The sequence below is a fragment of the Sorex araneus genome, chromosome 3, assembly GCF_027595985.1.
Source record: "Sorex araneus isolate mSorAra2 chromosome 3, mSorAra2.pri, whole genome shotgun sequence".
Taxonomy (NCBI): Eukaryota; Metazoa; Chordata; class Mammalia; order Eulipotyphla; family Soricidae; genus Sorex; species Sorex araneus.
This window is the reverse complement of record NC_073304.1, coordinates 129,087,217-129,571,443: the sequence shown is the minus strand read 5'-3', so window position 1 is coordinate 129,571,443 and position 484,227 is coordinate 129,087,217. Positions and strand designations below refer to the sequence as shown.

At 40.2% G+C, this 484,227-nt stretch overlaps 1 protein-coding gene, 2 non-coding genes and 1 pseudogene across 13 annotated transcripts; all 4 read right to left on the bottom strand.

Annotated features, from left to right (window-relative positions):
• Positions 1–27,746: 27,746 nt before the first annotated feature.
• PLCB4 (phospholipase C beta 4) lies at positions 27,747–483,691 on the bottom strand. 11 transcript variants are annotated; one of them, XM_055131101.1, is made up of 40 exons: positions 483,313–483,691; positions 319,160–319,219; positions 256,398–256,537; positions 212,973–213,071; positions 175,928–176,008; positions 174,836–174,895; positions 173,211–173,354; positions 149,794–149,873; positions 146,272–146,325; positions 138,140–138,221; positions 135,728–135,828; positions 135,040–135,097; positions 128,230–128,338; positions 122,997–123,207; positions 121,885–121,978; positions 118,774–118,853; positions 117,992–118,076; positions 114,525–114,615; positions 111,284–111,379; positions 104,281–104,381; positions 102,345–102,380; positions 99,362–99,503; positions 98,666–98,750; positions 98,258–98,382; positions 96,387–96,438; positions 90,578–90,680; positions 86,638–86,802; positions 83,048–83,252; positions 68,352–68,440; positions 67,635–67,785; positions 56,782–56,831; positions 56,586–56,651; positions 44,214–44,329; positions 42,920–42,995; positions 41,201–41,376; positions 38,161–38,262; positions 35,132–35,189; positions 34,580–34,666; positions 31,364–31,400; positions 27,747–29,290 (listed from the first exon to the last, which is right to left on the bottom strand). In XM_055131101.1, exons 4-40 carry the CDS (start codon positions 213,054–213,056, stop codon positions 29,202–29,204), a joined length of 3,621 nt encoding a protein of 1,206 aa, XP_054987076.1. In that variant the 5' UTR covers positions 213,057–213,071; positions 256,398–256,537; positions 319,160–319,219; positions 483,313–483,691; the 3' UTR covers positions 27,747–29,201. The 11 variants fall into 11 exon arrangements, with proteins under 11 accessions (XP_054987076.1, XP_054987075.1, XP_054987077.1 ...); XM_055131100.1 differs by having other exon boundaries at positions 256,422–256,537; XM_055131102.1 differs by lacking the exon at positions 483,313–483,691 and adding an exon at positions 483,084–483,223 and having other exon boundaries at positions 256,422–256,537.
• On the bottom strand, positions 39,951–40,149 carry LOC129403757 (small nucleolar RNA U3; annotated as a pseudogene).
• Positions 154,275–154,438, bottom strand: LOC129403955 (U1 spliceosomal RNA). The gene has a single exon (XR_008629581.1). It is a non-coding gene; the product is annotated as a U1 spliceosomal RNA (small nuclear RNA).
• On the bottom strand, positions 355,533–355,695 carry LOC129404032 (U1 spliceosomal RNA). The gene has a single exon (XR_008629642.1). It is a non-coding gene; the product is annotated as a U1 spliceosomal RNA (small nuclear RNA).
• Positions 483,692–484,227: the final 536 nt, after the last annotated feature.

Here is a 484,227-nt window from a genome sequence, read left to right as displayed (position 1 = left end):
TAGTGAGAATTAAAATAGAAAATATCACATGCTCTATAGAGATCATCATTAGCCCTTATATAACATCTTGCCTCTAAAATATACCATATTTTTGTTTTTGCAAAATTTTTATTCAAAGACCAAGTAACAATATGAAAACTAAAATCCATAACACTAATTCACATTGCTGAAAAATATATACTTCTATCTAATGTAAAATATTTCAACAATGAATTGTTCTTCTGCTGAAACCCATTTCTGTATCAATAATTAGATCAACAGTCATTTAAATTATGAAGTAATATTTAAAGTGACACTATTTTTGTATTCTTAATTTTATATCTGCTTTTTGAATAGCATAAAAAAATTCTCACAAACTATACTAATGGTTACATATAGAATAATTGAGAAAATGTGATTGATTTAAAGTCAATAATTATCTATTGAGAATTGAAGCTATACTATAAATATAAGCATGAAAATATGTCCTGTTAGCAATTTCTATTATTTATTCCCCTGTTGTATTGTAAAAATATAAAACAATTGGACATTTTTAATGAGACATTTATATTATCTTCCCTCCAGTACTTTAATGAGGACAGACCTGAATCCATTTTGGACAATAATTCCCTATGTATTACTTTTGTGATCTTGTACAGATTTTTTTTCTTGGCCTGGTCTAAAAAATTGGGAGCTCAGAAATTGACTGATTAATCAAGTAAGTCAGTCAATATAAATGCATTTAAAATAAAACAGGTTAACTTAATCTAAAAATATCAGGTGATACCCTACCACTTAAACCACTCCCTACCTCTATACTTGGTGCTTTGGATACCTAAAGATGAACAAGTGCCATTGTACAAGTAGAAGAGATATATGTAAATTATTTTGATAATTTATATATATATTAAAATACATATACTCATTTTAAGATGATAAAAATTGACTTAATTACTTGAATATTGCATTTAAAACAAAAATATTAGATTGGAAATGGTAGTGGTCATGTACATTTAAATTATAGTATTTGATTTCTAAATCACATGGTAGTAACACTGGAAATGGTTTATTTCCAGATCTGACATAAATGGTCACCTTTTGACATCAGAGAGTACTGAACTTAGTTTAAATAACAGAAAGAAAACAATTTTAATGCTTCATGGGAATATCATCTTCAAAACATAAGTAAGGATATTCCCAGTTGTTTATCTTAAACCTACTTACAAATAATCATTCATTTAGTTTTGCATTCCAAGTGATTCTTATGTTGCAAGTTGCATCATGTTTACTATTTTAATTGTCATCTGCATTGATTAAATAACTTTTTCACTTTTTAATGAAAGTTTATTTCTTTAAAATTTCCAGAAAAGGTGATAAGGGTGCAGTAAGCCAGACTTTTAAGAGACTTAAGTTTTCCAGAATTTGTTCCATTCTTCATTTTTTGAATGGGAAAAAAGAGGAAAAATGGATATAAACATGCACACTGGTGTATAGACGACAACTGTGTCAATTCATCATTGCTGTTGGTGGTCATGATGAAATGTCAGGAGTAAATGTACTTCATACCCTTAGAATCTGCTTTAAATCTTTCAAACAATTCTCTTCAACTTGTATATGGACTTAATCAAATAGCCTCTATGAATCCCATACCATTGGATGCTTGCTTTTTCAAAGATATGGAAAGAAATTTCCCTACATTTTTATTTCCATTTTGATGTAAAAAATATGAAGATGCATGAAGACATGGGGTTGACTGGCAACATGTGTAGATAAATATTTAGGGAAACAGAAAGCACAGTAGCTTTTGGGTGAATTGGCCAAAGATGGCCTCTTGAAGAAGATGGATCTTGAATCTGAAAGACAAGAAAGGAAATGTAGATAAAAGAAATATGTATTAAAAGAGTCAATGCAAAGATGTAACACTATATCTTTCATGTTTATTAATTTGCAATAAACTGGGCAATAAATTAGGCCTCCTTACTATTTAGATGATAGAATCCCTATTTTAATATTTTATTTAAAACCTGCCCACATGTAGTGTGTGCAAAAAAATGGTATCCTCAGAGCTTATCATTAATAAAACAAAATATTTTCATCATTTCATGCATTTCTTTATACTGGGTTTCACAAGTGATTGACTTTTATTTGTAGACTCAAGAAACACATTTAGAAAAATGGGAAATATACAATAGAAAACCTTTATGAGCTTCAAAGAGGGGTGGAATGATGCTGTGTTGCAGCTGAAATTTGACTTGTGGTGTTTTAGCACACCTTGCAACAAAAGTGCAATAATATATGCTGATATAGCCTCTCCATTTCCCTCCGTAACATAAACACAAAGAAACAGATAACAGAAGCAGGCTTAATATAACTGAGAGCAATATACATGCCATTGTTAAGCCAGAATTATTGCTCACTAAAACATAATCAGATTATCACTGAACAATTATTTTTATTTGATTTTATCACTAAAAGGTTTTATCATTAAAACCTTCTCTAGTATATAAATTTTTGTGGTAGGAGTTGAAAGGTTAGTATACACAAGAATATTTTGTGTATAAATTGCCAATTCATAGAACAGTTAAAAAATATATATGAAAGAAACTTTGGGCCTCTGATACACTCAGATTACATGACGTCTGTGAACTTCCCTTCATCCTTTCATTTCACTGGTCTCTCTTGCACCTAACTTAAGTGGGACCAGGGTGATTTCTGCAATGAAGGAAACCAGTGGAATAATAAGGGCAATAGAAAAATGGTCTTTTCCTCGAACATTGTATGAAGGAAACACAAGCATGAAAATGTATAAATCTGTAATTGTACCCTCACGGTGACTCACTAATTAAAAAAATTTTTTAAATGGTCTTTTCATTAGCAAATTTTCATATTGAGTCTTAAATGTTCAGTTATAAGTTTACTTAGAATGCTTTTTGCTCATAAGGGAATAAAGATGAAAAGTTATGTAAATCTAAGTCTAAATAAATATGTTTATTATTTTCTTTGGAACCAGTAGCTGTTTCTAACATTGCTTTAGATTGTTTACCACTAGCTTAGGTGATTTTTTAGGCCATGGAGTACAATTCTCCTTATTTTCATAGCAGTGATGAAAATCTTAATACAAGAGCAGGGGGCATTTCTGTGTCAGAATTTAAAATAAAAATCTTATTTAAAAGAGTTTTGCGTTTGTTGTTGTTGTTCCAAATAATAACAATGAACTCAGTGGGTCTAAGATCATAATTTGAAGTAGTTTACTACTGAATTCTGAGATAACGGAATTCCTTAAAAATCTTTTCTAATACTTCATAGGTGCTCCTAGTCACCACTTAACTACTCTTTCAATTGTCTATTTGAAATGAATGATCACTGGGAGGAGAGAGAGAGGGCAGGCAGCGGCCTGTCTATTGAATGTGGTACTTGAAGCTCTTCCCATAGAGAGCAGGAATTCTAAAATGCGCTCCCACCCCATATCCTTCAGATTATAAATTACAGATCTTTGCTCTGATTATTTTTTTCCGGTGAAAATATTTCCAGATGCTCTGATGACCAAGAAAGGGGGAGGGGAGAGGTTTTGGTGAACTGCAAAGGCAACCGGATTGGGAATCTAAGAAGTTAATGTGTTTGCTATGACTACGTTGCTCCATCAACGTCTTGGGGGTAGTTTCACCTCTCCTGTCTTCAGCAAGGCTTTTCAACCAGATTGTTCTAGGACTAAATGCCCGTTTCATTGAGTCACTTTATCCGGATAGTAAGTGACGATCAATTCTTTTTTAGGAGTAAGCTTGTCGGAAATTCCATTATTAAAGCATACGACGCCCACGCGCACGCTGGCCTGCTGATCAAGACACAGGGACGGCGGCCTGCTGCATTACCTTTAGGTGGTACCGAGGAGGGCGGGCCTGGTTACTCGGGCATGCAGCTCCGCCGGACGCACAGGCTTTGGATTCTAGCCCGGGGAACTGCAGCGGAGAAGCGCGCAGTGGCCCGGAGGCTGCTTGGTTCCCTGGCACCCGGAGCCTGGGACGACCTCAGGCTGCGAGAGACGTGGGCGCCTGACTCCCAGGTTGGGCTACAGGCGCTTCGGCGCATCCGCTCCCAGGCAGCGGTGGCGGGATCCGAAACCCGGTAAGAGGGATCAATTCCCAAGATGCTAGGATTCTCACAAATTCTGGCCACCACGGCACCAGAAACTGCTGGGTCTTCAATATCCGGAGGACGAAGCTACGGCTTTTAGAGGAAGTCCAAAAGGATGGAAGTTTCGGACAGAGGGCGCGTTCCAGTGTAGATGTCTTCCCGCCCAGCTGTTAGGCCCCAGAAAGTGTATCCGCCGGCCCCGCATCCCGGAGGGGAGGATGAGGTGTGAGGCCCAGAGAGAAATCAGACTTGGGGGGAGTGGGGGGAGGTCGGGGTGCTAAACAAGAGAGGCGGAGGATACCCATTTAGAAGTTTCTCTGCTTCCCTGAGCCTCTCCCTTCTTTGTTCCCCCTTGAGAAACCGGCAGAGCCCAGTCCTGGTCCGGGGGCTCACGGCGGGGCAAAGGTCCCCCGAAGTGGTCCAGGCGGTCCAGCTTCCTCGCACATAAGTCTCCGGACACGGCGCGCCGAGGGCTGGGGGTGCGCGGGAATCCCAGCCGCGGCCGGACGGGTCCAGAGCAACTCGGGAATCCGCGCGAACTTTTGCAGACGGAGAGTCAAGTCTGTTGAGAGGAGTTCGGCCACGGAGGCTCGCAGCACCACCGAACCTCTCCTCCGCGGGCAGAACCCCGGGCGACGCTGGAGGGTGAGGACGCACTCTCCCGGGCCTCTCCGCGGAGGCTCCTGCCAGCTCGGGCTGCTCGCTCCTCCCTCTGGCCAAGAGTGAGGCTCCGAGTCCCACCTCCACCCACCTCGTACGGGTTCCGGGCGTCCCGCGCTGCAGAAGAAAGCCTAGAGCTGTGAGGTTAGGATGTTTTACATCTGCATTCTTACTTTTCAAATCGGGGTGGAGGCGGGAGAGGAGGGCAAGCTCCAGCTCGGGTCCCAGCTGCAAAAAACCCCACTTAGTGTGAGTTTCCAGGGGCGAAACTAAGCCGGGGACTCCTCTGCAGGGTCTCCCACTCCAAGCTGACCCTGAGCCCCCACCCCAGGCTGCCTCCAGCAGCTGCTTCCCCCGCCAGTACCACCTGGGGTGCCACCCCGCTGCTGCCCCCAACTCAAGGCGGGGTATCTGTGCCCAGTGTTTGGTTCCGCCCTTCTCTGCCCCAGTGAACTGCGCCCCAAGAACTCCGGGAGCACTCCCATCTAAAACTCCCCCTTGGAGGCCCGCCTTCTGTTTTCCTTCAAAGTAAAAAAAATGACACCAACTTTCCCAAGAAAGTGAGCGAAACAATTCCGGCGGAATTTCCTCCACCGCGACTCCATGCTGCTGCTGCTTCTTCTTTTTCTTTTTCACTTGCATGAAAAGCGAGTTTGCCTAAGCATCCCGCTTGTGAAATTCTCCCAGACGTCCACCCGCTCCTCAAAATCTGTGATCCAGTCTGCATAAGCCTGTTTAGCTAGCAATCCTGGGGGTCAACACGCGAGCACAGACAGAGCACAGCCCCAAACCCATTCCTCCCCGCATGCTCTTTCTGGGCCTAATTCTCCGAGAAATGTCTTTCAGCGACCTGAGAGACCAATCGCCTGGAGCTGGGAGCTGCAGCCGCCGCCGCGGGAGACAGGCTCACGCCCCCGAACGAGCCTCGAACGAGCCTCGGGGCGCAGTGCACCAGCCACCGCCTACCCGGCCCGCGGAGCCAGCAATCCCGGGGGTGGCTGGACTGGGGTCGCACAGATGGGGACGCCTCGGGTCGTGCGCCTGCTGCCGGTTGATGGATGGTCCCATCTTCCTGCTTGATGGACTGGAACTCGGGGCCAGAAGGGGGAGGGTGGGCGTGGGAACCCAGCTGGACCACCGCCTCGGCTGGGTAAGAGGCTCTGCTTTGGGGGCAGGAGCAAGGGGAGAGGAGAATGCGGTATTTCTAACTTAGGGGGAAACCCGGAACCCCCCACTTTTCGGAATCCGAAGGGCACCCTTTCTCGTTCCGTGCTGTGAGTGCGGGAACGGGAAGAGAGGCGCAGACGGTGCGTGCCAGCTGCTCCCTGCAGCCGGCTACACAGCGGGGTCTGTGCGCTTTCTAGAAAGCACGAAGGCAGGACCACCTCCAGGTTCCTGGAAAGAGCCCGTGGGAGTGGGCGTGAGGGTACTGGAAAGTTAAAATGTGTGTGGGGGGCTTGGGGGGGGGAAGTTTCCAACGAGTAGGAACGAGGGGGATCAGTGGGGACTAGGGTTGGCAGCAGCCTCATTAGAGTCCGTCTGTCCCACCTTCCTTCAAGGCCACTCTCCCCACTCCCCTGTCTAGGGGAGCTCCAAACTGAACCTAGGGGCGAGGCAGCTGAACGGGAGAAGGGATATAGGGCACGGGGGTTCTCTCCCCTCCCCTCTCCCTCTCCTCCCTGTCCCTGTCTCTGTCCCAGTCCCTCTCCTTCACCTTTACCCTCTCCCTATCTCTTTCTCCTCCCTCACCATCTTCCCTTCCTCTCCCTTTCTTTCTCTTCCCTCCCCTGGCCCCTTCGATGTCTCCCCCTGGAGCATCTCTGAGGACCCTATGAATTGCTGGGATCTATCCTGAGTTAGCCACTTGCACCTTATCCACTTTCCCTGTCCCTCTGCTTTTCTTTTTTCCCCCTTCCTATGTTCTTCTTAATCAAAAATTTCCCCCTAAAATTCCTTCTGTCTTAGAATGCCGAATTTTGCTCCAGGTGTTATCCTATTCTAAGCCTTGAAGGACATTAAGAGGATGGGAAATACTGTAACAAGGTGAGAGCCCTGTTATCAACCTAGGTGTTACCAACTGGGAACAGGCAGAGCACCCATACCCCGTGCCCGACTGGCAGGAAAGTAGAGCCCCACGGGTCAGGGGGCTGTAGACTGCACTATCCGAAGTCCCAGTGAGGGTCAGAACCCACTCCCGCACCTGGACACTGCAGCATCTCAGGTCCAGCCTGGGAGTTTGTGCGCATCTAGTGGGAGAAACCCTGATCTGATTTACAGTGGATGAGTTTAGCCACTGCCAGCTCGTTTTCCTTTGTGTCTTCCTCATCAGCTGTCAAATGGAATACTGAGGTAAGCACTGATGAATCAGCTCAGACCAATAACACTGAAATGTAGTCAGAGGGTTGGAGAGATCGAACAGAGGGTTAAGCGCTTACCTTGCATGCAGTGTGGTTGACTCCTGGCACTGCCTATGGTCCCCTGAGCCCAGCTAGGAGTGACTACAGCCAGGTGTGGCCCCCAAACCAGAATTCTGGTTAGAGCCTGGGTGAGAGTGAAATTTATCTATTGATTTAAAAAAATTTTTTTTAAGTCATCATGATTTACAAAGTTGCCAACAATGGAATTTCAGGCAATTTTCCAATCTCAATTCCACCTCCAGTGTCCCTAGGTTTTCTCCCTCCCTTTCCAGCCCCAGGAACTCCTTCTTAACAGGCTCAATTTTTATCTATTGTAATATGTAGCTTTTGGCTTTAGGAGGTCATATAGATACAGATAGTTCACATTTGTACCACTAGTGACTCCAGATCCTTGCTCCTATGTTACCATCAGGCCACTTCTTCTATTCCCACCTCCCCCCTGCCCTACCCCTTGTCACTTTTCTTCTGTCCTATCCTTCACAACTTTGTAATGTATGTCCAAGAGTTTTCCCACCTTTGATGAATTTCATTCCCCTCATGCTATTCTGTATATCATAGATGACTAAGAATACCGGGAGTTTGTTCTTTTTCTGACATACTTCACCTGACATTATCCACTTCCATTTAAGTTGCAGCTAATTGCATTATTTTGTCATTCCTTGTGCCTGTATAGTATTCTCCTGTGGGTATATACCACACCTTCAATTGTTATGCAGATCCCCATAAAAATTCCCACAACATCTTCAAGGACTTAGAACATTCACTAATAAAAGTTGTATGAAACTATAAAATACACTGAATAACCAAAAGCTATTACAAGAAAAAGAAATTGGGTAGTATTGTACTGACTTAAAACTATACTATAAAACCATAATAATCAAAACAGCATTGTACTAGAATAATAATAAACTAACTAATGATTTAGAACCGAAAACCCAATGGCAAACCCTCAGTCTATGGACAGGTAATTTACAACTAAGAAGCCAGGTACATAGATAAAGAAAGCCTATTCAGAAAATGGACTAGGAAAACAGGATAGCCAGAAGGAAGGAAGGAAGGAAGAAAGAAAGAAAGAAAGAAAGAAAGAAAGAAAGAAAGAAAGAAAGAAAGAAAGAAAGAAAGAAGTTGAATCCTTATCTCACATCTTACTCAATGATCAATTCAAGTGGACCAAAGATCCTGAAATTAGACTAGAATTCATGAAATAGTACATTACTAAACATAGGTAGAGTGCTCCAGGATTTGAATCTAAGGTCTTAGTTTTCAGTGATATTATTCCATTGACAAAGACAATAAATACAAAAATAAACAAACGAGACTACAGCAGATAAAAGTTTCTGCAAGTTAAAACTAAAATAAAATAAAAACAAACTAAAATTAAATTTCTCCCTACTGAACGGGAAAAAACACTTTTACATAATATAGCAGTAGAGAGAGCAATATTCAAGAAAAAGTACTCACAAAGGAGTGAAATTTTAAGTGTCTCTAGGTGATACTAATGAAAGGAAGGAATTCACTCTGCAGACTAGCTCTGGGAAGGTCTGGGTGATATGGAAGGTACTAAGTACAATGGATAAGGCCTCTGGACTCTAATGCCTGAATCATTCTAGCTCCAGCAAGTGTGGCCATGAGCCAGTTAATTAACCTTGATGCCTTTCAGTTTCCCTGCCCATAAACCAGAGTTAATAATAAGGCCTATCACAGATGTATTTAATCCAAAAGACAACAACTGTGAGTTTATACAGCCTTACTTTCTTATTTTTTACCCTCTGGCCATTTTGTATTTGTTTTTGTTTTTGTTGTGATGCATCCCACATATTTGGTTGTGTTGCCAGGGAATCACGAACTAGGGACTGTGCTCTGCAGGATTATGCTGCAGGGATCACACTTCATGTATGGTCTCATAACTGCTAAGCAGGCATTCTCTCTCATGGAGCTGTCCCTTGGGGCCTCATTCTCTCTCTGTCTCTGTCTTTGTCTCTTTGGTTTTGTGGACATGCCCAGTTGTGCTCAGGGATTATTCCTGGCCCTGTGCTCAGGAATCATTCCTGGTGGTGCTTGGGGGAACATATGGGGTGCCAGGGATTATCCCAGGTTGGTCATATGAAAGGCAAGTGCCATAACCAATGTAACTATCTCTGCAGCTCCAGTCTTTCAATATTTTTGTTTGTTTTTGGGTCACAGCTGGTGATGCTCAATGCTCAGGGATTACTCCTGGCTCTGCACTCAGGAATCACTCTTGGCAGTGCTCAGGGGAGCACAGGGGTGTCAGAGATCGAACTTGGATTGGTTACATTCAAGGAAAGTGCCCTGCCCACTACTATAGCTCCAGCCACTTCCAATCTTTTATTTCATTATTTCTTTCATTATTTATTTATTTGTTTGTTTATTTATTTATTTATTTTGCTTTTTGACTCACACCTGGCAATGCACAGGGGTTACTCCTGTGCACTGAGGAATTACTCCTGGCAGTACTCAGGGGACCATATGGGATGCTGGGAATTGAGCCCAGGTCAGCTGCGTGCAAGGCAAACACCCTATTAGCTGTGCTATCACTCCAGCCCCCTCCAAACTTCCATTTTAAACCAACATAGCAGACCCTGCTTTGATGGCTCTCATCTTCTTCTTCCCTCTCCCCAACATCAATCCTCTTGTAGGATGCAATGGTTTATTACAGTGTCAACAAGAAAATACATATTTTAAATCAGTTAGCAATCTAGTAAAGTTGTTTCACTTGATTTTTGCCATGCCTGGTGATTCCATTTCTAGCCCATTCCTTTGAGAAAGCACAGTCAAGTGTGCTTCTAGCTTTATGTTTTCTCAGGGCAGCTATTGAATAAAAGTATCTGGAGGGCTTGTTTCTTAACATGCTGATTCTGAAAATTTGCATTTCAAATCAGCCCAGAGGGTATCATACTTGGAGAATTCCAATGCCAAACGAGTATTCTGCTCAGATTGTGGTGGATATCTCAACAGTAGCTCTATCTAATAATATAATGCAAGCCATATCTAATAAAAAGATTCTTATAGCCATATTATAATGTTTAAATATAAACCATCTTCAATAATTCAAATGCATTCAAGACATTAGATATTTTGGCATTTGATCAGTATCAAAGTGATAAACTATTTTTTATTTTATTTCTAGATTAACTCTGAGCTACTTATAACCTGGAATGGCCATATTTCAAATGACCATATTTTAAATGTTACAGGTATCTGGTGGTTTCTGTAGTAAATATTGCAAGTCTAAAGATTGCTTCAATTAGAAATAATGAATTTTGTTGTTCCCTTAGAAACTGCAGAGGTATGCAAAATCAAAACATCCAAATAGTTTTGTGTGTGTTTCTTTTTGTAGATGAGGCAGGGGCTGTGAGGAGGGCAAAAGGACACAAGAAGAAAGAGTATGTCAACCGTTTGGGAGCTGTGAGACATGAGACCATACCACCATAGTGTGATTGTTGATTTGGTGCATGTTTGAAAAAATATTTAGTGGACATCTCTTGCTTTACTTTCTCACCCGTATGTCCACTTCTACTTTCTTTACCTAGGTTCAGTTTCCCTTGAAAGAAATTTTTATGTTCAGCTCTTAGTCTATAAAATTATCAAAGTTGAGTCTGTCCATAGAATTCTACAAATGTGAAACATGTTATTGAATGCTTTAGAGATCAGCATTTGACCTTATGGGGGATAATACATTTCTAAAGATGCATACTTTCGAAGGTGCTCTTGTTTTTCCCTGGACTTGACTAAAAAGATTAGTAAAGTCTGGAGCTTTCATGTGACAACTTAAACTTCTACCAGGAGAAATAGGCTTTCTAGTAACATACATATAAAAAGATCAGATAGGTGGTAGGGGTGGGGGATTCAGTATGAGCTGTGTGCTTTGATTCCCTAGTCTATCCATACTTAAGGGCAGGTATCATTAGTGCCCCTTCCCTACTTTTGAAATGACAGGCAAGCTCCGTCATAGAGATTGAGGTGTTCGGAGTGAGAGCTTGAAGGGGTGTTGGGTTTCCTGGGGGAGGGAGTACGCACCACCACTTGTGATGGGTGTAGTGTTGGAATGATATGCATGGGAAACCACCAATAACAATATTGTAAATCACAGAATCTGAAGCAGTTGAAAAATATAAGTTCCCAAATGACAAAGAAAGTAAAACCAAAAAATTGCCACTCATACACAAGACATTGTTTGTTTTTGTTGTTTTGGGGGTTCTGAAGAAGCACTTAGAGAAACTTGGGGCCACTCCCTGCAATACTCAGCCAATTGGGCTAGCAATTCAACACTAGGGCCCAAGGATATAGTGCTGCTCAGGCCCTGTAGCGTCAAGAACTCACCCATATTGTTCTGGGGCTCAAAACAGGGTCACCACTGTATCCTGTATCCTGCCACTCAGATTCACCTTGTGATCCTATGGTCAATTTCTTGGGGAGTTCTGCCATTGCTTCAATGCATTTTTAAGGATTCTGGTCTAATCCTGAGATCTTTAATCCCACTTTGGTTTACTTTTGTGAATGGTATAAGGTAGGGTTCTAATTTTAAAAAATCTCTCTTTGGTTTGTTTGCTTGTCTTCAATAAAATGACCACAGTGGCAAAGACAAGGTCTTTGGGTTACTTAGCTTACTCCTGGTTCTGTGTTCTGTGTGTTCTTCTTCTGGACCAAATGGGCTATTGGACACTGCTAAGAAATGTTTATAGGCTCAAGGTAAGGATCTAGCCTTTACTTTTGGTGCAGAGGGAAGCATTAGAGGACTTGAAGCAGATGAGTTACATGAATGCTTTCATTTTTATGTAGAGGACCACTCTGTTACTATGTGAAGAAAGGGCTGTAAAGACTCCAAATGAAAATGGAAGCAGAAGATCTATCTATCTATATGTACACATATAGATAGATATGTACACATATATATGTATGTGTATATATGTGTACATATATATGTATATATATATGTGTACATATATGTGTGTGTGTGTATCTCCAGAAGAGTGTATTCCATTATTTGGATTTCCCAATGTTAAGAAGTGATATAATTTCAGACATGATTTAGATAAAGAGCCAATGGTCTTATTTATTGATTAGACAGTAGCCAAAGATTATTTTTAGAATTTTAGTATGAGGTTGGAAAGAATATAATGAAATTTACAACTGAAGTGTAAAAATGTGGGTTTTAAACATAAAACAAGTCCAGTGGCTAGAGTTTTTAGTACTTGCATGCAGTTAGACCCATGAGGTCAGTCCTCAACATTCCATATGTCACTGCCAGGAGTGATCCCTGAGCACAGTCAGGAATAATTCCTAAGCCCTGCAGGTTGTGGCCCCAAATAAACAAACAAACAAAAAACAAACAAAAAAGCAAGTAATCCTTCAAAAAAATTCAGGAGTTCTCTGTTTTGAATAAGCTAATTTTGAAATGCTGAACATGCAAAATTGTGCAACTAATTACTAAGGGTCCTTTTCAGTTCAAGGTAGAATGCATTGCGTTGTCCCAATTCTTTGGTTCCTTTTCTTCTACAAATGAAAAATATTAGACTTTCACATAGAGGAGTAAATTTAGAAATGAATACTGTCCTTGAGACAGAGTCCTATGGCTTTCTTGGCACTTGCCATGAACATGCATTGGACTTGGGATGATTAATGGACAGAAGTGTTCATGACCCACTTAAGGATCATTTATTCTAGCCCTTATAAGCCTCAAAAATCTAGATAGTTGATTGCATTCTATATCAACTGGAAATTTTTCTTTCCTTACAATTATTTTTTTGATCTTAAGAAATGCAAACAAAAAGTCCCAGGAGTTATTCATGTCTCTAGAGAATGTTATTATTAAAATATAGCACAGGAACAGGGAGCTAGTACAGTAGTCAGGTTCCGTTCCAGGCACCATATTGTTTTCTGAGCTGGTGCATTTCTGCAGTCTTCAGAACCCCACTGGGTATGATCCTAGAGACCTCCAGCACTGTTGGCATGTCCTAATATTCCTGGCACCACAGAGCCTGAGCAGCATCTCATTATAGTTGGCCAGGAATTACTGGTAGGACCCCAGAGCCTCCTGAGCAGTCTTGACCCCCAACAGTCAGGAGCATCCTAAGAATAATGGTGAATCTGACTTTGTGAGTCACACAGTCGTTTTAAATCAACAGTGTAACAGGAAAGCAATCATTGCTCACATAAAAATTGATAAGCATGGCTGTGTTCCAACGCAATTTTATATATGGACAAATTAATCTGAATTTTATATTATCTCACAGTGAAAAAATAGTTTTTATTACATGATTTTCCAACTACCTGGGGGTGAGGTCATGCAAAAACAAGTAGTGTGGGAATCTAGCCCAGGACAGACCACAGGAATCTATTTAGCTTTCTTAAGACTCTTTTTACAGGAGCCCGCATTCTAGAATAACTTGATTTTCTGCCCCTGAGCAAGGAATTCAGATACAGGCACCCCGGTTCGCAAGAAGGGTGGTGGTCAGACCAGATAACCAGACCCATATCACATGACCCGTATCACAAGACCCAGAACTGCCCCCAGAACCGGGACATTCCTGAATATTGGCGCGAATACTGATCTCTAAAACCATAGGCTAAGGAGTGATGTCCTTTTAAATGGATTGGTTAAGAAAGTTTGCAATATTACAAATCTATTGGCTATGAAATGCGCGGGCTCTGCTGTAACGGCCGGGGGAGGCCTATATAAGATCTCCTTTGGAGAAGCTCGGGGTCTTTTGCCCAACCTGCTGGACCTGCGTGTCCGTGTAGGCGGCTGGACCCTGGCTAGCCAGTCTTACAATAAACCCTGCTTGCTGTTTGCAGTCTCTGGAGTCTCTTTGTCGTTATAGGGAGATCTCGATCCGCGCCCTAACAGTAGAAAACTATATGTGACCCATAAGTCATAGTTTGCTGACTCCTAGACTAGATTTTTAAATGAAAAATCTGGGACCAGAGAGATGGTGCAAAAGGTAGGTACTCGTTGCCTTACATACAGTTGATGCTAGTTCAAATCACTGGTTACCCCATATAATCCTGCAAGTACTACCAAGGGTCACTCCTGAGTACATGGTCAGGAATGGATCTGAACACTGCAGAGTATGAAGAGGAGGGCAAGTTTAGAGTCAAGAACTGAAGGGCAGGTTAAGGGTTAACCGCTGAAGTTGCCCTTTGTAACTACTTGACTGCTTTGAAAGATGTCTTCAGGACCTTCCCCTGGGCAGGACTCTGTCACCAAATGCGCCAACAAACTGCCCCAAGGAACTGTAAACAAACATCTGCTCAGAACGGTCAACAAATGTTGAAATTAGCATATTAAGTGAAATAGGTGTGGTTTTCCCTTTTGTATGGTTTTCCTATGGTTTCCTATGGTTTTCCTATTGATCCAATACCTGTGATTTTCTTTGATATGTATGATTCTCCTTTGATTCAATACATGTAATTTTCCCCCAATACATGTAATTTTCCCCCAATATATCCCCTTTGATATATAGATGTGATTCCCTTTGATATGTGAGATTTTCATTTGTCAACAAATGTTTAGATATGCAAATTAAGTGACCTATGTGATTCCCTTTGATATGTGAGATTTTCATTTCTCCCCCAAAAGGGTATAAATACAGCCTGCTTTTTGGAGGTCGGGGCCTTCAGTTATGCCACGCTATTGAGGCACAATTGAAGGTCCCAATATAGCTATATTGGCTTAAATAAACCCCATGCATTTGCAGAAAGAGTTGTCTTGGTTTTGTTCTTTTGTCTCTCCGAGCCTCGAGCCTCCCCCTGGCAGAGATCTGCCGACCCTAACAAGTATGGCTCAACTTCTTGACCTTCCCCCCACCCCTGCTACTAAAAACAAATAAATAAATAATGTAAAATTCTTATTTAGATTTTACTAGTTTTTAGGATTTCTTTTGACTGGTATTTTCAAATATCTAGTGTTAATAATTTGTTGAAGTGATCAAGTGCTGGCTTTTTTGTTGTTGTTTTTGTTTTTGTTTGGGGGGAGAGGATGGAGACATTCCCTGTGACACTCTGAGCTTATTCCTGTCTCTGCGCTCAGGGGTCACTCCTGGAAGTGCCCAGAGGACTATATGGAGCTCCAGGGATCAAATATGGGTTGGTCTTGGGCAAGGCAAGTACCCTTCCTACTGTACCCTCTCTCCGGCCCTAAGTTTTGGTGTTTTCTTAACAAGTCATTCTGGGGCAGGAGTACTATTTCTTTGCATTTTGTAGTGGTAAATTAATCATAATAGCATGCTAGGAGTTTATTTGGTTTATTTTCTGCTATGTGGTATTCTGTGGTACTTAATCATTTGAAGATGAAATTATAAACCCACATGAAAAGGTGTTGTGTGAATATTCATGCCGTCAGAGGCACTGAGATAAGGAAGAAATGTATTTCATGGAGGGCCAAGGTTCTCTCTGACTCTTGACAAAAGTAGAGAGCCCTGTGATCTCATTTTATTGATCATGGTACCTCTAAAGGGCGCAATAAAGTGACATCACCAAAGGCATCAAAAGAAGTTACAGGAAGAACATTGAGGCAGTAGAATATGCATTATTTCCTTGCATCTGCAGGCCAGTAATCTTGGCCTCCAGAAAGAAGATACAAAACCAAAACTGAAACCTTTGTTGGACTTAAAGCACTTGGATTTATATCCCAAAGACAAGGCTGGGCTGCCACAGGAAATTTACATGTCAATTACAAACTAGGCAGCACCTGAAATCTACATCCCAAAGACTAGGCTGGGCCAGAGCCTGGAATCTACAAATGTCAAAGATCAGGCCTGGCTAGCACCTGAGATCTGCATGTCAAAGACCAGCCAGGCTTCTGTGAGAAAAGGAAAACTGCCCCTTTCAATATACTAAAATTATTGATTGAAGGCAGCTTGAAGGGGGAAAATGTTCAGCTTCACCCAAACCAGTCAGGACACACGAGAAATCTTGCCCATTTTCATGGGTCCCCATATTCATGCCCATAGTACGGTACAGTATACATGGGATCGCCCTGATAGCTCAGTCCAGCCCCAACAAAAACGTTACCATGACAATTACATGATTATGGCAATTTGATAATCTATTGAGATTATAAAAAAACCTAAATGCTTTTTAATTGTAATTCTAAGATATCATGTGGTACTGTGATCACGTCTTTTTATACAAAATATGATGATTTATGTCAATGATGGTGTTCTATAGAGAAGAAACATTTGTTTTCTAATTTTTGCTTGTTCTGGAACAAATAAGGCAGCATTAAGGGGATATTCTGGACCCCATGCTCAAAGGTTTCTTGAAGCAGTGCTCTCAGGACCATGTGGTGCCAGGGATGTGGCCAGGAGCCCTCAATTTCAAAGCATGTGCTCAGCCGTATTGAGCTATCTCTTTGGCCAAAGAGAAATTTGAAAACTTTAGAATAAATGCGTTCTACTATTTAATCTTCCACTATGTGGTGCTTCTGTCAAGCAATAATTTTCCTATTGGACCAAACTGTTAATACAGTAGCTAGGGCTCTTGCTTTGTATGTGGCCGATGCTGGTTTGATCCCTGGAACCCATGTAGTCCCCTGAGTCCACCAAGAGTGTTCCCTGAGTGCAGAGACAGGAGTAATCCTTAAGCACTGCAGGGTATTCCAGCCTCACAAGAAACCCTCCAAAACTATAACTAAAAAATAATTTTACCATCTGTACCATGGTGAAAATTGTTCTCACTAATCTGTCCCTATCGGAGAGCCGGGCAAGCTACTGAGAGTACCCTGCCCACACGGCAGAGCCTGGCAAGTTACCCTTGGCGTATTCGGTATGCCAAAAACAGTAACAAGTCTCACAATGGAGACATTACTGGTGCCCGCTTGAGCAAATCGATGAACTATGGGAGGACAGTGACAGTGACATGAATCTCTTGAAAAGAGGGATATAAGAAGAGAAATTCTTCTGCTGGCTTTGAATAAGTAAGCTGCTATATTATGACGAGAGTATGGGAATTTATGTCTCCATATAGCCTGTGGTCATAAATACAAAAAACAGGACAGTATTTTAAGAATGAGGAAATGGCTGTTTCAAACACTGCTGAGAGGTTTGATGAGCATGCAAAGTGACTATTGAATTTGACTTGGTAAATGTCATCTATATCTTGAGCAATATCTGTGGCATATTGGGAATTTTAAAAGTAAATTTACCTGAAATTTTTTTATCATTAATATTTAAGAATAGTGCAAGAAATGTAATGGGAAAATAGTTGTCTTTTCAACAAATGGTGCCAAAGCCATGAAAATAAATGCACAGAATAGATATGCATTCACAAAAATAAGAAAATTAAAATAATTTTATTATTTTTAATAATAAGAGAAAATAATAAAAATTTAAAAAAACAATAATTTAAAATGGATCAAGATAATTTAATAATTTAAAATGGATCAATATCTTACCTAAAAGTAAGAGCTATAACTATGAAACTCTCAGAAGAAAATAGGTATAAACTTTGTGACCTTGGATTAAGTAACAATTTCTTATATATGGAACAAAATAAATTGGACTTCATCAAAATTATAAAAAAATTTTTTTATTCAAAGACATCATTTCCATATTTTGGGCACTGAATAGATAAGGGAAGGATGGGGAGAAATGGGAACTTTAAACCCAGAATGCTGGTTCCTGGAGGGAAAAGGGTGCTCAGTGGGTACTGTAACTTCTCTATCTTTACTCCCTCTCCCAGAAAAATTTCCCCTTGAGAAAGCCCATTACGAAGATGATTGCCCAATGCATTAAGGCCCTGTGTGTGCGAAGGTTATTTGAACAGATGACTGGATAAAGAAGCTGTGGTACATATACACAATGGAAAGCAGAACTAAGACAACATATTGTGAAGCAAACTCTCTGCCTCCTGTTGCTCAGCTCCTAGCTTTCTTTCCATGAGAGACCACCTCTGCATAGAGGAGAAGAGCCTGCTGATTTAATTTTATAATCAAATCCTTCTGCATAGTTACATATCTTAGCTGATTCTCATTAAAAGGCTTTGACACTGCCTCATCTTCCCAATGTATATGAGTTTTCACATGTATAAGTTTTGTATATGTTAATTGACTTCATACCCTAAGCCTGCATTTGAAGCATGGTTTCAAGTTAGATACAGATTCATGCAACAAAGCACAAAAATCTTAAGTGCACAGCATAATCAGAGTTTACCTTCACAGATACTTACATAACTACCACTCAGCTTAAGTTATAGATCAGCAGTTCACAAAATCTTTGTTCTCAGGAACTTTTACACTAATCCCAGTTTTTGCTTAGCAAGTTAAATCTATCATGCTAATATGTTAGAAATGAAAGCAAATTAAAGTATCAATACCAATGATAAACTTTATAACTATACATGAAATTGTCTAAAATATAACTGTATATTAAAATGATATATTTTATTTAAAATATCTGTTTTATTTTCTAAAGTATTTGTGGAAAGAATGGCATTGATTTATATTGCTGCCCTTTTTTTCAGTATCTAGCATCCCAGAAGTCATATGAATTCTGATATATTTTTCTTTATTAAGTTTGTTTGTGATATAACATTTTCTTTGATTGCATGGAGAAATCTGGCTTCTCCTAAAGATGAATCTAAGATAATAGGACTTCAAAGCCCTCTAAAATTCTCCTGGGTTTACATTGGGTTTACAAAGAGATCTTTCCTGCACATTTTTAAAACCAGTAATATAGATCATTCCTTGTTGGGGTCAAGAAGATCAGGAGACCACTGAGGCAAAGGAAAGAATACAAAGGAGAGGCTCAGCAGCATCCGAAATCAATGGTGATGGGTGGAATGCTTGTCAATGAGTTCCTGCCACTTGCACAGTTTTTCTTCTGCAGTGATGCAAGTTTATCTGGGACTCTTGGCTGTGACCCCCTTATCCTGTCATGGGAATTTTCAAGCAGAGGGCGCCCTAATGGCATTTTAAGTGCCTGACCTGTCCTCAGGGAGAAAGGTGGACGTTGCCTTTTAATGGAAGCAATGCTTGAAAAAACACACAGCGAGAATGAGACAAGATGCCAAAAGGATGATGAAGATACCAGAGTCCTGTGGTGAAATACAGATATATGGAATAGATGCCAGGCGCCCCATAGGTAGACGGGGAGAAGGAAAAAACACAGTGAGAATTGACCAACGCAGTCCTGTCTCAAGGAGGACTCCTCTGACAGTCTACCTCACTGTCAGGGGGCAGAGCTTGAGCGCCCGTTCATTCCCCTACCTGAATTACCAGCCGGGCATCCCCTATGCAGTCGCCTGTTTTACTGCATGATTCGGGCCAACAGGGGGTCATACCTTGCTCCAGTGACATCTGCACTGTCCACGTCCACACTGTCCCTGTTCAGGCGCCAGATGTCGGGGTCCTGGCCAACTGACCCCTGGCACACTGGAGTATGATCTTCCGAGGTCCCCGGACTTACTCCCTATATGAGATAGATTAGGAACGAGAGAAGCCTCTGCCCTGCTCCTTAGAGCACCATGGACTCTTGCTGCCAAGGAGGAAGAAGACCCAGAAAGGGGGAGGCTGGAGGTCAAGCAGCTCCCCATTTATTAGCTCTCAGGTTTTTATACATGCAGTTCAGGGAAAATTCCAGTACACATCTTGCATTTGTCTGGCCAATGGTCAGTACAGATGTTAGTTAATGATTTACATTTCCCACCTTCAGGGCTGGGCATGTCAGCACGGGCAGATGGTAACGGTCGCATCCCACATCCCGTTATCTTCTCAACCAGAGTGCCTACCTGGGTGGAGTGCTGGCACATGGCCCTGAGCCCCTGTGAACAGGGTCAGCTTCTGTTTCCAGGGGCAGGGGACTTGGACAAGGTCTCAGACTGGCTGCTGAGACCCCAACAATCCCTACCGTTCCAGAAGGTTCTCAAAGGAAACCATTATTCTGATGTACTCCAAAATTAGCCTTACCTTCTCTTCATCTTCATAGTATTAAGACTTGTCTGTATTCTCTAGTTATTGTAGCTACCACAAAATATATTGATCATCATAATTATCTATTTACTATTTCGCTCATTTTTAGTTTAGCTGTGACTGGTCTTGAGTCAGCTTTCAGATAGTTTCATGGAGAAGATGACAATCTTCCAGGAGTCTCTTCCTATACCATACACTGTTCTCAAGAAAATGACAGAGATTATTAAATGGATCGAATAAAAACTCTCTCTGTGTGTGTCAAATTAGCTGCTATTCACTAAATAAAGTTACATGGCCAAGCTTAGCCTTTTGTCGATGGGCACTAGGGTTCTACCAGAGGATAAGAACCAAAGAAGGCATGAAAAACTGGAACAGAAATACCACTGATCTTCACGCTGATATGGTTTAAAATGATGGTTGTGGGCATCTGGAGATGGTTCAGTGGTGAAATGCCTTGTTTGCAGGTGAGGGAAAAGTGTTGGATCTTTGGCACTACCCATTTCCCAAGAAAGAGGTAATCAGACCTTGCATTTATACTTTTAAAATTTACCTAAGTGTATGGCTTCCATATAACCAGAATAATACACTTACAGGCATTATTACTCACTTGTTTTCCCTAGAGCAGGTAATTAATAATGTCACATAACTGTGTAGATTATCTCCTTTGAAATAAATATGAAGAGACTTGTAATTATGGTCCTTTGGGCAGTGAAGTCTTTGAAAACTTGAAGCACTAAAGTAAGATTTTTGTGACTTTAAAATTAAAAATTGTTGGGGCTGGAGTGATAGCACAGCGGGTAGGGCGTTTGCCTTGCACGCGGCGGCCGACCCGGGTTCGAATCCCAGCATCCCATATGGTCCCCTGAGCACCGCCAGGAGTAATTCCTGAGTATAGAACCAGGAGTGACCTCTGTGCATCGCCGGGTGTGACCCAAAAAGAAAAAAAAATTAAAAATTGTTATCAAATATTATTATTATAATTATTAGTATTATTATTATTATTATTAGTAGTATTCTTTCAAAACAGAAAATGTGACTACCACAATGGCCAGCAGGCACATAACAATGTGTACTCAGCAACTTTGTCATCATGGAGAATGAAGAGAGGATAAGATAAATTATTTCAGATGGAGGTATTATTAGTGATGCCTCAAGCTACCTCTCAATGACTTCTTTATCACTGAGAAATTCTAACAGAAACCACACTTTTACTCAACTTTTCCTTTATTCTTGGCATTTGACAGAAACCCAAGCATGAATTTTAATAATTTCATCTTTAATATCATAATAATTCCTGGATAGTGCCTCTAGGATAATTTTTTTAGTTATCTTTAATAATATTTTGTGAAAAGTATTCTGCACCATAGTTTTGAATGACAAACACATATTAAAGAGGAACCAGAGATCATTTAAAAATAGCAGCATTGTTGCTTTTACATTAAATGTATAAAAGGTACCTGTGACTTTTCAATAAGGGATAGAATGCCTTTTGACTTCTCTCCTAGTGTTAAATTTTTATAATGGCACTTGCCTTACATGTGGCAAACCTGGGTTTGATACTTGATATCCCATATGGTCCCCTGAGCACCGCCAGGAGTGATACCTGAGTGTCGAGCCAGTAGCAAGCTCTGAGTACAGTCAAGTGTGGCCCCCAAACAGAAAAAAAGATGTTTGTGTGAGGGGGCTGGACCAATAGGATAGTGGGTAGGGAGCTTGCCTTGCACACAACTGATCTTTGTTCTCCTTCCTAAGCCCTAACAGGAGTGATCTTTGAGGGCAGAGCCAGGGGTAAGCCCTGAACACAGCCAGGTATAGCTCAAAAACACCAATTGTGTGTGTGTGTGTGTGTTGTGCAATCCCCAGGTGACTTCATCCTATAACTATTGAGCCCCTTTATCGACCAAGATAAAATTTGGAAAAGTTTTCTAAAGGAGGCCAATTTAATATTGTATTCCTAATTATTCAAACCACAACCCAACAGTTTTTTAAAAAATATAAGCCATTATCCAATATTTAGGGATGTGTAAAATTGTTCTTCCCTAAAGTGCTGGGAGGGCCACCTGGGTGGAATTTAGGGCCTCAAATGAATGTGCGAGGGAGGTGCTCTAAACCTTCACTTTGATCTCAGTCCTTCCCTAATAGCTTTTAATTAGAACTACCAAAAACCATAAGGAGTGATTTTAATTTGACTCTGGGTCATTCGTGAACTTTGCTACCATATCATTTGAATAAGGAGATGTACTGGGCTATTAAAATACTAATCAGGTTTTTGTTGTTGGGGAGACTTGGTTTTTGGGCCACATGTGATGGTATTTTGGGTGGTGCCCAACAGTGCTTAGATGTGGTGTGGGCAGTTGAGTCCCAAATCTCCAACATAAAAACCATGCTCTCAGTCCATCCATTGAACTATCTCTCCAGCCCCAGATACTTTTTTAAGTGCCCCTTTCATGCGTTGTATGGTATTTAATTATCTCTAAAGTCACATGGCTGTTTATATTTTATCTTTTGCTTCTATTGTAAAAAGAAATCTCTTGGTATTTTAGAGTGGGGTTCTTAAAACAGCATGTTAAACATGACAATAACACTATACTGTGAATATTTTTTACGTAAGTTGTCTGCCATACAAAAATTATACTGAACACATTTAGCATTGGCATTAGTATTAGCATTAATTAATTATTAACAACTGATCAATTGAATCAGCAGCACTGAATTGATAAGCAATCAATAATTTATTACAAGATCCCTATGTACCTTTAAATTTTAACTTGTAAATTGTATCAAACTATCTGCAATTATAGTTTTTGTTCTCTTTCCTTCCCTTTTAGTTACTGTTGCATTCACACGGATGGCACACATTTGGTTCTGGTGCTCACAGACTGAGCCATGGTGCCATATACTTGCTTGTGGTGATTGCACATATATTGGTTGTAGTGCTCATTGAGGTCACATACCTGACTTTGTCCTTGCATACTTTTAGTTGTATTTGCTAGGGCTCACACACTTTTTCTTGAATTCTGCTCTACACACACCTGATTTTGGTGCACTAAAAATTGCACAGCTGTTCTGGTACTTGAAATTCTTTTTGATAGAGGCATTATTGGAGGTTGCCTTTCCCCCCTAGAATTGCTGGAACATCATTACTTAATGTGTGCTATGCAGCTGTGACAGAAACTAGTGATGTGTTCACACTGGCTTGCTGAGTGGGCAGAATGGGGACAAATCAAAAGCTGATACTGGTAATCTCAACATTATTCTTTAACCAAAATTTGTTTTGTTTATGAGAAGAATGGTAATTGTATCAAAATAATAATTTGGGGAGATAAACCCATGTGTAGAAAGGATTTGATAGGCAAAGAAGTTCAATAGGAAGTTATCAAAATTCTAGGCATTAACATATAAAATTGCAAATGAGTGGGAAAATTTTTTTTAATTGAATCACCATGAGATAGTTACAGACTTATAATCTTTCATAATTACGTTTCAGTTATATAATGATCCGGGCACTCATTCCTCCACCAGTGCCCATTCTCCACCATCAATGTTCCTAGTTCCCTTCCGTCACCCACACCCAACCCCACCCCCTGCCTCTGTGGCAGGCACATTCCCTCTTTCACTCTCCTTTTGGGTGTTGTGGTTTGTAATACAGGTACTCAATGGCCATTATGTTTGGTCCATGGTCTTTTTCAGCACACATCTCCCATCCTGAGTGATCCCTCCAACCATCATTTACTTAGGGGTCCCTTCTATATCCCAGCTGCCATTTCTCCCAGCACGTGAGGCTTACTTCCAAACAGTAGTGTAATCCTCTTGGCCCTTGTCTCTATTGTTTTTAGGTGTTAGTCTCCTATTTTGTTACTTTATATTCCACAAATGAGTACAGTCATTCTATGTCTGTCCCCCTCTTTCTGATTCATTTCACTTGGCATGATATTCTCCATGTCCATCAATTTATATGCAAATTTCATGATTTCACCTTTTCTAATAGCTGCATAGTATTCCATTGTGTAGATGGTCATCTGTTCTTGGCACTTGGGTTCTGGCTATTGTAAACAGTGCTGCAATAAACATACGCGTGCAGGTGTCATTTCTACTGATTTTTTTTTTGCATTTCTGGAATATATTCCCAGAAGTGGTATTGCCAGGCAAATGAAAGCTCAACTTTTAGTTTTTGGAGGAATCTCTATATTGTTTTCCAAAAAGGCTGGACCAGTAAGCACGAACAATGAGAGTCCCTTTCTGCGGGGAGTTTCTAAGATACGGCAGAGTACATAGACTTGATAAAGGTTTTATCAACGAATTTATTATGGGAGTAAATGAGATAGAATAGATATAATATGATGCCAAATTTAGTACTTGGTATGCTTTAAATGAATTATAAGCCATATGGCTATTTTTTATTAGGTATGGTGTATTCTTTAGTCACTTATTTTTGAAAATCTGAGAGTAAGAACACAAGTTCAGAGCTTATGGAAGTTGTGTGAAATTTTGAATTAGAAAATTATGTCAAAAATTAAAGGTATGTGATCAGATGAAACAACTAGGGAAGTAAACAAGAGTCTTTGAAGATAAAATACAAGATTTATTTGTCGTTCTAAATTGCTTTCTTGGAAGTTAACTGCTATATTTTTATTTTATTATTACTTTTATTTGGATTTTGACCACCTGTGCCCAGGGCTTACTCTTGGCTCTGTGATTAGGGGACAACATATGATGCTATGGATTAAACCAGAGTTGGTTGCATGCAAGACAAATGTCTTATATCTAGTGCTCTCACTCTGGTTCTCATTATTAAATTTTAATTACAGAAATGTCTCTTAGCTTAGGTTTTTAAACACAATATTTCTCTGGTGCCCTCTATAAAACTTGTTCAGCAACTGAAGATTTGGGGTTTGGACACTTTATGTAATAATTTTGAAATACTATATACTTCATGGATTCCAAGATTCATCAGTTTTTATTCAAATTTTAACATTGCTAAAACTAAGATGTGCCTTATAATGACTGGATGGTATGTCATAATTTGTGATTTAATAAATGGTTCCCAACTTCAAATGGTCCAACTAATAATTTTCCAGTTTTATGGTGCTGAAGGTATGAAAACACTATACAGTTAACAGAAATTGTACCTGCAATTTTGATATTTTCTGGGCCAAGTACTATGTGGCATAATATTCGTTACTGGGCAGAGCATGAGTGCCAATTCCTGCTCAGCTATGGAGATCCCAGGGATTAAAAAGCCAGTACTCTACATTGCTTCTCACTTTCAGTTACTCTATTCAAAAAATGCCATGACACCTTCTACACGGTTATAAAGCAGACTTGTGTTTGTGTTTACTGGTCGTAAGCACAACAGGCTAATACATATCTAAGCATGTTTAAGATAGACAAGGGTGTTTTGATGTGGTGCCCAAGGGAATACTGAATCATTGTAATTTATTTCTTGGAAGTTTTAGGCTACACACACCTGGCTGTGTCAGGACTCTGTACACAGGGATCACTCCTTGTAGTGCTCAAGGGGGGCATATGTGTTGCTGTGGATTAAACCCATGTTGGCTGCATGAAAGGCAAGTGCCTTACCCACTATTCTCTCTAACCCTAAGTGCATTAAAAATTTAATGCTTTTATTACACCTGAAGTAATATGGTTATAACAGTGTTTAAGTTTATACTATTGATGCCCAACGTTACACACAGCCCCCCTCAATGTGTCCAAGACCCTTAGCTACTGTCCTTCTCTGTCATCTGAGCTTCATCCTTCCACTCTCCCCTCCACTGCTTGATAACCCTGGTCAATGGCTCATTTTTGCTTGATACTGTCTATTCTCTGGTATTTTTCTCTATATTCCATAGATGAGTGAGATCATCAGGTATTGTTCTTTTTCCTCTGACTTATTTCTGGTAACACAATACCTTCTAGCTCCATCCATATGGTTTGTAGCAAACCAAGTAATCTCATCATCTATTACAGTTGCATAGTAGTTCATTGTGTATCCATATTAAAACTTTATCCACTCTTGGGGCTGGAGTGATAGCACAGTGGGTAGGGCATTTGCCTTGCATGCAGCTGACCCGGGTTCGATTCCCAGCATCCTATATGGTTCCCTGAGCACAGCCAGGAGTAATTCCTGAGTGCATTAGCCAGGACCCAAAAACAAAAAAAAAGGAAATATATAAATAAAACTTTATCTGTTCTCAATGCATTTTCCACTTACAATATTTTGAATTCAAAATGAATTTTTCAGGAAGTTATTCTATTGTAAGATAAGTCTGTATCAATGAATAGTGCATGTTATAATCAATAGTGTTTTAGATTTCATGAAATATGGTTTAGTGGGTTTCCATTTTTTAGCAATATGGTTCCTTTCCCCGGAACCTTTATTCCTTACAAAGGTGAATAACAATCTACTTAGAGAAAGTACTATTCTATGTGAACATTGTAGTTTATCCTGAATTGGCAGTTGTATATTCTTCCTGGGTGGATCGGAAGAAAGTAAGAATTGAGACTCATGTCACTGACCCAGTTTAAACACCACGTCTTCAGAGCAGATAAAGAAAGATGTAACAAAAGCCCACACAGACTGGGGCTCAGTAGATTCAGACATGCTTCTTGCTTGTTGATGAAAAACTCACGGAAACTGTAAGTTCCTTGGGAAAACATCTATAATACTGCAACATACAAATAGCTGCCGAAGAAGATATTTAAAGAGACAGACTTGAGTTTGCATCTATATTTCCTTCACAGCCCAAACAGACAGATAAGTGCCTACCAATTCGAGAAGAACCCCAGAATAAACTGAGCCTAGAATGAAAACTAAGTTTAAAAAATCACTGAAATACTCTGGATTGAGGGTCTCATTTTACAACACTGTAGTCAACGGCAGGGAGGACAGTTCAATTTTGGGAAGACCAGATATGTTTTACCACCGAAAGGAAATCCCCTTATCCCAGGGAGCATCTGAGGAAAGCAGCAAAAAAGACTTCCTGAATGGGGAGGTAACTATTACAGGGGATTTAATTTAAAAATAATTAAATAGCTCTTGAAATAGATTTCTTAAGCTAGAAGAGAATGAGTTGCTTTAGTTGGCAAGACTTATTCTTCATAAGAGGTTAGAATGCAGGATTTGAATATACCATGAACTTTAAATAGAAATAAAAACCTATACTTTTGTTGCAGATTTTAATTCTACTATGATGGAAATCTAGGAGGACCTCTGAGAATCAGAGAAAATAGGAGACAGGTCATGGACTTAGTGAAAAGTTATTGCATGATGAGCTCAGCTGAGAATAACCACTTGGAAGTCTTTGAAATTGGCAATCCAAAAGAGATACTGGCTTAATAGCCAGAGTGTTTTATAAGTATCAGTGCTGAAAGACCTGTCGATTCCTGTGTTTTTACAGATATGGAAATCAGGAACTAAAAAAGTTTCCCATGATAAAGATGAGAAGAGAAGCTAGCACCTTACACCTGGGAGTCAATCTGTTTATGTATGCTGTACTGTGTCATTTGGGAGAAAAATATTATTGGGGTAGTGAATAAACCCTTTTTAGGAATACTGAAACCATCACTTCTGAAAAAAATAAATAAGCAGGAAAATTTGCTGGAAAGCACGCGTTCAAGAGCAAACACTGTCACGGTGTTAAATGTGTTTTATTGTTTTATTAGAGAAGTTGGAAGTTCAATTTCAATATTGATGGTAACAGAATTTTCTCTGCTTTGTTCAGAGGAACACACAGAATCAATTTGTACAAGCATATACAACAATCCAGTTTGTGTTTCGTGTCTTAAAATCAGTCATCTGATTAGTTCTAGACTACCAGCCTTCCACGCACTCCTCTTGGCTTTGTGGCATGGCTCAATCCCCAGCGGAAGAGTTTTTCATGCACTGTCGGCAATACAACTACGGCAGGCTTAAAACCATGCAGATTAACACTGTAGCAAATTGTTTGGATATTTAACAGACATAAAAAGGTTATTTTCTGATATGAAATTCTGAAAATCTGCATAAATATTCTTGTGTAAAATTAAATTAGTTATGTATTTTTGAAACTAGAACTTGAAGTATCAAGAATGCCCACATAATTCATATACACATATATATATATAGACTGTTTCTTTATGCTGAAAGTTTTGATAGTCAAATTATATTCTGTGCCATACATTATTTAACCAGTATTTATTTGGCATTATTTAACTGTGCCTGTGTGGAGTAGTCTTAATTGGTGCTTGTGTATCATGCAAACATAATTCTAGTAGTCCTGTTTACTAATCTTATCATGTGGCAATACTTAGATGATTGTACTCTATAACAGTGTGAATTAAAGAGTATAAATACTTTATACATGGTCACATTTACAAACGTTTGCCAATAACCACTTCACAATCTTTATGGTGTAACAGTGAACTGTAGTATCTGGAATTAGCCAAAGCAATTCCTATAAAGCAGTATCAGATGTAAACTTCCTTGTGCCTAACAGAGTTCTCTTGAGCACTGATAAATTTTGGCACAGATACACTGTTCTGTTATGTTTTCTATTGTTCTAATAATTTCCATGAGTTTTACAGGAAATTAGATTCTTACGGCAGATAGAGACATGGCACTTACTGATGAGGTACTGAAATGTAGAAAAATTCTGCAAAATTATTTGTCTAGCAGATCACCACTTCTGCTAATAAATTTGTAGACAGAGTTAGTTTTTGTCTAGTGCATGCACTTGCTATTAAATTGCTAATGCACTATGTTTGTTGTAGTTCAAACATGTCCTAATGCATCACAAAGCAAAATTGTGAACACCAAGCTCATTTACTTGTGATGGTATTTTATAACAAACATGTTTAAGTTGTATTATTAATGGTTAAAACTCTGCCTTACCAGAATAGTAATTTTTTATGGATTTGAAGCTACTTTGGGTTGGTCAAAGAAATTCAATATGCAAAACATTAAATAGAAGTATGTACGTTTCGGTGGATTCAGGTAACTTCTTGTCTGTACTTCAAGGGAACATAAAAAACAACGGCTTTCTTCATTGGAACTTGGTTCAGAAGTTTGGAAGTGATTTTTTGATGCTGTGTGGGTTAACGCTACTTCAGTTTGCATTTTGGAGTTTTACACTACTGTTGCTGGTCTGCGGTCCATCTCGGCTTCCAATTTCACCATCTGCTGCATCTCCTTCGCCTGTAACATCAGAAACAGTCTTACATATTGAAATCCTCTCTTGACAGCAAGTAGCATCCCTGATCACTCTTTGGTTAATCTTATGCTACCACTGTCTGCCTGCTGCTATTCAAAGTGTGGTCCATGGGCAAGCAGCATCAGCATCTCTTGGGACCTTGTGAGGAATAAAGAGTCTCAGACCCCTGACCAACTGAATCAGAATCTGGATTTCAATATGATCCCCAGGCAATGTTTATGAATATCAAAATTTGAGACAGACTGGTCTGCAGTGGAAACCAACATCAAATAGTCTGAGGTACTATCCAGTCAACTCAATAACTTACAGCATTTTAAGCTATCTGGGTTTAATTGTTATAAATTAAAAACTTGCTTTAACTACATGTTGCTAAATCACAAATGTATTTCCCCAAATTCTACAGTTTTATTCAAAGTATTTCCTTGAGAACTGCATTGGTAAAGAAAGGGGTTCAGGTAGAAGCATGCCATATTGGTTTGGTTGATGTATCCTGCAAATAGGATACTATAGGAATGAGTAGGATTCCTGGAGGCCTGCAGACCAACAATGATACCTAGCAATTCACACTGCTCTGAGAATTCATAGGCTAACCCAAAAGTATGCCATGGTGAATACGATCGTATGAATTAAGACTGTCACGTAAACAACCGATTTGGGAGTTAGAAAGAAAACAGATAAGGGATAGATTCTAATAGTTGTTTCATAATATAGGGAAGACCAACTAGTTCTTTTCTATTCATTGCTTACTTTCCAACTGGACGCTTCTGCTCAATCCCAAATGTTTATCTTTTGGCAGAAAAATAAAGCACACTTTTCCTTCTTTAGTGACATGCATGGAAAAATGATTATCTACAGGTTTAACTAAGAGGAGTTCCAGTTAAATGGAAAATCAATTAGAGGATGTGGACAACTATGTAAATATGCCAGATTAAGTCCTGTTAGAAATGGAGTGTGATCCACTGATCATACATTAATTTTCATCATTTTTCATATTGTGGCCTTAGGTTTCATTTTGGTAAGAATGAATATAATACAACCAAACAGTGGTACTTTTCTGTTTAAATTTGGGATGAACGGTTCCTTCTTCTTGGATTTTTCCCCCCTGAAGTATATTTATATACTATAGAGAAATGACAAAATGGAGAAAAATATACAAACATGAAACTATGACACAAACACTATTCATAAGAGATGACAGTGAAACATTACAGGCACTGGGAAATAAATACTTCTATCTTCAGTAGTAAAAAAAAAAAAGCTTTTCTATTCTTTCCTCCTCTAAAAATAAAGACAATATTACACATAATTTAGAAGGAAGAATCAGATAACATTGAAAGACTATCCCAACAGCTAAGTTCTCTTATGAGCAAGGTGACCATTCATTCCCATTTTCCAGGTACAGTTCTGATTTGTGCCCATAGTACTGACTGATACAATACCACTCACTCTCCTGGTCTGGACAAAATCCTGGTTTGAATGATATCCCGGTTTTGACAATCAATCATATGGTCACCTTATTTACAAGGGGTAGTTTGGACCCTTGGCAGACCTGAACTAGCAAATAGCATGACAAGTCACTGCATCAGAACCCACGGCAAAATGACACTGTATAATGTTTCTGCTTGCAGACCATAACTGTCATTAGAAACCGCCAGTGAACTTATCGTTGGTTTCTTTAAAAATTAACTAATGTCATATTAGTCCTTGTGAAAGACATGACTCTGTGACCCGAGTCTGAACTGTGGTAAATTCGAATGGCAAACATTTATCACTGTTCTCCAAACTGGGGAATGTCTTCATTACCATGACGTGAGTTTTCCAGGTCTGCAACTGGAAACACCGTCTCAAACTTCATGAGCTATAGTTCTCTAGAAGTGTGGCACTTTTGGTTAGAATATAGCATGAGAAATCAAGCATGAAATAATCAAGCTCTTACATCCAAAAGAGAGATTAATTAGTTATGAGCAGAAGTAAAGCATGAATAGAGGCTGCACCGAGAATCACTGACAGAGTTGAGAAGTTAAGCAATGTCTTGCTTATCCGAGGTTCAGTCCTACCTTGCGTTTGGGACACTGCATGACAGGATTTCAACAGCTGTTTGTACAAAAATAGTCATGTCAAAATTGAGTCATACATACAAAGCAAAGAAAAATAAATGAATACTGAAGTGAATTTGAGAAATGAATGTAAAACCATATACAGAAAAGCAAAAGGCTAAGAATAAAACATGTAAGCACCCATCTGTGACAAATTTCTCCCAGGCTGATCTCAACAGAAAGAAAAGAACAAAACAAATAATTGATGCCTATTAGCCTGCACCATGGCCCTGTTCTCCTCTCCTCAAGCAACACTTCCTTCCGTGAGACCCCTCAACTCTACTAAATGATAGGATTGATGGCAAAAATCAATTTTGAAAACTTGTGTGTAACAATAATGGAGCTGTGAATGTTTGAAATGGTACATGTTAAGACAGATGAGAGGGGCTGGAGCAATAGCACAGCGGGTAGGGCGCTTGCCTTGCACGCGGCCAACCCAGGCTGACCCAGGTTCGAATCCCAGCATCCCATATGGTCCCCTGAGCACCGCCAGGGGTAATTCCTGAGTGTAGAACCAGGAGTAACCCCTGTGCATTGCTGGGTGTGACCCAAAAAGCAAAAAAAAAAAAAAAAAAAAAAAAAAAAGACAGATGAGATACCGTATCACTGGAACACCGGGAGGAAAACTTTTTAAGTAGGAAAAGAATACCTTGCCTTTGTGGAATTTTGTTTTAATATTTTCTTGACCAAGCAGGCAAGTTCATCAGGAGGCTTCAATAGGACACATAAGTTTGGACCCACAATCAGGGTCAAAATATATTAGAAATTAAGCTGTTTCTTCAGTGCTCTTAATACTGGTCTCATTATAAAGGTACATTTCAGGCTTTTTAGTAGAGGGACTGGGAAAATTCATAGGACTATTCATAGCATATCAGTAAAAGAACTTAATAGGAGATCTGACAGGAAAATGTTAAAATTAATTTCTCTTTGATTTAGAAACAGACAAGAGATTGGGGGTTTAATAATGTTTGGTCCTGTCTGGATATAGAGAATGGATTTTAGCTAAGGAAATGTTTATTGAGTTATGATGGGAGAGCTCCAACATGGTTTTAGATTTTTCTTATTAGGAGGGAAAACATAAAATCATACTATCTTTTGTACTGTGCCTAAGGCAGGTAGTGTTATAGTACATAAATGACCAAATTTAAACCTCTGACCATTACACTAAAAAAATATACTACTACAGAGATTTAAGACTGAATTTGCTACTGAACAGGTTAAGTTTACCAAGCATATTTTAACAAAGAAAAGGGTTTTAATAAAAAATGAGGGTTTCAAGTTCAAACCTTCATTTGCCAAAAACCAATAAATTTTAAATTAATTTTCACTGAATCCTAGATCAAATCAAATTTCAAATGATCTCATGTTCTCTGCTTTGCTCAGTGTCTATGACTCAAAGTAGTATCAGTTGTGGGTGGTAGACATAATTTATGACATACTCAAAGGCACTATGTGGATTTTAGAACAAAGATTCATTATCCTTCCCAAATGATCTGAATCAACACAGCTCTGAAGAAGCCAATGTTTCGATGTAAGAACTTGGATATGCTTTGGAGTATCCACATCTTGGCATAAAAACTCAAAGTGACTGCTTAAATTTTGTATTTTAGGTCTGAAACTAAAAACACAAGGCAACCGTATTCTCTAGGTCTGCTACACACCCCTATTGTAGAGATGGGTAATTTTTAGCACATTTACATTCTTTTGTCAAACTTGTTGCTAGGCAACACAATAACTTCTGAGTAGTTTCTTAATTTAGTTAACTGAAACATAACTATGCCTTACCTTTATTGTGCCTTCTTCTAATGTGTCCTTATCCCCACCCAGCCCTGAATCACCAAAAAGAATTCTGATGTTTTGGCAAGGCTGATTTTAATTTTACTTATCTTCCCATTCTCCAACCCCCACCACCCGCCCCCGACACTCACCCCTAGAAAACTTGCTCAAAAGTGCTTTAAGAGCAAAAACAAGAAGGTAACTTGTCCCAGAATGTAATACATCTATGAATTGGTCAAATGAACTGGGCCCATGGGACAAAAAACATTGATTGTCTCCCTTTGGAAATCTATGGACAGCTAATGAATAGAACCATTTTGCTAACAAGAAAATGGGAGACATAACTTATAAGTATGTTGATGAATAAAACTTCTGTCCACCAAAAGTAAGGCATTTGAAACTAGACGGTAGACTAAATTGTTATTCAATGTGACACATAGATTCCTGTGGTTTTGTTTTACTTTTTCCAAGGTACTTTTTAGTGTAAATTCTATTGAAGTGCACTTCAGTGGGAGACATTTACTCCAACAAAATATACATCAAAAAGAACTGTTTTTTAGGTGGGAAGAAATAGAAAAGAAAAATGTTGCACATTTTTACATCAAAATCCTTAGTACTGAAGAGACTGAAGAGAAATAATAACTTCCACACCAGTTATAGTTAAAGAATGAAATTTGATCTGACATAAATGAGATTTAATTTGCTGAGGGTCATTCTGCTATAAAAGTTAGAGGTATTTTCATCCAATTGAAATGCAACTTTGCATTATTAACATGCTGTAGCCCACCTGTCAAAGGTAAACCCAAAATCTTGGTATTGGTATATATAGTATGTGATGGTTTAAATAAATAATTGTATTTTTATTTTTTGATACTTTTTTTTGTGTCTTCACCTTAATTTAATGTTTAGTCTTTCTGGTGATCCACCCATGTAAATTAGGTTGTAGGTAATGGTGGCTGCTGGCCTTGGGTTCAGAGAGTAAGACCAAAGAAGTCTTTGATTTTTTACATTTTACATTTTTACACAGAGGTTGAAAATAGGCAATTCCTTTCATTTGCTTTAAAACCTTATATCACTTGCAAATTATAAAACTCTAAAAGAAAATGTAGGAATTTCTCCCCTCCCCCTCAGGAATGTCACTCTTAGAATCCCCATAATCTATGAAATGAGTTTTGATCCTCCTCCACCTCCAGCCCCCAGTCACATTTCTCCCACGTTAAAAAATATTTATAGGTCCTGTGGGATGCAACAGGGGAAATAGCGTAAGAGTATTCCTTCCCCCCAGACACATTCCTTGGTACTACTCAACGACTAAGTTTCATGGGAGGATTACTGCTTGCTGCAGCATCTGCCTCCTGAAGCTGGCTGCCTGTGCCTTTGCATGTCTTTATGTTAAAATACCTGCTCATTCTGTTTCTCGAGGAATTCTAGGTGTTCAAGCTGAACTTTTTTCAACTGATCCATTTCTTTGGATTGTTTCATTGCAAGCTGCAAAATAAAATGATGATAAATTTTAGGTCACAATTAAGAAAAATTAAATTTGTATTAAAGTTCTAATAGTAAACATAAGGATATGAAATGATGGATGACCTTAAAACTCAAGCTAATGGGATGATAATAAAAGGAAGAAAGAAAAAATTAAAAACTGGAAGCATTTAAGTTATAATTTTTACTGTGAAGTCATTTCTTGCCAAAATCTCAGAAAATAATAGAGTATTCATGCACAATTAAAACCTGACTTCGTGTTCTTTCTTAAGTGGTGCCAAATAATTACCTTAATGATTTTAGTGCAAGATTACTTTAACTTTCAGGGAATGGAGGAGAGAAACTAGAAGAATTAATGTACAGAAAAGTCAAATTATGCAAATTAGATACCAGTCTTTTACCTAAGTGTGAATTATTTTTAATAATAAAAGTTTATAAAAGAGTGCCAAGAAAATTTAAAATACTTACTCTCTTTCTTTCTTCTAGAAACTTTTTAGTGTTGCTGCTGTTTAACTCCCTGACTCTCCTAAAAGTAATAGGTAAAAATAATATTTGGCATGATATCAAATAGAAGTGACAAGATATTAAATAAAATTGATATTACATTTAGCTATACAAATGGGATCATTACTTTCTTTTCCTTATCTGACTGTGGAGTTTTAAATATACATTGTATATTACAGAGTTTGAAAAACAAAATCTGTGTACCCATCATTCCATTAGTCACAGCTGGTGATTGTCATGTTTGTTTCATTTGGAGGGGCCTTAGGGGAAGGGCACACTCAACAGTGCTCAGTGTTTACTCCCGGCAGTGCCTGGAGGACCATATGGGCTGTCAGGAACTGAACCCTGACCAGAAGTATGTTTTTGATCAGGACACAGTGTGTTTAGAGAAAGTCAAGTTTTATAGATAAAACTAAGTCACCTTTATAGTCTGCCTGATTCATATCCTACCTCTCCCTCTTTCCAGAAGAAACTAGTACTGTGAATACAGAATTTTGTGTGGGTTGCGTGTTACTTTACATGGACCTTCTCTTGTTGGTTTTTCCTTTGTTGTTGTTATTTTTCTTTTCTTTTCTTTTCCTTTCTTTTCTTTTAGATGATGAGGATGATGAAACTCAGGTCTTCTGATGTACAAAACATGTCCTCTACCATAAAACTATTTACCTGAATCCCTACCCACACACTAATATTTTTACTACATATGGATGAATCCTTGTGCAATACATACAAATGTTTCTCAAACTTTTAAATGTATACAAGTCATAGAAAGGCACTACCAGGAACAGATTGCTAGGCCTACACCCAAAGGATTTGATTCAGTGGGACTGCAATATACTTAAGATTCCACATTTCTAACAAGCTCCCAGATAATGCTGAGACTGCCAATATATATGTATATATAATACATATATTAGCATATATATATATATATATAAAATATGTAGCACTGTAGTCCCGTTGTTCATCGATTTGCTCAAGTGGGTACCAGTAACATCTCCATTGTGAGACTTGTTGTTACTATTTTTGGCATATGAATATGACACGGGTAGCTTGCCAGGCTCTGCCATGTGGGCAAGATACTCTCGGTAGCTTGCCGGGCTCTCTGAGAGGGACAAAGGAATCAAACCTGGGTCGGCCGCATGCAAGGCAAATGGCCTACCCACTGTGCTATGGCTCCAGTTCATATTATGTATGTATATATTATGTATCTTTCAAATGTACCAGATCGTAACATATTCTGGGTTCCTTTTTACTATTTTCACATAGCTTGGTGTTTTAGAGATACAGCCTTGCTTCAAATTATTCCATTCTTTCAACTCTGTATGGATTTTTTTATGCTTATAAACATCATAACATTTTTACTTGGTCATTAATGAAAGGGCTGGAGCGACAGCACAGCGGTTAGGGTGTTTGTCTTGCACGCAGCTGACCCGGGTTCTATTTCTCCATCCCTCTCGGAGAGCCTGGCAAGCTACTGAGAGTATCTCGCCCACATGGCAGAGACTGGCAGGCTACCCGTGGTATATTTGATATGCGAAAAACAGTAACAAGTCTCACATGGAGACCTTACTGGTGCCTGCTCAAGCAAATTGATGAGCAACAGGATGACAGTGACAGTGATGCATTAATGACAATTAGGTTATTTCCTAACAGTATCGAATGCTCCAGGGCAGCTAATCTACTATGGCTGAAGCAAAATTATGGTGGGTAGGGCACCTTTCATGCACAGTCTATCTGGGTTCGATCCCTGGCATCCCATATGGTTCCCTAAGTCTTCCAGGTGATCCCTAAGCACGGAGCCAGGAGTAAGACCTGAATACAGCTGGGTAATCAACCTGTCCCTGAATCCCCCCAAGCACAACACCCCCAAAACTGGACTAGATAAATACATGAAATGTAGAGCACATCTGTTTTGCATGTGATCACAGATTTCTCTGGGATGTGTAGCTACAGTGCAGGTTGGTCCATTTCCTCGCCTCCCACTAATTACTGAAGGTGAAGATTATATTTATGGTTCCTGGGAATCGAATACTATTATGACCAGTTAATGCCCTTTGAAATTTGCTTTACTGGTTTTCACCAAAGGACTTGTACCTGGAACCTTCTTGGAAAGCCATGTGAATCTTCCTTGAATCCCAACTTGTCGAAGATTAATACAAAACTTCTAAAGCCAGACACACTGGGCTCAGAGCGGCTGATCCGTGGTACAGTGTGCACTCTAGAACTGGGTGTTCAACTACGGATGGACTCACGTGAGGACCAGGACCTAAACCAATCCCTGCCTGATCCCCTTCTGTTTTCTTGACTCCCCCTTTCCGAAGATCTCTACCTCAATACATCATATACACCAAAATTCCTGTCTTGGTCTCTGTTTCTGAAGAGCACAACCTAAGACAAGAACAGACTGAAAAATGACTGGCAGGGGTGTTCTGAGATGAGGACAGCACAGCCAGTCAAGGACAGAAAAATGATGCTCCTGCATACTGTGGTGTCCTACCCCCACCCCAGAATGGCCTTATACCTGCCAGGTGAGATGCCTGCAGGATGACCTAGCAGAATATGGGAAACACATCTCTGATCAGATTATTGCTATATTTTATGTAATCTGTTTGAAGAGAATATATATGTATGCACACACACATACACACATATATATGTATATATATATCATGAATTTATTTTCCGGATTATAGTAGAAATAAAGAGTTAATTTACAGCAAGAGTAACGTGGATTTCAGTAGTGTTCTGACCTAAAACTCACAAGATAATTTATATCTCCAATGTTGAACAGGTAAGTATTGTGTAGGGGTGTCAGTGATAGTGTAGTAGGTAGGATATTTGCCTCACATGAAGCCGACCTGGATTCAATTCCCAGCACCCATATGATCTCTCAAGCCAGCCAGAAGTGATTCCTGGGCACAGAGAGGTGTGGTCCAACAATAAAAACCAAATAAGTCCATGGTACATTTGTATTGTTGGCACTTTAGACTTACCTTTCCCGTTCGGCTTTATTTTTGATAGATTTATCTTGGCTGATGGCTTTGCTATTTTCCATAGAAATCTTAGCTTGGTGTGCTCTCATTTCCTTGCTTTCCCTGTGAATTAGAAATAAACAGGCACAGGGGGTGGGGAGTCAGTATTTGATGGATACACAATTTCATTTGCAGAAAGTGAAAAATCTCTGCTGATGCAATGTCTTTATTTTTATTATTAAACTCATCAAGTTATTCTGCATCTTGTGCAAAGGTCAAGACCCCTAACTCATGTGAAAATACCTTCCTGAGGGCTAAGGGTTATTAGTGATCAGAAACAGGGATGGAGTACGAAAATAGTTTTTTTGTCCATAAACTATAAGGATTTTTCAGTTTTGTTCTGTTACCTGGAGGAGAGCAATAAAGATAAATACAGGGAAGAAGGTAAGAAAAAAGAGAAAGAGAGGGTAAAGGGAGAGAGAAAGCAGCACATGAGAGAGAGACAGAGAGAGAACGAGAACAGGGGTTAAGGTAGTTGCTTTCCTTGCACGGTCTGATTCCCAGCAACACATAAGGTTCTCAGAGCACTGTCAGAAGTGATTCCTGAGCACACACATAGGAATAAGCAAGCCCTGAGAATCCCTGGGTGTGGCTCCAAAACAACAACAAAAACAGAAGAGGAGAGAATTCTGATCCCTCAAAGGGGACAGTCCTGTTTTCTGACAACTGGTGGGAATGAAGTATGCAGAGGATGAACCACAAAAGAATACTTAGAGCTCACTGTAAAAATTCATGTGTGCCTGACAATCTTCACCTCTTTAGATTATTTATGTGTACATTAAAGGCATTTAGAATACTAAAATTAGAGTATCATTAACTTTTTTCAATTAAATTTATAGAGGTCTCTATGAATCACACCACCTGTAAATGAATGACCAAGAAGTCAGGTTATCTAATAGTGTCTATGTTGCCTCATAAGTGATGGATGGGGCAGTGCCGAAACAGACTTCAGTAGTGACCTCAGAATCTGACAGGAAAAGCTAAGGACACACAGTGCAAGTCCAAAGAAAATGGCTTTAGGTATCTTACCTACACTCCGCCTCACACTAGTATGACAAGAATAGCTGGAAATGATCACGCTGGACAAGAACTGAGTGTTAAAAGTAGGTAAAGGGATATACTGGAGAATTTTTCAGTATCTGTTTTGCAAACCACAATGCCCAAAATGAGTGAGAGTAAGGGGAGAGGGATAGAGATAAAGAGAGAGAGAGCATGTGAGAGAGAGAGAGGGAGAGAGAAGGATAGAGAAGGGGTGAGGGATAGAGATAGAGAGAGAGCATGAGAGGGAGAGAGAGAAGGAGAGAGAGAAGGAGGGACAGAAAGAGGGAAAGAGAGAGAGGGAGGGACAGAGAGAGAAGAGAGAGAGGTATGTGCCACATAGGCAGGTGGGGGAGGTAATGGGAGGGACACTGGGGACACTGGTGCTGGGAAACGTTCACTGGTGGAGGGATGGGTGGAGACACAAGGGAGAAATAATCAAACTGCAACAAGGCTGCGATGGAAGGATGCAATCACGGACACAAGCAATCTGCCTGCAGAAGAAGTCAAGTTTTTTATTTATTCAATCATCTATTTATTTACTTACTTCTGTTGTCCAAAGCAGAGCAGGAGCCTTGTACGTGAGTGTAAGACAAGAACTCTGTCACTGAGCTTCACCGCCGTGTATCATCTTAAGTATAATATTCAGTTTACCAAGGTAGGGAAAGACTGATATAATTTTTCTACTCTTTGTTCTATTTTTCCCCCTAGAAACTGCTAAGCTTGCATCCTCTCCCTCTCACCCTTCCAAGGGAAGAGAAAAGCGATCATCAAAGATTTCTATTTTGCAAAAGCAACACCTACAACCGGCGTCATGCTCAGGAGAGGATGTTCTGGATCCTCCTCACGGTTCTGATCAGAGAAACTTCTCTAGTAGCGAACTGTAGGAACGATCCCTGGAAGAATAGCCTTCTCTTTGTTCTTTCTTGATCAGAAAGTACTGGCCCTACTGAAACCAGAAAGCCATGAAGACTCGGAAAGCGGCAGAACCTTTTTAGATTAGCTACCTTTTGGGGTTCTGACATTTTTAGCATGTTTCATCCTCATAGTTTGGCATCATTTTCTTTCTAAGTGCCATACCTGGCATGTGAGTAAGTCCTTTGATGGAAGCAGTCACTTCTGACACTTCACCTTGCTCACACCCACCACTGGTTACATATATATATATATAGTGCATATAAGCTCAAAGTTGATTTTGCTTCCTATTTGGCACTAATGGCAGAGTCTCCTGCCCCTGTACCTGGCTGTCTTCACCAGGGCCTCTCAGAGGGGAGCGGGTTGAGTTTCCCTCCCTGTCCTGAGCAGAGCCCCGGTAGCCCAAGACCTCTGGAACCTAGCCACAGCCATGCTCAAGGCCACTCTCCACACACTCAGATGAGCCTCACCCATGAAGGAACCAGCACAGGAACCCAGGTGTGTGGGACCCAGGGCTGAGACCTCCAAGCCTGCTCAGATTGGGACTGGGCCTCCTCCACTCAGATCCCCCATTTTCCAGTAGCTAGGCAGTCACACCCACAAACTGCCCCTGGTGCCTTGTAATTTCATCAACAGACAATATCCAGAGACTATAAAACAAAGCTTCTGGAAGCGTGTGGTGGCATTTGTAACTGCGCAACCTCTTATGTTCTAGTTCTCCTTCCTAGAGAACACTGCAAGCTACTAAGAGTATCCTGCCCATATGGAAGAGCCTGGCAAGCTTCCCATGGCATATTCAATATGCCCAAAACCGCAACAATGCTGGGTCTCATTCCCCTGACCCTGATAGAGCCTCCAATGTGACACTGCTGGGAAGGACGAGTAAAGAGAGGCTTCTAAAATCTCAGGACGAATGGAGATATTACTGGCACCAGCTCGAGCAAATTGATGAACAACGGGATGACTGTGACACAGTGATACAGTGATACTTGGCTCTCACATATACACGTTTCAAAATGATTAAGAATGGCGATGCTAACTTCCGTACCTGTCATGAGAGAGTTTCAGCTGCTGGGTTTGCTGCTCATGAGCAGTGATCAAGAGCTTTTTCAGCAGCTCGCACTGTTGGCTGAGGTGCAGGTCCCGGATTTCTTGCTCCTCTGCACTGTGGGTGTTGATCATTTCTGACCATTCCTTTGTGTGCTGTGCTACAATTTCTTTGACCTGTGTGGGGAAGGGGGTGTTGGAAAGCCGTTCTCATAGATTTGGCAAGTCCTAAGAGCATAGTATTTGTCATACATTTCACATCCCTCCTACCCTCCTACTTAATGAACCGATGGAGACTTATAACCTGCAAAATTAAAAATGTACTAATCGATGGAAGTCAGAGCTTATTAAAAAATCCATCACTTTAGCTTAATGTTCTTTCTCACAGCCTGCTCTTTCCCTGACTAACTTGCTCCTCTGGGCCTTGAGCTCCTTTACAGATTCCATGAGTGATTTTGGCATCACCTGCTTTTTCATTGTCATCTGCACAAAATGCTGTGTGTTCTATCCTGGGCAGGACTTACTATGTCCACCTCAACAGACACAGGGATAAAAAGGTTTCTGCTTCAGTTTCCACACATTTTTCCACCAATATGGTTTTGTAGCTTCTCATCATGAGCTAGAATCTATTTCTCCACCTTCTTGAACCAGGCTAACTTTATACTTACTTTAACTTATAAGAGAATAGCAAATGTGTGCAAGTGAAGCCTGGCAAGTGCTCATCTTTTTGTGAAACCTGGAATCCTGAAGGTGCCCTGTGATTAAGCACATGCTATCCTACAGGAGAATGAGAGTTCTGGTAATAAAAATCAAGCAACTAAATGGTGCTAGATATTTGGCCAAGGTCATCAATCACTTCTGACATATTAGTGAGCCAGCCAAAATCAGTAGAACCACCTAGCTGAGTGGAGCCAAATTCTGATCCACTGAATTGTAATGTAATATATAGTAGTTGTATTAAGCTAATATATGTTGTCCTGTGTTACTCTACAGCAAAATAAAACTGACGTAGTTGTCAAAATTTTTACGTATTAATGCAGATAAAAAATATGGCACATTACACAGGTCTTAAACAGCAATGATTTCAAGAAAGAAACAGTGAGAAACAATTCTCAGAGACTCCTGCCTAACTGCTTTCACAGATTTCATGGCAGAAGAAGCAGCAGAAAATAAAGAGGACCAAGAAGATTCATGCTGAATAGCATGGTTGGGAAAACTGCTTGTTCTTGTCTGGAAATTACCACTCAGTTCTCTGGTGCTACAGAAACCAAATATTCCTCAGGTTGCAATTTTCTTATGTATTTAAAGAAACAAGATAATGAGGTTGATCTCGTAGAATATGGATTCTTGATTTTCTTCTCATTACAAAGTTCCACAGAAAAGTCAGCATGACAGATTAAGAGGTAGTTACTGCCCAAGTTGGGTTATTTCCTCTGATATATTTCATGTTACTTCTATAAGAAAGCATAGTCTATATTTTATAGTTCTTTCTTTTAGTGTTTTTTATTCACTTGATGGCTCTGAGGCAGACAACATAGATATTGTTAGTGTATTTCTACGACTGAAGGAAAAGATGTTCCATGGAATGACTCTTCTCAAAGTCAGTGAGAAAGGACAAATACGAATCCTTAAGTATTCTGACTTCTTGGATCAGACAGGTTTTTAGAATTTACAAAGAATATTCTGTAAGCTGCTGCTGTTAAAACAGCCATTTTCTCACCTTAGATTTGTGATCTGTTGTGAGCGTCTGAATCTTGATTTCTGTTTCTTTTTTCATCTCAAGACAATTACTTCCCCTGAAAATGGAAAATCACAAATGCATATAAGCCATTAGATATCTTCTCATTCCCACAGGCATTTCTACAAAGATTTCTGGTGAAGACAATCAGTTCACCAAACATAGGCGGTCATAGATCACTGGGCAACCTAAGCTTTTCTAGTAATAGATATATACCTTATAAAATATCTGCATTGTGATTATTCAATTCAATCACTACACAAAGAAACACTTTAAATCTAACAATTACTTCATTGCTTAGGGACTGTTGTTGGAGTTTCCATTTTGGTTCCTGCTTTTATTCAGTCTATTTTTCACTTATTCTGAAATAATCTTTGGGATGGAAACCTTAGTTTAGAAGTGATTTTTCTGTTCTTTCATTTTGGCTGTAAAGCCAAATCTTTGTCTTTTACACATGCCAGAAAGAGAGAAAATAGAATTTCTTGGCATCACGGGGTGATTCTGGCTTTGTATCATTTTATGAATAGGGGATATATACTAGCAATTACCCAGAAACCATTATTGTTTATTGAACTGATTACATTTTTCTTCAAGAATAGGAATATTTAGATCATTGCTGCAATCAGAACAAACCCTGTCTTCAGCATTCATGCTCTAACTTATTATAGCCCTAAGTTAGATACTACATTCAATTATTAGCGGAGAGTACCTCCAAAAAAGCATTAACATAAAAATCTTAAAAGTCATCAAATCTATTACTTCTCAATGGCTGGCACTGAATGTTTTCCCCCTCTAGAGCATTATTCACTGAGCGAGGAGCACTGCAGAAACATTCTCCTGGCCAAATTCTATACATAATCTTTCACAATAAATGAGATGATGAATTTTATTGAATAACCTTGTTAGCATAAGCTAACAATTCTTGCAATTTTAAGAATCAATATTGCATTTTTCCTAGTGCATCAATTTGATATTAATTATCTCATGATGCAAAATGTTTCTATAATTTTAAATTTTTCTAACTTTACCTTATCCCTCTCTCCCCCTTTGACCTTTTTGAGATTCATTAACCAACATCAACTGCAGTTCTTAAATAAATAAGCCTCTCTTGTTTTACTTCAATATTCCTTCAACTGATTGAGTCATTTTAATTTCTCTAAATCTTAATGCTGAAGACAGAGCCAAGACTAAGTAGTCCTAGACAGGTAGCTGAACTGTGGGAAAAGACACAATACAAAAAGTCAAAAGGATTATCTATGGAAATAAATAGCTTTACCCTTTCTTCTTCATTGCCTTCTCTAGGATTTTCTCATGAGTTGACTTCTCTTTGTCATACTGGGCCACAATTTTGTCAACTTGTGTGCAGTGTAGCTTCTGCATAGTACTGTGCTCCTGGACAAGAAGAATTTGCAGTTACAAGGTGGTAATTAGGGTAGCTAATGAACTTGAACTTCTGTTGGGCTGGCATACATTTTAGTAGCTTTCCCAAAGTTGTGATTTGAACAACCAAGGACTAACCAAGTCTGAGAATGAAAAGAATGTTCAATCTTTCACCCAAGACAAGAGTTTCTAGTACAGGGGTATCCACGATGAGGGTATCTCTAGTTTAAGTGTAACAGACATGTTCACCTCAAAAGACAACCCCTCTGCTCCGAGCAATGCCAACCATCCGACAGCCCTTTCTTCCCCATACAAATATCTCCTCCAACTTTTACCTCTCTGCCTTTGTTCCGCAGTCTCAAGACACCTAAATACACTCTTGCTATCCACACATATGTCCTCAAGTCCCAAACTCCAGCTGCCATCTCTATTCATCATGTCACATGATCTCTAAATAACAGGAACATTCGGAAGGTCCTGGATACCATCATTTCAGAGTAGGATCTGTCACAGTGGTTGTCACTCTCAGTGGACTTGATATACCCATCACTTAAGAGTTCCACCAGCTTTCTTAATTGGATACATTTAAGAGGATTACAGAGTGGTCAGGGTTCCAGCTTTTTATTTTTATGGGGCCAGAGAGATAGTACACAGGTAAAGGTGCTTCCCTTGCATGCTGCTGACCTGAGTTCAAACCCTGGCATCCCATATAGTCCCCCAAGCATCACCTGGACTGATTCCTGATTGCAGAACTAGGAGTAACATGTGAGCACTAGGTGTGGCCCGGAATCCAAAATATAAAGATAAAATAGTTTTCCTACTTATTTATTCAACCACTGGAGTTGGGGCTTCAAGGTTTTAAAAATAATATTTCTCATTGTGTTCTCTTGCATACCATAGTGCTTAAAGAGAATAGAGGGAGAAGGGGGTGGGGGAGGGAGAAGAAGAGAGAGTAAGAGGGAGGGGGAGAGAGAGAGAAGTGTCTGCCATACAGTCTGGTTGGGGGTGGTGGAGGTGGGTGGGAGGGAAACTGGGACACTGATGGCAGGAAATGTACACTGGTGAAGGGCTAGGTATTGGTACATTATATGACTGAACTTCAATCATGAACAACTTTGTAACTGTATATCTCATGATGATTCAATAGAAAAATAAAATAACCCAGGACATAAAAGAATATGTATTTCTCAATAGGCATTATTTCCTCTTGATAATACCACCATAGTCAATGACATATTTCAAATTAGATATTCTTAGCTGCTCAGCCCCTAAAAAGAGGAAATCAGTACTATCAGATATATCCAACTCTAAATGACACTGGATGTTATATTCTAGGCTTATCTGCGAAATGGAGAGAACTGGCATAATATTTAAGTGTGGAATGGTTGTTTAGATCAGTGGTTCTCAAGTGCCATTCAGTGGATAAGTTAGAGTCTACAGGGATAAAAAGGTTAAAAACCACTGGTTTTGATCCAAAAACCACCTTCACATACATATGTCCTTTTACTTGTTTTCTTTTTAAAGTGAGTGATTTAGTTAAAGGTTAATTTTTTTTCTAATAGCTTCAACCCTGAATAAGTCTATGTTATGAAACTCTTTAAAAGATTTTATGAACTATAAACGCGATTTTTAGCATTGGGCTGGAGCGATAACATAGCGGGTAGTGCGTTTGCCTTGCACGCGGCCAAACCAGGTTGGATTCCTCCGCCCCTTTCAAGCTACCGAGAGTATTTCGCCCACACAGCAGAGCCTGGCAACTACCCGTGGTGTATTCAATATGTATGTCAAAAACAGTAACAAGTCTCACAATGGAGACGTTACTGGTGCCCGCTCAAGCAAATCGATGAGCAACGGGATGACAGTGATACAGTGATTTTTAGCATTGGATAAAAGATATCCTTAATTTCTCAGCAATGTCTGTAAATTAATACAGGCCTTGATCCATATTTTATAAACGTAAACTGAACTATAATTTTATAAATGTAAATTAATCTATAATTTATATATATATATATAGAACTGAAGCTAAAGCACAGCAGATAGGGCATTTGCCTTGCATGCGGCTGAGCCGGGTTCAATTCCTCAGTCTCTCTCAGAGAGCCCAGCAAGCTACTGAGAGTATCCTTTCAGCATGGCAGAGCCTGGCAAGATATCCGTGGCATATGCCAAATATGTATGCCAAAAACAGTAACAAGAAGTCTCACAATGGAGATGTTACTGGTTTCCACTCGAGCAAATCAATGAACAACAGGACGACAGAGCTACAGTGCTTATATATATATGTGTGTGTGTGTGTGTGTGTGTGTGTGTGTGTATAATTGATATATAATATATGTATATATTAATCAGAATTACTCTGGTGCTCAGGGTCCCAGCTTTCTTGTTCACTGGAAATAAACATTTTGGAGGAGAGGGGTTCTGGGTTCTTGGGATCTGAATTCATAACTGGAAAAATTGGGTGGTGCAGGGTGGCTCTAATTGCTCTGGATTCGGTACCGGGAACTATCCACAACAATATCTGGCTCTGTGATGAAAACAGCGTTAATCAAGCCATTCATATTATTAATGAATCTACACTTTGTGTTATGAACGAATTTCAGTCAGGATTTTTTGCAGTACACCAATGGATGGAAGGGTATGGGTCCCTCAATCTCAAATTCTGGTTGAGAAATTACTTACTTTTTGGACTATTCATCTTTCAAACTGATAGTGATACCTTCTTCACAGGATCATTAGGGTTAAAATTAAATAGAATATAAGTCATATTTCAAATGCCTTTATACCTCATTTAAAAATGCAGTGATATACAGATCTATTTATACTATTCAATACCTAGGATAATATACAGAAAAAAGATAAGGGAGGGACAAAAACCAGAAATTTATATCAATTAACTATTCCTCTGTGCTAAATCTAATATTTTCTTAATTGAATAGGCTTAATTTACATTATCATGCAGGGGACACTACTGGAATAATCAAATACTAGTTTTCTTTCACATATATGTTGAGCATATGGGCAAGCTTTCCTGGAAAAATACATAAAGGACTCTATGCAAGCTAAAATGAAGAAATATTAGAGGCGCTGCAGTTTCTTTATTCTGTTTCTTTTTGAGCCATTTTCTGACTGTGCACAGGGTCTTACTCTCTTGACTCCTCAGCAATCACTCCTGGAAGTGTCTGGAGGACTATATGTAGTACCAGGGGAAAAAATAAGGAGCAATTGCTTACATGGTAAGTGCATCAATTCCCATATTATCTCTTGGGCACTGTGGCATATTCTATGTCTCTTGTAAATATCAGTGAATGGAGGATGGAAAAGATTGTTTCTATAAATATTCCAGTGCAGAACAGAAACAGAGACACGGAGACTTGGAAATGTACTGGTATAGATGATTTCCCCAGAAAATATTCTAGGAAACGTTATTAATCCAGTTATATATGAGAAATGGGGCTCTGTATCATGAAGGTGTTCATTATGGGTCCAGTTTTCTAAGAAATACTCTAAAAGGTCAGGGAAAGTCTTTATTGCAGGCACAAAGCATTGGACAAATTACCCAACTCCATGCTCAATAAATATTTGTTGCCTGATTAAAAAATGAATCCACTTGAGGAGCTGAAGAGATAGTATACTATTATAGTGTTTTCATTGCGACTGCCACAGATCAAGAAGTAAGCCCTGAGCACTGTTCAGTGAGCACAAAAAGTAAAACAAACAAATAAAATCCTACTGAAAAATAAGATGTCTTAGATTCTAGTTTAACTTTAAATTCTAGTCCCAGCGCAGTCAATAACTACCCAAGTAGCCTTATAAGACGTGTATAAATCTCTCCAGTCTCACTTTACTTAAAAAATAAACATGATCCACTTGTTCAATGTAGTCTGTGGGCTGGTTATGAGCCGCAGTGCCCTAACATCTACAAAAATAATTTGAAAAATTACAAGTATATTGAATTAAAATAATTAGTTAATATAAATAAATATAAATAAAAATATAAAGGCCACTTTCCACACACTCGGACTGAGCTTCATGCATGAGTGAAGTCCCACGGAACCCATGTATTGCGGAACTTTGTGACCTTGGACTCTGGGCTCAATGGGTCCAGGGAGCAGAGATACTCTGCCTGCTTCCCCCAACCTCCGGTGACCCAGGGGTCACACCCATAAGCCACCTCCTGCCCGTGCCAGATAATCTTCTCATAGGCCACCTTCCAGAATTTACAGCTGCTTCTCCCGGAGGGGAGCATAACATGAGGCCCCCATAACCATGCCACCAGACTCCATCCCAGGCTGTTTTCACTCAGGGCACCCCAGATGGGGGTGGATGAGAGCCCTCCCTGCCCCAAGGGACCCAGCCCCTGCAGCCGACCTCCACTACCCAACTGCTGCTATGCTTCAGGCTGCTCTACACATGCTTGGTCTGAGCCTCACAAATGAGTGAACATATTCCTGGACCACACAACCGCTGACACATCATAAAACACTCCCTACCCATCTACCCATTTTCCATAATTACTACACCATATTTGATGGGGTTCAGACAGTAGGCAACAAATCATAGAGGGAAATATATATATATACATATATATATATATATATATATATATATGCCTCTTGGAGAGCCCAGCAAGCTACTGAGAGAATCCCGCCTGCATGGCAGAGCCTGGCAAGCTATCCTGTGGCATATTCGATATGTCAAAAATGGTAACAATAATGGGTCTCATTCCCCTGGCCCTGAAATATGGCAGCATTAGGAAAGATGAGGAAGGAGAGACTGCTAAAATCTCAGGTCTGGGACAAATGGAGACGTTACTGGCACCCGCTCGAGTAAATCTATGAACAACGAGATGACAATGATACAGTGATAGTTAATAGAAATAACAATAAATCTGGTCTTAAAAATGATATGTGCTTCTCTCTGTGATCAGAACTGTACCCACATGTGGTAGGCAGGGATTACCTAAGTGTTTGCGGGTAAAGTGTTTTTAAGGTAACACTTCTTTCATTAAGAAATGAGGATCCGGGGCTGGAGTGATAGCACAGCGGGTAGGGCGTTTGCCTTGCACGCGGCCGACCCAGGTTCAAATCCCAGCATCCCATATGGTCCCCTGAGCACCGCCAGGGGTGATTCCTGAGTGCATAAGCCAGGAGTGACCCTTGTGCATTGCTGGGTGTGACCCAAAAAGCAAAAAAGAAAAGAAAGAAATGAGGATCCTGGGCTGGAATGATAGCACAGCGGGTAGGGTGTTTGCCTTCACACGGTCAACCCGGGTTCGATTCCCAGCATCCCATATGGTCCCCCAAGCACCGCCAGGAGTAATTCCTGAGTGCATAGTCAGGAGTGACCCCTGTGCATCCCTGGGTGTGACCCAAAAAGAAAAAAAACGGGAAAAAGAAATGAAGATCTTAATTGCTGATCCTCATGTTGAGAGGACTAAGACACAGCTTTCTGAAGTGTAAATTAGAGAAGGTAGGAAACTATCTCTAAGTCTACTTTAATTAAAAAATATATTATTGATTTTATTCTTTTTTCAATTAAATCATGAGACACTATGGGTGTTATATACATATAAATATATGTGTATGTATGTATATATATACATCTCTCTATATATATTTCCCTTGTCCACTTGGAGGAAAAGTACCAATATTAGATATATTGACTTAAAAGTCTGTCTTAATTACGACATTACCAGTAAACCCAGTCTGTGTGTAGCTCTGATCTCTGTCCCTTTCTACTTCCTAACAGAGCCAGTTGTGGGCATGTTACTGCCTTCTTACTATAAATTATAATGAAAGAAATAACAGCCTTCCTGTTAAGAGCTAAATTGCTTGTCTGGCAAGAAGCAAAATTTCCATTAGTTGCTTTTCTAAAATGTATCTTCAGTCAATTTCTCAGGCATTTTAACCAACTTGTCAAATGGTCATGCTGCAAACTGGTAGCCTAATGGATGCATCCAGTCTTCAAATGTTTTTTTTTTTAATTTATTTTTATTTTTTTTATTTTAACTTTTTATTAAATCACCATGTGGAAAGTTACAAAGTTCTCAGGTTTATGTCTCAGTTATACTATATTCAAACACCCATCCCTTCACCAGTGCCCACACTCCACCACCAAAAACCCCACTTTACCCCCCGCCCCCACCCCCCACCCCCTACTGTATTACTAATGAATTTCACTTCATTTTCTCTTTACCTTGATTACAACCATATTTCACTACAAAACTCACGATAGTTGTTGGAGTTTGCACCCAAGAGAGACAGACCTACTACCAAGGAAGCATTTGATAATTAGTTTTCCATTGCTGGAAATGAAGAAATATGTAGCCCCACTGCTACAAGTACATAACTCTTTTTCTTTTTCCTCCCCCCCCCCTTTTTTTTTCCGTCATCCCCCTACCCACGCCTCATAGTATGGTGTACGCCACGCCACGTCGGCCAGTGTGGGGCTTTTGCTTAGTTCACAGTCCAGAGAGGTGGCTGCTACATTAATAACCTTCAATATTTCAACAAAAACTTACTGTTATTATTCGGAGTTTCCCCCCCAAGTCAGACCTGTTCAGAAGGAACCATTTCATATTGCTGACAATTATAAATGTTAAGTCACGCGGATGCAGCAGCGTCCGCGAGGTTTTGGATTTCTGTATAAAGTCCAGGGAAAATTCTGCCAGAAATCGCATAGCCCAGCTCACAGTTCCCGTGCATTGCTGTTCTGGGGACATGGTTGGGAGCACTTGCTGGGTTCAGAAGTCATCCATCTGTCTCCAGATGTTGAGCGTAGAGCAGCAGAGCGGCCGTGTGAACGCATGGCCACCCGGTTCGAATCCCGGCGGAGCACAAGCCGGAGCCGGTGCCAGCCCCAGCCCACTAATTCGACTTCCCAAGTGTCCCGCTGTTCAAGTTCAAAACACATTATTTTTTTTTCCTTTCCACGCCAAAAGTTCATACCTGATTAAACGTCCATAAGATGGCGTAGGCCGCGCCGCTTCTCCCAGAGGGGAGAGAACCAAGGAGGAAGGATATTTCCCCCCTTAGCCGACGCGGGGCTAAAGCTTAGTTCACAGTCTGGGGACATGGTTGGGAGCACTTGCTGGGTTCAGAAGTCATCCATGGGGCTCCGGATGTTGGGCGTAGAGCAGCAGAGCGGCCGTGCGAAGGATCCCGGCCCAGTCTTCAAATGTTTTGTTGTCATATAAAATTTCACATTTTATGATTCTCATTTTAAGAATGAAGCTGGCCCATATGGTGGGTACTAAGTTTACTTAGACCTTGGACAAAAATGAGGGCTCCCTGTCTTCTATACCAGGCTGACTTCCCATGTTTACCTTTTGCTTGGTTCCTATGGGCATCTAACTTGGAATTCTACTTCTCATATATTATTGGGGATATTTATCCAACTTTGGGCTTAGCTGATTTTTCCCCCAGGACTAATTACATTGGGCATTTGAAAAGTAGGTCTGTTTCTTAAGAAAAGCAACCCACGTTTCTGGCTCCAGTGAGTCATGCAGTAGGGTGGGATTACTGTTTCTTAATTGTTTTTATGTCTTTCATCTAATGGACACTTGAAAATCACTCCCCTGGTTTCCATTTCAAATTGAAGAGGTGGTTCCATAGTGAGAGAGAACTAAAAGTGATTGCTAGTTGCATTCAAGGGGGAAAAAACCCTAACCAGTGACATTTTCATTTAAATTAGACATTTTAACTAGCATCTTGATTTCATTTGGGAAAGGAATGGTCCTTACCCTGTCTTTTTCTCCTCACTGCACTACAATAGATCACATAACTATTCCCAAGGCCCTCTTACAAAAGGTAGAATCTCATCTTCATGGTGTGATTCCCGTTCCATCTCACAGCCAATTTTTTTTTTTTTTTGCTTTTTTGGGTCACACCTGGCGATGCACAGGGGTTACTCCTGGCTCTGCACTCAGGAATTACCCCTGGCTGTGCTCAGGGGACCATATGGGATGCTGGGATTTGAACCCGGGTCGGCCGCGTGCAAGGCAAAAGCCCTACTCGCTGTGCTATCTCTCCAGCCCCTCACAGCCAACTTTTACATTGGAAAATAGTCTTCCTTTTGGACCCTGCATTTATTTCTCAAACCATCAGACAATAGTTCAAGAACACCTTGTTTCCCATTGAGTCTGAAAAACAGACTCAAACAGACTCAAATAGAATGATGTACAAGATCTGAGTTCTTATAATCACTTATTTCCTATAATCCCTATAATCACTGAATATGGATTATGTGCTGTTCTGCTCTCATCATTAAGTACGAGGATTGAGGCTATGCTGTGTCTGACTGAATGTGACAATAACAGCTTCCACCTGGGGAGGTTATTTTAGAACTCAAGGGTATGGAGTGGCAAACCTTGGTTTCATTAAGATGGCTGCAAGACATACAGAAGGGTCACAGAGACAGGCTGGGCAGTGGGAGAGAAAGTGGGAACATTGGTGGAGGGAAGTGGATATTGGTGAAGGGGCTGGTGTTGGAGCACTGTATGCCTGAAACTTAATCATGAGTAATTTTATAATTCATGGTCACTGTCACTGTCACTGTCATCCCGTTGCTCATCGATTTGTTTGAGCGGGCACCAGTAACGTCTCTCATTGAGAGACTTATTGTTACTGTTTTTGGCATATCCAATACACCACGGGTAGCTTGCCAGGCTCTGCCGTGTGGGCTCGATACTCTCGGTAGCTTGCCGGGCTCTCTGAGAGGGGCGGAGGAATCGAACACATGAAAGGCAAACACCCAACTGCTGTGCTATCGCTCCAGCCCATAATTCATGGTGATTCAGTTAAAAAAAAAAGAAAAAATTCTGGCCCATATTAATGATTCATGTTAGAAATGGAGTATAAGTAATGGTGTGTCATTCTGAGCTAAGGACACAAGAAAACTGTCATGCTTCTGCTTGGTCTCTTGGGACCCCTGTCATACGAATAAGCCTGAGCTCGTATCACTGAAAATCAGAGGCTGCAAAATGAAGAGAGAAAATGGCTCAGCAAAGACCTTCCTAGATCTGCAAGGCCATCGGGACTCCACCAGCTCACCACCTGCCAAACTATCAGGACAGCAGATGTGTGACTGAATTCAAGTGAAACCAGAGGAATCACCCAGCTGAACTCCAAACTGCTGACCCACAGTGTTATGGAGGTACATATATTGTTATTATTTTTTAAGTTATTACAGTTGGAGTGATCTGTTCAATAAAAAAGGTAACTGGTATAAGCTATAATAAATACAGGCTTTTCTTATAGAGTAATTATTAAAACTACCATAATTATTTAGATATACCTCAATATATACTTGCTCTATCATTTTGAATGCATAGGCAGAAAAATTAGTGTTAGGCTAAACAAGGTCAAACGAAGGTCATACAGATCAGGCACTAAGTACTTTTAATAATCATAGAGTTAACATTTCATTCCTCCCCCAACTGGCACTTGTTTTTCCATTTTAAATACAAGTATGATAGCAGGGAGGGCCTCAGTACATATTAGAAAAATAAATATCCATACATATGTGTACAGACATATATTATGCATATATCCTTTATCTTAGAAGTAGCTCAGATGACAGTGGAAAATTTTACAGACTGAAACATTATAGTTTATAGACTAAATGGTCTAATTATCTGAAACATTCTGTTGGCAAAGTTCTTGAACAATTAAAATAGATAAGAAGCATTTAATTGCAACCAGAATTAACTTTTAGTAGATATACAATATTTAGTATAAAACTTACCTCTGTGAATTGTATTTTATTCATATTTAAAATCTGGGACACTAGTATTTGTTTTAGGGATGCTAGAGGATTTAATATATAAAAATGTGTAACAGAAAAGTGGCACTAAATATATAATTAGGTTAATTATATTTATTATTAGTTTTATATTAAAAACAGAATTCTGAATTCATAAATTATACTGCCAAAGAAGTATGAAGAAAAAAGTGGTTCTTCTGTGAAATTAATGTGGGAGAATGATTTTACTCAGCTAATAATCATATACTTGTAATTTGAACTTTTGAAGTGTGTGAGAATGTGAAAAACAAGCTTGAAGGGTATTCTCTGGTTTAGAAATAAATGCATTTTGGCAAAATAATGAATAGGTACTGTAGTTCTGTTATTTGGCCCGAAGACATTTGAAGATTTCCTCCATAAAAGTGAACACTGACTCTATTATGAAAGCTCACACAAATTCAGATGGCACAATTTAGGAACATTTAAAATATTCATTTAGGTTGGATTTTATTATGATTTAAATCTCCAAAAACCTCAACATTGTTTCTGGAAAGAAAGGCAACTTGGAGTCTATCAACCAGCTGAGATTAGTTGGTGATGAAAGAATATGATTATTTTATAATGATTATTTTCCCTGTCTACAAGTGTGAAAAGAAATGGCAGGCAAGAACCAAGTCAAAGATGCAGCCAGTTTTCCCAGTAACTCTGCACTCCTTAAACCATTGGCTCAATAGTACGGGGAACAGTACTAGGTCAAATCTCTCAAAGGACACAAATTGCTGAAGAAATGACAGCTACAGGCCAGCCTCTTTGCACTTTAATATCTGAAGTGAGTCAGAGGCACTCACTGCAGTTCAATTCCATAGGATATTGCCGTGGTTTGAGGCTTTGGTCAGAGTGGAAAAACGACACTGCAAAATTAGCTTAAACGAATTCAGAGGGGTTTTCAAGCTAAGAAATTAAGTTTCTCTCCCTTTCATTGTACTTCATGGGAGAAGCCATTTATTATCCCTCGTGCAGCAGCTGCTGTTGTGATGGCCCCTTGGGAGAGCATGAGACACCCCATTTCCCTGTGTCTCAGGGAAGGAGACCAGAAAGCAGTACAATGTGTGAGTGCACTGGAGGTTTTCCATGACAGGAAAATTCCCAAGGTTACCACCTACAGGTTTCTTAAATTTGTTCTGATAAATTCTTAAAATCATTGTTAACAGCATTCTCAAGGGTGAAGAGGAAAAAGAACTGTATTTCAGAAGTAGGCTACTGAGCTGAATTTCTGTAATGAGAAAGAAGCCAGAAGAGAGAATTCTTCAGGTTCCACGGCATTAATGATGGAGTTGGCTGGGTCTCTTTCTACAAAGCACTGTAGCACTGTCATCCCGTTGTTCATCGATTTGCTCGAGCGGGCACCAGTAACGTCTCCATTGTGAGATTTGTTGTCACTGTTTTTTGGCATATCAAAGATGCCATGGGTAGCTTGCCAGGCTCTGCTGTGCAGGCGAGATACTCTCGGTAGCTTATCAGGCTCTCTAAGAGGGACGGAGGAATCGAACCTGGGTCGGTCGATGCAAGGCAAACAAACGCCTTAGCCGCTGGGCTATTGTTCCAGTCCAGAAATATAATCACTGTATCACTGTCACTATCATCCCATTGCTCATCAATTTGCTCGAGAGGGCACGAGTAATGTCTTCATGTGAAACTTGTTGTAACTGTTTTTGGCATATCAAATACGCCACGGGTAGCTTGCCAGGCTCTGGCAAGATACTCTCTCGGTAGATTGCCGGACTCTCTGAGAGGGGCAGAGGAATCGAACCTGGGTCGGCTGTGTGCAAAGCAAATGCCTTACCCACTGGGCTATCTCTCCAGTCCAGAAATATATTAAACTCCTTCTACAAAATGTGTACATAGTGTCTGCAGGAAGTGAGCCAGGAAATCAGGGACCAGGAGGATAAAATCCTTCAACAGTCACCCCATGAAGGGCAGGGTACTTGGGAGAGGAGGGAGTACGAAATCTTACTGTTATATTTTAAATGGGTGAAGCTTCCTGATGCTCTTGGAATAATTGTTAGAAATGTGGATAATCAATTTTTGCCAGCCAATCGCAAATACAGCTTGCATTTCTTTTCTTTATTTTTTGTTTGTTTGGGGGGTCATATTCGGTGGTGCTCAGGACTGGCTTACTCTTAGTTCTATGCTCAGAGATCGATTCTCATGGGCTAAGGCTCCATATGGGATGCCAGGCATTGAACCCAGTCGGCAGCCTGAAAAGTAAGCATTCTACCTGCTCAATTATCATCCCAGCCCCGGTTTGATTTTATTTTTAAGTAGATAAAATAAAGGAAGTGCTGTCCAACTGGATAAAATAAAGGAAATGCTATCCAGCTAGTTGATATCAGTTTCTCAAGTTTGGGAAGAGAATAACATCATCGCTGAATAACAAAAAATAATTGCTTGAGATTTTCATCAGAGAGTTAAACATAAAAACACATTAAAATCACACACATATGCTTGTACACATATAACAATGTACCTTTGCATGCTTCTTCTTTAAAGAATTTAGTTCCTTCTGTTGTTTCTTTAAGTGTTTCAAGTAAGCCTGTGGAAGAAATAAAGAGGACTCAGAATAAACTTTGGTAGCCACGATGGTTATACAAGATGCTGAAATATATTGGTTTTACCAAGAGGCATAATATGACAGTGCTTGCAGAATGATAAAGCAATTTTACCTTCATCTGTTTCAAATCTTCTATTCTCACTTGAGGGATGAGTTCTATACCTTAAAAGAAATAATGTTGCTGTTAGAGAAAATTAGAAAAATCAATAATGTAAAATGAACATTTTTTGGTGCCTCATTTGAAGACTCTGAAGAAGCAGTAAGGTAATGTTATGGATATACACACCGTAAGTTCTAAATTCAAAGCAATTTACCAGACAATTAGTTTAAGTGTTTATCATCTTAGGTGAGGTTCCCTATTGAAAAAAAGTCTGAGACAGGGTCTGCTGTGTACTAGATTTACTTTCTGTTTGTTCACTTAATAAAAGTAGCTTTCCAGGGAAGTGCTGAATTTTTATTGTGTATTGTTTTTCTGAAAAACCAGAGGAGTTAGTCAAATAATTTTGAGAACCTCTGGTCTATAATACCTTGTAAAACTCGGTCTTCATATAAGAAAGATCTCTTTGCTTTGTTTTCTTTTGCTCCATTCTTGGAATACGAGACTACTTTTCTAAGAGATCTCACAGTCTCTTTTCCTATTTCTTTTTCTCTCAGTCCTTCCTCCTTTCTTTTGACCACAGCTCTGCTCTCAAATGTTTCTGGCTAGATGTATCATCAATGGCAAGAAATCAGTGGTATCCAGGACAAAGGTCATCTGACCATAGGCAGGCCTCATGACTCCACTGCTTCTCTCAATGGGACCACTTGTTTCAGAGTTACCACTGAGCTTTCTTCTCCTTAAGGCCCATATCCAAATTACAACTTATTTTTATTCTTTCCCTTATTTCTTCCTTCACATACTTACAGCTTAACCCGGGTCCTCATTGCCAGTATTATGGATCATTCATTAATCATCGTTGTTCTAAGTCTGGTGAAGAAACTGCTAGATCTTTACTAGGTGTGGATCTAGAGCCATACTGATGAAGATGTGATCTCTCCAGTAATTACGCTTTTCCGGGTTGCTACCACTTAGGAAATAGTATATGCAATCAAGTATGATGTTCTAACTGGGGCAGTTAATTAATATATCATAATTAAATGTGTTTTTAAAATTGAATCACCGTGAAATACACAAAGTTGCTCACGATTGGGTTTTATTAGTCATACAATGTTCCAACACTAGTGTACTAATTTTAAATAATTCTTAACTTTATCTGTCTTTCTGAATTAGTTCTTCTGTAAGATTATCCATCTTCTTAACATATGCTTGGATGGGTTGGAGAGAGAGTACAATGGGTAGGGAGAGTGCCTTGCATGAGACTGTCATAGCTTCAGTTCCTGGCTCCACATACGAGCTCCCAAGTGATACCATAGTGCCAGAAGTCCTGAGCCCTGCTGGATATAGCTCTCTCTCTCTCTCTCTCTCTCTCTCTCTCTCTCACACACACACACACACACACATACACGCACACGCACATGCACATGCACATGCATTTAATTTTATTATCATTTCTCCTGCTCTTCTCAGAGAAGTCTCAGATTTTTTCACAAACTAGGAAAGTAAGCTCTCTGTCAGCATTCAGTCTGGTCCCTTTTCCTACAGTCTGGGTTGCTTCCAGTGCTATTTCCTGTTGTCTTCTTGACTATCCTCTTTGCTCTCTCCCTCTCTCTCTTTCTCTTTCTTTCTCTCTCTCTCTCTCTCTCTCTCTCTCTCTCTCTCTCTCTCTCTCATATTTTGAGACACACCCAGCAGCGCTCACAGCTTACTCCGGCTCTGCACTCAGAAATCACTCCTGACTTGACTCAAAGGACTGTATGGGGTACTGGGGATTGAAGTGGGTGGGCAGCCTGCAAGGCAAACACCCTCCACTGTACTATAGCTCTGGCTCTGAGTCTTCTCTTTCTGTCAAGATTCAACTCAATTAGGATGTCATCCATAAATATTTCCTGGAAATCCTATTGGAACAAACAATATCGCTCTGTTCCTGTTTCTTAAGGGCCAGCTTTGACTCAGCTCTGCCTGGGCCTCTGCCCTATCTTACCCATTCGGCCAGGTATGGTAGGAAGGCGTTGCTCATTGGACAGGGCTGTCTGATTACTAAGTTTCCTGATTCCTAAGCAAAAGGAATGCATCTCTCCAGGAAACTGGAAACGAGGTGAGGTCTGCTTTCCTCCTTCAAAAGCAGTCTTGAGTGGAATCAGAAGGAGGCAGTTCTGAACATAAACAAGCCTCTTCTAGGACTAGAACCCTGGGTTCTTCTCTAAATTGGTCACATAGTAACTGCTCTCCACTTAACTCCTTCCAGTTAGTCTTAATGTCCTGGTAGGTAAGATACTAGGACTTTAAAAAACAAAAACACTTTCATTTTCCACTGTCTATCTCTGTCTGTGTGGCTTCCGTTAATAATGTCCACTGATGGTTGGAATGTCCAAAACCTGCATTATTACCTTATACCATGTTCTTTCCAGAGAAGAACAGACACACAGCTGTAGGCGAAGGATAATTTGGGCTACTTTTGTGCAGTCTCATTTCCAAATATTTTTTTTCACAAAGCCCAATGCACACTTAATTTCCTGCTAAAGTACTGTGCTGCTTTGGTTTGGGATGGATATCTTGTATCATACCTCAAACTGCAGCACTTATATGTGCCTAAGTGTATGAACAATTTGATTTTCTTACACCAGGGACACCAAACCCACATATGATTAGGAAGTATGATTATTTATGTAGGAAGAATTAATTTAGTAAATATTTCTTGGTCAAAGAAGGCATTTCAAGGAAGGCTGGATGAAATCAGAATGGATGTGTGGACAATAAGGATAAAGACATTCATTTTAAATGACCTCTGTATTGTTCCCCTATATACTAGCTGAATAATAGCACATGGTACATATGACTCCTGGTGATGAATCTCTTATGACGGAACTGATTTTAAATAAATGGCATTTGATAAGTTTATAAACATAAATAACCATGGATGCTAAATATTTGTAAATGGGGGAAAAGTTTCAAAGGAATCTATAAGTATCTAAGTTATTGTGATTCAACTGGTTCATGAGCCCTTTGCCTCCAGATAAGATATAAGGCAACATTCTGGAGAAATGGAGATTATTCAGTGAAGTTCACAGTGGCAAAGTTTAAAGGATACCCTTTGGGGGCCTCTTTGGCTCCTGATCAAGTCACTTGACGGCCATGATCCCTCAGACTCAGAAACAAATCTCGGAACCCAGCGGCTTCTGGCAGAAATGCATCCGGACTCTGCATTAGGTTACCGGTCCAGGGTCACCCCAGGCGGGAAAAGGTGCCATCCCACCACCTTTCTTCCTGGGTGGCTCGGTGGCCGCCATCTTCCAGAGGCCAATGGATAGACAGGTATGGGCCCACAGTGATGAGACACATGGGGCCTCAAGGAATGGGACTGGAGCCGACCCTTTCCTCCCCTGCCCCAATGAGACCCTGAGTTGCCACCCACGAACGGCCTCTCTGGCTCCTGATCAAGTTGCTTTAACAGCCATGATACCAGAAACTCAGAAATAAATCTTGGAACCCAGCAGCTTCTGGCAGAAATCCCTCAGCTGCGTGACACCACATGCTATTCATAATCAGCAACAGAAAACAAACTGTCAAATGTTGCCTTTTCCGCAGATCTGAATATTGGGTTTGGAATGGGAGATGCAGGCTGAAAGTAGACTACAGACCGAACACGATGGCCACTTAATGCCTCTACTACAAACCACAGCACCCAAAAGGAGAGAGAGGGCAAAAGGGAATGCCCTGCCACAGAGGAGGGTTGGGGTAGGGGAGGACGGGGTGGGTGTGGTGGGAGGGATGCTGGGACTATTGGTGGTGGAAAATGGGCATTGGTGGAGGTACGGGCACTCGACCACTGTATGACTGAAATGTAAGCACGAAAAGTTTGTAAGTCTGTAACTGTACCTCACGGTGATTCACTAATAAAAATCTTTTTAAAAATCTCAAATAATAATGATGGTTCTGGATGCCCACTCTCACCACTTCTCTTTAATATAGTACTGGAAGTATTAGCAATAGCTATCAGGCCAGAAAAAGATATTAAGGGGATTCAGATTGGAAAGGAAGAAATCAAGCTCTCACTATTCGCAGACGATATGATGCTATACCTAGAGAAACCTAAAAGCTCTAGTAAGAAACTCTTAGAAACAATTGACCTGTACAGTAAAGTCGCAGGCTATAAAATCAATACCCAAAAATCCATGGCCTTCCTATATGCAAACAATGAGACAGAGGAAAGGGACATGAAAAAAGCAATCCCGTTCACAATCGTGCCCCAGAAAATCAAATACCTTGGAATCAGCTTAACTAAAGAAGTAAAGGACCTCTACAAAGAAAACTATAAAACGCTACTCCATGAAATAAAAGAGGACATTAGGAAATGGAAACATATCCCCTGCTCATGGATAGGGAGAATGAACATTGTCAAAATGGCAATACTCCCAAAAGCATTATACAAATTTAATGCGATCCCTATAGGGATACCCATGGCATTCTTCAAAGAAACGGATCAAACAATCCTGAAATTTATATGAAACAATAAACGCCCACGGATAGCTAAAACAATTCTTGGGAAAAAGATGATGGGAGGCATCATCACCCTCCCCAACCTTAAACTCTACTACAAAGCGGTAACAATTAAAACAGCATGGTACTGGAACAAAGGCAGAGCTGCAGACCAATGGAACAGGGTGGAATATCCCCACACACAACCTCAAATGTATGATCATCTAATCTTTGATAAAGGAGCAAGAGATGTGAAGTGGAGCAAGGAAAGTTTCTAACAAATGGTGCTGGCACAATTGGACAACCACATGCAAAAAAATGGGCTTAGAACTCGACCTGACACCATGCACAAAAGTCAGATCAAAATGGATTAAAGACCTCAATATCAGACCACAAACCATAAGGTACATTGAAGACAAGGTTGGCAAAACCCTCCACGATACTGAAGATAAAGGTATCTTCAAAGATGACATGGAACTAAGCAATCTAGTAAAAACAGAGATCAACAAATGGGACTACATTAAACTAAAAAGCTTCTGCACCGCAAAAGATACAGTGACCAGAATACAAAGACTATCTACAGAATGGGAAAGGATATTTACACAATACCCATCAGATAAGGGGTTGATATCAATGGTATATAAAGCCCTGGTTGAACTCTACAAGAAGAAAACATCTAACCCCATCAAAAAATGGGGTGAAGAAATGAACAGAAACTTTACCAAGGAAGAGATACAAATGGCCAAAAGGCACATGAAAAAGTGCTCTACATCACTAATCATCAGAGAGATGCAGATCAAAACAACCACGAGATACCACCTCACACCACAGAGACTAGCACACATCCAAAAGAACAAAAGCAACTGCTGTTGGAGAGGATGTGGGGAGAAAGGGACCCTTCTACACTGCTGGTGGGAATGCTGACTAGTTCAGCCCTTTTGGAAAACAATATGGACGATTCTCAAAAAACTAGAGGTTGAGCTCCCATTTGACCCAGCAATACCACTGCTGGGAATATATCCCACAGGAGCCAAAAAGTATAGTCGAAATGACATCTGCACTTATATGTTCATCGCAGCACTGTTTACAATAGCCAGAATCTGGAAAAAACCCGAGTGCCCTGAAACAGATGACTGGTTGAAGAAACTCTGGTACATGTTTACAATGGAATACTATGCAGCTGTTAGAAAAAATGAGGTCATGACGTTTGCATATAAGTGGATCAGCATGGAAAGTATCATGCTAAGTGAAATGAGTCAGAAAGAGAGAGACAGACATAGAAAGATTGCACTCATCTGTGGAATATAGAATAATAGACTATAAGACTAACACCCAATAATAGTAGAAATAAGTACCAGGAGGTTGTCTCCATGGCTTGGAGGCTGGTCTCTCATTCTGGGCAACTCAGAGAAGGAAACACCAAGTAAAATGTGGTCGGAGGTCATGTGGGGGAAGGGTGATGCGGGCTGAATATAGACTAGAGACTGAACACAATGGCCACTCAACACCTTTATTGCAAACCACAACACCTAATCAGAGAGAGAGAACAAAAGGGAATACCCTGCCATAGTGGCAGTGTGGGGTGGGGGGAGACGGGACTGGGGAGGGTGGGAGGGATGTTGGGTTTACTGGTGGTGGAGAATGGACACTGGTGAAGGGATGGGTTATCGAACTTTGTATGGGGGAAACATGAGCACAAAAATGTATAAATCTGTAACTGTACCCTCACGTTGACTCACTAATTAAAAATAAACTATTAAAAAATAATGGTGGGTCTGGTATTGAAATATTGAATGTAATCAAAGTAGAGAGAGAATAATGTGGAAATCATCTGCCACACAAGTAGGGAGAGGGCATGGGATGGGGGGGTATACTGGGGGTTTTGGTGATGGAAAATGTGCACTGGTGATCGAGACTTAAACCCAAAAGTTTTGTAACTGTTCTCATGGTGATTCAATAAATAAATTTATCACTGTCACTTCATCACTGTCATCCCATTGTTCATCTATTTATTCGAGTGGGCACTAGTAACATCTCCACTTATCCTAGCCCTGAGATTTTAGAAGCCTCTCCTTACTCGTCTTTCCCAACGATTGGAGGCTCTTTTCAGGGTCAGTGGAATGAGATCTGTTATTGTTACCATATTTGGCATATCGAATATGCCACAGGGAGCTTGCCAGGCTCTTCAGTAAATGCCATGGATATCTTTAGATATTTGCTTTTTAATACAAATTTTTAAAATTTATTAAAAAATCATTATTTTTCATTGTAGGGACCATGGTTTACAATACTGTTAATAATACACTTCCAGACACAGAATATTGCAATGTCACGCCCTCTACCAGAGTGTCCCCACCCCTAACCTAACCTCCACCTTACTCTCCTATGCCCCTAGTTCCCCATGATGTGAAATTCAGTTCTAGAGACCAGTTCTCAGGTTGTTTCCTTTGGCCATTTGTTGTTCCCTTGGTGTGTTTATTTGCATCCCACATATGATCCTTGCTTTTACATGTGCAAAATAAAATAGAAAAATGCTAACAAAAAACAACTGTATGAACTATCATTACTAAAACATGTAAAAGATTATACTGTTTTCTTAATTAATGCATTAACCTAGGATATCTAGAGGCAAGTTTGATAACTCCCATAATCTTAAAGTGCTGATATGCATACAATGTTTTGAGAGCTTTATAAAAATGGTAACTAGCTAGTGAAATGTTTGTGATTTATATTGGTAACAGAGTCACGGGAACCACTAATATTATCATAGATTGTCATTAGTTCACACAGGCAAAGGCTATGTGAAATTTAAGTTACAGAAAGATGAAAATAAAGAAGTGATTATTCTTAATTCATCTCAGGGCAATTATGCAAGGAACTGAAATTAAGGGTATACAAACTGGAAAGAAAGAAGACGGTCTAATCTCAGACATGACGCTGTACTTAGCTTCCACTGAAAGTAAATAAAGGATACCCTTTGGGCTCAAAATTTTTCTTGGTTGCTGTTTATAGACACAGACATATTTACCTTTTTGTGGCTATGTAATATATTGTTTATTTTAAAGGAGAAACTATATATAAAATGTAAAACATGTTTTTATGTTGGTTTATTATTTTATAGTCACATGACTTACATGAATACTTAAATTTAAAAATATTTAAATATAACAGTAGCACTGTCTCCCGGTGTTCATCGCTTTGCTTGAGCGGACACCAATAACGTCTCCATTGTGAGACTTGTTACTGTTTTTGGCATATCAAATATGCCACGGATAGTTTGCCAGGCTCTGCCATGCGGGCGGAATACTCTCATTAGCTTGCTGGGCTCTCCAAGAAGGATGGAGGAATCGAAACCGAGTCGGCCACATGCAAGACAAATGCCCTACCCACTGTGCTATTGTTCCAGTCCAAATTTAACAGTAAATCACAATACTTTCATTCTTTGCATCTGTGTAAGCTTTCCTTTTCAATCAGCCAGTCTTGTGTAATTTCTTAAACTTTTTTTGTGTTGGTTTATAAAAAATTTACATTTTTAAAATTTATCCCCAAAACATCAGTTTATTAGAGCATGAATGTTTATATTTTTTAGGAGGACAATGTTATTGCATTTACCAACAAAGCATGATACAGCATATTCACCACAAACTATTATTTGTTTATATTAGCCTAGTTTCTTTTTCTTTTTTACCATTAAAATTTTTAAAATTTATTTTCATTGTTGTTTATGTAACATGATTGTGTCAGTTTTAATTTTCGTGTTTTAATTTTTTTAGGGGGCATGTATGTCTGTGTTCTTGGCTTATTCCAGGCTCATTGCTTAGGGGTGCTCTTGGTGAGCTCATGTGACCCTATCGGGTGTCAGGAATTGAACCCAGATCAGCCATGAACAAGCCAAGGACCCTACTCACTGTATTAACTCTCTGGCTCCTAATTGTGATGGTTTTTGTGAACAAAATGACTGCACTGTCCCCACCAGCAAACAGCCACAGGCCCTGCACCTCTGTTCTTACATCATATATAGACCATTTCTTTACTCTTCTCTGACTTCTATCCACTGCCCCAGTACTTGGAAATCTCAGTTTTGCAAAAATGGTCCAGTGGTTGCCCTCATTTGTGATTGCTGAATATCTTATTTTGTTTCTTGATAAGTCATAGATGCAGGAGAACATTCTGGATTTGTTTTTCTCCTTCTCAGTTATTTAACTTGACATGATGAACCCTAGCTCCAACCAAGTTTCAGCAAATCGCAAGATTTCATCCTTTCTTATAGCTTCATAATATGCAATTGCATATGTAAGTGAATATATATTTATACACAAAACTCTTTATCCAATCATCTGTCACTGAACATTTGGGTGGCTTTCTAGGCCTTGGCTATTATACTAGTTATTACAATGAACATATATTTGAATTACTATTTTTGTGTTTTTGGTTTAAATGTCAAGAGGTGGGCCGCCCAGATGAGATCCGGAGCAGCCGCGCACGACACGGCCCCTCTACTCCTTAAAGACTATGATCCAGGAGGTATACTGACCCATTTTGGCACCCAGAGACTTATAGAAATGCATCTAGAATGTCAACTGAGCTACAACCCCATGCCGCCTGGGGATGGGGAAGGATTTTCTCTTCCAACACTTTCTTTCTATGGGACGATAGCAACGGCAGCAGCAGCGCCCATGCAGCATTCACCATCATCTAGAACTCACAACCCAGAGGTATGAGGCTGTAGTGAGGTGGCACGCAAGAGATCATGGGATGGGGGTGTTACCAGCTCGCTCTCCGCCCAGATGAGATCCGGAGCAGCCGTGCATGACATGGCTCCTCTACTCCTTAAAGACTATGAGCCGAGAGGTCTACTAACCCATTTTGGCACCCGGTGGCTTCTTATAGAAATGCATCTAGACTGTAAACTGAGCTAAAACAACAGAAATCCAATACCGAGTGGCTGCGAGCTCCTGTAATCTTCATTCTCAGCAATGGAAAACAAATTATCAAATGTTGCCTTTTCAGCAGGTTTGATTGTTGGGGGAAAATTCCAAATAATAATAGTCAGTTCTCTGTAGAAATACTGAATGTATTCAAAGTATAAAGAGAATAAAGTGAAGATCATTTGCCACTCAGGTGTGGGGGTGGGTGTGGGAGGGGGTATATTGGGGTTCTTGGTGGGGGAACAGGAACACTGATGAAGGGATGGGGGTTTGATCATTATATGACTGAGACTTAAACCTGAAAGCTTTGTAACTTTTGTCATGGTGATTCAATAAAATAAAATTTAAAAAAAATGTCAAGAGGTGGGATTGTGGGTCAGATGGAACTGCTATTCTAAATTTTTAATAAATTTTCCATCATACTTTCCGTAAAGAAAGAACCAGATGACTGTCCTACCGACCATAAATGAGGGTTCTTTTTTACCCACAAATCCACAAAAAATGATTATTTCCAGTCCTTTTGATATATCCCATTCTCACTGACATAAGATAATATCTCATTGTAGTTTTGATTTGCATTTTTCTAAAAAAAGTGACAATGAGATTGTTATCTTCAAGGAAATATCTGTTCATCTCTCTCCATATTTTTGATGGGGTTCCTCGTTTTGTTGTTGTTGAGCTTTGTGTTTAATATTTCTTGAATATTAGCCTTGAATAAAGCCCTCTATCTGATGTCTGGTATGCAAATATTTTCTCCCATTCAGTAGGGTGTCTTTTAATTTTAGTTCGCATTTATTAATTTAATTAAACTTAACAGTAAATCACAATATCTTGATTCTTTAGCACTGTATGTTGCTCGTCTGCCTGAAAAGCATGCTTTGAATACAGAACTAAACGCTGTCCATGGTTTGGGAGTATTTCGATGCATTGTAAATATTTTCTAGAACAATATATACTTTATGCAGTTCACTGGGACTGGAGTGATAGCGCATCGGGTAGGGCGTTCGCCTTGCATGTGGTCGACCTGGGTTCGATTCCTATGCCCCTCTCGGAGAGCCCGGCAAGCTACCGAGAGTATCTCGCTTGCATGGCAGAACCTAACAAGCTACCTGTGGCATATTCGATATGCCAAAAACAGAAACAACAAGTCTCACAATGGAGACGTTACTGGTGCCTGCTCGAGCAAATTGATGAGCAACGGGATGACAGGGATACAGTGATGCAGTTCACTAAGGTGCAAGGGATCTAGCAGAAGAGAGGCGAACATGCCAATTCCCTGTTAGTTTCTTAGAGAAATTGAGCAACTGTTTAATCCACAAGAAAACATGTTACTTTGGAATTTTTGTGGAATAATGCAAACTGAAAAAAAAAACCAACAGTAATTCCAGACACTTTTGTAAAACCTTAGGAAGAATGGAAAGTTTCCAACATAGAAAAGGAACACAGACAAGTCTGCTTTACCCTTCTTGGCTTCCACGCCAGACCCCATGGCAGCCGTAGTGGTTGGTCTGAGCTCGGAGCTACTTTGAGGGGTGACATTTGCTTTGGCAGTGTTGGCCTTCCCTTTCTTGTCATTCTTTGAAGTATCACTGGGCACATCAGCTATGTCACTCTAGAACAAAGACACTGATATTAATCCAGGTGAATGCCTTCTCAAGGTCCAGTGTCTTTCACATTCTTTATTTTACTGAATGCTGTTGTGTCTCCCAACTTCTTCCCATCTTACTGGCCTTCGACTCTCACTAGATCTTTTCCTGGTGGAACAAAGATGATAAAGCTTCCTGAGGAAGGTAGTGAAAGGAGAAAAGAGTAATCTCCTTTTAATGCAGGGTGTTTCTTCTCTTTTCAAAGTACTAGCAATACTGCTTCTTATGTGTGAAGCTCAAAATACAGTAAAAGTAGCATTTACAGGCAAACAACCCAAGTGCATGCTGGAATGAGAGATGTCTGAATGGCTAAAAAACAAATTTCATCAATTTGTCAAATTGGGTAAATTGGGATTTCAGCATATCTAATAAAGCATTCAATATTTTAAATTTCACTCAAATTATCCTGTTTTCCACTTTGTTTCTAGTTTAATGTACAAACATACTTTGTCCTGATCTTGTAATCAAGATGTTTAGTTGACATCCCTACTTTCCTGGCTCAATACTCTTTAATTTGATTATTGCTACTTACAGTTTCAATGCCCATAGCCCTCATTTGGTCTGCTCTCTTTTCCGTAATGGAAAGAAATTTCTTTGGATCAGACAAAGCATCCACAATATCTGAAAGAAATAGAGCACTGAGTTGTTAATTCTGATTTTTGGAAAAGATCCATGAAATTAAAATAAATAATCCATAATCTTGATGATACTTTCTGTTATATTTCATCCTAAAACAGAAGACAAAGTCAGGAAAGCAGTTGATCAGAAAAAGAAAAAATAAATTACGATAAGCCGCAAAGGTCAGGTAATTTTTTTTTCTAATGTTTTCATTGTTTTTTCTTCTTCACAAATGAAGAAGACAGTGTGGTAGGGCAAACCAGGTGAATTGCTTGGCTTGCTGACATTTTATCTTTGTCATTTTCAGCAAGCTGACTAACCTCAATCTGTTTCTTCATCTGAAAATTAGACCTGATATCAGCACTCTGGTGCCTGAAGGTATGTGGAAAGTTCAGTGAAGTTAGGATGGATTCCTGGAAGTTCCTTTTAATGACCCAAACATTATTCCTTTATGTGCCAACTGAATATTTGGATACAGGAATCTTTATTGATGCATAGTGATGCCAATGCACTTTCCTTTATTTCCTATTTAAAAAATTTTCTTTAACATTTTACTATTGCTATTTTTTTTGTCTTTATGAGTCACATTTGGTGATGCTCAAGAATCATTCATGGCTCTGCACTCAGCAATTACTTCTTGGTGCTTGGAGTGCTTGGAGGACCAAACAAGATACCAGGGATCGAATCCCGGCCAACCACGTGCAAGACGAATATCCTACCATCTGTATTATCGCTCCAGCCCCTGCACTTTATTTTCATATATATTTCTTAATGCATGTTTGAAACAAATTTTGGGGGAAGTAACAAGGGGCAGAGGTCAAAATGTAAAAATATGGCTCTCAAAATGGCAGGCCAGGGGAATGGGAGGGACCCTGGGGACATTGGTGAAGAGAAAGTTGACACTGGCGGTGGGATTGGTGTCGGAACAGTGTATACCTGAAACCTACTCTGAATAATTTTGTAAATCACGATTCCTTAGTAAAAACATAAAATAAATAAACACATAAAGAAAACCAGTTTTGGTTGCATGATAAACTAAATTCTTTTTATTGTTCTCATAACAATAATTTGCACTTAAAAAAACAGTAAAATTTCTTCTAATATGAAACATGATTTAAAGAGATTCTAGTACTTTCAAACTGAATCTATACAATTTTGCATATTTACCAATACTATAAGAAGAATAATAATTATTTACATTAAAATAATCCCAAAACTATAAATTAAAAATAAATGCATTAAAATGCATCATTTTCCCCTAATAGGATTACCTTTCTTACTATAATCTTGACTATTTTTCTCAGTGGAATTTTTTCTTTATTTTTGCAACAGAAAGTAATACAAGCATGTGATAAACACTCAAACATACAAAACTGAAAGGTAAAATTTCCTTTCCTGCCAATCTTAAATCCAGCAGGTAACTACTACTACTTATTTTTTATATTGATGTAATTATTTTAAAACTCCAGATGGATGCATAACTTTCACTATATATGCATATAAATATGTACAACATGCATATATATATATACTGTGGAGAGCCTCCACAGGACCGGGTGCTTCATAAACAACATCTGTTCTTGTTAATTTCACCGTGCTTTGAAAAACAGGATGTCCTGTCACGCCCACAAGGTGTAAGAAAACAGGATGTCCTGTCACGCCCACAAGGTGTAACTAGCCTATCAGCTGCAGACACTTGGGTGTAAACAAGCAGCGAGAGGTATATAAGGAGGGAAGCTGCATAGCTAGTGGGTTCTCCCCTGGTTCCTCTTCCTTCATGTTTGCATGAGAAGGTTTCTTAATAAATCGTTGCAAGAAGAATCTCCGGGTTGCGTGTTACTTTACAATATACTCATGTATATTTGTTTTCTTGGTGGCCACATCTGGTGGTGCTTAGGGTTTACTCCAGGCTTACTCATGTATCACTCCTGGTGGGGCCCAGGGGACCGTGTGTGGTGCTGGGGATCTAACATGGGTCAGGTGTGTGCAAGGAAGGCCCTATCTTCTATACTGTCACTCTGGAAAGAAAGGAAGGAAGAAGAAAAAAGAAATATCCTAAGGCAGATTTCAGAGGTACTTCTCTGACTTCTAAGCCTTTTCACCAGCCATCGTGGAAATGGCAAAGTGCCTTAAGATATTTCAACTGAGAGAAGAAAGAGAAATTTAAAGGAAGGATGAATAAAGGAAATCTGACTATTATAATTATTGAATCTCTAGGCAATTATTTTTCCCTCTACTTTTGTTACATGCATATTAAAAAAGAAGCTCTCCCCCAGTATCATGCATACCAAGATTGTATCCAACAAAATTGACAATCATTCTTTATTGTAAAACCTGTTTCATCTTAATATTCTCCCTATTTAGAGTTTATTTTAATTAAGATACAAATTGCATACTATTTCTCTTTATGTCTTGTTTTTTGGGTTTTTTTTTTCGCTTTTTGGGTCATACCCAGTGAGGTACAGGGGTCACTCCTGGCTCTGCACTCAGGAATCACTCCTAGCGGTGCTCAGGGGACCATATGGGATGCTGGGAACCGAACCCAGGTCGGCTGCATGGAAGGCAAACGCCCTACCCACTGTGCTATCACACCAGCCCCTCTTTATGTCTTTTTTTGGAGTTTTTTTTTTTTTTTTTGGTTTTTGGGTCACACCCGACGATGCACAGGGGTTATTCCTGGCTCTTCACTCAGGAATTACCCCTGGCGGTGCTCAGGGGACCATATGGGATGCTGGGATTAGAACCCGGGTCGGCCGCGTGCAAGGCAAACGCCCTACCCACTGTGCTATCGCTCCAGCCCCCCTCTTTATGTCTTAAATAGATTTTTATTTACTTTTACCAACTAGTTTCATAATGACTTGAAGAGACAGATGAGTTATCCCATAAAATGTGCTACATCCTGAATCTTAATACTTTTTTCTTGCACCATTTAGCACTATGGTTTGACTTCCTCTTTTTGTTTAAATACTTCGAAGTGTTTTTGTGATTTCATGTGGGTTACGTGTAGGCCTAGCTGTGCCCCTCATGGTGCTAAACTCAAAGAGTAGTTTTAAGACTGATCTCATCTGTCTCTGACTCCAACTGTTCCTCTCCACTCATGCACACATTTCAGTGTCAAAAAGAAACATAACTGTGCCCCCTGATCTCTCCAGTCCTCCCAGCACACCCCCACACTGGATATACTTTGTCTTGCTTTCCCACTGGCAGATTCAATGAGTGATTTGGTGCTGGCTTGTTAACAAGAACAGATTTTCTTATCTTTCAAGCTACACAGTCATTTTGGAGCTTGCAGAGAACACTTGACATTTTTGAAGACTGTTAGTTCTTTCAGTAGAAATAATAGATAACACTTTTTCACTTAAAATTAAACATAAAACCAATAAAGTAAGTCATTAAAGAATGAAATGACACCTAATCCTTCCATCTTGACTAACATGTTTTCATATATTTCTCTGTAAATTTTCCAATATCTTACATTTTACATGAAATTTAAAAAATACTGTTATTAAAATTATTAGGTTTTATATAGTTTTATAATTATTTGTGTAAGATATGCCAAATTATCCACTGCTAATATATAGATTGGCATTTAATTTTTTATTAGTGATAAATTTATAAGAAATATCTTAGTGCAAAAGGGTCTCTTCAATTTTTTTATCAGAAAATTGGTGGATCAGGTACATAATATTACAATTTATGTGCCTGATGGGCATTCTTAATGAGTTCTGTGCCTAACAAGCTTCCAAAATAGTTACTAATGAATGGTAATTGGAGGAAATGAGTACCAAGAAAATAAAGCAGAATTAAGAAAGTGCATTAAATTGAAGAGTGCTCTGCAAAACTCGTGTCTACCAAGAGCCTCAAAATAGGATTTCATTTAGAAGTATGTTCTTATTCATGTCATTAATTAGGGACTGAAGTGAGCCCATAATGGATGGATTAGGGGGAACTCTAAATGCAATAACCAGTGTCATTATAAGAGAGAACATACAGGCACAAAGAAAAGAAAGGCAGGTAATGATGGAGGCAGATTGGAATATGGCAAGTAGGTACAAGGCAAGGGATGCTAAAGACTGCTGAGAGCTGTCAGGAGTTAGCAAGAAACAAGGAAGGATTTGCACAAGGAAAGCTACCTTCGATTTGTCACCTGTAGAACTCTGAGAGAAAATTTGTGTAGTTTCCATTATCCTAGTTTGTGGGAAATTTAATTACCAGTGATAACTGAGAGAAAAATCATTCAGCTAAATTAATACACACATATATATATACATATATATAGAGAGAGAGGTATAGAGGGAGGTAGAGAGAGGTAGAGAGAGAGAAAGAGTGAGAGAGAGAAAGAGATGGGTATAGCAGGCTGTGCTCAGGACTTACTCCTGGATCTGTGCTCAGGGAACATTCCTGTCTGGAGAGACCATATGCTCAGAGATTACTCCTGGCTCTGTGCTCAGGAATTAATCGTGACAGAGGTAAGGAAACCATATGTGGTTGTAGAATTGAACCTGGGTTCACCATGTGCAAGGCAAGCGCTTCCCTACCCACTATTCTGTCTAATTGGCCACATCTAAGATAAACAGCTCTCCTTGAAGTCATGTATTTAGGTTTATAAAGCTGGATTTATCTCTTTCAAGAAGCAGATACTATGAACTAGTCTCTTGAGAACTCCCACAGTTCTGTCATAGTTTAATTTGGGACCTGTATTTAATCCTGGAGTCATTTTCCTATTGACTGCAAAAATATTTTGGTCCCAGGAAAGAGTTGGTTCTACACTATTATTCTCACCTAGATGATCAGTTCTGTTTTTCACCATATAGTTACAAATAATATGTAAACTAGGTCAGGAAGCATTTTGTACAGTTAGGAGGTTTACTGAGATACTTTTGCCAACCATCTGCTAGAGGATCTCACAGATCGAGACTACATTGCATATCAAAATAAAATGCTATGGATTTATCCATTGGTGGATAAGTATCATGACTAAAATCTAGTTGAAATAACCAGTATTAATAATTCTATGAATTGCTGGGGCATCCTCACATCCTAAAATTATGCCTTATTTTTGGAGTTTTAGTGAGATACCTTAAAAGTGCAACATACAAAATAATAGAATTCAATAGTGATACAATATAATAATGCCTCTGAGCAAATGGTACCAGAAGCACACACAGTTTAATTAAGGTTTGTTCAAATTAAATCATGTGGAGACACAAAAGAGATTATGGCAGAAGAAAAATGCCTTGGCCAAGGCTTAGGGTACAGGTAATTTGAGACAGTTTCTTCTTTTCTGGAAATTTTGAATAGTATCAAATTACATGCATCTGGGACATCTAATTTTTCCATGTGATGGGATGTGTTCTTCAGTAGGTTGAACCAAGAGAAAGAATGGCAAATGTACTTTTGGAACATCAAAAAAGGGAAAAGGGGCTAAAAATCAAAATAAAGTCATGATCTGACCTCTTTTAGGCAATTTTTCTATAACTTACTCATTTTTTCCTCTCCTCAAAGGCATCATGCTGATGTTTTTAAAAGATATACATAGATGCTATCACAGAACAAAATAAAAAACTTTTTTTGCTTTTTGGGTCACACCTGGCAGTGCACAGGGATCACTCCTGGCTCTGCACTCGGGAATTACTCCTTACAGTGCTCAGGGGACCATATGGGATGCTGGGAATCGAACCCGGGTTGTCCACGTGCAAGGCAAATGCCCTACCCGCTTTGCTATTGCTCCAGCCCCAGAATATTTTTTAATAATTCCATTTAAAATAACGTGAGATTAAGGAGCCATGCCCCAAAAATCTCCCATTTCTCTCTGTATCTATGTAACTATATGAAAATGTTATTTGTATTTACCTTTTCTCAACCCCGAAAAAAGTATTCAGTAAGCAGTTAAACAAATATGACACAGAATGTTTAGCATACTCAAGTAAAGATGTTTTCTTTCTTCAGTGTCAACCTGACAGTTTACAGGCCTTCTTCCCTTATACTTATATGTATAAGGAGTAACTTGTGGCCGGCTATTTCCTATGGATACTGCAAGACAAGCCACTGTGGCAACAACAGAATGAAGGAAACAGGAAACACTACAGCAATAGGATGCATAGGGAACATGTGTGCAACCTGGTTTTGATTCCTGACACCGCACGGTTCATCAACCATGGATCGCCACTAGATGCAGTATCTGAGGATCTCTTCTTGTCCATAATCCTCTTCCCCCACACCCACCCCCACCCACCCCTGGAATTCCTTGCACTGCAGGGCTGGAACAGCATTGATTCCTTGGGTCCTTGCATTGAGCCACTGACCCAGTTGGCAATGAACCACTGGTGGGAGCAGAGGATCGGTCCCAGATGAGTCCTGTTTGGGAGCCCTCTCACCCCCACCCCACAAATGGAAGTAAATACTGATAAATACAAACTGGCACGTGAATAAATAGGTATTTTCCGGTCTTCCTTTGCCCTTCTGATGGAGCAGAGATGTCCCTGCACCGTCTTTGAGTCTATGTAACAAAAAAGGGTGAGCAAACAATTCTGAGGCACTTGGAAGCCACTGCGCAGGCTCTCTGCAACTTTTCTTTTTTCAAAAAAGAGCAATTTTCTCTTTCTCATTTGTTTCTTTCTTCCACACTTAACTGAAGTCTACTTACCTGTACTTAATGTAACATCATTTATTTCTAGGGTGAGAACCATTTCCCAAAAGGCTGGGTTTCCAAGTGAAGAGGTCCACATCCTCCCTCACTCCCACCCCATCTTTCTTCCATATGGAGCTGAAAGCATCAGATTAAATATCCGCAAGCAATGAAAGGAAGACAGTCGTTCCTAAGGAAAGACTCGGAATGTTTCCTGTGGTTTCTGGAGCGCTTAGCTGTCTGCTTAGCCATTGCTTTTCAATGTCCCTAAGCGCTGGCAATGCCACATCAACCCCTCCTCACGCCAAGTGCTCATTTATGGCCCACATTCCCTTCGGCCTCCCCTCCCTACTCCTCTGTTTCTTTTTATGTGTGCAGTGCTGGGGATCGAACCCACGGCCTCACATGTGTGAGACATGCAGTTGACTGATACGCTGTAGAGCACGGCACCACTGTTTCTATTCTAACAGACAATGATACTTGCAGAGAAGTATACTTCTCCGTAAGTATCATTATCATATCTAGTGACCGGATAGGGACACTCTAAAAACCAACACATCTCATGCTGATTTGGGTTTGGCACTTTTACCAAATGATTTGAACATTTCCCAAACAACATATCCAAAAAGATAACATAAGCCTTGGGGGATAAAAGGATCCTATTGTTCAATAAGAGTAGGAAAGCTCAAAGTTTGTGGACATTTCAGTGCAGCTTATGAAAGGCAGTAAACAATGTGTTCAAATTTGTGTATCTATAAATTCCCAATGTATTTATCCATAATTCATTTTGTTTCCTTCCACCCTAGAGTTATGTTTTTAGAAGATCAGGAGGTGTGTCTAAGAGTTATTAAGGTCAACGGGGTCACCCTAATGATACTAATCCCCTCTATGAATATGTGATGGTTTAATGCTATGGCCTAGCAACTTAATGCTGCATTGCAAGAAATTGAACTCTGGGCCTTGTACATATCAGAAATGCTCTCCAGGTCTCTGAGCTAGCTTCTTGACTCTGGATGGAGAGTTGTTTCTTCTTAAAAGTTCTAACTAATAGTTTTAGTAGTTCAGACAAGGCTATAAAAAATGATGCCACTGCTTCAAAAATTGGTTTTGCAACAAAGACTTAGTAGTGATCATAAGATATTTTAGCAATCATGAACGAGAGAAGGGAATGGAACAACTGCCCATTGTAGCTGGAAATCCTGAGATTCTCTCCCTGGAATAGCATCTTGGAGCAAGAAGTAGAAATTAAAAAGTGAGGAAGATGAAGATGCTGAGCTGCACGATAAAGAACTTCCCTGCATCCCCAAGATGAATCTTTAACTATTTTAACTATATATATATATATATATATATATATATATATATATATATATATATATGGGAGGGAGGAGGGGGAGCTGGGAACACAAACACGGGGCTGTTTCATCTCTGTTGGTATACAAGAGCCTAGATGCAGTAGAAGAGATGAAATTCTCAATTGCAGAGCTGTGATAAGCTTTGTTGGAGGAGAGGGCTGAGGAATTCAGGAAATACAACTCAGTATGACACTGGCACACAATCCTGACACTCCTAGTCAGAAAACAAAGAATCAACTCACTAATTTGTCTTTCTCCCTCCTGTTCTGTGATAACAGAAGAAATCCAAATGATACACCCCATCACAAATGGGTGGGTGGGAGAACGAAACACTGACACACTAAAGTGCCACTGTCAGGGCATTTGCACTCACAATCTAAGCAGCCGAGACAACCCCAGTACTTGAAGTCTCTCTGGATTTGACAAAGAAAAATGTACGCAGTTACTCTTGTTTTGTGTTTGAATGTGGGAATGAGAGTAGACTGTTTAACTCTGTGTTCAGGAGCAAAAGAACATTGCAAGACATTAAGGAGACTCTGATTCTTTCCTACTCATGGTAAGTGCTATCATTATCTTTTTCACTGCGAAATTCTGAAGAGTTCTGAATCTTCATCTTTGTTCTTCAGTCTGGAGGTATTTTATGTCTAAACTGCTTAACAGTCTGTTCTGTGGAGTTCAGAAGTTTTTTGTTTTTGTTTTTAGGTCACACCCGGTGATGCACAGGGGTTACTCCTGGCTCTGCACTCAGGAATTACCTCTGGTGGTGCTCAGGGGACCATATGGGATACTGGGAATCGAACCTGGGTTGGCCTCGTGCAAGGCAAAAGCCCTACCCGCTGTGCTATTGCTCCAGTCCCTAGTTCAAGAGTTTTAAGCACCTATTTCTTTGTGTGTCTTAAGTTGTTATAATGTTGATGATGAGAAGGAGAAGCAGTGGCAATTGCACTAAAATATCCTGCCACTGTTTCCTGAAGGGGGGACGAGGATCAGTTATGGTAGGAAACGTGGACTGCAGCACTACCTTTTCTCTTGGGCCCCTGAGAAGCAGTGGAATCCGATTTCCAAGGCTCTGCAAGTACCAAGCTGTCTCATCAGGAGGGATTCATTATTCTATGATCCCCTTGCATAGTACAAAACTTCTGTGAGGATGTGATCAGAAGATCCTGCAAATTCCTAAATTCTCCCGAACAAGCTGTCCTCTCTTGGAAAAACCTTTCAGAAAAGTTGTTCTTGTTCCTATAAAATGATGCCACCCACGTGATATTACTAAGACTAAAAACATGTTTTAAAATGATGTAGGACATAGAATTGTTGGTGCTTAAAGACAATGATGGGAGCATTACTAACACATTTGAATTCTGAAGTAGGCACAGGCTAATGAGATTTTCTTTCTTCACATGATGATTGCTTTTGACAAAATAATTTACTGCAGCATAATAAGTGTAAAATCTGGGAGAAGAGAATATACCAACAGATTTTTCTGTAGCTGGTTAAAAAGAAATAATTAATAATAATAATAATAATGATAATAATAAACAACCCAAAACAATAAAGAGGTTGCTAAGGGCCAGCACTGTTCCGAGCACTTCTCTACAAGGCAGGGCAGCCATAAATGCTCCTCATCCCACATACACAGAGAAATATAAAGTTTACACTTACAAATGTATTAATATGTACACAGGTAGGCCTTGTGGATTATAACCTTCTACTTGCAGAATTTTGTATTGTTTTTGCTTTTAAGGTTATAAAGGGAGCTGGAGTGATAGTACAGTGGGTAGGGTCCTTGCCTTGAACATGGCTGATGAGGATTCAGCAATGCATATAGTGCTCTGAGCATTGCCAGGAATAATTCCTGAGAGTCAGAAGTAATCCCTGAACATTCCTGAGTGTGGCCCAAAAACAAGGACAAAAAGCTTTATAAAGGATCAGTAGAACAATGACTTTCTTAATTCTCTTCTAAACTCAACAATAAATTTCTATTTAGAAAAACCTTCTATGGGTAGAGAATGACAGAGCACGTGCCTAGCATGTATCCTGAGTCTGGACCCCCCTTGCCTCCCTTCCACTCCCACCCAGGCTCACTGAGCACCAAGCATCAGGCCCACCCAAGCAGGCTAAGCATCACCAGGCGAGGTCTCTCACCCCAATACCACACCCGGTAGGGTCTGTGTTAACCAGAATTAAAAGTTCTCTTGCATGCTATTTTTCATATTACCTTATCATTACAGAAAAAACAGGGAAGTGCTGGAGAGCTAGCTTACAAGGACTAAGGCGTTTGCCTTGAATCTGGCCAAGCCCAGTTCAAATACCAGGACTACATATGGCCCCATGAGCACTGCGAGGAGTGATCACTGAGCACAGATAGCATGTCCCAATTGCCTACCTGCCCACAAAGGAAAAACAGGGAAAAATATGTTTTTAAAATCTACAGAATTTCTATGTGCATGTGCATGCTTAAATTTAAACAATCAGGAACTATTAAGTAGAGTCCTATGATAGCAGGCTACCACATTGCACACAGATTCTCTGTGACCTTCCTGGAACCTGTCCAAAGCAGATGTCGAATTCTATTCAACCTTTGCCCCTACTTACATAAAGATAATTACTATTCATGGTGGATAGATAACCTTCTAGCAATTTCTACTCATTTTATGACATGTATACACAGATATGCATTGGTTCTTTGGCAAATTAACAATGAGATCTTTCTGCAGTTTTCTTTTCTTCTCAATGATATATAATAGTTACCTTTAACCAAATCACTATTTTGAATGGATATTATTTTGAATACTGTTCTACAGTATCTAAATTTAATTTAATAAGATATTAAACCAGTCACTAGTGATAGACTGGGTAAGTCTATCCAAGTTGTTTCCAGTATTTTTACAACAAATAATGTTGCATGCCATTACAATATGGATATTAAAATCTGTGATTACTATCAACAATCTAATTAGACAAATTACTTCCAAGTATTAGGTCTACGATGAAAGCTAAGACATGACTAGCTTGGCCAGAAATGGGAGTTGTAATTTCTATCACTGTCATTCCGTTGCTCACTGATTTGTTCGAGCGGGCACCAGTAACATCTCTCATTGTGAGATTTACTGGTACTGTTTTTGGCATATCCAATATGCCACGGGTAGCTTGCCAGGCTCTGCCGTGTGGTGCGATACTCTCAGTAGCTTGCCAGGCTCTCTGAGAGGAGTGGAGGAATCGAACATGGGTCGGCCGAGTGAAAGGCAAATGCCCTACCACTGTGCTATCGCTCCAGCCCCTAATTTCTATAACCCACTTTAAACTTGAGGAGTGGTTTTGGACAATCTGACCCATGTGAAAGCTGAGGAGATATAATTTGAACATGGGAATATTTTTAGGGGCTACAATTATTCAATAGGAACAGTACACTCCTCTACACTCCTCTGGTTCTGGTGACTTTTTTTTAATTGGGGGAGGGGGGTGTCGCACACCATGCTCATGGCTTATTCCTGGCTCTGTACTCTGGGATTGCTCCGGATGGGATTTGAGGTGGGGGGCCCTATGGAATGCCAGGGATAAAACCAGAGTTTGCCTGCATGTATGGTAAGAACCCTATCCACTTGGACCCCACACTACACTGATTATGGAAGATACATCATAAGGCATGTGCCAGGAATTTTCAATTGTGGCAGCAAATGTGTTTCAATTGTGTTTCAGCTTCTCCAAATGCATCCAGTAATTTTTACATGAAGGCTTTTGCCTGGCTGCTTTGTGTGGTAAGAAAGCTGATATACTATTCCCCTGTGAAGTGTTTTTCACCTTTCAAGACTGAAACAGCAACTATGGTCTCTTCTGACCTCATTCTGGTTATTCTTTAATTCAATGTTCCAAACACTCTCCAGCTTTACTATATCCACTGGGTATTTATATAATGGATTATTCTTATTTATGTACTGTATATAACTGCATATGTGAATGTGGTGCTTTATTTAAGCAGATGAAATATGGACAAATTGCATAAATCAATAGGTTAAAAAGATCAGAAATTTGAAAAAAGGCAATTCTAATGTACTTATTTTGCTATCTTCACTGAAGACTCTCAAAATTCTTAATTGTCTGCTCTTGGTTCTTCATACACAATAGTAATGATCAGAGAATTTTAAATAGTCTTTGAATGTCGGCCCATGGCTAAGGTACTAATTGTAGGATCCCATTAATGGTAAAATAATACAGAAATTTCAAATGATTTTGATAAAATGCAAGTGGCTACAATTACACGTTAAGAAAGAACAACTGCAGGACTATTTGTAAAGAGATTAATTTGGATTAATACTTATATAAATAGACATTGATAATAAGCCATATCATAAACAGATATTTTTTCAGCAGAGACTTGCATATGTCCACATTCATTTTGGACAATTTCACATTTCTGGGTTCTATTTATGTAAAGTATTTGGCACAATGTAGGAGCTTAACAAATGATTTTTCCCTTTTTTATTCAAATGACTCAGTTCTCTGGAATGAAGTAGAAAGCTACACTGGAAATATAACCCAGGAAAAGGCAAAACTTTTAAATCTCCCACCATATTTGTTTATACAAGTGCCTCTGTAATTTATTACACACTGCCTGCTTTTGATTTATGTGGAACGTGATGATACCTTGAAGCCACGACAAACACTGAACATACATGGCGAGGTTCTGGTCTCTTGGGTCTGCTTACTTAAACCCACAACACCTCTTCCCTCTTGGCAGGAGACGTCATTTTTAAAGAAAAATAAACTGAAAAAAAAAAGGGAGCCTTCTCTCTAGGTTTTTGAGGCTGAAAAATCCTCAGGACTCATTTTACTTCTCTAGCCTGAAAACAGGTTATCATAGCTGAGAATTAGTTGCAGAAAATATGCCCTCCAGAGAAGCCATTAAAAACAAACCATGACATAATCCCATGTTTCTGAAACAAAATGGCTATATAATTCTGTATAGTGCAGAAATTAGATGACTTAATTTTCACTATTTCATCATCACAGATTTCATGTTAAATTGTTTTTGAAAAAACAAAAAAAATAAAAAACAAACAAACAAACAAGAAAAACAAACTTCAAGTATGAGGACTGGAGTGATAGTATACTGCATAAGGAACGTTTCCCTTGCACACAACTTACCCGGGTTGATGAGGGCACCCCATATGTTCTCCTAGACTGAGTAACCCCTGAGCAAAGAGCCAAAAGTAAGTCCTGAGCACTCCAGGGTGTGCTCCCGAAACAAACAAAAAGTGGACAGTGACCATGATGTCAAGTTTCTTTTTTTAAAATTAAAAATAAAAATGTGCCAGTTACCTAGGAATTATTTGTTATTAAATTGCCTTTGATGCAGGAGTAGGACATATGGGATACTGGCAAATGTACATCATTTCACTAAGGATTATGTGAGGGAATAGTATCAAGAGTCACACACAGACAGGTGCGTACTATTTTAAACCTAGCTACATGAAATTCTGCAATGAAGAACACTTCACCAGAACTCAAGGAGGAAGGGAGTATCCCTTTATAGGCCTGGGGCTGAGTCGTAAGAGATTATATCATAGTCACAAAGTCATATGGTAATAATGCCAAATTAGAATTTGAATCCTTGGTAAATTTAACACCATTACACTACTATACTGTTTCCTTATGGTTCAATGGATTCTGAAAATAAAGAGAATCTCTGTTTTCTTTTCAAGTACTTGTCTTAGTAGGGGCTATACATATTTATATGCTTGGGTTTGGGATCTGTCCAAATCCTTTTGACTTGTTTCAGTACCGAATCCTCCCATTGGTTAAGTGTTCTCTGAATCCTGGAAACTTTTATAAAACTGAACTCACTTAGGGATGGAAGACAACTCAAGCATGTTAGTAGTTAATTCTAGGTCTTTTAGTAAACTCAGTCTCTTAAAAGTCTTTTAATAAACTCAATCAATAAGCTACCTATGGTTTTACATTATTTCTCTTTCTCTCTTTATTTAAAAAAAGAATTTTTGTTTGTTTGTTTTGGAACCACATCGGGCAGTGCTCATGGGTTACTCCTCACTCTGCGCTCAGGAATAACTCCTGGTGGACTCAGGAAATTGAACCCAGGTTTCTGCCTGCAAGGCAAGTACCCTACCGATTGTACTATTTCAGTGACTCCTTCTCCCTTTAAATAATGATGCAAATATATCCTTCAATAAATAAATTTAGTGATAAAACTGAATTATTGAATCCTAAAAATTACCTTTAGCCTCATAATTTCATCATTTCAGACGACAAAATATGAGGCTACTTGTTTTCATGGTGCTATAAGGGATAGCAGCACAGGCAGCAACAAATCATTTTTCAGTGATCAGTTTGGGGCCAGAGAGATAATTCAGCAGGCAGAGCACCTGCCCTGCATGCAACAGACCCGAGTCTGACCTCCAGCATTCCATGTTTTGAGTCCCACCCCAGGAATAATCCTTGAGCCTGCAGCCAGGAGTAATTCTCAAAGAACAGCCATGGTGACTCAGGACCAACCAAACTAAATAGACAAATAAAACCCCCACTACTACTGAAATATTTTATAACTGAATAATTGAGAATAACATACATAGAAATAAATTGGTATTGTACTTTGAATTCAAATGTCCAACTCACCTCCAAATCCATCAGGCACATAAGTTTTAAGAACAATATTGCAGAAAATTGTTGGCAGCGATAAAGGCTTATTCCCCTCATTTCGAAGGGAAATATGTCGATAGCCTGCTTGGAGGCCGTCCAGTGGGAGAATCCTCTGGCCGATCAGCTTGTTGTTGTCATCATACACTGCTATTCTCAAGACTGCCAGGTCAGGGAGAATCACCTGCAAATAGTAATTTCACTGAATTTTATAATGTTGCTCCTAAAATTTCTGACTCGAGGAACCTGGACCATACCCAAATTGCTTTAAACTATTCCTTTATGATGAAAATCAGCCCAAGACCAATTCTAGGAAACAGTGAAGAATCCAGGATTGGCATTTTGTTTCTGGGGTCACTAGCATTACAAAAACCATGTTTGATATGTTCTTACTTGGATATCTGCACTCAATGTTCTGCATGACTAGAAATGTGTGTAGGGATAATTCATTATGCCAAGGAACACTGGCCATAATGAGCAAAGATCCAGATCTAACATTCTGGGTAAACGAGGCAGGAGAGACCAAAAGAAAAATCATAGGTGGGAATGCAATTTGTACCACACAGATGGTAGGGAATTGCAAGGCTAATGGTATTCACATCAAGGGTCAGTTAGCCTCCGAGGAATAGGATAGTAAACAAAACAAAGAAAAAAATATAGGATACTGGTTAATTTCTACTTTGTTAAGTTAAGCTTAATATCTGTGTATAACAGGCAAGTGGAACAGAAACACCTACATAACCTATTCCTAAAGAAGCAACTAGCACCTTTGTATAGTAGTATAATCTTATATTTTAATTAAAATGCAACAATTTAATTATAATGATTTAAATAGTATTTTTATAAATTTTAACAATTTAATTATGTTTTATAAAATTATTCACATAATTTTTATATTTTAGGTTTCAACATATCTTTTAGGTTTCTAATAGTTGTTACCATTTATGGTGTTAACGTCCAAAGTAACTGCACCTCATCATCACCAAAGTGCTCAAGACCTTTCACCAAAGTCCTGCCACTACTTCTAGTTCATCTCTTTATTCTCCTCCTCCCTTTCTCCCTCTTCTTTGGTACTTTCCCAAGAGTTTGCCATCACTCAGCACTGTCTACTCCCCTGTTTTGTTTCTCTCCATGAGTGAGCTCATTCCATGTTTTTCCCTCTCTGTCTGACCTGTTTTGCTTAACACGATCCTAATTTCATCCAAGTTGCAGTAAACTGCAGGATTTCCCCTATCTTTCAGACCTTTGTAGTATTCTACGTGCCCATATACCCCAACTTCTTTATCCATTCATCTGTCCTTGGACACTTGCATTGCCTCCATATTCTAGCTAGTGTATCAAGCATTGCAATTAATGTGGATGTGTACCTCTCTATCTGAACTAATGTTTTGTGTTTGGGGGCAGATGCAAAGCAGTGTAATTACTGGGTCATATGGAAACTTGTTTCATTTGTTTGTTTTTTAGTTTAGGGGTGATATCAGCAGTGCTCAGGGGAAAGGAGGCAGTGCCAGGGATCAAAATGCAGTCGTCCATGTACAAGACAAGAGCGTTTATCCCTGTATAATCTCTCTGGCCATTCTATTTTGCATTTTGAGAAGGTTAATCAAAATGGTACTGCACTGGATTAAAGATTCACTCTCAGACTAATGGAACAGAATTGAGAACCCATGTCTGAGTTGCCCGGAATGAGAGACCAGCCTCCAAGCCATGGAGACAACCTCCTGGTACTTATTTCTACTATTCTTGGGTGTTAGTCTTATAGTCTATTATTCTATATTCCACAGATGAGTGCAATCTTTCTATGTCTGTCTCTCTCTTTCTGACTCATTTCACTTAGCATGATACTTTCCATGCTGATCCACTTATATGCAAACGTCATGACCTCATTCTTTCTAACAGCTGCATAGTATTCCATTGTACAGATGTACCAGAGTTCGGGACTGGAGAGGGGGGGAGGGATGTTGGGTTTACTGGTGTTGGAGAATGGGCACTGGTGAAGGGATGGGTTATCAAACTGTGTAAGGGAGAAACATGAGCACAAAAATGTATAAATCTGTAACTGTAAAAAATAAATAAATAAATAAAATCCAAAAAAAAAAAAAAGAATTGAGAACCCAGAGATAAATCCTCAGAATTATGGACAATTCCCTTATGACAAAGGATTTGGGGTATAAAAATGGGGTAGGGTAAAAATGGGGCTGGGAAAACTGGATAGCCACATGCCAGCAATAATTTTAGTTATGAATACAGAACAAAAGAGAGGGAAAAACAGTTTTGGGGATTGCAGTGCTAATGCATGGCTCTTCAATACATCTGGAGTGGACAAAAAGATTAGAGAAATGATTCGGTGTTATTACAATTATTAGAAAGAATGACTGATTGATTATGAAATCCAGCATCCAGTTCTACAAATGAACTAGAAAATATAAAACCTGTGGATATCAAAAAATGACCCTACTTTCTAGAGGTACATGACAATGCAAAATGACTGTTTAAGGACATTTGTTTGTCTTTAAATGTCAACATCCTACCTGCCCTTTTGAATAAGGGAATAGTGCTATTATTAGATACTGCCCGGGCAAGGAAGAACTCATAAGTGTATGATGGAGTCAATTAATGAGAACTTATTCCATGTATTCTGCAAGCCTAAAGGTAAGACACTGTTTCACAGGTGGGCCAAAAGAAGGAAGGGACAAACAGAAACAACAATAATACCAAAGCTATAGCACTGACCCTGTAGAAGAAAGAAAAAAGAAAGAAAAAATATTTTGCATTTATTTTTTTTAATATTTTGCATTTATTAACAGTCCCTACTTCTATTTCATGGATTGTCTTCGAAAAAATGTAGTTCTTGGGCTGGAGCAATAACACAGTGGATAAGGTGTTTGCCTTGCATGCTGCCAACCCAGGTATGATTCCCAGCATCCCATATGGTCCCCCTGAGCACCGCCAGGAGTAATTCCTGAGTGCAGAGCCAGGAGTAACCCCTGTGCATCACTGGGTGTGACCCAAAAAGCAGAAAAAAAAAGCTTATAGGAGCATCTATCTACTTTATAAAGAGAACTGACCCTCCGAGGATGCTGTCCACTTCGCACAGCATTATTGTCCTATAGAGCACAAATTGTTAGTTTGAAGTCCTTAAGGAAAGGGGAAGTCTCCTAGGTTTGGTTGTGTAACCCAAGACCTATCACAGTGTATAAAATGAATGAACATGTTTAGAAGCACAGATCACTGGAAAACTTGGACTCTTCATAAAACTCCTAAGTAATTTCAGTCTTATCTGAACTACCTGGTTATCTCTGAGATTTTATATACTAAAAAGTCATTCCTGGCCTGTATCCAAATGACCATTTAATATATTTTTTTAATTAATTGTATAAATTCGTGAAGGTATCCTGTTTAAGTCAGAAAGGAGAAAGGGAAGACATCCACGGTGTCTCTCTCCATACCCATACATGCAGGGGTCAGAATAAGCAAGAGTCTCTACTTAACTTGCCACAGCAACAGGCAGTGTTTCCCTGAGTGTTCGCGTGGACCAGAGTGATTTGGCCACATTCAGAATGTCTTACCTTCCGAAAGACAAACGATTCTTCGTTGTACACGGGGTTGAGCCCGTTGTTCATCACCATGCGAGTACGGAACTCCTTCCGGATGGTGTCAGTGGGCAGCCCGTACATATCCACTTCTACGTAGGTGCCGATTTTCTTATCTGATAAGAACTGACCAGATATGACCTGCAGTGACCCAGACATTGATGAAAGAGAAATGAAGTCTGCGTAGTCACCACCAGCGGAGGATAATCAGGAAAAAACAAAGCCTTCATTCAACTTTAGAAATTAGAGTTATCTATGGGAATTAAATTCATTCGTTATAACAACTTCACAAAACATCACAGAAAAACTTTTATATGTGAAGCACTGTGCTAGGCAGGGGCTTTACCTCGAGAATCACCTAAAAAATAAAAAAGGGAAATGGATGGGAATCATATAATACAAAAAAATAATCTGCACCACAGCTTCCTCTGACCTAAGTTCCTATGCCTATAAAAAGAAGTTATGGGCACTGGAATCCTACAAAGCTGTTAGGAAAAATGAGGTTATGAAATTTGCCTATAAATGGCTGGACATGGAGAGTATCATGCTGAGTGAAATGAGCCAGAAGTAGAGGGACAGATACAGAATGACTGCAGTCATTAGTGGGATATAAAAAAAAATAGTATGAAACAAATATCCAGGGCCATGGAAAAGGGGCCGGAAGGACTTGTCAAGGGTTGGAAATTACCATAAGGGTGTGGGAGGGTGGAGGGTTGTTAAGATAGAGGAGGGTCCATTATGACAATATTACTTGGAAATAACCTCTCTGGACAAAAACAGTATTGAAAGTAGATAAAAGTAAGTATATGTATTGCAAACAATAAAGCCTAAAATGAGAGAGACAGAGAGAGAGACAGAGAGAGAGAGAGAGAGAAAGAGAGAGAGAGAGAGAGAGGTGCCTGACATAGAGGCAGGCGGGAGTGGGGAGTGGTTTTGGGGGGGTGTGGGAGGGAAACTGGGGACACTGGTGCTGGGAAATTACACTGGTGGAGTGATGGGTGTTGGAACATTGTATGGCTGAAACCCAATCATGAACAGCCTTGCAATGCTCTAACAGTGATTCCACAAAATAAAAATTAATATAAAAAAGTGATGGGTTCAAAATGGCATAAGAACCTTTCAGAGCCTTGAAATTATTATTACACAGTAACACCAAATTGTTTTTAATGGTTTCAAAAAGTGACACACAGAAAGATAAGCGATGCCAAAAGCTTTTGGCTATTATTATTTTTTTAAACTCTGATTAACACTGGCCAGCACCAGCACTGTTATGTATTTGTGAAGATCAGCATTAAATTCTCTTGTAAAGCAATGGAGATTATTCTTCATTTACTTTCCAGTATGGGAATTACAAGACAAGAGTTTTTCCCAACATTACTTACCATCTAATAATTTGGAAGCAATTTTTTGGGGGGGTCGCACTTGGAAGTACTCAAGGCTCATTTTTGTCTCTATGCTCAGGGTTGATACTTGATGGTGCTCGGGGACCCTATACGGTTCCAGGGGCCAGACTGGGACAACTACTTTATCCACTACACTATCTTTCTTCTCTAGCCCATGGAGGCAATTTTAAATGGTATAAATGACACATAATAAACTATATAGCTAAAAAGTTTAAATAGTTGGGTTTTGATATATAAGCACACCTGTGAAACCATCACCTCAGTTAAAATAATAATGTTTGTCTGTATTTTTTGCAATCTACTCCTCCTTCCATCTCTGCTCAGAGGAAATCACTCGCTTATCTTCTGTTACTGTGCATCAGTTTGCATTTCAGGAATTTTCTATTAATGGAATCTCTGGTTAATGGAATCATATAGAAGATACTTTTTTTCTAATAAGCTTTGTTACAACTTTAGGCTGGAAGGAAAAATTAATCAGAATATAAAGGAAGTTCCCATCTACTCCTCTCCCTCCATCTATAATCTCCTTCACGATGGACACCTTGCATCACAGTGGTATATCTGTTTCACTTAATGACATTCATACTGACGTATCATTTAATGACCCAACACTGACATGTCTGGATCACTAAAACTCAATAGTTTGCTGCACCGGTCTTGCTATTGCCCATTTTATGAATTTTTACAAATGTCTAATGACATACATCTACCCTTGTAGTATCTTATGTATCTGTTTAACTGCCCACCGAATGTCTGTGCACCCCTTACTCATTTTCTTTCCCCCAAACTCATGGAAGCCACTTATTTTTTCTTTTAGCCACACTGGAAGTGCTCAGGGCTTGCTCCTTGCTCTGTGCTCGGGGATCACTCCTGGCAGTGCTCAAGGGACCACATGACATACCAGGAATCAAACAAGGAGTGGATGTGTGCATGGTAAGTGCCCTGTTGTATTATAACTCCAGTCCCCCAGAAATTGCAGATTTTTTAAAAACTAGATTCACTTTTGTCTTTTCCATAATTTCTGATTCATAGATCGTGGAGCCTTTTCATTGCTATCTTACATTTTAGAATCATTTAAGTTTCTTCCCTATCTTTTCATGATGTGTTAGTTCCTAATTTTTTTTTAGCTCTGGACAATTAGCCAGATATGCTAGATTATGTATTTCATCACTTTTCATCACTTTCATCCCTTTGATCAACAATTTGCTCAAGTGGGCACCAGTAACATCTCCATTGGTCCTAGCCCTGAAATTTTAGCAGCCTCTCTTTACTCGTTCTTCCCAGCAGTGCCACATTGGAGGCTCTTTCAGGGTATGGGGAAGAGACCCATCATTTTTACTGTATTTGGCATATCAATATGCCACAGAGAGCTTGCCAGGCTCTGCCGTGCAAGCAGGATGCTCTCGGTACTTTGCCAGGTTCTCTATGAGGGAGAACTAGGCTATAAAAGCTTCCAGGAGCTTTGTTTTATAGTCTCTGGATCTTGGCCGTTGAATAAACAGCGCCCAGGGGCAGTTTGTAGGTGTGGCTGCTAAGCTACTGGAAAATGGAGGGTCTAGGTGGAGGAGGCCCAGTCCCGATTCGAGTAGGCTTGGAGATCTCAGCCCCGGGTCCTGCACACCTGAGTTCCTCTGCCAGTTTCTTCATGCGTGAGGCTCATCCAAACGTGTGGAGATGGGCCTTGAGCATGGCTGTGGCTTGTTTCCGGAGGTCTTCGGCTGCCGGGGCTCTGCTCCGGACAGGGAGGGAAACTCACCCCGCCCTGCTCCGAGGGGCCACAGTGAAGACAGCCAGGCGCGGGGTTTGAATTTTAATTAGAAATGAAAATAAAATTAAATAATAAAATTCAAGTATCATGAAAAGTAAGGCCTTTTTTGCAGTTCTCATTAAAAAAAAAATGACCGTACAAAACGTTTTTACTTGCATAAACTTCTTGTGGACTGGAGCAATAGCACAGCAGTTAAGGGGTTTGCCTTGCATGTGGTCGACCCGGGTTCGATTCCTCCGTCCCTCTTGGGGAGCCCGGCAAGCTACCGAGAGAATCCCGCCTACACAGCAGAGACTGGCAAGGTTATGTGTTAATCTACTTATTTTTGCAATTATAAGTAAAGCTTCAACTAATGTCCTTGTATAGATTTGAGTATGGACGTAAATTTCCAGATCTGGGTAAACATCAAGAAGCACAATTGCAGAGTTGTATAAGAAAGAGTATGATTAAGTTTTATAAGAAATCAACAAATTGTCTTCCAGTTTCAGTACAATCTTACATTCCCACCCACAATAAATGAGTGTTCCTGCAGTTTCACATCTTCTAGAAGTAGCTAGTAATTTTAATAGTGAAGAAAAATAGCTCATAAGGGGAAAGTAGAGTGAATTTTAACTCAGAGTTGAAAGCCTTGAGATACTGCAATTTGACATGGAATACTATTATGATTTCATAAGACTTACCAGCATACACATCTACCCTATTCTGTGAAGTGATCAACACTATTCTGTGAAGGGAAGTGTCTTACCTGTACTGAGCAAGTAGCTGCAATAACCCCATCAACAGGAGTTTCAGAGAAGGGATCAAATGTTCGATCAGGTCGTCTCATAAAATCTGGTTTGAGAAGGTACCTATGTGAGTGAGAGCATAAAGGGACTTAATTTTCTTAGTTGCTTTCAAAGACTAAACTCTTCTAGACAGTGAGTAACCACTTCCTTTTCCCCATTTATTTTATTATTATTATTATTTTTTAATTGAGTCACTGTGAGATACAGCTACAAAGCTGCTCATGATTGGGTTTTAGTCATACAATGTTCCAACACTCATCCCTCCACCAGTGTACATTTCCCACCACCAATGTGCCCAGTTTCCCTCCCATTACCCATTCTCCATGGCAAGCACTTTTATTCTCTTCTCTCTCTCCCTCCCTCCCTCTCTCTCTCTCTCTCTCTCTCTCTGCTTTTGAGTATTATGGCTTTCAATACAGATACTGAGAGGCCATCATACTTTGGCCCTTTGCCCATTTTCAGCAGGCAGCTCCCATCTGGGATCCCACAGATAAAAGAGAATTTTCCTGCCACATGAAGGACCCTGAAGAGCAGCAGGACCGGAATGGTCTCCAGATCTTAGACTCAATAACCTCTGGGAGTTTCTGTTACTATGACATTCCCTTCAAATTTTAATCACTGTATCACTGTCATCCCGTTGTTCATCAATTTACTTGAGCGGGCACTTAAGTAACATCTCCATTTGTCCCAGCCCTGTATGTTAATTATATCCCAATGTCACACCCTCTCCCAGACTGTCCCCACCCCTAACCTAACCTCCACCTCACTCCCCTATGCCCCTTGTTCCCCATGATGGTAAATTCAATTCTATAGACCAGTTCTCAGGTTGTTTCCTTTGGCCATTTGTTGTTCCATTGGGTGTGTTTATTTACATCCCACATATGATCCTTGCTTTTACATGTGCAAAATAAAATAGAAAAATACTAACAAAAAACAATTATATGAGTTATTGTTACTAAAACACGTAAAAGATTATACTCTGTTGTCTTAATTAATGCATTAATCTATGATGTCTAGAGGCAAATTTGATAACTCCCATAATTTTAAAGTGCTGATATTCATACAATGTTTTGAGAGCTCTATAAAGATGGTAACTAGCTAATGAAATATTTGTGATTTATATTGGTGACAGAGTCACGGGAACCATTAATATTATCATAGATTGTCATTAGTTTATACAGTCAGAGGCTAGTGAAATTTAAGTTACAGAAAGATGAAAATAAAGAAGTGATTTTCTTTATTCTTCTCAGAGAAATTATGCAAGGAACTGAAACTAAGGGTATACAAACTGGAAAGAAAGAAGACGAGATGTCTCATCTCAGACGTGACACTGTACTTAGATTCTACTGAAAGGATCTACTAAAAACACTGTAAGAATTAATAAATACATTTAAGTTAACAAATGATGGTTCAGCCTTTTACAGCAGAGGCTGCACTTAGATTCCAGCTTTGTGAACTAGAGACGGTGTCTTGAGCAAGCTGGGACTCTCGGATCCCTACGACACTACAATCATCTTTGCACTGAGCAGTCACCAGAAAGTCCTCAGGCTCTCTCTTCAAATATGTTTTCCAGGGTCAGTGGCCCTTCTTATCCAAAGTAGAGAAATGTGGCATTGATGATGTTCAGGTACAAAAAAAATACCCTGCCACATCCCCTTGACTTCAGATCTGCCTTGATGAAAACAAACCTATGAAAGCATTAACTCAAAACCAGGAGCAAAGGGCAGAAAGCTCAGGCAAATTCTCCAAGGCAGGCAGCTTTCAATCTAATGTTTTAGTTTTAGATAAATGATAAAGTTAAGCCTGGTTTGGGCCTGATGTTTAGATGTTTGTCTCGGAGTGACTGACTTGGACCGGAGACAAAGTGTGAATGAGACTGAGGCTGGCACTCACAATTCTAGTGGCTGTGCAGGTCTAGAGGATTCAGGCATTGATAGGATGCTGAACCGGAAGCCTGGTGCCAGAGCAGATTTTCTGGCTGGGGAGGTGCACAGCTTTGCACAGGATCCTGGCCCTGGACTTGACTGAATGCTTTACATCTGTTGCCTTAAAATTCTAAATAATGTAGGAACAAGAAGGAGTCCCTCATTTTCATTTTGCAGTGGGCATTAGGAACTATAGCTGGTCCTACTTGACTGTTTTGGTACAGAAAGAGACTTCCTTATAAACAACCAGGTCTGTGAGATGACCAAGTACAGGTCAACCTCCCTAGTAAGTAGAACTATGCAACTGGTGGGAGCAGAAAAGAGGGTCTTCAGCTAAATGGCTAGATATGACCCATAAAAACCAAGAGTTGGGCTGGAACAGTGGACAGGGTGCTTGCCTTGCATGTAGCTGACCTGGGTCCTATCCCCAGCCCGTTATATAGTTCCCTGAGCCCCTCCAGGAAAGATCCCTGAGCACAAAGCCAGGTGTAAGCCCTGAGAACCTTCAGGCATGACCCCAAAATAAAACAAAGCAAAATAAAACAACACAATCAAAGAAATAGCCAAGAGTATGAAGTCATAAGGAAGTACATCCTTAAATTTTATCACTCTAGAGATAAGTCATTGTTCAACACTGTATCATTTTACCTAATAGTGACAAAGCAAATATGGCTATTGATTATAACTACAGAATAATTTTAGACATATTCTAAATGATACTATGATATAAAAACTATACATCTTTGAATCAGAGTATCTTACTAGCATGCTATTGATCTAATTTCCTATAATGTCCTCAAAATCTTTGAGAAATGAATTCATTCTAGTTTTTCCATGAAGAATTATAAAGACTTTTCCATTTTTCCATCTTGGAAAATAAGTTTATTACCTTTGCAGCTTGGAAAAATCATATTTACTGAACCCAGTAACAAGATTTCCCAAAAGACTGGACCCTGAGCAGATAAGGATTCCTAGATGGGTTTCAGGTATTTGGATACTATTGCTTGATTCATGGGTCTACCTGATGCAAAAAAACAGGTACTGCTTGCTAACTGAGGCCTAAAAGCACATAATGCGTTTTTCAGAACTGCAGCCTTTAGCCTTTAAGGACTTTTAAAAAAGGTCAAGAGATGGGGCTGGAGTGAGAGCACAGTGGGTAGGGCGTTTGCCTTGCACACTTGCACACGGACGACCCAGGTTTGATTCCCAGCATCCCATATGGTCCCCTGAGCACCGCTAGGGGTAATTCCTGAGTGCGGAGCCAGGAGTAACCCCTGTGCATCGCCAGGTGTGACCGCAAAAAGCAAAAAGCAAAAAACAAACAAACAAACAAACAAAAACAACTAAAAAAGATCAAGAGAACAAAGGCAATGCCTTGAGAGTCACGATGCGGCTTGACACTCTTGATCCATGTCAATCATCCTGCAGAGAGCTAGGTGAGAATCTAGCAGTCAAGGCTCTTTCATCACTAAGGAACACAGAAGCATATAGGTGAAAAAATATATTTCTCTCTTTCTCTCTTTGCTCTGCAGTTGTCAACCTATGTCTTTAGGCTAGGGGTGGGCAACAGGGAAGTGAGGGAAAAATTGGGGGACCCAGGACTGACCAATTGAGGTCCAGCCTCTTTCACTGCCAGGATGCCATTCCCAAACAGTATTACTTTTTTCAGTTCTCTAATGGGACTCAGTTTTCAAAGTCCTAACACTTTAAATACATCAGCACAAAATTCAGGTGAAAGTAACCTGTCCTTGATGGTGATTACATTTTAAAATAAAGAATGGTGCATGCGGCTGGAGTGATAACACAGCGGGTAAGGCGTTTGCTTGCACGCGGCCGACCCGGGTTCAATTCCCAACATCCCACACGATCCCCCGAGCACCACCAGGAGTTAATCCTGAGTACAGAGCCAGGAGTTAACCCCTGTGCATCGCTGGGTGTGACCCAAAAAGCAAAAAAAAAAAAAAAAAAAAAAAAAAAAGAATGGTACAGGAAGTGACACACTGAACATTTCAACAATGACTAAAAGAAAATGATAAAAAAAGGAATTGCAGCAAGTGCATGTGACTTGCCATCTTCCCATAAATCTGCCCCAAGCAGCACTGCAGTAAATAATCCCAAACCATCATCTCACACCTTCTGGACTTTCACTAATCTCTGCAAGTCATTTTTCTTAGTCATAAAACAAAATCTTCTGTTTTGTAACTTTCATTCAGAGATTTATTTAACTGCAGTGACTCTTGTTTGGATCACTTCTATCCAGAAACAATTTTCCTCCTGGTGTCAGGACTAGTGGTGGGAGGGCTCGGGCAGAATGGAAAGGATTTTAGCATTGTTGGGTCCCTCGGAAGGTTCTGAGGAAGGAGCAGAGACAAGCCTGACAAGCCTACTATATACTATCATCCCACTGTCGCTTTTGTGGGCTCTTTCAAGGCCCAAATTCCACAGACAGCTCCTTTAATCTTCCACCATCTCTGTGTTTGGGTGTATACATTATCATTTTAAGCTTTTCTGCAACCGCCCTTTTGTATAGGAAAGTGCAGTCCAAGAAATGCTTATATAAACACATATGTAAATTCTTACTGAGCTGTTAAAAATAAACCCTATGTGACAGGTGCTCCTGATTCCATTTTATCAAGCAGAAAATCAAGGTCTACAGTCTATCGCATCTGGCATGCCTCAGACTATCCCTGGTGCGTCTATCCATCCATTTACATGTAACAAGTCCTAGTTATGAACACTTTGTTTAAAAAAAATTGCTTTTAAAAAAAACCCTCTGTAAAACATATTTGACTTCCCCAACTACATAACTGCATTTATTTTATGACACCCCACAGAGAAAAATAAAGTTTAGGCTCGAGCTAATGTATAGACTATGATTCAGGTACCAGAACCATCATTCATGTGTGTAGATACACTGACTGAGAACCATCTGGAAGGCAGGAAGAGGTGGGAGTGTGTACTGAGAGCTTATCAGTGTTGCCAAATTTTATTCTGACTGTTTTTACTGACAAAGATTAGGTATTCAACTAGAGAGGCCAAGAACTTCTTGGGAGTAGCATTGTGAAATAGGATTTTGTGCCAGTGAGTCTAGAAGTTTTAGGATGGTGGTTTGGGATTATTTACCCGCAGTGCTGCCTGGGGACAGATTTATGGGAAGATGGCAAGTTATTTCTCCCTCTTTACTGAATTTCAACTTCATGATTTCATTTAATCTTTCAGTATTTCCATGGAACTGAAATTTCCTATTTTGTTACTTTAGTTCAGAGATTTATTTAATTGTTATATGTACTTTTATTTTTTTTACCAGTCATGACAATTGTCCACCCCACAGATATCAAAGGCAATTTAAAGAAACTAGAATAACATTCGTAACATTCTGTTTTGTAAGACATGCAAAGGAATCGAGAGGGCACAGCTTTCTTCCACGCTGCAGCAAATTCAACCTGACACCCATAACTTAATTATATATAAAATCAACTTTATTCCTGTATTTCTCCTAGGTCAAATATACATAATTTAATGTTTAAACCTTCAGCAAATGTCCAAGTGAGCAGGGCCCATTATCTGTCGTATTTATTAAAATCTCCACTATTGAATTTAATTTGAGAGAATTACACTGCTTAACGAGTTAAAATTAAAAAGAGAATATGTTCAGTAAAATTGTGGCAGATAAAGAATGTGTCTTTGCAAATATAATTTATCCAGGAAATTCATTTGTTTCTAACCCATCCCTCAAATTCAAGCTTGAATCCAGCAGTCTCTAATTAAAAATGACACAATTTCATTACAGCTGTAGTACGGAGATCTGGAACATGGTGACAACAGTTTAAATCACATTACTCACCCGCACGATCCATTATACTCAAACTTTCCCTGATTCAATTGCATCGCTAAATCTGTCAAGAGACAAAAATAATTTAGCATCTTGTCTTCCAGGACGAAGACAATCCTGATGGGGTCATTTTATACAATGGGAATAAATTCTGATCTTGGACTCAAAAATCCTTCTTAACACCCCAAGGTACTTCTGGGTCTGTTTATGGCAAATAACTCTTTTATGCTAAGTGACTTTGCATTTAATTTAAACATAAAAGTGTTTTAATAAAGATCATGCTAGCACTGTCATTAAAATTGGATTTAATATAGAAGTCACAATAGTATTCAATTTTCAACAAAGTGAATATGTTTCTTTCCAGCTTGATCGAGTTCGAGAAGATACACCTTAGAGCCCCAGGGAAGGCCACCCTGGAAAGAGTCAATACAGTCAGATAAATAAAGAACTTGATGTAAAAAATAAAGAGTAAGCTAGGTAAGTATCATGTAAAAATTAGTGACCGTGTCCCTACTTGTAGACAAGGAAAATTCTTCTCGTGGGTGATTAGACATTGGCAAATAACTTATAATTGCTCTTTTGCTTGCACTGAACACAATCTTTTGTCTCATCATCATCCAAAAAGGATAAACTGATGAACTTTTTGCTTTAAAAATGTGTGGATGAGGGGCTGGAGCAATAGCACAGTGGGTAGGGTGTTTGCCTTGCGTGCGGCCAACCCGGGTTCGATTCCCAGCATCCCAGATGGTCCCCTGAGCACCGCCAGGAGTGGTTCCTGAGTGCAGAGCCAGGAGTAACCCCTGTGCACTGCCGGGTGTGACCCAAAAAGCAAAAAAAAAAAAGTGTGGCTGAATGAAATTATACATTAAAACGTAAGTTTATCTACTGCATAAATTGATTGACAATGTTGTAACCCATAGAGTGACTTGGGATTTTTGCTCTTCTCTGTATGACCAACTAATAAGGATCACACAGTGGAATTAACTATACAAAGTAAATATATTTTTTGAGGGGGATATTTTGGCCATACTTGGTAGTGCTTAGGGCTTACTCGTGGCTCAGTCCCTGGGGATCCCTCCTGATGATGCTTCGGGATCAGCCGCACTCAAGCACCTTAAACACTGTATTGTTTTTCTGGACGAAAGTAAATAACTTTTATTCCCTATTTCTCATCTGCTTTAGGTGAGCAATGAGAGTCTTTCTTTCATCTTGCTATCTTAAATCTTGATACTGTGACCGTTAGTTTTTAAGCAAATCCCAAAGGCTTTAAAATTTTTATTAATGCATTTATAAACACTGATTCCTCTCCCACTCCTTTGTTGGGGAGTATTATTAAATGTGGGAAATCTAACTTCAAATACATTTTTGATGACCAAATTACAGTAACTCTAAGAAGATATGATTAATGAACACCATAAACAGATTTTACTACATAAAACTCAGCACTTGTAAGGGGAGACAGCACCACCATATCATGGGTATCTACTGAGCGTTAACACCAAGAGGGTACTGTCCAAAGGAACAAAGAGTCCTGGTTACACTGCAAAAGGATATTCCAATTCTTATCTAATTCTCTCCCTGGAAATGAAGGTAGGTTTGATTCAACTGGAATATCCAGGAATATTTTGAAAAGGGTACAGAGTAGTCATGGCATTTTTGAAAGAAAAATTCAAATTAAGTCAGAGCATATTATCTATAACCATTGTTTCATGGATCTATTTTGGGCTCTGAATTCCTCGTTGTTATATAAATCCAACAACACACAGTTTTTATGTCTGCTTCCTTTTTTAAAAATGCCCACAGCTGACTTACAGCAACTGCTGGCACCATCCTGTCAACACTTTCTCATGGAATTCGAGGTCAGTGGACATCACTCTTCCTACCTGGGGTCTGATAGTTCAGTGAAACCATCTGGCAGCCTGCGTTCCAGAAAATCTGAGGCATGTAATTACTGGAATCGACTCGGCCTCCCTTGGGGTAAATGCGACTCATTTGCCGTTTGTTATAACTGGAGAATGTATTAAGGAAAACAAGAAAAAGTATTCCAGTAGTGATCAATAAACAACAGGTCTAGATCAACAGTGACATATTATCTGGACAAAGGAGAGCAAATGTTACATTTATAAATGATGCTAAAGAGAAAACCATAGCTTACAGTATAAGTTATAAAAAAAAACTATGCACATTTGGTAGATTTTCACTGCTGTTGGGATCGTTCAGGAATCTACAACCATAGTTGCATAATAGACACTCATCTATTTTAGAGGCTCTTGCTTAAACCATAAGGATACTTCACAAATTCAATGGCATGTGTCTTCAAGTAGCCGAGACCAACAGATTCATTAAAAGAAGACATGTTATAATGAATATTGCGTTCTGTGAGGAAAAGCAAAGACAGAATTAGGAGTACTGCCATCAAAAATCCACCAAAAGACAAGCGATGCCTATTACTATATCCCAGAACATGAATCTTTGGAGGTAGATGTCACATTATTCTATCAGCAGCCCCTACTTTCATTATGACCTGCAGATGGAGAAAGATAACTAAAAAAAAAAAAGCATGAAGAACTAAATTTGGAATCATTAAGCAAATTCCGTGTACATAGTCACCCTGAAATATGCATATTTAGTGATGATTATGATGCTGTTGCTGGTTTCAGAGGCTCATAAATGATTACTGAAAGTTGCAAACAGTTTTTATATATTTGGAGACCAGCTGGTGATTAAAAGAGGACATACGAAATATGTCTAATAAATAAGACACTCCACTTCAAACACTAATAAATCCATAGTCTCTCAGAGCCCCCCTGTGGACAATGTTGGAATGACATCACAGTGCTGCTCATGGCCACGAACATGGGCTCTGAGGTCTGTGCAACACAACTTTCTCTCAGTTCCCGGAAAAGAAAAAGCAGTAACTTAGACAAATCAGGCCAATCAAAGAAAAGCAGACGGCCAATATGGGAGCATTTAATCTTCACTGTTACCTTCGGCCACATGGAAACCTTGGAACTTTACAGGCTGTGCATAGTTGATCATTGTTGACAAGTAAGGGTGGATGTTGGTGGTGGCGCCTACATACTTGTAAGATGCCATCCATGCCTGCTCGTCTTCGACGGTCACCAGGCCCTACAAGCACAGGAGGGAACACACACGTCAACGACTTTAACGTGACTTACAGTCTTCTTCAGTAAAGGAAAGAAAAAGACCTTCCCTTTCTTCCTCAATTATTTGTCTTTTGGGTCACACTCAGCAGTGTTCGGGCTTTCTCCTGGTTTTATGTTCTGGCATCACTCTTGGCAAGGCTCATGGGACCATCTGGGATGCCAGGAAACAAACCTGAGTCAGCCACATGCAAAGCAAGCGCCCTACCTGCTGTGGCATCTCACCAACCCCTCCTTCCTCAATTATACGTGAAAGGATAAGTTTAAAGTTTCATGTTTATGCTAGCATCAAATAATGCACAAGGAGATAGTCAAGTCTTAAACTTATCTTACCATTTTAGGACTTTTTTGTTGTTGGTTTTCAAAGGACTTTAAAATATTTAAGAGACTGTCAGGGAAGTTCACAGTAATGCTATGAAATAATACAGAGGCACTACTATTCATATCTTCCACAAACAGAGGCACAAAGAGAAGGAAAAACAAAACACAGTGCTTCTTCAATTTTAGCTTGCCTCTGGGCTACTGAACTCAAATTTTCTGGGTATCAACCTCAGAACTTCGGCTGAAGTGAAGTGAGTCTCATATGAGGAGCAAACACTGTCTGCCTGCCTGCCTCCTCCCTCTCTCCTTCCTCCCTTCAGTCTTCTGTTCTTCCTCCCTTCTCTTCTTCCCTCCTTTCCTTCTTTCTTCCTTCCTCAGTCACATCCGGAAGTGCTTAGGATTTACTACTTCTGGCTCTGTGCTAAGGGATCACTCCTGGTGGCGCTTGGAGAACAGTATGGAGTGACAGGGGTTGAACCCATTTGGCCACCTGCAAGGGAAGCGCCCTACCCTCTGTACTGTATCTCTAGCCCATACATTTTCGACTAGACGCTAAATGCTAATGATGTGGCTGATCTGAGACAACACTTGGACAAACACTGATCTGGAATCTAAGTTAAAGACAGAGAAGTAGTTTTTAAAGGAAAAGCTTTTATTCTCCAGATAATCTGATAACCCACTATACATGATGCATACACACAAACAGCAGTATTTTGAACAGAGACAAAAAAAGACAACAAGCTTTGTTTATTTCTTGGTGTCAGAAATAAACAAGATCAACATCACCAACCCGATTAATAACATTAATAACACCTTCAGGAGTAATTAATTTTTTTTATTTTTCTGAATACATTGATGCAGGTAGACATACTACTTAGATATATGAACCAGTTCACTAGGATAAAAAAAGATCAGCCCATTTTACTTATCTGATGACTTAATCTGATCATCTTAAGTCATTATACTCATTCACCCATAAAAGTCTGAGATGAAAAATGTAATTTGGATTTTAGAATTCATGCTGTCATATGTCTTGTGTTCACAAGCAGGGAAAGGAAGCATACTAATTCCTGTCTTGTGGGCTAAATAAAAGTCCATAACAACAGTACCATGTGTTGACCACTGGGCTGGCTTCTCCATGTACAATACATTATTGTCAGCAACTGTGTGGAGAAGAGCTCAAAGAGTCCTAACTATTGACTATAATATAAGAGACGGAGGCCTTGAGAATTCCACCTCTTCACAGGTAATTAGCTAGTAAACACAGGTGACTAAATATTATGTCTTTGCTGACACTGACCTTATGAAATTGTAGTGTGAGATAATTTCACAAATATCCTGTGAGATGACTGAGTTGAGAATTATTCATAGCTATTCCAAACCTTATATTTAGACAGTAAGAAAACGGAATCTTGTCAATAATACAGGAGCCCACAGACAAGGAAGCATTTATTGAAGCTCTGGATTACAGAATTTAAATTATACAGTAATTCCCTATTTGTGATTGCCATTAGTCTTATTACTATATCAGCCAGGTATTAAATATAATCACTTTTCTGGTTTTTCTTATATATATATTTTTAAATTTTGGCTACTCCAGATAGTGCTGAGGGCTCACTCCTGGCTCACGCTGGGGACCATGTGCAGTGCTGCGGTAGAAACCCAGCCACCATGCGCAAGGCAAGCACCTCACCCCTGGACTGTCGCTTCAGCCCCAAGATCACTTTGATATCATGGATAAATCTGAACAGGATTCATAAAACTAAAAATATGTTACTCTTCTTGCAATAAAGATAATTAGTAATAGCATCAAATAATAAAATCTTAGAACATGAATGATCTTTCGGGATGTCTATGGACTTGGAACTAAGATTATTAGTTGACCTCTTAAGTCTTTAAAAATGTTTTCCCTTTAAGACGTTTTATTTGAAAATGTGTTAATGACTATATATTCCTATTTTAGGGATGAAATATCTAATTTCAAGTATGAGAATGCTTAGCTCTACTGAACACCTATTTTTAGGAAAACTGTCTTTTCACTTTCTCTAGTTTGATGATTTTTTCATCAGCATTTGATCACCTCATTACTTTTATTTTTATTTATAGGAGTCATTCCCAGTGGAATTGGGGGAAGTGAGGTCACTCATGACGACGAAGGGGTCACACCCTGGTGGCCCATTCCTGGCTCTCCTCAGTTGCCATGTGGGGTCAGGATTGAACACGGGGACTTGCCCATGCGGACCACTTGCTCTATCACTTGAGCTCTCTCCTCAGTCCCATTGTTGTCCTTCTTATGAAGATTTAGATTTAGGTGCATCAAGCATGTGCATGTATGTATAACAGCAAGTCTGACATTCCATGGGGTGGGGAGATAGAGCTTTGATACTTAGATAGAGCTATAATACTTGGAGCATATCTATAATCAGAGGGACACATATGGTTCCTCATCGTAAAAACTAAGTGCATAAGAAAATTATTTTGTTACCTTTTTATTGTTTTCATGTTCAAGGTCATCTGAAGCCTAAATTAGAGAAAGAAAATCAATAATTTCCCTAAAGAGCAAAGCTCCAAATTTGCTTCTCATATATATGTAAGTATTTAAATAGACATCTTAACTTATTGTTCTATTTATTTATTAAGATGGGAAATTATTGATGAAATGAAGTCATGGAGAAAAGCAAGCACTAAAAATGGATATCTTGTGGTTTGTCTTATATGCCAGAAAGGCTAATAATCTTAATGGTATCTTGCTTCTTTGTTGGTAGTTTTTATTTAGATGCTGCCTTATAGTAATTTCATTAATAATTTGCTCATGGGACTTGGGAAATAATCAATGAGACCACCTCCTCTTCTTTGGAAAGGGCAGGCAGCATGAACAGTTACTCTAGCAATACAGCAAGCTTGTATGTGAATTGATTGATCCAGACTTCAGGTGGTGAAACAATATAAAGGTTAGCAGAGTCTCAGCAGGCAACCACCTCATAGTAGTCACAATCCAACGGCCAATTTTAAGCTCTTTATGTGCCAGAACCCCCATGCAGTTTTTGTAAGGGATCAGTGAAATGAGTATTATCTTCTGTTTACAGATCAAGACAAATGACACAGACAGTTCAACTAATTCACTGAAGGTTCTGCAGCTGGAAAGAGAACCCAGAGAGTTAGCTGCCAGTCTCACAGACACTAACACGGCACCTCCCTGAGAATCTCAGAGACCTCAAACAACTTGTCCCACTTGAAATGCGGATTCTTCTGGTTTTCTTTACTGTCTATTCAGCATTTCAAACACAGGTTCAAGCGAGTCACAGTACTTCCTCTCTCCCTTACTTCCCCACATTCCATCCATGAGTCAGTTGAATCTGAATCACAAATCTACGCAATCCCACCTCTGATCATTTTAACTCTGGGCTACTCCAACAGACTAGTTGCCTGGTTTTTCTGCATCTATTGCTGTTTCCTTTAAAACTGTTTCCATAAGGTAACCAAAGTGACTTAAAAAGAATCTACAAATAAGTTACATGGTCCCATTTTGTTGTTGTTTGGACCAAACCTGATGGTGCACAGCTCTCACTTTTAGCGGTGCTTGGGAGGTCATGAGGTGCTGGAGGTTGAACCCAGGCCTCCTGCGTGCAAAGCATGTACTCAGTCCATTGAGCTATTTCTCTGGTGTCTGCTCCTTTCCTTAAAATGCCGATTCAGTTCTGTACTATCTGGAGAGGTAGTACAGCGGATAAGGCACTCGTCTTGCACATGACCAACTCGGATTCAATCCTTGGCACCCTACGTGGTATCCTGAGTCCAGCCAGGAGGATCCCTGAGCACAAAACCGGAAGTAAACCCTGAGCACCATTGGGTGTGGCCCCCAAACAATCAAACAAAAATGCAATTCACTTTATAATAACATTTGAATTTCTTGACAATCTCATAGGGGCCTCCAACGTTGTGCTTTGTCTAATTCCCTCATGCCTATCCAATCTAGTTTGTTGCACTCTAGTCCTCACTCAGTACTCTCTGTTTGCACTCTCTTTTTTGTTAATGTTGTGGCTCCCTGCAAGAAAGTTCTTCCTCTCTGTTCATGTTGTACTCCCCTGGAAGCTAGGGTTCTGGTTCCTCTAATTCCTCCCACCTAATTACTCTCCATTTCAGCAGTCCATTTTATTTTTAGAGTCGCATTTATCATGAATTGCATTTATATAATTATAGATGAAATAATTACATGGTTACATAATAAATGATAAACACATAAACAGTTAAATAATGAACACTGCCTATTTTCCATTTATCTTAGCTGACTGCCTGGGCACCCAATTTAGAAGGGGATTCATGCCATTTAATTTTCTTGTGGTTGTCACACTCTAAAATTTCGTAGTTAACAGCTACCTCTTGGGAGTCATGAAAAAAAAAAAAGGGACACCAAGTCTGACCTTCTTGACACTGTTTGCAACAGCTTCCTTGTGACCCAAGTCATCAGCAGAAAGTTCATTTCCAAATTTGTATTCAGGGTGAGCTTCCTCTTCTTGGTCAGCTGTGTAAAAGATAAAGGAAAAATCCATGAAGGAAACCGACCAGTGAGAAGTGAGTTTGTCTCAGTAATATTGGGTAGACGAGAAGCACTATGGAAAGAGGAGGAAGTGAAGAAAAAATGAAATCAATTAAATATAATATTTTTAAAAAAAAAACATTCACTAAGTACAGGTACTTATGGCTTATGAGATATCTTATTCATTACTTACTGCTTCTAAGACAGTGTTTATGATATATAATTGGTGCTTGATGATTTTTTATTGAGTAGATGTTTATTTGGGTTCCAGTATTCTAATCATAAAAATAAATGCCTCGCTCAGATAGAGAAGGGAACACCAAGTAGAGGATGTTGGGAGGACCCATTCAGGTTGGAAGATGAGAACTAAAAGTAGACTATGGACCGAACATGAAGGCCACTCAATACCTCTATTGCAAACTACAACACGGAAAGGAGAGAGAACAAAGGGGAATGCCCTGCAGCAGAGGCAGGGTGGGGTGGTGGGGGATGAGGTGGGAGTGGTGAGAAGGATATTGGGATCACTGGTGGAGGAGAATGGGCACTGGTGGAGGGATGGGTAAACGATCACTGTATGAGTGAAATACAAACACGGAAGTTCATAAATTTGTAACTGTACATCACAGTGATAGATCGCTAATAAAAAATTAAAAATAAAATAAATGCCTCAACTACCTTATGAATAAGATTCTCAAGAGGATATTTTGATCTTCTCAGAGCCCTAAAAAAGTTAAAGATTAAACGCAATGGAAAAATATATTTGATAATTTTGAAAAAGTAACTAGAATTTCCACTTGTATTTTCTGAACAAACTGACTGGTGTGGGTGATGGAAAAAAAGAAAGAGTCTGGAAGGATTGTCCATTGCCCTCGTAGGCCATCTGTCAAACATGGCTGTGATTTAAAACACTCTGAAATAACCCTGAAATACTTTGTTCGAAGGAATGTTGGAAGTGGTTAACTGATCTGGTTCCCAGGAGCATGGCTTATGCTGATAAAGGAGGCATAGAAGCACTTAGTACACTGGTCCAGAAAAGTCACAAGAACTCAGTATCTATGCGAGGCTGTTGATGCAAACAGGATCTCCTACTGGAAGGCAACCTGCATGCTAGAGTGGGAATTGGGTTTTGTTCAAATTCACTTTGGGTCGCACCTGGCGATGCTCAGGGGTCACTCCTGGAGTTATTCATGCTGGTGGTTACTTCTGGAATTATTCCTCAGGAGACTACATGGGATTCTGGGGATTGAAGCTAGGTCAGCCACGTGTAAGGCAAACGGCTTTCCCACTGTATGATCGCTCCAGTCCCAAGAAAACTGTATTTTGCAGAAGAATCCAAGGTTTGCTAAAACTATCCAGGATCAGGACAAGTTCATGGTCTCTGGACAAAACTAAAATAATTCCATGCTAGCAAAACAGTGTAACAGATCCTTATTGCAAAAACTAACAACCCGCCAAATCTCCCACTAAAAAATTGAATTAAGTAATTTCTGAGTACGAACTCCCAAGTATGAGTAGACCCCTAAAAATTAGAGCAGTTGGGCCAGAGAGGAAGTGTAGTGGGTAAGGTACTTGCTTGCAGCTGCCAGCATGTGATCAACCCATAGCCTCGGAAAACGTCCTCTGAGCACAGCTAGGAATGATCCCCGAGCACAGAGCCAGGAGAACGTTCTGAGCATCATTGAGTTGGCTCAAATCCTCTACCTCTCAAATCGGAAAATTTTAGAAGCATGTTTAAAAATGCAAAGGGAACATATGAACAAATATAAAAAAGTGTCTCACTGATTCTAAAGTACTATTTTCGACATTTTAATATTGATATTGCAGCGTATCCCTCAACTAATAGAATTTTATAATTGCATTAAAATATTTCTATGTTACAATGGATTCTTCAATTGACGAAACTTTCCAATTGTTGAAAACATTTTTCTTTCTTAATCATAAAAAAGAGTGATCTCTTTCAACAAATGATAGCAGGAGTTGGAAATTCCTTGAGGGACTGTTTTTTTCAAGTTGCTTTTCAATGCATGGCAACAATGTGAGGTGAGAGAGATAAATATTCTTCTTGCATGGAACAAACAATCCGATGGGGATATTAAAAAAATTAAAATAGTTCATGTAGGTTATGGATGGGTAAAAATGAACTTGAAAATCTAAGTCTTTAAGTAGCCCAGTGTCTTTATTTATTTATTTATTTATTTATTTTTAAGAAGTTCTAGTGGATCACTGTGAGATGCAGTTACAAACTGGCATGGTTAGGTTTCAGTCACACAATGCTTGAGCATCCATCCCTTCACTGTGCACATTTTCCACCCCCATTGTTCCTAGTGTCCCACCCACCACTCCCACGCCACCCCACTCCCTGCCTCAGTGGCAGGTATCATCCTTACTCTCTCTCTAATTTTTCAGCCCAGTGCCTTTAAAGATGAAATAGATTCAGAGATTTATTTATACCTGAGTAAAATATGATGATACATTTTTCCATATTCCTACCACAATATCAATGTATTGTCATATTAGGTTTCTGCTACCACTGGGTTTTTAATGACCTATAGTTTGAAACCAAGATTTTGAAAACTCATCTCCTCACTATTAAATTTCAGTGTATATACTTCCGGTCTACTTTGTCACCAGATGTAAACCACTTGAAATTAAGGCAATACAAGTAGGAGACTTAATCTCTCAGAAATCCATGAATAAATGTTGCTATCTCCAGTGTACATGTACACACACTTCATCAACACACACATAATGCTAGAATGACCCACAGATTATCTGCCTCTAAATCCAGCCTGATAACGAGACATCACTTTCACTAACTGAGAGCTTGTTTTATGTTTACAGCTTCCAAGCCTACCCTCTTCAACTATGCATGGCTTCCTCCGCCTGCTGAGTTGAAGTATTTCAATTAGAGACTCTAATCATTCACATATAATAGGATCATACTGAGACACAAGGTAATTATAACCAACTGGTTGACCAGATCTAAAGTTAAGTATTATTACTTAGGGACCCTAAGAATTGTTTATGTAAATATGTATTTATACTTAAATATATAATATAAATAATATTACATTAATAAACATTGAAAAATATAAACATAACGTTGTATATGTATAATATGTAAATATATTTTAATATATTATATATTGGGGCTGGAGCGATAGCAGAGCGATAGGGCGTTTGTTTTGCATGCAGCCGACCCGGGTTCGATTCCTCCACCCCTCTCGGAGAGCCTGGCAAGCTACTGAGAGTATCTCGCCCACACGGCAGAGCCTGGCAGGCAACCCATGGTGTATCCGATATGCCAAACACAGTATCAACAAATCTCACAATGGAGATGTTACTGGTGCCCACTTGAGCAAATCAATGAGCAACTGGATGACAGTGACAGTGATTATATATTTGTTTACTGAATACCTAAGTGTATACTATATATATATAAGTAAACATATATATATATAAGTATATACTATATATATAAGTAAACTTTCCCTACCCACCCCGAGCAGAGATCCCAGTGGCTAAAGACCACCGGAACCTAGCTACAGCCATGCTCGAGGCCCCTCTCCACAGGACAGGCCTCACGCATGAAGGTATTGGCAGAGGAAGCCAGGTGTGTGTAATCCCATCAACGGCCAACATCCAGAGAGACTTAAAAGCAAGCTCCCAGAAGCGATATCTTGCAGCCTACTTCTCCCTCTGGGAGAAACTTGCAATCTTCTGAGAGTTTCATGCCCATATGGGACAGCCTTGCAAGCTTCCCATGGTGTATTCATATGCTAAAGCCAGTAACAAGCTGGATCTCATTCCCCTGACCCTGAAAGAGCCTCCAGTGTGACATCTTTGGGAGGGCCAAGTCGAGAGACTTCTAAGATCTTAAGAAAAGGACGAATGGAGGGGTTACTGAGCCCACTCGAGAATTCGACTGTTAAGGGGATTTCATGATTTGTGATTCATGATAAGTAAACTTGTATCACTTATATCACTTGTCATCCCATTATTCATCGATTTGCTCGAGCGGATATAAGTAAATGCTATATATAAATATATTCGAATATTATATTTACATAGTATATCTTTTTTTTTTTTTTTGCTTTTTGGGTCACACCTAGCAATGCACAGGGCTTACTCCTAGCTCTGTACTCAGGAATTACTCCTAGCGGTGCTGGGGTGACCACATGGGATGCCGGAGATGGAACCTGGGTCAGCTGCATGCAAGGCAAATACCCTACCTGCTGTACTATCGCTCCAGCCCCTATCTCTTTGCCTTTAAGGAGACATTCAGGTGAATGATTTTATCTTCTTGGGTACCTTTTACTTGCATACTATCTTACACTATTATTTCTGAAAAATGTAATTAGAAACTGAATATGCTTTGGGGTAATGTGGGAACCACTAGGGACAACTTTTTTTTTTTGTCTGTAGGAAAAATTAACATATGCATCAAAAGTGGGAAAGTACCATTCAGGACAGGGGGACTCCCACTTCCCATCATTTCAGATTCTATGAACAAGAATTTCCACACCTTTGCTTTTTATCATTATGTGGTTTCATCTTTGAAAAATCTGTTGACAACCATTTTTGATATCTGTACTCTCTTTATACTCCTGTATATTAGAAGACAATACTGTAAGGTACACAATATCTTGACTCTGGAGTCAGGCAATTGTGAAATTGAATTTTAGTGATTGGATCCCCTAAGATTGAATGGCTGTATTCACCAGGGGTGGGGGAGTGTGAAAAGATGTTACTCAAAGTTCTTTCTTTCTCTGAAGACTGGACACAGTAACATATATTCTACAGCCTGCATAAAGATTAGATGAGGCCGTGATGCAAACGAATCCACAGCTGGCAAAATGGAATTGCTGCTATTATTATTATTGATAGTCTGAAGTCTATTTTAGTGAACTATAGCATTTAGTAATGCCCTGAGTGTTTTTAATGATCATATATTGAAACTTAACCTAAAAAACTAATTTTACTTAACATTTATCCTTTTATCTTTTCAAATTATATAGGTTTATCATTTAGATTTTTGAAATACATCCCATTAATATTCTATTCTTAAATTTTCTTTACACTCATTATCAGACCTGGTATTCCACATGTTCCAGAGTGCTTTTTCCCCTTCACCTATACCCTTGAATTTGGGTTGCACCCTAAGATGATTTTGGTGACTAAAATAAAAAAGAAATTATAAAGAAACTGATGATGTTAACAGTTCAGGAATACCTCCAAAACAGTTTAATGCTTTTGTTTTCTCTTTGTTTCCTTTTCATTTGTTTTGAGGTTCTAGCCAGCAGTGCTCAGTGGTGACTCTTGGCTTGGGGGGCGGGGGGGTCATTTCTGGTGGTTCTAGGGTAACTCATACTGCCAGGGACTGAACATACAAAGCATGTGTTTTAGTCAGCTGAGTTCTCTCTCCAGTTCTGTTTTCTGCTTCTTGAAACATTGGTTTGGGGGCGGGTCCCTAAGAACTTACCCTCCATGTTGTGAGAAACTCACACAACATGGGTGATCTAGCTGGCAGAGCCAGCTTAGCTCCCAGGAGAGAGCCTGCATCAGCTCTCAGACGCCTCAGCAAGTTAACAGCATATAACGCTGGCAGCCTGAACATTCCCGATCATATAAAACATGTCAAAAACATTAGAGCTCTTCTTTGGGATCAAGGTTCAACCCACGGCTTAGCTCTACAGCATAAATACTATTTAGGAAGATGTTCCTGAGTCAGGAATCTTTAGGAACAAGTTGTGAATAAGACAATTTATCAGAGTTTTCAAGTTTTTACCTAAAATATCAAATGTTTCCGAAAGATCTACAGTTATTTTTCGTGCTTGTGTAGGAAAGGTAGTTTCTATGAATGTTCTAATGGATTTTGCCAAAGGCCATACTTAAATCCAAGAAACTGTTTGACTAAGACAAACAATGCAAATCCAACTCAGCAGTTCTCATTAAACACATTTGAAAAACAGTTGTGTTAAAAACATTCCAAATCTTCCAAATGAAACTCATTGAGAAATCAAACATTATGGTTGTGGCTACAGTGCAAAGTGAAATAGAGAAGAATAGTAAATATTTAAATATTTTAAGTAACTGTGCTAAAATCTACCTAGATTGACCATTCTGGTGAACTGATTATTTGAAGGAAGTTAAATTTTAATATATGCTTTGGATTTCCAGTTACTACTGCCTGTGTATGAAACCAAAGAGTTCCATGTGGGTCTCTATTCCATTCTTCCCCTTTAAACTTGTCTTTTTACTAAATTCATTTACAAAACTGAGTTCATGATTTTGTTTCTAGAAAGGGACTCCAAACTTTTTAATTCTACTCCCAGCCTTATACTGAAAATTCTTCAAGGACTGTCGGTTGTAAATTTCTGCTGAATAGCTTGAATATACAAAAGGAGGGGTGATGATAGCACTGTAGCACTGTAGTCCCGTTGTTCATGGATTTTTCTCCAGCGGGTACCAGTAATGTCTCCATCGTGAGACTTGTTACTGGTTTTGGTATATCGAATATGCCACGGGTAGCTTGCCAGGCTCTGCCACGCGGGTGGGATACTCTTGGTAGCTTACTGGGCTTTCCAAGAGGGATGAAGGAATCGAACCTGAGTCAGCCTCGTGCAAGATTAACACCCTACTCACTGTGCTATCGCTCCAGCATGGGGGCGGGGGGATGATAAACTCCTAAAGTCTGGTGCCCAGGTAAGTAAAATAATTTGGAAAAATACCAAAAAGTACCACAGGATTAAGGTCAATCATATAAACCGCTATCTATTAGGAATTAAAATGGCACATCGCATAGAGGGGCCCACATAGACAAATTCATGCTTTTGATGTATTTAATATTTTTTATGACACATAAATTACAAAACACTACAACTCACCACTCTCTATTTCCTCCTCATTATCATCCTCCAAGATATTAGCTGGGGCTGCAGATTCTCCAGCCTCCATCATGCTTTTCAAAGCCTCAAGCTGCTCTGTAATTGCAAACAAATGACAAGAAGGACAAGGTGACACATGTTAGTTAGATCATTTATAAACCCTGGGCTTTAAGATCAGTACAAAGGAGATGGAAAGGGCAAGGAAGCGCGAGGTCAGGCTGATACCGGGTCCACTGCTAAAGGCTGGGAAGGTCAGCGCCTCCTCTGTCTTGTACCAGATTACCTAAGGAACGAGGCTCAAGCATATCAAACCAAGATGAGTGAAACTACTGAAACACAGGTGAATGACCTCAAACTCTGGGCAGCTTGTTTAAAAGGGGGACCTCATTTAGAGAAATAGTTGAGACGATATCAAAATCATATTAAAGACTGGTAAAACATTAGGGAATAAACTTGCAACTCATATAATCAGGGTTAGTATATAAAAATGAAAGAGAAAAATAATTCTAAAACAGATAAAACATGAGAGAAATGTAATTGATTATAAACTATCAGAGGGACATAAATAAAATTATGATGTCATTTTTCTGATTTGGACACTTGTAAAGAAGATTATAAGAATCCAGCATGAAGAATATTGTTGGGAAACAGGATCTCTCATACAGCATGGAATACAGCATGAGCTCTCGTATGACAAGATACATCACTATAAAATGTGAACATATTTTGGAAAAAAATTAATTAACCAAGTTGATCTCAAGGACAGGTTTGCACAAATATACATAATGAGTATGCAAATGTATTTGTCTTTGCTATTTTTACAGTAATGAAAACACACCAAATGGGCATGGTTAAATTATAACACAGTCCATGTAATATAATATATTCATGGTATTTCATGTATCAGAATTAAATTTAGTATGCAGATTTATATCCAACTGGAAATAAGTGCACATCAATTGGTTGAACTGCAAAAATTAACACTTAGTATACATAACTGCATTTGTGTTAAGAACAATGTGTGTATATGATCGGGGATCATTCCTGAAAGTGCTCAGAGGGTCTTCTGCGAAGCTTTGAAGCTTTGGGTTGAGCCCAGGCTGGCAGCAAAACAAGCACCTCACCCACTGCATATGTCCAAAGAAAGACTGCTACATATATATGTTCATAATACATATGGGTAAAACGTAAAATATATAACCTAGTGCTAGTATGCCATTTTCTTATACATTTTTTTAAAAAAAAGGGCTGGAGCAATAGCATAGCGGGTAGGGCATTCGCCTTGCATGAGGTCGACCCGGGTTGGATTCCTATACCCCTCTCGGAGAGCCCAGCAAGCTACTGAGAGTATCTCCCCCGCATGGCAGAGCCTGGCAAACTACCTGAGGCGTATTCGCTATGCCAAAAAACAGTACCAAGTCTCACAATGGAGATGTTACTGGTGCCCGCTTGAGCAAATCGATGAGCAATAGGATGACAGTGATACAGTGACACAGTAATTACTAGGAGTCAGATAGTACAGGGGTCAAGGTTCTTGCTTTGTGAGCAGCTAATCCTGGTTTAATCTCTGATACTACAAGGCCTCTGAGCACGGCAGGAAGTGATCCCTGACCACAGAATCAGTAATTAGCCCTAAGCACCACTGGGTGTGTCCCAACCTCACCTCTCTCTAAACAAAACAAAAATGCTTTCCTATGGCATTATGATTTTACAATAAATGCAATGAATAATATTAATAATTTTAAATGTAAGATGCCCAGGGATAAAATAATGCAGATATGACAATTTATTTCTTATTTTTCAGCAGAGTGGCTCTCCAGAGGTGCTTGCAGGCCCAAGGGTCCCCACCTAAAATTCTCAGTGAACCAGGCCAGCAGTTCATTGCAAAGTTCTGAAGATATGCATGATTCTGCTAGGTCCTTGCAATTCTGGGGATACTCACGCCGTCCCTATGTCCCTAGGGGCCTCTAGGACCACACCATACAGTGCTCAGGAGCCCCGAGGGACATGTGGTAACAGAAATAAAACCTGGGTTGGGCTGTAAGCTAGGCGTGTGCCCTAACCACTGTGTTATCTCCCGGTTTCAACCACACCACTTTTTAAAATGCTACTCATTCACTGACCTAAAATTTGGGTGGGAGAAGATAGATACATGGCCAAGCACTCAAATTTATGGGATCACCAAGCGCTCAGCTGAAAACTGTGAGGTGCCCTAGGGAGGCTGAACACCCAACCAAGAGCAGCTCCAGCAGCTGCAGCCAAACGCTAGTTCCAAGGGCTCGACACCACAGCGTCACGGATATTCTCTGCCGAGATGCCAACCTGTGAGTAATTTCTGGTACCCAGTGCACAGTTGGTATTTCTATTCGGAGTCGGAGTGGGGAGCCTCCTGCCAACTCCCCCCCCCATACTTCTGAAGTCCCGGCAGCCCTGCCCACCTCCCACAACCGCTGCCATGTGGACTCACTGGCCCCGACCACCAATCATGATGTCTCTGGGCTGTGTGTGCAGCCGCTGATGCAGCCACGAGACACCTCCAAAAGCAGCTAACAGCTTAATAAATACTTAGCCAAAGGCTTAACAATCACATATATGTGATCAGATATAACAATTTTCACATAAGTTGATTTTTATACCCATGGTTTTTAGTATTACAACTTTGTTATATAATCAATTTTAATTCTAGAATCGTATCAATACTTGTATCAATTGTATCAATACTTTATACACTGAGATAAATTAAAACATAAAAGCTTCAAAGAAACAAATATTTTTAAAATTGTCAGTAGAATATAGAAAGAAATGCCTTTACAAAATGATTTCCTTCTTGATCTTTCTATAATGGCAAATAACTTACATTCATATTTACCCCAATTCCTAGATACGTATCACGTGGACAAACTGCAAAGGAAAGCTTTTAAAGAGGACTTTATAATGTATAAATGATCCAGCTCATGCCTTGATCAATTTTAAAAATTCCACTTTCATTTTCTTCTAATTTATCCTTTGGACCCCTTCAATTCTGTGTGTTTTACCTTCACACCATAAGTTGACAGAGACACTAAATATCAATGGAAATACATCAACTAGGAGCCAAAAATTGCATGCAATGTAATCAGTGTACCTTCTTACTCCCCAAAGCCAAAATTTAAAATCTATTTCTTCTAGATATCTGAACTATTCAAACATGCAACAAGCAACGGCCTGTAGGTTTGCTCACAGAGGTGTATATCTGACTTACTCTTCTCAACTTCAGGTTTCAGTCTTTTGTTTTTGATGAGTATTTTTCTTTTGAGGTCATTCGGGGATGGCAAGGTTCGGCCTGGTTCAAGCTAGAGGTAAACAAGAGAGACTCAATCAATGGCAGATGGCACTTCATTCTCTTCCCCAAACCAGAAGGGGCAGGGAGGTCTGCAAGTCATAAATCCAACAGCCACCAGATGGCACCCAGAGGCCCTGTTTCATTCCACACCACATCCCACGTAGCTTCACATTAATGTGACAAATGAGAAGTCCCGTCTCCAAAGGCATGCTAAGTGCTCATGCTAAGTGCTCCCCCTTCTCCATCGGAGCCTGCCCTAAGTCTTTGCTGAGACAGTGTCAGGGATCAGCATGGCTGCTGGGATCAGAACTGGCTTTTCCAAGCAGAAGTAAAGAGGGCTTCTGGATCCCCTTCCCTAATTTTTTGGTCTCTAGAGTCTCTAGACCGACTCAACTCCTACATGGAAAACTGTGGTTCTGTGGACTTGATAAGGAACCCAAGAAAGAACTGAATTATCAATATCTCAATGCTGCTGTGGATTCATTAGCTTGCAAACAAGGAGTTCCTTTCATACATTACCTGCAACTTGCAGAACTGTGCTCTATCTGTTCTTCCATTCCCTGGTACCCACCTAGCAATACACCCTGCCACCCATTTATCTCACCATTTCTAAATGAATAGATATTCATTTATAAAACAAACTTGTACACACAACTCCACGTAAGAAATTGCACTCTGTATCAGTCTCCCCTGAAATGAGCCCTTTGCTGAACTTGCGCTCCCCCAGGGACGCCTGCTACTAACTGTTCCGTTCCCCAGTGTCCTCCCTTGAACCTGGAAAGACTCCAAGAAATATCCAACACATTGCAGGACAGCTTCTTTTTTCGTAATGATGTGTTTATGTGTGTGTCCTTTATCTTGTCCCTGCCGAGACAGAACTCTTCAGTTGGGAGGACTCCTGATTCCTGATCTGTTTCCCCCACATCTCCATAGCACCTGTCCTGTATGTGTCTAGCACTTTTCAAAGCATGCAGAGAATCAAGAACTGAGCAACTGAATCCAACCAATATCAAAATCAACAAAGGTAAAAATCAATAAATAAGTGTACAAATTGGTCTTATATAGTTTGGGCCTTCCTTCCTTCCTTCCTTCCTTCCTTCCTTCCTTCCTTCCTTCCTTCCTTCCTTCCTTCCTTCCTTCCTTCCTTCCTTCCTTCCTTCCTTCCTTCCTTCCTCCCTCCTTCCCTCCCTCTCTTCTTCTTTCTCTTTCTTTCTTTCTTTCTTCCTTTCTTTCTTTCTTTCTTTCTTTCTTTCTTTCTTTCTTTCTTTCTTTCTTTCTTTCTTTCTTTCTTTCTTTCTTTCTCTCTCTCTTTCTTTCTTTCACACTTGAATATTAAAAAGCGAGATTGATATTAAAATATTAGAAATATTTTTCAGACATTTCTACTCTTTTTTAAGTTTACATTCAGAGATTTTCACCACATGTCCATAATTTCCCAGGGAAGACCGAATCGTGTTCAAAACAATTTAAAAATTTTAAAAATCTTTAATTTTACTTTTTTACTGAAAATTTTAACTATTAGTGATGTTTACCAGTTGTCTGGTATGTCTTTTTTTTTTCTTTTTGGGTCACACCCAGTGATGCACAGGGGTTACTCCTAGCGGTGCTCAGGGGACCATATGGAATGCTGGGAATTGAACCTGGATCAGCCGGGTGCAAGGCAAACACCCTGCCCACTGTGCTATCGCTCCACCCCCCTCTGGTATGTCTTTTTAAATAAACTTTTAATTTTACTTAATAGGCACCGTTATTTACAAATATGTCCATGACAGAGTTTTGGGCATATAATGTTCTAACATCAATCCCACCACCAACGTATCCAGGTTCCCTCCCAGCCCTCAATCTGCCTCCTTAACAGGCATATTTTAAAGTTGAGTTATTGTGGTTTTGGCCTCATGATCACAGTACTGTTGGTTCTCTGGTGTAGACATATACATATACCACATCTCAACACCTCTGGTGTGTCCAAGGCGCCTGCCCCTGTTACTCCCATTTGCCTCTCCGAGACATTGTCTCTGAGATGAAGATGAGTGCACTAGTACTTTGCTTGGGAGGCATCCCATGAAACTCCCACCGGAGTTGGGAAGTGAGAAAGGGGACATTCCTCTCATCAGGAGTGTGAGCTCGGGCCATCTGGAGCACAGGGAGCTCTGGGAACCAGGGCGGACATGTGGATGAAGCAAGCAGTGAGGGGGGTCTGACAGGGACCATTCTCTGGTACTCTGGGCCACCCTTTGGTGTGTGGGCACAGGAAGGTCCAGTTATCAGGGCTCATGCCCATTGGGCGCATCCCAGATGCTACAGACGGCCAGGCCGGGACGTAAGGAATGCTCAGAGGAGATGGGAAGTAGCAACAGCACTTCAAGAGGTGAAGCAGAGGGGGAAAAACAGAAAAAAGAAATATCCCTGTCTCCTGTCATGCTCAATCTCCAGAGATGCACAGAGTTTCAAGGAAACTCACTGAAATGCCTTCAGAATGTGCCCAGGTAGCACAAAGCATCTTCTGTCACGCAGTCCGGCCACTCTGCTGGACGTCCTGCTCCATGTGTGGGCTCATCAGCAGCTACTAGTCAACAGCAGGCAAAATATTTGCTTACTGTAGAGTGCTACACGTCTCAAAATGGATATGTTACTGGTGCCCGCTCGAGCAAATTGATGAGCAACGGGATGACAGTGATACAATGACAGTGATACAGTGACAGAGTGCTTTATACTTTAATCCCTTTAAGCTGCCTTGCTAACACCTTGAGACAGCAAACGTTCATCCTGGCGGTAAGAATCCTTACAAAACGGATGAACTTTTAGGAATGATCATATTTTTTAAAACTTGTGGGCATTATTATAAATCCACAGAATCCACAAAGTTTGTAACCCACAGGTTAAAATTTGTTACTATATGCAGAAAATAACAGACTTAAAGTGGTAGCTTGAAAAAAGTATATAGAAAACATTGCCCAAGTGTTTATTTTAAAAGTTGGGAGTTTGAACTTCAGGTTCCTGTGACTTCAACCCAAGGGACTTCTCAGAGCAACAGGCTTAGGCTCTGTGGGTACTGCAGCCTGTGTGCGCATCTGACTGCCCCCGCCCTCCAAGAACCTTCAGAAAACGCAATCTGAGGTCCAGGGCAGTGGGTGCTAAATGGAAATTTTAGGTCAGGGATCTCAGGGAACTTAAGGACGGTAAGATCTTGTAAATTAAAGAGGATGAAGTGTTTATTTTATATCCTTCTACACATCCCTCTGAAGCACAATGAAAGCTCTCTCTACCAACACAGTTAAATAAATAAGATCTTTAGCATCAGTGCTCCAGAACTACTTGAACCTTTAAAAATGAATTTCAAAACAAGTCCATTCATGTCAGAAATATGGTTTGCTAAAAATACATACTGGATGCGATTCAAGTGCCTGTTTCAACAGGAGATCCCCAAATAGATCTTCGCAATATTTGGACATCTTGTACTGTTGATATTTGCTGGAGAGAAAGAACTGGCATTTGTAAATTTGAACATTTATTAACCACCCAAGAATTAAGAAAAAATACCGTCCCTAAGCAATTAAAATTTCCCACTCTGCAAAACACATGCTTGCCCTCTTGCTATGAATGTGAGAGACACATATCATAATCTTTAACTGGTATAGTTTAAAAAGAAATGGACACTGTCCCCAAATTTAAGAGCCAGTACATCGAGTTAAAAATGGCAAGTTCATGAGGCCTGATTTCAAATGTACTGCCTTCTCTTCTAATTGAATGAGACTGGAGCAAGATGCTGTGGTCTCTTAGCTTTTGGTTTGAGCACAGATGGGGATAGTCCCAAGGCATGAAAAGATTGAGAACTGGCTGCTGTAGTGTTTACTCACCACAAGTCCAGGCACACGACACAGAGGCACCAAAAAGTTAGGTATCAAAAAGTTAAAAGCAACAGGTTTAAAGGAAGCATCTATAAAATATATTAAGACAGCTTTGTGTCATTCTGGAGGTAGTCCTTTTTATTTACAGGACAAAAAAAAAGGACAACTTTTTTCCCATAGCATGATGTCCTCACCACTTCACAAAATAAACAATTCCAATTTGCTATTAAAAAGATAGAACATAGCAGTTGGGGTGGGTGGGGGTGCTGGGGATTAAGAAACAATGCTTAGGAACGTGGCAATGGAAAGAATCATTATACCTGCAGTGATTTTCAAAGGAGAGAATGACAGGATACTCAGATGTGACAAATGCAGTTTCCTTGATGGCTTGAATGACATCCTTAAAGACAAAGAGTGTTAATGAGACAGAAGAGCAAAAGAGAAAAAATTTGTTCAAGGCACTTGAAGCCATTCAGAGCCTATTAATTTGTGCTTTTCAGACAATCAATGCAGACAATTCAGACCTGGAAAACCTATTTACTTTTACACTCTACAGGTTAGACTCTAGTGGTTAAACCCAGGGAGAGTTAATGACTGCCTAAGGACAATTTTTTTTCAGAGCTATCTGTTACTTCTCCAAATGTATGATCCTAGAGAATAGTATTTTATGCTTCTTTGGCCTGCTGGTCCTGGGGGACACTGAGGCTATACCGTGCAGCGCTTGGGTCAATATGTTGGGGATCAAACTCAGGACCTTGTGCATGTTGATCCTGCATTCCAGCCCTGGAGCTGCTTCTGGTTCCCTGGACTTTTTTTTTTTTTAACAGACCAGTCTCCTATTCCTCTGTTTAAGGAGAAATGTTGGAAATATCCTAAAGGCTTGGAAGTTTTCACAGATTTTCTTCTGTGCTTGGGAATCAGAATCAGTCTTGCACGATATTTCATTACTGCAATGCAAACTTCTAAGAGATGATAGGGGCATTTACTCTTTCCTGTTATTTTGTGCTAAGTTGGTGTAAAGAAGTCAGCAGAAAGGAAGTTCTCCTCAGTCAAATGCCTCCCCTGAGATAACACAGGGAAACAGTCTGTGATCCTGTCTCTGAACAGAGAACTTAGATACCTAAGGTAACTTGGGAGAGAGGTGGGCACACCTGGCAGTTCTCAGGGATTATTCCTGACTCTGTGCTCAGGGATTACTCCTAATCATACTCTGTGGACCAGATTTGGTGCCAGGGATCAAACTGAGGTCAGCTACGTGCAAAGTGAGTGCCTGAGCACCTGAACTATCTCGCCAAGCTTTTAAAATAACTTTTTGCTTTTTGTACTTGTTATTTGGGTCCTACTCAGCAATGCTCTTTGCTTACACCTGGCTTGGCACTCAGAGAGGAGTCTCAGAAGTGCTTAGGGGACCATTGAGGGTGCCAAGTTTAGAAAGCTGAATACAAGGCAAGTAAGGTCTTATCTTCTGGACTATCTCTCCAGCCATGAATAATGTTTGGATGAGCCGAGCATGGCCATCTCCTAATATTGCTATAAAACAGGAGAAACCTTAAGAGACCAGTGACCCTGTTTTAAAAAGCATAGTTTCAGATCAATGCTTTTATAAGCAGAGCATCATATTTACTAAAATCCCCTAAATTCTTACTGGCTTATAATTAACCACAGTGTAAGTCTTGCGATTCAGTTCTTCAGAAAAAAATTTGCCTGAGAGATCTAAGGAAGCCAATTTGAAATGCTAATAACTTGGTTCAGATGATTACTTAGCTATTCTTGCTTTTAAGTTTCTTCCCAGTTAAAAATGACTGTGACATTGATTGCCCATGTGAGCAGACCAGGATTACTCCTTAAGGAAATCTTGCGTCTGTCTGCTGGAGGTTTCCTTTGATCACTTCCATCTAAGAGAGAAGAGCCTTCTTTTGAGCTAAGTCTCCTTTTTTGGCTCCTTAATTCAAGAGGACAACAGCTCTTTCTGACACTTGGCTAACTGCAAACTCTTGGCTTCCCACTCAAATGTATTCTCAGTACTTCTCAAAAAAAAAAAAACCCATAATTTTGATTTATTTGTTGCTCAAAACACACCGCCTCAGAACTCCCCAAAATCCTGGCTGAAGGAAGTGATATGCATGCCATGTTATAAGCTTAGGAAGCATCTGGGTGTCTTGTTATGTTTTAATAGAACCCCACCTTATTTTTTAATAGGACCTTGCAACGTTCAGCCAGGTTGGCAATGTTCAACAGGCAGTGTAGACCTGAGAAGAAGTTGGTGCTTGGACCCAGAGATACTTGAGAGTTCCCAGGCTCTCACCTGGTAGTGTTAGGGGCTGAAGATGAGCATGTGGTGCTGGGAATCAAATTCAGTGCCTTGTACATGCTAGGAATGTGTTCTACCCCCAGAACTAACTCCCGGCCCCAGCATCTGAGATTTTAAATGTTTTACTTAGTGACTTTTCACATAGAGGTAAATCAAGAACCATTGGCTCAGACGTTGCAGTATCTAAAGGAGATAATATTACATACTGACCAATGTACCTGACCTATCTGGCAACCACAGAACTTTATTTACTTACTTATTTGGGAGTCACACTTGGCTGTGCTCAGGTCTGACTCCTGGCTCTGCAGCTAAGAATCACTTCTGGCGGGCTCGGGAGACTGTATGGGGTTCCAGGGATAGACTCGGTTTGACTTGTGCAAGTCAAACGCCTTACCCATTGTTCCATGGCTCTGGCCCCAGAACTTTGTTTTTTTCCCCCACTTTGGACAGAATATCATTGAAGTCCATTGAAGAAGGTGCCCAAGAAATCAGTCTTTAAGTAGGACACAGGAATTACCAAAAGGTCATTACTGAAATGCCTCTTTGTAAAACTGTAGCTTCCCTCTACAGGGCTGGGAGAACATTCTGGTTTGTGCAGGCAATAATGGATTACTCTGTTGGTTTTTAATGAATTGGGTGTATTATCATGTGTCCCTTTTTGCACGGAATTCTAGATGGTTCTTTGCCCAATTTGTGGAAAGTTAGACAGTTGGTGGAACCTCTTGACAAGAATTTATAAATTCTAAGATTTATCTTCTTATCTTCTAACACTTATAGACATTATTTATAATCTATTTTAATTTCTGTGTTCAATTTATTTTTATGCCACAAAGGAAGTCTTTTGGGAAAATTGCAAAGACAGCAAATTAGTAGATAAGAAAATAAAAGACTGCTTTTAAGTAAACATAGCTGAGGGACTTTGCCAGAGAAACTTCATTATAAGTACCATCACCATTTGAAAGCAGGGAAAGTAGAATAAAGGAGATTTTAAAAGGAGAAAATGTTTCTTTTTTCTTTCTCAAAACTGGAAGGAAGGACTATAAGGTAAAATGCTTGAGAAAATAATCTGAACTTTCACAATAGTTTGAAAAGGCTGTGGTTGTGTAATTTTAAAACTTACTTTAAAAAGAATATCTGTACACATTGCTTTCCCATGAGTTATTATTGGTTCTTGGTCTTCACCTTTTCCATCCCAACAGTCAAGTTCAACACATCTACAAACACAGGAAAATCATAACATTGAATCCTTACAGCCAACAGTGTGTATTAAAAAAAAAATCAAAATAAGTTGAACAAATACTAGTTGGACAAAGCTGCAATAAATGACAATCAGGGACAATGACAGGTTTGTATCTGGGTTATATTTTAGGTGATCATAACATTTCTTTTTTAACTTTATTAGGTAGGATGTTGTTAATTTTAGTATTTCACAGTACCTCCAGACATTGAGACTCATTATTTTAGCTTTTTATGATTCAATTATTCAGAGACAGAAGCAGTGAGTTAATTTCTTCTAAAGTATATAAATACCATATATATATATATATATATAAAACTAAGAACAAAACTGTATTACTCAATTTTCATTTTCTACATTTTTGTTACATTTGAACCTTCAAGGATTTACCAGTTTCTGAAAAAGGAAAACTGTTTTCAATAATCTTTCTGAAGGGGCTAGAGCTATAGCACAGCGGGTAGGGCGTTTGCCTTGCATACAGCCACCCGGGTTCGATTCCCAGCATCTCATATGGTCCCTCGAGCACTGCCAGGAGTAATTTCTGAGTGCAGATCCAGGAACAACCCCTGTGCATCACTGAGTATGATTCAAAAACAAATAAAAATTTTAATAATAAATTTTTTTAAATAGAAAAAAATTTTAAAATAATCTTTTTGAGTCTCAGAGGACAAAATTTTAGAATTTTTAGCATTAGATAAAGTTCAATTTGCAAGTGTCTATGGTGATTTGGAAACTCACCATTTTGCATTGTGCAGGACATATTTTAAATTTACAGCAAAATATATCTTTTGATGCACAGTAAGATTCCAAACCTTTATGAAATATATATGTTTTTCTTTTCTCAAGGTAAAATGGCTATCCTATTCCACTAAACAGAAGGGCAGATGTCCTTTCCACTATAAATATGACTTATGCTTTTTAAAAGAAAAGAACATTAAACTGAAGGGGCTCATAAGGAAAAAAAATTAGACAGAGATCTGGGTTGAATTTCTGACCTGCAGCCAGCCAAGAGAACCTGTCTGTACATTTCTACTGAAGACTTCCCTCCGAACTGCCGGCCGGTGAGATAGGTATTATGCGAAGAACTGATGAAGTAATGAGCCAGAGGATGGTCCATCTCCTGGTATAGCTCTAAACGATCTAGGAAGACCGGGGCATTTTCATCTGACATCAGGTATCGGCAAAACCCATCACTTGATATAAGTCCTAGGAAAGAAAAGAACATCTTAGTAGACTTACATATACAGATCCTATTTTTTTCATGGAAGTTGAGGCAACTTTAATATATGCCAATAAAAGTCACCTTCTGTGTTCATTTACAAAAAACATCTTGAATTAAATACTGGAGTTGTGCATTCTAAATAACTTAATGCATTTCACAAATAGGTGATATCTTGCATTTTTATCCATGATGGCAGAAGATGGCCACTCCCAGAATTCAGAAGCACTCTGAATTTTGAGCAACTGTGACCAGGGACCAAGGAGATCTGTGTCTTCCTGATTCTGTCACTCATTCCTTACGTACTTGGGTCTTTTGTCTAATGGGGAAGGGTAGGAAATGGTGGGAACAACCCATGTCCAGGACTGGCAGGGGGGGGCGAGGGGCAAATGAGAATATATGTAAAAGGGTAAGCTTAAAAATGGAAACCATATAGGGGCTGGAGAGATAGCACAGTGGGTAGGGCGTTTGCCCTGGCAGACCTGGGTTTGATTCCCAGCGTCTCATATGGTCCCCTGAGCCAGGAGTAATTCCTGAGTGCAGAGCCAGGAATAATTCTTGTGCAGTGCTGGGTGTGACCCAAAAAGCCAAAAAAAAAAAAAAAAACCCACACACAAAATGGAAAGCATATAAATAAAGGGCATTCATTACTGTGTCACGGGATGGGAAGTGGGATTGACAGTCTCTCAGGATTTAAACAACTTGACATTGTTTTGTTTTGTATCAAACGCTGAGTGTGAGATGGTTGAGAAGTCTATGCAATGTTTGCTGAAGCATGGCTGCAGGGACCACTGTTCATTTCAACCACAGCTTTGGGACATGGGGCAGGGCCTGTGTGGTAAATGAAGTAAAAGCAATAAATATTTCTGCAATTTCGCCTACAATAGCAACCGATGATAACCTCAGCTTGTGTTTTTATTTAAGCATTTATAGGTCCTGAACTAATTTCAAGCCTTAAAAAGCATAGAAGACAGCATAATAAACTGTCACTGATCCAATATCAAAGTTTTGATGAATTTTACACAAGACATTTTTTAAGGAACACAAAATTACAGATGTCATTATAGTGTCCTTGGTATCCCATCTTCAAATCCATTCTATTCTATCTTTTAGCTCCCATGCTGACAATTATTACCTGAATTTTCATGTATGTTCCCCAAAGTAGTTTTATAACTCTACTACAAAAGCACGCATGCAAATGTGTGGTTCTGAATATTAAAAAAACCCTGATATCTTAGTTATTCAATTATTTGTACTTGCAAATTGCTATATTTCCTCTATATATTCTTGGAATTTATTCAATTAATTTGTCATGTTCATTTATTTTTTAATAAATAATGTGTAGCAACATGTATGGTAGATAGTGTGTAGGAAATATAATAGTTTATCCATACATGAATATATCACAATTTAGTATTCATTATTCTCTTGGTAGATACCTAAATCATTTCTTTTTTTTTTTTTTTTTTTTGCTTTTTGGATCACACCCGGCGATGCACAGGGGTTACTCCTGGCTCTGCACTCAGGAATTACCCCTGGCGGTGCTCAGGGGACCATAGGGATGCTGGGAATCGAACCCGGGTTGGCCACATGCAAGGCAAACGCCCTACCCGCTGTGCTATTGCTCCAGCCCAGATCATTTCTAACTATAATTAAAATCACTTCTTTTTTTTTTTATGGGAGAAGTTCTTTTATTATATATGTACAAAATCATCAGTGCATACTTTATAATTTTATAAACGTACCTCAATAAAACTGAGACTTTTTAAAAAAATAGCCGCTTCATTCAATATTTCAACAAAAAACTCACTATTATTGTTTGGAGTCCCCTCCCCCACACCAAAGTAGGAACCTGCTGGAAAAGAAGCATTTGATAATTTGTTTTCCATCACTTCAATAAAAATGCATATATCTGCTGCCTAGGCACATTTATTCTTAGAGCAAGTTGCTTTAAGAAAGATGCAGTAGGGGGCTGGAGCAATAGCACAGCGGGTAGGGCGTTTGCCTTGCATGTGGCTGACCTGGGTTCAATTCCCAGCATCCCATATGGTTCCCTGAGCACCACCAGGGGTAATTCCTGAGCAGAGCCAGGAATAACCCCTGTACATCTCCAGGTGTGACAAAAAAAAAAAGAAAGAAAGATGTAGTCACTGAACCAACTGACAAGCCCTACCTTTTTGAAAATACAGATAATAGTTGAAAGAATGACAAATACTTATAAAGTATAGTAAAAGTAGGAGAAGAAAACAGCAATGGGGAATGAAAGTGCTAAGGAATTAGCAGAATCCTGTTCATCATGTTCAGTCAGAGCCTATCGAGATAGGTCCCATTCCTGCATCAGGAGCAAGTGACATACCCCATCTCAGGCAGACATACCAGCACAAACCAAAAAAAAAAAGGCCTTGATGCAGGAAAGCAGGACGGGAGATAGTAGCTGACAGGGTCAAAGGCTACATCAATTGTATGTTAAACTTCTCTGAGTAATTAAGACTTTGTTCTAAGTGTGCTGAGAAGTCTTTTGATGGTTCTGAAGAGTGAACTAACATCCCTAGGTATTTACTCTGGCATATGCAATTCAGGTGTAAAAAAAGAAATGTGGCGTCAAGATTGACACTAGTATTTGCAGTGGAATGGGAATTCTCCTGAGAACGTGAAGAGGACTTGGAGAGTCTGGGAAGGGTGGCGATGGAGAAATGTGATTTATTTTCAGGAGCAATCTTGAAAAGTTTGCAAGTGAAGAGGGTGAGTTGAAGTTGAGTTCATCAGTTTTGGTGTGTAAAGCTGGGTTTAAAATAGTACCCTTTCCTGGAGCCAAGGAGAACGGAAGTATATGTTCTGTTATGGACACACCGAGAATGTCCATTCAACATCCAAACAAATGTTCTATGCCTAAACAATAGCTCAAAGAAAGCAGAATGTTTAACCTGAAAGTCAGAGGTGAGTAAAAGAAACTGAACATCATTGGCCTGGATGAGCTCACCTGAAAAAAAAAGCAAAGTTGCAAGAGAAATCTAAGGAATGAGTTTTCATCTCTGGTATTCAGAGCTGGGAATTACAGAGATTCTCCAAGAAGTATCACTAGAAGTGGAAGGATGGCTCGAAGGTGGGCACAGTTTCCACCTTCCATTCATCAAGGTTGTTGATTGTATCAACCTATGCTCCCACGATAAGATTTGAAAAAAAATGCCTTTTGCATTTGAGCCTCAAGCATACTTAGAGAGTGATAGACTTGGGGCTGGAGCATTGGAACAGCGGGTAGGGCATTGCTTTGCATGCGGCCAACCCGGGTTCGATTCCCAGCATCCCATATGGTGCCCCAAGCACCGCTGGGAGTAATTCCTGAGTACAGAGCCAGGAGTAACCCCTGTGCATCACAAGGTGTGACCCAAAAAGCAACAAAAAAAGGTGACAGATTTAGGAATGTTTCATTTGGGTCAAAGAGATAGTAGAATGGGTAAGATGCTTGCCCTGCACGTGGCCAAATAGCATTCCATCCCTGGTACCACATATGGCCCCTAAAGATAACCAGGAGTGATCTCTGAGCACAGAGATCTTGTAAGTTCTTGTAAATCTTGAGCACTGGGAGGTGGGCTTCAAAAAAATAAAGAAATAAATAAAATAATTACTTGTAAAAAAGACGTTGGTAGTCATTTCATAGACTTTTAGAGTTGAGAAGGACTTTAGAAATGAAATTGAATGTTTATAAGAACATTTATCACACTGCGTAAGAATTGGTGAGTCTGTCTTTTTCTTTCAATAGATTACAGCTGTTTTGCTCCTGAAATCTCAGAATTTAGCACAATGCTTGGTGCTCCGCCAGCCTTTTATAAACTTTCAGAAGTTAAGATAGGAGACAGAAAAATAGCTAACTGACTACATGAACCTGATCATCTCATGAGCAAAGAAACTGGGACCGAGAAATATGGTTCCTTGCTCATGGTCATACAATGACATGGTAGAAAAGAAATCAAAGTGCCTTGCAGCACTACAAAGTGCTATATTTTATATTACTTCTCTCCTCCTCTGATTTAAATCACAATATTTTAATACTCAAAACACTGATAGAATTCATTCATAAAGCACACTTGGTGGAACAGGTATTTGAGGTCCTAGCAGAAATTATAAACGTATGGCAATGATAAGAGAAAACTCGTGGCTTGGGAAAATATCCACGGTGAGGTTATGTGATGTGGTGGGCTACACACAGACATAAATAGAATCTAGTTTTTCAGTGAATGTATAAACCTTTCAGTCCAATTCCCTGGCATGAGGTAAAAAGAAAAAGAACACTTATTCTACACTAAGTTCAGAACAGGCTTGAGTAAATGAAACAAATGGAACTTGAACCTAGATCTGTTTTCACTGTCCAATAAAGTCTGAGGCCAGGAGCTCAGATACCTGTCCACACTCCTGTCCCATTATATTAGGTGTTTTTCCACTGCTATGGGACCTGCTTACATTTCCTCTCCAGGTCTTTCCTTTATCAAATATCGAAACAGACCATGCAGAACTTCCAAAGATTCACTTCAAGTGGCAAAGGTTCAGAATGCCCCATAATTTACTACAATTTATTTGTATTTAATTTTATATCAGTTATATTTATCTTCCCAACCAGAGGTCAAATGACGAGAGAGAAGGCTCAACAAATCCTGTATTAAATTTATTTGGCTAGGCTAAATGAATGGGGAAAAGGAAGTGGCAGATTTTTAGAGGGAAGACAATTCTTTTCAAAGATTACAGGACTATATTTGGCATTTTAAGCATTGTGAATATGAAATATCAAATATGAAAGTACATGAGGTCAATATCACTATTGTGCACTAATAAAACAATTTAGCATGAGATTTAGGTGGCGTGGGAAATTCTGATGAGAGGTAAAATTTATATCTAGACAAGGAACAAAAAAATAGTCCATTTTTGGCTTTATGGAGGTCGACAGCATTTAAGGAAACCATTAACCAAAAATAACTCAAATAATCACTTCTTTTTATATTTTCTACTTTCATTACCTTTTTTCTTCAAATCTTCATCAGGCTCATACATTTCAATAATCTGCATTGCCCTTTTAACATCATAAAATGGGAATAAAATTTCATTCAGTCGAGGATCTCGTTGATGCTAAGATGAGAAAAGAATTCCATTTAGGTCGACATTCCCTGCCCTTGGGACACTACACATTAATCAAACATATAATTTCTAAAGCAAAATCTGTCTAGAGTATCATATTTATAGTTACAAATATAGAATTTCACTGTCTTCCTTTCTTTCTTCCTAATAGTCTTCAAATAAAAAAAAAATCCAAATCCTGGAGTATTTTGTTGGTTTCTCTCAATGATAAGTGAATTAAAATAAAAAAAAACACTTTTTTCCCCTGTAAAAGTTGAAGGCTACTTAACATGAGGTGTATGTTATCTGTATTGTCTTCTGGTTCCCACAGCACTGGGAAGAGGATTTAGCATCAGAGTCCAAGAGGGGTCAAAATATTTTTTAAAAGGAAATACAAAAGTGGGGTCGGAGCAATAGCACAGCGGGTAGGGTGTTTGCCTTGCACGCGGCCAACCCAGGTCCGATTGCCGGCATCCCATATGGTCCCCTGAGCACCGCCAGGAGTAATTCCTGAGTGCAGAGCCAGGAGTAACCCCTGAGCATAGCTGGATGTGACCTAAAGAGAAAAAAGCAAAAAAAAAAAAAATACAAAAGTAACCCCTAAAGTCCCCAATATAGATAAAATAATATTTATTATTCGTTCATATAAATGCCAAAACAAAAACAGTAACAACTAAAAATTTCAAATACTAGGTAGGCAATTGCTGTTCATTATCCTTAGGCCCACTCTAGAGCAATAAAATATTAAAATATTGGTCTGCAGACTTCATTTTCTTGTGTAAATACTTATCAGAATGAACCAGCGAAAATAATGATGGAAAGTAATCAGCACCCGGTCATTGACCACTTAAGAACAATATGAAAGTCTAAATTTTAATATCAGTAGTTTGGAAAGTCTTTTTCTCTGTGAAATCTAACTTGGTCTGCAATATTGAAGTTCTCAAGGCAGTAGGTAGGAATGATCACGGCACTTATGAGGTTGATGATATCAAAAGCACCTGTGTGCTCCTGGGGCTATAGGAAGCACAAGGACCAGTGCTGCTCCTGCAGTTCCTTTCCTAACCTCACAGCAATTATGAATCAAGTCCAGTTTATTAACTTAGCGTGTGTGTGTGTGTGTGTGTGTGTGTGTGTGTGTGTGTGTGTGTGTGTACCTGGAGGTATTGGGCTGCTAAACTTCCTTACTGTTCATTGTGGAGTAGAAGATCAAACACTGTCCTTGGTCAGTCATCAACTACACAGAATAGTGGGAGATAATTAACGGAACAGTGGGTGATAAGGTGAGCAAAACCTGGTCAATAGTTAGGATCTTGAAAATGACTCTTTACCCAAATATATGCACAGATCTTATAAACACCAATGCAAAAGTATTTAAGAGACAACTGTTAAAGGTTCATATGGATTTCCCTTCCCCATTTGCTTTTAAATGATCATTTCAAAGGTGGGCTGCACAGAATGGATGTCTTTGGCCAACAGACCACTTAAAGTAATTTCTTGAAGCATTTGTGGGTTAGTCTCTTCCAGTCCTCTCTCCCCCTCCCCACAAGACCGTTTTAACTTTTAAGGAATTAATATCTTTTTGTCAATGTGTCCCAATGAAGCATGCTTCTGTTGTAATCTAAGAAATTACAGCTCACAACAGCTCACATCCATGCACGTAGTAGAGCAGTTAGTACTAGTCCTTCAGACCATAAGTAACAAAGTTGTGGGCTACACAGAGGTAGAGAATTGTGAGGTGGACCATGGAAGGCCAGGCAAGTGAAAGCATGCTACATCTCATTTAAGAAATTGATGGCTGCCATGCAACTAAAGAGCCCTCTATTCAAGGAGATGGCAGGCACTGCTCTCTGGTGCAAATGCATTTTTTTAAAACACACACAACAAACAAACAAACAGAAAATCCAGGCACATTCCTTCTCCCGTCTCTGTAACGAATATCATGGAAGAAGATAATGGTGGATAAAAAGATCCTTTTTTAGACCCACTGCAGTTCATGGCTGGCCACTCTTCTCTTCTTATTAAAATTAAGTCTTTTGATTTAGAGATATATGCAGTATATATATATATACTCAGTATATATACATACAGTTCTCTGGACTCATGAAGATGATGGGGCAAATCCATATGAATCAGAAAGTGAGAGAAAGCAGAGTTAGTGGGAAGTTAGGAACAAAAGCAGAGGGAATCCAGACATTGTCAGGTGTTTTCATTTATATACATGTATGAGGGTGGTCTAACCTGGGTTACTTTGAGGCATGTTCTGTCAATGGCAGCAGTGACATCACTCACCTGAGGGCTTGTTAGAAGTGCAGATTCTCAGGCCCCACCCCAGACCTACCAGATCTGATTTTCTGGAGTAGAACCCATGAATCTGTGCTTTAACAAGCCTTCCAGGAGATTTTGATGTGTTCCAGTTTAAGAAGCATTGCTCCAAAATGTAAAGGTATGCATTTTAATATGTTTTGCATATCATTTAAATTATCTAAGACCTGCAAGGATAGAAGAATGCTACAGATTTGATATGTCCTTCCAATGACATCATATTAAGACTTCGCCCAGGGGTCTAATACTCACTACTACACCTACCTCAATCAACAGAAGCAATAGCTGGGAAACCTAAGTCCTAAGATACATGTACCATAATTCCTTACCCCACACATTTGCAGGAAATCACATCAAGAGCCAACAATGTGAAATTGCAGTTGCGTTCAATCTACTCTATCAGATGACATCATCTTGCACTTTCCCTAAAATTTTCACATTTTAAAAGGAAGCACAGTGTGCCTGGGGTACTACAAAAGCAAGAAAACAAAATGAAAGTTCTGTATTTCAAGGTAACTTCAGAGCAAAAAGTTTGACAGAAGTGGACAAAAGAAGAGTGGGGCAAATTTGGTAACCAATCTGCGGGACTACGAATTTTGCACTGTGATTCGGGGAAGCAATGTGCTTGGGGCACTTGCCACTTGATATCCAGAGCTTTGGAAAATGAGAGTCATGAAAATAGGTCACTGAAATGGGGTCAAGTGAACAACGGTAATGACCATTCCTCCATTATTATGTATTTATTCTTACGTAGAAAAGGCATCAATCCAAGTAGTATTGGGAAGGACAGATGTTGACAGATATATAAATAATATTCTAATGAGATAGAAAGATGATGAAAGGATAATTTGCAACGGTAAGCTTACTCACAAAACCGAATGCCTTCTGTTCTCTTTTTGCCTATGTATTAAAAAATAAAGATACTATAAATGGTAAGATATCTCAGTTTTTTTTTCTTATAGTCTTTCAAGTGCAAAATACAAATAAATTAAAAATCAGTTTTAGTACTCATGACGATATGTGCAAGTCAGGGAAAAGATTACCGGGAACAAGAAAATCAAGCTAATTCTTGATTATAAGGATATTATAATTCTTTATTATAAGCATCTGAGAATTTTCCATCTCTTTCTCATTTTGATTTACATCTCATGTCCTTCATGCAATTCTGCAGTCCTCTCAGTTTGAATTATCTCTGTAGACGTCAAAAAGAGAATGCGAGCAAAACTAAAATCAACTTAGGTTCTCATTACACAGCGGGAAATAAAGGTGAAACTTTTGATTTAGGATTAGAGATCTTCGCTTCCCAGCAAGTGGAGTAGGCAGTAGTATCTGATCATTGAGTTCAGAGTGCAGGCTCATGAGACTATGTAGTGTCCAGAATCAGACCTGGGTCAGCTGAAATGCAAGACATGTGTTGTCACTGCTGTTCTAGCTCTCTGACCCCTAGACAGAAATTTGAACTTTTTTTTTTTTTTTTTGGCCACACCTGGCTATGCTCAGGGGTTGTTCCTAGCTCTGCATTCAGGAATCACTCCCAGAGGTGCTCAGGGACCATAAGGGATGCCGGGGATCAGTCCTCGTTGGCCACATGCAAGGCAGATGCTCTACCAGCTTTACTACCTCTCCAGCTCCTGGACATCTCTTGAAGAAGTTTTGTCAAGAGTTTTGCTTGTCCTTCCTCCTCTGGTGGTGGGGGCAGGGTTTGTCAGGGGTTCTACTAATGTTTCTCTCATCTGTCCAAAATCAAATCACCCATTACACTGGGTGTCTTTAAATCCCTAGTGAGAGGAGACAAAAATAGCTCACTCAAGAAGGTAGCAGCATTGTCGGGTGAAGGTCTGTGATTTCAGAAGCTCAGACCTAAACATTGCAAAATGCTTGAGTGTCCACAAGCTGGAATTCAACCTTATAATAAAGGCCCCAGATTATGCATGGAGATAAGGAAAAATAAAAGAGTCTTATGAACACAAAATGACAAGACCTTATTGTCATTATTTGCAAGTAGTAATTGCCTGAATATTAAAAACTGACAACTGCAAATCTCACTGAGTTAGAAACAAGTCAGCATGGCCACTAGAGAAATGATCAACAAAGCAAAAATCAACAGACAGACACATACCACATATGCATTGACCAACTGGCTAGGTAGTAGGAGGGGGGCCTATATGAGCAAAAATCATATTAAACATTTTTAGAATGCCTTATCCTCCCACCACCACTCAGTATGTAAATGCTCTTATGCTTTATTTGAAAATTTATGTCCAGTTTGTACTAGTGTGTATCTTCAGGAAAATGGAAGGAGAGAAAAGTTTATCAGCCCTTTATTGCCTTGGTCACTGTAAAGAGGTTTGTGTCACCACTTCCTTGCTTATTCCTTTAGTACTTAATTAGCAATTCACGAGGAGTGTTAGATGTACTGCCCTCTTCTTACTATCCCCCTTGTTCACTGCTCCCAAAACGTGTGTACCAGCCGAAGGATCTCAATAGACACGCTGAGTTATGATCTGTGCTTCACACTTAAGGTGGGTTCTCTGTACATTCAAGTTCTTCCCAGATTGTCCAGGTCATCCTGAGCACAGCAGGAACTGAGCAGCACCACATTCCCAAGTCCTTGCACTGAACCACCCACCCTGTTGACTGACAATCACTGGGATATCCCCCAGGCAATAAGTCAATGAATAAATAAAACGTCACGGCTTAGACTTCTAAGAATATTAAGAGTGATTACTGGATAGGCCTAAAATATGAAAAAATAAATGGTGATTACTGGATAGGTCTTCCCATAGAAGGCAAGGCAAGGGCAGTACCTACTCTCAGGAGTTCAGAACCGTTTCTATATTTAAACAGCAAAAAGCATACTGAAGACTTTGTAAGGTTTAAGAACTACCTGGTGCCAGTTCCATCCCTGGGCATACAAAAGACCTTTTTTTGAGGAAGTGGCATATGATGCTTATGCCAATTGCATCCCTTTATAAGAAGCAAGTTCCCTGCCCATCTCACCAAGACTTAAGATGATCAAAGACCCACAGGGTAGGAAGAAGCTGAGGAAAATAAAACAAGATATATATTCCTTTTAATCAGAAGAAGGGGAAAGGGTTAAGGGAAGAAAGCAAGTCAACTTAAGTTCTGAGCACTAGTGGCTTAAGAATGTGGATAATATCTGGGTAAAGATTGTGAACATAATATTTGCATGACCCAACATTAGTAGAGTGGAAAAACTTAAAATATTTTCAAGTCCAATAAGTACTGTAATGTATTGGATGGATTACTTAAAAGTGGAGGCTTCTGTACTGATAAACAGAGTCCTTACTTCTTCCTGCATTGGGGCTTTCAATGTGCAATCCTACAAATTGGGGGCTGGTGAACGCTGTCCGGGACAGAATGGGAAGCCCCTTGGCCATGGTGTGGTTCTCTCTGCAGACTGACAATCCATCTGCCTGTTGCTCTTTCTTGAGTCAGGGTCTCGTGTGTGGATGCCATTTCTTTTTACATGGTGTCATTAGATATAACATACGTTGTTTTGGCTTAAAAATATAGTGTCCTTATTTCAATTCCTACTATTTATGTTAGAAAACGAAAGTGGATTTTCCTCTTGGGGTTCATTAGAGTCTAATGGGTTTCACGGAAGAGAACGTACTTTTATGTATGTGTGAATAAAAAATTCATTGTCGTTGGAATGAAAGTTGCAACATTTACGTGTTCTAAAGAATTTTTCTCTTATGCTTAAGCACATTACATCAAGCAGTTTTAACTGTCAAGTAAAATATAGTCTAAAATTAGCTCTGTGTGTTTATTATAAAAATAAAAAATAAAAAATTTAACCTGTAATCCAATTGGCCTAATATGCGCTAGATTTTCACCCAGGAACTCCAGTGCTGTGCTTGTTCGGCAAACATTCTATTTGAACCTACCTATTTTTCTTACATGCAATCCATTAAAAGACAAAAATAAAGCTTTCCAGTCCATGCAAAGGTATGAGAAAAAGTTAGCAATGGAGAATCCAACAATAGTGTGGTAAACTCAATCCATTCTCTTTCTATTCAATGAGAGCAATAGAAAATAAATAAGTACCTTAAATATCATCTTGCACAAACATAGACACATTAAAGTCAATGAATATAATACAAAACTTCACACACACACACAGAACCAGAGCTAGACATCACAGCAAGAAACCAACAACAAAAAAAGCAGTGTGCAAAGCCGACATGTAGGAAGTGCATGAATACAAGGGCAACAGCTGATTTTTGCACCTGGTAAAGCCGTCATGGAAAGATCAGCAGTCAGAAGCAAAGCAAATGAGGGCGTAGGATGTGGGCATGCAATGAGAACACTGGAGAGGCAAGCCACCGCACACAAACTTTATGGAGTTAATGTATGAAAAAGCTTACTTCATTTAGAAAGCTCACTAATTGGTCTACCGTTAAATAATCAGTTTTGTCTCCATTGCTGAAAAGAAATTTATTAGAAAAAGTAAGTTTTTGTATATGATGCTACAGTAGGTACGATTTACATGTTGACATTTGTTGATGACAATTCTAAACTCATTTTCTAACCCTGACGTAATGGTGCATTCTTAAAATGGCCAAGAGACTAAAAGGAAAAGAAACAAAACAAAATAGCAGTAACAAAGGAAAGAAAAACATTCCTACTAGCTCACAGAAATTGTCTGCAATTCTTTTAGCCTTACCCAAAAGATGTTACTTTAAAAAACAACATGTAAGTCATCCATTTGAAATAACTGGAATGAATGAACTTTTCAATAACAAAATAACATTCCAAAATTGAATTTAGTTAGTTCACATAACAAGTTAATACCTAACAGAGCAGGTTAAAATTGTAGGGCGTTAGTAAAGCTGATGCAAGGGGCTGGGTTGGGAGAAGTTCCAGTTAACTTATGTAAAAGTTTCTCAAAAAATCAAAATGAACTTTTACACTGGTAAACTAAGGGGTGAAAATGTAACCTGACTAAATAATTCTTGACACTATCAACATACTGTATTCAAATATTAGGACAAAAATGTTTTAAAAATCTAACAGGATAACATTGCCATGACATTTTCTCATAAAGCAACTTACATTTTTTTAAAAAGGTCTTCTATGTCTGTCCGAGGACAAATCTTTTGTGTCAGTTCATAGAACTTTTCGTAAGTAAATGCTGCAGGTTCAATTTCATCATTCTGTAAAGAATGCAGAAGTTTTGTAAGTCAGGAAACATTTTATTTTCTCTTTGGAAAAAAAAATATCTGTAAAGTCATGAGGCAGAGTGCTAACCAGGAACCCCATCTCTGGAACCCCAGGACGCCCATCTCTGATTCGTGCTCAAAGAGACAAGTGTGTGTGGGCCATCCAGCTAGAACTAAGCACATGTCTATGAGCATTTCTAGTTAGTATGTAGGCTTGGTTTGTGTGTTCAAACACAGGCTACATCTGGGATTACTTCAGGCAACACCCCATAGAGCCTAAATATCAATCTGGACTCTTCGTCGACTGGAGGAAAGAGGGCAATCGCCTATCTAAGCCAGCGATTTTCAATCAGGAGAGGTAAGGCCCCTTGTGGGTGCCCAGGATAATGAAAGGGAATTATTTGTTAAAAGTACATTAAAAAGGGGAGAGTGGGATGGCGAGGGTGGCAGAATACTAAGGGGCCAAAGAAAGGGGGGGTGGGATGCAGGATAAAAACAAGGTCGGAAGAAGCCTATTATCAGACAGAAAACTTTTTTTTTTAGATTTCACACTGGTAGGGGGTTGGAGCGATAGCATAGCGGGTAGGGCATTTGCCTCACACATAGCCAACCCAGGTTCGATTCCCAGAATCCCATATGGTCCCCTGAGAACCGCTAGGAGTGATTCCTGAGTGCATGAGCCAGGAGTAACCCCTGTACAATGCCGGGTGTGACTCCCCCCAAAAAAAAAGCAAAAAAAAATTTACACTAGTAAACTAAGGAGTGAAAAATGTAACCCTGACTAAATATTTCTAGATACTATCAACATACTATATTCAAATATCAGATAAAAAAGGTTTTAAAAATCTAACAGGATAACATTGTCACGACACTTTCTCATAAAGCAACTTAAATTTTTTTAAAAAAGAAAAATGTAGGGGCTGGTGTGATAGTACAGTGGGTGCATTTGCCTTGCAGTTGGCCGACCTGGGCTCAATCCCTAGCATCCCACATGGTCCCCCAAGCACTGCAAGAAGTAATTCCTGAGTGCAGAGCCAGGAACAACCCCTGAGCATCACTGGGTATGACCCAAAAGAGAAAAAAAAAATTTGTAGAGAAACATTGATCTAAAGTGATGAAGAAAACAAAACAAAACCAGTGCCTACTTTTGCTAATTTTTTTACTTTTTTATGAGACCAGAAAAAGGAGTTCATGACAACTATATAAGATTTTTCCATTCAGGGGTCAAAGCGATAGTAGAGTGGGTGGGGCCTTTGCCTTACCTTCGGCTGCCCCAGGTTTGATCACCGACATCCCATACTGTTGCCTGAGCACCACCAGGAGTAATTCCTGAGTGCAGAGCCAGTAACCCCCAAGCATTTCTGGGTATGACCCAAAAAGTTAAAGATTTTTCCTTTCATACTGAATTTTCTATTTCAAATAGAACTAGTTAAAGCAGTCAGAATCACAGGCTGGAGACTATTTTTTGCAGTTGATAAATTAATTAATTCTAATTATTTTACTTTATTTATTTTTTTTTGTAGACTTTCTTTTTCACACCTGGCGATGCTCATGAGTTGTTCCTCCTGGCTCTGCACTCAGGAATCACTCCTGGCGGTGCTTGGGGAACCATGTGGGATGCCGGGGATTGAACCCAGGTCGGCCGCACGCAAGGCAAACGCCCTACCCGCTGGGCTACCACTCCAGCCCCAATTCTAATTATTTTAAATCCAAAGGGCAGTGAACACCAACGGTTTGGTTGTGGAGAAGTGCTTCGAAACACCTGGACAGCTGTCACAAACAACTGAATGTATTAGTTAATTATTTACCTCGACACCCTGGAACCCAATGTGCTAGGTTTTTGTAAAAAGTAAGCTTTTCATAGCTGTGCAAAAGAACAGTCTGTCTTCTCCTTTTCTTAATCCAGGTGACAAAGAACATTTTGAATTATATTACTTGAGCTAGAGAATATTTAGACTAACATGTCTAGAAAATAGAAATAAGGGATTAAAAAAAATGCCTATCAGGTCAGAGAGATAGTACAGAAAGTAGTATCACACAGTGCACACAGCCTAGCCAGGGTCAAGCCCCGTCACCCCATATGGTCTCGCAAGCCAACCGGGAATAATCCCTGAGTGCAGAGCCAGGACATAAGCTCTGAGTACTGGATGATGTGGCCCCAAACAAAGTAAACAAAAAAAAGTGACTATCAATGATTTATTCTCTAAATCTAACTGAAATTAATTTGACATTGAAAATCTGCCTTACTACATATAAGCAGAGAAACACAAAATAGTTAGAAACACATCATTCAATTAACGATTACCTTTCCACTGGGAAAGCCTAGCTCCTTGAGTGCTTGAAAGATCACCTTTTCCGTTTTCCCCGAAGCAAAGGTTCTAGTAATACTAGGGCAGAAGAGAACCACAATTGTTAATTCTGTTTTTCCTGATGCAAAGATCCAGGTAATAGCAGGGAACGGCCAGGTTGGGGGAAGGAAGGAGGAGATGAAAAGGAGAACAGAATGTTCAGGTATTTTTCACTTCTTAAATTAGCTCTTGAAATCTCTCAGATTACTAGAGTTTACAATCTAGTGAACTCGTGAGGAAAGTTGCTTTGAAGACAAAATGTTGCTTGTGAACATGATGGACAAACACCACGGTAACTTGTAATCCTACCAAATTTCATTCTTAAGAAAAAGGAATGTAGTAGATGGGTCTCTAGCTGGGTCTGTACCTAAGCAAGAGTTGGGAAGGAGGAATTTTTACTACCCACCCCATAGCTGTGATTGCTTATCTTTAATTCTCATGTAGTGAACAGACACATGAGTTTTTCCAAGTGAAACACCCTTCAGTTCTTGGCTCTACGTCAGCTGTCTCAGAGGTGGGAGTTTTAGTTTATGAAAGTGAAAGGGGACACAAAGAGGGAAACACATATTCATCTCAGAACAACCTTAGCACCAGATTTTGAGACAAGATTACTGTATTGCTGTCATCCCATTGTTCATCAATTTGAGCAGGCGCCAGTAATGTCTCCATTCGTCTAGCCCTGAGATTTTAGCAGCCTCTCTTTACTCCTCCTTCGCAACAGTGCTGCATTGGAGGCTTTCTCATCATCAGGGGAATGAGACCCATCATTGTTACTGGTTTTGGCATATCAAATATGCCACAGGGAGTTTGAGACAAGATAGTTTTGAATAATGGTGCTTGTCTTTCAACAAGCATCATTCACATCAAAGTTGTAAAATGGATAAGACTTTAGTGAATATATTTTATATTCCCAGTGCTGATGAAAGTGGAAAAGACAGTGGCTAAGATTTAGTACAGCAGTTAGGGTTCATGCCTAGTGTGCATCCATCCGACTTGGATTCAGTTCCTGGTACTATGTACAGGTCTTCCAAGCTCTACTGGGTTGGAGGACTAAAATAACTAAAAAAGTAGCTCTGGAGGCCTCTAGAACCACTGGGATGGCCTGGGTACCTCCAGCACCACGGGGCATGAACAACATCACATCTTCAGGTCCCATCATCGAACCCCTGGTCAGCCTAGTTGGATCACCAGTTGGATCCCTCAGACCTCCTGGGGATCTACTATGCAAGGGTAGAAAACAGAAACTCCTCATGATCAGTGCATCAGTGATACTCAGGCTGGACGCAGTCAAAGACCTCGTTTCCTTTGTGAAGGCTGACTTTGGAACTCCTTCCCCATGAGCACAAGAGAATTTATGAGAACACCTCCCCCTGCTTACCCCTGCCATATTCTCTAATGTTCACATTAAGTGGAAAGCAAGTTTCCAAGGTCAGCACTGAGTCAGGTATTCGTGATGAGTGGGTTAAAGCACCACTTCAACTGTAGAGCATAAACTCCCAAAATAGATTGGGAAGGACGAACTGTAAGTACATAAATTGTTATATGTTCATTCAAAGCATAAGTGATTCATTCTTGGTCCGAGATTACTTCTAGAAGTACATTTTCTAAGCATGCTTGAGGCAGTTGTATTCAGATTTAAGAAGGGCTATGACTTCTCTTAAACAATTCACAGACAAGCACAACCTGTATTAAGTGGCATCACATAAACTGGTTTCTAGTATAAAGGTATTGTCTACCTTTATTTCTGTATTTCTCTAGAGTTCATGGAATTTATATACATTGAATTATACTGAGATGTAACTTATGTCAATCTACTTCAACTCTCTTTGTGTGTGTGTGTGTGTGTGTGTGTAGGTTATGTTTAGCAGATGTGATTAAAAGCTATAGTCCTGTACCAGGACTTGGATACCTGGCATTTAGAGTAATAATACGTTGGCCAATCTTTGCATGGCAATCTCAGCTAACTGAGCTTCAGTTAGGGTCCAACAGGCTTTGTCCAGAGATAAAAGCTTCCTTTCAGGCCGGGAATGCAGAAGGTCATAAACTGAACCTGAATGTAGGATGTCCTAAATACACTGGAGCCTTTTGGGATGACAGAAAACTTGGAATTTTGTAGGAGGTGGGATGGAAAGGAGAGAAGAGTGTACAGGAATATAATTTTCTGGTTAGGGCTTTGGGAATTACCCAGAAACAAGAAGTAGAATAAGAATTTCCCTGGGACGGGGCTGGAGCAATAGCACAGTGGGTAGGGCATTTGCCTTGCACATGGCTCACCCAGGTTCGATTCCCAGCATCTCATATTGTCACCTGAGCACCGCCAGGGGGTAATTCCTGAGTTAAAAAGCCAGGAGTAACCCCTATGCATCTATGAGAACACCTGCTCAATGCCGGGTATGACCCAAAAGGCAAAAAAAAAAAAATTTCCCTGGGACTAAAATGGTCTATCCATTGGCAGTGAGGGGTAGGAGCTAGGTAAAGAAAAGAGACATAGAGAAATGAAAGGTTTCCAGTGCCACAGAAGAGTAAAATTTATATAGAAAAACATTCCCAGGACTAGAGAGGTAGTACGGTATGTGCTTGCCTTGCACACAGCCAGCTCGGCTCACTCCTTTCTGAGCCCTGCCAGGCCTGACGCTGAGTACAAAGACAGGAGTAAGTTGCAAGCACAGCTGAGTGTGAGCCAAACCCCAGGAAAAAGAAAAGAAATAAAAATAATTCAGAGAGGGCAAATTCAAGTCTAACATATGATGAAGATAAGAATGGCAAAAGGTGGTGATAGTATGGCAGGTAGAGCATTTGCCGTGCACAAGGCTGACCTGGGTTCAATCCTGGGCACTCTGAGACTGCTAAGGATGATCCTTGAGCACAGAGCCAGGAGGAAGCCCCGAGTACCAAAAACTTAAAAAAAAAAGAAAAGAAAGAAAGAAAAGAGGTGGCATGGTGATCAAAGAGGTCCAAGCAGAAAAACAAGTGCAAGAAAGCTGGGAGGGCCACTCCCTCAATTACTGCCTTCCATCCAGCCAGCTTTCTGCACCACTCCTGACCTTCGAGACTCACTGAAGGATAAGGAGACTGTGCAGCCAAGGTGAATTCCTTGATTTCAGTTGCATCAGAAGTTCAGCAGAACGGCATTTCACCAGGGTTCTAAGAGTAACAAACTTATCAATGGCTGGGGATGTCGGAAAATCATTATTATAGTCTAAAGAATGGCATTTGGAAAGAATAGAGGCTTTTAAAGGAAGTGCGATTCATTTAGTCAACTCTTTATTCCCACCCACAAACTAGCATGTAGTGCAACTAATCAGTGTTCAAGTGGCCTGGTGATAGTCCACATTCCAGGGGACCTTTTAGGTGATGAAGATAAAAATATCCTAGAAATGGTAGATTTCTAGAAAGGGCTTCTCACTCATTCTTGCTCTCAAAGGACCTGCAATCTGTATAATATAATCATTTCTTAATTTACTTTTTAATAATGTTTAATAATGTTTCTTTTTAATAATGTACTGCTATTTATTCAACCATTGATTAAGCTGATTGAATTGGACATGAACTCCACATTACTTTTTTTTAAAATTCTATTCTGAATGTTAACTTTATTTTATTATTTTATTATTATCCCCCCTTTTTGATTCACTGTGAAATACAGCTACAAAGCTTTCATGTTTGAGCTTCAGTCATATAAAACATATGGGAAACATCAAACATCCATCCCTTCACCAGTGCACACTTTCCACCACCAAAATCCCTAATATTGCCCCTGCTCCCTGTTCCAACCCTTCCCCTGCTTGTGTGGCAGACAAATTCCCCCATACTTTACTTTGGTTACATTTGATATTTCGACACTAGTCTCACCACCACTCAAACCTGCCAAAAAGGCAATGCTAGAGGATTTGTTTTGTATTGCTTGTTATGGTAGAATATAATGTCCAGGAAATTCTGTGCTATTCTCTTTTGGGAGCTTTAGTTAATAATCTCTGGGTCTTGGCCATTGATGAGATGACATGGTGCCAGGGGCAGTTTGTGGGTGTGACTGCCAAGCTATTGGAAAACTGGGGACCTGGGGGGAGGAGGCCGAGTCCTGATCCAAGCGAGCCTGGGACTCTCAGTCATGGGTTCCCACCTACCTCTGTGCTCAGGCCCTAACTGCATTTTTTGATCTCTTTTGAGATTTTGGGTCTCTGAAATAAGGCCAATAAATGAGCTTATGTAGCTGAGCCGGAGGTGGTTTGTGGGTATGTCTCTCACATACCTAATTTTTGGCCGTTTAATTCTTGGTAAACTTGGCCCCAAGTTGTTGGAGACTGGCCAAAGGCACAGCGGCAATTTTGGGGTATCTGGAAGTCTGAAGACATCATCAGGCTGCTGATGCACTCGCCCCACTACAGGTTTACCTGCTGGCGGCGCCATACCCCCTCATTTCTTAATTAAAAAAAAATGTTTATGTAGGTACTGTGATTGACAAGGCTGTAAGAGTTCCTGGCATACAGTGTTCTAACTCTGAACTCAGACCCAGTATCACTGGCCCTCTGAGTCGTGGTTCCTCCCAACTTCCAACCCCATCTCCTTATCAAATGTACTTTTGGGGTTTAATTCTTGCCAGGTAAACCACACATGTCACACTAGTGTTGGCACTTACAGTTTTGATGTACATAGTTATCCAACCTCACTACCTCTGGAGGGTCCAAGGCCCCTGTCCAAAGTCCTCATGCTACTATCAGTATCCTATCAAATGGGAAAAGCTGGGGTGTACTCATATAACAGAATCTTTGCAGGGCCGGGCCTCCTGGAAGGCAGGTGGGGTATGCAGGATGTCAGTAGATTACTCAGGAGGACTGCTGTCACCATACTTGAGGTCTCAGCCTTTATAAGACTTTCTTATGGAAGACAGGGGACCTTTTCAGGTCATTGTCCACAACTATTATTCACTAACATTTCCCATCCTCTGGCCAAAGACTTGAACTCCTGGGGACAAAGAATGGGAGAGTGCAAATAAAAAGCTTTGTTTTGAGTGGGAAGATAAATGGAGTGTAAGCTTGTAAATCAGAGAGAAAGGAGACTATGTGAAGCAATGCGACAGATTAACTCACTCTTCATTTGTCATTCCTCCAACTTCCTGGCTATTTCACTTCGGTTAATGCTAAAGAGCAGAACCATTACCAAGTTATGTAAAGACTACGAAGCCAGATTCCTTTTTAACAGCATGTGCACTGCCCCTAAGAGTTTCCATTTAAAAAATTCCAGGATGATAGTGATGAAATGGTATTTTAAAAGTGTTTACTCTTTATATCCATTAAAACATCGAGAACAATTTCCACCAAGCCCTTGGCAGCTCATCTGCCTAGAGATTTGTCTACTTTTTTTCTGGCATGGTATCAATTCACATCAATTCTTAACAAACTACCCCTGAATCACAGATGTCTTGTTTCAAACACCTGTTAACACTGGTAGGGAGGAAGAAGTCATGTCAAAGAGAGCTAAGATGATAAAACATCTAGGATATTTCTTTTGATAAATGGTGTAATAATTTTTGTATGTTAACAGGCTAGATAAATATCTTTGGAACCAGAATAGGCCTTGATGCTTGTCTAACCGCACCTTGATTAACAGGATATATACAAATGTAACTAGACCTGCTAGTTAGAGGTGCTCTGATTACAATCTATATATTTCCACTTTGTCCATTTCCTGAGCCTAGCTTTGGACGAAAAAAATCAGAAGACTAATACATATAAAAACAAATCACATTTCTGTTCTTCAAATAGCTGTCTGTGAGGCTGGAGCGATAGCACAGCAGGTAGGCCATTTGCCTTGCACGCAGCCAACCCCAGGTTCGATTCCCAGCATCCCATATGGTCCCCTGAGCACCACCAGGAGTGCAGAGCCAAGAGTATCCCTTGTGCATCACCAGGAGTGACCCAAAAAAGTTTAAAAAAAAAAGGCTATTTGTGCTATCTAAGGCCTAACTAATACATTACTTCAACACTGATTTTTTTTTAGTGGGGATCTTAAATGGTACCTGGCAGTGCTATGCTTAGGGATTGCTCCTGGGGTGCTTGGAAGAAAATAAGATGCTGAGGATAGAAATGGGGTTGGTTGGCCTCATGCTGTACTATCTCTCCAGCAAATAATCCTGATTTTAAATTGAAATGTACTATATGTTTGGAAACAGTTGTATGATGTTAGGAAAGATTAAAAGGATTAATCTGCTACTCTCAAGAAAGCAAAAGGACTTAAATAGCTATCAGTATAAAGTGTCTTTCCCAACTCCTCAACACTTCTCTTTTCACATTTAACAGAATTGTCGAGATGGTTATTAGGGTTTTTTTCAAACTTCTGAAGTTGACATAAATAGACGTGTTAGTAAGTTACCACACAAAAAGCAGAGAATCCCCCATATAGATTGGTAAAGTGTTAAGGAACGCATGAAGGAGACAACCTTGTAAATCCCCAATAAAAAGTTAAGTAAAAATAATAGTGCCCAGTGCTCTTCTTTATGGATCATATACTTTTGATCTTCTCTTTAATATTTCAGTTATGTCACGTGGGTATTTCAGTTTATGGCTGTATAGAAAAACAATGACTCCTAGGACAAATCTGTTAAATGTGGAAAGAAGAGCGTGGAGGGGGGATGAAACTACTGTCACGGAGATGCAGAATGGAAGCTGCAGCGCATAGTACAGTGGCCGGAGTGACAGAGGAAAGCAGTTATGAGTCACAGATACTCCAGAGGGGTCAGCATGCCCCTGATTCAAGGCTATTAGGTGTCACACAGTTGCTGATCTGTTCGCTTCACTTCTGAAAAGCAACATTCCTAAAAGAACATTCGAATTACTTAGTAACTCTGGGTTCTTTCTGATGTTGCTTACTGTGGTCTTTGCTAAAGTGGTGTATGAAGAAGCAAAAATGAGTCTGTGTGGAGAATCCCTGCTCAGCGGTTTGCTCCCTGTGTTACATCTGGGCCATGGCCTTAAGTTCATGATCCTGAATACACTCTCCGATGGGCAGCAGAAGCTCGGGGGCCTGGTTCACTTCTAGAGCTCCATGAAGTACTTCCAAATACAACCACCAAAAGACAGGCTAAGAACTCCCATCACCACCACGCAAGGGCTTCCAATTGTACCTGTAGACCACTGACAACCCTCCGACCTGCCAGGGAGTGAAGGGGCAGCAAAGAGGAAAGCATGAAGTACCCTCAGAGGGTGAAACAAGTCAGCGCTAGATAGAACTGAAGAACGCGGAGAAATATGGGACTTGTTCTCTTCATTTTTTTGTTTTGTTTTTGCTTTCTGGATCACACTCGGCAATGCTCAGGGGTCATTTTGGCTCTGCACTCAGGAATTACTCCTGGTGGTGCTCAAAGGACCATATGGGATGATGGGAATTGAGGCCGGGTCAACCGCATGCAAGGCAAACACCCTACCCGCTATGCTGTCACTCCAGCCCCCGTTCTCCTCATTCTTGACGCCACCCAAGTTTATAGCTCCTCTTCCATTCCAGCGCCCCCCCTCCCCACCCCCGTCTCTTTGGGCAGAGCGAGGAAGGGAGAAGCAGTCCTAGGGAGTGACTGGCAAGTGACAGAAAACCACTGGCAAGACGACAAAGAAGGAGCCCACTGCCACGGGCAACAGAGGTGCAGCAAAGTCGAGAGCAGGAGTGACTAGTCCAGTGCCACATTCCAAAGACCTAGTCTACAAGCAGTGTTTTTCAGTCACTGGCCAACAGATGTGAAAGGGTCAAAAGTCATCCAGTCCACCTACTTTCCCACTAGATTACAACATGCACTGCTTTAATCTTACCTACTGGTTGCTCAGAATAAGTAGGTTAAAGGCATTTGAAAATCTAAGGAAGCACTGGTTTGATGATACCTTATCAGGTTTTCCTCTCATTCTTTAGAGCTACTGCCACCTACAGTGATGGAAATGTTCTTTATGACCAAATACAGAATTCAGTGAAGTGATTTAAAACAAGCTTCCAGAAATATTCTTGCTTAGAGAAATTAGCCAACAAGTGCTCGGAAAGGGTCCCCTTTAGCATCTGATCTCATGAGAGTGATACAGGTTAGGGAAGGCGAGAGGAGCAAAGCACTTACCTCCGCACTGGAATTTTACCATTAGTGTTGGTCATAAATGCCAATTTCATCCAGCTGCAAAACAACAAAAATAGCATTGTTTTAATGCTTCTCAGGAGGAACAGCTTCACTCCAGTATAACTTGAACAGAATGCATTCAAACAAAGAGCATTTATTCGGAAAGCCAGAGAGAATAAGTATACTGTGAGATGAATTCAGAGTTGTCAGGTAGAACAAATTAAAAATTCTCAATTAGTTTCACATGAAAATATGTTTTTACTACAAATATGTCTCAAATATTGCATAGACATACTTTAACTAAAAACACATTTGCGGGGGCTGGAGTGATAGCACAGCGGATAGGATGTTTGCCTTGCACGCGGCAGACCCAGGTTCGATTCCCAGCATCCCATATGGTCCCTTGAGCACCGCCAGGAGTGATTCCTGAGTGCAGAGCCAGGAGTAACCCCTGAGCATCACCGGGTGTGACCCAAAAAGCAAAAATAAATAAATAAATAAAAATATTTACTACTTATTTAAAATTCAAATTTAACTGAGAGTCCCTATTTTATCTGACAACTCCAGATGACATATATATAAGGCTTGCTTTGAGTAAACACAACCGCCAATAGTTACTCAGTGGCTTTCCTGGTCCTTAATTCTTGCTTTCTTGGCTCTGCACTCAAGAATTACTCCTGGCGGTACTCGGGGGGACCAAATGGGATGCTGGGGATTGAACCTGGGTTGGCTGTGTGCAAGGCAAATGCCCTACCCACTGTGCTATTGCTCCAGCCCCCATAATTGTTGCTTTTTAAATAATATAACAATGTGGTGAGATGGTGACACCGTGATGATAACCACAACCAAGCTGGCCTTCAGTACCTGAGGGGAACTTCTTCAGCTTTCAATGTCCACCTTCATCCAAGTAGAGATGAAAATGAAAAAGATGGCCCTTAATTTCTAATGTTAAGAGAAGTACATCAACTTGAATGAATGGAGAGAAAACCCCTTGCTTTCTCCAGACACCGGGGACTCGAGGGATCCAGCACACTTACTTTGTATTTTGTTTTTAGAACTCTTCTTGGCTAGTGACCCACCTCTTCAACTCACACTACAGTCAGTTAATAATAGCCTAACAATTAGCAGGGGGTGAGTATTTGTTACAGGAATGGGGGGTCTGGAGAGAGAGAGAGAAGAGAAGAGAGGGAGGGAGAGAGAGAGAGAGGTGCCTGCCACAGAGACAGACTGAGGGGAGGAGCGTGAGGGAAACTAGGGGCACTGGTGGTGGGAAATGTACACTGCTAAAGGGACAGGTGATGGAACATTGTATGACTGAAACCCAATCATGAACAACTGTGTATGTCACAGTGATTCAAATAGAGAGAGAGAGAGAGAGAGAGAGAGAGAGAGAGAGAGAGAGAGAGAGAGAGAGAGAGAATACTTGCACAACTACAGGTGTGAGGGAAGCAGATACAGCGGGCAAACAGTTACATAATACTGTGGGCTAAAAACTATGGTTTATTTTTAGCTTCAATCCACTGGGCTCATGATTTGCAACAAAACTGATGTAAATGGCCTTTTGGATCCTTCCCAGCCTGCTGTTGTCGATAGACAGTCCACCAGAAGGAGGGAGGACTGTAATATTCCAGGTGTGGGGAATGTCCCTTTAGCAGAAGGCTGTTCTCTAGGGTCAAGCCTTGGTGAACCTAAACCTCCCAGCAGAAGGTAGATGAGTAACCACCAGCTCCCTAAAGGTATCTGGGTAAGATACCTGAGAGCATGTCATGTGCTGTCCACTTTAGAAGGACACTTGGGACTCAACTGCAGCATCAAAATATTCCCTGGGTTTCATTTTATTTTTAAGAGGACATGTCACAGCAACTTCAGAGAGAAAAATAAGCACAGAAAATAAGACATAAGGATAATTAAATCATTCCCCTCTCACGTATGGAAAGAAAACTGGAGGAATGGCATAAAAGTCAAAGGAACTAAAAAAAAAAAAAGAATAACTGGGAGCCAGGTACTGCTTAGGTGCAATCCTTACTTCATCTCGTGGTGATTTGGCAAGATGAACTCTTAGAAATGAGTCCATCACTTCCATTCACAGAAGCTGATGTTAAGGTACCCAGCTAACACTTGCAGACAGTTGCCCAGTCACGAAGTAGTTAATACCAGAGTCTGTAATCTCAAGGCAACTGCCAATGGGACCAGAACACGGAGCAAAGTGCCCAAGAACTGATGTGTGTCCCCAATGCCAAGCAGTACAATAACCACTCTCTTGATGCCTGGGCACGGTTTTCAGAGACACAGGGTGATCACTACAGTTCCTCAATTTGGTTCCCTCCGGCACCCCACAAATCCCATAAATCACTGCCTCACAGACAGGTTGACTTTTGACTAGGATCTCTGCTTAGATAACTTTCATGTCACATTGATAGAATGCCTGGATAGAGTTAAAAGTCGCCCATGGTTGGAGCTGGAGCTAGAGCGAGAGAGACGCTGCCTCTCCTGCAGCTGCCCCGAGTCTGATCTCTGACACGCCACGTGCTCCCCTGAATACCTCCAGGAGTGGCCCTGGAGCGCCTGAGGACTGTCAAGTGTGACCCTAAAACAAAAGAAACAAAACCAAAACTACCACTATAGTACACTGAACTATAAAATACATTTCTGAATGGAATAAGGACCCTTGGGTTCCCTCAGATAGTACCAGGGATCTGAGGTCCCCCACACCCCCTGTCTGTTGTGATAGGGTGACATCCACAAGTGCTGCCCCTAGACAAGCTGAGGAGTGGCGTGACACTGGAGAGAGAACCCACGGGCTCTCACTTGGAATACCCTTTCTCCACACCTTCACTACCACAAGAAGCCTTTACAAGTGCTTTTCTGACAGCGTTCCTGATTTCTCTCAGGTGCCGACCACAGAGACCCAAAGAACCCTGCAATCTACTCTGGTCCCATGCATGAAGAGCTATTTATCAGCAAACTGAGCTTAGGGGCACAAAAGCTGGAGCCCACAATTCAACAGACACATGGCGGGTGGGGCTGAGGGGAGAGCAGGGGCTGAAGTTTTAGAATTTTCCTGCCATCGACCACTCTTTCATTTCAGTTTCAGGTTGTAGCTGTATCGCATGATCTCTGCTGAGGTGGCATGAACGGAGTTGGTGGGTAATGGTCGACTTCTCCACGGTCAGAAACTTGGAAGTGAAGACAAGCAAAACTTGACTGCACATATACTTGATGTAATGTATCTAGTGGGTAGGGCGTTTGCCTTGCACTCGGCCGACCCTGGTTCGATTCCTCTGCCCCTCTCGGAGAGCCCAGCAAGCTACCAAAAGTATCTCGCCCGCACGGCAGAGCCTGGCAAGCTACCCGTGGCGTATTTGATATGCCTGAAACAATAACAAGTTTCGCAATGGAGACATTACTGCTGCCCACTCAAGGAAATCAATGAGCAACGGGATGACAGTGATACAGTGATATAGTGAACAGTAATATGACCAATTGCTGATTATAGCCAAGAACAAAGCTGCCAAAATAACTCACTGTTTTTTGAGGCAGGTCATTGGGCTGACGTTGTTGGCCCTGAAGTTGTGTATGATTGATCTCAGACCTTCGACCCATTGCTGAAAGAGAAAGAAAAGGTGTTCTTGGTGAGCAAATCTGCACAAACAAGAACATTGGTTTGATTTAGACCTTTTTTTTTTGCAATAAGAACATAAATTCTTGCGACATAATCATCTTCATTTGGCATGCTCATATCTTACTATCTAGTAAACAGTTTATTCTTTTCACAAAGAGAAATGCACCCTCTATAGTGTCATTAAACACTAAGGTCGTCACAAAGGAATACTGACCCATGACTGACTGGTTGAGATTTCTATTTGTAGCCTACTTGAATTTAAACCCTTTTGCAGCCACTGGCCATCTTAATTTTTTCTAAACAAGCTTACACACTACATGATGACATACTTGGCTATTCCCACTTTAGGTGATGACTTCATTAGGAGTTCATAAATTTTATTTGGTGACTCTACTTCAGCCTAAGAATTATATATCTTACCTGTCCATGTTTTCTAGCAAGGCCTTAAAAAGTAAAATATGCACCAACTGCCAAGGTATGCAAGCAGTGATGTGCTTACACAATTTCTAAATAAGGCCTTGGATGTCAATTTAGTTTATAACATCACTCCATTGATTTACAAGGACAAGTGAAGAAAGATTTTTACATGGCAGAAAGGAATTTAGGTCTCTTAATGGCACTTTACTGGAAAAGAAGGCTGGTGTGTGAATGAAGATCACTTTTTCCTTGGATCCAACAACTGATATCAATGACTGCAACATCGGCTTGTAAAATAAAGAAACAACTGGGGACTGGAGCAATAGCACAGTGAGTAGGGCATTAGCCTTGCACGCAGCCGATGCGGGTTCGATTCTCAGCATCCAGTATGGTCCAACTCTGGGCAAAAATGCTTTGTAGCAAGCTGATACCATGAGTGTCCATTTAACTGGTTGCTGATACCTAATCTTAAGCTTATAGATTACTAAATTTGTGTTCTTCAAAAGGAAACCATTTTGTAGTAGCTATTGAAGTATTGAAGTCACTAGACACATGTAGCTATTTAAATCTAACCTTAATAAAAATAAAATTCAGTGCTCAGTTACATTGCACATGTTCTAAAGTTGGAATCAAAGATTTAACCCACAGGGGTTAAATAGTCAAAGATATAGCACAGGGCTGACCATGGCTTGATATCCGGACTGTATGTTCCTCCCAGTTTTGCTGGGTACTGCATGAGAGGTCAGAGCCACTGGGTACTGCATGGCTCCGCAGAACCCTAAGAGCACTGCATGCTTAGGCCCCTGCTTTGAGCCACAGGCCAGATGGCTGAGAATCACTGCGAGAGGCCCCCAGGCTCGTGAGCACTGATTAGAAGTTCTTCTATCCAGCAAAATTTGGAAATAGTGCCGACTATATTGGACAGCACAATATTTTCACTACTGCATCAGTTTCTACTGGACAACACTGAATAGTATAACCAGGTTTAACATTATTTAGTGAGTCATTATAAAAGTCAGAAGTGATGATTGAGTCCTACAATGTGTGTGTGTCTGTAAAAAATGATGGGCTGGAGCGACAGCACAGCAGGTAGGGCGTTTGCCTTGCACACGGTCGACCAGGGTTTGATTCCTCCATCCCTCTCAGAGAGCCTGGCAAGCTACTGAGAGTATCCCACCCTCACTGCAGAGCCTGGCAAGCTCCCGGTGGCGTATTCGATATGCCAAAAACAGTAACAACAAGTCTCACAATGGAGACATTACTGGTGCCCGCTCGAGCAAATCGATGAACAACATTGGATGACAGTGCTATAGTGGTAAAATGACAAAAAATCTATTTTTTAACTTTTTTTTTTTTTGGCCATACCAATGATACTTAGGGGTTACTCCTGGTTCTGTGTTCAGGAATTACTCCTGCAGTGCTTGGGGGAACTTATGGGATGCTGGGAATCAAATCCTGGTTGTCCGTATGCAAGGCAAGCACCCTACCATCTGTACTATCTCTCCAGTTCCTAAAGTGGAATTTCTTTTTTTTTTCCCCCTCCCTAAAGTGGAATTTCTTAATCAGGCTAATTCTAATTGAAGATCACAATTTTGAGGCATCATCCTATTTTTCACCCTCTTTCATGGCAGCTATTTCATCTATAGTCTCTTTAACATCGGCGCACAAATGTTCCTATTTCTCTACATCCTAACCAACATTTATCACTTCCTGTTTTGTTTCTGATTTTGTTTGTTTTGCTGGCTCTCTAGCCACCAGGACTGCTACTGAGGAAGCTTTAGCTTTCCCCTTTGTGCTTGAGTCGTATCTAACAGCTTTCTGAGGGAGACAGAGGCGCTATAAGAGCTAAATTTCCTTTCAGGACTAGAAAAGGCCATTTTCTGAGAACTGTAAATAGCACCAAGAGCCTCAGGAACCATGAGGGTGAAGTCAGGAGTCTCAGGGAGGAAAAAGATATAAAATAGTCGCATTAAAGAAATACTGCAATTATTTTCATCATCAACCCTGCATTCCTGTTCAGACTATGGGCTGCAGCTCCCTGGGGACCATCAAATATCCTGTTATTGGTCTGACAAACCACAGGCCCACACAGAGTTTCCCAAGAGGAGACAGAAAAAGCACAGATAATTTCATTGGCATTAACTGGGAAGCATTTTTTCTCAACCTGAAGGCTAATTACAAGTTTCAAAACACAAAAGCCCCTGATTTCCTGGGGCCAAAGAAATAGTAGACAGTTTCTGAAAATGTTTGCTGTTATATCAGCAAACATTATATGTATTATATATATACACATTATATATATATTATATATATTTGCTTTTGGGGTCACACCTGATGATGCACTCAGGAATTACCCCTGGTGGTGCTCAGGGAACAATATGGGATGCTGGGAATCGAACCCGGGTAGGCCAAGTGCAAGGCAAATGCCCTACCCGCTGTGCTACTGCCAGCCCCTGTTTTATATATTTTTTGTCCTTTTATTCTACGGTTAAAAAAAATGACAGAGATGCCTAGATATAAGTGTTGAGAACTTGCATCACCTGTTGAAAATGGTGTGGGGCCAAATGTGTGATTGTAACCCATCAAACATCAAAGCTTGTAACTAGCTCACGGTGATTTAATAAAATAAAAAAAAAAAAAAAAAACTAAGGGGATCCTCAAGAGCCCTTCCTGGCACTGGAGGTAGGTGACTGTTTCTCCCTCAGGTGACAGGGAGTTCAAGTATCTAGTTCAGGGTCACCAAGTAGCACATAGCAGCCAGGAAATAGGACTCTGTTCTGCCCATCGCATTGGGGACGTTTTCATGCAACAGCTTGTTCTCTGGTCTCCCTTACTGACATGGAAAAGTTCCATCAACCCTTCCCTTCTATTACTTCTATGTTAAGTACTCCCAGCTCACTGGCTTAATAACTGCAGGAAACAAGTATTATGTGACTGTTTTGGTTTTTCCATATAGAAAAACTGCCAGCAGGTGTCAGTAGAGTCCTAGAGTTAAATTGAAAGTTGTAGAGAAATGCCTGTCAACTTCCCTGTTTTCTGATGTTGAAAAGTAAAAACAAAAGAAACTATTAGTTGTTTTTTTCATTTTAACATGGGGGGTGAGGGGTGGATTACTGAAAATATGCAGATTTTTTAGTGCCCCGGAGGTCCATCTTGAAGCCTCTGGCTGCTTCGTTTTGAAAAGACGCCTGCCTGACTTGTTGAGTATAGACTGGCCCAACTCGGGGTATGATTCCTATTGGACTCGGTCCTTTCCCTTTGCCCTGCCCATCCCGAGGGATGCTGGGAGCCAGGCCACAGGGCCACTCTGCTCACATGTACACAAATGGGCAGTTTCTGTGCTTCCCCAGCGCGCTTGTTCTTGTCTCTGTGCTCTCGTGTTTCCAGTCTTTTACAATCCTGTCTACACGGACTCTGAGTTTACTTCAGCCCTTCAAAGGAGAAATCAAACGAATAAACAAACAAAAGAAAAGGTCCTTCAAAGGACTCGAGAGCTCTTGCTTGGTGGCTTGTGGGAACTGACGAACAGGAGCTGCCTCCAACTCTCTCCTGGGAACTTTGCACTTCTCCTTAGGGACTCCCTAAAATTCCTCTTACCATTTATTGGCCCAGGACCCATTTCCTGGCATGGATGGGGTCTCACCATTACCTTCTCTTTTGCCCCCACAACACTAAATACGTCAGATACAAATAATCTCCCCCTTAAAAAGATGAAGACAAGTACTTGTTGTATTTATTAGGAAAACACAAACGTACGTATGCAGAGCAATATTCACATTTTTCTCTCCTGGTTAGTAAGTCTATGACTATTGTCCCAGCAAGCTTCAAAGACACTTTATTACTTTTCTGTTTCAAAACAACACGTCCGACTAATACTTACGCTCACTAACAGAAACTAAGAACAGCACAACCCTAACGGTGAAAAAAAACCAGAAGGGATAAATTCTGACTTTAAAAACCACAAAATCAGGGGAGAGCGCGAACGCAGTCCCCCACTACCACAAATTATGCAGTCGAGTTTCCCACATTTGGGGAAATCGCAGGGGTCAGCCCATCCGGAGTGCAATGGATAAGCCTCGCCCTGGGAAAACCACCTACGTGATCATGGTATCTCCCCTGCCAGGTAAGTATGAGTTTCTCTGCCCGCCGCACATGTCACCCTCGACACCACCTCCCTTTACACACACGCCCGCTGGGTATGCGTGTTCTCCGCACGCCCTCCGCACGCCCTGATACTCATGACCCTCCCCCCAATCTCTCCGGGTAGGAAATTAACGCCTGAGTTCCCAGTCGAGGTCACGATATGCCCACGGCAAAGACCAAGACCAGTGGCCTCTGCGCGATTCTTCATCTGCATACGACACGCCCCCTACGGAAGTCCTGGGTTTTCAGTCTTTCCTGCGCAAAGACACTGAATATGAGAGCGGTCCCCTAGACCCGCCTGTATCTTAAGGACAGGAGGGAGTTGTTGGACACCAGTGATGTCCTGATGTTGACGGGTCTGTCAGCCTTGGATTAGAACTGTACTCTCTCCGGTACCTTCTGGTCCTCTTATAAGTTCTAGTTCCGCACAAACTTCAATTTATTAAACATATATATTTTTTGGTCACACTCAGCCACGCTTAGGGACTAATGCCTAGTTTGCACCACTTCAGGTAATGTTGTCCCCTGAACTCGGACTCACTTGTCCCCTGAACTCAGTCTCACTTCTAAATGTTTTTTTTTTCCTTGTCTTTAGTCAAATTAGTATTTTGTCTAAGCAAAACAAAAAAACAAAAACAAAAATGAAAACCAGATTCCCTGTGATGCAAATCTGGTATGCAATGTTCTTCGAGGAAAAGACCTAGTAACATCTTTGATCTTTTGGTGTTCAGCAATTTGCTTTCTAAAAAGGAGGCTATTGATCTGGGAAGTAGAGACAGCTAAGTCTGTTCAAAAGTTAACTAGAGACTTCCTACCCACTCCAAGCAACAACAAAATCACCTGGGAGTTATTAAAATGCAAATTTGGCCCTACCTCAGAAACATGTCCCTAGAGCCAGGAAACAGAAATCTGTGTTTTTATGAGGTTTTTAAGTGATTATTTTGCAAACATATTTAAGAAGTACAGTTCTCAAATTCTGCATGCTTGTTAGAAATGCGGAATCTCAGGTCTTATCCTGGACCTGTTGAATCCGAATCTGCATTTACTAAGTTCCCAGGAGACTCAAGTGCACATTGTCATGAGAGGCAGAAGTCTGCAGGTTCTACGGTTAAATAGTCAACCCTGGGCTATACCTCCCTCATAAGTAGCATATACCTGGGCTGTACTTTATCAGGCCTCTGCCATTTGCCCTTATCTCTGACACACTGAGGGGTTTTTCAAGTTAAGATTATAGAGTCTAGAAGAGTGGCCCCCTAACGACTATCTTCCATTGCTTACTTAGGATGGTTTGAGTTGGTTTCTTAAGGGAGCTGATGGTTTCTCCTACGGTGCCCTCAGTTGGGTCTACCTAATCTTCCCCTAAGAACTGGTTTGGTCATTTCTGTTCCTGATTTGCTCTTTGTTTTTGTCATATCCCTCCATGGAGCCTAAACAAATCACTGACTGGAATTAGAAATTCAGGCAAGTACACAAAGGGAATTGCTGTTCAATGCTAGTTGGTGCAAACAAGAGGAGGCAAGATGGAGGCAGAGAGATAGTAGAGTGGGTAGGGCATTTTCCTTGCACGTAGCTGAGCTGGATTCAATTCCTGGCACCCCATATGGTCCCCCAAATCTGCCAGGAGTGATCCCTGAGTGCAGAGCCTGGAGTAAGCCCTGAGCACCACTGGGTGTAGCACAAAAACAAAATCAAACAAGAAAAGGAGGCAAGATTCTGCAGGCTCTGACTTTCGTCTTCCCTAAGTCAAGCTGTGAAAACAGTGGTTGAAGCTCTCAGGACTATTTAATACTTGGGGAATTTTTTGGTCGCTATGCAATGTCTACATTGTGATTCATGTGAGGTTTTGTTTCTTTTTCGTATATAGGTAAGAAATCAGAAAATATCTGAATTGGCTAGTCTCAAAGAGTCTCGATGCTTTAACTACTTTTATCTTCAGAGGAAAGTATCATAAATTGATATAGTTTGAAATACAACTTCTGCTTCCCTGGCCTTCTTGTACTCTGAGTTCTGAAAGAACTAAAGGGCATTCCGGAGAAAAATAAGACCATATGTAAGTGTGAGCCACTGAAGGTACACACTGGACATGAACATGTTAAGGCAAATTCTGGGGCTTTTCTTTTCCTTTTCCTTTTTTTCAATTTATTATTAAGGCTTATAACATTATTCAGAATTGAGTTTCAGGCATTCAATATTCCAAGACCAACCAATGTCAACTTCCCTCCACCATGTCCCAATTTACCCTCCCAACCCCCATCCTCCTATCAGGCATATTTTAAAGTTTGGATGTTGCAGTTTGGACGTCACACACACAGTGTTGCTGGTTCTGTGGTTCAGATATATAGATATACTACAACTATCCATGGCTAATGTGTCTGTGGTCCCTGCCTTCTGCCTCTATTTACTCTGACACACTGAAGGGACATTTCAAGTAAAGATTTATAGAGTCTAGTATTGTAGTAAGACAAAATTCTTTACAAGGTGTTTCTAATGTGAAATTGTGACATTTTATGAATCTCCAGAAGAATAATAGTTAGTGAAGTATCTAACTACATCTTTCTATGAAACCAGAAACTTAACTTTAGGAAGGTATTTGAATTTTAGACTGCCACTTAACATAGGCAGTGGTTCAGATTCAAAAACTAAAGATGTTATAGGTAAAAGAATATATTTATTAAAGGCTCAATACCAGTGTCTCTCCAAGTGGACAGCTCTGTCCCCCAGAAGTCACTGGAGCAATATGGGGCAGCAGTTGCCTGAATACAATAAAGGGCTGCATTCTGTTTGTTCACATAAAGAAGGTAAAATTTTCCAGGGTGTACTGAGTGGGTTTATTTTTCTGAAAAGTAGTGGTAGGCCAAATAAGTTTTGGAATCTCTGGTATATACAAGGAAGGAGAATAAAGTTAGCATAAGTATTTGGCAGGATTTACTAGTCAATGTTTAATACTGAGGCTAGGATTAGGGGAAGACACTTTCAGCTGATCTACCATCAGAAGACAATGTGGCTGGCACTCAGAGATTAGACTGTAGTTACAAGAAAATGTTTGATAAATTTGGACTGACCCTATATTTTTCTTTTTTTCTTTGTCATTGGTAGGGTTCACATCCAACAGTGCTCAGAAACTACTGCTGGCTTTGTGCTCAGGAGTCACTCCTGGTGATGCTCGGGGGACCATATGTTGAGCCAGGGTTTGAACACAGGTTGACCATATGCAGAACAATCGCCTGAACTATGTTTCCAGCACTTAAGTCAGTATTCTTCAAACATGAATGTGCATTTGTATCCCTGAGGGTTCTGTTAAAGAGAAGACTCAGATGTCATCAGGTATGTCTCTGTGACAGTATTTTGCCTTTCTGATAAGCTTCCACAAGATGCCACGAAGAAGCACTTGGATCTGGATTTTTATGGCCTATTCATCTATGGGCAGCAGACCTTGTACATTATTCAGCAATCAGCACTCAAATGCCCTCCAGATGATGAAAGGCTTTCTGGTTTTGTTCTATTGAGCTATAATCTACATAGAATGGATGGCCTATGGGATTCTGAGTCAAAGCCTTTTTAAATGCTAAGCAACCATCTTTAGGGTAAGGACTACCAATGAAGATATTTCAAATCTTTAAATCTTCATTGCCCAGTTTGGGATTTAAATTCTTACAGAAAAACTCAGACCCACAGACACACATATAAATGTGTGTGTAAAAGCACGTGCGCGCACACCCACACACACACACTCTCCTGTGTGTTAGTCACACACACACACACACACACACACTCGTGTGTTAGAGTCATTTAAAGAAAAGTACAAATAAGATACCTAAAAACAATGTAGGGGGGCTGGAGTAATAGCATAGCGGGTAGGGAGTTTCCCTTGCACATGGCCAACCCGGGTTGATTCCCAGCATCCCATATGGTCCCCCAGAACAGCCAGGAGTAATTCCTGAGTGCAGAGCCAGGAGTAACCCCTGTGCATCACCGGGTGTGACCCCAAAGGCAAAAAAACAACAAAAAATAAATAAATAAAAGCAATGTAGGTAAGACAGGAGAAGATGAAGGATGTCCCACAGTTGCAGGGACTCCAGACATAGCTACTAGACCCGGGAAATGGCCCGGCAGAAGTCTCTTCCAGGTAACAGTTCCCCCTGTTTAAGAGACATCAATTTAAAATCAGGACGTCCTTATCGGGAAGGCCTGGGCTTCCTGGGAGAACACGGACTTGATCATTTGGTAGAAAAACGAGAGGGAAGTTTGATTCCCAGAACTTGGAAACATGATCAGAAAGAATATGGTTCAGGACACCAACTTCAGAGTGACCGGGCCTGAGGACCCGGGCAGGCTGGAATCAACACAGCGCTGAGGAACCTGAGTGGCAGCATTTCTATTTTCCTTAGTTTTCAGTCCTGGATATTAAGGCCAGGTCTGAGGCAGGTTCTGGTCCAATTAAAAATTGTACTTTTTAATGATTTATTTTTTTTTCCCCCTCATGCACTGAGGTTTTCAGGGTTTACTCCTGGCTCCATGCTCAAGGATCACTACTGGCAGTGCTGGGGGTGGGGGGGAAGTCACCATGTGTGGTCTTGGGGATCCAACCAGGGTCAGCTACATGCAAGGCATGAACTCTACCTGTTGTACTGTCTCTCTGGTCCATGATGCTGGGATTATTAAACTGTAGGAATGAGGGCAGAAAAAGCAGCAAGGCTACTGATTTACTGAGGACTCAAAAAAATAGTTGAATATTTTATCTTTGTTTGCCTCGCAGAAACCAATATCTAAATTGTGTTCTGAGATGCAGTTCTTTTGCATGTCAACTACTTCTGGTTCTTACTAAAGAGAGAGGAGCAGGTATAAATCCTTGAGTGTCAGTCTCATGGGACAGACTGTCAGAGTTGGCTAAGGGACAGAAGGCAAACAGCAGACAATGATAGCAGTGAGAGGGAGTGAAAACAGATCAGGTAAAGAAGTCTAAACTCCCCAGAACTGTTGCCCTATAGAGAAGAGTGCAGGTAACAGAGATGATTTCCCGCAAAGTGAAAGAGCTAAGTTTGCAATTGAGATACAGTCACATTGATAACACCAGGTGCATGTTAAGAGCCTCTGGTGACCAACAGCAAACTACTGAAAGCTGGTGGTCAAGAAGTTATTAAGAGGTTTGCAACAACAACCAGAATGCTTCCCCCCTGACCCCCCCACCACACACACACACACACACACACACACACACACACACACACACACCAGGAGTGGGGGAGGATAGAGAATAGATGAAACTTTTTTTTGACATAATGTGTCTTAGAGAAAATACAGATTTCATTTTTTCCCTGCCCTTTTTGGGGCCACACATGGATACTGATACTACAGATACTTTGTTGTGCCCTGAAGTATGCTTCAGGCTCTGCACTCAGGAATTACTCTTAGCAGTGCTCAGGGGACCATATGGGATGCCAAGGGTCAAATCTGGGTCTCCAGCCTGAAAATACATGGTGTTTTTTTTTTCACCTGCTGTTCTTTGCCGACAAAGTGAAAACGATGAAGGCTAAAGAAGGAGTTGATTAACTACTCTACAATTCTTAGATCACCTTTGGAACATAGCAAATGAAATTCAGGGCAGGAAATAAGCTACCATATATGAGTATGTTTAACAGTGTTTGAAAGATAGAATGAGATGAGCCCGAATAATATTTATACTTTCCCAGTTAAAATTAGTTGAGTCACTCACAGATAGTCAAAACAGTCTGTATGCCTGGCTGGTTATCAGCAGAGGGGAGTTAGGGTAAAAAGAACCTCTAAATACTCACATGAAATGAAAGGACACCCATTGCTGGTTTGGGCCATCACTCAGAAACGAAAGTGTCAAATTCTGATACCAAATACGTTTCTGTTTATCATTCCTGAGGTGATTTTTATACAGTCTGATACTACAGATACCCTGTCAGTGTCTTACTGAGCCTAGAGAATCACGTCCCAAATAACCACATCTAAGTGTAGATTAGATATCTGGACTTATTTTGCTAGAGAGATCGCTGGTAAAATATAATGTTGAAGGTAGTAAGGGTATGCTACCCTAAACAGGCCAGCTCAGCTTGAGAATCATTGAATTGAAAGTTTCTGATTTCCTGAATGGCCTTATCTGCCTGAAGCATAGCCCCCTAAAAAACGCAATTGTCATAAATCTCCTCCCCAGGAACAATGCTCATCTTCTATTTTGGAAGATGAAAAGTGACACCACACGGTACTTTGTCAAATCTTCACAAAACTACCATTATCTCTGATCCATTCTCCCATTTTTCTATTCCCCAAATTACTTGGAAACTATTTGACCTTCCAGAAATGGCTCTTCTTCTTCCCTGTCTCTATTCAAATGCCATGTAAATGTAATCTCACTGCTATTTCTGTATGTATTTACTTCTTCCTGGGCTGGCCTCATGAATGAAAAACTGAAAAATACTGTGTCTGTGTTCCCCTGCTCATTTGTCTGTTGCCAGTCTATCAGGCAGGTCAAATAGAGAACCAACAATTGTAAAGAAGAAACTGAATATCCATCTATTCATTCAGAATGTATTAATGCTTTATGTTCACCTTTACTAACTGCAGAGAAACGACAATGAAAGTTCTTTACTGTTCCAAAGTCCAGATGAGACACATTCCCACAAACTCCAAAAATTATTTTAAAAGATATTTGGTTTACTTTATCTTACATTTATTTGGTATCGATATGGTGACCTTTAAAATAATGGAAGAAGTTTACCCATTTTTTTTTCTTGAAAAAGCACATCTCTCTCCTTCCCAAAATAAAACTATTCTAATTTTTTTAAAGGGCATATTAGCTATTTGGGGGGAACCAAGACAGTACTTGATGTGTATTTTTCCGTTCCCTCTTAAATGAATCTTTCTCTCTCTCTTTCTCTCACTCTGTTGCCCTCTTACTCTCCCTCCATCCCCCACTGTTTTTTAAATAAAACTATTTTACTTTAATATGATAAAATCAAATGATGATTAAGATTCTAAAAAGTTTTTTAAAAATGAGAACATCTTCTAAACCATTTGAGAGAAAGCACCGTTTTTGATCCCAACTGCCAAAATCGCAAAATCCTGGTTGTAAGACATAAATGAACAGCTGGTGAATTAAAAGGTGTTCATGAAGTTGTTTCTTTGGCTGATGCTTATAATCCCCTAGGTCACATTGCTCTTGCCATGCACCAGTTGACAATACCGGCAAATTAAGTCATGGCAAAACGAATAGTATTTCAACACAGTTACAGCAGCTCTGAGAGAAATAAAATCAATCTCAGAGTCTCTGGCCAACTTTACCAAGGCACTATCAACGTCCTCTTCTTAGACAAAGTGAACTGATAGGTATCAACTCCCCTCTACGGCTTGGCAGTAAGGGTATCTGCCTTGTGTGTATGAGGACACAATGTGACCTCTGGCTCTGCTGGTGTCGGACACCACACATGTGAGCGCAAACATTAGCAACAGCATCACAACATGAACAGCAGCGGCATCACCAACCCAAGGAAAGTAGATAGGTAGCACACGTGTCTTGCACACAGCTGACCTGGCTTCGTTCCCCAGCACCCATAGGGTCCCAGAGCATGCCAGGAACGCAGAGTGCAGAGCCAGGAGTAAGCCCTGAGTGTCACCGGGAGTTGCCCCCAAACAATACAACAACAACAACAAAAGAAAGACAGAGCTCCTTCCTGGCTACACTTTTCACTGTCAAGAAAAATGAAGGGGAAAGAAGAAAAGTAATGTGGCAGCAGAAAAACAGGGCAATAAAATCAATATTTATGGTAAAGAGGAATCGAGTTCCTAGATTACATTGTTCTACTACTTCTGGGAAACTACTGGGCTGAATAATTCCTTTATGACATCATTTGCTGACTTTTTAAAAAGAAAATTTAAAACAGTAGTTTTAGAAGAATTTGTGTCCCCTCAATGGATGAAAATAAATAAACGTTTGTGAAACAGATTACTGAGATTGATATGCGAATATTAACACATGTGAGAGCACTACAGTAAAAAAAACTGAAAACGAAAGATTTTCTCAACTTGACTAGAGAATCACCTTTAAGTGTAGGTTCTCTGGAGGAACACTTTTTGCACAGCACTGGTTTGGCAACAGCTGCACTTGATTACATTTCCCACAGGTAGGACATTCAACATTTACCAAAAAGTACAACAGAAATGCATACTATGATACAGACGGTGAGTGACTGTTCCCACTCTATTCTTTAAGTTCATGAGGAAAATGAAACAAGTCATGAGATATAAGGGTGGTGGCGATCCAATGACAGGGTTCAAGATTTATGGCTATGCCATTTCCTGGTTGTGTAACCTTGACTAAGTTACTCTACACTTTTTTTTTCTTTTTGGGTCACACCTGGCGATGCACAGGGGATAATCCTGGCTCTGCACTCAGGAATTACTCCTGGTGGTGCTCAGGGGACCATATGGGATGCTGGGAATCCAACCTGGGTTGGCCGTGTGTGCAAGGCTAACACCCTACCTGCTGTGCTATCGCTCCAGGCCCCTCAACTGCTTGAGTAACTTCTAGGCCTTCCATTCCTCTGTAAAAATGAAGATAATTATGCCCATTCCAGAAGTTAAAGGTGAGAGTTAAAAGAGAAAATATATAGAAAGCATGTTGAACATTGTCTGGAATTCTATTGAAACTAAATGATTTCACTGGAGCTGTCCTTATTATGGTAATTTGGAGTCAGTGAATATTTCTGGGTTTGGGGGCCACATTTGGGTCTCCTCTCATATATTTTTTTATCTTTTGTTTCGTGTGAATGCTTTCAAACAACTCTTTCAAATTGTAGCACTGTCTGTAGCACTGTCATCCCATTCTTCATTGATTTGCTCAAGCGGGCACCAGTAACGTCTCCATTGTGAGAATTGTTGTTACTGTTTTCGGCATATCATATACGCCACATGTAGCTTGCCAGGCTCTGCTGTGCGGGTGAGATACTCTCAAGTGACCTAAAATTCTTTAAAATTGTAAGCTCTTTAAAATTGTAAAAATGGATTTAAAATTTAAGAAGTGATTTAATATTCTTTAAAATTCTAAGTCTTTAAAATAGAAGTTCACTGTTAATAAAAAAAAAATCCAAAGGAGGGCTGGATTTGGTCCATAAGCTATACTTAGCCAGCTCCTAATCATGATTATTATTAAATTACTTGCTTTAGATCATAGTGCTGAGAGGCAGCAGAATCTATGAAAGGTGAGGGGTCTGATTCACCTCCTCATGCATGCTATCTTTTGGATGTACCCGAAAGATTAGGAAACATTAGAATGCATGTGACCCCACATTACTCATATATTATACTATGGTGGCAGTTTTTGCAGGCAGTAAAAATTAGAACTCAGTAGTCAATGGAGAAGTGATTTAAAAATTGATTTTTTTCTTTCCCAGGGGCCAAAAGGTGAAAGGGAAACTTCATATTATGCTTTTTTGCAGTTAGAGCAATTCTTTCTGCATTCCTTTGGTGGAGACATTTGATAACACTCCCAATTAGGGGGAACTGAGTGGCTCTGGGCTGGGCCTCTGGCAGAGTTTCTTTCTCAGGGACACTGCTAGGCTCCTGTGAGTGAGATAGCACTGCAATTTAAAGAGGACTCCAGTGAAGACACATTCTGAAAAGCCACCAGGATAAGCCACTGAAGTGCTAGACAGTGGAGCAGAGTCTTTGAAGGGCAGAATGAGAAGCTAAGAGAGTAGGAAGAAGGAATATGGCTGATGAAAGTAGAGAAGAGGGAGGAAGAGACAGACCCCAGGCATAAGTTTGACTAACTCCATTAATTATTATTTATTTATTTATTCATTTATTTACTTACCTAATTGGTTTTTGGGGCTGGAGCAATAACACAGTGGGTAGGGCATTCGCCTGGAATGCGGCCGACCTGGGTTAGATTCCTCCACCCCTCTCTGAGAGCCCAGCAAGCTACTGAGAGTATCCCGCCCTCATGGCAGAGCCTGGCAAGCTCCCCGGGGTGTATTCGATATGCCAAAAACAGTAACAAGTCTCATGATGGAGACGTTACTGGTGCCCGCTCCAGCAAATCGATGAGCAACGGGATGACAGTGATACAGTGATACGGTGATTGGATTTTGGGTCACACCAGCTGTGCTTAGCACATACTCCTGGCTGTGCTCAGGGAACACTCGGGCAGATGCTCGGGGCTTAAATGGTGTGGCAGCGACTGCACCTGGGTCTGCTGCCTATAAGGCAAGACTCCTACTGGCTGTACTGTCTCTCCAGCTCTGCATGCCAAATATTCACTGATGAATGACACAGCTGTCTTCCGGGTTAGCAGTCAACGGTCTCTAACTTTAAGCCAGCAATAAAAACAAATGAAGCCCATTATCTTTATTTGTCCACAAGAGGCAGGGATGGACACTTAAACTTAAGATTAAACAACTTAAATTTAAGATTATTTACTCTGATTCACAGCCTTGTCCTCTGTCCTAAAGCTTTTATTGCCCCTTGCTGGTCTATCTGCCATAAATTTAGAATGGTTTCAAGTGAAAGGAAACTGAAGCCAAAACAAAACACAGCAATTTTCAAACCTGGAAATATGAAAACACACACACACACATACACACACACACACACACACACACTTCACCCTACTCTTTGAGACTGTATGTAGTGAAGAAACAAATCATTCCTGTTTGAATGATAAACAGGAAGTTCATATTTGTAAGCTAGTATTTGAGTATAAAGTAGACAGAAGTCCAGGAGAGCCTGGACAGCAGACTAGGGAGTTAACACAAATTCTGCAAAGAGAAATAGGGTACAAAGAGGAGTTGGCAGGGGAGCAAAGGTTTCTACAGGGCCAAGATTTCAAGCTTCACTGTTGTACAGTGTGGTGTTAACTGCTTCCCTAAGCCGGATCAGGTGAGATCCTCCATCTCCAAGGTCTAGGAGCCACACATTGAGAAACTCTGACTTATGTAAGTCAATGAAAACTAGTTTTCCTGGCATCTTTGTAGAGGTTATTTTGAAGCAAATCTATTTTTAGGGCCATAGAAATGAATCCACTCTTTTCATTTTTGTTCTTAAATATTAGTCCATGGCAAAGTTAGCAGAATTCAGAAGGCTACAGATTGATCTATGGAGCTGGGTTCAAAATTGAAATTGACTAGACTAAGTTTGCCTGTGTATTGAACCAACAGGTGTTCAACCGTATACCCGTATGCCCAGCATTAAAATCACCTAGGGGGCAATGAGGGAAGGTTAGTGGAATTTCCACCCAGAATTTCATATGCAATAGGCTGAGTGGAGAGTAAGAATGTGCATGTCTAAGAAGCACCAAGTGAGGTAGATGGCCCTGGTCTGATCTTTGGAGCTTCAGTAGTTGTAGAGGAATTAGTTAAGAGCATAAAACTGTAAATTTTTTTCTTTTTGCTTTTTTGGGTCATACCGGTGATGTTCAGGGTTACTCCTGGCTCATGCACTCAGGAATTACTCGTGGAGGTGCTTGGGGGGACCATATGGGATGCTGGGAATCGAACCCGGGTCGGCCGCATGCAAGGCAAATGCCCTACCCGCTGTGCTATCGCTCTAGGCCAGACCTTATTATATATAATAAAATATCAAGCTTTATCTTTTTGTATACAAAAAATAACATAACTCTTTGTAATATAATTTTGATGGTCATTATCCACGCAGTAATTTGGTGACTTGGTTACAAAGCGTAATTCAGGGAATTAGTCAAACATTTACAACCTGTATAAAATATAATGACCGCGGTGGAAACTGTCTATAGATAGTCCAAATCTTTGCATTTTAAACCTCATAGTAAGAGTCTAGGTTGTTTCTTGTTTTTTGTTTTTGCAATCAAAGAAAATTTCAACTTGGTATAAAATAACAGACTTATTTTGAAAATTTTAAATGAGGACTGCATAAGTTTGAATTATGTGCAGTGAGTCTATGATTTCAGTTTGCTATAGAGTAGCAGCTGTAACTTAATGAAAGACTTCTGCTGAACTACCTTCCATTCTCTGGAGAACAAAATCCTGAGCTTCTTGCACCGTAGAAAACGTACGAGAAACGGAGTAGCCGTTATAAGTAAAGAAAGGTGTTTTAATGTCTGCTATTTGTATAGTTTGTGGTAGTGGGCCAAGGGAATCATTCATGGGGGAAAAACAGGGACTTTATTACAGTTTTTAAAATTAGGAAAATTCCTTCCTTGAGTGTTTGCTCTTACTCATAGATGTTTAAGCTACGTGACATATCACACTCACTTATTACTTAAAAGCACACCAGGTTTGAGGGAAAAGGGCTGTCAAATTTTTAGCAGTTTTTTTAATTTTTTTAACAGAAGGGTTTTTTTTTATGCTTTTTGGGTCACACCCGGCGATGCTCAGGGGTTACTCCTGGCTCTGCACTCAGGAATTACTTCTGGTGGTGCTCAGGGGGCCATATGGGATGCTGGGAATCGAACCCAGGTCGGCGTGTACAAGGCAAACTCCCTACCTGCTGTGCTATCGCTCCAGTCCTAACAGAAGGCTTTTAAAGAGAAAATGAAAGCTAAATTTTCTAACAGGCTCACCAGGAAGGATCTAGGTAAGCAGAAAATAGTGTTTTAAATTGGAAAGCAGACAAGATGCCAGGGGTAAGACCTTCAGTCTCTTCCTGGATTCTTAGCAAGAGACCCTTTATGTTCTGAAAAGGGAGCCTAAAAATAACATCATGGTATCCCAAGCCCTGTGACTATCATTTGTGTTTCCCTGTCAAAAGATATTCGATTAACTCCCCTTCAAGTTAAAATGTGTAGGATAACATAGCCTCAGGTAGCTTAGGTTTATTTGGGTTACCCCCATCACAGTGCTCCCTTTCCTCTGTGCTTATTTGTAACTTCTTTCTTTGTGCTCGGTTCAGCTGACTTGTAAATATTGTTTTTCTCTTTTCCTAGAGTCCTTTGCATAGTTTATTCAGAGTCATGTCCTTTTATATGGCACAGGAAGACAGTAGTAAATGCTATGCTTTGTAACCTGGGAGTCATTTGACTCTACACGATATTTCCTACTGGGCATCTGTTCCTAGACCTAAGCCTCAGCTGCCCTTATTTCCTAGCACCCCCAAAGGCAGGGTCCCGAGAAGGGATGGGATGGAACCAGGGCAAGCGGTGAGCTATGTGCTACCCTGGCATCGAGATGGGCCTGGCCAAAGTGCCTAATGCTTAACTATAAGTTAAGAGTTTGGTCGTGGACAAATGCTGTCATGATCCAAAAAGTAATAACTAGACTCAGACCCTGCTAGGGTTAGGAATGATTAATCTGGTCTGAGCACTGTAGTCTGAGTCTGTGGCAAGATGTTCCCAGGAGAGCTGCTCTACAAGCCTCAATGCATCTCTCCCTGTGTCCAAACAAAAATAACTAGTATTAATATGTTGATTGAGTTTTTGGACTGAGGAAAGGAGAAAAACACCTTAAGAGATATTTTGCCCAGGGGCAGTCAGAAAGGGCTTTGGAATACCTCTAGGTGGTGTTTCCTTTGAACCTGGTGGGCCCTCAGGAAGAGCTTTCTTTTGTTGACTTTGCTGGGTATAGCTGGGGCCCAGAGAGACACGTAAGGGGGGAGAGACTAGTGGAGAGAGTCAGAATCCAGAGAGGAGAGAGAGAGCCCAGGCTGCAAGATGGAGCATGGAGAGATGAGCAGGAGAGACAGAAGGACACGGGAATGAGGAGCTAGAATAGGGAGCTCAGAGAGAATGGAACAGGCACGTGGACAGAATGGAATAAACAGCAACTGATCACTCAACCGGCTTGGCCCTTCTTTCCTCTTCCGTCTGCCCCATGGCCTGGGCCACCCTGGCTGGGTGAGCAGCTCGGGACTGACCCCTCTGAACCTGGACGTGACTGATGGGGAAAGCCTCTGGCTCTCCCCCCGCTGGCCCTGGCAGAAATTATTACAAAAATGTAAGCAAATTAAAGTGTGCAGCATTAAGGGTCATACATGTTTATCACCCAATTTTTAATTTATTGATTTGGTTAACATCGATATAGTAACAAAACAGGCTATTGTATTGACCATTTCCTAAATGTTGAGCGTGGAATCTTTTAAGGACCTTGGGAGGAAGCAGTGAATGGGATACCGCCCTTCTGCGGAGGAGCCACATAAATGAGTGCACGGTATACTTAGAGCTCTAAGTGCTCTGAAGTAGAGCAGGACAAGGAACCCGGAATTGTCGAGAGGTGGGGATAGGGTAGCGCTAGCTTAGATGCTACCTCAGCAGAGTTCTGAGAGATGTGACAGAAAGAGCAGCACAGGTAACTGGGGAAAGAGAAGGAAAATGATGGAGAACATACAAAGTGCTGGAGGATAGAGGAAATCCAAGGAATAAAAAGAAAGTGAATAGAGGCAGAATGATGAAAGGGAGTGAGAACTACATTTTGCAGGACCTGGTAAGCCATAAAGGATTTCAAGAAGTGGAATGAAGCTATTTGAATGACATCACTGTCATTGTCACTGTCATGAATGGCATTATTATTTTTATTTTTGAAATACAATTGACATCTAAAACATGCACATTCGCATTTAAGATGTACATCATGTTTAAATTTGCTACACTTAAATATTGCCATCGGATCACCACTATGGAATGAGCTAATGTCTCTTATCACACTGAATGACATTTATATGACATGTCTGAAGCTGTTCATGGCAGAGCCTGGCAAGCTACCCATGGTGTATTCGATATGCCAAAAACAGTAACAATGGAGACGTTACTGGTGCCTGCTTGAGCAAATCGATGAACAATGGGACAATAGTGCGACAGTGCTACAGTGCAGTGCTTCTGAAGCTACCATTTACCATTTAAAATTTTTTTTCCCTTTTGGGTCGTCACATCCAGTGATGTTCAGGGATTATTCCTGGCTCTGCACTCAGAAAGTACTCCTGGCGGTGCCTAGGGACTATACAGATGCCGGGGATCGAACCTGGGTTCCCTACCTGCTGTGCTATCACTCTGGCCCTAAAGCTGCCATTTTGAGACTAGACTAGAGAAAGACGCAAGGACAAGGCAGAGAAAGGAAACCTGTCTGAGAGAAGTGCTACTGGTCAGATCCAGGGTTCTGATGGTTCTGGTTAGCAGGACCTAGGGTCTAAAATTTGTGCTTATTAGAAAGTCTATAAAATCATCTTCTTACATTTCCGGCAAATTTTTGTATTTGTATCAGATGAACAAATTTCTTTATGCTTTTTTAATTTGCTTTGCTTACGTTTTGGGGTCACCTCTATGCTGGAGGTGGGTGTTCTCAGGGAACCACTCTGGGATTAAACCAGGCCTCCTTCATGCAAAGCAAATGCCCTGAGGTAGGAGGGAGCAGCCAAACCCATCTACTTAAACTGTACAACAAAACTATTCATGCCCTCTTTTCCCTTACAAACAGCCAGCACAAGTACCTGGGGTTGACAGTGCAGTAGGAGATTGATTGAAAAGACCATCATAGATACAGCAGGAGTGGAAGGGTAGAGCGCTAGTGGAATTTTGTCATCACGCTAAATGTCACCTACTGGACAAGTAGACAATCCAAATAGATAATGGGAGAGTGAGGGTGGAGACAGCAGCAGAGAAGCCGAGAGTCCACCCCGTTGCCCAGGACAGTTCAGATTCATGCAGGGCTTAGATGCCCAGGCAGGGACAGATGCGAAGAACATGATTTTCACCCATGTGCACCATGGCCTTGTGCCAGAAAGAACATACAGGATAAGTGGGATACAGTTGAGAGGTCCAGTGACAGGTGCAAAGCACAGGGACCTCAGCCATAGGCAGATGGCCAGAGACTGAGGAGAGCCAGGGGAAGACGTCAGGGAACCATTAGGGTGCAGTCTGGGAAAGGCCAGGGATGTGATTTCAGACTACAAACGTGTACACAGGATAGAGAGACAGGTGGATGGGGCTGGGTAGACCACATGGCAGAGGAGTGAGACTTCGTACAAAATATGGGGCCAGCACCAGGGAGAGGACCAGGGGACAGGAGAGACCTGGACATTTGGGAGGGACTCAGAGCCATCTACTTAAACTGTACAACAAACTCTGTCACTGTCACTGTCATCCCATTGTTCATCGATTTGTTCGAGTGGGCACCAGTAATGTCTCTCATTGAGAGACTTATTGTTACTGTTTTTGGCATATCCAATATGCCACGGGTAGCTTGCCAGGCTCTGCCGTGTGGGCTAGATACTCTCGGTAGCTTGCCGGACTCTCCGAGAGGGGTGGAGGAATCGAACACAGGTCGGCCGCATGAGAGGCAAACGCCCTACCGCTGTGCTATCACTCCAGCCCAACAAACTCTACTTAATTTTCCAAGATTTGTATGTGAGTCTCTCCTGTAACTCTCAAGATCCCCAAAAGCACAGGAAAGTGTCCTTTTGCGTTATCACTAGCAAGCGTGCAGGTGTGAGCACCAAGAAAAAGAAATTCTGATGGTTTCCATCAGGCTCGAGCGGGCACCAGTAACGTTTCCATTGCTTTTGGCATATTAAATACACCACAGGTCGCTTGCCAGGCTCTGCCATGTGAGCGAGATACTTTCAATCAGGCAGTTTCAAGAAATGCTTGAAAGAACTTGAAGGTTCTAGAAAAATCAGTTCTCCTAAAGTGAGGTAACAGAATCATACAAAAATGCAACAAAACCACAAGACCTAAAGCAAGGCATTGATGGGATGTATATCATTCACTCTTGGTCCTAAAGGCAGAAAACTGAGAGCTTTTCAAACTTTCTGTCATTTGTGAATCACACGGAGAAAGTTTTTTGAAAATGAAGAGTCCGGGTCTATATGTCTAGAGATCTGTAGTTCTAGGGGTATAAGACTCTGACACATAAAGGACTCAAAAGGGAAGGCCTTGCTGTTAGATTGTGGCCCTTTGCCCACACTCCGTGTGAGTCAAGGAGTGGGTATAAAAGGCATCGAGCCTGCAAACTCAATTCTGACGCGTTATCTCTGGGTCTTGGTTAAGTCTTTGAACTTCAGTTTCCTCAACGGACCTTACCAGTCAGTACATTTCCTCTAGCCAAAAATTCAATATTTGTTTTTGTTTGTCTGGGAGTCAAGACTTACTTCTGGCTTGCACTCAGGGGTAACTCCAGGAAGGACTCCGGTGTACCATATGTGGTACTGGAGACTGAGCCCAGGGTAGGTACAGGCAAAGCAAGCACGGAGTATCCGCTGCACTATCTCTCTAGCCCCAAAGTCAATGTTTCCAATAATGGAATTTCTCATTTAATCTGATTAGAATTTCTACTTGTAGAATTAATGGGAAAATGAAATGCCTGCCCCGGTCCCTTAAACCCAAGTCTCTATAATGGTAGGAAAGATTTAGGGCTTCTCATATATAATATAGGAAGCGACGGAGAGGTTTCAAGTGAGAGTCAAAAGTACCTTGAAAATAAACTGACTGTCAGAAAAGTGACTTAAGTTAAGAGACTTCTTCTTTTTTTTAATTTTTAAATTTTCATTGAATCACCGTGAGATAGTTACAAGCTTTCATGTTTGGGTTACAATCTCACAATGATCCAACACCCATCCCTCCACCAGTGCACATTCCCCATCACCAATATCCCGGGCATACCGCCCCCCCTTTCCCACCATCTCCCTGCCTCTAAGGCAGACAATATTCCCCATACTCTCTCTCTACTTTTGGGCGTTATAGCTTGCAACACAGACACTGAGAGGTCATCATGTTTAGTCCATTATCTACTTTCGGCATGCATCTCCCATCCCAACTGGTTCCTCTAGCCATCATTTTCTTAGTGTTCCCTTCTCTATTCCATCTGCCTTCTCTCCTCCGCTCATGAAAAAGTCTTCCAGCTATGGGGCAATCCCCCTGGCCCTTGTATCTACAGTCCTTGAGTGTCAGCCATTAAGAGGCCTTCTACAATAGCTGAAATCTCTTTGAGACTTACTTCTTAGGGAAATGGTGCCTTGGGGATGGATAAGCCTATACTTTTACTAACATTGATGGTGGTTGAGGAGGGAAGATTAGAAATGTTAACTACCCAGACCTGCTCTGTCTGATGTGTTAACCAGTAACCACCGAGAATCTGAAATGCAACTATTCTGAATTAAAAGGTCACATCAGATTTTCAAGATAAAGCAGGGACAGAAGAATGTAAAATATAGTAGTGACTGAGAACCTGAAATGTAACTAGTCTGAACGGAAAGGAAATATCAGACTCTGAAGACTAAGTATGAACAGAACAATGTAAAATATGTCAAAATGACAATATTTAGGACACGTTGGATTTGATAAAGCATTTTGTTAAATTAATTTCATGTGTTTCTTTTAAGTCTGACAACCAGAAACATTTAAGGGGCATGTGTCTCTTGCTTTCTATTTCTACAGGGCAGGGCTGGTCTGGTTCCTTGCTCCTGACCTCTGGTGTCAGATAGGGAGTATATACCAACAGGGAGTGTGCTGGATGGGGAGAAACTTGTCTTCACTGTAGACCTACTGATGGGTAACCAATTCCCAGGTGACTCCTATGCATATTCAAGTTTGAGAGATGGGCTACTTTCTCCTAAGACATATTGCAGAAGGTACTGGTAATTGTTGGTAGATATAACAAGCTAAAAAGATATTTAGTTTGCTGGATTTTGACACCAGTCCCCATCAAGTCTTTTTAAAATTCAAATTAAATTGACACATAATTAAAATATTAAAACTATATTATACATTTAAAAAAACCTACTAGATACCACATACAGACATATAGAGCAAAAAGGAAGGAAGCTGTTTCATTGAGGTTACCTTAGTAACTTCTGGATTTTCAGCCACCATGTATGTAAAACTTATGTTCACCAGATCTGTGCCACTGCAGACACAAACTATTCGCCCTTCCAGGTCATTTTCTGATTTTCCAACAGCTTCAAGGGCAGCTAGGATTTTGGGATCCTTTGTAAAGGGAGACACATACAGAAAATACGTTATATGGCAGATCATGGGGAAACCAAGAAAGGAAAATCACACTTGATATAAATAGGCAAATTCTTTCTATCCAGAATGTCTGAGAGTGAGCACAATTCTAAAAGCAGTACAGGGTCTCTCTCATGTATGGGCCATACGGAAGCACAGTAAGAGAATAATAAATGACAAAACCCAACTGGTCTACAGATTAGTGCTTGCTAGGACTATGAGACAGAGGGAGGTTGCGTGTCAGTGGGCAGGAGGGATGCCCTGAGACAATGGTGGAGGGGACAGACATCCTCAAGAGACGTGTAGTGTTGGGATGTTTTAAGCATGAAACTCTGTCATGAACAGTATTACAAATTATGGTAACTAAAATAAAGAATAACAAAACAAGTAAAGGCAGAATCTGTAACTTTACACAAGAAATGTAATGGCAAGAAAATTAGTATTAATTTAGAGCTAGGTGTGACAACCCTTCTTTCAATTTTTGGTCACTGAATGACCTGGAATGTAGAAAGACAGATGGTGCCTCTTGTCTGCGTACAAAAAGGAAAAAAGGATTCTTTCACAGACTCATAATTCATATATATGAGAACACTGCCATAACCTTCAACCACAGGTCGCTAACAATGAGATTAAATCTTTCGGGTGGTCTGAAATACAAGGATAGTATGTTCATCTCTAAAAGCCAGGGCATCTTCATTTAAATGAAGAGTCTACAGGTTTATCTAATTAGCAAATAAAATAGCATGTTGATCCTTCCTGGATGCCCAAAGGGAAATGCCAACATAGTTACACAGAAAGTTTAACATAAAAGAGACTAATTTTAAAAACAAAAACACAGTGAGGAACACAATTTTGTTTGAATACTTAAAAACAAGTGCAGGGTTATTACGGAAATGGAAATAAACCTCATGCTAGAATATCCTAGAAAAAATAATTTAAATTCCTAGTACCTTACGTAACAGCTTCTTATTCAAACAAATCAATCACTGTGAACAGGCCTGATTTATGCACTTTGTCATTTTGTTTCAATCTCTCAGAGACAAAACCACAATTTCAAGGAGAGAGCCAATGTCTGTGTGCACAGGTGAACAAATAAGCAACTACCTGAGCCATTTAAATTTCCACACCAACCACAAACCAGGAGTGACCCACTCCTTATGGAAAAAAAATAGACAACATGGCATGTTGAATTAATTCCTGAGTTAAAGGAGCTGTTTTATTGAAGCTGGTTCCCTGAAAGGCCCTTCATTATTAAAGATTAATCAAATGTCAAATATAATGAAATATAACAATTCAAATAACCCAAGTTAAAGATGTTAAAGATGTTATTTCTAAATGGTATCTTCTGAATTCTTAGCTGATGATTTGTTTGTACTAGTAGGCAAACAGAATCCTGAAGACAATTTCTAATCCTAGATAAATCTATGTTTAGAAGAAGAGTAAACACTAATCACCGGTACCTTTGGAATGGTTCCCAACCGAATACTGTTGATGAGTGAACATTCTAGCACTTGTCCTTCCTGAAAAGAGAGAATGTAACATAGCACTGTGTCACATTAAACCAACCCTATGCCACAGGGAAAGTACTTAGCAGCTGTTTCTGATGATGGAGGCAATGCTGATTAGAGTATGTAGAAAAGGAAATAAAAAAATAATAGTTCCAATAGTCTACTGAAAGTCACAAACTCAAATATCCCATTTCAATTTATATACACACATAAACATAAATGTTAATGGAACTTAAATAATTATAAAATATGGAGTGATAGAGCAGCGGGTAGGGCGTTCGCCTTGCATGTGGCCGACCCAGGTCAATTCTCTCGGAGAGCCCAGCAAGCTACCGAGAGTATCTTGCCTGCATGGCAGAGCCTGGCAAGCTCTTCATGGCGTATTTGATATGCCAAAATCAGTAACAACAAGTGTCACAATGAAGACGTTATTGGTGCCCACTCGAGCAAATCGATGAGCAACGAAATGACAGTGAGAGTTACTTTTATATATACATTATAAATTATATCATTAAAATATATATGCATATGAAACAGTAGGTGGAAATCATGCCAACATTTAGATAACTTCAATTCTATTTTTCTTAAATTCAGCTCAGCAGTTCATTAAATGTGCCTGTCATTAAATTTCCACTTATGTGCTTATGATTCCAGTTAAATCTTACAATACAAGATGAGCATGCTCTTCATGAATTTTTAAGATTTCAGCTTGAAAAATCCATCCTATCTCAAGATTAAATCAGACCTGCCTGTTTTAAGCTTGTGTAACAACTTGACCTTCTCTTTCACAACACTCAATGATTTCTACTTTTTTTTTCCATTTTTTGTTGCTTCCCTTTGCAACTAGAATCAAATCTAAGAGGGACAGTGTAATGTCCTTGACTGCCACTCAATCCCCAATGTTTGACTCATGAAGCACATTTTAAAAAATCTTGAATGAGTACGAGTAGATCCCATGCCCTCAAGAAGCATTTCATCTACTTGTTGAGAAATAAATAGCTAAAAGTGGACAGTAGAAAATAACTTGCTGCTCTAATACCATACCTTGCCTTCACTTCTCCAAGTCAGAAAAAAGCCAAATTCGTCCACTTTGAAGAGACAGTTCGGTTCAAACACAAAGGACTCCTGTTAAAAAGAAACGTGTTTATCTGCATGACTCATGTCAATGAAAAAAGATGCAAGATTTCAGCCTTCAAACAAGAGAAAAATGAAAAAAATCACAATTATCCTTACTGAATTTAACTCCCATTTCTTATATTATAGAATAATTTATTAAAAAAACCTTTTTTTTGTGAAATATAAAGTATCATAATATGAGACTACCACCTAAGGACAGTAGAGACAAGGGTCAGGGAGATTGCTCCATGGCTGGAAGCCTGCCTTTAGAGGGAGAAGGGAGAAGAAGGGAGAAGAGAGAAGACAGCTGGGATAGAGAAGGGACCACTAAGTCAATGTTGGAGGGATCACTCAGGATAGGAGATGTAGATACAGGACCAAACATGATGGCCTCTCATTATCTGTATGGCAAACGGTAATGCCCATAAGTATAGAGAAAAAGAGAGAAACTGTCTTCCATAGGGACAGGGGAAGAGGTGGGATGTCAAGGGGGGATACTGGGGACTTTGGTGGTGGAACATGTGCACTGGTGGAGGGATGGGTGTTCGATCATTGTATGACTGAAACTCAAATATGAAAGCTTTGTAACTGCAGCTCACAGTGATTAAATTAAAAAAACTTTTTGCATTAATTTTTATACTGTAATCTTATCAATTTTAGATAGCATCTTCTCGAAAGATTCTTTAAGAACAAAACACAGTGATATGCTGAAGGACATAGAGATGAATCTTTTTCTAAGATTCCAAAAAAAGAACACTCAAAAAGGATTTCCAGTTTTCAGCCATCTGGTCTACTACCACCACATACAAGGAACCACTGATCTTATCTAACATGGCAAGAATCAGAAGATACTCTTTAAATTATAGTTTTTGTTCTGCTTTGTCTACACCTTGATCCTTCAGCTGGACAATTACCTACATGGGGTAATATAACTTTAAAATTTCTTTTAAAATAAATTTAAGATTTGTTAGCAATACAATATTTATTTCATCACCTTTATATCTGGGGTTACATAAAATTTTATCAGATGAAAAAAAGAGCTCACAAATGGAAAAGTTTAAGTTCCAACCTATACATTCAGCATTTGGAGGCTTTACTCAGAAAATATATGAGATTTTTGTTTTCACTTTCAGCATCATATGATTATCTCTATAGGGCATAGAAGGGATTTGACCTACAAAAATATAGTCGAGGGTAATATTGAGTCTAGCATCAATATTACCTGGGAGTATGACTGAACTGCAACCTCGAGGGCTCCAGGCCAGCTGGCCTAAGTAAGACTCTGGGGCGGAAGCTCAGAAATTAGATTCCATAAGCCTTCCAGGTAATTCTGAAGCACAGAAGTTTAACATCCAGGGCTGCAGTGATGGTAAAGCAGGTAAGGTACTCCCCTTGCATGATGCTGACTTGGTTCAATCCTGGCACTCCATATGGTGCTAGGTCCCTCACTTGAACCCTGTCAGAAATGATCCCTAAGCTCAAAGCCAAGAGTAAACCCTGAGCAATGCTGGATGTTCCCCTGCTGCCTCAAAAGAAAAAGTTTGGCACCTACTACCATGGACTCTAACACACACACACACACACACACACACACACACACACACACACACACACACACCCCTTATTAAAAGCTATAACCAAAAGAACATTTAAAAAAAAATACTTGCTTCATGCCCACAGATTCTTGGTCTTAAGAAAATACCATAGTGCTCAGACCTGAAGGATAACGTGTCAATGAGTGAAAAAGGATGTTGCGTAAATAAATCCAGATACCCTCTTTCCTCTGTTTTCGTCATACCAACAAATTGCACCCAAAAGCAACAGATTCACAAGTTTTTCTTGTGATCAAAATAACTTGGCCTTCTAGATAAACATAACACCTTCATTAAGAAACTGGCCAGGGGCTGGAGCGATAGCACAGCGAGTAGGGCGTTTGCCTTGCACGCAGCCGATCTGGGGTTCGATTCTCAGCATCCCATATGGTCCCCTGAACACCTCCAGGAGTAATTCCTGAGTGCAGAGCCAGGAGTAACCCCTGTGCATCGCCGGGTGTGACCCAAAAAGAAAAAAAAAAAAGGAACTGGCCAACACAGATCAAGGCAAAGACTTAAAGAGAAAGGATAAGATTAAGGTTTTGAGGACATGTGGAATCTCAGTTTCACTATCAAAATTTATCTTTCTAAATTCTAAGAAAGCAGCCACTTTCATCAAGGTAAATTTAACATTAAGACACTAGAAGTGTGGGCTGGAGCGATAGCACAGGGGGTAGGGCATTTGCCTTGCATGCGGCAGACCCCGGTTCGATTCCCAGTATCCCATATGGTCCCCTGAGCACCACCAGGGGTAATTCCTGAGTGCAGAGCCAGGAGTGACCCCTGTGCATCATCAGGTGTGACCCAAAAAGCAAAAAAGACACTAAAAGTGTAATGTGGCACCGTAAAGTGTATCCAGTTAGAACCCCCGCAGCTCTGAACAGAGACTGTCTTCATATTTGTTTGGGTGTGTTCTGATAAATGGAAAATAACATGTATATTTCAACTCCATCTCATGCAGGTGCTAAGCAATGCAGACACAGTAATAAACAGCATAACATCTTTTGCCTTGTGAATACAAATTCATTTATGTTCTGTACTTAACTTCTCCTAAAGAAGCTAAATTTAAGAACCCTTGTCCTGGGGGTTGGAGCGATAACACAGCAGGTAGGGCATTTGCCTTGTATTCAGCTGAGCCGAGTTCGATTCTCAGCATCCCATATGGTCCCCAAGCACCAACAGGAGTAATTCCTGGTTGCATGAGCCAGGAGAAACCCCTTGTGCATTGCCAAGTGTGACCCAAAAAGCAAAAAAAGAAATAAAAATGATCTTCACATACATATATATACATATATAAAAAAATCCTTGTCTAATAAGCAGAAATATATACACCAATCACAAGCTTATGGAAGCGAAATAGCAGATATCACGTACTTAGCACAAGTCACAATTTAGCAAATGGTAATTAGCACTAACACTTTCTGATTCACATTTTTGTCTGTGGTAACAAATCACTATCAATTTATAATATGTGCTTTTTTTGACCCACAAAAGCACACATGGTTCAATTTTTTAGAAAATTTTGGCTGAAGCATCAGTACAGAAGATAGGGTGCTGGACAATTTGGGTTTGATCCCTGATACCACATATGGTTCCTTGGAGTGATCCCTGAGCACAGAGCCAGCACTGAGCAACGAGCATAACTGGGTATGGCTCCAAAACCCCAAAACACACAAATACACTAGATAAAAATGGCAGTAAAGGGACAAGTCTGATGGCAAGTGAGAGGTTAGTAGGACTTGTCCTGTCACCAGCACCTTTTATCTAGCTTATTTCTGAGGTCTTATGTTAAAATTAATGCTCTAAGGGCTGGAGCGAGAGCACAGTGGGTAGGGCGTTTGTTTTGCACGCAGCCGACCGGGGTTCGATTCCCAGCATCCCATATGGTCTCCTGAGTACTGCCAGGAGTAGTTCCTGAGTGCAGAGCCAGGAGTAACCCTTGTGCATTGCCGGGTGTGACCCAAAATGAAAAAAATAAATAAAAATCAAAAAAATAAAATTAATCCTCTACAAACTTCTTTAGCGCACATACTTAAATTCAATCTATCCATTTCTTATGAAATTTGATGAAGAAAATGACTAAACCAGATTCCCTGGATTCACTCTGAATTTAAAATTAGGCATTCCAAATCTTGTTTATTTATTTTTATTTATTTTTTTTTTGTCTTTTGGGTCACACCTAGGGATGCTCAGGAGTTACTCCTGGCTCTGCACTCAAGAATTATTCCTGGTGGTGCTCAGGGACCATATGGGATGCTGAGGATCAGAGCCAGGATGGACCGTGCAAGGCAAACACACTCCTGGCTCTACTATTGCTCCAGCCTCAGACATTTCAAGTCTTAAGATGACTTGTTAATGCATTTCAAAGTTATAACTCATCCTAAAAAGACCCCTATTCTTTGAAAGGGCTCTTTCATGGTTGCTCTCAAGTTTCCTTTATTTGCCCTTACAGGTAATTACTGTGCTTAACAACAGCAAAAAAAATAAACATAGAACTATGCCTACAGAGTAATGGGAGTCCCTTAAAAGAGAACTTGATGCCTTCTTCCCTCTTAACAAAACAACTTTCTACCAACAAAGGTCAGTGCTCTCAATTCTGCTGCAGACTTAGCCTTATTTTATATCAGAATCTCTATGTAATGTAAGAACTCCAGTCCTTTATTTATCAGCACTACATCTTAGTATCATTTCCCTTTTAAAATGTAGACTTTGTAAAAACTTAAAATAGTCAATTTACTTGGGATTATTTTTCATACTAAAATTTATTCATAATTTCACTATCACTGACATTTGGTATTGACGCTGTTTTATGGTTTAGTGCTCAGAAGAGAGCAGTGTGTGTATTTTTGGGTCTTGTTTTCCTCATGGCCTGTTATGGTGACGTGATGTTCTGTTTTTGTTTTTGTTTTTGTTTTGTCATCTGCATAGTCTCTTCTAAGAAATGTTTTTCTTTTTCCATTCTCATTGGGAGGGGACGATTAAGGGTTCACTATTCTTAGCCTTAACAGAGTGTATGTGATCTGCTAACGTTTTCTTTCCACCCGGTCTCTTGTCTTTGCATCAACTCAGGGGAATCTCAAAGAGTAAAGAGTTTTTTATTCTGTTGTGTTTTGGGGGCTGGGGCAATAGCACAGCAGGTAGGGCGTTTGCCTTGCATGCAGCTGACCCGGGTTTGATTCCTCTGTCCCTCTCGGAAAGCCCGGCAAGCTACTAAGAGTATCCCGCCTGCACAGCAGAGCCTGGCAAACCACCCGTGTGTATTCGATATGCCAGAAACAGCAACAAGTCTCACAATGGAGATGTTACTGGTGCCCGCTTGAGCAAATTGCTCAAGCAAAATCTATTCTACCATTCCTATCAGCAGACAATTATCTTTTAGTTGTTTTTCATTTTATTCTTCAATATCTCCAATCTCCTTCAGAGCATAGCATCTTGAAAACTGTATCTACATCACCATCTACATCATTCCTCTCCCATACCAACTTTAACCACTTCTATCTGCTTTGTGTTCATATCACCTTCTAAAATTTTAAGAATTTCTTTGTTTTGTGCTTGGATTTTGTGCCAGGGATTGTACTCTGGTTGGCTGCATACAAGGCAAGGGTTGTCATCCACCATACTATGTTCAAGTCCTAAATTATTTATTTGTGTGTTTTAAAAATGTTAATGGTGAAGTTTACCATGGCTTTTGTGCTGTCAAGCAGAGCCTAGATTCCTTTGATCCATTTGATTTTATCTCTGAGTGTCTGATTATCCCCTTGTCATTGAAACTTTGTAATTCTGGCTGTATTCATCCTTTTAATCTCTTTTATTTTACACTCAAATTCTATATATTCTCTAAGACTTGGTTCTCATTTCTACTGTGTTCCTCAAACAAGCCCATCTATTTGTTGATAAATTCCAAGTTTACAGTAACAGCCTAGTTCCCTCTGAGCTCCAAATCTAGATACTTATTTCTTTCCAATGTCTCAAATGGTCATGTCCATAACTGAGTTAGTTCTTCCTTTTCTCCTTTCCATGCCTCTCTATCATTACACCTTCACAGTTCAATAAATGTCACTAGTAACTTCACAGTGGGTAGGGCATTTGCCTTGCACAAGGCCGACCCAGATTTGATTCCTCCATCCTTCTTGGAGAGCCCAGCAAGCTACCTAGAGTATCCTGCCCACATGGGAAAGCCTGGCAAACTCTCTGTGGCGTATTAGATATGCCAAAAACAGTAACAAGTCTCACAATAGACACATTACTGGTGCCTGCTCGAGCAAATCAATGAACAACAGGATTATAGTGCTACAGTATCTGTCCATTTATTTTTTTTTAATTTTTTTTAAAGAAATATTTTATTGAACCACCGTGAAAACAAGAAAATAATACAAAGCTTTCAGGTTTAAGTCACAGTCAAATACTGATTAAACCACCATCCCTTCACCAGTGCACCCGTTCCACCACCAAGAACCCCAATACACCCCCCCTCCCACCCCACCCCCCATCTAAGTGCTGATGATATTCCCATTATTCTCTCTATATATTGAGTACATTTCATATTTCCATACAGAACTCACTATTGTTGATTGGAAATTTTCGCCAACAATCAGGCCTGCTGAATAAGCATCATCTAATAATTTCTCTTCCTTAGTAAAAGTGAAGACTTTTGGGTTTCTAATATTTTAGCTCAGTTCACAGTCAAAATGGATGGCTGCAAGAATCTGCTCTGGTGCCAAAATGGGTTAGGAGACCTCAGGATCACAGTCAGTAGGCGGGAGGCTCTGCTTCTCGTGCCGCGGCTCTTGGTTCATCTCTGGGCGGAAGGCGCGCCGGGAACACCTCCCCTCCCAGGATCACCTACAGGCTACGTCACTAAAGAAAGTCCTACCTCCTGGTGGAGGGGTCTTAGAGGGTGGCTCTCACCGCGTGGCTGCTGCCGCTGCCGCCATTTTCGCCCAGAAAAATGGGGTGGAGAGGGAAAAAAAATTGTCCATTTATTAAAATGACTCACCTGGACTTTTTTCTTCATTCATTCCTTTCACTTCTATTATCAAATTTTCTTCCATCATATTTTTTGTAATATCCACTTTGTACCATCACCATTAACACCACCACCACCATCTTTTTCCACACCATCATAATCTCATTTTGATGAGATTATAATCTCATTATAATCTCATATTTTATATTATATACATAATCACTGTATCACTGTATTACTGTCATCTCATTGCTCATCAATTTGCTCAAGCAGGCACCAGTAACATCTCCATTTTGAGACTTGTTGTTATTGCTTTTGGTATATCAAATACGCCACGGGTAGTTTGCCAGGCTCTGCCATGCGGGCGAGATACTCTTGGTAGCTTGCTGGGCTCTCTGAGAGGGGCGGAGGAATCAAACACGGGTCGGCTGCGTGCAAGGCAAACTCCCTACCCTCTGTGCTACCGCTCCAGCCCATTATATATAATATGTAATATTATATATAATATTATAATCTCATAATCTCAGAATGAATTGCTCTGCCTATTTCTACTTTCTTCTCATAGCAGCTAGCTTGGCTATTTAAACTTATAGTTCATTAAACCCACTTGGTGGATTCCCATCATAGAATAAAATTCCAACCTCTCACCATGACCTGACAGGTACTAAATCAACAAGGTTCTTTAGATTATATCTCAAGCCACTTTCTGTTCTGTTTTCCTTCGTGCTCACTACAACTACAAAAATTATTTTCCTTGCGTTTGTCAAGCTCTTTCTAGCCTCAGAGACGTGGCACTTGACAATTTCTCCTACCCCTGAAGTCCCTTCCTAGTGACTGTAGCAGAGATGTCTTCTTGAAATCTTAAAGTTTTTATCGTTATTACCCACTTTTCTGAAAGGGTCTTCCTGGTATTAGTAAGTCTCTTATTTTAATGTCTATCCCGATTATTCACTTGCTTACACTAATCACAGCTTACAATCGCATAATTTGTTTATTGATTCATTGCCTATCTCTGGCACCAGGGTATATAACCTGCATGAAGATAGAGTTTTTGAAACAATTTTTCTAATGTGTTTATTCTGTCTAGCAAAATAATGGCACCCTAAAACTAAATTTATACACTACATTTACACACTAAACATGAAAAAAGTTCAAATGAATTATTCTGCAGCAGACCAATACACAAAACAAGCAAACAAGAAGGAACACAAATTGAGGAGGTTGCACCAGGCCCAGAAACCATCAGTCAATTTTTGGTGGGTTGCCATCAACTGACAAATGAACACAAGGGCACCACATCTACCCTGTCTGCCTGGAGAGTGAGGTAACTTCTCCTAAATCATGCAGATGCATTTTTGTCTTTTTATTCTGATTTTCGGGCCATCTCCAGCTTTGCTCAATCCTTACTTCTGGCTCTGTGCTGAGGAATCACCCCTGATGGTGCTTGGGGCTCAAATCTGGGTCCTCCACTGCAAAGCAAGTGTCCTGTCTGCTGTGCTCTTTCTCCAGTCCCAGATTCTTTTTTTTTTTTCTTTTTGGGTCACCCCCAACGATGCACAGAGGTTACATCTGGCTCATGCACTCAGGAATTACTCCTGGCAGTGCTCGGGGGACCATATAGGATGCTGGGAATCGAACCCGGCTCAGCCGAGTACAAGGCAAACACCCTATCTGCTGTGTTATTGCTCAACCCCCAGGACAAGGGTTCTTAAATTTAGCTTCTTTAGAAGTTAAGTACAGAACATAAATGAATTTGTATTCCCAAGGCAAAAGATGTTATGCTGTTTATTACTGTGTCTGCATTGCTTAGCACCTGCCCCCAGATTCATTTTAAAGGTTGAGTGTGCCTTTGTTAAACTGATTTCCAGATACCTCATATGGGGGGACACAATTGTAAATGGGATTAAAAAAATGTCTTTTTCTTCTCTCTCACAGTATGCAACATATTTCTGTATACTGATTTTGGATCCTGCCAGTTTACTATGTAGGTATATTGGTTCTAGAATTTTATTGTACATTCTTTATTTCTTTTCAAAATATACATTATGACTATCAATAGTGATAGTTTGACTTGATTTGGATGCTTTCTCTTTCTTGTCTAATTGTTATGGTGAGGTCTTACCAAAATATGTTAAATAATAGTGGTGGGGGTAGAAATCTTTACCTTATGTCTGATCCTAGGTGAAAGGATTTCAGTTTTTGCCCTCATGTCTTATATTATCTGTGAGTTTTTGATATATGACTGTTACTATAATGAGGAAGGTTTTTTCTATCCATATTTTGGAGAGTTTTTAATCACAAACATATGTTGAATCTCGCGACTAGACGCTTTTTCCTGCATCTACTGATATCAGCTCCAGAGAATGACAGTGATGACAGTGACTAATTTTAACTGTCATAAAAGTGACATTCTGAGCTCCCTGGAAGTTCTGTCACTATTTGCTTTTCCTCTCCTGTGAAGCAAACAGACTGGCAAAGAAGGAGCCCAGCTTTATCTGCAGATCTCCCTAATGTGTCCAACTCTGAGTGGACATTTTTCCTCACATTGAGTCTAAGGATATTTCTGCATTGGTCTGGTCACAAGACCCCAGTCAAAGTCTTGGCCATTAGTTATCCATGTAAAACCGAACCTGTTGTTTGGGCTGGGTAGAAGGTTGTGCCTTCACTCAGCAGTCAAGAACTTGTGTGTCTTGTTGAGAAGTGTGAAAATGCTTAAGCCATTGTGGTTCACTTACTTTCAGCTGACAGCCACACCCCCTTATCATTGTCTCACTAATTTTGATAGATATTTTGAACACAGTTTTAAAATTCTGCCCCTACAGCCTACCAACTTATTGAAGAGTTTTTTGGATAACATCGCCTTTAGCATCAGTTTAGGCTTCTTTATGGTTCAACTGGAGAATTCCTATTCAAATATGCTTTGGGGCCATATGACGTGATGTTCTGGGATTACTGCTGGCTCGGAGTGCAGAAATTACTCCTGGTGGGCTCAGAGATCATACAGGGCACACACCAGGGATGTGCCCACAAGGCAAGTGCCCTACCCACTATACCATCTCTCCAGCCCCCTAAAAATGGATGTATTTTTAAATTTTATATCAGCTAAAAATATTCGGCACCTGGACACTGATAAATATATTTTTTAATTTTTCACTAGGCCATCCAGAACCAAACTGCCAACCCTTTTGATCTATGTGCAGCTTGAGAAAAGCACTTCTGAAAGCTGTCTTTTATTCGAACTGATTTTTCTCTCCTGCCTTACTTTTTTCTCTTTGTCAAGATTTCTTTTGTCTATTTTGAAAGTGACTTCTTTGTAGTAGCATTCACAGAGTGCTCCACATCCAACAGGGATTCCCTGGAGGCGAAAGGCAGACCGAGAAAACCATATGGCACTGTTAAAAGGAGATGAAGACCGTTGCGAATGGAAGCATATTCCTTGCTCATAGGCTAGATGAATTAAATGGTGTTAAAATGGTGGGACTATCCAAAGAATACACAGACTGAATGCAGTCCCCACCAAAACTCCCATATAATGCTAAGCTTTATACGAAATAATGAAATTCCCTGAATAGCCAATGTGATTTTTGAGTAGAAAGATGTGGGGGTGGGGCTGCTATAAAATGATAAAACTTTTTGGTACTAGAATAACTGAAGATTCTTGGACCAATGGAATGCAATTAGGAGCCCGAATATAAAACCCTAAGATGGATATTCAGTTGACCTATAACAAAGGAACTGAGTGCAAAAAATGGAGAAAGTTAAGACTCTTCAACAAATGGTGCTGGGAAAAGAGATTAGCCACATGAAAAAACATGAATTTGGACATTTATTTGACACCAGACACAGAAGTTAACACAAAAAGGATCAAAGACCTGACTATTAGACACAAATCCATAAGACACTTTGAGGAAAACTAGCTCTCCGTGATACTGACTTCAGCAACATCTTCAGAGATTTGGCTATATTTATTAAGAAAATAAAAAAAATAAATAAACACAAGGGACTGCATCAAACAGAAGTTTCTGCAGAAGTAATGGCAACTACAATAAAAAGATGCCCTACTGAGAGGGCGGAAATATTTGCTCATCACACTTCTGACAAGGGGAAATATAAAAGATTTAAAAAGCACCCACAAAGCTTAAAACAAAGAATCCCATCAACATTGGGTAAAGAAGCAATGAACAGGAGATAAACATCTGTTTTTCCAAAGATGACATACAGATGGCCAATGGGCAAAAAGTGTTAATCATCACGTATAACAGGGGAAATGCAAATCAAAACAACAATGAGCTATTGTTGCATAGCAGTGAGAATGAATCACTTCAAAATGTCTGGAAATCACCAGCTTTGGCAGGAATGTGGTGAAAAGGGAAACTTTCTCAACTGTTGTGCACAGCTGTCTGTTTTAGCCTATGTGGAAAACAGTATGGAGAATTCTCAGAAAGTGAGTAGAATCCTCATTTAACTCAGTAATTCCTTTCCTAGATATCTACCATAATAATTCAAAGACATTAATCTGGGGCTGGAGCGGTAGTACAGCGGGTAGGGCATTTGCCTCGCATGCGGCCGAGCCGGGTTCGATTCCCAGCATCCCATATGGTCCCCTGAGCACTGCCAGGAGTAATTCCTGAGTGCAGAGCCAGGAGTAACTCCTGAGCACTGCTGAGTGTGACCAAAAAAGCAAACACAAACAAACAAAAAACAAACAAGCAAAAACATTAATCCCAAAAGGTCTTTGCACACCTATGTTCACTGTCACATTACTTATAATAGCCAACATCTGGAAACAACCCGTGTCCAACAACAGATGAGTAGTTATAGAAATTGTAGTATATGTATACACAATTAGGTTTTAAGAGAGATGAAATTTCCCAGTTTGCTGCAACTTGGATGGAATTAGAGGGAATCATGCCGAGTGAAGGGAGTCATAGGGAGAAGGCTAAATAATGAATGACCTCTCACTCATATGTAGAGAATAAAGACACATAAAAGGGGAATTAAAAAATAGCCATTGGTAACAGGCACTGAGAGACCAATAGAACTGAGTATGCTAAGAGAGGTGGGGAGACAAGAAAGAACACTGGCTTAATGATGGAGGAATGTTGGCACCCTCCATTACTAAGTGATGTTGGTGGGTGTGCTTCAGTGACACTGCAATCCTCAAAGTTAGTATAAACATTATTGTATAAACAAACAATATAAATTATTATGATCACTGTCACTGTCACTCCATTGCTCATCGATTTGCTCGAGCGGGCACCAGTAACGTCTCCATTGTGAAACTTGTTGTTGATTTTGGCATATCTAATACGCCACAGGTAGCTTGCTGCTTGCCAGGATCTGCGGTGCGGGATATTCTTGGTAGTTTGCCGGGCTCTCTGAGAGGGGCGGAGGAATCGAACCTGGGTCGGCCACGTGCAAGGTGAATGCCCTACCCGCTACACTATCGCTCTAGCCCAATTATTATGATATCTAAATAAAGATGATACCTAAATTAAGATAACTACACAGCAATATCAAAAGCAAAAGGAAAAATAAATAATCGCTGGAATAATTTAGAGGAGAAAAAAGTTAGCTCTTCCAGTCCAATCCCATCCTCTCCTTGGGTTCTTGGGAGAGATGGGATGAAAGGGACAAATACTCCTTTGTGAAACTATGGAGACAAATTGAAGGTTACAGGGGGTCTGGGGGGTGGTCATGCTGTTTGAGCGCCAAACAGAATTGCTTTGGCTAGATTCACTGCCATCAGGCCTTGCTCTTCGAGGAGAAGAGTCAGAGGACAGAAGTTGGAAACTGGTTCAAAGGACTCTGCTCTTTTGGCTTATGACCCCAGGGCTTCTGCCACCCCATCTCATCAAGGCGAGGATATATTTAAAATCCTTGCGTGTCAACATTATTTTGAGTGTCCTTCCCCTCCTAAAACATGCTACTTCAACATTTTTAACATCAGATCCTATCTCTCAACAATTTAACTTTACTACCTCAAAAACTAACATTAAAATAGTTTCTCTGTTGGGGCTGGGGATGTAGGGCAGCAGTAAAGCACTTACCTTGCAAGTGAGAGGCCCGGGGTTTGATTTCTGGCACCCCCCTCCTACCACCCCCAGTCTCTTTATTTAAAATTTTAAAGTCATTTGGTTAAATAAACATAATCCTATTTCTTATAAAGACTGTCAGAGAACAAAACAGGCTAACCACTCTGACTCATGAAGCAGAGAGTATTTGGGTGGGATTGATAAATAATAGCCGCTTTTATTTTCATTGTGATTGGTTATTTCTTACTAGTTCTCTCCTGTCCTCTTATTTACCATTATCGTCCAAGTTAACATCGAAGGTTATAGCTTTCCACTCTGGAGTCTGCCATAATGGAGATTTGACATTAAATAGTCAAATCCTACTATCAGCAAGGATACTAATTTTGAACTGGGAAATCAATACACTTTCCCCCTCCCCTTTCCTTTTTCCTTTAAGGCACTGGGGTTTACAATATAACTACTGAAAGTATATCATGCATAGCACTTTATCTTCTTTCAGCACCCCGTTCTCATCTAAACTGACCACTTTTCCCTATCATTATCGTGGGTCCCTTCCCTGCTCTAACTTCTCTTCCCTCAGAGTGGCAAGTTCCCAAAAAGGCCCGGTTCTCTTGACCTTTGCTTCTATTATCTTTGTACATGATTCTCCTACCTTCTGTCTCACAAATGCATGAAATCATTCTGTGTCCATCCCTCTTCCTCTGACTCACTTCACTCGCATGATATTCTCCAGATCCATCCAAGTTATCAGTTATCATGACTTTCTCTTTTTTAATAGCTATGTAGTATTCCATTGTGCATGTACCATATCTTCTTAATCTGGTCATCTGTTCTGGGACACTTGTGTTGCTTCCAGATCTCAGCTATTGTGAATAGTGCTGCAGTGAACATGGGGTGCCTATGTGAGGGCCATCTTGTTCTATCATGAGTCCAGTGCTTTCTGGGAAAGAGAAGCACTGGGAGGTCTCTTTGCAGCCCAGGCTTTCTAACTTATCATTCCCAGATTCTAATGCCAATTTCTTGCCAAGGATCTGCTTGAGAAACTGCATTGTGGTGCCACTTAACCTTGTAAGACTTCATTTCCCCCCATTTTTACACCGAAAAATTTAAATCCACTTCACAGGATACTAAAACTAGTTATGGATAACTATTGCTAGTGAGAAAGCCTAAAAACCTATGATAAGTTGCATGTAAAAAACAGGGTATGAAAGGGTTCTGGTTCGATGGTGGTGGCACAGCGGCAAGCTCCAGAGCTGGCAGGGGGATGGCAGCTCTCAGCAATCTGAACAGCCCATGTGGTCATAAAATTTCTGCATGGACAAATGTGGGCTGGAGCGATAGCACAGCGGGTAGAGCATTTGCCTTGCATGCAGCCGACCCGGGTTTGATTCCTCCAACCCTCTCGGAGAGCCCGGCAAGCTACCAAGAGTATCCCGCCTGCACGGCAGAGTCTGGCAAGCTACCTGTGGTGTATTTGATATACCAAAAACAGTAACAACAAGTCTCACAATGGAGACATTGCTGGTGTCCGCTCGAGCAAATCGAAGAGCAATGGGGTGACAGTGATAGTGACAGAGTAAATGTGGGTGCCCTCTGGATTTTACGTCTCAGAGAGAGTAGCATTAAATAAAATGTCACCCACTGCAGAGCGCCAGCTCAGGAACTTGTGAAGATGGTGGTGGCCCGGCAGCCAGTGGGAGTAGCTACCATAGCTCTCAGTGCCATGAGCGGCAAAAGAGTTTTAACGTGTCTGAAGAGGGCACTTTGGCTCCAACTTGGTGCCACTGCAGGGGCAGGTCCCTGAGTTGAGAGGGTGCCCTGAGTTCCCATCATGGAGCATCTACCGATCTGCCTGCAGGGGGCCCCACCACCTTTTTATCCTGGGGCCAGCCTGTGCCCACTGCAGTTATTATGGAGGGTAACCTCCCTGAGCACCTGTCTGGAGACCCAGGATGGAGGCGTGTGTCCCCTGGTCAGGCTCTGCTGGACTGGTGCCCAGGCTGCCAATGACAGCAGCCCTGGCCCTGGAGCTGGTCCCTGCAGTGGCTGCTGCTGACATCAACACTGAGCCCAGGCGGCCTGGTACCACCAGCAGATCAACCTGTACCTGCAGGGTGAGTGCATCAGCAGCCTGATGGGGCCTTCAAGCTTCCTGATACCCCTCAAATTGCACCTGATACCCCTCAAATTGTGCTTCTGGCTAACATCAACAACTCAGAACCAAAATTTGGAAGAAATTAAACTGCCAAAAGTTAGGTATGTGGGAGCCACGCCCAGAAGCCACCTCTGGCTCAGCCATACAAGCTCATTTACTGGCCTTGCTTCAGAGATCTCAAAAGAGATCAAAAAGAGATCAAAAGCCACAGATGATCTCAGACCTATGTAAGGCTGAACAGATCAGGGTACATGAGAGGGGAGCGGGTCAGCCCACTGTCCACCCAAACAGTCCCTGGCAGCCTCTTACTCCTCAAATCCAAAATTGCCAACATGACCCTAACCAAATTCCACTGTCTTGGACCTCACTGATATTAATATGCTGAAAATTTGGATATTCAGATTTTATGACTAAAATCTCCAGACTTTATCAGTGTTGGGATGGGCTCCCTCCCCTTGCCTCCCAGTACTTCTGGAAGCCCCGGCAGTCATGTCCACACCCCAAAGCTGCCATCCAGTTACAAAGAGCTACTCCAGCTGTACCTTCCCAGTAAAAATACTGAATATCCTGAACAAACACGAATATCTCTTAGTACCTGTATTGCAATCCATAGTGCAAAAAATGAGAGGGGGGGCAGGGGGAGACACAGAGAGAGAGAGAGGGAGAGAGAGAGAGAAGTAAAGCACTTGCCAGGGAATCAGGTGGGGGGTGGTGATGGCAGAGGGGTGATAAGAGGGAAACTGGGAACATTGGTGGAGGGAAATCTACACTGGGGAAGAGATGGGTGTTGGAACACTGTATGACTGGAACATGAATAGCTTTGTGATGGTCTATCTCATGGTGATTCAATCACTGTCATCCCATTGTTCGTTGATTTACTCAAGCGGGCACCAGTAACGTCTCCATTTGTCCCAGCCCTGAGATTTTAGCAGCCTCTCCTTACTTACACCACATGGAGCTTGCCAGGCTCTTCCATACCTAGTCTATACATCTTACTAAACAGTCTAGAGATCTTTCTGGTCAAGAAAAAAAAAGAAAAAGAAAAAGAAAGACTTAAAACTGCCTATTTTCAGGATATCAGATACTAGACATTTCAACTGAGGCAGAGGTGGCCGAATCAGAGGTGGCTCTGGGAGGGGTGGGGGAAGGTTTTCTGCTCAAGGAATGGGGTACTCTTTTATTGATCTAATCTCAGTCTTTGAGGTTGAAATGTCCATAATAAAACCCTGGAAAATACAAAAGCGGAAAGAACAAAAACTCCATTTTCCATATGCCCAGATTGTTGCCTATCAGAGATACAATACCCAGGCTTAAGAGATATATTGAGTCATGCTGAAGACTCACAAGAATCATTAGAAGAAAACCCACGCAGTGAAACAGAGCAGTGTCTGACGGGGTGAGGCCAAAATCAACGAGCTTCTTGGACCCAGAGTGATAGTATAGCAGGGAGGGTGTTTGCCTTTCACGTAGTTGACCCGGGTTCAATCCCAGGTATTCCATATGGTCCCCTGAGCACTGCCAGACATAATTACTAAGTACAGAGCCAGGAGCAATCACTGAGCATAGCCAGGTATGACCCAAAATGCCAACAAAGAAAAATAGAAAAAAAAAGAGCCTGTGACTGAAGTGACAGTACAGCGGGGCAGGCACATGCCTGATACACAAATATGGCTTTCATTCCTAGCATTCATATGGTTCTGGAGCACTACAGGGAGAAATTCGTAAATATATACTCAGGAGTAATCTGAGTATTGCCAGGTGTAGTCCCAAATCAAATAGAAACAAAAAAAAACAAAATAATAAATGAAGTTGCAGTGCTAATGCAGTAGCACAGTGGATAAGGCACCAGCCTCGTAAAGTGCTGATGGGTGTGTTAATCCACACACCCCCACAGGCCCCTGAGCACTGCTAGGAGAGATCCTTTAGCACAGAGCCAGGCAGAATGTGGACGCAGCCTCGAATCAAAACCCAAAGCAAAAACCAACTGAACATACTCAAGTGAAGGGTAGCACAAGAACTAGAGTAATTCAGCAATAGATGGGAACTATTTAGAGGAACCTGAGCGACAATTCAAAATTTTAGACTACATAACAGTGTCCGAAATAATTTTTTTCATAATGATGCCCATGTGCTAGACTAACATAACCCAACATAGGGTATTAATAAATAAATTTCATTTTATTTAAATAACCATATGTGGTTAGTGGTTACCATCTTGGACAATGTGGGGGTGGGGGGAGAGTATTTAGAGGAGAGTGCAGCCATTGAAGTCACTGTTGAAATAGCCAACTAAGGATTCAAACTGGTTTCTGATTCTAAAGGCTGTATCTATTCTGTCACTATCATTGTCACTGTCACCCCGTTGCTCATCGATTTGCTCGAGTGGGCACCAGTAACGTCTCCACTGTGAGACTTGTTACTGTTTTTGGCATATCGAAAAAGCCATGGGTAGCTTGCCAGGCTCTGCCGTGTGGGTGGGATACTCTCTGAAGCTTGCCGGGCTCTCTGAGAGGGGCTGAGGAATTGAACCTGGGTCAGCTGCTTGCAAGGCAAATGCCCTACCCCCTGTGCTATCACTCCAGCCCGTATCTATTCTATGTGATTCAAAATAAACAAGAAAACATTCATCTGCTTCTAATGAACACATTTTTAGGTTGTTAGTGGATGAACATTGCTTTGGTGACTCTACCTTAGTGTCTATATGTTTGCCACCCCTACTTTGTACTTGCCAAACCAAACCAACACTTTGCGCTTGCCAACCCCTGCTTTTTGCTTGATACCCCCATTTTGTTTCCTGGTTTAATAAAAACTGAAAGAGAAAAACATACCTTATTAGGGATGAGAGAGATAAGCAAAAAATTAGTTAGGAAATGGCCACGAGGGATCTTCAGATTTTTATAACATCACATGTTGCTATCACCAAAACAGAAGATCCTGGAATTAGCCTTAAAATGGTAACATGGATGGAATCCAGAATAGAAGTAACCCAAGATTCAAATTCTGGAAGTTCAGAGCCCAGATGATACATCAAGGTCATTTGTTTCCAGTTTCTATTCTCAAGAGTTCCCCAAACTCTTATCTGTCAGGGCTTTTGGATTCTTCACGATCACTTCTTCTCTCAGATAAAACCATTAATTTTTGTTTGTTTTTATTTCAATTTAAAAATAAAGCCACAGTAATGACATTTTTGCTATCAGAAAAATTGGTGAACTGCTACAAAAGACAGGTAGGAATCCTTAATCTATACATCTATACAATGTTGTATACAATGATGGTCCATGAGCATTCAATTATGGATCAATCATGGAAAAATCCAAAACTTTGATTCCAGTACCTAATCTCCTTTCTAATTATAGACATTATAAGTGACTGGCACTGGGCATCTCAGCTCATAAGCCATAGAAAATGGGAGCTCCCTGGCCACTCTGTTCTATTCCAGCCCTTGATATTATCCTGCACAGACTATGTAAGAGCATTTTCAATTTGGGCATTCCTTTCCTTGACCCTTGAAACATTCCATTCCTTTCTTTGGACCACTGTACCTAATGGGTTAAGTGATTTACATTTTTGCTCTGCAAGAAGACTTTCAGTTGATATTCAGATGGAACTCAAGAGAGTTTACAGTTCTAGTGTCTTGACATGCAAGCCAAAGATTTGTGGTACCTGGCATCATGTCAAAAATGCCTAGTGATTACTAAGCATGTGACAATGCTGTAAGCAATTTTCACATATGAACTTAACTCTTGATATTCTTATGAAGGAGGTATTATCATTCTTCTCATTTTACAGCAGAGGCTATGGAGGCATGAACGCAATTATCTTCCCTGGAATCATGTGATTGGTAGGGCAGAGTTAGGATTGTTGGCCGCATCAAAAAACAGATGCTTTGAGATGATAAGTGGGAATGACATTGCTGGGGAATAGAACTAGGAAACTGACCAGGAAGCAATCAAATCGAATGGAGAACTTGTTATTCCCCTTGTCAAAGAATGACAGTAGCCATCACTATGGTTAGAAAAACTACAGAAATAGTTTAGTTCTAATTGCCACATTTCTGGAGGCGTCTCTTGTGAATCCTGCCAAGTATACAGATAGCCTTTATTACTGGCTTGTTGTAGGTAGGTGCTTTTCATGATCTCATACATTGATTACATCAGAAATGAGACCCGCTGAAAGATGAATTCTCCTTTTTCTGGTCTTTTGTCACCCTCTCTCCTCTCCGTCCCGCAATCAAAAGGACAAATCCTCTACAACACTCAAATTCTTTCCCCTGAGATGCTCTCGCCACCAGGGACACCACCACCAAATCTGAAGCTCATTCTTCCAACTGTGGAATATTTTTTTGCCTGAAGAGTGGCTGCCTGCTAATTGTGCCCCTAATTAGCTGTACTTTCCCATGTTTGTTTTCTGTCTTTAACTAAAATCCCTGTTCTATTCTTTTATCAGGAGGTATATAATTTTGCAGTACAGCTTCCTTTGGGATGTGGACGAAACATGTAAGTTAGTACAAACATCATTTCATAAGAGCCAGAAACCATGGGCATTTTCCATTAGTTTTAGTGTCACACAGACCTGATCCTAATGTGACGAGATGTTTGCAGAATGAATTGAGCATTCTTTTATTCATCTCCAAATGTAGAATGTTCCTAGTTAGTATAATATGGTAGGTTACTACTACTGGGGTCTGGGTAAATTATTTCTATCAGTTCACATGGAAATACTTTTTAACATTCCTTTACAGAACCCACTTTTAGATGGGAAAAAAATGTACCTTTTTCCCATTCAAATTATACCTTTGTGCACTTTACAGTGCTTGATACACAATCTAAAACTACCAAATGAACACTGACCAGTAATGTAATGGCAAACTTGGAGTAGGTTCTTATTACAAAGATTGCTAAAAATTACGAAAGAAACAAATGAGGTAAACACGAACATCCCTATATTATAAGGGGAATGTTCAACAGAGGGTTAGCAAGTTGCCCAAATGGATACAGATAATAAGCAGCAGAGCTACAGTATTTGGTACATTAGAGAAGGGAGTGCAGGTAGGTTTTGGAAGGGAATGCGATTTTATTATGTTGCTCTAACAGAGAAAAAAATGTGTGTTCACTTCCACTAACTGAGTGCAAACTGGAACTTCAAGCACAAGAGAAAATGGGGTTTATTTTTAAAAGACCAGTGAGCTAGAATCACTAAAATATTTGGTTGTGCACAGGGAATTCAGGTTGCGTAATTCTTCTCTGCTCAGTCTCTTCAGTAGAACACAGATAGATATATATCCAAGAGCTTCTTATCTCTTTCAAAAATTTACTTTCTTATTATGGGTTACACCTGGCTGTGGGTTCTTAGAACCTGGGGAGCCATGCAATGCTTAGGAATGAATCCAGGGTCTGGCATGCAACGCATGTACTCCAAACCATTGAGTCATCTCTCTAACCCAGTTTATTTGTTCCTTGCAGGTATGTTGAGGGATCAGCTACTAGAGGAGACAATTCCCAGTTTAAGGAGAGGGTTTCCCTGAACACTATAGATGGTGAGGAGGCATCAAGCAAGTTACTCACCCAGTTTACAGGGGGCTGGATCTGCTCTCTGTCTTGGATTCTGGATTTTACATACAGAGAAAAGAAAATGTCTCTTTCCCAGTAAGAAACCATAGATCTTTCAAGGGTTCAGCAACAAACAGTGAAATACTGTGAATCCTTATTCCAGGATCAAGCAGAAAGTTTTAATCCACTCATTTTTCGCTACATCGGAAAACAAAAAACATCATCAGTCATCTAAGCCAACTGGCTTGGAAGAGAGGATCAAGTCTATTGAGAACAGCAAGAGGAAGAACCTCTGCCTTTGCAGATTTCTCGTGTTATACTTACAGAAGAAGGTGAAATACGGCCTGATATTAATAAAGTTTCTGACATGCCTTTGGCTCACTGCAATTTTGGTTGGCTGAATTAGGATGTGGATTTGGGAGTGGGGATGAGAAAAAAAGAAGTGCTTCAGTGAGCACCTGAGAGAGATCAGACTTAATGCTTCTGGCTGCTTACTGTCATAAAGTTGTAAATTCTTACTGTCTCTTGTACTTCCACGTCAAGATATTAAAGTTTCATGACCTAGTTTTTAAGGTCTGCCTATTTAAGACACCAAACTCTCTGTGTCTGTTTCTTCCTGTTTCTCTTTCCCTGCAGCATTTCTCATTGAGGCTTTTGTGGTGTGATTTAAATTACAATCAATTGGAATCTTAAATACTTAACTAAGGAACTCTATACTGGAGAAACTTCTTGAATATACTTGTATGACAAATGAATGCTTTTCTAGAGATACAACGGTAAATTAAATAAAAACAAAGTCTCCTTTCTCTTGGCTTGTATTCTAGGAAGAGGGCTTTTCAGTGAACCGGAAATGAATAAATTTTATCAGGAATTGATATAAAAATCATAAAAATAAAAAAATGTAAGAGGGCTTTACCTTGTAGTGTGTAAAAATCAAAATATGTAAGAGGATTTTACCTTTTAGTATGTGTGGTGGCGGCAGAAGATGCAGGATTTTCACAGGCTGGGGACTGGAGAGATAGTATAGGGGTTAAGGCATATGCTTTGTGCACAGCAACCCTGGTTCCATTCCCAGTGCCATATATAAGCACTGAAGGAGCAACTTCTGAGCACTGATCCAGGAGTAAGTCCTGAGCATTGCCTCGGGTGTCCAACAAACCACAAATACACACAGAAATAAATGCCCACACAAACACAGAGAGAGGGAACTGCAAGTACACAGGCTGGGCCTTAACTGCCCCTGGTATTTCTAAGGACAACTCATGAGCTAAGTCTTCTAGCAAATTTCTAAGGACCCTAAGGTGATTTCTGAAAATGAGACAAAAATCACCAAAGGTGTAAATCAAAAAGAGGTGTACACTCTGATTTACATTCTAAGAAAAAATTCAATGTCATCCTCCTCCCGGCCCCAAAGGTAAGTATGATCAATTCCACTTTTTCAAACAAGAAATCTGCGGCTTTATGCTTAGTGGGTTTAAACTAGGTCGTGACTGGACTGAGAGACAGTACAGGAAGTAAGGCACTACTCTTACATGACACCGCTCCAATTCAACAACTCAATCCCTGACCCAGCATATTGTTCAGCAAGCACCACCAGGAGTGATCCCTGAGTGCCACTAGGCATGGCCAAAAACAAAACAAAGCAAAACTAGATCATGATAAGATCTCTAGAGCAGCAAAGCCCAGATTCAGCTATTCTGTATAACTCCAAACCATGTTCTTGACCAAACCAACTATGTGTATTTCAAACTCTTAACAAAAAGCTCTCAAAGGCAAAAATGTTTTTTTTTTGTATTTCAATCAAACTTTATTTAGAGAAGTGTGTATCCAATTTGTCGGCCATAGTTTGTTGATTCATGGTATGATAGTCTGATAAAACTACCTTCTCTAGACTTACCTGTTTAGTATCGGCACAAAAAAAGAGTGGATAGTATGTGAGTATCCATACTGAGACTCATTTAGGTTAATGTAAGGCACCTGATTTAAGCTGGAACAATTAGAACTAAACTTCCTTATGCCCTTAAGGAAAACATGCTTTCTTTTCACCAGAGTTGCTAAATTGGTAGAATATATTGCTTTGAGCAATTGCTTTGGGTCACCAGAATAACAAAGTCTACCTGAAGGTGAAATGAACACAACAGAACATAGAGCTGACATAGAGAAGATAAAAACAGAGATAATTTCCCCTTATTTTTGTTGAGGTACCATGATCTACAATACTGTCAACGATAGTGTTGTGCATACATCTTTCCAGTACCATAACCATCATTTTAATGCTCACTTCCTTCCACCAGTCTCCCAAGGTCCCCTACATCCTTCTCTCCCTGGGCCCCTTACCCCTGGTAAAGGCAAAAAAAATTTTATTCTAAATAGTCACACACACAATCACAATATCCCATTAATCACCGATTTCTCGGGCGGGCTCAGTAACATCTCATTTCGTCCTTTCCCTGAGATCTTCTGAGAGTTTCCTGCCCCCATGGGACAGCCTTGCAAGCTTCCCATGGTGTATTCAAATGCAAAATCCAGTAACAAGCTGGATTCCCCTGACCCTGAAGAGCCCCCAGTGCAACATCCTTAGGAGGGCCAAGTCGAAATAGACTTCTAAGATCTCAGATCCTAAATAGTACTTATTTAAAAAAAAAATCCTTTCTTTATTTGCAAACATTATCCTGGCAACTTAGCTATAGTGAGCATGTAAAAACTAAACTCCCGTTTTGTTGCATCTCGATAAAGTTAAGTGATCACCTGATCTTTTAAAGAAAAGATAACCCAGAGCAGAAGAGAAGGCCAATGCCCACAAAACATTCTTCAGGGAAATCTAAAGTAGCATGAGTATGTCAGTCTACACATCTAGGAGATACCTGGGCTCAGTCTGCATTCTTCATTCATGATTACTCTGCTTCTTGGTTTTGGCTCTTGGACAATGTGTGCACCACCTATCCACCTATGATGATGGGGATTGAACCCAGGTCAGCCTCTATCCACTGTACTACCTCTCCAGCCCCATTAAAGGTTTTGATGGGCACAATTTCCAAGAAATTATTTACTATTTATGGATCCAGAATGAAAACTCGAAAGCTATGTGTTTTTTATGTGTTAGTAAGAATCAACACTAAGTATTAAAGAGCAGACAGGAAAGACAGTACAGCAGATAAGGTCTTTCCCTTGCCTGAGACTGACTTGAGTTCAATCGCCAGCAGCAGATAGGGTACCTTTAGCATTGCCAGGAATGATCCCTGAACACAGAAACAGGAGTAAGCCCTGAGCACTGCTGGTTGTGAGTGCTCCTTCCAAGAAGATAAGAGGCTTTGCTACTGTGGATATTTTTTGTGATGTCTCTTTTCTGTGATTTAAGTAAAATGGATTTTTTTCCATGGAGTTCATTTTAGTTCAGCACCCACCTTCCCCAAATTATTCAAAATGAAGAAAGTTCTAGACAGTAACTTTCTGTACTCACAGACTGATTTTAATAAAAAAAAAATCACAGACTGATTTTTCATAAGACAGTGGTATTACATTTCTTAGGGGCATTTATGGGACACTTGTTTGTTTTTAAGAGAAATTGTAAAAATTATTTTCCAACCTCATTTTCCTCAAAGAATCAAATTGAATTAAACTATTAGAAGGTGGAAGTACAATTATTCTTGTCTAATATGCATACATCTTATATATACACCCTGGCCCAACTGTTTCTGTGTAGGAGAGGAAAAATTTTTGCCTTCCTGGATCACCACTGGCTGGATCTGGAAATGCAACTGACAAAAACAAAACAGCAGGAAACATTCAAATTAATTTAATATAAGATTCGAGTGACCCAGGAACTTTCACAAGGAAATCAGAAGACAAAGAAGCAGATGTGACTATTTTCAGAGGAGGTCTGACAAAGAGTGGGGAGTTATATAGCAGTAAGCACAGCTCAAAGAGTATGGGGAGAGTGTAGTGAACTGCAGGACTTTTGCATGACCAGTTTTTTTTGGATTCTTCATATATTACTTTGTCTTTGAAAATAAGAAAGTTCCTTTCTTCAGCTTCAGGGAAGGTATCCTACACATATGAGGTCATAACATATTTCAGGGGATAGAGGAAGGTGGTCAGAGTGATCCTGCTATTTATGCTATTCTATTTTTTCAAATGCCTTCAACGTTTGCCATATTTGGGGGACAGAGTATCCTGAACTTCTTCATTTGCACATTCCAAGTGAGAGTACAGAGAGCTGTGATTCATGCATATTCTGTGTTACCAGTACATTAGTCCTGGAAACTTGCTTCATTTACCAGTCTATGTTGGATAATAGTCAATTTCTAAATGAATTGAACATGTTAATTCTGGCACTGCAATTCATGTAAACGAAGCCATTAGATGAGCCATTAGGAGCCACTGGTGGCACGCTAGAGTGGCAATGTGGAAGCTTCTCTTTCTTCACCTCAAATAAAATCACATCGAATTCTTAAGAGTTCAAAAACATGATTGATGTTTAGTGCTCAGCCCTGTGTCTGGGGTCAATCTCACTCCTCTGGGAAAAGAAAACTCTTCCATCAAACAACTGCCCCTCTGCTCTTATCTATCTACACTGCCTCTTTGGGGGCGACGAATTGTAAAGAACTTTGAATGGACTATAATTCTTTTCTATCAAAGGAACTGTATAATGCCTCTCCTTGCCTTCTCTGTAGCAGATCTCAAACTTGAGTTACATCATCAGAAACACAGACTAATACAGTCCATTGTAGAGTTTTTGATTCCATAGGTCAGGGGTGGAGCTGGAGAAATTTCTAACAAACTTTCACGTGTTGCTGGTGGTGGTGGTGGTGGGGGGGTAACAAACTCTGAGAAACACTGCAGGCTCACTTGTTTGGTACATTTCTGCCCAGCACGTGACCAACTAGGCTTCCCTGGGCAAGGAAAGTGTTTCATCATTTTTAAATTTCTGTTTGACAACCTATAAAATGAGGCTAAGTTTTATAACCGATGAAGTGACCCAACAAAAGAAGTTCTTTCTTTTCTAGTTTTTTCCTAGTATAATCTGAGCCTTTCTGGTATGACAAGTTTCTGCAATGTTCAAGCATGTGCAGAGTAAGGCGGGTTCTATGTTACCTCCTTTCTAAAATCTAACAGCCCAGCATTATCTTATTTAGAGAAAACTACTCCTGAAGAGAAATCATCCTGTTTCGTGTAAGATTTATGTATCACTTGTATTACTCCAGTGACCTTGTAAGGGCCCTGCCACCAGAGCTCTATGAGGGTTAAATGACAGTGTTTGTACAGAAGTTACTCAAGAACACCATTTGTGGAGTACCGAGGGAGCACTCACAGTGGCGGATATTTCAACTGTCAGCACTAAAAAGCATCTTCCTTCCAAACAGCCTAAACCAGAGACATTTCTTCTCATAATTTTTTGGAACAAGGAATTTATTCCCATAAAATTTAGCTTAAAGAAATACGACTTTATTAGTCGAGAAGGTTCTTCAGAATGATTTACTTTCAACTGGACTGTGTATTTTTCATTAGACTGCTCATTTGTTTATACCTGAGTGAACTTTCTAATTCCATAGCTAAGACAAATACATTAATAGAGTACAAACCCAAAGATAATTACCAAGAAAATGCAGCCGATATTCTCTGGCTCTCTTAACATTAACCTGATAATTCTGGGATTATGCTCATCAACTTTAATTAAAAGTTGCTGGATATTGTAAATAGTGCTGCAATGAACATGCAAATGCAAATGTCATTTCTACTATACCTTTTTGCCTCTCCAGGATATATTCCCAGGAGTGTTATTGCTGGGTAAAATGGGAGTTCAATTTCTAATTTTTTGAGAATCGTCCATATTGTTTTCCAAAAGGGCTGAACAAGTCGGCATTCCCACCAGGAGTGAAGAAGAGTCCCTTTCTCCCCACATCTGCACCAACACTGGTTGCTTTTGTTTTTTTGGATGTGGGCCAGTTTCTCGGCCGCTATTGTGGCCACACGACCTCTATCTCTTCATTCTCAGCAATGGAAAACAAATTATCAAATGCTTCCTTTCCAGCACGTCTGACTTGGGGTTGTGGGTGGGGGGATCTCCAAACAATAATAGTTGAGTTTTTTTGCTGAAATATTGAATGTAATCAAAGTAAAGAGAAAGTAAAGTGAAATTTATCAGCTACACAGGCAGGGTGGGGGGTGGGGGAGGAGGTTTACTGTGTTTCTTGGTGGTGGAATATGTGCATTGGTGAAGGGATGGGTGTTTGAGCATTGTGTAACTGAGACTTAAACCTGAAAGCTTTGTAACTTTCCACATGGTGATTCAATTAAAAAAAGATTTTTTTTTTTAAAAAGGTGCTGGAGGGGCCAGAGAAGTAGTACAGCATTAAGGCACATGTATTCATGTGGTCCTTCCCTGCTCAATTCCTGGCAGTGAATTATGTTCCCCTATGCAACACCAGGAATAATCCCTGAGTGAAGAGCATGAAGAAAGCCCAGAACAATGGCAGATGTGTTCCCAAGACTAAAAAAAAAAAAAAAGTGTAGAAGGTAATTTCAGTCATAGTACATCAAAACTACAAAGTTAAAGGCATACTGTAGTCCTGTTAACTAAAATATAATGCTTTTTTAAATAAAGTTAGCGAAACTATAATAATTTTTTAAAATAAAAGCTTCTACTCACCTGCAGTCACAGACATGGCTTTTAGGTAATATAGAAAAATTTTCTATTTGTACTTCATGCAGAAAAGAAATCATAAGCTAACACTGTTATTTAGGTCATTGAATTTAAAGTACATTTTTAGCATAGCACAATTATACTTGAGAAAAAGTTCCTTATCTAGTTCCTTGTATTTTAAGTTCATTGGCTCATTATTTGCATTTTCTTTCTGTACTGTTTATATTGCTTTGTTTCCTTTAGCACCCTGTAAATCTTAATACCAATCTCAGATTTCCTCCTCTATTTTTCTAGTAGATGCAGCTCACATCTTCCTATGAATAAGTCCTTCCTGTTCTCCTTGAACAGCACAAACCCCAAATGTTACAGTTTTCCATGAGATGGACTCAAATGTTATTTCATGGGTGAGATGCTTCAATTTCTCCAGGCGATAGAGTTATCTTCTACCTTTGTGAAGAAAAGCAAACCAAAAAAAAAAAAAAAACCCTCAAAGAGAAAAAAAAAACCCACAGGAAAATGAAAAGACCAAGCAAAACCAAACAAACCCAGAGGCAATGAAAAAGAGACAAAAATGGCCGGCTATGCTGGAAAAACTGACAAAAATATAATGATAAAGAAAAGAAATGGAGGATGATCAAAATACCAAATAAAACATTCATGAGTAAAAATGAACAAAAAAATGAGTTCTGAAATGAAAGTATAACTACATCACCAAGACGAATAACCTATTACTTTTTGCTACATTCACATTTTTGTTGTCTAACCTAGGAATCTGCAGATCATAGACCATGCATCAAATCTGGCCTGGGCCTATTTTTTGAAAATGAAATTTTAGCGGAATACCGTCCATTCATTCACTTATAGACTATGTTCAAAGCTGCTTTTGTTCCTGAAGATAAAATGGAGTAGAAGAATGGACACTGTGCTAGTGGGAAGTTCTAAAATATTTCATATACAGTCCTTTTCTGAACATTTATGTTCAACCCAGTTACAAACCCTTGCAACATGAGATGAGTGACATTTTTTGTTTGCAAAGAAGTAAATAAGCTTTCACCCCTCCCTGTATTTATATCCCTTTGAGAGGAAACTTTGGAGTTGTCCCCACCAGAAAGAGCTGTATCTGCCCCTGTTGCGCCATGAATGTGAACTGGCTTTTGACTCGATTTGGCCCAGAGAAATCGTGGTACCCTTGGCTGGGTCCTGGAGTGAACCAATTGTCTGCTTGTAGAATAACTGCCCAGGTAAAGTGAACATGAGTCAGTCCTTCTAAGGTCACCCTAAATTAGCCAGCCACCACTTGGACCAAACAAATGAAGTCCAGTCTAGAGGGCTGACTCATAGAATCCTGGGTCACATCACCAAGACCTTAAATCACGGAAGGGGATTAGATTAGACATCCCTAAAATATCACCTTCTTGGCATATGTATCATTTTGAGCTGAAAGCAAGTGAGAATCAACAGATGCACAAATGAGTCTTCTGAGAGACTCCTTTATCTGATGAAAACCAGAAACTTCTGTGAAATGAGAGTGCCATAAATTCCCTCCCCGGGGTCTTTTATGGCCATAAAGAAAGTAGTCCCACATCAAGAGTCATTGACGCAGACAAACCTGACTAAAGGACACTGAGCTCCTATTAGTTTTTCTGTGATATTGACCTTCCCACAATGTGCCGCCCTTACCCGCTTCCATCTCCTTCTGTCTCCATCTCCTTTCCCCCCGTCGAGTCCCTTCTCCATAATGTACCATCCTTTGTTCGAATGTATTAAGCTTCTGAGCCTATTCACTTCTCTGTGATGCTGCTGTACCTCCGAAAAGTTTAGTAGCTCTCAGTGTATCTGCCCTTGCCCCTGTGAGTCTGTCTGGCTTTCTCACACCCCTCAGCCACTGAACCGAGGAGGGCTGAGAAAAAACTTTTTCTCTCCGTAACCACAAAGTGTCTGAGTGGTTTGTGACACAGCAGAAGTTGATGTAATTACTGGCCAATCAGTGATCCTCTGAAACCCTTGTCGGTTCACATTCAAAACACATCCTTTCCTGCCTGTCAGGCCTTATCGCTTCATTACAGATTGGATGTCTTATGTAAAACTTCAAACCAGATTCAATCGCGCCTTCTGTTCCTGTCACTAGCCAGTTAGTTTACCTCAGAACTGGAAATGGTCTCTAATCCTTTCTGTACTTGTTACAGTTTTTTATTCTCCAAATCCTAGCATATGTCTGTTCTGTCACCCTCTCTATGGTATACATCTCATTTAGCACCACACTGGTGCCTCAATTTGTGTTAATTAAACCACAGTCTCCTGTGAGTCCCTGGTGGTATTGCCTCAGTCAAGGCACTCTTTCCTTTGTGATCGGGACTGTTCCTGATAAAAACCACATTCTTTATCCAGCTCAGAGGGACTGGAAAGGTCAGCAAGCATTGTGATTTGAAATTTCCCCTTGAAATTTCCCCTACTCACAAGAAAGGGGGCAAACGTGTCAAATGTGTATCAGGCATCTTGTAATGACATCAGGGATTATGCCTACCCTATGGCGAATCAACCTCTTACTCTGAACTGAGGCAAAGGACGAAAGGTGGGAGAAGGTAAGAGAAATTCAGGTGTCTGATTATGAAGATTAAGAGCTTGAGTGACTTCCACTCTTTAAGGTTGGCAACAGTGTTCACTATATTAATGACATTTTATAACATTTTACTTACTCAACCGCCATGATCTAAACTGTGGCACAGCCTTCACTTGAAAGAAGTGCCCACAAACATTACACCTTGTCCACTCCAGGTAGGAGCCCCTGGGATGAAAATATGGTACCTATCTGAGGTGAGTTAGATGCTCATTCAGGCAGCTGAGAGGACTTGAGAAACGCACTGACTTGTGAAAGTCAAGATCTAGTCCGGTACAAACTCAAGCCTTTTTGTCTTTCAGTCCATTTTCTTTCTGAAACTTTCCCCACCATAAATATCCTTCCATGAATAGCTCTTGCTTTGAGTAACACTGAGAGCACAAATTAAATGATTGGTGCTTTTAATGCAGAGGCTGGTCTAGAGGCAGGAACCAGCATGGGCGTTATTTTGAAGAGCTAATGCTGGCTCCTCCAGCTTTGGGTGGCTTCATGTTTGCCAGTTGATTAAGCACCCAGACACTTCCCACTGCTTTCTTATGTGAGGAAGAAGTGAACTGGCTGTGATAAGAAACAGAACTGAAGGCAGGTGGGTGTAGAATCGTAGAAGCTCAGGTGAAAATGCATTCTCTTCAGACCCACCCATCCTAATGTTCTAGCATAGAGATGCTAAGAAAAAATGACTACACAGATCGAAGAAGTTGAAGGAATAAGTCTGCAGTTTACCTTTCTTAAACTCCTGATGCTACCTTTCTTAAACTCTTAGCACTCTCACTATGTCCCACATACACTTTGCTCACCAGGCAAAATTTTCTCAACAAAGCTACCAGAGCAACGGTCTCAACTGTCTCCAAAATGCAAAAGACCACATCAGGCTATGCATCCCATAATAACCAAGAAAGAAATCCAAGTAGTTTTGCTTCTGTCTAAGCCCTTCCTTCACTTCCTCCCTCCTTCCCTTCCCTTCCCTTCCCTTCCCTTCCCTTCCCTTCCCTTCCCTTCCCTTCCCTTCCCTTCCCTTCCCTTCCCTTCCCTTCCCCCCTCCCTCTCTCCCTCCCTCCCTCCCTCCCTCCCTCCCTTCCTCTCTTTCTTCCATCCATCTTGCCCACACCTGGCTCTCGCTTTTGTGTTCAGAGGACTGTATGTGATGCCAGGGATTGAGTCCAAGCCACCCACATGTAAACCAAGGGTCTACCCACTGCACCATCTTTCTGGTCTGACAACGCCAATTCTAACGGCCTATTCCAAGTGATGCTGATGACACAGTTTGAGGGGCCCTCTTGGGGAATGGTTGCTATACACACTGGAACCACTGTCCATTTTTTTGACCTTATGTTTTCATCATGTCTGCTCCTGACGCTCGCTCCAATCAGGGAACCAAAAGTGGCTCTGGACTGAGGGTCAAAAAAGAAGATGAACACATCTATTTTCTCATGGTCTTGGAAAGTTCGCTATGATTTTCAAGTAGCTTCATGTACAGTTTATTTTGTACTAAAACTTGGATGATTCTGCTTATATGCACAACATTTCCAAGACATCTTAGAGACATGATTAGTACCAGTCATTTCAGGAAGAGGAACGGCATAACTGAATGCATTCATCTGCTCCTTACTTGGTATGCTCTCTGTGTTCCCTCCTAACTAACAGACTTCCTGTGCTGCAAATCCTCGTGTCACTTTACACCCTTACTCTCCCTAGCCTTCTACACCCATGAGGTTAGCAATCCTCTAATTTATTTCCTTTCTCAACCTCTCCCCTATTTTCCATGGAACTGACTGCAGATGAAATCTTTCCATCCCATAGCAACCATCCCAGAGTACTTATTCCAGGAGTCAAGTCTTGCCTTCTTTGGAGGCACTAGTCAAACCTTACCTGGGGAAAATCTATCAAGGCCTCCCTATAGATTTCAGGGTCTGGTACTAATGCCTTGAGCCGGAAACGGAAACCATTTACTGCCCGTATCTGGAGCTTTAGCTTCTGCACTCTACTACCTCCCCCTGGCCCCAGCTGGGTAAGTTATCCCCTTCCCTCTACCACTCCCCTTCTCCCCTTGCATGCATGCCCCCCCCCACCATGCAGCCCACACTTTACTTGGCTGACTGTCTCATCAATCGGGATTTGGCCCTAAGGAGGCCTGCAGCTTATGGTCCCCTCAGTCAGGCTCCTAGACCTACTCTAACTTCCGGCCTTCTCACCTTCCTCATCATGACCTGGATGTGGGGGAATCAGAGCATCAGGGTTAGAGGAGAGCAAAATGAGGGATTCCATCTGGATAATACGTCTCAGATACAATAAAGTCCGGTGAATGAGAAAAGTCGGTGGCCAAAGCTGGAAATTTGATGCCAAGAGACTGACGCATGTGGTGGCTGAGATGAATTATCTAGAGAACATGTAAATCTCTGCTGCACCTGTCACTAAAGAGAACAGGCCAAGGAAAACTTTAGATTTCGAATTAAGCAAATTGAAAACTCTCTGTTCTAGGAAAGGAGTATGGTATTTTATTTTATTTTTATTTCCTTTTATGTATCTGAGGGGGAGTTGAGGGGCTACACGTGGCTTTGGTGCTTCTGGATTGCTTTTGGTGGTTCTTCGGGGACAGCGTGCCATGCTGGGATTAAACCAGGTCTCCTGCATGCGTGGGTTCTAGGCCAGTGAGTTATCACTTTGGCCTCAGTATTTTAAAATGTCGTTGAAGCCGGAGCTAAGTGTCTTAGAACTTGTTGTTCTATAAAGTTAGCTACCCCCCTTGTGTATGCAGTCAAGCCAGCTTAAAGTTAACTGAATTTGGACCATAGTGACAATACGTACAGCACACGCTATGCTTTATGCTTGCCTTGCATGCAGGTAACCAGGGTTTGCTCCCCAGCACCACATATATCATTCCCCGAGCTCTGCCAAAACTGATTCCTGAACAAGAGCCAGCAACAAGCCCAGAGGACCACCAGGTGTGACCCCCAAACCAAAACAGAATAAACCAAGTTAAGCAAAAATACGTCTGAAATTATGCCTTAAAAAAAAAACTGAACAAAATAAAACATTCAGTGTCACAGTTCCACTAGTCATGTTTCAAATGCTGAACAGCCACAGTTCGAGTTCACTTCCATCCCTGCTGAGTTACACTGATGAATGTTTATTTAGAAGGAAAGCAGAATTCCTCCTAAAGAGAAAGCTCTTTATAAATTTTAAGTGTACACATTGTGTCCAGAAAGGTCAGACTAAAGAGAATGTCTCAGGGAAGTCTAAATGGAATAGTCTAAAGTGAAAAGAGAGCCAAACCACTCAAGATGAGAAGGAAGTAGAATTTTCCATTATTCTCTTTTGGCTGGAGAGGAAGGTTTTTTTTTTTTTCACATTTGAATAGGAACATTTAAAAGAAAAAAGAGTTGAATTGAAAAAGGACTTAAGGAAGGACTCAAAGGGTAGATCAAAACAAATGAGGGCAGGGAATATGGCTTGGTTGTAGGCCACTGGCTTCACATTATGAGATGCAGACTTCCATCCCCGGCATTGCAAGTCACTGTCACTGTCACTGTCATCCCGTTGCTCATTGATTTGTTTGAGCGGGCACCAGTAACATCTCTCATTGAGAGACTTATTGTTACTGTTTTTGGCATATCCAGTGCGCATGGGTAGCTTGCCAGGCTCTGCTGTGCGGGCTCAATACTCTCAGTAGCTTGCCGGGCTCTCCGAGAGGGGCGGAGGAATCAAACTCGGGTTGGCTGCGAGAAAGGCGAATGCCCAACCGCTGTGCTATCGCTCCAACCGGGCATTGCAAGTATATATAAAATTACACATATATGCACACATATATGTGTCTATATAAAATTTAAAAATAAATAGGAACATATACTTTGGTGGGAGTGTGCTTAAAAAAAATGAGTGAAAAATACAAAAAACAAAACTAAACAAAACAAAACAAAAAAACCACCCTAGAAATCCCCCCAAACCCTAGTCAATCAATTTCAGAGTCTGAATCTACTATGTGTTACAACTCTCCTGGGCTATCACTAAATCTTTAGTAAAAGTCTATTTCACATGCCATTTATTGTTTCTGGGATTAGAAGATATTATAGGTTTAGAGAGAAAAATAAACCAGAGTAGGAAATTGTACTGGGAACAGAGTGGTAAAAAGGCACAGAAAATATGAGCCATCATCAGAAGGAATAATCCCCTATAAATTTAAGAGAAGACTGGGATGAGTCCTGTGTGCCAGTGGACAGGATCTGCATGTTTGAAGAGTAAAGGTAAGGAAGAAATGTGGTTGAGTAGAGACATTTGGGTTGCATGTCTTCTAAAGGCACAGCTATTTCCTTTGAGAGAGAGAGAGAGAGAGAGAGAGAGAGAGAGAGAGAGAGAGAGACAGAGAGACAGAGAGACAGAGAGACAGAGAGACAGAGAGACAGAGAGACAGAGAAAGACAGAGAGACACAGAGACAGAGAGACAGAGAGACAGAGAGACAGAGAAGACAGAGAGATTTAAAACAGAGCATTGCTTAGGAAAGAAAATATATTTTACATTTAAGTAACTTTTAAGTCAAGTTAAGTCAAAGCAAAACCAGATTGGAGTGACATGGGAGTATAAAGGATTATTCTGTTATGCAGTTTCTGATATTTTGGTTTCTCCCAAAGAAATCCCTTAGTCATGCAGAAATAAACAAATAGTACTTAAAATCAGTTGTACTTGCTATATTTATTGACAAAATAATGCATTTTGTCAACAGTAGCTAGTAAGTACATTTTGTTACATTAGCGAGTGGTCACCTATTGCTTAAAACACCCCCCTGCCTTCTTTCAATAAAAATGTGGAATGTAAATTAGTGTTCAACTCCTCCTTCAGCACTGCATGATAAGGTTTGTTGTCATCTGGTACTAAACACATTCCTGTCCTTTCACAAATGCCCCTTTGCAGTGAATTTTAGAGAAGTTCAAATTGTATTTTCTTTTATTCCTGTTTTTCCCACTGGCTGTCAGCTGTCATTTTTCATGGTTGTTCACATATAAACTGTAGAAATAAAACTCTTCAGCTTGCTCAGATCTTGTTGCTTTGAGTATATTAATGACTGTGGCTCCAAAAAATGGGATTTTATAGGACTGCATTATTGGAGAATAATAAAATAGGTTACAGTTCAGTAACATCTGATTTTCTGAACTGACGGGTTACAAAGAAACTTGATTGTGTGAAGTTAAACCTAGTTTTGCTGAGGATTTTGGTAAAAAATATAAAATTTAGAAAGTTAAAAGCTTAGACTGTATTTAATTTCCAATGTTGATTTCTAGCTTTACTTCATTTTTAGAAGAACTTGGATGAAATGCTGATTTTTTTTGAAATGGCAGGTAATCAGTGTTTTGTGAAGGTGAATTGTAATAATTAAAACCCAAAGAAAATCATGATAAGAAAAGATAATTAAAATACTTATGAGAATCCTGATTATCAAATCACATTTTATTTATCAGAAATAGTACTTTTTCCCCTCTAGGATATTTTTTATTAATGTAATAGTGGTAGAGGTGGGACCAGAGTGATAATAGCTTGAATAGGGTGCTTGCCTTGCACATGTCCAACCCAGGTTGATCTCTGGCACCCTGTATGGTTCCTTAAGCCCCTCCAAAAAGTGATCCCTGAGTGAAGTCAAGAATAAGCCTTGAGCATCCCCAGGTGTGGTTCTAAAACAAAGGCAGTCACTTGCAATAACTTTCTTTGTACAGTTCTGAACTGCATCAAATCATTGATAGTGATAATTTTTATTTGAAAGATGAAAATGCCACATAACTTACCCTAATATTTTGGATCGTTAAAGCTCAAGGTTATCAAGAATTATTAAATCCTCATACCATTTAATTACCAAGAAAATAAACAAATAAAGATTAACAAAATTACAGTAGGAATCATCTAAAATCCCTTCAATTGTGACATCTACTGTAAGTTTTGCAAGCATTCTGCTAATCTGCAAAAAAAAAATAGGTTAACAAAATATAACCTTGAACTCTAGATACAAAGAGGGAAGAGACAAAAAATAGTCCATAAAATGTGAATGCAGATTAGAATACCTGTCAGGTAGATTAGCAGTGACCCAAAGGGACTACTGAATCTCTCTCTATGAGTTAAGGAAGACAGCAAAAAGGTTAAAATTACTTCTCTGGTTTCTGAAGGATGGGTAGAAGTTTAGCAGTCAAACAATGGGCATTTCAGGAGAGAGAGAGAGAGCCATATGCACAAGACAGGAAAGTTACTTCAGGAATTCTAAGCAAATTGTTATGCCAAAAACGTGTGTGTGTGTGTGTGTGTGTGTGTGTGTGTGTGTAGAAACATTTAAATGGAGAATAGATTCCAACTTGTATTATCGAAACACTACTCAATGATCACAATTGTTGATGAGAAAGAAAATAGAAGATAAAAGACTAGAGAGCAGCCAAAAAATTAATAACAGTGGTTCCTCTGGTGGCAGAATATTATTTTCTGCTTCTTAGAATAGAATGCAGTAAGCTGTTCTTTGGGGGAAACAACAACATTTTAGTTATGTAAGGACTCTGTCAATCTTTGAATTCAGTGCAAGGAACAGTGGCCACATTCAGACCCATCGTATGCCTTTCTCAACTTTGTTTATTTATAAAACAATTATGGTATAAATATAAGGTGTGCTAAAATACACAATTTGAAAAACTTCAACTCAACAGGCTTTGAGTCACGTCAGCCCACAGAACTCGACAACAAAACTGACTGAAAATCTCGGCTTCTGGGAGGGCCACCCAAACTAGAAAATTTTGATTTTGAAAGGAACCAGTTATATCTCTAAAGGAACTCAACAAATTTTACAATTTTCTTTGCCTTAGAGACAACGAAACTTCATTCCCCACAAGGCACTTCAAATTCATATACAGTCTAAGAAAAATCTAGACTCATTTTACCTTGCAATTACCTAAACAATTAAAGATCTAAACAGAAAATAAAACTTTGGTCAAATTAAGTATAAATAGAAAAAAGGAAAGGAGTAGAGTTAAATGATGAACACACATCCAATTATTACAGAATTTATAACAAATAAAAGCTTTCAGTAGAAATTCTGCCCAAACTACTTCATTAAGCAAAATCTGTCACTACATAAAACCAATCTATAAGTTAAGAATAATAATAAAAGGTTCTTTGGAGAAGCTACATAAAAAAAGTATAAAGTACTTACCTGTTTGGCACATTATGAGCACTCAATAATTTATAGCATTATTAATACTATATCTGGTATTTACATGGTGTGTTAAATAAATAATAGTATTATATAATCATTATATTTCATAATTTGCCTCCTTGCAACTATTCCAACTTATAAATCTCTCAATTGTACTTAATTATGTCAAAGATTATTTGCTTAATAAAATAAAATTATTGGAATGTTTTATGAGAAATAATAAATAACACTGTTTTACCTCTTCATATCTATCAAAAACGGCTCCTTCTTGCAAAAAGGAAGGAACTTCTTTCTGCCAGTTAAACTCATAGGGTTTGGCCATGATTATGTTCAAGACCTAAAATTGGAAAAGAGTAACTCATTAGTTTACAAAATTAAAAAAAACTTGAATATTAAAGATTATTGACATAATACTTGTTTTCAAAAGCCTTTATTATAACACATGAAATAAGTGTATAAATTATCTCTCCTCTTTTTTTTTTCTTTTTTCCCCTTCAGCAGACCCAAATTTCCATTTTCTTTGTCTCTAAAATGATAAAAAAGAGTATTACTAAAAAAATAACAGAAGGGTAGTTTGGGAAGCACTTCTTCCTTCCTCTTCAAATCATGCACAGAAATATATACATATATGCATATGTATACACTTACATATTTACACATATACATATATGCTATCATTTAATATGACCACATTAGATAAAGAGGAAATTACAAACCTAATCTCTTATAGGAGAGGCCTTTGGCCAAGGGCAGACAGTTCAACAAGTCTACACTTGATGCCTGAGGCTTAACTAATGAGTAGGAAAGTACACAGTGATAAGCAGTAGAACCAAGCAGGTAGACAAAATATATATATATATATTTTTTTTTTGGGGGGGGAGAGGGGTCGTACACTGGCTGTGCTCAGGCTTACTCCTGGCTCTACTCTCAGGGATCACTGCTGCTGGGCTTGGAGGACCATCTATGATGTTGGGGATTGAACCAAGGAGTGCCTTGCCTCCTGTTCTATCATCTTTTCTGCCCCCTCAAGCCCTTCCATTTTTTAAAAAAATATTTTCAGTTCTCTCCTTAGTCTTTACTTGCCCCTTTTTCACTAGAGTCAAGCAGATAACAACAGAATGCCTGCTTTCTACTGTAGGCAGTATAAGGACATTTTGCTTTGTTTCATTTGAGCACCACATTTGGCAGTGTTCAGGGCTTACTTCTAGCCCTGCACTCAGGGATCATTCCTGGACGGACTGAGGGGGACCTTATGGGCTGCCAGAATAGAACACAATTGCACTGAGCGTAGGGCATTTGCCTTGCACACAGCTGACCCAGGTTCTATTCCTTCTTCCCTCTTGGAAAGCCCGGCAAGCTACCTGGAGTATCCCGCCCGCATGGCAGAGCCTGGCAAGCTCCCTGTGGCATATTCGATCTGCCAAAAACAATAACAACAAGTCTCACAATAGAGACGTTACTGGTGCCTGCTCCAGTAAATCGATGAACAACGAGACGACAGTGCTGCAGGACAAGTGCCCTGCCAGCTGTATTATCACTCTGGCCACACTATTACATTTGAAGAGAACCCAGGCATCGTTCAGGGTACCTGCCCGCACCTAGGAGAGATAGCTATTCCTTTTTTCCCCATATGTGTGTAAATAGTATGTGTGTAGAGTTATTTCTAATTAAACCACCAGGATTTACAAAGTTGTTCATAATAGAAGCCTCGTTTGGGGGAGCTATTCCTTTACAAACATTATTAAAATTGAGAATCTGTGGCTTACAATGCTATTAACAATGGTTCCTCATACACATAATTCAACACCACACCTTTTACCCACCCTGCTTTGCATTACACATCAATGATGCATATGCAATGGCTGAAAACAGGATATCTCAAATGAAAAGGTGAGCACACAACCAAGAATCATCAAATATTTAAGCAACCTTACGAGCAAGGAAGCAAGGACATAAAACACAGTAAGTAGAAGGACATCAGCGACAGACACTGAGTTTGTTTTAAGTGTGTATGATGTCCTTAGAAGCAAGAGAATGTTCGTTCTGTTTCTAAAGTGTAATGAACTACAGACTCGACAATTTTAAATCAGATTGTGGAAATGAATTTTTCACAGGTGACCTGAATCGTAGAGATCTCAGAGGAAGTTCAGAGCCCCCAAACTCCCACAGAATCCAATTCATACATCTAAGGAAGCAAGACTGGAAGTTTTGGTATGAAATACGGAAACATACGGTTCAAAACTACCTAATGGAAGCTCTATTAGAAGACAAAAAAAAAAAAAAAACACCTGTACCGGTAGGTGATGTAAAACCAAAGAAAGGATGAGAATAGTAATAATAAAAATAATAGGGAACATCTCTGAAATCTGAGTATGTGAGTGTTCATTAAAAAGTAAATCACACGGCTCCAGGATGCAGGACTGGGACATCTTCAAAGTGCAGTTGGGGGCACTGGAGTGGGACAGCGCCAGCCCAATCTCCAATTTGCCCCAGTCACCGGAAGTCACGCCCTCGACCCGCTGTCGCCGCCGTCTTGCCACAATCAACAAAGAAGAATCTGGGCTTCCGGCAGGCACCGCGAGCCGGAGATTGCGCTGGACCCTAGACAGGGCCAACAACACCAGGGAGCCAGACGGAGAAGGTACAGCCAGCACGCCTTCTCCAGATGGAAGGGGGAGGCACAGTTATTTTATGGCCATTAATATTTAAGCAAGTGACCACATCAAAACATATTGAAAAACTAACAAAAGACAAAGAAAATAGCAAATCACAATTTTTTTTTTGGCTTTTTGGGTCACACCCGGCGATGCACAGGGGTCACTCCTGGCTCTGCACTCAGGAATCACCCCTGGCGGTGCTCGGAGGACCATATGGGATGATGGGAATCAAACCCGGGTTGGCTGAGTGCAAGGCAAACGCCCTACCTGCTGTACTCCAGCCCCAAAATCACAAATATTTTTGAAGACAATGATCTTAGATATTTAATGGAAGAAAAGTATGGAAGCAAAAAAGACTGAGGATTTCAATTTTATGCTTAATTTACCCAAATAATTTCGGTGACTTTAACATAATTTAAATAACATTACTTAATGAATTTAATTTCCTCCTTGTCATTTATGTTTATTCATATTTATTTGTAAACCTCCTTGCATTACTTCAACGTCCCCATATATTTTTATATATAAATATATAAAACATATATATAAAACAATTTTAAAATTTAGTCATGAGGAGCCCATAAAAAAATAAGCTTTTTTGCTTTTCCTTAGGACTGAAGTGATAGCACATTGAGTAGGGCATTTGCCTTGCACATGGCCGACCTGAGTCCCTCTCGGAGAGCCCGGCAATCTACTGCCCGCACAGCAGCCTGGCAAGCTGCCCGTGGCTTATTCAATATACCAAAACAGTAACAAAAAGTCTCGCAGTGGAGACGTTACTGGTGCTGCTCAAGCAAATCTATGAACAATGGGACATCAGTGCTATAGTACAGTGTTTTTCCTTGGGTTTTGTTCCACACCTAGCTGTGCTCAGGGCTATCTCGAAGTTCTGCACTCAGGAGTCACTCCTGGTGTTCCTCAGGGGACCATATGGGATCCTAGGGATGGACTGGGTTGGTCATCTCCAAAACAAGTGCCTTGCCCACTCTACTACCTTTCTGACCCCCCAAATTAGGCATTTATATACTTTTAAACAGCATAAATAATGCAGAAATTACAAATTTCTTGGAAGGGAAAGATGAGAGCATTATACAGCAAAACCCAGATATATATAACTAGCATTATACAGCAAAATCTAGACATATAATTAGCTAAAAATAAAATGATGATAAAAATGTTGTTTTCTAAATATTCTTATGTAAAATAAAAATTTGTGAAATGTTGAATGAGGGAGAAAAGTGTGTAGGGGAGAAGGGAGGAAAATGCGGAGGAAGCACAAAATCCTAACATTCACAGTGAAAAGGATACAATTATAAAGAACGAGATGTGAAAATTGTAAGAGAATATTATGTAAAACTATAATCAAAATATTTGAAAACCAAAATTAAGTGTAATTTTAAAACTTTAAAATAATTGGTTCCAATATAAGTAGAATACTTAAACACGCTGGTGATCTTGGAAGAAACTAAGAAAAAAAAATAATACAAAACTCAGGACTTTGGGGGCTGGAGCGATAGTATAATGGGTAGGGCATTTGCCTTGCACACAGCCAACCCGGGTTCTATTCCCAGCATCCCATGTGGTCACCCGAGCACCCCCAGGAGTAACTCCTGAGTGCAGAGCCAGGAGTAAGCCCTGAGCATTGCCAGGTGTGACCCAAAAAGAAAAAAAAATCAGGACCTTGAGGCTGGAGTGATAGTACAGCAGGTAGGGCATTTGCCTTGCATGCAGCTAACCCTGGTTCGAGTCCCAGCATCCCATATGCTCCCCAAACACCGCCAGGGGTAATTCCTGAGTGAATGAGCCAGGAGTAACCCCTGTGCATCGCCAGTGTGACCCAAAAAGCAAAAAACAAAACAAAAAAATTCAGGACCTTATAGTTATACAGGTTGCATTGTACCTATCAAATCCTGCATATAGAAACTTTTCCAGGACATTAAAAAAAAAAGAAAACTGCATCTCAACTCATTTCAAAAGTCAAAGGATCAGGATGTGATAAAAACACTTCAGGGTTGTTAACAAGAAGTCAAAAAGCCTTGCACAGAAGATATATTCTCTGTAATGGTAAAAAATAAACTTGATGATTCTATTCATAAAATTACTAGAAGTATTACATGTTTTAACATTAAGAACAAATCAATACAATTCCTATTTAGAGACTAAGAAGAAATGTTCAGTAATTGCATATCCTTCTATACCTTCCAAAGTAAGGCATTATAAATTAAACGAAAACAGAAGCCATAGAAAATATGAACAGTGGGATACTATTTATGTAAACACATACATAAGGCAAATCTACGTATTTCTCAATGTACATATATGTTTTTGTAAATAACTTTGGGGGAAAGCTCTCAAATTCATGACTGTTAACTTCTGGGGCAGGAATATATATTAAGGGGAAAATTTAAGATACCTTTAAAGCTATGCTTGAGTTCAGCATTTTTTTATCACAGAAATATCACTGTATCACTATATCACTGTCATCCAGTTGCTCATCAGTTTGCTCGACCGAGCACCAGTAACATCTCCATTGTGAGACTTGTTACTATTTTTGGCATATCGAATACGCCACGGGTAGCTTGCCAGGCTCTGCTGTGCGGGCGGGATACTCTCGGTAGCTTGCTGGGCACTTCGAGAGGGACAGAGGAATTGAATCCAGGTTGGTGTGCAAGGCAAACACCCTACCCGCTGTGCTATCGCTCCAGTTCCACAGAAGTATATTCTTGCATTAATATGCTACATGTGTAAATAAAGGGTGCAAATTTTATTTTTTAAGGGTGCAAATTTTAAAGAAGAAAAAAATCCGGTTGACCGTCTACTGACAGCAGTTATTATTCTTTAGTTCCAAACAATTTGAGGCAGATGAGGAGTATATTTGCTCTCTCACAACAGAAGCTGTAGATATTTGAGGGAGAAACTGCTTCCATTACTTTCCTAACCTGGCTAAAAGGTGAAGCATGAAAGGCATTCTCTTCAGCCTTTGCTGAGGTGGGAAGCATCCTTTAGCACTAAAAGAGAGTAGGGATGCAAACAATGGAAGAATAAAGAGGTACTTTATTTTAGTCCATGTGTAGGTTGTTGTATTCTCCCACAATTATTGTAATTGGTTTTTCTTTCCTATTCCTCTCTGTTCCCATTCAGTTTATCTTTCTTTGCGAATCTTTCCACGTTCATTTATCAGTTTCCAAATGCACAGTCCTTTCACCCAATGCGACTTTATAAGCAACCTTGTAATACGATGATTGTTTTGTTGTTTTGTTTTGTTTTGTGGTCACACCCCGAGATGTGCAGGGGTTATTCCTGGTTCTGCACTCAGGAATTACTCCTGGAGGTGCTCAGGGGACCATATGGGATGCTGGGAATCGAACCCAGGTCGGCCGCGTGCAAGGCAAACACCCTACTGGCTGTGCTATCGCTCCAGCCCCTCAACCTGCATCCTTCAATGCTTTCTCCCAGGAACCTACTTTCCCTTCCTCACTTCCTTCCTTACTGTGATACCAACAGTTTTTTTTTCTTTTTGGGTCACACCCAGCGATGTTCAGGGGTCACTCCTGGCTCTGCACTCAGGAATTACCAATCCCTGGCCATGCTCAGGGGACCATATGGGATGCTGGAAATCGAACATGGGTCGGCCGCGTGCTAGGCAAGCGCTCTACCCGCTGTGCTATCACTCCAGCCCCGACACCAACAGTTTTTATTGACAGAAATTTAGAGAAGTGTGAGAAGGAGAGAAAGAAGGATAAATATGCATTCTAGAGAGAACACTGGGGGCCCGAACGATAGCACAGCAGGTAGGGCATTTGCCTTGCATGCGGCCAACCTGGGTTCGATTCCCAGTATCCCATGTGGTCCCCTGAGCACCGCCAGGAGTAATTCCTGAATGAATGAACCAGGAGTAACCCCTGAGCATCACCGGGTGTGACCCCCCAAAAAAGAGAGGACACTGGCTTCTCGAGACTGAAAAACCCTTCCCATCTCTGCCCTTCACAGCCCAACCAGTCCTTTCCTTTTGCAAAGAAAGGACACACACAAAGTTAAGTTCTTGGTTCAAAATGGTTCCCAGGTTCCTCTTTATCCTCCCTATTAAAATACTAAAATAGACATCCCTATCTTTGGTACTAATTCCATCATAATGGTCCCATTATGTAAAGGATATTGGGGTTGGATAAGGGTATGTCTAGAAAGAGAGTAATTTTGCTCTTAATTTCTAGAGAATTCTGCAGTGAAGGTGGAAGCTTTCGTGGCTTACTTTTGGGAGCAAGACTGAGATTCAAAATAAAAGGAAGATTTTTGAAAAATGACACAAGAATACATTGAGTTTTTCCAATTTTATGGTCGTAGGGAGTCTAAAGCCTGTCTAAGGGCCAGAGATTCGTTTTTATTTTCTAGAGTTCATTTGTTTATCTCTTGTTTTGGGCCCCATGGTGGTGATGAGAGCTTAATCCTGACTTTACGTAGGGACCATCTCTGGTTCAAAGGACATAGGAAATTCTGCCATTTGAAATGGTGTTGGCTGTATGAAAGGCTAATACCTTAACCTCATACTATCTCTCCAGCCCTCCAGCTATATTTCTTATATAGAGCACTTATGACCTACAAAAAATGATGACTTGGCCAATGGTGTTTCATAGTTGTTCACACCAGGTAACTGATTTTAAAATAAAAACAAGTGAAAGAATAGGTTGCAGTTCAACTGACTCCAGGGAAAGTTATAGGTAGAAAAGTTATAGGTAGAAAACAATTACTTCATTTAAGTGGTTGGGGACAGGGGTTTACCCTTTCTAAAACTACCCTTTTTTGAAACCATCTCAAAGCTAACTGATGAAAACACTAAGGTTTCACAACGGCACTCTAAATATGCTGCTGCTCAAATGTTCTAATTTGCCTAGAACATCCTAGAGGACCAAACTTACAAGGCAGTTTAAGGTTCAGTTGATTCCTCCGATTCCCAGATGCTGAGCAACCACTGCATCACACAGAGCCCGCAGGAAAAGGTCTGCCTTCTCCGTGAGGAACACAGGAAGCGAAAGAGAATCAACAGAAAGAACGGATCTACAGCTCAGCACCTTTTCCAGATTAAACACCTTGAAGAGTACTGGAAGGAGGCCAGTGGGCTTCTAAACAGTTTTATTGTTTCCAAATTCTTATGTAACTGGAACAGATTAGCTATTGCACTGGCTCCAAAAAAACATTTTGCACTGCAGTGTGGTAAGCAAGAGAGCTGACCTAGAAGGTCTGTCACACAGCAGGGGACAAAAAGCTCCTTCTGAAGATGATGGGAGACTGAAAGAATTAGATGAACTACAATGGGTACTGGGGGAGGCTACCAGAAAATCAACATTCAAGTAGGGTATGTATATCACCATGAAGATAATTTTTCACCCTTTGAATCTGTTCAGTTAAGAAGGGCAAGGAAGGGCAACTATTTGTTGTTCCCCACCCCCCTGCTTTGTCATGCATCTTCAAACATGCTTTTTTTATGTCCTTTTTTTTTTATATGTTTGACATATGTATAGGCTAGTCAACAACATTTAGCAGACCACATTTCCCAGAGATTCAGTAAGGAATTGGCTCAACCAAAACTTTGGCAAATGATTTTTTTGTTTCCGAACCTATGCTTCACATTCTGGAAGCAAATGGACAAAGGAAAATGTATAAAATTATTCGATATTAACCCAAAGTGTTTTAGGCTTCATCTGTGAATTGCCCCTTATCCTCCTCTCAGAGAACCTTATAGAGACCTTGCTAGCATCCCGAATTTAGTTAATGTTTATCTTTAATCTTTCCTTTGCATTTTACCTCCCACTGTCTCAGTTCCCCAAGTCAGTTTTGATGATTTATAAGCCAAAACTTCCTGGTAATTCTGAACTTTGTATTTGTACTGCTTTGTATTTGAAGTGCTGTGTATTTGTACCTCCTTTTCTATTTCCCCTAGGGACTTTTTATATTTTATTACAGAACAATGCTCTTTGGTTAAACACAGAAAGACCATCAATGCTATGTTCCTAATATTTGGGAGTTGATTGAAATGTATCTATTCCTGGGCATCATTATTTGGTCATACGTACTTGACTCAGAATTCAGTTGCTGTCCTTCCTAACATCCCAGAAGGGAGGTCCCAACTTAGGACTGGGATGGACCGGGGCAAGTGGCAAAGCTACCTCGGCATAGAAATGGGACATTCTAGAAAGCATCAATGCATGATCTTGATGTAAGCTGTTATAAATTAAGAGAACAGGACCCCCATGGGGAAGGACAAGCTGAACTGGCCTGAGGACTTAGTCTGGGATTTACGGTAAAAGCCTTTTCTTTCAGCCCAGAGAAATAAGTGTTGGGATCTTTGTCTCTTTCTGTGTTTATCCAAACAACTGCAAGTATTGATCACTTATAAAACTAGAGGGGAAGATAAAAACAATGTAGATGTTCCTGGGAGACAGAGTGGCTCCTTGAATTAATCTCCCCAAGAGAATTTCCTTCACCAAATTTTTATCTATGTAAATGATCAATCACACCTAAGTCCTTACTTCAACCCCCCTTCAGATGTTCTAGCCTCTCTGCATTAAAAGGGCCATTTTCACCATCAGGCTGTGGTCCCCTTTCTCCCTGTCTCTCTGTCTCTCTGTTGGGGAGGCCTGGGAGGGTGGCGAGGTGGCTCTGGGCCACTGAATGCACAAGTCCCAGCAGCGGCCCCCCATGTTTTACTTTGTGAACTCACATGAAATCAAGTATATTTAAGTTCCTACACATAGATAGGTAAACATGACCTCCAAACAATACCGACATTAAGGTTCTGAAATCCTTATATTTATTTTACATGGAACAAAGTACCTTACATCTATGTTTAAGCATCTTGAGATGGGAAGATTCCCTTGTGTCATCTCCAGTGGGTCTTAAATGAGATCACAAGTAGAGGCCGAGAGAGAATACAGTGAGTAGGGTGCTTGCCTTGCATGCACCTGATTCTGATCCAAGTCCTAGCACTTAATGTGATTCCCTGAACACTGTGAGGGGTGCCCTCTAGTTCAGAGCCAGGAATAAGTTCTGAGCACCACTAGTTTGACCCAAATACCAAAAAAAGGGGAAGAGAGTTGGGGACCAAAAGGAGCTTTAACACAGACAGAAGATGAGGCAATGTGGTGCAAAAAGGTTCCTGAAGCTGGAAATCTTATCTAAAAAGCCTATCAATTTGCCACATATGTATAAAAATGGTAATAAAAAAACCCAGTTTTAAAGGGATGGGCATTTGACATATTTGTTCAAGTGAACTCTTAAACACAGAAGTCATGCCAAGATGAAAAAGCTCTAAAGATATATTGTATATCATGACTAGAGGTAATAATGCTGCATATTACACTAAAAAAATTTCTTCAGGGTAGATGCCACATTAAATTTTGTTTATTTATTTTTATTTTAAATTTAACCGCACACACTCATACAAAGAAGCCTTCTCCATGCCTGAAGGCATGCACAGTAAAGTCTCTCATCCAACAGCATTCCCTGCAGATGAAGGGGAACTTCATTCTTTTTGTTGTTGTTGTTGTTTTGTTTTTTGCTTTTTGGGTCACACCCTGCAATGCACAGGGGTTACTCCTGGCTCATGAACTCAGGAATTACAAATGGCGGTGCTCGGGGGACCATATGGGATGCTGGGAATCGAATCCGGGCCGGCCGTATGCAAGGCAAGTGCCCTACCTGCTGTGCTATCGCTCCAGTCCCCAGGGAACTTCATTCTTGAACATCAAAGCAGTGTCCCTTCATGGGCACTGCACCTTGCCTCTTCAACAATTTTAATAGCAGTGACCAAGATGAAGACCTTGAATGCCAGATGCTGACACACCTGTATCTGCCTCACGCTGTGAAGACAGCTCTCAGCAGAATGACTAAATCATATTGAAAATGATCTCAATGGCTGGGACAAAGCCGGGGTGAATTCTACATGATGAAGTCCTACGAAGAACAATGACAAAATCTTCCACGTAGTTCATGCTTGCCAATCAGGTAATGAAGAAGGGTGAAAAGATATTTTCATTCGCATGCTAGAATCAGAAGTTTTAGAAAAGTCAAAGACCAAAACAATTGTGATGTACAAGAATGTAAGCACAGGCTACTTAAAAAGTCAAAGACGACTGTGGTCACATTAATAAAAATATATTATCTAGAAAAAGGGAAGTGCTATCCCATTTGAAGCAGATGTTTCCTTCTGGGCATCTGTATTTAAGGACGACACTGACAAATTGGGTAACATTTAGAAGAATGTAGAAAGCTTTTTGGAATGTCAAGGAAATACACAATATTAAAAACAGATGCAGTAATAGTCTACTTTTTAGGGGTTATTTTAGTACCTTGTAGTGTTCCAGTGTGTAATCTACATAATACTGTAAAATAAATAGTTTTTTCATCATTCAAAGGAAAATACCGTATGGATGCTATCTAGAAATAAATGCAAATAACTTCTATCTTTCTGTTCAAGAGCTCCTTTGAAGGGCAAAGATGTTTCATACTTTTTTTTTCACCAAATCTACATGTCTTTAGTAATGTTGCATCTTTCAAGAAATAAAAACTTCAAATCATCTCTACAGCATCCTTAAGCCTACCAGAATATTCTTTGTTTTGTCATTTCTATATGTGAATGAATGTTTGAAAAAGTATGTGATTATACTTGATACTTGATATCATATAACTTGAAAATATATCAAAAATATACCAAGACTCACTTATGAATTTTCTTGTGTTAACTATTTTTTTTCTTTTTGGCTTACATCCAGTGATGCACAGGGGTCACTACTGGCTCTGCATTCAGGAATTACCCCTGGTGGTGTTCACGGGACTATATGGGAATCGAAACCAGTTCGGCCGAGTGCAAGGCAGACTCCCTACATGCTGTGCTATTGCTCCAGTCCAAGTTTTATTGTTATCTTTAGCCATATAAGAAACAAACAAAACCTCAATCAATCCTTCATACAGAATGACAAAACAAAGGAACAGACAGCATTGAACAATGTCAAATCCATAGTTTTGAATTAAGAAACCTTTTAACACGCAGTGGAGGAGATATTATCATGGGAAATAAAGAATTCCCCAGGGGCTGGAGCGATAGCACAGCTGGTAGGGCCTTTGCCTTGCACACAGCCAACCCGGGTTCAATTCCTAGCATCCCTTATAGTCCCCTGAGCACCATCAGGGGTGAATCCTGAGTGCAGAGCCAGGAGTAACCCCTATGCATTGCCAGGTGTGACCCAAAAAGAAAAAAAAAATTCCCCAGAGATGACAAAGGAACAATGGTAGAGGGTCATGGGTAATTTGGTGGTGGGATGCCGTAACAACTCATCAATACTATAAACAAACACCTTTGTAAGCATGCTATCTAACTATAATAATTTAAAGAAATCAATCCCTTTCCTATCCAGTTATACAGTCCCATTTAACCAAACAACAACAACAAAATTCCACCAGAACACGAGTTGGAATAAATTTCACACTAGCAGAAAAGTTAGTTGACTCTATCAAGCTTATTTCATTATTTACTCTTTGATCTTTAAGTAAGATATCCTTGTGTTTTTAAAAACAGATTGACAGCTATCACCAGATAATTTAAGGTAATTCAGATCTTTCATTTAAATGACTCTTAAGATGACTCTTAAGTAAGAATCAATATGACACTGATATATTACATCACTAATGATATCATATCTCCCTGTTTGCTAAAAATAACTTCATTTTCATCAAACCATTGAATAACCTTTTCAAAAAGTACACAAAGCTGGAGGCTAATAAGATGATAATGGGTAACGGTCATTCTTTCACAGCTTATTGAAAAAGAATTCTGCAATACATTTATATTGCCTAAATGTACACACTCTGATTTAATTATTTTAATGAGATTTAGATGCATACAAAGTTTATATACAAATACATTTGCTGTTGTGCTATTTATAGTAGAAAAATATCATCCTTAGAAGCAACTGGTTCAATATACTATAGGTATTAAATGTTCTATCTATTAAAATAATGCTTTAGATGAATAAATTTATCGAACAAGCATATTATCAAACAAGTGAAGAAACCCTGATTACAAAATTGTATGCCAGCACTATCCAAACTTTTATTATATATAATATACAGGTTATGCACTGTAGCACTGTTGTCCTGTTGTTCATCGATTTGCTCCAGCAGGCATCAGTAACGTCTGCATTGTGAGACTTGTTGTTACTGTTTTTAGCATATTGAATATGCCACGGATATCTTGCCAGGCTCTGTCGTGCGGGCGGGATACTCTCGGTAGCTTGCCGGGCTCTCTGAGAGGGACGGAGGAAGCCAACCCAGGTCAGCCTCGTTCAAGCAAACGCCCTACCCGCTAACATCCAAAGACCCAAGCATTTTTTTAAAGCAGGGATAAAGGACTACCATACATATACATATAACCAAAACACAAGTAGTAGTTAGGTTAAAGTGAAGGAGTTTTAGTTGTTTTTCTTTAGTGTTATATATAATTTCAAAGATACATGGTAAAATAACATGTGTTGAGGATAAATCATTCTCTAAAGTAAAGAGAAGATAAAATGAAGAGTCTTTATTTTTCACATAAGTCAATTTTTAAATAACATCTATGTATTCAACAGAAATCCTAGCAGGAACAAATAGCAGGAAGAGTCTAATAAATAAAGCTATCAAATAGTTTCCTTTGCCTTTTAAGATCTGAACAAAATCTGAGCTGTATTCTGGGAAAACATTATACCTCACATATTAGCTCTGCCTGATTCTTTGGAAGAAATTACTTAATTAATATTAGGATTTTGATTTGCAAATATTCACTATATAATTATATTTTTAATATAAAATTAATAGGGAAATCTAGAGTGGAATGTAGCTCATTGGTAGATAATTTGCCTTACATATACGAGGTCCTGGGCTTGATCTGTTTAAAAAAAAACTAAAATTAAAGAGATAAATATAACTTCCTTAAAGGCAAATGCAAGCCTCTCGAATGTGATAATTAATTGAACTAGTAGTACAAGTAGCTGCCTTTTGGGGCGGGAGCAATAGCACAGCAGGTAGGGTAGACCGTTTGTCTTGCACGTGGCCGACCTGGGTTCGATCCCCGGCATCCCATATAGTCTCCCCAGCACCACCAGGCTCATTACTGAGTGCATGAGCCAGGAGTAACCCCTGTACATCTCCAGGTGTGTCCCAAAAAGCAAAAAAAAAAAAAAAAAAAAGTAGCTGCCTTTTACTTAACAGTGGCTCAAACTCTTGGACTGAATCCCTTGTTTCTCTTCTCTTCACACACAGGTAAGCCCCTCTGCCAGACTTCAGACCACACTGATAGATAGTGAGGGAGGGGTCAGTGACACTAGCTTTGTGCAGCTGGGACGCAAGGACATATGATGTCTTCTAAGGTATAATATTTCTGAAGATTTAGTAAATCTGGCTTATCAGTATCTTTGACTTCAGGATAAAAGTCATTTGCCTATGAATGCTTTTTCTTTTTTTTTTAATTTTAGGCATGATGGTTTACAATACTGACAATGATAGGGTTTCATGCATGAAACACAGTAGGGGCTTACAGGTGTGACTGCTAAAAATAAATGGAAAACCAGCCTCCTGAATAAAGTGTGTCTTAGGCGCCAGAGTAGTAATGCATATCACTGTTTGTTTTTTGTTTTCCCTACTTTCATGTACTAACAATCTTGCTTTAGTAAATTTTTTAAAATTTAAAATTGTGAAATGTAAGGACTTTTCCCCCATACTTCATAAAGTATTTCTGTTCTCACTGTCTAACGGAATGCAGCGAATAAGAGAAAGTATTTTGTGACAATTTAGCATTTAAGTTAACTTGAACAGGCCTGAGATATACAATGGACCTGAGAAACAAGGTCATTAGACAATCCTGGGATAATTGTATAAAAGAAATCAATAACGTTTTCTTTTCTCTGAAAATTAGAACCCATTACTCTTCTTATAGTAGACAAAAGGGATATAAGGTGGATATACAGTTTACTGTGCAGAAAAACAACTTCTCCCTGGTTCATAACCATTAGCTATATACAATCCACACTTCTCACTGGCATTCTGATAAGAGCTAGGGAAACAAAATAAAATGGTAACATGATAGAGTAACCACCGTTTCATGGGGAGATCATAAATAAATTATACAAATAACTGACTCCCAGATCCTGTTTCCTGGTTGTGAAACTGAAATAAAACCTGGAGCTATGTCCTTAGAGACTCCAGGAGGTCTAGGCTGATAAAGATGTAAATGATGACTAGGCCTGACCTTTCTATTAGCCTTAATCTCTTCTTAACTTGAGCTCTAAATGGCATAATCTGGATGGACAAAGGGAAATTCCTGTCAGGAGGATTGGGGGAAAGTTTAGAGAAGATCTGGAGCCCAGAGGTTTACCTTAGACCAATAGTTCTCAAAGTATAGCATCCACAGAGCAACTATCATGCGGAAGCTTATTAGAAACTGACAAAATCTCAGACCCCACTCGGATCATCTGAACCAGGAAATACAGAGCAAAGTCCAGAAATCCATGGTTGATCCAGGTGGCCATTATCAGGCTAGTTTGAGAAACTTAGACCAAGTCCATTGAGAAGTAAATGAGAAGAAGAGAAGATTGAAAAAAAAAAAAAAGGAAGGGGCCGGAGCGATAGCACAGCAGGTAGGGCGTTTGCCTTGCACGCGGCCGACCCGGGTTCGATCCCCGGCATCCCATATGGTCCCCCAAGCACTGCCAGGAGTAATTCCTGAGTGCAAAAGCCAGGAGTACCCCTGAGCATCGCTGGGTGTGACCCAAAAAGCCAAAAAAAAAAAAAATTTAAAAAAAAAAGGAAAAGGAAACGTTTGATCTTCATTTAGAGCTGAGACCAGCTCACCAGGAAAAGACCATTGCAACATTGGGGACTTTAATTTGATACATAAAAAAGACATGCTGTTTGTCGAGATAGGTACTTCACTCTCATAAACAAAATAAGATTACTCTGAATACCCCTGAAAATCTATCTTCCTAAAGCACATGTAGGACGGGCAGTATTCCCAGCTTGGGAAACTGATCTAGAATGTAGTGTCTTCTCAAAAAGGCCACGGAAATCTAGAAGATAAAGAATCTGATATCTGTTACTTGTTTTCTAACCAAGACAAAGAGTACTTACTGAAGCCCTAACAAAATAGGTACCATTCTTAGCCATTTCTATTTCTCTCCTTCTTTCCTTAACTATTACTTCCTTTCTTCCTCTTCCTTCTGGGAAACAAATTACTAATAAATAGCAACAATGTTTTTCCTATGAGGGAAGAAACCATCTAAATAGACAATCTGGGAGAAAATTTATAGTTCATGAATTTGAAGGTGCCGAAATGACCAGCGTCTTCTTGGAGGTCTATGTTAAGGTCACCTATTACTTTTTTTTTCAAAACTTGGATAATTTCACATGAAATTATAAATTTTATATGACAGAATGTTACTTTAATATCTTTAGTTACTCTCCTATATGTTTTTTCAAGTCTCATCCTTAAGAGTTAAGTCTGAAGACACCAGTTAAGGGTAGTGGGCAACTTAAAAGTCAATAATGAATGACACAAACAAATAGTCGATTTAAGTGACATATGACATGATGTATCACTGAAGTCTCTTAAATAAGTGAGTTTAACACCTGTTTTCTTTGGCAAAGGCCTTCATAGTCTTTTGTAAGATATGCATGTCTTTTGTAAGATATACATTCTGCTAAGAACTCAGAAAGCAAGGACCGAATAAATGAAGACTCAACTCAGTCATTGCACTGCTGCAATTAATGAAAGCTGAGAAGAATGGTTTATGTGAAAGCTATTTCTATGCGTTCTAGAAGAAATGTGCCCTGAGTTCCATGGAGAATCACAACACAACACCTCTATTCTCTCTTATTACACTATCATACATTCTCTCAGTATTCAGATTTGCATCACTGACACCCCCCACCCCCAGTACACTGAGTCTTTGGATATTTCTCTCATTCTAGAACCTCTATCTTAAATTGGTTTATCATCTCCTAGGTATTAGCAGATAAACAGTAAGGTCTCCCTCCTATATGTTTATTAAAGCATTCTGCATGTTTCTTTTTGAATTACATGCACTATACTTTATAACCAACTGTTTATCAATATCTTCACTATTACTGGAACTCAGGAAGACTAGTTTCATCTGCTCTCATGGTGCTCAGCACCTACCACATTCTCAATAAGAACTAAATGAATGAAAAAACAGACAACGAGGGTCTGGAGCAATAGCACAGCAGGTAGGGCGTTTGCCTTGCACTCAGCCGAACCGGGTTTGATCTCCAGCATCCCATATGGTCCCCCGAGCAGTGCCAGGAGTAATTCCCGAGTGCAGAGTCAGCAGTAAGCCCTCAGCCTCACCAGATGTGCCCCCAAAAGAAAAAAAAACAACGAATAGCTTACCCCTGTTGGCTTCCAACTAAGCATAAAACAACTGAGGCAGAGGACTATAAACTTCTCTTCTTTACCTAAATATACATGTTAGTAATTCCTCATCTCCCAACACAGCCTATAGAATGAGTTTCTATTCATTACCCAGCTGTACAGCCTGGCTGTGGTTATAAAAATCGTCGCTGCTGTACATCCCATCGCACTCTCTTGTGTCCAGGTGTTAGCTCAGATCACTGCCCACTAACCCTGAGAGATCTTTACAGACTGGGTCACAAATCTTGGCAATACATCCTGAACACATTCTCAGGTGGTGTGCAGTTTGATTAACCAAGGACACTTCCTCTTTATAGGAAAGTAATGGGGCTAGTCGTTAGGTGCCCCCCATTTTCTCTTATGTGAAATCTTCCACACTGTGCTCTTCATTTACCTTGGATTTACTCTGCCATTATCAGGAGGCAAAATATCACCAGCATGAATCATGTGTGTCAGAAGAGAAAACTCCCTTCAGAGACCAGTTTTGTCTTAATTATCTAAGTGTTCAAAGGAATGAAATTTATCTTTGCTTGAAAAATCTATCTGAATGTTGCCTCCGGCATCAGCATGGACTAAGTCAGGATTACGAGACAGTACCTCACAAAAATGAGACAACTGTTTTGGATTCAGACCAGGCACCTAGGTGAGGGTTGGAAGAAGGCATTATTTTAAGAATCACCCTATTATTAAAATACACATAGATACATACTGTACTCTTAATACTATTCAATATTCTTGGCATTTAAACATTCCCCAGGAATTTGATAAACTTTTGCTATTAATATACAGTAGGCATAAGAGGAGAAAAAAGGTGTAAGACCATGTATAATGGAACTGAATTCAGACCATGAAAAAAATAATAGTTTTTCTTAGGCTTTTACACTAAAATATATACAAAATTAATAAATTTACATGTTCAAATACACTGGAATAATATGTCACCTGAAAATAAGGCAGGCTAAAAGAGACATAAACTAAATAAACCTCAAATTTCCCACATCTTCACTGATCCCCTTATGAATAAAGTTAAAAATTGTTCTACTGCCATCCATTAAGAGCTTAAACCAAGTGAAAGAATTACTAAGACAGAGACAGAAAGAAAAAAATATTATAAGGAATTTGAGGTTTCATGATTTTTTTTTCTATTTTTGCAAAATCTTTTAAATGCACAAACATTTCTTTCTCTTTGTTATTTGATGCACAAAATATAGTCAAAAAGGAAATTCATCCAAGTCAGAGTGTAGCTGAGGCCGGAGTGGTAATAAAGCAGATTTACTCTCCATACAGGTCTATCTGCTTCGCATGTGGCCAACGTGGGTTTGGTTCCTAGCAACTGATGAGGTCCCCTGAGCCTGCAAGGAGTGATTCCTGAGCACAGAGCCAGGAGTAAGCCCTGAGTACTGCTGGGTGGGGCCCAAAAATCAATCAAAAAAACAAAAGTAGGTAGATAAAAACAGGGCTATATATGTTGTCTTTGTTGGATGGGGCCATAATGTACCCAAGAAAGCAATGTTCACATGATTTAAAATAGGTCTTTCAGTGTTCCATTAGAATGATCCAAATTACTCTTCTGTAATATGGCCGTAAGCTAAAATGGGTCTGACTTTAATTATGTATTACAGTGTTTTCACAATTAATATGAAGTATGGACTCTACAGCCTGCTGAAATGGAAAAAGAAGGTAATCAGAGATGGATGATGAATCCAGGATGACCTGGGTTCCAGTCCCAGCAATGCCTCAACTACTTGTATAAACTTAAAAAGTTCCCTTAGGGGAGTGATAGCACAACGGGTAGGGTGTTTGCCTTGCACGTGGCCAACCCGAGTTCGAATCCCAGCATCCCATATTGTCCCCTGAGCACCACCAGGGATAATTCCTGAGTGCATGAGCCAGGAATGACCCCTGTGCATTGCCGGGTGTGACCCAAAAAGCAAAAAAAAAAAAAAGTTCCCTTAAACTTTTCAGAGCTTTCATTTCCCTTGTATATAAAAATCATATCCCCGAAGCAGACATTTTGCTAACCTTGCTAGTTCAAACTAGTTTGATTAAGCAGTTATTTATCTGGATCCTGATAAATGTAGATGTTATTGTAAGACCATATATGTCCTTCCTGAGATGTATTTCATTTCCTAAAATGAAAGCTGCATACAGATGGCTCCGAGTAAGATTAAAAACAATGTGTAACTATTGTGTATTGAAGAGCAACTGACAGGGTAATAACATGGTGACATTTCTAGAACAGCTCTTTGGTATCAAAGCAGACTTTCAAGATGCCAAATGCTTGCCCAATTCTGGTAAGGTCAACAGTCGTCAAATAATTGTTCCTTTCATCGATGTGTGCTTTTACTGGGTTATTTTAAAATGTGTTTGCTTCCACTGCTTTTATAGAAACTGAAAAGCATCCCTTATTCGAACAAGACCCAGAGGCAATGGGAAGAAGGATATCAGAGGTCAGAGAGTCGGATGTGAAGCTATTCCCAGGAGTTCACGCCGGATTTTATTTTAGCAAATGTCTTTAACTTCTAATTCAAACCATATCAGCAGGCTGGGAAAAAGAAAGCAGAGAAAAAAAGGGAGCTTCTTTAACTAAATTCCCTGACCCCTATTTAGACGAGCCCTTGCTTCCCCCAAGTGTCGGCACTAATAAGCCGTTACTGAAAACTGCTTCATTCCTTGTGTCTGCAATCAATTAATTATTTGGTTTCTTATGGGGTAAAGTTTGGCCCAGCATGTTCTCCAGGGCTACAAGATTTCAGGCAACTTTCAAAGACTCCAGAAGGAAGTTAACATTCTGACCTGGAGAGAGGAGGCAGACAGTCATATCAGGAGAGAATCTAGACCCCATGCACTGATAAGAAATAAAGTAGCTCCAGCCACTATTCAGCTCTAAATGCAGATGCTGGCAACTACTGACTGGTGATCCCAACTCTCCGTGGAAGTACCCCCCTCTCCCCATCTCCATCTAACTGTAAGAGTCTACATGTTACTAAGGAAAATATATATTCACATTCTCTCTCCAAGTTGAATGTTTTTAAAGTAAATTTTTCTTTCATATATATATAATATTGCTTTTTCGGTCACACCCAGCGATGCGCAGGGGTCACTTCTGGCTCTGCACACAGAAATTACTCCTGCTGGTGCTTGGGGGACCGTATGCAGATGCCGGGGATTGAACCCAGGTTGGCTGTGTGCAAGGCAAAAGCCCTACCCACTGTATTGTCGCTCTGGCCCTCATTTATATTTTTAAATGGAGTTTTTAAAAAACCTCCATTTTTAAAAGCATGTTAAAACTCCATTTTAAAAAGTTTTTAAAAGCATGGCTTTTAGAAAGGGGAGACTATACAAACATACATACATGTGGGTCTCTATTCCATTCTTTCCCTTTAAACTTGTCTTTTTACTAAATTCATTTACAAAACTGAGTTCATGACTTTGTTTCTAGAAAGGGACTCCAAACTTTTTAATTCTACTCCCAGCCATATACTGAAAATTCTTCAAGGATTGTCGGTTGTAAATTTCGGCTGAATAGCTTGAATATACAAAGAGGGGGGTGATGATAGCACTGTAGCAGTGTCCTCCTGTTGTTCATCAATTTGCTCAATCGGGCACCAGTAACATCGCCATTGTGTTGCTGCTTTTGGCATATCGAACATACCACGGGTAGCTTGCCAGGCTCTGCTATGCGGGCAGGATACTCTCGGTAGCTTGCCGGGCTCTCTGAGAGGGAGGAATCAAACTCTGGCCAGCTGCATGCAAGGCAAATGCCCTACCCACTGTGCTATTGCTCAAACATACATACAAATATTTATTCATACATTACATATTTCTATCTAGCTATCTATCCATCAATACATAAATTTTTGTTTGGGGGGTTATACCCAGCAATGTCCAGGACCCACTACTGGCTCTGTGCTCAGGGATCACTCTTAGCAATGCTTGGGGGACCATAGGTGGGTCCAGCAATCAAACCCTGATCAGCTGCATGCAAGGCAAGTGTCAACCCCATAGAAAGAAAGTGCTATCTTTTGAGTCTGTCAGGTTGAAATTGTTAGCTCAACTACTGAGCTAAGACAGTGTAGCCTCTCTTAAATTACAACAGAAGTAGAGTTTAAACTCCCTGGCTTTAAAGTCTTACTGCCTAGACTTGTTCTTCTGAGAGGAGTTCCTTCGATTAATGAGACCCTTTGAAGATACAGTATCTGATCAAAATGAGAGAAAATCACCCTGTCCTAGAACTGTATTTGTTTTAGTGAGGACTCAACCCACATCAAGGATTGCCTTCACAAAGGAGATGCCTATATTATTATCACTCTCTAATTTCCCTCTGAAATTACCTGAGGACTGAGACCCTTACTAACTCAGCTTCCAAAATCTGAAAACACTTTAAAATCTCTCGAAGAAAAATAAATTCTTAAAAAATTATTTTGTGAGTTCTCATAAAATATTTTTCACAAGGATAACTATCTTTAAAGTATTCTAAATGTGGTGAAAAAAACCTAGCTTTATCAAAACATTAGGCTTTAGCCATTTAGTCTACGACATCAGTTGGCCTAGTGCTATTTTGGAGTATTTGTGGTGGGCATTTCAATAAAATTAATGTGGCAGCTATATTTAGTTCTGCTGAAATCACAAGTGTGAGTAAGCTAAAACTGAATATATAAAATTGGAATATATATACATAAAATATATAAAACTTAAATATCTATATTTAAAGTACATATAAGCATATATATTTAATTTATATATATTTATGTCAGTTTTAGTTTTATCCTGCCTTAATTGTAATCAACCCCCAAAATAAAACAACAAAATAAAAAGGAAATGGTATTGGATTATGACTATTACATGAACTGTAATTTAATTCATATTTTGTGGCTAAGATAACCATTGAAGGTTTCAAGAAAGGAAGATTGAAAATGAAGGTATATGTTGGTCTTCTATGTCACACTATTGTAGGATAAATGTTATTGTAAGTGATAAAAGTTGAGCCTAGTATTACCACTTCCTATCAGCTGATTGTACTTATAGAAAATATGAAACCTATTCCCTACGCTCTGTCTAAAATGTGTCTGTGAGTAGTTAGACCTTTGATCATCCTCAAGTCTCTAACCTGACTGGACCTTTACTAACCCTTCCAGAACGTAACGCCAACTTTCCCCCTAAACTCCACTGATCCTCTTCCCATTAGCTGTCTGTCCCTCACCACTCTTCTGTCTTTTTTAGTCCTCAGCGTCTGTTCTACTTTCTAAGACAATTCTTTACCTCTTAGTAAGGATTGTCATTTTCTTCACTCTAGAATTCCACCCCCTTTTCACTTTTCTCCTAAGATATATTCACCTCTCTCTAGCATTGCAAATATTCAAAGAGGTCCTGGACTGAGTCCAGTGTTACCAAACAACTACTTAAAAGAATTAAACAAATTAGTGACATCCAAGCAAAATTGATCCACATAAAGATCTCACAAAGGTTGATGACAAAGAACCTTCTATAGCACCATAAAAACTGGCTTTTTACATAAAAACAAAATGTTTGGTGAGCTCCAACTTTAATAGGATGATAGAGAAGAGACAACTGTTAAAAAATATCAAGTCTAAAATAAAAATATTCCGAAGTTAACCTGAGCTTTTCCTCTAACTATGAGATAAGAAAGGTCAAGAACCAGTGAATCAGGCAATATCCCAAAGTTTTATTGAAGCTATGACTAAAAGACTTCTTTGAATTATAGGTGAATATCTACCCCCTGATATTTTGATTCATGACAAGTATTGAGAACCATCCACGCAGATGAGGAAGTAACACAGACATTTTGTGTTCAGTCAGAGAAAAAATTCTATGGCAAAGATTGATGGTCTCAGGAATATACATATAAAATCAGCATCAGGAAAATAAGGTATTTTAGCTATAAAGTCAGAAGATGCAGAGTGTAGGTGATGATTCCGGTCAGTTAAGTATTAGAAACTGCTCTATTCTTAGAGGCTATAAAGGGATTGTTACAGGATAAGAGTAGGGTTGTTACAGGGTGATAGTAGATTAAATATTCAGTCTCCCTCACAAAGTAGAGCTGAAATTAGTCCAAATCTCTAGGACCTATCAGACTCTTTCTAAATGCCTCTATCCCAAAGACATCAGAATACTTCAAGTACACGGAGACAAGGTTTTGGTTTTTATTTTGTACAAAAATATTGATTAAAATTGTAGTTAAGAATTAGGGGCCGGAGCGATAGTACAGCGAGTAGGGTGTTTGTCTTGCATGCGGCCAACCCAGGTTCAATTACCAGCATCCCACATGGTCCTCCCAGCACTACCAGGAGTAATTCCTGAGTGCATGAGCCAGGAGTAACCCCTGAACATTGCTGGTGTGACCCAAAAAACAAACAAACGAACAAACAAAAAACAGAATTAGATACAGAAGGGTTGACTGGAGAATCACTATGTAATTTCACACCTGTAGTCTTAGATTTAATAAGAAGCATAACTTTCTACTCCTTAAACAGAGATTATTTTGTGTTTGATTTGTGAACTTGAAAGAGGCTCTTGAAGGAGTGAAGGCAATGATAAGACCACAAAAGGCAGTTTAGAAACAATGATTCACACTAACTATATTTATTAAAATTTTTTCTAAAGGTAAAGTTGACACAAAATTACTATGAGGTCAAAACTCTGGGTTTCAGATTTGATGGCTTTTGGTCCTCTGTCTGGGTTCACAACATAAGTGCGTGAGCGGCACTGTGTGGGCTCTCACTGGCCACGTGCGTTCGGTGGCCATGAGCCGCTTCACTGCAGCCACTGCCAACAGACGCGTAAAGGAGAGAACAGGGGCCCAAGCCTGGTTGGTGGTCAGCTGCCGTTTATTCCAATCTCCCCTCATGCCTGCTCCAGTCTCACTCAGCGCCCCATCCTAGTCTCCTCCTGTCCCCATGCTCGTCTCTCCATGCCCAGTCCCACTACCTTCGTGAAGTGCCCAACCTGACCGAAGGTTGGGGGAGCAACTACACATAGCTCAGACAGCACAATGCACATAAGGAAGGCCTTTCCTTTAGGGACACTCTCCTAAGACAAAAATCTGCTAGGAGATGCAGTCAAGGGCATGTTTGTATCTAAAGACATCATTCCTTAGTCCATAAACAATCATCTTAGATTTACTTACTTACTAATCTTTACTTACTTACTTACTTACTATAACACTGTGGATAGGGTGTTTGCCTTGCATGGGGCTGATCTAGGTTTGATTGCTCCTGACCTCTCAGAGAGCCTGGCAAGCTACCAAGAGTATCCAACCTGATGGCAGAGCCTGGCAAGCTACCCATGGCATATTCAATAGGCCAAAAACAGTAACAACAAGTCTCACAATGGAGACATTACCGGTTTCTGCTTCAGCAAATCAATGAACAATGGCACGATGGTGCATACACTAATCTTTCTTATCCAGTCCTTTTGTATGCACACAGTGAGAGATATATTAATCTTATAGGGTGGCTCTCCTGGGGATGTCTTGCTATAGATCCCACACTATAGTGCTCAGGTCAGACAGTTCATTCCTAACCCTAACAGGGTCTTTATCCAGTTGTTATTCTTTGGATGATGACAGAATTTGTCCATGACCACGTTCTTAACTTATAAAGTATTATGGCACTTGGTCTGTCCCATTTCAATGACAGGGTAGCTTACAGCTTGCCCTGGGTCCATCCAGTCCCTTCATCGGGACCCTGCTTTTAGGGTGCTAGGAACTAAGGGCAACTGAAGCTTAAGTCAAGTAAACATGACAGATGCTCAGAAGTTATTCGGAGTCAATTAACTCCCAAGTTACAAAATCATAACATAGCTGTCATCCTGTGTCTATACAAAAAGGACATTGCTCTAAAGTAAACTATGCAAAGGACACAAACAAAAGAGAAAAGTGATATTTCACTTACAAATACAAATCCAGAGATCTCTGAAGAGTCTGACTTCACAAGTCACTTTATAAAGCTTAAGGGAAATGAGAGATCAACAGATAGAGAAAGCAGAGCACAGAGAAGTTAAAGATGAATACCAAGGACATGGGAATACATCATACATTGTGATGTGCATGACCCAATAAGTCTAAACTCCTTGTGGCAAAGGAGAAAGCACAAAGCAATGTTATCCTACAATCTGTAAGCCAATCTCTGAGAAAAAAAATAAAATTTCAGAATATCTGCCAAGATTTTAATTTTCGGAATTTGCAGTTTGACTGTCGTCACTTAAACTTTTATAACTTGGGTATTGTACCCTTGTATCTTGTCATAAAAGATAGCATATGGCTTTGCTGCAAAACAATGGGTACTAACTATCCCCAAATGGTATTTTTAATATTAAGTAGCTAAAAATTACATGTAAAATTTTTGATCTTATAAACTTTTTTTTAATAGCACAGAAGATATTAGAATATCAAGACAATAGGTATCTCAGCCACAGTTAAACAACATTGGTGCAAAAGGAAATTGTGCCTTTAAAAAATCTGCATCTGAGACCAAAACAACCACGAGATACCACCTCACACCACAGAGACTAGCACACAGCCAAAAGAACAAAAGCAACCGCTGTTGGAGAGGATGTGGGGAGAAAGGGACCCTTCTACACTGCTGGTGGGAATGCCAACTGGTTCAGCCCTTCTGGAAAACAATATGGGCGATTCTCAAAAAACTAGAGGTTGAGCTCCCATTTGACCCAGCAATACCACTGCTGGGGATATATCCCAGAGATGCAAAAAAGTATAATCGAAACAACATCTGCAGATGTATGTTCATTGCAGCACTGTTTACAATAGCCAGAATCTGGAAAAAACCCGAATGCCCTAGAACGGATGACTGGTTGAGGAAACTTTGGTACATCTATACAATGGAATACTATGCAGCTGTTAGAAAAAAGGAGGTCATGAATTTTGTATTCAAGTGGATCGGCACGAAAAGTTTCATGCTAAGTAAAATGAGTCAGAAAGAGAGAGACAGACATAGAAAGATTGCACTCATCTATGGCATATAGAATAACAGAGTGGGAGACTAACACCCAAGAATTGTAGAAATAAGTACCAGGAGGTTGACTCCATAGCTTGGAGACTGACCTCACATTCTGGGGAAAGGGCAACTCAGAGAAGGGATCACCAACTATAATGTAGTTGAAGGCCATGCGGGGGAAGGGAGTTTCGGGCTGAATGAGGGCTAGAGACTGAGCACAGTGGCCACTCAACACCTTTATTGCAAACCTCAACAGCTAATTAGAGAGAGAGAACAGAAGGGGATGCCCTGCCACAGTGGCAGGGTGGGGTGGGGGGGAGATGGGATTGGGGATGGTGGGAGGGATGCTGGGTTTACTGGTGGTGGAGAATGGGCACTGGTGAAGGGATGGGGTCCCGAACTTTGTATGAGGGAAGCATAAGCACAAAAGTGTATAAATCTGTAACTGTACCCTCACGGTGATTCACTAATTAAAAATAAATAAATTAAAAAAATAATCTGCATCTGTTTTTAGTGCAAATTATGGACGTCACAGTTGTTCAGCTAAAAAAGAAAGAAAAACTCAAAAGATCTAAAAAAATGAGATATACTATAAACCACAAAATTCAGATAAATCACATGCATTTGTTTAAGAAAGCTCCTATCTCCTCTGCTGTTTATATCACAAAGTAATTTTATTAAAATTTTGCATAATTTTATTAAAATTTTATAGAAAGGTCACTGTTGCATTTCTGTAATATTAAAATCTACCAGAATGCAGAAGTCCCCCATGAGCCTGAAATATCAGTTCAAGACTAGGTTTATTAAGGCTTTGGCATAACTCAGTATTAACTTTCTCCAAACATTACAACAATCTTCAAATTAGATAAGTAGTGGAATATAAAACTGTGGCTCATATAAAATAAAATCAGGGAAATGGCATCATTACATATGAGTTCTTAAAGATTAACATTAAATAGACTATAAAACCGTGAGACAGCTCAGCAAAACACTTCATTCTGTATTAGTGCTTTCATTCCACAAAGTTAACAAGTCAGAAATTTAGTTAGGGTCAAAGTAAATTGACATTTTCAGAGCAAATTTGAATTCCTGTGTCATTAATAACTTTAATTATCATCACAGTATTCTGTCTCCTAATACCTTCATCCCTGATTAAAGTGATAACTAAAAAGAAATACTTGATATGAAATACTTGATATGAGACCACATCTTCTACTTGCTTAAGGTATTTAAACTCACACACTCAGAGAGAATTGTCAAGTTGATCTGCTATGATTGGGTAGTAGACTCATTATTTGGCAAGGTGTGAGATTACTAAAATGGTTTTCGAGAATGTTTTTCTTTTTTTTACTGCTAATGAACAAGTCAAAAACACACGCTGTTTCTGGGTCAATAAAAATCCTATCCGAAGTTTATAAAACACCTGCTTTCTCAATAGACCCTTCACAAATAGAATCATTCTAGATTCACAGACGAGAGATTTTATAAGACATTTCAGATAATGCTGAGCTCATAGCTCAGTGCCCAGGAAGATAGCAAGAAAGCCTTTCTGGCTAGATAACTAAACAGGAACACAATAACAGCTCCCAGGGTGGAGGATGTACATGCAGATCTCAGTAACTTAGGAAAATTGTACCTTATTCAAATTCCCTTATCCCATTCTCCACAGATTTTAATCAATAACAAATGACTCCTTATCCGATTAGTCATCAGATCCTTGGCACAATCTGAACATATCTGCTTACCACCAAATTTTGGAGTTGAATTTTAAACTAGGTAGATCACTTCAAGAGGCATTTTCCAGCTCTCCTTAAGTGGTATGCCACATTCTAAAGCTCAAGTGATTGGCTATAGAACTGGCATCCTTTCTTTTGACTGCATGAAACAAATGTGGATTTTCAAATATTTTTTTCTGGAGCAAATTACAAAAACTCAAATCAGCAGAAATGAATAATAATGCTACAGAAGATACAAGACATTTGTTATCGTCCAAACATTAATTTCTACCTTCCAAACTTTAATAAATTAATCCTACCATAGTCAAAGTGACCTAATCATATGTTTAAAGAAGGATTCACCACTCAGCATATTCTTTCACTAAGTGTGAAGGTTTGTGGGTGGAGATATACTTATAGAGGGATTAAGGGTATTCCTGGCTTTCTTGATTAATGATAAACTTACCTTTCTTGATTGATAAAATATCACTGTCACTGTCACTGTCATCCCATTGTTCATCGATTTACTCAAGCGGGAGCCAGTAATGTCTCCATTCGTCCCAGCCCTGAGATGTTAGCAGCCTCTCCTTACTCGTTTCCCCCAGTGATTAGAGGCTCTTTTCGGGGTCAGAGGAATGAGACCTGTTATTGTTACTGTATTTGGCATATTGATTATGTCATGGGGAGCTTGCCAGGCTCTTCCATGTGGGTGGGATACTCTCAGTAGCTTGCTGGATTCTCTGAGAGGCATATATATATTCCCTTTATGATGATGTGTCGCGCAGCCCAGGGATATGTTAGCTCATGCATGAGGCTCGGCCCGAGCATGTGGAAAGCGGCCTGGAGCATGGCAGCGATGGGGCAGTGGAGGTCGGCTGCCAGGGCTTGGTCCCTTGGGGTGGGTAGGGCTCTCACCCGTTCCCCTCAGGGGCATCCCTGGTGTGGAGTCCAATATATGGAACGAGGGACTCACCCGTTCCACTCAGGGGCATGGCCCCCAATATATTATTGTATTTAGAGACTCACTTCTTGAAGAGCGTCTTAAGTAACCTCATAGGACTAAACCTGCCCTTCTCTATCATTTTGTTAGCCTTAAAATATATACTCTAATTCCTCAGTTAAAAAAGAAAAAAATTTTATGAACAACACTGTGGGGGGGGGGGTTTGGTGGTACCTCATGTCTCAGAGCTGAGCAGGACTGCAACTTTGGGCCCTACCAATGAACTATCAGTCCATTTGGCTGAGAACTGCCAGCAAGGCTCCTGGGTCTCTGAGTATTGCTTGAGTGATTAGCCTCCCAAAAGGTCCTAGAACAAAAAAGGAAACTAAGAACTTACAGTATTTCTAGAGCTATAAAACCTCTAACACAACCATATTTGTTATCAGAAATAAAATAAGGATAAAAATATCAAGGAGTTGAAAGGAGACTTAGGTCTATTTAACTCCCTCAAAGATAATAAATGGGAATTAGTTTATCTATGCTTTTGTTATTGTATGTCCTACTGGGAAAAAAAACTGTATTTAAATATATCCAAGAGATACATAGAAAATGGGGAGGAGAACCCTAAACCTTAACAAACCTACACAGGATAGTTCATAGTTATGTAAGACACCAAAGATTCAATTTAGCAAATAAAAGTACAGTTAGAGTGGAAGAACAGATAAAGATCTGGTTAATCAACTACTTTAAAATCAAAAGAAGATTGCACATTTTTCACAAGAGTTTCCCTATCTGAAAGCAGACTACTTGTATTCCCTTTAAAAAAAAGACTCCGAGATAGAAGAGATGACATACACAAAATACGCTTAGAAGAAAGAAGCTTCCTATACAGATAAAAACTGTTGTGTTTCTTGTGTTTCATAACAGATGTAAATGCTATCAGCAGCTGCAGAGCATTCAAACTTCTGCTACTCTTTTCTATGAATTTGTATTAGAAAGACTACATCATGCATAAAGGAGCAGGGGATCAGGCTTTATTTACTAAAGGCCACAGCAAAAAAAAAAAAAGATAATTCAATTTTTCCTTTGAAAAAAGCACAGAGGCCAGTATTAGTCACACAAAACCAATAACTCAGCCATAACCAAATTACCTTAGAAATGCATAAATATGTTCTTAACAAGGTTCATTTGACTGATGTAAAATAAAGTCATCATGACGTGACTACATATTTCTAAAGTGCTAGACAGTTCTGTATTGTTTGCATTTATTACAATATGCTACTTTTGTGATAAAAATATTCTACCACACTTTATACAAAACGTGTTGGCTCTTAATTATATATTTTATTTTTATTTATTTATTTTTGGCTTTTTGGGTCACACCCGGCAATGTGCAGGGGTTACTCCTGGCTCTGCAATCAGGAAGCACTCCTGGCAGTGCTCGGGGGAACCATATGGGATGCCAACCATCAAACTCAGGTTGGCCGCATGCAAGGCAAATGAATGCCCTGTCTGCTGTACTATCACTCCAGCCCCCTAATTTTATTTTTTAAACAGATAATTATTTGATTTAAAAAAGTCTCTTTATTAATGCTCTTTTCTCATGCAGAAAGCAAATATTCATTTCTCAGCCAAAAAGGCAAGTTAAATAACTGCAGGGGTTGGAGTAACAGTACAGTGATACAGTGATTAGAGCATTTGCCTTGCACGTGGCTAACCCAGGTTCAATCTTCAGCATCCCATATGGTTCCTGAGTGTAGAGCCAGGAATAACCCCTAAGCATCACTGGATATGGGCAAAAACCAAAAAAAAAAAAAACAAGTTAAATAACTGCTTATTGCTTTTACTTATAGCATGTAGCTAGTTGAGTTTAGCTAACATGTCTAATATAAAAATATCTAGGTACAAAAACTAATAGTCTTAATAACTAAAATTATAATTAAAGCAGCGCATAAATATGGATCATTTAAAATGAATTATATCTAGTGACATGACAAGGTTTACCAGTCAAACTTCTACAGTCTATTTGTCTAATACATTGACTCTTCTGATAGAAGGTATTACTGCAAATGTCCAACTTTGCTTATGCATATTTTAATAGATCTTGATTTTCTGCCAGCAGTGTCAATCTTAGAAGTGGAACTGTTGGGGGTTTTGGTGTTTTTGTTTTTGCAGTGCCAGCGATCAAATCTAGGGCCTTATAAAAGATGCAAAAGTAAGTACCCTACTGCTAAGCAACATCAAAGATCTTGGAAAAAATGTTTTTAACTGGGGAGAACAAGTGAGAATCCTGTATATTGTTGGAGAAAAATACAGCTCAGAACATAAATTAAAAGTTTCTTATAGCTCATTCTTCACCTTAGAGGTTGCACCTCAACTTTGTGATGTCTATTTTGCTTTTCCCCGTTTGGAGAAATTCATTCTCTCCTCATTATGTATCTCTCTTCCTCCACCCCCTCTTTTCTCTCCTCCCATATTTCTCTAAATATCAAACTCTTTTAGGGCTGGGAAGGCAGTAAGGGCATGGTGAGGAGCTAAGGTGCTTGCCTTACATGTCACCAGCCCCAGTTCAATTCCTGATACTGCGTATGGTCCCTAAGCACCACCAACAATGATCCCTGAGCACAGAGTCAGAAGTCAGCTTGGATCATCTCTTTGTGTGGCCCCTAAACATAAAATAAACACAAGACCAGAAACTCAAGAAACTATTTAACTCCACTAAAATAATCACTGTCACTGTCACTGTCATCCCATTGCTTATTGATTTGCTCGAGTGGGCACCAGTAACGTCTCCATTGTGAGAATTATTGTTACTGTTTTTGGCATATTGAATATACTCTGCCATGTGGGCAAGATACTCTTGGTAGTTTCCCGGGCTCTCGAGAGGGATGGAGGAATCAAACCCAGCTCAGCCGAGTTCAAGGAAAAAAACGCCTGACCTGCTGTGCTATCGCTCCAGTTCACTACTACTACTACTACTACTACCACTGCTACTACTACTACTACTACTACTACTACTACTAATAATAATAATAAAGTTTCTCTTGCCATCTCTCTCTCCAAACCAATGTAATTCTCATTATTTTGATTCTTCATCCTTTATTCATCAAGTTTCTCCTCTTCCTCAGAAAACCAGGCTAGGAGATAGGTCTTTCATTATCCCTGGCTTATCTTTGTTTCTTCTGTTCTGTCTATGCTCACTTAACTCCAACAGCATAAAGTTTCTTCCTGAAGTTTCTTCATAGAGGCTATTTGTATTCAACCACAGTCGAGACCTTTCTGCCCAACGTCTCTAGCTTTCTACCTCAAATCACTCTTGGGCGAGAGAGTTAGTATAATGGCTAAGGCACTTGCTTTGCATGTGGCTGATGCAGGGTCGATCCCCAGCACTGCATATAGTCCCCCTCCTGAGCAGTGCTAGGAGTGATCCCCAAGCCAAGAGTAATCCCTAACACAACTGTGTTTGGTCAAAATGCAAAACAAACAAAAATATTCATATTCACATGCCACAGTATCTGAAAACACCTCCTAGCCACTCATGAATTATCATGAAACTAACTACTAGGATCACTCTTATCTGCTCTAATTTTCTGCTTAAATCATATTAATATTGATATTGCATTTATTGTTTATGTTTGTTTATTACATTCTTCCATCAAAGTCACAGGATTATGTATTATGTCTCCTACTTTTGATATCTCTGACATGCAGGAATCAAGAGAGGGAGGAATCCATAAACAAAGAATCACAAAAGCTCTGGATAAGGTCATCTGTTTGGATTTTACAGTGGCATTTTGTACTACAGACCAAACAAGAACAACCACCATTTAGTTGCATTTTTTCACTTCTGGATATCTTATCTCTTGTTTACCTCAAGAGAATATTGTCTTTAAATTTATGTCAGGTAAGTACAATAGCATTCTAATATTCATTAACATTTTAAGTATATGTGATGCTTCAAATCCTACATTTTAAAAAATTAACTAAATAACAAGTAATATATAATGACAGAAAATTTTTCTGGGGACCTAAAATTTAACACATCCCCAATTTAACCTGCAAAATCATTTAGTTCCACGTTTCCAGCAAAATCACAGTATCACTGCCATCCCGTTGTTCATCAATTTACTGGAACGGGCACCAGTAACATCTCTGTTACACTTAACCGGATTTTAGCAACCTCTCCCTACTCATTTTTCCCAATGATTGGAGGCTCTTCCAGGGTCAGGGGAATGAGATCTATCATTACTGTTTTTGGCATATCGAATATGCCACAGGTAGCTTGCCAGGCTCTGCTGTGCGGGCAGGATACTCTCAGTAGCTTGCTGGGCTCTCCAAGAGGTATGTATATGTTGGGGATGGACTGAGCTATCAGGGCGAGCACACATAGAATGTACTACAGACAGGAACATTTTCCCCCTTCAAGCTGCCTTCAGAAAATAATTTCAGTATATTGAAAAGAGCATTTTTTCTTCTCACAGAAGCCTGGCTGGTCTTTGATATACAGATCTCAGGTGTTAGCAAGGCCTGACCTTTGAGATGGAAAAATGTAAGCTCTGGTCCAGCCTAGTCTTTGGGATGTAGGTTTCAGGTGCCTGCCTAGTTTTGTAATTGACATGTAGATTTCATGTGGCTGCCCAGCCTAGTCTTTGGAATGTAAATCCAAGGGCTTTTAGCCCAAGAAAGGTTTCAGTTTTGGTTTTATATCTTCTTTCCAGAGGCCTAGATTACTGGCCTGCAGATGCAAGGTAATAATGAATATCCTACTGCCTCAATGTTCTTCTTTTGATGCCTTTGGTGACAATAAGTCTCTCAATGAGAGATGTTACTGGTGTCCGCTGGAAGAAATCGATGAGCAATGGGATGACAGTTAGAGGTACCATGATCAATAAAAGGAGATCACGGAGCTCTCTACTTTTGCCAAGAGCCAGAGAGCCTTGGACCTCCATGAGACACATTTCTTCCGCGTTCCTTATGCAACATGTATATAACTGTTACTGTAATTGGGATATGAATACGCCACTCGGAACTTGCCAGGCTCTCCCGTGAGGGCAATAAACTCTCAGTAGCTTGTCAGATTCTCCAAGAGGGAGAACTAGGCTATTAGGTGTTGTGCAGCCGCATTTCGGCCACACATTTCTGGGAGCTTGGTTTTATAGTCTCTGGATGTTGGCCGTTGATGGGATTACATGGCACCAGGGGCAGTTTCTGGGTGTGACTGCCTAGCTACTGGAAAATGGGGAATCTGTGTGGAAGAGGCCCAGTCCTGATCCGAACAGCCTTAGAGATTTTTATTCCAGCAAAATAAAACCATTTAAAAAATAAGAACTTAGGGTTTTATCGCAAATTTGGGTAATAAAATATTATGTGGTGAACATAAAAATAAAACAGTTAAAATAGCTTAGGATTCAGTTGTATTTATACATCTTTTCATTTCACAGTTTAGTTAAATGAATTTGAAACTCCTCCAGCTTGATGTCATTTGATTTTATCCTTTTAACTTGATATGGCATGAATTGTTTTGAATGTGTTAATATGCACAGTATCCATGCCTGGTTTATGGGAAAAATGTATATATACACACATATATATGTACATATAACCACTTCAATAATAATTCAGACAATATTAAAAATCATTTTTTTTGTTTGCTTGCCACCCTTGGTGGTACCTAAAGATTACTAAGGTGCTCAGGGGCTCCTCCCAGAAGTACTCCTGGGACTATATAAAGCAGAAAACTGAACTGTATTCTTTCTTTTTTTGGCTTTTTTGGATCACACCCGGCGATGCACAGGGGTTAGTCCTGGCTCTGCACTCAGGAATTACCCCTGGCAGTGCTCAGGGGACTATATGGGATGCTGGGAATCGAACCCAGGTCGGCTGCGTGCAAGGCAAACGCCCTCCCCACTGTGCTATCACTCCAGCCCCCTGAACTGGGATTCTGATGAGTAAGACATGCTCACTAGCCCTTAAGCTATCTCCTTGGCCCAATAGGGATATTTATAATTATCAAACTTTATGTCCAATACTTAAGTCAACTGTTTCCTCATATCTAATCTATATAAATACTATATGGTAATTTTCCGCCTATTTTCCAGCTAGGGAAATGAATAAAGTCCTTAGGTAATTAAATCATTCTCCAAAGTCAAAAGTTAACTGATGATGCCAATATTTGAATCACAGCCTCAGCTGTATATCTTTAAAGAAATATTTGTCCCTCCCCAAATCAACAGAGTGGTCCTTTTGAAAGTGAAGTGCCTGAGAATATTTAGAGCATTATTTACAATGGAAGAATGAATTAAAAAAAAAACTTTCAAAAGAGCATTAATTATGTAAAATATGCTATATCTTATTTACCTCTTTTTTTTTTCTCTCTCTCTCTTTTTTAGGGGGAGGGACAGCTGGCAGGAGCAAAAATTCATAGAACAGAATCTCTGTTCCTTTGCCCTGAGCTAACAGTCTCGTCTAACCTCTTTCTCTGCTAACCCACACTATGAATAAGCCTCCAGGCGCTGATTAAGAACACGCACTGATCACATGAAACCGCATTTCTAAACCACCTCTGTCTGCCGGGATTTATGATAGATTTGATAGTTAAATTTATTGCAGCATGCTGGGTGAGGACCTGTGTTTCCCTCCAATTAATTATATCCTTTCAGAGGGAACTTTCATGAGAAAACAAGGAACCAAGGAAGAGGCCAACTCACAGCACAGTGAATAATTTCTAAACAAGGGTATTTGGCAGCATTAAAAATCACAGCAAGTCAGACATAAATTTTCTTCTTAAGGAGAGTGTTCTTCTTGGGACCAACTCCAGCTAACAGGAGGTGAATAAACACGGTGATATTGAAGAAAGATTCCAGCTTTCCTCACAGTGCTGTCTACTTCCCTCTCCCCTTTTATTTTTCATGTGAAAGAAAAGTACAAAAATACCTTGGCCCTTTCAAAAGGCTTCTGCCTCCTCTTCCCAAATTGGAAAACAAACGTGAAGAAGAACCAATGTTTGGGTCCTTTACTAACATCCAAGTTCCTTTGGGAAAAGGTAATGACAAGGCTTTGAGATTGAGAGCTAATGAATCTTCTTCAGGGTATAAGGTGAGAAGTACAGATCAGACTTCCAAGGAAACTAAATAGGTAATTAATCTTTTATCTCAGGAACTCCACAGGCTTCTCTCTTAAAACCTGAAGGCTGACTTTTGTGTATGTGAATTTTCTGACTCCTTCTGGCTCCTAGCAACCTGATAAGTCAATCACATCTCAGCTTATTATTAGTGTCTTGGCTTTACCATGTGCAAAACACCAATGGTCCGGTGGTGAGCTAATAGCCTGGGTGTTTGCAGTGGAAAATAGGGAACACCCTAAACCTTCAACAATAGGGTGGGGTGAAAGTTAACTGTGACAAAGCCAAAGGATGGAAGGAATAACACAAAGGCCATTAAATGTGACTATTTCAAATAGATTTCCATAACAAAGATAAGAGGATGGTACTATTTCAATAACAAGGCAGAACATAACACATCATTGTAACAATTCACAAAGATGCGCAGAAACTATATGCAAAAAAAGATTCCAAGAAAAATATTTTAGTGTTAACCAGTGTCTCCATTCAGATGACAAGTGCCTTTTTTTTTTTGCCAAATTCTCTTTTTAAAATTCTATGTAAAAAGAAATTTTCTTTTTTAAAGAGCGAATCTTTCCTAGATTAAAAAGCACTCCAATCTTTATCAGAGATGAACAAAGTGGTGATAAGATCTTGAGAACTTGTTTAATAAGTTTTTTTTTTTCCTCTTTGGGTCACACCCGGGGATGCACAGGGGTTATTCCTGGCTCTGCACTCAGGAATCCCTTCTGGTGGTGCTCAGGGGACCATATGGGATGCTGGGAATCAAACTCGGATTGGTCGTGTGCAAGGCAAATGCCCTACCCATTGGGCTATCGCTCCAGCCCCAGTTGTTTAATAAGTAAGTCATTGATACCTCTGAAGTATCTTTCAAAGCTCAGCTGAATTTTTTCTACTCATTCTCCATATTTATTTACAATTTTTATCTCTGCCTAATCAGACTCCTGTGTCTCTTGTCCTATATTTCACAATCTTGCCTATACTTTACAGTCTGAATCAAATATTATTTTCTTCCCAAATTCTGAATTCCATGAATCTTTACATGGACCCACGACTATACACCTTTTCATCTGCCACTAAAATTATTTCATATAGAGATTCAGGCCTGGAAAACACTGTTCTCGTGAAGAAAAAAAAAACAAAAAAACAAATGACTGTGCAGGGAAAGCTAAATTTATCTTTCTTTACCCTGCACAGTATATTAGATATAGGAAGCATTCAACAAATACAGATAAAGCAATACAGATGAAATGGAAGGTTAAAGGAACATGGTAGCAAGAAAATTATTAAATTTTAAGTTTAAAAATCTGTCCTTAAGAAGTTTTCCTCTCTAACCAAATGCTAAACCCCTTGTCTTGGTACCCAGAGATTTAAAAAATTGTCAGCATGCTTACCTGAAAGCATCCAGCATAAAATAAAGCTATTACTAAAATGCAACCACCAAGGAAGAAAAACATTAGTATTAGATGAGATGAGAAAATACATGAGGACAGGACCTTTGAATCTTTTTCATCATTGTGTCCTCCTTGTATTAGGTAAGTTCACCCAGCTATGTGTTTAATAACTAAAAACAAAACAAAACAAAACCGAAAGACTGGGGCTGAAGAGATGGAACAGAGAATAGGGTATTTGTCTTGCATGTGACCTACCACAGTTTGATCCCTGGCTCCTCATATGATCCCCTGAATAGTACCAGAAGTAATTCCTAAGTGCAGAGCCAGGAGTAAGCCCTGAGCATCGCCAGGTGTCCTATTCCCTGTCCCAGAAAAGAATGAAAGAGTAAATTAAGAGACTGTGAGTTACAACTACTCAGTATTCGGCACATAGATGATTTCCATTTTGCATGTCAGCTGTCACTGGGAGCTCATAGCCAAAAGGTACATTGGATGACACGCACTTCATGTCTGTCAGCCATGAGAGCCCATGGTATATACTGGAGATGTAGCATCCATTTGATGAGCCTTTGTTAGGATAGTACTAGACAACTGCATACAGAATACCAAGTACATTGCGTGGCAATGATTCTGACCAGTGGTAAAAGTCAGCTATAATTATTAAGAGTTGGTGGGAATAGTCATTGGTTGGAATTAGAATTAGAATTAGAATTAGAATTAGAATTCCGTTGGTTGAGAATAGTAAACTTTCCCTAACATGGAGTCTAGGTAACTTCATAAAGGGAACTTTTCTATGATTCTCTTGAATAAAATAATTGAAAACTTTGATACAGTAAATCAATTTCAGGTCCTTTTATGTAAGCAAAGTTGACTAACTACAATCCTTACACAGGCATTGATCTTGTAAATCAAACTGTCTGCAAATCTTGCCAACGGAACACCAGTCCCATCTCCATTCCAATGCTGTTTCAGTGAAAACACCGATAGGAGGAGAGCAAACACTTGCCTTGATCTGTTAAGCATTGGCATTTATGGTGGAAGGTCACTGACATGTATTAAAATCTTGTAGTTCAGAAGCAAAGCGTTGGCTATAATGAGTTGATAAAGTTCTAACTGGAAAAGTTCATACAACTGGAATTCTGCTTGCTCTGACCTTAAACAAGTTTCTGTTCTCAGTGTTCTAAATCTCCAAGAAAGCGAGAGGAAAACACTTGCTTTGAGTGACGTGTGAAATTTTCTGGAGTAAAAATAGCATGGAGTTCCCTTATAAGGGAATGGGCATGTTGTGGTGGTAGCAGGAGGCCATCTACTAGTCCCTATTTATTTATTTTAAAGAAAATCAAGTACCCAAAGCAAATGATCAAGAGAGCACACCTTTACAAAGCCAATTTGATTTGATTAGCTCTAAACAGTGGTGGCTAGACTCTTTATTCCTTGAGCTATAGGCTGGAATCACGATCATTTATCTTCACTTTTGGCACCTTTGGCATTTTATTTCTTCCCTCCTCTACAGTATCTGTACTTAAAAGAAATGTTAGCACAACATACTCGTAAGGTTTCAAGAAAGACCCTCCCAGAAATTCATCAACTAATAAGGATCTAATCAGCATCATCACTTTTTCTAGCTATAGTGCAAAATTAATAGCCCATCAGCTGTTACTTGGCCTTCCTTTGAAAATGTGAAGTTGAGAGTCTGATGGTCTGAGAGAAGGTGTCCCTCCTCTGTTCTGCCCTGACTATAAACTTTATCAGGGGAACTTCAGGGCTAGGGCTTGTAACTTGATATTCTTGTGTTCTCAGGAAAAGAAACAAAGCTACTCAGTTTAAAACTCATTGTCCAAATCAAAGTTCTCTTTCCTTCTATTTTGCTCAGGACCATTTGGCTTATCTATGAAAACAGCTCATGCTTTTCAAAAATTCGGCTCAGTGGTCATTCAATATTATGCTTCCAGGCAGTCCTTCCTAGGTTAAATATGTTTATTTTGCATACAATATGCTTTTTACTCAGCAAGCCAAATGCAGTGATCAACATAGAAAGAATCCATTTCTTATGTGTGGTAGAAAGATGACAGTCTCTCACTACCAGATGCGATCCCTGAGCACTGAGCACAGAGCAAGCTCTGAGCATAGATGGGTGTGTCTCCCAAACCAAAGAGATGAACTGTTTAAATTTTCAATTAATTTTCTAAATGAATGTGAAAAAGGATATGAATCTCAGATAACAAACGATACTTATATAATGCATTTATTTGTCCTCTTGATCTGTGGATAAAACTCATCAGCCCAGACAGAAATATTCAAAGAAATAGAGTTTCTGTTGCCCTGATATCCCGTAGTAATAACAGAGGGCAAAGGAAAAATTCAGGCAAAGTTTTCACAGAACAAATATCATTTTTCTCTTAGGAATCCTGGATTGTTTAAGGACAGCATTTCTCATTGCAAAAATGCACGGCCTAGGATTGACTGAAATAATTTTGGTGTTATCCTCCAGATCCACAAAGACCCATTAAAATTTCGATTCGTTGTTGGTAAAAAGTATGTTCATTCATTTCCCCCCTATTTCTGTGAGGGAAGAGAGGTGTGAGCTTTTCCCTTTTGGCGGGATCTGGAGGAGTGTTGGGAGTACACCTAGCAGAGCTCAGGACAGGCTCCTTGCTCGCACAAAGGAACCATTCCTGGTGGGTTTGAGGGGTCATATGGGATGGCAGGGATAAAACCTGGGACCCTTAGGCAAACACCCAACTCCCTGTAGAGTCCTTTCAGTCCCTGACAAGTTCAATCTTTATACCCAAGGAATATGGACCCATTGTGGAGAAGACTTTGGAATAAAATTAGTGGGCTTAGCACTGCTGTTCTTCAGCGGGCTTAGCACTGAAAGCACAGAAAGTATCCTAAAGGAATTTGACATAAGTAGCAGTAACTGAAGAGCAACAACAATCTAAAGTCAAAGGACAAAAAGTCAAAAGAAAGCTAGGTCAGATCAATCATCTTACATTTACCTCATTCTTTCTATGGTGCCATGAATAATAAGAATAATAAAACACTGGCCTAAAAAAGAAGCTGTGAAATTTGTATTTGACTCTTTAAAATACTCTAAAGATAACTTCCCCCTCTATTCTTTCCTGTTCATGCGATCTGTTATGATCTCTATGGATTTAACCCCCCTAAGACCCTCTCAATCAGCTTCCCCTTCTCAACTCCTCTGAGTCTGGATCCTTTATCTGTAGGTTGTTACAAAGCCTCCTCTGCACTCTTCCTGCCTCTAGTGAACCCCCCCCACTCTTCTTCTATTCTATACACAGACGCCACACCAAATGTTCTACAGGTTCACATTTTATCATGCCATCTGACAAAACACCTTCAATGGCCAACTGCCATCTACAAAATAAAAATTCATTTATAGTAAGATAGTTTCATAAAGAATTACATAATCCATTTAGTAAGACAGTTTCACAAAGATCTATATAATCTGTTTCATTCATCATATATGTGCATATATACATATATTTACATGTATTTACGTATATACATGGACTGGAGCAACAGCACAGCAGGAAGGGCCTTGCACGAGGCCGACCTGGGTTCGATTCCTCCGTCCCTCTCGAAGCCCGCACGGCAGAGCCTGGGAAGCTACCCATGGCATATCAAATATGCCAAAAACAGTAACAACAAATCTCACAATGGAGATGTTACTGGTGTCCACTCGAGCAAATCCATGAGCAATGGGAGAACTGTACTCAGTGCTACATATATGTACATACACACATATATATGCATGTGTGTATGTATATGTATATATACATATATATATATATATATAAAACGCTGTCATTTACAATACTGTTAATGGTAGGATTTCATGCTCAGAATATTTCAACACCACAGCTTCCACCAAAATGTCAACTTCCCTCCAGCACTATCCCAGTACCTATCTGTCTTTGTCCTCTTTCCCCCTGAACCATACAGTGATGCGTTTCCTCCTAAAGATCAGTTCTCAGTTTCTGTTACCTTCAAGTATTTGTTGTGTCCTTAATCTTCCTTAGTTTCCTCAGTATAGAATATATTCCCCATATATCACATATAAGGGAGATCGTTATCCATCTGTCCTTCTCTTAAGTTCACTAGCATGATACTCCCCATACAACAACAAATTCCATTCTAAATATACCGTTTCTTTATCTAGTGATCTATTCTTCTACATTTGGGTTTGTTCTATATATTGATTGTTTTGAATAATGCTGCATTGAACATAGGAGTGCAATGTATTTTTTGAATGGAAATTTTGGGTCCTTGAGGCAAATGCCATTCATCATAATTTTATCATCTACCTCTAAACCTGGGCTGGAGCGATAGCATAGTGGTAGGGCATTCGCCTTTCACTCGGCCGACCCATGTTCGATTCCTCCGCCCCTCTCTGAGAGCCCGGCAAGCTACTGAGAGTATTGCACCCACATGGCAGAGCCTGGCAAGCTACCCATGGTATATTCGATATGCCAAAAACAGTAACAATAAGTCAACAATAATGAAGACATTACTGGTGCCCACTTGAACAAATCGATGAGTAATGGGATGACAGTGACCTCTAAATCCACAACACGCTTGTCTATAGTTCCCAAGTACAATGACCAGTTCTTGTCTACGGAGTCCATCAAAGTTGAGTACTCTCATATCCTGCTTCACAGACCTCATTTCTACCCGGCATACATGAGTTCCCACAACTGTCACGGATGCCATCGAGGTCTCCTATCTCTCTCACCTCCAAACTCTGGTACAAATATGTGGGGTGGTGGTGGTGGTGGTGGGTGTTCACATTTGTGAACTTCTCCTCTGAGCTGACAAGTAGACTCCAGTACATATAAGCATAGGACTTCGGAGTCACACTGCCTGACTCAAATCCCAGGCACACACTTAATAAATGATTATAGCAAATTATAAAACCTTTCTGCTCCTCTGTTTTCTTTCATTCATTAGAACAGTTCCAGTTTCATCAAATGAATTAAAATAGAAATGGCTTAAAAGAGCCTGCCATCCTGGGGTTGAGCCATAGGACAGTGGGTAAGGCTCCTGCTTTGTATGTGGCAGACCTGGAATTCGATCCCTGGCATCTCGAAGAGTCCCCTGAGCACCACCTGGAGTAATTCCTAAGTGCAGAGCCAGGAGCATCCTGTGAGCATCACCAGGTGTGCTCCAAAAAAACAAACAAACAAAAAGAGACTGCCATCCACCTTCTGCTCAGAAAGTATCAGGCAGGAATAATACTATACGTGGTGGTCGACCTTTTCTATGCTCCAGCTTTACCTCTGTGAGTTTAGACTGTACACTTTGCATATGCAGACATTATAATCATTCCTCTTGTATTATATTTGACTCATGGAAAACATTTAGGCATTGCCATTTAACAAATATATACTAAGGATCAAATCAAACAAAGAGTTCTCCCATCTTCCATAAGGATTTTTAGCTTCTCTAAATTACAGGGATAGATCTCTTCCCACATAACATTCAAGGTTATTTGTTTCATTTTGGTTTGTTTTGGCCTTTTGAGCCACACCCAACAATCTCAGGGCTACTCCTGGCTCTGCACTCAGGAATCACGACTAGCAGTGCTAAGGGGATTATATTAGGATGCAGGGATCAAACCTGGGTTGGCCACGTGCAAGGCAAATGCCCTACCACTGTACTATCAATCAGGGCCCAACATTCAGGTTTGTTATATGAATACACATATCGTATTATAAAACAATACATCACACATATAAAATATCTGCTATATATAAGATATTGGTACCAAGAGGCAAAATGAAATTAAAAAAAAAAAAAGCAAATAATTTTTGTAACCAGAAGTTTATAAGGTAAGTCAAGTAAAGAAACTGTGAGGACTTTTTCATTAGGCCAAAGAGAAAATTACTTTGCCCAATATGAACGAAAACCATCATTTTATTTTAAGGGAATCCTGCTAACAAACTATGTGATACCTACTCATCCATGAGAGTGCAATATACTTCAAAATAAGTTGAATAACAGTCCCAAAGGCAGAGAGGCTGTAGCTTATTTGCTCTTCACAGAAGACCACAGCAGCTTTTTCTTTTTATTCAAATTTTCATTTTATTTATTTTTTACAGACTTACAAACTTTCGGGATTACATTTCAGTCATACAATGATCAAGTACCCATCTCTCCACCAGTGCCCATTCTCCACCACCAATGTTTCCAGTAACCTTCCCCGCCCACCAACTCCCTCCCCCAACCCACCCCCACTGCCTCTGTGGCAGGCACACTCGCTTTTACTCTCTCTCTCCTTTGGGGTGTTACGGTTTGAAATACAGGTATTAAATGCCATCATGTTCTGTCTATAGTCTACTTTCAGCATGCATCTTCCATTCCGAGCGAGCCCTCCAAGCATCCTTTACCTGGTGTTTCCTTCTCTGTCTCACCTGCTTTTCCCCCCAGCATGTGAGGCCGGCTTCCAAGCCATGGAGGAATCCTCCTGGTCCTTATCTCTACTATCCTTGGACATAGCAGATTTTTCATGTAAATTTCATGTGAATTCCTACAATGAACGGTACTTAGTGTTACAGCAATACTGTCCAGGTTTAGATCTAATGAAAGTAGGAGTAGAAAAGCATGTTAAATTGGAGGTGGTGCAGCCCTTTCATAAGCCTTTTATGATAATCAATGTGACAACCTATAAAGCATTAGTAATGCTCCATCTGGAATTTCTGATTGCCAATCAGCATCCTCATTAAGCAGTTTCTTTCTTTCTTTTTTTTTTTAATGTTTGCCAAGGCACCTGCAATGTTTTACATATGAGGCACTGATCTGATTTAGTTTCATCAAATTATTTTGAAATGATAAAGGAGAAATCCACTACAACAAGAATCTGTTATTATGAAAGTTTTTATACAGCAGCTCAAAACATGTCCCTCTAAAATCCTGTAAAGTATGCATGCCAAACCAGGTTTCCCAGTGTGGGTAATCCCTTCCCTGGGGAATTCTGAAATAATCCAGGGACGCAGAAGACATTTTACATTACCACTAGAGGGCAATTTTTTTTTTGGGGGGGGGCTGGTTTAGAAGGCAGATTATCAAGAGGATAAATAGTGATTTCTTTTTTCTTTCTTTCTGAAAAGGAAATGGTAGATTAACTAAGATTGGGAATCTTTGCAAACGTGCCATCACATGAAGTTAGCCTGGATGTTAAATGAGTCGACTCCAGACACAAGGGCTATAAAACAATTCCACTATATTTTCATTTGGAGAAACCTCCTTGGGAGATGTTCCATGTCTCTAGTCAGTTACCTTGCCAGTCCACATACATTTTATGTGACATGCTTTATTTACTCAGGATAGACATTTTAAATTATAGATGCACATGTTGACCATGCATCTGATATGAACACAAAATGATCTCAAGATTACATGCAAACAAAATGCAAATTTCATAGTTTGAGGTAGTTTGAGGTGTAGACTTCGATATCTGGCAGCCAAGGATCCAAAGTCTTCTTGACAAATCAGGTGAATATTTGGAAAGAGTTCTAACTATCCTTTCAAATTCAAGTTTTTAAACTGGTAAATGTTGATACTAATACTACCTATCTAATAAGCTTATAAGATAGTTACTATAATTCATAGAATGTTAGGAATAAGCATAAGCAAAATTTTATCTTTTCACCCCAACTATATATCTGAGTCTAAGGAAGTAAAGTGTTCTTTGGATTCTTCGTTTCAAGTATCACATACAATGGATAATTTGAGATTATGAGATAATCATTCAGAAAAGAAATGAGAGAAAAGACCTAAGACTGGGTAACAGAACTGAATTTTATTAGCTTTTCTCCTTTTCTTAGCCACTGGCTAATGGAATCTTCGGTAATTGATAACTAGATTTCACACCAAATCATCCAAACATGCTGAAATATATCCAGAAGAAAGGTCCTCCATAGACAACCAAAAAACAATTTCACTTCTTCAAAATTTCAATGGCCATTGGTTCAAATGTGGTTCAAATAAAAAAATAATTTAAAAACTGTTTTATCTTTTAGAAATTTTATTTGTGGTATGACTAGATGCTGGGAATCGAACCCAGGTCAGCCACATGCAAGGCAAAAAAAAACTGCTCTGCATGAGGCCAACCCGGGTTTGATTCCTCCATCCCTCTCTGAGAGCCCGGCAAGCTACCGAGAGTATCCCGCCCACACTGCCCACACTGCAGAGCCTGGCAAGCTACCCGTGGCATATTCAATATGCCAAAAATAGTAACAACAAGTCTCACAATGGAGACATTACTGGTGCCCACTTGAGCAAATCAGTGAACAACGGGAAGGCAGTGCTACAGTGCTATGACTAGATACTTCCTACATTCTAGGTAGCTGACCTAAATATTAGAGTAAAAATAATTCTGTTTCTTTATGTTTATATAATTCTCTCCTATCTATTCAGGAATCATTATAAGATTATAAAATCTGATTATATATCAAAAGTAATACCTAAGTTTAAAGTCACCCAGTAATGTGAAATCATTTACCTTTTTTTATTTATTATAACTAAGAAGTCAGGGAATCTCTTGCCTGCATTCCTGGCTGTCTTCCCTGGGGCCCCTTGGAGAAGATGGGCTCCAGCTTCCCTCCCTGCCCCGAGCAGAGCTCCCAACGGCCGAAGACCACTGGAACCTAGCCACAGCCATGCTCAAGGCCCCTCTCCACACGTTTGGACAGGCCTCATGCATGAAGGTACCGGCAGAGAAACCCAGGTGTGTGTAATCCCATCAACGACCAACATCCAGAGATTTAAAAGCAAGCTCCCAGAAGCGATATCTTATAACCTACTTTTCCCTCTGGGAGAAACTCGAAAGCTACTGAGAGCTTCCTGCCCACATGGGATAGCCTCGCAAGCTTCCCATGGTGTATCCATATGCCAAAGCCAGTAACCATCTGAATCGCATTCCCCTGACCCTGAAAGAGCCTCCAATGCAGCATCTTTGGGATGGATGAGAAGAGACAGACTTCTAAGAAGATCTCAGGGACAGGACGAATGTAGAGGTTACTGAGACCGCTCAAGCCACTCGACGATCAACAGGATTTCGTGATCGTGATCGTGATAACTAAGAAGCAAAGTGGGATTTAATTATATTCATACTACTTAAAAATGAAGAGGTTTTCTTAAAACAAACAGTCGGCATGAGTTTGTATGCAAAAGAATGAAATTAGACCACTCTCTCACACTATGTGCAGGAGTTAACTCAAATGGATTACCAATTTAGATGTTAGACCCAAATCTATAGTAATTATAGAAGAAAACAGGCAAACACTCTGTGATATTGACTGCAATGGGATTTTTGCGATTTGACTCCCTTGGCAAGGAGGAAAAAAGGGAAAAATAAGCAAAAGAGACAATATCAAACTACAAAGTTTCTGTATTGTATAAGAAGCTAACAGTAGAGCCAGAGATAGTACAGCAGGTAGGTTATAGATGTAGCTCACCTGTATTTAATCCCCAGTATCCCATACAGTCCCTTGAGCACTGACAAGGGAAATCCCGGAGCACCGAGACACGGGTAAACCCTGAGCACCATTGGATGTGCCCCCCACACACACCAAAAAGAAGAAAAAAATAAACTAGCACTGAGACAAAAAGCTATGCTACTGAACAAGAGACTATATTTTCACATCACACATCTGACAAAGGGCTAATATTTAAGGTACAAAACACAATCATAAAACACAAAAAAATACAAACCCATGAAGAAATGGGGAGAAAGGCTAAAGAGACACTTCATCAAAGAAGGTATATATGACCAATGGGCACATGAAAAAAATCGGAAAGATCATCTTTACTTACAATCAGTAAAAGGCAAATCAAAGTAAGATATCACTGAGATATTACCATACACCAATGAGAATGGCCGATGTCAGAAAGGCCAGAAACAAACAGTGTCAGCAGGTATGTGGACATAAGGAACCTTCAATCACTGTTGGTGGGACTGTAAACTGGTTGTTTTAAGGAATAAAAGCAGATGGATTTTTCAAAAACCTAAAAACAAAGCTACCATATGATCCAGCAATCTACTCGTATGAACCTATCTAAAGATGACAAAAATGAAAACACCCAAATAAATGCACACAGTCCTATGTCCACTGAAGCAATGATTACAATAGTCAAGACATGGAAAGAACTCAAGTGCTCAAGACGAACAGGTAAAGAAGATGTGATATACATATGCATGATACTCCTTAGCTACAAGTAAAGGAAAAAATCTTACCCTTTGCTATAACATGGACACAGATAGAGGGTCTCTTGCAAGGTGAAACATGCCAGAAAAGGAAAAACTACCAGATGATCTTACTCATCTATGGTATATAAAGAAACAAAGCAATATAAAAGACAGTGGCCAATAAAATCAAATCTGTAGACCCTAAAGATGGAATGAGGTTAATAAGGTAGTGAACTGTTCGAAGAGAATGAGAAGAGTCCTTTGAGTAGAAGTGGAGTGATATTGACACTTTGGTAGTCAGCTTGCGGGGATAAAATTGTACCCCTAAACAAGCAAACATTTACATTTCTTCTTTTTTTTCCCTTTTGGGTCACACTCGGCGATGCACAGGGGTTACACCTGGCTGTGCACTCAGGAATTGCTCCTGGTGGTGCTCGGGGGAACATATGGGATGCTAGGAATTGAATCCGGTCAGCCGCATACAAGGCACAAGCCCTACCTGCTGTGTTATCACTCTAGTCCCAACACTTATATTTCTTATAAGTCCATGTTTCCATAATTAAAAATTAATTTTATAAAACAGTGATTTTTGCCCTAAAGTACCCTGGGGTGACATAAGTGGCCTCAGGTAACATAAGGCCTGATTACCTCCATAACCTTGTGCCCTAGAATGGAACAACCAAGTCCAGCTGGCTGAATACCAATGGGAGTGGCTCTGGGGCCCCTGTGCACTGTTTGGGGGTTCCCCAGAACAGAATTTTTTTTCTTTTTGGGTCACACCTGTCGATGCACAGGGGTTACTCCTGGCTCTGCACTCAGGAATTACTCCTGGCGGTGCTCGGGGAACCATATGGGATGCTGGGAATTGAACCTGGGTCAGCCGGGTGCAAGGCAAATGCCCTACCCGCTGTACTATTGCTCCAGCTCCCCCCAGAACAGAAATTTTAAACAAATAGGTCATGATTAATAAAATTCCAGAAGAACCTATTTATCCCAAATTTGCTGAAGTATAATTAACAAATAAAATTGTATATATTTTAGGTATATAGCATGCCGTGATATATACATATGTATGTATATAGAGAAATAATTACAACAGTTATGCAAATAGATATATCTTCATCATGTTGCACATTTTTGTTTATTTCTTGGGGCCACACTTGGTGGTGGTCAGGGCTTACAACTAGCTATAAACTCAGGGATCACTCCTAGCAGGGCCTGGAGGACCATATGAAGTGATGGAGATCCAACTGGGTCAGCTGCATGCAAGGCAAACATTTTACCCACTGTACTATCTCTCCGACCCTCAAGTTATACATTCTATATGCAGAATATATTCACCCTATATAACAGGAACAATAAATTCTGAGCAACATCTCTCCATTGTTCGCACTCTAGAGACCCAGCAACCATCATTCTATTCTCCACTTTTATGAATAATTTTATTATTGTTATTATTATTATTATTTTGCTTTTTGGGTCAGACCTGGCAATGCACAGGGGTTGCTCATGGCTTTAACTCAGGAATTACTCCTGGTGGTGCTCAGGGGACCATTTGGGATACTAGGAATTGAACCCGGGTCAGCCGCATGCAAGGCAAATGCCCTACCCACTGTGCTATTGCTCTAGCCCCCTTTATGAATAATTTAAATTCACATGTGTACATGTGAGACTGTGCAGCACAAAATGAACACAGACATGCAGCTTACTCTTGAGCTACTGGCTTTAGTGCCTTTGGATTAAAGCAAAAAGTGAAACTACTTCATCTGATCACTATATTTTTAATTTCTTGATAAGAGAAGCCATAGTTAAAAACCATATCTATCTATGTGTATCTCTCCATTCCACAGTTTCTTAGCAGGAGAGGCAGAAAGGTAAGACTTTCTAAGACTTTCTAAGATTCTTCTCAGGTGGAATCTCAGTGAGATTGGAGTCAGTCAGAAACCATACTTGTGGCCACTTTCTGTCGCCACTGCTCCTGGAAAACAAGGTTCGAAAGAGAGAAGTGTTAGAAATTGTCACAGCAAGAGCAATGGTGCCATGACTTTGAACTCAGTTCAGTGACAGTCACTGGCCGTCACTGCATTCTTTATTCTCCGGCCTTTTAGACCATTGTTTTAGGTACCCAATCCTCTATGTTGGATTTTTTTTGCTGGAAACATCTGGAGTAAATATTGTCCTGCATTAATACAGTATATGTCAGTTTATTTTTAAAACAGGATTATTTAGTACTTCCACAAATGTTTCATTTTAATTCATAGCCAAGGTGAAGAACACCCATTTCCTTTATATTATTTTTCTTTTATGAGAATTAAGTCTATTGCCCGCATGCCTGGCTGTCTTTCCAGGGCCTCTCGGAGGGGATGGGCTCCAGCTTCCCTCTCCACCCCAAGCAGAGCTCCCGGCAGCCGAAGACCACCAGAACCTAGCTACAGCCATGCTGGAGGCCCCTCTCCACAGGTTCGAACAGGCCTCATGCATGAAGGTACCGGCAGAGGAACCCAGGTGTGTGTAATCCCATCAACGGCCAACATCCAGAGAGAGACTTAAAAGCAAGCTCTCAGAAGCGATATCTTTAGCCTACTTCTCCCTCAGGGAGAAACTGGCAAGCTTCTGAGAGTTTCCTGCCCACATGGGACAGCCTTGCAAGCTTCCCATGGTGTATTCATATGCAAAATCCAGTAACTAGCTGGATCCCATTCCCCTGGCCCTGAAGAGTCCCCAGTGCAACATCCTTAGGAGGGCCAAGTTGAAACAGACTTCTAAGATCTCAGGGAAAGGACACTGAGATGTTACTGAGCCTACCCAAGAAATCGGTGATTAATGGGATTTCGTGATTCGTGATTCGTGATTTATGAGAATTTAATCATTCTAGTTTAGGTCACGTGTTTACAATGGTGTTACTACTTATGGTTTTGATGTACATAGTAACCACACTTCACCACAACTGAAAGGTTCAAGACCTCCACCACTGTCAGTACGTAACTTCCGGTCCACCTCTTCATCCCACCCCAAGCCCCATCCCACTGGTTCTTAGTTCTATAATCCAGGGCCAAGGATGGTCATCAATCAGTACTGTCTATTCTTGTTTTTCTTTTCTATATACCACGGATGAGCAAGAGCATCTAATATTTTTCCTCTCCCTCTGACTTATTTTGCTTAATATGATACACTCCAGTTCCAGCTAAGTGAAGTTTTTCTAGACACTTCAGTGTGTTGAAAAGACAATATGTGAGTTTCTCTCATCTCTGGTAGGTGATGTCCAGGTCTTTCCCTTCAATAACGAATGAGGGAAGGTGGTAAAATATTTGCTCTACCTTGCACGTCGCCGACCTGGGTTTGTTTCCTCCATCCCTCTTGGAGAGTCCGGCAAGTTACCGAGAGTATTCCGCCCGTACGGCAGAGCCTGGCAAGCTACCCATGGTGTATTCAATATGCCAAAAACAGTAACAAGTCTCACAATGGAGACATTATTGGCACCCGCTGGAGCAAATTGAGGAAACAACGGGGTGACAGATGACAGTGCTACTGTGCAGCTGGTCAATTATTAATATTTTCTTCCTCGATTTTCTCATGTTCACAACTTATGGGCTTAAAATGTATATTTCATCCTCTGTTAACAATGAACCACATTAGTTAAGCCTAAAATAAGTGTGACCGACTTGTTTAAAAGAAAATCCTTCCCATGGGTCTTGGCAAACATAGCCCGAAGTATCAGAAATAAAGCTAATTTTTGGATGCCTAGGGATTGAGATACCTGCATCGTGACATCACTGGAGAAACTAGTTGAGCAATTTCAATGAGTTTATTCACCTTGCTCAAAGGCTGAAACAAGAATAGTGTTTGCACAAGAAGCACACTGGCAAGGTTCAACACGAAAATGCACCAGTGATGGTAAGGAACAGGGATATAGTTGAAAATGTCTTGCACAGAGCTACACAGTACATTTTAACGAAGGGAATGAGGAGATGTGGGTTTGGTTTGTGCTCCCCAGGAGTGAAAAGGGTCAGCTGAACCAATTAGATAGCTACTTTGCCTCTAGGGGTTATTCACAGCAAAGGATTTGGGATGTCTTCTTCCTTTAACACCATTCCCCCCCCCTTCTACTGATGAGTGGTCTGATACTCACCTTAAGGTCTCCCCTCTCCTAATCACAGATCCTGAAGTTCCAGTAATATTAACTTTAGAAGGGAAGCCTATAACCTAGACTATGATTTCCTGCGGCTGGAGAATGGAGTGTTCCTATTTCAGGAATGGGCAGAATACTGGATTTGAACTATCTGGAATAGCAGACTCCATCCTGATACTTTGAGTTTACCTGGAAGTAGAATCTTTCTTCTGCTTAGCTTAGTATTATGGAACCATCCATAGTTGGCATGTGAAGTCCGAATGCAGTCTAAACATAGCAGAATACATGCCCAAGAATAAAACAAACAAACAAACAAAATAACAAAACAATCACTGGTGCATAAGACTAAGAGTTCCTGAAACTAACCATGCCTGAAATATCCTTCTGGGAACTAGCATTTTTCTTCTTAAAATCCCTGAAATCAACTTGTTTTTTTGGTTTGTTTTACTCTTGTTACCAAAAGAATCTTTGCTGAAATACTAATCATCTGCTCAAAAAGCATAATTTGAGCCATTATTGAATATTTATGTAAAACAGTGATCCTTTATATTTCATGGAAGTTTCAAATTGAGTTGCAATCCTCCGAGATATAAAGAATTGTTCTTCTAGGAATAACCAACGTACCCAAATTAACTAAAGCTTTTTTGCCGGGGGCGGGGGGGGGGGGCGGTTGTCTTGGGTCACACCCAGTAGTACTCATGGTGTATTATTTCTATTATTTCTGTGTTCACAGATCACTCACGTGACCATATGTCAACTGAGAATTAAAGATGGGTTATCCTAATCGCTCTATGTTCTCTCCAGCCCTTACCACACATTCTTATAACAATAAGTAGAAATATTTCACTTCTACTTTCAAACAAAACAAACAGATATAAAGAAATCAACTGACCATGTGCTGGTGATGCTGCTGGAAGACAATGGATCTAATATTTTAGTGCATCTCTCCAAAATCCTGCTGGAAATTTTTGGGTTGATGTTAACAGACAGCAGAAGTATCAGAGAATCATCAAATATTAGAGATTCGGAGATTAATCTTAAATCTCCAAATCTCTATATTCAAATGAGATTAGGACTTCTGTGCAAATGATTTTATGTACCCACTGGACCGGAGAAATAAAACCAAATTTCAAAGTCTCGCCCAGTTACAAGATTCTTCCCATGTCCTAAAGCAAGCCTGGCTGGGAAATTATCCCACTAACAAAACCAGCAGACACAATGATACATTGTTCAAATGAATACGGAAACGTGGTAACCTAGAATACCAAAGGTATTAGAGCATAACGAACTCCTGCTAAGTGAAGCCACACACTTCAGGTTTAACAAAATAGATATTGATGAAAGTTCTGAACTCCTCTGGAAAGAATTTCACTGAAGTGGGCATCCCATTTGTCCATAGGCTTTCGAAATTCTTGTTATTTCCATCTGGTGACTTCTTGCAGCTATAAAGCCAGGATTTTTCTAAGAGAAATTTTTACTGGATTTTCCAGTCAAGTCACTAAATAATAAATGCTCTTCTACAAATGAGCACTTTGATTTAATAATAATGGCAGGTTAGAGTGACCCACTTTAGTACCCATAGCTTTTAAGCAGTAAACAAGAAATTGGAGGATTACAGAATTCCTGCAAAGTACTCACTGTCACTGTCATCCTGTTGTCCATCGATTTGCTTGAGCAGGCACCAGTAACGTCTCCATTGTGAGACTTGTTGTTACTGTATTTGGCATACTGAATATACCACGGTAGCTTGCCAGGCTCTGCCATGCGGGCAAGATATTCTCGGTAGCTTGCCGGGCTCTCCAAGAGGGATGGAGGAATCGAACCTGGGTTGGCTGCGTACAAGGCAAACACCCTACCCGCTGTGCTATCGCTCCAGTCTGCTACAAAGCAGAGTGCCTGAAATTTATCTTGTGAACTTCAAAGTCCAAATTCCAAACCACTAATAATATGTATTTCTGAATTTTTGACAAGGATTTTGTACCTACTGAGCTTCTGGAGGATGTCTCTATTCCAAACAAGCAATCTAGTAATTTCTCCATTATAAAAAGTTGTCAGTTTAGCTCACAGAGAACTTAAGTGTTATTAAAAGATGCTTTTCCTAAGGAGTAAAAACTTTTAGAACTGAATGCTTAAACATATAGAATAGAGGTTTAATACATGACATTTATTTACTAACCTCAAGATAAGAACCATCTAATTAAACTTGAGCTTGCTTGTATTTCCATTTCCGTAATGCTTTTAAACTTTTACTTTTTTTCCTGGGCTGGAGCGATAGCAGAGCAGGGAGGGCATCTTGCATGCAGTCAACCCGGGTCTGATTCCTCTGTCCCTCTCGGAGAGCCCGGCAAGCTACAAAGAGTATCTTGCCCGCACGGCAGAGCCCGGCAAGCTACCCGTGGTGTATTCGATATGCCAAAAACAGTAACAAGTCTCACAATAGAGACATTACTGGTGCCCGCTTGAGCAAATCCATGAGCAATGGGATGACAGTGACAGTGACTTTTTTTCCTATTTCCTTCTTTTATTCCATAACTGCCCTCTAGTGCCAGTTCAAAAGATACATATGGTTCCTTCATGAGACACAGCGAGTGATTTTTCTCTCAAACTCACACATCTCTCTACATCCTTGTCAGAACCCTTAATTTCCAGTAAAAAGATCTCCATAGGGAGAATGATGAGGGTAGGGGAGGACGTTCAGCTGACACTTAGCCAAGGCAACTGTTGCGCCAGGGGAAAACAGCAGGTTGCGGGGAAAGTCATTTCAACACCCCTAACCTGTGGCTGTTTTCTAACCTATCATCAAAGCAAAATTTCTCAAATATTAATCCCTAACGTATTTTTTTTCCTTTTTAAAATGAAGTTTCTGTGATTGACAATGTTTTTTTTTTTTTTTAAGTTTTTTGGGTCACACCTGGTGATGCACAGAGGTTACTCCTGGCTCTACACTCAGGAATTACTCCTGGCAGTGCTCAAAAGACCATATGGGATGCTGGGAATCGAACCCAGGTTGGCCTCGTGCAAGGCAAACACCCTACCCGCTGTGCTCCAGCCCCGACAATATGGTTAATGATGATTTTTTCATGAACATAATTCCAACATTGCGCTCATCATCAGTTTCCCTCCCCCAGGACCCTGACCCCACTCCCCTTCAATCCCGCTCCTTCCCAGCAACTCAGCTGTGGGGAGCAGTTCTCCTTTCGTGTTGCCTTTGGCCTTTTGCTGCTACCTGAATCTCTGACAATGATCAGGAGATCTTGCTAAGTGCCAGACTCTGACTCTGTAGGTCTAGATAAATGCCTTAGATTCCACACCTCTGTAAAACCCGTGGGTGATGTTGGTCCATGGGTCACACTTTTTAATAGCAACAAACTAGATAATGCTTCTTGGTGGGAAACAAACAAAGAACCAATGAGACCTCTGACACTGCCATGTAAGCACATCTACCAGCCCTGCTCCAGAGACATAAATAAATATGTTCCGATACTGTGCATGGCTGAGACATCCATAGCTTCCCAGAGTAGGAGGGGTCAGTCCAGTGCCCACCCAGAGCCCTAGCATTCGCTTGCTCCCACACTCCAAAATCGTTGCCCCTGGCCTGACTCCATCATCTCAGAACTAACCTCACTGAGAAATTAAACTGCTGAAGATTCAGGTAGGTGGGTTTTATGACTGAAATCTCCAGGCTTTTTCGGGGTTGGATGGGCTACCTGTCCCCTACCTCCTTGTACTTCTGGAAGCCCTGCAGACACATCCACACCCCAAAACCACAGCCCCATTAAAAATTTAACTCCAGCTGCACCACCGAGTTAAAAATTCTGGACTTTGGGGGCTGGAATAATAGCACAGCGGGGAGGTGTTTGCCTTGCATGCAGCCGACCCAGGTTCAATTCCCAGCATCCCATATGGTTCCCAGAGCACAGCCAGGAGTGATTCCTGAGTGCAGAGCCAGGAGTAACCCCTGAGTATTGCCGAGTGTGACCCAAAAAGGCAAAAATAAAAAATAAAATTCTAGACTTCATGGAGCAAACATCTCAAACTCTACAACATCAGTAACACACCAGATTTGACAGGATGTACCATAGAAGCCAAACAATCTCAACTAACAAAGACATCAACATAGAAGGTTTAGCTTGCAACAACAGTTTAGTAATCTCTCTCATACAGGAACTTAATGTTTTTATGGTGAGATACAATATTTTTTTCTTTTGGGGTCACACTGTGATGCACAGGGGTTATTCCTGGCTCATGCACTCAGAAATTACTCCTGGAGGTGCTCGGGGGACCATATGGGATGCTGGGTCGGCCGCATGCAAGACAAACGCCCTACCTGCTGTGCTATTGCTCCAGCCCCTGAGATGCAACAATTTACACTAATTTTCTTCTAAGAAAAAATTTCTTGATCACTCTATTAGTAAATGACTCATTAACCGGCAATATGAAATAAATTATTGAGGGCCTGCTATGGGGACAGGCTAAGGGGTGGTTGGGAAAATTGGAGACAATGCTAGAGAGAAGTGACAGTGGTGGTGGGATTTGTATTGGAATATTGAACGCCTGAAACAAATCGTCATGAACAACTTTGTAAACTACAGTGTTTATATAAAGTATAGAGGGAAAAATTAGATAAGTAAGACAAACCTATTTCATGTCAACTTTATCATATATTAACACAGAATCGCTTTAAAATTTTTAGTAATGACAGGGGAGACATGATTATTACCATAATGAGATCCAAGTATAACTGTCACTGTTATCACTATCATTCCGTTGCTCATTGATTTGCTCAATCGGGCACCAGTAATGTCTCTCATTATGAGACCTATTTGTTACTGTTTTTGGCATACCCAATACGCCACAGGTAGCTTGCCAGGCTCTCTGAGAGGGGTGGAGGAATCGAACCCGGGTCGGCCGTGTTACCCGCTGCGCTATTGTGCCAGCCCATCCAAATATAAAACAAAATTTAATGTAACATACCTTAGATTCCAAAGTAAAAAACACATAAAAATGAAAATAGGCATTTTATTATATTGAAATAAACATTTTTGATTTTTTTATTTATGTAAGTTAAAATCATATAGCAATCACAAATTGGCTCTTGCTGATTTATTTTCTGATCATTCTATTTGCTGTTTCTTAAAGTTTTGTTGGAATAAACAATATGAAGTGAATCTGTTACCTACCTAAGGGGACAGGTTGGGGTTGGGGGCGGGGAACAGGATATCAGTGGAGGGAATATCACTCTGGTGGTATTGGAACATTAAATGCCTGAAACAACTGTATAGTGAACAACACTGTAAACCACTGTTTTGTTTTTTAATTGAACACTGTGAGATACACAGTTACAAAACTTTGTGATCCAGTTTCAGTCATACAATGTCCCAACACTTATCCCTCCACAAGTGTACATTTCCCACCACCAATGTCCTCAGTTTCCCTCCAGCCACTCCACCTCACAGCCTCAATCATGATGTTTTTAATAAAAAGAAAAATAAATAAAATTAAGACAGAAAAACACACAAAAATGATGGCAGATTATGTCTCCCTGTTCTGTAAGTGCAAGCCACAAGTAGCCACAAGTGGTAGTGGTCAGTTTAGGAGAGTCCACTGAAATCACAACTCCTTTATTTGAGAGTAATTATCAGATTCCCAAAAGGGTTCAAAGAGCCCTATTTGTGCGGGGACTTTTGTCTTGGCCTGAGTTGATCGAACCAAGGAAGGATGGACATGCAATTAAAGCTGAGTCGGTCAGCTTCTTTCTGTCTTTCAGCACATTGGGCGGTTACTGAACCTCTGTGGAGAGAAGCAGAGTAGCAAAAAACATTTTGGGATGAACGAAAACAGTATGGGATAATCGGAGCTCCGAGAGCCCTTGAAAGCAACTGTTTCCTGATTCTTGACACTATTTTTAGTATATATTTCAGATTCTTTTCCCCTGCTTTTCTTTATACTTTTGGAAACCACCCTGCACTCTTTCAAAAAAAAAAAAACACAAAAAAAAAAACCCTTATCTTACTAAAGCTACCTGGGGACTATACTTGCACATTTCAGAGTAATGACAAAATGGGTTTACTTTTCATCAAGGAACCCACCGACGACGTGCAATCCCAGAAGTTCTGCAATGCACTTGGGCTTGTTTCTAAGTGGCAGGATCTTAGTGCAATCGATAGTTTACAGCCATCTCCAGCAGTGGCAGGCTGCTTCCTGGTGTTACCTTGAACAATCGTGTGACCTTCTGCAAGTCCTGTAAGAGGATCTGTTATTCCCCCCCAGGGAACGCCAGACACTGTCAACTTTTCAAACTTCTCTAATAATTAAGGTTCTGTTTTTGTCAACCCCTTCTGTCCTTCCTGTCTCCTTCAGCCTTGTTATCCTTATGAGCCAAGGAAAAAGAAACCCTGCCTCTCATTTGGTGAGTCTCCCCTCTGCAGGTGACTCTCCTCCAATATCCAAACAAGTGGCTGCCACCTGCCCTCCCATCCCCCGAAGCTTTCCAGATGTAGAGCTCAGATTTTAATAAATTTCTCTCCTTATTGTCAAAGTTGGACTGGCGCAATAGCGCAGCAAGTAGGGCATTTGCCTTGCACGCAGCCGATCCGGGTTCGATTCCTCCGTCCCTCTCGGAAAGCCCGGCAAGCTACCGGGAGTATCCAGCCCACATGGCAGAGCCGGGCAAGCTCCCCATAGCGTATTCGATATGCCAAAAACAGTAACAGCAAGTCTCACAATGGAGACATTAATGGTGCCTGCTCAAACAAACCAATGAACAATGGGATGACAGTGCTACAGTGCTATCGTCAAAGTTAGGGGCAACTCCCAGCAACACTCGGTCATTGCTGGGTCCTAGCTCATTGCTAGGACCCAGGAATATGGAGCTGCTTGGGCTCTACAGTACCAGAGACCACCAGGGTCACTTCAGCACAGCTACCTCACTCCGGGCTACATTAGCAGGACTGGAAGAAAGAGGAACAAGTGGTACCAGGGCTCAAACTCAGTGACTGCTAAACTATCTCCTTGGCCTCTACAACACATTACTACCAAAACTCTTACAAATATATCTCCTCTTTCACTTAACAAAGTTTAATGCTTTTTTTTTCTTTGCTGATATAGCATCAGCTCCTAGATTTCTCCTTTGTTCACCCACCCTTCCCCTTTCATGCACTTAACTGCGGGCAACAATTACACACATACTCCCATCACATCCTCCTGTTGAGGGCAGATATGAGACTTGGCAGAGCTGGAATTCACTGCAAAAACGCTGGTTATGCCCACCAAGTCATTAAGCCATCTGGCAAAGCTAAAACTGCAAGCTCCTCCCTCAGCAGACAAGGACAAAATCTAGATTCATTTTTGTCTGAACACACAAGGTTATAGCTCCACATCACTTTGCATTAATGAAGTTTTTTTCACCTAGTCGTAGGTTCAGAAGTGCATAACCCATCTGCTCTCAGCAAAGATGTGTCCTTGAGCAAGTCTTCCACCTCCACAGGACAAACCTATATTCATTTCATATTAACAACTTAAATAAAGGACTAGTGATTATGACACAGTAAACATTTCATTATCACCTTAATTTGTCTATCAATCATACACTCCAATCCAACTAGAGGTATAACTGCATACAATTCCAACCACAATAAAAAAAATGCAGCGTGTTAATTCCATTTTTTATGGGGATTAATTTAAGATGCTTGGAATTTTTCCTTTTCTCTATAATGATGTATCTCAAAGGAATTAAAACTAGACTTAGAGGGAATAACTAGAGCCAAAGAAAGAGCAGAGCAGGTAAGAAACTTGCATTGTACACAGCCAATCCGGTTCTACATATAGTCGACTGAGCACCACCCTGAGTGATCCCTGTGTACAAACTAGGAGTAAGCCCTGAGCATGGTCAGCTGTGGCTCCCCAAACAAAACAAACAATCAAGTACTCACAAGATCATTCCCTTTGGAGAAAAAAATAATATAACAACAAGTCTCACAATGGAGATGTTACTGGTGCCCGCTCAAGCAAATCGATAAGCAATGGGATGACAGTGACAGTGATAGAGTGATATACTATATATACATAATACAATATGTTCAAAATAATATGTAAAGCTTAAAATATAGTTTATCATATGCTTGGAAAATTAAAAATAAATGCAACAAAGTATTATCAGTGACTGTGTTTGGATGACAGGATGGAGCAATTATAATTCTTTGCTGTAACTTTATAAATATTTTGAGAATAGTTTTGATGCACATGTACGTGCATAATTAGAGAAAAAGTAAATGCTACTGAACATAAATATATGATTTACATAGAGCAAATATAAATAATGTATGCATCTTCTTTGCTTTGACTATCCAACTAGAAACACAGTGTATTGTGTTAAGATGATTTGCCCACATGTCTCAAATCACATCCTGGAAATGAAGCAAGTGGGGGAAGACGGCTGCCTTCTTTCATGGTGCTTGAGTCTTTCAGAAAGAGGAGGAAAGGGATTCAACTTAATGGTGGTGAGTGATTGGCAACATGAGTCATTTGGACCAATCCATTAGGTCGGGAAAGAGGAAAATCATGGCTCCAACACAATTTTTGGTAACTTTTAAAATATTGCTAAACATACTGCTTCCTACTTTCCATGTATCCTACTGTAAATGGGTCCTGTCAGTGAGAAAATATAAAAATATTTATTATATTTCTTCAAAACTTTTCATTTCAAAAATATGAAAAATGGTCAAAATTAAGCAATAAGCTCATTATCTCTTGATCATCACTCTCTGGAAACTTATAAAACAGAAACATACAGTCCTATGCTATCATTACAAGTAGACTTCTAAGAAATAAGCAGTGTTACAAGGTCACTGTATATGCCTATGACTCTGTATCTACAGACATATATCATACATATGTGAATAATATACATGTGAATGGAGACGTTACTGGTGCCCTCTCTAGAAATCAATGAACAATGGGACAACAGTGCTACAGTGCTATATATGTGAACATATAGAATTATAATGCAAAACAATCTGCTCTTTTTTCTTTCTTTCTTTTTTGGGCCAAACTTGGCTGGGCTCAGGACTAACTCCTGGATCTGTGCCCAAAGATCACTCCTGGAATAGTCAGGGGATCATATGGTACACCAGGGATTGAAACTGGCATGCAAGGCAAAGATCTACCTACTTTGATATGGCTCTGACCCCCAACATTTGGCTCTTTTGAAAATCAAAATTATGGGGCCAGAGACATAGTACATTGATTATGGCTCTTGCCCTGCATGTCGCTGAATCGATCCCTGGCATCCCATACGGCTTCCCAAGCACTATTAGGAAGGAGTGATCCCTGATCACAAAATCAGGAGATAACCCTGAGCACCATCAAGTATGGCCAGCAGTTAAACAAGACAAAAAGAATCACAATGATATCAAGCTATACAAAGTTCTTCACAGTTTGCATTTCAAGGAGTAATCCACTAATTTGAATAACATACACATTTTAAAATTACTAATGCCAAATTTCTCAAAATGGGGATGAGGTGAGGAAGATCTATACTAACTAGCCTTCACTTAAATTTTTTCTAAAAATGAGTATGATTATTTTTATTATAAAAGTAATAAAAATGAAACAGTCTACATGCATGAGGTGGGAAGAAATATCTATAAAGGGAACAGTGCATTGTCTTTACTTGGTTTCTTAAATTGGGTGGGGATTAAGAGTGTTTGCTATCTTAACTATTCATTCTTTTCATATATTTTCCAATAGCCTTTTGAGACTACAATGTATTCAATAAAATGTTTCTAAGAAATATGAAAAGTAGAGGGGTAGATAACTCAACAGGCAGAAGAATATGCCACTGAACGTTTAAAGTCCTGACTTTAGTCCCTACATTGCATGACGCCCTGAACATTGGCTGGTATAGCCCTATTGGCAACCAAGCACCGCTAAATGAAACCCCAATAGTTCCCATTTCACACTGGGCCTAAGTATAAAATTATCAGGCCCATAAAGCCAGGTTCAGTATCTCCATAAGTGGCCCCAGCATTGCAGGGGAGGCTTCCATCACCATATGTATATATATATATATATATATATATATATATGTATGATTATATATGTATATAAAATCAAACAAAAATCTTTTCTTTTCCAATACAATGGAAAATATAAATGTATTATTTTTAATTTAATTCCTCTAGCCAGAAGGAATTCCAGATGGAATCATAACTTATATGATTTCAACTCATATGAGGTTTTGAAAGAAAACAATTAATTTTATAAAACAAACTACACTTACTAGTTGTTACCAGAAATAAGGAAGAAGAGGAGATGGCTCAATCAGGACAAAGGATATACGTGCATGTTAAGAAACTAAAATGGGCTTTTAGTAGTGAACTTAACATAGTTGAACATGCTGATGCCACATAAATCATATAATATCATAATAAAATGTTACATAAAGGAAAAAACTATATAAATGTTATTATAAAATATATATGCATATATATATATGTGTATGGGGCTGAAAAGATAGTACATCAGGTAAGGCACTTGCCTTGCATGCAACCTAACTAGACTCAATCCCTGGAATCCCATAGGGTCCCCTGGGCCCACCAGGAGTGATTTCTGTGTGCATAGCCAGGAATAACCCCTGAGCACTGCCCGATGTGCCCCCAGAACAAAACAAACAAATAAAAAAAAAATTAGTGTAACTTTGACAGCTCAATGAAAACACTGACTGAGCACACTTTATTACAAAAATTTCATTTGCTCTTTTTGGCTTTATAGAGTTCCTGAAAAACTATGTCATGAGGAGATTTAAAAAAAAAATTATTTTCTTTAAGATTATTAATTGAGATCTTATAGCTTATAATACCATTTATAATTATTTATCATGAATATAATGATGGTATATTCATCAATGTAATCCCATCAAAGGCAGAGAGAGAGAGACTTAAAAGCAAGCTCTCAGAAGAGAGTGATGCAGAGAGTCTCTTGCCCGCACGCCTGCCTGTCTTCCCCGGGGCCCCTCGGAGGGGATGGGCTCCAGCTTCCCTCCCCACCCCAAGCAGAGCTCCCGGCAGCCGTAGACCACCAGAACCTAGCTACAGCCATGCTCGAGGCCCCTCTCCACACGTTCGGACAGGCCTCATGCATGAAGGTACCAGCAGAGGAACCCAGGTGTGTGTAATCCCATCAACGGCCAACATCCAGAGAGAGACTTAAAAGCAAGCTCTCAGAAGTGATATCTTTAGCCTGCTTCTCCCTCTGGGAAAAACTGGCAGTCTTCTTAGAGTTTCTTGCCCACATGGGACAGCCTTGCAAGCTTCCCATGGTGTATTCATATGCAAAATCCAGTAACAAGCTGGATCCCATTCCCCTGACCCTGAAGAGCCCCCAGTGCAACATCATTGGGAGGGCCGAGTTGAGATGGACTTCTAAGATCTCAGGGAAAGGATGAAATGAGATGTTACTGAGCCCATGTGAGAAATCGGTGATTAACAGGATATCGCGATCGTGATCGTGATAATGATGGTTGTCTTTGGGGGAAGGGTCAGGGGCGCTGGTCTTCTCCACGGTGTAGAGTTGAAGTACCAATATTTATACCTAACTAACTCCAGCACTGCCACAAGCATGATTCCCAAACTACAGCAATTAAACTTAAAATTGGTACCTGTCAAGGAATCATGTTGGGTATGTGAGAGAATCTAGGGCAAGCGTTGGAGGAAGGGGGCATATGATGGCCAGACGAGAGGTGAGAACATTGTATGCCTGAAAACCCACAGTAAGACAAGTCACTCCAGGGGCTGAAGTGGTAATACAGCAGGTAGGGTGTTTGCCTTGCAGGCGGTCGACCCAGGTTCGGTCCCAGCAGCCCATATAGTCCCACAGGCACCACTAGGAGTAATTCCTCAGTGCAAAGCCAGGAGTTACTCCCGTGCATCACCGGGTGTGACCCAAAAAGCCAGAAAAAAAAAAGAAAAAAGAAAAGACACTCCAGTATAATTCACAGTAACCAAATATTTTTTTAAAGAGAGATCTGCCAAATCACTAATGGTGTTTTATTGCATTCTTTGGTTTATATTAGCTATATGTGTTCTTTATCATCACAGTTCACTGGATTTCACACTGAATTATTCTTTAAGAAATGATCTAGATGTTAGCATATTGGTAGTTCTTCCTATCTTGAACTCAGTTGTCTTTGTCTTTCATGGTGAATTTGCCTTTGGGCTGAGGACAGAACTGTAGGCTAAAAATAATTTTCCCTCCAGACCACGAAACATTGTTCTCTTGACTTCTAAATATCATTACTGTTGTCACCTACCAATTCCAAACCCATCACCGCTTCATAAAAGAATCCTCTCCTGTGCTTTGGTGAAATTATCATGAAAAGGTGTCCAGTTACTAGTTCAATCATACTCTCATTCTTACTTAGGCTTATTCTGCCTAAGTAAGGATTCAACGTTGGATTCAACGGCCTTTGTCATCCAAAGATTTGGAGAATCCCGTTTTTTTGTGGGGTGCATACCTGGTTCTGGGCTCAGGGCTCACTCCCTGCAATGCTGGGACTCTAATCCAGATCAGCTGCAGGCAAAGCAAATACTTCACCCACTGTAGTACGGCTGCGGTCAAGATTTGGAGAATTGAAAATGTATTCCTTTAAATGTTTCCTCTCTTTTAGCCTTCTCTTTCTAGGCCCCTAATTAGAGGATGTACGATGAATGGATGGATTCTTTAACATCTCAAGGTTACAGTCTTTTGCACATTGTATCTGATTGTTTTGTTTGGAGCCACACCTGGTGCTCAGGGTTAATTCCTGGCTTTGTATTCAGGGATCACTCTGGTCAAGGTTTAGAGAACCACATGTGGTGTCAGGGATTGAACCCACACCCACGGCAAGCTCCCTACCTTTGTACTATGGCTCTGGCCCCTACACTATATTTGCGGGGTGGGTTTGAGAAATGGCTTCTTTTTCTTTTCTATCAGTCACTATTATTTTCAAATCAACAATAATCTTTCAATTTGTAAGAGTTATTTCTTGTTCTTGAAGTATTTCTCATGCAGAGCATCTATTCTGAAATAGATAAAATTTCTGATAAAATTTTGAATTCTTTTCAAGGTTTATCACTTCTCTTGTTTCTTTATTTTCTTCCTTCCTTCCTTCCTTCCTTCCTTCCTTCCTTCCTTCCTTCCTTCCTTCCTTCCTTCCTTCCTTCCTTCCTTTCCCTCCCTCCCCCTCTCTCTCTCCTTTCTTTCTTTCTTTCTTTCTTTCTTTCTTTCTTTCTTTCTTTCTTTCTTTCTTTCTTTCTTTCTTTCTTTCTTTCTTTCTTTCTTTCTTTCTCAGTTGACAGGCTTATTCATGTTGACTCTTCTCTTTTATCTGTTTTTTTCTCCCCTATCTGCTGATTCAACTTTGTTAAATCATGTTAGTGAGTGGATTAAAGTCAAAGAATTCACACCCCTATACTTAACCTAGGGCTTCTCCATCATTGATAGTTACCAAAACGCAGACCATTTCTAGTCACTTCATAAAATGTTTTGGTAACTTTTCTATACTAAGATCGCAAAGAATCAGGAACAATTTGAATTTAAAATTGAATTGTTGGGGCTGGCGTGATAAAATAGTAGATGAAGCACTTGCCGTGCATGCAGCTGACCCAGGTTCAATGCCTGACACTTCATATGATCCCCCAGATCTAACAGGGGTGATGCTTGAGCAGAGAGCCAGGCATAATCCCTGAGCATCATTGGTTGGGTCCAAAACAAAACCAAAACAAAGCAAAAAACCCCAAAACTGGGTTCTCTTCGGCAGAAGAGATAGCTGAGAGGGTTGGAGTACATGCCTGGCATTCCGAGGCCCTGGGTTCAACTCCTGGCACAGTACTGCCTGCTAGTCCTAATGGACCCCAGAATTGCTAGGCACAGTATTTGGAGAGACCCCAGCTGCCCTGAACACTGCTAGGGGGAACCCCTCAAAACAAACCAGACAAAACCAGTTTTTTGTTTTCAGAGTATGGAAGATGAGGGTCTAGTGGGGATTATACCAAGGTAATTACCAGACAAATAAAGGGTCCTGCTTATAATTTAGTTGTAATGACTTCACTGAAACAGACTTATGAAAGATATTAAGCACTGCAGATTTTAGTTGAGGAAAAACTAATTTCACTTACATTTAAAGTCTAAAATCAATAAATGAGTGCATTTATTTTCATACTGCTCCCACTTGTACCATATTAAGTTAGTCTATTAAAGAAAAATAAGGCATTTTACACTGTGTCGAATGCTCTATCTTTATTATTGTGGTATTCTATGCCAAAGCAAGAGCTAGTAATTGCCCCATTTCCAGAAACACAATAAATATTAGCTCTTAGGGGAGGACAAGAATCTAAGATATAAAAATAAAAACTAAAGTAGTATTTGTGCAGCTACTTAATTGCTTGTCACTCAAGTGTCAGAACCGTATGTTAAGGAAGCGAGGAACTCTTAAAAACTGTGACCAGGGTATGGAAGCGCTAATTTGTCAGGTAAGGAGTTTGCCTTGAGTGCAGCCAACTTGGATTTGAAGCCCAGCACCACATTGGAGTCCCTTGAGCATCACCAAGACTGATGTGAGAACAGAGCCAGGAGTGAGCTCTAAGCATCACTGGATATGGCTACAAATATAAAAGTAAGTAGGTAAATAAAGATCCTGAGTTCACTATTGCCCGGCTATGAAACCTTTCTCCAACAATTATTTCCCCATCAGAATAAAATTTGGTAATTTGTAAAGGTGAAAGAAAGGGCTGGAGCGATAGCACAGTGGGTAGGGCATTTGCCTTGCACACGTCCAACCCGGGTTCAATTCCTCTGTCCCTCTCGGAGAAGTACCGAGAGTAAGTTACCAAGAGTATCTCGCCCACATGGCAGAGCCTGGCAAGCTATCCATGACATATTCAATATGCCAAAAACAGTAACAAGTCTCCATTATGAGACGTTACTGGTGCCCGCTCAAGCAAATCGACGAACAACGGGACGACAGTGCTACATAAAGGTGAATGTGCCTGTGTATTTTCATTTATTTCAACTTCATTCCTTGTGTGTTTTGTTGCTTTATTTGGGGGTCATGCCTGGGTCTCACTCCTCACTCTGCATGTAGAGATCACTCCTGGCTGGTTCTGGAGACCGACCACCTGTGGTGCCTCGGATAAAAACCAGGTTGGGCCCTTCCCTGTGGTACTGTCTTTCCAGCCCTTTCCATTCTTTTCTGAAGTCTTGCTAATTCACATACGATAAAGGTCATATCTAGGGAAAAAACCTCTAAAACTATAATCTCAGGAAAGTATATTTCAAAAATCCACTGGGATGACATAGGTATACTATATGACATTTACATGAAGGTGAATATGTTATTTAATGTTTCAGTTCAGAGGGGAAAATGCTAAAGTTACTTAAAATGGTATGCTTCTCAGAGGATACTGTTAAATCTTTGTAATGAAATATAACAGCCGCCAAAATAAGACCAGATGCCTGAGCAGATGGCGCAACTTGTCCACCCAACATGTTTTTACCCGATTTTAGAGGGTGAAGAAAATAAACCCTACAAAAGTACTTCCCGTTTCTTGTGGCTTCCTTATAGCTGTGGTAACCCTGTGACCCTGTTTACTCTAACAAGAAGTATGTTGAGATTTTAGGGCTATGGTTCTGCTTTTCTCATGAAGATAAAGCTTCTACCCAACTTGTTTCTTTTGTTCTATCCTAGGAGAGTTGATATGATAAACTGAGATTTAACACCCAATTTTCAGTCAGAGGCAAAGTGCATCAGAATAAAGGCTTATCAACTAAGCATGCAGAGAATACATAAGGCCAGGAGCTGGATTTCTATGGAAATCACTGAGATCTTGAACCAGTCCTGGATGACCAACAAATATGCATCTATGTGATATTTAAATACATTCTGATTCAAGAGTGGAGAGATAGTATTACAGGTAGCACATTTGCCTTGCATATGGCTGAGCTGGGATTCAATTCCCGGCACCCCACGTGGTACCCTATGCAGCACCAGGAGTGATCCCTAATTGCAGAGCCAGTAATAATCCCTGATCACCACTGGGTGTTGCCCCAGACCCCCCCACCATCACCAAATAAATGAGTTACTCATAAAACTCATTCTTGACAAACACCTGAATTTTAGTAGACTTGCTAGTTATCTATATTCAAAGACTTTAATGCTGACCAAAATGGACATAACTTTCTTCTCCTTAAAACTTGCATTTATCATGTTATAGAAACAATTCACACCAGTACTCAGGGATTACCAGGACCACCTTGGCAGTTCTCTGGCACCATGTGTTGCCAGCAATTGAGCTCGGGGCATTACACATACCAGGCTTGTGCTGTACCACTTGAGCTAGCTCCCAGGCCCCCATAAATTTCCAAATCCATAGTCCCTTATAAAGGTAACTAGGGTGTGACATATTTCAAATTTAGGAAGTAATGCATTATAGACTTTATAGAATAGCTCCAACAAGTCTAGGCATCATCTTCTAGTTCAGGAGTCGACAAACTACGACCAGTGGGCCAAGCTCAGCCTGTGACCTGTTTCCCAAATAAAGTTTTACCAAAATATAGACACACCTTCATTTGCCTGGTTTGGGTAGTTGGTCTCATGGTAGTTACAAGGAGAGAGAAGAGTAATTGCCATAGAGCCAGTATGGTTCATAATGCCTGAAATATTTACTAGCTTCCCATTTGTAGAAATGTTTGTTGATCCCTGGCAAATACACTGGCATCTTTGTAATGAAACCTAATGAGGATAAAGACTACTTTATCTATCTATAAAAGCTTTAAGATACATATATATACATATATACACACATATGTATAGTCATCAAAAATTATATATATGTATACAGAGAAAGACTGTGTCTTGATTATAAAGTGATGCTCTAGTGCTTTCAGAAATATTACAAAGGTATTGAGGATCCACAGTGAAAAATAGGAAGTATAGTTCCTTACACTGCTCTAGTGAACAGGCAATGTTCTACATGCTACAAAGCTAGTTGAAAGTGCAAATTATGACCAAGAATACCATGAAATAAAAGAAGCATATTGCAACAGAAAGAGAACACCAGGCAATGAGCAAGAATGATTTCTAATCCAACATTCTTTTGACTTTGAGGCTATTATTTTACTTGATTTTATTTTTTGGTGGAGAATGACCACTTTGGGGTTCAGGAGAAGTCTTAGCAATACTTGGTCAACTGAACCAGCAGGCACAATACCTGAAACCAATAATTTTGGACTGTGCAGGCTTAATGATACCTGAAAGAAAACCTAATTCAATGAGAAATAAATACCTTTACATTTATTACTGTATTATTTATAATAGGGAGAACTAAAAGCAACAGATAAATGGACAAAGCAGGTGTTTTTATGTATAAACCATGGAATAATATTCAGTTATACTGAAAGATGGAACCCTGCCATTTGCAACAACATGGGTACTCTAGATAGGATTATGTTTAATGAAATAAGTTAGCTGGATGAAGAGACACCTTTTTATTTGATACAAAAATGGAATATGAAGAAAACAATATAACTAAATAAAGCAACAATAAAATTTTTCATTATAAGATCAATTAGTGTTTCCTAGATGAGGAAGAGAAAAAGAGGGTGAATAAATGAGGACAAAGGATACAGATATATATATGGTGAAGGATTTTTTGTGATGAACTTAAGACACCTGTTAATGCAATATGAAACATGATGTTATAATGAAATATGACTTTAAAAAACAAACAGAAAGTGGGAACTTAAAAGTATCTTATGAATAGACTTTCATTTTAAAATAGAATATTTTAAAATAAAGACCTGAATATTTCATTTTTAAATTGATTTGTTTTTGGTTTGGGGGCATACCCAGAGATGCCCAGGGGTTACTCCTGGCTCTGCTCTCAAAAATTCTGCCTGTTGGTGCTCAGGGGACCATATGGAATTCTGGGAATGAAACTTGGGTTGGCCATACGCAAGGCAAATGCCCTATATTATTGCTCTGGCCCTATTTGAGTTTCTCTTAAAACACGTCACTGCAGTTGTCATTTAAAGGTACCAAAGAAGCATAACAAAAACCAGAATCTATTAAAAATAGTGACTTAATTTTCTAATGTAATGTAAGACTCATTTGGTTTGCTGATTCCTATTGGTTTGCTAATTTCTTGGGCTCCCAAGCAGTGCTCAGAAGGTCCATGTTCATGTCTCTGGATTTCTTGTCCAACTAGGCCCAACCACTACCAAGGACATGGTGCTGCTCCAGTCCTGTAGTGCGGCTTCTGGCAAGTGTCTGAGCAATCCCAGCTATTTCAGGGACCTTCAAGGACATTCCCTGTGGTCAATGGGAGTCAAATTGACTGAATATAGAGCTACTCCCATCTTGGTGCTCTGAGATGTTTCCTGAAAGGCTAGGAGTACCATACTATACTGGGGATCAAACTGAGTTTCCTCCTAGTCTCCTCGGAGCATGCAAAGCATGTGCCCAACACATTATCTCTTCAGCCCTAAGTCCTATAATTTTCCAAGTACTTAGTCATCACACTCTTATTTATACAATTTTGACTGAAAACATTTAAACCTAAGTAATGGTTTACAGAAAGAGAGGATTCTCTTAAAATGTAGTTCTTTTCAACTAAACTATTGACTAATAGTTGTTTTCTTTATTACATAACCTAAACACCGCACAATCAAAACTTTAGTTAAGTCCCCTTATTGCATTTGATAATAATTAGTCATCAGGAAAACGTATCCTTCACAGAAGCTTCTTTTCCAAGAAACAGTAAGACTTCGAGATGATCAAATCAGCCCCTTTGTTCAGGAGTCAAAGAGACAGTATCTGAACAGTATCTCCTGGAATTGAACAAATTTAATATTCTACCATTTTAATGGGGCTCTACATTGGGGAGAGCCTTTCAAGTAAAGATTCCTAGAGAGAATCACCCATTTTTCCAAAGAATTTCCCTGTAAGGTTATTTCCTGAGAAGATAAATTTAATAGATTTCATTTACAAAAGAAACATATAAATATGCAAGCCTGTATTTTAAGGTACGTGGAAATATTGGTTCTCCAGGAAGTGATAGAAGAGCAGTTTAAAAGATATCCAAAGAGAGACCAGAGAGATAGCACAGTGGGTAGGGCACTAGCCTTGCATGTGGCTGACCCAGGTTTAACCTGTGGCACTCCAGATGATCCCCTGAGCCTGCTAGAAGTGATTCCTGTACAGAATCATGGGGAAGTCTGAGTACCACCATGTGTGCTCCACAAACAAACAAACAAACAAACAAAAATTAGCCAAAATAGTGTAAAATCACATCTCTTTTGAGCTTCTATAGTCAAAACTGCAGTAAATGAGCAGGTTCTGTGCACACTTTATTCGAGCTCATGAGCAAGGTATAAGCAAAAACAGAACCAGCAAAACGAAGGCAGAATTACAGACAGTCAAGGGAAGTAATTTGGGAAATGTGTATGATACCATCTTGGAAAAGTGAGAATTAAGAACAGTCCACTGCTTATGGAACACTGATGCAGAGTTTATGACTGACAAGACAAAGAAGCAAGATGTGTTTCCACCGGGGCAGGTGTTGGGACAAGGTGGAGGGTACCGGAAATCCAGGGTAGCTTTCCAGATCAAGGCTGAGGATGTGTCCACACAGAAGAGCTGGAGCTCCATCTGGTTGGCTACTTAGAAAAATAGGAAAACTAAACAATGGAAATGACACAAAGAAAGAAAAGGTAACCTATGTTTGAAGAAAGAAGGGAGATGAAGAGTGTCACCTGAGCACAGTTAGTAGACTGCAGTGAGAGAACAGAGAGAATCAAATGTGTAAGCCAGTGCTTTACTTACCCGCGTGACTCTACTACAATAATGTTCCGCTTGTAAAGCTTCCGAATTTGAGAGCAGGAGTCAGACTGGTCTGGAAAAAACTTGGCTGCATATCAGGATAATCAAAAATGCTTCACTAAATATCCATGCCCGGCTTCCTCCACAGAAGTATGAAGGCAACCTCTGTCTCAACCAGCCCCTCTGCACTGCATCTGAGGCTACGGCTGCCCCCTGAACATCTCAGCATCCAAAGCTAGGGCAGTGCTGACCACAAGGTTCTGTGTGGGTAAAGGCATTGGTCTTTTCTAAGTTCCTACTGGCTTTCTAAATCATGGACTTACTTGAGAACTCTTTGGATAACTGTCACTGTCATCCTATTGTTTAAATTTTAATTTGTGTGGAATTAAAGTAGGCCCAGACTGAACAGATTTAGGACTAGCCCAAGATTCTTCTATTCCAAAAGGCTCTCAGATGATGCAATTACAACTGATCCTCACAGCAACGTGGGCTAAGTAGAAGGGTCTAATTCTGCACTGTTTATTGTAAGGAGTGACCACTTGTGGCTACTGAGCAGCTTAAATGTGACTGAGAAAAGTACATTTGTTACATAACTTAAAATCTAACATTTTATTTGATTTGGGGAAAATGTTTAATTATGCAAGGAACTATCTGGGCACACAAATCCTCTTCAAGTGTGACTTTTATGCTATTTATCTAAACACAGATCAAGAAACTGATGAAAATCTAGTATCTGAATTGAAATTGGGCATAAATGTAAAATATTTTTATGACTTGCTTTTCCAAATTTCAGTATAAGACAAAGAATGTACACTATCTCACTGACAATTTCTGTGTACAAGTTGCATGTTGAAACAATAATCTACAGTTACCAGGCTAAATTGAATATAAAAACACAATTAAATTTGCCTATTTTTTTTTCTTTTTTAAAAGTATTGTTACCAGAAAACTTTGAACAATATATGTCACTAACATTTTCTTTCTCCTGGACAGCATTTGTTAAGATGAAAGCCATGAGTTTTCCTGTTACATGTTGCCAATTATTGGCCTAAAGGGTATGTTTGTAACAAATATCTAACTAATGAAAACTAATGGTAAAACTGCAAGAGTCTTCTCAGAAAGAACAAAAAAACGTCCTTTGAAAAGAAAAAGTCAGGGGCTACAGCAGTGTTGGGCACTTCCAAGTACATGGCCAGCAGGGCTCTTTGTATCCTTGGCACCACTGATGGTTCCCAGCCCTGCCAGGAGTGATCCTGAGCTCAGAGACAAGAGTAGACCCTGAGCACAGCCCGTGTGCCACCCGCCAGCCCCCTGTAAGAAAGAGAGAGTGAGAGACAGAGAGACAGACAGAGACAAAGATAGAGAAACAGTGAGACACAGAGAGAGAGATTGTCATATAAAAAAACAGTTTGCCCCCTTTTTTTTTGCCTTTTGGGTCACACTTGGTGATGCTCAGGGGCTACTCCTGGTTCTGCACTCATGAATTACTCCTGGTGGTGCTCTGGTACCATATGGAATGTTGGAAATAGAACCCAACATGCAAGGCAAACATCCTAACTGCTGTGCTATCACTCCAGCCCCGCCCTTGCCTTTATATATATATATATTTAATGTGGTTGGGAGAGGATAAAACAATGTGATAAGGCTTTGGTATTCATATCATCATCAGGAAGCAAAAAATCCTGAGTCCCGAGTGTCATTTTGAGGTACATATCAAATAGGGTCCTCTGCTCCTTAATTTCTTGCTAGACAAAAAATAATAATAATAATAATAATAATAATAACAACAACATTAGGGTTTAAATTGGTATTTTAAAAATCTTCCTGTGCTTATAAATTACTTACTAGGCAATCTGATTAGAATGCAGGCCACCTTGCAGAAAATCTAGGTGAAATCTTAAATTCTAAATTTATAAAAACTTCCCAGGTCATATCTATACAGCAGTAATCAATGACCCTAGGCCCACACATTCATGAGCAATGGCTTTCAAACCAAAATTACTTAGTACTTATTTTAGCACTTGCTGCTAAAAGCATTCCTAGCAGATAAAAGGCAAAGCCCAACTCTGCCCATTAGCAGCTCCACTGACACGCTGTAGTTAGCAGCATACTTATGACTAGCCAACTGGGGACATAAGACTGTCCCTCTGAAGGGGGGAGGGAGGGGCATTGCATAAAAACAGAAGCTAACAGTTCTGATTATGAGTTTGAAATTGGGCCTAAACGTAAAATATTTATGTTCAGTAAAATAAGCTACAACCTATTTCTGGACTGGAGCGATAGTGCAGCAGGTAGGGCATTTGCCTTGCACACAGCCTACTCGGGTTTGATTTCTCCGTCACTCTCGGAGAACCCGGCAAGCTACTGAGAGTATCCTTCCCGCATGGCAGAGCCTGGCAAGCCACCTGTGACGTATTCGATATGCCAAAAACAATAACAACAAGTCTCACAATGGAGATGTTACTGGTGCCCACTCGAGCAAATTGATGAACAGGACAACAGTGCTACAGTGCTACAACCTATTTCTATAGATTCCAGAGAGATGGTTCAAGTGGTAGAGCCCTTGAACATATTTAGCATGCATGAAATCTCTGAGTTGCCAGTACTGCATGGCCCACCCAAACCTCAGGATAGCCTGGCCCAGTGGTCCCGGAGCACTGCAACTGCTGAGCACCAACCCCCAATTCCTCCCTAGCGTTCTGGGTTCTGGTCTCTATTAAAATATATATATATATATGTATAAAAGAAACATTTCTTTTAGACTTTACATGGATAGTCATTACTATCTAGTAGACACTCTAATTTTGAAATTATTGCTATAGACTTGGCTATTAAATGTTTTCTTCTTACAAAGAATAACACTGGAGGGAAGTGCCCCAGATCACATTTTTGTGAAATGCTATCATTGTTTACATCAGTGGTTTTCAAGCTTTTCACAATATGCTCCTCAGACGAGCAGTGGATAGCCAGTGATTTACATGCGAGATTCACAAACTTCTCTGGCAAACTGCCTTCTTCATGTGAACAAAGCAAAGTGCCGCACCCCTGCACTGCATCTGAGGCTATGACTATCCCCTGAATGTTTTGGTATCCAAAGCTTGGGCAGTGCTGCCCACTTAGGAAAGACTGGATTAAATCAGAAGCACAGGAAAACCAAATCATGATGGGAAAATGAGAAAAAAAAACAACCTAATTTTAATGCTGTGGCACCTCTTATAGACTAAGAACATCTTCACTTCTCAAGATCCACAAGGCTAAGCAGACTGCTGACCTGGGAGCGTGGCGACTGCAAGGAAGCGAAAGAAAGCTACTAGGAGGTGGTGCAGTCATCAGTACCATACCACTAAAGTTAGTGTAGTTAGTAACTGTAACATTCAAGTTAGTTTCATTTTGAAAAACTAAAACCATCAAACTGGCAAAACTAATTCCTTAGATTCAAGAGAAAGCTATTATTAGACAGGAAGGCATATGGGCTGGAGGAAAAAAATAGCAGGGTCTTTTGGGTGGTGGTATGTCACTGGAGCTTTGGTGTTGAGAGTTGTGAGGGTGTTTTTTTCCCCTTTTTTGGGTCACACGGTGAATGCACAGGGGTTACTCCTGGCTCTGCACTCAGGAATTACTCCTGGCGGTGCTCAAGGGACCATATGGGATGCTGGGAATCGAACTCGGGTGGGCCACGTGCAAGGCAAATATCCTACCCGCTGTGCTATCGCTCCAGCCCTGGGAGTCATGAGTTTTTATGCCCATATTTATACACAGTTTATACACATATTACACACATACACATCCTAAGTCTCTAATGGTCAAACACTACGGATTCTTAATCAGATAGCTACCATCTAATTCACCAACAACAGAGTGAGTTTAAACTTTGTCCTAGCTAAAGTTAGTCTACATTCTGAGATGGCTCAGCGCACCCACAGACTCAAGATTTAGTAGAAATGTTCAATGTCTTAAGTCACTGATATAGGTACTATAGTGCATTTTTACTGAAAAAAAAATGGGGGGAGTCAAGCAGCACCACTGTATTTGAATACAGAAAGACTAGATGCATTCTACTTTTTTAATTCCGAAGGAAATTCTACTTAAGACATAAATTTAAACTTTTAAGTAAAGTAACAACATAAAAGGTGTCTACTAACACTTTATTTTACTATTCAGTTAAATAATTATTTGATGTTAGTGCTATGTAGACTAACAAAAATATCTCACAAAACTCAATTTATCATCCAATGGTTCAATCACATGTGGTAGACTGGAAGAATGCCATGTCTCCGGCTGGTCATGCCTATTTTTCCCTTTGGGAATTACTGAAGAATATCAGTTGACTTTCATCCCCCAAATTAACATTCTTAATATCCATTGGATCCATAATTCTGATAAAAACAGATTAAAATTTTTCCATGACTAAGTCTTTGTCCTTCCTAGCAGAACTAAATTGATTTATAGTTCAAGTTCCTCAAAAATATTTTGGAAATGTCATTATGTTCTCTATGACATTATATGGCATTCTTTTACAGCTTTCTAAATGAATTCAATTTGCAATGGGAAATGGAACCTAACTCTCCTGGGGTTTCTGGATGATGTGGGAAAGTTCATCTCAGTAAAGGGAATAGTAATGATTCAATAGCACGATTCAGTAATGTTTCACAATATTATCCTGAGAATTTAAGTGCACACCTCCAGATTAGGGATCAAAAAGAAAGACCCTAATTGTTATCCAGAAGGGGGAACCTCCTCTTACATATGTGAAAATGAACTGACAACTTAATCCTGATTTGAGGCTAAAATAAACACTAACAGGCCAGGATCCATAGAAAAAAATCAAGTCCACAATAATGTAAAATAAAACTTAAGGAGAGCTCACGTTGTTCATACATTTTATTTAAATAAGGTCAATTAAGTTTCACAATAAGCTATGTGAAAATTAGTGACACAATTAAGCTTCACAATGAGCTATGTGAACCAATAATCCCTGTTTTACAGATGAGAACATTGAAGCACAAATTATCTCAAGTTCACAGGGGGCCAGAGTGATACTACCATCAGTAGGGTGCTTGCCTTGCACGCAGTTGACTAGGATTTGATTCCTGGCATCCCATATGGTCCCCAGAGCACTGCCAGGAGTAATTCCTGAGTACAAAATCAGGAGTAACCCCTGAGCATAACCAGGTGTGGCCCAAACAAACAAACAAATAAACAAAAAGATCACATAGATAGAAAAAGGCCCAGATGAGATTTTAGCGCAATAAAGTCTAAGTAAACTTCCCCCAAATGTTCAGAGCTTGGGGGCTGGAGCAACAGCACAGCCGTTAGGGCATTTGCCTTGCATGTGGCCAACCCTGGCTCAATTCCCAGCATCTCATATAGTCCCCCGAGCACTGCCAGAAGTAGTTCCTGAGTGCATGAACCAGAAGGAACTCGTGTGCATTGCAAGGTGTGACCCAAAAACAAAACAAAAAAACTCTTCAGAGCGTGGTCTCCCCAAGATGCCCAGGGCAGGCTTCATCCACTATGTGGCACCTGAGCACATGAAACTAAAGGGTGCTGAACAGAGCTCAATGCATTTTAAGAAAACTTACCATAAGCTTAACTGAATATGAAGATTACCCAGATTTAGGATCAGACTAAGGAGTAATTTTTTCTACCAGAGAAATCTATCTGATGTCCAAACAACAGCATCTGGTCCTGACCTCGTGACTCACCCTTTCCTCACCACTGAAGTCTCTCTTTTCACTGGCCCTCACTCTCTCCCAGACTCCCATCTCTCCATTAGTGTAATAAAACCCCCAGATCTGTCTACCCTAGTTTGGTATTGAATACCTAGAATTATCCATTCAAAGGTAATCACATGTGCTCTGCTTCTCCCACTAATCTGTCGAATGGAATGTTCGTTTGTTTGCATGATCAAGCAGAGAAGCTAGTGGGTAAAAGAACATGATTCCTGCTATACCCCTCAGCATCCTCTTAACGCTGTTCCTATCGCCCTCCTTCAATGTCTTGCTCTGAAAACCCAACCCTTCCTGATTAGCTCATGTAAAAAAAATTAAAAACAATCAAAAAAAGATTGTGGCTATTCCAATGATAAGGAGCAAAAACTGCAAATTCGAACAATCTGAGAGAAGTCACAAGGGACCCCAAGACATTATCTGTTCCAGCTCCCTGTTGGCAAATGACTCTCTAAAGTGCTCTTTTAGGAACCAGGGGCTGGAAGATTGACTGCATCACAATCACATGGAATTTCCAAATGGGCTGACTACTGTTAAGAGTCAGAGAATCATTCAGAACCCCCACTGAAATCATTCACTGACAGGAAGTCTGGTTTCTTCCTGAGAGTGATTTCTTTTGAGTTAATTTGAGCAGCCAAAAAGGAAGCTCAGCAGCATCCCCTTTCAATAAAATCTTCTAAATTCTTAATCCCACCAGGGTCCTCCACTCTGGGCTCACCAAGTCAATTTCAATAACCTTCCTTTCTATAATTTCTATCCTGCTAATGATCTTGATTGTCCCTTTCTGGAGTCCTTTCACAAATTTTACATGCCTCTTCTTTTATGATCACCAGATACAATACAGGATGCCCAGTTTAATTTGTCTTTCAGATCAACTACAAGTGTTGTGGTCTATGTCCCATGAATGGCATGTGTGCTAAACCTGTCTCTTTGGTCTCATATCTGTCACTGTCATATAGGATCCTCTAATTCAGCTCCTTAAATATGTGCATGAAGCTGAATCACCAGGAGAGCTGATAAAACCCTAATTCTTGGGTTCCTCCCCCGGAGTGCCTGATGTAGTGAGTCTGGGGTAAGACCTTATTTTCAGCATTTCTATCAAGCTGCTGGCTGATGCTAAGGCTGCTGGACCAAGGACCACTCACTGAGAACCACTACTTTGATCCCCCAATTAAGGTCGTATGAGACAAATGGACACCTTCATGTCTGGAAAATAAATCACAGTTAGACTGCAAGATCCCAGAGCAGAGGAAGAGGTGAGGGGTCTCATCTATTCCTACTAAATACTTAAGTCTCTTGATTTCAGAGCTAATGGCAAATTAAAAAAATTGAATTAAAAGGGTCATGTTCCCGATCATATTGTATTATATTCCCCCTCAATGGAAATGCTGGTTGTCTTCATGGCTCGAATGAAATACTACCCTGAGGCAAGCTTGACAAATGATCCAGAAGCCACCCCTTTGATTCCATTTGTGGGCAAAAGAAAGTGTCCCTTGTTCCCAAGAGGAACCTGAGGGGGACACAATCCTAACTCTGCTTCTGAGAAGGGTCTCAGAATGACTGTTCCTGCTTTATTCTCTCACCTGGCAGCACAGAAGAGTCTGCCCGATCCATGAGATGGACCAAACAACTCCCTATGTCCCAGGCACAATATATGCCACAAGCCAGTGACACACTGATCTCTCCAATTAACAATAATCACCTTCAACAAATATCTTTCTTACCCCTTGCCTTTGACCTTCAACTTTGAAGTTTCTTTCCATTCTGACTCTAGAGTTTGCCTCCGGTCTAATAAAACAAATTAAAGCAAAGGTGATATGCATAGTTCAAAATCTAGGCTTTAAGAATCCTTCCACACTGTGCCCCTTCTCTGGAGACACAGCTCAGCCAGAAGGACAAGCCCCGACTGCCAGCACTGAGCTCCAGAGACTATTAGGGACCACTGAGTCATCTCACATGGGGTGATCCAAGATTTACCTGCCCTCATTGAACACAAATGCATAAAACTAAGCCTCAAACAACAACCCAAAAATACCATGCTGGCAATAAAATTGTGACCAAAAATAATGTTTATTCTTATAAGCTGACATTTTGGGGTGTTAATTTTGCAACTCTATACTACAATCATAATTATAAAGTAACATAATGGGAGACTAACACCCAAGGATCGTAGAGATAAAGGCCAGGAGGATGGCTCCACAGCTTGGAAGCCGGCCTCACAGGCTGGGGGAGAAGGCAGCTAGGATAGAGAAGGAACCACTAAGTAAAGGATGCTTGGAGGGCTCACTCGGGATGGGAGATGGATGCATGCTGAAAGTAGAATATGGCCAAACATGATGACCACTTAGTACCTGTATTGCAAAACGTAACACCGAAAAGGAGAGAGAGAAAGAGTAAAAGGGAATGTGCCTGCCACAAAGGGGGCAGGGTGGGGATGGAGTTGGGGGGGGGGGGGCGGGAAGGATACTGGGAACATTGGTGGTGGAGAATGGGCACTGGTGGAGGGATGGATACTTGATCATTGTATAACTGAAATTTAATCACGAAAGTCTGTAAGTCTGTAACTATCTCACGGTGATTTATTAAAAAAATACAATCATAACTAACTGGTGAAGTATCTACATTTTGGATCTGCCTCAGGTCAACGTTCTGATTCCAATGACTTATCAAGGCTTCTCCCAACTTGGGTCCCACCAAGACCGCTAGGGAAAGGAACCACCCTCATGTTTTGGCCTCTCCAGTCGGTGTTCTTGGCAAAAAGCCATCATTTTCATTGGTACTGAGTCTGGTTCTGGGATGCATCTGCTGATTCATTGTACAATAAACCTAAATTGGGGCAATCATATTCAATATTGGTCAATGCTAAGCATAGTTCTTTTCATAGTTCTTTCATTTCCTTTTCTTTGGTTCAGCCAATTTTGGTTTTGGCTCGCTGGTTTTCCTTTTGGGATTTTGGGTCTATGTGCCTTGATACTGTTTTGCCAAGAGATGAAGAAAAGAATGACTAATAGACTGATTCACCAATTCCTGCTTCTCCAATAAGAAGAAAGGCAGAGGAGGTCTGTGACTGGGCAAGACTGAGGGGAAAGAGGCATACAGTTATTGCATTGGCAAAGAAATCAGCAAAGTATTCCCCATTCAAGGGATCTGTTCCTGTGGAGTTAAATAAACCCCTCTGGAAAATATTTCCTACCTGATTTTTACTTACTTGGCTTATATTTCAATGAAAATGAACCATATAAGTATTGAAAAGAAATATCTATAGGTATTCTTTTATTCTATGGCCTCCAGAAACAGGGACATGGAGAAAGAAGTGCTGCTGATTTAATGGTACATGAGACTTCTTTGAGTCAAACAAGCCTATCTTTTGCTCCCCTTGGGGACATGGAGTAACTACTCTAACGTGCACACAGCGGGTCAGAACAAACTGAAATTACAACTTAAGCAGGCATGATGAAACTCATTTGGATGGAAGGGGTTTTATCTTTGTCTGCGCTTTATCTCAAAGACCCACCCCAGCTTCCTCCAAAAATTAACACAAAATTAAAGAAGAGATTTTCCTGATACCTGAAAACAATACAAAGTGTCAAGAACCAGCCCAATTTAAGAGACAGATGAAAAGGGCAAGGGGAAGGATATGAATACCATCTGGGATGAAGGAGGGAAGTTTTGATCTAGATCAGGGGAACAGAGGTTGATATTCTAGGCCAAAGGAGAAAACTTCCTATAGGAGAACAGTAGAAACTAATTAGCAAGATGTTCAGAACACATATTACCATTACTTGTGCCGCCACCCCCTTCTTTTCCTACATCCTAACTCTTCCCTCCAGTCTCCATTACTGCCCTAAGCCCAAACCTTCCAGCTTCAAGAACCAGAGCAAACAGATGTTTAGCTGGCCCGTCTTTGCAGAACTTAGAATTTCTATACTGATCTAATTGCTTATTTGCATTTCTTAATTTCTACTGTAGTCTAGAAGCTGTAGGAAGGCATTTTCTATGTCTGACTTAGGTCTGTAGATGACAGTATCTGACGAAAAGCGTTAAAAATAGTGAGGGCTCAATAAGCATTTGATGAGTAAATGAATGCACTGCTAGCAACAGCAGCTGATCCGAATTAGGGGAGATCCTTATTAAAACTCTAAATTGCAAGATGGATATGCAAACCCGCTCTGTTTAAGGAAACTCTTCTTGATCCAAATTCAACTTGGTCCAAATCTCAGTAGATATGAGGGTGTAGAAATTAATCTGCCTAACATTTGCAGGTTGTTTACTGCCCCCTAAGAGCAATTGAATAAAATGGGCCAGGTTAGAAATATGATGGCAAGATACTAGAAGAAATGGAACTAATATGGGGCCTGCATGTACATGTACATGTATATTTAAATAGCCAGTAATCTGTGTTGACACACACAAACATTCAGAATGTAAAGTAATGATAAAAGTTTGTAAAATACTGACTACTGATTTTGCATTTTCCCTTATGAAATCCATATTCAAAGCACAGTGGAGAAAAGTTAAAAAATAGTACATAATACATAAAGTACTATGTTTTGCAGTTCTTTTGTCTTTTTTTTTTTCATTTATTTTCTCTTAAGACCTAAGGGAGAATGACTCACTTTTGCACAATATGTATTTTTGTGACATGATAAATATATCCTTAAAGAATTAATTAGGACACTCCATTCTCAGTTGCCTGCATTTCCCAACTCAGAATGTGTTATTTCTTTATGGGTCTCTCTCTCCTACCCCTCTCTCTCTCTTTATCTCTCTCTCTCCCTCTCTCTCTCTCTCTCTCTCTCTCTGAGGTTTCCTAAATGAAAGTATCCACAAACACAGAAAAATAATTACTAGAATAAAAACTATCACCTAGGTTTCATGCCCTACTCCATGCACTATGTAACAAGAGCAATCTGTATGCTACGGGGTAAATAAAATATCATTTTGGTTGTCCCTTCCCATTTTCTTTTGTTTCTTCCAAGCAAGACTGATCCAAAATCATATAACCTACATCTCCTCTGGAGGAAATAGCATTCAGCTGTTGATCTCATCTGACATTGTTAGTTTCCATAGAAACTCTTGTAGAATACTGCCGCTTGTCTGGACTAAGTGCTTCTCCCATCAATTCAAAATGAGTCCAGGAAAACTCTGCCTCACTGTCTGACATCTCCCAGCCCTCCTCTGTTGCAGAAGGACAGAAGAGCAATTAAGTCAGCATCTGATACCTTCATCAGACGAACTGTCTCCATGACGGACACACAAATGAAAGATTAAACACTGCCTTGTCCAATTAGTCTTGGTCTAAATAGGTTGTTCCCTGCAGCACTCATAAAAAAAAATGCTCCTAAGGTTCACATTTAGAAAAAAATAAAGAAGAAGGACAACTAAGAGGGAAAGTCTGGACTCTAGAAGAGGAACTATATCCTACCAATTTAAGCCATTACATAATTACCAGTAGTGTTGGAGAGCAATGTAGTTCTTCATGCTGCAACATTATTCTTCCTTCTCTGGAAGTGAGAAGTGTGATAATAGCAAGAATTTCAGGCCTTGGAAGAAAGGATAAACCTGTAGGTCATTTCAATGCTCAGGTTAATCTAGTGTACCTGCTCACCATGACCATGACCATGCAGTTATCAGGACATGAGACATAGAATTAATTCATCTACATTGCAAGAAGTTAGGAAAGAGGTTAACTTTAGGACTTGATGGGGTCATGGGGTGAGTGGCGGGGTGGGTCATGAGGTGAAATATGGGGTATTGGCAATAGCCAGTTAATTAGGCAACCAAAATACATCCACATCATTAAAATCCACTAAGTTACATATTTATGTTTTCTACACTTTTCTAACTATATGACAGTTGTACTCTACTAAAGTGATTTTACAAACAAATTAAAAAAAAAAAAACAAGGAACCTAGGCAACAGAAATATTTGGCCTGGAATAGATAAAGGCAATCACAGCCTGCTAAGTTTCCTGCTGAGCTAAACCGGAAAGGCAAGTTAATAACAAGACCCAGACTACTTGTGGAAGATGCCAAAACCAGAGACTGTGGAGTCTAAATTACATCCATTCCTCTTCAGTGAGAATTTGTCCATGGAGTGTGTGTAGCCAGAGCCTTTTTTATCCTTGCACGATGTAAACCAACTGAAGTTTATCATAGTATTTATGGGGTTATCCACCCCAAAACCTACCTCATGTTTGGGAACTTCACCAAGGAAATCTGAGTGGTCCTACATAAGCCCCAGAATCAAGGCTAAGCTGTCCAATGTCTTCCCAGGATTTTTGAAAGCAATTAGGAAATGGTCTTGTCATTCTGGGTACTTGGGACTATAATATGTATAACTTGTTGACTGATATGTCATGTTTTCCATTGTGGGGAGAAATCGGATCTATGATAGTAAAGAAAGTTTACAACAATGACAGTCAAGTGTTTCTTAGACACTAGTCATATATTTTACTGTAAATTGTGGATCAGTTACTTTTCACATTTATAGCTAAGTGGAAAAAATTGTAAGGATATGATCCTTTAAACCTACAATGACATCTTTACCTACTAAACATTAGCCAACTATGACAGTAGGCATTTGTTTGATCTTGAAATCAGCTATATGATATATATCATATATGTGTATATCAGCTATACATATATATAACAATCAGTATGCATTGTATATATGTATATATACATATATACATGTATATGCGTATATATGGATATATATAAAACAATCAGTATACATAACATCTATCTATGTTTAAAATCAGGTGCAAGCATCCTTTTCCTGACCAATCATGTTATTCTCTCTAGTATCTTCAAGTCAAACAATTCGAGGTTTCAATGAGGCCTATTATATACTGACTCCCTACTTTATCACTAACCATCAAAATTCTCAGGACTCTCTTTTTCTTGCCCATCCTAACTTGCACTATGCTACAAAATTCACAGCCACTTTTCATAACCTTGTTTTATTTCCTTCCATCACATTCATTTTACTGAGTTGCCAACATCAATACAAGAAATTTGCTACTCTTCTTGTGGTCATGAATGGAAACTATTTTGCAGAAAAGCTAACAATTAAAATGACCAGTCTTCACTTTCAACTCATGAGCAAAAATTTAAAAAAAACTAGAATATTATGCAATTAACCCTTTTACAGTATGCACTCTCAATTGCTTTCTAAAAAAAATTATTTTATGTGGTCTCCTCAAACCTCCAGAGTTCCTGTGCCCTTTCCCAGTAATAATATTGCCTGCAACACAGCTCTTCTTTTTTTTAAGTTCACAATATTTGAACTTTTAAATATGTTTAAGTATTTGAATATTCACTAGGGGTCTAAGATCTCTATCAGTGTAACCCAGTTGTGTATGGTTGTGTGTGTGTGGTGAAGGGGGGCTATTGGGACAGAGAAGGGACTGCTATAACAATGAGAGTTGGAAATGATCACCATGGACAAGAACGAGTGCTGAAAGTAGTAAAGGGATATATAATTACCTTTCAGTACCTGTACTGCAAACCATACTGCTCAGAAGGAGAGAAAGAGAGAGTGCCTGCCATTGAGGCAGGCATGGGAGGTGGGAGGTAGGGGAGGTGTGGTAAGGGGCAGGAGGGAAACTGCAGACACTGGTGGTGGGAAATGTACACTGGTGAAGGGACCAGTGATGGAACATTGTATGACTAAAACCCAGTCATGAACAACTTTGTAACTATGATTCATGGTGAGTGAATAAAAATATCACTGTATCACTGTATCACTGTCATCACTGTTGCTCATCTATTTGCTTGAGCAGGCACCAGTAATGTCTCCATTGTGAGACTTGTTGTTAATGTGTTTGGCAGATCAAATATGCCATGGGGAGCTTGCCAGACTCTGCCGTGCGGGCAAGATATTCTCGGTAGCTTACCGGGCTCTCTGAGAGGGGTGGAGGAACCGAACCCGGGTTGGCCACGTGCAAGGCAAATGCCCTGCCGCTGTGCTATCTCTCCATCCCGAATAAAAATAAATAAACAACATAGATTTTATTTTCAATAAAGTGTCCATGTAAGCCAACTTTAGTCATTATCATCTATCTCTTCCCAGAGTTCTTCTCCAGCTCTCCTCAGACCACTCCTACTAGAATTTCCCCACCCCTGTTACTCCGTGACCTCTCTCTTGAGAGTCAACAGTCATTTTTCTAACCTCATCAAACATTAGAAAATTTTGACCAAGTTAGTCACCTTTGCCCTCCAGAAATGTTCTCTTCTCTTGGTAACAGCAATTCCATACTCTCCTACTTTTTTCCTCACCAGTCTCTGGCCCTCAATCATGAGCTCTTTAGCTTCTCTTGAACCTCTTTCTGTTCGAGGGTCCCAGGTTTTTTTCTGACTACTATCTTTTCCTAGATGATCTCATGTGGTCCACAAGCTCTAAAAGCTGTGTATATTTCCATTACTCACATTGCCATCCCTACTGCTTACATATCCAACTACTTCAGACTTTTATTTCCACTGGCTTATTCAACATCTCCACTTGAATGCTTAGTAAGCACTGTCATCCCATTGTTCATCGATTTGCTCGAGCAGGCACCAGTAACGTCTCCATTGTGAGACTTGTTGTTACTGTTTTTGGCATATCTAATACACCACGGGTAGCTTGCCAGGCTCTACCATGTGGGCGGGATACTCTTGGTAGCGTGCTGGGCTCTCCGAGAGGGGCAGAGGAATCAAACCCGGGTCGGCCGCATGCAAGGCAAACACCCTACCCACTGTGCTATCGCTCCAGTCCAATGCTTAGTAAACACATGAAAAATTTAAGCAGAGCACATAATTTTTCACATGTACAAACTCATATTTCTGCCTATTTCTTGTCTATTGTTAAATGATACCTTTATAGTAATTTTCATTGTCTTTTTCCCCCACATTATCCATTACCAATCATCAGTCTCCAATTCCACATCCTCTTCACTATTTGATTCTTTGTAAAGCAAGAATCTCTCTCTCTCTCTCTCTCTCTCTCTCTCTCTCTCTCTCTCTCTCTCTCTCTCTCCCTTCTTTCTTTTTTTGGAAGGAGGGGGTTTGAGTCACACCCAATAGTGTTTAGGGCTTATTTCTGGCTCTGCACTTAGGCATCACTTTTAGCAGGGCTCAAGGACCAGATGTAGTGTCAGGGATCAAACCTGGGGTCCACCACATGCAAGGCAAGCATACTATCTGCTTTACACCAGACCAGCAAGGTAGTTTTCTATGATATAAATGAGATCACATCAATTAGTGATTTTATTAGCATTGTTAAAGTGTCTGGGAAAGGCAACCAAATAAGAATTATCAAAGCTAAAAAATTCCTTACAACGTAGCTGCCAGTCTCTGGCCACTGGCCACCTTTCTGATCTTTCTAATCTTTTCTACCATTCATTCTCAATGGATGAGAATACAGAGGGAATACATCAAGTGCCCCTCTGTCTCCCTGAGTCTTTGTACTTTTACCTTGTCTCTAGAACTGCTTGCATCAAGTTTTAAACTGACTTGGCTCCTTTTCATCATTTGGGTCCCAGCTCAAATGTCATTTTCATAGCACAACAACCTTTCTCTATTATAAATTCCCCACACCCGTCTGCCTCTCTTATATGATCTCACTGTATTTTCTAAATGTCTATCTGTAAATAAAATTACTGTTCTTTCATTTATTTTATTAGACATTGCTATCAATTAAAAGCATTTTTCATAAGATCGTACATATACATATATATGTATACACATACACACATATATATTCATACATACATATATGTAGTTCATAGCTTTAAAATGCTAAAAACAATGCCTGGTGCATAGTAGATGCCTAATATATATTTGATGAGCAAACAAACACTTCACAAACATTAAACTGAGACCACTCAGAAGACAGTAAGATGGTCCAGAGAGATAGCACAGGAGACAAAGCATTTGCTATTCATCTGACTCTGACATCATGTATAGTCACCCAAGGATCACCAGCAGTCACTCCTGAGCACTGAACCAGGAATATTACCTGAGCACAGCTGGGTATGGCCCAAAAGAAAAAAAAAAGAAAACGATTCTGAAGAGTTCACTCTAAAATGTTACTGGATCTGCATCATTATTATTTAATACTAAAATGTTAAATGTCTGAAGTCTAAAACTTCAAAACAAAACTATAATGAAATATATTTGAGTTATTCTAAGCAGACTGTAATTTGACAAAGAAGCAAAACAAAATCTGCTTCCATTTTATCATCACCAAGCTTTGACAATATAAATCACTGTCACTAGACTCTGGGGGCATGAGTGACATATGGGAATTAATAAATCTTTTGCTGCTCAAAGAAGCTGCTTTTACTAAGTAAAATCCAGGACTGAACACAAATAAGCATATGACAAAAATCTTTTTTCCTCAGCTTTATCTTTTAAATAATCAGAGAATGAACAGACCCAAACAGGAATTTAGCAGCTGTTGCTGCATGACTAGATTCGATACATCCAATAATTACAACTGCTTTTTCTCCTTTTTTAATTTATGTTTATCTTCTCTAGAACTTGTGTTTTGTACATATATGTGTGTTTCTCGACTGTTTTCCAACCATCGTCCTCTTCTGAACTTGGTTCCTTCCTGTGGCCTCCTGCCCTACTGTTTACACCCCCCTCACCCCCAATATCAGGCTGCTCATTTACTGATTTTCAGTTTCGGCCCCTTGAAATATCCTGGTGGCTCACAGTGGGTCATTATGGACCCGCAAGGTTGAGAAATGCTGCTATGTATAATGTAACACTTTTGAAATACTGATCTTTCCTATTTATGTTTGTTTTGTTTGGGAGCCACACCCAGCAGTGCTCAAGGCTTACTCTTGCCCTGTGGTCACATATCACCCATGAAAGGACTCAGGATTCAGGGCTATGTGGTGCCTAGAATGGAACAAGATTTGGCCTTGAGCAAGGCAAGTTTCCCAACCACTGTGTATCATCTGTCCATCCTCGAAATACTCTCTCTCTCATCAAAAAGTAGGATCTGATTGATATGAATGTATGATCTATGAGTTATAAATCAGATATTTACTCCTTTGCATAGCATCTAATACTGAAATGACTATTAACTTTACCCAGCTGCCAACATCACAATTTACATATCTAAGTGAAGTTTCCATATATTTGACAAAAATTTTCTGAAATCTGATCTGAACTGACAAGAGGTTCACCCAAGTGGTTTCCTTGTATTGGTAATTTATTCCATTTTTATTGCTAGGCAATATGTCACTGCATACTTGCTGAACAATTTGTTTATGCATCACCTGTGGATGAACAGTTGGTCGTTTTCACTTTGAGATATAATTACTAAAGCTGTGAAATACAAGTCTTCCTGTGATATAAGTTTTTATGTGTGTGGGGGGGTGTGGGGGAGAGTGGTGGTGGTGTACAACATACAGGTGTATGGCAGGCAGGTGAGACGGACGGCGCAAACAGCTAGAGCAAAGGCTTTGCATGCAGGTGCCCCGAGTTCCAACTCCAGTACCACAGAGCTCCCCAGGCACCACCAGAAGTGAACCCCCAGCACAAAATCATGAGTATACCCTAAGCACTACCAGATGGAGTCCAAGAAACAAACAAAAGTCCATAGGATTAAAATTGCTGGATTTATATGGTAAGCAAACACTTTATAAGAACCTTTCTAAGTTCCAGATAAATGTACTTTAAAATAGGGTGTTCCATGTTCCAAATATTGGAATTTTAATAACACTAGTTTTCTTTAAATACCCCAAAGATGCTAACATTTTCTTCTCCTTCTCCATGGAAAGTCAGTCCACAGGAGCCATGGTGCATGAAGCACAACAAGTGAGTTCTCTCAACATCCTCCCTGCACAAGACCCTGGAGAGCGAGGTGTCCTGTTATGGCCCCAAGAGACAAAGGCGGAAAGATTCCACTAGATTACTTCATTTCCAGAAAAGAAGCTGCAGTGTCAGTACAATAAAATGAGGGAGGACACCTAAAGTATCATTCAGCATTCTCCAAACTGGGATCTCCCCCTGTGATCTCAGATCTAGTCACTAGACCAAGCCACACAGAAACATAAGGCACCAACAGTTTAAATAAATGTTCTGTTTAAATCATTTATTCCAATTTAAAATAAAGAATCACCGCTATTAAGTGAAATTTCTTTCCAGATTGTTATCTTTGGATTCATGAGTATAGAAAAAAATTATATATAAATATAAAATTAACAGGCCACAGAACTTTTGTAAATATTGTAAATATAAAGTATTATATAGGCCACAATATTTTATAGTCAAATAATCCTGTCTCAAAGTCATTCTCCAGAAAGGGTCTATTTTCTCACCTCCTGAGTCCAGGCTGATGACTTATAATCTGTTTTCGCGAACAGATTATAGCAGAAATGATGTGGGTGCTTTTTGTGAATGAGTTCATATTCTCTCTCTCTATCTTTCTCTATCTCTATCTCTGTCTTCCCACCCCTTCTTCTCTTCCCACTATCAGCCCTATCTCTTTTTTCTTATTATTGCCGAGTGTAAAAGTCCAAACTAGTCAAGAAGTAACACGGAAGAGGAAGGAGCTAATATGATTTCAACTAAGGTAATCCTAGAGAAGCATAACCAAAGATTTATCAGGCATTCAGAAGTGACTCCAGTGTAGTTCACTGAACTTCCAAGCCAGACTAGTCCAAATTGCAAACCCACTGGAGACTGGAATGTTATGTAACCTATAGTAGAGCACCACCGAGTACAACCTTACAAAACCCAAAATGATAAATAAATCTAAGGAAGCCCCCAAAAGTAAATAAATAAGCCCGCCACTTTTTTTTGAAAATAGAAAGTTACTCCTACACCATCATAAACGGTTTTAGGCTTTTGCCCTAATATATTTCTTGCTACTTTGTTTAATATAATTAAGTCTAAGCAGAGCTCCCATATAGCTACTTGGCATTTTAATTCAAAAGTCTACACACAACTTGTTCTTTTTTCTCACTCTTCTAATGAAAGTTATCCAAAACTGCATGTGTTTCTTTCATTGATCTTCCCACTGTTGAAGTTTCTTTGGGCTAAAAGAGTTGTTGTCCTTCCTTCCAGAGGCCGGTTGTTCAGCTTCCACTAGCTGACAACTTTTAAGGTCCATCTGGCAATGCTTAAGGAGCTGTTGCTGAGTACTCACACCTAAGAGCTATTTCCAAAAAGGAAAACTCCCATTGTCCCCACAACTCTGGGTCAGAGGGTCAATGACACAGGCCACAAAGGGAACTCATCCCAGCAACTAACACATGCAGCATCACTTTCTTGCTCTCTGCACTATTTCACCAAGGATGACTGTTTCCTGATGCTGATGACTGCGTCACAGCTTTCTTTTTACATAAGTGCTTTTAAAAAAGTTGTTTATATAACTGAATCACTAGTGTAATAAAATATATATGAGAACACTAAAAAAGTTAACATAGCAAATGTGGAGATTGTACATTTGCTCTTTCCCAAAGGCTATTAGAACACAGCCCTTTGGAATTCCGACAAACAGCTTTAATGTAACAGTGTACACTAGCTCTCTTTCCAACATCACTCATACAACTCTCATCACGGTTCTTAGGGAGTGATCCAAAGCCTCTGGTTCTAGTGTACCTATGATAAAAAACCATACATTCACATCACTATTCATTGGGTAATTGGCTTCCACTGAGGTGCAATGCCAACGCTGCAAGAATCACTAGACTAGTGACAACAACGGTAAAAGAAGGAGTCGGAATAACCAAATAGTAGTGGAACAAATGAACAACACTGAAAACTTCACTCACCCTTGTTTTAAAACTTACTAGAAATACAGAGTAACTAATATGTGATGCGAATATATAAACAGGCACATGAGAGAATGTGCACATAACACAAACAAATAATTATCTTTTCAACAGATGATGTTGCAACAATGGGGAATCCATATGTAATGAAATAAATATGGAATGAAAGTGGATTCTAACCTCCTACTACATTCAGTAATTAGCTCAAATGGATCTATGACAGAAATGTCAGGGCTAAAAACAAAGTTCTTAGGAGAAAACAGCAGCGAATCTTCATAAACACTTGGCTTTAACAATGGCTCTTAAATGACAATGAAAGTGAGCGCAACAATAAAAATAAAGACAAATTCTACTTCATTGAAATTAAACAATCTTGTGCATCAAAAGATGCACTTTCAAGGCTTGCTCTTCAAGCCCATGTTCTCCCTTGAACATTTATCTCATAAGCTTGTCACTATGTCTCTTTGCTTCTTCTACTCTAGAGAAGTCATGTTCTCTCTTGAATACACAATTCTTCTCTTTCCCTTCCCTCTCTCATCTATCTACATTTTCATTCAATACAAACTATCTTGCTCCTCACAAATATAAATGACACTTTCAAGAAAGTGAATAGAATCACAGAGTGGGAGGAAATATCTGTACTTATTATATCTGATACTGATAGCAATATATGTTTTTACAATTTAAAAACAAAAAGGCAATCAACCCAATTTAATTATCAATCAACCCAATTTGCTAGAAGCTTAAATAAATACTTCTTCAAAGAAAATATTAAGTAGTAAAAAAGGACATGGAAAGATATTCAGCATCATTACCAATTAAAAAATATAAAATCATACTTCACACTCATTTTATTAATTATTATATCTTTATTATTATAATAAGTAAATGAATATTGGCTGAGGGTATGGGAAACATGTATTCCGTACAGTCAGCTGACAGGAATGAGAAGTGTTGCAGTTTACAGTGAAAAGTAGTTGTAAAAATACTCCAAAGATTATCAGAATTACTATATGACCGAGTAATTCCATTCCCAAGTGTAAACCATAAAGACTGAAGACCAGTTCAAAATAAGAACACACACACTTACTTACCACAGTCAAATAAGCAAATCCAGCTACCTAAATGTCCAATGGTGGATGAGCAGATAAACAGATTGTGGTAAGGATATATTCAATCAAGATTATAATGCAGCAATAAAAATTTAATGTACTGATGTGACCCAAAAACAAACGGAAGTAGAAGACTAAAACATGGGACAGTATAGATCCATCTTAAAGACATTATATCTAGAAAAAGAAGTTAGACACAAAAGGTCACATGCTGTATGGTTACATTTATGTGAAATTATCCAAAATATGTAAATCCACAGAGACAGAAGACTGGTAGTCAACAGAATTTAGGAGAAGAGGCAAGTGGGACACAGCTACCTTGGATGTTTTTTCTTTGTTTTGTTTCATTTTTATAGGGATAAGAATCTATTTTGAGATTAAGTAAAGGCAGTAGTTGTACAAGACTGACTGTAGAATGTAGAATTATTCACATTAAAATGGTCATTTCGTTTTTGTGTGTTTTTTATTTTTTTGTTTTTTGTTATTTTTGGGTTTTTTTTTTGTTTGTTTTTTGCTTTTGGGTCACACCCAGCGATGCTCAGGGGTTACTCCTGGCTCTGCACTCAGGAATTACTCCTGGCAGTACTCAGGGGACCATATGGGATACCAGGGATTAAACTCAGATCAGCCACATAAAAGGCAAATGCCCTCCCTGCTTTGCTATCACTCTGGCCCTAAAACGGTCATTTCTTTCCAGGCAATTCTCTCTCTTTTTTTTTTTAAGCAGAAGGAAGATGAAGAAACAGGGAACGCAAAGCAATCCAGGTTTTTTTAAAAATTAATTAAATAATTGTTATTACAAATCATTGATAGTTTTGTTTTAGGCATAGAATGTTCTAACATCTATTTCCTCTGCCAGTGTCAGTGTTTCCATGTTCCCTCTAAGTCTCTGAGCACCTGCCCAGACCACCACCTTGACAGTACATTGTAAACTCCGGTGGTTGTAGCTTAGACCTCATGTTTTCGTTATTGCTGAGCCTGTGCTTTGGATGTACAGCTACAGCACCTGCATTGGAAGTCCTAACCCGTTTCCCATCACTTCTCTTTCTCCTCTTCTTCCTTCTCTGCTCATTTTCTTTACTTCACTGTCCTTGTCCATCCTGCACTCTGATATCAAAGGTGATGAAGACATACCTCCTTTAACTCTGCAGAATAATAAGAAAAGTAATGCCGGTTTCTAAGAAAATCTGCAATATGACAAAAATGAGCACTCCATGGAGTTTCTCTTCTCTGTGTTTCTTCCACGAAGAAAGAGACAAACAAGTTTTAAAAACCTGCGATTCTCTTGTTGAAAAATGAGAAAAAAATAATAGGGCACCAGAAATGCCCCTGGTGTTGGTAAATCTGGTGAGAGATGCAAACACACGAATTAGTGCAATCATTAGAAAAAGAGGTGATTCCCCTTGGCTATGGTCTAACTGAGGAGCACAAAGAATGGTGACCTCAGAAATTCCCAGAGAACAAAGCACCACTAGGGGAAGAGAAGGTCCTGGCAGTGAGAACTAAGTAGAATGGGGAGCTCTTTGAGGCCAGGCGTTGCAGATCCTTTATTCCTTTATGTTTGTATAGCAAATAGCTCACCGAGGAGAAAGGTGAGTTAACTAAAAATTAATCTTAAACATTGCAAATAGCATTGGGAAGGGAAAATGCGAATGAAATTGCTAATATTTGTCATCAAACAGGTCCTCACATGCCTCATCAGCTTGTAAGTTCTTCCCAAACTGGTGAACTAGGTGACTGTGTGTTCGTTCATTTTACAGCTGGGAAAACCAAGGCCCCGGGCCACAGAGCTCACATTCTTCCTCTAATGCCAAAAACGCAACTAACCAGAAATTAGAAGTCACCAGAAGACTCCATACGCTTTTCCAATCAGTATGACATATGTTTTCTATAATCTCAAAAAAAATGTACAGCATCCATCCAAATTCTTATATACTTGAGGAATATTTCTTTTTCTTTTTGGGTCACATCTGGCAATGCACAGGGGTTACTCCTGGTGCTACACTCAGGAATTATTCCTGGCGGTGCTCAGGGGACCATATGGGATGCTGGGACTTGAACCTGGGTCGGCCGCGTGCAAGGCAAACGCCCTACCCACTGTGCTATCGCTTCAGCCCCAAGGACTATTTAAAAAAAAACATTCATCTGCATTGTTTTCTTACTGCTTATTTTTGTGAACAGCACCTCATCCCAACCCCCAAACTTCCTGTCCCCCTCCCTGCAGCTACTTGAGCTCAGCAAAGCACATGTTCTTGGACACTCCGAGACGGGGCCGTAGAGCAGGTCAGAGCTTTATCCAGAAGTGCTGCTAGAGCCGTCCACCAGCTGCTTACTTTTGGCTCTGTGACACTTGATTCTCCCCACAGGCCACAAAATATAGTTTGAAAGGCAGCAGCTGATCTGTGAGGTGGTTAAAACCCAAAGTCACTGGCTGGTTCCTCCTCAGGAGGGTTTATTTTCGTCTTTGGACCTCAGCAGCAAGCCAACTCGGGCCCACCCGGGGACAGCCAAGAGTCAAGAGCCTCTTTTCACGTCACAAAAAGCAAAAGCAACAGTTTTCAAGGGCTTTCGGCATTGTGGGGGAAAATCAAAATAGAGAAATAAGGAAAATAGGACTGGGGAGTCCAATGTTATTTATCTGTGTTGTCTCCCTCTCTTATAGAAACAAATGAAACAAAGATTTCCACTGCAGGGTGGGTGGGAAATCTCTATTTTAGGTTTGAAAAAGACAGGGGCCACCCAACTCCAAATAGGAGAGCAAGAAACCTGGAGAAAGCAAGCAAACCTGTCTTTGAAATAAAAAGTTCTAGTCACGACCACAATAGCCCTGGAGAAATGACAGCACAACAGCAATTTTAACGTCAGTCTCATTAAGAGTAGCTACTCACAAACAATTTGTGAAATAGCCCAGTTGAAAAACACTAAGACACAGAAAAGTAAATAGCCACAAGTTTTGATCCTGGAATCGTGGGCATTGTCTGGTTTTTCTAAAAGTCTTTGTGGAACCAAGCTGCAATGAGCAATCACATTATTAATATAAACTTTTTTGTTTGGAACAAATAAACATAAGCTTTAAGCACTTGTTAGAGTAGAAAAAATATTTTTTCCTCAAACATATTCCACGATGATTTTATGGTTCGTTATTTTTATACTAACATTTTTGCATTAAAAATAAAGAAAATGGTGGGGCTGGAGCTATAGCACAGTGGGTAGGGTGTTTGCCTTGCACATGAGCAGCCCGGGTTCGATTCCCAGCATCCCATATGGTCCCCTGAGCACTGCCAGGAGTAATTCCTGAGTGCATAAGCCAGGAGTAAGCCCTGAGCATTGCCCGGTGTGACCCAAAAAGAAAAAAATAAATTAAAAAAATGAGCGAGGAGACGGTACAACAGCTAGGCATCTACCTGAGCAGGTTTGATCACCAGCATCACCCAGTCCCTTAAGTACTGCTGGGTATGGTCCTAGAGGCCTCCAGGGCAGCTTCAGAGTGGTCCACGTAATCCCTAGGCACAGCAAGGCCCTGGCATTCTTGGGCCTTAGCACTGAGCCATCAGTCTGACCGGCTGACCATCAGAAAGCATAGCCCCAGGTTCCCCGAGTAGCAGCTGGAAGGCTTCTCCCCCGAATAAAAAAAAACAATAAAAAGAATAAACATAAAGACTTTTTTTATTCAAAACTACCTATTTTCACAATGCAGCATTAAAAATAAATGTGCCTTTTATTCATCCCTCTATCCAGCAGTTCTTTCCTTAAAAAAATGTTTAATTAAGATCCCCAGGTTTATAATACTGCTAATAAGAGTCTGAGGAGCTGGACCAGTAGTACAGAGTATAAAGTGCTTGCCTGGCGTGAAATCAATCCAGGTTCAACACCCCACCCCCTGCCTCCCCTGAGCACCACCAGAAACGAAAACAGCACAGAGCCAGAAATAAGCCCTGGACACCTCCAGGTGTTACCAAAAACACAAATAAGAACAGTAGCACTGTAGCAGTGTCATCCCATTACATTGTTCATCTATTTACTTGAGCAGGCACCAGTAACGTCTCCATGTTGTTACTGTTTTTGGCATATTGAATACGCCACGGGGAGCTTGCCAGGCTCTGCCGTGCAGGTGGGATACTCTCGGTAGCTTGCTGGACTCTGGAGTCACACCAAGCTGTGCTCAAAGGTTACTCCTGGCTCATGCTCAGGAACCTAGTGAGGCTCAGGGAACAATATGGATGGGATGGGATGCTGGGGATTAAAGCAGGACCTGTAACATGCAAGGCAAGCCCTACCGACTACACTAGCATTCACTCACTAGCATTCCAGCCCAAACTTATGGTTTTGATGTACAAAGACACCTTGCTTCGCCTAAATGGTGAAGTCACTGGTGCCTAAGATCTTCCACCAGTGACTCTATGTTATTTCCAGACCCCTTGACATTTTGGCCACCTACTTCGTTATGTACTTAGCATTTTAGCACCAGGGTGAAGAGTCTGTCATCATCTAAAACATTCCATCACCTAGTCTTAGTTCTGAGGGACGGGAGAAAGCTCAGAAGTCAGAGGAGCATGGCTTGAGGGTAAGGGACCCGAGCTCACTCCCCAGTACCACACAGCCTCCAGAGGGCTGCTGGATGGGAATCAGGAGACCCATGAGAACCTCCAGGTGGCCTTAGTGGCAGCCTCCTGTACCACTGGGTCTGAACACTGATGATGATCCAGCGTGAACCATCCAGTCTGGCTAAAGAAATACCACTGGGTCTTGAGCACTGCTTAACAGGGCCCTCCAAAACTCAACAGTAACTGAGGCACAGGAGTCAAGTTTTCACCTTCAAGTTTTCTTAGGTTACCAGCATAATCTAATCTGCGCTGGTTGAAGTCTGTAATTAGGTAAGACGAAAAGGGTATAGGGAGGTAAGAAAGAGTTCATTATAGATGCAGTTTCAAGGTTCAAGTGATATAAAAATGAGATTTGGCAAAGAAGAGAGAGATCTTTCCAGAAAAAAGCAGGAAGAATAGTATTTAACAGAATGTGGTGCTTAGCAAGTTCTAAGAAAAGTTGTTTTTTAAAGTGAGGGACCAGAGAGATAGGACAGTGCATAGGGGGCTTGCTTTGCATGGGGCTGACACAAGTTCAATCCCCGGCATTTATTATGGTCTCCTGAGCACTGCCAGGAGTTAATTCCTGAGTAACAGAATCAAGAGTAACCTCTGAGCATCACTGTGTGTGACCCACAAAATAGAAATAAAATAAAATGCTGTAGTGTTAGCCCCACCTTATCCCTCCCCTCCCCCCTATCATCTTGGGGGGGAAACTCTAATTGGCTGTTAAGGGCAAGAAGCAGAACAGTAGAGACACATAAAATCGCAAAGTCTGAGAAAAAATGGGCCCAGGTAGACCATGGACTCTTCTGCTTTTTTTTTTTTGGGGGGGGGTCACACCTGGCATTGCACAGGGGTTACTCCTGGCTCTGCATTCAGGAATCACTCCTAGCGGTGTTCAGGGGGCCATATGGGATGCTGGAAATCGAACCCGGGTCAGCCACGTGCAGGGCAAATGCCCTACCCGCTGTGCTATCGCTTCAGCCCCGACCATGGACTCTTCTGAAGAAGATACCATAAGTGGTTAAAGAGTATTCTTGATAAGCAGAGTAAGGGGTTAGAAAGTTCATTCTCCCTTATGGTTTTGCCTGTTTCTCTCTCATGTCCCAATAAAAAAGAAAGGACATTTCAGTCTCTAGTGTCTAGTGTCCCCACATCTTGGGAAGACTTATAGTAATGACTAAGAGAAGATAAAAATCACTGTCACTGTCACTGTCATCCCGTTGCTCATCGATTTGTTCGAGCGGGCACCAGTAACGTCTCTCATTGAGAGACTTATAGTTACTGTTTTTGGCATATTCAATATGCCACGGGTAGCTTACCAGGCTCTACCGTGCGGGCAGGATACTCTCGGTAGCTTGCCAGGCTCTCCGAGAGGGACAGAGGAATCGAACACGGGTCAGCCGAGTGAACGGCGAACACCCTACCGCTATGCTATCGATCCAGCCCAAGATAAAAATAAATAAATAAATTGAAGACTAGGAGTGAATCATTAAGTGCCTATAGGAGAAAAAAAAATCAACAAAATTTCCTATTTTTGGTTTGTTTTGTTTTGTGGCCACACAAGGTAGTGCTCAGGGCTTCTTCCTGGCTCTATGCTCAGAGATCACTCCTGGTTCAGGGGAGCACATGTGTTGTGGGGAAATCGAACCCAGGTCAGCCACATCAAAGCCAACACCTCACCTGCTGAACTATCTCTCCAGTTCCCCAATAAAACTTTCTTCTAGACCCATTCATCTTACCCAAATAAGGACAGAAAGAGGAGTCACTATGTCAAAAGTGCCCAGGAATGAATGGCATGCTCGCAGGAGAACATTCTCAGAGCAAGGCTAAGTGAGGTAAGATGTGAGTGGTGGCAGGGAACATGGCCTTCACAGCACAAGCTATTTTCAACCTTTCCTCCTGACAAGGTGGTTGAACACTTCACCCACTCAGAAGTAAGCGTTTAAACCTCCTCCCCTGCTTTCCTCCTGAAGTTGTGCAGGCGGTGAGGCAAGAGGAACCAAATCACTAAATGGGAATGATGGAGCATGAGTTCCAAGGTTAAGTCCCCAAGTGAAGCTTCTTCTGTCACCTAGGATGAAATAATCACAGGGCTCAGGCCAAACGAAAGCACATGGACACCTTGGAACTGCATGAAACAAGAGAGCTGATGAATCAGACACCAGCCGCTTTGCTCTCTTACCTTTTCGGCCTCAGCTGCCATCCAAATGCAGCTCTACGGAGATCCCAAGCCAGAACTACACCACAGAGTCATCAGAAATAAAGTAAGAAGTAAAAAAAGTGATTGGAAGTGTTTTGAGTCACTGCATTTGGGAGTAATTTCCTTCGCAGTAATTAGAAAAAAGAAACTAAAATAAACTCAAGCAGATAAACAGAAGCATGATGATGCCTGATTTTAGATCCCACAAAATCCAAATATTTGAGCCTGGCATTCATATAGCTACTAAATCTTTTATTGTGCATTTAGCACCCTAATCTCATCAGTTTATGTGCAAATACCCAAACTTTTTGGAACCCTTTTCCTCAACATATATTATAGACAGCAAACATATACATGTATATAATTTTACCACTGTCTAGGATATCCTCCTTTTCTTCTTTAAAAATTTCTACATTTCACTCTTTAATGAAAATGCACTGTCTTCCCAAATATGTCCCCAAGAACTCTGTCCTCTTCAAGGTTATCAGTGATGCATTAGTTACCAAACCCAAAGATTTAAATCAAAATCCATGCCTAGAGGATCCAAAAATACAAGCATGCCTAGAGGGCTCAACTTTACAAGCTGCAATGGCTCATCAAAGGCAGATCAGCTCCTTTTTTAGGACAATTTTTCTTTACTGTATAGAATTATCAAGGTGAGAAGAGATTTGGACATGTCAACAAAGAGTCTTTATCTTGAGGGAAGTAAGCCTCTTCTTGGAGTTTGATTCTAACAATCTGAAGCTGCAGTGTTCAATAGCCTGCTGCTAGCTTGTGTATTGCATAGGCTTCTGACAATGTGAAATACACTAGTTTGAAAGGGTATTTGCTTCAAATATAAAATATACACCAGATGGAAAACGGTAAACACTTAATAATGCTGATTTTTATTATTTAGTTATTACCAAATGATGACATGACAAAAATATAATTTGCAGGACTAACTATATGATTAATATTAATTTCACTGTGATCTTGAGTTTCCCAGTCTCCAGGCCATGAAACCATTTCTTTTCATTTTTAAATGAGATTACCTGAAAATTTAAGATTGCATAAGCTGTTCCCTGACATTTCAGTTGAATTTCACTTTTGCATTATACTGAATGCATACAAGAAATAACATTACTTTCACCAAAATTCTATTGAAACAAAATACTTGAAAGGCAAAGGCAAAAGTAATAGGACAGGAAATTTCAAAGAAAAAGCAGTGTTGAATGAAAACTTAAGGCTCAGTATATTTGGAAATTTCTGGCAAGAACAACTGACAAGCAAACATCATTCCGAGGATTTGGGGGGTTGGTGGGAAGGGGCTTCCCCAGAGCACTGAAATCATTAACCATGATGACATTAACCTAAGGAGAGTTTTGAAATTTCAAACCTTATTTTTGACTCCCATGTATGTAGAAATTAGCCTCTCTGAATATAACCGAAGTTACTTCCACATCAGCAATAATTTAGGACTTAGATATCTGAAGCAGGAGTTCATTTCCTTCTCAAGGGAAGAGACTGAATTGATACAGCTCCTGAAAGTTCTTAACATGCATTAGAAATGGGCCCAAGGGATGGAAAATGGGCCTGCAGGCATGGGAAAGTGAATGAGAAAGCAAATGTCTCTGGTACAATATTCTGTCCAGATACCACTGGGTATCTCTGTTTGTTTGTTTGTTTGTCTGTTTGTTTTGTGTCACACCCGGCGATGCACAGGGGTTCCTTCTGGCTCAGGCACTCAGGAACTACTCCTGGCGGTGCTCGGGGGACCATATGAGATGCTGGGAATCGAACTCAGGCGGGCCACGTGCAAGGCAAATGCCCTACCAGCTGTACTATTGCTCCAGCCCCAACTGGGTCTCTTTGAACCGTTTCATGGCCTACAATTTATCCTTGACAAGCTGCTTCACACTTCTGTGTGCTTTGCTTTTAAGAGGAGCAATACACACTTCTTTTTTTTTTCTTTTTGGGTCACACCCAGCGATGCACAGGGGTCACTCCTGACTCTGTACTCAGGAATTACCCCGGCGGTGCTCAGGGGACCCTATGTGATGCTGGGAATCAAACCCAGGTGGGCTGTGTGCAAGGCAAACCCCTACACGCTGTGCTCCAGCCCCCACATTTCTTAAGATGAGTAACTTCAATGACTAGAAGTGCTTCACCTGTTGATGCAAACGCTACAGTGCTCCCAAGGCTACAGCCCCTTCCCAACTGCTCCTAGTCAAGGTTAAGGCAGGATAAAGATATAGATCAGGGTAAATAAAGCCTCGATCAAAGGGAACACAGTCTCAGCAGCCACTTTGTTCCAGAGCTGTGTCTTGGGATCTGATGGAGACAAAATCTTTGAGAGTAAGCCCCCTCTGTGGCTTCCTTCCTTCCTCTTTTTCCTTCTCTAATTCGCTACTTCCTCCTAGGAGTACTGCCTCGATAAAACACCTGTGCAGAAATCTCATCATTTAGGTCGGCTTCTGAATAGCCCAACTTAAGAGCCTGTCGACTAGGACTGGAGAGGGTGTTTTCCTCGAAGGTGGGGAAACCTGATTCCCATCCCTGGCATTCCATATAGTCTCCTTGCCCCAACGAGAGTAATTCCTGAACAGTACCAGGTATGGCCCCAAAGCAAAAACAAAAAAAAGACGCTGTCAATGAAATTCCATTATAAAATTTATTATGGAACTGTTTTGTATTAAAAAATATCAAACATATTCCATCAACTGTCCCCATCCCATACACCCTATTAAAAAAGACTCTTGTCATGCATGGGGAGATTCTTAAAAAAAAATCAAAATAGAATTTTGGACCATGGGTAGAAGATTCGATAATATCAAGATTAAAATGTTTCATTTATTCTATCTAATTTAATAAGCAAAAAGGATCATTTTCCCCCCCTGAGGAACATCACAACAATCCTAGAACACAGGTTAAATTTACATAAATAATCCCAAGTATAAAAGAAGTCAAGAGAGACTGTAACTTCCAAAAGAGAGTAACTTTCCAAAGGAGAGATAAAAAGAAAGAGAAGGTACTGTGAAAATGTGAACTTCTCATCTGGCACTATAGCTCTGTAGTTTAGGAAATTGTAAAGTATGTATGACTTAGAACACTGTAAAGTATGTGTTACTCTGTACACTATCAGTAATTAATCAAATAAAAATGAAGTCATTCATAACGGAAGAAAGCACATTCAATATAAGGCAATTTTTTTTAAAAATAATACATCTTGCTGAACATAGCCAGGGGTGACCCTGCACTCTCAAACTCCAATACCACGAGATGTGGCCCCATAAAAACAAGAATAGTAACTCTACCAACTAGACGGGAGGAGCAAGAGGTTATTTTCTTTCTATTTATGAAACCTGAAGATAGTCTTGAATTTGACTAGACTAATAAATTCTTCCCTACCAAGACTCATTCTGAAGCTAGAAATAGAAAAGAATAAATCAAACTAACATAGTCATTTTGCTCTCTATATAAATACATTTTACTTTAGAAATTGATGTCTAACACTGATAAGACACTAATTTGATTATGATATAAATAAGCAAGACCTAAAATATGCCAGAAGACATCACAAGCATTAAAATATTTTCTGAGCACATATCATTGTTATAATAGGTCTGAAAAAGTCACAAAAACCACTTGGAACTAAAGTATACTCAGAACTGCAGATTGAATCTGTATGTTCACTGCAGCACTGTTCACAAAAGCCAGAGTCTGGAAACAACCCGAGTGTCCAAGAACAGATGAATGGTTAAAGAAACTATGGCTCTCCACCGCCGAGATGTGATCCCGGGGGCCGCACACATGTGCGGCCTCTCCGCAGCTGTACAAGCGTGAATCCAGACCCAGCAAAACCTCTTTCGGTGTGAGCAACTCCTCGCAGAATGTCTCCAGCCTGAGAACTAAGCCTCGGCCCCGTGCCCGCCCAGGAGGGGAAAGGTATTTCTCTCTCTCGCCTCTTTCTCTCCGGGGATGAAGGGCGCGGTGGCCGCCATATTAAGACGACCACAGATTGGGTTTTCAAGCCTGCAATTATCTAATATCTGGAAGAAATCTCCCTGGACTTCTTGTTAAAGTACAGAAATTCAAAACCGCGTACCGCGGCCGCGCGACCTTATTTGTCTTCACAGTAGGTCTGAATCTAGTGGGGTACTCCTAACAACAATGGTGAGGTTTGTGTTGAAATATTGAATTTAACCAAAGTAAACAGAATGTAAAATGAAACTTATCAGTTACAAGGTAGGGGGTGGGGGCGGGATGGGACGTGTACTGTGTGGTTTTTTTGTTGTTTTTTTTTTTTGGTGGTGGTATATGGGGACTGGTGAAGGGATGGTTGTTTCAGCATTGTATAACTGAGATCTAAGCCCGAAAGCATTGTAATCTTCCACACGGTGATTTAATAAAATAAAATTAAATTAAAAAAAAAGAAACTATGGCTCTGTAACTTTCCACATGGTGATAAAATTTTTTAAAAAATTAAAATTTAATAAAAAAAATAAAGAAACTATGGTACATACACACAGTGGAATATTACACAGAATATTATACAGCTGTTAGGAAAGCTTACAAGTGGATGGACATAGCGAATATCATGAAATGAGTCAGAAAGAGAGGGACAGACATAGAAGGACTGCACTCATTTGTGGAATATAAAATATCATAATATGTGACTAATACCCAAGGACAGTAGAGACAAGGGCCAGGAAGATTGCTCCATAGTTGAAAGCCACCTCATGAGTTGGGGGAGAAGGCAGTTAGGATAGAGAAGGGATCACTAAGTCAAAGATTGTTGGGGGGGGGGGTGTCTCTCATAATTGGGAATGTGTGCTGAAAATAGGTAAAGGAACAAACATAAATGGCCTCTCATTACCTGTACTGCAAACCATAATGCCCGTAAGTAGAGAGAGAGTCAGAAGGAAATTGTCTGCCATAGAAGCAGGGGGAGAGGTGGAATGGGAGGGAGGGACACTGGGAACATTGGTGGTGGAAAATGTGCACTGGTGGAGGGATGATCATACAATTTGATCATTGTATGACTGAAACTCAAGCATGAAAGCTTTGTAACTGTAGCTCATGGGATGATTCAATAAAAAAAAAAGAAAGAAAAAAACTGCAGATTGATAATTATAAGGAGATAAAACAGTTCAGGTTCAAGGGTTTAACATGATTCCAGTTTTCATCATGAAAAGACTTTTTTTAAATTTGTTTTTTCATACAACCTTCTTAAAATCTTAGTATAATATACTCAAGAACTCTATACTTGAGAATTTGGAGTATAAATGCAGAGATAATCAGAGTCCTCAGGGTGGTGTCTGGGGGACCATGTGGTGTTGGGGACTGAACTCAAAGAATGCTCCATAATCCCTCTGGTGACAAAGAATTTCTAAGCTGTAATTTCTATTGTTTGATTCTTTAATCAACTATCTATTTCCACCATCCATGTAACATTTCATAGCAACAACTTACGCTACAGGTGATGAAAAAAGACAATTGGGGCCAGAGAAATAATACAATGGGTAACCCGAGGCCCTTACACAGGGCCAACCCGAGTTTGATCTATGGCACCACATAGGGTCACCAGAGCAACACCAGGAGTGATCCCTGAATACCAACCCAGAAGTGAGCCCTGAGAACTGCACGGTCTAGCCCCCAAACAAACAAACAAACAAACAAACAAACAAAAACTCAAAAAAGAAAAATGACCTCTTTGAAAAGGAGTGCTACAACAATTGTAGCACTGTCGTCCTGTTGTTCATCAATTTGCTTGAGTGGGCACCAGTAACGTCTCCATTGTGAGACTTGTTAATATTTTCAGCATATCAAATATATCATGGGTAGCTTGCCAGGCTCTGCCGTGCGGGCAGGATACTCTTGGTAACTTGCCAGGCTCTCTGAGAGGGATGGAGGAATTGAACATGGGTCGGCCATGTGCAAGACAATCGCCCTACCTGCTGTGCTATCACTCCAGTTCAATACAACAATTATGCAGAGAAAATAGTCCCGAAACATAATAAAGATGGATGTCATGTCTATACTCATTTAAAATTCCTTCAGAATTATACTGACTCCCCCAGCCCCCAACTCTGGCTTGCCTGCTAAGACATGGTCCATGAGTCCTCCTTAGAGAGCTGTAAAATATACTGCACCTTACTAAAAATGAATGGAACATTCAGTAATAAATCTACTTTCTTGATACCCTTGTTTGATCATTAAGTATTGATCACTTAAGAAGTGTCAGGCTGCACAGCAGTTTTTCACTCCCCTTACAGAAAGGCCAAAGGCCTGGTTCAAAAAGAATGGAGAAATGAGGTGTCTGGTTTGACAGGCAAGGAAGCTGAGGTCCACCTATCAGCTGAAAAAAAATGATTACTTATCCCATGATGCGATGCCCAGACCAATTTTATATCTTTTCTTCTTTCTTTTTTTCTCTTTTACCTTATAGAAGCACTTAGAAAGCAACATCTTGAAAAAGAGTGTTAGAAAATAAAAAATCACATTTACTAAAATTCTCGTTCTAGAATAAAGAAGCATGGGCACTATGCTGTAGCACTGTCGCCCCATTGTTCATGGATTTGCTCAAGCGGGCATCAGTAACGTCTCCATTGTGAGATTTGTTGTTACTATTTTTAGCATATCGAATATGCCATGGGTAGCTTGCCAGGCTCTGCCATGCCGGCGGGATACTCTTGGTAGCTTGCCGGGCCCTCCGAGAGGGATGAAGGAATCGAACCCAAGTAGGCCTCATGCAAGGCAAATGTCCTACCCGCTGTGAGCAAGTTGTAATTTGTAAGTAAAACGAGCTGGCTATCAAAAGAAAGAAACTTTGGATTCCCAGGTTAGCATGTCTTTAAAGCTCTGTAATGTGGAACTTTGAAGATACACTGGAAGATTTTACTTAAATTATCTCTGCAAATAATTCTAAAACATATAGGGTAGATTCTATCTGATAGTTGCAATATTTTACACTTGGGAAAATCTTTAATCTGCAGAGAATTAAAGAACATGTAACACGCATTTCTCTTCAGAAGGAACTGCAGAAAATAACAAATCACATCATATGCTTACTAAACACATACACTTCCATGGTCAGCAAGGAGAAACTCAAAACAAAAAAAAAAGTGAAGTGTCCAAAGTGGACAGGATGAACAAACTTGATACCAGACTATTGTTCCAACATATCAAAGAAAGACCTGTAAATCATTTGTTTTGCTGTTATGGTTATAGTGCTTGGAATCAAACCAAGCCTCAATCCGCTACACATGTGCTCTATCACCAAGCCACATCTCTAGGTGAAGTGTTTGTTTTGGGGGGGGCACACCCAGCTATGTCAGGGGTGACTCCTGGCTCTGCACTCAGGAATTACTCCTGGCAGGGCACAGGGGACCCTATGAGACGCTGGGGATCAAGCCCAGGTCAGCTTTAGGCAAGACAAACACCCTACCAGCTGTACAACTGCTACAGCCCCAAGTGATTTGGTTTTAAGAGACATTTCAAGCGGTGTATCAGTGTGAGAGAAGAGGTTAATTTGACAGCTAACGTTTTAGAACTGCACAACTGGTAACGACCATAAGGTACAAAGTACTCACCAGGCGGCTCTGGGCCAGCTGCAAATGAAGTCCACTTAGTCCGTCTCACAGTGCCAGCCTCTGTGAAACAAGCAGACACAGAGCGGAGAGAAATCAATGGAAAGCACTTACAGAATTAACATGGAAAGGAATAGCCTTTTGCACTTGAAAATCACAACCGATAATATCTTTTAAAACCGCACGAGAAAGATGCATTAATAAATTAGTGACATTCGTTTCTAAATGGATAAGAGAATACTGCACTGAACTACAGGGTTTGTGTGTCCTCACCAGCATGTTACTAATCTGCTCTTCAACCCTTTAACCTATAAAAACAAGAAAAAATGAAGCAATAAGAGTATCTAAAATCTTCAAGAATCTTTTTTTTTAAATTAACAGAAAAATGTTCTTAGTGAACTATGATTATGAAAAAAAGTGTTTCAAAGAACAGCAATTCTGGACAGGAAAGATTTGCCACAGAATTGGAAGTCGGGACACAGATTCACTAGTTCTGATGTGTGTTTTGGCACAGTAAGCGTTAAAAAGCTGTTTATTCACATTTCTCATCTGATGCTGAATTTCTGATACTGAAAAGGTGTGAAAAGATCCCTTTGTATTTTACCCGACATAGAGTCATTATGCAATATTTTAACATGAGATTATTGCATTTGTACTTAAGAAAATAGTCCAATTCATCCTTTACTCACTATGGAAAGCAACATTCTCTTTATATGATATAGAATTAAAGAAAACGTAGTATCAAATACACTTACTTTATTCATTGATTGAGTATTTACTATGAACTAGGCTCCAAATATTGCACTATTATACTTAAAATTATAAAAACCTCATATTAATAGATAAGCTGTGATCATTCCCATCTTTAAAACACTGAGGACTCAGGGCCAGAGAGACAGAGTGGATAGGGCACTTGCCTTGCATATGGCCAAACTAGTTCCATTCCCAGAATTCTATTATGTTCCCCCGAGCCCACCGGGAATGATCCACGAACACAGAGCTAAGAGTAAGCCTTGAATACCACTGGGTCTGACCCCCCAAAAAAAATAAACAACGCCCACACAAACACAGACCCTCCCACACACACGAGCTGGGAAGTTAGAACTTAAGTTATTATTTAAATGAAGATTCCCTGACCTATATTTGGTCTTCATGCTGCTGCTTCTTCCCAGTATTTTCCATATTACAGTCACATATGTCATGATGTGTTCATGTGAGATGTGAATTTCATGATGAAAGGAATTATGGGTATATTGAGAACCATTATGCATATCCTCAGCACACTGTACTATGTTTAGCAGAGAGGTGTTCAATAAATCTTTGCAGAAAGATTAATTAAGTGGTCTAAGAAGAGCTGCAAAGTTAAACTATATATATAACTGTTTTATACCTCTTGGGGCTGTGAGACAGGCTGAACTTCAAAAAAAACCAGTGACTAATGACCTTGCTTGCTGTGACAGGCTCCTCATTTTGAGTAACCACGTGCTGCCCAAGTCTTTTTGTTAGTGAAGACTTAAAGACTTAGACACATGTTTTTTCCTTTTCTTCTCTAACTCCCTAATGACTCTCCGGCATAAAACTGATGCATTGTCTCATAAACCTTTCTAATTTGGTACAGTTAGGACATCACAACATTTGGGAAAGCCAATGCTGAAATCTGAACTACACAGAAGTGAAGGGTATAAACAGCCTCTTCACGAACTACTCAGCCTGGTCGTGAACTATTTAGCTACAAGCTACCGTAACTGATTTGGGTGTTATAGTAGTATCTGAATGGAGGCCCCAACCCACCAAATCCTGTATTCTAATATTACTTGGGGTGCTAAGGGTTGTAAATGAAATCTTTGGTAAAGTGAAGACTACATTTACAATTGAATGTATGGATCTATGTAGAGTTCCCTATAATCTATATCGATATCTCTAGGCATATATTTGGTCTCTCACAAAGAATCTTTTTTGTTGTAAAAGAAGAAAACTTAATTAACAAATTCAATCCTCTATTCCCAAATTCTATTAGTGCTGGAGTAAACAAAAGCTGTTTTTCATTCATAAGAGTGCCAAGAGTATTCAATGGGATGATTTCTCAAATGATTAAACTTGGAATTACCGTACAATAATTCTACTAAGCTTGGAATAACCATATGGCAATTCTACTCCTAAGTATGTGCCACGGAAAATGAAAACATATGTCCACACAAAATAATTAGATGTACTTTTTCAGAGCATAGTAGCCAAAATGTGTCCACTGTTTCAATGTCTAGCCCCTGAGGAGGCTAGACAAACCGCCAACTATCCATATGGTAGAATATTATTCAGCTATAAAAGAGAACACAGCATAAACACCCAAGGCCAGAGGGTAAAATGTTAAGCAAAAACATTGAGGACAGGGAGAATACTCAGCATTCCAGGGTACATGGTTTGCATGTGCTAGGAACTGAAATCAAACCCTTGGCACCATACAGCAGCCCCCTAAACACCACCAGAGCACTTCTTGGGAGCACCCCTGAAAGCAAACCAATTGAAAGTATTTGTTCATGGAAACCAGCATTCTGTATGGTGCCTCCTATGACAAATGTACAAAGACTCTCGAATCTAACAAACCTGACAGTAGTGCAGGGCGGGGTAGCAGGGAATATAGGCTGGGTGATTGCTTGTAGTAGAAGTTTCCCCTTAAGAATAATAAAGTTCAGATTAGGGTAGATGGTTGTAAAACTCTGTGCAAATATACTTCTGTCACTGTCACTGTCATACCGTCGTTCGTCGATTTACTGGAGCGGGCACCAGTAACGTCTCTATTCCTCCCAGCCCTGAGACTTTAGCAGCCTCTCCTTACTCGTCTTTCCCAACGATTGGAGGGTCTTTCAGGTCAGGGGAATGAGACCTATCGTTACTGTTTTTGGCATATCGAATATGCCACGGGGAGCTTACCAGGCTCTGCCGGGCGGGCAGGATACTCTCGGTAGCTTGATGGGCTCTCCAAGAGGTATGTATGTACGTGTGTGTGTATTACTCTCTATGACTTTTTGCCTACTGCCTGAACTCCATCAAATATGGTGTGGTAATTATGAAAAATGGGTAGGAAGTGTCTTATAATATGTTTGGAAAGCGGCCTGGAGTATGGCGGTGGTTGGGTAGTGGAGATTAGCTGCTGGGCTGGATCCAGTCTCATTGGCCACCCTCGAGATCTCAGTGGCTGCTCCTCCCAGATGGGAGTATAAAATGAGGCCCCCACAGTCATACCACCAGACTCCATGCCAGGCTGTTTTCACTAGAAGCGCCCCAAAGTGGGGTGGGTGAGAACCCTCCCCGAAAATATACTTACTAAACAAAATCCTTGACTCATATTTCAAATTTTTCTTTGATTTTTGGGCCATACCCACCAGTGCTGAGGAATTATTCTCTGTGATGTGCGGGGGCCACGCAGTGCCCAGGCCTACACCCAGGACTCCAGCATGCAAAGCAAGAGCCCCGGTCCTTTAAGCTTTCTCTCTAGTCCCTGCATCAGGGATCTGCAGCGGATGAATTTCACACTACATAAGTGATATTTTATTAAAGCAGTTAAGTGAAAAGGCTGCATTTCAGTGACTTGTCAGTCTAGCAAAATGACAAAATAGTTATTCACATTCCTCTTTCAAAATGACAAAAATGACAAAACACGTACCCACATTCTTCAAAGAAACAGTGAGTGGTGAATATTTACATTTTTTAAAAAGAATGACTATGGTTAATTCTCCACGGGATTCCTTGTGATGGGGGAAATTCACGGTTGAATTTTACCCTCAACAAAGAGAACGCTCATGGAACTGTTTCCAAACCACCAGAGTACTGCACATGACTTTTAATGACAGCTGCCACACTCTAAGATACAATCTTATCTTAAAGCAACATGGAGCTTTAGTCAAGGGTGTAGTTTTTCTTACTGGAATAAAAACAAAAACTCAACAAATATTTGAGACGTCATTACTAGATTTTTGTCATTTTTCATAGACTGGATGGACCCAAAGGGCCTGTCAATTGAAACCCTCTGGAAGACTCAAACCGGGAATTTGTTTTCAAGTGAAGAATAACTAGGAAAAAATTTACTAAAACAAAAGCCATTCTACTCTGATCCACTAAATTTGACAATTAATTACTGTTTTGCCAACAAGTACTATAGAAAAGACAGTGAATTTGTACAGCATAACAATCTACCTCAAACTCTTGTGACTTCAATCAGTAAGCATTTATTTTGGTTCACATGCTGGTCTCATGATTCCAAGAATTGCAAATGAGACGGTCTAAGAGTTGAAGCACTTTTCAAGTATTTGCTCTGTCGAATTTGCTAAACATTGCAGTGGGTAAAGGAGGTCGTGGAATGGAGTCCAGATTCTAAAGACGGAGAGACAAACCCCCCTGTTGATGGACACTGTTTAACCCTATGCTGGGGGCATGGGGTGGGAGGACTTTGTCACCATTTTTACAATGTATCCTACGTTGTTTTTCAAAGTGGTACACAGTCTCATAAGTGGCCCATGGAGAGAAATTTTAGTTTCTTGCAGTTTATTATTAATAACAGAGTTTACATAAAAATAGTGTAAAAAGAGTGAAAAAAATGGAGTCTGGACTTAGATGGTCTCAGTACTCACATACTTTAAGTTTACCTTGAACAAATAATTAAACTTCTCTATGACTTAGTTTCTACACTTGAAAAAAAATAGTGTAAAAAGGACGTTTGCCTTGCATGCAGCCAACCCGGGTTCGATTTATCCGCCCCTCTCGGAGAGCCTGGCAAGCTACTGAGAGTATCCTGCCCACATGGCAGAGCCTGGCAAGCTACCGGTGGCATATTTGATATGCTAAAAACAGTAACAACAAGTCTCACAATGGAGAAGTTACTGGTGCCCACTGGAGCAAATCTATGAGCAACAAGATGACATTGATACAGTGATACAGTGATGGGACCTAAACCGAATGTATCCACCACAAAGAATCCCAGCAACAAGCCTCCCCCACTCCATGGTGCCCATGCTGTGCCCCTCTTCCCTTAAAGTAACTTGTGTATTGTGATAAAGTAACTACTTAAATAAGCTTATTTATGTGTCCTTCTTCTCTTTGTTTCATCACTACCATGACTGCCAGGAAAACAGCTATAAAGAGTACTTGGTGGTCATGCTCACTTCCGGGGAAAACCTAGCTGTGGACCATCCTGATGTTAAATGATTAAATCTTACTTTCTCACTTAAAGACGTTCCTGGTGTGACTGATCATACAAATTTCATTACAACAGCTCTCCAGGTTGGTCACCTAGTCTCGATCTATGGTCAAAGGCTCTGCCCCTGAGCTATGCCCCCAGATGGTCCCCTATTCTCATGTGGTGCCTTGCCCCTATTTACACAATGTCTCTTGTAATATCCAGGGTCCTTCGGGGCTACCCAAAGGCAAGATTGAGAAACTCTGATATAAAGCATCAAAGCATTTGCTTTAAAATTCAATCTCTGACAAGTCTGAAGTGTAACTGACAACTTCACATTAACAATCTACCCGCTGAGGCTGACGCTACTGGTTGCAAGACCCATCTGAGGAGCAAAACTAACTATGGGCAAAGGTCTGGTGCTCGGGCAAAGCTGAGGGCAGTCATAAGCCAGCCACGTGGTCTCAAGGACCTGCCTACACCTGTCTGAAACTACAGTCGTACCTGTGAAATCCAAGGGATGTTTAAACCCATCGGATTAGAGCGAATGAGACAAGGGATGGAAGAATTCCATGACAGTGCTAGCAAGAGAGTTCCACTTTGATCTCCTCGATAGTTAATAACTTCTCAAACAGGGCTCAGATGTGTTGAAAGTAGATAAAGGGATATACATGATAACTTTTCAGTATCTGTACTGCAAACCACAATGCCAAAAATGAGACAAAGTGAGATAGATAGATAGATAGATAGATAGATAGATAGATAGATAGATAGATAGATAGACAGACAGAGAGACAGAGGCAGGCTGGGTGTGTGTCGGGGGAGGAAGGGGAGTTGGGGGTTGGCAGGAGGGAAACTGGGGACACCGGTGCTGTGAAATGTACACTGGTGGAGGGGTGAGTATTGGAACACTGTATAATTGAAATAATCATGAACAACTCTGTAACAGTCTATCTAACAGTGACTTAATAAAAAATTAATTAAATGAAATGAAAAAATTTATAATAAGATAATTATTCTCTAATTGAAAATATTTCATCATCATCATCATTATATCATTGATCGTCGATTTTCTCAAGAGGTCTCAGTAACATCTCCATTGGTCCTAGCCCTGAGATTTTAGAAGCCTCTCGTTACTCGTACTTCCCAATGGTGCCGCACTGAAGGCTCTTTCAGGGTCAGGGGAATGAGACCCATCATTGTTACTGGCTTTGGCATATAAATACGCCATGGGGAGCTTACCAGGCTCTCCTGTGCAGGCAGGAAACTCTCGGTAGCTTGCCAGGTTCTCCGAGAAGGAGAACTAGGCTATAAGATGTGGGAGCTTGGTTTTATAGTCTCTGGATGTTGGTCGTTGATGGGCTTAATAAAAATATTGAAAAATTGGGGGGAAAAAACGGAGGTGGGAGGCTGAGTCCAGATGACACTGTATTAGCCCAGATGGTACCATGTCAAGACATTAAAAGTGGATCTTAAGAACATCTTTTATCAATACTGTAACAATGAATATTGCATTCTATGGCCGATCATGTCCCTCTGGGGACACTCAACTAATACTGAATTTCCCACTGCATGCCAAAAGATGTTCTCAATACTGAGCATAGGGCAGTGTACAGAGTCAACAAAATGCTGGCTCTCTCTAAGCGCCAGTTTCCCCAACCTCTTGCATACTGTGGTTCCTGCAGGCTGCACCCGAGAGGAGGTGGGCCTGGCCTACTCGGGTCCAGACATCGTCTGTGTGGCCAAAGCACTCTTTGTCAACGGGAGATTCCCTGCACATCTCTAACTTAAGCCCCTCTGGACATCTGAAAGATTCAGCGATGTGAACCTAGAGTGTCATGAAAATTCAGCAGAGACAGGGGTCCCAGCTGAAAATCCCCCCCCAGTCCCCACCTCCACACAGACCAGCCCCTTCCCTGTGCCCCGCTCCCTACTTCCCCCTCAGGAGTTTCTGACGCCTGTACCAAAGGGAGTCAGCAGCAGTCACCACCAGCCTGGCAAGATGGGGATTCCTTTCCATTCCGTGGAATTTTCTTTGACTCTCATGCAATAAATGTCTAGCAAGAGAGCAATTTAGCCATTTGTTTGCTCCTCCCTATGTCTAAAAGTGTCACTTTGAGAAAATGCTCTAAACTCTGCCCAGAAAAGTTATAGTTCCCTTATCTGTCACTTACTGTGGTTAACTGTCTCGAAAATGTACAACCTGAGGCTTTCTATAGGAGCTTAATATGAGTTGTTTTACGCATTTTGGGGCCTCAAAATAATGGTGATAGCTTTGAATTACCCACCTATATTCCCTTGCATGGATGCCACAAACTCACTGGCTTAAAACAACACACATTTATTAGCTTGTATTATTGTAGGTCAGAATTTTTATTCCTTTGTTGTTTGGGTCACATATAACAGGCCCCAGGGCTAACTCCAGATTCTGTTCAGTGGGTCACTCCTGGCCTCAGAGGACCAAATGGGGTCCAGGAAACTGAGGTAGGCTATGTGCAAGGCAAGTACCATACCCACTGTACTATCTCTCCAACCTTGAAGGTATTCTACGCACAGTTCTTGGATTCCAACTCAAGTGTCTTGTAAGGTTAAAAATCAAAATGTTTGTAAGGGGGCCAGAAAGTACAGTGGTAAAGCACTTGTCTTGCAAACAACTGACATAGGTTTGATCCCTGGCGGCACTTACGTTCCCTGGAGTCCTGCCAGAAGCATAGTCAGAAGCAAGCACTGAGCACAAGAAAGGGGGGGAGGTGAAGAAATAAGAAAGAAAGAAAGAAAGAAAGAAAGAAAGAAAGAAAGAAAGAAAGAAAGAAAGAAAGAAAGAAAGAAAGAAAGAAAGAAAGGAAGGAAGGAAGGAAGGAAGGAAGGAAGGAAGGAAGGAAGGAAGGAGAGAGAAAGGAAGGAAGGAGAGAGAGGAGGAAAGAGAGAGAGGGGGAAGGAAGGAAGGAAGGAAGGAAGGAAGGAAGGAAGGAAGGAAGGAAGGAAGGAAGGAAGGAAGGAAGGAAGGAAGGAAAGAAGGAAAGAAGGAAGAAAGGAAGGGAGGGAGGGAGGGAGGGAGGGACGGAGGGAGAAAGGGAGGAGGGAAGGAAGGAAGGGAGGAGGGAAGGAAGGAGAGGGAAAGAAAAGAGAGAAAGAAAGGAGAGAGAGGGGCTGGAGCAATAGCACAGCAGGTAGGGCGTTTGCCTTGCACGCGACCGACCCGGGTTTGATTCCCAGCATCCCATATGGTCCCCTGAGCACCGCCAGGAGTAATCCCTGAGTGCATGAGCCAGGAGTAACCCCTGTGCATCGCCAGGTGTGACCCAAAAAGCAAAAAAAAAAAAAGAAAGAAAGGAGAGAGAAAAGAGGTAAGCTTGCTCCATTTCTAGTCACTAATCTCTTGTACACAAACAGTTTTTGGTCAATCTCACTTCTTTGCATTTATAGGACTAAGGGCCCATGTCTTTGATGACTGACAGCTGGGAGACACTCTTAGCTACAAAATGCTACTTATATCTTTTGTCACAAACCCCCCATAATCTTCAAAACAGTGACAGATAATCACCCCCGAAGAGATTCCCTCTCTGCACCTCTCTCCAGTTCCTTTTAAGGGTGCACTGTGTGTTTAAAAGGCAAGCCTCCCCACAGCCCTGCACCCCACCACTGCCACCACACACACACTTACACACAAAATGATTGCCCATTGTTGTTTTGTTTGTTTGTTTTTTCTTTTGCTTGTTTGCTTGAGGTAGTGCTCTGGGCTTACTCCTGGCTGCCTTCCTAAGTGTAATAACCAGCAGGGGTCAGGGGGACCAGATGTGTTGCTAGACATCAGCATCATGCAAGGCAAGTGCTTACTTTCTGCACTACTCTAATTTTTGAAATCAGTTGTGTCAAGTAATATATCCTAGTTACAAGAGTGACATGCCATCCCTAGTTACAAGAATGGCATGCCGTCAGTCACAATCCTGGAGATTACACAGGGTGTGAAGCAGCATGTGGGAGTCATGGAGCTTTCTTAGAATGCTACCTACACACTAACATATGCTAACCTTCCTCATGTACTTTTTTTCTCCATCCATGTCAAGCAAAACTGGTCACTAGACTATAGAAAAGTTAAACTAGGGATTTTTAAATAATTAACCTACTCATTATTAATGATAAATGAGTGGTGAATAGGTTATGGCTGGAGCGATAGCACAGCGGGTAGGGCATTTGCCTTGCATGCGGCCTACCTGGGTTCGATTCCTCCGTCCCTCTCAGAGAGCCCAGCAAGCTACCAAGAGTATCCCGCCTGCATGGCAGAGCCTTGCAAGCTACCCGTGGCTTATCTGATATGCCAAAAGCAGTAACAAGTCTCACAATGAAGATGTTACTGGTGCCTGCTCGAGCAAATTGATGAGCAACAGGATGACAGTGCTACAGTGATACAGGGATTCATTATTAATGTTCTTAGAGTTACATTACCTAGCTCTCAGATCCCATGTCACTGTCGCTGTCACTGTCATCCAGTTGATCATCGATTTGCTCGAGGGGGCCCAGTAACGTCTCCATTCATCCTAGCCCTGAGCTTTTAGCAGTCTCTCTTTACTCATTCTTCCCAATGGTGCCGCATTAGAGGCTCTTTAGGGTCAGGGGAATGAGACCCATCATTGTCACTGTATTTGGCATATGAACACGCCTCGGGGAGCTTGCCAGGCTCTTCCCCATGCAGATCCCATGCATTCCACCAAACTTTAATCCTTGTAAGATGTTGCTGGAACCTTCATAAACTGGAAGGAGGAGGAGGGAATGATAATTATGATAATGACATATCTCATATACTGACAAGAACAACAAAACCCTTTCTTTTCAAAATAAGAATCCAAATAACTTCATGAACTGAAACTTTTTAAATTACACCCCATTTTCCCCACGGTATCAAGTAATTCAATTATTTTTCACTCAAGTGACTTAGCTATTCAAAAGTTACATAGACAAAGCATATGCATAACCACACTAATATCTGAAGAACAAGGATAAAGATAAGTAAAGATATGATTAGTACATACATATGCACAAGGCATGTTAAGAGTTCCATTTGGATAGAAAAAATAAAAGGTGAGAATTTTTTAAGAAATGTACCTTCCAAAGCATGTTTGAGTCCAGGGATATGCTTCAAAGGGGTGTAGCAAAAAATACCTTACATGTGTAAGGCCCTGCTTGTGATCGTTTCACATACCCCCACCTCCAGCACCAAGAAGTATAGCCCAGATGGCTCATGAGCATCCCTGAGTGTGAACCTAGTAGTCGCAAGCCCTGTTAGATCCTACCTACAGAACTGGCAGGGCCACACCACAGAATTGAGTATAATAGGACTGGTACCCAGGTTTAATACCACTGGTTGTGGCCCCTATAATGAAAATTAGTAACATTTGGTTAGAGAGCAAAAATATCTAGGAGGTTCAGAAGGAGCAAAGCAAATATCGTTGTATCACTGTCATCCCGTTGCTCATCGATTTGCTCAAGTGGGCACCAGTAACGTCTCCATTGTGACACAAAGCAACTAATAATCACAATAATAACCAATTAATGAGAAATGACTATGTCTTGATGCTATTCTCAATGTTCACTCATTTTCTTATACCTTTTTTATTTTATAAAGTAATTAACAATATTTCATTGCATTTATTACTCCAACACCAATCCCACCACCATGACACCTTCCCACCGCCATATATCAGGTGCTTCCATCCTGAACCATGCCCCAAAGCAGAACCGAAATAATATATTTTGTATTGTTTGTTATGAAAAACTGCTGAAAATGCTACCAAAAGGTCAATGTTCACTCATTAAATCTCAGTATCAATGTGTTAACAGATAAGGGACTGCTATACGGAGTAGGAACATCATAGATCCAGAGCCACTGGGCAAGTAGCAGAGGACCTCAATGCCTGATGACCTGATGACCTGGCTCCAGGTGCCTTCACCTTAAGAACCACGCCTGCCTACGTCCCCGCTGTGCTCCACGTAGGGAAACAGGGTCGCTTTGTGCCCGGATTACGTAGCACAAGGTGGTGGCCAGGTGCATGTGCACTGCACTCAAACCTGGCTTCTCTCCAAGGTCAACAGGTCATCCTGCCAAGGGGCAATGCTTCTGGGATTTGCAGAAAAACACCCTTTGTACTAACAGCAGCCTTGTCCAAGCAAATCTATAATGTTCTCATTAGGAAGAAAATAATCCAAGCATTCCTCCACCCATTTTCTTTCTCTCTGGAAGGAGAGAAGAGAAAACTCTCATCGAATCATTTTTTCTTTTCAGTCATTCAAAATCTTTTACTACCATCCATCCTTCATTTAGACATTGAGAGATCTTTAAAAGATGGTGACAGAGCAAAAGCTAACACTAGGAACAAAGATGAAAACCCACTGACTGCCTTTCCTGTTTCAAAGGAAGCGAGCCTTCCCCTAGGTGATCAGAAGCGCACCCATCAATTCCATCCAGCCCGGGCAGGGGAGGCATGTACTAAGGGGTCACCATCCATAGCAGTTGCAGGAAAGGATGGATCAGTGGAGAGAGAGCTGGGGTAAGGGGCACAATGCTGCATCATGACCCTTGCACAAAAGGCTCATTTGCTCTCAATGATTCATTTATTGAAGTAGGTTGGATAAGCTCACGTGTCTGGTGCCATTTGCTTCTGATCTTTCCCAGTATTTACAAGGTACTGGCTAAGAACTAGAGCCATGCCAGGGCTCTATGCTTGGGGAGATCAGAGATAAGAACTATAATCTAATCAGTTCTCTATACTGTCCTGTGATTACATATCAGTGCACCTGTCCTGGAGTTATATAGAAAAAAATGACAGAAACATACATTTAATGATAAATAGAACCTTATGTTTATAAGTAATATATTATAATATCTTTGCATATTTGTACATTTGACATTTCTTGTATTTATGTCCTTATATATTATTTTTCATAGACATTTCACTTTGTGATGTTTTGTGAAGTAGAATAGTTTCATTTATAAAATATAAGGACAGAAATGCACATGCACGCATATCTGCGCACACGCGCGCACACACATACACACAGAGTCCAAAAAGTAAAGTAAGGGAAATTATGCCCCCAGGCTGGGATGGGGGTGAATTCAGAATGACATGCTGACACCTCATTCTAATGATGCTGTTTGGCATCTCATGGGTGTTGTAAGCTGTTAGAATTTCTCCAGCCTCCAAATCTGACTTAACAATCACAACAGGCAGAGTATTCAAATCTACTTCAGATCCTATGTCCCTGAAGGTCTCTGGTGCCTATGGTCATCAGAGATCCCTTAGAATATTCAAGTAGGGTCTTCGTTTCAGAAAACTGGAGAAATGCCAGCCCAGGTAATTGTTCTCTGCCTACCTAATTTCCCTAGACAATTTTAATTGAAAATAGTATTATCTTTACCTCGGTTCTAATCTGCTCTGAACTGTCCCTGTGTCCTGCTTCTTCTTTCATAAGTTAACTGAGCTGGTTTCTTTTTGAAGATTAAATTGAAAAAAAAAAGTTTCTGAATCTCCCAAGGGGGAAAATATCAGATAAATATGAGCCATTTAATTAGACTCAGATCAGTGTACTGAGTATCCTGGCAGCTGTTGCAAGATTCCCCTCTTGCTGCCTAACCTTATAAAAAGTCTCCTTTGTGGATAGAAATACAAAGGTATTCTTACTGAAGAACTGACCAAAACACAGAGTGGGTGGCAGTGGGAGGAAGCTAAAATGGTGTTAACTCTCCTGAAATGACTAGGAAAGGTTCTGTGCCCCCGTTCATTTCCAAACAAATTGATTCAGAGAACAAAATGCACCACTTAAATTAGGAAAGCCCAGAATTTTATGAAAATGTGCTTGTTGATTACTCCCAACAAAGATTAAAAACACACACGAGAATCAATAGATATACAATGAAAGCACAAAAGTGAGTAATATATGCAATTTTAAACTCCCCAGAAGTATCATTTAAGAAGCATGAAAATGCTACTCCACAAAAAAAAATATTAACAATACAATTGGATAGTTCTCATGGAACTTTTCCCGTGGCTATAAAAGGAGTCTATACAAGTGATACAGTTTCACAGAACTACACACACAGCATGCACCAATTAAAACTTATATAAGTGCACATAAGACAGGAGAATAAGAGCGATGGATTGCATCAAAGCCAATGTCAATCACAGCTTTATACCATAGCATATGAGGGGAACTGGATATTCCTTTGTATTTCTTTCTTTCTTGTTGCTTTTTTCTGGGAAGCCATACCTGGCTATTCTCAGGGCATCTTCCTGGCTCAGCACTCGGAGAATTCCTGACAAGATTCAAAGGACCATGGGATACCAGGAATTGAACACTAGTAGGTACAAGGCAAGCCCCTTCCCTGCCTGTACTCTATCTGTATTACAGTTTGCAGTTGCATGGTAATTTACAATAACCTGAAAATTTAAAGTTAAAAAAATAAAATTAATCTTAACACTGTATTAAACACAGTACCTGTAGAATTTTCTTAATGCAATCAAAATGAAAACTGACATATTTTATAGTCTTTGAATCAAGGTGTAGTTTTATGACTATAGTACATTTCTATTCAAAGCATATTTTAAGTGTTCAAAGGCCTTATGTGGCTGCGGCTGCCGCAGTATTGGGCAGCAAAAGTACTTTACACTAACAGCACATTCTCTCTAAACGACACATCTTTGCTTTCTGGAAGTCTCTTACGAAAAGAGGATTCATAATGAAATCCTTCAAACCTGGGCAGGTAGTGGATTATATATTATTGGGAGAAAAAATTTCTTCAATAGTACAAGGCTGAAGTTTTTGAACTCCAATTTACAGATAAACAGTAATAAGCATTTTTTTTTCTGTTTTTAAAGGTAACTTGAAGTTCTGGAGTACATATTTCAGATGTAAATGTAGATCACCTGGCTTTGACCCCCAGCTGGCCTCCCTAGCAGGCATGAGAGCATCAAGCTCAAAGGAATCTCTGGGCACCACCAGATGTGGCCCCAAAACAAGAACAGCAAAAAAAAATATTTTTGTATCTTCTAACAAACAATACCTTAAATGCATTCACGAACTAAAAGTTACAGACTAGATTCAAAGTGTAACCTTTTTACTGATCCTCGAACCCTTGCCAGTTTTGCTATTGTTCCCATCATCACCAATACCAACACCCCTTTCCCATTGACCTGGAGTGATTAAAATACAAGTTTATCTTTGTGTGGACTATTCTTTAGAACCATGAAACGGTAAGTCTTGATATTTTTTCCTATCAAGAAAATATCAATTTGGGGTGGGGGGGAGACAGAAATAAGTGGCAAGTATGAGATACAGTAGTTTGAAGAATCATGTCAAATCTCTTGGGACTCTGCAAAGTGATACAGGGAGCAGACCAGGTCTAACACAAAGCCCAGAACTTAATCTCAAAAGACCAGTGCAAGATCCATCCTCCACAGAAACTGAGAACAAGAGGAGAGAGACAAGAAAACATTATGCCCAAATGAATCCTTGAGGAGTATAAGAGAGTGGTTTTTGAAATGAGAGATAGCTCTCTTTGAGAATAAAATCCAAGTAACCTCTCTTGAACCTAGTTTACTTGTTCGTAAAGCAGAAAAATTATCTCCCTCAATTACTGTTGTGAAGTTCAAGGGAATAATTCATGAAAAGTGCCTATCACATTCCTGCAATCTGGAGTGGGTGATCAATTACAGTTTTCTCTCACTCCTTTATTGCTGTTCTCAAATAACTATGCATACAGAGAAAATGATCTGTGCACATTTAGCGAAGAATAGGAACATCAGAAACTCAAGAGTTGTTGCTCTAAAGACACAGAGAAAAAATAATCTTATTTTAATCTGCATGATTCACTGTAATCTGCTGGCACTCTCAAAACAGAGCGAAGGACCTAAAATAATCTAGAAAAAATAAAAACTGGTTCCACACCCCCACACACCCACGCACACACACACACACACACACACACACAAATCATGACTTTGAGAATCTTAGCATATTTATATTCTTCAAACAAAATGTATTCACATCAGCAAGCTGAAAATGAATGGCACTAGGTATGGTCCCACTTTAAAGAATCATTCAATGGCATAAACACTCTGCCCAAGAACTGTGTAACATTGAGACTGCTATTTATGTTGCTTTTTTGGTTGGGTTTTCTTTTTTTTTTTTAATTCCCTCAGACAACTGGTCAACCACCTATCCTATGAGAAATTAAATCATGAACTGCCCAGTGGGGTCCAATAATGTATGCTACAGCAGTAACTTGGTTTTTGTTGATATGATAGAAGTCAGGAAACTCTTCAAGTTTCAGACTATGGCTGCTGATGTGGAGGGTATCAGCAGCTCTGATGCCCAGATCTTGGTGTCACATTGAAAAGACATATTCCAAATGCCCAGCTGAACGAAGTAATCTTTGCACATCTGCAGACTGGTGGCTACAAATGATGATTAGTTAAGCGGCAATAATTTTTTTTGTCAGATTGGCAGAAAACTGTACAGACTGTCACCAGTCCGTAGAGGAGCTGGCTCAAATAAACTGGCCCTGAGTAATCTGGATGAAAAACGACCAAATCTGATGTTGTTTTCTGCTTATCTTTTTCAGTTTTATTGAAGGAACTAAAGTAATAAATTTATTTACAACTTTGTGGCCAGCACTATCACCTTAATCAGCTAGAAGGGTCCCTCTGAAGATATGAAAGAGCTTCTGGGAAAAACAAAAAGGCTTCCTGCCACTGCTGCTCCTTCCATAAAAGCCAATGCCTGGTATGCTGAGTGTGAGCTGAAACAGGACAAAGGTTCTCAAGGAAAACGCAGTCAAAAGGACAAAGTGAAATGAGAAATTAAGAATCAGATGTACTTGCCCGCCCAGAAAACATCCACTCAGGCATTGTCAATGCCTGAATTCAGACACATGCCTCGTTCAAACAAATCCTTTTTTCACCCCAAATAATTATTTTCCTGCATTTATTATCTTTTTGTCTTTTTGCTTACACACAATTTACTCTTTTTTTCTTTACATGCAATTTACTCTTTCTAGTATTTTAAGAGTATTGACAAAAGCATAGATGTGTAACCACCACATAACCAAGACATAATCATCCCACTGCTTCCTAACTGTTTCAGGCTAATCCTCAGGCCCCTATAGTTTCCATAGTCACAGATCTCTGTGCCAAAATGTTGTCCTAAGTAGATGGAATTAGACATTGTGTAGCCTTTTGAGGCTGACTCCAGGTTCTTTCACTCAGCATACTGCATTTTCTGTATTCCTCTTTTGAAGTGCCAATCAAGATCTTATTCCTTTTTACTATTGAGTAGTATTTCATTGGAACTGTGTGTGTGTATATATATATGTATATATGTATATTTATATATGAATTTGCATTTCATCCCCCACCTGAAGGACATATGAGTTGTTTCTAGTTCTGAACAAAACAACAAGTATATTACAAAAATACAATAAGTATTAATATACAGGTTTTGGTATAAATATAAATTTTCATTTCATTTAAGTACAAGGAGTGGAATTGCTGATCATACAGAAACATATGTTCAGAGCTGTAAAGAACTACTAAACTCTTCTTTCTAAGTAGCTGCACCATTTCATACTCCCATCATCAATGTCTAATAATATCAGCTTCAATTACTTAGCACCACAATATTCTTATGTAAGGTATTAAATGAGGGATGATAACTTTCTGTGAGTTAAAAATTGTTAAGCTTCAGGATCACATTTCAGAGAAATACATATTTGTATCTTGTATTCAACAATACATTATCTTCCTTTTACAGATAAGGCAATAATTCCAGCCAGTTAAGTAAATTTATACTTTTATAACATACATAAGATCAGATTCTAGAATAAATATTTGTCCCACAAGTATGTATCTAATATCTACAAATAATAATAATGATATAATCTCATTTAACAATAATAAATAATCCATCATAACTTTCATTAATATAAATGTAATAGAAATTGAAACATACATATAACTGCTCATATGCTATAGACATACACATAAGTTTTATGATAAAAGGCAGTTTATTAAGCAGATTAATAGCTTTAAGTTATATCACAAAGGAAAGAAGATATAATACTCAATTTTGCATCAACTGATAATCAAAACTGCACCAACAGCATTACATAATTGCACAAATGCAATAGATTACTATAAATATTAGAAGCTCTGAGGAAGAGCTCTGTTACTCAAGTTATTGAATCTCTGGTTTGTTAGTTTGTGTTTTAAATTATAATTTTTACTATCTGATGTTTTTTCCACTTGATTGTAATATATACCTGTCTTATGCCACTAATGATCATTCTAGTCATTCCTTATTTATTTCTATAAATGGAACAGTAAATTAAATTTCTATTAAACTATTGTTATCACTCAAAAATGTTTATTACATTCCTAGTGTGATCAAAGTTTCTACTTTTGATAAGAGTGTCTGTATGGTCCTCTTTAATGAAGTCAATATATGATAAAAGACGTGAATGAAGTAAAAGAATAAGTCTCGTGAAGATCATAGGGAAGGTAATTTCAGGAAGATGGAATAACAGGTGCAAAGGGCCTGAGGGAATGTGGTTTGCAAGGCTGAGGAGATCAATGTGAATGTGAGCAAGGGGAACACCAGAAGAAAATAAAATTTAAAAAGTAAAGGGATCTCACTCATGCAAAGACATTAATTAAATTCCTCAGTTAAATGGGAAGCAATTAAACTATTTTAAGATGCAGAGTTTCATAGTCTGACGTATGTCTTAAAGGAATATTTTGCTGTTTGGAGAAGCAAATGTAGAAAGGAAAGATTGGAGAAGAGAAATCAATCAACAAGCAAATAAAAAGTCTACAATGTGTGATGACAGTGACTTGGATGACACTGGCCCCACCTGACACTGAAAAAAATGGTGAAATAGAATAAACACTTCAACATGGAGGCAATAACAGTGGCTGTGTAGGTAGAGTTTAAGAAAATATTGGGGTCGGAGAGATAGTACATGGGGTAAGGTGCTTGACTTGCACACAGCCAACCAGGGTTCAAATTCCAGCACTACAATTGGTCCTGTGAGCACTGCCAGGAATGATTTCTGAGCACAGAGTCAGGAGTAAGCCCTGAGCATTGCTGGGCATAGCTCACAAAGCCAAATATATATATATATATATATATATATATATATATATATATATATATACATATATTTTTCTTAATGCAAGAAAAAAAACCAAAGAAAAGAAATGTTTTCAAAGTTGAAAACTGGCATCAAAAAGGTTACAGAAACAGTCACTCTGCCTAAGGAATAACAAGTAGGTTCATTGCAAAAAAAGGATCTTAAAGAAGTTGAAACGAATGATTGTATTGACTAGCTGGAATCAAATTCTTGAGTCAACAGTGAAAACAGGAAACTGAAACTGTCATTTCCAATAACCGACTTTTGGAACAGTCACTGAAAGCACTGAGAGAAAAGTCATTAAGAACCCTGAATAAAGATCGAAATCAGAATACCATCCTTTCTCTTCTGCCCTTTAATGTCTTTTATATAAAATATTCCATATCAGCTACTGCAGCTGAGTTTGACAAAAATTTGCAGACAAAAGAATTAATAACAGATCAACAAAATGATTGAAATGTAAACAGATGAAGATCAATGCAGTGGGGAGCATGGCCCAACAGGCAGGAAGAGATAAGGCTCAAAATACAGTAAATTATCATTTCAAAATTTTCCTATCAGTCGTCTGAAATGATAAAAAAAATGTAGAATCTAGAGTTTAGAATAGAATTTTATTCAGTAGCACTTTTTTTCCATTTCTCTCAGAAAGTAAAGGCTGCTGTTCAGATTAAAATCATTTGTTATGAAGATAACCTAATGTTTCAAGACAGAAAATTTATATTTAGAAAAAAAGAAGTTAGACTGGGGAATTAGCTCAATGGAAAAGGCATAGATTTCCACTGATATGCTTCCAATCTTTGGCACTGAAAAAAAAAATAATACAGAATAGTTTTCAAAGAGACTGGAATGACTGAAACCATAAATAGCCACAGACCTGGATTTCAGTGCTGACTACCTGAGATGATGTGAGAAAGCATGGCTAAGCTTACATCTTTCTCAAGAGTCCATCAGAAATATGAAACTTAAAAGCCAATTGGGAACTAAGGACTTATTCAAGTCTATTCTCATTACAGTAAACAATGCTTCGATGGGTTGCATGCCTTGCATGCACCTAACTCAGGTTTGACCCCCTAATACCCCATACATCGTCCTCCAAGATCACCAAGAGTGACCCCTGAGCATAGGGCCTGGAATAAGCCCCAAGCACCGCTAGGTGGGTCCCACCCACTCACCCCCCAGCAGAATGAAATATATTATTTAGTAACACTTATTAACACAGTTCCACTGGGTAATAATACTCCCTGCCTTTCTGACCCCTCAAAGTACATAGGAGTACAGCTGAGCTATGTTTAATTGCCTTTGAAATACAAAAGCTCTCCCATGAAATCACCAGCCACAAGATGCCCCATCTCAGCTTCAAGGATTTATCAAAGACTGAATGTGGGTTATAATAAAAATCCCTTGACCATTTTTAGAAATGGACTTCAAGCATGAGAAATAAAATGTTAAATCAAACTTTAGGAACATAGTGATACTGCTGGTGAAATAATTCAGAAGGCTTTTTCAATTCCAATTTATCGACACTCCATCCACTCAATTTCTCATGATTAGAGGGCACTGTTAATCATCCCTATCTCTCTGGGGCTGAGATAATCTAAGGACAAATGAGTGATCAAAAATATCCCATTAATATGACTACTCAGCCACATCACAGAATTCACTCTAAGTTGAAAACCATAACTCTATTTAATAGCACAAAGCTCTACATTTATTTGGATCCTATAAGCAATCATTCAGGAGACAGAAGCAGCTGACTAAATCATCTTGGCCTTATTTAATTTACCATTCTCTCACATTAGTTCTGCTACAGAAATAGGACGGCTGTTCCCTTTCAGTAACTCCCTGACAACTTAGAACCAGAAAGAATAAATTTGCTTTGTTGATTCCTTTTTTCTATAAAGAATGAGAACTCGTAACTGCAATACCACTCAAGTGATGCAAACGTACTGTCTCTTTTTATTTTTACAAGATAAATATTGAACTAAACAGCACTCTACGATTTCCCCCATTTTGTTTCAATGTTCTTTGACTGTTTCTTTCCAGGAGGAAGACGTTATTTTAGAGAGTGACACCTTTAGGTGAAATATTGCCTTTTATAAAATAAATGTGAACTAACAAATTAGAACATTTAAAAAATGTATAGAAAAACAATGAAAACATCTTGAAATTATACCTAGAAAGGCCCAGCATGTTTGCCTAGAGATTATGTTTAGCTGGCATTATCAGATTTCCTCTTGCTGAAAAAAGGATAAAGAAATAAGAGTTCCCGTACATCCACACAAGTATTGAATCTGAAACTGTAGGAATAAGGGAGTTTGATGATTTAAACCTCTGACCGCTCCAGGAAATTCCTTGACAGGTCCCAATGCATTCTCTTTCTGTTCGGTTGGTCGGTTGGTTGGATCTGGGGGCACACCCAGCAGTACTAAGGGTTCACGCCTGCCTCTGTCCTCAGGTATCATTCCTGACAGCTGGAGGGACCATTTGGAGTGCCGGGATTTGGACCTGGGTTGCCCACGAGCAAGTCAAGTGCCTACCCTCTATATTATCACTCTGCCCAAGTATGCATTCTAAAATAGCATGTAGAACAGCAAAAGTCCTGGGGCAGGTCCAAGAGAAAATCTACGGAACTGTTCACTGTAGCACTGTCTTCCCATCCCATTGTTCATCAATTTGCTCGAGTGGGCACCAGTAACGTCTCCATTGTGAGACTTGTTGTTACTGTTTCTGGCATACTGAACATGCCACAGGTAGCTTTCCAGGCTCTGCCGTGCGGGTGGGATACTCTCAGTTGCTTGCCGGGCTCTCCGAGAGGGACGGAGGAATTGAGCCTGGGTCGGCCACAAGGCAAACGCCCTACCTGCTGTGCTATGACTCCAATGGATAGTTAGTGAGTTGTGTGCAACAAGGTCAGTAAGGGGTTTTAGAAGGAAAAGAACTGGAGAAGCTCCATAGACCTGAAAGCACCTAGAAGTTCTATAAGTTGTTACAATAGCCACCAACAAACTTTATTCTAATCATTACACCCAAGTTTTACAGCCAGTACTTCAATGGATCAAGAGCTTTGTAAGTAAATTATTTTGTCACATTTCTAAAAAATTTAAAATTTTCAATTTTCCTACTACCATAAGCATGTTACTTTCTTGACATCTTGTATTCTTATAACGCCTGTTCATTGGTGTTATATCCAATAGATTAAATTTCAAATTTAAATATAACTCACAACTCATTCTCATCTTGATATCTAATCATGTGCCACACCTCAAGCTAAATTTCTAAAATAACTACTCTGGTTACTGAAAACTTACCTACAAATATTCTTAGCTACTTCATGAACATCAGCTTCAATGTACCTAAGGTGGGATTATTACCCTCATTACAGTAAACTGATGCTAGACATAATAACGTGCCCAAGGTCACAGTATTTCTGCCTTTTCCTCACATCTATGATTTTCTTAACCCCTTCTTCACCCCCTCTTAATAATAATAGCTATTGTCTTTCAATTCTTCCTGAAAATGCAAGATCTTTGCAAAGACTGAATTCTGCACACCAGCAAAAAGCCATCAACCACCACTGAACTGGTAAGAAGCAGAAGAGAAACTTTCATCTATCCAAAGTTTACAGTAAGAAATACACTGAGTGCCACTAACACATTATATAATCCTCCCACCCAGGTGTCCATTTACATGCCCAAAGAGTCATTTCAGTTGCAAATTAGAGGTCACCCCTGATAATAAGGCCCTCCTCTTCCATTATAGGGGCACTCTGGTCCCCAAAGTCATTAGTGCAAACTTGTTTCAATTGCTTTTGAATCTGTCTGCACATAGATTTCTCTGTGGGGACTTCTGCTATTCCAAGCTGCTGCCCCACCTCCCATGCACAGACCGTTGCTAAGAAGAGAATTCTGTCCTTATAATTACTACCTGACATTCTTCTGTCGTCTCGGCCATCTCTTCGCTTAACACCAGCCCTCCCTCACTGCTCAAAACTGAGGCTTCTTTTCACACACTGAGCAATGCTTCATATGACGTTCATTTGAAGCCATTAGCAACTGATGTCCTTTAATATGACTGCGAATTCAGTTACTTCAGAAGCCCCTAACGTTCGAGAAATCCTCCCTGAATAACTAGGTTTGGCCACAGGAGCAGCAGTTCAGATGTTCTCAAATTGGACTACAAGAAAACAAAGACTAACTCCATTGCCACAATTCGCTTTTATCTGATTCTAGGGATATAGGTCCTCAGGGGTCCCATTAGTATGAAAATGGTTTTCTGTATCAGGAAAAATTTCAGGCACACTTTACCTCTAAAAAAAAAAAAAACTTATTCATTTTTTTTGATCCCTCAGCAGTGATCCCTCTCCAAGGCATCATTTTCCCCTGCAGTCAAGCAAGGTGAACACTAAAGCAAGCTGTGCAAAACCCTGGGAATTTATAAGGTGGATGCAAACCAAGACATCTGCACCATCTCGAAGATTGCACTAAATGCAAATTCTGCATTTGAACAGGATCCCAGGTGATTCATATCCACATTAAAGTGTGAGGACCAGGTTGGTCCAAGACCCAGCTGAAAAGAATCTGATTTATGATTTCATAAATAACTGGACAGTTAATGTAAACAGCAATTTTTCATTGAATTCCCTTTTGTGCTAGAAAATGTTGAGTTTTGTTTATAAGCCTGTTTCTCTAACCTAAAAACTAAAATAAAAATAAAATCGTTTGCAGAGTAAAACGACCGTTCCAAACATGGTCCTAGGATAGGATCCTGCGTCTTTCTTCACTTACCACTTCACAATCTATGGCCATGCTATTTACACACACACACACACAGAAACACACACACACACACAAACACACACTGATATAATGTTTCAAATGAGCTTGAGAACAATGTTTAAAATAACTGTCAAGCAAGCAAACAAAGGTGTCATATTTAATAAGCACTCTGCATTTTCCTTTTCTGATCCCTGTTAATTCTCTCAGGATGGCTTACAAGATAGGCAGTTTTATTAAAATAACTACATCTAAATAACTACATGAGCTGAAGATGAGCATATGTTGATTTTAAAGTGATCAAATGAAATTCTACAGAAAAACATACCCACTTCAGCCATTTCATACTGGAGGTAACAGCTGCAAAGTAGGAACAAGTTAAACAATAATGTCAACGTGTTGTTTAGAAAATTTGAGCGACTTTGAAGTTATTCTATTAAACCACTTCATCAGCAACAACAGTCCTTGCCTTGTTCTTCTAACAAGTACAATGAGAACCATTTCTTCTATATGAACAGCTATATTCTGGGCTGGAGAGAGAGTGGACAGTGGTCAGGGCTCGCGCCTTGCACTTAGCTGACATGGGTTCGTTCTGTGGCATGACATGTGGTACCCCAAGAATTCCGATAAGTGATCACTGAGCACAGAACTAGGAGTAAGCACTGGCTTACACTGCCAAGTGTAGCCCCCAAAAAGTCAAGGAAAATAGAATTTTACATTTCACTTCCTAATCTTCTCAGTAGCAGCGATTTCTCTCACTTATAATTAGTTGTTTGAAATCATGAAGATCAACTTAATAATTAACATACATTAAAAGCAATACATAGTTTCTACTTTTAGGGAGACATATCTGGTGGTGAAAAGGGCTTACTCCTAGCTCAGTGCTCAAGGATCACTCCTGGTGGTGCTCAGGGGGATCATACATACAATGCTGGGGATCAAACCCAGGCTGCCTCGTGCAAAGCAAGTGTTTTATCCACTGTACTATCATTTTGGCTTAGTTTTCTACCAAAAAAAAGTATACTTAAGGATACTATTTTCTTCACTTTAATAAAAATACCAATTTTGCTTTGGAGATTTTAATAACTATTAAAGGTGTATGAGTGAGAATATAAACAAGATAAACAATATTAACAACCTCTAGATTGCCCGGTTTTCACAAACATAATAAAATTCCCCCAATCACAATAGATTTTCATCTTTTATCTATTATGGATTCTATATTTTAGAATTGAATATTTCTAGACAGGCACCTCCAATTTCTTAAGGAAGAAAAACACAAAAATCAGATTCTATACTTTTTATTAAAAAACTAAAATAGAGCAACTCCCATATTCTGGTTCTCTTCGGGTCATCAGTGAGTTTCCTAATGCACAACATCACCCTGCTATGCAGTCACAGGCAGTGAACAAACAATAGGGTGCAAGATGTTTCTTTCTGCTGCTTCAGCCAATCCTTTTTCCTCATGATGATTCCAATTCCTTGCTCATCTGAAAACCCCCTCGCATGTTCCTGGTTAAGATGTGTGCCCTTGTTTCCGTCACTTGAGGTTCTCCAAGTGACGTCCATGTGGTTCTCCTTTTATTCAGATCTCTGGTTAAATGACACCTCTTCAGAAAGACCTCCTCCACCACTCTACCCAAAAGGGCAACTTCCGCTTGCATCATTCCTCATCCCCATGCTCTTGGTACTTCCTCATCTCATACCACAACTTTCTACTGCAAGGGTACATTGTTCTTTGCTTGTACAGACACTATACCAGAAATCCTCCCGAGGCCCTCAACTTGAAACAGGCAGGAGCCTTATCCTTGTGTGCCATTTGTGAAGGCCTGTGGTAGAATATCTTCCAGAAAGACTTAGGTGATTATATCCTGGGCTGTCCACAGAGGTCACTTTCTCCATAACATACTCCTCACTGGCTTCTTTCCTATTCATCGTCTCACTTCCCTACTCTTCTGCCATTATTTCCTGGACTTACCTACCCTACAAATGAGCACTCAAATCTCTGTCACAAGAGCCACTTGGAGGAAAATTCTAATCACAATAATACCAACTCTTCTCCTAGAACAATCCCTAGGCCCAAGTGACCAATCAATATTCGTGCAATAAATGAATGAAATGCTATAGCTAACCTTTACATTGGTATGCAATCATCTGAAAACATTTCTGTGTTTTACCCAAAAGTTGATTTTATACGTATCACTGTATCACTGTCATCCCATTGTCGATTTACTTGAGTGGGCACCAGCAACGTTTCTATTCCTCTAATCCTGAGATTTTAGCAGCCTCTCCTTATTCGTCTTTCCCAATGACTGGAGGCTCTTTCAGGGTCAGGGGAATGAGATCTATTATTACTGTTTTTGGCATATCGAATATGCCACGGGTATACCTATTTTAAAATCCCACACAGATAATTGGCACTGGTTTCAATGAGAAGAGTATCACTGTATCACTGTTCATCGATTTGCTGGAGCGGGCATCAGTAACGTCTCCATTGCGAGACTTGTTGTTACTGTTTTTGGCATATCGAATACGCTATGGGTAGCTTGCCAGGCTCTGCCATGCAGGCGGGATACTCTCGGCAGCTTGCCGGGCTCTCTGAGAGGGGGAGAAGAATGGATCCTTAAAAAAGCTAGGGATCCATCCAGCTTCCTTTGAGCTTCAGTGCTACTTATGAGAAATGTACCTCTACCGCTGCTCCTAACTAGGATTTCTGATGAGAACTATGCATTTCCTTATTCATATGTCAAGGCATGAATTCTCTAGTTCTTAAACCCTAAATTGGAGCATATAAAGGATAAGCTTAAGGGTTTGATTTCCTTCTTAAATATTCTCAAGGGAGGCCTATGCAATGCTCTGAATGTGGTCCCCAGTACCACCTGCCTCACCACCCACCCCTGCACCATGGCATGTGTCACTGGTAACCCCCTGAGCACCACCAGGCCAGAACTGCTCCAGGTATTAAATGGACTCCAACTTATGTTGGGTAACAGCCATTATCAAAGAAATCCCCTCAGTTGCAAAATCTTTGCATCACCATGGAAAACTCTGAAATCAAACTCCTGAAAACTCTGAAATGAAGAATTGCAGGCCAGCTTTTAAAACTATGACAAGCTGCATAATAATCTGCCAAAACTAAACAGGGAGTCCTTGTAATTAAGAATTTCAAATAACTTGTTGACAAGAGAACATTAAGGTAAAAACAACCCTTCTGAATCCAGTGCACTGGATTCACTGGATTCACACACAAAATCCATGCCCATGAATCTGGCCTGCCAAGTCTTCATCAAGGAGAAACCATCACAGACCTCCTAACACAGGTCCCTTGGCATCAATCACCCTTGGAAAGGAGAGAAACAGAGGCGTTCTCTGTAGTTTTCAGTTAAGCCACCAGTACGCTATGGAACTCAGAACAGCAGAGGGGCCTGCGGGCAGCTCTTCAGAGCAGCTCAGCTCACATCCCTCTCAGATGTCCTGGACACCCACAGAATCAATCACGGGGCACAGCGCCCTGCCACCTACTCTTTGGTTCCAGCTGCTGATAACACCTGGTTTTCAATTACCCCGTTGAATCCCACAGTTTCAACACAGATTATATAACTGAAAGAAGAAAAGAACCTACTTTTAGGGGCCAGAGGATGCAAAAGCTCTCCCAGTCCATTTCAACAAAATGCATTGGTATCCCAGTCCATTTCAAGAAAATGCATCCAGTTCATAGTTCCGGGGTATGATGGGCAGGCACAGAGCAGAAAAGGTCAGACAGGTTCAGTAGCAAAATGAAAATGGAACAAAATGGCCTGCTACTGTCATACCCAAGTATTGGGGACATGTACACCTAGTGATTATGCAGAGGTAATGCCAGGACACAGAACACAGGAGTCTGCAGAAATACAGCAAACATGAGAGAGTAAATGAATGACACATACTTTTGAGATAATTAATAATTGAGGAAGAGAAACAGTCTGCTGATATGCACTGTAGATCCCACAGAGGGGGAATCAGAATGCATTTCTAAGTATGATTTGGCCACATAGCCAGTAGGGGGAAGGATGGCTCAGCACGATAAGACTTTGAGAAATGGTGACTCGGGACATTTAAAATAAAATTAATCACAAAGCTTGGTTCCTGTTATGCCAGGTATTTATTTTCTCTTTTAAAACTCCACTGAATCCTTCCTGAGGTTGGCATTTGCTTTAATCCTGCTATCAAATGCAAATGGCATAACTATCTCCATTTGAAATCTTAGCATTTAGGAGAATTTCTCTTCATGGAAAATTACTCAACTGAGTTCACCTCTCAGGGTATACAATACTATATCATGACCTCATGGTGGGGACTTCAGAAAGCAAATAAAATCACTTCCAAGTCCATCAAGGAGCAACCAGTTGGAGGGCAGACGTTTCTGGATTAAACACCTGCAGCTGTGGGCCTTTGGGAAATCACCAATCTCTCTGTGACTCAATGTCCATCTATGTTCTTGGAGGGGAAACACCCAGCTGTCAGGTTATTTTAAGAGCAGAGGATGGTCAGTGTTTACAAAGACAACAGATTTGAACCAAACATCAGATGTCCCTAGAACCCTGCCTGCAGTCTGCGCTCAGGACCGAATCCTTGTGGCAATATTTTACTGCCCTTTCTGTGTGTTACAAACTGTGATGGTTCTTCACTCAAAATATTCCAAACAGGATGATTCCTGACCAGCTCCAGCCTGCCCCAGCCTGGCCCAATACATGCTCTTTTTCTTGTATTTTTTGCCAACGGACTCCCTAGCTTCCTTGCTCTGACCTGTGCCCACCGTCAAAGAACTCTCAACACATCAGCCAGAGGAGCCTTCTGAAACTACAAGCACCATTCTCAGTATTGAAGTCTTGTCTCCACTTTTGAACAGTGCTTCTCAAACAGTTGTGACTTGGTCCATCAGAGGACATCCGGCGATGTCTGGGGACATTATTCCTTATCACATCTTGGTGATAGGAGGGACAGCCTCTCCCCACCCCAATGAAGAAATATCTAGCCCCAATTCAATGACAGCTGACATTTTATTTTCTCGTTTTCGGGGCAGTGTTCAGGGCCTACTCCTAGTTCTGCAATCAGGGATCACTCCTGGCAGGCTCGGTGGACCACCTGGGTTTCTGGGGAGCAAACCAGATCTGCTGTACCTGCTCCAGCCCCTCCTGCAGGTATTTTAAGATGAAAAACCATCCTCAAAAGGACAGAAGAAGCCAGAACCCCCATATCTCTACCTTTGCACTCAATTAATGCTCTTCCTCACCCTCTCCCACTTGCAAAATATCCCTGCTGCTCCTCGCATGTGACAGTCACACCCCTAGTGTTATGGTTCTCTCCCAAGAACACCCTTCAGGTGGACAGCCACAGAGTTCTTCACTGCCTCTGTCAAACTCCTTACTCTTAATCACAATTCCCCTCATTCCTGCCCCAGCATTCTCCATCTTCTTTGCTACTGCTTAATTTTTCTCCATAACATTTATCACCATCTATCACAATAATCATTGGATGCCAGTTTGCTGTATGTCTTCTTTCATTTCCTGGAATGTAAGCCAAGGGAGGATGAGGTCACATTGTGTACCTGGCACTCAATAAGCTATCACTTAATAAATATTTGCTGAAATGGATGAATGCATGTATGAATACTACATTGTCTATGTACCTGAATGTAGCTGGGAGAAAGTCTGACTAAGTAGCAAAGAGTACGCATTTAGATTTATCACCAAGGCTACACTCATAAGCTGTTTTAGATCAAGTTAGAGAGAAGTACGAGGCTCATTTCTAAATGACTTCCATAATGCTACCATAAAAATATGTATGGAGGATAGTGGAAGATGCCAGAAACACACACCCTTTGACACTTCTTTCAGTCACTTTTTGTATATGTGAACGGACAAACTACTAAATGGGCTTTACCTATGGGTGCTAGAATTTAAACTAAAATCTGTGTATTTTATCTAAAATGACAATAATATTTATGGAAGATAAAGGAGCTAAACATGGGGCTGGAGTGATAGCACAGCGGGTTGGGCATTTGCCTTGCACGCGGCCGACCCAGGTTCGACTCCCAGCATCTCATATGGTCCCCTGAGCACCACCAGGAGTAATTCCTGAGTGCAAAGCCAGAAGTAACCCCTGTGCTCACCAGGTGTGACCCAAAAAGAAAAGAAAAAGAGCTAAAAATTTAAAAAGAAAGTATGGCTTAGAGAAGCTCCTGACTAAACATTTCTTTTTTTAATTTCTAGAGTCCCTCCAACCAATAACATTACATGATCTGATAAAATAGCCTTTAGAGAGAGTAGCTCATTAGACAAGGACTCAGAAAGCAATAAAGAATTTACAATCCTGACCTGCTATAGCCTGGTATAAAAGTCAAGACAGTTTCTCCTAGCCTTAACTGAAGAACACCAAAGGAAAGTAGAGTAATTTCAGTCTTACTGAGTAGTGCATAAGTGTGCGATCTTCAAATGATGAGGAGATAGAGAAGGCTTGGACAGAAAGGTGCCCCGGTTATTTCTTAAAGAGCCAAGTGGCAAGTCTTCTCATTTATCTGAAATAAATGTCACCTGCAAGGAAATGGCAGGAAGCAAGAGAAAAGGCCAGAACACTGACTCAGTGCCTAGGGCAACTGGGTAGATGCCATTTGAGAGGACTGGCAGGCAGCCTGAACACAAAGCTTAGAGGCAGAAGAGAAGGTTAAACCCCTCTAGTCTTCCCTGAACCTTACCAGGAGGCACAGAGAGCCCAGGAATGCTTTAGATAAGGAAGCTGGGAAGAGAAACGCAAAATGACTGATTCAAGCTACATGCAGGAGAAACAAGGGCAAGAGAAGAGGGTCAGGTCTCTGCCAAGGGGCCTCACCATCAACAGGAGAAAGGCAGTGGAGCGTTCACCCAAAGTTCTCCCACGCCCAGAATGCACACAAATGGTCAGACAGGAAGGCCAGAAAATGAGCTCAACAGGAGCCGTGACCTCAGGGACTATTTGCGACATTACATGAAATTACAATGCCCAGGCATTTTTATTCCGTTTATCAGCTGGCTTCAGAGAAGTGGAATCAAAGGTGCAAGATTATTTTGCATGGTTGCTAAAGTGGCTTTTTCCTGAAAAGAGCCTCACCCCAATCCAAAAGCCTCGTAAATCAGATGTAAGTTTCTAGATTGTGCTGGTAGAGGCTAATCTGTCAGCAGCAGAACAAAGCAGTATGAATGGGTCAGAACCAATCCTTGTTCGTAGCTTTTTAAGTCCATTTTTCTTGAAGTACCAGCATTTACAATACTGTTAGTTATACTTCCCATGTATGCATCATATCAGTGCCACCCCCAATCACCAGAAAGCCCACTTCCTTCCACCAATGTCTGAAGGGTCCCTCCCAGCACCTCACTACTCCCTTGTAAGAGACGATGACTTTAACCCCGGTTCCAGTGACTTTGGCCATTTGCTGTTTTCTTATGACGTTTTGATATATGTCACCAATGTCTCCATAAAATGTGAAGCCTGGACCCCATTCAATATGGCTTTAGGATCTCCTGAATCTGATCCATCACCTCTGCATGAACATTTATTTATCTGACAAGCATCTGAGGCACTGTTTGAGGGACTTGGGGCACATCTGTTAACAAACCAAAACCTACCCCATGACACGTAAGTGCTAGAAATGGGAGAGTAAACACTAAAAACAATAGATAGATTATATGTCTGATAGAGGGATAACATGCAAAGTACGAATCAATCTACAGGACCCAACAAAAAGTCCAACGACCGGACTGAACAACGGGCAGAGGATTTAAATAGGTATCTCACCAAAACAGATAGGTGACCAACAGATATATGCAAAAAAAAGTGTAGCACCACTTACTGGGAAATAAATTCAAACCCACAAAGAACTACTACTTCACGGCAGTCAGAATGGCCATTATCAAAAAGACAAGAAATAGCAAGCATTGATGAGGATATGAAAAAGGTCTGTGAAAACTTGCATACTACTGGCAGGAATGTAAGCGGGGTACCACCACGAGGGAAAAGAAGTGCGGAGATTTCTAAAGTAAATTAAGAATAGAAATAGCATATGATCAGCTATTCCACTGCTGGGAATTTATCCAAGGAATACAAAAAAAAAAAAAACCACCACCAGTTTGAAAAGATATGTACTGTTAACTTCACTGCAGCATTACTTAGAATAGCTAAGGTTTAGAAGCAAGATAAATGCTTATTGAATGGAAGAAGATGTAATATATATGCATAATGAAATACTATTCATTTAGAAGACAATGGCAAAATTCTGCCATTTGCAACAACATGAATAGACTATGAGGGTGTTCTACTAAGTGAAACATATCAGAGGAAAACAAATGTGCAGAAGATGAAGAAACATAGAAAATGAACAAACAAAACAAACTTAAACCCACAGATGCTGAAAACAGACTGATGGTTCCCAAGAGCAAGGAGAATGGGGAGAGGTAAAATGGGCAAGAGGGTCAACAGTATGGTGCTAAATGGAATCTAGACTCTAGACTTTCGATAGTGCTATTAATGTGGAGTACACAGACATACAACTGGAAAAAAAAGAGAAGCTGAAATGTAAAAAGTACCATAATGGAGAAAATGTTAAGTCAAGAATAAGGGTTAAATAAAAGGGAAGGTTTCATATTAAACAAAAACTTGCAGGAAGTACAGGATTTAGCCATGTAGATAAGAGAAGAAAGGAAAGGCATTACTGAGAGAGGAAACAGCCGAAGCAAAGCCCCTCCAGGGAAAGCGTGCCTGTGTGTCAGTGAAATGCCAAGAAGTCAGTGTGACTGAGCAGTCCGCACTCAAGCTATGCAAGTTCAGAGAGAGTACGGAGGTTAGAGCACATGCCTAACATATGTGCAACCCGGAATCTATGGTTCCCTGAAGCCCACGTATGGTGCAGCCTTGAGGTAATCCCTGGCACCACAGGGCATAAAGCAGCACTATAACCTCAGGCCTTGGCATTCAATTTAAAGACTGATGGGATGAAAATTTCAGAGAGGGACCCTTCAGCTGTTGCTCCCCAACACCCCACCCCATAAAACTTCTGATTTGCAGATGAAGCAAATACCTACAATGTGACCACAGAGCTGAGGTTACCAGAGGGCAGAGGAGAGTTCAAGTGGTAAAGGGAGTCCAAGACACTGGGCTGGAGGCATAGTGACACCTTTGCAGGTGTAGTCTGGTAACAACATACATTTGAAGACATATGAAACTGAGCCCATAAAACAACACATATAACCTTGTGAACATTAGCTCAGCACAAATCCATAGTGTGTGCCTATATATATATATACATATATATACATACATATATATACACACATATATAACACACATCTATACACACATCTATATACATATATATATGAATAGATGTATTCATCTATATGTAGTTATATGTACAAGACTGGTAGGAAACTGAGCAATAATCCAGGCAAAGGAGTTTGTGTCTCAGACCCTGGTGACCACAATGAATGTAACATTTTTAATATGAGTTTTTAAGAAGGCTAGAATGTTCTGCGTATGCATATTCTGACAGTAGAACAAACAGGGTTTACCAACATACCAGGTAGGTGCAAGAAAAGGAAAGGAGTAAAGAATGATTCTAAGAACAAGACTGGATAAATATCTGTGCTTGCTAAAATCTCACCTCAAAATTATCTAGAAAAGGTTCTTTCAGTCAAGCATTGGGTTTCAACTAGCAACTTCTATTTATTAGGGATTTCTTTCCAGGAAGACTGACCACAAAGAAGCAAAAGCATTCAAGGTCAGCAAGTTTCACCTGTGTGATTCTGTTCCAACAGAAAAGAGAGCAGTTTACAGTAGGGCAAGCAATACATAAATTAGCAAGTATAACTGTCACAATACTGTTCTTCCTAATAAAATCAGGGCTAGAGGTATGCGATATAAGTACAGAATAATACATAAAAGTACCTGATAGCCCATAAATCAGTCCACAGTAGCAATGCTTTCTGAAAATGTTCAATTAAAAATGTCCTTTCCTCCTTATAAAAATGTTCTTTCCTCCTTATAAAAATTTGTTTTGAGGCAGGATGCTGGATTATGACCCTGGAATGATTCCTTTTGATGCTAATTTGTATTTTTAAAAACACGACATAAAACCAAGGTCACAGAAACATTACCACTCTGAATAATTTTATTCAGAACTAAAGAAATTATGGATGGCTTCCCAAATCTAGTGCATTCAGTGACATCATCACAGTATTCACTATGCTGGGTTTATTTCACCTAGAACTTTAACAGAAGTGTTTTATAAGGTGAAAAAAATTTACACACACGCACAATCTTGATCTGTCTTGATATCATTCTGAACCAAATAAAGCAATGGATGTAATGAAATACAAAAAAAAATACAAATTAAAATAAAACCACAAGGGAAAAAGTATGGAGTGTTGACCATTTTTCCATATTTTTGTTTTTGCCATAATGCTTGATCATCTTCAATGAAGGACTGTCTTCAACATTACTGCGAAAGACTTTGGGAATTTGAGCCAGTTCATGAAACTGAAAGCCCTCCACCTTTATTGTCATTCCCTCTTTGAAAGTTCCTATTCCCTAGTACATTCCAGCTGCTTTAGATTTTTAACATTAACTTAACCTCTTTTTTTTTAGCTCACTTTTTTTGATCATCTGGCAGTGTTCAGACGTTACTCCTGGTTCTGCAACTCAGTTATTACTCCTGATAGTGCTCAGGGGGTGATGTGGGCTGCCAGGGTTTGAACCCGGGTCAGCCACTTGCAAGGGAAATTCTCTACCCACTAAACTATAGTTCTAACCCCTTAATGTAATATCTTTGAAAGGAAACTCAGAAAAAAAATTGAACATGCAGAAAAATGATAGAGCAGGAAGGATAGTTCATATTGAAGCAGATTTTCAGTTTATGAATGTATTTGCTACAGATTAAGAGGCTTGCAGAGTATTTATATCAAAAAATCAAGACCAAAGATATGTCATTAGTATGAAACATGAAGTTATCAACAATTAATCATTTTGACTAACATAAACATCAAATTCATGTGGTTCAGCCTAAGATTTGCAAGTCATAAATCAAGATGTCCAATTTGAAGTCAACCTCATGTTTCTCAGTAATATATACATGAAGAGGAAAGTGAAATTCCATTTTTCCAAACTGAATTCAATTTTCATATAACTTTAAATACCTGTATATCAAGTGTCCCAAACTCCTGAGAAACACTTCAAATATTACTCATCACTCTCTAATTGCAACTGACAGAGAATTTTTAAGTAATGATAAATTAGATTAGCCAGCATTATTGTCTACATAAATGGCTGTCTCGATAGTCCATCTTACTAGTGCCCTAAAATTTCATCTCAAAAATTCAGCAAAGTTTTCTTTTTATTTCATGGCTGTGGGAGAAAGGATTTTTGCCTCCCCTGAGGGATCACAGTATATGTCGCCTGTCTGTTCTGGTTTCAAAGGTTGCTTTCACTATTTTGTTCTGGAGGAATCACTAACCCCTTTATTACTTAACCAAAGAGTAAAGTAAGGTAGAAAGAAGGAGGAAAATAGTTCATGCCGCTGTGTTGTCAAAATGGGCTCAAAAATTCCATCTGGGGGGCTGGAGCGATAGCACAGCAGGTAGGGCATTTGCCTTGCATGCGGCCAACCCAGATTCGATTCCCAGCATCCCATATGGTCCTCTGAGCAGGGCCAGGAGTAACTCCTGAGTGCAGATCCAGGAGTAACCCCTGTGCATCGCTGGGTGTGACCCAAAAAGAAAAAAAAATTCATCTGGAATCACTCTGACTTGCCCAGAGACCACCTGGTCAGGAAATAAGCAACAGCACAGTGTATGTGTATGCATTGGGTGAATTCATTTCCACCGGGCTGTACAGAACACTTAAGTTTAGACACTAGAAGAACCTTGGGTGACATTTGTACTTATGTGAACAGCATCCTCCAAGGACAGGGTCAGTTTTGTACCTTGACCACACTGAAAAATCAGACACATACATAGTCTTCCATGTGTTTGGGACGCAGAACAATTTGGCCTGTTGGTCCTAAAGAAAGGTGTGTTATCCTGAATTTTGAAAGAGCAAAAGCTTTGGTTCAATTAAATATGTTCCTCCTGGCAAACAGGAATTTAAACAAGCAATTAGATGTTACTAAAATGAAGTGGTGGTTGTTTTTCCTTCACCTGGACCCCAGCCTGATGATGCCTCAAAGCGAGATAGGGTTCAGGAGAGAGCCAAGTACGGCACCCGCACTGGAGCTTACTCACAGAAGAGGGCCAGGGGATTTCTGCCCCATGTGACCAACTGGAGTGATAGCACATAGGGGAGGACATTTGCCTTGAACACAGCCATCCTGGGTTCAATTTCTCTGTCCCGCTCTCAGAGCCCAGCAAGCTACCCAGAGTACCCTGCGCACATGGCAGAGCCTGGCAAGCTCCCCGTGGCATATTTGATATGCCAAAAACAGTAGCAACAAGTCTCACAATGGAGACATTACTGATGCCTGCTCCAGCAAATCGATGGACAACGGGACGACAGTGCTACAGTAACCAACTAAACTGTTTGAAAGCTGTCCCATGACTGAGACTGCCTATTTGGAGGTAGGGGGAAGGGGACAGGTGGTCACTCTATAATGAGGGCTTACTGCCCTGATGTGGCAGGCGAACTCCATGCCTCTCAGTCAGGCACTTCTAGTCACTATCACAGTAAGGTCCATGAAAGGCCCAAGTGAACCACAAATACTTCTGTTATAACCCAGGGTCCCAGAGGCAGTCTTGCGCGAGGTTCTTGGACAATTAGACAACCCCCCACCAGCCTTCACTTTTAGAGCTGAAAGAGAACAAGTTTCCTTTTGTACTACAGGCTGGCTCCGGGGGTCCTTTCCAGGTTAGTCAACACTGAAGAGTTCCCTGGACTCTAAGAGTTCCAGACACAGGTGACTTATGTCACTTCTCCTTTCCAAAAGGCCTCCTCCTTCTGACATAAATAACAGTAGGAACCCCTCACCCATTATTTCTAGGAAGTGGGGCAAAGCAACACTAAACCTGGAGCCCAAAGCTGACTACTAAAGAAGAATCAATTCTCAAGTTTGGAATTGCTAGTCTCTCCAGCCAGTACTTCATTCATTTTCACAAAATGTGTTTTGTCAATACCTGCCCGGAGTGAACTGCTGCTAAAGAAAGAAAGCAAAACAAAGATCGACAGTTTTTCCAAATTAATTTCTCCCCACCCTACCCCCAGGGGAGAACACAAATGCAGTCCCCCACTACCATAAATTGTGCAGTTAATTTTCCCACATTTGGGGAAGTTGCAGGGGTCAGCACATCTGGAGTGCAATAGATAAGCCTTGCCCTGGGAAGACCCCCTTCGTGATCATGGTTCTCCCCTGCCAGGTAAGTATCAAATTAATTTCTTATTCCATCTTTCCTTGCTCAAAATCACTTCAGGAAGTAAACCCAAGATCTGAGAAAAAAAAATCCTTTCTATTATTATTCTTTATCCTCTTTATTTAGGGGGATAAAAAATCAGTGAACGGGCACTCTTGAAATACTGTGTCAGTGTTATTCTAAGGACCTTGAGAGAACATTTCATATTTAAGTTTTTGTCTTAGTGAGATTGCTCTGGACTAAACATGTGTTTGCTCCCAGATTCTGACTTTTTTGCCTGGCTCATTAAGGTGGTATTTTTCATGGTGAGAGTTCTGGGAAATAAAGATTTAATGTTAGATTTGGTCACATGGGTGGGGCTTCCTGATAGGAATAGTCCTTACAGTTTGAAAGAATTTTTCCTGCCTCCACTTGCACACTGATGAAGTGAGTATGTAGCCCTTTGCAAAGCAGAAGCAAAGTTCTCATCGTATCCTCAAATCCACTGGTCCCTCGATCTTGGACGGCCCAGTCTCTGGGACTCAGAAACATAAATGTTTACTGTTCATAAGCCACTCAGTGTAAGATGTTTCGTGTGAGCAGCCTGGAATGAATAACCCACACCTAGAAGGGTCAGAAGAAAAACATTTAACCAAACAGTCCGCAAGGAAGCTTCCCAAGTGTTGGGTATCAAGACTCACTCTGGGATAGACCTTAAACGGCGATGGATATGACAAATGCAAACAATGCCTGTCACCCTGAGTCTCCTTTGGCTGATGCCCCATGACAATGACAGCCTGTCTGCAGAAAATTAATGGATCGGTGGCAGTCTTCCTTGAAAAGACTAACATCATGAGCAACTCCGGGACAGTTCTATAAGGTCAAAGAAGTTTGACAAGGCTAGGGCAGAAGCTCAGAGGTTAGAGGTGCATGTCTTGCATGAACAGAATACCCACGTTCAATCCCCAGCAATGACACATCAGTTGTTTGGACCCAAGCAACACAACAACACGGGGCTCTGGTATTGAACCCTCTGCCCAGCTTGCTGGGTCTTATCAGGAACAGCACCCAGATCCTCTGTGCACTGCTTGAGAGACAAAAGAATTTTTAAAAAAGTAAGCAAACAAGCAAAAATGTAAACAATGTTGGCAGCCTACAATAAATAGCAACCACTTTGGCATCTCTGATAGTGGACTCTTGGTCAGCTATTAAGTTTGGTGCAGGTCATAATTTCTATATGATGCTCCCATGTGTGCCTTGCAGTTTACCTGCCTCATTCACAGTGGACTTTATAGCCATGAGTCTCACCCAAGCCAATAACTGGATAACATGCTCAAGGATACATGTTGCAATACTCAAGTGCTTTGATAATTCTGTTAGAACTCAAGGACATTACAAAGACAGGGCCGGGAAGATTGTTCCATGGTTGGAAGCCTGCCTTATGAGCTGGGGGAGAAGGCAGCAGGAATAGAGAAGGGATCACTAAGTCAATGATGGTTGGAGGGATCGCTCAGGATGGGAGACGTGTGCTGAAAGTAGATAAAGGACCAAACATGATGGCCTCTCAGTATCTGTATTGCAAATCATAGTGCCCAAAAGCAGGGAGAGAGTAAGAGGGAAACTGTCTGCCATAGAGGCAGGGGTGGGGGTCTGGGGGGACATAGGAATATTGGGGACATTGGTGGTAGGAAGTGTACACAGGTGGAAGGATGGGTGTTCGATTAATGTATGACCAAAACTCAAACATGAAAGCTTTGTAAGTCTAGCTCACATGATTCAACAATTTTTTTTAAAAAAAGGGAAAAAGAGAATTCTGTTAGAATGAAAACTTCCAGGGTAGAGAGCTAGAGCTGCTGATCCAGATGGAATGTTACAAAAGTTTCCCTCACTGACACAATAACAACCTTTTTTTGGGGGTCGGGGGGAGGTCACAACTGGTGAAGCTCAGGGGTTACTCCTGACTCTGCACTTAAGAATCACCCTTGGTGGTGCTCAGGGAAACATATGGAATGCAGGGAACTATATGGGATGCCGGGAATCAAACCCGGGTTGGCCAGGTGCAAAGCAAATACTCAAGCCACTGTACTATCGCTCTGGCCGCCCAATAATAGCCTTTCCCCCTACAGAACTTGCACTTGGGATCTTGAGTGACTGAGAACGTGCATGCAGTCGGTCTTAAGGCAAGGAGCGAGCTGACAGCAGAAGTGACTGCAGTCTCTCTGGCAATTAGCCAGCACGCCCATCTGTGTCAAAGGCAGAAAACGCAGTTCTCCCCCTCTGTAGAAGGGGATTTTCCACTGGTATCACGCAGCTAATCTGACTGGAAGCAAGAGGAAAGACTGCATATATTCTGTCCTAGACCAACCCTATACAGTCACGGCCTAACAAATCCCTTCGCTTCAAGAATCCAAAGAGAAGCACCAGCATTATAATGAAAAACTTCTCCACCTAGTAACTGACTGTACCTGTTAAGATTTGAATCTCTGAACAAGGAGTCCTGGCGTTTATAACAAGAGAGACTGTCTAGTATACCACAGATTATTTTATGTGATAACCCACCACGCAGCCAGGACACAAGGAGATTTGTATCCCAACAAGCATTTGGCCCCCACGATGGTTACAATACTGGTTTCCGCGAAGAACCTGCTACTGCATTTGCCTTGATGCAAAAACAAGGGTTTTCAGCAACAGACGGTGATTTCCGATTAACATTTAGAAACGCTACTTTCCCAAAAGAGACCCTGGAAGCACAGTCCATAATCGCGTTTTCTAATGAATGCTGCGCTCCTGAGTTTGCCAGCAGTTCCTGCAGGTGCCTCTCCAGATTTTTTTTCCCCTCATCGGTGAACAGACTGTGTTTGGTAGGGACATATTTAGAGTTTTCTTCATTTATGCAAGGCAAAGGATGCCAGAATTTCAAGCTGAAGAGAACTGAGATCGTTGATTCCAACCCTTCACTCAAAGATTAATGAAAACAAATAAACTTCAAGTAAAATGCCTCTTCATAATTACCTTCTCTCAAGCAATACTCAAAAAAGTTAAAATGTCTACAGCCGGGTCTGGAGTGATAGCATAGCGGGTAGGGCATTTGCCTTGCACACGGCTGACCGGGGTTCGATTCCCAGCATCCCATATGGTCCCCTGAGCACCACCAGGAGTGATTTCTGAGTGCAGAGCTAGGAGTAACCCCTGAGCATCGCTGGGTGTGACCCAAAAACCATAAAAAAAAAAAGTGTCTACAACCCCAGATGGCTAACATTTATTTGTGCTTCTTCCTCAGTAGAAAATCTGGACAAACCTGCTATATTAGTTTTCTGTTGTTTTCATTAAACACACACACACACACACACACACACACACACACACCCTAGCAGTTTCAAACAATTTTTAAAATATTTTTTTCAGAATTTAAAAAAATTTATCAGTAAGACAGAAAGGTAAATTTTCAAATAGCATCTCTGGTTCATAAAATTGGTACAAATTACACAAAATGATAATATTCAGCTGTCAGGCTTAGCAAATTAAAGAAAAAATTTTTTAAATGTTACAGTTACTGTAGCTTAAGTACCATGGTTCTCATAGAGTTAACTTTTATGGTATTGATACACAAAACGACTGCACTTTCTCTACCACTAAAGGACCTAAGACTTTTCACCACTGTCCCTGTCCCTTCTAGTCAATCTTTCCCTACTCCTCCCTCCCAGATTCTGCCACTGCCAGATCTCAGTTCTGCAGTTCAAGATCAAGGACTTGCCATCAACACACTCAGCCTATTACCTTGTTTTGTTTTTCTGTAGACCACAGATGAGTAAGATCATCCAGTATTTTCCTTCTCCCTCAAACTTATTTCACTGGAACCCTTTAGTTTCAATCCATCCAAGTTGCAGAAAACTGCAAGATTTTCTCTAGAGAATTCAAATCCCTTTGCTTTGATTTTATTTTGTTTGCTTTTTTGTTTTTATTGTTTGTGTCCTCCCCCGACTATGCTCAGGGCTTAGTCCTGGCTCTGTGTTCAGGGATCACTCCTGGTGGTGCTCAGTGGGTCATAAATAGTAGCAGGAATCGAACTGGAGTTGGCCCTGTGCCAAAGCAAGTGACTTATCCCCTACACTATCTTTCTGGCCCCCAAAGGTAAATTTTTAAGTGCCACAGGCCAGAAGAACAATACAAATTTCACCAAGGTAAAGTTCAGGTGTCTGCAGGGCTCTGTTCTATTCTGGAAAGTGCTGCAGGTATGGGGGTAGAGAGGAAATTTTTTTCTTTGCCTTCCCAGAATCCAGAGGCCACTTAGATTCCTTGACTCGTGGCTCCCTTCCTCATTTTCAGAATGAGCAAACTCCTCTCACACTTCAGCCATATCCTGCAATATATTCCAACATCCCAGGTCATTCTCCCCACCCCCAGCCCCCTCTCAAGTTCTTTATTTAGGGACTCCTGTGATTAATTAGACTGCCCCTCTCTCAAATTACTCCGGATAATGTAGTCATCTCCACCTATTAAATCATGATAACTGAAATATCCTTTGTGTCACTGAAGCGAACATTGAGAACTCTAGAAATTAGGACTTGGACATCCATTGAGGATAGAGGACGATATTCTGCTTATTGAAACGTACCCACACTCTGATCCTCACCTCAGGAAAAAGGCCTCCAAGTCCCTACGGGCAACGGATCAGAAACTGAAGGTGAATCCCCGGATTCATCCCACCTATTTACACTCTCTCTCCAGGCAGTAGGTGTCCATTAAATCCAAAGTCTCACCCTGTCATCTTCTGGCTCCTGGTCTCTGCTCTCTCGGCTCCAGCTGAGGCTGGCGTCTCCCACAATCCTTCCCCATTTGCCCCTGGCAGCCGTCTTTAGTTTCAGTTACCCGAGGTCTTCCCGAGCCACTGGCACTCATCTTGACTGGTCCACACGCCTTCGGGTGAGCCCTCTGCCCACTGCCAGGCATTTTTTGGCATGAGGGGAACACGGAGTCCAGAGTCGTGGAGTCATGAACCAATCCTGGAGTCTGTCGACTTGGGAGTTTCTTAATAAGTGACATGAAATCTCCTGTTAATTCAACTTGTGATTTTCAACTGCGTGTCTGTAAAGCGGTAACGGTGCCAGTCCCCAGGTGTGAATTAAGTAGAGAACCACTGATTTAAATCAAATTAAATCGAAAGTTTCCCATTACTTGCTGCTAAAAACATTGTAAGTGGTACATAAGTCATTCAAAATGACTACAGAATTCTACCCCCTGTTCAACTGCTCCTAGTTTCCCACCAACTTGCTCCTGATTTCTCATTCCTGCCAGTGCCTCTGTCATGCTACATTCATCTACCACGGGGCAGCAAAATACCTTTTCAGACTTTCCAGGTAAATCACCCAGTTCAAAAATTTTTCAGTAGTTCCCCTGACTGTGTTATAATTGTGGTCCTCCACACTCTGAGATTCTAGCCTTCTAGAAGAATCTTGAAAAACAATACCTCTGGAAATCCACTTGACATTGATAAAAATCTTAATTTTTTGTTTCATATACTCAAGAGAGTTGTTAAAGATGTCATTTCTGGCATGTCATAAAGCTAACATTTTAAGTAAAACAACTTCTACAACACTCAAATAAGAAAGAGTCTAAATACACAGGCTGTAAATTTGCTATCCATGAGTCTCTATGTGGAGTCATATCTATGTGGAGTCATTTTTATCCACATAAAATAAGTAAATTCTGTGTCCAGGGATGTGGTTGGGATAGAAGGGATAGAAGGGGTAGAACATAAAGGGATGAGATGACTCCAGAGTACCAACCATCCAACAATGCCAAGTGTAACCCTCGGCAGCATTGCCACCGTGATTCGGCATTCCTGGCACACCAAAATTGTGTGTGACAGCCAAGTGTGTATGCAGCCTTCGAATAACCTAAGGACCACAACGACAGCAATGGGAAGGGAACAAGGAAATTATAAAAATAATAATTTTCATCTGCTAGTCCTCGGGACTCACTCCTGGCTCTGTGCTCAGGAATGATTCCCGGGGGGACTCCTAACATCATCTATGGCACCATCATTGAACTTGAGTTGATTACGTGCAAGGTAAGTGCTCTACCTGATGCACTGTCTCTCTGTCCACAACAATGATAAATATTCAATGTTCAGGGGCTGGAGTGATAGCACAGCGGGTAGGGTGTTTGCCTTGCACGCAGCTGACCCGGGTTCGAATCCCAGCATCCCATATGGTCCTCTGAACACGGCCAGGAGTAATTCCTGAGTGCAGAGCCAGGAGTAACCCCTGAGCATCACCAGGTGTAACCCAAAAAGCAAAAAAAAAAAAGTTCAAAAGTTCTTTAACATGATTTATTATTCTATTCTCATTATTCTACCCCCTTACAAAATTTTATCCAAATCAATATATTTTTATCATTCTAATTACTTTCATTGGGGACATATTTTACATTCCTACACACAGCAAAAATATGCATACAGTTTAGAATTTTAAGATTTAATTTGCATTAAGTTTAGTCTCTAAGAATGAAGTAATTTCTTCTGAATTATATAGCACTATTTAGTAGGAAATAACAGAAACAATGCATGAATACAGTCCTGGACAAAAATTATTAAATATAAATAAGTAATGATTTGAAATAAATATCAGTGGGGCTTTAAAAAATTAACCCAAGAGTCTAAGGATAAGTACTCCCTAACACTAAAATAAAAAAGGTTTAGCATCAGTTTTATTCTAATTTTTCATCACTATGTACTGGGTTAATAAATTCTTTTGGCCAGAATAGTAGATAAGTATAAAAATCTCACACAAATCTCTGAACTTCTTTTGAGTTTTAGAACCCAGTGAACCATCATAAAAACTATTTTAGTTACCTATCAACTGATCATACAAATATGCTTTCAATCTGTTTAGCACTTGGAATGTTTTTAATACCAGAGGCCAATGTATCAAATTAAGATTCTGGAGAGCTGAGAGGAATGCCAGGAGAAGAATGCTATCCTTTAGTGAAAAGGAAGAAGGGAGAGCAGATGAAAATCAAGGAAAGCTTGAACAGTTATTCCCTTAGGAGTCTGAAGCCTTGCTTGGACCTTATTTAAAAACACATCCACGTATGTCCAAAGGTATCCTACAGTCATTTGGGTTTCTAAGTTGGTTCGTTTGTTTGTTTTGTGAAGGGCCTACTCTAGGCTACACTTGGCAGTGCTCAGGGCTTGCTCTGTCTCTGTACCCAGGGATCACCCATGGCAGTGCTCAAAAGATCACATGCTGTGGAAAGTGACTGAACACTCAGGAGCCCATGAAGCGGATATCTGAATCCCTGTGTTATTTCTGAGGCCTCAGCCTACGGCCATTTTGACCTGCCCGCAGACAGCCAAGATTTATTCGCATACAGCATATCGCCTTCCATATATCTAGCATGCTTCTGTTCCATTTCCTCCTAACCCCTTATCTCTCGCGCCTTTCCCTCCACCCCAGCCTAACAAACGAAACTGCAGCCACTGGCTCAGATTTTGCTTTCAAGAGCATATTTCAAGACTTCCTTTCTTTACTGCACTTTGACCCTTAGCCTGCTGCTATTTTAGACACTAGAGATGAGTCACTGAAATTTATACGGCACCTTGCCCCTGGCTCAGTCGAGCCCCAGGGAATCTGTTTGCGATGTGACATAAATGAACAGCAGCAGTTTGACCAGCCAGCTGCTCAACGGGATAAAATTCTGTAAAACAAACTACCCAAACCATTATTTTATTTCTACATCGAGTAACACCATTCAACACATCCAGGACTTCAGAGGGCTGAAAGACAGATTTTTTTATATTACTCAGCCCTCACTAAATGGTGTTTTTTTTTTTTTTTCTGAGTTTTTACTTATGCTGTCCCAATGCCCCTTTTTCATCCCAGCTTTCCTTAAAGCATGTTTCATTGGCTTCGATTGGTTGATTTTTGCTTTTTACTTGGTAACAGGATAACACTGTGATCATGTCTCATCTCTGTCTCCACTGATTCCTCCCGATTCTGAGCCTCATGCTCTCACTACTTCTTCAAAACCTCTCTTCCCTCACCATTAGCTCATTCCCCTAGTCCATTTCCGGCCTTTCTCAGATGTTCAGTGGATCCCTTCTCTTGGACCCCTTATGCCTCAGCTTTCCCCAGTGGTTCTTACACCATTGCACAATATGGTACAATACCATAGGCCTCAGGCTATGGCCAAGTGAGCTCACACCAAAACCCTATTACAGGTTTCCCCCCCGCCTGCCCCAACTTGGAAAAACACTCATAACTTATTCATGTCAGAGTTTCTATTTTTATTAAAAATTTATCACTTGGGCTGGGGTTGTGGCTGAGCTGTAGGAAGAAGCGCTGGGTTCAAGCCCAAGCGGCCCCCACTACACACACACACACACATACACACACGCGCACACACATTTTCCATCTGAATGTTATGACTAGCCAACAAATAATGAAAGTTATTTTAGGAAATTAAATAGTAAGGAAAATGACAAATCTAGGGAAAAACAGAAACCAGTTGGTTATATGGAAGGATCTCAAAAACATTCTAAAGGCAAAAACTAGACAAACAGTCCCTTGATAGGAAATCCTACTACAAAGAAAAGTAACACGATCCATCTACATCAAAGCAACACAATCTACATGACACCTCTTTGCCTCCTTGGGTTTGTTGCTACTGTTGTCCAGATGACTGAGGATCACACACACTTGGTTCCGGTGCCTGAGCTGGTCGTTAAGCTCACTGGGGATGGCACACCTGCAGTGCCTGCAACATGCTCTCTGGAGGCTGCACTCCTTTCTCTGTGGTAGCTAAGCACATTCTGGTTGGAGTGTTTGCCAGAGTTCGTCGGGGCGCTCACATATGTGCTTGTCAGGAGCCACAGACCCAGCCTCATTGCTGACACATCTTTAGTATGAGGCCTCATACCTAACTGTGCACCAGAAGCAGCACATTTTGTTGGGATGTCAGGATTATGTCTGCATTTAAATATCTGCATTTACATATTCGCATTTATTTGTGAAGTTGTGTAACATAAATTAGACTATTTGGGAAGTGGTAACCATGTTCTCTTGTCCTAATTTGAAGCCCCAGTGGTATATAAATATCAACCTTCTACTCCCGTAACTGACAGGGTTGTTCTGTTCATATTCACTGTCACTGTCATCATCCCACTGCTCATCGACTTGCTCGAGCGGGCACCAGTAACCTCTCCATTGTGACACTTGTTGTTACTGTTTTTGGCATATTGAATATGCTATAGGTAGCTTGCCAGGCTCTAACGTACTGGCAGGATACTCTCGGTAGCTTGCCGGCTCTCTGAGAGGGGTGGAGGAATCGAACCTGGGTCAGCCACATGCAAGGCAAACGCCCTACCTGCTGTGCTATCACTTCAGCCATATTATGACCAAAAAAATCATCAATAGTATAGATTTGATTATATTTTTGGCGTCAATTAAAAACTTAAGATTCCATCAGTGGAACAAAGTCACCAGAACAATTTCTATCAAGTAGAACATTGTACCCTTTTTTCTAAATAGGCATAATTTCGAAAAAGGGTACGTACAATACCTATTCTTGAACGTTCAACATAAAAATCAGTCGTCTGTTTACTAACTCCTTAGGTTAAATCTCTGTTCTTCCTTATGTCTTTCAAACACATGCCATTAAACTATAAATATTCAAAAATATTAGTAGAGATAAATCACTGTCATCCTGTTGCTCATCAATTTGCTCAAGCGGACACCAGTAACATTTCCATTGTGAGACTTGTTGTTACTGTTTTTGGCATATTGAATATGCCATGGGTTGCTTGCCAGGCTCTGCCGTGTGGGCGGGATACTCTCGGTAGCTTGCCGGGCTCTCCGAGAGGAACAAAGGAATTGAAGTAGAGATAAATATTAATACTAATTAGATATTAGCCTTCTCTTCCTGTCTTCCTAGTGATACTGTAATATTTTTCTGTGAACTCTAGCATATGTGCATATATATATCTTTCTTCATTTTCATGTGTGCACGTGTCCCGGGAGCCACTCCTGACACAGCTCAGGATTTACTCCTTGTTCTGCATTCAGGGGTCACTCCTGGGGATGCTCGGGGATGCAGTTCTGGGAATCAAAACAGAGTTGACAGCCACACGCAAGACAAGCACCTTGACCTGTAGTCTTTCTCCAGCTATTTCCTGTCTCTTGTTTAGTGTTTGGAAGATAGATCCTTCACTCAGTATTGTTAGACTGGATATAAAGAGATTCTACTAGTCTCTTGGGCCGGAGCGATAGCACAGCGGGTAGGGCGTTTGCCTTGCACGCGGCCGACCCAGGTTCGATCCCCGGCATCCCATATGGTCCCCCAAGCACCGCCAGGAGTAATTCCTGAGTGCAAAGCCAGGAAGTAACCCCTGAGCATCGCTGGGTGTGACCCAAAAAACAAACAAACAAAAAAAGAGATTCTACTAGTCTCTACAAACATGACTAATTAATTTCATCTCCTCTTTTGTCTATCAACTTGTACGAAGAAGAATAAAATCAGGTTTCTTTGTGCATTTTAAAAAAGTTATTACCATGTCTCTTGCCATGTTATAGTAATATTCTTAACATCTAGCACATTACCAGGTCTTTTCATCCATGCAGAATAATTTCTTTCTCAAATAATGACTCAATCCTGCTGGTATCAAGAACAATCTGTGCATCATCTTGTTGACCTTATCTATTATTTAGAATGAAAGAAAAACCTACCCTTAAGTTTAGTTTCTGAATCAGTTGGTTGCAAACAGTGGACTGAACTTTGATTTTTGTGTATCCTTGCAAGAAATATGGGAGCATGACAAAGGCCAAGTGGTTCATGGTCTGGAGGGGAGTACTGAGTTAGAAGTGACTATTGCATTGTTTTGTTTTGTTCTTTTTGGGTCACAGCTGGTGATGCACAGGGGTTGCTCTTGACTCTGCACTCAGGAATTACTCCTGGCGTTGTTCAGGGGACCATATGGGATGCTGGAATTCGAACCCGGGTTGGCTACGTGCAAGGCAAACGCTCTACCCGCTGTGCTATAGCTCCAGCCCCTCTAATCCATTGTTCTACCCATTCTTAGCCTTTAGTCTAACTGTTCCATATTGTTGGAGTTGAGCAAAAGAAAAAGGAGAGGTAATGTTGTGGTTATACTTTGTCTTCACAGAATAGTTATTTGATAACTCTATGCAAAAAAAATGAAAAGATTTTTGCGTGCATCTCCTAACAAGGAGTTCTGACAAAACTTAATGTCTCGCCGCTATTCAACTTTATATTTCCCCCACCAAATTTCCTTTTTCTGTTATAACATGTTACCATAAATTTAGTAAACTTCCAACAATGCAAACTGTTATCTTACATCTGTGGAAGTCAGGATTCTAAAATAGGTCTTGCAAGGCTGGCTTCCAGCCCCTCTTTCCTGAAGCCTCTAGGGGGAATGAAGTCCTTCCTTGTTCATCTTTTACAGATTGCCGACCCAATGTGCTCTGCATCCTGGGTTTCCTGTGTCAACACCACCTTGACCTCTGTTCCCACTGTCCTATCTTCTTCTCAATCCTGTCTCCCCCTTTCATTTTTACAGGAATCTTTGTGATTATTGAATTTTGCATCTTTGTAGTAGACCCACCCAGACACATATCCCCACCTTCAATTAATCCTTATATTAATCACATCTGCAAAGCCCCTTTTGCCATGTAACTGATATTCACAAGTTCTAAAGGTCAGGATATGAACATCACTGTAGAGGCATTTTTCTGTTCACCTCCCTTTCCGATCACCCTCCTGCATAAGACCCGTACGGGTAGAACCTCTATAGGACTGAGCAACTAAAACAGGTTTCTGCTTCTTGAAAGTTGAACTTTTGTCCCACAAATATGAGACAATAGTTTGAAGATCCTTCCCTCCCTTTTCACAGGCCCTTTATTCGATTACATTGTGTTTTCTCAATACTGTGTTAATTTAAATATAACTTCTGTTTGATTTGGCTTTTTCTCCATTTTACTTGGCATTATTTCATATTTCAAGTTATTTTTATATTGTTCTCTTTTAATTAATAGAATGAATTTCCTTCTTATTAAACCATTCCTTTCCTCCTAAATTCCTCAACTATTAATCTTTCAAACCCTAATGTTCCCCCGTCTTTGGGGGAAACTTTTATTCTATTATGATTTTGTTGTCTTGTTTCTCCACCTCCCAATATAATCTCTTTGTTCGCCATCTGCTTCTTCTTTCACAATTCTTATTTTCGTCTTTGTTATCTAATAGTAGAGAGTCATGTACATTTTTAAACTGATGATACTGTTATTTAGCACTAAAATATAATATTGTACATGCTTTTACAGATAAGAAAATGATAAAATTGGTGCCAGAAATACAGATGCCACTTAATATCCTAGATATTGAGAAAAACTCATTCATACACAAACTTATCTTCACTGTATCACTGTGATCCTGTTGTTCATCGATTTACTCGAGTAGGCACCAGTAACATCTCTATTCCTCTCAACCCTGAGATTTTAGCAGCCTCTCCTTACTAGTCTTTCCCAACGATTGAGGCTCTTTCAGGGTCAGGGGAATGAGACTTATCATTACTGTTTTTGGCATATCCAATATGCCACGGGTAGCTTGCCGGGCTCTGCCCATGCGGGCAGGATACTCTTGGTAGCTTGCTGGGCTCTCCAAGAGGTATGTATATACTGTCATCCTGTTAGTCGACGATTTGCTCAAGGGGGCCCAGTAATGTCTCCATTCATTCTAGCCCTGAGATTTTAGCAGCCTCTCTTTACTCGTCCTTCCCAAAGGTGCTGCATTAAAGGCTCTTCAGGGTCAGGGGAATGAGACCCATCACTGTTACTGTATTTGGCATATGAATATGCCACGGGGAGCTTGCCAGGCTCTCCTGTGTGGGCAGTAAACTCTCGGTGGCTTGCCAGGTTCTCCAAGAGGGAGAACTAGGCTATCAGATGTCCTGCAGCCCCATCGGTTTCGGGAGCTTGGTTTTATAGACTCTGCATGTTGGCCATTAATGGGATTACGTGGCGCCGGGGGCAGTTTCTGAGTGTGACTACCTAGCTACTGGAAAATGGGGAATCTGGGTGGAAGAGGCCCAGTCCTGTTCCGAGCAGCCTTGAAGATCTCAGCCCCAAGTCCTGCACACCAGGGTTCCTCTGACGGTTCCTTCATGTGTGAGGCTCATTCGAACGTGTGGAGAAGTGGCTTTATCTTAAACTTATCATAAGCCGGAATAATTTGTTCATACATTCCATGAGTCATGATTTTTTTCTTTTGACTTTCATTATTGCTATTATTGTTGATACTTACCTGTTGAAACATTAACAAGACCTCTTTTTACTTAATTTGTGCCTTAAACTGTTCAAGAACTATGTGAGATCATGGGTCTGAGAGACTAGGCTATACAATAATCTCAGCCTGTGATCCCCAGACCAGCAGCATTATCATCGTCTGAGAATTTGCTAGAATTGTAATTTACCAGCCCCCACCCACATCTACTGAATCAGAAATTCTTAAGGTAGGGCCTCAAGAATCTGCACTTTTACAAGATTCTCTGCAAGATGCTGATGCATAGGCAAGCTTAAGAACCATGACTAGGGGTGAAGAGTTAATTCTACTTGATCTCATTTTCCACACCAACTTACTCTCTCATCATCCCCGGTCTCCAGGATGTCATGTCTAATATGCTATATCCTTCCAGCACTTTCAGTCCCAGTAAACTCTGTAAAAAGTCACTTTACTTTTTACCTCAAAAATAGTAATCTGTGGTTTGTCATCAGGAGGAAGTAATTCCTAGATGAAGAGTAACCCCCTGGGCTTAAAAAGCTCAAATTGCAGCAAACTAAATACTAATCTATTTTTGGCATTTACCATTTTCTTCCCTTCTACCAAATGTTGCTGCTTACAACAGGGTTAATGTGGTAACACACTGATGACTTTAAAAATCACCCATTTACTTCCATGATAAGAACATAATTGTACTCCCCCCTCCCCTGTGCTGTGAGAAAAGCCAAAGTAAATGTCCTATTTGCCGCATAAGCTTTTCCCGAGAAAATCAGATCATCCCTAAGATGACCACCAACTTGGTAAAGAATTAAGTGGGATTTTTAAAATATGGTAAAGGCTGATTAACAACTGAACTTTTATCCACATGTAATAATGTATGTCCACCATGAGACTTTATTTTTGAGTCTACATACATGTGCATACCAGTGCCACCAATAAGAAATAAAAATCTGGAACCTTTCTATTAGGCCCAAAGGTATTTTGAGCCTTTTGCAAATCTACTCTTTCGACCTGTTGATCATAGGCAATTATAGTCAGCTTTCTATCAACATAGATTCTCTGGGGGTTCAAAGCACCTGCCTTTATTAAGTGTGAAGTCCATCTTCATGCACCCTCATGCACCATATGCAGTACTGGTAAATCTGCTGTCAGAAATTATATTTGCACTTACATATCTGCAGACTGGAGTGATATAGCACAGTGGGTAGGGTGTTTGCCTTGCACGCGGCTGACCCAGGTTTGATTCCTCCATCCCTCTCGGAGAGCCTGGTAAGCTACCGAGAATATCCGGCCCACACAGCAGAGCCTGGCAAGCTACCCATCTCGTATTCGATATGCCAACAACAATAACAAGTCTCACAATGGAGACGTTACTGGTGCTCACTCGAGCAAATCGATGAACAACGGAACGACAGTGCTACAGTGCTACATATCTGCAGATATCTATGCATATATGCCAATTATGTTTTAAAATATAACACTTTACTAAATAGAATGCTTACAGTTTCATGACTCCATAGAAAGCTGCTTAGATTTACAACCTGAATTTGTTTTTTACTGTTATTTTGTTACTATGGAGAACTGGTATTATTGTGTTATCTAGCGGAACTTGGTCTTCACAACCAGTGTTTTGAGTGTGGGAAGGCACGAGGGAACAGGACAACACACACAGGGTTTTGCACATGTCATCCATGTGCTCGAGTCCCTTGAGCTCTCTGTCACCCAAGTTGTTTTTCTTTTAAAAACGGCTCTTGGAGTTATTTTGTCAGTACTGATTTTAGCAAGTCCTTAATAGTGAAGACTTACTCTGTTCTCTTACCGCAGAGAAAAACAAACCATAAATTAGCATCTGGGAAAACAAAACTAGAGTGAAAATGCCATGAGGAAGTTTTTTTTCCTGGCCTATATATTGGCGTTAACAATATATTGCTCCTACTGATCATCTGTCTCTGATTTCATTTTTTAAATACATATCTGTCTAATTTTGTATTCATTTTGGTTCTTCAGATTAGACAACATTTTTTAAAAACTGCTAGATATTTCCTTAAGTTCCTTTGCAATCAAGAAAACATAAATAATCTATTAAACTATGCTTAACTATGTACATTTAAAAATCACTGTCAGATTCAGGGAAAATGGCCCAGAAGGACTAGTCAGTAGTGTAAGAGATAGATGGCAGTTAAAATAAAGGAGGATCCATTATGACAATTTTAGTTGGAAATGATCACTATGGACAAGAACTAAGTCTTGAAAGCAGGTAAAAGGATACACATGATAACCTTTCAGCATCTGTATTGCAAACCATAATGCCTGAAATGAGAGAGAGAAAGAGAAAGAGAGAGAAGAGAGGTGCCTGCCAAAGAGGCGGGCTGGGGTCGGGGGTGGCTTGAAGGGGCTGGAGGGAAACTGGGGACACTGGTGCTGGGAAATGACACTGGTGGAGGGATGGATGCTGGAACGCTCTATGACTGAAACACAATCACAAACAATTTTGTAGTGCTCTATCTCACAGTGATTCGATAAAAAATAGAACAATTTAAAAAACATTTTAAAAAATCACTTTCAATTGCTATGAGATATTCTAGCTGACGACTCTAACAAGAAAAGCTTCTGTGCATCTACCACGTAATATTTCTAACTCTGGATTATAGAACATGGATGTTTCACACTGAAAATAACCACTGCTTATGAATAATCTCCCTGCTTGTAATTTGGTATTCACTGAAGAAGCAAAATGTGTCAAAAACAGATTTTTGACATAGCAAAAGGATCTGTGTAGGTTTTCAGGACACCAGCCTCATAGTCCGTTGGAGGCAAAGAAACAAATAAAAACAAACAAATAAAATTCAGCATTTTATGGCACATTCAAAGAACTCGATTTGAATACTTTATAGGTCCTAATCAACTTAACTGTTTCAACTGCTTCCATAACCTTTCTGCTATGCTTTCTTGTTAGACATTAAAAACAAACAAACAACAAATAAACACATCAAAGATCAATCTCTTTTTAGCAAGATATGCTGCAGAACAGACAGTTTTTTAATTCTCTCACTACAGGCTGTTCTGAGAGGCTGGCTTTGCTATTGGGATTGTGGATGCTTCACCCAGCTCTGTGTTGCCATATCAGGGAATAAAACATTCAACCCTGTCCCTTGTGAAGTAATTGAAGGTAAAACTGCCATGAACCACTGCACACAAAAATGGAATGTCAGGAATTAGGATGATCACAGGAACAGAGCTTTCTGTGCCTGAAGAAGTAGCAAGAACCAACATACCTTCCAGGCTAAATCATGAAATGAATACAAGCTCAAATGAAATCTTCACGGGAAAAGGCTAGCCTGAAAGATTTTTTTTCCCCCTCAGAATCTTGAGAAATTAGGTGAAATTAGGTGAAGCTCTCAAAGAAATCAATCTCCAGGTCTCTGCATGCTTATAAGCAGGATCTTGCCAGCCATTTTCCAAAATACTACAAATCAACCAAGACACAGGTAAAACCAAGAAAAAACAAAATCATTTAAGTCAGATGGTTTCAACTATAGGTACATGAACCAGTGCCATTCCACTGAACTGTACTGGTCCATGGGTATATAGAACCTGAAAACCACTGATCTAAGTTACTGTTGTTCAAATTTTCCCCTTGGGACCAAAGGGATGATATCCCAGTCACAAAAAGCATTTATTTGCCCTGTAAGCATGAGGCCTTGCATTTGATTCTTGGTGCCACCCACATGCAAAGAGCAAAGTCTCGGCAGCAATGGATGGGATTCTTGGTACTATAAGAGTGTCTGAACTCAGAAACATACCTATATTTGCGAGAACATTACAACTGAAGTGGTAAAGCCCTCACAAACACATGTAGCTCCACAACCCAAATTGTATGAGCCGCAGATAGCACAAAGGGTGCCATCCCAGTTCTTCAAAACAATAAGAATAACAAATAAAAGGGTGGGGGGATAAAAACCAGTGTCTGAAATAACATCTTGAGTGCCTCCTAACTAAATATTAGTTTGTCAAAAAGTATTGTAATACTTCACTACACTCTAGCTTTTTTGTAGTGGTTGAGCTGAACCCATGGCATCACATGTGACGCACACACTCCACCGAGTCACATCCTCAGCAATACCTACTGCTAAGCATGTTACCTTGCATGAAATAATGAAATATAACCAATTAAAACAGCCTGGAAAAAGTACACTGGTCATAATCACCTCTTTTATGACACATTCCTCCACTTTAAGGGTAAGATTTACAAAAGAATATAAGGATTAAGAATGGGCAGGAGGCAACTGTCTCAGGTTATACTGATATATTTATCAGTATATATCAGCCAGGCAGTGATTTACATCCATATCTCAAAGCTTCACATAGGTCCAATTAAGCATATGTTCATTTTATTGTACATAAATCTCATGTGGAAAATTGTCAACGAGTACTGAACTCTACTCAATAACAAGCAAGTTGGAATATGCAAACTGACGTCTGTGGTTTATTTTTGAATGTACCAAATATAAGATGGTGAAAAGATGGATAAATGAACAGGAACAGACAGAAATGTGAAGAAATTAAATTATACTGGTGAAACCTAGGTGGTAAATTATTGGTATCTGCCAAAAAACACCCTTTCAGATCACTATTTGTGCAAAGCTCCCATCCCACAACACCCCCTCCCCTCCCCAGCTCAATACTAAGGAAGAAAACAAATGGGAAAAAAATTACTAAAGTAGGGGACCAGAGAGATATTACAGCTAGCAGGGCACTTGCCTTGTATGGGGTCAATCTAGGTTTGATCCCCAGCATCCTATCTGGTCCCCTAGCACCACCAGGAGTGATCTCTGAGCACAAAACAAGGAATAAGACCTGAGTAGCACCAAGTTTAGCCAGAATTCAAGAGCAAACACCCCCAAATTACTGAAGGGTTCAGAAAGCCACATCACCACCCCTACTCCCTTTAAGAGTTCATATGATATCCCAACCCTGGCAGTCTATTAAGCATTTTTTAATCTAACAAAAGGAGAAACAAAAACGTTGCTCTTTGTTTTTAAAAATCAACTGCCCCAAACTGGTTAATTACTTAGAAAAATGTGTGTGCTAAGTGGGAAGGAAAGAAGTAGCTCCCCACAGACAAAGTTTCTATATTTATATACACAGTGCGCTGAAGTGGGGCAGAGGATGCTGTTAGAAGACTCAGGTGCAGGACACACAGCAGACCCAGGAACACATCAGAAGGCTTCTGATGGGGAGAAGTGACAGCAAATGGAAGGAGAGGAAAAGACCTCCAGGACCTTGGCAATACAGAACCTTGTACTCAAAGGCAAGGTGCAGGGATGCCAACAATAACGAGTCCCAGAAAAGCACAGCTACGGAAGCCTGTCAGGCATCACAATGCCACAAGCTCCTTCCCAAGCAATCAACAGCTCAAACATGCCTCTATGAAGAAGCAATCTCTTCAGCAAGCCAATTCACCTCAATCACAGTCCGTGTCATTGGCTTAGCAAACTGCTTCATAAACTGCTTTTGCAAACTGATAGCTTTGTATTGAGTAGACAATATTCATTATGTGAAAAAGAATAATAGCTGGGGTGGTTATCTGATTTGAGTAGCTCTTCTTGCTACTCAAAGGACGGTTCCAGAATCGGTAGCATCCGCAGCGGGAGTTTACGAGCAATGCAGCATCTCAGACCGTATCCCACACTAGCTCTGCTCAAATCTGCCACTTAGGCAAATCGAGGATGACTTCCATACACAACCTTGAAGCAATGGGATGACCCTACAACAATCTTGTCAACCAAACCTCAAAAACTTAGGTGCGGCTTTAACTTCAGAATTAGAGGCTAGATATCAGGAAAGCAGTATTATAGGTAAGCAGTACTGAACCCTGGACACCTTGTCTTCGGGAGGCTCCTTCCCCTGATGACGACTTCCTCTATGCAATGCTTCAGACCTGGCCTCCACCCAGGTGAGAGAACTGCATGAAGCTTGAAGTCCCTGGAGAATCCAAAACACAGCCGAACCTGCTCTGAGCACTTTGGAAAGTTTCCTATTCTCTAGTGGATCTAGAAATAGTCCATGTATCCTAGGAGAGTGGATTACGTTGCATGCAAATGTTCCTCAAAGTAAAATGCATAGAAAATGTGAAACTATCAAAGGAGTTCTTGGGCCACTATTCTAATTTCAGGTAAATCAGACAGCTGCAAAATTCTTTACTTCCCCTTAAAAGCAGCCACAGCATGTTGCATTTTATTCCCATAGAAGTTTACCTTAATGATCATATTTCCTTTCCTTTAGTCACTGTAATACTGTCTTATACTGAGTTATCTGAGAGGTCATGGATTAAACAAACCTAAATGTTTTAGCTTTTCTTTCAAAATAGCCTATGTCTTTAAATATATGAAGGTATTTCTGATAAAGTACACACATATGAGAGATTTTTTCAAAAGCCACATGAAGCCAATTATTTGGTACCAGTTGTAAGTTTCATAATTTAGCATCATTTCATTGTGTATGAATATGTGTAATTACATGAAAAAGTTTTTAAAATGTGATTACCAAATACACAAATATACTTTTAGGTGGCATATTTGATATGCCAAAAACAGTAACAAGTCTCACAATGGAGACGTTTCTGGTGCCCACTAGAGCAAATCGATGAGCAACGGGATGACAGTGACAGTGATTAATTTCCACTCGTGTATTTCAGAAAATAATTTCGCATGTCTGATTAACTGTTGAAGGCAATAAATAACACATTTACGAGATAATATTGCATCTGAAAAAGTGGTAATCAAAGCTAAAACACTGAAATGTCCCACACTCATTGCTAATTATGAAAAAGAAAAAAAATTATTTTTGCAACAATTCATGCATGACGGAAAAAGTGGTTAACACTCTTTGACCTATTTTTATTATTTAGATATTCACAGAAAATATTTTTAAGAGGCTGGCTACATTTTTAATAGATTCTACTATTTTTGGAGGAGTTTCAGGTTCACAGCAACACTAAAAGGCATACAGATTTCTCATATATCCCTTTCTCATGCACATGGTCAAGTTTTTTTTAATATAAGTTTTTTAATGTGGAAATTGTGGAATGACATACACATAAAAAATCCTTGTAGTCAACTATATATCATTTAAGCCTCACTGAGAAAAATCTATTTGAGTTATATTTAGGTTGAGGGAAATTTTTATTAAATGATATATTGAAATAAATTTATATCTAATAGAATTGCCACAAATAACAGCATCTGATTCATACTGACTTAATTTTCTCTTATGTATCTCTCTTATTTTCTTTTAAAAAAAAGACTAAAAAAACAACAGTCAACAAATAAAGCATGAAAAGTTTGAGTGCTCTGAAAAATAGAAAGACATAAATATTTCCTACCACACCACAAACCTCTACCTGCATACCTTTAGATACTACAAAAACAAAATTGTACACTGGTGGAGGAATGGGTGTTGGGACATTGTATGACTGAAACCTGATCATGGATAGCTTCCTAATGATTTATCTCACAGTGATTCAATTTAAAAAATGAAATTAAAAAAATAAAATAAAATTTTAAGAGCCCTACTCTAAGCTACAAGAGACATAACACCCAAATTCACCCCTGTGTCAACTGAGCCTTCTACTCACAAAGTCATTTTACAGTATATTCTCTTACCTGAAAAGGAGGGAGTAGGAGTTCGGCTTCAGCCAGTTAGTAACAGGCTGCTGAGAGCATGTCAGGGGCAGGCTGAGAAATGCAACAAACCAGGTCGAAGGAAAGCTCAATCTTTTGAGAAGGGAAGTGGGGGGGCAAGAATTCAGGAGAAGCAAGCCCACGTAGACAGAGAATGGAACATATTAGTCCTCTTGCCAAAGGTCCCACCCCTCGGCCACAAAATTAGAGGCTGTACCAAGAGTACCCATAGACACAACAAAATATCCAGAGTGCCCGAGAGAGACTCTGTCCTCCGTTCTAAGCAGAACAACAAATATAGCAAATGCTTTTTACAGGCGTCCTGCTGAAGAGCTGCCCAGAAATAATAGACCCTGAACATAAGAAGAAACACTTAATACTTGATCCGAGATTGGGAGTTATCAACGGGAAGAGTATAATTTGGGAGCCTGCACCTGAACTTTTCCTTCAATCTTTAGTTTTTCTACAAGGCACCAAAGCATTCAAGCTGTAAACATAAAGGAAAGTATAAATGCTCCTGATTCAGGAAATACATTCAGTTAGTTGCAAAAATAAAAACAAAACAAAAAAAAAAAACAGCAGTGAGGGGAATGATTTTTTTTTAATTAGTAACTGGTTGTGGGACAATGTAGACAAAAAATAAAGAAAAGTTAGTATCTGAAGTGAGTTCTGATGATGAACACCCTGGCAAATATGGTAAAATGTAAAGAATTCCATTTTATATAAATGGGAATTTTGGTTTTTGGCTTTTGGTGTGGACACCATACTTGGCAGTGCTCAGGGCTTTGTCCTCACTTTGTGCTCAGTGATCACTCCTGTTGGTGCTGAGGATACAATAGGTGGTGCCAGGGATGGAACCCCAGTTAGCTGTGTGCAACGCAATACCTTAAACAAGTATTTTAACTCAATCTCAAATTTAAATGCTAAAGCATACATACATACCCTTATTGGTAATTTCCTTGATTTATTCATCCATAACAAAAAAATAAATAAAACCATAACAACAAAAAGCAATTTAACATTTCCAAAACTGGGCCAGAGAATATAAAATGCTTTGCAAATCAACATTCCAGGGCGAAATCTTAGCAGGGTCAATATTCACTCAAGTCAACTGAATCCTACTCTGCGGGATCTCTCTCTTTGTAGTACGTTCCTATTCATCATCAATTAAAGTCAGTTTTTCAAGCATTATTTCCCAAATGCATTTAGCCAGAGGACCTTAATTTGAAGGACATCCAGAGGGGAAACGTTTTATGAGAGATTAGGAAATGATAACAATTGTAGTTAGGTTCCACTTGCCATTTTTTAATCAACTCACTTGACACTGTGAGATTTCACAACATTTACAAGTTATGGAGGTATCAGGTTTCCCATCTGTCCAACTTGTATTACAATATCAAAAGTCACAGAACGATTAATTTCTTGGTTTCTCAATATAATAAAGCTAAGCCCTTTTGCCTAATGTCAACAGATGGAATGGAGCATAGTACACAGATATTTAACCTCCTGTAGCCTTCACATTGTTAGAAAATATATGGGATATCACAGTGCCTTCCTTCAAGAAACCAGATGCTTTATTTTGAATCTCTAGCAGTGATAATAGTTTCCCTGTGTTGGTGCCATTACACACTTGCTACTGAATGTCAGACCTGAGAAACTATCCCACAGAATAATCACTGCAGGCAAAATATCATTGTCACTGTACCACTGTCATCCCTTTGCTCATCAATTTGCTTGAGGGGGCACCAGCAACGTCTCCAGTGTGAGATAGCACAGCGGGTAGGGCATTTGCCTTGCACGCGGCCAACCCAGGTTTGATTCCTCCACCCCTCTCGGAGAGCCCGGCAAGCTACCAAGAGTATCTTGCCCGCATAGCAGAGCCTGGCAAGCTACCCATGGTGTATTCGCTATGCCAAAAACAGTAGCAGGTAAAGTACTGACACTTAACCAAGAATTACAATTAACAACACCGTTCATGGCTGGAGAGATAGTATAGCAGGTGGCATTTGCCTTGCGTGTTGCCAACCTGGGTTCAATCCCCAGCATTCCATATGATCTTCCCAGTCCACCAAGAGTGAGCTCTTAGTGAAGAACAAGATGTTACCACCAGCCCCGCCACCCACAAAAGCCACCGAGGCTGGGTAATAGCTCAAGAGATCAAGAGGTATAACAGATGCTGTGTCTGGTCCTTATATAAAATAAACAACTACATTTTAAAGCACATAATGTGATTCATATCCAGATGAGACTGAAGAGGAAGAAACTGAACACTGTGACCTGAGCAAACCACGGGCCAAATGGCTCGCTGCAAATCATGTTTCCATTCTTATAAAATCCTCAAGTCCTTCAATTCCCAACAATCCTCAGGAAGTCTCCTGCTCATTATATGTGAAGTGGGCATTCATGCTAGAACCAGAAGAGATCGGTGGTTTACAGCTGCTCCACTTAGATAATTAAGTCACCTCTCTGTCCAAATTTTTCAACCCCAACTACTCCAGAACTACGCTATACAAGTTCTTTCTCTAACCATGTCCCTTTTAAGATCAAAGTCTCCTTAAAAAAATAGTCATTCTTCTCTAATTCTAAACTGATAATCAACAATTTTTTTAAATTGTTTCTTTAGCTCATAAACATAATTTGGGGCCAGAAGAACAGCACAGCAGGTAGTACATATGTCATACACATGGCTGACCTTGTTTTGAGCACAAAGCCAGGAGTAAACTCACCTGAGCAAAGTTGGGTGTGGTCCAATAAAACCAAAACATCAATACAGATAATCTATAAGTACATTTCTTTATTAGAGATACCAAAAAAATATCTTTAAATAAATGATACAGGAGACATGGAATGATGTGATTTTTGAACAAGTAGTTTAATTTCGCTGAGAGAATTCGCTGATTCACCTGGAAAATAATAACTTCATAAGGCTGCAATAGCACAGCGGTTGGGCGTTCGCCTTTCATGAGGCCAACCCGAGTTCGAGTCCTCCACCCCTCTCGGAGAGCCCGGCAAGCTACCGAGAGTATCGAGCCTGCAGGGCAGAGCCTGGCAAGCTACCCGTGCACATTGGATATGCCAAAAACAGTAACAATAAGTCTCTCAATGAGAGATGTTACTGGTGCCCACTCGAACAAATTGATGAGCAACAGGATGACAGTGACAGTGACAGTGAAGGCTGCATAAGTATAAAAGAGGAATGTAAAGCCCAAGTATCTGGATAAATATACAATATGCACCAAAATTCCATACTATATTGATGAAATGTTGTTCAGTCTATTTCCTAAGGGCCTTTTATGACCAAAACAAAATAAAACAGGGTCAGAGAGACAGCACAGAGTTCTGGTGCTTGCTTTGCGTGCAGTGGACCCCGGTTCCATCCCCATAACTGCACCATCCTCCAAGTACCACTAGGAGTCACTCCTGAGCACAGAACCAGGAACGGCCCCTGAGCACCACTGGGTGTGGCCTAATCCTCCCCCCCACCCCCCGCCAAAAAATGCACAAAAACAAGGCACTTAACAGGTCCCTGATTAAAACGAAGAACACAAACCTATGCCTCATAATAATGCATGGATATAGGCCGGGGCATCTAAAAAATAGTGAAATAACACTTTTATTTAAATAGTTCAGAGTGTGGCTAAAAGTAAAACCTTCCTGCAACTTTCATGTTAATTACAATCACTGCTGAGTTTTGTTTGTCTTTGCTGTAATCCCTTTGTTTTAAGATGACTCAGCTTCGAAATATAATGTCCTTATAATGAGTGAGTTTATTTCATTTAACATTATGATTTCTAATAATCAGGTGTTTTTTTCTTAATTCTACTATTTAACTTTGTTAGGCTTTCTCGTTTGGATACTTTCTTTGTTCTGGATTTTGAAGCATTTATTTAAATATGAAATGAAAACCAAACAATTACAGTAAATGCAAATGCTACAAATCTTACTACGTGTATGCACACACATACACACACAGAGTGACTGTGTAAGATAGCAGACACGTTAACTAATTTATGATGGAAATTATTTTGTAACATAAACATATTCAAATGATCACACCTTATGTTTATTTAAAGTTATATTCCAGTTCTGTGCCAAGAGGGGCTGGAAGGACAGTAAAATGGGTAGGACTCTTGCCTTGCACATGGCCAACCCAGGTTCAATCCATATGGTCTCAGAGTCCCACCAAGAGTGACTCCTCAGTGAAGACCCCGGAGTTACCACTGAGCATCGAGGGTGCGGCCCCATCACTACAAAAGTTGTATCTCACTAGGTTCAAAAAAAAAAACACAGAACCAATGACTATTTCAATAATATGAAAATATGAAATGACCGGAGGAGACAAGAGTAAATATGAACGTGCTAGTTTTCGATTTTCAAATCAAGGAATCAACGGGAACAGTCTACACAGATAAATCTGTGAACACAGAACTTGGTGAAACTGTCATTCATATTTATAATAACTAATTACCAACTAAAAAGTAAGCATGCCAAGAAGCTAAATTATGTGGGGAGGGAAGTACCTAGAAAACATATTTCATCCTCTAAGAAATAATACAAAGTTCAAACTGGGAGCGAATCATGTTCGTCCAAATACACCTGTGCCTTCCAACTCCCTTTCCCGAGTCAAGGAAGCTCAGAGAGGCCAGAGCAGCCTCTGCTTGCTGAGAATCTAGGAGAGACAAACTCAGATTTTCTTTGGACCTGCTCCCAATATCACAGTATTTGGCGGTCTTAACATCTGGGTTTTTACCATTTCTGTCTCAGTGATGATTCCTCCTCCCTCTCACTTTTAGTAATAGTTTTCTTCTCAGTAGTTTCAGTAAGGAGATACTTCGACTGAGATTCCGTTAATAATAATTTGCTTAGATTTGCTCTAGATGTCGTGGTGCTGGGAACATTCTTGAGTTAATCTGTCTCTGCTGCTCTCCCTGCCTCTACCCCTCCTAATCTGGCTGCTAACCTGGATGCTCAACCCTTGCCAACCTGCACTGCCAGCAAAAAAAACACCCACGTGTCTCTTCCCCCCTCAGGTCCCAAAGGGAGTATTTACACCAGAGAAATTGGCAGGCTATACAAACAAAGCTTAGCCACTCTCCTCTTTCTCAGAGGCAACTGTGAAACATTTATCAGCATACCACAAGGAAGGTCTGTGCGCTGATAAAAGAACACACATATGCAAGCCCTTCGACTTCCAGGCACAGAATCATCGCATATTTCACTTCCTTTTTTGCAGGTTTATGGATTAAAGACCAAAACAATTACAGTCCAGAGCTCCTGGTCCATCCAACCTTGCTCAAGACTGATTCTTAATGTGAAATCAACTTTTTATTCCCCGGGAAAGAATTAACACATAACATTATTTTAAGTAATAGAGTTGAAATTCTCCCAAAACACAGCCAACTCAGGTCACCTACTTGATCCACCTAGAGAATCATGAAACCAAAATATTTAACAAAAACTTTTTTTCCAAGAAATAATGAAAGAAACGAATATGAATTTATGTGTCTGTCATTGCTCCTCTAACTCCTAATGTTGCTCTACTGCACAGTCTTTACTGTATTGCTGATTATCATTAATAATATCGGCGTCACTAAATTACATTTTATAAATATAGTAACTACTTTAAAATTAGAACAGAATCTACAGAACATTAAAAGTGTATTACAGGGGGAGGGGGGAAGGGGAGGACAGACAGACAATACAGGGATAAGGCGCATGCCTTGCATGCACCCAAACCCAGTTGAATACCCAATACCATGATGCAAGGTCCCCAAAGCATTGCTGACTGCCACCCAGGCCCTTGAGGACCACCAGAATGGCCTGAAAGGGCTCCAAGAGCACCATATCCTCTAGCCCTCACTCTGAATAGTTGACCCAGTTGTAACTGAAGTTACAAAGGTCTCCCACCCAAAATAAATGTATCCTAGAGCCAAGGAGAGAGCTTAGCAAATTGGAGTATATTGGAGTTTGCACGAGCAAGACCCTGAACTTGATCCCTGGCACTGCACACCCCAGCTTCTCATCTGGGTAGCTCTAGTCACCTGTAGCACTGCAGAGCTGGGCCTTAGCACTCAACTTTCTGGCCCATTTGGCCAAATGTCACTGGGAGAGGCCTCTTGAACACTGCTTGGGAGCCCCAGGGCCTTACACCTAGAAAAATGTCCTAAATTCTTTTTTTTTTTTTTTTTTTGCTTTTTGGGTCACACCAGGCAATGCACAGGGGTTACCTCCTGGCTTTGCACTCAGGAGTTACTCCTGGCGGTGCTTAGGGGTCCATATTGGATGCTGGGAATCGAACCCGGGTCAGCCATGTGCAAGGTAAACGCCCTACCCACTGTGCTATTGCTCCAGCCCCCTAAATTCTTTTAAGAATTTTGTTCTACTGCATGGAAAAATATTCAAAGTATGACATAAACGTTACCAGCTATTACACAAGCGTCAACCTCATTTTTGTCTCCCCACTTAGAGGCAATAAAATTCATTTCACAGAAGATGACATAATCTGGCTATACTCTGTGCTATATGTCAAACTTTTCTATCAGCACCAGTTCAAGAAAAAAAAAACAGCTTCTGGTTAGTGGAATATGCAGGACAGTATGAAATGGTAGATAAGAGCATCAGGCTGGAAATGGATACATGTGGGCTGACATCTGAGCTATTTGATTCTGGAACAGTTACTTAACCTTGCCAAGGTTTTCTTTTCTTGTCTCTAAAAGAGGTACAAAAATACCTGCTTTACCAGGATGACTGGAAAAATCAAATTAAAAAAAATCAACATAAAACACAGAGTATATGGTATATATTACTCAGTAGGCTAAAATAACTTATTGATGTTTACAGCTTTTGTACAATATACCAACTGCTCTATCACAGGAGTTTCGATCAGAGCTTCTAAGTTTTATTAAAAACACAGACTGTGATTCAGGGGTCTGATGGTGGGGGTGGGCATTGTGTTCAGAAGGACCAAGTGACATCCAGGCTGCCTGTCTACGGACCACACTCAAAGAGGAAGGATCTGGAAGACTCGACAGTCAAACACACACCACACCACCACAGGTGGCCTCCCCAGCACATGGAAGCACAAAAGCTAAAATTCAAAGCACTGAGTCCCCAAACAAACATGACTTACTCCGTAAGAACAGAACTCTTCTTTAGAAGCAGTAAAAGTCTGGGGCTGGGGAAATAGTCAAGTGGTTGAGGCACTTCCCTTGCAGGCTGCCAATTTGTATTGATCACCGTCACCCATAGAATCTCAAGTACCACCAGGGGTAAGCCTAAAGGCAGAAGAGATAAATGCCCTGAACACTGCCCCCCAACAAAAACTAAATTAATTAATTTTGGTTGTGGTTTTGCTTTGGGGGCACACCGGTGATGCTCAGGGGTTACTCCTGAGTACTTGAGGGATCATATGGGATTCTGGAAATGGAATCCAGCTCAGACACACCCAAGACAAGCCATCTACCCACTGTACTATCGCCTCAGGCCCAAATTAATTAATTAAGTTTTAAAAATGAAAACAGTAAAAAGCTATGAACCACTCAGAATAATTGCTAAGTAGAGAAAACAACCATAAGAAAAGCAAAAGACACAATCCACAGAGAAGCGGCAGGCATTCTGGTGAGCAACGCGGCCCGGACAATGCTCCGGACCCGAATCGGGGCCAGCAACACCGGGGGGCCGGAAGGAGGAGGTGCCGCCAGCACGCCTTCTCCAGGTGGAGCCCTGGCAACACTGAGCAGCAACTAACACGGCTCCAGGACTCGGGACTGGGACACATCTGACCCGCGAGGCCACGTTAGCAGCCGCGCAACCTTTTCTAAAACCTGAAAACATACAATCTTTTAATGGAAAACTAATTGTCAAATGCCTCCTTATTAGGGTTATCTTGTTTGGGGGTATAACTCCCACAACAATAGTGAGTTTTGTGTTGAAATATGGAACATAATCAAGGTGAAGAGAAAATGAAGTGAAATTCATCAGTTATACAGTTGGGGTGGGGGGCGGGGGGTATAAAGGGGATTTTGGTGGTGGAATATGGGCACTGGTGAAGGGATGGTGTTTGAATACGGTATAACTGAGACATAAGCCTGAGAACTCTGTAACTTTCCACATGGTGATAAAATTAAAAAAATAAATAAATAAATAAATATATTTAAAAAAAAATAAGGGGGAGGAAAAAAAACCTAAATAGAAGAGATAATGATTAGAAGATTCCCTAACATGAATGCTGATGCCAATATTTCATAAACATTTTGATAAAATTTAAAAAAAAAGAAAAGAAAAAGAATGTTTAACCTGTGGGAAGAGCTTTCAAATCAGCTAGGACTGGAGTCTAACCCTCATTCTAATATACTTACTGTATGTGTATTTTTTTGATTGGTTTTGGTTTTTGTTTGGAGGCCATACCCAGAGGTTCCCAAGGCTTACTTCTGGCTCTGTTCTCAGGAATCAGTCCTGGTGGTGCTCAGACGTGGTACTGGGCATCAAATCCAGGCCAGCCACATTCAAGGCAAGATGCTTACCCACTGTACTAGTGCTCCAGTCTGTTATGACTTTTGATTCATTACAGGCCTTTTTACAAACTTCAATTTCCTTATTTGCAAAATAGCAGTAATAGTCTATTTAAAAATATACGATCTCAAATAATAACAGATGACTCAAAAGCAATTTAAATTGGTAGGTTCTTCTCGAGGTCTAACACACAGTAGACGCCAAGAGCACGTCAGCTCCCTCTACTCCAGCGTCATTTCTCTGATGACTTGCTAATGCGACTCTCGCTTATTTTACCTTTACTGACCTCAGACCCTTCTCCTCGCTAACAAAACTATATGAACACCTGGCATTCCTCAGTCTTCCTCAGACTATTTCAAGCTGCCAGCATTCATAATTTCCCAAGAGAAAAGACCTTATTTCCTAGCCATATTCTACCAATCCTGGAGACGTACTGTCTGAGAGAAAGCTGTTTTCCACATGGCTTCTCACTATTCTAAATCCTTGCTACTTCTTTCTTCTTCAACAGACACAAAAAGTAATAGAACGGAAGCCATCGCTATCTTTTTCACCATCTCTAAAATAGCCTGTGACTATCTTTTTCAATCAAGGAAACTATTATTGTGGGAAACCAGCCATTCCAAAATAAGTGCCTGCTTATTTTTTTAGTTACAAAAACTTAAACTGATTCTATTTCGTCCTTCTCTTTCCTTCCCTTTATAGTTGCAATTTTTTCAATGTCTGGTGCTTGTACCCTAGGTTGCAGTGCTCTCACACACTTGGTTCTGGTGTGCCAGAGATCATACATTTGTACAATGGCCAGGGTTCGAGTAGCAGTGCCACTGAGAATTACACTTCATGGTGGAGCCAGAGATCAAACTCAAGGGCTCATGCATACAAGGTATGTGGTCTGCCTCTGAGCTACATCCTTGAGCCCTCATTCTATTTCTTAAGGAAATTATCACAAACATACAAACACACACACACACACACACACACACGCCTTCTGGAATTGTCATGATTTCCTGTCACCAAAAAATTCCTCATAGACCAAAAATGAAAGTTTCCCCATTTAACTCGGTCCCTTCATTGACTTGCATGGTATTCACTGAGTGCCTGTCATGCAATCAGCTCTGTCAGAGAGCAGGTTTATATCAATCAGACATGGCCCATGAAGATTTAACTATCCCCACCCTAATCTGATTCTCAAAGTCCAGACTAGTTGAGGTTTGTTTGTTTTTTCCCTCCAAATTTTATTTTATTAAAGCACCATGAGTTACACAGCTTGTTCATAGTTGGGGTTTTGACATACAATGTTCCATCGCCTATCCTGCGCCCGTGTAGCTGAACAGGCTGCAATGTAATTAAGTCACAGCAAAAAGTGTTAAAAAGACCAACCCAGGTCACAATGACTAATCAGATGAAATCCATCAAAGCACACCAATAAGATGACACTTGAAGCATAAGTGGGCTGCCGAAATAGTGGCAAATTTGTCCACCATGCTGTCCTGGGTGAAACGAAATGGTGCCACCTTGGAGACAGATTTTACAGCACCTTCAGTGTGAGCAGATGTTCAAATGTCTCCTCACAGCACACCCACATTGTCTCTCTCCCTAATCAACTAATTGAGCCGAAAAGCCCTCTGATGGCTTTCTGATATACCAGCACCTGGAAAAGAAAACACGTAGAGTATTTCGCCAGTCACACAAGCCATCTTGCTGTCTGTTGGCAGCGTTAATCCTTAATTTTGATATTTGGTACTTAACAAGAATCGTTAACAACAGGAATACAGCTGCTCAGCAAGATGAAGCCAGTCTCAATCACCCTCTTTAAGCCCAGCAAAACTTTCATCAGTTTTGGGCTCTCTCGATTTCAACGCTCACCATGCAGAGGAAATACTGCTAACAGAATCATTTTGATTATGAATTCATATAATGTAAAGGCATCATAAAAACATAATCAGAATAGGTTGAAATTATGTGATCAGTTAAACCTTCAGATGCAGATTAATTTACTGTCTTAACTATGTCCATGAACTTCTTTCATAAAGACCTGTGAATTACAAGAAAAATCCCTCTTCATTAGAAGAAAACATACCAAGTCTCACCATTTATGGTGAGAAAACTGGAAAAATTACAAGACATCTTTAATTTACTCACCATAATCAAGACACACTAAACCGATTATTTGGCACAGAGAGTGCACATGTGAAGAGTGTGCTGACAGATGAGACACGTCATTCCCAGTGATCTCCAACATGAATGTGAAGGAGTCCTAAAGTGCGTGATAGTTCAACTTATGGGTATACCCGTACAAAGCAAGGCTCAATTATGACATTTTCTAATTCTTTTACTTAAAATTCAGAGGTAACCTCGCAGTCTCTTATCTCTTTGTTTGGTAGCCACAGCATCCATGTAGCAATAAGTAACACTACTTGGTTTTAATTTTTTATAGGTCATCTCTATTATGATTGGCACATAATAGTATCCATTTAAGGTAAGGATTTAAGGTTTCTTAAAATTCATCAATTTGTGGTTTTTAAAAGTAAAAAATATTAAATAATAATAGAGGTGGAATATAGCCATAGCAAAAATCATGAGGGTAATATCTAAATTTCTGATATTTGGGAAACCCAATAGTCTGCAACTGAAACAGCTCAGGTTTGAGCATAAGATTTGCAACTATCTTCCTGTGTGATTTCAGGCAAGTTACCTAAGATCTCTGTGCCTTTTCTACTTTAAAAACTGAGGTAATGACAGCATCTATTTCAAAAGGTACTGTGAGTACCAGTAGGTTGCTACAAACCAGGCTCTAAAAATGTCACCTGGCATACAGAAGGAATTTCATAGTAGATAAGTAAAGATATTTTCTGATTGCCATTTTGAGAGGGGTTCCCCAATTATGCTGAAAGGCAATCCCACACAATAATCATTCTGGGTGGTCTAGGTCGGATAACATAATGGTCTGTCCAGTTAGGAGAGGGGATCACCAAGGTCATACCCCACAGTGCTTGGCCCCCATGTGAGGGGCCTTGAGTATGTAAGTCATTTACTTCACTCATCTGAGCTCTCTCCACAGCCCCTTTATGAGTTTGTATATAGGCAAAAAAAAGTTATTTTGGTTTTCCTTTAAATTTATAGTAGACATGTAAGGCCTATTTTAAACCCCTGTGAGTCTATGGAAGCCAGAAATTAAGATACAGTGCGCTGAAATCCATTACAGTAGCCTTCTCTCTTTAAAAACAAGGTTGATATTCCTTATCCACATAATATCTACCAAAATATTTGCAAAAGGGCATGAGTTCCTTCAATAGTCTTACATCCAACCTAACTCATGGAATATGCCAAGATTGCTGCTTTTCTTGAATACCATTTTAGTAGATGACTTATTATATAAATGAGAGCCACTTTACATAATAACTATCTTATAATATACTTGAGGGAAGGAAGACAGCTCAAAACCTGAAGAACATGCTTTGAATGAAGAAGTTCCAGGAATTCAACTCCCGAGCATCACATGGTCCCCTGGTCACTCCCAGGTACTTTAGATATTATACTAGGAATTTTGTTTGAACAACACCCCCCACAAGAAAGAAAGTACTTGAAGGTCTATTGTCTAAATTTGTGCCTTCACACACACACACTGTATTAAAAATAGGCAATATTAAAAATAGGAAAGAAAAATTTCCTTTTCTTCATGAGATCTTCTGTGTCTTGCAGGAGAATTTCTCACTTTGCTCATGCTGTTGAATCTAACTACCTCAGATTAATCATAAAGGTCACATGGAAACCATTCCCTCTTACAGGCATGTGCCAGCTTCACCCAACTCCAGTGTAATAGGTATTTTGGTTAAAAGTGGTTGGGAAGAAGAGGGACCACTATTCACTGGTTCTTGATTAGCAATCCACAAGATTTAACCAAGTTCCAAAACAACTTTCTGTGGCTTATACAGTTTCCCTAACAATGATCTTTAGGTGTGCCATTTAATATCACAAATTACTACTTCCACTAGAATCCAGCTAGACTGAAAATCAAGGAAAAGCAAAAGAAACCACCCCATAACTAATGTGAGGGAAAGCAGCTAACAATGAAATTAATGCTGATTGCAAATGTAACCTTCAAGATGCTGAGAGCCCAGTAATCCCTCAAAGAACAGATAATACAATCTGATTTATTTTTAATGTCAAATGTACCTACAAGAAATGGCTATGTAAATTGCGAAGGCAGGCTCTTCTTAAGAGCCCAATTTAATTTTCAAAATCTAAATAAGTGTACTATCCCTTCAATTCTTTCAAAATTAGACCTTCTACTTCATTTATATTTTAAGTAACCATGTACTCACGCCTACAGCAGTTCTTTGGCTTTGAGACAACCTGACTTTTGAGGCAAGACCACTCTCCAAGGTGCCCATGTGCAAACCTCACTGCGGTACTGATGTGTATTACTTAACCTTATCATGCCTCCACTGCATCACCTAGAAGAGCGATTATAAAAGCACCCATCTCATGGGCTTGCTGTCTCTTAAGAACCATACCCAACACATGGTTAATTGCAAGTCAATGGTAGGTATTATAAGTGATCTTTTGTAATCTTTTGTGATCTTCACATTATTTCCGGGCTGGAGCGATAGCACAGTGTTGGGCGTTCGCTTTTCATGCGGCCGACCCAAGTTCGAGTCCGTCGCCCCTCTCGGAGAGCCCGGCAAGCTACCAAGAGTATTGAGCCCGTGCGGCAGAGCCTATTGGATATGCCAAAAACAGTAACAATAAGTCTCTCAATGAGAGACGTTACTGGTGCCCGCTCGAACAAATCGATGAACAATGGGATGACAGTGACATTATTTCCTGAAAACTTTCACAGAAGTATTACCATGTACCCTAGTTACGAATGAGAACTATGCATATTTCAGAGGGCTCGACAGGACGCAAATTATGATCTTATCAATCAAGATAAAGTATCTCATCTTCCCCTTTGCACCTCCTTTAACAAACTGAAATGATTAAGTACCAAAGTGTCTGTGATAAATAACTGAAGGACACTGAATGCATGTAAAGATCTTCCTAAAATCTATGATTATTTTTTAGATGTTGGTATTTATTTCTATAATACATATGAATAGAACACTTTATCAGGCTAAAATAGGGGAATGACCAACAAATTTTCCCCATGATGTTTGTTATTGGCTGGCTCAAACCACTTCACTTTATTCAGCATATTATTTTTATTAGTCATGAGGCACAAAGGTGAGAGGAGCAAGTGGGCACATATAAATTATAGTCTATTAGGACTAGAGTTATAGTTCATTATGGATATTTATGCAACATATTGTACTCCCTCAAAATTAACTACACAATACACAGGAAACAGAATGATCCTGCTGTTTCCATGAGCACAGCAAGTGGTATCACAGAGTCGGCCTCTTCAAAAATCTGATGACGAAGCTTCAGGTATTCTAACACTCTGAGATACATAAACACAACTGGTTTAATTCCACCACAGAGGTGCGAATATGTCCAATAACTGAAGTTTTGTCTGGTATGTTGAGAGAAAAAAAGAAAGAAAAGTGGCAGAATAAGATCAAGTATTCCTGCAGATTAAATTTTTCTACCAAGAAAATTGACTATTAAAATAATCCCATTTCTAGACCTTCAGCACCTACCCCTTCCACAAAGTGATTTAGTAACTGCTGTCAACAAGATTACATCTATATCCCCAACTTAATCCAGGTCAATTCTGTGACTTGCTTTGACAGAAGTTCGGTTGGGTTCATTCTGTGTCTTGCACTCCACAGGCTTCCTGCACTTCCCCTCTGTCCAGTGGACCATGGAACCACCATGAGAAACTCAGAATGGAGTGAGGAAGACGAAGAAGGCTTATGGAGAAAACTCCAGCTACCTAATTGAGAATCTACGATAACCACCCCCAAATGCATCCAGGCAAGTGAGTACACCTAGCCAAGATCGATCAGAAAAACTAACACCAATCCACAACTGATCACAGATGTACAATGAGTGATCCCCATCAAGACCACAGGAACTATCCAGTCAACCCATCAACTGTTATTAATAACAAAGGCTGATATCAGGATGATAGTGATAGTGATAGTGACAGTTTTAAAGTACTGAATTTTCTGAATAATCTTATGCAGTGTTGGTTTAAGTAATACTGATGCTTTCAGTACCTATCCTGAGCGTGCTGATGAATACTTAAGGTTAACATATATCAAATTAGATTCTCAAAACATCATTTTCTTCCTTGAAGTGTTAACAAGTTTAATATATGGAGGGTGGGGTTGTGACCAAATAAATATGGGAAAAATCATTCATGCTCAGACTGATAAATTTTGAGAGAGTATATAAGTCATAGTGGTTGATCGATACTGAATGACAAAACATGTTACTGTGGATATTATTTCCTTCAGTAAAGGGAACCAGTGTGAACTGCTTTGGGGAGCTCTGTATGTTTCAAAGCATCTGGGCTTACTGAAGAATAAGGATTATGAGTGAACAAAGTTCACACTTATATTTTAATTCCAACATATCTAAGTTTTTAGTAGACACACTTAATTACTAAGATCACAATCTTAACTGCTGATAATCACAAGCCCAAACTGCTCTTTATCACTGAATAGCTATTCTTCATCAGGAAGATAGTATCAGGTAGGCTCAACTGGAGATGATATTTCCAGGCTCAGTGGTGGCGAGGTATGATAATGTACCCAAGTATATTTGTCAGTAAAGAAGAAATGAGTGTAAATGTCCAGAAATCTATAGAAAGCAAGGAAGTTGTCTCAACCAAGAGGGTTCTTTTCTTCCACTTTCATTCTATTGCACATATGAACTGTGGATGTGAAATCCAAACTAAACCAGCCTCTGAATGACCTCGAAAATGGGAGCCTCATTTGTAACAGAAAGCGAGGCAGCTGGGCTGCAGGTCTGACTGTGAAATCACGGCGTGTTTGCCTAAGTATATTTTCATTCCATGAAATCTGCTCTCACTAAATTGTATGATTTTACACTTTCCCGTTTAAAAATTGGCAAGACTAGGGTGGAGGAGATAGTTTACCTAGACCCCCGACTGGATTGTAGGGCTCTAGTTTCCTGAGGGGGAGCAGAGAGCCACCAATCAGGAACTGAAAATACCAAGTGATTTCCCTCTCTCTGCATTGAGGCCTCCCCCTACTGCATCACTCAGCAAATGAAAACATAACCTGGCTTCTCGTGCTGACCTGACCTGGTGGCTCCTGTTTAAACGACCAATCATAAAAAAAAAAAATTATTTGTGTAGGCTCCTTCCGTGGGGAGATCCAGAAATTAAATCACTTTGCCAACGAGGCCAGGAGAACAAATCATTTGTGTTGTGGCTGAGCCATAAGGTTCCCATCACAAACACAAGCGCCGCCCGCGCAGCTTTGCTCTCACAAAGCCGTTTGGGAGAAGATTTTTATGGTAGCAGCTGAAATGTTTCTACCAAAACAACACCTACACATTGCTGGAGTTATTTTCAGAGGAGAAGGTTTCCCTTACTGCTGTGGAAATTGTTAAAAACGTGTCCTTAGAAGTGTCTGCTCGAAGGGGCTGGAGAGAGGGTTCAAAGGGCAAGAACGCATGCCTCCAAGGTAGGAGGTCTGGGAGAACCCAGGGAGAGCCTCGGTTCTCTGCAACTCTGGACTCTGGGAGTGGCCCCCAGCACTGCCAGGTCTGAAAATAAAAACAAACCCCGAAGACGTGGAGGCTCGCCTGAAGTCTGAGACTGTGGCCTCCATGGCAGAGGTCAGCTGCCACTTCCTGGCTAGATGATCTTAGCAAATCATGTAACCGAACTCACCTCGGGTCTCTTGCCCTGGAAATCACAGAAACTTGTGAGTCATCTTGAGAATGGATAAGACAATGCATGTGTACTCTTACAGCTACATAATAACTGCATGTGCACTTGCACATGCGTGTGTGCGCGCATACACATACACCCACACACAGTTATATATTCTTACCCAATTCAATGCAAAATATTTGGAATATTAGAAAAACAAAGATGAAAGAACATGTAGGTAGGACCCCATTTAAATATTTAAATATGTCACATGAGCATTCATACAAAAGCATAAAGGTGCTTAACACCATCCAGGTGAAAGAACCTTATTACCAACCGACCACTTGTACAGATTTTCCTGGACCTTCAAAAGCAAAGGCCGCACACAGATGTCAGTAAGATTTCTCCAGATAGTGGGGCTGGAGGGACAGTCCAGCAGGTGGGGGGTTTGCTTTACACACTGCTGAGCAAGGTTCAATCCCAGGCCCCCTACCGGGCCTCATGAGCCTACCAGGAGTGGTCCCAGAGTAAGCCCTGAGCACCACCAAGTATGGCCCCCAAATGAAACAAAACAAAAACTATCTCTCCAAATAGTTAACATCACTAAATCCATTTAGAAGGAATTTTGCTCCATGAATAAAAGTAACTGATACTGCTGCACATCCACTAAGTATACGGCAGCAAGGGAAACACTTCAAGACTGACTGTTCCTCTTCCTCAACTACACACCTAGAGATGTGTCCAGGACAATCATGTAATGACCAGAGCCTTTTCCAGGACTGAAGACCTGGTGCAGCTGTTACTGGGAGTGGTGCAGCAGAAACAAAAATGCAAATGACTACTCTCAGTTGGACAAAGCTATTTCAGCCACGCTCAAGTCGACCTCAGCCGTGGCCATCCAAGTCAGGATTGGTGAGTAAAAGAGCGGCCTAGACGTGAGCTCCCTGAGGGACTGATAAAGGCTTCGATTACGACCACAACTTCACAGCAGTTCAATTATTCCTTCTTTCCATTTCAGAATCCTTCCTCTCCTCTCCATGGATGTTGATCTTGATAGGGTTGGTATTGTAATGACTTATTTTTTCAGTTTTAAAAAGTGAAAAAGTGAGCCTGTGAGCAGTTAAGAGGAACAGAGCCAATGAGGGGCATAACTGGGAGTGGAATCCAAGACTTCGAACACCAGCGTTTAAGCACTAACTCGGTCTATTCTAGAGTTCAGTCAAGTTTTCATTTTCATGTCATAGTCAATAAAATGAACAGGGTAAGCAGGCTGGTGAACTCAGTAGATTTCAAGAAAAGACAAATCAGAATGTGAAAGATACTGCCCAAGAAACTACAAATCAAGTAGTCAATGACAACGAGAAAACGGCAACTAGATCTTCCAAAGCAGAGGACTGGCTATGGAATGGGGAATGACGAGGAGGCCTGAGGCGGGGAGGGGAGCAAGGGGACACAGAAACAGGGTAACAACGATGGCCGCTACTAGCTTGACAGGGCAGAAAGGATCCTAGAAGAAAACAGTGTAGTGGAGCCCAAAGACTGAGACCAACTGACAACACTAGAAGAGCTAGAAGAAAGACATCTGGGGCTGCAGTGATAGCACAGCAGGGAGGGCAGTTGCCTTGCCGGCCTGGGTTCAATTCCCAGCATCCCATATGGTCCCCCGGGCACAGGAAAAAAAACTTTTTTCCTGAAAGGCCTACTTTGTGCCAGACCCTTAAGGGCAAAAACATAACCAAAAGCAAGGCAAAGTTTTTGGTTTCGGAATTTAACAATTCTGAGATCAGACCATAAATAAACTACACTATACTTTCACGAAATCTATAACTAAATTAATGTAAATTACAAATATACATAAATGCTATTAAAATATAAGAAAGTAAAGAAAGAGCCAGAGAGATGGCTCAAAGCTCTTGCTTTGAATGAGGGAGGCCCAAGTTTGATCCCAGTTATTGTATGGGCCTCAAAGCACTGCTGGGTATGCCCCCCCCTCCAAAAAAGAAAATAAAAGTAAAAAATACTAAAACAGGGGCCGGAGTGATAGTACAGCAGGTAAGGTATTTGCCTTGCATGTGGCCGACCCGGGTTGGGTCCCTGGTATCCCATATGGTCACCCGAGCACCACCAGGAGTAATTCCTGAGTGCAGAGCCAGGAGTAACCCCTGTGCATCGCTGGGTGTGACCCAAAAAGAGAGAGAGAGAGAGAGAGAGAGAGAGAGAGAGAGAGAGAGAGAGAGAGAGAGAGAGAGAGAGAGAGAGAGAGAGAGAGAGAGAGGTCTGGTGGCTGGAGAAGCTTTGGAATAGATATAGCTCTTTCTGGAGATCCCAAAGAAGCATGGCGAGCCAGGGAGAAATACATACCCTGGAAATGCCCCTCCTTTAAAACCCAAATTACTCAACAGTGCCTCCCACTGGTCACACTCACCCAGATAACCAAAAGCAATGGAGCCTAGAAAATATTCCCTGTAATGTGCAGAAGAGACGGTCACAGAATTGAGCTATGAACAATACATCTGAGGATGAGGAAGTATAGAGAAGTCATCTGAAAATAAAATCCAAATTTGAAAAAGCAGATCTGTCAAAACTGAGTTGAATGGAAAGTAACCAGTAGCCCCTGATAAAATACTGACCACAGGCATCATGTCTGGGACTTCCTTAGCACGTTGTTCTGTTACTGCAGGGACAACTGAAAGGAAGCAACTGAGACGTAACAATTATTCTCTATGTAGTAAATCAGAGGGATCTGTGCAATATTCCAGAAGTATTTTTCATCTTAAAAAAAAAAAGCAAGTTTAGTTGAGAGTGCTTAAATAGGTAGAAATTCATGTTCAAAATTTGACTAATGTGAAGCAAATTGCTCCCTTGCACTGAGAAGCAGATTAGGTGTTAATATAGTTCCCGTCCTGGAAGGCTGGATCTGCCATCATGATTTTATCTGCTGTTTTGACGAGACAGAAATTAGAACACAAATTCTGGACGCTCTTCTCAAAAGTCCTCTGTGGACTTCTCTGATTCAAAAGAAATGTCTGGGGTAGGGAAAGGGGTGGAGAGAAAAATCCTAAAAACAACAAATTACCAACATGGATCTCCCATCAGAGTTAGCTACGGCAGCACAGATACTAATACAGAGACAATACAAAAATTCCCATGGCCCCAACCCAAGGATGACATGAAAATTCATGAAGCATTCCTTATTTTGCTTTTGTTTTTTTTTAATATTCACAGATAGTAAAACAAAAAGTCTTTTCAGCCATCATTAGTCTTTGCAGAAGGAGTGTGATTTGTTTATATGAAAAAGGTGCCAATAGATTTCAGTCATTTCCATCTCTGTTATTGCCTGTAATAAAAACTATTTTGAAGTATCTAAAACCTAAGTGATGGGAACTGGAAAGATAATATAGCAGGTGGGGCACTTGTCTTGCATGTGGTAGACCTGGGTTCAAGCTCCTAGTACTGCACATGGTCCCCAGAGCCCACCAGGAATAACCTCTGAATACAGAGTCAAGAGTAGACCCATCTCCTCACATGCTGGGGGAAAAGGCAGCTCAGATAGAGAAGGGAACACCTAGGATGTTGGGAGGACCCACTCGGGTTGAAAACTGCGTGCTGAAAGTAGACTATAGACCAAGCTTAATGGCCACTCAATACCTCTATTGCAAACTACAACATCCAACAGGAGAGAGAACAAAAGGGAATGCCCTGCCACAGAGGCAGGGTGGGGTGGTGGGGGTTGGGGTGGGGGTGGTGGGAGGGATACTTGGAACATTGGTGGAAGAGAATGGGCACTGGTGGAGGGATGTAAACCAAATGCAAACATGAAAGTTCATAAGTTTGTAACTGTGCCTCATGGTGATTCACTAACAAAAACTTTAAAAAAATAGTAGGTCCATCTGGCCTGAAAGGAAAAAGAAAAGAAAAGAAAAGAAAAGAAAAGAAAAGAAAAGAAAAGAAAAGAAAAGAAAAGAAAAGAAAAAGTCATAAAAACAAAGTGCTTAGAAAATGATCTGAGTTCGAGGATCAGCTCTGCTTCTAGCTACGGACAGAGATTTAGAATGGTCAATTAAGTTCTCAGGGATGCAGTTTTCCTCATTTCCAACATAATGCAACAATAACCTGCTGATACCCACAATCTTTCCAGTCCTGAGACGATGCCATATGAAGATAATGAAAGTTCCTATGGGAACCAGATGAACTCCTCTCACTTGAGAAGGCCCAAACATCTCTTTGTGAGACTGCTTATCAAAACTGAAAGTACAGTCTGTGACCGTGGCATCGAAAAAGCACTGACCTCATTCCTGCCTTCAGTTGACTGTGATCTCACCCAGCAAGTCTCACAGTAAGGTGTACGATAGGGCAATATGAAAGACAGACTGTGGGCTGGAGTAGCAAAACGTGGGTCGGGTGCTTGCCAGGCACACAACTGACCTGGGTTCGATACCTGGCACTATCTATGGTCCCCTAAGTCTGCCAGGAGTGATCCCTGAATGCAAAGCCAGGAGTAAGCCCTGAACACTACAGAGTGTGGCCCCAAAACTGAAAGAGACAAAGAGAGAGAGAGAGAGAGACAGACAGACAGACAGACAGACAGACAGACAGAGAGACAGAGGGGACAGTTCTCCCTCTCTACATCTTTGAAACATCCTTGTATACCCACTATCATGTTACTTCTAGTGCCCTCCCACTCTGGGAATAGCTGTGAGGCCTCCTTTGGCCAGTACGATGAGATATAAGTAAACAGAAAAAGTCCATGTGCCATTGAACTTGATCTTCTTGTTCCTCTGTTGTATCCGTGAGAGCTATGTCTAGCATGCTTGAGGATGAAACATATGTGACTGTGGAGAAGCCTCCCAGTCTTCTGAATTAAAGCCATCCTGGATAAGCCGGAAACTAGCTGAACCCTGGAGAGTCTATAACCCCAGTGACGATCAGACCAGCTGCCTCGCCAGCCTCCCAGTGGCCACAGACGAGGAGTGAGGTTAGCTGAAATCATCCCAGTCCACCTCGAGGTCAGATGCCTACTCTGAACCTGCGAGCTCTGTAAGCATCAATTTTCATTTAAATTTTCCACTCAGGTTTCGTGGCTTTTTGTTGTGCAGCGTTGGTGTGGCAACATATCGCTGGTGCACATTCCTCAGAAGGCCAGACTTCAGGCTGCACGAACTATTTTCAGGACAAAGTTAACTTCATGGTCAGAGAAACTGGGGAACTGGTGAATACCTTCATTTTATCTTTAAAGATCCTAGCACACAGCCACATTTTTAAGGCTCGATGATGTCCCATGTGAAGGAAATCCTTCATGTCTATCCCAAACTATTTTAACATCGACCCACCCCCATGTACACTATGCTAATAAAATCTTCTCGGAGCCTTAGGGTCTCAAAGCCTCTATTCAACCTTCTTGCTAGTTCAGTTATATGTATTATTTTCTCTTTCAAGAGAGTGGATGAACAGTCCAAAACGAACAAAGGGGATCTAGGAGAAGGCGCAAAGTGCTGGAGAACATGCACTGCACGGGGGAGCCAGGGGACAGATCCTGAGCACCATCTCCTTGTCCCGTGAAGCATCTTAGGGACAGGTCCCCAAATGGCCCCAAATACCACCGAGTTTGATCCAGATATTTCACCAGTAACAACAACAAAAATCCAGATGAATGAATTAGCAAAAAATTCTTAACACAATTTGAACTCGTGAAAGTTACTAACATTTGAAATAAACTCTAATTTAAAATAAGGCTAGATAGATAGCGCAGAGGACATGGTACCTGCCTTGCACAAGGCAATCAATCCAGTTTCAGTCCTCAGTACCTGATGCCTTATTAGGAATGATTCCTGAGAACAGAGTCAGGAATAAGCCCTGAGCACACTGGGTGTGGCAAAAAGTAATAAAAGTAAAGAAATGGGAAAAGGCATGCTCACAGACCTCCAAAAGCTATAGCCTCAGTCCAGGTTCAGCTTTCTTGTCTTTTAGCACTTTTAACAGAAGAGGAGCAGGACTGTCCCAGTCATTCTTTTTTCAGTACGGTTCCCAAGTCTGTGATAATCAGCGCCCTTATCCATTCCTTATCCACTTCCTTTCCTGCCACTCCCCCCATCTATTTCCTTCCTAGCCCACTTCTATTATCAGGTGCACGCACGATCTGTGCTGAAGTTCAGATCCTATCACGTGAGTCATGTGCCAGCGAACTCTCCAGAGTTCGGTTCGACTTGATATTTACTCATAGTATGCCATTTCAAAACATGATTTAAAAGCATGAAAAGGGTCTCACATTAGTTGAAACTGATGTTAAGTTTGCACAAAGTGTTAAACTTTCTCAAGAATCAGTTTCAAGGCTGTGTGGGCTGAGGGAATGCCAGACTGTTTACAAAGTGGCCACAGGGTGGCACCATGTTAGCTGATTCATGGAAATACCCACTTTTTTTTTTTTTAAAGAATATTGCTTGAGTTATGGGAGTTCTGAATTTGAGACTTCATAACGAGAACTGTCCTGCAAAATGTGATCACTGCGTGGAGTTTCTTCTGCCAGAAATTTATGCTTACTCCTCATCACATTCCAGCAAAAACACAATGAATTGATCCAGATCACTACAATGTATCCTTCACAAATCAGTTGAGACCATACTTCTTTCTGAAAAGGTTTCTGAACCCTATGAACAAGTTACAAAACATTCAAAAGATAGGATACTCCTGATCTTAACTTGTTTCCAATATAAATGTCTATCATTTTTCCTAGGAAGGTAGCCCTATTCTAGCTTAAATTCAGAGTCCACTATAGTCTTTTTCTTACAAGGTGATCAATAAACACTGGATGGATGGATGGATGGATGGATGGATGGATGGATGGATGGATGGAAGGAAGGACAAGTAAGAAATGTCATTTTTATGCAGAATGAGTAATTTTTACTATATACTTTCTTCATCTTCTACATAATTTAACATCAAAAATAGATCCATCAGATGCTAACCAATTCCAGAAGAAAACAAGGAAAAAGAATCTTGATATTCATACATTGCTAAATAGGAGTGATCCTTGTGAATTGGGCCCACATTTTTTGGAAGTAAAGGTACTTGTTCAACATATAAAAGACAAAAAGAGAAAAAAATAGGATGCAGTCATGTTTTTCTTTTCCTAGTAAGAGAAAAATGTGCTGAGAAACATCTTTTACTCTTTAGAGAAAAACATGTAAGTCACTTGTTGAAATGGAGGATTCACTCTGAGGACAGTAATATAAAACAAACAACACTTCTACAATGTAGTAAATAAAGATATTCAAGGACTTTCTTTAAAGCTCCATGAGGTCTGATTTCCTACATCCATCACAAGACCCAACAGACAAGTTTGCTTCTCATTCACTTTCACCTTGGACTCCTAGTTCACTGCTTTGGTTACCCAGGAAGCTGTCCTTTTGAATCAGCACCAAAATGAGTGGCAGCCTTCGTAAGGATGTCTTAAAACTACAAAAATCATATCTCTAATGTTCCTTTTCATATGTCTTTACAGCCCATATATGTTAGCACATTTTGGGTGAGCTAGTAAAATAGCTTGGCCATTGATTTAAACACACTGCCAAATGCAAGCAGCAGCCTTAGGGAATGTCACATGAATTATAATATTCCATCTATGTGCACTGCCTTTTTCTCTGAGCTTTTATTTTATTTTAATTGTCTCTTAACCCCTTAGACACTCTACTTAAAAACTAGGGTCAGACCATCTTTTTACAATTCAGAAAAATCTCAATTTTTAAGTGTAATTTTTATCCATGTATTAGCACTGTAGTACAGTCATCCCATAGTTCATCGATTTGTTCAAGCGAGCACCAGTAATGTTTCCATTGTGAGAATTGTTGTTACTGTTTTGAGCATGTCGAATATGCCATGGGTAGTTTGCCAGGCTCTGCCATTCAGGGGGATACTCTCGGTAGCTTGCCAGGGTCTCCGAGAGGGGCGGAGGAATCAAACCCAGGTCAGCCACGTGCAAGGCAAATGCCCTACCCGCTGTGCTATCGCTCCAGGGCAATCTGGCTGCGACATCTGTCACCCCACTGATCGCCAGAGTTGATGGGCTAATCTGGCTGGGTAGGCGGATGGCCCCTTCTTCCCTCACCCCTCCATGTGCATCCTTCCCGAAGCTGCGCTCTCAGGTAAAAAGGACGGCCTTTCCGGAATAGAGACGGGCCGGTCTCCAAAGAAGCTCTCAAGAGAAACGAGTACCGTGTTGAAACAAATCAGAATAAAACCAAAACTCCGGCTCAATCACTCTATGCAACTCTCATACTTCTGGAAGTGCACACCATCGCGCTAGTTTAACTAGAATTACTCATGTTAGTAGCTCTGCCCTTAGGAGGTTCTATTTCCATTATGCGAAGTGGGCCTAGGCACTATTGCTACCTGATCAGGAGGGAAGCTGTGCAGGAACTGTGCCAGTGGTGGAGGGCCCTGATCACACGGTCAGCCCAGGTATGTGGCCTCTGCAGTACTGCAAGGCCTGCAAGGCCTTACACTGCAAGGCCCCCAGCTCCTCTCCTGGTTGGCTGCCCCCCAGCCTCAGTGTCCGCTCCATAAACTCAGCAACACATAATCTACCACTGATGCTTTCTAGGTTTTTTGGTCTGGACTTCTTTCCAAAGTCCCCCTTTAAGATGAACCTAGCCACTTCCCTATGGCATCCACAGATCACGCCAATGGCAGGACCAGGAACATGGTCAGCAGATCTCCCAAAGCTCAGTCTTAAACAAGCGGCAGCAGCCAAGCATCTTGGAGGAGTTGTTCTTTGTAAGCTTGCTCAGCTTTCATGAACTCCTGCTTTCTATGGTCTATTTTTTTTTTCTGCTTTTTCGATCACACCTGGTGATGCACAGGGGTTGCTCCTGGCTCTTCACTCAGGAATTACCCCTGGAGGTGCTCAGGGGACCATATGGGATGCTGGGAATCGAACCCGGGTCGGCCGCGTGCAAGGCAGGCGCCCTACCTGCTGTGCTATTCCTCCAGCCCCTATGGTCTATTTTTCCTTCACACCTTCTTTCAAAAGACATCTATATCTCCTTGGAAGAAATAAAAATGATATCAAATAAACAGAAAGCAAACTTCAAAAAGACTCCGCAAGTCAAGACTTCGAAATAAGAATATTTCCATTACGCAGTTTTTTTTTCTCTGAGTTCCTTATATCGAACAGGATCACACAGGGTTTTTTATTCTCTTTATTGAGAAAAAGTGCCTATTAGGTAACCAAATCAAGACTTCCCCTCACCTTACACACACACACACTTTTGGGAGAAGGGTTACAACTGGTGATAATCAGGCTTACTCCTGGCTTTGTGCTCAGGGATCACTCTTGGAGAAGCCCTGGGAACCACAAATGATGCCAGGGATCAAACCCAGGTCAGCTGCATGCAAGACAAGTGTCTTACCCACTGTACTATGGCTCTAGTCCCTCAAGATTTCTTTATGGAAGGGAGCCCAGGCAGCAATTCCCCAGATAAGAACCACTGCCACCAGAACTCCACAATTGAATCCACCGTTTTTCTTGCCAATGTTATTCCTTAATTGGCCATGAATAGTTACAGTTAGGCCCAGCATTTTTTTACCCTGTAGAGCATTGTGAAGAACATAGTATAGGCCCAGTCATTTCTGTACAGCATCAGCTGAGAGCTTAGGAACCAAACTTTTAAATAACACCCAATTAATACTCATAGAAATAATGAAGGAATTGCCATAGAGCTCTGTCAAGTCTGTAGCCCAGAAATCAGCTTAAGGAAGCAAAACCACTCCTCAACACACCTCCTTCATCGTTTCCTCTATGTTCTGTTTAGCAATGGAAATTTCTGGAATTAGATGATGTGCAATGTTAGGATTCTACATTTCAGATTCATTTAGTCGGTGTTGACTGAGCACTAACTATCCCTGGATATAAAGAAGAACTGATAGCAGATCTTAAGGAAATTGCTGTTCTACTTGAAATTCATGAAATCTGTTTATTTGCTCAGTACCTGGCACCACTTCAGGCGCTTAAAAGGCCACCGTCAACAATACAGACAGAAATTCCCTCTCTCTCTCTCTCACAGAACATCTCTTGTGGAGCCAGGGGACTGATGACACACAAATAAGTAAATGCTCTGGATAGCAGAAGATACTAAAAGGCTTTGAAGGGAAAAGACAAATGGCAGGAAAGGGATTTGGGGTCAGAGCAATGACAATGTTAAATAGAAGGATGAACAAAGGGCCCAAAAGACCAAGGCTTGCAATCGATGTAGGAATAAGTCCTATAGACACAGAAAAGACAAGGTTTCCAGGGAAAGACAGAAAAGGCAAAGGCCCTAGCAAGGGTGGTTGGTTAGCCAGGAGTGAAGAAGGGAGGCAGAAACATCTGAACTCTGAGGTAAGGGAAAAATCACACCAAGCCTGAAGGCCCTAATAAAGTCCTTGGTTATGTTGGGATGAGGTGAGGGTAAGAAGCAGAGTGACATATCTTACATGTAGAACGGGGCACTCGGGGTGTTGAACTGAAAAAGGTCTGTTGGTAAGTGAGAGCTTTCACAGGGAGAACAGCAAGGAAGCAACTTCAGAACCCAACAAAGGAGACAGAGACTGGACCAGCAGGTAGGAAAGTTGGTAACACAAACTGATATATGAGCTAAAGGGATCTAAAGATAAAGATAAATTGGGAATTTAAGGAAAAAAATGGGATTTGAAATAAGAACAAAGATTTTATAGATGACCTGGATTCCAGTATTTTAGGACAGAAGGTCTTTGACTTGACTACTTTAAATCACTGTCACTGTCACTGTCATCCTGTTGCTCATCGAATTGCTCAGGCAGGCACCAGTAACATCTCCATGTGAGACTTGTTGTTACTGTTTCTGTCATATCAAATATGCCAGAGGTAGCTTGCCAGTCTCTGCCGTGGGGGCGAAATACTCTCGGAAGCTTGGCAGGCTCTCCAAGAGAGACGGAGGAATTGAACCCGGGTCAGCCGCGTGCAATGCAAACGCCCTACCTGCTGTGCTATAGCTCTGGCCCAACTAATTTAAATACCCAGTAAAACCTCAACTTGTGTTCACTGTTCACTGAGTTTACTTAGTGCGGGTGATATATGGGTTTACATCTCCAGCCTTCTTCTTTCAACTGACTTTCAATGGCCTGCCACTGCTCCTAAGATATTCCATTCCTCTGCACCATTCACTTTAATATGAACATCCACTCCTAACTTGGTGCCGTGATCACAACACTAATGTTCCACTGCCCAGGTTCCAGATTTTGTTTTCTGTTCCTGTTTCTGTGTCTTCCCCACTGTGAGTCCACCATGAAGTTCTATGAATTTTTCCACTGAGATTTATTTTGTCTACTTCCCCCGCTTCCTTCAGATGGACACCCCTCTGGCGTCACCCATAATAAGCCCCCAGATAACCTCATTGCCTCCCACCTCTTCCTCATCAAAACCAGCTTGCCCAATGCCACTGAAATCATGTTTTGAAAGTACAGGTCAGGGCTGTGATTTGTGCTGCATTCAGTCTAACCCTGACCTCGAAGAGCCTCATTCAACTGTTATGGGTCTCTGCAAAGCCTTCCGCTCTAACTATTCATTCTTACCCCGCAGGCATTCACTGCCTCTGGTGTGCAGAAACACTGCACCCCACTTTGTTCATGCCCTCACTTAAACTTTCATAACAGGGAGCTTCCCGAGTCTCGCTGTTGGCTCCTGCTCCCTCCCTCTGTGCTGCCGTTCCAAATATCACTCAGCTACAGAGACTTGGTTCAAATTCTGCTCACCTTACATAAACATCTCTGGTACCCCAGCCCCTGTTCAGCCCCTATCAGGGCTCACTTTCTCTGAGCCTTTCTTTAAGACCTCCTGTCATTGTACATGGCAAATTTCCTGGAAGGTGTAAACCTCGAGTCCTATTTTGACGGGTCTCTCAACCCTAACAGGCAACTAGCAACAATACAAATGCCCTTGGGAGGATCTGAACTCAGGAGCATTAAGAGACAAAGGCTACAGTCAGCTGATGATGAACAGTATATGAAAAGTGTTGGGGGTGAAGGTAAAGGACAAATTGATCAGATTAAGTCATGTGTAATTAATTTCAAAAACACCTATGTGTTGAATTTCCTGTTGAAAGAATCGTTTGTTTTACTCTCCCGGAAAACTGGAAGCGGACGGCTTTTGCTGACTGAAAGCATTGGGCTTGGTTCATCTGATATATCTGTGTCGAAGTTTCATGGAAACAGGCAAATTTTACTATTGTACATTTGTAAAACTCCATCTTTTTAATCCAGTCTCCACGTAAAAAAAATCCTGTGAAAAGGGCTACATGAAAGAGTGTTTCCACTGAAATTCTCACCAAATTCCCATTAATTTCCTACCACAGGAGAGAGGAATCTTGGAGAGCAATCCGGAAGAGCCCCAGATCATTGCAGCCCTAAATAATACCACAAGAAATAAGAGAACTGTTCAGCTGAGCCAAGTCGGTGCACAGAAGTCTGATGGAGAACCACCCAGTGGTTGCTGCTTCAGTCAGTAAGTTTCGTGCCATGTGCTACAAAGCAAGAGCCAACACAAAAATAGACAGGCAGCAAAATAATGAAGCAGGTACACAAAGACATGCAGAAGTGCACCCACCTGATGGCAAAAAAAGTATAGCTCAATTCTGAACTTTCCTGCTCTAGGTTAGACTTTATTCCTGTCTAAAATTTAAACAGCTCAGTTCTTGACCGTTTCGTTTTTGTTTGTTTGCTTTTTGGGTCACACCCAGCGATGCACAGGGGTTACTCCTGGCTCTGCACTCAGGAATCACTCCTGGCGGTGCCCAGGGGACCATATGGGATGCTGGGAATTGAACCCGGGTCGGCTGCGTGCAAGGCAAACGCCCTACCCGATGTGCTATCACTCCAGCCCCAGTTCTTGACCATTTTTGAACATAAACAACTCAAGGGTAAGCTAATCCTAAAATCTTTGGCACAAAACTCTTGTATTATATTCACCATTTGGCCCCTGCCGCTGCAGAGTTCTTCTTTATCAGTGCCCTACTTAGGAAGCAGCGCTCGGAAATTCATTGTATCTACAACTGTGACATTAATAAAACATCTCACCAAAATAACACTTGGCCAATTACCTGTCTCACTGTATCAAGATTACTAATCTCAAAAACTTTAAAGGTGAGAATTAGAAGAAATAAGGTAAGTATCTCTTGCGGTTAGCAGCTCAGGTATACCCTACAAAACACAATTTAAAAAAAAAAGGAATGCTAGCACTTCTATCAGTAATTGAAAAGGCGACCCAATATATTTCCAAGCAAATCATTACACTTCCAAATTTTAAGTAGTGACAAAATGATGCAAGGTAATAAATTTTCTAGAGAAAATTCTGATGTAAGCACACATAAATCTGAGCAAAGGCACATATTAATAAAAGATACTAATGGGTCTTGCCCCACACTTTAAGATGCTCAAACATTTGTTGTTCATTATTTAGAACATATGCTCCACCAGATCCAGGAATACACTAAATGTCTAACAAATCTTAGAAACATTTGGTTTTCTTTGTCTAAGGTGGACTGGAGCGATAGCACAGTGGGTAGGGCGTTTGCCTTCCATGCAGCTGACCCAGGTTCAATTCCTCCGCCCCTCTCAGAGAGCCCGGCAAGCTACCGAGAGTATCCTGCCCGCATGGCAGAGCCTGGCAAGCTACCCGTGGCATATTTGATATGCCAAAAACAGTAACAACAAGTCTCACAATGGAGACGTTACTGGTGCCCACTTGAGCAAATCGATGAACAACTGAACAACGGTGCTACAGTGCTCCAGTGCCTAAGATGGTATGTAACAATTTTTTTTGGGGGGGAAGGCAGGGGAACACCTGCTCAGTGCTTACTCCTGGCTCTGTGCTAATAAATCACTTCTGCTGGGTTTTGAGGAACCATATAAGGTGCTGGGAATCGAACATGGGTGACCTGCGTGCAAGGCAAGCACCCTACCCAGTGTACTATTATTCTGGTCCACGTCTAATTGCTTTTGAGAGTGTGTGTCATCTATTTCTTCTAAGTGACACAAATTAAAAATGAACTACTCTTCTGTTCTTTGTACTCAAGTCCAGGCACTCCTCCAAATACCACCAACATTTTGGCAAAAAAATAAGTCAGACACCTCACTGATTCTTGATGACCCAGAAATCCTGCCCCTTCTCTCATCCAATACTTCTTTTCCCTCACTGGTAAGCTAACCACTGTCCTTCAAGGCCACTCAGCGACACGTGCTCTGTGAAGACTATCTCTCACTAACCAGCCTCTCTGCCTTTTCCGCAGAGACTTGACTATATCCAAATTGAAATACAAATAATTCCCTGCATATACTTCTAATACTTAAATATTTCAAGTAATTACTTGTTTGGCTTCAATTTTCTCCACTACACTGTGATTTCTTTGGAAGCAGTAACAAAATGACACCTATTATTGAATCCATGGTGTTTCGCAAAGTGCCCGAATCAATAGGAGTTATAGAATGAGTGACTGTTGCTGTTAGTGCCTTAATCTAAATGGCCTAAATATCTTTCTTACCTGTTTATTTTAATTTTTAAAGTGGATTACAATCCACTAGGAAGAAAGTATAGGAATTAAGAGGATGAAACTTAACTAAAATTATACTCCTTCAGTGAAATCTCTGAAATGTCCAAATGGATAGATTTGTTTGACCCTTCTGTTTGACTAGATTACATATTATGTCATCATACAAAATTAAATAAATTATAATTAACTGCATATATGGCCAGAATAAGACAGGGCTTCAAATTTTCAATTTTTTATTTAAACAGAGTTGTCCACCGAATTGGAAATGCAAATAAAAGCTACCAATTACACCTAAAGGACTGCTCCAAAGGTGTTTTGTTGTTGTTGTTGTTGTTTTTAGGTCCAGAGAAAGTGTTCAGGGGTCTGCCTTGCATGCAGCCAACCTGGCTTATCACCTGCCCTGCATTGCATAGTCCTATGAGCATCAGCAGAACTGATCCCTGATAACAGAGCAGAAGAAAGCCCTAAGCACCACTGAGTGAGGTCCAAACACCAAGGCCTCCCATCCCCCAAAAGTTCTTCTTTAATAACTACCCCCCCTTTTGGGGGGCGTTTAATACATCCTACATCCTATGTGAGTATCTGCTGGCTCAAGTACAATGTAAACTTCATTACCTTTTATCTTCATAGCATCCCTGGTTGTCTGTTTTATCTCACCCCGTTCTGCCTAGGGAGCAACCTCCTCAAAGACAGTCTGCCAGTCGGGAAAGAAATGGAGCATTGGAAAGAGTTTTTTAAAAATTCCATAGCAAGCAGGGTTCAGGGAATGTGACAAGCAGGGAGTGTGAAATACCCTTGGCCAAAGGGGTAAGAAGACAGAGCAGGGGGCACAGGAAAAGTACTGGACTTGAGAAATCCAGCATCACCGACTGTGGGACTTTCTGAGACAAGTGCTTAGGAATAAGGCTTCCAGAAGCCCTTGCACAGTTTGGAAAAAATATGCCAACTCCCTTATCCCCCACTGAACTCTTCCACAGCATGGCACCTGCTCTCCAGTAGGCAGTATCCAGCAGACAGGAACCTCAATCAATGCTTATGGTGGGATAGGCTAGTGGGCACACCCCTCATTGGCTGTTTATTCTCTTTATCTCACTTTCCCACTCCTCTACCGGAGTTTCCTGGAAAACCTCCGAATTTAGTTAGGAGCACTGCCATCCATGTCTCAAGCCAGCTTTGGGAGAAGCCAAGCAAACTCACTGTGAGTAATTAACCCACACCTCTGAAAATAGATTAGTCATGAGGGATGTGTGAACCTGTGTTGTACAAACTCTACCTAGTTTTCTTTTTCACTCTGCACCAAAGTGAAAATGTACTCAACTTTAAGATACAACACTAATTTCCAGTCTCCAAAGTGCCTCTGGCATTTAGTCTATGCATCTCAGCAAAAAACCACAGTCCCAGGCCTCAGTTTCCTCACCTGTCATAGGAGCTCAGGAGAGGACCTCTCAGTTTCTTGCCCAACTTGAAAGCTTGCTAAAAATTTACAGGGACATAAATTGTGTAACCCAGAACTTGTACTGACATAAAACTCCATCTTTGACCTATTTTTAAAGTATTTCTAAACTCAGGTAATTGTTTTTTTAAAATGCACTTTTGTATCACCAAAAAGAAAACAAATTTTAGAAATCAAGAATTTAACCTATCAACCAAATGACTATTAGAAATTATTTTAGGACTGGAGCGGACAGCTCACGGAGTGGGCACATGTTCTGTATACAGAAGGCCTGGATGCAGTCGTTGGTACCACATGGTTGGCTGAGCAAGGCCAGGAGTGATCCCAAAGCATAGAACAATGGAGTAACCATGAGCACGGGCCAGGTCTGAATCCAGAAGGAAAAAAAATTTCTGAATCAAATTTCCTAGACATCACAACATACATTTATAATTACTATTTCTAAAACTCATAAATCTTGATAAAGATCTAGTGATATTTTATTTGCACTGTATAGGATACAATAGCACTCAAACCTGAAAATTTCTCCTAAACTATTATCTCAAAGGATAAAAGAGGGACTGGATCTATAGTACAGCAGGTAGGGCATTTGCCTTGCATGCGGCAGACGCAGGTTCGATCTCCAGCATCCTGAGCACTGCCAGGAGTAATTCTTGAGTGCAGAGTCAGGAGTAACCCCTGAGCACCGCTGGGTGTGACCCAAAAAGCAAGGACAAAAAAAAAAAAGATAAAAGAAAGATCTTTACAATTCTGGTGTGCTGCCTCCATGTCTCCTTGAGCAAATCATTTCACTTCCTCATAACCCACACTTAGCAGAAACACCTAGAGATATGGGCCTAGGACATTCCATACTCAAGGCTTAACTGATAAAGGGTGACCATGAGCTTCAGTTTTATTAAACAGAAAAATATAAGTGGCTGAGTTACTCTCACTCTATCATCTTGACAATCTTTTCCTAGTCTAACCTTCCATCTTGAAATAGAATACAGTGACCTAAAATGCTATAGTTCAAAATGGTTATATCAGCATCTAGAAAGCCATTGTCTCTGCAAAGAGTTATCCTGCAACCGTGCTTATCTACTTACTAGCAAAAGCCACTCATTCCCTAACATTCATAACATGTTTAAAAAAAAAATTCAGCTCTGGACATACAGTGTCCAGAATGATGTCTAAATTTCTAGCTCTCAAGTGTGAAATAATAGAAAAAATTATTTCAACCAGCAGTCCTGAGCAAGATATTCTGACAAGTCATTGAGACTTCCTTTCAATAATATTTTTTTCATACATAACAAACAAAAATCATGTAGAAGGAGGTGGGAGGGAACCAAAGTGAATGTGGAAGGAGGTGGATGACTAGATGGGATCCAAAAGTTTTCTCACTTCTCTTTTTAAACTAGCATGTTCTTGCAAATGGCTAATGAAACAGAAAACCTGAATGTAACAATGAACTTCTGGAAAGGACTAATTGTGACCTCTTTTTTCTCTTAGGCACAAAGAATTTAGGGTTTGTGAGTATAAGAAACAGGAGAGGCAGGACAGGAACCAAGAGCAAAGTTCTAATTTTGTACCTTTGTGGATATGCTATCTTAAAAAATGTTTCCTTTCAATTTCCTCTACACAAAGAATGGTCAGCTGCTGCACTATGATATTTCTTCACAGTTTGGGGGTTAACAGGGAGTGAGGAAGGAAGGAAGAAACCCAAAAAGATAACACAATGTCATCTACTAAAATATTAAGTTATAGCAATTATAAATTGAAGTTAAAAGTACTAATTTTTATACTAAAATTATAATTTGTTAAGAAATGTTAAATTACTGAGTAGGAAAATATTAAGTTATTTTGGGAATGCTATGATTAACTATAATCTACCTATTTGCCTATATGGGTGGTTCTCAAATTTCAGTTCATAACATTCAGTTGAGAAACATTTCTAAATTGTGATAGCACAGTGGGTAAGGTGTTTGACTTGCACATGGCCGACCAGGGTTCAATTCCTCCACCCCTCTCGGAGAGTCCGACAAGCTACTGAGAATATACAACCCGCACAGCAGAGCCTGGCAAGCTACCCATGGCATATTCAATATGCCAAAAACAGTAACAACAAGTCTCACAATGGAGACGTTACTGTTGTAACAAGCAAATCAATGAACAATGGGATTACAGTGCTGCAGTGCTACAGGACATACCAAAACTCAATGATCTCAACATCTCTGGTTGTTGGATATCAAACAACAGAATTTTCTTTTACTAAGTTAGTATTGGCTTACAAGATTGCATTTATTTTAGAAGTGTTTTCTACATTTGAAAGAGTTATACTGATGTGCTCACATTTGAGAAGAAATGGTCTATGTTCTACCAAGTTAACATTAAGACAGCTGAGAGTACTATATCTCACGATCCATCAAATAAAAAATTTTTTAAAAAAGACAGCTGAGGGAAAGAGGTAGAGTTCTTAACAACACCTTCAGTTAGCTATTAGTATTAAAATGGAAAATTAAAATTATCTATCACCAGTGACTAATTTTAACATTTCAGAGAAAAATCTTATTTTTTTTTCTCTAAAGGACAGAAAGACCCATACCCATGATCAAAGATTTCCTCACTGAAAACTAAGTACCACTGCACTATCATCCTCCTATTCATCGATTTGCTCGAGACTTCGACTTTGACTTTGACCGTGAATGTGGAAAGGTTAGACTGCAGCTGAATCTCACCAAAACAATGTTCATGATGTTCCATTTGCTCTCAATGGAACGAACATCTCTGAATGCAGCAGCTATCTATGCCTGGGTGGAGAACTCAACATGAGGAGCGACTTGGTGCCAGAACTGCGCAGGAGGAAGAGAGCAGCATGGAAAGCATTCAAGAGCGTCGAAGAAGCGGTTAAGAGGACAAAGAACCTCTGACTCTGAGCACATCTTTTCGACTCCACCGTTCTTCCTGCGCTAACTGGGCCCTGAAGGATGAGAACGCTATTATGGTATCCTAAAGAGGAATCGAAAGAGCTATGCTTGGAGTATCACGTTTCACTCAAATGAGAGAAGGAATCTGGAGTTCCGACCTCCATCGACGGTCAAGAATCAGGGACACTGTCTCGTTTGCCAAGACATAGGAAATCAGATAGGCCGGACACTTAATGAGGTTCAGAGACTACCACTGGACTAGAGCTGTTACCGACTGGATTCCACGGGACGTCAAAAGACCACATTGCCGCCCACCTACGAGATGGTCAGACTTCTTCATCAAAACCCTGAACGAATGGTTTAAGGCTCTTCGTGTTCCTGGAGCGAGCAGATACCATTGGGCTACACTAGCACAAGACAGGGACAAATGGAAACGTTACTGGTGCCCACTCAAACAAATCGAAGATCAACGGGATGACAAGTGATACAAATGATATATATATGTATATACATACATATATATGTATATACATATATATATCAACGATTTCACCCTGTCTGGTCTTTCTACATTTAGATAAATATGACAATTCTACACGATTCTACAATTAAACTCATTAGATTAAAATATTCTGATACAAATCTATAGTCAATTCCATTCTTCCCAACTTTCTTTCCAGAGGAATTAATCTCCTTCAAAGAATAATCTTTACACATTATCTCCTTACTTTTCATGCACTGATGACTAAGGAAAATCATGTAACAATGCCTATAGATAGATCAATAGTTTGCTTTTAACTAGAAGTTTATTTCAAGACTCTTTAAATACATGCTATTTGTTATTTTATTATTTCTACAAATGTAATCATGAAAATACATTTCTCTGAGGAGAACAGCATCTTCATTATATCAATTTTCAAGCAAAGTAGGCAAGACGACACTGAGTCACAGGAAGGGACAAGAAAACACTGGATGTGCATGAAGTGAATGATTTATCTTAAGGGTAGAGCACTGATTTCTAACTGTTTCAGACGTGACCAGTAATGATGTCATTCTGGTTTCAATCCGAGGGGATCAGGGGATCAGTCCACCACTAGATCAGGATTTCTAAAACTTTTTCTACTCACAAACCCTTTTTTGCCCAGGAAAATGTTCATAACCCCAAGTACATTCAATAGGTATTCAAAAATTATTTAATAATAATAACAGTTTCATTTCAAAAGAAAATTTTTATGACACACAACTCCCCCCACCCCACACACACACTCATGTAAGGTTCATGTAGGATTGGGGATCTCAACCCTTCATGAAGTCATGCAGGGTTGAGATCCACGGTTTAAACTCAGTCCTAGGTACAAGATATCCAGACTAGATTGGCTGAACAAAGACATGAGCTCCTAAGTGAACCTCACATGTTTTAAACAAGAAGTTTCATAGAAGCTGTTGGGAATGATCCCAGTTTCTCTCATGTTGTGGAAGAGGTTGAGTTTAGGCAGTGAGAGTCTCATAGTTGTGGGAAGAATGGAAAGGAATGAATATGTGACCAGAAGTATGTCAGGAACATAGATAGTGGGTCTCCAGCACATGGGCGGTGGTAAGGGAGGTAACAGTATACAATAAACATGCAACCGTTAATCCACAATTAATGGAAGATAACAGGAGGAAGGATGGTCAAATCAGAGTTGATACAGGGACCAGGTCAAGGGCACTTGGTGGTGGTGGTGTTCATCACCTTGATAAACTTGAACACTATTGTAACTCTATTACCTAAACCATGATTTAAAATTCTTACAATTTCTGGAGAAAGGTGACAGCAATAAATAAAATATTTTAAAACATTTTCTATTATTTAAATATACACGCATATAAATGAAAACACCCAGATTTATTTTTAATGAAACAAAAGATTTATATGATTTATTTAAATTCATTATAATTATTTTTTAAATAAGTTTAGCGGAAGGATAGGTTCAGAATTGTGTGAGGGTCAGTGAAGACATTTCCAATCACCAAAACGTGATTTCATGGCAAAATGGCCTTGGAAACCTGGCCCAGTGATGTTTTCGTAAGTCCTGGTAAAACTGGTGAAGGACAGAAGATATGGGAGAAGTGGAGAGCCTGAATACTGCTTTAGACACTGAGCTTTTAGATAAATTTGAGGATTCTACAATTAAACTCATTAGTCTGATACAAATCAATTGCCAATTCCATTTTCCCACTCTTCTCTGAAGGAATTAATCTCCTTCAGACAACAATCTTACACATTACTTTTTATTTTGTTCTATTTGAAAAAAGTCTACTACAATGATTTATTCTACAATCTTGTTTTAAGATGTCATATAACTAAAGCAAGGTTAGAAACACGCACGCACACACACACACACACACACACACACACATTAGCGTTTCACATCTATACCCAAAGGTCCCCTGGAGAAATATTCATGTGTACAGTGATGTCCTAACCATAGAAAAATTTTATTTGTCTTATAGGAAAAAAATATGTGCATTACCATTAGCTTCATTAAGGCACCAGTTGTAGTAATGTTGGCTGTGAGTTTCATGTGAATGAATCAACAATTTATATTAAATGTTTCAAAACTAGAAGTAGACACAAAACAAAGTTATATATTGATCGACTGATGAAAATGCTGTGGCAAGAGATTCACAGGAACCTGAACCTAAATTTCATTAGCCGTAATGGCTTATTGGAGACTTTATGGACTGAAGAACTATGAATAATGAGATTAGCGATACATAGTTTTTACATCTCTATAACTTGTTATTAAGGGTGTTGGAAAATGGCAACTGCACTCTTCAATTAAGATATCGTTTAGTCTATTTTACTTAATTTATAGGCTAAGTCAGAAAATGAAACATCCTAGAAAACACCTAATCCAAGGATAACATGATTTCAATGGACTTCCAAAGAGGTGCACAGATATATTCAGAGATCCATAAACTTGGATGGTAAAAGTAATTACATGATTATTTCATGAACCACTAAATAAAATGTGGCATTTTCTACAATCACACATAAAAATCATAATAGTTTTTCTAGAACCTGTGACTTGGCTTTCAAAGGAAATTCCAGCTATATTCGTATCACATTAGTATTACAGATATAGCAAAATATCTGTAATGCTCATCAATAATTAAACACAACAGCCACTGTTACTTAATATGTTAATAAAATACATATATTATCATGCTACAAATATATTGGCTATATTTATATCTTTATTTCAATAGAATGGTTTCCTTTGTATTTCTGTGTATTTTACTTTTACGTTTTAAAGGTCACTGAAAGAAGGAGTCTACAGATGTTTCACAAGACTAAAGGGGCCCACAGGAACCCAAACCAATGCTCTAATCTCACAGATAAAGAAATATGAGTAATAGAACGAGGGCAGCTTCTGAGGTGCCACACTTGGTCAAAACCAAATCGAGGTCCAAAGTTCCATCAGTGGCTCAATGCACTAACCAAGTTGCTTGAACACGAAATCCTAATACAAAAATGCAAACATTTATTTCCCAAAGCTTAGCCAATGGATACACAGGTCTTCACATTAAATGATATTAACATAAAGAAGGAAGGAAGCACACATCCTAGGAGAAAAAGACTGGGCTTAACAATGCACAAATCTCTTGCAGCCTCCACAGGAATTAGACCCCATACGTTAGGAGAATCATTGTTGCTCCACTAGAACAATACAGGGGAATCACTACAATGGTGAGAATACTGTCTTAAGAGATAGCATGTGTTACATACAGAGGTGCAGGATCACACTTCCCTCCATTATTGCTATCACCTCACAAGGAACTGCACATCAATCACAGCAAATTAACGGTGGTGCACCAAGCTGTTCTTTCCTACCAAACACAGTACCTTCCAGTTACAGTGGCCCTCCACCTCCTCTCTGTGGCAAATTGTCTTATCTTTTAAATACCTTTAATATAAGTCATCTGCTTCCTTTAATTTTGACAGGTAATTATGCTTTTCATAATAACAGACTGAACTCTCTGATGATGGATAGAGGAAGCAGACTGGGATAGAGGAAAGGAGTCCGGCCTGTCTTGTGTACAGACAAGGCAGATTTTGATTATTATGATAAGCCTATTCTACATGGAGCATTTAGTATGCGCTGCTCTAGGCAATTTACATATATTATCTCTTCTGATCTTCCTAAGAGCAGGTAGGTACAATTATGCTATTATTTAATATAAAAAAATTGAAGTACTGTGATTTTTAAATATGTCACCCAAGGTCACACAAGCCAGGAAGTGGCAAAGCCAGAAATCAAAGATAGGCAACACTGATGTAGAAACTGTGTGTGCCTGTGTGAGTCTGTGTGTCTCTGTGTGTCTTATGTGTTTGTGTGTCTGTGTGGTGCTGGGGATCAAACGCATAGCCCCACACATGCAAGGCAAGCGCTATACCACTAAACTATATCATGGGCCTGCTGTATGCCTTGAGCCATCACCTGGAATTGAAAGATAATACAGTAGGTAGGACATTTGCGTTGCAGGAGGCCAAGCCAGGTTTGATCCCCAGTACTACATTACATGCCCCAAGCCTGTCAAGAGTGATTCCTGAGAACAGAACCAGGGGTAAGCCTGAGCACAGCCAAAAGTGGCCCAACTCCCCCTCCCCCCAATACACACACACACACACACACACACACACACACACACACACACACACACAATAAAGACAGGGAAGATAGAACTGGGAGGATAAGGATGAAGGAAGTAAAAAGAGGGAGGGGGACAGGAATGAAGAAAGGGGAGAAAGGAGAAAGATTAATGAAGAGATCAGTTAGTTGATAGGTTAATAAATCAAATAACAGGTCAACAGATAAGCTACAGAAGAAATGGTCATACTCAGGTTTCATTCTCAGCACAATGTACTCTGGATCACAGTCAGTGATCTGCTACAGCTCTTTGAGTCATGAAAAAAATCAAGACATGCTAGTAATACCACCCCTAAGTATCTTCTAACTTAATATAATTTTACACAATGGTATTACATACCAGTCACAAAGCCCACAGTTGAAGGATAGGCAAGAGGCTTAAAAGAGTAAACTCTCTTCCCGGGAAATCTCAAAAATTCCTTTCACAAAGAAGAGCCTTATCTGCCTATAAAAATCAACCCTTGTGTTTTGATGGGTGTAATAATACAATGCTCTGTGCTAATATAGTAAGACAAGGACCAAGTTTGCTTTTAGTGAGCTACATACAAATTTCTTATTTTTATGATCGCAACTTCAGTAATTCTCCTGGAGATTTTTCCCCAAAATCATTACCTTTGTGGAGAGTTAATAGAGAAGTTTTCCAATATTCCAACATATAAGATCAGGTAAATCTGTCCCAATTAGAGAACAAACCTGTCATGTGCAAACATCATTCACAGGTTTCATGGGGGGGAGAACATATCTGCTGTGATACATATTCAATGACTTTAAACACGAAATACTTGAAGCAATACTATTTTCTGTAGCTGAAACTGCTTACTACTTTGAAAGTCCTTCTTTTACTATAGCCAACACATCAATTAATCTAAATTTTAAAAGGAAGGGTTAAGCTAATGTTCTGATGCATGCATGCATGCATGTTCCAAAATCTACTGTGCTAGTAAGTAGATGGTTAAGTGCTTCTTGCTGTTTTGAGTCCAGTTCTAGTTAGCAGGAAGTCTTCAGAAACATACACATTCCTGGAGCTGAAGAGAGCACCTGAGTAGGGTGCTCGCCTTACATGCAGCAGACCCAGAACACTATATGGTCCCCTGAGCTCTGCCAGAAATGCTCCTTAAGCACAGAGCCAGGAGCAAGTCCTGAGATTAGCAAAGAGGAAGGAAGGGAGGGAGGGAGGGAGGAAGAGAGGGAGGAAGAGAGGGAGGGAACATTGTAATGACAAGTCTATGATAAGCCTAGAACTTTCTCTCTATCATAATTTTGTGATAGCTGCCTGAACTTGGCTTGGCCCCAGAAATGCTCTAACTAGGTCATTTCTTTGTTAACTCTAATTAGATATGACACGAAAATCAACCAAAGATCAATGGAAAGCTCACAACTCGGTAAAATCCAGGTTCCCCTCAAAATGCTGAAGCTGAGTTCTGATTTATACCCCTGACTGTGTTTTCATTTTGAGCAGTAATTCTGAAATAAGAAACTATATTCAGGCTTGCTGTTTAAATACATAATATTATATTCAAAATACAATAGGCAGAGAATATCAAAATGAGCCAAATGCAGCAAACTAGATACCATTACGTGCTTTGGAGGCCAAACAAGGTAGCAGAAGCATGACGTAAGCATCTCTATATAGAAAACAATGATCTTAATCAATGGGAGATCTATTTTCATAGAACTGCTTTTCTTCTTTCTTTAGGATCTGGCTCCATATATGGTAATTAAATTAGGAGAATATCTCAATGAGTTAAGAGGCAACAAAGAGGGAGAGCGAGCTTTGAAAATACCATTTATGCTTAAAATGTTATATCAACAAGGTTCAAAGACCGATGTGAACAGGTGCACCCCTCTTGAACATCTGCTGAATGGAAAAGGCAGCTGCACATCACTAAAAATCCAATTCCAAGGTAGGTGTTGCTCAAAAATAGGACATCTCTTGGGTGTCAATAGTTATTTACCAGGAGCCCTCTCACCTGGGCTTCTTCTGAAGCATGCCTTAAATCAAAGACTCGGGAACAAGTAGGTTATCTGAAGGTGATCTAGAAAATACCAATAAGATAAAGGAGAAAAGAGATGAAAGCAAATAAAGGGCATTGATTAAGTAGCCATTATGGGTGACTAGGGCTTAACTTACATGGGAAACTTTGTAAGATAGGGTAGATATCCACCAGAGGGCCAAGGGAATCTGGAGTATTTGAATACCAACTGCTATTCTCAAGAGAAGGTCACCACTGATTTCAAAACCCACATGGGCAGAGCAAGCCGCACATGGCCAGAGAAAGCACTCATTCAGATAGGAAAATATACACATAAGAAGCTGTATATTGGGCATCAAAATTTAACTGCCAGAGCAGAAATTCAAAGTGATATGTACGTATCCATATTACTAGCAGCATTATTTGTGATAGCCGTAAGATGGAAGCAAGCCAATTGTTTGCTCATTCATCAATGTATGAATAAACAAACTATGTTATAGTCAAAGAATGAGCTACTATTCAATCTCAAAAGGAAGGAAATTCTGACACACCCTATGAAAACTGACGACAGGATGCTATGATATGAAAACCACCACAAAAGGACAAATTCTGTTCTGATTCCACTTATATGCAGACCCTAGACTAGTTCATGTCATAGAAAACACAACGGCTGCTGCCAAGCTTGGTAGGAAAGGAACAAACAGGAAGTTACTGTTTCTTGGCTAGAGAGTTCCAATTTTGCAAATGCAAAATTTCTGGGATATGATCAATGGGGATGGTTGCACAATGATGTGAATACACTTACTGCTATAAACTGTACATTAAAATAGTTAAGTGGTCCATTTATGCTATGGATATTTTATGACAATACTTTGCAAAGTACTCAGGGGAAAAGGTTTGCTCTAATTACCCACTCACAATTCTACCTCAGTGATTTTCAAAGAGATCTGATGGAGAACAAAACACTCAAGGACAAACATCAGAGATCTTGGGAGGCAAACTGTTCTAGTTAAAATATTTATTCGGTGTTCAGATTCCAAAATGTACATATAACGTTGATGCCAACTTAGAACACACATGAAAGTATGAAGAAAATCTAAGTTATTTGTCATCACAGGGAGTTCTCTCAGAGTGAGGAGCATGGAGAATGAAGAACAGAAGGATGCATCAGGAGAGCGAACATTCCTAAGCCCTTGGTACTGGGGGCTTGTGTGCCTGGCAGAGTTGAACCAAAGATGCCCTCCAGACCTCATTACGTCCACGAGTCAATATTCTGCTCCTCAGGCTGTGGCCCATAGATAAGCAGCACCAGCAATCCCTGAGAGCTTTGTTAGAAATGCAGAATTTTAGGTCCCCAGAGTTGGTGAACCTGAATCTGCATTTTAACAAGGTGCCTAGCGGACTCAGGCTTTGGAAACGGCTGCACTACCGCAACCCTTTCTCTGATGCCTGAAAATGACCAGAACTCCACCCAACTAATATCTTTGGTTTAAAATTGTAAAAAGGTAATCCAGTATCTGACACTCAGTGAATATGACAAGAATGGGTAAAATATTCACTGTATCACTGTCATCCCATTGTTCGTCGATTTACTCGAGCGGGCACCAGTAACATCTCTAATCCCCCCAGCCCCGAGATTTTAACAGCCTCTCCTTACTCATCTTTCCCAACAACTGGAGGCTTTTTCAGGGTCAGAGGAATGAGACCTATCATTACTGTTTTTGGCATATCGAATATGCCACCGGTGGCTTGCCAGGCTCTGCTCTTGCTGTGGGCGGGATACTTTTGTAGCTTCCTGGGCTCTCTGAGAGGTATATGTATGTGTGTACATATGTATATGCATGTGTTTATATATATATATATATATATATATATCACTGTATCACTGTCATCCCGTTGCTCCTAGATTTGCTCAAGCAAGCACCAGTAATGTCTCCATTATGAGACTTGTTACTGATTTGGCATATCGAATATGCCATTGGTAACTTTCCAGGCTCTGTGTGTGTGTATATATATATGCATATATATATGCATATATATATATTCTATGATTTGTTGCCTACTGTCTGAACTTCATCAAATATGGTGTGGTAATTATGGAAAATGGGAAGGAAGTGTCTTATAATGTTCTCGGGCCATGCAGTCCAGAAAGCAGCCTGGGGCGTGGCGGCGATTAGGTAGTGGAGGTCGGCTGCTGGGACTGGATCCCTTGGGGCGGGGAGGGTTCTCACCCATCCCCCTCTGGGGCGCCCCGAGTAAAAACAGCCTGGCACGGAGTCTGGTGGCATGGCTATGGGGGCCTCATTTTATACTCCCATCTGGGAGGAGCAGCCGCTGACATAAATATATAAATAACTGGTATTATATATATATACATATATATATAATGTCCCCTGAAAGAAAACCATGGGCGGGATGGAGATGTACAGGGGGTAAGGTGCAAACTTTACATGTAGTTGACTTCAGTTCAATCCCTGGCACTATCACAAGCAATATCTCAGAGCAAAGTCAGGAAAACGCCCTGAGCATAGTCAGATGTGGTCCCCCAAAAGAAAAATGAAAATCTGTGAGAGTGAACATATTTACCACTCATCAAAGATGAAATTAAGAAATACTCATTTAAAATCATTATTTTTGCTGAAACATAAAATCTATCATGGGACAAGTGAGAAGAATGAAATTATTTTCTCCTCCCCAGTATTAATACTTCCTTTGTAATAGAGTTCAATATTCTCAGACCTTTGTTCAGACCATGAAAAATAAATCAAATGAAACAACATGTTGAAACTTGCACTCACCCTCTCAAATTTCCAAGGTCACTGGTTGGTTTTGTTTTGATGATGTCTTTTCGTCTTTATTTCATACCAAAGAGTAAACAACAAAGAACTTGTTAGCTTGTGCAATAATGCAATTCTAAGTGTATTAGCCCTCTTGCCCAAAAAAGAGAATTTGATCTCAGAAACAAAATACAAATTCATCACTAAAGTAATATATTATCACAGTTCTGATATGTCTAAATGTGGGCAATAACAACGTACTTTTGCTTGGCTTTACTTTTGGAAATAAAGAAGGAAGACTGAAGGAGCCTGGGGAAGGAAAACAAACTGTGCAATGAAGTAACTGCATAATATTTTTAATCTTTTCGGTACTTATCCAAAAACCTTAACGCATGATTACTCTTTAATAGAATAATTCCACTTCTAGGAATTCATCCCAAGGATACGCGCACGTGTGTGTATGTGTGCGCGCGAGCATGCGTGCGTTTGTATGTGTGTGTCGGTGTGTATGTGTGTGTAAAATATTCCTTATAATTCTTGCTCATGAAAGCTTTTTTAATAAAAGAAAAACTGTGCTAATGAATAACTAATTAAGTAAACATTATTTGTGTGGCCAAGTGTATGCAATTTAAAATAATGCTTCTTTAAAGGCATGTTTAGTGACAATAAAAATTTGACACTAAAAATTTTCATGCTATATATTCTTTAAGTTAAATGTGCAAATTATAGGCCACAGATGTGGGTCAAGTGATTTTGTGTGAGGTCTCGGTTCCATCTCTGGCACTGCATGGCCTCCAGGGCCACTCAGCCACAGAGAAACTATGCGTGACCCTGGTGTCTGCTAAGTACAACAACAGGCCCATAGGGCCACTATTTTCTTTCCTTTGTTTTTTTTTTTTTGCTTTTTGGCTAACACCCAGCAATGCTCAGGGTTTACTCCTGCCTCTGCACTCAGGAATTACTCTTGGCGGTGCTTGGGGGACCATATGGGATGCCAAGGATTAAACCCAAGTCGGCTGTGTGCAAGGCAAACGCCCTACCCGCTGTACTATAGCTCCGGCCCCGGCCACTATTTTCTTACTGCTGTGGTTCCCAGGACAAAAGCAAGTACAAAAATGAGTACTAGAGTATAAACTTATTAGTTTGACTCACACAATATATATCCACGATGCACACACAAACAATACACACACAAACACACTCTATCCACACTAGTCCTTACTTTTTTCATTTTCCTTCACAGCACTCACCTCCACCGGCTAGGGAGGCATGTTGATTACTGACCAGGTCCTCCCACTAGAACAAGTCAGAATTCAGAAAAGGAAAAATATTCTGACCTACATCTATGTCCTCAATGCCTCACAATATGCAGGACCCATAGTAAAAAAGTAACAAATATAACCCTACAAAATAAGTATAAACGCATATGTGTATAGCAACAGATAGAAGATAATTGAAACATATTCCAAAAGCAGTTATTATTTGATTATGGCTAGATCATAAAAATATACATGCCTGAGCGGGTGAGATAGGTTAAACAGGCTAATACACATGCTTTGCATGCAGGAGGTGCTAGATTCAATTTGAGGCACTGCATGGTCCACCAAGCACAGAGGCATAGCATTTGAGTACCACATGTGGCCCCAAAACAGATAAATATAAATAAATACACACACACAGTTTCTTCTTTATGCTTTATCTATAGTTTGTAAATTTTACACCATGTATTTCATCTAAAAATGTGAGGTATTAACCTATTTTCATGTGTTCATTCATTTGTGCACTTTGTGTGTGTTTTCAAGATTGTTTGGCTTTGTCATAAAAATACCCTTTATCCTACAAATTGATAAATTATGCAATGGAAAATTAGGGGACAAAAGGTTTAATAAAACAACAAATTCATTTTTTTCCTTCTGACTGCACGCATTTTCATACATATTAAATCATATATCAAGACTATAAATCAGATAGAATGATCTTGAATAAACTCTTATTTCATGAAAAATACTTTAAAAAAATAACAATTTCACAGTTATCACACTATGTGTCCCAGTGCTTTACTTTTATTATAGTAAGTCTAGCATTTGCTCTGGAAGGCAGCAAATCTGGATCACAGTGTTCTCATTGGTCTGAAAGCAGAATTGCCATCAAGAGACATGCCTCGTGAATGGATCAAATCGAGAGCATTCCAGGCATTCGGAGAATGGCCCATGAAAGTAGGAATGGGGCTGGCTTTAACATTCTAAAGAATCTTATTTATGGAGGCTTAACTTGTAATGTATTTCCAGAGAAGACTTCTATTCCTATACCTAAAATAAAACTTCACGAGCAACAAACTCTTATGAAATCAATTCAGAGCACAGAAGAACTGTCAATTACAAAAATACTTCTCAACTAACACAGCAAAATAATGCTGTATATAAAAGGATACATAAAATACAGCGGTCCACACAATGCCCAGTTCCGTGGATGCTTCAGAAGTGATCCTGATTGTGCTCTGGGGAGTTTCTACGTGAGTTTGTGAATCAGTCATCACACTGAACCCTTTGTCCCCCAGGACTGGAAACTGCACTAAGTCCACTTTCTCTTGCCTTTTCTTCCTTCTAGATGATTCCTTTCATTCACTATTTATAAAGTATCAAATGACTACTCGATCAGCGAAATGCTTTCTTTGCTTTATTTGCCTTAACTCATCAATCCCACTGTGAAATTCAAATCTAAAAAGAATTTAATTTCCTTTTATTGTCGTTTTACATACGATGCAAGGGGTTGGCAAACTATAGTCTATGGGCCAAATCCAGCCTGCCATCATCCATCTGTTTTGGTAATGACCATATGCTAAAATGGGTTTGTCCTATTTAATTGATGGAAATATTCAACACAGAAGTATATCATACTGTTATAATTATATGAAATTCAAATTTCAGTGCTTAAGAATACAATTTTATTGGGACACTGTCACATCATTCAATTTTTCTCTCTCACTCCAAAGTATTGGCTGAAATTCATTGCACACAATAAATTACTAATCAATAAATACTAATGAATAAGCCGGTTTAAACAACTATATTTCTCTAAATTCATTTTGAGGAACAAAAAAAACTATGAGACATAAGCTCAAATGTACATTTCTGACTACTTCTCATTGTTAAGTGGACACTAGAACCTTCTGAAGACCAGACAGTATATCCAGACAAGAGCACAATGTAGTGGCAATGCATCGGACCACCACATCTATAATTCAATTCCTGCAAATTTATAAACACTAGCTCTTAAACTGCAAGCCCAATGGTCCCTTTAGCTACACTTAGATGCACAATAATTGACAGCTCATTACGACAAGTGGTCTCAGGAGTAAAGTCTTATGGTTAATGGTCTGGAAATGCTTTAGTCTCCAAACTTGGGCCAACAATAAAGCAAGCAAAACTAAGTCTTTCCTTAAATGTATTTGATTTTCAAATGTATACATGATCATGATATAACATTACTCATAATTTATCTCCCTATTTCTCTTGTTTGAAATAGTGCATATTTAAATCAGGAGCATACAACTAATTTGTGTCTTCTTCTGAATTACATTATAATAGGACAAATTCTTACTAGTCACATCTCCAAGAGCTACTAAAGATATTTTAAAGCAATAGACAAAAAAAATCAGATAGGATAATCCTGGATAAAAGTATGGAAATAAAAGCCAAGTAAAAGTTTAAAACATGTAGAAAATAATCACAAACTAATGTTAAAACAATTAGAGCTATATATCCAACATACCCAAATTTTTTAAACATAGGTCTTATATGATGGATGTGACATTATTTTATAGTACTTGTGTTTTGGAGTGATAGCACAGCGAGTAGGGCGTTTGCCTTGCACGCAGTCGACCTGGGTTTGATTTCTCCACCCCTCTCGGAGAGCCTGGCAAGCTACCAAGAGTATGCTGCCCACACGGTAGAGCCTGACAAGTTATCTGTGGTGTATTCGATATGCCAAAAACAGTAACAACAAGTCTCACAATGGAGACATTACTGGTGCCCGCTGGAGCAAATTGATGAGCAACAGGATGGCAGTGACAGTGAAACAGTGATGTTTTGTGGGTGAAGTAACATTTTATTGTATGTTTCAGTGAACTTTTAAAATAATTTATAATGCATGTCCTTTTTTTCCATTTAGGAAACAAAAAATAGGAAAAGCAAAGTATAATGAGCTTTAGTGTTTTGTCTTCATGAGGGAGCCATGAAATCAATATTCAGGACCACCTGGTCCCCGAGCAACAGCTAGTGTGACATTAAAACACACCAAAAAAACCTCGAGCACCACAAGGAAAAATTCCTGGGTGCAGAGCTAGGTGTAATCCCTGAGCATCTCTGGGTGTAACCCCCCGCAAAAAAAAAAAACACCCAAAAAGTTTTTTTCGTGTTCCTTTTGTCTATGTTAGTGTCAGGGTGCAACAAAATTCTTTATAAAAAAAAAAAACACCAAAAATTTAACTAGGTAATCTGTCCATAACCAAGAAGCCAAAGAATATGCTTTATACTTTTATCTCTAAGTGCAAATACTGGCACAAACATAAATAACATTTTCAGAAAAAAAAATTCCGAAAAAGAAAGACAGAAATCCTTCTAGTAAATATTAAAAGCTGTGATATTTTGATATTTAGAAAATAATAATCTGATAGACATAAATCTGGTTTCAGGAATAAGCTCTAATTACAGTGAATTTCCTATAAGTAACTGTGGAAAATTGAAATAATTAACATAATGATATATGTGTATTTTTTTTTCCAAAAACAGATTTCCTTTTTCCATCTTTATCACAGCTGCTTGTGATGTGCACAGTTCATGCAAAACTCTCCATCAAAATGCTGTTTCCACCTGCAATGACATCTTTGTCTTTCACAGGAATAAACTTCAGAACAGAAAAGAATTTCAGAACACTCCCATGGCATTCTTTATTAGGGTGTGTCCAATAACTGACCTGTTTGTCCAAAGGAATTACACAGTAAGTCGGCTTCTGCATGCTGATGAAACATGTATCGGACCTGACCTCGGGAGCCAGCCTCATCATGACACTCCTGAAGCGAAAAGAAGCTGCCGCACAGAAGAAACCATTCACGGAAATGATGAGAAAGTAGGGCAAAAGCAGGGAGCAGGTGGGGCAACACAGAAGCAGATCCAACACCCGAAGGAGAAGTCAGGAACCTGGAGAGGGGATTTCTCATCACTGAAGGTGCTGGTGCAGCACAGAAACCCAGCAAAGGACCCCGGTGGTAAATAACAGGGGAGTGGGCAAGCAGGAGGCAGAAAGCTGGAAATAATCCGAGTCCAGGAAGATAAGCATTTTTTCCACTTGCTGAGAGTGTCAGATGCTTCCTGGACACAGGAGATGCAGGGGACAGTGAGGGGCATGACTAAACCGCCTGAAGCCATACTGCCTTCTGGATACTGACTGATAGGGTCTTCGATGACATGTGATGACTCGCCACAAAGGGAAAAGTTTGTTCCAAGAGATCAAAACAGACAGTAGAGACCATCAAGACCGGCACGTGAAAATTTCATCAGGGATGATGAAGACTTCAGGAAGGCGATGGTGAAGTGGAGGGCTGCCTGGCCTCACCCAGGCAGAGCACGGGCCTACTGAGGCAGGCAGCGCAGAAGCCGGCACGCAGCCAGGAACCGCAGCTCACCCTGTTTAATAGGGTCCACACATTTAGGCCAGGGCATGAGGGCACCAGGGAGGCATTGCAGCAGGTAGAGCCTGCTTGCTCAAAACACGAATTTGTATTTTATTGGCCCTGGCAAGCTCCCTGTGGCATACTCATATGCCATATACAGTAACAATGATGGGTTTCATTCTTCTGACCCTAAAAGAGCCTCTAATGCAGCACCATTGGGAAGGACAAGTAAAGAGAGACTACTAAAATCTCAGGGCTAGGACAAATGGAGACGTTACCGGGCCTGATCGAGCAAATCAACAATCAACGGGATGATAGTGATAGTGATGGCAACAGGAAACCAGGAAAGATGTCCACCAAGACCTGTGGGATCCGATCCCTGCTCACCAGAAGATGGGCGGAGGAGGAAAACTGGCAAGGGAAGGCGGGAGGATGTGGGGAAACCAGTTTGGAGGGAAATGCAATTCTAAGGTAATACTGGCCCTGAAGAATGGAATCAAGCAGAGGGAGGGGAGGGAAATTTAGGAACTAGCTTAGAGAATGACAACTACAAGCTAGGAAGGAGAGAGAGAAAGAAAGATGGCGAAAGGATGCTGGGGGAGGGAGTGTGTTTAAAAAGGGGGCATGCCAACCAAGTTCAGGTAAAAGGAGATTTGAACATGATCTTCAAATTCATTCTGGGAGTTGGAGGGTGGCTGTTGGGTGTGACTACACCCACCCATTCATGCTTGGGGACCCATATGGTGTCATAGATCATTGCCAGGGATGGAACTGGGGAGGACCCCCCGCAAAGCAAGCACCCTTAAACGCCATTTCTATCTCCCTGGTCCCAGCCTGTTTTGTACATCCAAGGTCGTTATATGCTTTGTGGACCAGTTACAGGCACTGCAAGTGAACAGGCATCTGGACAAGTTCCATGGCTGGCAGATTCCCTAACACACACCAGCCTGACGTCAAAGGAGAGCAAGGGGCATCCCTCTCAGGCCAGCACCCTTGGCTCCAGGGCTGGGACCCAAGCATCAGCACAGATGCCAGTGGCCCCACAGCCCTCTACAGCAGAATGCGGAAGGGGTTACAGCCAGGCCACGTGTATGGCGGGCTGGCATCACCCCACTGTCCACGGTGTCTGTAAACACACCCTGGGCTTCTGAGAGGCACATCATCTGATCTCCCTAATAAGCTGTCATGTGCTGAAAGATTAAGAAAAAAAAAACTCTTACACTGCCTAAGGCAGAAGCATGGTTTGCGTTTTAAAAACTGGTTCCGTGGTAGAGAACTCCTAAGGAAACACTACAAGAAGAGCTATGAAACTTACAACACTGAGTAAACACGAGCCGATGGATGCCAACGAATCTTTAATTATCTTCGACTCATTATGTAGACATTAACCTTGACCAATTAATAAAGGTGAACTAATAAACGTGTGGGCATACATAATTTAAACAGCAGCAAATCACAGAGACAATGCATATAGAGAGAGGTGGATTGAAAAAGCATTTAAATGGGTTTTTCTCATTCTTCTTAAAACTATACTGTAAGAGAGCTAATGAGCGAGTAAGGTGGTTTTTTTTATTTTTCTTCCCTTTTTCTTTTTTGCTCTGAAAGGAAGACTAAGAAAGGTTCCAAGCTATTAAACTATTTGTGATGTACAAGTCATCATCATAATTGGGGGCACTCTTTCTTCTGACCTCTACAAAAGTTTCATTTCCCAAATGTGACAGATAAGAAGTGCTTTTACAGCACCAATAATGATTTTCTCCTATGGGAACTTGCCAATTATAAGTTGAAAACGAAGGAAAGACCATACGGCATATACATTTAGAAGCTCAATGCACCAAAAATATAGTTAAAATACTTTGTAATCCTGCTCAGAGATTAGTGCAAAAAATTTAAGAATCTTTCCTAGAGAAATATACATTAAAATGGGCAAATATTTCCTCTCCTTAGCACTTTAGCACAATGCTAAATGCCCATAAAATGCAGTGAATAAAAAGTGAATGGGTGGTGGTCTACAGTTATAATTATACCAGTCTGAATGTAAGTGCTTAAATATTAGTAAAGCATGTTAATTTAATATGCCAAGAAATTTAATCCATGATAAATCTAGCTGTCTGAATAAGATATCACCTCCACCGGCATCAAATGATTTACCAACTAATCAGAACTTAGACATACTGTATACTTTTGTTATTTTTTTTGCTTTTCGGGTCACACCAGAGATGCACAGGGGTTACTCCTGGCTCTACACTCAGGAATTACTCCTGGTGGTGCTGGGGGACCCTATGGGATGCTGAGAATGGAACCCGGGTTGGCCAAGTGCAAGGCAAACGCCCTACCCGCTGTGCTATCACTCCAGCCCCCAACATACTGTATACTTTTATCTTACTTTTTTCTCGCACTTATTAACTAGTAGGATGTTACTACAAGTCCCTTAATAAAAGAGGCATTTAAATCAAACCATTTAAATATTGTATGAGTGTTTCAGTATGATCTATGGTATTGTCTTGTTTTTTTCTGATAGAAAATCATCCTTAAAAAAAGAAAGAAAGAAAGAAAATCATCCTTCAGGGGAATTTCATTTTACTCTTAATTTCACTGAGGTTTTTATTACTTCGACAAACACCATAAAGTAAACTTTTTCAAAGATACATAATGTTCATCTCTTCAGCAAATATTCATTCATTTCTTCTTAGATTGTTTTAAGTCTACCTTATTCCATAGAATGGCTACCGACCTCTACTGGCTAGAGAGCACTTGAAATGTGTTCCAGACAATCTTGGGGAAAGCAGGAAAACATATTAATAATTTTTACTGGCTTAAAAACATTAATGATCATCTGACTTTTTACTTTTTTAAATATGTTCCTAGAAAATCTAGTATGTAAAATAACCAAGACTTTGAACAAAGCACAATTTTTTGTTTGTTTGTTTGTTTGTTTGTTTGGGGGCTATACCCAAAGGTATTCAGGTCTTACTCCTTGCCCTGTGCTCAGGGATCACTCCTGGCATCACTTGGGAAATCATAAGAGGTGCTGGGGATTGAACCCAGGTCAGCTGCATGAGAGACAAGAGGCAGCTGTACTATCTTTCCAGCCCCCAAAGCACAAAATGTTATAAGGACTTGATCTTCCTGTAGTGGAAGAAGCCTCGGGTAAGTAAAGAAATAAGGAACAGGTAATACAAGTTATGTGAATAAAATAAAGCAGGGCAAGAAAAATGAAGCATATCTTAGTAGAGGCAGACAGTGAATTCTTCTCTGGGCAGACAGGCTGGAACAGGAAGCATGAACAACAGAAAGAGGTAGGGAAATAAACTCTAAGACATGTTCTCAACAGAGGAAGCTGCACATGGCAAGTCCCCGCGCTGGGAAGGACACACACGGATTCGAACAAGAGTCAAGCCAGTGCCGCTGGGGCGCTGTAGCAACGGGGAGAAAGAGGCAGGCAGAAAAAGGCCAGGGTACAACATCAGAGTCAAAACATTTTAACTTAAAAAAATTATCAGGATGAACTTTTTCAGCATTAAGCAGTCTATTAAGCATTTGCTGGAATTAAAAAGAAGCATACCCGTCACTAGTTCAAATAAATGAAACAATTCACATGAATTTAGTGAAAGAAATTACATAAAATTTACATTTTAATTATACTATATAATGAGTTTTGTTAAAGTCTTTTATTCAGAGTACAACATTCTGGAGGCATTTTAAATTAATAAGAATGTGAGAGTTGTATATGGGAATATACTTTTTCCTACATTTATTACCTATTTCCTACTTATTTGCCTACATTTAATACATTGTTCGACCTTGATTCTTTCAAGCATGAGCACTCTTAAAGTTTAAATTTATTACTTGAGAACATAAAACATGAACAAAATAAGGTTTAAGAAAGTTTCTGTTCTACAGACTCAATGTTTCCGTTTAGAACCTAGCCCTCAGAATTTGGTTCACTACCTAAAATAAAGAAGTAACTAGAAAAGAGAAAAACACAAAGTCCTTTACCTTTGATCAAGCAACACAGAGTCCACAAATTGTACTCTTTGTAGAACAAATGTTCAGCAAGTAACAAGAGGAAGGCAGGGGAAATTGTGATGACTTACTGTATGAAGTTCAGAGTCGTTGGAGGGCTTCGCTAGCAAATATCAGCCACCAGTAGCTGTTGTCACAGCACACTCTCTCCACACAACTAACTGTTCACAAGCCTTGAACGTGAGGTTGATCAAGGCGGCCAGAAGGAAGCGTGTCCTTTTACAGCAGCATATTTGCACGGGAAGAAATGTCACTTCTCAGGCATCTTAAGCAGTTCTATTAATTCACTCTGGGTGCCATGAATGGTTCCAGAAACTTGTCTCTGACTGGGTAAGCAGGCAGTGAAAACAAGCTAGGAGGGTTCCAGGAGACATAAGGTTAAAACCTTACCCTGGACAAGGCCTTTGTTCAGAAGGTTGTGAAAATCTCGGCTCAGCACTGCACTAAGATACGTCTCCCCTGATGCACAAACAGAACCTGATATTCTTCCTTGCATTAGAGTCCTCACTCATTTCCTTGATGAATAGGAGAAGGGGAAGAAGGAAGTCTTTGTATTTGGAACAAGTTTCAAGTGCTGTAGTGAGCACTTTTTCTGAAAGTAGGGAGCTCAAACTACCAGTCCCGTCCATAACATGCTCAATCTGCACCTTCACCTCTAACCCGTGCAGTTTCATTCATTTTCTACCTCCTTTGAATGCTACTCAAATTGGTTCTGCCTAGCCCAAATTTCGCAGTACACCTACCATCCCTCCTCCTAGCTCCGAACATATGCTTACCTACCGAATGGATCTTAGTTCTTTGTCATTCCCTGATTATCTCATTAAAAATCTGCACCTCCAATAAAAGTCATTCCCTCCAGATTAGATTTCACATCTTCAGCAAAAGTAACTCTAGAGACTTGATTCAAGCCTTCCCTTTCTACCCTACTCCATGACACACAATCCCAAATACAAGACCCAGATGGAATTGGTCTAGAGTCCGATAAATCAAGACTCCCCACAACCAAGATTCTACATAGATGCAATACGGATATCTGTCAGACTGAATGGCAAATGTTCAGAATGGAGAGGAAGTTTAAGTAAGTTTGACATTATTTTAACAATTTGGCATATTTAGCCATGTGGTTTATTATTTTGACATATATTTTAACAACTTACATATCAGTTTAGCCATTTTGCAACTGGGTTTATTATTGCACTATTGCACTGTAGCACTGTCATCCCATTGTTCGTTGATTTGCTGAGCGGGCACCAATAACATCGCCCTTGTGAGACTTGTTATTGTTTTTGTTACAAATAAAATTTAGCACTTACCAATTTGGATTATTAGAAAACTAAGAACTCACAGAGAAAATAAAAGTGTCTCTGGTAAGTATGGTTTTGCCTAATACAGTCATTTCCTATATTTTCTGACCAAAAACATAGATATTTATTTTTCTTGCACACCAGGAATGTAAAAAACATAAGTTAATAAAACATCATGCTTTCATCGGAAGACAGCAAAGCTCCTTGGAATGGAGAAGACAATTTTGTTTGGGATCTGAACTATCAGAATATGAAGTACCCATTATCAATATCCAGTGAGGTCCTCAAAGAATGTTCTCTTGGGGTCTGCCAGTGTGTGTCGTATCTGAGAAAACATTCAAAGCAGCAAGCAAGCATGAGCAAAAGAAGCAGAGGACTTCAGCTCAAACAGTTCTGGCATTTTAAGTCTTATTACAATTTAAATGATGTAAGTGTAAATATAGACCTCAGAAAAGGGAAAATTTGAGTACCAAACTTTCATTTTCTCTAGTGAGTCCACTAATTGCTCTCCTAAGAATAAGCTACTGGATGACAACTCACGCATTCAGTACCATCCCTCTCTGCCCCCAATATCAAGGCCTTGCAAACCCTAAATGTAGCCTTTTAATTGCTTGCAGGAGGTGGCATGAGATTTTTCTGTAGTCACTTTTTCAGCAGACCTGTCTCTAAGGGAAGGGGAAACCTTATACTTAGCATACTGAGAAGCTGAATAAAATTTTGTCAAGGTGGGGGTAGGAAATTGTTATAATTATAGTGAAAGCTTTTGCATGCAAATTCAGTTTTCCTTGCAAAAATATGCATATCCCAATAAGGAATCCCTATGCCAAAAGAATGTATTAGGTTTTTCAGCTCCAGTCTTCATAAGTGATGCACTTGCCCAGGAAATAGAGAGAGGGAGAGTCTATGAATTTGTTCCAGATCTGTCCCAGATACACTGTTTATAAAAGAAAAGACTTTACAAGACCGTTTATAAAATGTGAAAGGTTTAACTGCGCATGCCAAAGAAACTGACAGCATCAGTCAGGGTGAAACAATGAAGAAAAGCTGTTTATTTCAACTATCTCTAAAACTGATAGAAATCCTTATTCATAATAATAAATAAATTTCAAAAGACAAAGATGTTTATCTTTAGTTCTTAACACTTCAAAATTGACAGAAATGGCCCCAGCTGTTAAATCTTCACAGCCAAGGATATTTTTGTGATAAGGAAAATAAGAAGATGAAGGAACACCCAAAATGATGACTAGTTTTCAATTTGGTCTAAGTTTTAGGGAAAGCATATCTTCCTTTAATGGAACATGCTAGACAATAAAATATAAAGAAAACATGATAGTAGCACTGCCCATTAGTGGACTTTAACAAACATTAAACATTCCTTCTTCATAGAAAAAAATACTTCAGGGAGGCAATACACTATTCTAGAACTAAATATTTCTGTCCAGAAGAAAATCCAGTGCGAGTTATAAGGAGTAGACCCTTGCTGTAGAAGATGCTATTTCTACAATACAATAAATGAAACACTATTCTTAAATGAACTGCCCACCCACTGCAGAAAATCAGCTATTTGCATTAAAAGCAGTCTATTTTTGTCAGATCTTTCCAAAGCAAACAAGTCAGCAGTGACTCTGGGAACTGCGTATCCACAAGCTTCAACAGCAGTTGTCCAAAATTAAAGGTTTGTGGGAACGGGTAGGAGGAGGGCAAAAACAAAATGAATATTAACGTTTTCTACCACTGGACGTTGCAAAATGATCACCATGGACTAAAATGATCTCTCACGTGAGTTAGGCCCCAACTTTCTTCATAGAATCTTTATAAATGAAATATATTAAAAATATGCATGCAGCTTTTGGAAATAAACATATATATATTTTTTTGAGTCACACCTGGCGATGCACAGGGGTTACTCCTGGCTCTGCACTCAGGAATTACCCCTGGCCGTGCTCAGGGGACTATATGGGATGCTGGGATTTGAACCCGGGTCGGCCGCGTGCAAGGCAAACGCCCTACCCGCTGTGCTATCTCTCCAACCCCAATAAACATATTTTTAAAGCACAAGATGTTTGTTCATAATATCCTCAGAGTTTACAAAGCATGAGAACTCAATTTTAGGAAGCACACAAAGACAAAATGCAATTTTCTTTGCCATTTGCAGGACACTCCCAAGGAATGTAAGTAGCAGGTCCGTCCGGTAGCCAAAGAGGTTTTGTGGGTCTACTAAGTGAGAGATACGCCTGAAATTCTTCCCAGGTAGAAGACAGGCCTGGGAAGCCCAACCCTGACCAAGGCATCTGTGACAACACTAAATTTATGATCACTGGCATTTTCTAAACATGTGACCATGGAAAGCTTTAGCCCCCTTTCTAGAACACCTCTTAACATTCTTTTGTTTTGTTTGTTTAGAGGCCACACCAGCCGTGTTCAGGAGTTATTCCTGGCTCTGCACTCAGGAATTATTCCTGGTGGTGCTGGGGGGACCATATGGGATGCCAGAAATCAAACCTGGGTCGGCCATATGCAAGGCAAACGATCTATCCACCATACTATCACTTTTGCTCCTTTGCATTCTTACTAGTTCAGAAATAGTTTGGCAGACACGGAATACCCCATTATTTAATGAACGCAGGTAGATCCAGAGAGAATATATCTGATAAGCACTAAAAAACTCAACAGTGGTAATCTATGGGTTGTGGCATTTCACAAGATAAAGATTTTTCAAATTTCTATGAGAAACATGCATACTACATTTATCATTAGGCAAAACAGATGCTCTGTTGTTTTTTTGGTTTGTTTTGCTTTTTGAGGGTCAAGCCTGGCAACGCACATGGGTTATTCCTGGCTCTGCACTCAAGAATTACTCCTGGAGGTGCTCAGGGGACCTTATGGGATGCTGGAAATTGAACCTGGGTCGGCCGAGTGCAAGGCAAAAGTCCTACCCACTGTGCTATTGCTCTAGTCCCAGATGCTCTGTTTTAGGATAACTAAAAAAAAAAAAATTGCCACAACTGTTCAATTCAACTTTCTTTTAAATCATTTAGGAATGAAAACACACTTGGTATGATACTGATGATTTGGAGAACAGAGTAGAAAGACCTGGAAATCTGCAGACTGCCACGTGTGGACCAGCTATAAAAGGAATGTGGTCAGCTTAAATACCATTCTCAGATTTCTGGTGTTCTATGAAAATAAATGAAGCAAAGAAGTTCAGCCTGGGCAAAGACAAAGAAGAACCTCTGCATCTCTAATTTCCTGTTTATCCTCACAGATGCCAGCCATGACACAGAACCTTTGCAAGAAATCTTAAATGTGTAGAAATAATCTAAACACTGTTCAGTCTCTGTATTTTTTCCACCCACAGAAGGCAGTGTAAATAAAGGAAAAATCATAGCTCGAGAGAGATGTCTATGTGAGACAATACTGCCTGCATCAATGGGAAAGTGTAAAAAGTATACGTTTGAAAGTTCTAAGTTCTACTGAAATAAAGGCTGCTAAGAGTTCAGCATCTTGTCAATGGTAACCTTTAATATAAAAAGATTTTAATCTACCATCTCGAACAAAATCGTTGAAAGGTTATCTGCATGTTAGCCCTGAGGGTGCGTCCATCTTCTATGCTAGGATTCAAACTATTCTACAAATTGCCACCCTGCAAAAGTGACTGAAATAAATAAGGAAAATGCACGGCTGTTTGTTTGTTTTGTTTGTTGGTTGGTTGATTAGTTTTGCTGAGGGCTGTTTGTTGCTGTTATTATTGTTGTTGTTATTGTTGTTGCTGTTGTTTTGGTCAAACCTGACTCAGTGCTTGGGGGTCTCGCCAAGTAGTTATCACAGTATCATACAATACCAGGAATCAAACCCAGGCCTTCTACACAAACAAAACAAATAGCCCACTGTGCTCTCTCTCTCTCCATCCTCTTTACAAATAATTTTTAAAAATGCTAAGTTTCTCTATTAAAACTTGTCCATAATTTTGAAAAACAGATAAAAATAACAGAACCTGGAAGAAAGAGACCATGTATTCCACAGCCTCCACTGTATCACTGTCATCCCGTTGATCATCGATTTTCTCGAGCAGGCGCCAATATCATCTCCATTCATCTTAGCCCTGAGATTTTAGCTGCCTCTCTTTACTTGTTCTTCCCAGCGGTGCCGCATTGGAGGCTCTTTCACGGTAGTCTTAATTCCCAATATTCAGGACTGAATAAGCTAAGAGGCTCGAGAAGGTCGCCCTGCTAGGAAGGGCAACATGGAGCAGATGAAGGTTTCCAGAAAACTTGGCTTTTGGAGCCATAATGGAAAACTCCCTGAGTTAATTAAGACGATAACTACATCTCAGTCCTCGAAGGATCAATGGGGGTAATATTTATGTGAGAATGAACTTACTTTATTCGTGCCTGGCACACATTCTTCCTCACCACTGTATCAAACTTGCACTTTAACTTGCTCTACCTGTTTTCCAAATAACTCTTGGCGATAGCCAGAAAAAAAAAAAAATCTCCTGTTATTTTATCTGAACCCAGCTTTCATAATTCGATAAGCACTAGAATGTGTGTATTGTCCATGGGTTGCAGGGGGTGGAGAGAAGGTTTCAAAATCGTTCATGCAATCAAGAAACAATCACTGTGTCCATAGCAAACAGGAAAAAATTTACAGGATATTAATTTCTGCTTAACTTGTGCATTCAGATCTCACATGAATTGACTTAATAAAAACAGAAAACTATTTGGTTTGAGGGACACACTCAAGCGATGTTCAGAGGTAACTCCTGGCTTTGCACTCGGGAATCACTCCTAGCAGTGCTCCAGGGACCATATGAGATGCTGGAGATTGAAGACGGGTAGGCCGCATTCAAGGCAAGCATCCTACCCTCCCGCCCTAAAGTTATATTTTAAAACTTTACTCTTAATGTTTTGTCACTATTTGCTAGAGACAGGTAGCACAGCTGTGAGTGGTTTTCATCTAATCAGTACCTGTAGAAGAAACTGACACAAATATGGTCACGCTTTCAGTAGAACCATTTAACACACATGTAGTAGTCCCAGAGACATACGTCAAACATCTGTTTACATTGAAGGTGAGCCTGGTCCACTGTTTTAAGTATCAGGAAACCTACTCATCCACCAAGAATGAGTGCGTTTTCGAGTCGATGCTGGACAAAGTTATTGTTCAAAGTAGCTAACATTTTTCGGGTAGCATATATTTTTAGACACTCAACAAAGTGGACCAAGCACCTGGTTCTTGGTTTCCTGTGAGGGTCCCAGTGTCCACTGTTAGACACGCTCATCTTCTGCCTGGTTCCCCTCGCTCTCCGCTCTCTCCAACCCTTTCTCCCCCTCGATGTGCCCTCCAGTGTGCAATCCCCTTCAGGACAGCTGCATCTACATGGAACAGCACTGTAATTAATTCAAACTATCTGACAGGACATGGGAGAAATGGTCTTTCAGTAATTTTAATTTATTTTTCTTTCTCTTTTTGGCTGCTATATCTAATTTTAATGGTAGGGTATATATTTGACATTCATTCCTGACAAAGACACTGTTCCTTTTGAATTCTTAAAATAACAATAATTAGCAGCAGCCGCAACATCTCCACGCTTCACAATTCATACATCAATAAGGAACCCCAGCGGATGCATCCTGTTGGTCAGACTCTGGTTGGTGAAGTCTCAGTTTCTTCCCTGACAGCCCTCTGATTATTCCGCCCTCTGTGCAATGCTAATCGGCTGGCTTCCGATACCCACGCCCCTGGTCTCCTCCTCCTACTGCATTATCTCTCTCTTAGATCTTGAATGTTTATTCTTCCTAATATCACTGTCCTTTATCACTGTCTGTTCTAGTGTTCTGTCCTCAGAACTCTAGGTCTCTATGTTTCTTATCTGGTCAATCTCTTAGTAGCTTCACTCAGACATACAACTCCTAAATGCATTCCTCTTTCATTCCTCTTCAGTCCAGACCTCTTCTCTCTAAAGTCTAAACTCTTATAATCTCTCTCTCTCTCTCTCTCTCTCTCTCTCTCTCTCTCTCTCTCTCTCTCTCTCTCTCTCAAGCTCTACCACACATCATCTTAACATTCCCACTAGATGTCTAGTAAGAGTCTCAAAATTTAACAAAGCCAAAGCCAACTTTCAATCTCCTGTCTTTCACTGTGGTAATAAAACATTCTTCCTCTATCCTAGAAAACAGAGATCCTATTCTTCCAGATAGACAAACCTCAAAGTTGGAATCACCTCTCCCTTTCTCCTACCATACATCGAACCCATGAGCAAATTCTACTAATTCATTCTTCAAAAGAGAACAAAAATCTGACTGCTTTAGATCACCTCCATTACCCATTCATGCTTTTCCAAATGAACACCATCTGTGAGTTTCCTTGTTTTAATTACAGCTGACTCCCTACACTTCCTCCTTCTGTACTTGCCCTTTATGGCCCATTTCAAATCAAGCAAAGTGAGTCTTCTGTAAGTAACATCATACTACTCTTAGGTTCAAATCCCTCCAACGTCTCCAGGCATCACTCAGAATGAATCAGTCTTCATGATGGCCTGCAAGACCCTCCCTAGTCTGCCCTACCACTTCCAGTCTCATGTTCCCATACTCCGTCCCACTGTTCCATTGAAAAAGGCCTCCTTGCTCTTCCTTCACAAGTGGGGTCACAATAGCACCACTTCAGACTCAGAGAGTTTGTGTTTGTATGTGCCACCCACCCCAGAATAAACTGAGGAGGTCTGCCCCAGTAGAGAAACATACTCTTCCATAAGCATCTTAATTTATATCTCAACTTTTTAAAGACCTTCTCGGAGAAGCCTTTTCCTATCCATCCTGTCTAACACAGGCCCACTGTGCCCTCTATTCCCCTTCACTGCTTCATTCTTCCCTGTAATAATTATCAATTATCATGTAATTCTGATTTATTATTCTGTTTCCCCCACTAGAATATAAGCATCAAGCTGAGTCTTTATCTTTTTAATTCACTTCTGAAGCTCCAGATCCTTGAACAGCCATGCCTAATGTAGGAGAGCAATCAATAAATTTTAAATGAAGGCTGAAGAGAGGGCTGAGAGGGCTAGAGCACACGCTCTGAATGCAGGCCCTGGCACAGACCGTCTCCCCAAGCACGCACGGAGCAACTCCCCCAGTTGTTGTGCCCCTGCCCCCCAAAATAACTAATCATTGTTAAATTGGTGAATAAGTGTTCCTTTAACCTTGTTTTGCCTTTCTTCTTTCCTTCTTCCTTCCTTCCTTCCTTCCTTCCTTCCTTCCTTCCTTCCTTCCTTCCTTTGCAAAAGTTCTTAATCATCTTTCCCACAGGTATAGCACATCAGATGCAAAGGCAAGAGGCAAGTTTGACCTTGAGAGAAAGAGTTGAAGCTGGCTTATAACTATACGAAGATTCTCTGTACGATATCATTTTTTCCTACTTCAGTACACTCAAGCAGTGACATTCAAAGAACAGCCCGCAGAATGGCAGTAAACTGTAATTTTTACTGTTCATAACAATTAGTACCGAGATTGAAAGCAAACATTACAAACACTCATGGGAATTTGACATCTGATGAATACTTTATTTAAATACATGGTGACATATTTTACTGTCTTTTACACATGTATCATTCAAATGCAGAATGGGAAAAATGATCCTTGTCACAGTTTGAGAAAAACTACATTAGCACCACGACAGATTGGAGAGAGACGTTGCTTTATTTGTTACCATTTCATCTACCAAACTATGCTGCTGATGATTTAATTTTCACTTCTGACTGATAGCAGGTTGAACCTCTTTCTATATTGCACATCCCTATGCATTATTTTATATTTATATATATATATTTATATATTTTATATATTTACATATTCGTTTTTCTCATGATTTTACTGATTGATTTTCATCTTGTTGAGTAAGAGTTATTGTACAAGCACTTAATATATGACGCATCTGCCCTTTGTTGATCACATTAAGAAATAATCAATATCATCAGTTTGTATGTAATTGACACAAATTTGACATATAATTTGATATACAGACAATATTATTTGATACTGTGCACATATTTTCACAAAATATTGTCCCTCAAATGGTTTTTTCCATATATTAAACTACAATAAAAAATTAAATATTGTATGCAGATTTTTCTATATTCTTTCCTTCAGCGTTTCTATTTGAAGATGCCTTTCCTAGCTCAAAACTATAAAAACATCCATCTATATATAATGTTTTTACATTTACATCTTCTAACACTTATAATTCGATTCCTCTTGAATTATTTTTGGATGAGTTTTATGGTAGGGATTCTTCTTTTTTGTTTCCAGATGACTAGCCAGGTGTCCCAACATCTTTTATTGAATAATTCATCTGTTTCCTTCCAATATGAAATGATAACCTTACCACACACTACATTACCATAGGCGCTTACCTAAATATAGACTCTATATTTTACTCAATGCAATCTTATACCAGCATCACTGTCCTTTCATCAATGGTTCTTTAACATCTGAGATACCAAGTATCCTAAGAAATATATCTTCAAATTCTTGAAGCATTTCCTAAGATCAGTCTTCCAGATAAAACTTCGGAATCAACATGGCAAGTTTCTGAGTTTTGAATGAGACAACACTATATTGCAGTTTAATTGAGCAAAACTGATATTTTTGAGTTATCACAGTGAGTTTAGCGTTCTTTTTTTTTCTTTTTTGGGTCACACCCAGTGATGCTCAGGGGTTACTCCTGGCTCTGCACTCAGGAATTACTCCTGGTGGTGCTTGGGAGACCATATGGGATGCCGGGGATCGAACCCGGGTCGGCCATGTGCAAGGCAAATGCCCTACCTGCTGTGCTAAAGCTCTGGCTCCGGGTTTAGCTTTCTAAGAAGAAAGTATCTCTTTCTACTACCTCACACCACAGAGACTGGCACACATCCAAAAGAACAAAAGCAACCGCTGTTGGAGAGGATGTGGGGAGAAAGGGACCCTTCTACACTGCTGGTGGGAATGCCGGCTAGTTCAGCCCTTTTGGAAAACAGTATGGACGACTCTCAGAAAACTAGAGGTTGAGCTCCCATTTGACCCAGCAATACCACTGCTGGGAATATATCCCAGAGAGGCAAAAAAGTACAATCGAAACAACATCTGCACATGTATGTTCATCGAAGCACTGTTTACAATAGCCAGAATCTGGAAAAAACCCGAATGCCCCAAAACGGATGACTGGTTGAGGAAACTTTGGTACATCTATACAATGGAATACTATGCAGCTGTTAGAAAAAAGGAAGTCAAGAATTTTGTAGTTAAGTGGATGGGCATGAAAAGTTTCATGCTGAGTGAAATGAGTCAGAAAGAGAGAGACAGACATAGAAAGACTGCACTCATCTATGGTATATAGAATAACAGAGTGGGAGACTAATACCCAAGAACCGTAGAAATAAGTACCAGGAGGTTGACCCCATGGCTTCGCGGCTGGCCTCACGTTCCGGGGAAAGGGCAACTCAGAGAAGCGATCACCAACTACATTGTAGTTGAAGGCCATGTGGGGGAAAGGAGTTGCGGGCTGAATGAGGGCTAGAGACTGAACACAGCGGCCACTCAACACCTTTATTGCAAACCACAACAGCTAATTAGAGAGAGAGAACAGAAGGGAATGCCCTGCCACAGTGGCAGGGTGGGGTGGGGGGGAGATGGGAGTGGGGAGGGTGGGAGGGACGCCGGGTTTACGGGTGGTGGAGAATGGGCACTAGTGAAGGGATGGGTTCCCGAACTTTGTATGAGGGAAGTATAAGCACAAAAGTGTATAAATCTGTAACTGTACCCTCACGGTGATTCTCTAATTAAAAATAAATAAATTATAAAAAAAAAAGAAAGTATCTCTTTCTACCTATTTGAAATAATCAATATTATCATTTGCATATAATTGATGCTAAATTTGATATATAAGTTGATATAGTATTACTTGATACCATGCACATGCTTTCATAAAATATTGTCACTCAGATGGTTTTGTGTCCTATCATTAAGTTTATAGCTTTCCTCACTTAGTTCCTACATACATTTTAGGAAGTCACTTCCAAATTTGTACAGTTGCATTGTTTTTGTAAGTTGAATCTCTTTTTAATGATATTTCTAACTCCATAGATAAACATTTTCTAACTACTGAATTCTCATCAAATTACTTTTATTATACCATTACTGTGGTGCAGTCTCTTGCCCTGTGCCTGGCTGTCTTCACCGGGTCCCCTCAGAGGGGACGGGTTGTGTTTCCCTCCCCGCCCCCAGCAGAGCCTCGACAGTTGAGGACCTCCAGAACCCAGCCACGGCCATGCTCAGGGCCATTCTTCACAAGTTCGGATGAGCCTCATGCATGGGGGAGCCGGTGGAGGAACCCAGTTGTGCGGGACCTGGGGCCGAGATCTCCAAGGCTGCTCGGATCAGGACTGGGCCTCTTCCGCCCAGATCCCCCATTTTCCAGTACCTAGGCAGTCACACCCAGAGACTGCCCTCAGCGCCATGTAATCTCATCATTGGCCAACATCCAGAGACTATAAAACCAAGCTCCTGGACATCTAATAGCCTAGTTCTCTCTCTTGGAGAATGTGACAAGCTACCAAGAGTCTACTGCCCACTTGGGAGAGCCTGGCAAGCTCCCCGTGATGTATTCATATACAAAATACAGTAACAGATATATATATATATATATATATATATATATATATATAACTCTCGGAGAGCCCGGCAAGCTACCGAGAGTATCCCACCCGCCCGGCAGAGCCTGGCAACCTACCCGTGGTATATTTGATTTGGCAAAAACAGTAACGATAGGTCTCATTCCCCTGACCCTGTAAGAGCCTGTAAGAGCCTCCAATCGCTGGGAAAGACGAGTAAGGAGAGGCTGCTAAAGTCTCAGGGCTGAGTGTAATAGAGACATTACAGATGCACGCTCGAGTAAATCGATGAACAACGGGATAAGAGTGATACACTGATACCATTACCAATCAGCACCATACTCAACAATTGTACTATCTTTATCAGATTTTCATGTTGAAATATTATTTTCATTATTTACTAATTCCAGCTCTTAGTTCAATCATTTATACCGTATTTGCACAACTGGATATTAATACAGTATAAAAAATAAGAGTTTATCCAAGGAACATAAAATCATATTATGCTTGACCTTCTGCTTGCTGCTTTACCATCCCAAGTGAGGTTTGCCTCCAGCTGATCTCAACGGGACTGTTCCTGAACAGAGACAAAGTTCAAACGGGAGCTACTGCGCCTGCTACGAGAGGGTCCAGCAGCGTCCATGCCCAACCTGTGCCCTATGAAGGGCCCACCACAAGTCCCAAAGTGCACAGCCTCTAACACAGCTCTGCGACAGACCTACTCAACAAAGCATGCTGCTCACAGTTATTCTTCTTGTCACTCTGTGAAGACAGGCAGAGAAGACAGAGAGCAATCTCCAAGTCAATCCCTGAGATTCCTCCGGGGTGGAGCTAGTGGGGTGTCACTACAAAGACTCACCACGAACCGGCACAAGATCACTAGAACACCGATGGGGAAACATGTGGAAGCCCAGCAGGCTCAATGAGCGCAAACAATACCACCGAAGACATAAACAACACCAGTAAATTCTCAGACTGTCTTTAGTGACACCATGATGAGGGTGTTCAATGAGTTCCAATAAACAATAGCACAGGTAGTTGGCAAAGCACAAGAAAGCATGAGAGCCAAAATGAAAAAAACTACCACCGTCAGAAATGACAGAAATAAAGAACATGGTAAGTAAAATTTAAAAAGTCAATAGAAGCTCTGAACAGTATAATAACAGAAGCTGAGCAAAAAAAGACTGGGAGCTCCAAGATGAGAAGAAAGCCGCTAGGAAACAGCAAAAGGTGGAAAAGAAATGAAATTAAGCGCATACTAGAGAACTATGGGATGACTTCAAGAGGAACAATATTGGAATCATCAGAGTCCCTGAAGAACAGGAAGGCAAATGAAATGAAAGAGCAATAGCAAATAAATCATCGATAAGAACTACCCCAAGTTGAGGATTTTAGGCACCCAGATCCAAGAACTCCAAAAAGGGTCACAGTGAAAATAGACCCAGTGAGGAAAACTCCAAGACATACTATACTCGAAATGACAAAATCCCAAAACAGAGACAATACTGAATGCAGCAAGTTCATTAGCTGAACCTACATACAGAGAAACTTACATACAAAGAAAAGTCCTTAATGTTCACAGCAGATCAATCAAAGGAGACGCTACAAGCAAGAACAGGGAAGGGCACAGTACGAAAGCTCAATGGAATGAACACTGCACAGCCCAGCTAGATCATCACTCAGATTCGAAGGACCTGTACAGAGCTTCCCAGACGGGGCAACAGCCTGGGAATTCATAGCCTTAAAACCAGTTTTGCAAGAAGTGATAAAAAGACTCCTTAAAAGGACAGGAAGAAATGCCCCATCATGTGGCACTGAGTATGGCACTCACTAATGTGCCTATGATTATCCTCTACTAGATTAAGATATGTGAACAAAACATGTAGCAACTAATCGTTACAAACTGACTTTTATTGATGTATTTTCTCATAGTTCTACTCATTCATTTAAGTTTTTGGATATGATATATATGTGTCTATATATATGTACATATATATGTATCACTGTATCACTGTCATCCCGTTGCTCATCAATTTGCTTGAGCGGGCAGCAGTAACGTCTCCTTTGTGAGACTTGTTGTTACTGTTTTAGGCATACTGAATACGCCACGGGTAGCTTGCCAGGGTCTGCCACGAGGGCAAGAGACTCTCGGTAGCTTGCCGGGCTCTCCAAGAGGGGCGAAGGAATTGAACCCTGGTTGGTCGCATGCAAAGCAAACGCCCTAACAGCTGCACTATCGTTCCAGCACATAAAAGTCACAAACATAAATTATATTAAATTTATCTGCTATGTATACAATTTATACATCTTTTTAGGCAAAACATACATTACAAAAATTATTATTTATTTACACCATTTTCAAATCTAAGTTGATAAGCAAATTTGTCTATGAATTATAGATTTCCATTAGTGCTTTTAATAAAATACATTTAAAAAATTTTAAAAATTTTAATTTGGCTCACACCAGGTGGTGCATAATTTTAAATTGGTTACATGTCTGCCCAATGGGTAGGAGAAAATAAAAAGCTTCCCATGCAACAGGGAAGATGCAATGATTACCACAATAAGCTCCAAGTACAAAATAATTGTGTTTTAGATGCCAAAAGTGAAATTTTATGTACGTAAATGAGAAAAGACAGTATACTATATTGCATGAAAGGATTTGAATTTCTTTACCTGGGTTAAAATCATATAACAATCAATCACTACAAATTGACTTTTGTTGATTTATATTTTGATTCGTAATTCCATCTGCAATTTCTTACATTTTTTTGGAGCAAGTAATATGTTTTGTTGGAGCAAGCAATAGGAAATAAATTTGTTGTGTCTGCCAAGGGGGCACGTTAGGGGTGGCAGGGAACCCGAGGGCAAGAAAAATTATTATATTATTAAAATCATTAAAATATATATCTATATATCGTATGACTGAAACTCGATCATGAACAGCTTTGTAACTGTAGCTCATGGTGATTCATTAGAAAAAAAGGGAAAAGGAAAAGAAAAGGAAAAAGAAAAGTGACACAAAATATAACCTCCTGGAAGCAGGAGGACTAAAAAATGTATGTGAGTGTGTGTGTATGTAATAATACAAGATAAAAACTGGAAAGTTCTTAAAAAAAGACACAATAAAAATGTATGCTAGTAGACTAAGGGTTGAGAGTTAAGGAAATCACCATGAAAAGGTGATTTCAATACACAATGTTAGGATATGAAAAGTTCAGGAGGATAATGTTACAGAAAAAGAAAAATAAAATGATCACAGGCAGAAAGCAAAGAGCCCATTGTTTGGCTGGAGCACAGGGAACACTAAGTGTAAGTAAATGTATATACTTTCCTTTTTCAGAGTACTGCTGAACTTGTCACGTGATGTGCTTTATCCACCTGACCTGAGATGATGGGTCAACATCAAGCATGTGCCTGAAGAAACACCACAAGTTTCTACTTTGTCTGTAAGTTTCCATCACTATTCACACACTCTAAGGAGAGAGTGAGAACAAGGGCAACACTACGCACAAACCATACCTAGGAGCTAAGTCCAGGATAGCCTCACTGAGAGGTAAGTCAGAGCCTTATTAAAAAACACTCGTGGATAATAAATGATTATAATGAATAATCACTAGCATTTCATAGAAATTATTCTAACAAACAATTTCCAAATCTGAGAATTGCCCACTGCAATTATTACAAGTATAAAGGATCGTGATTCTAATCACCAGTACTTATATATATATATGAATAAATATATATATCTATAATATCTTTATCCTACTTCTCCCTCTGGGAGAAACTGGCAATCTTCTGAGAGTTTCCTGCCCACATAGGACAGCCTTGCAAGCTTCCCATGGTGTATTCATATGCAAAATCCAATAACAAGCTGGATCTCACTCCCCTGACCCTGAAGAGCCCCCAGTGCAACATCGTTAGGAGGACCGAGTCGAGAGAGACTTCTAAGATCTCAGGGAAAAGACGAAATGAGATGTTACTGAGCCCGCCCAAGAAATCGGTGATTAACAGGATTTCATGATTTCGTGATTTTTCGTGATATGAATAAATATGTATTTTTACTTATATATGTACTTCTACCCCGCAAGTTTCCACTGGGCTACTCAGGTTTCTACAGATGTAACCAAAAGACGTTTTTGAATTATGCTTTCTTTAAAATTAACTTCTCACTTCAAGCAAACTCAATAGGTGGTAAGAGAATTTTCTAGCATTAAGAATTAAGTGTGACAAAGAACATTCTAACGTCCTTCTCTAGGGATTTAATATATAACAGGAACAGTTTTCAAAGTGTGGTCCCCAACATAATGCCAGGGAGTGCATGGGATCAAGAGTATTTTCATAATGATTCTATGATAGTATGTGCTTTCATTCACTCTCATTCTCTTATAGGTAGAGATTTTTAGAAAGTCTCATATGCTTATTACTATAATAATTGCAAAAGTCAATAAGATAAACTAGATATCTCCACTAAGCTAAAATTTGTGATTTGCAAAAAATATGAAGGTGCTACTTTTGGATCTGGAGAGATAATACAGTGTGCAGGGTGCTTGCCTTCCATGCGGCCAACTGAGATTTGAACCCCAGCCCCCGATATGGACCCCAAATCCTGCCAGGAGTGACCACTGAGCAGACAGCCAGGAAGCACCACCAATTATAACCCCCAAGCCAAAAATAAAATAATTAAATAAATAAAATAAAATTTTGGCTACTCTTTTTAGTCAAAATTGCCTTGTTCTGAAAAATACAATACTTTTAATTTACAATTTTTGTCAAGAGGTAATAATTTTAGCATTATACTTAAAATTAATAAATTCTTTAAAATGCATATAATAAAGGCCACATAAGCCAAATGAGTTTTAAAAGTAAAATGAGCTATAAAATTTTGAGTCATACTCTATACTAGTCTATAGAAAACATATCAATGTGTTTTCAAAGTCCAATGGAAGACTGCCTTTAATAAGAGTAATGACAACTGAATGCCACAAAAGAATGTCTGTGGCATTACTAAAACATGTACTAACTTCTAATATCTTCATAATTTAGATAGAGATGACAGCCTGGTGGCTCATTTGTGTAAAGTTTTGTGAACAAACCTTTCCTTTGTATTCTTAATGCTTATTGAATAATATCTTTAAATACAAGAAAATATGGCTAATATGTGGAGATCGTAAATCAAATCGTCTGTCACAAGTTGCATAAGGCTAATACTAAAAACCTTTTCTTTTAGCTCAAGCAATTTTAATTTGTATATAAGATATAAGGCCCAATTTAGGAAAAGACCAAGATGTATCAACGATAGGCAACTGAAAGAAATTTTTAGCCTAAGTACTTTTTTTATGTTTGCTAAATACTTATTCCCCCAAAAGACTTAAAACATTTCAAATACATTTCCATACATAAAACTTCTATTAATAAATACACAAGTACATGGCTCTTTTCCACATTTTAGAAGAGAAAATATTATATAAACAGAACAGAACAAACTACAAAAGCAGAAATATTAAATCCATAATACCTCACCTCTGCGAACAGTAACATATATCATGTCAAATGCAAGGTAGACTCTTCAGCTGTCACTATTAACACTTCTGCAACACAGATTTTTCTTCCTCTGTGATTTCACACGATCCGTTCCACCTTCGTTGTCTACATATACAACTCTATATGAAACCTTAGTTCTAGAAAAAGCTGAACTTGGGGTCTGGAGCAATAGCACAGCGGGTAGGACATTTGCCTTGCATGCAGCTGATCCAAGTTCAATTCCCAGCATCCCATATGGTCCCCTGAGCACCGCCAGGAGTGGTTCCTGAGTGCAGAGCCAGGAGTAATCCCAGTGCATCGCCAGGTGTGACCCAAAAAGAAAAAAAAAAAAAGAAAAGGCTGAACTTGAATACTTTGGCATTACAACCTTCATGGTAAAAATCACTCAAAATGTAGACTCAACAGTTGAAAACCCAGTAAACTGTTGTCTAGTAAAGCATGAAGTTCTCCTCTAACTCTTAGGTCGATCTGTAAGCAGTATAAATCAATGAAGTAAAATAAGTGTCCTTGCTTCTCCAAAAGCCTCAACCCAACTATGTAAAATCCACACTGCTACTCAATGTAGAACATTTCAGATTACGGACAACTGAAAAAAAGGAAAATGTCAGCTAAAAACTAGCGATAAATGAAAGGGTTTGTTAGGGAAAATGAACATATTACAAAGGTAACATTAACTTCTTTAACGATTGTACAGAATTTTTTCTGGGACGGGCTGCAAAAATGACCATCAAAACTTTGTCTCCCAAGCACCCATTATGGCCTTGTCCGAGTCTGCATACACAGAGGAAGATGAAAGACAATGTATGGGTTTGGAAACCTTGTCCCAGATTTGACACACATGTTGGCACAGATGGTCACACAGCTGCTGTGTGTGCCCAAGCCGGGAAGCAGCACACAGGAAGAACAGACTATAAGCTTAAAGTGAATAAATAATACTTCATAGCCTATTTGTTCTAGAAAACACATGAAACAGGCCAATAGTCCTAGCAGTTAGGAATCAGAAATGTTATAACAGTTCAGAGGCAGCCAGTTTTATTAGATTCTAAGTGTAAAGAACAGAATTAGAAATACCATCCTCTGAAAATGTGGCAGAGGGGAGGATGGCAAGGAGAAGGAGGAGGAAGAGGAAGAAAAAGAAGAGGAGGAGGAAGTAAAAGAGGAGGAGTAGGTTAAGGTGGAGGGAAAGTAGAATTCTGGTCATATTTTCTTAACGTCTATCTGGTAGCTGATGTGTATAACACAAATTGTTTATGCTTTGTGTTCAGTACAGATTAGAAAGCATATTTGTTCTCACATTAAAGTTCCAATGATCTGAACATATCATAATTTTCCCCCCTTTATGACATAAAGGCAGGTGGTGTTTATAAGTAGCACATGGGTGGCTGATTTTGGGAGCTTGTCAAAAGAGGGCTGAGAAATTCCTGACAAGTGAAGCCCATGAGTGGGACATGTACATTGAAATCTGGAGGTCAGAATCAACATTTTTGATGCTGTCAGAATAAAGAAAGATTACATACTTGTGATCTTACATAAAATAGAGAATATATGTTTCCAAACCCTACTGAGAAATCATTAGGTAGCTAAAAACCTTACACTCTTCTCCGAAAAGACTATAAGGAAATACTGGAAGATAATGTTCAAAGTCAGGTTTGATTACTGTAATCTCAGAATACTTCCAAATCTCTGAAGTGACCCAATGATGACACCACCAGACCCCTTCCCCCATCTCCCCACAAATGGCATCATAAAATCTCCCCCAGTGTCTGCAGGGAATTCAGGAGACATGACACACTCACCAAAATCCAAGACTCAAGGCCAGAACAGTATAGGGTTGAAGGCACGCAGGTCTTGTATGTAGCCAGCACTTCTAGAAGTGACCCCTGAGCATGGAGGAGGCAGGACTAGCCTCTGAGCAGCAGTAGATGGTACCCCTTCCTTCAAAAAGAATCAGAGACTCCAAACATAGCTGTGTCAGTATGAGAGGTGGCAGATGGTGGTCTATATTACGGATAATGTTATCAGATCAAAAGAAATCGCTAGCCTGGAAAGCCATGAAATTTAAAAACCTCTTGGAGACTATACAGAACATACATAAAAAGGTTCCAGAAGCCTGAAAATGCTTATAACCCTGTGACAGCCAACAAAGTATTGAGCAAAACACAACTGATACTCTGAAAACAAAGTTTCAAAGCAAACAATAAAAGATAATGACAACTTTGGCCAAAAATCCTTTTATACTTCCAAACTCGGGGGTGGGAGACTTCCAATAATGGTGGGACTCACTGAAAAAGAACATATTTTACCAACAAAGGCTGAAAATAATCTATCTCCATAAAAAATTATATCAACCAACAGATTTCACTTATTACATATCACATGTCTAGACAGCTGCAGACATCAACTATTCTCTCAAAATAGTCATCCTTTTAAAAAGTCTGGCAATATCACTACTCTACTGAATTTACAAAGCTAAATCTGAGGCTTTACTTCAATTTTCCACGACAGGCACAGCAGCATTGATCTACTAGTTTAAGGTGCACTTTAGTCAAATAACAAAAAATTTTATATCACAAATTATAAAATGCACAGCCACTTACTTTTAGAGAAAGAATGCATTCCAGAATTCCAGCACATATAGAAAATATCTTTCCCAGTGGCGTAAAACAGAAGGTTATGCACTAATAACAGAAAGTAGTTAAGGGTGAACTCTTGAGACCTTCTATAATCTAATGTTATGACTTCACTTACGATGTTAAACAAATAGAATCGTTCAAGGAAGACCTAAAGCATGTCTTCATTTCTATCCGAATGAAGCATTTTCAATATTTTAAGTTCAATGATCTGATCTGATTACTAATGCATAAATGGGTAAAATCAAATGAAAGTGGTCCAAATAAATGGAAATTTTTCAAATTTGAATTAAAATATTTAATTCCATTTACATTTCTCCCAATAACATGAACTCAAATATTTTATTAAATTCCATGAAATTGGTAACTTAATGTAAATGCACAAAACCCACTGCTGTCCATCCCTACTTTCTCGAAAGAAAAATCTGAAGAGGTGGTATTAGCCTATACTGGAAAAAGAACTACAGATAATAGAGCAACAGATATTGTCTCCTTCTATTGAACATTTTTTGTCTATTGAACATTTTACCTAGGGTAATAGATCTATCTATGGGCTCTATTTTCTCAGCTAAGACTTTGAGGTCGAAACAATAAAGAAAGATAAAATTTAAAATATTATCCCTCTGATTTTCTTTAAAATTTATTGTTTCCAATAATAAGTAACATTTAGGATCAGAGGAATATACCCTGCAATCACTAGGCCCAGAGTTCAATACCCAGAGCAAAATGACCTCCCAAGCAAGACTGGGTATAGCTCTTCGGACCTCAAGCACTGCAAGGGAGTGGACGTCATAGTCGCATCACCGAAGTAATTCTAGCGACCCAAAGCACCACTGGACCCAAACAGTGTCACATCATCTGGTGCAGTTATTGAACCATCCAGCCCAGTGGATCAAGTACTGTCCCCCGAAACCGATACAGACAACCGCCAGCCACTAAAAACTACTCAAGATGATTTTTCTACTCAAAGTGATCTACAGGTCTAGGTTAAATTATTTTATTATTTTAATTGCATATCCTTGTCAAGGAAGGAAGGAAGTAAATTAAAGCAGTGGAACAATGAGTAAGAATATGTCACCTACTCTGAGCCTGATTTGTTTGGTTCCATGGATAAAGGAATTCAACTTCCAACAGAGATGATACATAGATTCAGAAACAATGACCAAAATTTCTGGGATGAGACTCTTTGGAGAGGCTCAACTCGGGTCATCCAGAAATAACTGGCCATCCAGAAATATATGTTAAGAATTTGCTTTGAAACAATCCAGTTGGACTGTTAATGAGAAAAGGCCACAGATGAAACAAAAGTCACCAGGTGTCTCAGTAATTTAGTGAGGTAAGATTTATTGCCATTTAGTAACTTAATGATGGACAAAAGTACCTTTGCTCTATGCTCATGTGGTATTTTTTTAACTTTTTTTTTTCTTTTTGGGTCACACCCGGCAACGCACAGGGGTTACTCCTGGTTCATGCACTCAGGAATTACTCCTGGCAGTGCTCGGGGGACCATATGGGATGCTGGGAACCGAACCCGGGTCGGCCTCGTGGAAGGCAAACGCCCTACCCGCTGTGCTATTGCTCCAGCCCCCTTTTTTTTAACTTTTTAATTGAATCACTGTGATATATGCCATTACAAAGCTGTTCATAATTGGATTTCAGTCATCCAGTATTCCAACATCCATCCCTCCATCAGCATGCATGGGGTTAGGAGGACTGGTCAGTGGTTGGAACTAACATCACGTGGTACTTTTTTTTTTCATAATGAAACAGGTAAGAGGTGATCTGCAATGAAAATTATGTGTGAAAATGTGGAGTAAAATCTACAGATCATAAATATAACAACCTTCTTTTCTAAATAGACCAAACCACAAAAGGGCAAAAGTAGGAAACTAAGCAAAAAACTTGAACACAGTGTTTCACACTAGAAAAACGAAACAGTCTGATGTCTGGGGGTGTGCTCCAGTGGCAGGGCACAAGCCTAGCATATGACTCGTCCTGCGTGCTCCACACCCAAGCACTACTAGTGTGGGACCTATAAAAATAAATCAGTTCTGTAGCAATGATTTTCTAAAATGAAGTAATAATGGCCTCGAAGTTTCCTTTCAATAATTTGAAAATAAAGATGTATACACCTGCAATAATGTATCCTTGTTTGTTATTTCAAGTAACCCCAGTTTGAATTAAGGGCTAGAATAACAGAAAATGTGTTCATACTTGTCAGGAAGTGTTAGACGTTAAATATGTCTCGAATTAACTCTAAGTAGGAAAATGGATGGCCTGTGATTAATATCAACATGATCGATTTCATGAGCGAAATAGTTTTCTAAACAACAGATCCAAGAAGACCATTTTTTAAAAAATCCTTTGTCGTTGCAAATCTTCGAACCACACAAACTAATAGATTTGCAACCTGAGTGATTTGTCAATGGGAACAGAAAAAAAAAAACGGGAACTCCATAGATTAAACCATTCATTTGGCTAGAATTTGAAAGAGCAAGTCAAGTAAGGCTAGAACTCAGTTTTCACAAGCATGGAAAGTCACAGAACCAATAAAATCATACTAACAGCTTCAGAATTTGACTCATTGACATGCCAAGAAACATGCCAAGAAATCTGACCTTAGACAAAACTTAAAAAGTAGAATTTATGTCATGATTTAGGGAAAAGCCATGTGGAAATACATGCCAAGTCTGCTTAAGTGACAAATCAGGGATATGAAAAAACTGTGGTTCTCTTTGAATGGCATATACACAAGATACCACTCTGATCCTAACACAAGATCTGACGGTACACACACACACACACACACACACACACACACACACACACACACACACGGTTGATGGTTTTCTATTTCCTTTTTTCAAGTTTTCACAGTCTTTTTTCCACTGTCCTATCAGTCTTTTTTCCTTTCCAAAATAAAGAAACAATGACAAATTCTGAAAAGGAAATTTGTCTATTTTAATGGATAAACATAGAAAAGCTAGAAAGGAAGTATTATGGGGAAGTCTGAACCACACAACTTTATGATACTGACTTCCAAATTTATTCATAAAATGATAAGAAGTTCCAAGAAGGTAGTCTGTGGGTACTAATTATGAATGAACTGCATTAAGTCAGTTAAACAAAATTCCGTTTTCACTTTAAAAGTCTCAGTTCCAGAAAAGCACTACCTAAGCTATAAGAACCTCCATTAGTTTTCATTCAGGGTCAAATATGTCTCATTCACACAGTCATGATTTGAGGTCCAGTTTTGTTAAATTGGGTATGGCGTACATATTTCAATCAAAAGTAGGTTTCTATGAAAACTTTCATAAGCTGAAATGGCATAAAATTCCATTTTCACTTTTTTTACCTATAGTGGAAATTCTCCTTTGGTTTTCTTTTAGTTAGCAAAAATAGATACCGGTGTGGATCTTTCATAAAAGTGAGGAGGCGATGTAATTCAAACTTAAAAAAAAGAAAACCTCAGGGAGTACCTATATTAAAAGCTATGATTGTTATATGCCAAATATTTAACATGGATGAGATACAAAATAATATTCAGTAAAGCATGAGCTCTAAGGCCATTAAAAATGATCAAAATAACTTTATCAAGTATTATACCTGTGACTATTTCTCTAATCCCCAGCCCCTTGAACGACGGATTGCAAGCCTATATGGAGTCCCGTAACAATGTAAATTCTTTTTTTTTGTTTGTTTTTTTGTTTTGTTTTGTTTTTTCTTTTTGGGTCACACCCAGCAATGCACAGGGGTTACTCTTGGCTCATGCACTCAGGAATTACTCCTGGTGGTGCTCAGGGGACCATATGGGATGCTGGAAATCGAACCCGGGTCGGCCGAGTGCAAGGCAAACGCCCTCCTCGCTGTGCTATCACTCCAGCCCATGTAACAATGTAAATTCTTTAATAATTTAAGTAAAAAATGAAAGTACTTACTTATACTTTACTATCAGTAAATATACTGGTTCATATGCTTATTTCTTACACTTGTATACCCAGACCAGAATCTTATAAGCTTTTTTCAGGCAAGAACTCTGGGATCTTCTCAGGGTGGTGGTGGGGAGTCTCCCCCCACCCCTCATACCATTAGCAGCCCCAGGAGCCACCCACATACCACAACTGCCACCATGTCAGCAGATCCACAGGCCCAGCTTTCCAGGCTCACAAGTAAATCTCGGAAGAGACGCAAGACGAGCCACAAAAATTCACAGGTACATCGGTCTCCTAGCTGAAAATTCTGAAAATTCCGGGGCATTCATAGGGGTGTGGGGAGCAGAACCCAGTTCCCACCCTGCCAAAGCCCGGACAGCTGCACTTACACCCAACAACTACTGCCAAGCCAACAGCATGATACAGTTGTTGTGGAAGCCACACCCACAACCCCACAGTCACCACCATACATAATCATAGCCCTGTGACATATACTGGAGCTACTGGAGCATGCGGCCATATTTTGGCTATGCAGCACCTCCAAATTCTGCAATACTCACATCCCAATAGGAACACACCAAATTAGATGGGTAAGTAATATAGATGCTAACTTTGCTCAATAAACAATAGCACAGAAGCCTCAACTAGCAACAAATGGCTTAGTAAACCCTCAAGACAAGTTATATCTCACTCTATTGTGAGATATAACAATTTTCACAAATTTTCTTTCACTGAAGTTTTTTTTTGATAATTTAATGTGCCATTTCATTGTAACAAGCAATATAAAATGAATTATTTTGTGCCTGCTAAGGGGCCAGGTTTGGGGAGTGGTCAGTATAATGAGGACATTAGTGGAGGGAAGGTCACATGTTGGTGGGATTGGTGTTGGAATATTGGATGCCAGAAACAACTGTACCATGAACAACTTTGTAAATCCCAGTGTTTATAAATAAAGTGTAATAAAGGAAAAAAAATTAATTAAAAAAATCTCTCAGGCAAAAGGGTTTGGAAAAGACAGCAGAAAATATTTAAGAAGCACTGCTCTCATCAACATTCATCATCTTGTTGTTGTTTTTTTTTTTTTGGATGAAAATATGCTAAGCTAAAATGGTTTGTTCCAAGATTCCCAAGCACCTAGGGAATGAGACAAGAAGCTGGTGGTACAGAGTCACATCATAACCTGGGGGGGAGGGGAACAAACATAATGGAAAGACAGAATTTTTAAAAAATTTTCTTTAGTGGCCCTGAAGAAATGCTGCATCTGATCATAATACTTGGATTCCTAACCCTGTATTTCACGTCAGGTATGACAAACTTATGTTATTTTTAGCTACTCTTTTCTATAATTCACCAGCAAAACTATTCTAACAAATATCAGATATGATTTATCTTTCCCTATCCATACTCGGAACAGCTGCTCCTATTTCCACTTTCCGCGATGCTCCATATAACCATGCAATAACATAATTACATAATCATCACTGACCTCAACAATAGTTTCCACTTGTCAAGAGGCCGCCTCAACACTAAAAGGTCAATATGCTTAAGGGAGAACAGCCATCAGGAAACCATTAGAAACAACAAGTCACATCATTCTACCCTGTGACCTCCTCTGATGGATCACTGCTCTGTCATCTGAGGGAAACAGAAAATGGTGACAAAAAATAAGAGAACAGTATTATTTCAATAATCAAGAAATGAAGAATCTTCTAAAGTATGACAGTCTTCAAAACCTCTAAGTTTCAACACTGCAAAATAAATCCTTAGAGGTCTGGCTAGATAAAACATTCAAAACAAAACATTTGAAATTTCAAATATAAAACAATAAATAAGAACAAGAGGAAAACAAATCTTCAAGGGTGAAGGGCTGTGCTGATTCAGATCTTTAGGCATCTACAGTGCCTTGGGAATATACCCTCTATGGAATTTAAAAACTTAAGTTTCACACCTACATGGTGATTTCTCTTGCTAGAATATACACAAGAGCTACGGAAAGTTGGCGTTTAACCATTAATGCTGAACAAATGAAGGGCAGAACAACTTTTCTACAGAGAACTTTTCCAAGAGATTTCATGAAAAGGACCCAATCTCAAAATTTACAAATCTGAGTATCAATTCCAGAAAAGTTGCATGATTATTCAATAACATCAAATGGTATAATATCTACAGAAATATCTACTTTAGAAAAGGAGTAAAAAAGCTGTACTTAATAAGCAACAATTAAGAGCTACATGACATATTAGACACTTGATATTCAATATTTTATTAATCTACATACACTCCCAGTTATTAACTAGGATTATTTGTTAGACACTTTACATACTTTACATCCAGTATTTTATAATTTCCTCTGTCTCTATCGATATATATATCTCTCTCTCTGTCTTGTACACACACACACACACATACATACACACACACACATACACACAGAGGCCCAATTAGTCTCTACTTTCCCCTTTAAGATGGTGATTAGTTCAGAAGAGTAAAAGAAATTGTGAAGGTCACATGTCTGGTAAGAACTAATCTGATATGCCACACCTGGAATGTCTGCTCTCACTTTGCTACCAACCATGCTGCGTCCTTAGTCTGCTCTTTACTGAAATAAGTTTCAGGGCCAGAGAGATAGCACAGCATGTAATGTGCGTTCTCCTTGCATACACGAGGCTCAGGTCCGATCCCCTATACCCCCACAGTGCTTTTAGCACCAGCCAAAGTGATTCCCTATGTACAGAACCAGGAGTAAGCTGTGAGCACTCTGAGTTTACTCCTGATTCTAGTATATATGTACCATATACATTCTTTGAGTTGTTTTTTTTTTAGTTTTTTTTCTTTTTGGGTCACACCCAGCTATGTACAGGGGTTACTCCTAGCTCATGCACTCAGGAATTATTCCTGGCGGTGCTCAGCAGACCATAAGGGATGCTGGGAATCTAACCCAGGTCGGTCGAGTGCAAGGCAAACGCCCCACCCCACTGTGCTATCGCTCCAGCCCCTGTACCATATACATTCTTAGCTGAAGCAACATTGTCAATAATCTTCCATTTTATGGCCTGAGATGCACATAGAAAGTGGTCCTTCCAAACATGGTAACCTCTCAGTATCTGTATTGCAAACCATAATGCCCAAAGAGAGAGAATATGGGGAATATTGTCCACCATGGAGGCAGGGGGAGGGTAGGAAACGGGTGGGGGGGGAGTACACTGAGGATATTGGTGGTAGGGAATGTGCACTGGTGGAGGGATGGGTGTTTGATCATTGTGTGATTGTAACTCAAACATGAAAGCTTGTAACTATATCTCATGGTGATTCAATAAAATAAAAAATTGAATTGAATTAAATTAAAATAAAAAATAAAGTTGTCCTTGGCACCCGTAAGCACAATAACTGTTTGTCTATGTCATATACCAGGAGTGGCTTGGTATGACATAGTGATCTCCTCTTGTTTATTTTACAGTTGTGAGGTATTACAAAAGGTTCTATACAAAAGCATTTTTTAAGAAAAGTTACTATGTCCTTGTCAAACCTTAACTATGATCCACAATAAAACCTTGAGTCAACAGCTTCTATTTCTCTCAGAAATCAAGACGCTGGATATCCTGGTTAGTGGGTAACTAACAGGATCTCACACAGACGTCAGATCTACGGAGACAGTGAAAGGTCTTTGAATGTAAAGGGAAAATATTCCAGGTAAAAAGGAAAAGAAAAATGGGTGCAGTCTGCAATAAACTGTAGCACTTTTCACTGAATAAATAATACCTCTTTGAAGTTGATGAAAATTAGAGAAAATATTTATTGAGTAAACATCTTAATGAAATAAACTGTTATGAATCCAAGGAAACCTCACTTAACAAATTCATAAATTGTCATGGAAAAGAAATACACTTACCACCCCCGAAACATTTGGCAATTATTTTTCCACAATATGTGCAGAGTCTATGATGTCTGCACATAAATAGAAAAGTTAGCTGCAGTGTATAAATCTCAACACGTGCTTCTCGGCTCTGCCGTTTTAGGATAACTTTTCTTGTCATCTTTAAACAATACAAAGCGGTTTGTGTGTTATTTATACCTAGACAGTTATCTAATACCCACATAAACTTTAAAAATCTGAAAATGTGTCAGAAATCGAATCTATCTGGATATATTTACCTAACTGAGTGTGTTTTACTTTTTCTCCTCATTTCTATGAGCTGTCTATTTTTCAAGATTTCCCATCATGCTTTACTCTATATCACTGTATCACTGTCATCCCGTGGCTTAATGATTTGCTCGAGCGGGCACCAGTAACATCTCCATTGTGAGACTTGTTACTGTTTATGGCATATCGAATATGCCACGGGTAGCTTGCCAGGCTCTGCCGTGCATGCTTGACTCTAGTAATATTAAATCCTGGGTTGGGACATCGGACACTGGCTACGCTGCATAACTAACACAAGTCCAATCTGGCAGCCTCCTCAGCATAGTATCATGTAGCCTGCAAGCCCCAGGCCCCAAGCAACAATGCATCCAAGACCCTAGCATGGATGTACTGAGCCAAGTGTGCATGGGTGTGTTCCCAGAGTCCCGTCAGCACTGCCTGGAAGCCTCTCCGAAGCATCATGCATTTAAAAACCATGTCTATATTACCTCAACTCTGCGATAGCACAGCGGTAGGGTATTTGCCTTGCAGGCGGCTGACCCAGGTTCAATTCCTCCATCCCTCTCGGGGTACCCGGCAAGCAACCGAGAGTATCTCGCCCGCATGTCAGAGCCTGACAAGCTACCTGTGACGTATACGATATGCCAAAAACAGTAACAAGTCTCACAATGGAGACATTACTGGTGCCCGCTCGAGCAAATTGATGAACAACGGGAGGAGAGTGACAGTGACCTCAACTCTTATTCCAAATAAACATCGAATTATCTATAAACACTCTTTTATTTTTTTTCCAGCTAGCCAATTTTATACCTTACCATGATGCAAGGGGAGAAAGTATGAGACTAAAGTAATGCCATGTTATTATCTGAATATAAATATTCTTTTAATTTGTTTCAGTAACCATTTCAACACTTGACCATGTTGCAAAAAAAACGAGTAATGCTATATTGCATTCCATTCTTCTATGGTCAAGTTAGTTTTCAAAGCAACAGAATGAGGACACTCTTACAGTCTGGAGTGTTCCTTAAAGCAGAACTCTCTAGAACTTCCCCTTTTAAATCTGCTTGAAAACCCCAAGCATTCTAGCAAATTAGAACTCCATGAATGCTTACCGTGCTTAAAGTAAACTCTGAAAAATAGGTCAAAAGCATTTGTATTCCTCTCTGCATTTGACCCCCACAATCAAACACTGCTCCATTTACAAAATGAAATATTGAGGTCCACACTAAATTAACTGCCATAAGCAGTTCCTGGGATGGATTTAAAAATGAGTTTCTGCATTAAAATACCTCTTGTACATCAACTTTCTTATGCATCATCTCTCTTTCCTAGTCTTTCTTTTTCTGCATCTTACAGTAATTCTTCCAACTGAGGCTCCAAAAACTTACACCAAAAAATCCTACAAATAGTTTGAGAAGTTACATTTAGTAGATTGGTGATTATACTGGTTACAATCTTGGTACATTTTTCTATACATAAGGTTTAGCCAGGAAAGAAATGCTTATTTGTCTTTATAGGAAAAAAATGAGTTGATTAAATATAGATCAAAGGAATTTCTGCCATAAAAGACTAATCTCTCATAACTCATAGGGAAAAATATCAATAAACAAAAAGCAATCTGGTGGTTCTCATTCTGGTCGATAATAGTTCCATTTGCAAGGAGATTAAGAGTGCTTCCACCATTTTTGTGCTTTTCGGTCATTCTCTAAAATATTTGTCATGATTAGCTAATATCTTTCAATTTGCTTGAGTGGACACCAGTAACATCTCTATCGTGAGACTTGTTGTTACTGTTTTTGGCATATCGAATACACCACAGGTAACTTACCAGGCTCTGCCATGCGGGCGGGATACTCTTGGTAGCTTGCAATGGAGACATAACTGGTGCCCCCTCGAGCAAATCGATGAACAACGCCATGTCAGTGATAGTGACAGTGACAATGAGAGGTAATATCTTTATGTCTTTTTAAAATATGACTTGGAGACAGAATACTCTTTTGTATTCACATAAAATGTGACCATATAATGAACTATCCATGTTATTAATATATTTTAAGAGTACAGCAGTAACTGTAGAGGAAAGAAAATTCAGGGTGGGGGACACAGCTCAGTCGCAGAATACATGCATTGAATGAGTAAGGTCGGTTGATTCCCCAACAACACAAAAATAAGAAAAAGGGAAAAGAATGAAGTTCAGAGCTTTAAAATGAATTTTTATATTGCCATCTATGAGAGACTTTAGTACAAAATCAAATAAATAGGTTACTTTTTACTTCAAAATAAGTTTACCAATGAACTACTAATATGTTGTACAATACACTTTATATAACACATTTTTATAGTCATCTGTATTCTAAAAATTGGGAAAATTGTTTGGTTTTTTTTCAAATTATTCTTCTTTGTGTCATCAATGGACTCTTATTTAAGACCCCATCTGAAGTCAACTCTTTACCTGAGCTATATTAGGAAAATAAAATACATATTTATAGTATGTCTACACATTAGCATATAGACAAACCTATATAAACATGCATGCATATATACATAAATCCACAAATATATCTGAACTGCTCTGGGTTTGATGTTTTGCGGTATTTGAAGGGGGAGGCTGGGGTAGAGATTAGGGCCACACCTGGAAGTCCTCAGGGGTCTTTCCTGGTGATACGAGGTCAATTTCGTACAAAGGAAGCACTTTAGCCACTATACTATTATTCTGGCCCTGATCTTCTGTGTTTAACAGAAGTAAAAGTTAATGTAGAGTCAGGCTTCACTTACATTGGAAAATTTAACCACTAGTTTGACAAAGCTAACAATAGTTTCAAATTACATTTTCTTCCACTTAAAGAAATGATCAACTGTTTAACCAAATCAGTAGTGAGTGTTGAAAATAGAATCTGTATCCCTCTCATTATAGTAGTTATCTTTACTTTGCAAAAAAAAAAAATCCAATATCCTATAATCACCACAAATTTATTCATTAATTACCTATTTTTATAATTAGTATTCCTACTACTATGTTGGAAGAAGATTATAATTTCTGGTAATATGCATAGTTATAAATGTAACTGAAGATATGATATTTATCTGTGCACCTTGCTGACTGAGCTAATAATTTCTAGATTCTTTTCAACAAAAGTAGAATGAGAAATCTATTTCCAAGATCAACTAAAAGCTCAAAGCCAAAGACAATAAGTGAATAGGTGATAAGTTTCCTTCACTTAATCACACAGGACTCACAGCACATGGCCAACCCAGGACAGAGGTCAACACATCCCCACCCCCTACAGATTCTCAGTATGAGACAATCTTGTATGGCAGAGAAGTACTTATTCAAGGAGAAATCTCAAGAGCAAAGAGAATTTCCTGCCCTTGCATCCAGTTCAAACCAAGTACCCCAAATAGCCATTATACAATATTAACAATCAAGATGTTAATATTCTTGTTCCTGGATGAATTGTTTCTCTTTGTACAGAAATTCATGGCCTGCTATGTGGCATGTGTGTGAGTGGAACCCTCCAGCTAGGATGATGCTGTAAGCAATCTTAGACAGGATCTAAGCAAACTGACAAGGAACGATTCTTGAAAGTTTAACAGTGCCATCATCTGAACACTGCTGTGAATCAAGTGAACATCATGCAGGGCAGGTAAATGTCTCTGAGAGGATTCTGCACAAACAGACTATCTAGAAAGGGCGCCAGGGCACTCAACCATGCACTGCTAGAAAACAAGTACTGAAGGTAAGAAGAGGCCCAGGAATTACCCTGACCATGTCCGGTAACCGCTTGATGTCAGTGGATTCTGTACAGAACTCATCAGGGTCTATATGAGGAAGAGATGTCCAGAACTCAGAGAGCACCAGTTAAGTAAAACAATCTCAGCTCTTACTGTTATCCCCTGCCAACTCCAGAAGAAACAGAAAATTCAGACATGAGAGTGAAACTGGAAATTGCTCATGGTTAATTCACCAAGCTAGGGCTCAGGCCCGAAGGTGGAAAGAAGGAGAAGCTAGATAGTAGAAGGAGGAATGGAAGTTTGACTTACATTGTACAGCATTCATCTAAGATTTGAAAATTAGGTTATTCCAAATTTTACAATGACTTCAAGGCTATGGAGACTGCTAATAACATCACCCAAAATAGATGTGGGAGAGGAACGAAACTATTTTCTACTTTCTTTGTACTGTGTGACCCAGTCAACAAATCAGTTAAACTAACACAGAGTCAATCTAAACAATATTCTCTTTATTAAAAAGGAAACTAAGAGCATATAGAAAAACTAAAAAGAAAACTTAAAAGACACAGAAAAACCAAATGCCATAAAACAGTTACTACAGAATATAACCAAATAGCTACTTTAAATGAAATAAATATTACATCCAAATGACAAAAATTGTTATAATGAATATAAAAATAATTAACATGAGAATAATAAAGCTACTTGTCAACAAAAAGATGACACTTTAGAAACACATTATTATATTGGAAGACAAGAAAATGTTATACCATGTAAACAGTAAGCAAAAGACAGTTGAACTGGTTCTATCCACTGTATCACTGTCATCCCATTGTTCATCGATTTACTCGAGTGGGCGCCAGTAACGTCTCCATTCATCCCTGCCCTGAGATTTTAGCAACCTCTCCTTACTCGTCTTTCCCAACGATTAGAGGATCTTTCAGAGTCAGAGGAATGAGACCTGTTATTGTTACTGTTTTCGGCATATTGAATATGCCACGGGGAGCTTGCTCAGTAGTTTGTCAGGTTCTCCAAGAGGTGTATGTATATATATATATATGTATATATACATATATATTTATATGAAGTGGCTTTATTAATATAATACAAACAAACTTCAATACAAGAAGTATTAATAGAGACAAAAGAAACACTTCACAATGATAAAATCATAAATATGAAAGACATCTACAAACCTGTTCCTTTCACCTAGGATATAAGAGAGATAAATCTGTTACTAGGACACCATGTTGGCTGGTACTATGTGGAAAACTGGACAACTACTGTCACTTCTCCCAGTTCCCTTTCTAGAGGCTGATTCCTACTCCCAGTGCTCCAAACTAAAACCACCAACTCAGTATGAAACACACAGCCCCAGAGAGGAAGGACCCTGTGGAACGAGGAGAAAGCAGGACCTTGAAATGGGACTGACTCTAGATTTAAGAATTATACAGGTTAACAGTCAAGTGTTGAAACACTTAAATGGGTCTCAGTTTCCTTAACTATATGCTGAGATGCCATCTGATAAGACTAATGTTAAAAATAACCTAAGGAAGAAAGGTTAAAGACAATTGTCCAACGTTACTGATAAAGTAAGTGACAAAGCTAGGACAACACAACACACACTTCACAGCTCCTTGTTAAACAGTTAAATAGTTTCCCAAATGAAACTCATTCCCAAATGAGTTTCTTCCAATTGGAAGGACCTAGACCTTTTCATTAAGCACTTCAAAATACCATTTTCCTACCCAACATCCTGATGCAATACACTTGCGGGGAATTGGAAAATTATTTTCTAATCTTCAGCTATTAAATCAATCACTTTCAATCTAGATAAAATGAGTTTCAGATGATCACTTTTCTGTCATGTTGACTCTGTCCAACTCTTTGTAAGCTCGATGGGGCTGAATCAAAGCAGATACGGTAAAAATTTCTATGCTAATGTAATTCATATTACCAACCACACTCCAAAATAAATCACACTGATTGGACATATTTTATAATGTCTCTCCAAAAAATATTTTAAACATATTATTTTGTTCTAAGAAAGAAAAATACACTCCTTAAATGCTGTGGTTATAATAACCAGAGTCACAACCTTGAACCCGTAAACCCAACCTTCAGTGTGATGAAGAAGTCTTCAGAAAATAAACTCTTTTCCTTATGTGCTTTCTCAAAAGTCTAGGCTGTATACTGCCAATTCCTGTATAAAATGTTCATGTATCTTGACAATTCTCCATAATACTTTTATATCATTGAGGATGTTATGGGAATAGGCATTTACAATTACAATGTTTTATGTATTCAGAGTCGAGTCAACTATCCTAAATGTCAAGAAAGGTTATAGTCAAGATCGATATATTTTCAACCCAAGAAAGTATGTGTCAGCAAGGCATCAATGCCCATTGTGCCACATAATATAACCCCTTGGAATCTGAGAGTAAAATACAACTTGATAATGAATGCTAAAAAAATGCAATGCTGAGCTACCAATTTTAGGAACAGCAGAATATATACTAACCCAAATTATGATGAACAAAATCCTGAAACAAAGAAGAGAAGTAGAACAACATGTGGTGTTCTCATATATGCGTTGTAGCAGCACACTATGAAGAGCCTATAATGTCTTTAAAGACTACACAAAGACTATATACAAATTAAGAATGAGTTCTGTTTGCTTGAAAAAATGAGCAATTCGGTCCTGAAGAGAGAGAGAGCACAACGGACTAAGTACATCCCCCAAGCACTGCTGGAAGTGATCCCTTAGCAAAGAGCGGGGAATAGCCCCTGAACATCTCCAGATAAGGCCCCAAAATCTGAATTAAAAGAAAAAGAAAGATCCAAGTGATTCAAAATTAGTTTATTCAAATAAGTTCAAATGATTTTATATGGTTACTGAAATTTCATTTGCATATGTAAAGGAACCAAAAGCCACTAAGTTCCTTGACCCCATTGTATATTGTAACTATGTCCCTTTCTGGTGTGATTATTTTAAACAAAATATATCTACCTGTGTGATTTAACTAAGAAAGCAGCACTGTCCTATTCTAATAGCAAGCAATCAAGCAACAAACTATGTTGTACTTAGTCATAGTTCGTAAAATTTACTCTCTACACAATATTATTACAGAATATTACAATAGCACTGGCTCTCGGAAAGCTGGCAAGCTACCCGTGGCGTATTTGATATGCCAAAACCAGTAACAATAGGTCTCATTCCCCTGGCCCTGAAAGAGCCTCCAATCATTGGGAAAGACAAGTAAAGAGAGGCTGCTAAAATCTCAGGGCTGAATGGGCACTAGTGGAGGGATGGGTAAACAATCATTGTAAGAGTGAAATGCAAACACAAAAGTTCATAAGTTTGTAACTGTACATTACAGTGATTCTCTAATAAAAAAAATAAAATAAAATATCAGGGCTGGGAGGAATACAGACATTACTAGTGCCCACTCGAGTAAATCGACCAACAACGGGATGACAGTGATACAGTGATACCAGCTCATGTAAAAGAAACTAAAATATTTCTGTAACTACTTATAGTCAAAAAAGAAAAACCAAAAACAATTTTACTGTGTTTTAAAAACTACCCTATGACATTGATAGCCGAGAAACTAAATAAGCACACATTACTAATCAAAGTATAAATTAGGCAGTGATTCAAGCTCCTAAATTAGGAAAATAATTTCAGCTCACTTGATATGTTTCATCCCTAAGATTCCTCAAAAAAAAAAAAGATATAAAACTCACAAGGATGGACAGGAGGGTAGATATATTCCTAAGTAGTCAAAGAAAAGGAAATACAAGATTTCCTATATCCTTGCCAATAAACAAATTGACATATGAAAGTCAGTGAAATTATGTCAAACTGAGCCAAAAATCACCTTTCGAAACAAAAAAATACACATTATAGCAAAATCATTTTGACATGGTAAATGAACATATGTGCTTTGATTTTTACACTGACTTGATCATTCTTCTTTTTTCTCTAATTGCTGCCAAATATACCCATTCAATAATTTATCCAAGAAAACAAGTACAACATATCCATGGGGCACTCTTGGTAACACTCAAAATGCTCAAAATGCTCAAAATGCTAAGTCTGTGTCAGGTAAGGGTGTTGAAACAGGCAACCTTGGCCTACAGAAGCTCACAGTGGCATAGTAGCATGTGTGAGCAAGCACACACGTGAGTGTTTGCCTGAGTATTAATGTACCCACGGAGGGCAGACACCCAAAGGCAAACAAACCACCATATCATGAGTGCTATGGGAACAGCATTCATGTTTTTTTTTAAAAAATAACTAATAACTCCAATCATTGCTATTATTTTTTACTTTGATCTGCAATACCTGTTTTGGTTTCCATACGGGGAGCAAGTGCTTTCATCTGCGTGTAAAAGAAGCCCCACTGTACTCTTGCTCTGGTTGCCATAACAAAATACCACAGGCTAAGTGGCTTCAACAACAGAAATTTATTTTCTCACAGTTCAGCAGGTTGGAAGTCCAAGCTCAAGGTGTCAACAGGCCTGTTTGCCGGGAACTTTCCTTGGTGCAGAGAGAGCCACCACCTCTCTGAGTCCTCACATGCCCTTTCATCTGTAAGTCTGTGCACATCCCCTGTTCCACGCCTGTCTCCTAATACTCTCTTCTTATAAGGACACTGGTCAGATTGGATTAGGGCCCATTGAATAGTATCATTTTGAACTTGTTTGTCTCTTTTAAAGTCTTATCTCCAAGTACAGCCACATTTTTGGGTGACTGGGGTTGAGGGCCTCAGCGTGTGAATTTTGAAGGGCCACAATTCAGCCCCCAGCGCCCGCCAAAACCACTTAATCTGACTCAGGACGATAAATTAAAGGGCTGAAGCACACGGTTTGCGTGATTCAATCTCCTGTTCTGCAAGGTCCCCTGCGTGCTGCCCCGATCATGAGCTGAGAATAACAGGCCCTGAGCATGCTGGGTGTGGCTCCCCCAAACCCCAAAATAACTAAAATAAAGCAACTTTATCGAAGGTTCACTTTAATAAGCAGTCAGAGCGAAGTCACTCAAGTAAATCATCCAGAAACTGGGCCCCGTCTACTTCTGGTTCCATCTTCCGTGGTATGTGGTCCTCATCAGAATAACCCCAACCCAAGCTGCCACGTGAATTAGTGTGTCAATATCTCACTGGCCAGAATGAGTTATATCCGCATATCTGGCTCTAGGGCAGATTTCAGAGGGGAATATTTAAGCAGCCATGTTGCCTCTCAGAAACAAAAATCACAGCTTCACCAGCCAGAAAGCAGGGAGAAGCTCGCCCCACACATCTTGCTGAGTGCAGAGGCAGAAAAATAGCTGCGCGGCATCAAGGAAGGAGAATTCCTTCTGAAGTCTGTTCATGGCACCGAACAACCTGCGACCCGGGACTCATGCTTTCTTCTCACGATTTTCTGTGTGTCAATTCGTGGGCATTAAACCTACAAGATGGCTGAGAGAATTAAATTGGGTCACAGTCATTTAGAAAGGTCCAGAACACACTGCTTAAATCTAAAAGACGCTGGACTTGGGGCCTGACCTACAGGTACCCTGGGAAATCCTACCATTTTAAAATATCTCAAAGTCACCTGGAAAGACTCAAAAATATCAGAGAACTGACTTCATTTTCTTTACAGTGTGACTTTTCGCGAATTTCATCTTTCTACAGGGTGGCCTGAGAGCTGACAGTTTGTGTGTCAGGAGGAAAGTGTGTATGTATGAGTTCATACGTGTGAAGTGGTTTATGTACTGGGGAAGGGATGGCCACACACCACACACTGTGTAAGAGTAGAAAGCATGGAATGATTAGCACTGCATGCTTTGCATCACCTTCCTTCTGAAATTAAAAAAAAAAAAGAGCTGTTTTCACGTGAGCACATGTATTTCTGTAGATCCATTCTAGGTCAGAAGGCATATTCTGAAGATGTATGCTATGTACGCCGTCACTCTACTGACAGAATTTGGAAAGCCTGAGTTTGGCAAAAAAAAGTACATTTCTAAGTTGTTAAAGGGCATTTGCTGTTCTTCAGAGTAAAGTCAATTCCTCCTGGTTATCAACCTTGAGGTAAAACCTGTTGATCTGTCAGGTATATACATGAAAACTGAGAAAATTAAAATTATCATGACAAAACAGTTCAGGAGGGCTTGGCTCAGAGTCCCTTTCAGGATGGGTATTAATAACCAAATCATCTGCGCTTTGAAATTTCCCATCCCTCTGGTAGCTGAGAAATCTCGGTGTAACTTCTGACAGATGGGGATGAACTTTAAACCAGTTACTTTGAAATTCTTTCAAAGGGAATGAAGAATGGACAGAATGAGGCCAGACTGAAGATTCTCAGAGGGCCTCACGGGTCCAAAAAGGCTCGAAATCAAAAGAAATATTTTCTATCCAGAATTCCAAAGTGTTACCATGAAACATGGTCTAGCAGGCACAACAACTAAACCATAGTCCTTCTATATATGTTATCTCCATTCACAATTGAATAATGATATATCTAATCATCAACACAATACTCGTTCTATAAAGTAGTCAAAGAAAACTGAGAAATCAAAAAGATGAAAATTCCTAAGAAAAACCTTCTACACATGACTGACAAGCTAAGCTTGGGAAGGGCACAGTGAAAAAGCATCAAAGCTGAAAACTGGAGGGAGAGTTCTAGGGCTAAGCACAAGTTTTGCATGCAGGAGATCTGGGTTCAATCCCCGGCACCACAGAGTCCCCAAAGCATGGTCAGAGAAACCTGTAACTCTGTCAGGTGTGGTCAATAAATTTTTTTAGGAAACAACCCAAAGGAGACAAAGAGATAGCACAGCAATCAGGGTTCTTGCCATGCACACAGCAAACTGGGATTCAATTCCGGGAACCCCCTAGAGTTCCCCACCTCCAACACCACCTGGAGTCATCTCTCAGCTAAGAACCAGGAGTAAGCTCTGAGCACCCCCAGGTGTGTCCCAAACACAAACCAAACATTTAAGTTTTTAAAACGGATCAAAGTCACTATTTTCATGGGATTTAAAACATCAGCAATGAAGCCCTCTCTCTGATTTTGGTAATGAAAGGATGCTCTTTAAAAAACAATATTCAGCAGAATATTTTTTTCCCTTTCACACTCATGAATTCACACATCATTTAATGTAGAGGGATGCAATGAGAAAATAAGTACTGAATAAACTTATCAATAAAATGTTTATATTACCAAGAGCTCCATTTAACAAAAATAATCTAATTAAATAAATGGTTTCTCCCCCCAAATTTCTAGTCAAGTTCCAAATAAATAAATTTTTTAGATTGAGACCTCAAATGCACCTTAAGAAAGAAATAAGCAACACTTCTTAAGATCAGGCTCATAAAAATAAAGCGAAACTGTGTTGAACAACTATAAATGATAAACTACCTTCAAGGAAAGGTTTCCTCCAATTCTAATACACTCAAACACTAAAGTATCAGTTTCTTTTAGAAAAAAAATTTTCAACTTGCTGATAGTCTTTCAAAATTGATCACTTCTTGTGGGTATGCTATTTCTCAGTGGATGGTATAAATAATCATGAAAGACTTATTCCCCATGTCATCAATCTGCAGATGGCTTCAATTTATTAAACATGGCACCTCTCCTGCTTATTCATCAGATTGCTTTCCTAATTTGCCCAATAGGCAGATTTTGCAATAAAAGTGTTGAGTTTCTTAATTATTTCAGAAACACTTATTTCATATGTGAAATGGACCTGATTCCTCCTTCTCTCAAGAAAGTTCTACCATAACTAAAATTTGGAAGATATTCACTAGCAGGACTAAGGTAAAACTCCAAGACTGAAGTTAACGCCAAGGAAGAATTTTTAGAGATGGTCACCAGTCTAACAGCCCACAGAACTCAGCCAGTTGAAGGAGAGGGCAAGTACAAAGTTAGCGAAAGCACTATGGCCACAGTATTTGTGCTCTTGGAAATTTTAATCTAGCTTAGCTGAGGTGCCCCATATAAAGTTATGAAAAAAAATCCTTCATTGTAGAAGTTCAGTTGTAGGTGGCTTGTGTTTGGCAAATTAGGAAAACTGAACGTTCTGGAAGCAATAGGAAGTTGCCAAAGCAATTTAAAGGTAATGCCCTCATAAGATATTTTTGTGCAAATTACTTGGGTGAGTGTGGAGACAGGAACAAAAGGACCCGAAAATGTGAACTTACTGAATGGCTGTTTATCTAGCCCCTCCCGCAAACTGCAAATCCAAAGGCTTCAACTTAGTTTGCTGGTACAGCCCCTAATACTTAACAGTCAGTAGCATACAGGAGTAATTGAAAGAATAGGAAAAAGCAAGCCACGGGGAAGCTCGAAGGTTGCTAAACAGTCAAGGCCTGAAATGTTAAGGACATAAACTTAAGCAGCAGAGATAGAAAAATAAGGGGTTGGACAGAAATGCAAGACCTCAGTAGTAGAGACTCAACAGACTGGTGGCTCGCCTGGCTTCAGGAGGATTTCCAACACAGGATGAGACAAAAGTTATCAAGTGCCTGAGAACAAATGACTAATATAAAGAAACTATGGCACACATACTAGTGCCACACAAACTATGGCACACACAATGGAGTGGAATACTACATAGGAAAACTTTTTGTGAGAAAAACTGTAGTCGTGAAACTTGCTTATCCATGAATGGATGTGGAGAGTATCATGAGCAGTGAAATGAGTCAGAGGGAGAGGGACAGACATAGAATGATCACACTCATTTGTAGATATAAAAAGGCACAGTGTGAGAATACTCCAGGACAGCAGAAATGAGGGTCAGAAGGGTTGATCCATGGTTGGAAGCCACAAGTGAGGGGGAGTGAAGATAGGATGGAGAAGGGACCACTATGACAACAGTTTTAAATGATCACTCTAGACAAGAATTGAGTGCTGAAAGGAGGTAGAGTGATATACATGATAAACTTTAGTAACATTATTGCAAACCACAGCATAGAAAAGGGAGGAGGAGGAGGAGCAGGAGGAGAATGACATAGAGGCAGGTGGGGTATGGGGGGGGCAAGAGGTAAAGTGGAGATACTGATGGCAGGAAATGTACACTGGTGAAGGATAGGTGTTGGAACATTATATGACTGAAACCCAATCACGAACAACTCTGCAACTGCTTTTTTCATGGTGATTCAATTAAAAATAAATAATAATAACATACAAAGAAAGATAAAATAAAAAAAATAAAATATATCCAATGGACTTCAACATCAAGATCTGCAGCAGATAATGAGCTACAACTAGAACATAGACAAGAGTTCAGAGATGCAGGAGTCATCCACAAGTAGGTGACTACAAAATGGTATGAGTGCATATGCAATCTTGTACAGAAAATCTGTGAGAAGAGTCAAGAATAACAAAGATAGAGACCTCCAGAAAATACCAGTGGGGAACTGGAAGCAGAAGAGGATGTCCATAAAGTTCCAGGGCACTTACATATAAAATATGGAGACAATGATCAAGCCCTTGGAATCAGGGAGTCCACGAGTCTGTGTAAGGGTAAGAGGGAAAATGAACAAGCTCCTGTAATTCCTTCAGGATGGAGAAGTGATATGACTTCCCCAGAATTACCAACTCTGGTAATCTGCAGAGCGGCAATCGCTAATAGCCACAGTCTTAATTTCTCCTGCCATAAAATGTGGAGATGATTCCTTCCAGCAATATGACTTTATTATTCTAATCAAGTTTCATTGTTTGTTCATTCAGAACAAGTACACAAACCAAGCTGAACAGTCTTCCCCTCTTCAAACAGCAAGGCCCTGAAAACTAGAGAATAAATGAGCTTAAGATCTTGGAGACTCACTGCCCAACTGAACAAATGTGAAAAATATAGCTTGCTCATTTGTACACGGTGATGCTAATGATTCCGTTAAATTGACTTCTTTGAAGGAAAATTACTGTTAATAACCTTAATTTCCTTTTAGTCTCTTCCCCCCAGGTAACTGACATTTTAGATAAAATATTTTCATAAAATATTAAAAGCAAAGGAATTATAACTTAGGTACTAACTCCATGTTGACAGATTTTATGAATCCCTCGTTTCCCCTATCTTACAGACCGCACCTTTGTTTCCTCAGATAAGTACACAAAGTTTCCCATCCTCTACATTTCCCAAGAAACAGTATTTATGACAAATGAACTCGAAAAAAAAGTTAATAATACTCTAAGGCCTGCCACAAATCTTACTGATAGCAGCCATGTGGTGTTAAAGAACATCCCAACAGCAACTGACATGTCATCCCTCCAGCTACAGTTTTCTCTTGTTTGTCCACAAAACCAGACCATAGGCTTTCCTGCCTGGCCCAATCTCACCCACACATAAAACCTCTGCTCTAAAAGGGGGCAGACTCTGCCATTTCAACCTCAGACCCTTTCACTAGCCTCCACTGCTGCTTCCTCACTCTTGTCCAGGTTCAACAAACGGAAAGAACCAGCCAGAATGCAGAGGCAAGAGGCAGGCAGAGGTAGGCATATTTACCACCTGGGTGTCTCTGTGCGGGATATCAGAGGCTGGCTGTATCCTTGTACCAAAGGACACTGCTCTTGCCAGGAAGCCCATCTCATGCTTTTCCTGGAGCAGGAATAGCTCCCCGCTGTTGCTAAGTCCTTCTTCAGCACTCCCCCTGGTTGTTTTCCTTATACTTACCCACACCCTCGAAAGGGTCCTCTATTAAGCTCTTCCCCAAGGATTCAGTTGACACGTACCATCTGTTCCCCAGCAAGCCCTGAATGACACAAGGTTAAAGAGTGACCAGGTGGGGCTCTCCACCGTGGTTTTCACAGATATTATCAAAGGAAATGATCTGTAAACTGTAAAAAATGCTAGACCATGGCCGTAAGTAAAACCGAACACACACTTTTTTTTGAATACGCGAGAAGCCATTGCCAAGAAAGATGACTGAATCCTACTGTGTTTCTACAATCCACAGTGTGCTGTAAAAATAAACATGCAGAAGGCATACAATCAGAATTTGAATGTCACTGCCAACGGAGCCAGAATTTTTTTTTTTTAAAAAAAGGATCGCTAGCAAGGCAGATGAACGAACTGAATCCATCTCTGGAAACAGCACTACTGCATTCGCTGCAATTATTGATCCACCGTAAACTTTCCTCATCCTGATATTGTGACAGTGTGCAGTGTGACTCCTAATCCTTCAAGCAACGTCACAACAGTCAAAGAATAAAGGAATACTATTTCAAATGAATAACAATCCCGGTTCTCAAAGCTATCATTGGTGAAAAATTGTGGGAGTCGGTGACCTAGATTTCTAGTTTTCCTAGTATCTCTCTAAATTTAAATACAGCATAGATTCTAAATATCACTTCAAAACTTCAGGTACCTATTAGATAACAAAACAGCATTCTTTCTGATCCTTCTAATTCTCTACGTAGAGGGTCAAAGAGATTGCGGAATAGTTATTTGAAAGTCTAAAACCATCAATGTACCTGGACAGAAAGCTTAACAATGAAATAAACTAATGAGATGGCAACCTCCGTTGGCAGATGCAGCATCTCACTTCTCTGTCCATATATTCAAGAGTGCTTACTTATGCCCCTGAACCATCTGACACTTAGGAGCTTGCCAGTTAGCCAAATGGATCATGACACAGACTTTTCAGTCCTAATTCTACCTCTCTTTACAAAGCTTTAAATTGGCCTCTAAAAAATATTTTTCACCACACATTACATTTTCAAGGAATTTTTAAGACATTGACTATATCTGAAGTCATTTCCTGGTATTCTGTGCCTAACTGAAATCTGACTGAATTTGTGAAGTAATGTAACAATGTGGGGCATGCTTCAATTAAAGGATACATTTATAATTTAAGGTTCTGCGAGATAGAGATTCCACGGGGACCTTATTTTAAAGGCAATCTGGCAGTACTCTCTCAAAATGTAAAATGTGCATACTCTTTTGACCAACTAGATCTATTTCTAGGAATTTCACTACCAGAAGTTCTCACATGTGTGCACAAAGATGGATGTACAAATATCTTTCAATTTCCAATAGTGAATAAAGTAGAATGGTTAAATAAAATGTAATACATCCAAATGGATCAGGAAAGAGAGAGAGAGAGGAGGCACTCTCAGCTGTTGCCAATGGTTATATATGGGAATGGATGTAGGTGGAAAAGAGCATTTTGCATTTTGCTTCTGTATTTCTGCATTCTCACTTCAACTGAAGATAGTAATGTATCGCATACATAATTTGAAAAACCAATGAAAATAGGCTAAATAAAGAGTACAAGGATACAGATGCATGCCTCACATGTGCTCAGTACAATTTGATACCTTACACCACATGGTCCCCTAAGCATCACCAGGTATGGCTCCAGGGACCAAGCACCTCAGCGGTGGCACCATAGGACCCAAACAGCACTACATCCCCAGTCCCTGGCACTGGACAGTTCAGCTTGGCTGATCAAGAATTGCCAAGAACTAGAGCCTAAGGGATAGTACAGTGGGCAGGGCACTTGCTTTGCACATGGCAGACAAGGGGTTCAATCCCCAGCATCCCATATGGTCCCCCGAGCCCACCAGGAGTGATCCCTGAGCACAGAGCCGAGAGTAAGCCCTAAGCACCGTCAGGTAGCTCAGAAACAAACCAAAAAAAAAAAAACATAAATCAAAAAGAATCCCCAGGAGTGTCCCCCAAACCTCCTAAATACTACTTGAGCGGTCCAAAGGAAAGGTTTTTTTGTGTTTTTTTTTTTTTTTTTTAAACCATTGAAAACAAAATACTGACAGAAGTTCTAAAGGGAGGACTGGTGACTTGTCCAATGACGGTATATTAGATGTGAAAGAAACCTTTTTCTTTCCACAGGGACATCACTTTTACTCGACCCAACGGGCTCTCTTGTTTAGGAGCCAGAAGAGGTCTGCTCAGGAGACGTCACACTGACACTCGGCCGCAGCGACAGACCTATCTTCCATAAGTCCAAGCTACCGAACAACTTTGCAGTTGTTCATAGATCAGTATCAGAGATCAGGGACAAAACCCCCTTGTCTCCACCAAAGAAGTCACCCGCATCACCACATTTGGGTGCCCGTTTATCGAAGGAGCACTGAGAAATGGAAGTGAAAACCTTCCTGGGCCTTCTTCCATTCTGTATATTAGAAACATGAGGAAAAGAGAAGCCAGGCAGATTCAGAATCTAAGATCACACGCACTGAAAATCAGTGACAGAACCAACCTGTTTAATAAATCTACACGGGGAAAAAAGGGGCTGGAGCGATAGCACAGCGGTAGGGCGTTAGCCTTGCACGCGGCCGACCCGTGTTGGATTCCTTCACCCCTCTCGGAGAGGCCGGCAAGCTACCAAGAGTATCGAGCCCACACAGCAGAGCCTGGCAAGCTACCCGTGGCGTACTGGATATGCCAAAGACAGTAACAATAAGTCTCACAATGAGAGACGTTACTGGTGCCCACTGGAAGAAATCGATGAGCAACGGGACGACAGTGACAGTGGCACAGGGAAAAGGGGTCTGAGCCGAGAAGACCCTGAGGCTTCCAGTAGACACAGGTCCTGACACTTCCCAGCGCGCAAGACTTCCAGGCTCTTCGGAGCTGACCGAGACTCCAAGGGCGAGCTCCTGGGATTCCTTCCACACGCATATTTTGTTTGGCCGCTCCTAGGGATGCCAAGGGCTTTCACTTTTCTCTATTCCAAAATAGTTTTTCAATGTCATCGGGCAATGAGAAGAAATGTGGGTTTTCCATTTCTCTTAAAGCGAGAGAGGCATCGGCAGCCCTGAACCCCAGTGTCCTCCTGGAAAAAATATGGCAGACTGGCACCTCAGCTGCTCCTAGGAAGAAGGAGGCTCAGAGCTCCTCAGAGGACAAACGCCCACCTCTCCCTCGTTTCTGCTGCCGGGACAGCCACAGCAGCTTCCCTCACTGACAAGACTAAGACTGGGCCACGTTCTGATTGAAAACCAAAGAGAAGCTTGCCAAGGGACAGTTGGCCCAGTGGACAGTTAGAATCATCGTTGAGACTACTCTGGAGGGGTACTTAGTACCGTCCCTCTCTCAGGCCCATGAACCTGTGGAAACAAGAGCAGCCAGAATCAGCGGGGGACACCAGGTTTTATCCTCAACTGTTTCTTGCAAGGCCAGCTTCACCACAGGCTCTCCAGAAACTTCTCTGACCTCTAGCAGTCATGTAAAGCAAGGGTCACAAAATTGTTGATCATAATAAGCCTTTTAACGTCAGTCAGGTAGCTTGAGAGGTGGGTAATATACACGAGTGAGAGTGCAGAAAAGCAGGAGTTCTGGCGTCAATGTACTTGACTCTGAGTCCCATTTCTAACCTTAACACTCAAAGATTAGTAACTTAGCCTTCCCAAGCCTCCATTTCCCAAATGTAAAACACTTGTTAATAATCATACACACATGGGGCTCGAGCGATAGCACAGCGGGTAGGGTGTTTGCCTTGCCCCTGGCCGACCCAGGTTCGAATCCCAGCATCCCATATGGTTCCCTGAGCACCGTCAGGAGTAATTCCTGAGTGCAGAGCCAGGTTTAAGCCCTGAGCATCGTGGGGTGTGACCCCCGAAAAGCAAAATAAACAAAAAAATCACACACACACACACACACACACACACACACACACACACACACACACACACACACACACCAGGAAGAGGCCTGGAACATTTTATGAACCAGAAAAGTTTGTTTTCCTGTTACTACAGTTACTATTACAATGGAACCCATGAACCCAGAGAAGTAGAGTAGCTGAATACCTCCACCGAAGTCAGGAGAGCCTCCCGCTAAATATCAGGGCTCCCCAAACTATTCAAGGAAATGATTTTCTTTTTGCAAGCCTTGAGTCCTCCATATAATCTTTTTTGCTTCTAATGCTTAGCTGGGAGACACTTGGGAATAGCAACTGGCTCCCTAAACTCTATTTCAAAAGCCCACAATCCCATAATTTTGAGGCTAAAGGTGAGATAATTTTAGGTCCCTTGGCTCAACTGCAGTCACAGACTTAAATGCAGAAGACCTTCACTTCCTAGTGGCCCAAAGAGGTTTCAGGGCAGGAGAATAAGTGTCTCTTTCTTAACTAACTAACTCAGCTACTTTGAGTGGCTAGGTCAATAGCATTTGCCCCAATGAAGAAGAACGACAAGGTTAGTGGTAATTCTAGACGTGTCCGTAAGAGAAAGACAACCGCAGCAGTAGCAACTCAACGACCAGCATCTTTCCAGAAATTTTATTTTAATGGATTTCGTCCTTATTCCATTATTTTATTCCACAAACGGGGCAATGGAGGTCCAGAGTGGATACCCAGGGTCACAAAGCTAATATGCAAAATAATAAGGATTCAGGCTCAGATGTGACCTGATTGTAACGCCTGAAAATCTCAGCATATAGACCTTACTTTATGGAGGAATTTGGAGACCAGGACTTCTTTTTTTTTTGTTTTCCTTTTTGGGTCACACCGGCAATGCACAGGGGTTACTCCTGGCCCTACTCGGGGGACCATATAGGATGCTGGGATTCAAACCCGGGCTGGCCAGGGGCAAGGCAAAAGCCCTACCCGCTGTGCTATTGCTCCAGTCCCCGAGACCAGGACTTCTTAAACTCAAATTTCGCTTTGTGACACCATTTTTTTTTTTTTGCCAAAGGAATGAAACTTGGGTGAGTACTTCCAGAAACAAGTTGAATTTATTATGTGGCTGATTTTCAATTAATTTTTGGTCATGGCACATTCTTTGCAATGGGAACACTCAATGCTTCACCACCCCAAAGGGGGCCGTGCTGCTCGGTTTAAGGCTACAGACCCTTCCTTCTCAGCATAATTTTAAGTGCAGAAAATAAAAAAAGAAACCCATCATATGAAATGATACTTATCAAAATTGTTTTTTTAACTGGACATACACACACACACACGCACGCACGCACGCACGCACACACACACACACACACACACACACTTATTTATTTCTCAAGCCATTAAATGCCAAGACCAACAGTGACTCTAACATTCTAACATCTTCCTCAACTGTCACTTGGAAGTAAGCTAAAATAAGGTCATTCATTCGCCAGCTATGTTCCTGGACCCAACAAACCTCATCCTCGGACCCTTACGTGGTGAACCTGAGGTAAAGAACTCCTGTTCTATGGGAAAGAGAAAAATGTCAAATAGAAATCTATTTAATTGTCTGTGATTTCGTCTCTCTAAATGAGCCACTTGTAATAAATCACTTGTGCAACTTTCTTCCTCCTCTTCTAAGGAAGTGGCTACTTCACTTATGTAAGGAGCCAAAAACATCCTTGACTGGTTCAGGAAAGTAAGGGAAAATGCTTACAGAAGGGCCATCTATCTTGAAGCAGTTGCCTAGCTCAAGGGCAGCGCAGTAGGTAGAGGTGGAGTTTCTAGTCCTTGATGTACCAAAGGATCATGGGAAAAGCACTGTGAAGAACCTTGTCCTGGCAAAGAGGAAAAGATAACACTATCTGATGGGCACATGGTGTTCAACTTTCTCATTGAAGGTTTTATGGAGAGTTGGCAAGAGTAGGCAAGAGAGGTATTCAAAGAAAAACTTTCTAACTTATGGTCAAGTATTTTGATTCCTCAAAGGAAACAAAGGGAAAGGTAAGTATATGGAAGTCATGCAGAGAATAATATTTCTGTTGGTCATTCATCCTCTGGAATATCCTCATCTCCTTAGCTGAGATCTGAAAGGCAGGGCATCGCTTTCATCTCCTCTCCAAACCTCGGTCACACCTTCACCGTATGACACGCATCCTAAGACCTGAGGTTCCCCAACAGGCTTCTAAAAAGTGGGATTTGGAAACAGTTGTTGTGATTGAGTGAGATGGGCCTTTGACTCTGGGTTGTTATTTACAAAAAATGCTTCATTCTAACCAGGATACTGTGAATTTCCCACTTATCTATTTAGTAATGTGCTCTACTGGAGGTGAAGTAAAGCCAATTTTTACATTAGATTAACTAAAGAATCATAGCCTCTGAATGTGGAATGCTTTTCTCTCACTCTAAGGCATTATTAAATAAATAATATTACACCTTGAGGAAGTGTTTTACTTCAAAGAGGGAGACTTTATCACACTCACACATACAAAACTGTGACACAGGAAACCAAATACTAAGGAATAGAAGACCTATACAAGGTTCTTTTATTTCCTGAATGCTACAAGGAAGCAAAAATATGAACAATAACAACAAGAATTAAGCAATATCCTCTCAAACTCAGCAAACATTTGAACATCAGCAACCACAGAAAGTTGCTGCTAACTAACACAGACTCAAAAAGCTCTATTAATTTCTCAATCGGTGGAAAAGTCCTTTTGACAGACACATATACGGCCTATAAGTTTATATTATGAGATGAATGCAACGGCCTTAGGAACTTCAGTCTAGACAAAAAATGCCAACTGTGATCATTAAAGTGTCCCCATTAGTCCTTGACCTCATTCTGCATATCAATTGCATAAATTGTGATTCTACAGGACTCACTGTAGACAGTTTATTAAAAATCCTGGACGACCAGTGCTAATAAACATGCTGTTTCGTCCCTACTTTACAAGTAGTCACAAAAGACAATAATTTAGTAATGACCTAAGTAATTTGGGTTTTTTTTTCCTCAAAAATATGCATTGACTCTAAAGGCCATCTGTGAAGAACTTGAGGGCTATAATTCTCTCTTTCCTGCAAGTGTTGCTATGTGCTCTGATCCCAAAGGTTAACTTTAGTTTTTAAACTGGACCGGGCAGCTAATTACTAATGCATTTTTGAATGATACATAAAAATTATTGACTAGTTCTGACGAGTTTGCTAGCTACACTTGAAACTTGACAATGCAGATGCAAAATTCAGAATCTGACTTCACTTGCATCCCATTCTTGCAAAAATGATGGTGTCCAGTGTTTTCAGATCAAGGGAAACCACATAGCAGCAATAAAGCTCAATTCTACCAAGTTTAACTTGGAGGATGAGTTAGGGATGAATAAAGTAGGCAAACACTTAGTCATCATTTCAATTCCTAATAAATCAACCCCCCAAATGAATATCACGCTCATTTTGGACTGCCAAATATAACTGTCCTGCACTGCCAAACGTCAGAAGTATACATTAATCTAAAGATGGTTGGATTTGTTTTCAGAAAAGACCAAACAGACGGCACTGGCTAGTTTCTGCTGAGGGAGTTTTCTGCTGGGGGGTGATGTGTTTTAAAGAAGTGATACAGATTTTTTAAATCCACGTCTGCAAAAACATCTCCTTAGCCGCATAGCACTTTTTGAACTTGCATATTTCACTCTCTCATTAAGCAAAAACACACCTCCTCAAGATTCCAAAGATGTGAAGTCCTTTAACATCCCTCACATTTCAGACACAAAAAGGTAAAAAGAGTATTTTAGAACAAAGCTCTTCTTGCGGAGGTGTGCATTCATAAAATAAAGGTAGCATTCGCCTGAAGATAAAAATGTAAACTCAATGATCAAACGAGTCTTAGAAATTCTCTGTTTTGACAACTGCTTGTAGAATAGCATTTTCACCAGTGATAAATGCAGAGTTGAGTAGTGATATCATCAAAGCTAAATCAAAACTAATTTCAGATAACAGTTGAAGGGAAGTATAATGGGTAATTGGTACAGGTTGGCTCTAACTTGCAATGTTACATGTGAAATTACATGCAATTTTGGCAGCACAAAGTCTCATGGATCCCCACAAAAAATTAAAATATGCTATTCCATTTAAAAATTGATTTATTTTTTTAATGAAAACAGGTGTTCTTTCCTGCTGGCATCATCTATTAAATTTCTACAAATTAAAGGTAAGATGGCAGAACAAATCAAAAATACCAGCTGAATAATATGCAACACTGTCTTATGAAAAACAGCATTCTAGATTACATAATGGGGATAATGGGAGATTAAGCCACATGCCCCTGGCCAGGGAGATTTTTGTTTTGCATGGTTCCGTAATTTAGGCCACTAAAGTTTAAGAGCATATAAAATCAGGCTCAATTCAAACAAATTTTTGAAATCAAGAATCTTGGAAACAATTTAAGTACAAAGTTAAATCTTTTGTGCATACACAGCAAAATAAAAATTTCTTTTCTAAAACTCAGGCCCTCGGTTTCTTAACTCCTTCTAGACTGCCCAGGTAGTCACCAGTTGCTTTTTTTTTTCTGATCATGTAAACTTTATGAATCTGATTTCTCTTTCAAGAAACCTGACTCTGCCTATGTCTGAATGACATTACTGTCAACTAAACAGAATCAATAGTTTTCTACAAACTCATAATTTATAAATCATTACGCATCACATTTGTTGTTTTTTTTTTTTAAAAAAAAAAAGCAACCTTCCACGGGTCTGGTTCAAATGAAAGTATAAATAGTAGAACTAAAGCTGGAATCACAAGTGTAAAAAAAAAAAAAAAAGGTCATTTCGCCAATATAAGGGAAGCTTATGAAAATATAAGGGAATTCCCTCTTTCTTTTCCGCTCGAGAAAAGAAATGCGAGTAGCGTGATAGTTTTATCATTCTAAAGTTGCACTTGGACATACACTTGAAAATTGGAGAATTCCAGATTCCACATTTCTTACCGCACTGCCTACAAAGTCTACAGTCGGAAGCATGGTGCTATATAGAAGGGTCTCATAAGTTAAAGAAAAAGGCAACTTTCAAAAGATTCCGAAAATAAGATCACCTTCCGTGCCCATCGTGGACATGCACCTCGGAGGCCCCAATAGTGCCCCCAAAGAGCGCTTGCCTGTCCGCGCTGGTTACGTGAAAACGGTCCATCATTTCTACAATCCCCCACCAGCGCCCCCGAAGAGGTAAGAGGGTCCCCCACGCATCCACATTTCTATGCGTCGCACGGTGCCAACTACTTCCACCCCCCCAAGAAATCGTAGGCAAGTCGAGCTGGGCTTTTTCCAGCCCGAAGTGGGGAGCGAGTGTGCGGGTGGCAGGGACGGCGGCGGCGGGAGGCGGCGGCGGGGAGCGCGGTCCCCAGCGCGCCGGCCGCCCGCCTCGCGGCACCTGCACCGGCCCCGGCCCCGGCATCCGGGCGCGCGCGCTCGCGTCCCACACGGCCACCCGCGCACCGGGACCCGCGCCGCCGGCGGGAGCATCCTCCGGCGGGACCCGGCCAGAAAAAAAAAAAAAAAGAGCCTTCTCCTACCTGTCACTTTGCCTGGCCGCGCCGCCCGGGATGCGGGAGAAGCCCGAGTGTGCGCGCGCGGGGGACGCGCGGGGGTGTGAGCGACCGCGCCGGGCGCCGCTCACTTACCGCGGCCGGCGCCACCGCCGCCGACCCCTCCCCCCGCCGCCGACCCCCCCCCCCCCGGGCGCGCCCGGCCCCGCCCCCCGCCCCCCGCCCCCGCTCCCCGCCTCCCCGGCGCGGGGCTCACCTCCGCCGCGGGCCGGGGCCGGGGGGTGGCGTTTCCGCCGCGCGTCGCTCGGCCCCCGCCGCTGCCCCGGTGGCCCTCGCGGATCGCGCCCGGCGGCTGGAGAGCCCGAGCTGTCGCCTCGCAGCCCCAACCTGCCCGGGCTACGGAGCATGCCCAGTGCGGCGCGGCCGGCCCGGGCTGGGGGTGGGCAGGGGCCGGCTGCCGGTCCCCCGCGGGCCAGCCGAGCAGGGTGGGGGCGCCGGGAGGGCCCCGGGCGTAGCTGGCGGCCCCGCTGGGCGGCCCAGGTGGCGGAGGGGGTGCTCGGGGAGATGGTGGGTGGAGCGTCCCCGGGAGGCCGCCGGGGGGCGCGCTACTCCGGGGTCTCCTCGCTCCCCCCCACCTCGCCCCCCCCCACCCGCCAACTCCTGGAGGTCCCGGCGCCGCGGCACGTGCCCCAGGTCTGGGGTAGGTGGCGCGGGGCGTGGAAGCTTGGGGGGGTGAGGGGAGTAGGGAAGGAGTAGCACCCTCGGGTGGCAGAGCCGCCGCCCGCCGAGGACCGGGGGCCAGGGCGGGGGCAAAAGCGCGAAGGGGTAGCTGGGGAAAACGTGCCCCAGCCCCCCTCGACGACGGGGGTGTTACATCGTGTTTGTGTTTTGTTTAATAAACGCAAAGTGCTTTGCAGTGCTCCAGCCGCGGCTCGAAACGCGTTTTTATTTTTATTCGTGTGATCCTAAAACTACTATGATCACTTGGAGCTGGTGGAGGGGGGTAGGGGAGTGGGGTGGCGGTGAGAATTACAGGGATTCTCGGCGGTCGGTGGTTCCAAAAAGTCTTCTCCAAATGCATCCCAGACTTTGATCCCTGGGATGCAGGCGCGCTCCCTAGCCAGTGCCCGGCGGGTCCAGCCCCAGCGCCCTGGGGATCCCAGGCACAGTC

Excerpts from the sequence above, each read along its gene's own strand:
- PLCB4 (XM_055131101.1), bottom strand. The coding sequence starts at position 213,056 with ATGGCCAAACCCTATGAGTTTAACTGGCAGAAAGAAGTTCCTTCCTTT. Across the intron at positions 38,263-41,200 it reads CTGAAACTCTCTCATGACAG|GGAAAGCAAGGAAATGAGAG; the intron begins GTACGGAAGTTA and ends TCTAATTCACAG. Across the intron at positions 34,667-35,131 it reads TTCTAGAAGAAAGAAAGAGA|CTTGCAATGAAACAATCCAA; the intron begins GTAAGTATTTTA and ends TTTATTTTGCAG.